The following is a 489,991-nucleotide window of genomic DNA, read 5'->3' on the forward strand; positions in this document are numbered from 1 at the left end:
CAAAGGAAACTCCTAGATGAGATATGGTAGGTTTCCCTTGCTCCTCTCCTCTGGATCCCCCTCTCATTATATGTCTGTGCATCTGTGCCTCCTCCTCTGAAGAGTCTTCCTCATGTGATGCCAGACCCAGACTATCACTAGATATTTCATCTGCACTGTCTTTGTGAAAAATGTATAACATTTAATAATATAATACTTTACTTCAAATTACAATTCATGATTCAAGATTGTACTCAGCATGACTGTAATCTAAAACAATAAACATTTTATTTTTATGTTTGAAGAAATGTTGGGCTTTCGCCGATAATTTATGGTAATATTGACTGAAGCCACATTGGCTGCCACAGGTTGCTTCAAGGTTAAAGCTTGGTTTTGGGATTAAATTTATAATTAGGGCTCGCAAATGTATCATGTCAATAAGTGTCCTCATACCGATAGTAACACATACGTGTGTGTGTTTGTGTGTGTGTGTGCTGTATACTAAGGCACGACTGGGCCATTTTTTTACAGTGTAATTGCATTCCTGTCCCTTGTAGCAATACAATTTTTACTTAAAACCCTAATCAATAATAAAAATAAAAAATAAAGAGTTTTCATAGCTGGATCTAAATAGTCTTGACAGCTCTGTGAAATAAATGGAAGCCATTACTGCTAAGATCCACAAGCATTTTATAAATAAAATGCTTGGCCATTGAACATTGTACTGGGGCAACAACTAGCATGACAAACAATTATAACAGGAATTGCTTTATAGCAAAGGCCTTTGTTTCCCCACCCATAAAAATATTTTAAATTTTTTCTATAGTACTTTATATAACAGGATAATTACCATTTTGAAAATTACAATGTAAAATCCAGGTACTATTTAACTATAAACAAGTTAATGGCAATTGTTTAATAACACAAGGTAATATTTTGGCAGAAACTAGTACAAATGTGTAAAAAAAAAAAGTAAAACTACCTGTTTCTATTTAATTTCAAACTAAATACCAAATGACATGACAGCTACCCAGAAGTGATGCCATCTTAACACAGGTTGTAAACACTGCATTCATTCTAAGGTTTATTCATACAGTACTTTACATGTCAATGTGTCCATTTCTATGATGCACATTTAGTCAGCAACCTAGTCCATAAGGGTCTTAGATGGCCTCTTTACAGATGTCTGTGTGACGTTAAGGGCAAAGTCTTCAGTTAGACTGAAGACAAAGTTGCAATGCAACTTTTTTGTAAATAACTGAAACTGTACTTTTATTCATGGAGAGGGAGTCGCAGGTGGTTGATATGAAAACTGACCACGGATGCTATAATTTTTTTGTGATAATTATCTTATTTTATCTCGTGATAGTAACTTTGTGCAGGGTGTACCCCCTCTTAACACACAGAAGAGGCTCCGGTTCATCCCACAACCTTACACATGATAAGCAGTTACAGATAATGGATGGGTGAATGGATGATTGCCTCCTTGGAGACTTTCACATTAATAATTGTGTCCCTTTCACACTTTAAAATGATACCAGAAAAGGACTTTGACTAATTCAGCAACTATGACATGAGAATAGTCAAATAGTCAAACAGTATTTATTAAGTCCAATGTCACACATCGAAAATTTGCCTCAAAATCTGAAAATCACAAGGTGTAAATTGGCAAATGCTTTTTTAAAATGAAAAATCTTTCATTAGGATGACTGAATTTTAAGAGAGACTGAGAAATGTACCATTGGCATACATATTAATGTATAAGGACTGATTTATGATAGTCTTTAGTGTTGTTGTGACCTTTTCAATATTCTCATGTTACCAGGGAGTAGCTATTCCACTGCACCCAAGTAGACATTAAGAGATCTGTAGCTAAAGTATGAAACACGTCATACAGCTAGAAAACAAACAATAATTGCTACTTTTAAAAGCAATTAAACATCATCAGTGCATGTGGGTACAAACACACGCGCAAAATAGTTATTATAATTTACTTACCGATTGATAGCACATCCTCTTCTTTCACAGCTGTCATAGGAATGTGAATGTTGTTTAAAAGCTGTGATGTAAGTGACGGAAAAAAATGATTTGACCGAGTTGGTTCATGGTCACTAGTGATGGGGGTAAAGGACATAAAAACTGAAGAATGTTCATATGGCGAAGTTGACTCATTAAAGAGAGATAAATCTGATGATGAATTTGATTCCAGGTATTTTTGTTGTAGATCTGGCTTAGAGGACAAGCAATGTTGGGATTGTGACATGATCTCTAAACTGGTTAATCGGAATTGAGAAAGCTTTGCAGATGTGATTGGTTCTGAGAGTAACTCAGAAGAATCGGGTTCTAATGTCTGTTCTGGTAGGAGAGATGAGTCTTTGTGAACAGGTGAAATATCAGGCGAAAACAAGGGAAGGGAATGTGAAAACTTTGTGATTTTAGTTTGGCAATCTAGTAATGAGCGAGTTAACAGAGGTTGGGGAGATTCGAGGTCAGCCTTTGTTTTCTGGACAGTGGGGGAGAAATTGGGCTTTTGCGACTTTAAATTTGGTGTCTTGATTGATGTTTTTGAAGTCCTTGGAGTTTCAACTGTGGGGCAGGCTGGTGTCTTACTTTTAGAGGGCATCACTGTGCAAAAGATAACATAGTTAAATTCAGAAAACTAGCTTCGGTAGGCATGTAGCCACATACTTTTTTCATTTAAAGAATAAAAATACACACAATGCAGTAGCTAATTGTCTGTGGGGATTTTCACTCCAAAGATGCTTGTACAGTTGCAACTAAAGTTGCTTAAATTTCTTGAAACTGTTCATCCAAAAGGCCTCTCCAGTTTTTTCTTACAGTAGGGGAGTCATAAGTATGTGTTATAAGTTTTTGGTACAGTACATAAAATGGTTTCCCTTTAAGTAGGTCTAAAAAACACACACACACACCACTTACATGTCAATAAGTGTTCTGCCTGTGAAGTCTGTGGGTTAAATGGATCGAGCCTTTGAGCTGCTTTGGTTTGTGCTTCTATTGTAGATTTACCGGATCGTTGTGTTGGAATGGAAGGAGAGGAGATGCTAGAGGACCCACTGCTGGTTAAGCTTCGTTGTGGCACTAGTGTTCTTCCTGTGCTGGAGACCCATTGAACATAGGGAAAGCTGTGTAAGAAATAGAGGATTTGAGAGAGTATCACCTTCCTGCCACCTGTTATCCTAGTTTGTGAAAGACGAATTGCTGCACGTTTGCAACCCTGCTACTTGTATTTGTCAAGATATTTTCTTATGTTTTGATTTGAAAAAGAAATGCAAAGTGAGTTTAATGAAGCAATAACCACCTTTGTTAATTTGAACTTTTCAGTTATCAATATACATAACAACAAGATTATGTGATATGGAGGCATGGAGAGAAAAGATGTAGAGACACAATTTAGAGACACATAACGTACGGTAACTATTTGCCATTCCCCCCTAATGTGCTTGCCCAAACCTTGTTGCTGTCCAAGGCAAGTTAATGTTGTTTTTATTGTACATTACATTGTTGAATAGATTTATGAGCTTGCATAAGGCCACTACCTCAAATATGATTGCGTTTATAAAGCAAAACTAAAACCTTGGAATAATAATCAACTTAAAATGTCAGAAACAGTAGTGTGATTCTCAATGAAAATGTGTCAGGAGCTTTAATTGTGTTAGAATAACCATATATACTGTTAGCTGTACAGCTAAAATATTTGAATCTACTGTAGATACAGAACATTTAAATTATTAATGAAGATGGAAAACACAGTCCCTCTCTCTTAGATGGAGAGACATACAACCTAAAAATCTTGCTAGAGATATAAGTGAAGGAAAATTAGCTTCCACATCTGTTTTTCAGGTTGAGTCTGAGTGTGTGAAATTCGCCAGGTTCCGAGACAAGTGTGACAACACCAACCAAGGTTGATGGTGCTATGGTCAATGTTGCCTATATCACGGGCCAACTCTGCTGTTTCCCCATCCTATAAGCCCTTGCTATGCTGTGAGGAAATATCAACATGTGTTCCTGCTGCAGCTAGTCACAGACTATGGGTAACAGAGACCTTGTGGTCCTTGTTGGCTTCCACTCTGCTTCTCTATGCATAGTGAGATGTGTTGAGTGCAGTTTCGAATGATGATGCCTACGTACTGCAAAGGGATTAAGGTAACTCCACCATGTCTTCTCTTGCAAAAATTAAAAAGATCTGTGCACCTAGCTGAATGTGTGATCCCACAGAACCTACCATCTTGTAAAGCAAAATAAAGTAATGGCTATGGCCAGCTACAGTAGACAACAGATCATGTGAGATCAAACAAAAGACTAGACAAAGTCAATAAGCTCACTCACCACCAAATCCACAAGGGTTGGTTATAGTAGATAACTCTCAGTTTTCTTATCTGTCAAAATGGCCAGGGCCTTCAAATTTTGTGTTAAAAACATCTGTCAATGATGCAAAAATATTTATTTAATGTGACCCATTATTCAACTACAAATTTTGCCCCCAACAGGCAGAAACTGAAAACCTGGGTGTAAAATAATCTATGTATTTTTTATCACTGTCAACCACTGCTGCATGAAAGCTGTAAACTGTTAACCCCTTAATTGATCCCTGAAATTTCAACAATATTTGTTGAATTTACAATATTTTTCATATTGCATTGCCATTTTGGACGATTTAGTCTATTGCTTTTTTAAACCGTATAGTCTATTGCTTTTCTACCATATCAGACTAACGGGTGTTTATATTATTTTGTCCACCCAGTTAACATTATTACTACTAGCCTTAAAAAATAATCACCCTCAAATTGAGTACATCCTAAATAAAAATCTATATTCACCATGAAAATAATATATTTGATTTATTGTATTAGAATTTTTTTCTTTTTTAAAAAAAACATTTTGGTTATTTACACCACCACAATGGACTTAAAATGAAACAATCAAGATACGCTTAAAGTGTAAACAATTTGCTTTAATTTAAGGGTTCGGCATAAATATTTCATAATCTGTGTGGTTATCTTAGTGGGTCAAGGGCAGGAGTCTGTGTGTCTGTGGGTCTGGCTCATCCAGAGACATTGTTCACATATGCAGATTCAGAATCTAGGATTATACTGGAACATGTAGTGCTCTCCAGGTTATAACTTGAAGAAGTCTAGCAGTGAAATAAACTTGGGAGGGTTTGTCAGGTCCTCACCTACATGTACAATCATAAACAAAACACATTGATATAAATATTACAAACCACTAAAAGTTCAAATAAACAAACATACTTCTGATGTAGTAAGTAAAAATGAAGATCTAAAAGGGCTAAACATCTGAACACAAATCATTAAAGTATGCTCTCAAATTGAAAAACGTGCTCTTGAATTAAGATAGGGAAATCATTCCATTGAATTACAGATGTAGCCATTTAAATAGTCTGTCTCTGCCATGTGAATTTGTCATTCGTCTCTTGTCCAGCATTATGGCATGTAATTAAAGTATATGGTTTGTAGGTGGCGCTCAGCTTACACTCAGTTACAGCAACTTGTGCATGCGCAAATCATATTCCCTGCCACAACGTACGGTATCAGTATTACTGTATTTGTACAACAACCAGGTACTGGAGAATAAGATATATCCAGTATTATTCAAGAGGCACAAGAACAGCAAACTTTTCCCAAACATAAAGTTTCAAGGAACCTAAAAATGTTGCAGTTAATGACTTTATCAAGTGATCCCACAGATAATTACTGTTCAGACATGAAGCCTTCAGTGTTTATATGGGAGACTTTACAGTGTATGTTTTTTTTCTTTCCCATAAAAGAAAAATTAGGCTTATATGCAGTGTTGTATCACTGTTTATGTGATCACATCAATGTAATGCTGTTCAGTTTAAATCATGAGTCATTTTGTATTCCCAATAATTGGGTGGTGATTTATAATCTTCATCAGACTGAGGTTATTTTGATAATGCACAAAATATTAAACTGGATGAGACTGGGTGGAGTCAGGAAATATTTTCCGACCCATCGAAAAAAAAAGACAAAGAAGGACAAAGGCAAAATTAATTTGATAATGCTAATTGTTTTAGCTATGTTTTTACTCTCATTATATTCATCTTAAACAAAGAACATGTGATGAGAAAACAGAAAATAAACTGTGCTTTAAATAGTTTACTGGTACAACCAATGAATAAGATGACTGTGTGGTTACAGAAACACAAGGAAAGATGATGAAATGTATTTGTTCATGAAGGCAGATTTTAGCAGAATGGGTGGAATCACAGTTGTGGTAGTTTTTGTATTTGTGTCTGTGTTTTCCCCCCATATTAAAGGAAACAGGAGGTTTAACAGCTGCTTCCTGTCTCCCTGTTTTCAGAGACACACTAAGAGACAGTAGACACTGTCTATTAGATTTTAAGTGCATATTCAGCCTGATTACGTGCGGTTTGTTTCCCTGAAAAACAGCAGTTACAGTCTTTGACTCATGAAAGCAACACAAGTATACAGGTACACAGAAAAATTACTAGTGTTACAATAACTTGAGTGTTATATTTATATTTTGGATTTTTTATTTTATCTGTGGTGATGTTGCTGTGTATAAACAAGAGAACAGATTGATCGTCTCCTCAGCCATGAACAGGAACTGCTGTAACAAACACATGTGAGGTGGGGGAAGGTTTCTACTCTCAGCTAATTCCAGTTAAGACAAATTTTAAATGGATTTTCACTTTAAGTAACTCTCTCTGTTCGATAGTAACGAGTTTGCAACAGAACAGAGCAGCACGGAAAATTTGACCACGCTGAAACACTAGAACAGTAGTAGAACAATAGTAGAACCAGGCAGACAGGACAGTCTGCAGAGTATTGGGGTTTTTCACTCATATTTAAATTAAGTCGTCATTCACATCTTTTAGGTGTGAGACCATCTCCATGGTCACCCACCCTCCCCCAACCTAGCACCTTTGAAGAGTAGTTTGTTTGGAACTTGAAACAAAGCAGAAACACTGCCACACCGCTGCACAGTTCATGACCCACAACAGTAGGAATTTAATAATGAGCACGTTATTATTAAATATATCTGACACTGAGACTGGACAGGATTTGTAAAGTCTTTAAATCTGTTCACGTCCATCTCACCTGGAGAAGGCTGTGAACATTGACAGGTGGGGACTCCCCCACCTCTCCTGTGACTGGTTACTTACTAATATACGATCATTACAACAGGCAGTGGGTCATGCTGGCAGTTTATTAACCAGATAATATTTGGTACAAACAGCTCCAGATTAATTTTGATTATTAGATCATTTTAAAATAAACTGTTCAAACCAAAAATGAACTACATGTTGGCCTATAAGGAGAATATAATAATAAAATAAATCCCAGCTGACAAACTGATGGAGGAAACAGCGTAGTGACAAAAGAAGCAAGAAAAAATGCTGAGGATTTACAAACTGCACTAATTAAGAATTTTTCAAACTTTGACTCTTACAGGCTACTTTGTGTTAGTTTCAGCTTTATTCAAATTTAGTCGGACTTTGATGTAAAAATTACCAGACATCACTCCATGGTGATTATGTGTCCTTTCCTCCTCTCTGTGCCCTTACAAAAAGCCAGTTGGCTTTTCAGCAGCTGATCTAACAAATCCACACACCCTGATACAATCATTCAGCATATTCACTGTTTAATGAATGTAAAATCTAATCTGTTGTACTTTAGTCAACTGCTGACCCTGGCTTTTATCTTTTCAAATTAATTACAATATTTTAAATGCTATAAAAACCAGTTGCTCCAGATCCACATGAAAACAACATAGAATTAAACATCATTGAGCCTCAAAGACCCAGACCCATATCGGATCTTGCATTTTAGCAGGGCAGTTGACTGAGATCAGCACAGATCTCACAGGGCTGAAAATGTAGGGTCACATTTATAGACTGAAATTGGATAAACCAATTTACTCCAACCAGCAGTTTTAGATGCCGACGTGTGAACCACAATCACTTCAAGAGAGAGACTCTCTTAAGTGAATTTTAATAATAAACTATAGGGAAAATAACTGTATAATTATTTTTTTTTATATAAATCATTTAACATGGTGTGGAAAAGTCGCTGCAGTCAATGTTGAGATGACAAAGGCTGTAGAGGAGCTGCCCCAGCAGATCTGACACCGAAACCACGCACAGTAAAAAATGACCGCAGCCCATGATAAATAAAAACCAATCCAAGTAATTCACCTAACATTTAATAATATTTACACACAATTCGGTCCAATGTGCAGAATTTCCACCATGAGCATCTGTGTAGTTTATCCAACAATGTTGATCTGTAGACCTGTGCTTACAACTAGAGGAAGACAGAACTTATTTTAATAAACAATTAAAACAAGAGCAACTTTGGAATCGAACTCATAAATCTGGCATTAAAGCGCCGCACGTGTTCACATATCTGTAGGTAAATGTATTGATTCCTTCATTTAAGACATGTTGCAGTGGGCAATAATCCAAATATCAAATGTTCCCTTCAAAATGATTTTGCAGTTTAGTTGACTATGAACCTTTTAGGAGACAGGGGGATTAAACATGTATGAAACAGTATCTCATCGCGACCCACGTTAAAGGGAAAGAGACGTAATCAATAGCAAATGGTCAATTTTATTTGACAAAGTTGACAAAGTTTTATGTTGACAAAGTCAACATAAAAATGACAGCAGCTGTTCGATTAATTAGATGTAAAACTAGTTTTCACCAAGAAGTTGTTTATGCATCCACAGACAGTAGGATTCATTCCTGTGGACTGAGGAAAGGGATTACACTTTGTGATGCCTGGTGGCTGAAAAGACGAACTGCAGGTTGGATTTAATTAGCTTTTTTTAATTAAACACACTACATTCCTGACGGATCGCCACCAGTACGGTACACACGATCAGGATGCTACCAAAATCCTGATTTTGTATGCTTGTTCACTATAAGCTGAAATAATATAATGCCTTTGTCTGTAGATAACAATCATTTTTCTGTCTTACAGCCAGCATATAAAAAACTTGTCAAACTTGTTTTTCACACAGGCCAGTGTTAATGTGGTCAAGGGGTAGAAGGTCCAGTAGAAACATTTTTTTATCACAGAGCTGAGCTTACTTTTGGTTGCTGTCTGTCCTCTGTACAGCAGCAAAGAGTCCATTAATGTCTCTGTTTGTCTGTAGAAGACAAAAAACATTAGGATTGTCACATATGTGCATGATTTTAACAGAGAAAGGGAAACATTAAAATATGTTGGTTTTGGTGAGGCGTTATGTGTAGTTGTAAAGTCGTGTGTTGACTCCTCAGTTTGTCATGTCTAGAAAAATTTGGAAACTGTGATTTCATGTAGATCAAACATTCTGTTAAAAGAAAGTGCTTCAGTGATTCTCACGTCATCCAGGACTTGTATGACAAGGCACGACTCAGATGTAGTAATCTGAGGCTCAGTCCCGCTCCTGCTGATAGGAACAGCAAACAACGATGAACAGTACTGACGAAAATCCTCCTCCTGAGCTATAAGAACACAGACAAACACAAAAATCAAGACAGGGAAGTCAGGAAAAGAGTAACGTTATATGGTGCAGTGAGGGACTGAAATTATTTGTTATCTTGCTATGTTTAAAGCAAGTTTGAGAAGAACACAAGGAGTTAAACAAACAAATACAGCAATGTAATAAAGTAAAATTACATGGATTTTAATTGGATTAGATGGTTTTTCTTTTGTGATAAACCATGGTTGATTTACCATACACCTACTGTGATACGATCATTTAACCTGTATCCTGCTAATGTATCAATCACTTCTTAGCATTCTGCACAAACCTCAGGTTGAATCTAAACATCTGGCCAAGTTGTAAAAATGACTAGAAAATCTAAAATTATTACATCTTCAGCCTTGGAATTTGCCTGTCACAATTTGTTAGTTTTTTTAAATTAATAATCTACACTGATCCGCCACAACATTCAAAACGAAGTGTACACAATGTTGTGGGGGCATGGGGTCAGCATGGGGAGAACTGAATGCTGGCTGCCAATACCCATGGACAAGTTAACTAGACTAACTTACTGCAGTGGTGTTAACCCTAACCCGTAATGAACATCACGTGATGTTTTTTTCTGGTAAAAAAACAACAATGTATGTTAGGTATTTCCATTCTTTTTTATTGATTTGAATATTTTAAGTGTCTTTCTAACATTGATTCACCACTGCAAGCTACCTGTCTGTGCCACCCCCTACCTCTCTTTTTCTTTCTCGTACTAACAATTTTTCTATCACATCACCACATGGGTCTGACAGCTCAGCAAAATGAGAATTTAAAACAAGGGAGTTCTCCCCACTTGATGTCGGAAAACACCTTTTATTATTCATAGACATATGTGGCCCACCTTTTCATATTTAAAGTCAGGAGAGGGAGGAGGAAAAGCAACCCTTTGTAATTGGCAAATGTCAGAAAAGTTTACTGCAAATGGAAGTTTATTAGCTGCGCAACAGTTCTACATTTTCCAAACATACTGCCGTCTTCCTCACATCTTCATAATAATAATAAATGGAATATCAATAATTAAAATGTAAACACAGAACACTGATGTCAACTCAGAACAAATAAGTTTGTTTTTAGTTACAACAATAAGCATATTATATTATTATATTAGTATAACTAGAGTAAAATATCCACTTTATGATTTCTTGGGTAAGATACAAACATGTTAGGGAGCAATCACTTGTTTGACTCTAACTTGCCGTAAAGCACACGGTAGGAGGTGTAAGTAAATGTGCCAGGCTGCCAAGGTCACTTCAGTGTGTCCTGTAAGGTACTGTATGTGCAGTGCTGCCTGATTGTCTTTATGGCCAACACAGTTCCCCACGACAAAAAATAAATGTAAAATGTAAACAATACAGTTCATTAAAGGTATGTACTGTTTAATTGTGCATCTATAAGACATGCAAGTAATAAATTGAAAGCAGATTTGTCTAGGTTAACTTTCTAGGTTATTGTTGGGTAATGTGAATTTTGGAAATAAAAATGGGAACGGTAGGAGAGAAACCCTCCGTTGAGAATGTCCTTCAAGTGCAGTGCGGAGTACTCTGAATTACTATTTTAACAAAACCATTTCAAGGTGTACTGTGTGCTGTCTTTTATTTAAGTTGGGCCAACTAAAATGACATTTCTTTGAACATCTGAGTTGCAGTCACTAATTTATTTGCTACAACATGGTTTGTTAACCATCCCCCTGCCCCCAAAATTAATGAATGTGCATTACTATTGTTAACAATATTACACTCTACCAACTTTATTATTATATATCATACTACTAAGGTAGATAGACCCCCAAGTTCACAGCCGTTCCATCTAAGAACGCTTCTTTTGTCAAGTAGCTGTAAATATTATATTACGATGCCTGGCAAATATGCCATCGTAGGGTAAAACGTTCTTTACAGTGTAGTGCACAAACAGGAAATATATTGTACTTGCAGCAATGCACTTTTAAAAAATTTATTTCTCCCTTAGTCATTAGCAAATGTCCGAAGAGGATTTTACATGAGCAGAAAAAGGTCAATGGTCATTTGCATGGGGTTTAAGAATTGCACCAAGATGCTTTGATCCCGATAATACTTATCTTAATGACCCTGTTAATACCTGCCTAAATGTTTTCCTGGGAGACTAAGGACCTTTTTGTGAATTGCTGTCTCCCACTGGTCAAGTAGTGTAATTGCCTAATATTTTGCTACTGAACTTGATTGTTTTAAGTTATCACTCAAAACAATGAGTAAAGGATTTTTTTCTTACTTTGCAATTATCTCTAACTTGAAGAAAACTAGTAAGATGTGCACTGTTAAAAACTGAGTAAAGTTAACTAAACAAATTGAAATTAGGATTACTACTTGATTTTACAATGTACAGTACGAGGTATATCTTTAAGCCATTCCTAAATGTCCTGTTGTGTTCTTGTGTATCGTTCAATAAATGGGATTCACATAAAAGTTAACTGTTTGTAATGAAGTACTTTGAAACATATCTTCTTTTTATGTCATAATGGAACCCAAAAAAGATTGCAGGAAGAGAGAAAGTGATTTGTATGTTTCTGAAATTGTATAGGTGCAAAGTCTGACTTAATAACAGGCAGTGTTAAAGATGCTTGAGACGGCATAGCAAAAATTGGGTTTCTATGTATACAATTTGCAACATTTAGTAGAAAAGCAATTTTAGACAGCATAGTGTTTGGCTGTTAGGTCATCTGATTTCTTAGATCAGCGGAATGCTGCAAAAGACATTGTTAATTTATAATATTTTAATTATTTGAAGCACAGGGACTCTCTTCTTACTATTTACTCTGTCACTGAATGTCTTGCCATACATTTAACATTTACATTTACCTCTGCTAGGAAACAAAGGAAACAATTTTGATCTCAAAGAGTTTAAAAGAAACAACTACATAGTTGTGGGGCTAGCAGCAAGCAAAAAATTGCAGATCCTAACGAGGTCGGAATTCCCCGTCTGGAGTGAATCTTGATTGATGTGATGAGAGGCAGTTGACAGCCCCAGGGTCCAAAGGTTTGGAAAGGGAGTGATAAACCTAGTCTACACTTCTCCTGACAGACTCGGCTAGGGGCTAGACAGCCAGGACACATCCTTGACTGATGAGCTCCAGGCCCTCAGCTCATGACTATAGGCCAACCCCCACCTCCATCTCCCTTCTCCAGTTCTTTACCAAGTCAGAGTGCAACCTGTCAGGCATGAGCTGCCTCTAACTGCCCTCTGCCCACACAATCACAGCCAGTGATTACCCATCATGCCACCATGGATGAATGACCAGGTAGTGATATGTCTGACCCACTGAGAGGGAGAGTTTTTTTTGTACTTTTACTTTCATGTGTTTCTATATGCCGTATCTGTGTGTGTGTTCTTTGGTGTTTCTTAAGTCTGAGAACCTTTATGTGTGTCAGAAAAGCACAGTGTCCAGTAAGAGCACACAACTGACAAGTATGTCAGCATTCCGTTTTTTGGGTCCAAAGGTGCTCATAGAGAAAATAATAAGAAAATAATAAGAAAATAATAATACTATTTATACATGTGTATGTGTGTATGTGTATAGTTGTGTGAATGCATTTGTATTACCTGTTAGGCTGTTTGCAGTCTCCTCCTCAGCGTATGTGTTAGAGAGAAATTTTAGATCCTTAGAAAGGCCCAAAGTAAATGCTTCAATTGGTGTTCTAGTAACAAACAAACAAGCAAAATACCTTTATAAGTAAACTATTAATTTAAGTAGAAACCTATAGTCATATATCATCATATTCCAAACAAAAAACAATATGGACTGACCAACAACTGTCTCTTTTTCATCTTTGTTCGTTTTCTACTCTTCCCTTAGTCTCCAGCCTTGATCACTGAATAAGTACGTGAAAGCCTGGCTGGATAAATGCATACAGCACTCTCTGTCTGTAAAGGTGCTCAGTTATCAAGGTTGTTATCTGGAGGTTGAGTCATGTCAACTGGAATCATGGAAATGTTTCGCTAGTTATCCAAGCAGCTTCTCTAGTCTGAGAGAAATTGGCTAGGGGGACCTAGTTATATCCTACAGAGTAGTTCCTGTACTCACTTGGCCTGAAAAGGTGAATAATAGGGGATGTGAAAACAGGGCGGAGTCATACGGATGTAATGTTACAACTCCAAACAGCCCTAAGGCACAGCCCTTATACATCTCTGTCCTGTCAAGGTTTGTTCAATAACAACAAAGAAGAGGACATTGTAGTTCTATCAAATACATCACATCCTCATCTGAGAAATGAATTAAAAAAATCAAGTTAAATGCAGAGCCTTCACAATCTCTTGTCATTGCAATTTTGTGCTTTCTACTGCTGTAAAATAAACCTCAGATGAGCCTCCAGACCCTGCAGGGGCCTGGAAAAAGTTCATCTGATCCTATCCATTTAATCGTTGAAATCTGCGTTTACCTTTACAGACGCTGAGTGTTGTGAATTATCTAGCACTAATATTTAATTTCGGTTTCCAGATTGTTTCTTCATTTTCAGCAAATTGAGGAATGTTAAACGCGATACTGTCCTCTTGTGCACACATACGTCTCCCATACAAGTATAACAGATCTGGGCGCAGGTCCGGATCGACTTTTACCTGCCTCGATGGAGAAGTCTAATTCAACCTTTAATCCTCGAGGTTGGGAGTTAGGTGTGGCCTCCTTGGTGGATGTGTGAACTGGTCTTAATCTTCAGAAGGATGAATGAAAGGACAAATGGGAAACAGTTTGTGACTGAGTTCCCCTCCTTATGTTGAGAGATGGATTTGTGAAATCCATGAGATCTATGTGAAATGATATGGCTCTCTTATTCCATTTGTCGTCTCTGTCTAATATGTGGACAATATGTGGGATCTCCTCAAATGAGTGGCCTTATCAGGCCGGGTGAGTAAAAGGACTACTTTGGAGGATAAAACTGGGTCCCCCTAACCAATTTCCCTTAGACTGAAGAAGCAGTTTGGATAAGTAGTAAAACATTTCCAACTAAGAAGAAATAAGTCCAGTTGACATTAATCAAACTCCAGACAGCACTCCAGAGAGGTTTTATTCTCCTGTAGTTTTCCTGTATCCCCACCTAAGCAATATACACCTGTGTCACTATCCCTCTTAATATACCCCACTTACAGCTATTCCTTCATTCCCAGCCTAATATGGCCAAAGTGCAGGACCAGTGAGACAAACTTTACAAGAATCTCCAGATGAGCACTAACAGGTACCTGGGGGAAATAACTGTTTATATCTGTTACTTTTACAAATTCTATACCCTTGAACATGACAAAGTTTGGCAAATTTCTGTGTATTTAAAGTTCTCAGAGGGTAATATTTAATCCTATCCCTCACACCCATCCATTCACCCATGTGTTTTTCTCCTCAATAAGGTACTTCACATGCAGTAGCCTCACTAGCCTTAGGCTCTCTGCATTTATGCTTTTGCCAGAGTCTGGTACAAAGAGACACAATGCTCTTGAGATACATGTGTGAATCAATCCTAATACAGATTAGATGTTCCATATGCTCTAATAGATTTTTTCTTATTATTGATAAGGCACAAGATAGAACAGAGAATTAAGAAACCTTTAAGCTAATGAGCCTATTCTAAATATCCACATTGACAACCCAAGTGAAGAGCCAACATGTTCTCGCCACGTTGGTTTTCTCACACCGTCCAAAGACATGCATGTTAGTTTAATAGGTGACTCTAAATTCCCCATAGGTGTGAATGGTTCTCTGGGAATATCTAACTGTGTGTTGGCTATGAGGCATGCAGCCTTGTAAATTACCTATGCTACAACAAAGTAACAATTTTTACAAATATATGAATATTTTTGCACCTTAGATAAATTTAAACTACAAAACTTTGTAATGGTTTTAAATTTGGCACCGTCATGTCAATTCTTACAGCAGTGGGTCAGTTCTATGATTTTTATTTCACTGTTCAGTGCCTTGATCGCAGATATTCTGGCAGCTGATGGAAAGGCAAGCATTCACTTACCCTGCCAAGCCATCTCAGGAACTAAGACCAATGCCCCTCCTAGTCACAAGCTTGTTTTTGTAACCTGCAGGCCGCCCAAAAATCTAAAAAAGTGATAGAGTTTATGACTCTAACATAGCTGTGCACTTTTAGCAAATTCTTTTTTGCAAACTTCTTCCTCCTCCACACTCCTGCCTTCCTTTACTCTCTTCCCTATTATTATAGAAGGTTGTTAAAATCCAACCTCTCACTCATTCTTTCTGCCAGCCTGCCACCATCATCGCTGCAAGCTTTTTGCACTCTAGATTGGTTCTCTAGTCTATTCCACAGTTAAAGGCTACTACAGCTGGAGACTAAGCATTCCAGCTCTCCAGTGGGCTACTCAGCCCAAAAGGAGCCGCTTAAATAAAGGGCTGTAATAATGAGACCTGGTGAAGCCAGGCCCTCGGGCAGTCTATTGCAAAATAAGTGTTGAGCAAGTGCTTTGTACACTGTTGACTTATGTAGTCTGATTACAGAGAGGCAAGAGAAGCATGTGTGATAACAACAAAAGGTATGTGTGCAAATGTGTGTTTTCATGGTTCCCTCAAGCTGGCACAAGTAATGTCTGTATGTGTGAGGCATCTACAACCAATTCCAAAAAAGTTGGGGAGATGTGTAAAACGGAATTAAAAACAGAATCCAATGATTTGCAAATCTCATCAACCCATAATTTATTCAGAATAGAACATAAACAACATATCAGATGTTGAAACTGAAATTTTTTACCATTTCATGGAAAATATTAGGTCATGATGGCAACAACACATCTCAAAAAAGTTGGAAGAGAGCGATGTTTACAATTGTGTAGCATCCCCTCTTCTTTTAACATCTGTCTGTAAACATCTGGAAAGTGAGGAGACCAGTTTCCATAATTTTAGGAGAGGAATGTTGTCCCATTCTTGTCTGATGCAGGAATCTAGCTGCTTAACAGTCCTGGGCCTTTGTTGCCAGATTTTTAATTTAATGATGTACCAAATGTTTTCTATTAGTGAAAAGTCTGGACTGTAGGCAGGCCAATTCAGCACCCCGACTCTTCTCCGCGAAACCATACTATTGTGATGGATGCAGTATGTGGTTTAGCATTGTCTTGCTGAAATATACACAGTCTTCCTTGAAATAGACATTGTCAACATGTGAGCATATGTTGCTCTAAAACCTCTATGTACTTTTCAGCATTGATGGTGCCTTTCCAGGTGTGTAAGCTGCCCAAACCATAGGCACTAATACCCCCTCATACCATCAGAGAGGCAGAGTTTTGAACTGTCTCCTGATAACAAGCTGGATGGTCCCTCTCCTCTTTAGTCCACCATAATTAAAATTTTGAATTATCTAACCATAAAACAGTTTTCCATTTTGTCAGAGATTTGGGCCAGAGAACACGTCAGCGTTTCTGGATCATGTTCACATAAATGTTCCTGAACCCATGCAGTGAAGTCCAGTAGAGAATCATGCCTTTTTTAAATGCAGCCCCTTGTGCACAGATATTTCTCCTGATTCTATAAATCTTTTGATAAAATGATTTACTGTAGATGGTGGAATCTTAAAACTTTTTGCAATTTTACATTGAGTAATATGTTTCCAAAATTGTTTCACAATTTTTTGGTGCAGTCTGTCGCAGATTGGTGAACCTCTGCCCATCTTTACATTTGAGAGGCTCTTCCTCTCTGAAATGCTTCTTTTAATACCCAGTCTTGTTACTTACCTGTTGCCAATTAATGTAATTAGTTGTCAAAAGCTAATATTTTCCCTGAAATGGTAAAAGGTCTCATTTTTAACATCTGATATGTTGTATGTGTTCTATTGTGAATAAAATATGGGTTGACAGGCTTTGCAAATCATTGCAATCTGTTTTTATTAGTGTTTTCATATGTTTTTTGAAATTGGGGTTGCATTATCTACCAATATCTGATTTTCTCATGGACACAACAAAAATAAGAAAATACACCATACTGCAAGGTCTATTTAGGGCACTGGCTGTAAATACATTTCTGAATTACTAATTCCTTACAAATCTATTGGAACCTTAAGAACATCTAGGACTGGTCTACTGACTCTCCCACATTGATATATTTAAATCTAGACTTAAAATGTATCTGTTTTCCACAGCCTTTCACTGAATAATTCCACTGCTATATTATTATATTAGTAAAATGATTTAATAGTTTATCTAGTCTTTTTTATTGTTTTTAGTATTATATTTTTTTAGTTTATATTTTACATGTTTTATTGTATTTAACCTTTTTGTAAAGCACTTTAAGTTGCCCCATGTGTGTGAAATTCCAGTTACTGCTAATTATCAGATTTCTAATTCACCATTTTATACACTGAACCAATCATTCTATATATACCAAACAACTTTGGTCTGACTTTGGCTAATGCACAGGTGTGTTTATTTAGCACTCCTAAACAAAAAGATGTCCATACTATAATACTGTACTTGGAAACAATCATATTTTATGAAGTAGCATTTGCAACTACATAGCAACATGCCTTGAAACCCAGGAGGAAATTTGTAAAAATAACGGAACATCAAGGTAACATTTCTTGAAGTTTATAAAAATACCACTAGCAAAGCCGAAATTTAAGTTTTCATAAGAAGGATCTATTTATTTTTTTATTTCATCAATAGAGACCACCTAAATAGAACCAGTGTACACCAAGTAGGGATTGCATACTGCATGGTGAATAAAAAATGTATTAAGACATCAGACAGAGGTGTGAAAAGTGCAAAACTTACACCATCAAAGTAAAAGTTTAATATCTACCATGTAAATTTGTCACTATTAAAGTATAAGCACAGTTCCTAGTTTTAAATATAGATTATAACAAAGACTATATTTCTCACTTAGCATTCAAACTTGCAGTAAAGGCATAAAGTGAATGAAAACAGGAGAAGGACAACATATCATGGAACCTAGTACCATATGTGTAAGGCAGGAACACTGTTGTGCGTGTGTGTGTGTGTACCTGCGTTGCTGCTTGAGAAGCAATCTGTCCATGTAGGTAAGGCTATTCTCCATAAACTTCACTTTGACAGGTATCCTCACCACAAGCCCGTCTCCAATTTCTCGGTTTGGACGGAGGTCGACCTGGGTCGCTATAGCTGATACTGGAGATATGCAGGGAGGGTAAGATTACATCACAATAAAATTAAGGTAAGAGGAGGAAAACATAGACAAAAGGAAAGACTCATACAGGGGTAGAAAAGAAAGCAGGAAAACATCATGCGCCACATTCCCAACACCTTTCTAAAAACACCTCCCCTCAAGAAGTGAGAAAACACCTTGTCACTATGCCAAGACTGCCAAAACACAGACAGAAGAGAACCCCCTGGGAATAGGAAAAAGATATACACAATACAAAAGGAATATAGTGAGCGCATAAGAGCAAAGGAAAGAAAGAGGTAAGAAAGAGAAATGTTATGATTGTACTCTAGACACTCTGGCAGTCCACAGTGGCAGCTTTAAATTGGGCTTGGGTGCCATTGGCCTGACAGAAATAATTAGGGCTGGAGGGCCTAGCAGCAATTTGCAGAGCAGAGTGAAGGGAGAGAGGAGCAGAGTCTGGCTAAGCAGTAAAGCAGAGAAAATAGGAGGCCTAATAAAAAGCACAAACACCTAGACACATACACAGAGAACTGGAATAATAACACTAATAATACACACCCACATAAACCTTAACACACATGTGCACCTGTAGATACACAGTAAGTGCGAAAAGGCATAAAAATTGCCTGATGCAGCAGACCTTGTACATATACACACAGCTGAAACGATTAGTGCTGTTGTGTGGCGTAGGGCCACCACTAACACTCCCCTCATTATCTCAATATGCAACAACCATGGATTACCCTCCCACTGCAGTGGTAACCAATTTCTATAAGGTCTTAACAGATCAGAGCACAGACAGGAAAATTGTGTGTGTGTGTGGGGGGGGGGGGGGGGGGGGTAGGAAGTAAAAATAGGAGTGAAGAAGGAGAGAGAAGAGCTAAGAAGAGAAAGATATAATGGGTATAATTCTCAAGCACTTCTGTTTATATACATACACAGTGTTTCCCCCTCACTGGCACAAGAAAAGCGGCTCAATATGCCAACGCAACCAATCTGCTTCTTTTTAACATCTCTTAGGTGGTACAAAGGGATCCATGAGCCGTTCTTGTTAAGGCTGCACGTAAATTTCACTACCTGTCCTACAACCACTACTTTAAGAATGAAAATCAGCCGCTGCAAAGAGGCAGACATTCTTGACTTACTAAAGGCCGTATGCTTTGGCTGGTGCATTTAATTGTCCCCTCCTCCCCAGCGCAGTGAGAGTGAGAGCAGTGGTAGAGGGACATAATAAATGAATGAAGAGAGGAAGCGGTGTTAGCGAGAACAAAATATGTAAATTTGAGAAATCAAACTGTCTTTTCTGATCGTTAAGAAGCGGTTGTTTTCTAAAACACAAACAAACATGGTCACAAGTGCACATTTCTCTTGCCTGCTCCTCTGGTCCACTTTTTTGTCTGCAGGTGTGTGCACGAGCTGAAACTGGATGCATGTAATGTTTAATATGCCGAGCTGTGACATTAAGTCTGACAATCTGATTTTGTGCTGTTAAACCAAGTCCACACATAAATTATATTGATTTGATTTTTAAGTTTTAATCTGATATATCAGACAACCCATGGTAAATTCTAGTTTAATGGCCTCATATAGTTAGAATAAAGTTTTTAAATACAAAGGTGTTAAACTTATTTTTTATTAATTTAATTATTCAGTTTTTTAAGCAATATTTATGAAAATAGCGCAGTATAAGCCATCAGCATAAACAGCCTGTTAGAGGGACATCCCAGAGGGCTTTAACTGAGGCCCCCAGTGAGACATACAGGAGAAATGAATTCTGTGCAATAAATACAACTTGTGGATCAGTGGTAGAGAATTAGGTTGGGATGCAGAATGCCGCAGGTTCAAATCCCAATCCCACCATGGCAACCTTGGTGCCAGTCCCAAGCCCGGTTAAAAATGGGAGGGTTGCGGCAGGAAGGGCATCCGACGTAAAAACACATGCAAAATCAACGTGCACATCGTGTTCCGCTATGAACACCCCCGAAGGCACAAGCCAAAAGCAGTTTATCTTTATTAATATTCACTTTGTTTTACATGACCGCACATAAGAGGGGGGTCCAAGATGCTAACAGGCAGAGCATACATGGAACACCATAACTAAGTGGCTGGCATAGTGTACAGAGACCTCTGTGCCCAGTAAAGTCCCAAAGTAAAAATGGAACACACCTTCAAAGGTGGTTTAGAATGACCGAGCTAAGATCCTGTGGGACTTCCAGATACAGACTGACTACAGACTACAGAATGACCAGCCAAACGTAAATAGTATTGGTGGACAAACAAAAATAAGGCCGTAGTAATAGATGTAGCAATGCCAAATAATAGCAACATCAGGAAGAAGGAATATGAGGAGCTCGAGAAATACAAAGGGCTTAAAGAAGATTTTGAAAAAATGTAAAAGGTGATGGTACAAGTGGTACAAGCGACTCTAGCAGATTCTTCTCACCTAAAATGGGGGCTACATTTAAGTAATGTGATTAAATATTTTCCCTCAGTCTAAAAGATGCTCTTTTAGTCTAAAAGATGCTCTTTTAGACTGATTGCATAGATTCTATGCAATTCACCTCGCCTTACTGGTTTCCACATTCCACTGTCACATGTGGGTTCCCCTGTTGGATGACTCTTTTCTCCTCTCCACTGTTTAAGAGCCTTCTGGAAAGATCTTGCAGACTCCTCTTCACTATATTGTCCTCTAAGAAGAGACATGGGAAAATCCTCTTCTTTCTTCTTTTTCAGCCCCTCTTCTTTCACTTCTGCCTTCTTCTCTCCAAGACGATTCATAACCAGGACCTGAAGCAAAAACAGTTTCTCCTATATTTCACTTTCAATACCTTAATTGAACACTGGTTAGAAAAATTATTTCGTTAAATGTGGCACAAATGCAAACTTGCCAGTGACCTTGGGTATCCATTTGTCAGCACAACATTTCAAATGGATGAAATTTCCTGAATGTAAGTATCCTCACATAGGACATTTCAATAGCAACTTACTTAAAATATTAAAATTGAAAAATGTACATTTTTCACAGCAGCATTAATTAAAAAAACATTTTAAATTGACCTGCTTATTCTTCTTTTCCTTTCAGGTGTTCCTTTTTAGGGGTCGCCACAGCGAATCATCTGCCTCCATCTAACCCTTTTCTCTCACACCAACTAACTTCATGTTCTCTCTCACTACATCCATAATTCTCCTCTTTGGTCTTCCTCTAGACCTCCTGCCTGGCAGCTCCAAGGTAGCATCCTTCTACCGATATAATCACATTCTGTCCTCTGAACATGTCCGAACCACCTCAATCTGGCCTCTCTGACTTTATCTCCAAAACATCTAACATGACCTGTCCCTCTGATGGACTCATTCCTGATCCTGTCCATCCTTGTCACTCCCAAAGAGAACCTCAACATCTTAAGCTCTGCGTCTTTCAGCTCTGCCTCCTGTCTTTTCTTCAGTGCCACTGTCTCTAAGCCATACAGCATCTCTGGTCTCACCAGCGTCTTGAAAACCTTTCCTTTACTTTTCGCTGATACTCTCGCTGATTATCACACAACAAACCTGACACTTTTCTCCAACCATTCCAACCTGCTTGCACTCGCCTCTTCACCACACTCTCCATTGCTCTGAACCTTTGACCCTAAGCACTTAAAGTCCTGCACTTTCTTCACCTCTGCTCCCTGTAACCTCATCGTTCCACCTGGGTCCCTCTCATTGACACACATGTATTCTGTCTTGCTGCGGCTAAGCTTCATTCCTCTGTTTTCCAGAGCAGACCTCCACCTCTCTAGATTTTCCACCACTTGCTCCCTGCTCTCACTACAAATCACAATGTCATCCGCAAACATCATAGTTCATGGATATTCCTGTCTAACCTCATCTGTCAGCCTGTCCATCACCAGAGCAAACAAGAAGGGGCTCAGAGCCGATCCTTGAAGCAGACCAACCTCCACCTTGAACTCCTCTGTCACACCTACAGCAAACCTCACCACTGTCTTGGTGCTCTCACAGCTCTCATACATGTCCTGCGCCACTCTAACATACTTCTCAGCCACTCCAGACTTCCTTACACAATAACATAGCTCTTCTCTCTGCACCCTGTGATACACTTTCTCTAAATCTACAAAGACACAATGCAACTCCCTATGACCTTCTCTGTACTTCTCCATCAGCATCCACAAAGCAAATACTGCATCTGTTGTTCTCTTTCTAGGCATGAAACCATATTGCTGCTCACAAATGCTCACCTCTGCCCGTAGCCTAGCTTCTACTACTCATTCCCACAACTTCATTGTTTGGCTCATCAGCTTTATTCCTCTGTAGTTGCCACAGCTCTGAACATCTCCTTTGTTCTTAAAAATCAGCATCAGTACACTTCTCCTCCAGTCCTCGGGCTTCCTCTCACTCTCCAAGATCTTGTTAAACAAACTAGTCTTTGACTCTACTGCCAGCTCTCCTAGACACTTCCATACCTCCACAGGTATGTCATCAGGACCAACTGCTTCTCCACTCTTCATCCTCTTTAATGCCCTTCTAACTTCACTCTTACTAACCTTTTCAATATCTGATTCCACACCAGTCACCTCTTCTGCTCATTTTCTTTCATTTTCCTCATTCATCAACTCTTCAAAGTACTCCTTCCACCTTCCCATCATACGCCTGTCACCTGTCGATACATTTCCATCGTTATCTTTAATCACACTAACCTGCTGCAGATCCTTTCCATCTCTATCTCTCTCTTCTTCACCAATCTGTACAAATCCACCTCTGTCCAACCTAGCATACAAGTCCTCATATGCCCTTTGTTTCTTGTCTGCTCTCTTCAGTCCTCTGTGTCCCACTTCTTTTTAGCTAACCTCTTTCCCTATATACACTCCCGAACTTCCTTTTTCCTCGAATTCCTTCTTGTCAATTTTCCTCTTTCCCGATGACACACCGAGTAAACTCCTACCTGTCTCCCTGATCATATTAGCTGTAGTTGTCCAGTCATCTAAAAGCACCTCCTGACCATCCAGAGCTTATCTCATTCTCCTCTTTGAAAACAAAATTCTTCCTTTTTCACTTCCACCCTTTTTCTCTGCTCTTCTTCGTCTTCCTCACCACCAGAATCATTTTACACACCACCATCCTGTGTTGTCTGGGTACACTCTCCCCTACCAATACTTTGCAGTTACTGTTCTCTTTCAGATTACAACGTCTACACAAGATATAGTCCACCTGAGTGCTTCTCCCTATGTCACCCTATGTTCCTGCCTCTTCTGGAAGAAAGTATTAATTACAGCCATTTCCATCCTCTTTGCAAAGTCTACCACCATCTGTCCTTCTGCATTCCTGTCCTGAAGACCAAACCTGCCCATCACATTTTCATCCCCTCTGTTCCCTTCACCAACATGTCCATTAAAATCTGGACCAATCACCTCTCTCTCACCTCTGGGGATGCTCTGAATCACTTCATCAATTTTACTCCAGAAGTTTTTCCTTCTCTTCTAACTCACATCTTACCTGTGGGGCAAAACCAGTAACAACATTGAACATTTGTTTTGTGTTTTTTTGTCCTCTTGGCTTATCCTGCTTATCCAGGGTCGCCACAGCGAATCATTGTCCGCATGTTGATTTGGCACAGTTTTTACGCTGGATGCTCTTCCTGACGCAACCCTCATCAATTTCTACCAGCCTTGGACCGGCACTGCACAGCTGGGGATGGGAATGGGCTGTTAGGGGTTCGTTGTCTTGCCCAGAGACACGCGGATGACTACCTTACCAACATTGGACATCATGCATTCAATTTCCAGCTTCAGACTCAACACCCTGTCTGATACTCTTCTCACCTCCAGAACATTCCTTACAAACTCCTCTTTCAAGATAACTCCTACTCCATTCCTCTTCCTATCTGACCCATGGCAAAACAACTCAAACCTTGCTTCTAAGCTTGTAGCCTTGCTACCTTTCCACCTGGACTCCTAGACACACAGTATATCCACCTTCCTTCTCTGCATCACATCAACTAGCTCTCTAGCCTTCCCGTCATAGTCCCAGGATTCAAAGTCCCTACTGTCAGTCCTGCACTTTTGGTTTTCCTCTTCTCTCTCTGCCCATGAACACACCTTCCTCCTCTCCTTTTTTGACCAAAAGTAACCTATTTCCACTGGCACCCTGTAGGTCAACAGTACCGGTGGCGCTCATATTAACCCGGGCCGCCACCAATCCAGTATGGAAGTCAGATTATGTGTGAAAGTCATGATTGACATGTTTATTTTGGCATGTGTTTTACATCGAATGCCCTTCCTGACTTTGGACTTGTGCCCCCTTGTGGTTGCATTTTTAAATTGATTTGCTGCATAAAATTTAATAAAGAGTGGTAGTTAGTCAATATAATATTGTCATATCAAGTTTCTGGAAATTGCAAAAATATAAGTTTCAAAAATGAAATGTATGTGCAATGTGTTGCAATGAAGAATTTATACAGTGAAAGTCTTACTTTTTCATAGCTGGCCTGTTAATGCTAATGGGCAGGATTTAAAAAGTAATACCTTGCCTGTTGTATCAGACAGTTGTTTTAGTTATTGCCTTTTGAGTTAGTGGATTTTGAAACAGCACATCTGACCTCTGAACATATAAGTTGAATACTAGTCAGATGACTGCAGTATACTGATCTTCTCAGTACCTTCTGACCTCAACTGTTCAAAATGACTGCTGTGTGAATAAGGTCAACTGAGCTCTGTAGTGTAAAGTGTCTGAAATGTCAATCTAACTGTTTTTGCGAAACCAAGACTGTTGGGGGGCATTTTCTTTGTCTAAAAGTACAAGCAGTTCACAACCCTGCCTGTACATACAGCCTGTGGATATAGCGTCAATTAGGGTTTGTATGAAGTCTTTTCAATTGATTAACATAGTGTAGAGGTGAAAACCACACTGTGCAGAGGCTTGTTTGGTAGGTTTCTACTGTATTGTCACAGCAAGTGACCTATGAAGAGAGATATTCATTCCAAATGGGTCAATAACCTTTTTCTAAATTACTGCTGGTAAAAATAAAGACATTTTATTGGATTCTCATTACAAGTTCTGGCAAAACGTATTTGGGTATGAGGGTTGGGTTACTTGATAAAGTATTATGTATAATTAAATAAACAATTAATCACATTTCACAGGGGCACAATTGGCAAATTTAGAATATTTAATTTTGGTTTCTAAAGAGCAATTAGAGGTAACTGAAGAAAACAATCCCTTTATTACTGTGTTAGTGAGTTGTGATGTATTTATTTAATCCTGTACCATTTACTGTAAGTTTAAGAATTTTAACTGATGTTTGTTTCCCCACACACTTAATGTATTGCACTTAATGCATTTTTTTTTTGTTGTTGTTAAAATGGTGAATTTATTTAGCACGTTTCTAACTTATCAGTAACTGTTTTACAGTTGCTTCTCTACTACTCATTCACTCACATACTGAAGGGAGCAGCTGCCATGCAAGGTGCTGGCCTGTCCCACCAGGAGCAGCTTAGACTTAAGTGTCTAGCCCATGGACACTTCAACATATGTAATTGGTCAAGGTACCTTTCTACCTCCTGAGCCACAGCAGCTCCAGGGCACTACAGTGTGTCCTACTGTGTTGTGGAATGACAACTTTACTGCAGTTAGTCAGGTAATGTGTTAATTCTGCTTGTGTGTTTGAGTAGAATAAATGTGTACATAATCCTTCTAAATTTTAATGATTTGTAGCAGTAAATAAAAAGTATCAAGTAACCAAAATATTGTTATTAACAGCAAAGGTTGACTCCTACCTGGCTGGGATCAGGGTAAAATGGCATAGCTTGTGACACATCCTTCAGTCCTTCTTCTGGGTTCTGATCACCATTTCTGGGACTTGTGCTGGATGTGAAGTTGTGATGGGGGTTGCAACGAGATTTAAAATCGGGACTCGGAACAAGATTTGTGAATGGACCCGGAAGTAAACTGTGATCTATCCGTTTTTGGGAGCAGTTGATAACATCTGGAGTGCTCACATGGGTCTGTAAGTTTGTCTGTAAAACAAAAACATTTTAGAATGAGATTAGATTTTAAAAAAAATTTACTGTTTAAAATGGGAGCAGCTGGCTATAAGAGATATAAAACATTTTATAAAAAATGCAGCAAATAAAAACATGGACATTAACTAAATCAATTTGCATTCAATAAATAAACAGAAAACAAATATGTATGATACAAAGCATTATAGCAAGAGGTGATGATGCAAGAATTAACAGGAATTATTGTTATTATTCAGGGATTAATGAAAGTAAATTCAAAGGCTAAAAATTGCCCTTCAAACCAATCTTATTTTTTTGCTTTTTAAGTTTAAAAGCCTAAAATGATTCAATTACGGCTCATAATGTCTATTTGGTTTACAGCATTGCTTATTCCCTATTGAACAATTCCATTATTATACAGTTATGAAGAAAGAATAGTCACAAGAAAGAAGAGATAGACTCTGTGATCACCAATAACAGCAAAGTGTCAGAACTGTCTTTACTTTAGACTTACTTACTTAACATTAACTTTAAACCACAGCTGAATCGTTCAAACATTTACTTAAGTAAAGATGAGCTTCTAAGTTCTACTTGATGTAAACTGATGTAAAGGTAACGACATAGGTTCACTTAGAAGGTACAACCTAATTGTTCTAACTGCTTATCCCTACATCATTAGAATAACATTGTCACAAAAATGAACTCCATTTTATCAACTTATTTGCAACCTTGTTTTATCTATCTGTAACCACAAATTGTCTATGCAGAAAGTCACTGGTATATGCAAATCACACCATATTTCATGTTACCTGCTTTTACACTGCATCACATATAGGAATAAAGGGAATTAATATCGTGTCAAACTCCAGTCATTAGCACAATTGACGTGTACAAATACTTTTGTTCTTGAAAAATATAATTTACATGGAATGTGATCAGATATTGTCATAAAATAGGATGGGGGAAAATAGGAATTAGGGAAAAAGAAGTGCTGATTGATTTTCTCTATACTGTAACACAGGCTGAATTCATTATTGTGTTGCATTAATCACCACAGGCTAGTAGGGCTGCTGAGGTTGACTGATCTGTAGACTGTTATCCTGTCCTTGAAGGTGTCCAATAGAAACACACAAATAAATTGGGAGTGATGAAAGTGTAGAACACGGAGCCTGAGAATAGTGCAATAGATTCATGTGTGTTAGGAAAACTACAGAATAATTTAGTACATTTTACGATAGATTTTGTTGCTGGTTTTCAATTTTTATGTCTGTTCTTTTTCTTGGGTTTTAAATTTTTGTCACCTTTGCAGCCACTCACTGACAACTACTGATGTCAGAATTACCATTTTACCAAAAAATAATAAGACATTCATCTACAACCCCAATTCCCCTAATTCGCTTAATTAAAAGAGAATACAATGATTTGCAAATCTCATCAACCTGCATTTAATTCACAATAGAACATAAACAACATATCAGATGTTGAAACATACATTTTATCATTTCATGGAAAATATTAGCTCATTGTGAATTTGTTGGCAACAAAACATCTCAAAAAAGTTGGAAGAGGGAAAACAAAAGGCTGTAAAAGTAACTGCCACAAATCAGAAACAAGTGGAGGAGCATTTGACAACTAATTAGGTTAATTAGCAACAGGTCTGTAACATGACTGGATATAAAAGGAGCATTTCAGAAAGGCAAAACCTCTCAAAGAATGTAAAATTGGGGTTGATTGTTAAAGAAATTGTTGATTAAAGATGAAAATGGAGCCAATGAAAAGGAGACATTTCCTAATACAACCCAAATTCCAAAAAAGTTGGGAAGATGTATAAAACGTAAATAAAAAGAGAATGCAATGATCTGCAAATTTCATCAACCTATATTTTAGTCACAATAGAGCACAAACAACATATTAGATGTTAAAACTGAGAATCTTTACAATTTCATGGAAAATATTAGGAAATTTTGAATTTGATGGCAGCAACACATCTCAGAAAAGTTGGAAGAGAGTGATGTTTACCATTGTGTAGCATCTCCTCTTCTTTGAACAACTGTCTGTAAAAATCTTGGAAGTGAGGCTAGTTTCTATTAGGATCTATTTAGGAAGGAATGTTGTCCCATTCTTGTCTGATGTAGGATTCTAGCTGGTTAATAATCCTGTTGCCAGATTTTCCATTTTATGATATGCCAAATGTTTTCTATTGGTTAAAGGTCTGGACAGCAGGCAGGTCAGTTAAGCACCCAGACTCTTTCCTGTGAAGCCATGCTGTTGTGATGGATGCAGTATTTGGTTTAGCATTGTCTTGCGGAAATATAGAAGGTTTGGATGGGAGAATATGTTGCTGTAAAACCTCTATGTGCCTTTCCAGATGTGTAAGCTGCTCACACCATAGGCACTAACTCCCCCACATACCATCAGAAATGCAGTTATTTGAACTGTCTGCTGATAACAAGCTGGATGGTCCCTCTCCTCTTTAATTCGCAGGACACGGCATCCACGGTTTCTAAAAATAATTTCAAATTTTGATTCATCTGACCAGAGAACAGTTTTCCATTTTGCCTCAGACCATTTTAAATCAGATTTGTCTCAGAGAACACGGCAGCATTTCTGGATTGTGTCCACATATGGCTTTGTCTTTGCATGATACAGCTTTAACATTTGTGGATTACACAGTGAACTCTGTTCACAGACAGTGATTTCTGTAAGTGTTCCTGAGTCCATGTAGTGATGTCCAGTAGAGAATCATTCCTATTTCTAATGCACTGCTGCCTGAGGGCCTGAAGATCACATGCATCCAGTTTTGACCTTTGGCCTTGTCCCTTGTGCACAGAGATTCCTCCTGATTCTCTGAATCCTTTGATATTATATACTGTAGACGGTGGGATCGACACAGTCTTTGCAAATTTATGTTGAGGAAATGTTTTCGAAATTGCTCCATAATTTTGTTGGAGCACTGTCGCATGTTGATGAACCCCTGCCTATCCTTACTTTTGAGAGGTTCTGCCTCTCTGAAATGCTCTTTTTATACCCAGTCATGTTATTGACCTGTTGCCAATTAGTTGTTAAATGTTCCTCTATTTGTTTTGGATTTGCAGCAAATATTTTGTTGCCCCTATTTCAATTCTTTTGAGATGTTTTCTGCCATCAAATTCAAAATGAGCTAATATTTTCCATGAAATGATAAAATGTCTGTTTCAACATCTGATATGTTGTTTATGTTCTATTATGAATAAAATATGGGTTGACAAGAGTTGCAAATCATTGCATTCTGTTTTTATTTATGTTTTCACATCTTTCCAACTTTTTGGAACTGGGGTTGTATAAAGCCCGGAGCAAACAAAGTCTATCAGCATATTTGTAAGTGGGTGATATGAGTAACAGTAGGAAACTGGCTTATAGCATTTAAGAACCAACAAAAGCTGTGTCAATGTGAAAGATAAAAGGCATACTTTCCTTAAGTACTGCTCTACTGAAGTGAAACTCCCTTTTCAACATTAAATTGGTCTGTGATCTAGTTATTGTATGTGTTAACAAAACAACTGGTAGTTAAACCACTTTTCAAATATCGCGGACATAAGTCATGTTTCTAGCCATTCATGGGTGTAAAAATGTCAGATGCTCTGACGTGTGATATGGTGACTATTAGAACAATTTTAATTCAAATTCATTTCATTCATTTTAATTCAAATAATTTGTGTGTGATTCTTATTATGTGAATAAGATGGTCTTGCATGGCCTGGCAACACTTGATATGTTTGCCTCTTTGGTGATGTGCTGTAAGTATTGGTAAAGATGTGCTTTAACAAAACCCTTGTCATCATAGAGATCTGAGCGGCCAGCCTTACTGTTTCCATAATCATACACTGTCACTGTATTAAAATGAATGGAGGATTCAGTGGATTATTGATAGCATTAAACGGTATAAAGTCAGTGGCTCTTCAGAAGCTAGTAGGCCGAAACCAACAACTTCTAATAGCTCTCAACCAAAGGCAACAAACAAGGCTCTCTTCATAGATCAACCACCAAAAAAAAAATCATACCTTTGTCATATTTTTGAAAATCAAAACTCAAATCTTTCATTTACAAAAAGTATTTACACTCTTAACTCAGTACTATGAAGAAGATCTTTCAGCAGCAGTTAAAAATCTATTCTTCTTGGGTAATGCTACAAGTTTCTAACTGTCAAGCTCCATCCAATTGTATGGGAAGCATCAATGAATGCAATCTTAAGGTCTCTCCAGAGGTACTCTTAAGGGATACGACTGGGCTTTTGCTAGACCACTCAAGAACAGTCTGAGACTTGCCCTGGAGTCACTCCAGCATTATACTTCAGGCCATTTTCATGTTAAAAGTTTCTTCATACCTGCACCCTCATGTCTCATGCAATTTGCAGGTTTTTATAAAGTCATTCTCTGTATTTGGCTGCATTTATCCTTCCAATTCTGACCAGTCTCTCTGTCATGTCATGGATTAGAACCCCTTAACAGTAATGTTGCCACCATCACTTCATTATAGGGATGGTACTCTATTTGCCATGTGATGAGCAGTACCCAGCGTTCACTAGGCACAGTGCTGCCCAAACAGTTTGATTACGTCTCATTAAGCCAGCAATGTTTTTCATTATGCTACTTGGGTCTTGCAAATGGTGTAAACTAAACAAAAAGACTGTGGTTTTCATCTGTACTATAAAGTACTGAATAATTAAGTGTTTTTGAAATGATTGTCCTTGTAACAGATTTTCCCATTTCCAGCTGAGGACTTTACAAGTCTCGTTAGAGTGGGCACTGGGTTTTCGGTCACAAATTTACCTGCCTCAACGAAAATGTAAAAAGGAGAGATTTTTGTTTTGTTTTTTAACTGAATTATTTTTCTCTTTAGAATTATAAGATTATTGTAAATTGCTGGAGAAGGAAATGTGCAAAAATCAAATTAACCGTACAAATGTTTCAACACTTTCCTAATTTTAGCAACCAAAAATTGTCCAAGTAGCATCTTTAGAGAATTTGCATTGTTGGACAAGATGCTACAGGACAAAAGCAACCTACAGCCACAACATTAAATCAACCTAATAAATATAACATTGTGGTGGAGAGAGGTCAACATGGGAATCATTTCCCATGCTGATCAACAGGTCAGTCTGGTAGAGACAGAGACTTGTTTTTTGTCTAAAATAAAATATCTATGGCCTCTATGGTGATGACAGCAGGGTGGAAATAGGATCCCTCCCTCATAGAAGAGAATTTGCCTATGCCTATGGAATCTTTCCATATCAAATCTTTGCAAATAATCCCACCAAGCCATGGGAAATTACTTTCCTCTTCTTAACACCTTCTGATGGCAGATCTTAGTTGCGCTAATCTTACTTAGTGCAACTGCGGAATTTGTCCTCGTCCTTTTTCAGTCTACAGCAGTGTCATGCTTCTGATCAAGAACTTGTCAAACCACATAACTAGCAAATTTGCCAGTTTTATTTTTAACATTCCTAAACATTAATGCAACAATTATACCAACTTTACAGAATAGTCAGATGTGTGGTGTTGTAAAATAAGCCAACTTTTTCCAACCTTTTTCTTAAGCTCTCATTTTTGTTTTTAAACAACCCTTGTCTACCTTTGTCTACAACCAACTGCAATACAATCGAAATACCTTCCAGGAAGCACCACTTAACATAATTGCTGCAACATATCATAAAAAAATTTAATTAAATTTCCACATTTTTTTAAATTTCATATGTTGCATTAGTGGGCAGCATGGTGGATAGCACTGGCATCTCACAGCTAGAATGACCCCAGTTCGAATCCACTGACTGGCTGTGCCCTTTCTGTGTAAAGTTTGCGTCTTCTCCCCTGTGCTTGTATGGGTTTCCTCAGAATACTCTGGTTTCCTTCCACAGCTAGAAGACATGCATTTTAGGTTGCGCAACCTAGGTAGCCCTTGACGGCTGGGCGGGGCCACACCTGATGGGGTGGGATTCGATCCTGTATCCTTCTGCATCCCAACTCGATGCTCTACACATTGAGCCACAAGGCCCCCTACAACAGCAGTTACAGTATATAACAGAAATGTCATCAACATGCCCATTTTCTTGTTATTACTACTTCAGACAATTTTAGACACAGCAATGTGTTACATGCACAAGCTCATGTCCATAATAAAGACATTGCACTAGGTGGCTTAAAGAATAAAGTCCAAATAATGTCGGCAGCATCTCACTCAGACATCTGCATTCACACATACACCCCCTCCTGATATCAGACTTTCTTCTGGAATGTCAGAATTCCAGTGCATGTCTGAAAGGGGCTGATCTCTCTCTCTCTGTTGGCCTTGAGATAGGCTGTGGACCTGGCCATGGTGTACCCCACCTCTTGCCCACTGACAGCTGTGATAGGTTCGAGCCCCCCTGCTACCCTGAACAGGATAAGGGGTTGCAGATAATGGATGGATGGATGAATTTGATAATCATTGCATTCTGTTTTCATTTTGTAGGAATCAGGTCTGTTAGCAAAGGGAGACTGCCCTACCCACAATGACCCACACATTTACCCTCTAGCTTAATTCAGGTCCATTCTGTAGATATATGATATGAAACATAATTTGGTAGGTTTACATTAGCTGAGGTTTGTTGTTATGGTGTTAGCAAATTTTATGTATTTTCATTTATTCCTCATTCGGGGTCAGTGTTAAACAGTTTATTTTGACTCAAGGCAAGCAATGCAGGCTTGTGCTCAGCGTTTCCTTCTCTTCTCGTGAACAGTAACACAGCCACAATCCTCTATTATTTATTTATGCTACTTATACTGTATTAAAATAGGTAACATGGATGCCTCCAAAAAGTCTGACTTACATAACTGCAGTGGCAGCAATGTAGTGATATAAGCTTTTGAGTGAGGCTCGCTTTTTCAACCAATACCACAATTTCAACTCTTTCTGCCAGATCATTAAGTTTTGTCAAACTATGCAGAGCGTGTAAACCATATCAGAAAATAGCACTATATGTGTGTGTGTTTGTTTAAGAGAGACAGATAAAGTGAAAAAGATAGTGAGGACAATGAGAGTTCATAACATTAAGTTATCTCAATTTCAATATGCTAATTGGGAAGTTTATGCTGTGTAACTACTAAAAATTACCTAGCATTATATGAAGTGTTTTGATACAACACACTACATCCATCTGGTACTCGACACAGATTACTGCAGGCTAAATCAAATAACAAAAATGATTTGGACATATTATTGAACCAGGTTTGATTTTGAATCTGGACAAGCTTATGAGGTACTGACGGAAGCCCAAACATAGGGTACTAATAAAATTAATATTGTTTTTTGTCTTTCAGTCAACCATTCTCTTGCTCTCCTTCTCGTTTTTTAAGGCAAATGAAACAGGATTAGCAGATGAGAGAGAGAGAGCTGCCTGCATAAGCTGCATGTGTATAATCCCTAGTCTTTAAATCCTGCCAAAATACATAGTTTTGTGTATGTGATTGAATAAGAGTACATATGCATGTGTGTTCGCTTGAAACTGAGTGAGCTTCCACCCATGCATCAATGAAAACTGCAATGAGAAGAGAAAAAAGATGAACAACAAGAAGATATACAGGGAAAGAAAGCGTTATCTTTTTACATTTAAGATTTGTTCTAGTTTTTGTTTTTGTCAATGTTTATGGCTCTGTTCCACCAAGGTGGCTACCCAGTGCATTCTAATGTGTAGACTTAACCAGAAACAAGGTAGCACATGGACATCTATAAAATAATTTTATATAGGTTGAGCTATAGTGCATAATAGCTGGTTAACAGTGTGTCTTAGTACATTATCTTTGTGTGCACAATATGAAAATTGTAACACCAACAATATCACAGCGTGAAAAGATGTTAGCACTAAAAAACTGAGAAAGGTTTTTTTTAAAAGAACAACTCTCAGTACACACCACCTACTAGAGCACTTGAGTGAAATTTCATTTGCATGACCACATTTAATACAGCAAATTACTGTTTTAAGGCCTGAAGAACCCCATGTTGAATCGGCATCAGTCGATGTTGGCCCGTCTGTGAATAATACTATTTTGATTGATAATTGTCAATGTAAAACATCCAGCATATGATTCTTTTGATAATTTCAATTTTTTTTTATTATCATGAGTAACTAAATGACTAAGTTACAGTATTCATCACATTACTATTTATTGCTATACTCCTATATTAAAAAAATAAAATAAAATTTCCCACTCACCCTTTCTTTTCTTTTTTTGGGGGGGGGATGTTCGATGTCCGAGGGGGTATGACTGTTGTTTTTCTAACTCTCATTAGCAATGAGGTAGATGTAGGAATTGAGGTTGACCGGGAATTGAACCCGCCACACGCGACCTACTGTACCAAATTGTATATTTGTGTGTACAAACACACACATTTTGTAGATTCAATACAAGTGTGTTGGCTTTGTTAATTAACTCACTGCAATTGATGTGCTGACTTGTCTCTATCTCATCTTTACCTGACTGTTGCTGGACTGCAGTATAAGTCTGTCTTTCTTCATTAATGTGAGCATGTGATTGGTGTGTAGTATGTATGTGCATGTAAGTAACCAGAATAACCTTTTGTGATTAAAGGTTATTAGCTAATGAGTGTCATTTTGTTACTGAAGAGCAGTACACAAACAAATACACACATAAATGTACAGTGCTGTCTTTTTCAGTTAATTGTGCATGTGTGTGTGTGTAAAATGGAGAGAGCAGTAGAGAGATGAGGGGTTGAGATGAGGATAGTCAAAGATGCAGAAGAGAGAAACAATGAGTGAACCAAAAGGAAAATGGGATCAAAAGAGATATTATTAAAAGTGTTTCAAAAAGAAAAAGAGAGAAAAACAGGCAGAGAGACAGTCACAGAGGAGTGTATATAAACTGGATGCACATGGCAGCATGCTCACCTGAATGGGGATCATTCTGTGGAGCTTCAGTGCCCCCTTCTGATGAAATTTGGCAAAACAGCCAATGCAGAAGTTCTCTGTGCATTCAGCACACATCTACAGAGCAGAGAAACATAATGCAGTTAGTGTGTGTAAATATGTGGACGAGCTAGATGTGAAGACCTGTGTTTTTTGTTTCTTAGGGAAGCAAAAGACTTTGATATAATGACTGTATATGTGCATGCACATATACGTATATATATGCACATATACGTATGTGGTATGTAACATGCTTATTTGCAGTCACAAGCCAAACTAAAGATATCTTCTCCTTTCCTTCTACCCCATTACCCCAGCCTTGCCAAACAAACTTTAACAGGAGGGATAAATATTGAAATGGATTTTTTGGCAGGATGCTCCAAGGTGTGTATGAGGTTGTGTGTGTGCATGCACATGTGTGTGTTTTGTGTGTGTGTATGTGAAAAAGAGAGAGTGTAAGAGAGCGAGAGGGGGAAAGGGTGTGTGTGAGTGAATGCATCTTAAGGGAGGTCATTATCATTTCTATCTGCTAGAATCCAGTCTTATTAGTGGGGAAAAGTCCTTGCATCAGCAGGTTGGGGAGATAGGCCAAGACTGGGTGGAAGGAGCACAGAGGAGAGGCCAGGAGAAGTAGAGACAGTGAATGAGAAAGAAGGATATTGGAAAGGGGGAAAATGACCAAGGCTTCTTAAAATTCAAGGAACAACAAAATAAGAGACAGCAATCATTTAGGTATCTTTGTTAAGGCCCATCATCAGTATTACTGTATATCAAATTCAGAACCTAAAGTTTATGTCACTCCCTGAACAAACTACTGTATACAAATTCAACTTTTACAAAATAGAACTACTGTAGGTCTCATTAATTGGAACCTTCCTGATTGGCCCATTCCTTATTCACTTGCATGTTTACTACTTTTTCAGCTGTTTATGTGTTGCTTATTGTCATAGATAATTTGGATTAATAAAGTAATGAAAAACAATTCACCATGCCATAAAAAATTATTGTGGATCATTTAACTCAGTCTTACAGTGGAGTTTTCTACTGTGACCAATTGATCATTCACCTTTCTTTTAATGTTTTATGTCACCCTTTTTCTTTTAGTTCTTTACTATTTGTTAGTGCATAGTGCTCATTCTCTTTCACCACGCGTGCATGCATGTGCGTGCGCGCTTCCACATACAGCTACAGCTGCAATACTGCCCTTTAATGGTCCCCTCTCAGGCCTGAGGATAAAAGACAGCCACTCCCCGGAGATGTGGCATCCCTATCAGGCTGCAGGTAGCATATCACTGTGCTTTCCTGTGCTATGCAAAAGGAAATAAAGACCTTTTTTGCCTGGTTGGAATACAGCACAAAGATAGGGGTACAGTGTTTGTGAGTGTGTGCATGTGCATATGTAGGTTCGGTAAATCCTGTGCCAGTATGTGTGAGACATAAAAAAAAAAAGACCAGATGTGTATGTGGTTGTGTGTTTGAACGTGTGTGCATTTCTGTGCTTAAGTGCAGTTCCAGGCAGAGAGGCAGAGACAGAGTCGTAACGCTTTCCATTATCGCCATCATTATAGGGCACAAGGGCTATCCAGAATGTGTGCATGTGGCTGGGTGGGTTGTGTGCATTTGTGTGTGCATTTAGCCTATGTGCTTGCCCAGACTACTATAAGCACTGCCATTATACCCATCACTATGGCGCACTGGGGACACTGGGCCCTTCATTGAACAATTCAGTGTCATCACCATCAAATGCACTATTATCACATTGCATTTTAACACATGTGCTGCACTTAAAATAACTTATTCCACAACAAAGGGGGCAGAAAAATGGTGGTTGTCAGCTCAATCAGTGCAGCCCCTCCCTCTCCTTAATTTCCTCTATCCATTACCCCTCGTTCTCTTTCTTACCGTCTCAACACTAAACTCTGCAAGCTTTGCAGTCAGACATAGGATAGAAATTACACTCAAATAGCTGAGGATTTAGAAGGCGGAGATGTGGGAACAACTGGTCATCAAGCATGCATTACTCATTTCAGTTTGCCACAGTCCATTCTACACATGCACATACAAACACAGTAAAAATCCCTTCCTTTTCTTCAAACATGAAGGTGGAGGCCACAGTCCCTCCTCCTAAACAGTAGTGGATGAGGAGCGAGAAAGAATAAACAATGGCGACCTCAGAGGTCTTGAGCATCGATAAATGGATCCAGCTAAACTGTTATCAGTGCAAACACAAACACACAGATCAGACAGCGGAGGCACAGTGAAAGAGTGACAGGGAAGTGAGTTTAAAAGAAATATAAACATGACTGAGGGCGTGGAGAAATAAAGGCAGGTAAATGTCAGAGAGAAAAAAAAACAGGAAAGTGAACACAAGGTGTTAAAGTGTAAAAGAATGATGGGTAAAACACATAATTCATAGAGGAAGATGGAACCAGATTAGGAGATAGAGGGCATTTGGATGGCAGAGGGAGATAACAGCTGATTTAGGAAGAAGAGAAAGTAACAGAAATATACAAAGGCGGAGACAGGCGGGACAGGTGACAGTAAAGAACCAGAAACAAATGGACAGATTCAAATAATTGGACAGACGGGTTAAAAAAAATAAGGAAAAGAGGGTCTGAAACATAACTGTATGTGCAACTATCGGTGTAAAATATACATTTTCAAATAAAGCTAACTTATATGAGCTCAGTTCATTAAGACATGACAAAGTTGACTTCAGTGACATTTGGAGTAACATTTCTCTTTTTGGTCACTTGAGAGCCTGAGATCTCTATCTAGAGAGGATCACCAACAAAAAAATTACACCAAATTTAACCATACAGTCCATTGTGTGCATTTGTTTACGCATACCAGTCCAGCAGTCTTGACTTCACACTGTCCGCAGATTGTTCCCCTCAAACTGTTTTTTCTCACTGTCCGAAGACTTGTGGTTGGGGCCAGTGGAGGAGGAAGTGGCCGAGGTGAGGCTATAAAAAGTAAGTATACTGTTGTTAACACTTTGCAAAGGGATTCAATTTGATATCACTGACATTTAAATATATTTCTCTATTGTTGTCTAGTTCAACCAACAATCTATAGGCACAAGGACAATGTAAAAAATTTAGCAATTTATTTTTTGTACAAACAAGTTATAAAATGTTTTTACAACTATTTGGAATTCATAGCTAGTGTTGTGAAATGCATAATATCAGGGGCGATGACATCCTATAGACCAAGTGCATCCCCATGCTATGGCAAGGATTAGTGATATATAGGCCTAATGATATAAACATAGCCTCACAATTTTCATATTAGTCTAAGTACGTTATGTAATGTAGTACCATACTTAATGCGCTAACTAATCAACTTAATGAGCAACAAGTTCAACTGAGACAAACCAACCCAGACAGCCATCAGAGTCCCAATGAGCAGCAGACAATTGAAGACAGGGTTCAGTGATGGCACTGATTTCAGTGTTCTTTCTTCTTAAATTTCAGCCAGTTTCCATTTAATTAAGGTAGATTTTATTGAGTTGGTTTGATGTCTATAGATGAAAGAATTACCACTCAGTTGTAAGTTTATTAGGCTCAAACTAAGTCAGTCTAATCCAACTGTCCCACAGTAAATCTTCCTTCATGAAAATGATAATGTTCAGTTTGTGTTCAAATTGAGAAAAGTTGATTAAGTTTTAGATGCTGCTTTTTGTGCTGCTCTGAACCGTAGTGCAGACAGGAGATTTTGTTGTTAAGTCAGTCCAGTATGGTGGACAAAATAGAAAAAACTCTTTCATGATAACGTCCCATCACAATATGTCAATCTGAAGGTTTGAATTTACAATGCAGTTGGCATTTATTAACCAAACAGTGACGAATAAAGAAAGTTGGTTATAGACAAGAGAAACTACTGAACCCAGTTGGCTGTGAACTACTCACCTGTCAGTGGTTCATCCTTCAGCACACGGATCTTCACCCTTCCTGCTGACAGCTGTTGAGGAAACAGGTAAACAAATCAGTGGCAACAGGTTGTACACATTCAGTTTCCTAACACATGAACAGGCTTCTCTTAGTTTATGTGTGTATTTCTGTATATAGTTTAAATAATGTTAAAAAGAAGTTAAAAAACACACAAGAAATGTTTTTTTTAGAGTTTAATAAATCAGAGAGATACTGTGTACTACTGTAGTTTCTAATAATGCCAATGTACAGATCATAATTAAATTAATTTATGTCATGGCATGTATGACTGCACCAGGTTAATTATAGTGACACAAAAATTTGAGGTTAAATACACAAATTACCACACTGTGGATTTCACTTTGACCTTTTGGAGTCTGTTCTCCATGTTATTCTTCGTGCTGTTTGTTATGGAATTGGTGTTTAAAGAACCACACTGTCCAGATTTCCATCTAAAACCTTCTGAGTGCCTAATTAAAGAGAGAGACAAAGAGAGAGAGAGTTTGGTTAGTTGGCAATTGTAAATGAAAAAATCTTGAAATAATCTACACAATCTACACATATACACAATCACAGCTACAGAAAATGCTTCTCATTCAGTTATTGTTCTCTATTTTTATGCAGAAATACTGAAAACATAAAAGCCACTATTCAACATGACTATCAGGACAAGATGTGAGATACAGGGGCTGAAAACATTGCCGATCCATCATAAAGAACAATATATGTAACAAACTTTTTCTTATGTTTTTTAAAAAATTCCCATTTTCTTAGATGGGTTTTGTATAACGTAGCTGTTCAGATAGCATACAGTATAAACAACAAAACAAATACAACAAAGTGAAACGAGTTGACAGGAGTTGTATCAGACTGCAAGATTTAATAAAAGTAACCAAGTAAATAGTCAATGGTCTTTATTTAAACTGGTCTTTTCAACTGGTTAAATAAAAGGTTAAATAAATAAATAGCTTTCTTTCCTTGTACTTCAAGTAGGTTAAAAGGGTATAAATTCTAATAACAGCACCAGGCTAATAAATTATTCTAATTAGTATAATTTCATATAACAACATCAACATAAAAAAGTAACAGAATCACATAACTATCCATCTGTCTTATGTGCCAAAACTTTCTCATTGTCTGACTCAGTCGAAGACCAGAAAGACTAGATTTAACAGGAAGAGAAAGATTACAGACAATGCAGGCAAAATAAACATCACACCCAAAACCAGAAAACAAAATTAACAGATGAAAATATAAAGCCATGAATGAAAATTTGGATACGCATCTCTAGATATACACACAAACACGTGTAGGATGCTACTGTCATTTATAGAAAGTGAATAAGTTAAGAGGGTTCCTCATTCAGACTCATGTTGTTGAATTATTTATGCTATTTATGCTATTGTGATGTCTGGCTGTCTTTGAAAGAAGTTTATTTTCGATTGAGCTGGCAGCCTGTCGAACCTAAGGAAGTCAGACTTGATTTGTGTGTGCATGTATGTCTGTCTGTATCTGTGGGTGTATAAGTTCCCTAAACCCCTGACAGTGTTGCTATGCCATGCTGACACTGAGGGTAGGTGTCAGGTAATCACCCTGGTGACATCACCTTGGCAACTGGATTGTCGCTAGGGGAGACAGTTGAGGCACACCCCTATCATTGCAAGATGACAGGGCATCCCCTCAGGTCCAACAACCTGGAAGGATAAAGTGTGTGTTTTTGTATCTCTGTGGACTTTGCATTAGCAAAGATCTCAGTTTCTAAACCAAACAGACATATCCTTAATTACAATTAAACACAGATTTCAAAATAATATTGTTTTTAGAGACATACAGATACAATCCTACAGTCTTACAAACACGGAAAATATATGGTACACACACACTTCCATCAAAAGCTATTACACTGACTGAGTGTTGTTGGCAGCCCACTCCAAACTGCAGTTTAATCAGCAGTCTCAACTAACAATGACCTTGTTTGCACTTAGTTTTAAAATGTGTTTTGGTGATGTGAAACCAAGTAGACTCTGTACATGTCTGTATATCTTTGTGTGCCTACTGTATATATTGTATGTAGAAATGTGTCTCCTAGGTCTCTCAAAGGTGTCCAACAGCTCAATTGTGTTTAGATATATTGTTACTGCTGCATCGCTTTGGGACATACAGATATCACAACTTTGAAAGACAAGCGAAGCATTTATATTGCAAAGACTAGCAAAAATGTTTTAAGAACATGTGTACATTTATTGTTTATGTTTATGCTCTCTTTTTTGAACTTGGCACGTTCTAACCAAAACCACCACCATTTCTGGCACTGTTGACTCTTATGTTCCTGCAACTTCCTTGTCAGGGAAGCATTAGCATTTACAATACAGGTCAAATGCCTCCTACACCACCTCAGCAAGTGGTTCAGGTGATCAGTCACAGTCCATCTTGGGCGTCGTTTAGACCTTTATTTAGCCCTTGTGATCAAAACAAGGTCAAATCGTGATTAATTTTTTATGTATGCAAACCCAGCAGTTACTTGCAGTGACCTGATAACACCTGGAACATTAAAAAAATTTCACATCACAGACTATCATCACTATTTGCTATGCAAATTGTACTGCCTTGTGGATAGATCCTGCATCCTTAATCATACTTTGCATATTAGAAACACACCAAATGTGACATGAAAAGCCACCTTGTCCTAAAAGAAAAGCAGAAGTACAGTGAGGACTACAGTTCCACTATAGCTTAATGACACCTAATATTTCTGACATTTTGCAGTGAAAGGAGAATAAACACCAATTCAATGTTAGCCCAAGACAAACACCATCTGTCAAACCATGACACGCTCAGGCCTGGGTAACACAAGGACATACATATAAATACATAACACAGCTATCATCTTTAACTGACCTGTCTCACCAAAAGAGTAAAATGTGTCACCATTTGACTCCCGTATGCACACATACTTTGAAGTCGAATGCCACAATTATCATGTCTTTTCTCAAGCCCCTCTCTCCCAGCATGAGATGGAGAGACATGGCAAAAACAGATAAAGTTAGGGTGGACTAAAAACTTACCAAAGGCAAGAAAGATTTAGATATAAAATCCTATAAATGAACACATAAATGCGTTTTAGTCCAGTAAAAGTAGTGTGACCGCGTTAAATGGTGACTTTACTGATATTTAACTTCTTTCTTTTGGTTCTAGTTTGAGGAGTAAATATAACAAAATGCCATAACACTTTAATCTGATTTCCCTAAATTAAAAAATCTCTCTACTTGTAGATGAAAAACTCATCATCTGACCTACTAATGATGAAAACTCCCCCTGGTGATGTCATCTGGAGGAGTTTTTCCAGTTAGAAGCAGAGAAATATTTTTATAGAGGGAAGTTTAAAGTCATTAATGTACATTTACACCCTAAACTAAAGCCATAGAAAGCTATTTAAATTTTTTAACACACACACACACACACACACACACACACACACACACACAAAATCTAGTCAAGGCTACAATACATCAAATCTGTGGCTCTGCACTTCTGCCCAGTAAAATAAAAATTTCGACTTATTCTTTGAATGCATAGGTGAAATTAGTGTGTGGATGTGTGTAGCCTGGTACAAAGACAAAGTCAACAATTCAGGACCTCTGCAATCTAACAGAAAAGAGAGAAAAACAAAGGAACATAAGGAACATAGGGAAGCCACACTGCATGAGCATAAAAATAGAATATCCGGTAAAGGTTTGTCAAAAGTAGTCTTGCATTTTCTTAAGTGACCTTCACATCATACACCAACCAATCCGGGAATAGTTAAATAGTAGTTAAAGTTAGTTAAAGACGGGAAGTGACTAATCTAGACACTGGCACTAAGGAACCTAGCAAAAGAGAATCTGATTAAAAAATGAACACAAAACATATGTATAGAACACAAACAAACTACTGCAGACTAAAGTTTCAAAACATAGATACCAAAAACCAGACTTAAGGGAATAATGTCAGCTTAGTCAGAATCTGCATTTGCTAACACAAATTCAAAAACTAGGAAATAGCCTGGACAAGGCTACAAACCAGAGAAACAGGTTGTGAGAGATTACTGGCTTTTTAAAGAGCACAGGACATCAAGAGAGGTTGTATAATGTATGAAACTTGTATAATGTATACATTCATTCAACACAGGCTGATATATTTCAAGTGTTTATTTCTTTTAATTTTGATGATTATAACTGACAACTAATGAAAACCCCAAATTCAGTATCTCAGAAAATTTTAATATTACTTAAGACCAATACAAAGAAAGGATTTTTAGAAATCTTGGCCAACTGAAAATTATGAACATGAAAAGTATGAGCATGTACAGCACTCAATACTTAGTTGGGGCTCCTTTTGCCTAAAGCACTGCAGCAATGCGACGTGGAATGGAGTCGATCAGTCTGTGGCACTGCTCAGGTGTTATGAGTGCCCAGGTTGCTCTGATAGTCCTTCAGCCTTCAGCTGTTCTGCATTGTTGGGTCTGGCATATCGCATCTTCCTCTTCACAATGCCCCATAGATTTTCTATGGGGTTAAGGTCAGGCGAGTTTGCTGGCCAATCAAGAACAGGGATACCATGGTCTTTAAACCAGGTACTGGTAGATTTGGCACTGTGTGCAGATGCCAAGTCCTATTGGAAAATGAAACCTGCATCTCCATAAAGGTGGTCAGCAGCAGGAAGCATGAACTGCTCTAAAACGTGCTGGTATACAGCTGCGTTGCCCTTGGACCTCAGAAAACACAGTGGAGCAAGACCAGCAGATGACATGACACCCAAACCATCACTGAGTGTGGAATCTTTACACTGGACCTCAAGCAATGTGGATTCTGTTTCTCTCCTCTCTTCTTCCAGACTCTGGGACCCTGATTTCCAAAGGAAATGCAAAATTGACCTTCATCAGAGAACATAACTCTAGACCACTCAGCAGCAGTCCAGTCCTTTTTGTCTTTAGCCCAGACGTTGTTCAAGAGTGGCTTGACACAAGGAATGAGACAGCTGAAACCCATGTCTTGCATACGTCTGTGCGTAGTGGTTCTTGAAGCACTGACTCCACTGAAAATCCCCCACATTTTTGAATGGGTTTCATTTCACAATTCTCTCCAGGGTGCGGTTATCCCTACAGCTTGTACACTTTTTTTCTACCACATCTTTTCCTTCCCTTCGCCTCTCTATTAATGTGCTTGGACACAGAGCTCTGTGAACAGCCAGCCTCTTTTGCAATGACCTTTTGTGTCTTGCCCTCCTCGTGCAAGGTGTCAATAGTCGTCTTTTGGACAACTGTCAAATCCGCAGTCTTCCCCATGATTGTGTAGCCTACAGAAATAGACTGAGAGACCATAAAAGGCCTTTGCAGGTGTTTTGAGTTAATTAGCTGATAAGAGTTTGGAAAAATCCTTTCTTTGTATTGGTCTTAAGTAATATTCTAATTTTCTGAGATACTGAACTTGGTGTTTTCATTAGTTGTCAGTTATAATCATCAAAATTAAAAGAAATAAACACCTGAAATATATCAGTCTGTGTGGAATGAATGTATACCTTATACAAGTTTCACTTCTTGAATATAATTAGTGAAATAAATCAACTTTGTGAAAATATTCTAATTATATGACCAGCACCTCTATGTACCCAGCAGTAGCAGTAAAAATTAAAATGGGGATAAAATGTTTTATGACCTCCTTGATGACAGTTCTGCAAAGTCAAGACGGATTAGAGGGACTCTACAAGAAAACAAATCAGCAGAGCATTATTAGTCAACAATAACCTGTCTGAATAGAAATAACTAATTTTCCTTTCTAAACAGGAAAGTCACAGAATAATTCTGAACATGATATTATCTTTTTTTTTCAGCTACCGCTTACCTCTCAGCCACAACATTTACAGAGTACACTAATTTCTGTATTTACACACTGAGCCAGCTGGGTATTTCTCCTACCTTTAAAAACACACCCTCTCACACACTATTACTTTCTCGCTCTATCTAACTGGCTCATACACAAATGTAGAATTGTTACCATGTTTGTGCTCTTGAATCCAGGCTTTTCAAAAGATGTCACCTTCCACTCATTAAAAAGAGCTTGCACACTGACTAAGAAGTAAAAATGTTCTACAGATAAAAAAAAATGTACATTCTTTGTGCAAAAAGTGATACAATGAAACAAAATTAATGTTTTGGTCATAGTTGGCAAGGAAACTGTGCTATAGAGCCTCATTACTTCTTGTGCGTGTGGGCATATTTTTTAATAGTTTTTCTGAGTTACACTTAAATGTAAAAGTTCTCTCAAACTAGTATGAAAGTGTATTGCTATATTTCAAAGATGTTTAGAAGAATCGTGAGAGTTACTTGACTTGTACTTGTGTAGTGCCCACCTTAACCTGCAAAAATTCTTAAAAAACGCAAACACAAGTGCCACTATTTATCGACCACTAGAGTCCAAAATACAAACAGGCAGTCAAGCACACACCTTGTCGTATCTTAGGGCTGGTGGAGCAGTAAATGTAGCAGTATTTCAGTGTGACAGGAAGCAATGTGTTTATGTGCTTATCGTTGGTGCAGCCCGGGAAAGATGGCCCTCTCCCCATGCTGATGTATAGGTCCTTAATTAGAGCTAGGCCTCCGCTGAGACACGAAGCAGTATTTGTTCACAAGGACACACACAACACATTTACTAAAACAATACATCAACACATCAACTTACAATTATAATCTAGTGTATGCCTACCTTGTATGTGATTATGTATAAGTTTTAATTGACACAAAAAACATCACATGGAAAGAACGCCTTTCAATATACCTCAGATCACTGACGTTGTAATTAGCCGTGCTGCCTAAAAAGTGTGTGCCTGTGTGCATGTTTGGGCGCTTTGCTTTCTGGCCATAACTCTGTGAAGGAATCTGCATGTAATATACTGTAAGTACACTGTACTCTATAACCTCACTTAGGACAACACATCTTGAAGTTTTTAGTACAATGATGTGATATAAGATGAACTCGGAATGTGAGATAAACGAATCACATTAATAACCAATGTTTGTCTTCATTCTGCAAATTAGAATGAATTAAAAAGAGTCTTAATGGGCAGATATATTCTGTAATGAGAGAAATTATATATATATCAGTGAGCTCTGCAATCTATTTTAAATTAATGTAAAGATATGCATGTAAAGTGTACATTTTAATAGTTAGATGTACTCATATGGTATGGGCCACTGTAATTCTGTTATACCCTGGCATGTGTTTGTGTGTCTGTGGCTGTTTCACTACTGTATGTTATGCAGCTACATTTAAAATGGTGTAAAGCCTAATGTCCAATTTAAATTTATAATCAATTATTTTATTTTGAAACCCAGACAAGACATGTACGCTTGTGTGTAATATTGTGATATGCCACCTGTTTAGTGTGTCAGCCTTTTCTATATCATTCATTCATTCAGTTACTGTGGAGTAGATGTGACACCATGATGATCTAGCTGTTTCTGACATATATCTAAAACTAGTTTATAGGCTGTTTTCGTTTTCTAAAAAAAAGAAACAAATCCCTACATTCACATTCTGCCGAATGATCACGACAGGATAACAGACAAAATACTTTCTCTTTTGTCATGATGACACCTTTTATTTGTCCTTTGACAAGTGAGGACATGTATATGGAAAGAATGTTTGAGAGTAGCAAAAATATTTCTTTTCATTGCTTATGATCGGTTTGCACACTGACTGAGGCAGTTTCACCGATTTCGGCCTGGCCTTTGGAAGAAGAAAATACTTAATCTAGCTCAGAGAGAACAAACTGTATTTTTAAGATCTCACTGAGATCAGCCGAGACTTGAGTGAATATGAACACCTCTCTTAAATTTAGAAAACAAAAACAAAAATCTGACTAAGAGAAATCACATTTAAAGATAGAAAGTGTTCACGTGAAAAAACAATATAACATATGGTTTGTTATAAATGTGTATGCCTATTGATGCAGCTCTGCAAAGGTATTGTAAAGTTATTTGTTATTTGTCTCAAGCCCCTTTATCCCCTCTCTGAAATTACTCTAAAGAGTTGTGACAGTAAATGTTTGATATGTTGCAAAGAAAATGTAAACCTCGTTGGAAAAACTGCCATAATTAAGGAGCATGTGAGGCAAAATATACGGCAGACATGTTTAAACAGGACTTGTAGTTTTGGACTAACAAAAGGAAAAATACTCAATAATAGCCATTATTTATGTTCCCTACATACCCTACCTTCCCATCATTGTCTTTTATACTGATTCCATTGAAGGCAAAATACAGTATGAGGCAAGTTGTTAGGACTCAGTGTCTGTAGGCTCAAGTGACCTTCATGAAAGTTCACTATATAAACTTGAGCCCACTTCATCTACCATATTAAGTGGCTGCTCCTTTTGTTTTTCTTCCACTCCAACCCTCTCTTGACCTTTACAGGAAACCTTTTTAGGAAAAGAGAATTCATTGACCTCCCTCTGTCTCATTTAGCACCCTCCTTCGTCCACCTCTATTACTTTGTGTCTTTACTTTCTTTGCTCTTTACCAGCTGTTGCGATCTTTCTCCCAGTCACTCCATCCTGTGTCTCCTTTAATCCCCTGCCCTGTTCCCTACGTGGTTAACTGTTGCAGTCTGGATGTGGTGTTTTTGTTTGGTACATCTATATGTTAAGCCTCTTATCTCCTAAATCACTGTATTCATTTCACAGCCCCCCATTGCTTGTATAGACTTTCTGTCAGCAGCCCCCTTCTCCTTTTAGTTCTTCCCTTTCCCTTTTGGTCCTCCCTGATCTTTCTTGTTACCCGCTGTGATTCCTGGCCTCCTCCATCTCTTTTTGTCTGTCCTGTTCTTTCGTCTTCCCTATCACTGTTTTTTTGTGATATTTTACGAATGTAGCACCCTCAACATGTTAGGTGTCAGTATATTCCTACTGCTCTCATGCACCCATAGGTTTAACTATTATTTTCCTTTGCCAGACCAAAATAAACAATTCTCAGTATGCCATTTTTTTTTTTTTTGCTTTTCTGTGAGTGTTATTATGATAATTTATTATGATTATGTTTTTTTCAACAACTCTTCATGTGGCTACACCTTCCATGAATCGAGACAGCACTGACAGTTACTTTGACCAAGACAATAATAAATTTTACAACTGAACGGAGTAAATCAAATACTGTATATACTCCAATATTCATTTAGATTTTGAGACATCTTGGTCTAAATTAAACCTCCACTGTTAAAGGATAATTTAAGCTGGACTTGATAGAAACTTGAGAGCTATTTATGCATATGGAAAAGACTACTGTTCTCTAAATGTTTTCCTGATTTCCGCAGGCTCTGCAAATGTTTCTGCCAGAAATATGACCATGCGACAAAGATGAGAACAACTGTTTACAGGCTTAGTTTCGTCAAAAAAAAAAATAATACAGTTCAGACTCAAACTGCGACTGTGGCGTAGGAAGGTAGAGCGGTTGTCCACTAATCTTGCAGTTTGCTCCTCCAGTGAGGATGAGCTGGAGCATGAGACTGAACCCCAACTTAGTTGCTCCTGGTGAGCGATGACCAGCTGCATTGCTTCACACACACTCTTTGTGTGAGTGTGTGTGTGAATGGGTGAATAAGAAGCAGTGTAAAGTGCTTTGAGTGCCAATATGTAGAAAAGCACTTTATAAGTGCAGACCATTTACTCATAAATGTATGACCCTTCTGTGAATGCACTAGACTACATCACTTCTGAATCAAAGTTACATGCATTTGTAGACAAAGTTCACTCTTTTCTGTTCTTGTGAGCTATGGCTGAGGAATATGATATCGGAAAATCCGTACAAACTAATAGTTGTGTCAGACTTTTTTCACTGCTAATAGCCACAACTAACGCTTTTCAGAGGAGTCAGTAGAAATGTGGGGGGGGACACTCATCTATCGCTGGTTTCTTTAAAACAACATAGATAAATACAAACATGACCTATGTTGGCAGGAACAAAACTACATTGTCTGAATGACACTGGAGCAAAAATACACAAACTTGTGTCCCAACACATTTTTCCCGGCTTATGCAATACTGAAATGTCATTAATCTAAGGTAAAATTTGAACACTTGAAGCATAGACAGTGCGAGGACAGTACAATCACCTGTGTACTGTGTAAATTTGATCCTTCCCTTAATGTTTTTTGTTAAACTCTATTACACTTATTAATTACTATCATTTTTTTCTCTCCCCTCTGTCAATTGTTTCACTCTGCTTCTTCTGTCTGCTGCTTTCTACTGTCTTACTTCAAATCTGACCATCCTACATAAGTCTCGCCCTATCTCCTCTTCTCCACCCCTCCCTCATCTTCTTTAATGCTGGTACTCACCCTCTCTCCTCCTTCTCTTTACTCATGCTCTCTTTTAGCTGTTGCAGTTTCTCCTCCATCTCTTTACTTTCCTGAGCCAGAGTCACAGTCTCCATTTTCAGTTGTTGCAGGTTCCTATAAAAACAAACCCAAACACTTTTTTCAAATATTTCCAATCAAACATACATCAATCAATCATAGAAATGACATCCTCTGCCAGCTTGGACAGCCAGGCTTTCATAAGTATTTTCTCTGTTGCACTAGCAGATCCATGTAGCCATGACCAATCAATACTTGAATCAATTAGTCACTGGAACAGGATACCACCAGGCCAGACATCAATTCAGCCCATTACGTTTTGGCAAATGAAAAACTACAGTAGACAATTTGATTTAGTTCTGCACTGGGTACAATGAAGAACACAGATTCACTGTCAGCATCCAGGTCACATAATTTACCTTGTTCATTTTGTTTGATACTCATTCTCTGGGCAAAATTAGAATGCGAACAGTTAGAAGGAGTATGGCAGCCAAGCAGCCCTAATGGGCCTCCACCACATGCCTTAAATCAAATCATTGATCTTATCTCATCTTACCTGGCATTGAGCTTCACAGCTTTGGCCTTGTTGTTGTCATTTAAATTCATATCTTCTTTCTGGGGGCTCAAGTATTCCTTATGCGTATGCTGCTATGCTTCTTTCACAAAAATTCTCTTCTGCAATAAAAAACAACAGTAATAGCATAAAACTGACTATCATGCTGGGCTCATGCTTCACACTGTCATACATAAATACTGCTGGAATGAAAAGCACAACAGAAGGGACAGATTTGCTCAAATGTATAAAAGGCAGTTAAAACAAGAAATCCTGTGTCTTTAAATTGCATCTAAAAGACTTATACCTTTGACAAATTGCTGACAACTCGTTTAGGCAGTAAAAAGCCAATTATGGAAAGCAGCCAGCACAGTAAGTCAGATATAATACAGTATTTTGTTATAGCAAGGCAGCTACACAAGGCAGCAAAGTCACATTAGTTACAGTACTGTAAGCTCAAAGTGGGTAAGACCATTACATTTCTGATGAAACCTGCCCACCAGACTGTTAAACTGCACAGTATTGCTGACTAAGATCGAAACTGTAACAAAATGTCAACTTGTGTGACACAGTCACCACCCAGCTTAGATTTTTATACAGAGGACATATAATATAATATAATATAATAACATGAATGAGGGCTCAGTTAAATGTATCCATTGAAGCTATGCCAACACAACAGACTATAGGGTTCAATTTAATTCAAATGAATATTGTTATTGACACGTTGTCTTTGCGTGAGAAGTAAAAATGTCCACAGTCAAAACGGTCTCCTATGGATATTGTAGACATTTTGTAACGGACACACCTGGCAAATCTGTTTGCACTCTATTACTTGTTGACATCAGCAGCAGCTTTTAAAGCTATAGTTTCACCTCAGAAGACAGACATACGGGTTACCTGACAGCAAGCTACAGTAGCTAGGAAACGTAAAGCTAAAGTTACAACACATTAGCTAACGTTAAACCTGAACTTAGTTACTGCTGGAAACAGAAAACAGCCTACCTTAATATCTCCGAGACTGTCCGTAGTTTACCAAGTTTGTGTTGACTTCAAATTTTTATTCAACGTGTGTTATTGGTATTACATTAAAACAGACCTAACAGTCATTTACGGTCTTTATTTTAATAGACAATGTTTAAGTCCACAGCACGCTCCAGTCGTTGTGCTCATAGCGTTTGTATTGGACTCCCGTTGCTATGAAAACAAATGTTCTCGCGATAGTGCAGCAGCAGCCGATGAGGTTACCTGGGATTGCGTATTGTTTGTTTGCATGATTCGACGCGTGCTTGTTGTAATTTGTTGCCGGAATTTGTTGCCAAATTTTCAAATTATTTTAAAATAATTACTATAGTATGCTCTTGTCTGTTAAACATCGGATTTAAAGACATCAAATCCCCCACTTCCTCAGTAATCATGGGCAGTGGGAATTTCTTTCTAATTAAAATCCTCACAGCATCAAGATCAAAATTTGTAGTTCTGATTTAAGCTTTAAACCGTCATTATCTTTTTATTCAACAGACGTAAGAGTTGTCTTCCAGTCCATCAAAGATGATGTTCTTTAGATCTTTTATTTTGACAAGCATTAGAGATCAGAAGCAAAATAATTTCCCATTAGACCCATAAATATATGCATTAGAAATAATGTGATAAAAACAGTGAGAGATATTATGTGTGTCTACAAGTGTGCTGGTTTGTTTACAGAAAAATAGAGCCAATATCTCTTTATTACATTAAACAATTTAGGCTAAACAATGCTTAAATTACATATTGAAACAAATAAAACACAACAAGATAGTTATTTATTTAGATAGGCACATGAGTCCACACATGAAAAATATTTAGTTTAAAACTTGATTTTGCTTTTTGAACTCACAATAAATTAAACATCTGGTTAATAAAATGGTCTTTTCAGCATTTGCCTGTATCAAAAGCTACCAACTATACAAGCAAGTTGCAAAGTGCAATGAAATGAAATGTTTCAGTGAAATACGGATGCCGGATAAGGAAGAACATAAGTTTGTTTGCTTTTTTGCTTGGAAGTTATGGAAGACTACCATCTTCCGTTTTTTTTTTTGTTTGTTTGTTTGTTTGTTTGTTTGTTTTTGTATCTTGGGATTGAAGCTACTGATGAGGCAGCTTGTTACACCCTTGTGGGATCTTTTGTTATATTGTGCAGGGACCACCGGGTCCCATTCCTGCATTGAGTGATATGGGTTGATGAGGGTGTTTACAATTGAGTTAAAAAGTTTGCATCCTTATGTTGGAATGGCTAAAAGACAGAATTTCACAGAATTTTTTTTCATCAACATAATATTTCACGCACATTCAGCTATAGTACAAATGGTCTGTCACTGTAAAAAGAAACAACCCCACTTGATAAACCCTCCAGATATTTATTTTTACTACTTAAATCAGGTGTCTGATCTTCTAAAAAGAACAGTCAATGTTTGATGAGTAGCACCAGGTATGTTAAATTGTGCACACTCTTTAAATTTGCAAGTGAGTAGGGGCAGTCTCAGACAGCTTGTAGCAGGGAACCTGACAAATTCCTCAGAGGCAAATGCAATAAAACTCCACATCCCCACGGTAAAGCATAGTCTGCACAAGTCATCCACGGAGCTCAATCCCTGGTCCCGGCTATATGTAGAAGTGTCTCTGGGCAAGACACTGAACCCCCAACAGCCCATTCCCATCCCCAGCTGTGCAGGGCCGGTCCAAGCCCGGCAGAAATTGGGGAGGAGTTGCGTCAGGAAGGGCATCCGGCATAAAAAGTGTGTCAAATCAACATGCGGACAATGATCCACTGTGGCAACCCTGAACTCATGGGATAAGCCGAAAGGACAAACAAACAAACATTTGGTCATATTTTGCACTGTGAGGTGAGAAAAAACTCCTATGAGGAGAGGAACACTATTGTTATAGTCAAACAAGGTGGATGCTCTTTGATGTCTTGGGGGTGTATGCCTGCATCATTTACTGGAGCTCTGCATAAAGCAGATGGAAGAATCCTTCAATAAGACAACGATCCAAAGCACAAAGCAAAGTCAACTCAGGAATGGTTTAAAAATACTAAGGTAAATGTTTTGCCATGGCCTTCCCAGTCTCCAGAATTAAATATCATTAAAAACCCATGGACACATTTGAAGAACACTGTAGATGGCAGACAAACAACCAACCTATTAGACTAGGAACAATCGAGGAACGGGCTATAATTACACCTGAAAGTTGTCTTTTCATACCGTCCTTGGCCATTGTTATTACTTCTGATTTGTACTATGAGAGTGTGCATTAAATATTGTTATATAATTAATATAATATATGTAATCTATAACTTTTTACACTTTTCACCGTTTACAGTATATATAAAGGGAAGCAATCTTTTTCCTCACTTTCACTGTCTTTCTTTCTCTCTGTCTTTACATACCATACTCCCTACAAACCACAGGACAATTATGGCTCAGCATTCCTAAATCCAGCTTCCTCACTTTCTCTCTCCTTTTGTCATGCTCTCTCTTTCACTTTCTACAGTGTTGGCAGATGACCTATTGCTCCTGTCATCAGGGAAGTGTGGGTGCATGAGTTTTTGAATGTGCATGTATGTATGTGTGAATGTGTATGGTCATTTAGGGTTGTGACCCTCCAGCTGGATTCTTTCTCTGCTGCTAAACAGAGACTCTCTCTCTTGTTCCCTCCCTTACTATCTCCCTCTTTTTCTCTCTCTCATTCTCTGTCTCTCTCTCTCTCTCTCCTTATTCCTCTTTCAGCTCATTCTGCATAGACAGCTGAGCATGCAGTAGCATACAGATGAGCAGACAAGTGAGAAGGATAGCAGGGGGAAAACCAGTGAGAGGGGGACTGAGAAATGAATGAAATGGAAGGAAGGTATGGAAGGGGGTGGGCACAGCAAGTAGAAATGAAAACACTTGGAAAACCAAAGCAAAGTGGGCAACATAATGCATAAAATGAGGGATACAACAACAGAGCAGTTGCAGGAAAAGGACAAGCTTAGTGCTGTGAAATGTCAGGTCTATTTAATTCATAAGAAGGCAATAATTATGGAGCTGTACTGAATGTCATCTGCTGGGTTAAACCTTCCTCAGCAGCCTCATACTGGATATATATTGACTCTGGCAATGGTTGGAAACATTTTAGTGATGAAGCAAGAGGGACACAGGGAAATAAAAGACAAAGTAGTCAGCCAGCTAGAATCAACACAATTTTTGTGACTCCCATTATGCACAGCGGGGTCCTAGATAATCCTAGGAGTGTATAGACGAAATAATGGAGAAATTGTTAAATAACCTTGAAAAAGGTGGTTGGAAGCTTTCATCCATCCATCCTCTATGCCCCTTTATTCCTATTCAGTGTCACAGGGGGATAGAGACTATCCCCGCATGCACAAACGGCAGGGAAGCAGGTCACGGGTCCATCATAGGATTAATACCAGGCAAATGCGTTTATGCAGCCAATTTTAATCTTCTAGCTCACCTGATCTTCACCTCCAGAAATATGGGAAGAACATTAACAAAGAAACAGTTTGATCATAATCCAGGACTTTCTTGTTTTGACTGTCAGGAAACGTTGGTAATCAAGCCCCTGTACTGCCCTTCACTGAAAATGAATAGTAGAGAAATCATTTAGCCTTACACAAATTGGATCCTGACCTGAATTTGGACCTGAATTTATCTTACCAAGTCAAACTAAATTACTCTGGAGTGAAACGAATGTGAATGATGTATTAATTGAAGTCAACCTCCTGAAATTAACCTTCAGTTAAATGAAACATTATAAGGAATCAGTGATGCTGGAAAGTGAAGTCATTATATCAAAACTCCAGTATGCTGCTAAGTCCCGAGATCCTTTGTTGCCACTTTGGGTGCAATTTTATGTTAATAAATATTAAAGTTATACAGTTAGACAATAAAGTTCAAGCTGTTATTTTTTGCTAAGCGAACTAATGCTAAATTAAACCAAATTACAGTTAATTTTAGAATTGCACACCACCTTTCAATATCTTTCTTTCTTTCTTTCTTTCTTTCTTTCTTTCTTTCTTTCTTTCTTTCTTTCTTTCTTTATTTATTTATTTATTTATTTATTTTTGTCCTTTCGGCTTATCCCGTGAGTTCAGGGTCACCACAGCGGATCATTGTCCGCATGTTGATTTGGCACAGTTTTTACACTCATTTATCCTATTAAATGGGGGGTGGAGCCTTCATTTTTTTTATAAAGCTGGTTCTGTGGTATTGCTTAGCATGAAGTGCCCACTGCCATTACAATGCTTTGTAAAAACTTCAAAAATTATTGTTTTTAAGATTGACAACAATATTCTCTTATAGCCAGGCGGGATATCCAACAGCAGGTCCCATCCACTGAAAATTCTCTAAGGTTCACATCATTGAAAAACCTCTCTCAGGCCAGAACTGTGAAGAGAGATACTCTTACAGGGGAACTGGAGGATGAGGATGCAGTGACAAAGAAAGGGCAGAGAATGAGGGTCACTTCACTTCACTATAGACTATACAGGAACATGGACAGGAATACTTGTCCAACAGCTTGACCTTATCAGGAGAGTCCAGTGTACCAACTGTAATAATGATCTCCTCATCCTCCTACGACTCCTGCTGAAGGTCCCACAGAGTATGTGATTAGCTGGTTTGTATACTTTGATGTATTTTATGTGTGTGTGTCTGTTTGTCTTGGGTCTTACTAGAAAAACTAAGAAGTAATTCGTATTGAATATAAAGACCAATAATTAAATTATTTACAACAAATAAAGACATGAGATGGATGCTAACTTTTAGAAATGTGGTGAAAAAAACCCACTGATGTGATGTATATACCTGAAAATCTAAATAGGACTAACATTGCATATATAACAGACCAGTGCACAATCCATTGTATTATACGATATGTTAACCCCAAGGGAATTTTTTTTCTTAGGCTGATGCAGCTGCAATGCATCATCAAGACATCAAGGAAGCATATAACGCTTTATGATAAAGACAGCTTTACCAAAGCCAGCATTTTAAAGCATGGCATCCACTTACACAATTAGCAATAATGGTACACTTAAAATTCTTCACCATTATGCACAACTTCACCACAATGAGCGACCTAGCAAAATTTAGCAGTGTCTTTAGGGACTGTAACATATGCAGTAAAATCATGCTATCATGTTAAAGTCTTACTGTTTAACATGATAATAGATAAAGTCACAAATGAGGTTAACACAATAAAATGGACAATATGTACTATCAACCAGAGCGTAAAAGCACATAGTGCAGGTGAAGAAAATGGGATGGGTCAACCAATATCCTCCGTGCTCCTTTGAGCACCAAATAGTCATATCAAAATAACGGGGTTGAAATGTTCTTATTCCTATTGCCGACAGATTTAGAAAGCGAAGAGCTAAGTGTAAAAGTTGAAAGATGTGTACAAAGTTAGAAGGGAAGAACAAAAGAGAAGGAAGAGGGAATTGTCAGTAAAAAGATTTGCAGGGGTGAAACAGAGAATAAAGCAAGGAGGATATCGAGGTGTCAGAAACTGATGGTCAGCCAGTCACTGGATGTCACAGGGAAAGAGACAGTGAGGTAATGAGAGCTCTGGAGAAGGAACGAGATTCCAGGGGGTTGGACGCAAAGGCCAAGTGAGCAACTGAGAGGTTGAGTATGGGTAGAGAAGAAGGGAGGGGGAGGTGGATGAGTGTGAGAGATGAATGTGGAATAAGGGGAGGAGAACTCAGGAGCACATGTGAGTGGCTCTTCATCATGTGGAGTAGCTTAAGCTGATGGCTCTGTCACACCCCCAGATACACAATTACACATAGACAAAGTACATGCACATCAGTCAAAGCTGGAGGGACTACCTGACAGTTAGTGACAGCCGTAAAACTGGTTGATGACAGAAAGAAAGAAAATGAATGAATGAATAGATGCCTGAGTGTGACAATGGTGCAAAGAAAGAATTGGGAAAAAATGAATGAGCAGGAAAATAAGACAGGTGGAGATCACAAACATCTACTGGACGATGTTGAATTGCAAATTTTGGCTTGTGTAGAATGTCCAGCAGCAACACTCACTGCCTTGTTAGAACTGTGTCTTAATAAAATTATGTGCCATTCCTCTTCTGTATTTTACCCCCTTCTATTTCATTCAACTCTAGGAAATATAGCTAGTATGACAGTAACTGCTGCACGGGAATCTGGGTCAGGCATGACATTTAATAACCAGGGAACAAGCTGATACTGTTTGATCACATCAGCCTATTGTTCTGCCATGGATTATAGAGACAAATGGTGGCATGAACAAGATTTAGAATAGACAATTTTCCCTCCAATGTTTCCAATTGTAAAACAATGTGCGTGGGAGTACAGGTAAAATAAAACTCCAATACCTTTCACTGCTGGATTTTTTTTTTCTGCTTGATCACTCTTGCGCACCTTCTCTCCCTCACTCACACAAACACAAACAGATTTTTGCAGGTACAAGCACACACCTCGATATGCACATAGTCACACTTAGAGAGATGCACCTATAGTGCCATCTAGAGGTTATGTGTGAAACATGGCCTGGATTTCTTAAACCACAGCAGAACAGTTTGGGAAGGGGAGTGGTCAACATGCTCAGAAGAAGTCTGGTCTTTTCTGGTAATCTCATTTGCACATATCACAAATGACATACCGTTTGTTTCCCACTCAATTGTCACAAACATATAGATCACTTGCATTTTTATAAACCTAATGTGCAGCAGTGGGAGGTCTGAAATTTGATAAAATTGCAAAATTTGTGCGTTTGAGTAGCAGGAAATGGTTGATGCTTGCACCTCTCATTTTGTTCTCCTCACATTGTTACCCACCGTATTTATGTAGATCTGCATAAGAGTGTGAAGATTAATAGTAAGACCAAATTCCAGAGTCTGAGTCCATCTGAGCTCCTGGAAACTGCTAAACAAATAATTTGTGAAAGAGGCCAAAAAAATATAAGACACATCCTGGTGTCCAAAGTACTATTTGAGGTGTACTCACTGTGCTATAGTACAGTAAGATTGGAGTTACTGAAAGCAGAAATTTACAGTACTGGAAGAAAGTATGAGAGAAAGAGTAACTTCAGTGCCCAGAGGCTGCAAGACAAGAGAGCCTGATCCGCATCTATCCGCATCTAAAGAAACTAACAGCGTAGGATGCATAGCTGCACAGATGAACTCTGTTAGCACCAGCTCCATAACTTGGAAAATCCTGAATTGCCAAGTCCATTTGGGCCAATGCATCCCGACGTTATTTGGACTAGAGGTTGGTCGTTGGATGATGGGGAAGGTGATTAAGACTAATGGAGTAAAACTACCATTGAACCACAATTAGGCCATGGCTACAAGGAGAGGTGCTCTTCAGTAGATCTTTTTTAAAACTTTGGATGCCCAAGCTAGCTGTAATCACTATCTGGCTCCAGCTTCATGCTAAGGGCACAGACATAAAAGAGGTCTAAGCCTTCTACATAGCTCTCAGAAAAAGGTGAATGTTCATATTCCCCCGATTACATTTAATTTTTTAGGCCCCAACAAATCCATGGTCAATTTGGAAAGATTGGTGGAGAAAGAAATTGATTGCAGTCAGTAAAGCAATCTCTTTTAGCAGCTCACAGGTGCCATTCATGGCTTCTCCCCTTCCCCTCCTCCGCCATGTCAAACATTGAAGCATTAACTACTGCATTGTGGTGGCAAATTGTATTTAATTAGCTTTGTTGATCTGTGTTCATTTATCCAGCCCCCAACAGTAAACAATCCTGATTTTTAGTCAATCATCCCTGTATCAGACCATACCACCTGCTAGTGCTGATTATTTATGGATTAATGGCCATTCATATGCATGCACATACACAAAAAACACATTGAGAAAATCAAAAGCATGCATCTTTCTGCATTTTCACTTTATCAGATTAAATTATAATCATGAAGACACACACACACACTGCATACATGCACACACACTACATACATGCATACGCTTGGGGTGGACAGTTTCTGTCATCGCAGCACTTTCCCAAACAGGCTCTGATTAAACAGCAGCTTAGAGCGCTTTAATTTCATGGAAGAACAGACAGCAAGAGAGGGAGCGATGAAGAGAAACACAGAAAAAAAGAAGGTGCAAGAGAGAGAGAGTGAGAGAGAGAGCAATAGATGCCAGACGGTGAGGGAGAAAAAGACGAAGGCAGGGTGGACTGATAGGAGCAGAGAGGATGAAACAAGCAGCGAGTAGATTGAAAAGATGGATGGAAGATGAGACAGAATGAGTGGGACACTGTAAAGAGGAAGATTACTTAACCCAAGGAAGGCAGCAATGATAGACAGGATATGGGGGAGAGAAGGAGGATGAGAAGTATAAGGGCACAGGATGAAAGAGATAAGAAAGAAAGTGAACGATGTACTGTATAAAGAGAGAGATCTGAAGGCTTGTACAGAATTTTAAAAACCTTGAATTGAAAGGAGAGAAAAGGTTGGAAAAGATATACACTGCAGGCAGGTGGAGGGCTTCAATATTTCAGTCACATAAAAAATTTAAATCCCTGCTAAAAATCTGTGAATGCTGCATGTTTGTGATTTGTCTTATTTTCCATCACACAACATACTCCCTCTTTTTATCTTGGTCTCTGCACACAAACAGAGCCTATAATACTTTCATGACACATGCATGCTTCCGGTTAGCGGTTGAATGGAAAGGGGAGGGAGATTATTAGGGGAAATCAGCCATGGGGATGTGACCACGGGGCCAAACTGTCACACCACATTCTGAGTCAACACACAACTGAGCCAATGTGTGGGGAGAGCCTAGAGCAAATGGAAGAAGTTAAGCTACCAGAGAGCAGCAGTTTAAGTGCGTGCGTGCATATTTTTAGAGCATTCCTCCAGTCAGATGTGCTATGGGTTTCCACTCTAAAGTGGTTCAGGCAAAGGGTTTTTAGCATTCACAAAAGACAATGAGGACTATACAAGTTCACATACACTCATACACAACATAGGTTTTTGAAATGCAGGGGCTTTATAATATATAAGTACTCGCCAATCCATTTGCTTTGAAGAGCTCTCTGTGGCCTTAAGGAGAACTGTGCAGAAGCTAGCTATGGTACCAGAATAGTAATAATATATTAATATTAATGCTACAATCTCCATTCCTATAGATGGCACAGAACCCTTACTGCTGGATTTCTGAGTGTGGATCATTGATGTGTGTGTGCTTCTGTCCATGCCACCCCTTCCCTTTAAATTAAAGGAGCTCCCAAGTTAAATTTTGCATCAGTATTTTAGTGATCAGAGGATACATCTCAACATCAAATGCAGGTAATCTACTAGCTATTTGTTTCTTTGAATCTTGGAGGTGGAGATAATTTTGTGAATATATTAAATTGCATAGGTGACATAGGTGATGTCAGGCTACTTTCTGACAAGCTTCAGCTGGACGTGAAGCATCACTCACTGCCTCATTTTGCATTACCTCACTTCCTTTATCTTTCCTGTGGTTTATCTCCAATTTCTCTTTTGCTCCTCTCTGTCTAACCTCTACACTTTTGTATTTCCTTTATCTCTATTATTTCATTCACTTCTCATCCTCTGGTTCTTTTCTTTTGCTGATTCTGTCCCTACTTCTTTTGCTTCTTCTGCCAATTCCTTTCATTTTTTCCCCCTTTTTGTTTCCTTGCTCTTCGGCTATTCTTTGATCTCACCCATCTCCGCTTCACTTCTCTTCATCTTCTTCTTCTCTCCCTTTCCTTCTCTCCTCCACTGTTTAAAAGACTAGGCTTGATAAAGTGGAAAAGAAACCTCTTTTGACTAGTGAGGGCATCAGTACTTACAACCCAAAGTATGTGTACCCGCTGATCAGCAGCAGCTATAGCCCAGGAAAACAGCATGCAGTGTCAAAGTGAATTTATTGCCCTGGACCTACTCAATATTAAGACTGTTTAACTGCTGCTAAGCATTCTGATGCATCTTCTCGCTGTAAGTCAAATGTTTACCTTGCACCAATTTAATCCAGATGCATACACATATACAGATCCACACGTTTGCACAGAAAACACTCGAGCCCTGCTCCCATGGACATAGTTTTACAGCAAGCTGATTTATAGTTTTCATCAAAATCTTGTGTTTTGGGATCCTATCTTTTAAACAGAATCCCGCTCTGTACCATACACACACTCTTCTCAAGAGCACAACAACACAGCGCATGTACCTGATTTGAATGATGGTCATTTATTATGCTGTAGCTTCCGTTAGGGTGACTTGAAAAGCCCGTAGAATCTCCCTGCTACTTTTACGAAAAAAATATATCCAGTTAGTTCCATATTTACAACTGCAGCAAAAGCCACGATGCAATTAAAAACACATTAAGACAACACCCTCTGTTATGAGAAACACAAAAATAGTCCATGGAAAAACAGAGAGGAAACAGCAAAGTGGCACCGACTGATAATGATGATGATTAAAAAGAGAGAAGCAAATCCACAAATTCAGAAAATACACTTCTTCTCAACCAGTTGAAGGTATTTGTACATTTGTTTTATTATCAAGTCTTGTGGTGTCAGTTATGGTGGCACTTTTTTGTGTTTTTCCCCTCAGAGCCACTGTGGACAATGTTATCGCAGCGTCAGCTGCAATACAATGTTCAAACCATGTAGGGAAATAATCTGATGTAGTATATAAAAAATGTAAATGATGAGAAATAATGGAAATTGTTTGGAAACTATTGAAAGTATTGCATGCTTAGAGAAAAGGTCCAGCTGCCACTATTTCTGCACTGTAGTCAATATTTTCACTGACAGTTTAAAGATAGGGATTCAACACCATTTGTTGTTGGCCTTTCCTCAACAGATGTATTCAAATGAGTTGTGCTTTGTCTTATACTTTATTTCTAATTTCACAGCTGGAAGGCTGTCAGTTTGCATTTGTGGTGAGATTTGTCTCATCAATACATGTGACTTAATCACATTATTGCCTGCTTTATTAATTGGTTGTGCAATTAGTTCAGCTAATTATTTCCTCAAGTTCTGAATTTAATTTAAAAAGCCACAAGATTATCATAACTGACATTGGAGGAGCTTGTGTTTGGAGTTTAATAGACTTAAACTGAGTAAAAAAAAAAAAAAAAACTATAGTACCATTTAAAAATGAGTACAAATGTTTCATTTTTTTGTTATTTTTTGCACTTTTGGATGCTTGGAGGAAGGTAAAAGGTTGAACATTTTAGAATCAAAATAAGAAGAATACCATATAGTCCTAGTTGTGAATGTTTAGCAATGTAGAAACTCTGTCTGATATTTGCAACCACTTTCATAAAGTAATGTTTGTTGAAATGCCAAAATGTGACTTTTTTTTAACTTCATTATTGTTATGATTATCATTTTGTCCTCTCTCTATTCAAAGTTGTGTATCTTATATGCACTGTGTGACTTTACTTTTGTATAAAATTCCTAAAATCGTTGCACACTTAGTAGCACTGTTATGTAAAATTCATCTTTGTTCAAAAATCTGAGTTGTACAAACAGAACACAAGGGAGGTTTGTGAGTGTTTTATTAATATATGTTTTAGTTGGAGAAGCACAGAACTTTAGCTCTAACAGTGTGATGGATCAATTCTTCAACAAAAACAACATGGCGTCTGTGCTTTCTATTACACACAGGCCAAACTGCTCACAATTTTGTTTGCCGCCTGAGCTCCTCACAAAACCTAGAATAACTCAAACAAAGCACACACAAAAAAATAAAAAATGCAGAGTCTGAATGTTCTGTGGGGAAATGTCAACGTTTATAACTGTGGACATACTGTGTCTGAAACATTTCACAGCCAAACAAAAACATGGAAACACTTTCAGGAGGCTGTGTTATGACATCTGTACTGTGGATGAGTTCCTGCAGTGCATCCCAACCATCTACATACTGTATCTGAGTCACAACACTCGCTCTCAGTAAATTGGCTGGTAATTACAGCAGAGAGAAAAAATAATGCAGTGTGTGCTTGGGAGAGTGAAAGCTTAGGGGTGAAATACTGTATCGGAAGTGTCAGTGTTCACACACACAGAGTTGAGACATGCGTGGGAGGTTCATGTTTGTGTGTCTGTGTGTGTGTGTTTGTGCATTCCGTTATTAATCTGTATGACAATAAATCTTATTTGTGGTGGACGCCAAAATTAACCAGGCAATACCAAGATGAGAACTAAATTAGATGACAAATGTAAATTTGATTTATGGTAATTATGCTGCAATCAGGCAGCCTGAGCAGCAATGTGCATGCAGACTCAAACTAATTCACCTGCTACCAAACTCATACATACAAATGAAGCCATCTTAAAAATAGAGTATATGAATACCACCATGCATTATTCAAACTTATAAAGCAATATTACAAGCCTTGGTGCTTCAGGGCAATTAATGTCATACAGGCACATACATAACTACTGTATCGACATACAATACACAACATATAACCTTTATAATGACCTGAAAACCCAAAGTATGTGCCAGTAGAAACGTGTGCTTTGGAACTGCAGTTTAATGTCACAAATTATATTAGCTTTGGTATGACATACAGAAACACATATGATCATGAAGATTAATGCACATGCTACAGGAGTGTGTAGATTATGGGTGCGCATGCCTGATGAGATTTCTGTAACTTGAATGTCACCTTGCACAGCGAGGAAAATGTCTGAGACTATTAAAAAATAAAGTAAAGCTGAAAGGCAGGTTATATGACACGCACACACACACACACACACACACACACACACACACACACACACACAAAACACACTGCACCAAGAGAGTATAACACTTTAATCACAGAGTTCATTTCATTTCCTCTCCTCTCTCCTTTATCACTGGCTCGGTTCTTATTCATCTTCATAAGAAAGTAGAGGAAGAGGAGCCAAGCCAGCTCCTAATAGCTCACTGATTTACATGATGAGTGTTTAGCCCCATAGACAAACCCCTGAGATAGGGGACGGGAGAAAATACAAGTATACACAAATACTGTACTTTCACACACCCCCTCTAATGCACACAAACACACACTCAGAGGAATGTAATTTGTTTGTATATTACATAGACAAAGAATCAGATACATTAACCCTCCTGTATACATCTATAGCCCCTGCTATAAACAGATAAGTTAGCTACCATACACTGCTTTGTTTGTTGAGCATGTAACTCAGTTTGAAATGCTAACAATGCCACAGGCTCAGGGGCACGAAACGGTGGGCTAGCATCATTATCCCAATTCATATCAATTTAACTATACTCTTTCAACTCAGAACAGTTTGCCCCATATTTTACACAGTGAATGAAATTAATTAATAATTGTGCATACAAGCTGGACCTGCTTTGAATTGTAGATTAAGACGCGGAGAGGAAGCAGCCGTAATATGTACTGCAGAGGCTATGTTAAGTGTGTTTGTGTACGTTGTTTCAATTTCCTCTTATTCGAGATGTATGTGTGTGTGTGTGTGTGTGTATTTGCATATGTCTTAGAGTTTACATTAATGCTAATGCCCTCTATCTCTGTCGTTAGAATTCATCATCAAGGATGTTTTGGGTTCGGAGGGAAGGGTGGTAATGACACGGGTAAGGGAGAGGAAATAATTGATTGTGTGTGTAAATTCCACAATGGAACTAAAATGATAGAGTGAGGCTGCACTTTATTGAGGAAAAACAGAATTACATAAGTATTTTTACACATACTGTAGGTTTAAAACATACTATATACACACACAAGTTAAAAGTAAACCCCATTAAGTGGGATTATTTATTCACCTCAGGACATTAGGTTTCTAGCTGAGGATCAGATTGGCAGTAGTGTTGGTGTTACACAAACCAAGCTTAAAATGCTTTGCCACCTCCACACAGCTGGTCAATCATTGTGTGAAGTAGGTCTGAATGTCAGGTTGTCATTTTTTGACAGTCACACAAATGGTCAATTCCTTGTAATTTTAAAGAAGGAAGGATGTGGGGGCGCAAGTTTTCAGTAACGACAACCCAACGGGGGGGGGGGGGGGGGGGGGGGGGTTGTCCAGTCGAGGAGAGGGAACAGAGCGATAACAAACACAGTTCAATGATCCGAGATTCAGTTCACAATCTAGCAGCCAAAAACAGAGTCCAAATCCAGAGAACCAGAGAAAATCAGAGCAGAGGTATCTAAGGGAGCAGACAAAACAGATCCGAGTAACAAAGCCAGGGCAGGAAACCAGAGAGGCAGAGAAGTGGTAGTGCCATACCATACCAGTGAGGGGACAGAGGCAAACAAGACAGGGTTTGATGCACGAAGTCAGGTCAAAAACACAGTGAGGAGACTGTCGACACGAAGTGATCAGACAATCTGAATCTGAGCTGCTAAAATAGAGAGATGGGACATTGGTGAAAGCAATTAAACTGATAATGACAGTAAAGCTGGGGGCACTAAAGAAGGGTAGAAAAGGAAGCGATCATTTCAAAACAAAAGTCCAGAGGCAGAAGTGAAACTGGAACCAGTGACACTGAACAAAGCAACATCTTCACATTCTCTATTGTGCTTGAGAGCTATGGAGGTAATGGACAGTGGCTGCTTCCCCTTGTTTCAAGTCTCACTTAGCTGAGCTTAGCTAAGTGGCTAGTTCTTGCACTGTAGCCTTGTAATTATTTTATAATTGTTTTAAAATATGAAAGTGTTTTATTTCCATCTAACCCTCAGGAACAAAAAGTGCATTTCCCAAAATATTGAACTCCTCCTTTAACAACACCCATAAATGTGGGTGTATAAAAAAGCATTTGCTCATTATTGTTCAGTTTCCGGCACAACAATAAGCAAGTGTTTTTTCAAATAAAACCTGATTACTGTCCTGATTATGAACTGATGATTGGACATGATAACAAAAGTGAAAAACACAGAAAAACAGTACAACAAGAACCATTAATGATTTATGACTAGAAGAGGAGAATCATTTTCAGAGTGACTACTCATAGCCAAAAACCTCTTGAAAACATTTTTTTTCTCCAAAACCATGTCTCAGGAGTTTCAACTTTCAGAAGTGCATCAAACTTTAAAACCTCACCAACCAACAGAAGTGTGAATCTAAAACTTTTAGGATCCTGACAAATAATTTAAAAGTGTGTATGAAAAGCTCAATGAGCGTAAAATACCATTACTATGAAAATAAGCATAAGATAAGCCCTGAGGCTGCCACAGAAACTCTGAAAAGAGGGAAGAGGCGGATACTGTGAGACACTGTATGAGGTACTGACAGAAATCACAACGCTGAGGTTGGATCTAAGTGTAAACCTGACTGCATGATAACTGGTGCTAAGGAAAAGTTTCTTCAAAGAGTCTGTATAGTTTTACTTTGCAAAAATCATATTCATGTGAAACCTTACTTTACTAATTACTGCCAATCACTACCTCTGGCTGTTTAACCAATTTATTAGAAGAACTTGGAGAAGCTGGTGCTTCGGTCATGAGAATTTCTATTAAATTGAGCAAAGAAATTTTGCAGGACTGACAGCTTCACATTTATGTTTGTTGGCTGTCGACGATAACAGGTGGAGCTCACAGCAAGGGCTCTAATTAAAATCAAAATCAACCTGCCTGCTTGTAATTGCTTTTCCACCTCCACATTGTGTGTGTGTGTGTGTGAAGTTGGTTCTAAATTTAACAACTTCTACATTTCACACTTGTTTGGTTGTTAGACCTGTTCTCATGCAATATTCACTTTTAATGTAGTGTTATCATTTCATATGCTATTCATGCCTATGTAAAAACACAATGATCAAATCCTGCACTTTCACTCTGTGTGTGTGTGTCATGGGGGCAGCGTGTCTTATTTCTCCAGTGGATACCAGAGCACTTTGTGTTGCAGCAGAGATTAGACTGAGCGCCCGGGCCCATCAATATCCATGACTCCTGTATTGCTCACAAACACATACACACACAGTGATGGAGTGAGCGGAACAGACCTGACGCTCTCATTCACCGGTGAATAGCTGCTCTGATGGACTGAGGCTATTTAGACATACACACACTCAGCTGGTGATGGAGTGAGGCTATTCCCTTTCCTCACCTCATGCCCAGTAGCTGGCTGGCAGCCCAGTGTAGACTTGCCAATTGGCCCTTCCACCAAATCAACCACACAAACTTTTCTGATGAGCTCAGTACAGTACACACACACACACACACACACACACACACACGCACACACAGATTCACACAGTGACTATTGATTCCCCTCATACAGTCCTAGTGTGCACTTTCCCCCCAGTTCACACTTTTACGGTGTTTCAGAAGTAATTTATTCCTTTAAAATGTGCAGTCCTTTGTCATTTGACTTGCCCTTGGGCTTACACACTTAAATTCTCTCTCTTCCCCACATCTACCATTTTCATTATCCTTTTGAAACTATTACACTATGGATTAATATTACAACAGACTTTTGATTGCTTACATTTTCATGGTCATGTAATGATAATTTCTGGTCTTGGGTTGGACAGATTAAATAAAAGGGTTTTTTCTCATTCTCTACAGCCTAACATAGTTTTATTTTACATTTAATTAGAGCTAAATATTACGCCTGCTGCAGCCAGTAGAAAGAGAAACAGCTTTAGGGGAAAACGTGTTTGATAGGCTTTTCTAAAATGTGTAATATTCTTCATTGTCTCTCCCACACCACATCATTAAGGACTAACAAACATCCCCTTTACTCCACCACAGTGAAACTGCAAATTCGTCATGATTTTTAAAGAGCTTCTACATGACTTTAACAGCGTTCCTTTCCTGTCTTGATGCCGCTATAGTCATACTGACATTTTATCTATTCACGTGTAAAAGAAAAAAGAAATACATTTATTCCAGTAAACATAATTTTGATGATAATCTTGGACTGAGGCTTTATGTTTAGACTCTCTGTACCATCATGCTCCCAAACATATGAGTGAACATTTATACCTAAATTAGCCAAGTGTCCCCGTTATATCAAATCTTGTGTGCATATGTGTTTGCCTCCATGTGTGTATGAAGTTAGATCCGCAAGCCACACAGAGCTGGGATCACTTTGACCAACTTCATTTAAGCAAAGTCCCATAAACAGTGCTACCCCTTGAGTTTCAAGTGACAAAAAAGCCGCTTGCTTAAAGGACACCACCCATTTAAAGTTGGAGAAAAAGTACAAAATGTTTCAATTAAAAAAGTGCAATCATTTTAATCCAAATTCTGGTTTAGTTGTAGAGATTTCTCGAAGTTGTAGTTATTGTTTTTGAGTGAAAGCTAAAATCAAGTAAAGGAATCCTGAAGTTATAATTATCTTCTAACAAAGGTCAAGAATTAATTTTCATGTTCACGCTATAATTTCCATGTTGCTGTTTTAGTCGAGAAATTATACAGTGACAACGGAATTCAAATTGAAACTCCTAATTCTTCAAATTATATATATTGTGCAGTGTGACAGTAAAGTTATTGTTAATGCAACTCCTTGGTGAAACAAATGAGTATACTGTAAATGACCACAAAATCAATAAAGAACAATAACTGGCAAGACAGGATGAATATACTGTAAAAGGATCACAGAACTGTCAGACTTAATTAACCTTAGTTCATCTGTACTCAGTTCTTCTAGACTTAATTAAATGACTGTCAAAAAGAGAAAGAATAAGTTTCTGATTTTATATATATTCACCACAAAACCTCCAGATTCATGCACATTTTTATGTCACAGACATCTTTCAAACCTTCTATATAAAACCAGAGAATCATAACTTTGAATGTGTGGTGTCAAATGTCGAGCCTGAAGCTGCCCCAATGGCAATGAATGGGAGAATGATTTTGAAGACTCCAGAGAAGTTTTACAGATGTTTGACTTCAAATAACCATTTGAAACCGTAAGTCACACACTTTCTCCGAAATAATGCTGTTCTCCGGGCATCACAGCAAAATCACAGAATCGCTGCTTCATTCTTTGTGGTGGTGAAAGGCAGTCATGACTATTCACTGACACACCACGCCATCCTGAGACATCAAAATAAAATGCAAAAAAGCTTCAGTTTCTGTCTGAAGTTTTTGTCAGTCATGGAGCACATTGTCTGCCAGGACTACATAACAGATCTACAATGCAACTTTTAAGAGTCTTTGTACAGTAAGTCTGAGTAAGTCATGGTTATTAACTGCAGCGTTTAATTTTTTTAATGCCTCTTTCAATCATACTTATACTGTACACCTACAGTACAACTCAGAGCAGCTTCACCAAACAGTGCAGCACAATGAAAATGTGTAATTACAACACAAAGCAATTTTGCCAGACTTTTCTCTTTACTAAGATAAAAGTTTTTCTCTTCCCACTACTGTCTCAGTCCCACTGCCTTCCTGCTCATCTTTTATCCCCACTTCTCCTCCCTCTGCTGAGGTGTCACATCCTGGGTCAGCTAGTGTCTCGCTGGGTGCTGGAGGTGACTTCCTCCCTTCCGGCTCCTTGTCCTTTTGCCCTTTGTGGTCCGCCTGGTCCTGCTCGGGTTTTTGCTGTGGGTGAAGAGCTCCAGGTCTTTCAAAGTACCACTGTTCTTCCTACAGATAATGGGACAGCAGTGGAGACAAAACAGCCAGAGCATTTGGATATGCAGGTTTTTGAGATGACTTTGTGACCACAAAATTTCTATCTAAAATCAACGGATTAGTTGGGGCCATGTGGATTTGGGGACATTCTCTGAGGAACATTTCATCAGAGAGTGAATAACTGTCTCTGTATTCCCAGTTTTCTTTGAAACATTAAGCATTAACAGTGTATGCTTGCACTCACTGATACACTATGTATTGATGCAGCCTTTAATTCGCAGAAGGAAGTGTGTTTATTGAAATAGCAATGCAGCAGAAAACATCCTAAAACATTAAAGACAGCAGATTTACGCAGACAGATTTTTTTGGGTCCGCAGCACAGTTGTGTGTATGTGTTGCTACATGTTCTACTTGGGCTCTGGTTTTATTTGCATATGTCTGTGTTTGATTGCATGACTGTGTGTGGGCCTGAGGCAAAGTGAAATGAGGCAACAGTGAGCAGACACTGCCACAGGCAAACTTGATATAGTCCTCCTTTAACACAAATGTGAACACGCGCCTAACCACGGCTTGACGCTGGGTTTCACATCCATTTCGTCAACTGGATCCTACCACCCACCAGCACATAGCAGAGTAGGAGGTTAGGCTGTATCAGAGCCAGCCTGCACTGCTGTAAGTTTTCACCACAAGGATGTTATCTGCTATCTTCACAATGTGAGTGAATGAGGTGCTAAACGGTATCTCTTCATGCAAAACTGTTATGAACTGTAAGTGACTCAAGCTACTGCAGTGCACTTTAATGATCCACACCAGTGTGTTTGTGTACCTGTCCAAATAGACCAATAGTAGGTCCAGGCAAGTAGCTAAGAGCCACGCTGTAGTCTGATGACGCAGAGAGGAGGAGCAGTTTCTCGCCGTGGATGCATGTCTCCAGGTGAGTCACTCGATCAAGGTGTGGGCGGCAACTATGCAGTAATTTCGGAGGCTTTGTGGCTATTCTGTCTTCTGGCTCAAGACAGTAGTGCTGGGAGACAAAGAGGCAAAGCAGTGGATTGTTTAATAACATGACATTAGTCCTGTACATTAACAAAATCTTATTAAATCTTATTAATTAATTAAGTCTTTTCTTCAAACCGGCAAGCAGTTGTGGAACGTAAAAAAAAAAATTAACTTGACAGGCATATGTGTTTTGCAGCAAGAAACATACTATGAATAAATATTACAAACACAGATCCCGGTTGAGATCCTGATCTAAACTGTGATTTCTGGTGTCTGAGAGCACAACACTATAGCACACGGAGCAATCAAGTTTGTCATCTAGCTGATTGCAAAGTGTGTTCCACGCTTGCCAAAAGTCTTCAAGTCTACTACATATATACATACATTTCTATAAATTAAAGTGGAAGCCAAATGAAACGCACACATCTGAGTTCCTCCCCTCTTATAAACGGTGACAGCGTGATGATCTCTGAATATTTTGGCAATAATACCCGAGAGGGTGTTGTTTTACTGCGATTTTGAGCATGGCAGTAATGTGACTATGTCTCATACCAAAGGCATGATCCAAGTCTCCAAGTCTCTCCCGAGTCTCTTCCTCCTATCTTCTGCTGCCAAACATGTGACTTATGTGAAGCGTGCATGTGCAGAAATGATTGAAATGTGACAATTTCACATTCAATGATATTATGTTCTTGTGGAGCTGGTTTACTATTAAGTAGAGAACCATTGTTTCCATCTGCTAATATATCAGGGGAGATTTTCTGAGTGATAACCTGACCTGATTGCACTCCAGCATGTTACTGAGGCTTCAAAATGATAGACAGTGCTGTCATTTTCAGCGTGAACAACATGCCAGATCTAATGGAAATATCGAGATTCACTCTTTCTTCACGGTCTATTACAGTCTGGCTCTTGATCTCTGTCCCTCCCTCTGGCTTTGTGTTCACCGGTCTCCATCACTCTCTCTGTCTCTCCCCCATCACTCTCTTGTTGTTCTTACAGTACACATCATGTTGGCATGAGGACTGAAGTTTTAGTGCAGGTCAGCCTATCACCGGATGCTGGTAAATACAGTATGTGTGTGACAGACACTCACCTCTATGTCCCACGTCTTCAGTGTCCCCTCTCTATCAGCAGTGACTAAATATTTACCACAGGGGCTGACAGTCATGGCAATAGATCCAAGCTCTGTGTTATGAGCTGTGAACTCTCCCATAAGACGGCTGTGGACAGTGTTCCAGAGTCTGACTACACCTGAACCTTCACTCGACACCAAGTCTGCACCACAAGTTGGGAATTAAGAAACAATTCAATCATAAAGTTCATTTTACTCATTTCAGATAATTAAAAGCCAGTGAGTGGTATCAATAGAAACATGGACAATAAAAGAATGTCCATAAGAGGTATATTTGAGTCAAACATAGATATATGAGCTGTAGCAATTTCTCCTATCATGTAAATCTAAAGTAATTAAAAATGCTTAGTTGTTAAGGTAACATTAACCATCCAATATATAAAATCTATGTGTCAATCATAAAAATGTAAAATCATTAAATATACACAAATGTTCTTATTTTAGATAGCACAGTAGAGAACTTATGTATTCACTACAATAGACGGAACATTACAAATAGATGCTGAATCTAAAAGTCAGCAAAGCTGCAAAGTTTCTTTCACATCACAGTTGACCAGGCATTAGAAATATAGGGCAACGGTGGGAGCAACATTGATTATAAATCAAACTTGGATAAAAAACTAAGCAGCCACAGGTCACGTTAAAATAAACAAAATAGGCAAAGTTAACTTCAGAGCTTGAGTTGCTGCATATGAAAATGTAAAATTGAAAACGTGAAGCCAGTTCACAGCATCAAACAGACATTGATGTGGAGACACTATACAGTATCTTTTTAAAGATATGTGCATGTGTAAACACAATACACACAATGCAACGTGCCAGTGTAACTCAGTGTATTTCAGAGACAAAAACAAGGTTGTATATGAAAAAGTTTTAGGTATTGAAAAGGTTTTTGACTGTAGAAGTCTTTCAATTCTCTCAAACAACTTTAACCTGTTTGCATCATCTACAACCGTTCAAGTCTCCGACTTCCACATAACACCTCAAACTGCTGTATATACACAGGCAGTACATACCGTATGTTCAGTTTTGGCCTCAAAACAAAAGGCAAACTGTTGTTACTGAGACATTATGCAGTCTCCCATATTTTTAACAAACAATACAGAGTCTACTGTAAGTCTGATAAGCATTAGTTGATATTTGGTTTTCACCATCTCACCTGCAGCTGCAGTCACAGATGTACGTCCTGGTATGAAGAACAATCTGGTGATAGCAATGCAGTCCTCTGAGTCCTCTTTGCCATTCAAGCTCACATTAGAATCTAGGAAATTAACGAGAAAATCACAGTTGAGCAAGAAATTGGAAAAAGAAAAAAAAGGGAAAAGGGATAGAAAAGATAGATCGCAGGCAAAAGAAGAAAAACACGTACACATTTGTTTTTTGGAAGTGTTACATTGCATTTTGTTTCCAAAATGGAGAAGTGATTGCAGAATAAAGTTTTTTTATTTGCGAACATGAGACCTTGCTGCTTCTTGTAGTCGTGTTCAGCATGTGGTCGCAGTTTCCTCAAAGCTTTTTCTGTGCTGTTGTTCCACACAATAATCTCTCCATCGTAACTGCCTGCACGTATTACAAGTAAGACAAAAAACAAAGGAAGAATCTATCAGAAACCTTTTGAAAAGTGCACTTTGTGTTTACAAGTTTATATTGGAAAAGGAATTCCCGAAGCTTTACAAGCTTTCACATTTATTGCCTTTATGCAGAGAGAGAAAACATATTTTCAGATGAAATTTAAACAATCTACTCCAACACTTTTTGTCAACAAACATGTTTTTACTTTCCTTGTGCTGCTGAAATATGCAAGCCAGCCACTAAAACCACTTTAAAGATGATAAAACACAACAGCTGTCCCCAGCTACCATCTGTTCCACCACTCAACCCTTTGCTTTCACCTCAAGAAGAAAGTGATTTCAAATAATGTACATTATATATAAGAACGTGTATGAGTGTTTATTATATAAGGTGTACATCAGGGGGTTTTGACAGTTGAACAGCAGGAGTTGATGAGATGTGTGAGGAGTGTATTAGCTATGGGAGGTGTGCATGTGTGAGCAGTAGGAGGTATAAAGTTTATGAGAGTCTGGGTCAACTACATTATTCAAACAGCCCAAGGCCAGCTTCTGTATTTGAAACGACTTTTATCATGCTGTGTGAGTGTGTGTGTATGTACAGTATATGACAGTGACAGAAAGAAATATATGGGAGGAGTGAGCGTTAATATCTGCATCATATGTACTATGGTGAACTTTAAGGTGTGGATGGATTAACATTTCCTGTATTAACGTTAACATGTGCTCCAATGCACTAATCCATATTCAATTCGGACCACTTACACACTCTCATGCACGCACGCACACACACATGCTTATAAGCACATGTTCATTCATAGAAAAAGAAATACCATTTTGCCCCAAAAGTACCATTGCACACTGTTGGCCTCGGACAGTTTGACTGGAGGTGTGTTATGCTAGTAGCAGTTAATATAGCCTCTAGACACTAGCCTCAAGATGACAAGAGCACTACTTCTTTATAGTCTTCAGCCCCCACAAACACTGACGCCACTTCAGGCAGTTTATTAGATTTTCAAAGCAAAAGGCTTTATTATATCTTTTGTTTATTTATTTATTTATTTACATATACAGACTCTCTAAGACCTGTAACCACATCTTGATTAGAAAGTCATCTGGGTTCATGTAAGCCCTTAAAGGATAACTGGATAACTGTCATTTTCTAAAACAATGCCATGATCCAAAATCACCATACAGATGTGAGAAACGTCACTGAATCTTCAAGTTTACTTAGGTATCAGCCTGCATTGTTAAAAAAACTCCAAACCACACATTTTGGAGTGAAGAAATATGTCGTCTGGAGCGATGTGTTTGGCTGATGGGTTTTTAAAATTTTTGGACAACAATTGGTACAGATAAACAAACTAATCCAGGCTGTAGGCCAACAAGTGACTCAAAATGAGAGGAGCAGATTTATTGGTGGTTTTAGCATCTATATGATAGGCACAGTATGATTAAGGTTTTCCTTCAACTTCAAGAAATATGTTATTTGATTTCCATTTCCAGGTGGTCTGCTTATAAAACATGTCTGAGTGTCTCTGGCCAAGACACAGAACCCAAGCTGATTGTGGTGCATGTGTTCACTTGTAAGTTTCATGGGGTAAATGTGTCTAAAGGTAAACAAACATTTTGGCCATTTAAAAATCTTCATAAGAGTCGGTCCTCAGGAATTTGGAAGATGTTCAGCATTGAGGATTAAGAGATCCTAGGGAATGAGGAAAAGTAAAAAAGGGGGAGGCTGTGACTGAAGGACACAGGATCCCCTGTGTAATTGGACCCCACTGTGTATATGTGTCTGTGTATGAGAAGCCAAGCGGAACCTTGCAAAGACTTTGAATATGGATGAGGAGGCTTCAGTCCCACGTCAGCCAAATGTTCCTGCTGCAACTTGATTCAACTTGAGACACAACAGATGCATGTACATGCACAAGAACACACACACATGCACACACACACACACAATCTTGAGCATGTGTGTGTCCAACAGAACTTTAAATTGACTTTTGCCACTGGTGGCCACGATGCCACCACTGCTTTCACTTGGCGGCACTAACACATAATTTGGCAGTACAGACGCTTTGATGGGAAAACAGCATTACTCACTGCAACCCCAAAGAAAAATGCTGCCAACTGAAACTAATGTGTCATCACTTTTTGGAGCCGCCTTTGTGTTTGGGAGATTTGAAGAAGAAATTATTTGCAAAAATTGTTAATGTAGGAAATGACAAAATAGATAGTTCACAGCCACCTTTTGCTTTCGTGTGTAGATAGATGAGTGTGGAAACATGGAAAATTGGATGAGAATGTGATTCATCCTTTTTCACATTTGCCCAAAGGCTAGTGAAAGAGAAAGCAATGCACAGGATATTAAAGTGTAGGTGGAATTTATGAATGAAATATATCATATTCTGACTTTTTTTTTGATAAAACATTAGTGAAACTGGATTTAACCAGTACCTCTGGTGACAGAAAACTATTTCAGAGAAGTCAAAATTTGTGACCAACACATACTATTCTTTTGTCTTTCTAAAGGAGAGTATCGACTCAATGCCACAGATATAATCAAGTAGAGTGCTGCACTTAAGCCTACAATCTAATATACAATTTATGAGGAGAATCATTTGCATTCATCAGACAGGTTACCATAACCTTGATGGGAATCAGTATTATGAAGCCAATGACTGACAGGAGGTTATGAGCAAAGAGAAATCAAAGATGGATTTCTTGTGAACACTCTGCCGGTGAACTGCAAAACTATTCAACAAACAAGCACTGCTAAAACAAAAGGAAGCAGTCGGAGTGGATGGAGCCGAACATGGCGAAGAAGAAATTGGGAAGCCAACCTTTAAGAAGTTTCTGAGTTCAGAAAGTTGCTCCTGAATAGTGCTTTTGTTCCTGCTCCAACCATTCATTTGTTTCCAAACCATTTCTCCCTCCAGCTTGGAGAACACCCACTCTTATCTACCTTTCTACCACCATCCCTCACTTTATCTCTCTCTATACTTATCTCTGGAGCTGATGCATCTCAGAGGGCCAGTGAAAGTCTGCAGTTTATGTCTGTGCTCTGCTCACACAGACTGGTAAACTAAAACTGAACTTTCAATACGTGAGCTAAAGTCATACAACTTCACAAACTGAAGAGCCCAGGCAAAGGCAAATTGGGTGCAGAGTGTTTGTAGTTTGATGGTTATAAAAGTGGACCAGTGACTGGAGGATTGCCAGTTTAATCCCCCGGGCAGAAAATCGGAGAAAATCTAAGGAAAGTGATGAGTGCTGAGGGGCAATGCTGGTATTTCAAAGAATTCTGTGTTCACATCCTAAAGAATTTAACAGACTGGGTAATTCTGATTTTCTTTTGTTAGGATATTGTCTCTTTATATACATATAATTATATGGTAATTGTTTCTTTGTAATGGTTTGTCAGTTTTGAGCTCCTCGGTGTGACAGCTTCGTGGATAAAATCAAAAATGCCACAGGGTTGACTTCCAGAGTTTACAAAACAATAAAAAAAACATAAAACTTGGAGTCAAGTTCCAAAGTTTGTACAAATTCACAGAAGTAGAATGAAAATAGTGTAGAGTAACTCAAAGAAGAGAAAGAAAACTCGTGTGTTCCTCCATTAGCCAGAGGCACTATAGTGTTACTGCATTTTACAACCTCAATTCAAAAAAAGTTGTGATGATGTGTAAAACGTAAATAAAACCTGAATGCAATGATTAGCAAATCTCATATTTTGTTCACAATAGAGCTTAAACAAGATATCAGATGTTGAAACTGAGACATTTTGTTATTTCATGGAAAATATTAGCTCATTTTGAATTTAATGGCAGCAACACATCTCAAAAAAGTTGGGAGAAGATGATTAACAATTGTAAAATCTGGGAAGTGAGGAAACCAGTTGCTGGAGTTTTAGGAAAAGAATGTTGTCCCATTTTTGCCTGATGCAGGATTGTAGATGCTCAACAGACCAAAGCTTTTGTTGCTGGATTTTATTGTTTTATGATGCCTAATGTTTTCTGTTGGTGAAAAGTCTGGATGGCAGGCAGGACAGTTCAGCACCCGAACTCTTTTCCTGTGAAGCCATGCTGTTGTGACGCATGCAGTATTTGGTTTAGCATTGTCTTGCTGATTTTAGGAATCTGAGCCATTTCTATTTCATACCACTGAATCAATGTGTTGTCTTATCAATTTGATGGTATTTTTGGATACTTTTCAAATGTTTTGTACAACAATGCTACCACAGTAGTAGTGTAGTAGTAATTGATTTCCGTCATAAAACCCTCATTCCTGCAGGTCCAATCAGCTACAGTTAACATATCGTAACAAAAGTACATTTGTTGGACTAAATCATTGTCCACTTTCTGTGGAAAGTTTCAAGGTTGCTTGCAAGTGAAGGCAACCTTGTGGCATTTCACAGTGTTCGCAGAATATTAATTGTACTATTAACTGTACTCATCTATAGGTGAACATGGCTGTACAGACCCACACAAAAGCACAGTTGTACTGTTGATTGCAAATTATGAAATGTGTATTATTATGCTGTAGATTCAAGAAAATAACATAGAACTCACAAAATTAAATTTGGTACTTTGCAGAACCGGGCATTCACACATACAGCCACCAAAGTCTGGGGCATTTGCAGCTGGCTATTTACCGTCATTGGAAAGCCAGTGACGCTGGCTGCTGAGTACCACCTGCTGTGTGCTTCCGATGCAACCGAGCTCAGCACCACCACAGCAGAATGTTGAGAAAATGCTTTGATGCAGTTCAGCTACAGCCGAGTGAGGTCCAATCTGGAACATTTTAATTCCAGTTTAAACTAAAGCAGTCAGTTGACTATGCAACATAGAGAAATTATAAATTCAACAGAGAAAAAAAACAGATTCCATTGGCTTCTAGATTGTTAATGCTGTGTGTTTAGAATATGTAACATTGGTTATCATGACCATGTTGATTCAAGTGAATAGCAGAAAGTTAGTTTACAAGCCGATGTTGAATAATTTAGTTAAGTAAAAGACGTAAAAGGTGATTGTTGTGGTTTACTGAATGAGATGTAATCAAATAAAAACAACTTTCACAATTTACCATTATTATTGGTGTCTAGCGGTGGTGGATGAGGCTACTGCCCTATTGAAGACAACGCACTGACAGAACTGCAGCTTCACCAGAGGCCTGCTACAGGCAAATACATCACATCCATATGTGAACACCCAGTTGGGCTCTACAAACTCCTCTTACTGTATCTGGATTGGATTAGTTCATCCCATACTTCCTGACACATCTCCAGATTTTGGATAGAAGCATCTTTGAACTTCCATCTGGTCTCTCCACAGATTAAATAGGGTTTAACTCTAGGCTTTGGATGGGCTGCTTAAGGACAGTCAGAGACTTGTCCTGAAGCCACTTAAGTGTTGTCTTTGCTGTTTGTGTTAGGTAATTGTTGTGCTGAAAGAAAAACCAATGCCCAAGGACTTATCTGTATAAGGCTGTATCCCTCCTTCAGCCAGACTTAGTGCTTGGAGTTCTGCCCAAAGAGTTTAATTTTGTGTCATCAGGCCAGAAAATTGTTTTTTCTCATGCTGTCATAATCATTTCACTTAGAGTGGCTTCTGTCTGGCCACTTTACCACAAATAGTCTCCATCAGTGATGTCCTCTGCAACCAAGGTCCTTGTTGCCCACTTAGTTTGGCCAAAGGAGAAACTCTAAACAGCTGGTGGTTCCAAACATAGGGTATCACAATTATTGAGGCCAATGCTAATTTTATAGCATTTTCCTGATCTGTTCCTTCTCACAATATATTATCATTGTGGTCCACTTGGATTTAACTCCTGGTTTTTGTCCCGATGCGTGGGACCACACATAGTTTTAAAAAATAAAGCACTTGACCACCATTTGGACTGCCAGAGCAGAGGGGAAGACAACTTTTATAACTTTTATATTACATCTAATATTTTAATATTGCTCTTGGGCCTTTTGCTTTTATTACAGTAGACTGTGTTAAAAGGGGCGGCTGTAGCTGCCTGTAAAGGCAGTCGTCCACAGACCACAGGGTGAGTGGTTCGATCCCCGGCCCCGGCTATACGTTGAAGTGTCCCTGGGCAAGACACGGAACCCCTAACAGCCCATTCCCCCTCCCCAGCTTTGCAGTGCCGGTCCAAGGAATTCCCCCCAAGAAATTGGGGAGGATTGCTTCAGGAAGGGCATCGAGCGTAAAAATTGTGCCAAATCAACATGCGGACAAAATGATCTGCTGTGGAGACCCTGAACTCACGGAATAAGCCGAAAGGACAAAAAAAAAAAAAACACTGTGTTAAAGAGAGACAGACATGAGAAGATAGAGAGTGAGGGTACAACATGCAACTTAAGTCTCCAGCTAGAATCGACTGGTGGACATTGGATGGCATGTGCTGTAAGCAGGGTGGACCAAGTTTGATGTTTAAGAATTATGCAAACATTTCTAAATGCAAGTTTCCCCATTGGATCATGGTCAAATAAAAACACAGATATTTCCAGCAGAGAGAGACATCTGGAGCATGAGTACTTCATTTATTTAAATCAGCAGTTAACTGAAACCAGGCACTTTTCTTTTTCTTTTACAAAAGTAATTTTCTTTGCAGAGGTAAGTTGACCTAATACACATAATACATTATATTATATACTTTTGAAACTCAGATGAGTTTCAAAGATTTAAAACTCGGAACATGATACTGATTTATCAATATGTTTCTTTACTGTTAGATGAATAAAAACTAAATTATCACATTTGACTGTTAATGATTTTTGAACATAGACTGGGGGATAAAATTAATGAATTAAAATTAGGAGCTGCTGTAAAAGCAACAAGCGCAGGCTTATTGAAGGTTTGCTCCATCATGACAAAAATTCTTAGAGTTTATGACAAATTATTATGTTCTGTGGATGTAATTCTCAACTATTTAATTGCCTATTGAATACTCCAGATTTTAAAATATGAACATAAACAGAACCAAAATATAGAGTGCCAATTTTTTAGGATGTGTTACAAAAGTATTTGTTTTCATAGCAGGGTTATGGCTTTCACTCACATTATGTGTACCCTACTAATTATGCACCAACATCACCTCTGAGCTAAGCACATCCACTGATCATATCTCACTGTTTGATGGGGATGAATGTGCGGTCACAAAATTATGGAGCTTAATTATGGAGCACAGTTATCATGCAGCCAATCAAATAGTGATCTGAGTTTCAACTCTCTCATTTTTGACATTACTTAAAGTACGTGTGTTTTCTCTAGCTTCAAAAAATTCTTGTCACATTGCTTTTAAAGAACTATAGATTTAGCTGAATGTGATTTTCCCTGGTTCAGAAGTGTCTAACATGTGTACACACCCACCTGTGACCAGAGTCTGTGGAGGCTGGAACGCAGCACAGAGCACATCACCACGATGTTGAGCACCTCCTTTCCACTCAGAGGGTTCAACAAAGGACTGTGAGAAGGAGTGCAGGCGGAAAACAGTTACAATCCTGGAGACAGAGAAACACAAAGAGACACAGAGGTAAGTAAAAAGTGGAAAAATTTGTCACACATATACAGACCTTTTTTGGAATTTGATGTGCAACTAGACTATCACTGTAATGACCGTGTTAAATAACTCACTTACTTTTATCATTATCATTACTACTATCATCATCATCTTTACTGTAGTAACACCAGAAGCAGTAGCAGTAACAGATTAAAGAAGAACATTTTAATATAAATCTGGAATGCAACCGCAAGGGGGCACAAGCCAGTGTCTTCTTGTGCCAGTCCCAAGTCTGGATAAATGCAGAGGGTTGTGGCAGGAAGGGCATCCGACGTAAAACACATGCCAAATCAAACATGCGAATCGTGACAAAGACTTCCATACCGGATCGGTCGGGGCCCGGGTTAACAACGACCGCCACCGGTGCTGTTGACCTACAGGGTACCGGTGGAAATTGGACTACTGTTGGTCGAAGACGAAGAAGAAGAGGAGGAAGGTGTGTTCGTAGGCAGAGAGAGAAGAGGAAAGCTAAGAATGTAGGACTGACAGTAGGGACTTTGAATGTTGGTACTATGACAGGGAAGGCTAGGGAGTTGATCGACATGATGCAGAGAAGGAAGGTGGACATACTGTGTGTCCAGGAGACCAGGTGGAAAGGTAGCAAGGCTAGAAGCTTAGGAGCAGGGTTCAAGTTGTTTTACCATGGGTCAGATAGGAAGAGAAATGGAGTAGGAGTTATATTGAAAGAGGATTTTGTGAGGAATGTTTTAGAGGTGAAAAGAGTATCAGACAGGTTGATGAGTCTGAAGCTGGAAGTTGAAGGGGTGATGTTCAATGTTGTGAGTGGTTATGCCCCACAGGTAGGATGTGAGTTAGAAGAGAAGGAGAAATTCTGGAGTGAGTTAGATGAAGTGATGCAGAGCATCCCCAGAGGTGAGAGAGTTGTCATTGGTGCAGATTTCAATGGGCATGTAGGTGAAGGGAACAGAGGTGATGAGACTGTTATGGGCAGGTTTGGTGTTCAGGACAGGAACGCAGAAGGTCAGATGGTGGTTGACTTTGCAAAGAGGATGGAAATGGCTGTAGTAAACACTTTCTTTCAGAAGAGGCAGGAACATATGGTGACGTACAAGAGCGGAGGGAGAAGCACTCAGGTAGACTACATCTTGTGTAGACGTTGTAATCTGAAAGAGATCAGTGACTGTAAAGCATTGGTAGGGGAGAGTGTAGCCAGACAACACAGGATGGTGGTGTGTAAAATGATGCTGGTGGTGAGGAAGATAAGGAGGACTAAGGCAGAGCAGAGGACAAAGTGGTGGAAGTTGAAAAAGGAAGAATGTCGTTTAGTTTTCAGGGAGGAGCTGAGACAGACTCTGGGTGGTTTGGAGGTGCTTCCAGATGACTGGACTACTACAGCTAATTTGATCAGGGAGACAGGTAGGAGGGTACTCGGTGTGTCATCTGGAAAGAGGAAAGCGGACAAGGAGACTTGGTGGTGGAACGAGGAAGTTCAGGAGTGTATACAGAGAAAGAGGTTAGCTAAGAAGAAGTGGGACACTGAGAGGACTGAAGAGAGTAGACAGGAGTACAGGGAGATACAGCGTAAGGTGAAGATAGAGGTGGCAAAGGCCAAACAAAGAGCATATGAGGACTTGTATGCTAGGTTGGACACTAAAGAGGGAGAGGTGGATATGTACAGGTTGGCCAGACAAAGAGATAGAGATGGGAAGGATGTGCAGCAGGTTAGGGTGATTAAAGATAAGGATGGAAATGTATTGACAGGTGCCAGGAGTGTGATGGGAAGATGGAAGGAGTACTTTGAAGAGTTGATGAACGAGGAAAATGAAAGGGAACGAAGAGTAGAAGAGGTGACTGGTGTGGAGCAGGAAGTAGCAAAGATTAGTAAGAGTGAAGTGAGGAGGACATTGAAGAGGATGAAGAGAGGAAAGGCAGTTGGTCCTGATGACATACCTGTGGAGGTATGGAAGTGTCTAGGAGAGGTGGCAGTAGAGTTTTTGACTAGTTTGTTTAACAAGATCTTGGAGAGTGAGAGGATGCCAGAGGACTGGAGGAAAAGTGTACTGGTACCAATTTTTAAGAACAAGGGAGATGTGCAGAGCTGTGGCAACTACAGAGGAATAAAGCTGATGAGTCACACAATGAAGTTGTGGGAAAGAGTAGTGGAAGCTCGGCTAAGGGCAGAGGTGAACATTTGTGAGCAGCAATATGGTTTCATGCCTAGAAAGAGTACAACAGATGCAGTATTTGCTTTGAGGACGCTGATGGAGAAGTACAGAGAGGGTCATAGGGAGTTGCATTGTGTCTTCGTAGATTTAGAAAAAGCGTATGACAGGGTGCCGAGAGAGGAGCTGTGGTATTGTATGAGGACGTCTGGAGTGGCAGAGAAGTATGTTAGAGTGGTGCAGGACATGTATGAGAGCTGTAAGACAGTGGTGAGGTGTGCTGTAGGTGTGACAGAGGAGTTCAAGGTGGAGGTGGGTCTGCATCAAGGATCGGCTTTGAGCCCCTTCTTGTTTGCTCTGGTGATGGACAGACTGACAGATGAGGTTAGACAAGAATCTCCCTGGACTATGATGTTTGCAGATGACATTGTTATTTGTAGTGAGAGCAGGGAGCAGGTGGAGGAAAATCTAGAGAGGTGGAGGTCTGCTCTGGAAAACAGAGGAATGAAGCTTAGCCGCAGCAAGACAGAATACATGTGCGTCAATGAGAGGGACCCAGGTGAAATGGTGAGGTTACAGGGAGCAGAGGTGAAGAAGGTGCAGGACTTTAAGTACTTAGGGTCAACGGTTCAGAGCAACGGTAAGTGTGGAAAAGAGGTGAAGAGGCGAGTGCAGGCAGGTTGGAACGGGTGGAGAAAAGTGTCAGGTGTGTTGTGTGATAAAAGAGTATCAGCGAAAATGAAAGGAAAGGTGTTCAAGACGGTGGTGAGACCAGCAATGTTGTTCGGCTTAGAGACTGTTGCACTGAAGAAAAGACAGGAGGCAGAGCTGGAGGTAGCAGAGCTTAAGATGTTGAGGTTCTCTTTGGGAATGACGAGGATGGACAGGATCAGGAATGAGTACATCAGAGGGACAGCTCATGTTAGATGTTTTGGAGATAAAGTCAGAGAGGCCAGATTGAGGTGGTTTGGACATGTTCAGAGGAGAAACTGTGAATATATCGGTAGAAGGATGCTGAGGTTGGAGCTGCCAGGCAGGAGGTCTAGAGGAAGACCAAAGAGGAGATTTATGGATGTAGTGAGGGAGGACATGAAGTTAGTTGGTGTGAGTGAAGAGGATGCACAGGATAGAGTTAGATGGAGGCACATGATTCGCTGTGGCGACCCCTGAAAGGGAGCAGCCGAAAGGAAAAGAAGAAGATTTTAATATAAATCTGGATAAATTACTTTAAAAAAAAGCATTTTCACACATTTAAACTGATTCTAAATGGGAAAGATTTTTATCAGCAGACACTGTATTTTATCATGATTCCTCTCATGCTTGAAACAGATTCAAATTTTGATTTATGCCTGTTATGCATCAAATCAGTCTGTAATAAACATGGAGGCTAACCACTGTTATAGTGGTTAAAAGAACATCATTCATTCAAAATACTTTTATATTCATCACCTCCATAGCAATTGTAGCACACCTTCAACTATTTTGACTTCTATATTGTTTTGTTCTGTAATCACAACACTTCAATTGCTTTTTTGTAGTATAAGTCGCGTATAGTACATGAAACAAAAAATAAACACTGTGAGCGACACATCTATTAGTGGGATGTGGATAGTTCAACCTGCATGACATGGCATTAGGAGCAAAAGACAATGGGACTGAATTAGATGCCGTGGGACACACCACTAGATTAATTAAACGAAGGTCAAGCTGGGTGAGAAAAGAACAGGAAATTATATGAGTGATGAGAGTCATCGTGGCAGTATTTTCTTTTACTGCTGCTGATCTGTCGTCTATGTTCTCTTTACCACCATGACACCCTGGAGTGCAAGAAAGCGTGTCTTTGTGGTGTGTGTGTGCCTATGTGTGTGCGTGTGCGTGTTTGTAAATAAGAGAAAGACAGAGATAGGGAGAGTCATAACTTGATGACAGCCCACTGCTGAGTTGAGCTCACTGGGTGTAAAATGATTATTATGGCGATGATGATGAAGAGTAGATGTGATGTGGGTTCACAGAGAAGCACACACATACACGAGGTAGTGATACTAAAGTGAACGGGAGCACCCTGGAGCGTTTTGACTCATTAGAGTCCAGATGTCTGGTTGGTTCTCAGTAGCCGGCAGGCAGAGGGAGCAGAAGAGGACAGCTAGAAGAGAGTGCATGCACACACACACACACACACACACACACATTCTGATTCTTTGATAGGTGCAGTCTCTAATACCTAGCTTGCAAACAAACATAACATATGAGAATGTTACTGCAGTGTTTCGGTACTGTATTATTTTGTGTTATATGCAATGAGTAAGTACAATTTGTAAGCAAAAAATAATAATAATCATGCCTAAATACTTCAAACTACAATACCTTTCCCAGCCCATCACTAGGATGCTCCTCTTTAGCAGGAGGACCTGTGAGATGTCCACAGCCCGACCCAGACCAGCATTCATTCTGTGAAGGCAGTGGCCATTAAAGTTCCATACCTGCAAAAAAAGAAACAACACAGCCAAATGCCAACCAAAAACAGCCAACATGTATCCTTCATGTTTTTCAGGACATTTAGCAAGTGTTTTTTTGCTGCAAGATTTCACTGTTTGTGGATTTGTGTTCTTATAAAGAAAAAGAAGTAACAGAGAAAGTATATTCTGCATCTCTTGTATTAACAAGGGGTGCTGTTTTTTTGCATTTAGTGGTGAGTAATTTAAATATTGTGAATGGTCCCTGTTGAGCAGTTGAGCTACTAACCTACATTTGCCAATCATGACAATTCGGGAAACATCTTGCACCATCAGTCCAATTTTGCATGATGACCCAGGTTGGATCTGTATTCTGGCATTTAACAAAAACACTGATTGGCCCAATGGGAACGCTGTAATTAAAAGGTCAAAATTTCAAAATTTGAATGGCCCTAACTGTTACACCATGGGTTTAATGTTGATGAAAATTGGATATTATGCCACTTGTTATTAATTGACCCATAGGGGAGCCTTTTGTTGAGGATGGTTACTTAGGCAGTTACCAGACGCAGCTTGCACATGCACAGCATGCACAAAGCTGCATGCTCACGTGGCTTCATGGAGTCAGAGAGGTAATGTTCTTGATTATATTGATTATAATATGCATAATTATATTATTTATCAGTTAAGAACAATTGCTTTAAACTTGTAGTCATTATCCAGTGCTTGAATATGGAGTGCACATTGTCATCACAAAGTGCTGCAGATTTAAAAATACCAACAAAATGTAAAACCCAAACCAGAAAAATAAAAACCATACTCGCATGTCCACACACATAAATAGAGAGGATGCATCCAAAGAGGGCTTCAACTATTTTTTTTCTAATACACAAAAGCACGAACAAGCCCTTATTATGCAGGGTTTCAACATGCATAACAAAACACACACGCAAGCATGTTGTTAAAAACAAAAAACAGGAACTCAGACTCTGTTTGAACAGCTTCTGAATAGCAACCAGGCAAAATTAAACTGAACTGTTTTATTGTTAGGCATCAAGTACGTGATGCTGTCTCTATACATCCTCTGATTCTTTTGGCCAATGTTTTAAGGTAGATTTAGAGTAATGTTGAGGTTATCCAATACATTAACAAATTAAATATTAAGATGAACTATAAATTAAGACCTATGTTAAATGTATCTACTGTGCACAGTGCAAAAAATATATTTTACTGTAAATGTCTCTCATTTAATTTTCTTTTTCACATCATATCGAAAAACGTTTGCATCTCTACAACATCTGACCTGCAGCCGTATGTTTCATAACTGAAGCAGTGTTTTTCTAAATGTCTGTGCACCTACTTTAACCTCTCCATCAGTGCCTGCGGTAAACAGCCGCGTCTGCGTACCATCCAGGGCCATGGTGGAGATCTCGGCCTTGCCATGGCAACCGCGGAACTGCTTGACCTTCTGGCCTGTCTCAGCCAGCCAGCAGATCACAGAGGATGCAGAGTCGCTGCTGACTACCTGGAGAGGGGATATTAATCAGAAAGAGTTGGATCTATTTTGTGCTGTGAGAGAGGCAGGTTCCCCTGATGTATTCTTTTAATGACTTTCACATAGCCAAACCATTTGTCATGCTTCATTTCACTTTATTTTAATGCTAAGCCACCACAGACAAAACTATGCTTCTAATGCTGCTGTCAAGTAGCAGGAAGAGAAAAAAGAAATAGTAAGAGTTTTTTTTTTTTAATAAGAGATGCCCAGGTTGAAATCATTAGCTCATCTTTACATTGTGTAGCCTACCTCCACTAAATGGGGAAACTAAAGTTAGCTGTAGACGTCTGTCACTGCGTGGGGCAAAGGAAACAAAACATGCAACCTGACAAAATTATGACATGGAAGTAGCATGATCTCCATCAGCAGATATGTGCAAAATAATAAAAAGCCCTTTTAAGTGCTCAGAGAAAATAAAAAGTAAATTAGATTTTCAATATTTGGAGTTCAACTGACAACTAGGTAAACGTTACCTTGTAGTACTAGGCATGTGGTGTGATTGAGTGTTGCAGAAGAGCTACAACACTCACCTTAAAGTTGTTTTTTAAGTTCTGTTGCCATGATCAAAAATGAACTTTCAGATCTTGCGCAACTATAACTTTTTCTGCTAAGTGACAACATTTACCAATATGGCTGCTAACAGGTTAAGCCACATCTCCACTGTACTTCTGCCTATTATTATAAGAAAGGCCACAGAGGACCATTTTAACAGCATACCTGTCTGAACAAACTGTTATACAGCACACACGTAACAGGATGTTCGTGGCTGCTAATCCTCTTCTCCTCCCTCGTCTCCAGCAGCAGAAGCAGGCTATTGATGGAGAGTAAGAGGTGTCGTTTCTCCTCATTGAAGAACATGACGGTGTGCGTGTCTTCCTGCATCTTTGGGAAGACACTTCCCAGGCGGTGAACACTCCAACGGTTTGCTACATCCCACAGACACAGCACCTTCACACAATAAAAGACATGGGTTTTGTAGGTGTTTGTAGGGGTAGAGGCTAAATGAATCACCACATACACAGAAAAAAATAAAACTTATCAAACTTACCACAAGGGATTGTTGTAATTACAAAACAAATGTGATCGTATTTAAGAAGAAAGGTTACTTCAGTAGCCTCTGCACTTCAAGTAAGTGCCACTTTGCCAGAATTCACAAAAAAAATCTTTCCAGCAGAAAACAAGATGACAGTTGCTGTTTCATGGAGTCTCCAAGAGGAAACTAAGGTAAAGCTTTAGAGTTTCTTGTGATAGCAGATGGTGTTTGGGCAGAAGGCAGATGGGACATAAATCACTTTAAAATATTCATTCTCCTCAGAAAAGCTAAAGAGAAAGCAAACATGCACAGTTTTACAACAGGGAGAGGAAAAGAAGCACAAGCAACAAAAGCCTCTTTGCATTGGAAAGCAGGGTTTAAAGGAAGTTCGGTTTATTGTTGAGAAACACCACAATGGCAACAGTGTGGAAAAGGCTGCCAATCACCAACATGTCTGAAGGAATTATAGCAAGGTATCACAACTAATACAACAATGATGGGGCTCGTTATGTGTAACGTCATCTTTTCTGGTAGAGTTCTGCACACAGAGACGCACACTCCTACCTTATCTTTGGAGTAGCTGAGCAGCTGTTGCTTGGTCTGCATGAAGCGAACAGCAATGACAGGGCTTGTGTGCCCACTGAGTGCACACACTGGCTCTGAGGTCACATAAGGGTTCCACAGCAAGACCTGATGATCCACGCCTGCTGTGGCTACAACCAATCACAGATTAGCAGAGGCATTTTACTTAATTAAAGGATATCATATTGCCTTTAGTTCCCTACAAGCTTTTCATTGTTGGCCAGTGAGGCATTGGAAAGTGTTATAATGCAAAACAGTACAATATCCATTAAATACACACAGGGCACACACAGGACAAATGTCTCCTCACCTATCACATTGAGTCCATGATGGTGGTCCATATCCCACACTCCCCTCTTTGTAAAAAAAGATGTGACTCGCAGACTTTTGCTTTCCTTCTCCCTCCAGCCAATCACCATGCTGCTCTGTGGTCTGGTGCTACACGACACAAAGGCCTCCAGTGAGGCCAAGTAACGTACTGCAGGAAGCAGGAAAGAGTCACAAAGCCACGGTAAACTGGGGGTAAGAGTTTCTGTAATTAGCTTTAATTAGAAAAGACTGAATAACAAAGAGAAGAAACCAGACTGCTCGTGATGTCAAGTCAATTTGAAAGTGAATGTTTGGAACGCAACATACAAAGAGACAATTAGACTAATTAACTGTTCATCTCTGGTTTCTGTTGTTTTTTGTTTTTGCACTTTTATGTTCACTCTGCTGCACATTTAAATTGTAAATGTTTTGTTTGTAATGCATCTGCACCAGGCACTTGTTCAACAGCTCGACAGCTGGTTTCATGCAAAGTCTATATTTCACAATAAACTGCAACCAACTTGTAACCTCTGAAATCAAAGCTCACCGTACATTGTCTTACTGTTTTGTCTCACCCTGTGAAAACCTTTATGTTTTAGAGAAATATCCATATAGTCAGCCAGTTGTGGAATATAAAATGTGGAGAGAATGTCTCAATATAACAGAGGCTTAATTTACAGTCTATCTGTGCTGATTTGATCTAAATGTTTAACTCATTTTCAGAGAAGAAATAAGTAATAAATGAGAACCAGTGGCTTCCAAGCAGCCCCTATTGGAGTGATAATACACCAGACGTTACCAGTAGAAGGGATATATTAGTTTTAACTGAAAAAGATGCAATATAAAACAAGCAGCATATTTTGATGACGACATACCATTCGTTTTTTTCATTTCTTTAAATTAGATATTTCCTTCTGCTGATGCCAAAGTGCTTCATTCACTCTCTGAAATTCCTCTGTCCTAAATGGGCGCTGTCCACAGCCATGCTGTAGTAGACCCACCATTCCAGAGGCGCTCAGCACAGCATAGAATTAGGCAACATTGATTTGCTTGCTGATATTACAGAAAATGTAATGGATCTTGCATCATCATCTATCTCAATTAACAGTCTGATTGAGAACAGCTAAATTGGATGCCACACATCTCTATTAGGAGGCAGCTAAGCTTTCAAATGCTGAAAAAAATAACTGTGGGCTGTGAGATGGCATGTGACAGTCGTAGGTCAAAGATCGGCCGCAGAGCTAGGGCAAATAATTACGTCTGATTACATTTCATACATCACATCTTTTCTCCACTCAGTGAATTAAAAGATCAGTGGGTTTTCAGACAGCGTCGAATGACTCATCATTGATTAATGAGCCCTTCTCTCTCTCTCTCACACACACACACGCACGGAACCATTAATCAAACTATTTGTGATGCAAATCTAAATACATAACATCTGCTCTAGCCATTAACGCACACTTTTATACTGTAGCTGTGAGTTTAAAGCATTTAAAGGGGAAAAACAGAAATCACTGTATATCCACATCAAAACAAGCCTCTTTTGTTATGCAACAGATTGCTGTAGATTTTGTGGATTTTATGGTATCTACACACTAATTTGTAGTTTGTATTCTTTTCATTTCTTTAATCAAAATATTATGCAAATATTTTAATGCTTATTTCTACTCACAGACACACAAACACACTTCCTACAGATCTTCTTTTCTTTATGGGTCTACGTCCATTCCAATTTCCTCCTAATTTCCTCTCAATTTCCTACTATGTTTCACCTCCCTCCCCCCTCCTCTCTCTCTCTCTCGGCACATGAGCCTGAAGGTTTGGAGGTCTGGATAACCAGCCATGTCTAATAGTACACAGCCCACTCATACTGCAGGGTGGGCAACTTCAAAAGAAGAGCGCCAGCACCCCAGAGGTATGCAAACACACTATTACACACACACACAAATGCACATACAAATGCACACAGTCACTTTGCCCTTTTTCCATCTCACACTCTCAAGACATGACACGAGCGCTGTCTCAAATGCTTTCACACACACAGCCTGTGAAATTTCAATTAACAAGCTCTTTGAATGCTTTGGCATTGTCTCCTCTATTTCCCCCATTTCATTTCCCTCTGTTGTCTTATTTATATGTACTTTATTCTTCTTTTCCCCATTTATCAGGATCTCCCCTTACAGCCAAGCCGGTCTCAGAGCGCCGCTGCTGCTGATTCATTATCAAACAGCCCAGTGACTCTTCAGAGGACTCTATCCGAATGATGCAATCGAGACACAACTAAGAAACCTCTTTGTTACCCACGCCGAGCTGAAGAGGAAAGTCTCAAACCTGTGACATTCTAACAACTGTCAAAAGACTAGGTATGCAAGACTATAAAGTGGATGACTCAGGACTCACAGTGTGTGTGTGTGTCAGTCCCAGAGACACACCCAAGCATTTTCAAAGTGTTGCATAAGCTGTTACTGTAGCGATACTGAAAAATTGAGCAACCAAGCGCAGACCATAGCTCTTATCACAGGTGTCACAGTGAACACGAGTCTGGGTGTGTGATGTCTCTGACACACAGAAAAAGTAATATGTTTTTTTAAACCAGCAGGATGTTGGGTCCATTGGTCAACATAAATCTGTAGTAATTTGGTGATTTTGAAAACGTTTTGCTATTTTTTGATGTTGTTACATCATCTACTATTGTAGCTTCTTTCTGATGCCCCTTCATGTGAAATAGTAATGTCTTCTTTCATACCTTTTCTAACCCAAGCAGGTGCATGTGCTCGGTGTGTCACAGTTTGACAGACGCGATGTTTTCCTTCGACCAGCTCATCCCACAGGATAATGTCTGCTGAATCTGAGTCTGTCCTCAGACCAAATCTCTCAAACAGAGAAATCTGGGCTGAGTTAAAATATAAAGCACTGACCTGGAATAAGACACCAACACAGGGCATACAGCTGATCAATGGCACTGATAGGCAGCTTCTTTTCTTCTTCTTTCAATGTATTCTTTTTCTTTCTTTTTTTTTTACTGTCACCTGTCCTCCGATGTCTCCTATGGTGAGGATTGCCTGGTCTGGGTGAGAGGGATTCTCCCAGTAGTCTAGACACCAAGGAGTAAACTTCAAACCCTTAGGAAGAGAGGATATAATGTGCATGTGCGCGTGCGCGCGCACACACACACACACACACACACACACACACACACACACAGTGAAATGTCATATAAGGGGATGGAACCTTAACCCTAAACCTGGTGTTAGGTGTTAGTAATGCAAATTCAGCAAGTATGAGTGTTTCTCTATTAGCAGAAGCAACAAAAATGTTACTGTAGAAGTTAAATACTGAAAATTATATCAGAGCAAAAGTGATAAATTAATTAAACATTACCTTTGGTTTTATTTCTGATGAAGGAACATTTGTATTAACTAAATGTGCAATGAATATTATGTTGATGACAAAAAAAACAACAACTTTTTGTTACAGTTTTTGCCTCCTCAAAGTAAGGGGATGCTTATAGCATATATACACAGTATTTCTTTTCTTTCAGAGGATGATTAAAGCTGTAGTTACCTGGAGTTTATACTTGCAACTGAAGTCCTGTTCAGACAGTGTGTCATAGAAACACAACTCTTTACTTGTAAATGACACGGCGATCTGGAAAAAGCAGGGCAGATGGGTGGAACATGTAGATAGATGGCAATGAAACCCATTAAAAGAGATACAATAATAATTTGAATGCCCTCATGAATTCACGTACAACTGAAAAATCGTGTGTGATCTGTTTAAAGGTTTAAATAATGATAATTAAAATTATTGATCAATAACGCATCAGCTGTAGACACATTACCTAAACTGAATGATTATTATACAACAGTTGTATGTCTGTAAAGTTATTATATGCATCTATTGATCAATAATTTATCACTTGTGTAAAATATCTTTCCCTAAACCATGCTACCATGCTCATAAACAACAAAATCCTAAAAATTATTATTAATTATGATCACCTTGTGTATCTTGTGCAGCAGCACTACGTCTGTGACCCACAGGTCTTTGAGTGTGACGGTGCTGTTTTGTAGTCGCTGTGTGTGAAGAAGGGACATGTCCTCCCCATTCCGCAGCCCCACCGTTCCTCTTTTACTCACAGTCAGATACTGACCTGAACTCTGCAGGTGCAACACCTGGGTAGACCAGAGGACATTACAGAACAATAACATCCATTTAACCTTGGCAAATATATGGACTGGGCAGAGTAACAGATCAATATTTCACACTGTTGTAAAAACGACCTTCAGAACAACTTTAATGCTCTTTGTAATGCAGTTTGTAACGTTTTTTATGAATGTAATTAGTAAGATGGATGCAACAGCTTTGATAATGAAAAGTATTTCAGCTATCTTGTATTTCATCTCGTAGCTGTCTACTCTATAGCCATAAAACCCCAGTAAAATAACTCCAGTGTTGTATTCAAGTGAATCCAAGTATGCAACGTTCTTCTTTGCTGAAACCAATAAAACAAAGAGGATTAATGAATGATGACTTTTTATTGGCTCGACTGCAAGAAAGAAAGCGAGAGCTGCAGAAAAAAGTTGACTGCATCTGATGAGAAAGAGACATCAAATATCTTTAATGAAAGAAAGGCTTCATTAATACTTACAGAGCAAAGGTTAAGGATTACATGTACTACCGATGTAATTACTGCAGTCTGGGCCACTTCCCCATGGCCAGCTACATGGTTAGTAGGATTTCTCAGATTGACATGCCATATATTTATCTCTAATTATTCAAATTACCTGGTAATCTACGGCTAGATTCACTGCTACAATTTCTTTCCAGCTACTTTTTTTTAAACTGTGATAGACTTCCTTACACAGTCCTTAACCTGCACTGAAAAGCCATTGAGCTCGACATGCCTTCGTAGCTGCCATTGTAATAAAGAAACAAAGACCTTGCTACTTTTCATTCAGCCTGTCTCACTGAACCTTTCAATGTAAAATTTTAGCTCAACCAATGAAACATTACAACTAATTTTCTGTTGTGATTTATGTCCACTTGATGAATGTGAAGCCAATATTTACTTTTAGTTCTGCTTTTAATACCAATTATCCACTGGATGTATACCAGCTCGACACTGATTCCGTCTGCTGTTTGTTGGTGGAAAAGTGTCAGGCAAGGGGCTTTCAGGTGTTTTTGCCTGAAAAGACTGAACCAAACCATTAAAGGGTGTGGGCTGCAAAGTGATGGATGAGCAGGAAAATGTTAATTTTGGCGAACAGCGCAGCCTTGTATTAATTCTCTCTGGGTTTGTCACTACATGCAACCATTTTCACATAACATGCATTTGTCATTTGATCAACCGTTAAATGATATTTTTTGATCAGTGCAGCTTTAAGTACAACTCCAATTCAAAAAAAGTTGGGACGATGCAACAGAATGCAATGATTTGCAAATCTCATCAATACACATAAACCTATCCGATTGTTGAAACTGAGAACATTTCACGAAAAATATTAGCTCATTTTGAATTTGATGGCAGCAACACATCTAAAAAATGTTGGCAGAGGGGCAACAAATGGCTGGAAAAGTAATTGCTGCAAATAAAAACTAATGAAAGATCATTTGACAACTAATTAGGTTAATTGGCAACATGTCAGTAACATGATTAAAAATGGAGCATTTCAGAAAGGCAGAACATCTCAGAAATGCAAAGGTGGGCGGAGGTTCACCAATCTGCGAAACAATGTGCCAAAAACATTTTAGAACAATTTAAAAAAATAAATTAAGTTATGAAGACTTTGAAAATCCCAAAATCTACAGTATATATCATCAAAAGATTCAGAGAATCAGGAGAAATCTGTGTGAGAAGGGGAAAAGGCCGAAGTTTAAAACTGGATGCGTGCGATCTTTGGGCCCTCAGGCAGCACTGCATTATAAACAGGAATGATTCTCTACTGGACATCACTACATGGGCTCAGGAACACTTCCAGAAATCACTGTCTAATCAACAAATGTAAGTTAAAGCTGTATCATGCAAAGAAGAAGCCATATGTGGACATGATGCAGAAATGCTGTCGTGTTCTCTGAGACAAATCTGATTTAAAATGGTCTGAGGCAAAATGGAAACTGTTCTGTGGTCAGATTAATCACAATTTTAAATTCTTTCCGGGATCTGAACTTTCACTAATAGAAAACATTTAGCATCATAGAACAAAAAATCCAGCAACAAAAGCCCAGGACTGTTGATCAGCTTGAATCCTGCATCAGACAAGAATGGGACAAAATTCCTCTCCTAAAACACCGGTCTCCTCAGTGGTTAAAAGAAGAGGGGATGCTACACAATGGCCCCGTTCCCACTTTTTTGAGATGTGTTGCTGCCATCTGATTCAAAATGACTTAATATTTTCCATGTAATCGTAAAATGTCTCAGTTTCAACATCTGACATGTTGTTTATGTTCTATTGTGAATAAAATATGGGTTGATGAGATTTGCAAATCATTGCATTCTGTTTTTTTTTTTTTTTTTTACATTTTACGCATCGTCCCAAAACTTTTTGAATTGGGGTTGTACTTTTATGTATTCTAGCATCCTACTCAAGTTATCCCAGACTTTACTGACAGTATTACAAACTGAAATTAGGTCTAAGCAGCACTACTCTGTCTGATCTAAGCTAAAGGGCTGAAACCCTCCAGCCATTTGGGAAAAACTGACACAACATTTTGACATTTTGACATTCTCAGGATTGAAAGATTAAAGTGGTGAGCCATCACTTTATCCACAACAGTAGGCACTTTATAGCTAGCTACTTCATTTACATATTAATTGATAGATGTTAAACTTAAAGGAGTCTAGAGCCATTTATCTCAAAAGAGGTGTGCCATTCTGATGAGCAAGACCCTAATACTTTTGAACGTATCCTCACACAATGTTTAATAATGTGGAATTCTATCCAGTCAGCAGAGTTTTGGATTCTCCAGTCAGCCAATGCAAAAATGTTTTCCAGATAACATGCAGCTATGGATCATATGTATTAAATGGGTTATGAGTTCTACACTTCATAATTAACTCTTATTCTCATAGGTACCGAAGAGGTCAGTGACATTTTACCTTTTGAACTGGGTCTCGATGTGGACAGGCCAGGGTTTTTGGTGGCTTCCAGTAAGGAACACTGTTGGTTCTGGTATTCTTGGTTTTATCAGAAAGCTCCTGCAGAAGAAAGGAGGACAGGCCTCCCCAGTCAACACGTCCTTCTTCCTTCACTGTGTCACTGTCCAGAAGAAGGCCGCAGTGCTCCTGAGTGACAACCACACTGTCGAACAGGAGCCCATACTCCTCTCTTGAGCCACGGCCTACTGACGACCAGGCGAGGTTGATGAATTCAGCTCTGGATAGGGAGCGAGATGCACCCGAGGATTCCTGTATCAAGATTAACTGCTTTATGAGACATCGCACCATGTCAGCACACCGATTGGCAGAGCGTCTAGAATTTGAAGACTTGTGCTGCAGCTTAGTCCCAGATTTTTCAAGTACTTCTTAGATTCATACTAATAAACCGACTCGCTTACCAGAAAAAGGCTTTGTAGCTTTCTGTAATCATCAGCATTCATCCTGCTCTCAAGCTGTTCCACCTCCATTCTTGTTCCCATGGTTACAGGAAAATCTGTCAATCAATGACCCTAGACAAGGTCAGGAAGGTAAAGCACCTGTATGCATATGTGCACTGACCTACAGCCAATTAATAGATTCTCCACATTCCTAATACCAACCTGATGAAGCCAGATGTTCCCAGCTGTTCCCAGCATTTAGTAACCTTCCATATCTGTTTCCCTGTAGATTGTCATGTCACCCTAATAATACAGTGGAGTCACAGCAGCAGCAGACTTCCTCTGTTGGCTCTTTTCACTCTATCCAAACATGTCGGTGTTGAATGGTGTGCAAAGGTCTTTCATTTTTAACAGAAATACTCCCCCAGGTGGGTGAATAGGTCCCCAAATTATGTCTTAGAAATAGTTTGAAGAGGCGGCAGGTTGCCAAAGCATGTCAAGTCTCTGGTATGTCAGGTAATATGAAATAAAATACTGAAGTCAAGCAGATGAGAAGCATAAGTACTGGGATGAATAAAAGCTAGGATTTGTTAAATTAGCCTGTGCTGTGATTAAAAGAAAGTTTGAGGTCTATGTGAGAAATGAAATGATGAAGTTTCTTTTTAACACTCTACGAAACACTACAAAGGGCAGTAGAGGACAAAAAGCTGTTTCAGTTTCATTTTCAACTTGACATAAATATTTATAAGACTATTTCATCGGAAGGAACATCAAACTGAGCAGAAAGTTAGGCAGTAGGATGTGTAATAAAAGCAAAAATCAATGCTTTGCTGAGGCTTTTATCTTTTTTATAATGATTAACTGCAGTGTAATCTTGATATGATAGTTTTCCACCTTTAATTTACATCACTAACATCAAGTAGAAGGCTGAAAAAGAAATGTTTATGCTAAAGTAATAAATGAAAAGAATGGTGTGACCTTTGGGAGAGTCTGTTCCCATTTTGTTTATGAGTGTGATAACTTTCAATCAGCAGACTTGTTTCCTAGCAAGCAGCTGGCATCAATCTTTGTGATCACACTGACAGTTCCATAAAATTAAAAAATACTCATCTGTAGCTGATGCACCACAAATAGTGCTGTTTGAATAAAGGTAAAATAGGTTTATGCATTTCTTTTTAATGCTTCCGTCATTGCCAAGGCTTTTTTTTTTTTTTTTTTAAATAGGAGTTGTATGAATTTTACAAGATAACTCAATGAAACAATACAAATTGCAGCAGCAGCCTATAGTGCTTTCATATCTATTGGCAAACGAAACCTGTCACTCGAGTTGCCTCTCGAGTACTTCATGAGGACAGGTTATTAGGCTGGCAACATCATCGTCATGTCACCTGTAACTAGTGAAGTGTGTACATACATTACACTTCAGTCAGGTTTTTAATCGAAGTATACAGTATATAGACGAGCTGGGGTAGGTCATTATAATAAATTCAAACTTACCTAGACATCCAAGGTATTCTTCTCAGTAGAACACAAACATCCTATTGTTTTACGGTGTTGAAACATCACATTTGTAAATGTATGACATTTAAGTTCCGAGTCTCTGGTTGGTTTGTCTTGGCCTTGACTGGGTCTTGTCCAAAAGAAATTCAGCTGGTTCCCAGAGCCCCCGTTTCAAGTCCAGAGGTTTTTCTAAACCGCCAATGTTTGAGAAGTGATCAACCCTAATAGCCCTGGCTGCAGCGCACCCACCCACTGAGAGTAAACTAACTGCCCTTGGTATCCCCCCCCCCCCCCACACACACACACAATGCTTTTCTTTTACTGTTCCTTACTCTCAAAGAGTCAGGCTAAGTTTCCTGGCAACCAAGTAGTCAAAAGGAGTTGTGTTTGTGAGTCATCTGTATGTACAACAATGTGTGAGTGTGAGAGATACTGCTATTCACAGATTAGGCACTGGAGAGGAGATAATCTGTGTGACGTACAATTACCTCCAACACAGCACCTGCTCAATTCACAACATTAGTATTCTGCTGTCACTCATAAAAGTATTCATCCATTGAACCAGCTATAAAAAATAAAATAAAATACAAATGTGAGTCTGAAAAAAAATAAGGGCATCCTGTGGGCTGCTCGTAGCTGCGGACACAGAAAAACAAAGTCTCTTATGGATTTGTTAAAGTGAAACAAATACTGTATTGCCTGTATGACTGCAACCATAAAAAACCAAAAGCTGTTTATCTGTATATCTAACAAAGATTATCATTTCCATTTCTTCATTCTGCTTCAGTGACAAAAACCAATTGCTGTGTGTGACTTAATGGCATGGAATAACTTGAATTAGCCGATTACGCCAGTCGTCAACGGTGACAGGATCAGAAAATTAGGTCTCAGCAATTTCAATAATACAGATTTAAAAATTAACACTATCACAATCGGATTACAGTGGTGTATATAGGAGCCAGTACAGAGCCCAAAATAGTCCACCACAAATCCACCATGGAAAATCCACTATTATACAGAGAGAAGAATGAAGTTGCTGGAAGAGGGAAAAAAAATGGTGCGGCTCTTAGTACTGGAAGGAAAGAGGTGAAGTCGAAGAAAAGAGGAAGCAAGGGCAGCTGAGAAGAAACGAAGCACTTTCATACAATAATGTAAATCTGAAGAAAGACCCACTTCGCAAAATCTTTCAAATACAAATGCTCCTTTATTTGCAATAAAATGGAAATGTTTTTCCACTTTCTCTTCTTGACTCTTATTTGAGAATCTTTGAAGAACTGCAGGCCCTGTTTTTTTTTCATGAATATTTGATTGAAGGATTATTGTCAAACCCAAAGCATGAGAGAATAAGAAAATGAGAAAATATTAATAACATACATAGAAAAGATATTTGTTTAAATACATTTTAGTACTAAATGTTTTGTTGTGACTCCTTTTAATGTCATGACTTCTTGTGGAGTAAATATAAAAGTATAAAAGTCTATTAGTTTGGCGGGCCGAAAAAATAAATAAATAAAAAAATAACATTCAACTTCTTACATGGCAGAATGCAAGTTAGGAGGGCAAGCAAGCACTCTGCTTTACCCATCCTACTATAGTCAGCTACTCTACCAAATTCTGTCCAGTGCTTCATAATCACCAATATAAAAAAAAAAAAAAGAAAAAAAGTTTAAATTTCCTCACCATAAAAGCAGACATACTGAATTGTGAATACGGCGATTGGTTAAAAAGGTGACCTTCCATTAAAAAACCTGTAGAAGCAAATATATGCACCGCTGCATTGAGCCTGGGTTACAGGTATTTCAACAGTAGCTCTCCAAAAGTAGGTTTTAAGGCATATTTCTAAGTTATATAAGTGTTTCTTTAAGATCCACTCTCTTTGCGTAAAATAAGTCCATCTGCATTTATAGCTCTAAAGTGTAAAACAGTTGTGCAAACTCCTTCAAATTATACTAAAGCAACAACATGTTTCTACTACTGACAATAAAATGTGCTCAGATGAAGCACAACCACAGCTTTGCTGCAAATCCCAGTGTAATAAAAATGGTTATCTACAGTATGCTTATAAATAAGAAAAATACACCTGTGAATATTACAAATCCAATGTGTTTCAATCATCCAACTTCTGAGGGTCAAAAGATAATTAAGAAAACAAGTTTTACCCAGTATTGTTTTTTGCTGAGACTAAAATGCAAAGAAACTTAGTCCAGCTGGTGACTCAGTCTGAGGGGCTGTTTTTGGGATGCACAGGGTGAAGCATTGGAGACTTAAACAACTTGAACTTGAAAAAATGTATGGCAAATTAAAATGGAGCCATTTTAATTTCCCATACATATCTTTAGACTTTGATTTCTTGATAGGATCCAATCGCATCAGTTTTAAAATATAATGTTGGATAATGTGCTGTTTGATTTAACAAACGTGAATGACAGGAACAACATAGTGAGGGGTAAAAACTGAAGGAATGTATTTCTTTTCCCTTTGTAACCTTTTCAGACTTTTGCTATTACCAGACTTTTAAAGGACATTTCCTACTACACCATACTAAACATAGAGGAAATATATGAAGGAATAAAGAAATATTGACTTAAGACCTCATAAAAGAAAAACATAAAAGAGTTAAAATCCCAGGCAATTACTGTCAACCTGCTTTGCTTTGAACCTCAAACTAACTGATCTCACCTCAAAGCCACAGAATTATAAATTATACAGAATAATAAAATGTCTTTAGAAATGACAAAGCCTCATATCAACTTCCCTCTAATAAAACCTTCTGCCTGCATGTCTTCCCAGGTTGCTACGCCGCAGTCTTGAAGGCCTGCAGTATCATGTTGGTTTGGTGGGTGACCCGGTTGGCGCTGACAAACACATTTATCACTCTGGAAACAACCATAACACAGACACAAGGACACATGTGTCAATCATACAGCAAAGAAACCATGGTAACAATATTAGGATTGATCCAGGAAGCCCTTTGATCTGCCTGGAATGGAGAATGTCAGGCTTCAGAGGAAACAAGTCAGCAGGAATCCACAGGAAATGGGTCAAGGGATTTTTTCAGCTATGGTAGATTTGATCAAACGACAACCATTTACATGATGGTGACAGTGTGTGTGTATGTGTGTGTACAGTTGTAGCTGTGTGTGCATGTGACAAAAGACTGCTAAGCAAGTGAGTGAGAAGACAGAAAGTGTAGAAAGACAGAAAAGTTACAAAAAAAGAAAATAAACTAGAAGCAGTGTCATACTTTCCATCTTTGAAGTAGGTTTTGAGAGAGTCGCTGAAGCTCTTGGAGTATTTCACAAACTCTTTCTTCTGCTGTTCCAGTGCCTAACCAATAATAACAGACAGCTTTTCAGCTCTCCTTATTCCACAGAAACTGTTTGTGTGTATGCATTTTTCTCCTGCATGTATCTACTTACCCGTCGATTCTGATACTGGTGTTTCCTGAAGACTTTATTAACTGCATCTAGCAGCTCTTTTATGGCACTGGCAATGTCTCTGTGGGGGACGCACACAAATAAGTTTAAATTAAAAAAAAAACAATATTTCAAAATGTGTGATTTTATTAGGCAGTAATACTCTAAAACTATAGTTCTTTGATCCTACTTGTCTTGTCGTTCTTCCTGTCCTCAAAAACATGCTTTCACCTTCATCTTTTTCTCCCTATTTCTGCACTAGAAATCTGCTATTTCATACCTTACATTTTTTTAGCATTGCCTTTGAATTTGTTTCTAAGCCATCCACTGGGTAAGTGATTTAAGCAGTGAGTCACAAGAGTATTGAATTCCATCAAAAATAATGGTAAAGTGGGCCAGAAAATGTCTCACACTCTAGTCTCTCTATAGTGGGCTTTCATATCCCTCATTGTGGGGTCATAAATGTTTACACAGCTACTTTGTGGGGTTCCAGTTTCCTTTCAGGTGAATAAATCAGGTCCCCATGATATAAACCATCACATTTTAGAGTGAAGATGTTAAAGTTAAAGTACAAGGTTAACGATGGGTAAGAAGTAGTTAAGGATCACTTACCAAGAAATGATAATAAGATCACCATATGCATGTTTAGGTTTTGAAAGTTAGGAGTAAACTCCTGCTATTAGCACAGAAATGCACCAGCTGCAAGTGTGTGGAGTGTTTCAACCCTGACTGACCTCATAAATCCCCATGAACTACTCACAGATTTTCAACTCATGCTGACTCGCCTTCATGTCATTACGTTGAATTAAACCTGGTGTATATTTCAGTCATACGCTCACTTCCAAACACTCAGCTGCCTTACTTACTTGATGGTCTGCAGGAAGCCTACTCTGTCATTGATCTCATCTGGTATGGTGCTGAGGATGTGTTTCAGAGCTCGGGCCCTCTCGTTCAGCTCGTGGAACTCTGGCTCCTTCCTGTCAATCACAAACTCTGGAAACACCGAGGAGGAGGATAGGTTAATAAATATATAAATAATTAAGCACACACACACACACACACACACAAAAAAAAAAACATACCTTGAGCTCCTCAGTGACGGGCAATTCAATACATGCATATAGGGGAAACTCAAGTGAAGCAATTAATAATGTTGGCATATATAAAAAAAGACTTCTACATTTCAAATGTAAAACATAAATGCAGGATGATTGTAGGTGTGTAACTGTATTTACAGATGCACACACGTCAATGTGACAGTTACATAAAGGCAGGATTAGGGTACAACTTAGGCTATACCACAGAGGAGGTGCATTTAAAATTCTTCCAAAGTGTGGAAGTGCATGTTAATTCGTTATTACTATCAATCACCTTACACAGCACAATGAATTCAATTACAGACAGAAAAGAATGAACATTTGAAATAAGGCAGAGGCGCTGATTTGTGGAGAAACACCTCCCCCCAGTGGAGGACTGAACTAATGTAACATGACAAAAAACAAACTACAGATACTCCAGCGCAACTAATTGGGAGGGACCTGCCTGCAAACAAAGATCACAGACAACTACAAGATGGTGGACTGTTTACTATTACCTTTCTCTGTGGTGTGAGTGTTACTGCCTTGATTAATAACTTTCCCTAGCCTCAACCACCAGTCTTAACCTTAAACATCTACTATTAAAAGCCATCTTCTCCCAAGGTAAATAACTACCAGGTAATATCAGCTACTTCCTGCCAAGGTCGACAGTGCACCCTCTTTGTCTGCAACTAGGCTCCCATTAAGGGTCCTTGGACATGTGGTGTGCATGTCCAGCCTCTCAGGAATTTATATAGTTACACAAAATGCTAACTGTGGTAGCAGAAAGATTAGATTGACCAGTTTGATATGCCTTTCCTCTAAAATACCAAATGTAACTCTCAAGCTGGTATTATCAAATGTGGCACATTGCATTCCATCATCCTTCCTAGTCTGTGGGCACCATGAAACAAACAGCATCCTACCTTCCATATTGTCTGCAGCCATTCGAAGTAAAGATTCACTATAGTTGATTCTTAAATTCTTTTTCTCCAGTATTTTCATAACTACATCCTGGGTCAGACCTGGGTTGTTCTTCTCTGCCTTGAAACACAGAAATATACAACTGGTAATAATCACAATCAGCCTTGGTTCTCTGTGACTAAAATTCAATTAATCATCAAAAACCTCATAGTGTCAAATGGTTTGAAGAGTAATGTACTGGCACTTTCCAAGAAAGATGACATGCACGAAAAGAAAACAAACTAACAAAGAAATATTTTTCATACCTTTTGAAATGCTGTTCTCAAGATGTGTGCTGCAGATAAGTTGACTTGCTCCAGCTGCAAAGGCACATACAACCATAAGCCAATAGTGCACAGACAGACAGACACACACCTTAGTTCTTTTCTGTCCTGAACTAAAAGTCTGTTTAAAGTACATATAATCAGTCATCTTGAAATGTCAAGAACTGCACCAAGTTCTTCTGTATTCTCCATCTACATACCACAAGTCTCCTTTTTTATAAGAAGTATAATATAAGACCTTTACTCATTACACTATAAAAAATTGTATTGTGTGGCTACTAATGTATACTCTTCACGTATGTGTGGTAACACTGAATTTAAAAAAACAAACAAACACATGCTCAGACTAGTAGTTTGTTCACATGTTTCACATATGTTCTCGTAAATATAGCCATTTCCTAACTTTAGTTTTTCTGCACCACAACTTTGAACGTTACAATATACTAAATCCAATGTAGTAAATCTTCATCAACATTTTTTCCATCCTTCCTCGTCCTTCACATTTCTGTCTCATACTAACACACCATGGCCTTGTTTATTAACTTTTTTCCCCCCAACAGAAACTTTGGATTCTTTACCTGGTTAAAGACAGGATACATCACAGTATAGAGGGCCTGCAGAGAGACTACTGAGGCAGTGTCTGCTTCATTCTTCATGTCTTCCATGGTCATCACTGAACAATCAATGGGACTTTGTGTGTGCGCGCTTGTCCACTAATGCCAGTTTCACAGCATTCAACCACTCACTGAGACTGACAGAACAGGAGCAATCCAGGAAGAAAACAAAAACATGGATACAAAAGAGTAGGTGTTACAAAAAATGAACCATGGTTGCACTCAGAAATCAATTCAACTACTCAGACTGGGAATGTTTAGATGTTCCCATACTAAAAAGACAGGACAGAAAATTTGGTAAGTCAAAAGTGGATTATAATAGGTTTTAAAATTATTTCAACAATGCTTCCCATTACATGTCATTAAATCTCATGTGTAGCACTTCCCAAAAAGCCTTTCCGTTACAGATATGATCAAATATAAAAAGTCACATCAGTGTAGAGCCTGTACTTTAATGTTCCACTTAGTGCAATTGCGACAAACCTGGCATAAATCATGGTTGAATAAGAAACACCCTTGCCAGTGTTATTGCTGCAATAAAAGTATCAGTGTTATAAATATAGATCCCTGGCTTCCCTGTTTACTGAATTCTGTACCTAAATCTTGTCATAACAGCACAGTGAACCCTGGTAGTTAAAATAACAGTATCTGTGATACACTTTGCGTTGTCCTGTTTTTACACACCTGGCTCATGGGGCACCTTCAAGACAAGCTCTTCCTCAGTCATTTGAAGAGTGTCAGCTTTACAGGATCTTACATGACGTATTCTTCTTTGTACTTGTCACACAACATATAATTCATAAGAGGGCAGGGACACTCACTTCACATACCAAGTCTCCGTTCATTAGTTTGTCTTTTTAAGATTACAATGAGTCATGACCTGCTGATCTAACATTGACTAAAGGCTACTTTCTACCTCTACCTATCTTAGGGCATGTTACTTACAAAGAAGATTCAATGTGGTGATACTCACTACAACACAATCCTCACAGCAAAATTAGGTGCAGTGTGGGAGTATTTCCTCTATAAATAACTGACTTGGATCATGGTACGGAGATCTGTCAGTGTTTTCAACAGCTACCACTGGGAGGCAACACCAGACATGGTTACGCTACAAAGACAGCTGAAACCCAGGCACAATATAGAATGATTACAAAATTATTTGTGTATAATAAACCTCCTACACTTAGACACAGGTGTAACCAATAATCATAGTAAGTGCTATACAATAACATGTTGTATTATTGTGCATGCTTGCTCACTAGTTTAACGATGTCACACCTACTAAGTAAATGGAATAAATTGAATATAAATGAATAAAATCAGTTGACTGAAAATTATTAAATAAGAGTCATAACACCTAAATGTGCCCAACCCACAAGGCACTACTTACGTCAGAGACCCTAAGGCAACCTCTAATGAGAATCAGAGAAGATTTCAACTGTTTCCAAACCTACAAATGAGGCATTTGGACGTATTGGCAGCCTTTTACTGTAACAACAAATTTGTTTTAGACTTTTTGAGTCATCTGATATGAACATTATAATTCCTCCTCAAGAAAAACAAACCACACTCATGCACGCGCGCGCACACACACAAACACGCCGTAGCCACAACATCAAAGTTCACAACCACTGCTTTGCATATCCTTATTACCATTCAGCTGACTTCAAAGCCACACGGAGACTGTGCCCTCTGACTGTGACTTAACTTGCATGAACACAATTCACACTGAAACCATTATGACTGACATTTATAGCTCGACTGCTACATGATTTTTGTTGGACTGGTCATTTTGAACCAAACTCCCCTGTGTAACTATAGTCCCTCCTCCAGCACTGTCATCTTCATCATGTACACCATTTACCAGTGGCTGTGACAGCAGAAAAACAAACACGAACGACACTGTAGTGTCATACAAGTGTAAAAAAAAAACAAAAAGTAAATTTTATCAATAAACTGTCATTTCACTAAAAGGCTAATACTTACTTGCTGTAATATGTTTGCCAAAGAGAAGCGGAAAACCGGGGTCGCGATGACAAAAAGGTGAAAAAGTTGGAAAGCAAATACCTAAGGCAAAGAGTACGTGGTAATGTGAGATTAGCAATTTAAAGCCATAACATAGAGCTAACCAGCGCTAAAGTTACATGGCTAAAACAATAGCAGCGATATAAAAAAATATATAACAACAGCAGACGGATTTATTTTCTCCAATGTGCTGCCCAGCCTTTCTTCTTGTTGCTGCTGTTTTCTCATTCGCGAAGTTTTCAGCCTAATGTGTAGCCGAGAGCAAGTTGGGCGGCGTTAAAAGCTGGTAACACACGGGGGACCGGTTGTAGTTCTTTAGGCAACTCCCCTATATGTTTTATAACGGCACTGGCCTCCAGAATGGACTTCAAGTCCCAGCTACACGTGATGCGGCCCTTTCGTCAGCAAAACGAAGTAGAAGAAAGTTACTACGTGTCCGTGTTAAGAAGGCACACAATACAAACGTGTCCTAAATTGCATAGAAAGTAAATGCAGAGTTAAAATATACTAACAGCTAAAACTACACTGTACATTGAACAGTTTTGCTGTGTGTCAAGAATTTATCTCCCACTGACGACAACCAATTGACAGTGATCCGCTTAAACAGCAATGACCTGTCTCCAAAATGCATTAAATAACACCCGGCTCCAAGACTATTCACGCTTTTCCAGTGTATGTGTACTACAGAACTGCGCATTATTTGAAAAAAAGAAAAAAACGTTTTTCGCTGTGGTAGCAAGCTAATTTCAGCCCCGTGCTAGAGAATCAAAATAAGCTGAATTAAAAAACGGACTGTACGACTCAGTATAGCAGTTACAGCTTTTGTGAGACAATCTGAGAAATTAACAAAACACGAGAGCGAAGGGAGAAGGATTTAAACCCTTTAGGCTACGTGTTATAAAACTAAATGCTCACTTAAGCAAAGGCAAAAATAGGAAGTGCGTAAACTGTATTATTTCGTTTGACGTCCGTACTCTTTGGGAGACGCTCATTGGACCAATCAGCGTGGAGGGGGGCGGGGTCTGCGGCAAGCGAACAAGCAGTGAGCTGCAGCGCTGGAGGAAAGCATCAGAGAGAGAAACAGCACACATCCATCCTTCTACTCATCCTACCTAGCACCGATTATCGGTAAGAGCCTTTGCTTGCAGTCTCTTACAACTGGTTCAGTCACAAAGCCTATAGTGATTTAGATCTAAATAACCTGTTGAGAAGATAATCCCTGCTAATGAGCTTTTACAAGGTCTTACATATCAAATTTTATATTTGAGAGTTTCTGAAATGTTTTAATGTTAATAATTTTTAGGAAGGTGTTGGAATGTAAAGCTGTGACAGGGAATTTTATGACAGAGTAGCTCTATAAAAGGAGTGGGCTGCGATAATCAACATGTGTGGGCTTTGATTAAGGGGGAGGGTGGAGACGCACGTTGTAGCCAAACATAGGCTGTTTTTTAAGCCGATTAATTACTGCCCAAGGAATTTTTATTTTTGTCGGTGGTCTGCCATTGCATAGATTGTTTACTTGTTACACTGACACCAGCGAATGCTTTGCCGTGCGGTTCTTGTCCTTGGAATACAGGCAAAGGCGCAGTGAGTGAATGTGTTCGAATTAACGAGGTAGGCTGTAGTAGCCTGGTCCTGCCCTATCCATCCCCCCCCCCACACACACACACACACACACACACAAGGAGAGAGAGCACATCTCTGGTAATTTAAAGCTTCGGTGATGTATTTGTATGTAGAAATTATATTGCACCTGATAGAGTGATGCCATGCTGAGAAACAGGAAAAACAAAAATGGGAACAATCGTAATGAATGCCATGAAAATAGTAAATACATAAACACATACAATAATTTCCCACTGTTGCCAGTGTTTCTCATGTCTAAATTTTTTGTTCACATATGATTTCTTTCTTTCTGCTGAATAATGATTTCATAAATCCTCATGTAGGTCCATGTAGAAGTTCTAGCAGGTTCATTTTGGAATAATTGTATCCCTTTCCAGCATAATCTAAATGTATGAATCCCATCTCAACCACTGGATAATCTCTTCTGATATATGATCTGCTGTTTCCTCCGCATGTCTTCCTACAGTGTGAGTGATTTCGCATGTGTGTGTGTCTGTGTGTGAGTGTGTGTTTTCTGCCTATTCCCACTGAGCACTGCAGTAATTGCATTTCAATAATTAAATGTCTTTGAATCAGCCTAGCGAAACAAAACGAGTGGGAAGAGGAGAAACAACTGTCGGGTTTAAACACTCCTCACACTGAGTGTCTGCTGTACCATAACCTTTCAAATCTGTTGGTGTACAGTATATGCAAGAGTCTTGACATGTTTCTGTCAGTGTTCTGCAGTATGAACAAAGGGGAATGTGCAGGTATCTCCCCTACACCAGATACTTAATGTTTTTTTAAGCTTATATGTGATGCAGTGTGGACTGAGAAATCAAATTTAATCGTTTTTTGTGCTGGATGAATTTTTCCAGTTACTGAATTTGAACAAAAGGCTGCAAGTGATCGGCAAAAAAACATATGTCTTCCAGAAATGGAATTTATACACTTTTTGTACATAATTTCTAAATAAACTCACACATCAGTCACATGACCGATACATACAGTGCACACTGAGGCAGCAAATTTGTCCTCTGTACATTCTGCTGCTGCTGTGACACAAGGGAGGATGAGAGAGCACAGAGAAAGAGGTCCTGAGTTACATTAGGGAGACAGATAGATAGATAGATAGATAGATAGATATACAAAGATAGTACAAATCAAAAGAAAAGAAATGAATTGTCTATTTGAATTAAACCCCAAAGCAGGGAATGGTGACATCCAACATTATATACATTCTAACATTACAGTTTGCAGCCCCGAGTCCGGATAAAAATGGAAGGGTTGCAGCAGGAAGGGCATCCAGCGTAAAAACTCATGCCAAATCAACGTGCGGAACACGTTCTGCTGTGGCGAGCCCTGAAGGGACAAGCTGAAAGCTGTTTTCTAAACAAATTTAGATGAAAATCACTGACTTGTTTTGGGATCAGAAGGCGATATGTTGCATTGCTTTTAAGGAGATTTTTGTTATGTCAAGATTTATGGAACAGAGCATGGCAAGAAAGAATTTTATTATCCAACATAATGGAATAAATTGCCTGTTGTTCTTTTTTAAAATGTTTTTGTTGAATTACATCATCTCTTTCATGTGACATAACCTCTCCACTAAACCTTATTTGTAAAAAATAAAAATAAAAAATCTGCATTTATTACCTTATTATTATTATTATTATTGCATTTGTTACATTTCTCTACAAAACCCACTTCAGAATTGTTGAAGTTTAAGGGAAATATGGTGCATTAAGAAAGCATACACAACTTTTTCCTCATGTTCATATGTTATTCCAAAATGGATCAAATTCATTATTTTCACCTGAAAGAAGTTTTTTTGAAAATCTTTGCAAATTTATTAAGAATAAAGTAAGTATTCATGCCCTTTGGCATAACACTCAGAACTGAGCTGTGGTGCATCCTGTTTCCACTGATCAGCCTTGAGATGATCTACAACTTGATTGGAGTTCACCTGTGAGAAATTCAGTTGATTGGACATGGTTTGAAAAAGCATACACCTGTTTATATAAGGTCCCAAGGTTAACATGTCAGAGAACAAAGCAAGATATGAAGTCCAAGGAATTGTGTGTTGACCTCCAAGACAGGATTGTATTGAGGCACAGATGGGTACAGAAAAATATCTGCAGCATTGAAGGTCCCAATGAGCACAGGGGCCTCGATCATCTGTAAATGGAAGAAGTTTGGAACCACCAGGACTCTTCCTAGAGAGGGCTGTCCAAACTGAGCAATCGAGAGAGAAGGGCCTTAGTCAGAGAGGTGACCAAGAACCTGGTCATACTGAAAGAGCTCCACCATTTCTCTGTGGGAAGAGTAGAAGCTTCTAGAAGAACAACTGGCGGCACCCCACTAATCAGGCATGTATGGTAAAGTGGCCAGATGGAAACCACTCCTCCTGGGAAGGTGGTTCATCTTTCCACAGGACAACAACGCTAAGCACAAAGCCAAGATAACAAAGGAGTGGCTACGGGACTCTGTGAATGTCCTTGAGTGGCCCAGCCAAAGCCCATACTTGAATCCGATGGCTGAAAATGGCTGGTCACTGACGCTCACCATCCAACCTGATGGAGCTTGAGAGCTGCTGCAAAGAAGAATAGGAGAAACTGCCCCAAAATAGATGTTCCAAGCTTGTAGGATTGTACTCAAACAGACTTGAGGCTGTAGTTGGTGATAAAGGTGCTTCAACAAAGTGTTAAGCAAAGTCCATGAATACTTGTGAAAATATCACATGTACATTTTTAATAACCTGTTAAAGATTTCAAACAAACGTCTTCCAAGTTGTCATTATGGGGTATTGTTGGTAGAATTTTGAGGAAAATTATGAAATTGATCCACTTTGAAATAAGGCTGTAACATAAAAATATGTGGAAAACATTAAGTGCTGTGAATATGTTCTGGATGCATACTGTATAGTGCCATATTATATCATCTTGTCAGCCTTTACAGTCTGTCCAACTCACATCAAGTACAAACACATGCGTATACCCTAAAGTTTTGTTTGTCGATTGACTGTTGACATTGAGGAATTGGCTCAGTGAATGGGTAAAGTGGTTTGGTAATTTTGACAAAGCTTTATGTCTGTGGTTACAGTGAAATAGCTTAACTACTGTACTAAATCCATTTTAATTCTCCTCATTTATTTTTCTAATGCTCCCCCCTTGGAAGAAAGCAAAGTAACCACAGTTAAGTTTGTGGGCAATTCAGACATGCCAGTTATCACCCTGGTGTCTTCCTGCTCTTTCCATCTCTGCCCCTTCACCTCACTTCTTATTCAGCATCACCTACTTTGTTTCTCTTTCTTACCTGTGTAACCTCCCCCTTCCCCAAACACACACACACCCACACACATTTCCCCCACAGGAATAGTTGATAATGACCCTTCTTCTGCTCTGATGTCTCCCTGGTCTTTAGTCCATTTGAAAAAGCCTCCAGTCTTTTCACTTTTACCACTGACCCCAAATAGAGGCCGATCCAATTACAGCTCAAACCTCTAACTGTGTTCCCACAGCGCTGTAGCAGTTAGTGTACTGTCTGTGTGTGTGTGTGTGTGTGTGTGTGTTTCTGATACAAAGACAGAAAAGAGACACTGTTGAGTGTGTCTTGGCAGAGTGTGGGGAGCAGTCAACCATCTTACGATACTATGCAGGGGGTCGTTAGATATCATTGGCTCACAGTCAAATTTGGTATGTGCATGGAAGCTGATTCTATTTAGCTCTTTGGTTCTCATCCGCTTGCTGTCTATCCATGTGTGTTCCTCTTTTTTGCTAATTTTCAACCCAGGTCTTCATTATTTTGTTTTTATTTTGTTGTTGTTGCTCATCTTTTTCCTTCTCTCTCTTTGTCCATATGACTGTCTTTATACCTCGTTATCTCTACCTCATTCTGTGCCGCTCCCTCTGGGTGTCTCTGTTAGCAGGGATTAATAAAGGGCTGTTAACCTCTGTTTGCCCTCTGTGGAGTACACAGTTAGCATCCTGGGACTTTGGGCTGGTTCCATAGCACATTATGTCATTTCCTAACAATTGGCTGAATGAGCTAAGGTATTGTGCTGTGGATGGGCTGTAGATAGGTAATTATGCCGCTGGAATTAATTGCATGGTTAGATTTTATAAAAACAATAGTTGTAATCACAGTTATATCAGACTGCCGCAACTGGAACTGTTTACAAATGATTCAGCAATGATTGTCTGTAATACCATTTATAAAAATATTTTCTGTGTTACTCATAGAAAGAACCACGTACTATTTGTTAGCAATTTCTATTATGTCTACATTAAGCATGGTAAACAGATACCCTCATCTGGCAGCAATTCAGCACAGTATTCAGTATTAGTGCTCTGTACTGATGAATTGGTTGTTTCTATAAGTTTAACACGCACCAGTGAACTGTTGCAACACAGACAGAAAACTAGAAATCAAAAGTAGTTTTCCATTGGTAATGTATGTGTGGTTGGTAATGTGTGCCTGAATTCCAGAAAAACACATGAGTGATGATGAGTAAGTAAGTACCATTTTACCTTGACCTCTTAAGTCAGTCTGACATGCTCTCTCCACCTGTTTAAATTGCACATATACAGTAGCTCATAAGATAAATGTTTAATATAATAAATTCCTGCTGGTGAATTGTAATATATAGTAATGGTATTGTGCATAATTGTGAGGTCACAGCTTAATGGGACACCTGACTAAATTGCTGTTACTGTCAACATGGATTTTTACTAAGTCAAAATGCCTGCTGTGATCAATGTCTAGTGTAAGAGAGGCTTGTTCACGTAACAGTAGCAACAACATTAAGCTTCACTGTTCACATAAGTACAGAAAAATTACAGTAGCCATTATTAAAATGAAAGTCGACTTGGGACAGATGCTCTAGTTTACGGTTCCTGTTTGATCTTCACATTCATTCGGTGACTAAACTAGCATTACATTTTCATCTAAGATTTACAGTTTAATTAAAAAGTAATTCCCTGAAGACATTCAGGAACAGCTTCAAAGGCACAATAAAATAAATGTAATGTAGATTAGTTTTTTTAATAGAAAGACTTTGGATATGAAAGCAGTGGTGTTTGCTCTCAGGGAGCGTGCTTAACCTTAGAGGTTCAAAACGATTAACTTTTCAAATGCAGGTTGAAGCAGCAGGTACTTTGTGCTAGAGTTAATAATTATTGTCAGTCACTTACATTAATCATGAAACAAATTGCCTGTCATTCATGCTTGTAGATTTTGAGATTCTGCCATCACAAAAAACAATGCTGTAGTCATTACAGCGTACACATTACTTGCTCTATACAGGTAAATCACATCAGTGAGTAAATGAGTAATGTAGATGATTGATAGTGTCACGCATCAACAAATTTGTAAAGTAGTTAAACTATTAGATTAAAAATTCAGATGAAAAACAAGCCACTTTAGCATTAGCTGCTGTTGCCTTGGTGCAACATTAGGTGCAAATAAGGGGCATGAGTGCAACAGATAGCTTGATTGATGGTATACTTTATTGCGGGGACAATAATGGGAGGCCCCACTCTCCATTAGAATTTAGTGCTTCCCTTTTCCTAAGATGTCATGGAGTTGGAGGATTTACTCAGAGGTGGACTTTATTGAAGCTTCCCTGTGCAAATGTTGTGGTCTGTTTGTGAGTCTCCACATCAGAGGGTGAACCACCAATAAGAGACGTTTCTAATTGAACTGGGAAACTGAGAAATTCTGAGAGAAATGATTTTTAATTATATTCTTTCATCTATAATGAAAAAATGCAGCTGTGCATGTGCTTCATGTATTTGCATTTTACTCAGTTCAAGAACAGTAGAATATGCAGCAAGACGCCGAAATGGCACCTCGAAGGGAAACCACATAGAACTTAATCTAACTACATTACCTCTGTACTGCAAAGTCCTTTATGTAAGGTAGACATGTTCATGGTGAAATCATCATTATCATCATCATCATTATAAGGCTTAAGGCCATAGATAATCATAGACTTTTTCTACAGTTTATTCCCAGAGGGTTAGGCCTTGATAAAATGGGATGTTGGCATTTTAACAGAATTAACCAAAAGCACCTGTAACCTCTAACAACTGTAACTGTTTGAAAAAAAGAGTCTACATTGACCAATGTGCTGGATTTGAGCTGAATGTAGAGATAATGTTGGGGGGACTTTGCTACTGCTTCATAATGATCACTTCCAAAGAAAAGAGGAAGAGTGGGAGCTTGCCATTTTTGCAAATTTACTGAGTGCAGTCAGTACACTGCCTGTGTGTCTAGAGAGTGTGTGTGTGTGTGTGTGTGTGTGTGCGTGTGTGTGTGTGTGTGTGTGTGTGTGTGTGTGTGTGTGTGTGTGTGTGTGTGTGTGTGTGTGTGTGTGTGTGTGTGTGTGTGTGCACTTTGTCAGAGAGTGCATTAAGTGACAGAACTGGAGCTGGTGTGAAGAGATCTTGCAAACAAAGGGGTTGTGTGAGACAGAAAATGTTAGTAGTGTGTTAAAAAAGGAGAGTTTATCTCCCTGTATGGAAAGAAAAAAACATCTTTTTATGGGGTAAAATGTATTTCTAAGTGCTTGTCAAAATGAAAAATGTCCATCACTTGCAGTTGCCTTGGAAACCTTGGGGCAGAGGTGCATGTGGAAATGTGTACTTCATATGTGTGTACCTGTGAATTTGAACCATGAATGAGTATATCCATGTTTAATAAATTCCCCTGGCCTCTGAAGCATGCTGTCTTAAGGTGTTGGGTTTAAATGGCAGTAAGGATTAACGTTCATGCTGTGGGTTTGGGCGACGTCACATCAGATAGATTAAAGTCTGCTTTTAAAGGCCAGTGAGTTTAATTGCATGGAATTAATCAAGTTGTCAGGATCACACTTTTGCAACTTAAACCATGAGAGATTTTCCTACATATTCAGTTCTTTTAGTCCAGAAAAAAAAAATTAATAGCTGGGTGCTGGGTTTCCCCACTTACCTGTGAGGTGTGCTGGGAACCCTACCTAATGAGATTGGAGCGGAGTGGGGTTCATAGTCATCAATGGTCAAACTGGCAAAGTGAGTGATCCTCTTACAGACAGCATGCCACAACTCAGAAGGTCAGAATGGTGTCACCGTTACAAGTAAAAGCCAGCCACCCATGGTGTTATTATCCACTCACTCATGCACACTTGCACACAGACTCACACAGGTGCACACACAGTGATGGCCCACACTACTTTTCCTGGCTTAACTGCATGGCGGTGCCTTTCCTAACAGAAAACAGGGCTGTCTGTCTCGGAAAAGTTCAGCTCCCACAGCACAGAAGGTCAGGAACATTACCTCCATTTACATCTCTGCCAGCGAGGCCCCTCCTTTCCATTCAGCCTTTCTTACTCTCTGTGGATCTCTCTCTCTCTCTCCCTCTATCTGCAATGACTCACAGCAGGACATGTGAGAGCAACAACATGTGACAAACTGTATAGTAACTGCAGTACAGGGTTGTACCTTTGGGCTATATTGGATTTCCCCCTTTTTATCTATTTAAAGATGAACTTCCTTATTGAAGTGACAGTGTTTAAAAAGCTTTAACCACAGTTTCTATCCATGCCAGCTTGGTGAAGTCTCCTGCTACCAGATGAGTTAACTATAGTATAACTTAATATGCTATAAGATCAGATAGAGGTCTTCGGTTTGTCTCACTCCCTTTAAACATTTGAACATAATGAATAGATGCATAGAACAAAAGAAAAGATATTCTATGTTTTTGTACTGTCAACACATATCCTGACCTCAAAAAAGGCATTAGTTTATCTCTTAGTACTTTCTGACTTCCCGACGCTGAATGTAGGTCACAGGCCCAAGCCCATTTTTAAACTGAAACCAAAGGTTTTCAGAATTCACAAATATATACATTAATGTATTTAAATAACTAAATCATTTCCCTTTTTTGCTCTATTTGTGTCTGTGGGCTGACTTCAGGATTGAACTGCAATATAAGCCTTTAGTTACACATCCACTTCATGTTAGTTGGATGAGTTCATGTTTATTTTATTAAAATGACTGATTTCACTACTGTGCATTACAGTGCAAAACTCAAATCCAAATTGCTGATATATCTGCGTACATGAACAACAAAGTACAAGTGCTGTGGGTCCATCCAATGTGTAAACTGAAATACATTTCCACTTCAAGCAGATGCAAGTCCAGCAAGATACTGCTGTGCTTGTCAAAAGCAGTTTGTCAGAATACTTATAAATGGACAACAGATGAGATGAGATGTACCATACCGTCAGCATAGAAGGATGGGGGAGAGACAAATAAGGAATAATATTAAAATGCTTAGAACACAACTGCAGGATGGCCTACTTTGCCTTTTCAACCAGGAGGTGTTGCTTTAAAGAAAAGGTTGGCAATAATCAATATGTTTATTTTCCATGAAATTAATCAACAGGCCAAAACCTACAATGTATCAGTCCATCTCCCATTACTGAGGATTGAGAATAGCAGGTTACAGATACACAGAAAATGACTGTTGGTGGGATCAGTTTAATAAGGGTAAAAAGTCTTTCATGGGATTTGTGGACAACAGATTTAAAAAAAAAAACTGATTTAAAATTGATGTATCCCTAGATTGACCTGGTTTATCCTGGGAAAAAGAGGTTGATTGTTACATGCTAGAGCCCAGCAAAGAAAAGCACACAACAGGATGGGGCACTAATTTTCTGGCTGGTGCCTATTGTTCATGTTGTTGACACTCAGTTACATTGTGACCACAGTCACCTGCCATCCCACACCCTGAGTAGCAGCCAGCAGATTCTGGCCCTGCATGGGACTGCTAATTGAATCCTTTATACAAATAATGACAACAGCCCAGCAGAGAAAAATAACAAAACACGTTTTCTTTGTTGCCTGACAACAACAGTGCCAGAGCGATAGTGTGGTGTGTGTATGTTCCGTGTCATTTTAAAAGCGATGAAGAAAGAGTTAAAGAGACAGAAACAGTGAGAAAGAGGAGTAGACTGGTGATGCTAGATAACATATGGATGAGAGTGAGATTGAAAAGATGGAGAGAAGTATGCTTGTGAGGAAAGATGCGGGGAAGGATGGAGGATGGGAGGCTTTATCCTATTCAGACATTCAGTATAGACAGACAGAAACTCTTCCGCTCACATATAAAGCCACAAACACACACACACATACACAAGCAGAGCGAAGCAGATTTTGAAGGAAAGAAGCTGATTTAACTCAAGCTGATAACAATGGCCATGAAATATGTATGAGCTCATTTAGCAGATGTGCTCTGAACAGCAATACTGACTGCAGTCAGCATCACTGCTGTTGTTATTGCACATTCTTGTTGTTTATATATTATCATACTATAATACTGCTCTTGATCTTTGTCTGATAGGCTCTTTTATTTCTGCCACTGTACACTAGTTTTAACTCTTAGGTTGTATATAAATGTTTGTGTTTTACCCTTTTCTTCTCTTTTTATCTCCTCCCAGACACATTAACTTTTATCCTGTTTATACTTATCGCCTCATGTTACAGAACTATTTTATGAGGTTTTCATTATATAACTAAATTTTTGAGAAACACAGTCATCTTTGTATTTAAAAATTCCCTTCTGCTAAATTTCATCAGTGCATTCATTTGTTGGCAAAATGATTAAGTGACAGATGGTTTCTGTCTCTCTCTCTGGACCTCTGCTCTCTTTTCATATTCCAACATCCCTACTCTTTCTACTTTCATCTCTGTCCCCAAATCCTCTTGTCCTTCATCTCCCTTTCTCCTTTATGCAATCAACTCTACCTCTACCACTCTCTCTTAATCACCTCTGCAATCACCCTCTCTACATTTGTCTCATCTTCACATCATTCCTCTTTCACCTAAACTTTCCCATCTGACTGTCATCTCTCCTTTCTTGTCCCTTAACACTTCCTACTTTTCATCATATATTTTCTCCCCTGTGTGGCTCCTTCCTCTCTTTTCTATATTTCACTTTTTTCCTTCATCTCATTACATTTCACTTCTTTTCATCCCATCCCTCCATACAGCGGTGTTTCGCTCAGATATCTGTGGTCTGTGCTGCAATGTTGATCCTGGACACTTTGTCTCCGCTCCTCCTCCTTTCCATCCTGTTGCCGGGCTACTGTTGCCGGGCGGCGGACATTCCCGAGGACACTACATCAGAGTTCTCAGTTAGACTGTACCACCGGCTGCAGGCAGCGGGGGGTCAGGACAATATAATTTTCTCCCCGCTGAGTGTTGCTGTGGCTCTGGGCATGGTAGAGCTAGGTGCCAGGGGGGCTTCTTTGGAGGAGATACGACAGGCTGTAGGATTCAGCCATCTGCTGCCAGGTGAGACACACATATATAAACGCAAGTTCACAAGCAACAGAGTCACTAGTGGGTGAGGGAACAGTAGTCAAATCCAGATTGTGAAAATAGAAAATCTTTGGCAAAGGAAAGGCAGGTTTATTTTCATGCCAATTTTAGACAAACTCTCCCTATCACAAAAAAAAAAGAGAGTCTAGCAAAGCAGAAAACAAAGAATCACTTCAACATACTCAAGGTGCCCTTATCAAACCAACCTAGCTTTCCAATACAAAAACAAAGAACTAAGGGCCAAGGAGAATTTCGCTCATAATATCCACACTCAACATCCAGATGACAAACCCAACACTGACATCAGTTGTCAGCCTGCAGCCTGGATTCGCTTGTTTGTTGATGCAACAAACCTTCATTGTCCAAAAACAATCAAAAACACATCAGCCAGACACACCAGTAACTTCAATTTGCAGAAATGTCTGCAAAAATGATTTTTTCACTGTATGTGGGCATTTATATCAAGTCATATTGAAATTTGCTTACTAATCTGTACGCTCAGGTTGTCAAAAGTCTTTTATTCTTTCTATCTTTAAAGGTAATGCCTAATCATATTTTCCAAATTATAGACACATTTGTAAGTCAAACTCTATACACTCATTTTGATGACGATGACTTTGTCTGACCCTGAGAACAGAACAGTGAAAGACACCACAAAGGTAACTTTTACAACAAGAATAAATACACCATTAAGAGACTTAATAAAAAAGATAAATGCAGGCTAATGTCCTGCTAAAAGTCCGATTTGAGCCTCTGTCTGAACATGACATCTTAGGAGTGAGAGTTACAAGATATGGGTTGAAAACTAATAGTAGCTGGTATAAAAACAGATATGCTTATTTATATTTATATTTGTCAATTGTTTGTGAATTTTTCATTTCTTGTACTATTGTTTAAGAGCATACACTGTATTAATCTCAATGTAATTGCATATTTAAAGCTACTTTGCAACACAGCAAATGTGAGCTAAACCTTTTTTTCCACACTGATGTCCTCTTGTTTGTACCCTCTGTTCATCAGGTGCAGAGTTCTCTTTGCTCCAGAACCTGACAGCAGCTCTGTCAAATGATGACACCCAATACGTGATCCGATTTGCCAACTGCCTCTTCCTGCAGGAAGGCGTGACTTTTAACCCAGAGTTTCTACATCTGATGAGGAGGTACTTCCGGGCTCACGTGGAAACAGTAGACTTCAGCGAATCAGCAGCCGTGGCTGAGCAGATCAACAGCTGGGTGGAAAATCATACTGAGAGTGAGTTATAGAGGAGGAGGAAAAGGAAGGAAGGAAAGGAGGATGATAATATTAAATAACATCTGCAATCTCCACTCTCAAGTTACATCATTTCTTGTTTGATCCTACATAAACACTGAATACAGTTAAAATCCTCAGTTGCACAAATCTCTATTCTTATGGTTGTGTTTTACTTAATCTGCATCACAGCAGTTGCTGTGCTTAGGCCAGTGAAAACTAATGTAGCTCCTAATAAACGGAGACAAATCATTTCCGCCAGGTAAGATCCGTGAGCTTCTATCAGCTGATGACTTCAGCAGCGTGACCCGACTCACCCTGGTGAACGCTGTTTACTTCAGAGGCTCCTGGAAAAATCAATTCAGACCAGAAAACACCAGAACCTTCTCCTTCAGCAAAGACGATGGCTCTGAAGTCCAGACACTCATGATGTACCAACAGGGAGACTTCTACTATGGTGAGGACCAGCTGTGTGTGTGTGTCTGTGTGTACAGTTTGCAGATTTTGTACTTACGGTGTTTTATCTGCAGCCTTTGAGTTTCAGCTTTAAGGTTATTTTAAATTTTAATCTTCAGTCTAAAATATTTATACAGTGTATAGAGGGATATTCCCAAGAAAGGTTCCTCAGTGAATTCTGCTGCTAAAAGTCTCATTGCATAAACCTGTCTGGTATGTCTATTTGATTTAACTGTGCATTTTGAATTCTATTTTGTTAATGTCATGCAATATTAGCAGTATTATGACAGTTTGTGTTAAGTCATGTAGTACTATGTTAGGTTTTCTAAATCTATTCTGACAGTACATAGAAACCAACACTGGCTTTTCACAGATTATTTTTATTTAATTATGTCCTCCCTCACACACACATACACACACACCTATATTTCCCTCATCTGTTCTGGTGGATGTTTTATTAATGTCTGCTGTGTCTAACTGTATTATGGGATCCCAAATATTATCAGTGGTTGTACTGATGTCAGTTGGAGGTCTTAAAGTAATTTTGGGGTAGTGAAGTCAGTGTGATTTTGCATATATCTCTGAATAGACATTTCACTTTCACGTTGTCATTACATGCTAGAACACCATCACACATTTCATTTCATTGGAAGAAAGATAAATGTTCAGTTATTGAAAGTATAAAAACAATATTAAACTATATATTTTTAGGCCTGCATGTACTGTAACTTTATTTAATTACTGGATAACCGGTAAATTAGGTTTTGAATATACTGTATGTGTTACATCAGGAAATAGTTAGTTAGTCAGAAACTGTTAGAAATAGTTAATAGCCAATTCCCAGAGCCTGGCAATGTCAAAATTCTCTTGTTTTGTACGGCCAACAGGCCAAAACCCAAATATATGTAATTTTCAACAATGTAAAACAGTGAAAGTATGCAGCAATCTTTTGTTTGCTTGTTTTGTATCCTTACTCAATGAATTACTCCCGCTTGTGCTCATCAACTTTATACTTTTTTGGCAGTAGTTGCATGTTTGTTATGATTTTTTTGTATGTGTGTCCAGTTCTGGTGTTTTATTGAGGTTGTTGTTATGTAGCTAAATGTACTTAGGCACTGCTGTCTGGTTTTCTGTAGCCTACTTTATTATTTTTAAGGCTATTTAATCAATGTCCTGATGTAGCTGGTCGGTGTTGGCTGCACTGTGCGCATCAGATATTGTATTTGGTGTTTTGCCAGCAGTGTGAGGTGCAAGACTGTTTGTACAAAGTCCTGTTGTTTGGCTGTTATGACTGAATGATTCCAGTCTTTTGCATCTAGTTGTTTTTGTCTGACATGCTGCCAAGGATGGTTATATCAGATTTGTTCTCAGCTACAAAAGTTGGCACATTTAAGTTATTTTGGTGCAGTCTCTGTGTTTAGTGCGACTGCACACTTGCGTGTCTGTGTATGTGTATATATATATATATATATATATATATATATATGTTTGTGTGTGTATGTGTGTATGTGTGTGTGCGCAATAGATGGGTATGTTTTAGAGCTGCAGAACAGGGACAGGTCCCTGGGGAGATGACTGCTTTTGCATTCATATTTTCAGGCTCAATCATACTGGTTATGTACAATGTTCTGAGATACAGAACCTATTCTTTGCTGCAGTGTTGCCCTACTCTGCACGGCGGCTGCAACACAGAATGCTTAGTTTCTGAAGGATGATCAATCCCTTTGTTGTAATTTTCCCTTTTAAGCTGCTTCAAAGAAAAGCATGTGCAAAAGTGGGATAACATCTGGCTGTGTTAATTACTCTATCATCTCCATCTCACACTGCAGAACCCTAAGTGGGATAATCTTATATTTAGATTCAAAATCTAGTTGGACTTGTATAGAGTATAAAAGGATTATCTCATTCTCACTAAGGAATACAGTCTCACTTAATTCAAGTAAATGTTACCCACCTTGTCTTGATTTTCTACCTGTGGGTTGTGTTTAATTTGATACAAGGGAGAAGTCTTAAATATCCACCTTAAGGCCATGAAGATATCACATTGTTGCCACTGTAGTGTCTCCGTTAGAAGATACAAGCTCTTGAAGATGTTTATGCATGTAATTTGTCTCTGAATGTGTGTGTGGGCAGCTGTATTTGCATTTGTGTATAGAAATTTGGAAGGATGTCTTTTTCTTAGATCGTAGATACACAAACCTTTCCTGCTTAATTGAATTCACTGTAGTTTGGGATTCACCACACTCTGATAAGAGGGTTTATATACTATCTATGTAATACATTTCAAATTTAACCAGTGCCTTTGAAGGGAAACAACATTGGCTTTTAATTAGTGCATCAGAGAAACCTCATCATGCTTATACCATTGTATGTTGCTCTTCAGTTGTGGCTGTGTGTAACAAACTGAATAGGTACAAGTGTATTCTTACACATTTGAATGGCTTTAAATGTATGACGTCCCCACACCAGGCGAGTTCAGTGATGGTTCCCAGGAAGCTGGTGGGGTATACCAGGTACTGGAGATGCCATACGAAGGAGAGGACATGTCCATGATGATTGTTCTGCCTCGGCAAGAGGTACCGCTGGCTTCCCTGGAGCCCATCATCAAAGCACAACTGCTGGAGGAGTGGGCTAACAATGTTAAACGACAGAAGGTGGAGGTCTACTTGCCCAGGTGATAGAAGACACACACAAAGCACTTACAGTATATTAATTCTTATACCTAAAAACAGATAGACCCCTCAGCTCCAGATGGGAGGAGGAGTGCAGCGATCATGTTCTGTTTCACATGCTCACACACTGTTACACAGTGTCTCCAGATTATGACACCACTGTGTTGCAGATGTTAATTTGTGTATTCCAGCATGCATGGTTACTTAAACCAGATCAAGGGATTTCCCTACACTACTAGCCATGTTAGAGTGATAGTGAATAGTTCAATTTCCAGAAACTATAGCACTGTTTACAAGGGTTTATTTTCCTTTAAAGCATAACCTTGGTATACAGTCCCTTTTAACCTTACTATACAGAACACATGAATGTACATAAATACCAACATACATATACGGAATTAATATAAACATGTGACAACTGTTTTAATTGGCTCAAGGTTCAAGGTGGAGCAGAAGATCGACCTGAGGAGCACTTTGCAGGAGCTGGGAATAAAGGACATCTTTACCAGTGATGCCAATCTCTCTGCAATGACAGGTTACACAGTGGAAATCACTAAAACATTTCACAGACACCTATATTGTAACTTAGATATTGGCACAAATGGCAAGAGAAATAACCTAAAAGAGGCCAACTAAAGAAGTTGATTTAATATTTCTCCTTCTTCGCTGCTGTGAAGTAGCCTCTGGTACTTTCTAAGGTAACCAAGGTAACTGGCATCGAGTGGGCAGGTCAGAGCTGTCTTGTTATTCGGTAAAAATAGATCCAGAGAAAGAGACAGATATACATATTTAAAGAGAAGTGTTGGAGAGACAGTGAAAGAAAAACTAATACAAATTTTAAAAAATTAAATACAAATATATAACACGTAAACCTGTTCTATAGAATTATATAATGATGGGTTTAAACAATGTATAAATACACTGAATGAGTAGATTAAAAGTGTACAGCCTTATGGAGAGAAAGAGACTGTTAGATACAAGTCAATCACTAATGGAGTAATATGTATTCTGCAGTATGTTGTTTTGTGCATGTATTCTTCAGATGGTAAGGACCTGTACATTGGAAAGGCAGTACAGAAGGCCTACCTGGAGGTGACTGAAGAGGGGGCTGAGGGAGCCGTTGGATCAGGTCTGAGTGAATCTTTGTTCCTCATCAGATTGTTCGTGATCAACTTTAACATCATTCCATGAAAGTCATCCGTTTTCTCCCCTCCCTTCTGTCCGGTAGGAATGATCGCCCTCACTAGGACTCTGGTGCTGTACCCGCAGGTCATGGCTGATCACCCATTCTTTTTTGTAATCAGAAACAGGAGGACAGGTGTGTGTCTTTATAAATGTCTGTGTTAGCTTTGTGTTATTAATATCTGTCATAATGTGTATGGTTTGTTTGTTGACTTTTCATACAGTTTGTGTGTGTGTTTTAGCCTGACTTTGTATTTGTCCCTTCCCTCTCCAGGGTCCATACTCTTCATGGGCAGAGTCATGACCCCTGAAGTCATCGAGCCAAATGACCATGACTTTGACTCCATGTAACCATGGTGTGAGGTCACTCAGTCTCTGCCAATTAGATCCTGGTGTCATAAATGCTACCTATCCTCTATCGCCATCTTCAGCTGTGTTTTATACTCTTTATGAAAAAACTAAAATAAACTGGTAGATATTATATAATATATTATATACTGAAATACAACATGCAACATATAATGTGACTGTGTTTTGATACTGGAAGCTTTAAACTCTTGGATACAGACATGCAGAAAGAGGAAGTTGTAAATATCCTATAGTAAAGGATGGTTTGTATACGTGCAAGATGAACACATAATACACGCACAACCCCTTTAAGTTCAGCAGCTTCGTACTCACTTGCGCCCACACACAATGCACAAAAGCAGTTTTTTCTCTTCTTAAAAAATATCTATTCTTTCTTATTCCAGATGCAGTATGTGCACACTGTGTCACTTTAAATAGTACATTGGACATTGTGTTCTATATCTATATATCTATATATATATCTATATATCTATATATATCTATATATATATCTATATATCTATATATATCTATATATCTATCTATATATCTATATCTATCTATCTATCTATCTATCTATCTATCTATCTATATATATATATATATATATATATAAACATATATATGCTCAGTATTTATTGCAGAATAAAAGTGCGAACATTTTGTCCCTATACAATGAATCTTAGTAATATATCAGTTCCAGACAGTATTCTAGTCCTTTTTACACTGTAGGCACAAACTAAACTGCTGATGAACAAATATGCCTTATCACATTTGAGTGGTTGATAAAGCCCCAGCTGAGCATCTTACAGGTGAGCAAAGGAGACTGTCTAACTAAGGTGGGTTTCAGTAGAGACAGACTGAAGCAACCAGGCGCGCTATAAAGGATGCTGCTGCACTGTTTTAGATGTACATACAGGGAAAAACAGTAACACCAGCTGTATTCAGTCTTTTACTCAATAAAAACATGAATGTGTTCCCGTTAACAATATGTGTCATTTTCTGTGGGTGGAGGTTGTTTTTGTTTTTTTTTGTCATTTTAATTGTAAGGTTTAAATTTACGTATTCCCAATGACAGAACTGTTTATATGAACTGTCCAACGTATTTAGGATGTTTGGACCTGAATGCTAACAACTAATAAAGGTTCTTTAAATGAAGGATTTCGTGAAATTGGAAAACATGGAATGCGTCATTAAGTTATGAGAGCTGCTATTAACAAGTCTGCCATCCAACCAGGCACTAAATATATAATATTTATGACCAGACATTGGCTCAACAACTGTTGTTGCTCACAAACAATGTAATACCAATAGATCTTGGAGTAGTTTCAGGCCTGAGGCATCACCTACAGAACATGGACACACACACACACAGAAGGAAACAGATCGTATCACTTGGTGAAGCAAAGGTATACTGTGACCAAGGACAAATGAGACCTGCATATTAATATGATAAATGGACTCAGCAAGTTCATGATGTATGAACATGGCTTGCATCATGAACATGTTTACTCCTGATTTACTCCAAATTTATATACACAACTGTCCTTTAATAATTATAATTACTGTAGTAACTATATATTTTTTAGTCCTTTCCATGAGTTCATAGTAATTTGTTGAAATGTTATGTACTATAGTTGAATGTTACTGAAACTATTTCCAAAACTGTATCATAAACATTACCTGAGTAAATGTTGTTAGTTACGTCTCACTTCTTGTCTTGAACTCAGTTGTTAATTTAGTGTGAAACATTTGTCACACTAAAAGTAATTAAACATTCATATCAGAACTAGCACACCTACTGTTGCTTGCACAGCACTGACACTTTGATAACAATAAATTAAGAACTCAAGCTCTACAATTACAGCCACAACAGATGTTTCTGCCATTATATGAGCATTTGTGAAGTGTTAAGAAAATGAAGATAACATATAATATAAAATAACATAAAATAAAAAAAGACAGAAACATGGAACAAAACAAAGACAGAAACTTTAGTTAGTTCTTTAGTTTATTGTTTAGAAATTATATATGACATGATTGTCATACAAGAAGATATAAAACAGAGTTTATTACTGCAGCAGCTCATGTAGCAACTAAAAGCAATAGAGATGCTAAACACAACTTGTGCTTTGTCCATATTCAAAAGGAATCTTTTCCACATCTCGGGCAGAAAGAAAATGTTTATATTTTTCTAACTGAAATATCTAGTAGCTTTTTTGCTTTATATCTTGAACACAAGATGCATTGTTAATGAATTGGAGGTCGTCATTTATATTCCAAATTATTTTCACCAGCTGGTATTATAGCTTTGCCTCATGTCTTTACTGAAAACAACAATGACAAGAAAAAGACACGGAGGATTTCCTGCACCTATAGGTGTAATGGCTGATGGTTTATAAGCTCAAAGTATTTACAATACATTTACTCAGAAAATTTTTTTTTTTTAAATGTTTTGAATTTTGAGATAGTTGAACCCAGTATCTTTCTGACTCCACTACATGTATTTTGCAGTTAATACTTTAAAATTTAAAAAAATGAATTAAGCTCACATAATTTATTAAATAGTATATACTTTGCAAACAGTAATTATTGGCACTTTTTGGACCAGACGAAGAAAGAAGTCTGTAGATTTTATGAAGATGTTATTCATTTCTAGTACATTTCTAGATCTTGGTTAGGGTTTTAAATACATAAAAGCCCTTCAACTTTAAGATGCACAATTGCAAAAAATTATGATAAGTGACAATGAGAAAGAGATCAGATGTGATAAGCATAAAAATATAGACACTCTGACTTTTAATAACAGCATTTTTTTAATATTAGTGATCACGCAAAACAAAATGTTTTTGAAAATGTCTACCTGTCTTGTGATATACCTGAACATTGTTGCCAGGCAACCAGCAGCCAATGAACCACAGTGTCACGGTGTCCTGCAGCTCCAACAGCAGGCCCACATGGTGTCAGTCTCCCGAGCCTCCGGAACCGACGGGTCAGTGAACTTTCTCCCCGTGAATACTCACAGACCCACCGGGCTCCATGGATAACAGCTACCGCTTGACAGGGCTAAACCGAGCCGTTCACAATGTGCTAAAGAAGGCCAGGAGAATTTTCAACGAGACGATTGGGACATGTCAGAAAGGTAAGATACTATTTCTGTGTCTGCATGGAACAGATATGGTTTGTTTTAACCATTAAGTGTAATTCAATTTAGTTTAAATATTTAAAATAAATGTAATTACAAGTGAAGATTGAAGCTAGTTTTATACAAATGGTTTGTTCTGTATGCTCTTCACACCTTGCTCTAGGTAGCTATGGCTAACTTTGCCTTAACCACACTCCAATTTAAGTTATTTACATTACTTTACTATATAACAACCAATACCTAACCATGCATGCAGTGTCAATTATAAAGACTCCCATGTCCAGCTATCCAATGCATTCAGCCACTATTTGAAGCTAATAGCACCTGCTCAGGTGTCCACTTCTGCCATGGCAACGGGCCCTAATCTGCATTGTTAGGCCCAGTTCAGTGTAACACAAACCACTCTGGCAGTGGTCAGGGATTCACACCAGGGCTTGCATTACGAAACGACAGGACCCCCTCAAACAGAGGCCACATACACTATGTGATAATGTAGTGAGTCTACATGTCTGTCTTTTTGAGCTTTGTCTGTCTCAGTTCTTCAGGTGTGAAAACTCTAAGTGGCAGTTTCCCCAAATCCCACTGGTCTCATTACTCCGACCTCAGTGTTGCACGTACACCTCTCTCTGTGGACCAGAGTCCAGATTCTGGGCTGGTGTCAACACCTGTAAGTGATACAAACTCAATAAAGTGGTGACCATTTCATCATTTAATTGTTGTTCTCCTCAGTGCATTTGTGAACATAAAATATCTTATCTCATAGTGCATAGTAGGCATCTACATGTTAAAGTACCTTTCTCACAAGTCTGCATATTTCTATAAAATTGGTGTAGTTTTACTGTACTATTTATCCAGTGTATTCCATGTCATGTTAACGGGTGACCAGGGGATGTGAGTGCCTTGTTAATGAGGAGCAGTGATCGAGTGAACTGGGTTCACTCTTATGTCTAGATTAACAGGGAGAGGTGTAGAGTTACACGGACAAAGTAAGGGTGAACAGGTTGAGTGAAAGGGGGTTGAAAAGACCATATGGGGAGAAGAAGGTAGCCCACCATCACCCCGCAATGTAGCAACAGTCTTTAGAGTCTGTAAATAATTTTCTTTTTTCATTGAAAATTTCATGAGCAATTTAGCGTTTTCATTCTAGAAGACTGGTGTAATAGTGTGTTCTCTAACATGTGGACACTTGTTAGATGCAGATAGTTTTTAAGCATGAAAATTAATACATCTTTAATTCCCCTAAATGCATCTCAATAACAATTATATCCTCAAATGCCTAGCAAACACCAAGTTCTCACTCTCACTCTGGATAGTAAAATTTGAGAGTAAGATAAAACTTTTCAGATTGACATGCACTAAGTGGAATTATTATTACTTTTTTTTTTAATACCTGTGTCTGCTGGAGCTGCAACTTGATCACAGACTGTGATGCAATACCTGAAATAATGTGGCTGGTGCAATGATTGGCAAATTGGCAAAAATAATATTGGGGACAGAAAGAAAAGGTGTGAGTACTCTCTGTCAGTATGTGATGAAACATTAATGGTTCTTATCAACTACCTGTCAGTCTGAAGGAGACGGTACTGTGTGTTTTTGCCTTGTTAACACACAGTTCGAGGTCATAAAAATGAACCATTGATTTCGGCAATATACTCTCTGCACTCTGAGGGAATAGAGTTTATATTACACAAATGGGGAGCCACGGGAGATTAAACTTTACTATGCCTCCTCCTGCACTTTCAAGTCGTCTCCATGTACTGTCAGTATATTTTTCTCTGACCAGCAGAATAAAATCTAACTAGACTATGAAGAACTTCTGCTAAAGGGAATTTCAGAGTGAATTTTAATTATACTTGACAGGAAATAAGTCATCAATAGCATCGTCATCTCGTATTCTGACTCTAAGCGTGGTGCATCATACCATACCCCCGCAGTGACTAGATTTTGATAAAATGTGGCAGTGATATCACTCATCCTGTACCTTTTTTCAATTCTTAGCTTCCATCAAATCGATTCCGTTTTTTGTCGTGGCATCGCCTGGAGCACTGTGACATTACAGGGGACCAGCTGACCTGTCCCAGGGTCAGAGAAGGTGAGTGACCAATATGAAACAACCACCAGTGTTATTTTGATAGTCAAAACAGACACTATATGCTGCCATAAGAAAAAAATAGCTTTATATTTAACTTGACATTATAATTTATTTATGTATTGGTGCTTAAAGCTGAATTTATTCAAGAAGCACTATCTTGTCCATTTTTTGCTTTATATAATTTATAAATAAAGATAATAATATTGCATGTGAGCCCCTACATACCTATTATAACAACAAGCAGGATTAGGAAACACTTGATGTTCATCTGATGGTTGTGAACAATGTGAGTTTTATGATTTACAATTTTTACAAGGGCCATCAGACGAGGAGCTGTTTCAAAGACAGGGGCATGACATCTGTTTGGAGAGAGGGAGAAGAAGGAGACCTGAGGAGGAAGGACAGAGTTGGGAGGATAGACTGCAGGAGAATTGGGAAAACTGTCTGGTAAGTTAGCATGTGCTGAATGGAAACATATTCAGTATTGAGGAGACTGTGATAGTTTGAAAATTCTATACATTGAATTTTTCAGGAGTTAAATCTGTCCTATCAAGACTTGGGTGATCCTTTCCAGCAGGAGAATTTCCTCCGGATTCTCCGTCGGTTAATCCGAGTGGAGAGACTACAGCTGGTTGACAACTCCCTCACAAACCTGAGTTCTGTACGTCTGCCAAGGTATGAACCACACTTCCCAGACTGCACCTCAGCTTCTCACTGAAATATTTGCTGCCAGAAAGCAGTGCTACCTTTCTCTTATTCCAGCTTTATTCTACACAATGTTCTCTGAGTGACAACCACAAAAAGAAAGATAAATTTGTGCTTATTTGGGCAGGTGCAGAATGCTAAACCTGCACCGGAACCACCTTGTGTGTCTGCGTCACCTGCCAAAGCTCCCAGCAGTGGAGCATCTTTGTCTGTCTGAGAACGCCATCAGCTCACTGGGGGGACTGGCAGCTCTGGGGAACAGCCCACTGCGTTCCCTAAACCTGAAGCGTAACCCAGTAACCTTCACTCAGGACTATCGTGCACGGTGAGAAGACTTGTGTAATCGAATAAAGTGCTTTAAAGGACAGGGACAGAGACATGTAAAGTGTAAGAGATTTTTTTCCTTCAGCTTCAGCTTGTGTTGTTGTCTATGCAGCATTTTCTCCTGTTTGCCAAAGCTCGAGGTCCTAGATGGAATCCCCAAGTTGCCAGAAGACTCCCTGCCCACCAGAGCACAGTTTCCAGACACAACCAGGATGTGCAACATTTTGTGAAATTCTTCTGATCTCCCAATCCTGCCTGCAGCTTTCACGAAGTGATGGCAAGGCAGAAATTGCAATGACGTTTTACAGAAAGCCAACGAGTATTCAGTTGTTCACACAAACTGTCACAGCTGTTGCCGAAAAAAACACTTTTTAGGCCACACTGAAAACTACTATCACAGGCATTTGGATGGTAATAGGCTCCAAGGCCACGAAGGAGGATTTTTATATAACAGAGTACATGGATTATATTTTTAAAACAGATATTTTTTGTATAGGGGATATTAGGATGATAAATTAAAAAAAACACTGTGAAATATTTTTGGATGTTTTTGCATCTTTGTTCAGATTTGAATTAAAGTGTGGTGTAGTGCATTGACACAAGCTAAATGTGTATAATGAACTTTGGCTTTGAATGAGGATAAGAGAGAGGAAACTAATCAGATTGCTGCATGACTCATCTCTAGCAGCAACATCTATCCGGCTTTTGCACACTCCTCTCAGTGCACCAAGCATACGCAGGAATATTTTCTTAGATCCAACTGTCTTGCTGAGCAGAACCTCAAACCAAATGCAGATATGTTTTTAAATCTGTGTTAATTTCTAGATATTCAATTTGCAGCTGGGTCTTTTCTTATCTAATATATGAGAAAGAAACAGGACATCTGCTTTGGTGCTTAGCAAACATTTAGTGTCCAAACTCCCCAGGAAAATGCTCTCATGTCCTCTAACTGACTGGATAATGACCCACAATCCTCAGGTCAAGGGTCTCACATACACACACAAACACACGCACACAAAGAACTCCCACTGGCAGGATTTAAGTCACACTTGGTGTGGACTCCTGGTACTCTAAGGTGCTTTAGCTAAAAGAGGAAAGAAAAAAGAAAACATACTGTCATACATAATGTTTTGGGGATTATACAATGTTGCCTTCTGTAAGATGGAGTTGATTTATTCATACATTGCAGCAGCATATTCTCTTTTTATAATAGTTTCATTTTTACACTGTACATGAAACATAAACACATTTTCTTATTGATGTTGCAGTAGTATGATACTGCCACACACACACACTAGGCAAGATGTAGACACACAATGGGTGCCATCTCTTCCTTCACAATAATGCGGAGAAACAAAATTTAAGCAGCCGATAACAAGCACACAGCCAGGCTCAAACTGCCAGTTACATGCCTCATTGGGATTGGTTTAAATGTGGAAGATTGTTTGTGCAATTAAACGTGTGTGTGTGTGTGTGCGTGTGCAGATAGAATAAGTCTCCAGCTGATGAATGAGAGATCATTACTACTGCAGCGAGACAGTATAATGAGCTTAGTGGATCCTCGTGTACTGCAAACAGGATACAGGTCAAGAAGCAACTGCTTTCAACTGATGATTTCAAGATGTTATCGTGCTGTCTTTGCAGCTTATTTTGACGCTATGGCTGCTGCCAATAGGACAGTAAAATAGGACAAGAGATAATTTTCCAAAAAACGTGGGTGGAAAACATCCTTTCATAGCTTGGAGCTTCAGCTGTCAAGTAAATCTTGCAATAGTGTTAAACGGAGTGATTGAGAATTGGTGGCAGTCGTGTGGGCGCGTCTCAAGACAGGCCCAAGCTTTAGGCAATCGATATGTTAAAATGATTAATTCCTGGTATTTCACCCATGAAATGATGGAGAGAGTGCGAGAATGTGGGGGAGTTATTGTCTCTGCCACTGCTTGTCATCGTAACAAGTGTGTGCGCGTCTCCCTGTGGCCTGCTATTAGCACAGTAATGAGAAACCTGTTACTCTTGTACACCTCCAGGATCCCACTATCCCTCTTGGAAGGATCAACAATCTCACAACAGCGTAGGGATGATGACAGCATAAAAAAAAAAAAAAAAATAGGGTGTGGGGGTGCTGACAAACTGAGAGAAGGGATGATTTAATTGGGACTGTGTGCTGGGGACAAACGCTGTTCATTAAAAGTAATTGCCACTCAGAATCCTCTCACCTCTTCCTTCAACAGAAAAGTGCAGATAAGGAACTAGACACATTTATCTTGGGAACATTCACTGATTGTAGTGCAGGTGTAAACATGTGAGCAGCTATGATAAATTAACAATATTATGTTGAGTCTATTTCCAGTTCTACAAGTTAACAATACATCCTTAAATACCTGTCATTAGTCATGCAACTGTTTTTTTTATTACGGCTGAGGCTTTAACATAACAGCACAACTCTGAGGTCTCTTCATACTATTGCGTTCAATCTTTTGTATATTTATGGCGCTAAAAACATTCTTTAGAATATTGTTGTAGTATTATAGCCTTATTATTATATATTATAGTATGAATCACCTAAAAATTACTAGTAAAATTACTAGAAATAATGCATGGAGATACATAGTGTATGGAGATATATATATTTAAAAAAATAAAATAAAATTACCTGACATTCCTCAACCTCTTTATTCCACTCACCATTCAGGTGACAAACATGGTTAAATACAACCAAAATCCCATTTTTGTAAGAAATATAACTGGTGAAAAAAAGTATAAATGGTCAGCATGTTTTCTAGACATTGTACAACTGATGATGCAAATATTTTTGCATTAAATTACATTAGACTTTGTGAATTTAGTTCACAACAGCAGTCGACATGACACAGCGTTTGATTTACAGGCATTCTGAAGCAGAACACAAGAGATTCAGCACTAACTTGGATTCTCTCAGCTCTCTTGCCCTACTGAAACATAAAATGATTAAGACGTGGAAGAGGTTTCCAAAAATGGAAAGGCACATGTTAGTCTGACACGTTCGGCACAAAGTGTCTTTCTGATTGGCATTATTTTGCAAAAATATTCAGAGAAAATACTCCTGTGTATCAACATCACCAACAAGAAGTTGGTAAAGTTTAGTGAGGGGAAAAAGAAAAGAAACTTTGCACTTTTCATGATTGTCTGAGTTGTTACAAGTAACAATAAATAACAGAAAATCTCTTGGTCATAATGCGAGATGTAAATTAAAATTTTAACTCTACAAAGAACTTTTGCATAAAACATAGAAATCTATAAAGGCCTGAACAGAAGACCATTAGAATAACAAGTTATTTTTGCTTTCTTTACATAAAGGAACACATGATAAAAATACATTCTCTGCCTGTCTGTTTAAAAAAAGAAAAAAAAAAAGAAAAGGCAGGTAGGTAATCAGGCAGACATGCAAGTAGACAGAAAAGCAAACATATTTTAAAATGATATATATATTCTATATCATTCCTATAAATTGTCCATCTCCACAGTGTTAGCAGATCAGTTCCAATCACAACGATTGGAATAGGATCTAATCTTCCAGCATAGTGTCCCAACTTTCCTCAGTGGAACCCTGTATGGATGGCTGGTTTTATTCCTTTGGAAAAGGAGGAGAAGAAAACCGGATAAGCTCTAAAGGCGGGCAAGAAGGCATTGCAGCTGGTCAATGTCTGCGTCCATTCTACATCTCTGCCCTCTGATTGGTTCCCTTGTTTTGACCAGCTATATCCTCCCCTCCCTCCTCTTCGTAGTTCTCGTCCTCATTATTCCCAGTGTCTTTTCTTTGATCCCCCTCTTTTCTTGATCCCTGCTGGTTTTTTACTCCATCCTGAACCATAGCAAACAAAAGCACAAAACTTTTAAGGTTACAATTTAACAGCCATGACATGTATTAATCTAACTATCTAATTTCTACAGTTTTTGTAGAAAAGTTTTTGTATGTTTACCACGTAGGCTCTACCATTTTACATTTGAAGACAACCAATCTAACAGACATAATATTAACTCACTTATTCATTATACTGACACTATACTCTATACTATACTATAATAAACAGCATATGTGCTAAATATCATAGTTTTGAAAATTATAATAAATTATAATATAAATTAGCTTTCCATTCTAACAGTTTTTCTCATAGGGCAAATTAAACAAACTGAGCTCAGTTGGTAACCTGACACCCAAACATGTTGGACACCTGATCTCCTTCATTCATTAGGATGACGTGCATGGGCCGGGTTTAAGTTACAGGACGAAACACACTAACACCACTAACTCCCTGACCAACTTGTAAGTACATTTTGCATAGGCTCTGGTTTAAGGGTGTGGGAATAAAATGCCGCTTTTTCATGAACCCCTCTGTCTCTCATCAGACCTCACCTGTTCTATGTTCTCCTCATTATATGGATCCTCTCCTTCCTCCTCCACTTCCTCCCCTCTCTTGTGGCCATCAGCTAAATCCTCCTGGGCCTTCACAGCAACAGCAAGAGAATGTTTAATAATAGATGATTTTAAATAATTAAAAAATAAAACTTGATGTCTCCACCGTGGACCCCGAGACATCCAGTATTATGCATATTTGTGTAGCTGTTGGTGTTAAGTTATTTTTTGCTGCATGTCATTTTTTTTCCCTCCCAACCAATGTTTTTTTTTTCCCTGTTTGTAAAGCATTACAAACCTCATCTTCTATTTCCTCCTGGTACTGGTCATCCACTGGGTCTTCTTGTTGATCTGGGTTTCCTGCCATCTGAAAAAAGTCCCAAAAAAAAAATTAAACGTTACCTACATATTGTTACATATTTTGCTCTTCACTTTGCAGTCCCATCTGGAATAGGCGATGTCACAACGACAACATTTAATTAAACCGATGCCCTGTGAATTCTCCCAGGCCAGCCATTATAAACGCATTGCGACATGCACCACAGGGTTTTTTGGACAAGCTGTTGCAAAATCAGCCACAATAGTCTGCCACATTGAAAAAGCTCTATAAAATCCTGAATCCTGAAGGGACGGACTTTAGTTCTACTCTTTCGTTCTTCGCTGACTCCTTGGCAGATTATTAGGTGCACCAGGATAAACTAACGCTGAAAGTCTAATCCAGAAGTCCTACAATAAATTACCCGTCAGGGGGAAAATGCTTTCAGTGGAAAATAAAATTAAAAACAACATATTGCCATTTTAAAATTGAGTTTATAAAATTGATATTGATAAACAGTATTGCTCACCATCTAATATCAAAGGTGAAAGTATAGAAAAACTTAGCCCTTCTCCTTACTCACCACTAGTTCCTCCTCCACAACAGGGTGTTCAGGACCTGGGTGTGCACCTATGTGCTGGGCTGGTGCTGCGGCCTCCTCTTCTTCCTCTACCCCGTCTTCTTCAGGCTCTGCTACCCTGTGCTGTGTTCGCTCATCCTCTGCCTCCTCAAACTCATCCTCTCCCTGGTTGTTGGGGTCGTCCTCTGGGTCCAGCTCACCATCTAAAGCAGCCTAAAAAGATGTGATTAAGACATTATAATACAGGATTAATAGTGGGTTAATTTGGACAAGACTGAAATAAAACCTATATAAAAATATTACTAATATATTTGGAGGATTAGAGGTAAGTTTATTGATATGTTTGTCAAATGAAACTGATTGCGAGAGTTTTTGAACAATAGAGCCCTAATTTGACTGACAAGGGCAAGATGGATAGAGGGGATATGATGTCTCGATGAACAGATGTATGACACGTGACACACTGTTGTGAATGTCAGCTGAATGAGTAAATTAACTGAAAGACTAAACAGATGATACAAACAGGTCTTAACAGACGAAGTCAAAACATGGATGGACAGACCTGCTGATGTGATGGGACTCTGTGATCCACTACTTGTTTCTCCTCCTCTTCGTGTAACAAATCTCCCTCTGTACACACACACACACACACACACACACACACACACACACACGTGTATATGTAATTATAAAGTCAAAACAAAAATGGCACCATCAGACTAAAAGCTTTTAATATGCTGTACTTAAGAACAATTAATTATTTGATATTTTATAGGACTTTTTCTAAGCTGTGTTCTCGCTTAATGACCCACAATATTAAGCTGTGTAAATTACATTTTATCTGGATTCTTTTACTATAATTTTTCTGTCTCACCTTCTTCGTCATCGACGCGGTGATCTTCTCCGGGAACAGCATCATTGTCTGTGTTCTCATATTCAGTCCTCTTCCTGACAACAACAATGACGGTACATAGCAGTCAGATGAATCCTCTATCATAACAGATTTTCAATAATGAGAAATATGAAAATATCATTGTTTTGATACCATTTTGATATTGTTTTGATACTATGATATCTAGCTGTATTGATATTGTTCCTGTTGGTCTTGAAGTAGATACATTTGTGTGTTACAAAGATTTTGTCTCAGACTTTAATCAAATGATTACGTTTTCTCTTGGATGTGTCTGCTGTTGCCAGGAGTTTTGAGAATGAGGACTTTGCTGACTGGCAAACACCACACTCAATTTTAATGCAGTTTGCAGGAAGAACTACTTATTTGTTTCAGCTACATAATGTGATTTCAATCTCATTAAATGTTGACTTTACATTAAAAAAACTAAGACATCAAGAAACTGGCTTAATGTGAATTTTAAATTATTTCAACAGCAGAAATAATGACCTCTTTTGCATTAGAATTTAAAGACAAAACATGAGAGATCAAATATTTGAATCAACTCTGATAATCTGACCTTTGATGCTCCTCTTGCAGCAGTTGCTCCCGTCTGTCAGCCTCCCTGTGCTGCTGCTCCTCTCTTTCTTTCTCCTCCTTCAGCCTCCGCTCCCTCTCCTTTAGAACCCTCTCCCTCTCGGCCTGCAGGGCCTGCTGTCGCATCTGGATCTGCCTGCGCTCCTCTGCCCTCTGAGCTTCAAGGCGCTGCTGCTCCTGCTGTTGCTCATAGGGTGACTTTATCAGCTCTACCTGAGCGTGTCCCTCCTGCTGCAGCTGAGCATCCTGATGCAGCTCTGCACGGGGATCCTTTCAGGTTTCAATTGGATGCAAATTAATGAGCAAAAAGAGAAGGGACATTGGTATAAATCCAATTTGTTGCTATTTGAGACATATCTTACAGCTGTAAGATAAAATTTATCTTTCGGTAAGATGAATTTGATAGAAATTACAGAATAAAAGCATGAACGCGACACTTGACTTCTTTGTTTAATGTTGACATTATCAGTATGACAAGGACACCTGACTAACTTAAAGGGTTAAAACTAACATATCACTCTCAAATCAAATACAGTAAACTTAAGCCAGTTTTTTAAAACTAGTCTCAACCAGTTCTGACCGGTTGTGGATGACGTCTTTGGCGGTCCAAAACATTCTCGTCTGGCTCCTCCTGCTCTGGCCCCTCCTCCTCCTGTTGCTCATCCTGAGGTTGATCTGGGTCCTCCTCCAGCTTCTGAGGTTGTCCCGCTTGAGCCATTTCCTCCTCCGCTAGCTCCCTCCTCCTCTCCGCTTCTCCCTCTTGATCCTCCTCTTTCTCCAACAAGGCGTTCTGGGACACGGTGGGATGGGACAGAAAGTGTGCATGCACATCTTGGTGGTCCAACTACGAAGAACCAAAATTTGTATCCTATGAAAACATATAAAAGTAATATACTAAAGGCAAAAAGAGAAAATTCTTTGTTACCTTGGACTCAACTTGCTGGTGATGTTCTTGAGGCTCCTCTTTGTGTGGTAGTATTGTGCTGCTGAGCCGCTGTATGTGCGGGGCTTCATGAACATTGGACTCAAATGCTTTGGCGGCTGCTTGTGGCTGCTGAGGGTTTTGCTTAGTCTCTCTAAGGCTGGGTACTCTGTTTAGAGACTCCTTCAACTGCTTGTATGCATCCACCTGTACCTAAAGGAAACAGCACATGAATCCACAGGAGAGTTAAGAGAATCCTGATGGTACCACCCCTAGAGCTACATATTCTCATATAGCTTATCAAATTGACCAACTACGTAATTTAGCCTGCCATTCTATTAAAATGACACCACTTATTTATACATACTGTAAATATTTGTCTATGCATACAGTTAGGTTCATAAATATTGGAACAATTATAAGTATCTGGGCATTTATACTCTCTGCTCAGGTTCAGCCAAATGCTGCAAAACTGGTAGGCCAATGTTTCATGTTGCAGATGGACAGTGACCGAAAACATACAGGGAAATAAGATATTCCTCACTGGCCAAATCTCCTGATTACAACCCAACAGAGCAGCTTTTACACTTTCTGAAGACAAAACTGAATACACAATGACCCAAAAAATAAAAACGGCTGCTGAGGGGAGCAGCAGTAAAGGAAATTTAGACCTTAGGCAGTAATGGACTGCAAAGGATTTTCCTCCAGGTACTAAAGTCAATCCTTATTTTTGTAATTATGTTAGTTTATTCCATTACTAATGAGCCAAGAAAAGTGGTGGTGTGTGTATAAAAATGGCTGTAATTCCTGAATGGTTAATGGCACACTTTTGTCAAACCCCTTGAATTAAAGCTGTAAGTGTTGACTTTGCTCAATCGGACACCAAATGGCAATAAACCACCGTTCCAATTTTTATAAACCCAACTGTAGTTTTGTAAACAAGCCTGACATTTAAATTCTTAAAACTCTTTCTAAATTTCTCCTGTCTTTGTCTCGCTCCAGTCCCTACATAACTTCTTTTCAACTGATTGGCTGCGACATGCTTTAGATATGCTGCCCTGGCTAAACCAAACCCCCTGGAGTGGAAGAAAGAGTGGGTTAGTGTAAGTGTGTGTGTTTTTGTGTGTGCGTCTTTGTGTGTGCGTGTGTGTGTGTGAAGCACTGATGGAAAGCAGGACAGGCTTTAAAACAAATTTACAAATGCAGACAGACAGGGAGTGAAAGAAAAACAAAAGACAGGGAACAAAAGCATCACAAACAAATCAGCAGAGAACTGTTAATTCAATTAACCACTGAGGTGTTTCAAAAGGTCAGTCACAAGGAGAAACAGCAACATCTGATCTAATTACCCAAAACCCATCAACACCTCAGGTATTTTTCCCCTTATGAACTGATAATTGTTGAGTCCACTGCAATACACGAACGGCTTTATTAGGAAGGCTAAAGTAAAGGTCCCAGGAAGAAGGATGCAGCACAGGGGAGATGATCTGTTAGCTGCTCTTGGCATTGAGTTTTCCTGTAAAACCTTCATTTCTAATTGCATTTAAAGCCCCAGTAAGTAACATTTTACTTTGAAATAACCACTTCAAACTCATTTAACACTGACATGTGTTAAGGTAAATGGCATCCAAGCTCTTGCCACAGACAGCCAGAATCAGCAGTTACTCCACTTTTTAAACTTTGACAAAACGCACAAAAAAGTCTTATGACTCAATAAAGCTAGTTCTCAAAATATTCTCAAGGAACCGACTTTGCAACACAAAACACAAAAATTGGCCATGGACTGGGAGCTAAAGTCCTCAGTGATATTATGTGTTGAGCCATAAACAGTAATGAATGAAAAATGTAAAAACTTCTCAATTTCTACATAAATGTGACCAAACACATGATAATTTCTAAAATCTATCACACAAGCTACTGATGGCATGAGTTCACATACTTTAGCCACAACAATTATTTAGGATTAGATCCTTTTCCACGATAACTACATTAAGTGGCTCTTTTTTGTCTTATGTGTTTAAATGAGTTCCTTTTGTCTAATTTTAGGACTTGTCAGATCACGTTTTAGGTAATATTTATGCAGAAATTCTACAGATATACAAGTTAGCTGTTGAATAAAGTGACTGCAGCAAACAATGAGATGGCAGCTGTCTGCAGTTCTACCTGAGCTGCAGCCAGCGCACTCTTGTGGTCTTCCACTGTCAGTACGAGCTGGTCGTGGGCTGCCTTCAGATCCTGATGCTGCACCTGAAAAAAAATAAAACCAAACAGCAAGAAATAAAAATTTATTTTAAATTAAGGCTTTAACAAATGTGTCAAGCGGACCAAGGAATATGGCAAAAAACAAATGAAAAAGGAATCAGTCTGTTCTCACCTGTGCATCCTGAAGCTGTACATGAATGTCATGGTGGGCTTTCCTCAGTTGTTTATTTTCCTCTCTCAGGTTATATACATTATCTAAGGTTACAAACAAAAAATATGCAACTTAACAGGAAACGCATAAAACTACAATTTTGTTTCACCTATTTCCCCACTTGTTCAAAACAATGGCTACATGTGAATTAGCATCATACAGCAAGGCAAAAAAAAAAAAAAAATGTCAAAATAAATCCAGACTTGTTTTAAGATCAGAGGTTTTTTTTTTGTCCTTTCGGTTTATCCCGTGAGTTCAGGGTCGCCACAGCAGGTCATTGTCCGATCACGTTGATTTGGCACAGATTTCACGACGGATGCCCTTCCTGAGCGCAACCCTCCTCAATTTCTATCGGGTTCAGTGTCTTGCCCAGAGACACTTCGACAGATAGCCGGGACCGGGGATCGAACCGCTGACCCTGTGGTCCAAGGATGACCATCTTAACAACTGAGCTAGATGGTTAATACTAGGAAAAACATAGTTTCCAGTGCGGTTTAGATCTTTGGAGATTAGAGAATGCGCATAAAGCCTTTGAAGCCATTTCAGCCTAATAAGATACATACACTGTATGTGTGCAAGTTAAAATGTTCACTTACAGTATGGATGTAGGTTTTTACATATAGCTGTAAAGTTTATATTTGAGCGTGTGCACAATAAATCGTGGTTAAAGCAGAGTAAAAATTAGGGGGCGGCAATGGCTCAGTTGGTAGAGTGGCCATAGGGTGGGAGGTTCGCGGTTCGGGTTCCTGGTCAAGACACTCAACGGCCAATAGCCCATCCCAATCCCCGGCCGCACAGTGCCGGTAGAAACTGGGGAGGGTCACGCCGGGAAGGAAGGAAGAGCATCTGTGTAAAATCTGAGCCAAATCAACCGGACTAATGATCTGCTGTGGCGACCCTGAACTTACAGGATAAGCCGAAAGAAAAGAAAAAACGCAAATTACAAATTAAAAGTAAAATAATGATATCTCTGTTTGGGGCCTCGGGTACCTTTGAGTTGAGAGACTTCCAGCTCTTTAGTCTGTTGCAGTTTCTCATAGCGCTCTTTGTGTTCGTTGAGCAGCCGGCCATGGTCCTCCCCCTGCGCTTGGTGCTGTTCCTGCAGGTCGTAATACTGCTTCTTCAGGTCATCATGCTGGTTCTAACAGAGAGGAACATAAAATCCTATCTTCAAATGGCCTTTGTTTTGTATTTGGTATCATAGAAAATGTTTCTGTGAAAATATGACCTCCACCCCTCCATACCTTTAACAGCTGATGTTGCACTTGTAGCGAATTTAATCTGCTGCTGGCATCTTGCTGTTGAGTAAAAAATAAACCAAAGGTTACAAAACTTGATAATTTCGAAGTCGATGCTCACTTATTCAATAGCAGATGGAGACTAATTATAGCTGCTAGTGGCATTTACAGTACAGCAGCTCTGTTTGCATAGCACTTTTCAAAACTAAACTGGCTGTGCTACAAAGCTCTTTTTAAACATTTGACACAGCAACACAAACAGGCAGCAGAAACTGAACACATTAAAGAGATTTTGAGAAGAAAAATATGAGTATGTGGATAAAAACGTACCTTCTCTTTGTTTAGTGACTGTTGTGCTTCGAGTTTATAAACCAGGTAATCTAGCAAACAACGAACAGCACATGTTGAAATATTATTTCTTACATTTTAATGGATTCAATAGAAAATTATTAGTATTATGTTAATACTACAGTATGGAACTTTTTAAAAAAATATATAAATAATGAATAATTAAATAAATAAAAAAATACAAATACTCTCCGTAACTTCATGTGGAGAGGTGCTGTTGATGCCTCCAGTGACATAGACTCATAGAACCACACTGGCTCACCCTTCTAACCAATCAGAGGAGGCCAAACCTTGTGCGTTATAAGCTGACACAAAAAATACCTTGCTTGTATCTATGAGATACTAGAGCATCACTATGTGACCCTTTGGGTGGATTCACCTTGAGCCCCATGCTACAGCCAGCCTAATTCCTAAACGTTTCATACAAATAAATAAATAATAAAAAGTACCACACTATACTGACTTTTAACAGAGTTTATTACCCGGCAAGTCTTCCGTCCAATCACAAAAATGACAAATTGGGCCTCATACAAGAACACTTTGGTAATCCTTTATTCACTTTCCCTCACTTTTCTTAATGAGGTTTGTTTCCAATTTTCCACTTCAGATTCACCAAAGTCTCTTAACTGTAAAAAGTTCATAATGCAGCTGCTTGTCCATGAGATCGTATCATCAGCATAATAAATGCCGCTAAATTTACAAATATAAATATATCTGCATGTTCTGCATCAGATGTGACAAGGTTTTGTTCACAAAAATGTCATTTAGATTAAGCCACTATAATTCTGAAATCAAACAAGTGGGTTTTTCCCCCTTCTGGAAAAAGGTAATCTACTGAATGGGATTATAATGTGCATGACAGGTCTGAACCACCTAAGGGAGAAACTGAATTATGAATTCTTTAAAAATTGCTTGTACATGGTAGTTGAGAAAACCTTTTTTCTGGATTTATAGTGTCAGAGTTTGTACATAACTTCTTCTGAATCATATTTGTTGTACTTCATGATACTTCAGCACAATATGAGAAAAACCTAATCAATCAGAGCGTACAAGGGATTTTTCTCACCTTCTTTGGCCTTTTTGTGCTCTAACCTCTCCTTCTGCAGAGACTTCTCCAACCTGGAGCGGTGCTCATATACCACTGAACATATAAAGCAGAAGTAGATAGAGGGAGATGAATGGAGGGAGGTAGAGAACACTGATGGTTAGTGATCGGCTTGAACTTTGTACAAACCAGGTGGAGGGTAAACAAAACAAGAAAGAGCTATGTGAGAAAAATGCACAGTAATGAAAACACATGCACTCACCAAATGCTTAAACAATCATTTATAGAGAGGCAAACACAGACAGAATATACATTTTAGTGACTGATATGAGAGCCAGGTGTGATATTTATTCAGCCACAGTGTGATGGCAGCACATGACAGCTTATCCACTGACATACAGCTGTGGTATTCCTCACAAGACTGGTGGTTTAAAGTTATTTAAGAATACTGTGGTTCAGGCTGCTTCTGTGCCTGGTGGGCTGTGTCTAGCCCCAGTGATCCATTACAAGCTTTAGAGAACTTAGATAATTGCAGAAGGATTTTTGAAAGGGCTCGCCTTTATTAACAGCTCACTTATCTAGTGCTAACCCTTTCTGACAATGTAGGTGGTATAGTAAATGCCTTGTATTTAATTCTTAGCAAAGAGAAGTCATTAATATGCCTTCCTAACGCAAAAGCTCTTGTATACCTCTTTATCTAACCAAGAGTTGGTTTTAGCTCTTGGATTCACTTCTAATCCTTCCAGGTGTCCTCCCTAAACTCTCCACACTCTCTTGTTGAGACCTCTTTTATTGCCTCCATTTCTCACCTTCATCTGATTCAAGATTGAATCAAATAAAGGGGAAAGAACCCCTGTGGGGAATTAGAGCAGCAGACTAAAGGATGGGGTGATAGAGCACAATGTAATGAAGCTGATAATAGAGACACACAGACACATAATGTGTAATGGACAGGCTGGCAAGCTGCAGGTCTTTTCTGTCCTTTTCATGATCAACTTACTCCATCTACTTGCGATACCTGACATGCACTGCTGCCCGAGGTTTTACAAAAGGCTTCAAGACAGACCTGTGAACCTAAACAATGTGCAAAAACAGGCTATTGACGCTGTGTGTGTGTGTGTGTGTGTGTGTGTGTGTGTGTGTGTGTGTGTGTGTGTGTGTGAGAAGTGCATTAAGAAAGGGCTTTGAATGAAGCAACAACTACGAAAAGAAACAAAGGGGGAAGGAAAACTAAAGGAGATAAACAGCTTAAAATGAGACAGCATTTTAACTGCAAACATATGAAGGCTACTTACGCAAAATCAGATAAGAAAAAAACTAGCTGGATGCGTAAATTTAATAAAAATGTCTCAGATCTGTTCTACGACACCTGTGAGCAACTCCATTATATGCTAAGACCAGTTTTTATTTTCATGTGCACAGTCTGCACTCAGGGTGGACACTTAGTTGGATCAACACTTTCATGACTGATCTTATTTAGCATTCAAAAACAAACGTGTTTACTTAATAACTGGATGTTTCATTGTCCTAACTCTGACTTTCAGCTGTGTAAGTAGTAGTATTAGTATTAGTAGTACAGTGCAGGATTCTCACTAATCATAGATTTTATACATAAATATCAAAGGTAGCATATCAGTAGACAGTAGAACAGAAAAAAAAAGAATAATTCTCTAAAACTCAACTTATTCATGACTAAGTAGACAGAATAAGATTTGATGGCCAGTTTAAAAGCACTGTTTATGAGCCAAGAGTCCTTCAGGCCTTGTTCTTTATTATTAAATGTGAAGCATTTTGTAACATTGTTTTGATAAGTGAAACTAATAATAAATTACATCAAACTATGGTATTACAAATTTTTTTGTATGTAATTAAAATGAAAATATAGACTCTACCTTAAATGTAATTAACCTTTGATGCTGTTGTGGTCTACTTAAAATTCAAACCTGGGTTGTAATTAATAAGTCTTTGCGTCTTTGCGTCCAGTTTCTCACATCTTCACTGACTTTCCTGCATTGGGAGGCAGGTAAAAATGATGGTGTGGCTGTTGTTCTTTTAGGTCTGATTCTAGAATATAGTTCCTACTACATTGCTGTAATAATTGTATGTTTTAGAAAAACTGAGAAGGAGAAGAGTGAAATGGAGAGTGAAATAGGGGAAGGCAAAAACAAATGGACAAAACAAGAATGGAGGGAAAGACACACTCAGGGAAATATGCATGTACACACACACAAACACAAAGAAAATGAAACACACCTGGCATTAAGATTCAATAAGGTAACTATTGGCTACTGAAGCCATTACACGAAAAACATTAAATCCAAATGGATACTCTTTTGACCTAGTTGAACATGAAGTGCTTTATTCGAGAGCCAGACTTTCGAATAAAAAAACCTTGTTATACAAACATCATGGAACAGACATTCACAGACAAACTAGTCGACCTGGTGCTGTCATTTTTTGTTAATCCTTGCACCATCACTCACAACCTGATGGCAACAGTCAAGCAGGTTAAAAAACAACTGTTTCTTTACTTCTGCTTTTATGCAAATGACACCGCTCCTCAATGCTGTCATTAACATTTGTGTCTTCACTGCAGAGTTGCTATACAGGTTACTGTGCTTTCTGTGGCAATGCCTCCCTCAAAAGTAGGAAAGCGTCCACATGGCTGTGCACCACACTACATACCACACTGTGTCATCTGGCAAGTAATTTGAGCAGATTCATGCTGTGGTTCTTCAGGGTGTTTACTGGCCAAACACTGGAAAATGATACGTTTAATATAATCATTGTCACTACCGGTTATTACACACCATTATCACTGAATCATCAATGGGCAGTGGTGTGACCAGCCTCACTGTTGAAAGTGGTAAACCTCCCATTGTAACACAGTTTCAGAGGAAACAAACAAACAATCTTCAGCTTTAATGTCTGTAAAATTGATTGAAATTTTAACAAATAATTATGAATTCTTTATTTTCCTTGAGCTTAATCAGATATTGCAGGCATCCAGCGACATTTCATTTGAGGCTTTGTCCCCAGTAAGCAGTGCCAGAGATGAGACCATGTTGCTATTGGCTTCGATCGGGTCACACCACAACGCACACACCCTCCCTCTAGGGGACAAGGACTGAGCCGGCAAAATATCTATGAAACAGCAGTGTGTAAAATGATGTCAACTGAATGTGCATTTGTGTATTTGAATTATTAAAAGCCCACTAATAGTGTCAGTAATATAAAAACTTACTCAACTTCACAAAAACATGATAATGAAAACATTCCTGAGAAAAATAGGTTAAATAGTACAATGATTTTTAAAAAACTTTTTTTAACTTTTTTTTTTTTTAAACCAAATAAGTACATTTACTCACTGTTCCAGGTGTATACCTACATACTGTTTTGCCTTACGCCTGCTCATATCTTGTTCAAACCGTATTTAGCATTGGAATGAGCATTTACTCTTTGAGGATTCCCCTTAGAGTAAAGAGTCATTTCCCTTTCAGTATGGTTAAAGTGCATCAGCAGTGAGAACAAGGGCATTCTCTGTGGCGGTGACTTTTACTGGTCTGGTGGTTTAGATGTGGAGGAGATTGCTGTGAGTCGGCTGGTGTTGTGAACTTCGACTACTATCAATCACACAGGGCTCCAGGATTTTGTCTCTCGTGTTTTTGTTTTTTTTCTGTGTTCTCACTCACACTCTGACCATACACACACAAACACCAGATCGATGTGGAAGTGCATGAGATTTATCACAGAATAATCCCACAATGCAGAAGGTGTATAAATGGTTTATGTATCTATATTGTCTAAATAATCAAAGGTCTCTACAGTCAAGCTCGAACTGGGCTGGAAACTTGTATGAACACAGCCGATCAGGTTCAAATGTCAGGTCCCAGAAACATAATATGTTAGATGCAGAGATTTTTGTTGATGCTTTTGACAAAGAGATATCCATTTACAAGCCATTGTTTTTGGAATCTTATTTCATCGCTTTCACTGCAGTACAGCCCAAACATGTTACTAACATCTATTTTTCTGCTTCGTCAGGACAAACTTGCGTAAAGCTTCCACGGAAACCTGTTGTGGGTTTCAAACTTCCTGCTCATACAGCATTTCTTGTGGCCTTCTATCAACCTCCCACTGGTGAACAACACACAGATATTCTTATAACTGCCAATCAAACATTTTAACATACGTTATGTAAAGTTAACTAAAGGTTACTCGGAAATGGTAAACCACAAACAGGTGACTACCTGGCAAGAGACTCCCTCAAATAACACAGCACATCCTCAATGTTTAGATGCATAAACGTTGGCTTCCCTTATGTCTTTTTCACTTGTAATAGGGATGCAAGGAGGGATGCCAGGAAAAGACATTCAGTAGACAGGAAATGGGGAAATGAAGCAACCGCTCCTTTGAACCATCATCTGAAGCAACGTCTGGTTCTGATGCCGACGGCTTAGCTGGATCAACCGTCAGACAGACTTCAAAGTAATGTGTTGACTTTTGTTGGTTTGGAGGCTGCATTGTCTCATACAGTCAATGATAATAGCTTCGATGCACAGTTACGACGGCATGTTTTGTGTTTCCAATCTGCACACTGTTTGAATATAAATATTTATTTATTTCTAAAAACTTACATTCTGTACTTACTGTGCTCAAATGCTTAACGCCCATGATTTCTAATAGCTGCAAGGCAGTATTTTTATGTGAACCACATGTTTGGACAAAGAAATCACGTAGCTATAAATATCATAATAAAATGTACCTGATAAACGAGGAGTTTCATATTCACATGTGACATTAAAGGATGGTAGACAATTATTAGCATGATGAAACTATTCACAGTAAGAAATAATAGATCTTGAACAGAAAACACTTGTAATGAATATAGCAAGTTCTTCAAGGTTCCTGGAAATCTCACCAATAGTTAACAGTTCCACAATTTTAAGAAGATGCTGGATCTGAAAACTAACTAGAAAAGCATTTCCAAAAAGAAAATGCACTAAGTGCTTCAGCGCTGAAAGGATTTTCCAAGCAAAGCCAAAAAAAAAAACTGAACTGTTGGCCTGATTCAGCTGTGACCATTACCATGGCAATGACAGCTTTCAATCTGCATGTCACTCACATTTGCTGAAGAGAGGTTATAAACTGCTCAGACTTTGCCTCGCAATATGCGCAAAATGTGAAAAAGTATTAGTCATATTAACAAAATTTAAAAAAAACGTGAGCAGAAAAGCTGAAGAGTAACTGAAGGGTCTCTTTATTCATTTGAATGAGATAAAAGAAAATGCTGAAAAAAGTATATAAAAATATTAAAAAGCTGTACATGTGTCCTTAATAAGCTGAATGTTTGGAAGTTTGAACTGTGTTTTAGTTGAAAGTAGGCTGAAGTAAATAAAGAGCCAAAAAAACTTATAGAACATGGAAATAATAATAGTAATAATAATAATAATAATAAAAATCAGGACAGTCATGAATTGGCTACTTGGTATTGGTTATTTGAGAATTCTGGCACAGAATGGTGCCAGTGTAGTTTGTGAGTCTGATCATCTGCAGCATCCAATCATGAACAGATCTCATGTACCCTCCTTCCTCTCTCATCAGTGACCCAGACCAGTAGTCTGAAGGGCAGAGAGATTTAAACATTTGGGACTCAAAGAAAGTTGGTATAATGAGTTCTGCATGCTAATGCAGGTCTGATGGAACAAGCAATAATCCTAGAAACAAAATGCTGACATTCAAGAACGGACTCAGCTATAATACTCTAATACTCACATAACAAATAATAACTGGTGGTTACAAGTGTCTTAAATTATTTGAGTTTTCCTGCATGCCTAAAATGTTTATTTGGCATTAATGTTTGGAGGCACAGTGCCAGACACAATCCAGCCTTTTCATTACTATTAGAAACTACAACGGCTCAGTATTTCAGTCGCAGGAGGAACTGCAGTAGAACTATTTGCATTCATCCCAACAAAATCTAACTTTCATTCTTTGAGACAAGAGCTTTCATTAGAGTAAATTACAACACTCATTTGGAGACGACTGCACTATTACATTTGATTAATGTTTTGAAGCTGACATACAAACAATGATGTGTGTGTGAGAGAGTGAATGAGTGTTAAACCACAGGGACAGATTTATTGGACTGCATGCATAACCACAAAGTGCCAGTTGATCCTTTTAAATGACTGACAACTGCCAGCCTGTGGTTTTAGTGGATAACAGTGAATCAATATGGCTGGCTTACAAACCCCATAGCTATGGACCACCTTTAAATATAGGACAAGAGAAACAGAACTCAACAGTTGACTATGGATATCAAGTGGCCCTCGCCCGATGATTGGCTTAACAATCCATTGCTTCACAATGGAAGTACGGGTGTGGAGCCCACGAGCTGAGCAATGTAAATGGAGTTAAGCAATACCCATTTAATTTAAATTGTCATAGTATACTGCAGTGCTCTCTGTTTCTGGATCATGTTTACTGCATCTTTTAAAAAATTAAATATCTGCCCTGTGTATAATGGTAACTGAGACTGAAAAAAGAAGCTCTTTAGCATGTGATGGAATTGGAAAACTGCATAACATGAAGGGGTTTGTTTAATGTCTTGCCACCTGCCCTGGCCCAACTACCTTTGTCTTACAAATTGATACAAAAAGACACTGCAAGAAGGCATTAAGGTAAACATGGCTGAACTACACATTTATCATGGAAAGTTGTTCATTTTAAAGCCTAACCTGCAAATTTGTGACAGGCTGCATTGCCTAACAATAAAAGATACAGTACTATTTGCATATGTATTCATGTGCTTTTACAAAAGTACTAAGTACAAGCTTCAGGACAACACAGTGACTGTTCTGCTGGAACAAGCTCCGGACAGGGTAAATGGTGGTTAGATGGACCAAAGGCTGTTGATCGGGTCCAGGAAGATTGTTGACTGAAACACTCACATACTCTGACTAAATACACAAAGCCATGTGGGAGCAGGTACTCCACCCTGCTGTTCATGGCATAAATAGCATGAAACAAAACCTCACATCCTGTCAGCAGAGCAGAGCATGTTTATATGGACGGAGCAAATCTGTGAGAGCACTGTAGGTCAAGCCAGAGGCAGGATGTAGGAATTCCCACATTTAAGTGTTAATAGCACTAATCTAACAAAACATTGACACAACAAGGGGAAATTGTAGGTTTACTAATGTGAGTGCAGGTGTTGATTTTTTCTGCACAGAAAATAAAAACAAATAGGTCAGTTCATATCTTCTCATTTTTTTTAATTTGAACACATTGGTTTAATTATGCTTCTGGTCCGTTACTAAATAACTGCTGGCTACATGCCAGCAAATGTGATAACAATGGTACTGCAGCATACTTTTACATACTCTTTTACATACCATACTCTTTAGAGGAGACAATCTCTGATCTAAATCCAAACTAACCAGTTGACCAACCATCCAACTGTGACACTGGAACTTATATACTCAGATCTTATATACTCAGCTTAATGGCAGCTATTACTCTTTCAAGTTGTTTTCTCTCTAAACACCATTTGTTTTAATGTGTAGGTCAAATTCATGATTAATTGGGTAGAAGATTGAAGAAACATATCAAAATAAGTTGTCTACAGTGGAGCAAAGGACACATTGACCTTACCAATAATAGACTCACAAACGAGATAGTAAAAGGTCTCTGGGGTTAAACCACACACATTATCACTTGAAAAAAACTAAATGTTAAGAAGAAAAGCTTTGTCAGCCTTTACTCTTCTGTTCATGCTGAAGCAGATGTTCTGGCTGTCTTTGTGGCTTTAAAGTATACTGTTCTTTAATTTGGGAACGACAACCAGGTGTGTTTGTGTGCGTGTGTATCCTAGACTCTAGTCTGCAGAAATCCTCACTTGTGCGTGGTGTGGAGTCTAATTATTCTTACTGCAGACCTACAAATAAGGCAGCTCTGTCCAACCAAGTGAACTCACAACTGAACCTTAAATCCACACGTGCTCAGACCTTAACCTAAGATTAGAAGGCCGAACACAGGATCTAGGTAAATCACAGCCTGGCTGTAGTGTATTTACAGTCCAGTTAAAGTAGGTCACACTGTTTAAATCTTTGAGGATAGACTATTAAATTTAACATGCGCCATTACGCTCATCTTGATACTTGTTTCAACTTTTATCTGTGGCTGCACAGCTACTGCTACCAAATGTACTTTGGTTAAGAGGCCAAGAGCAAACTTTGACCCATTAATAAAGCCGAACTGAACTATGGATGAAATGAATCTTTCTAAGTCAAAATGTTTGTTTTAAAAGGTGTCCGCGTGTGCCGGCAAACACCGACACAATAATATTATAGTTACCTTAGGGGATTTTGACGTGACATTCGCCACCTTCAAATCACACCACTGTTTACCTTGGAGCTGTGCCGACAGAGACTCCTGATGCTGCTGGTACTTCTGTGCCATCGTCTCCGCCCTCCTGAGCTGTTTGTGCATCTCATACGAGATCATCCCCCAGTACATCATGCCGCAGACAACCGTGACCAGCAGCAGACACTGGAAGATCTTGCGCTGCCTGCGGGAACACACCCCGTTTCCCATGTTGGTCCCGCACCCCTCCCCGCGGTCTGCTCAAGAAAGCCCCGTCTCTGCTGCTGGAAACTTCGGTTCAACTTTTGCCCTCCCGGTGAAAGTAAACTTACTCTCCGAGCATTTCCACGCAGAAAACACTTGTTAAGCACCAACACTTGAGTGTGTACACATTAATTTAGCATCACATCCACTCACGACTCCGCCGTGTAACTTCAAAGTAGCCGCTCAGATTTTCACGTCAAACTCCGGCTCACAACCCGCAGGCGGAGCACTCCCACCGGCGTTCTCCTATCCTGCTGCACGATTTAGTTTTTCCGACGCAATTCCAGCAAGGTTATGAAAAAAGTAAAAGCTAAAGTCCCCGACGAGGCCTCAATAGCACCTTTAACTTCAGTTACGTGTCAGCTCAGCAGCTCCCAACCATCCAACTGCGACTAAAGAGGAAGTCCCTCCTCCCGAGAACCACAACTATCCCCACTCCCGCCCCCTCAGGAAGACATTTGATCAATTGGTCACCAGAGAACTCGATCAAAAAGTAGGGACGTCAAAAAGTAGTGTGTCTCTCGACAACTATGATAAAACCTTGTAGGTTGGTAACGCAGCTACGAAACACTGGGTTATTAGAGGCGTGTATTTACAGTGTGCCGACCTACAGGAGAGTCGCCCTGCTGTGTGTTTCATGGACCCAGCTTCCTACCTACTGGTTTATTATTGCTGCAAAATAGTGAAAGTACTTAAACCAGCGGTTTATAGGTAACAATTTGAAATTCGACTTCCTTAACCTTTGAATATCATTCAAAGCGTAATATATTTACACACATTTATAATAAACTGAATAAACCTTAGTGTTAGCCCGGATGGTTTTGCATTTTGGAGGAAACATTTGTAAGATAATATGATTAATATTCATAAAAAACAATTATTTTGTTTTTGAAATTCTGATTTATCACTAGTTTCTTCATCAAAACAGTCAAGACCAATATCTTAATTGAGGAAATGATACATTTTATTACATTTTTGTACATAGCCTGCATGCAAATAATACGTTGAATGGTTTTCCCACATTTATATCCCACATACCTTAGACCAAGCTCAGATTTGAATAGAGGGCCCTGTACAGTTTAACACATCTGAAGAGATTATGCTTAAAGAAAATCAATACATCTGTATAATACAGTCTTGTACAGTAAATAGTGCCTATTCTACGGTATAAACCAGTAACATATACAAGTGTCTGTAGTCTTCAAAGTGCACAGTTGTCTCTCAAATATGTTGAAACTGACAAAGCTAAGCATTTTTCCATGTTTAATGTGACTAGTTACTTTTTTAAATTTAAATAATTAAACATACTTGGGCAAATTTATTGAGACTAACCTAATATATTTCACACTGCTTTGATGTAAAAATTAAAAGCTTTAATTGGCGTAAAAGCTTAATGAGGCTTCTGTATGTCTCCATTGCCAATTTTTCCCACTCTTCTTGACTACCTGCTCCAGGTCTCTCAGGTTTTGATGACTTCTCCAGCTGAGTTTTAGCTCTTTCCATAGATGTTTAGTAGGATTAAGACCAAGACTCCGAGCAGGACATTTCAAAACAGTGCAAGGTTTTCCTGTCATCCATTCTTTGTGCTGTAGATTTCTGTTTTGGGTCATTATCCTGTTGGAAGTCCATGATAAGTTGTGATTAGACTGTACCCACCACAGATTCAAGGTAGCCTATGGCAGATGAAGAGAAGCATCTCCAAAACATAATTGAGCCTCCTCTGAAAGCTTCATCTTTACTTCTTTAACAGAGTTGATGTGACCAAAAGCCTTGAGGCTCTGTCATCTTAACAAAGGACATTTTTAGTGGCATTGTGTCTTATCAACATACATTTTAGCAAACTAATTGTTTTTTTGTTTTTCTCCTCATACATGGGGTCCACTTTTATTCAGACAGCAACATGACTGGTCACTGTTTAACTTTTGACTGGTTCTTTTAAGTCAAACATGACACAATGTGAATTTTGCTTCATTTAATCTGAATGACAAATGAATGATGAATTAATATAAGACACCTATGATACACACTGAATGATATACTTGAAATAAATTTATTTTGCACAATTTCAAATAAACATGAAATCAACCCTCAAACCAATGCCATGCAGTCACGCATGTGGAAAGACCTTTCATTTCAACACATTTCAGGAAATGTGGAGTACTGTTTCATCCAGGTGTAAGGGTACCAACACTCTGTAGCTACTTTGCTGTGATATACTGAAATTGCATATGACAGAATTAGAGAAATTGATAAGGCATCAGAGTATAGCATGTGTACAAGATAAAAAATAATTTAGTGAAAAAAAATCGCATAGTTGTTTTTCAGTAAACAAATTCATGACTAATACCATATTACATGACCTGACAAAGAAAAAAAAATAGCTCAGATGTTACCAAACAGTGTTACCCACACTGTGAGGTAGAGAATCTTCTGCAGATACAGTATTTTAGTTCTATATCCTGGACAAATGAAAATGTATTAATACAATTGGCACAACTTTGATGAAACTTTGAATTCTAGTGATACTATTGATCTAAATTCTTTGCTCTACTTTGCTCTACTCAATTGCACAACAGTTTGTTCCTGTTTTGCTTTTGTTCTCAATTAATTTTGTTTCTGTGTAATTAGAATAAAAAAGGAAAGTTTCTTAAAAATAATTGACCTGACAGCAGCAGTTTTTTTGCTTTATATTTGATATATAATAATAGTTAAATAATAATAGTTAATAATAGTTAAATAATAGTATAATAATAATAATAATAATAGTTCAACTTAGTTTCTTTTACATGCCTTTCAAGAATGTCATTCAAATGTTACTATTGCTGTTCCCAACCCTTGAATATCTTTCAGTCATAAAGATGGTACAACGCCAAGACAAGAGAAATTCACAGTTAATGCTACACTTACAGAAGCAGGTAATATGTTTGAAATGGAAAAGATAAAGTAATTAAATAGTTCCACTGTATCTTTCAAGAAGATCAAATACGTTACTAATTACTGTTGATGGTTTAGAAATCAAACTTAACATAACTAAAAACAATGTAGTTCTAAACTGCATATACAGCACATTTATATTAAAACTGTTTAGTTTGAAAATGTTTGTTCATGAGTGCAGAGAGCATGGAACAGAATATAGTAGAAGTAAGGCCAATTTATATATGAAGCTAAATGACTATATTTTAGGTGAAGGACTGGCCCCTGCAAACATGTTTTTCTAGTGACAAGGTACCAAACAAACTATCTGTCATCTACACATGTTGGTTATTCTATTGCTGGGCTCTCTGGGTTTTATGCCACACAAATACAAAATCAGGTAAGAACAAACATAACTCCGACACCACATATCCTATTACCATGTTGTAATCCCCCCCAGCAGAATTTACCCTGTCAAAATATCCATGCAAAACAGGCACTTCAGTCTTCCATTAAACTTGAATTTGTAAAAAAAAAAAAAAAAAAAAAAAAACCAACTGGCATGAAGCCTCCTTGTTTGGGTGTACATGGTCCATGATGAAAAATAAAAAAGGCAAAAAGTAAAATCCAGAAATCCCATTGGAATTATTCATCAAAATAATAGCTGATGACAATAAAAGGGGGGTAGTTTAAATGTCCGCCTGTGAGGAAAAAACAATCCTAAATCTGTGCTTAACTTAACCTCCAGTGTTAAGAAAAAACTGTTATTATGGTTAAACATAGAAGGGATGATCACAGTCTTTCTCCTTTTCACGGCAGTAAAGGAGACTGTTAACATGTACTGGAAGTATTCGCTGTACTAGAAGTACTCACTAGTTCACGTGGTTCATCATTTCGAAAATGTTTCTGCAGTGTCTTTGTTCTCTAACATTGTAAGTTAATAACTCCTCCACAAAAAAAAAAAAAAAAACCAAACAAAAAAAAAAACATCGGGGTTCAAAGACAAGAAAAACTAGACTAACAAGTCATCTTTTCATAAAGCGATCTACACTGCTGTCTGCTCTGCATTTTATAACACTGTCAGCTCCTCTTCTTCACACAGAAGGGGTTCCACTTCTGGGACACTGAGTAGTTTGCTGCTTTTAACAGACTTGTTCTTCCTGTACAAAATAAACTGGGCCGTCACCTGAGAAAGTTAAAGCTCATACACATTTATTTGAGATTTATTTTCAGTTAACTAGTTTCCATTAAAGAAATTTGCTGTGGCACCGAAATATTGCAGAATGACCACAGACTGTCTTCTTTTAAATGAATATTTGAACACATATTTACTTTCTAGCCAACTGTTACTTGAGTACATTAATACCATGAAATATCTGCCAAGTGAGGTCCAAAGTTCTGACATGTACATCCCATCACCTCTAGTTTCATCCTTTACACTAAAACACAAGCAGTGTTTTACAGTACTAAAGTACTTTCTTTATGTACCGTATCTGTACTTTACCATTTTTTCATGTGTCTGTACTTTGCTTATTTTAATTAGTCCACTACTTCTAAGAACAAATATTGATAATTTTTGCTCCACTACATTTCTAATTAAAGTTGTGTTACATATTACAATCACACATTGTTAATAGTGTTTTTTTTTTAAATGTAAAATGACTAGTGAAACAACATTTGCTTCACTTAACTAAGTGCAGGCAGGTTAGTGTTAGTTCCTCCTTTTTTATGGTTTTATTAAAAAAATATGGGCTGTCTCCCAACATCTGCGTTCACTGTGCAGGAGCACACACAAATTAATGGTAAAATGTGCCTTTAAATGGGGATCATTGAATGCGGAGTCAAATTCAATATGCCATGTCAAAGTCTTAACATTTCCTGAACTTGAACTTGGCGTTGCCTACCTCTCCCCCAGCTGATTCATTTAATAATATGACTGACGCGATGTTTATTCTGCTCTGATTCTGAAGGAAGGCAGCCACATGCGCTAGTGAACATTAGGATTTTGCGTGGCCATCCACTGTGTTTACTTGTATTATATCAAGTGCAAATAACAAAATAATACTACAAGATACCCACAGACCCACACTCATATTTTCTCCTTGTGAAGAGAACTCTGCAGGTGATATTGTGCACCCTACCCTTATAAATATTTTGCTCTTGAAATTACAGTGCTGTTAGTTAGGCTGTTACTGTAATGTGCAGTAATGATATAAGCAATATTTATGCCTAAATAATAATCCAGGTAACCATTCAGGATATGGATATAAGTATAACAAACAAAGAGGTACATTGGTGAAGGAATTACAATGTTAAAAGATTTTCACTTGCAGGTATTATTACACAGACTCGACAGAGTCGGTATAGGCAACCAGTGTCTGGTCATTTAAAGGATACCAAGAAGTCGAGTATCAGGACTCCCAGGCTGCCAATCAGCCAGGCCAGATGTTTGATGATGAAGGTCTTTTTGGAATCCCTCAGTGCAGGTAGGACCACTATGACGCTCAATCCATATGTCCCATTTCCCATCATGGCCAGGGCAAACAACATGTAAGATGTGCCCTCCGTAGACTGTCGCTGAAACTACAAGATACAGAATTTATAGTAGGATTTCTGTATGGGATCTGCACTGGGCTGTACAGATTATTTGTCACTTTTAACTACAAATATAATTGCAAGACAGGCTTGTTTTTCACACCAATTAAGTTTTTTGTGTACTTGTACTCTAAACAGATACATACAATTGTAACAAGATTAAAGAACAAGTCTGGTTTTTTAGGCTGTTTTGCTGCCATAAACAAAGAGAAGTAACCAACAATGTTTTATTCTAGTAACAAGCTCTGTACTGTGTGTAGCTGTTGCATGATCACACAGGTTACAGTGTAGTCTGTTTTGTCAGATCTACCTAAAATATGGAGAATTCCCACCTTTTCTTTACAAGTGAGACAATAAAGGGAAATGTAATAATACATTTAATGTTATATTGTAGCTACTAATTTCCTTTTAAAATGGAAAATTAAAATCAGTATTTCTCATATTTTAAGCTTATTCGGTTAACCCCCACTACAGACACATAAATATTTATAACAGCAACAGTTTTTGCTGTTATTACTGAACTAAACTGAAAATGCAACTAGCAATGATCTGAAGAAAATGCTGTAGAAAAACAACAAAGTTGTGTGTGTGTGTGTGTGTGTGTGTGTGTGTGTGTGTGTGCGCGCGCACATAGAAGTTTCCCTGACAGTTGTAGTCAACTTAGACAATCCCCGGTGATTAATAGCTTTATTTCAACCAAAATGTTTCTTCAGCACAACACCACTGCATGCACAAACACACAAACCCAGCCCATGTCTTCAAAAACAAACACTCCTGTTCATGACTTACTGACACGTACCAATTACAGTTTTAGGTGGACACACTGGGATCAAACCACGTGAAAGCTGTCCCTTGTGGTGGCACTACACACACACACACCATGGAAATGAACTCCACATTTCTACTGACTCAAACACACAAACTGTCACTTACATTTTTATAGAGCTGGGGGAAACGGGAGCTGAGGTAGAAGACAGATGCCAGGTATCCACATATATAACCAGTAATCTGCACTGATTTTGAGTGAGTTGGACTCTGAAAAAGAAAATAAATAAACCAATCAATCTGATTTCCTAACTCCTGCACACTTGAACACAAATATATAGAAGTACTCTACAGTACCCACCTGAGTGTTTAGAGTTGTACTATTGTCCATGATTAGCTTTGGCAAAGCCAGGAGGACTAATGTAGCAGCACCACACCACATGAGGCAGAGCCACTTTAATACTGGGCTCTCTAAGGATGCCACAAAAAAAGTGACAGTGATTACAAGCACAAACAAATACCCAAAGGAAATCCAACTATTTTCATTAGGTGATATTCAGCTAAAACTGCAAAGACACTAAGTGCAACACATGACAACACATTTTTGTTGTACCAGTGACATTATAAGTGGACAGATGCATGTGTATTGTAATCATCAAAAGTACAGTTTAGTATATCTGTTCCAAAATTCCAAAATCCAATCCAAAATCTTGTTACTGATCAATATATACACTAATACCATTATACACTGATTGGCCACAACATTAGCACTGGTGGTCTTAATAATGTCATGGAGAACAAGGGTCAGCATGATCACTCTGAGCAGTCTGGTGCTCCACAGCCTCACACACAGCAAAATGTGATAAGCTGTTAACAGAGGTGATAAAGTGCACAAACTCAATAGTCAAGTAAAAGTACAAGTATACGTCTGAAAACATTCTTCACCAAGTATCAGTTCAAGTAAAAGTACTAAACTAAAAACAATCAATTTTAAACAATATTTATATTGGTAAATATGGAAAAGCAGGTACAGTAATTAATAAAAAAAAGTAATAATAAGTAATAATAATAATAAAAAAACTCAAAGATCACTGTTGGTAAAAGTGGAGCTAAATTTAACCACTTTATGTGCTGAAAGCTGGTTAACCCATTGATAGTTCAAGATTTTTATAATATTTATTTAAAAAACATAATGCTGAGAGCCACCAGGTGGTATTGTATGTTGTGGCTGATTAATTTTTCTGCAATAAGCTAAAATTGTCTATGTCTGACTCCACTATTATTTGGAATTATAACAATAAAACACTGAATGATACTCACAAAACGTTAGCAAAGTGACCTATAGTAAAGTGGCCTATTAATAAGAGGATTGAAATCAACAGGATTTCATTACCATTGCAATATTCAACAGCTCTGTCCAATGGCAAAGGTTACATATTGTGTTTAACAGGAAATCAGCATGATTAAGAACTAAATTGATCTCACTTATATTGCCAGCTTACAACAGCAACACAATAAAACCATACTGCACATGCTGTCTTCTTCAGTATAAGTGGCACATTAGTAATGATCCTAGACTAGCATGTTTTTATTTTTAGTCTGCTTATGTGCATGGGCATTTTTTACACTGGATACACCAGACTGGAACTGAATTCAAATCTTTATCATGAACAACGTTTTAAAGCCATCAGTGTCTTAAGGCCCATCATGGAGTTCAAGTTAATTAGTCATTAATGAGAAGAGCTTCCTTTCCTCCTAGTTATGTTAATCCTCATTAATCTGGAGATTGACTTATTCAGTCACATGCCACAGGCATCTTATCAGTATCCCCTTAACTCAAGAGAGAGAGAAAATGTCAGGGCTTACTTCTGCTGGAGCTGTTCTTGATCTTGTAGTAGAGAAACTGAGAGATAAGGATCAGGTCGGTGAAGATGTAGAAAACCACTGTAACTACCTGAGAGACAGAAAGGGAGAGAGAGAGAAAGACAAGGAAAATGTGATTTTATCCTGCAATATGTAACTTACTGAACATATTTGTGTAGCAGCTGAGTAAATATGTTCATGTGCAGTACAGAGAGGGCTGTGAAGGCTCCATTTGAAAAAATATTATTGAATAGGATTATGTCATTTTTAATTTTACAAACCTAACAGGACAGTGCCCAAATCCTCCTCAAATGTCATCATAAACAAACTACAGCTAAAAGTAAAAAAACAAAAAAAACAACAACTCAACTTAACATGTCAAACAGCTTCTAGCAAAATCACTTGGGATAATTTGGTCTCAGACACAAAGAGGAAACAGTTCTAGGATTATGGAAACACTTAACCAGCAGAACTGAATGATTTTTGACCCACTGCACTTGTATAGTTATGGAATGCATTACAAAAGGATGCTTTTCCTATTTTAGGATGTATTTGTTTTCAAACGTTTTAAAAACTCCACCCAGGATGCAAGAGAGGCATGTATTTACTGAGTTTCATCAACTTCTACTACAGTTCAGCCATATCTTCTAGCATTAAATACTCATGTGACTTTTTGAACTTGATGTTGATTAAACTGGCTGATTTTTGAGTTTACCTGAATAGGCAGCTGGCTGGTGAGGTAGCACCCTGCAAAGCTGGTCAGGTCCCCACTGAAAAGGAAGAAGAGGAAGCCAAAAGACATGGCCTCCTCTACTTTACCATTACGATAGGCTTCATAGACCTGCCTAGATAGATAGATCGATAGATAACACGTTTGGATATCTACTACCCAATCCTTAAACATTTGATCAGGATAGGAACATCACTACTGCTTACGGCAAAGTGGACAGCAGAAAACATAACATGGATATGAGTCCTATCACCACGCTGCAGTACTCCCACACATTGTCCACACACTCCTCCAGCAGGTAGAGGATCCACCGCGTCCCGTTGACACACAGCGGCGCTGGAACGCTCCAGTTGGCCGCGGCCACGTCCGCAGTCTTCCCGGGGAAACGCGCGGTGGCCATGGGGAGAGACTGGCTCTCTCTGCCGGCCCCCTGATGCTCAGCTGGCAGCCCTGCTTGCAAACGGTAAGCTACTGTGTGTTTATTTGGGCAACAGAACAGAGCAATGTTAAGACTTAATCCCAAGTTAGCCTTTACACACACTTCTAGAAATCATTCTGCATTTTCTTAATTAGGAAAATCTCTTCATTAAAATAAAATTCCAACTAAATGTTCCTAATCTTTAGACACTGTCATTGTTAAGCAAATTGTGACAGTCAGGAGGAAAAGATGCTAACAAAGAAAGACAGCTAAAGTTAGTTTCCAGTAGCCTCTCACCTGACACGATGCACTCGTGGCAGACTGTTTGTGGGTATGTGCAAACTTTCCCCACATCCTCACATGATCTTGTAAGAAATAGAAACCTTTAAACATTGCAGACATCCAGAGATGTAACCCATCTTTGGTTTTGTGTGTCAAGACAACCGGAATAGCCAAGCAACGTCCTGTGATGATTTTCAAAATAGTGTTACGGGTAGATAATGTGGGACATTTAGTACTGATGGGCAAATGGGTGATAAGGTACATATATTAGGATCACGTGTAATACCTTTTTAGTACTATTGAAAATGTAATGTCTTACACACGCATTTAGCCCACACATAGAAAGCATTAACTGCTTTGGTAGAATAAGATTTAAATATTTATTAGCGCCAGAATCAATTTGGCATCATCTTTTTCTAGAATAGACTTTTACCAGGTTTAAAACTGTTTGCATGCATTTAAGTCTTGCAATGGTCTGGACAGGAGAGAAAGACAACACAGAATATAGATTTATTTTGTTTTTTTAGTCAGAATATACCTTGAGCCAGAATTGGTAACTACTAATTTAATTAACATGAACATAAAAATTCCATTAAAAGTTTTTATGTTCTCATTTGGAAATGGCAGCGTTTGTCAAATCTTGTGCTTTTAGTTTGAAGGCAAATGTACGTAACACTTAAGCTCCGGAAACAGTAGGTGCATTTTACAGGATCACTTCCGATGTATGATGCCTGTGAAAATGCTGCTACATACTGAGGGAAACAGGACACATTAGAGAGTAAATAAACAAATACATGTCTTAGTGTCAAACTAGATTGTTGTGGGAATAATCAACTTTCGGGCTTTTGCATTGTTTTTTGTGTATTTTGTAAGGAAAAAAACTAATTCTGACACTGCTACTTTTTTCTCCTGCATACATTAAACATTTTATCATTGTAATAGAGCCACATATCCTTCCCTTCTGAACCCCATAGGCTATAGCATAAGTAGTTTCTACCAGTAGTCTCATTAGGCCTATGGCAGTCAATCCGACATTAAACAGTACGACTGAGCTCATGGATTACTGTGCTATCCAGCCATGAAGTCGTTAACCCACAACTATGCTTCTCCAAACCCTATGCAGAACCATGCTGCATTTAAAAACTCCCTGTAAACACTTTGAGTGTTTGGTGATGAAAGTAGTTAATGAAAGGGAAAACATGCGGACGAGTCAGAGTTTCCACAATAAAAACATCTAGTAAGCCACAAGACCACCTGAATGCTAGAAGAACACATAATATGTGTTATTGGTGAAACCTTTAGCTAAGCGGGGAGAGAATTGATTTATGATATTGTTTACCTGTCGTATAGGCCCGGAAAAGTAATTAAAAAACTACAAGGTTGTGCTACAAATGTCTTGTTGTTTATAAAGTAATGCATTTCCCGGGAAGGATCTACCTGTCTCTCCTCCGTCCACCTGTTGCGCCGCACCCTCCTCTGCCGCACGATGGCGCGCTTTCCAACGGCGGCCAACGAGGATGAAAACACCGCCTCGCTCTGTTGCTCTGTGGGGTGGGGGGTGCTTGAAGCTGTGCACCGCCAGTTTGTGTAGCTATGTACCGCTGTGGACCGAGGTTTGAAAGGTACTGAACGATCTCCTCATTCAGTGTCACTGGGTCCTCGCCCCGCGCTTAGTAGGTAAGGTGCCCGACGCCGCAGAAGTCAGGAATTAAAGCAGGTTTGTTTTCTTATTGTTGTTGTTGGATAGCATTTGTAATCGCGTTGCCGGGGGAAATGCATGAATTCTACCCACATCTCCTGATGGTGGCAAAGTTGCCTGGATAAGGTGAAATCGGTGGCCAAAGATGACGCACCACAGTCTTTTAAATTGCGCTTTAAATACCCGTTTCCTTTGGAAAATAAATAGGAACGCACAGTTTACTGTGCAGGTGAATTGCTTACAGAGGTGTTCTCCTGGGTTTTGCAAATAAGCACTGAAAAGTAATATAGCGTTAACTTGTTAATTGTAGCGTGCTGAAAGTGACTTGGCAGGGTCCACATATTTCCTTTGCAGAGGAAAGACACACACGACACATTATGGTCTGTCATTCAGGTGTCCCAGACTACTTACAGTAAATTCACTTGCCTCACTGACTTTCCCAGTCTCGGTGTTTCGGTGTAAATACAGTGGAATGTGTAGTGAGGGCTTGAAAGGCAAGTTCAGTCGCATTATTCGCATTTGGTGTTCGAGTTACTTCTCTTACTATTGTTTTCAAGTCGAAATCCTCTGGTGCTCCAGCTCTCTGGTAATACAGAGGTGTGTGTGTGTGTGCAGGAGTGGGGGGACTCCTCAAGGTCACAGACTTCTGAGACAGACAGATGTTGATGTCCCAGAAAGGGGAGACATTATCAGGATTTTCATGGTGTTATTTGTATGCGTTTTTCTTTTAAAACTTATATTGTTTGTGCATATATAAATGTGTTGTCAGTTTTGTTCAAATGTTGTCCACAATCAAATCATTCTGTTCATGGGAGCTGCTAGTTTATCATATCACAGGATGGATCAATGTAGGCACATCACATAATCATTCATTTACTTCTTCTCAGACTCCCAAGACTTAAATTTAAAATAATTTAGAACATACATCACATACTTTACACTGGATTGTCTTTCATTTGAAATTTTTGTGCTATGTCATTTTTTTAAAGGTGTATGTGTTATCTGGGAATGAGGACAAACCACTTTTTCATGATGGCTAAACTGGATTTATGTGAAGTTGGTTTGGCATCACTGCATTTCATTGTGATGATGGCAGTTAGATGACTTTCATCTATACCAAGAATAGAAAGTTAAGCACATTAAATATGATTCAGCAAATGAAATCTTTGAATCATTTCTCATTTCTTCTATTCATGTCTTTCACATTCAGGAAACAGGAACTCTAAATAATGTGAAGGATGCAGATTTTGAAAAGATTTCTAAACTTAGAAACCTATTAAACATGTATTGAGGATATTTGAAAGCAGCTTGCTATTAGAAATGAGGTCAGTGTTTTGCGTGCTGAATTTATTCCTTTAATGCTTTACTCCTGGGTTGGACCTGTACGCTGAAGCCAGAACATGCTTACGTTCAGCTCGTAGCACGAGACTCTGAATTTGGGCTGCGGAAGGCAGCAGGGAGCAATGAATAATGAATAGTTAAGCAAATGTGCGTGAATATTAGTTGGCTGACTGTGGCGATAATGCACTATTGAACCATCGCTTCTTCTCTTATAGCTATCGAAATCCTCTATGCAGTTAGGGGTCTCACAGCGCTGCAGAGCCAAAAGAAACCCACTGTCACAGTTTGGGTTGGATTTTGTGCCATTCTCTGCCAGTAATGTTTGTGGAGACATATACATAAACATGCATTTACACAATGAGCAGAAAGACAAAATGGAAAAGTGAACAAAGTCAGCTGATCTTTTTTTCTCTCAGGGAGTTAAATTAGTTTCACCTTGGAATCCAGCACAGTTGTTCCCAGAAGATATTTTTGTGTGACCATTGGGGTTGAAGCAAGGTTAGTAAAGCAAAAATGTACCTTGAAATTTCTCAGAAACCTCTATAAAGCATTTTGCTTAACTAAACACTACAAAGACCAGAGTTTCAATTTACAGTGATCCAGAAACCTCACATTTAAAAAGCTGCGACCCAAGATTTTGAATTAAACGATTAAAAAAATAGTCGTGTGTATTTTGTGGCGATGAATAAAAACACTATTAGGTCGTAGCACAGACTCTTCAGGTCAGAGTGTGAGTGTGTTCACTTTGAGAGGTAAAATGTCACGTGTGAATCCGATTTAGTTTTACCTGCTCTTTCTCCATTAGACAGAATTACATCCATTAGTGTTGCATTACACTTACAGATGTAACATTAACAAGTGTAACAAGTGTTCCTGCAGTCTGGTTCTGTTTTCTCTTTTCAGGTTACAGTGACCACACTTAAGAAAGAGATATTTGCCCCTGTGCTTTTCCCCCATGCTCTGAGTTTGTTTCCTCTCTCTGTCTTTCCACTTTTTCTGTTCTGTTGTTCTTTATCTGTCAGAGGCTTCAGTGTGGTTTACAGTAGCTATTTTCTACAGCTCCTGTCATACTGTATTTCCCTATAGTTGCTCCACAGCTGCATAACTGCAGGATATAAATTATGGAGAACTTTCTTTCAGACACATAATATACAATACACTCAATATGTTTCATTGCTAAACCTTGGGGGTCTGTCTTTCAAGTTTTAAGTCAGCTCTGTGAGGCATTGTGGAGCCTTTTCCAAACAAGTCTTCTGGGAGCCTCTACTTTGTGACTTATTCAGCTTACTGATTCATGGAATTCATGGCAAATGTTACATAACCAATTGGGCCAGTGCTCAAAATCTACTGATTTCACAAGACTTTGGTATGAAAGGTGGATTTCTGCTCAGGATGTGAGAAGAAGATCAGGACGTATGTAATATATTTTGAAAAATATATTTTGTTAAAATGCAATGTTTGTAATATGTTTGTTTATAATATTGGAACGGCTTCAGGTGCACTCAGGAATGTCCTTTAAACCTCCATACTTAAAATCAGATCAACTGAGCCTGTACTTGTGAGTCCATCACTGTGGCTGTTTAAGAATTTATTTTTGTGAGTGCTTTGCTGGAATGTAGCAGTGTGGCTCCCGTGTGGTCTGTCCAAGGGTTGGCCCACATGTAGAACATTTTCCGCAGCTACTGAATGGGATACAATGAATGGTTGGTAGAGACATTCATGACTGTAATGTCTTAGCAACTTTTGAGTATGATTGACTTCCCCTAAGTTTTCTTTAGTTCTGTTTTTATTCTATTTCCCTAAACAAACGCTTGTTTGTTGTTTGCAAATAATCAGATACTGAAAATTCAAACGTGACAAAAGCACGGAAGAGTACATTACAGTACCAAATCCTGATTGCAGAAAGATGAGCGAGATGAGGAACTTAAGGTTTTCGAAACGCAGCTTCCTACCAGTTCCTGCTCTGTACTGAAAGTATGTTTTTTCATCTGTAGTCCCATTCTGTCTCTCCCTTTCACATAGCTTCTTTCCAAAGTATTTGTGTGAGTGTGTATGTGTGAGTCTTGCAGGCCGAGCAGGTGCACATTACACAGAAAGACAGGGCCGACTGAGCAGGGAGAGAGACGCAGGGGAGGGAGGGGTGGTCTGTCTTATAGGTCATACAAAAGAGCCAGTGTTTTCTCTCTCAGAGCTGTGAGAAACGACAGTAGTGGCAGCAGTGGAGTAAAAAGAGGCAGGCCCTTCATTCATATTGTCCTCACACAGCCCCTAACTCTCACCCCCAGCATGCACGCCCTGTCCCCCCTCACCCTGTGGCCAGCTCTCCGGCAGCATGTGGTTGCTTGCTTGAGCTTTACGTTCAACTGCATTTCACTGAAAGGATTTATGTCTTCTAAGAATTTGCAGATGCATGACAGACAACATGCCAACAAATGGAAAAGGACAACCACAACTCAAATAAGGTGTTAAGTGAAATGTGAAGAATTAATATTAAAGCCTGTGTCACAACATGGAGGTAAAAACAAGCTGAAAGTCATTTACCATTTTGTGTGTGTCGGTGTGTGTGTGTGTGTGTGTGTGTAAAGGCTGCATTCCTGCGATTGCTGAGCCGTAGCTGGGTGATTAATAGTAACTAGCTGGTTGTTTAAGAACTAAAATTCCTAAGGCACATGTTTTTCACACACACACACACACACACACACACACACACACACACACACACACACACACACACACACACAGCTGAGAGTAGGAAGGTCACAGTAAATAAACACAATCATTCTAGAAGTGAGGAGAGAAGTGGCGTATGTACTGTACGCTGTATAGGCTGTTGCACGTGTGTGCAGGTGTGTGTGTTGGTGCAGCATTCAGGTGAAATAATGTCAGCTCAGTATGTGAGTTGACTGCTGGTTAAACAGGGAATTCAGGACAACGAAACATTATCTGGCTTCCTCTCTCTGTGATTCTGTGTGTTTGTATCAATTTCTCTTTCATTCTATGTGTGTCCAACTCTCCTTTCTCCATTTCAACTGCATGTGTTTCTGTTTGCTTTGCCTCTGATCCTCTCAATCTCCCTATCTCAACTTTTTTATCATCTGCCTTCTGGTCTTCACACTATTTCTTTCTACATGTTTCTTCTCACACACATATACGTAGAATAGGGCTGGCTTACATTTTCAATAGAAATGCTGATTTAATTGCAGAGATTTAACATAACTACAAATTAGTTGCTTTGAGGAATGCAGTTGTGTTTGTCCAAAATCTCAGTGCGCTGGTTTTCTTTTGTGTGACTTTTTATGTGAATGTTATATATAATATGGCTAGTATTTGGTAATTGTTACCTCTAAAAAACATACACACTCACTTCATATGGGCTATGTACCTGCAGCCTTGCGCAGAAATAGCTGTGATCATTGTTCCACACAAAAAGAATAATACAGTAGGTGTGTGTGTTTGTGTGGGACAGATAAATCTCTTTATAGATGTTTTGTTATTTTGTCCTAGAGACTGGGCTTGGACTAGTAGGAATTCCTGATGTGGTATCCTGGCAATGGGCTGGTTTGTACGGCAGTCACCGACTTGGCAGAACAGATAACGCTGTCCCAAGTGCTCTCCGCTTTGTGCTTTCCTTTGGTCTAGGTTGGAACCACTCTAATGTGGATTTTCAGAGAAGTGGTGTAAGGATGAGATGACGCCTTATTGTTGAGGGAAGCGGGTGCAGAAAGCTGACAATGACACAGATACATACGCTTAACTGCATCATCTGAAAGGAGTTCAGATCTGGGCTAAGTCATCATGATCAGAGGCAGCGGGCTGGCTGGGTGGCTGCTTTAAAGTCGATCGCTGTGTTTAATGCAAACAGAAAAAACTTTGATGCATGAGTATAAGTTTGTACTGTATGATGAAAGATAGATGTGGACAAGTATAAGGGGGGTAGGGGGGTTCACTACCCTTCTAGTGTCTTGCATAGTGTTAATGTTTAAAATGTTTAAGTAAGGCTGACAGAAACAACAATAATGGCAAGTAAATGTTTAACAATATAGTCTTGAAATCCCACAGCTCTAACTTCATTCATAGAAAACGCTGTGTATTTAAAAAAACGTTGTGTATTTAATGAAACTATTAATTATTAAAAAGTATGGTTGTAATAAAAAAAGATGCATTTTAAGAACATATTCGTATTTATATAACAACTGTCTTTATATATTGGAATAGTGATTTTACTTGCAGACAACAATATTATTTTACCCAATGTTGTTTTGAACTAAAATGTAACAGAGGTTGCATGATTTTATAGCAGATAGGTAACACATTGCTAAAAACTTATTTGGTTCACATCATCAAATAATAGTATATAGTATAGCTATTGCAGCCTTAGACACAAGGGGCAGAATGAGCAGAACTCTAGGAGAGAAAAAAATTTTTAAAGAAAGAGAGGGAGATTAATGAAGGGGGAGGACAGAAGGACTCATATCTGTGTAATAAATATAAATGCACCACCATCCTGAGAGTTAACTTAGCATAACATGAAGACTGGAATCGGGGGGAAAACAGCTAGCCTGGGTTTGTTATTTTTTGTTAATATTGACTTCTACCCATTTCATATTTTTCTTTGTTGTCCAACTCATGAGAAAAGCCATTATAAAAATCTTCATAGCCTCTTTTACTGGCTCAGAAATGGATTTGTCATCCTCAGCTGCTCAGCCTGTTTCTTTATAAAATATTATTTTGCATACTAAATGAATCTAATCTTTTTAGTTAATTGTGTCCCTCTCTCCCACTCTTTCTCCCCTTTCTCCTTCAGGACTCTGCTGTAAGGAGACTTTGTTCTCCAGAATATCTCTTGTCTCCATGGTAACAGGCCTCAGGCAGACCCCAAAAAACAATGGACAAAACTGTTCCTGCTCTTGTCCAACCTACCTGATCCTGAACTGCACTGAAGAGGATTCAAACATAACATTCAGCAGTTTCGTAATAGAATGTCAGTAATATTATCACTTTTTTCTTGTAGTTGTTTTCCCAGTTAGTGAGTATTCACAGGGCACTGAATGCCTAAAATTCTGCTTGAAATGTTGGCTAAATCTTGGCATAATATAAATTTAGAAGGTATTTCTATTTACACTTTTGGGATCATGATGCAGATGATTCTTTACGCTCTCTAAATAGTCCCCCAAAGCCAAGATTAAAACATTATTTGAACATTAATTGCCTTGATCATTATGTTAGGGATAATTTTATCCTCACATAACCTTAAACTGGGCAGCACCAGTCCCTAACTGGTTTGAAAGCAGGCCTAAACCCAGACCAGGATGCACCAGCTGTTCAGCCAGGTGCTGGGCCAGAGGGATCTGTCCAGAGCGGGCGATCTCTTTTCTTTGGAGGATGGGGAGATTGAAGACTGTCTCTCTCAGGCTCTGGACCACATCAAGGCCATCTCTTGCTCACCGGTATATTAAGCATAATATTTCAGGTCAAACTTCATTTGTGATTAATTATTTATGAGATTACCCATAAATAATAATTTTGTCCTTAATTTATCATTGTACCCATAATTTTGCATCTTATTACTGTCTGCTGGCTGGCAGGACTATCTGACCAATGACAACGACCAGGCAGTGGTGGAGATTTGCATAATGCGCATCACCACGGCCATAAGGGAGACAGGCTCCATCGAGCGGCACAGCACGGCGCTCGTGGGGCTATGGGAGTCGTGCCTAGAACATAAACTCACCCCACAAGGTGAAAACACAGAGGACACCCCTCACGCCAAGATCGCTTCTGACATCACCAGCTGTATCCTACAGGTACCCACACACAAACACTAGCCTTTGCTTTGCAATGTTATGTTTTTCGTAAACCACACACTGCACATTTGGAACATACCTGTTGACACAAACAATGAAACATTGCATTGATGGTAAACGTTAAGGTGAAAGGCAATTCACTGTAGGTAATCTTAAGTAGAAGTTGATTAAAAAGATTCACTTTGAAAGTTGGGACACAACTATACAATTAATAATAAAATCGGATTCAGTAATGATTGGAGGATTGAAGTGAATGTCAGATTAATTTCATATCATGCAATCCAAAGTGGGATTTTTGCCTTGGCTAGCAGATATACTTTATGTAATCACTGCCAAGGGGCTTCAAAATGTAAATCTAAATCTTTCCTTCACTCCCCATCAGCCCTCCACAGCTAAAAGGCTTAAAAGCACAGAGACTCTCTCTATTCGCTGTGGGAAGGGGAATGTGTCTCATACTACTGTAAAGAGGCTAATTCTCAATGAAATGCTGCACATATACACACACAAGTGGAGGTGAGCAGGAGCTCTGTCAACAGCTGCTGGTCCTGATGACCTAACTCCAGCGGTTATCAGCAGTCTTGTCTGTCTTCTCTATGTCGCCCGGTCTTTCTCTGTCTCTCTATCTCACGTGTCCTTTCTTACTGTCTCTTGCCCTCTTGCGGTCTTAGCATCTCACATATCTTCTTCTTCATTCTGTCTTCCTGTCCTTTTGAAGCCGCAGTTGCCAATTTGCTTGTCATACCCTTCAACTGAAACTCCCATAGAGAGGAGGACAGAAGTAAGCAACAGACTGTTGGGAGAAGAGTTTTCATCACCACATTGCTTGCCTGCAATGCCCACAAAGACTCACACACATGCAAACAGATTTCTGGCTTGTGATGACACCCTGAGTGTTTTTTTTTTTTTTTTTTTTAATTAACTGCTTGATCTGTGCTGTGCCTCGCATTAAAGTGACTCTTCTGGAAGATGAAAGAGTCTGTACATCTATACATGAAGAACATGTGAGAACGCTCCAGGGAAAATATGTACCAGAGGAGTCTACTGTCTAAACCCCCCAAAACATTTCCAGCAGCAATACATCTGGCTCATTTCTTTAGTAATGTCCTAGGGAACTAAATCTAATCTCATAATCTCATATTTAGTACAATTTTAATTTTGCCTACATTAGCACCCCCATACAATAAAGTAGTGCCCGTTAAATTAGTGTGATGTAGACACTGTAGAATAGATTGGCAGACTATCTTGATGGATGGAATAATGTTTTTGTGGATACGTTGTCTATACTGACCTCATGCGGCAGAACAGATGCATGAGAGGGAAAGAGTGTTAAAATTTAAGCTCTCGAAAATTTCAGTTCTAAACATCAAGTTAAACAGCCTCAATAAGCTTAAAATCCCCCCCCTCTTTCTGTCTTTGCCTCTCACACACTCAAATATTTTATAATGTACAAATCCAAGCAGACTTGTATTCATGTGTCCAGTTGAGGGTGCTAGTGCATTTCAGATGCCTCACCTACCTTTGCATTTGTCTGCATCCTCGAATGCAACACACACAAATCAAATTGATGCATGGTTTGTTATCAGTGAGAATATTTTTGACTCGCACTGTCAGGTATATTGAGTGTTAATATCATGCTTATCCCTTAGCACCTATAAATAATAGTGGTTTGTCCTTTGAAATGTAAAATGATTACTTTGTTTTATATATTGAACATTTGTAACTGACCCTGTGGTTTCTGTTCCTGAATACATAAATGATGTCAGCTCAACTTGATCATTTTCCGAACCTCCAGAATTACAGTTGTCCTTCGGTCATGGTGCTGGCTGTTCCAGTAGCAGTACGGTTCCTTCTGAGAGGGAACAGGGAACTGAGCAGGAACATGTCCAGTTATCTTTCCCTGGCTGCCATCGCAAAGGCTGACCTGCTGGCTGAACACACAGAGGCCATAACACTCAGCGTGCTTGGAGGTAGGATGCACATGTTACTTTGCAAAAACAAATAAATAGAAAACTGCATGACATTGTTAAAAGGTGGAGAGTACTAATGTTGGTATTTGATTTGCAGACTTACTTTGACTCTTTATACTTACAAATGTGCTTTAAGTGTTCCCCTATGTGCTATGTCATCTACAGTATTTTACCCTTTCATCTCTGATTCCATGCAATGCCTCTCCTCTCCACTCCTCTGCCTTTTGTGAGACTATAAAGACAAAGAGAGCCACAGTAAAAGCTTTGCAGGAAAGCTCTGTTTACTAGTGAACATTAAAATGATTCTAGTTGTATGTATTTAGTTGATTGTTGACGTGTGTTTGGCTTGTACAAATAGTACTTGTATTTTCTTACTGTAATGGCAGTCTACAAAAAAAAACGGGATCAACTGTTTTTCTAAATGGAAAAAGAAAGTACAGATGCAGTCATTAGTTGCAGTAACAAACCACAGTCTTATCCTATCATTAACCATAGTGAATACTGTTATAATGACTGCCAGCTCACTGACGATGATCATGATGGCAAATAGCAGCTGTTAGAAATCATCTTTTCCCTTATGGCTCATTGATGCAGGATGGAAATTCATACATAAGAAAGAGTTATTGTGGTAAGAAATATGATTTCTGTTTAGTGCACTTATCTGTGTGTCCGTGTGGTGGTTGTATTTTTTCTGCTTTTTGATGAGAACATAAAAAACAGGTTTTTTGTTTTAATTTTCCCGAGGCATTTATGTGATCACTGTTTTCTGCAGCTCCCCTTGCTAACAGCTAAGATTAGAGAGGGGGCTCCAGCTGAGCTCTGATCAGCGGTTAAAAAACGTTTCTCTGAAACTTTTTCTGCCCTTTTAAGCATTTCATTCAACATAGACGCAGTTCAAGCTCATTAATGTAATGTGGGTCACCTGAAGTTTTGCTGTCAGCACTGCCTGTTGGAGATCTGTTCACCCCTCAGGCCTTTAGACACAAACACACACACACATACAGTTCACACACACACACACACACACACACACACACACACACACACACAGTTCTCACAAACACACACATACAGTTCACCCAATGCAGAACTGAATAAATTCTAGAGTCATAAAAAATGATTAACTAAACACCTACACAGCAACCCTTTCCTATAAATTTAGTCTGGGTATTTAGATCAGGGTTAGGGTTGTGCATTTAGTTCTGATGTCTAAAGCATCTGTGTACTTACAACTATTGAAAGACATAAGTTAGTGTGTGTGTGTGTTTGTGTGTGTGAATCAGTCTCAGTTTTTGGCAACACATTGAAATAACACCTCACACACAGAAACACACACACCCCCACACACTTGCACGTGGCACTAATCACAGCTAAACACCCACCACGGTGATGCTCCCACCAAGCACATATTCTGCAGCCAGCAGCCCAGCACATGAAACAGCTTAGCTCTCTGCTGTCTGGTTCATTTTACAAGTGAAGTTAGGCCAAGCTTTTGTGCATAGAGCATCACATAGTTGGAAGACACTTTACACTTTTGGTTCATTAAACTGTGGGTGAAACTTGAGATGCCAAGTGGTTGCTGCCAATGAGAAAAGAAATGAGGTGTTTCTTTGCTGATCAAAGATTTGGGAGACTAAAAAGACCAGTTTTTCAATCAGATAATTTTTTTTTTTTTTTTTTTTTTAAGCAAGTCAGCATGACTTAAGACTTAAGGTTGACTAAAGAAAAAAAAAATCTGTGCTTTTTGGATAATATTGCTCTAATAAACACTGAAGTTGAATTTACTAGGAAAGAAATGGATGTACATATACAGCTTTTTATTGTGAGGAATGTTTGTATCGTAATATATTTTAATTGTTTGGTGTTTGTTTGTTTTTCAAACAAAACTCTGCAGCGCACTTTTATAAAATTGTTAACTCTTAAAAGATTAATGCATTTGGGCACCAAAGCGTCACAGGTTTACCTACATTTGAACTTTTTCGCACAAAATAAAGGTCACGATGGAAACATTTTATGTTGGAAATGCATATATTATAGTTGCATTGCACATTGCATTTTTGCTTTCTGCTATTTAATGCCATTTGGCTTCTAAGACATTACCTTGCATACTTAGACTCAAGACTTTGATTAAAGAGATGACATTTAGCTCTCTTTGTTTTTTCTTGTTTAAGCTTTGACTCAAAGCATGGTGACTTGGCCTTGTTTGAGTTTAGAGAGAACCAGGAAGGACATGAGAATAAGAGATGGTAAAAGAAAGAAACAAGGAGAAAACATAATGAGTTGTATGCGAATATGCTCTAAAGCTTTGAGTGGCTCTGATCCAGCTTGACAGGGGGTGATGAACACACATACTAAAACATGAGCGTATGAAAGCGAACCCGGCTGGCTTGAGGGCTTTAGTATTTTGACCTCAGATTTATGTTTCCTTGGGCAGTTTTTAAAGCTTAGGTGGTTTCAAATTTTTGCCCCCCACTAAAACGTACTGCTGAGACTCGTCTACTACGCTCCTTCTACCTCACACTGGCCTTCCTACCAACCTCTGCTTCTCCCTTCTGCTTTGAAACTTCAGCATAAACAGAACAAAAGATAAACACAAGACTGCGTTGCTTTTAGAAGCACTAACAGATGACATCTTTTTTTCCCAGCAGTCCTCTGTTCAGGAGCTGATGTAATGGGGTTTGTTTGATGTTAATGACGCGTACGTGATGGGTTGGTTACATGAGCTAGTATTTGTGTTACAGTGCACTTATTTTATTTTTTTTAAATGAGGACTAAACTAGCCACAAGCAGATTGTACACATTCTATTGACATCATTATGTCTTTTGGAAGGCACTTGAATTGGCTGTATTTTGTGCTTTGTTGTATTTGTATTGCATCTCTGTCCGTCCAGTTAATATGGATTTTTATGTGGGCATGCATGTGTGTTTACTAGTTACAGGAAGCCAGCAGGCGGATAAAATGTTAAGGTTTTATAGCCTGCTACAGTAAACCACAGCAGGAATCCATCATTTTCAGATGTCTTACATACGCACACATGCACGCACACATGCACACGCACACATTGACTACATATGGCATTGCTTTGGCCGCACAGAGATTTAGAGCGTTGTCCTTTACAAAGTAAAATCCGATATTAAGGTAACACTGAAGCTTGGAATGTGTCGTCGGTCAGTGTCACACGTCTTTTCTTTTTGCTGCCCTGCTGTGCATCATATGTAGCTACAGGACTCTTGTTGGTAATGTTACGAGGAGACTGAGGGCCGTTGGGGTTTCCAGCTCATAACGGCACCCAGCTGGAGACATTGCAGAGGCTGTAGTTACTAAAGCGCTAAAGCTCTCTTCAAGCCATATCTAGTCTTGATGGTCCAACATGGTCTTAACTTTGAAATGAATTAAACATATTATTTGGTAATGGATTATACTATAACAATATTTTATTCATTCATTCATTTCTTGGTTATGAAAAATGTACTTATTTACACAATACATTCAGTACCACCGTTTGAACAGGAAAAAAGCAATTTACAATATCATACAAAACAGTTTAGTTAATAAAAGATTAGATTGTGTAAACATGTTCCTCAGTTTCTTTTATCAAATAAAAAAAAAATAAAAACTATAACAAAATGACAACTATTAACAAAAAGTCTGCATGTCTGTCTGGTCATTTCTGTTTACTGGCTCACTTTCACAATAGACTCTTTATCTTTCCTGGAGTCTGAAATATTTGGTAAATATTTGCACCATGTGTTCTAAGCTAAATGTACTGTACTTTGTGAGTGTGTGTAATATGGCCTCACTTCAGGTTATGTTACAAAAATAAAGTATTCAGTCTCATACAGCATTAGCTTCCTCTTTTGTTTGAAGAGTATCAGTAGAGTTCATTGCTGCATATTAATGTTCACAACAATAGCTGTGGAGATGATGAATGAAACAGATTACAACAAAGGAATTCAGGAAAAAAGCTGTAGATGTGTGTTGGCCTCTCCAGTTTAGCATAAGGGCTTGTTAATGTACTGATATGAATGATGATATTGATGATGAGTAGGATGATTATGATCAAAACCACAAAGATAGAAAGTCTATTAGTTGATGAACTGGGCACCTCCATGTGGCACCATTTCCGTCACACCCCACGCCACCATGTTACCCCTCTGCTCACAGCCGTCACCCTCTTGCAAAGCCAGCTGGGAGATTTCCTCTTCTGAGAGCACCCTGTCCCACATGTTCACCCCCGTCATCTTCCCCGCAAATGCCAGCTGTGTGTCAAACCCGGCCTCAAACCCTGGCACGCCGATGCTGCTGCTTGGAGACAGAGGGCAGCAACCGTTTCTTTCCTGCCCCAGTTGGAGTGAGCCTCCCTCAGGTAAAATGTGTCCCTCAGCCACTCCAGGTGTGGAGGCCACTTTTTTGCCACCTGCCCACAGCGATGCCAGTCCCTGTTCAGAGGACCAAGTCCCACACAAGTGGGTCCATCGTCCTGGGCTCACCACACCTCGTCCCTCCACAAGGTGAGCCTCCCCTCCGATGGTGAAGAGTGCAGATGTTTGACCAAGTAGCAGCTGGATCTCATACGGGTTGCGTCGGTTCCCATAGGAGAAGAGAACAGTTTTATTGAACATGGTGGTCGGTTTCACCCACATGCAGACAGTGAAGGTGGAGGTGGAGAGAGGAACATCTGGTATGACTGAGGCGTAGATTCGACGGGAACGCATGGGAAATAGGAGGGCCATGTCACAACCTGCATGTAACAGAAAGATAACATTGTTCATTGTCACTGAAAACAATCATATTTTCAGCCATTATCAAAATACTTGGGGCACTAATTTAACATTGTTTTACCTGATTTTCATATAATTACTTAAGGTATTGAGGAGACCTTAACAAACTGCAATTTATTTTAAAATACAAAATTGCAGTTCAGGGTTATGGACTTAATGCAGGGCCTTTAAGGTATTGTGTCACTTAACACAATAAAGAGCTGTTTTCAAAAAGAGGATTAGCCATGGAAGTCTGGTTGAATGAGAGACAATCAAAGATCAGTTCACAGTCAGGTGATGAGATCATGAATCATGGTGAGTGTTTTTCCTGCCCCACTAACACACACACACACACACACACACACACTTTCACCTCTTGCTCTGGGTCACCTGGTTCATTGGTTTGTTCAGCTTCATTTCATTTTCCATTCTCTTTTTTGTCATCCAGACATCCAAACTTTCTCTTTAACACTCCCTGGAACTCACATTGCATTGTGAATACTAGTTTTGTTGGCTGACTTTGCAGCATGTAACGCACAGAAACTAGCGTGTGTGTGGTGTTTGTGTGTGTGTGTTCTCACTACCTCCTTTCCCTTTCTCCTTTTCTGTCTGGAGATCTGACTGGAGATCTCAAATACTGATGTTAACTTTATCTCAAATTTCTGACACTCAAAGTCGTGGTGAAAAAGACGTTTTGAACATGCTGTGTGAGTGTGTGTGTGTGGTCATGATGGATTCCATCTGGTTCTGCTTTGGTGTGTTTTTTCTTTTTTGTAGGGACCAGCTAATGATTTCACCTCCCTCCTATCTGTATTTAGGTCAGATTTATGTTTCTGGACTGTAGAATTGTGTGCATGAATGACATTACAAGAACATAAAATACAATAATTGCCTTTTTTGTTTGATCAGACTGTATTGAACATTAATATTTGTAAGTCAAAAGGATATGTTACCACCTTAGGAAGATAACACGGCAGACAGAGGTAGTGGAAAAGGTTAAGAAAACATTGATGGAGGTATGGAACCCATTCTTTTACCTGAAGCATGACCTGAATGTGTTAACACCGAAACACTGAAGATTGTTTGTGGCACAGTTAAAAGACATACTGTGAAGACAAATACAGCAGGCAGAATGTAACAAAAGACAAATGATCTTTCTTGCTGTACCTGCTGGTAGGTATCTTTGCTTTGGTGATCTCAACATTTGCTCCAGCTGTATCATCAACTGTTGCAGTTCAGCCTGCACAGTTACATATCTTGATGTCACCTCCTGCTCCTGGTGCCCAAATTTGTCAGTCTCTGGACTCTGGAATCCTGACTTTGTATTCACCCCCATCCCGCTGAAGCAGCTAGTCTCCAGCTTGGCGAGTCGGGACGTTTGTGCTCGTGCTGCAGAGAGGAGTTGCTGTAGCGTCTGGTCCAAGCTGTTGGAAATGTCCACAGAATTCCCTGCAGCTGCAGCAGCAGCAACAGAAGTTTGATCTCCAAGTCTGAGGCGCCCCAGGACTTCTCTCAAGTGGCTTTCTAGCTGCGAGGCCATCTTTCTTCCTGCACTCTCCACTGCAACCCCACAGGAGCCACCATACTGGGCTACAAACCTGACGAAAAGTAGCAGTGTAGAAGATTTTCAGTTATATAATGATTATGAAGTCAAAAGATTTTACTCTTGAGAGTAGGTTTGCATTGAAATCATAGAGACAATCAACCAAGATCTGAGTTCATTTAAGATTTAGCGTTGGGTTGGTATTGTTACGAAATCCCCTTTCATACTTGCACTGGAATTCTGACATTCTCTTGACTTTGTCAGGAGAGCGTATGTGTCTTAACGCAAACGTCCGAGTGAGAAGCTTCCGACATTATGCGGACTTTATTCTTCACGCCCCCTAGTACAATGTCCGTATTATTATATGCATGAGATCATGTGTGCAGAAAGCCGCTCTGTCCTGAATTGTTGAGAGTATTAAAAGCAAGCAAATGGGTGTTTTGATTACAATGCAGTCGAGTGATAAAACCTCGTTTTATTAGATGCACAGCTCTAATGTGCTGTAAACAAAACAGTGCTTCCTGCAGCCAAAGTTTTCTATCATGTTGTGCCTCCTGTGCATAATTATTTCACAGGTGAGGACCTTTGTCACTCGGATGATTTCCCGCTGCGTGTTACATGCCACTCCAGACAATGTCTGAGGCTGGTTTCTCCTGACATTGTCCAGAAAAATCAGTCTTGGACATTGTTGGAGTTCACATATGAAACCAGCTTGAGTTGCTAAATCCTCAAACTCAGTTTTTTACCTCAGTTTGTCCAACTATCATAAAAAGACATTTCTTCCATTTGATAATATAAATACTCTAGACAAAGGAATAAGATGCCAACCAACCTGAGCATTTCTTCACGCAGGGACCCCATTTCTACCTTGATGATATCCTCAGCATACTGAAGAAGCATGTTCTCCCTCATCTGACTGTTCTCCAGCATTGAGAAGATTTTGTCCCATTTGGTCAGATCTGGGGAACTGCAGGGTACAGTGGTCTGTGTGGCTAGAAAAAGGTATTAAAAATCAATCAATAAATAATAAATACATAAATAAATAAAATTGTCTTTTTCATGTTATTAGAGGAGAACTTGATGACTTGAATTTTGGCAACAGCATCTTTTCAAGTCTGATACATAGTCATTTACCCAACACTAGAACAGGTGTGACTTCAGACATAGCAGCAACCAGCTTTAAGTTTTCTCAAAAGTGCTGATACTTTCTTCAAGGTTTTAAATAGTTAGTGGATATGACATCTACATTACGGTTTTTCATTTTGCGACAGAGACACTGCAGATTGAGTGTTGATCAGGAAGTAAAAGAGGAAGTCGTATTGTTAGGAGAGAGATAAAATGAAGAAGAAAAAGGACATCTATTGCTGATGCTTTTCCTGTGAGCTCATCTAACAGGAAAAGGAAAGTGAAGACTTGCTGAGCGGAGGGGGAGCACTAACGAGTAACTAATGTGAGTTTGGGGGGGGTAAAACAAAACCAGGGGGTAAAACGATCCCGGAGTGAATGAATATTTGTCAGAAACATTGTTCTGATAAACATTTGAGCCTCTCAAGCTCAGTTTATACCTGAACGCTGATTCTAAGTGATTTTATCACAGGACTGTAGGATTTGTTTTCGCTGTCTGTCTGTAGAGTTCAAACAGATTAGTCAGAAGGTTCAAGCTCTTTACTTCCTCTGACTTAAGGCTCTGACTGGGGTTTGTGAAGGATTTGAAAGGATCTGGGATAATAAATAGGTCTTTTAAGGCCTCCATTGTTACTATATGATTGGCAACTACAGGAATACACCTTTAGGTACACACATATTTCTGATTAGTACACACAGTAAATCTCCATATACAGGCAGATGCACAAGTACTTCTTTAATTTTTCTTAAACTGAACTCTCAGGACCTCTCCTACTTTGCTATCGTTAATTAAAATTCCACGTAGAGTTTTGAGCAGGTCTTCTTTCTCATTCATCTGCAAAAACTGTATTTGATTCTTTCCCGTAAGTTCAGCTTAGCAGTTTGTGTGTTTGGTTTTACCTTTTCTTGCTTTTGCAGTGCACTGTAATTCATGTGTTCACATTTTACTGTTTCCAGTCATTTGAGCCACACTTATTTTTGCCTCAAATCACATTTAATCACATCACAACCTGTGCGTAGAACAAAGTTTCCTGCCTGTCCACTGGTGGTGCAGCAATTATTTCTCCATCTAGGTTTAAAACAACAAACAAACTCAACATTCATGCTGTGAGGAGCCCACACACCCACTAACAATAGCACACTCTCACTGTCATTAATACAGTCTTCCCTCTTTTATCGCTCATCACATACTCAGTGCTGCTTTCCATTATCACCTCATAATAACACATTGTAGTGTTTCAGCATTTGGTGACCAGTCAGTCATGCTGTAATATGTGCTGGACCAGCTGAAAATAGCTTTCTTTTTTCAAGGTCTGTAAATTCTTTGTTGCTCCTCATCTCACACAGAAACTCTGTCCCTGTCAGCAGACTGTACAACACCTCTCCAAGTGTATATGACAGTAGCTTGATATCAGGTGGGACATTGTTAAGAGAACATAAACATCATGATCAGCAACATGATTACCAGTATCACACAAAGTGACACTACATAAATTGAAAATGTCTTCAAAGACAGACTAACTAAACATTTCTTGTCCCTTTTCTTTCTTGATTATAATTGATGCTGTTATAAGATAATCATGCTCCAGATGCTGTGTTGTTTCTCTTTCATCTTTTGGTTTTACGGATCTCTGACACCTTATAGTATGGTTATGAAATTGTTATACAATGTTACTATAATCTGAAAAGCATGTTAGTAATAACTCAAAAACATACACACATCCTAGAGGAAATTGATTTCACACTCCAGAATTCAATTAAATTGCAGCCAAAACCATCTTAATTAGGTCTTTGGTTCCAGCACATACAAACAAAATTTAATACTTACGTTCTGTTGTCTCTCCCTCTTCGATTTCATTGTAGTAGTCGTCAGTGTAACTGACTTTGATAACATCTTCGTAGGCAAGAGCAAAAGACACACACGTTGACAGGACACACACTGCCCAGAGGAACCTCCACGGAAACATGATGCTGTAGCTGCTGCTGACTGACTGTGTGTGTGAAAGTGAGTGTAAGAGTGAGTCTGCTAACTTTCACGTTCACTATTCTGTCAGTCTGAGTCTACACGTGTGTGTTGTAAGAAGTTATGTCAGTTTTGTCTGTGTGTATTTTGTCTCGTCTGTCTTTGCCTGTCTGACTTTCTAGAGCACAGCACTCCCTTATCAACCCCTCTTTCACTAAATGCATTTGTCCCTCCTCCCTGACTCTCCTCCTCTTTCTTACTCACTTGCTCACTCACTCACTTGCTCACTCACTCACTGACTCACTCACTCCACTCTCACCATCTCTCTCTCTCTCTCACACACACACACACACACACACACACGCTCACGCTCACGCTCACTCTCACTCTCACTCTCACTCTCACTCTCACTCTCACTCTCTCTCTCTCTCTCTCTCTCTCTCTCTCTCTCTCTCTCTCTCTCTCTCTCTCTCTCTCTTGCTGACTTATCTTTGAGCTCTGTGTTCCTGTTCTTAAAAGATAAAGCTGGTTTATTTTATCTATTGTTCGTATATGTTAACTCAGTAGCTGGTGACATCACAATGACACTGTAACAGCAATCTGATGGGCCAACAAACATTAGCAGTCAGACGATCAGACATGTAAATGAGCAGTTTATACAAAAGCTGTTACTCAAAATTAACTTTGACCCTAAATATAACAAAACTTTGTAAAACTTAAACCCAAATACAACATTATACATTTAAGCACATGGGGAATGTACTTTGAGGAAATGAAGAAACATTAAAAATTTTCTTAAAATGTTCATTCTTGTGAAAACTTTTGACTCTCACTCCAAGCAAGGCAGTGAGTAATGCTTCATTCGAGGTAGCCTGTAAGTGGTAACCTGATATAACTGCAGCTCCTGTGACTCAGACAGATAGAAAGAAGGGGGAGGTAATGGGAGTGGGAGGAAGAACAGAACACAAACTTTCCTGATTTGTGCCCCATGCAGAGATGGTTTGTGTGTTTGTGTGTGCTGAGGGAAGTTTGAATGGAACCCAGACATCAGGATTTCTAAATGGTTTTATTGTTCTCCTGCTTTTCTGTTCAATTATTTATATCACCCTAAGTGAGTGTGTGTGTGTGTCTGTGTGTGTGTGTGTGTGTGTGTGCGCGCGCATGCATGTTTGAGTATACATTGTATGTGCATTTGTATGATTTAATTTTAATTAGATTCTTTTGTGTGTGTCTCTGTAAATGGAAACAATCACTTCCTTGTGGGATTTCAAAATTTGCCGCTAATCCCACTTTTGTCCCACTGCCCCTCCATCTTTCTGTCTACCAACGTCTCTTATTTGTTAGGTTTGTTTTCTCTCAAATACTTGACACACTTGTTCACCTGTTATTTTCTTTCAGAAAATTGTGCATTTGTTTCTTCATCAGCACTTGATAATACTGGTTTATTCTATTTCATAGTACAATAAACCGAAGACTTTACATTTTCTTAAAAGATAGAGTGGGAGTAATCTTGATCCAGTGCACAAATAGTAATGTACTTTTATACTGGATGTGTTCTTCAGCAGTTACACTGATTTGTGTGGGATTCATACTTTAGAATCTGGGTAGTTACAATGAAGGTCCACTACCAAGAATGAATTCATATTAAAGGAGCCCTCACTCATATTAAACTTGCCTCTCTTGGTTCTAGCATGAGTAATACATGTAAATGAATGCAATTCAAATTCCCTCTGACTTCCCTATAACACCTTGGAGGAACCTTCAGTTCAGATTATGTCATCTTGTTGCTTATACTATGGAGTTTGTAATCGTGATCAACCTGCTTTTCCAGAGATCCTCCAGATGACATCATCTGAACTCCTGATGATAAAAAAACTCTTCCGAGTGATGTCATCTGGAGGAGTTTTTCAGCTAGAAGTTGAGAAATGTTTCACTATAGGGAAGTCAGAGGAAAAAACAATAATGTTCATTTACACCCTAAACTAAAGCCATAGAAAGCAAGTTGTAAATTGCCCTTTAAGAATCATCTTCTCAGTATTTAAAATATAAGAATCGCCTGTTCAAAAACACTTGAGCAGCTATAAATCGTTTTTGCTGCCATTACGATTATTTTATTCTATTTCATTGAATTTAATCAGAACAAGAGTGACACATTAAACCAAAGAGGAAAACTATATATATATATATATATATATATATATATATATATATATATATATATATATATATATATATATATATATATATATATATATATATATATTGTTTGTTTTTTACATTTTTGTGGGTGTAATTGTTAAGTAAGCTTGGTTAACTTGTTTACTTTTATCCACTTGTTCCCACTGTCACTAAAAGATAAATTTCCTTGAGGAACATGTAATTGCAGTGCCACCTATTTTCTGCTTGGGACACATTTTCAGAAGTTGTGAAAACATGGAACAAAGAGCAAGTGACAGACATCTGTCTCATAATTAAAAACACAGAAATGCGTTAAAACGTAATGAAGCCATGCCTTAAAATCTTTTTGATTGATCTACACCAATGTGGTATCAAACAGACTGAGTTGGCAAAAAAAAATCTATGAGAAACTTTCAGTGAAAAAACAGTTTAGATAATTGATGCAGTCTACAGACAATTCATGTCTTGGTTTGTCTCTGAAATGCACGGTTAACTGTCGAAATCATGTCCAATCAACTGAATTTCCCACAGGCTCCAGTGGAATTGTAGAAACATCTCAAGGATGATCAGAGGAAACAGGATGCACCACAGCTCCATTTTGAGTGTCAAGGCAAAGGCCATGAATACTGTACATGTAATTTGTTATTTTTCGTTTAATTTATTTTTTTTACATTTGCAAAGATTTAAAACAAACTTCTTTCGTGTTGTTATTACGGGATATTGTTTGTAGAATTTTGAGGAAGATAATGAATTTGATCCATTTTGGAATAAGGCTGTAACATAACAAAATGTGGAAAACGTTATGCACTTTGAATACTTTCTGCATGCACTGTATGTTAAATCAACATTGACCAACTACGGTGTCTAATAAAAAAAAAATACAAGTAAATTTTTTGGAATGCAGTAACATGTGACTTTATACATGTGTTTACTATGCTTCCAGCAGACAAAGCTATTAGTAAAAAAAAAAGTAGCGTAGAGTTAGATGCCTGTTGGGGACACACTAAAGCCTGAAAGCATTTTTAGCATTTTTAACCATTTACAATACAGGATAAAGAGTACCCTAGACTCAGATTAATGTGTGTGTGTGTGTGTGTGTGTTTGTGTGTGTGTGTGTGTGTGTGTGTGTGTGTTTTGATCTATGAAATATGCTTCCCTACGTCTGGCCAGCTGCGTTTTATGATATAGATTTAAAAAAATGTTATGTATTGAGTAAATGTCCTTCTTGCACTGTGGTAACTGGATCTCTTCCAGAAAGCAGGGCAGTCTTATTAAATATGACCCAAAATGCTCTCAGAGGGGAGATTTTCTCATGCAACAAAAATGCACAGAATTGCTAAGACATAGTTTGTCTGGAAGAGGTTTGTGTCCGATCTCTTAAGCTTAAATTGTACAGTTTCTCCCCACCTGGGGTTACTTGAGCTGCATAACATACCGTGCAACTTATGTAGGAGGTAATAATAAGCAATTAATCAATTAGTCAAATGATCAAAAATCAAACTGGAATTTTTTGATATTCGATTCATGGTTTTAGCAGTGTTTGGAGCAATTTTTACTAATAATCAAGAAGATGAGTGGTGTATTAACTGGTGTTAGAAAGAATCATCAGTTGCAGCTCCAGTTTCAAACAACTAATCTTTAGCACAAACTACATAAAAATACATTTAGTTAGGTTTTTTATGTCTTTGTCCGACCTGTAAAATTAAGTGAACTGAAATATACATGTGCATCTTAAATTCAGACCTCATTGCATCATAATCAATGCACTGGTCCTAGCTCTGTTGGTGATTCCTTCCCTTTATGGGTTTTGTTATTGCTGTGGGTTGTAATGGTTTTTCTACAGTGGCCTTGGGAGCTCAAAGCACTGCAGTTTGAGAGAACACATGCAAATATACAGAAACAAATTCACCGATTTGACAACACAGGCACAGCATTAAGAAACGTGGTGACCAAATGACCGAAGGTGCTGCAAAAAGCCACAACACAATGGAAATGGCAACTAAAAACACATTTACAAATCTAAATATACCTCACTTTTTAGTGTCCTCCAGAACCGTTGTAGACAACTGTCATGGCAATGTTTCAAATTGCAATGCTTTGAACTCTCAGGGCCACCGTACGTTTCACTACATATCTTCTGCAAAGAGACTGAAAATATTTCCCATGGCTCAGACTGTTTTAATGTCCTCTTAGAGGCTTTATAAAAGCATTTGCAGAGACATTTTAATATACAAGGGACAAAGAATAAATATTACTTTAAGATAGCCAACAGCTGTATTAAAGTAATTTTTTACTCAAAGTGAGCGCTTTCTCCTGAATAGTTTTTTGTGACTCACTTTGGGATTCTAATGTGACATTTTGAAAAAGTGCACACTAAAATAAAGTCATCATGTCCTACTACTGCCTCCTCACATGCAGTTAACAATAGTTTGACAGTTTAGTCAGCAGATGGTCTTTTTTTTCTTCTTGGAAAATGTCTGAGAAGCCTTTCAAAAATGTCATCTTTGTGAGCCGAAGGACCAAAGGTCATTACAGGGTATTTTACTGAGATTTTAAGCCATGATGTTGAGCTGGGTGTATGCAGGAATGAAGGTATGAAGGTCAGATACTACACACAGACACACACACACACACACACACAGATTATAATGCAGAAAGATGCAGGGGGAGTCAAATAAAGCTCAGGAAATACAATCTACTGAGTTTAGTATAAAATCAATTTTAGTCAGTCCAGCCCACTTGTGTGTATGTGTTTGAGCCTTAGGGTACAGTTTACTCTGAACAGACCTGTAAATCCTGTTTGTTAAACACTCTGTCACTATTCGGGCCCTGTATCTGACTCTTTATGACTCTGACTCTTTATGGTGATTTGTATTGTAAGTGTAGACATAGGTGAGATGTTAGTAGTAATAATCTATGATTTAAGGTAAGAAGGACCTAAAGAAAGACTCAATTACGATCTTCTAAATATTGATGTGCACTCTTCTCACTTCTGCTTTTGCACAGTATATAGTAGAAACAGTCCTTTTGTTTATTAGTACTTACTCTGCTGTATGTACACATTTGAGCACATGTGATTATAGTAATTTATATCCACATTTCATCCTATTATTGCGTTATTGCTAATCATTTATTTAAAAAACACAAGACATTTTTGTATTTAATAAGAAGCTATAACTAGAAGAGGTTAGCTTAGCTGAGATTAATTAAAAAAAAACTTGAATGGAAAATCTAGCATGTATTCATCCAAAATTGAACCATATGCTTTTGTTTGGAATAAACAAACAGGCCTTAATGCCTTAATTAGTCAGTTGTGGGTGCTGGAGGAATTTGACACTTTCCGACAAAAAACAGACGAGCTGTTTCCCATATTGCAAAGTGGTGGCGACTTCAGATTTGTTGCACTAATATGAAGGTGGTATGAATATTCTCATCTAAAATCATTGTTCTACCCCTTTAACTGCCCCACATCAATTTGTCTCTCCCTAAACATCTATCTGCTCTTCCATTTGACTTCTTTCTCTTAACTCATATTGTTACAATCTGCCTCAGACACTGTAAACCTAATAAAATTTTATAAGAAATCCCAAGTCATTATTCCCACAGAGTCTGTCCCTTTGTTAAAACCCTGCTGTGCTGTGTCAATTTTTTATTCAGTGCCACTTTTACAATTATCTCCCAAATGTTACAGCAGTTAAACATTAAAAGTTCAGTATATCTGTTTGTGTGGAGTCTGGTCCATTGCAGAACACGAAAGCCATTGTTTGAAATCTTCAGAAGTCACCAGTAATGTATCTACCATTTGAAAACAAGAGTCTTTGTTCAGCTATGTGAATCATTTAAAGATGTTTCATACGTGAGTCAAAGGCTGTGTGGTAATGTCATGGCCAAGGGCTCTGTTGGGCTGCATGCTAATGTACAATTGTCTTTATGGTCAACCATGCGTTGGTACTGGCTTTTTTTCCTGTTACAGGATCATTGAAAGTCTGTGGATAACAAATGGAGGATGTTTAAATCTTTAACACAGATGTTGTTTCATGACTTTGGATCCGTTGTGTCTTTCTCAGTTACAGCAAACCCTAACGTTGTTGCAGCTACACCATGAACAGCTTTAAAGAAAAGTCGATACAACCTGGGTCTTATTTTTATTGTTGTGGCTATCGATTGTAGTGGTAACAATAAAATCAAGTTAATTGTTGAGATATGGGAATGTAAAATGAGAAGTCTGATGGAGAATAAACTATATATATATATATATATATATATATATATATATATATATATATATATATATATATATTACAGACACACAGATTTAATATACAGAGGCATTATTCATATTCAGCTCAAAGAACATGTAGTCACAGTACTAGTCAGAGTTTGAATAGGGTCTTACTTATTATTACAGTGGGAAAAACTGTAAGTTAGGGGGTCAGTTTTGACAAAGTGCACTGTACGAAAAACAATGCAATAATCTAAACTTCCTCTGGTTACACTGGGCCCAGAATAATTCTCTGCGTTGACCATTTTCAGTCTCCAAATGGTGGTGGTGTAAAATGTAAGTTTCTTGAAACATCTGTTTCTCCCTCTCAGGTAACCACATGCTGTTACGAGTGTTGCCGTCAGTTTACCCCAGACAACCAGAAACGATTCATGGTCACCTTGGCAACCTTACGTCAATGATGCCACAGCTGGAGGCCTCAGAGCAACAACACTTGATCAGACTCATTCAAATGGTTGCAGAGCAACATCCACTTGTGAGTGTTTGTGTAGTTTTATAGGTACATTAAACGTTTATAACTGATCAACATTATTTATCCACCTTAAATAGTCATTTCACCAGCAACCTTGATACAAATCATTATTTAAAAGCTTTTAGTTGGCACTTTGTTATCCTTGGACTGTTACAAGATGTCATCGCCTAGTGCTGCGTAAAGTTGTCAACCTTCCTTTTGTATTATTCACTGTATACAATTTTACAGTATTGTGACAGAATCGGGTTATTTCAAAATAACTAACTATCAAACTAAATCAAAATCAAGTCTCTGTGTACGTCCAGCTTAATCAGACCTTTTACCATCTAAATTTGCTATATCCTGTAAAGAGCTCAAATCCAAAAAAAAAAAAAAAAAGCCCCACTAGAACATAGTTGGAAGTAAGAGTAAATGGATCAGCACATGTGGAATACATATTTGTCAGTAGGAATTCCCATAATCCTGCATATTTTTAAGCAGAGCTGTTGATGTTCAACAGGAGGGAAAGTACCACATTCCAGAAAACACAGCATTTGATGGTAAAACACTAGAGCAACAAAACCAGTCATCTGGAGTTATTCTGGTCTCCATCCCCCTCGCCTTCTCTCTGCAGAGCATTGGAAAAAAAAGGAGACCTTATCTTGTAATTACAAGAGCCATGTCTTGTAATTATGACTTGGGGATCTCATAAACATGAGAATGTTTACCAACCTGCCTTAGAATAATCAGGTTTTTAAAATGTCTTTAGTTTCACAGCAGTTCAGTGACAGTTTTTAATATTTCAGATAATCTAAAGATAAACAGAACTGCAAATGGCTGCTTGGGTGTGCCTAGCTTTCCAAAATACAAACAAAAAATTCTAAAGTGAGGTTCAATTTGCATATAGTACGACGCTGTATGTTAGTTCTAAGGCAGGACTTTGTAGGCCAAGAGCCAGAGATCAGGATGTCTTGAAAAGCTATAGTGGTTAATTTGTCACTATTTGAGATGACAGTGGCATCAGGGTTTAGGGTTACCTGATTTAATTCTCCATTCCATGTGAGTGATTAATATGATCTTTAAAATTCATTTACCTTTTATTTTTTCAACATAGTAATTTATCAAATGTCACATTATCTACAGAAGTATTGTGCTGCCATGGATACATGGATTCAGACTATGGGCTGCACACTGAGCCTTGCTGTATACCCTATTTGTTTACATTTTCACAAGCTAAGTACACTGAATTAGCTATTGACAGTTCTGTATTGAAATCTGTCACTGAACTACATTAAAGACAGCAATAAAGACATCTTATTATTTAAGATTATTCTAAGGCAAGTTCTGAAACGTTCTCATCTTTATGAAATCCCTAATTTATAATTACTGGATCTATACATAATACAGTAACATGCATGTTTTAAAATTATGTTACTTTAATTTTCAGTTCTTATTTCTGAGGAAGAGATGCTGTTTGATATCAACATAATTATTCAAAACACGTGAGTCATGAAATACTAGCAACAGAGAGCATTGTTAGTCTGGTCCAGTGCAGTCCAGTGTGACCAGCACAGATAATGAGGAGGAACTGTTCATTCACTCACTTTGTCCAGACAGTCCTACAGTCCCGCTTTTGTTTGTCATTAGTCTTTTCATCTCACTCCAAGGTCACTCCTCTCACCTCCCGCCTTCATTAAAAACACATGAAACCTCTGTTTGGTTGTATTAATGCCCATACAGTGACCGAATTAATTGTTTAATCCAAAATTATATATATATTGCTTAAACTTCCTGTCCTCCTTGTTTTTGTTTCTCTAAATCCCTATAGATGTTGAGCCCTCAGGTGCCTGCATTGATTGGTTATCTAGGTGATCAATCTTTAACTGAGGCTCTTTTGGGTGCTCTAGTGGACATTTCACAAGCCAGCCCTTCCTCATTGGTCAGCTTTCTGCCAGCACTGAGAATTGTGGGACAGCAGTGCCCTGCTCTCCTGGGCCATGTGGCCAAAATCTATAGTGCTGTGGGCATCATCAGCCAGGTAATAACACTCGAAACACATGCACAGATTGACAAGTTCACACTCATTTGCAGCACTGGTACAGAGTAAAAGCGTGTGTTTCAAGCTTACTACTGTACCAAGCACATTTATTATACAGTGTAATTATTTAATTACAAAGTCAGTGGAAAGTCATAAATGAATGCAAACAGATACACATTTTTTTAGCATGCTGCACAGGTTAAAAATAGTTTAAACTTATTTGGCACTTATTTCCCAAGCCTCAGTTAAGGAACATAAAAAGGCAAGAAGAAAAACACTATGTCAAAATTGCAGAAACAATGGAGAACCTTACAGTACGTGATGAAAAAGTGCACATAGTTGGTGGACATTGTTATTTTACAATATTTTGCAACAAATGTCCAGATTGTTGGTACTTTGACTATTTATAGCAAAGAAAGACACTGCAAAAAACTTTACCTGTTAAAATGGCTAGAATAAAATGGCACAAGATTAAAGCCGTCAAACCACCTTGGGTCGGCCTGGCTGTGGATCTCGAAACACACAAAGACACACAGATAGAGAGATGCATTAGTGCTAAAACAGGCAAGAGTGATTATTTTAATGAGCAGGGAGGAATGGGCTGCACTCTCACATGACATGGTCTCTGTTGTCCTGCCAAATTTAAAACACACGCTCTGACACACGGCAGACTGGGCAGATACGAAGGTTTTGACTGTTTTCTAACATTACGTATTCAGTAGTAACATTTGTACTAAACAGTCACCTGGAAACTGATCAGGGGGCTATGAAGAGTGTGAAACTGCTATCCTGGTGAGAAGAAAAAGATCTAATTTTAAAGAACTGTTTAAAAAGCATTTCTCAAGTTGTAGCTTAATGGTGCAGACACAACACAATTTAGAGGAACATTTACCCTCAGGAAAAGTACAGTACTTAATTCTGCATGTGCTGACAAAGGAGAAATCAGATACTGTGTGTTGGAGAAAAAATGTATTCTTCAAAATAGTGACACCATCTCAGAAACTGTATACTGGGTATGGCAAAATGTCCTTAAATTCTGCACCATAAATTTAAATAAATTTAAGCATGTTATCAGGTCAGTTTTATTCAGCAATAGCAATGTTCATGTGTTTGGATGAAGCAAATACATTTACGGCACATAATACATAACACACAACAAATATGATCACATACACATCCCTAACACATACAATACTACATTTTTGGGGAAGATTTAGAACTCCAGGTTTTTTCAGATGAGGCTAAATATGTTCTAAGGGCCTCATTTTGTCCAGCCCATGGGTTAAACACTTGGCTGCTCTGCAGACTTGGCTGCTTCTTTGCTCCTAATGGCTTTTAAAGTAAAAAGTGGAGTTTCAGCCATTACATGACTGTGATTGGAGACTTCTGCTAAAACACTACAGCTGCTCATTACAGGCTAATTAACTGAGCAAGTGGAGCCAACTGCAAGATGGCATTTCTGCTGAGTAATGAATCAGAGAGTGAGGGAATAATGTTTCACATGCATTGTCAGGACACGTGAATGGAGTGTCAGTATTTCAGCTTTGTCTGGCCTGAGCCTGCATATATTTATATATTAATATTGAATTAAATTTAATTCAATATTGTATATATTTTTAGCAAATTAGTGGTTTTCCAACAACTGTTGGGTTAATTGTCATTAAAGTTTGCACAAACATCATTCTCTTTCACTTAATTTTACCAGCTATAAATTATACATAGTATATAAATAAAATCAAAGTAGCAATAACACCACAGTTAATAACTGAATATCTACAAAAGACACAGCCTGAAGTCAAGATATAGAAAAAAAATACAATTAAAAAAAAAAAAACATTAATAGCAACATCCACATGTCCGTTATGTAAGCATGCTACCTCGGAGTAATCGGGCTTGAGAAAGCTTTATCAGCTTGCTAAATTAATATCCATACACCATTATGAAATCATAGGTAGGATAAAGTCAAACAATTACTCAGTAATTTATGTCTCTGCAGTGTTGAAGGTGACAGCATGATGTCTTTTCCTTTGTGTTCATTTAAGGCAGTTTAATGACAATTTGAAGAAATTATTGAAAAGGAAAAAGTTTACCACACACACACACAGTTTCATATTAACATGATGTATTGTTATTACACCTTTCCTCCAACTCACACACAGTAATGTGGACCTCAGTGTCCTGTCTTTCTTCACATTGGAACTATTTGGTAAATAACCCATGTTTTTCTGGGAAATGCCTCCTGAGAGACCTCCTGGTTATGGCAGTGGAGAGTGCCTCCTGTGGGTTTGTGTTTGTGCCCTCTACACACATAAACACACTCCTTCTTGTGCAATGTTTTCTTTGGCTTCCTTTAACTCCTGAAGTGAGTCGGTTAATATAATGTTTCTTACTTACTGCTGGTTATATCCGAATAGATCTCAATTGTCCCTGGGAGACCAGGAAAAATAGAAACCCCTGTACACTCAATTGCTATCAAGTCCAGTTTCAGTCTTAAATACTGTAAATAATACCTCAAACTGGAATTATGATGCTTCACCGCTGACTCAGCTGTTGGTGTTAAAGCTTTTAACTTGGTGGGAAAGAAAGTAGACAGAAGAGTTGGTAGTTGAGTCACTAAACCACGAACGAAACCCATTTGATGAAACTAAGCAACCAAGCAAAACGGTAAATAAGGAGAAAAATAAATTATTTGGCTTGTTGCGGGACTGATGCAGTTTGCTCTATTTTTTTCTTGTATAGAGTCTGAATCATTAAATCATCAAATAAACGTTTTGCTGTGCTGCAGCCAAAGGCAATTGGATCCCCTTGTTGTTGGAATTATGATAATGGAGTAATAGAAATTAAAGGCGGAGGCAGGAAGACATGATTTGTTTCTCAATATCTCAAATAAGGACTTGGTGTTGTCAGGTATTCATGACATGAAATCAATGCCAAGTGATTTTTCCAAACAATTAAACACAATCTGTACCGTTAACACAGCATGGCAAGCTTTTAATAATATTGCTGAAAACTGTCTCGTTCTGCTTATGCTGTAATGTTTGGAAGTATTGTAGGGAGTTCTTAAAAAGCAAAAAAGCAAAAGCATCTCAGTAGTACACAGTAAAGGCCATGTGCTTGAAGTATCCATGTGCACTCATTTCTTTTTTTGTGTTCAAAAATCCGTAACCCCCAAATACTGTACTGTTGTTACAGTATAAAGTTCAGATCTACTCTCTTTGGTAGTTTGTATCTACATATAAACATAAAGTCCCTTGGAAAAATTCCTAGAGTGCAGTAACAGGACTCTCTCCTCGTTAAACAGTGAGCATGAACACTGTGAGCACAGGTCGGCTCTCACCGTCTTTCTGTTACTGCATCAATCAATCTTGATTTGTTTCTCAGTCATATGAGGGAAGCAAGTGCTTTAAAGTTCTTTCTCTTTTTTCTTTGTTTTATTTCTATTTAGTCGAGTCAGTGTACAGTTATACAAGTTTCATAAATGATGTCTTTGCTTATGGCCCACAGATGGAAGTTCTTTTGGCCTAAACAGCTAAAAGTCTCTACTTCCTGACACCTTTGTTTATCTGTGATGACAGTGATATGTGTGCTGACACGTTTATACCCTGCAAAATGTTTACTGTTTGTTGATGGCAGATAAAAGTACACATTGCATTCACAAACTGTGTTTCTTATGATTATTGCATATTGCAGGAAACAGTACATACAATGTAACAGAAAAGTATGAATCTTCCTTTGGGGATACAACAAAAACAGGTTGTATATATGCTCTGAATACAGTTTACACAAAAAGCAGGCTGTCAGTGATGAAAAGTATATGTATGTAAGTATCTGTGTTATTGAAACGGGAAAGTAAAGCCAATTGGGGAAAAGAAGACGTTTATACTTTATAGGTTTGCTGAGAGCCAACTGCATGTGCTTGTATTTATTATTGTTTCTCATGATTTAGAAGCATAATTACCAACCCCCCCCTAAACTTCCTGGAATTGCATGTGTTGAATTAGATTCAAGACATTTCAGTCTTTCTTCACCAAAACGCATGTGGTGAGAAACCGTTAAATCTTCTCATATCAACACATCGGTCCCATATTCAGCCATTTTCAGTATGATTAATAAATCATTAAGCTGGATGTTTTTGCTAAATTAACAGAACCTATCTAATTCTTTATTTATTTTCATATTTATTTGTTTAGTTCATGGTAGGACCAGCTTAGATCACAGCACCACGCATTACAATATTAACACATAAATGTACTTCCTCTTCCTCTGTGTTGTACCTTTTCTCCAGACTCATGCTCACAACTCGTTGGTCTACCTGGTGTCCCTCCTGGGAAGCATGGAGCACAGCTTTCACCACACCCTGCTGCTGGAGATTCGAGCTCTAACTGACCGATATCCATCGTTACTGGGAGGCTGTGGTAAAGACATTTACAGGATGAGCAACTCTTTTACAGCTATTGCCAGATTGCTGGGGAGACGACTGGAGGAGATCACAGCCACACACTGCAGGTTGGGAAAGATATGTTAACATGTACTGAGAAATTATGAAACCAAATATAAGTGTGTGCATTTAAATACTCCAATCAAAAATGTCAACATTAAAACTCACTTCCTCACAAAACCACACTAAAACACTGTAAAAATGTATTGCATAACATTTTTTAGGATCCATTAAAACATACATAAAGCCAGGTGTAACCATGTCCGTAACAAAACTCATACTTTGCTTTAGCTTCAAGCTTTTTGTAGAAGCAATGAACAAAGCAATAAACCCAAAATTCAGCCTCAACTCACCAGTTAGCCTTAGCTGTGAACTGAGTAGTGCAGATATTATCAATTGACCAGTTCCTACAAATCCTTACTGTTTCTGTTTTACATGTAATTAAAAACTTGTCTCGTTGGATGATAGACAGGATGTGTTACTGGCCAATCATCTTGCAACAGTTCAAGAGTTCCTGCAGGATATCACAAGGTGATGCCACATAACAGCACCAGGACAGTCGGGCTAAAAAACTCAGCTAGAGTTTTTCAGCTAGAATCAGTAAAATATTTTAGTACAGGCAAGTCAAAGGGAAGTTTAAAAGCATTAATGTAAATTTACAGGCTAAACAAAAGCCTGTGAAGTCGCCCCTTTAATAATATTATTTATGTACCATTAAATTATTTTTCTTCAAGTATTTGTATTGGATTCAGGCCTACAATGGCTTCTTCAATGCATAACTATTGTTAAGTGTAATAAGTCACAGAAGGTGCTGCAAAATGCAAATCGTGCTTGTGTGTAAGTGTGTCCACATATGTGTTTTTGTGTTAATGTGTACCAGCCAACTGGAATTCATCTGGCTGCTGTATGGGAATGACACGCACAGCTCTCTCCAAAATAAGAACATTGTGTACAGGATTGGAGGCTCCCAAAGACTTTGCTTGGGGTCTCCTGGAATAAAGATTGAGAAGGCGGGGGTGGGGAATGAGAGAGGCAGGGTGATTTATTAGTGAAAGAGCATGGAGTGAAGACAGCACAGATCACTTGGAAGTCCTCTTCAGCAAGCAAGTGACATGTTTGATGAAGTTATAAAGGCCACTTGTGTAGGAAGAAATAGGGAGCGAAAATGATTAATTACTTTACTTAAATAGCATAAGAGAGGATTATACAGGGACAATAGTGAGAGACAAAAACAAATCCAAAGAAAGAGGAAAGAAGGTGGGATGTAGCCGGCAAACGAGAGAGAAAGGGACAAAAAAAACCGAGAGCCAGAAATGAGCCAGTCATTGTGAAAAATTACAGGAACGCTAGCCAGAAGAGTATGGAGGGGGAGAGCGAGCCCACTAAAATCCATCCAAAAGTGTCTGTCCAATTTCGTCTCACATGTCGACCATCTGTAATCCAACCAATTCCCCTGTGTATGTGTGTGTTTGTTACAGGGAGGATGAGGCATGCCTGCCTTTGCCATCCGTTTGTCCTCCAGTAAGAGGAGGAGGTGGGGAAGGAGAGGGGCCGGAGCAGCAGCTGCTAGTGAAGATCCAGGCCTTTGAGAAGAAAATGGAGGAGGAGGGGGGAGTGGACGAGGTGGACGGCGGCTCTCCTGTCCCCCAGAGACGCTACAGCCTGAGCCAAGCTGTCAGGGAGGAGAGACAGGAGATGAGATTCAACAGGTTGGTCAGTTAGTAATGTAAACATGGTTTTGCTGAGTATCTGTTCAAATCTGACAATAAAATTTTCATATGGAAGAGAGTAAGTTAACTTGATTGATTTCCAGCCAAATTCACAAGAGATCCTCGAGCCAAGAATACATGAATCTGTCTGTTTAGAAAGCCCCAAGCTACCTGACATTTACTGTTTGTTTTTTCATATGTATATTCAGTTAATTACATAATGTTAGTTTTGTAAGTTTTGTGCTTCTCCATAATATATAGATTTTTTCTAGACAGGTGCATATCAACAACAATAATATTCGGTTGAAAGCTCCCAACACATTACATTAGCAGTCTGAGGCTTTAAACAACAAACAGACAGCATTAGTCACTTGGTATATTCTCTGATGGTCCTCTGTCAGTCTGCTGCTGCAGCCAGTTTCATTTTTATTTGTTGGCAGGTCTTTGGCCACTAGTCTGATCTTCAGCAATGCAATACAGTGGGATAATAAACAAACAGCTTCTTCAAACTGGATGTTGACTGTCAGTGCTGATAATGTCTTACCTACTGAGTTACAGTGTGAATAACCCTATAGATCACAGAATAATGGAAAAATGTACAGTGCTTTTAACACAATGGACTAAAAGTAGAACAGTGACTACATCACTTCATGCAAAAAATTGATTCCGATGTTTAGCAAAATTTTACAAATAGTTGCAACAATTGTCACAAAAGCAATGTCCCCTTACTGCATTTTACTTATTGTAGTTTTTTCACAGAACACTAAAAAAATTTACTTAATGTGTCAAAAATAGATGGCTGCCAGGAACTGAACAGAATTTAGATATATAAGATCTACAGTTTTCCAGTACTGATTATTTTTATTTTGTGGTCTTTTACAGGTCAAAGAGTCTGGCTCTCCATGCTGTTCGGTCACGCTCCATCAATTCAGACACTGGGGAGGATGGGGAGGGAGTAGAGCTTAGCTTAGACAAAGCTTTCTCCAGTAATTTGCCTAATCAGCACTCAGAAAACCAGGAAGCACAATCTAGTGAGAGAAAACTTACTGGCGATGTCTGTCCGCCCATCATCCTCCCACTGGACAGAGGGATCAAAGATGCAGAGAAAGGTCAAAGCAGAGAGAAAGATGGAGCAAAGGAGGAGCAGGGCAAGGGTGATAGACTCTTCATCCATTTAAGAAACAATATGGAGACCATCAGGGAGTTCTGTAAAGACATGGTGCAAAGCATCCCCATACCAGAGCAATGTGTCATAGAAGGTAATGTGAAAGTGACTTTGATTTTTTTCATAGAAAAGTAGAAAAAGGGCTGTGTAACATATTATTATGTTTGCTTTCACTGAATAAGTGAACCATAAAAGGGGAGTAAAACAGAGTGGACCCACAGAAGGTTTGACTAACCTTCTGAACTTAAATGAGATTACAGTCAGATTTGGTGGCTGTGTCTGATTAATGATATCTTATTAATACACTTTCTCTTCTCCTTATTTCTGCTCATTTTCACTCAGCATCGCATACAAACACACACACAGGCTTGTGCAGCAGCCACTGGTCTTGATTACTGTCTCTTAAGATCTAGTTGAACAGGGGTTTATTCCTCTAGGGAGACCTGCGTGATTTTAATCAGTGATTTAATCCTGTCCACAGGCCACATATTTGTGATCCCCCTCCAACACCAGTATTAGTTAAATTCCTGAACACACAGTGTAAAATATCCAGTGACAAACTCTATTGACTCTTCCAGAGATATTACAACATCAGGAAGAGTAGGATCACCCACAGTGTTGTTGAGAATATCTAGACTTGGACTCTCCAGTGTACAATGTGCAGTGTCAAAGCAGATGAACACTTGAAGTCTAAGATATTTGCTCTGGGAAGCTCCGCCCACCTCTGCCTCTGGGAAGCTCCGCCCACCTTTGCCTCTGGGAAGCTCCGCCCATCTCTACCTCATATGAACAAGCTTGGAATTTTCGCCATTTTGTCTGACTTTGGTAAGCCGTCTTTCATGACATATTAAACATTTATATTTTATATCTTAGCCAAGTCTGTGTTTTATATTGACTGCCACCATAAACTTGGAAATTTTGCTACTGAAGAGGCCGAATTAAAAAGGGCTAACGGGGCACTCAGTAGCTAGCTTACATGCGCAACATACATTTAGAAAGCTTATGCTAACGTTAACATGTTGACGGTGTCTATGAGAGGTAATGTTGTCATGGTGAGTGTGTTGAACTCAAGATATCCCAGAAAGAAATAGAAAAGACTTGTCAGGAGTTTGCTAGCAGGAATGGTACATTAGCAGTTACCTTCAAGTGACCAATGACAAACGATTAACGTTAACCTTGGCTGTCAGTGCAATTCTGGCTAGCTAGTAATTATTAGACGTTGTAATACAAACGTGTCAAAAACAAGTCAAAACAAGCTAGTTTTGTCTCAGTAGCACAAATATTCTCTTTATATTTGGTTAGTCCACATGCTCTCCTACATGTCTCAGATAAGACCTGCTTTAGTTTTCATGTCTAAATTCATCTGAAACAGCAGACAAAGTCTCCCAACTGCGATCTCTTGGATGTTGTTTAGATTGCCCTGGCTGAATTTCTGAAGCTTCAGCAAAATAAGCAGCTCCCATCTGAGTTGACTGCTGAGGATATGGCCAGGTTAAGCCTCTTGTTAAGGTGGTAAGACAACAATCCTCAGCAAGACATTAGCGTAATTTTGCACCAGTGGTTCCATGACCTGTGAATGTGTTTTTTGTCAGTGTGTTCATCATGTCTCATTCATTGTTTCAGGTGTGGGAGGTGAACGCCAGCATGAAGATGAGGCACGTTGAGTTTGAAGCCAGACGGCTGCTCAACTCCCCAGAGACCATCTCTCCTCAATTTAAGTGAGTCACATCAGTTTATGTGCTGAAGTTGTAAAGTTTCTGTGCTCTGCTGGAGTTTTTGAAAACCAACTTTCATTGATTGTAAACTACAGACGTCCCAAGATCATCACCCAGTCTCGAAAGTACGCCAGGAGCCTGACAGAACAACAGCAGGAGGCTGGTGATGGAGGTTGTTCCAAAGGTCCTACAGGGTTTCTGGTTTCCTCCTCCAAACATTTTCAACATACCCTCCAAGCAGCTCAGTAAAATGGCTGTTGGCGAGACAAAAGCCGTTCGGGACCAGGTCACCATTGCTCTGTATACCATTCTCCTTTAGGTCCCCTTCCTCCGCTCCACCAGAGACGAGATGGTCCTGTCTATCCAGGAGAAGGTTTGAAAGGATTATGCTCAAGATGCCCTGGTGAAGAGCCTCAACTGCTTTGCAGCAGGCAAAAGTGTTGTTGCAGTTGAAGGTGTTCAAAACAGATCTGTGTGCTGTTCCAGCCTCAGAGTTTGTTGTTTGCTGTTTGCTGGTTGTAAAGTAATTTTACGGTACTGGTTTATGTGCTGTTTTGGCTTAAAATTGCTTGTTTTCAAAGTAATTATTCTGAAATAAAGACTGATGAATAAATCTGGGAGCATCTCAATAAAGAAAACAAATGAAAGTGACAATTGCTTCATTTCATTTGCTGGAATTGTGCTGGTAGAAGTGTTGTGCTTTAAACACCTTGATTGTTGAGGCACATGCTACTTGCATATGTAGATATTATCATTAATGCAGTATTTTGCTTCATCTTTCATCATCAAATTTGATGAATGTGTGAGAACAGCACTGTTTTGTCATTGATACTATATTTAACAAAATAAAACCTATACTAATTGTGCTTTAATATGTTTTCAGGGATTTGATATTTCTACTAGTTCTGCTTATGTTCCATATCTAGATTTTTTATATATATTTTTTGCTTTACTTGAATTAAAACTTAATTGACTTTTTTGCAATACAATCAGATTTCTTTTAAGTTTTAATTCACCCTTTGTGATATTATATATACGTTTGTTTTATTTACACAGCTATATGTCTCTATATGTCTCAGTGTCTCTTGGCAAGACACTGAACCCCCAACAGCCCATTTCCCTCCCCAGCTGATCAGTGCCGGTCCAAGCCCGGTAGAAATTGGGGAGGGTTGCGTCAGGAAAGGCATCCGGTGTAAAAATTGTGCCAAATCAACATGCGGACAATGATCCGCTGTGGTGACCCTGAACTCATGGGATAAGCCGAAAGGACAAAAAAATACATTTACACATAAAACATAAGCTAGGTAGTAAGCACTGAGCCTTACAAACTGCAGTGTACATGCAGACATTCAATAATACACATCAGTGCACAATGCAGACACATACTTGTATAAATACGCAGTTTTAGGTACATTCCTCCCTATATTCTTTACCTAATCAGTGTTCAGAAAACCAGGACACACACCCTAGTTAGACAAAACTGATGGCTGACGTCTCTTGCCCACCATCGCTACACTAGACAGAGGGGTCAGAGAGGCAAAGAAAGATCAAAGCTATTGATTTGGATAAATGCACACAGTCATACAACGTAAAATGTACCAAACTCTGTGTAACCCATTAAATAAAAAAAAATATAAAATATATAAAACTATGAAACACAGACACATGCTCCTTTCTTCATCCCCTAATTGGTGTTTTGAGAATGAGATTCAACCCTAAAGATATGATGTCACAGGTGGTCTTAGTTGGATAATGTCATCATGCTGTTGGCTGAACTACAGATGAGCTGCTGACCCAGGGGACAGGGGTTACACAGGAGAATGCACACGCTATCCAAACAGCCAGACACAAACACAGATGGTGACACAAAAAATATACAGCTTCACAGACTATTGGCCACAAACAAAGTCCTTTAGAAACGTGTGTTAAAGGGTGAATCTGTATAAACAAACGTGTTGGGCATGTCTAGCTTTAAATATTTATCTGTTACACACATAGACATTCAAAGAACCTTGCTTTTGTGCATGAGGAAGGCACAGAACTGCTATAGATTATATGCTATATGTTATGAAACTATAATATATAAGTCTGTTTTTGTAGAATAACAAATTACTTACACGTAGCATGAACAATAAAAAAAGATCAATCTTTTACTAATTGAATCAGATCCAACCCCTCCCCTACATTTTTGGCCCTTCACCATTTCTTTCTTCGCAGCTGAGAGGTAGAAGTTTGTAGGAGGTGGTGGTGGAAGGAGAAGATGATTTCTGATTACTATGAGACAAAGTTTCCTCTCATGCTATAAATCACTCTGTAAATGTCTTTCCCATATCACAAAAGCCCATATGTTATAGAGAAACACAGAGAAAGAGTTATATGGAAGTAAATTAGCAGTTGTATAATTTTCTGCTTTTCTGTCTTTTCTGCTTGTGTATGTGTCTGTGTGACAGATTCGCATAAAGGATGTGTGGCCAAGCTGTCATTCTCATGTCTGCTGAAGGGCCACTACTGTTTGTACGCCAAGTCCTGTTTCAGCCTGACCAGCCGCCAGCCTCATCTTTGGATTCACATCATGCTGCTACATCTACAGGTGCCCATACTGTTCATATCAGTTCAAACCATCTACAGTACTACTGAGTTGTAGGAAATAAAACAGTGGAATATCTTAGAACAGCTGTGAACGTGCATCTTTTGAAATAAAAAACTTCAAACAAGACTAGCACACATTTCTCTTCTGTCTCTGACCCATATCTCTGTTCTGTGGTAATTTGTTTTTTATTGTAATTTTACTTTTTCCTTCTCAATCAGGCAAAGTCCAGTGTTCCTCTGTGCTCAAGGGATGAGTACGTCCAGAGACTGGCTTCTCTTTGGGAGAAGACACAGCTAAAAGGAGTTCACAGTTTTCTCATGGCTATGACACAGCACGCTACCCCACACAGGAAGGTACTGGACCACAGTGTGTGTGTTTGGGGTTGGGAGGGGAGAAGGGGGGGCACTGCTGCTTCCTGCTCACAAAGTATCAAAGTTCAATATTCACCTAAGTATGTGTTTAAGTTGTTATGGAATGCAGTAAATGGACATGTATACAAGACCTACACCGACCCCAACTACTCATCTTCATCATGTCAACAGACATGTTACAGAGAGAAAACCCAACTGAACAAGACAGTGTGTGGTGAATGTATGTGACTGCTTCAGTCACTGTTTCTGTACGTATGTAGATGAGGATGGTATTTCTCATTAACTGCCAAAATAAGTGACTGCAAGGAAATAATTAGAGCCACAAAGAAAATATAGCCTTTTTTTTTTTGTATTTCTCTAAATGTGTGCTGTGGTTTTTGTGAAATGAACCAGCTATAGTTACCATATGGAGCCACATATTTAATCCCATTCGCATATTGGACACTTTAAAGGAAAGTCACATACTGTCCACTTCTGCAGTTTCGGTACAGGTGGGCTTTTCTCTCAGGTATCCCTTTCTTTAAAATGCACTCACACTTATAGTATACACTATACCTTCAGTACTGTACACAGTGCAAGAAGACCTTCAAATGTGATCATTAGTCTGTGTCCTTTACATTATTTATTGTCTCGACTCTTCCCTCTCTGATTCACGTGCTAAACCACCAGTAAAGCTCAGAAGACCTCAACTGGCCTTAACTGAAAAACATGCTGTAAACTAACAGAGTAAACAGTAAAAATAATAACAGCATCAGTGTAGTTCACTACTGAAGACTGGCCTGTTTTGAACTGAACTGAACCCTGACATTTGGACTAATACAAAGTTTATTTAAACTAAAAAGCAGTTTCTAGGCACAATATGTGCATTGTTGGAAAATCATGTGTTTTACATATGCTAGCACTGAGCACTAAGAAAGCAAAAGCTGAAGAGTAGGTGATATTTAACAGGATAGACAGAGGAAACAGGTTACAGCCTTTCCCTCCATATGCATTGCATTTCCTGTTTGCTTTGTTTCCCTCTCCATCAGATCTATTGCTTCAGTCATGACACTTTCAGCAAAACAGAAACACATGTAGTGAAGGCGAGGACAGAAGAGATGTGACAGAAAGAAATGTATATGAGACAGAAAAGGTAAGCAGTAAATCTATACTGACAGGCAGCTTTTCAAGAAGACTATAGGGCTTTATTCAGCTTCAGAGATTTAAGAGGGAATTATCTGACCACTCAGTTTAGTAGTTTTATAACTCAGTAGATAATAGAAAGCTGGTGAGAGTGAAGATAAGAGAAAGAAGTACAGTTATAAGAAAAGTAATGGAATTGAAGGATGGGAGAAACGAGAATTTCACAGTTTAAGAGATAAATGTCAAAGCTTAAATGGGCTTCATAAAACTGACATTGTGTTCATTGTTTGTCACGGAACAAGTCAGTAAGAAGGGGGGCTGAGAACTGGTGATTGTGGAATGGAGTAAAAGTGCGCTATGGAAAAAGGGACAAGACAGGGGAAAAATGTGCAGTGATGCAGATAATGCATAGAAGAAATGTGGGAGAAGTATCAAAGCTTAAAGAGATCAAAAAGACAGAAGGGTGACCTGGGTACTGTGACAGGGAGAGAGGATGGTTTGAGATGTTAGGAAAAAGTACCGAGCTCCAAAGAATAAAGGAGAGGGAATTATTTCAAATCACCTTTTTTTTTTTTTTTTTGTCCTTTTGGCTTATCCTGTGAGTTCACAGAGGATAATTTTTCCGCATGTAGATTTGGCACAGATTTTACACCTGACGCAACCCTCAACCCCCTTCAACCGGGCTTGGGACCGGCACTGATGGCTGGGGATGGGGATGGGAGTTCAGTATCTTGCCAATTTCTACCTTGCCCAGGGACACTTCAACATGTGGTTGAGAAGAGTGGGGCGCAAACCTCTGACCCTATTGTCGGAAGGCAGCCACTCTACCAACTGAGCTACTGCCATCCTTCAATTATTTTTAATCTACTGCTGTACTGAATTTGTGCATCTGCACTGCTGTACAAATTTAGTGTTTAGAGTAGACATGAGTGTGATTGGAAGAGAGAAGACCTGGAGAGAACACTGAAGGAGGAAGTATGAAAAAGACAGGAAGATGGTTGAATCATGAAATGAGGGAACAAATTTGAGCATAACTGTGAGTAGCATGCGATTGTGAAAGTGTTGAAAATATAATTAGAGGAAAAGAGGGAAGACATTGCATGAGAAATGGAGGCTGAGCAACATGGGAGCCTGTGACTGAACAGACACTTTAAAAGGATTGTTTTACCACCTTTTTCCTTTGTTGATACAACTGTCATGGAGGAAGAGGAGAAAAACTGAAAAAACAGAAGATAAAGAGAGCTAAAGAAAGAGTCGTAGCTCAGATTAGATAAAGAGTTTTGGGGGGAGGGAAGGAGAGAAGGGAGTATGGTGGAAACAGAAAACCCAAATCTGTCACAGTAGAGGAATTTAGAGTATGTGATTTTCAGCTCTTGTCAGTGTCTCTTTAAATTGGTTCATATGTCAGGTTCCCCCCTTCTCGTTTCCAGGTGAGACAACTATGTCCTATGTCTCACCTGTCTCCTGGCTGACCCACCTCCTGTCTTCTCTTCCTGCCTCAGCCTACCAGTGTTTTCCCGATTCTGGCCGGAAACATCCAAATAGCCTCTCTTTTAGTCATCTCTCCTCAGTTCCGGGTTCAAATGAACTTGTTCAACCAAAATGTTATACTTTTCAGTGATTGTACCAAATCTGAATAAATCAGTTAATCAGTTACCTGAGGTTACAGAGGAAGATTTTATTTGGACTTTCATAATCCAGCCTTTATTGAATCCACTTTTTGCCCTGATGAGTCAAATATGTTGTTGTGTTTGTACAAATTAGCTTCTTGCCCGGCTGCAAATTTGTCACTGACAACACAGTCTTTTATCTAAAATCTAATTCAAGTCAGCTGTGGGTTACAGTGATGTCGCCCTGGCACCATAGAGTCTGATTTTTTATCATGGACTCAGGAAGCGAATGTGTGCTAACTTACTCATTCTTCTTTTTTATGATTCATCTCGTACTGTGTTATGCAGCAGATTTAACTTCTGCATTCACGTTTACACATCATTTACTCAACAACTGACTCAGTCTGTGTTTCAACACTTTTACGCTTCACTCTTCTCTTTGGCTCATCAGCATTTAAAAGCAATTTTAATTATCTTGGCATTTGTACGGGCATTAAAAGGTTTGTTTTATTTGTTTTTTTTTAAAGTCAACACTTGTTGATGATTTCTGTAAAGTCCAAATGATTCAGTGAGAATTCAGTGAGACAGCAGCAGAGCAGATGTTCCAGAGACAAATCTCTAGCACAGCCTTCTTCCACCTACGGGAACATTGCTAAAATTAGGAGCATCCTGTCTCAAAGTGATGCCGTAAAACTAGTCCATGCATTTGTTACTTCTAGGTTGGACTACTGTAATTCCCAACATTTGGGGTTTTCCTAATAACTCTCTAAAAAGCCTTCAATTACTCCAAAATGCTGCGGCAAGAGTGATGACTTAGCAAGAGAGATCATATTTCTCCTTCATTAGCTTCTCTCCTTTGGCTTCCCATAAAATCTAGTATAGAATTCTTAATAGTCAAGCTTCATCATATTCAAAAGATCTCATAGTACTGTATCGCCCAATTAGACCACTTCGATCCCAGAATACAGGCCTACTTGTGGTTCCCAGAGTTTGCAAAAGTAGAATGGGAGCCTTTAGCTATCAAGACCCTCTTCTTCCAATCCAGATTCGGGGGGCAGACACCATCTCTACTGTTAAGACTATGTTTGAAACCTTTCTCTTTGATAAAGCTTATAGGTAAAACTGCTCAGTCAACCTGAACTAGCTCCTACTTAAGATGCTATAGGTTTAGAGCGTTGGGTGCAATGAGCTCCTCTCCTCTTTCTCTATATACATTTATTTGTCACCACTGCATGCTATTAATTTTGTGTCTTCTCTCTTCCGTAGTTGTGCTTCTCCCCTATGTCTCCCTCTCTATGTCCCTTCCTGCAGGTGTCCTTGGCTTTGGAGCTGTGTGTTTCCAGTGTGCAGCTACTCGTCCTACCAACCTGTGTAATGTTTTGTTGTTGCATTTTGTTGCTCTTTTCTTTTCTCTCTCCACTTTCCGCTGGTCAAGGCAGATGGCCGCCCACCCTGAACCTGGTTCTGCTGGAGGTTTCTTCCGTTAAAGGGAGTTTTTCCTCTATACTTTTGCCTAGGGCTTGCTCAGGGGGGATTTGTTGGCTTGCCTCTACATACTTGTGTAGTCTGGACTTTATTATGTAAAGTGCCTTGAGATGACTTTGTTGTGAATTGGCGCTATATAAATAAAGTGGAATTGAATTCAATTGAATTGAATGTTGAGCCTGTGGCAACATTGTTTGTTTTTTCAGGGCACAAGTTGATTATAAATGTATTTATCTGTGTAGCACTATTATATTCAATAGCCAACCTTGATAAAACTTTTTTATCTAAAATTATCACCATTTAACAAGTGACAGAATCAGTACAACATAAAAGTGCTACTACAGAAAGTAAAAGTACATGTTTTGCAGACTAATGGCACCTGAGTAATTTATTGTATATTACAATTTAGGATAATACTGATGGTTAGTGTGGGTCTTGTTTTTAAGGGCTTCTTCCCCAATTTATTGTCATACAGGTTAAAAAAAGATATCCTGATTTCTCCACACTCCAAAATCCCCAAGTTTTTCCACTTCCCTTTTAAATAGGATCTCTCTACCAGATTATTTGTTATAATGTTGAGTAAAATGATATGTAGTTATGTAGTGATGTAGCATATTTTAAAAGCTTAAGCATGAAACTGTCAAATATAATACATCAGTTTAAAAAGAGAACAATAAAGATCATTTGTGGCCTTACATTTCTTTCTTTGTGCAACTTCGTGCAAAGTTTTTTTCTCTCACACACTGTCCAGTTTTCCCAGGTTTTTCCAGTAATCATAATCAGGTTTTCTCACTTGAACATGTGCCTCCTGAAGACTGCTGGCTTTCCTGAACCCTATCAGAATATTAATGTTCATGTAAACCAACAAATGGGCCGGCTTTCCTAACGACACATGGTACTAGTTTATTCGTATCTGCAAGCAAAGCCCTTTCACATCAATTACTTAGGTTAACATCACAAAAAGGAGCACTGGCGCACGGATGAATCTAAATGCTCTGACACTCCTTCAAGCAAATGCACACTTGGTCAGGGGCCTTCAGCGAGAGTGTGTGTGTTGAACAGTGGGTTTTAGTGAAAGTGTAATTACACACTTACAGAACAGATTTTACATTTACACCTTTTCTCATTATTGACTGAAGGGGCACAGGTCAAAAGGTCAAACACTTATAGGTACTTCTTTTTCCTATCTTTATTTGAATCCACCTCCCATTTTGTAGTGAGAAATACTACTCGGAAAATGTAAAATGCCTGCAGCAGGTGCAGAGATTAAAGACATGAAAAGCAGAAGCTACTTTCAAGATATTTCAACTGTTATAAAGAGATTCCGGTTAAACAGCAAAATAACAACAGCTGAATACAGTTCTGGTATTTATTAAAGATGCAGAATTCGAAATATGTTTTAAATACAGCATAAACCTACACAAAAAAGAGCTGTTTTGCCAAGAAGACTGATGACAGCAATCCATCACGTCTTTAAGTTTTCCTGTTTTTCTCCAAATTATCTCGAGGGTTTATGTGTCACTGAAGTGGGTTTCTGTGCATTTAGAGAGAAGTCTAACTCTTACCAGGTGCAGGCATGTCTTCGGGGATTTCTAATGGGGGTCTAGGATTACATTACTTTCTATTTTTTCACATACACACAGTTAAAAAATGTTTTACAGCACGAATCTATCAGAAATGATGTTATATAATTATATTATTATATAATATTTGTTTACCAGTGTTACTGTAGCCCTACTTCACATTGACCAAGATCCTGTTTTACTGTATGTAAAACAGAAAATATGAAATATACTGCAGTTAGACAGTTTAGTTTAATTTGTGATGGAATGATTTTTTTTTTCTGTGCCTTTTGTTTACATGTGTTTTCAGGACTTGGACAGTCTTCAGATCCAGCTGGAGGAAGTACGTTTCTTCGACTTGTTTGGATACAGTAAGGAAGAAGGAGGTTGGCTCTGCTTCATGTGTAACAATCCTGAGAAAGCCACAGGTAAACACACACACACACACACACACACACACACACACACACAGCTTAGGTCTGAAGTTTGATATAGTTGAGAACAAGCTGGGTAATAATGTGAGGCAGACAAGACACACAAAGAAAGTCATACGGCCAAAAAAGGATCCCTCATCATGTGATAACTTGACCCCCGCCACCTTTAGTAGAACAACATTGTACACTTTCACTCCCACTTATTAACAACCATGAGATAACACACTTTTTCTTATGCATTGCCTTCTGTGTGGTTTCCCTTGAACTGTTCTGAGCCTTCTCCAAATAGAGTGATAAACAAGTAAGATGTCATTTACAATTTTTTATTTTTATTTTCATCATCTGACGGGCTGTCTTGGACAAACTCGCTGTTCCCTGGAGTCCACCTATAAAACCATCACAGAGAGCCACAGGGTGTTTTCACTCAAAATACCTTCAGGAGAATGAATGTTTTCTCAGAACAGTAAAGGAAAATGGAGCAAGGAGCAACACTTATTTAATAGCTGGCAGTCTGATTTAAGTGTCTGTGGAGGGTGACTGTAATCAGTTGTGATGGGTTTACTTTGGACCAGGGACCCCCTTCAGTGAGCATTGTGTCATAATGAAGTCAGAGTTGGAACAGTGACCAGGTCTATTTAGATTAATGTGTGTGTCTCGCTACAAATACAAATACTGGAAACTTAAAACTACAAAATGAGACCGAAATGAGGAAGGGAGCACATTAAAAGTCTATAAAACGAAAACCATCTTCAACTTGTCTGTTTTCTGCCTGATACTTCAGTCTTGTTCTGCTTGCAGTGTGTGTAGGTGAGTGATGAGGCAGTCGAGTCGATGAGTGACATCTCAGCTCTAGGAGAGCAGACAGGGGAGCAAACGTGACAGAGCGGTTGTGAAACAGGCTTTAAATCTGAATATAGAGCATCTCTCCGTGCTTCACATGGAACCAGTTACAGTATTAGTTATATAAGAGGAATCAGAAGAGGGTAGTTCGTAGTTTGCAGCAGATGTTGCATTAAAGAAGAGGGAAGAAAAGGCAGACATGAGAGGATGGCTGGTCACAACATAAATTTTGTGTGGTGTAGAAATAAAATTGTTACTACTCACCAATGACACGATATGTGGTCTACAGTTGAGACTATACAGAAATTGAGACCTCAAAAGCCAAACCAAACGCTTGTGATTAACTTCTTGAATAACATCAGTATGACATTATTTTACAACGTTTGAAAAATTATTCCTTTATTTCATGTAATCAGATCATTTGAAAGTAACTGGCCCTCATACACACATAATCTGTCCACAATCCAGATCACAATGTCACTGTATTTCAAATATGTCCCTGCAGTTTTGAACATATAGCGATACTGTACTCAGTACCAAGGATGTAAAATGTAAAGTTAATATTCCTACAGTTTGTTTAGATGGAAGCTTTCATTAACCTGGGTTTTTCATTTTTTATGTCTTCCGTGTTATTGTCTCATCACCTATAATTTCTTGGAATACACACACGCACAAACACACACACAGTCACACACAGTGAAGATGGAGCCAAATCTCCAGCCTCTAACAGAGTAATCAGTGAGCCAGCTGAAAGACTGCAAAGAACAGATGATTACCTTTCAGGTTTCTTGCCAGTCTCTCTACATTACAGGAGGATTTAGAAGAGGAAAAGTAGTACAGTTTGTACGCTCCCTGTGGAATTGTGTGATTGGAAAGTGTGTGTGCGTGTGTTTGCTTAAGCCCTGTGTCCTTGGATGGTCCTGCTGCTCTGCATGAACAGTATGTCTGGTAATTTTGTTCTATATATGTTTATGCAAATAATAAATGTAAAGTTTCTCATTTACTCTTCATGGCATCTAGCCATGAAAAAAACATCCTTTGAGATTACTGCCTCTTCTCTACCACAATGAAAATTGTGGTAGTTGTGTATACAGCAATGACCAGTGACAATTAAAAAATAGATTTCACATCTGTCAATTTTCCTTGGTGTTTATCTTTGGCAATTTGATCTAAATTAAAGGAAATAGTTTTATTTTTAGAAAGCTTATGTCCCCAGAAACAACTTCCCAGAAGTTGTGATCAGTATTCACTGGAACTACTTTTTAACGATAGAAAAATACCAGTATACGTATCTCAGAGAGCATTGAAGACCAAAATAATCTACGTGCCATCATACCAACTAAACATAAGTATTTTTATATTAAGCACTGTGGTGGCCAAATGGTTTGAGAAGCAACTTTGTAACCAGAAGTCTGCCAGTTCCCCACACCGGCAGAATCTGGGTCAGACAACTAAAAAGCAGCACTTGCTCATCCCTCATTACCACCTTCAGCGAGACCTTTTAATATCAGCTGCTCAACTGGAGCTGCTCAGTGGCCACAGGTCAGATTGGGGTTGTACTTGGCAGCTTCCAGGTGTGATCCTTTTCTCCTCAGTATAAAGATGACCGCATGACTCTACGTTCCAGACATGTGCAGGACAGCAACTCTGTAATCACGGTGTCATTAAACCTATACTTTTGACAACTTTTCACCCTTAACCCTCATTGCTCAGTAATAAGACATAGATTTTTCTGATTATACATTTGGACTTTTAACTCACATAAGATGAGTATTTTTAGTAGGTTTTTGAAGTAAGTGAGCGGTTGTGTGCCTTTGCTCTGTACAGTGAAACAAAGTTAAACAAAACTTTACTGTTGTTTTATTTTTAAAACCTGTTGGAAGAAGAAATTTGTTTACCCTCTGGGAGGCCTATTTTTAAAAAAGTGAAAGATGACATTTAACACAGAAACTTTATGGGCAACAGTCTACAAAGAGTTTTTCATGGTTTGGGTTATAGATTTGACCCCTGTGGTCACATTTTAGTGCTAAATCTGCCCCTCGGGACAGGATTCCTTCCTGTGAATGTGACAGATTTAGCTCTAAAATGTTACTTCACATGGAAAGATGTAAATAAAACTGTGTCTGCTTCAGGACACAGAATTCTTGACTTGTAGGTCACCCTCATTATTTGTTTATGGGTTTGGGTTTACGTGTATGTTTTGCATCCTGGCCTCACTGTTTGATGTCATCATGTCAGACTGCGGGTTGTGAAGTGAAGCACATGCCTGGGGCTAACAACAAATCCAGTGATCAGTCACCAGGTGTTTGCACCAAAGCTGTTTGACAGAAGATTTATGCATCAGAAATGTTTCTTTCTGAACCCAGAATTTTGAAATATTTATTATGCAATGCAGGCGAGTCGTCTCTCAGAAGTAGTGGCAGTGTTGAGTAGTTTGCAAACATCTCAGGCCACCATTACATTTAGCAAGGCTGTGATCATTAAGAATATTTATTTCTCTTTATTCTTTATTTAGTCTCTTTATTAGAATTTATCTACAAAATAAAAGAAATATAAACACACTAATATGAAATATGAACAGTATTATAAAATACAACAAAATGCTTCTAGGAGTATCAAGTACTTAGTGTGACCCTCCCTTGCACTTAGCATGTCAAAATCCCAAAAATAGAAGGTGACCAAGAAAACTGTCAAAATCTAACAAGAACTTTCTCAGTTTCTGGCTCAGAATCTGGCAGCTCTATCTAAATGCAAAGTGCTTGACCAGGAATGGCTTTTGTCGAAAGATAACAGGCAAGAAATCAGTTTTTTCGGAGGCTGAAAACGCTGAGATTTGCTAAAGCTCGCAACGATTGAAATGAAGATCAGTGGAAAAGAATGGATTATTTTTATATTTTTTGGGTTTAATTATCAACTAGTTGGAGAGAGGTGAGTAAAACATAGTGGAGGGTCTGTCGTGGCTGCATTTCTGCCAGTGGTGTTGGTGATACTGATGGGATCATAAATGCTAAAAAATCGTAGTTTTTCATTCGCTTAGACATTTACATTAACATTTATTTAGCAGCTTTTTTTAATTGAGATAACAAATCCTGTTGCACTCTACACCTGCATGTTTTTAGATAATATGTTGAAATACTGTTTAAATACATAAATAATCTCCTGAGAAAGTTTTCTTGGTTCATTCCTGTCACAACTCTCTGGCATAAGCTTCTAGACTAGACCAGTTGTGACTCTATAGGCAGAGCATTTTACAGTTTTCTCTCTTCAAAACAAGGGACATTTTAAATATAACTAGAAACTATTTTTACTGTACCGCATCAGATTTCATTCATTATTCCACATTGTCAAAACACATAAAATGTGAACACTGTAAATACTATTGTGAGCAACACGGGTTCTAATCAACATGACACTGGATGTTTTCCTTCGTCTTTGATGGAGATTCACAAATTGCAACACAGGAGCATCTTTTACAGATGGATAAGGATGAATCGCTGATTGAAGAATTTTGCATAAGGGGCTGCATACATATACAGTAGGGACTTATAATTTCTATCAGCTGGAAACGTGATTTCCTTTAGTTTTGCTTTAGTTTGACACAGTATTGAGAGCTGTTTTTATTTTCCAGTGTGACAATGTTCCCAAGTGCACAGTACTGTATATAAGCAGTGCTGTATCTTTAAAAAGGCGAATACACACAGTTGCTTATTATTTGGACTGTAAATCTTTCAATAAGGATGGTTAGTGAACATTAAATATACAAAAAAGATTTTTTTTCTTGGAAGTAGCTACTACTGTCATTTTAAATAATAATTCATTTTAAATTATAATTCTTCCCACATGTAATTTTAGCTGTACTTTGTAGTAGTCGGATTTATTTGCCAAAACTTTGAGTATAATGCAGGTGAATAGAAAACCACTTTTTGCTGAAGAAGGATTCCCGACATGCACCTGTTTAAGAGTTCAGGCAATTATTTAGGTAAACAGGGGTGATTGTTTCTGAATTTTTAAAATTCTATTTACCTACATTGTACTGAGGTGGAAATATCGTAAAGACAGACATTAAAATCTGGAGAAAATAAGCTAAAACTTTAAGCACAGATTAGTGAGAGAATTCATTTTAGTTCAGATGAACTTACCACTTAAAGGAAATATTTAGGATCAATCAGATTACCGACACAGTACCTATTATGTACTTAAAAAAAAAAAATGTCAAGACAGACTTGTAAAGGCCTTGTGGAGCTCTCACTTCCTGAAATTGTAACTTGTTTGACCGTCTGTCGAAAAGTTACAGTAAAGGGTAGTTAAATAATAAACACATCAAACAGAAAACTGTAAAAAAAAAAGCTCCATTTTGTCCTGTTTTCTCTTGTGATTTGGGATTGGATGACCTTCAATGATTTGTCGTGTTTGGCTTCGGGTACCTCAGTGAATCATCTTTTCAACATGCCCACGCATTTACACACACTCTCAACAGATGGCAGTTATCTCTTGTCTCCTGTACTCAGTGATGCTGATACAAAAACTGGTTTGTTTGGTGGTCTTGAATTACTGGAACCATACCTGAACCAACCAAACATCTGAGTATCACAGTCAAAACTCTACACAGCCACACACATGCAAAAAGAGGTTGGGTGCAAACATTTGTACTGTAGCAACAGCTTAATTAATCAGTTACTCTTGACTTGTACGTTGGTATATTGATGGAAAAATTAATCTGCGATCACTTAAAGCTTAGTTTATTATTCGGCCAAAACAAAATAAACTGGTCATTTGTAATCAAGTAAAACATCCATTTACATAAGCACACGCACAAAAAATACATGTAATGATGTATGTAATAAGACACACACTCAAATTGGTACATGATCCAACTCAGTCCAGGAGGTCGATGTGGGTGAGTGTTTCTAATCAAACCAGTCCAGACAGGACCATGTGGGAGTTCTCTATCTGAGAACACACATATTGTAAAGCTGAAGCAAATGTTTTTTTTTTCTTTTTTTCATTTAAACTGAGCGACTCATTAATGTTGATTGTGCATAAGATTGTATGTATTGCACATTCTTCATACATCTACAGTTCAAAGTGCCTTAAGGTTCTAAAACTTTACAATTAAGGACACAGAAACAGAAATAAATAAAACTAAGAGAAATTTGAAACAGAACAGATTGACGCAAAGCTCGGGCCAGCAGAGTGGTTGTGTTGTGCTTTAAATTCCAAAATGTTAAATGTTGATTCGCTTTATTTGGAGAAGCATAAGGTCATGAATTAAAAAAGTCCTCTGTGAATGAAGAGGCCTGCAGGGTGTCCAAATTTGGTGCAATCACATTTACAGATGATGCGTTCAAGGTAGTTCCAGCTTAAATGCACCATGCCTGGGCTTTTGTAGCACAACCCTGTTTCCAAAAAAAATTGGATGCTGTGTTAATTTTACACTGATAAGTCCTAACATCAGCTGGGGTTTATATGTTAATGTGTGTGACAGGGGTCGGAATTGGGAAAAAATCTCGTGTGTAACCGCATACTGGTCAGCGTGTCCATGCTGACTCCTGTGCGAAACAATTCCTGATTCCTTTAAAGTAAAAGGAAACAGTTGAGTCATTATAATGACATACCTTTCACGTAAATCTATTGATTGCCACAGTAAGCATAAAAAAAATCCTAAAATACACAAATGTGTCTTGAAATTCACAAATATGTCTTATTGTTTTTCATAATTCTTTCTTGTTTTTTTTCTTTCTTTCGCGGTTGGTCTGGTGGTCTGTGTGGCCTTCTAGTTGTGAACCAGGAGGGACAGCCTCTGATCGAGGGGAAGCTGAAGGAGAAGCAAGTACGCTGGAAGTTTATTAAGCGCTGGAAAACCCGCTACTTCACCTTGGCAGGAAACCAACTGCTCTTCCGGAGAGGCAAATCAGTACGTAGCCAATGAAAATGAAGCCTCCTCACACAAACACATACACACAGGAGTATATAGCACAGTGTCTCTGGCTTTTTGCTTTAAAATTGCTGATTTACATTTTCCTGTTCCGTATCATTTAAAACATGATGAAACTCTGCATGAAACAATGGAAATCCCATCTCATGATAAGCTCAACTGTTCCCTCGGGAGCATCTGGTGAATTCGCCTGTAACAAACCTTGGCCCCAGTGGGGACTCTTGGGACACTCCCAAAGCCAAAGCAAGATGCTGCAACAACATGAGTCACCCTCACCCACTTTAACTCAAAGCAGATATCACTACACATAAGTAGCAAGCACAGAGAAGGAGGTACTACGTTGTAAAGTATGTGTGAGTGAAAAAAAGGGGCGAACATTGTCATATGAGTAAAGGTGAGGAGTTTTCCCCCTGGGTAGCTAGAGCACATTTTTTCCTCCAACCTCCCTGTGTTTGCTGCTGACTTACAATAATGCTGACTAAAGTCTGACGTCACGATCCGAGAATTATTGTGCAAAGGGAAAATTTTGCCTTATCAAAAACATGATGTGAAAGCAGCACGACTGAAAATGTGTTGAGGTCAGAGGTCTGAAAAGAATTAGCTGAAGCAGAAGGTCAAGTTTGATTTTATCCAGCTGACAAAAAAAAAACAAAAAAACATTTTCAATCAGCTCAATTTGTGCGAAATGTTGGAAGTGGACTTTTATTTCACCTGTGTGTATCCATGCCTATATCCTGCTTTATCGCACTCATGGCAGAGTGAAACAATTAATTGTAATTGAAATAATTCCCACTGTGAACAGGAGATTGGACGTCCTCTGGGTCTTTAGACTGTGGCATGTTTATACAACCAGCTTCTGTAAACTAAGACAGAACTATTACATATTATTACTATAACTACTATTAGACAGTAATAGCTAAAAACAGGGAAATGTTTCCTGGTGGTGGAAGAGAAGAAGTACAGTTCTTATTTTTTTAACTCCACACAATAGTCTTTGTGTCTCTCCTCCAGATGGTAATGCACTCCTCTGTTTTGCAGCAGCCACAAATTGGAAAGGTTTTGTGGCTTTGTTCTCCCAGCTCAGTTTGCCAAGATGCTCTGGAGGTGGTTGGTATGTTGTGAAAGACCTTCTCTCAACTGTCGAGTGAGTTTAAGAACCAAAAACAAAAGCATCCTCCATAGTGAATGGTCACGCAGCTTCAATACACTGAGAAGTCTGACACAAATCCAATGGTTGAGTCTTACTTTAGTACTCAAGTTGTAACCTTTATTTCTGTTAGCACACTTGTGAGGGGAAAAAATATTGTGATTGCTTAGTCTCAGTGTGTCGTCTGCCAAACACCAAATGTTTTCTTCAGCTGGGACCAGGGAAAAGCTGGTGCTGAAGTGCGTCCAGGCCTGAACGTGATTTGTCCCAGAGATGGTGAGAGATCATGAGAATATTATAATAAAGGTGGTATTTTGCACACCTACATACTATTCGCACACTTCTGTCATCTGTTTGTGAATGAAGAGCAACATTGTGAAGCACTTTGGATAAAAGCAGCTATATAAGCAGTTCCTTTACCAGTATGCAGTTATTAGCTAGTTGCTGCCTTTCCTATAACAAAATGTGGCACATTGTGTTTTATATTATGTCTGTATGAAGGAAATATCATTCATTTTAATGTGCTTTATTGATCCCATGGGGGAATTGTTGGGGCTTCTATTCAAAGTATTAGTGAGGGGTTCAGTGTCTTGTCCAAAGACACTTTAACATGTCACACAGCCACACCACACATCTGATGCCCAAATCTTCTTAATAACACTTTCCTACCTTGGCAGCCAAATCTTTATTTATCTTTATTTATTTCACTGTTAAGACACTAGAACTTTGCTTGTGCTATGTAATCCATTATTGTGTGTGTGACCACTGTATGTTAAATTGTTTGTCACTGAAATGTATTATTGCATTGGGGGCATTATGGTAGTTACAGTGCATTCACAGCGGCTGTAGCTCAGTTGGTAAGGCAGTGGTTCAATCCCCGCCCCCAGCTACATGTCGAAGTGTCCTTGGGCAAGACACTGACACATTTTACCTTTTTTTTTTACCATTTATCCACTTGCCCTTCAAAATCCTGCATATGATTTAAGAAGAGACACAAAAAGCAAACATGCACATCACAGAGGAAAAAAAATAACGTGATTTGACAGAAGATAAAATGGTTCTGTTCATCAGCCAAGTGCTGTTCAACTGTTGTGTCAAAGTTAAATAAGAACAACAGTACAAATTGTAATAATAATACAACTGTAATATATAAAAATATACAGATCATTTTGTTGTTTCAACAAAAACAAGTACGCATCTCAAGACACTGGAGTTTGTTTCAAAATCCACAGAATCCTTGGCTTCATTACCAGCACTACTGCCTCCTAAATTACAAGCTGTCAGATGCACTAAAGAGTCAAAATATCAGCAACAGATATTGAACGTACACTGCCAGTTAGTGAGGGGTTGAATTAGCACATGACACCACTGGCATAAATCCTCAGTGGGAAACAGAAATCAAATGCTCCGCAGCACACCAGGGAGGTAAAAACGTGAACTTGTCTACTCTAGTTGAAGGCTTTTCAACACAAACACACCACAGAAAGGATGTGGACAGCTGCCATGACTCTCGCAGCTTGCTCTGGTTAACCACATAACTAACTATGGTGTAAAAACACACGACCACATCTCCCTACATATACACACACACACACACACACACACACACACACACACACACACACACACACAGACATTCAAAATTAGACTTAGTTGAGGTAATGCACAGATGTGAGGTGCAGCTGAGCAGGAGGATTTTGTGTCCTTTCCCGGGGAGGCAGGAGAACAACAGTTAATGTGTAACTGTTCATCCAGGGAATTGTTTCTTCTGTGGTTCTGAAGAAACCGATACAAAGTTTGGAGGTTTTCTCTGACATGGAGACAATACTTATTCATATACTGCAAAAATCAGGTACAAATCTTAAAGGAAATCTCTTTGTCTCTATGTCTTGTGCATTGTCCTGTTTTTAATTTATTAATTAGATTGTAATTTTAAGTATTACACAGTTCCATGTTATAAGATAAAATAAAGCACATTTACTCATTTTGTAAACTTAAGTTAATTTTTAAAGTCACTTTCTTATTTATGCTACAGATGTACAACAGATTAACAAAACAGCAAATACATTGTGTTATCAAATACTATACAAGCTACACGACCTATTTGATTTTCCTGAATTTTCATTTGTTCTGTAGTTGGCTGAAAATTTCTCACATTTTCCATGTCCCCACCCCACAGAAGGACGAGCTGGAAGACATCCCTATTGAACTGAGCAAGGTGCAAAGTGTCAAGGTGAGGAGTTACGTTGTAACATTCTCTTAATAACAAACCTCAAAAATGACGACTACACTTAATTTGCTGCAACACCATCTCAGCAGAATTGGGACTCTCAACATCTTTATTTCCTTCCTTCTTGAAAAGGTTGTGGCCAAGAAGCGCCGTGATCGGGGTCTGCCACGCGCCTTTGAGATCTTCACTGACAGCAAGACGTATGTGCTGAAAGCTCAGGATGAGAAACGCGCTGAGGAGTGGCTGCAGTGCATCAATGTGGCCGTGGCTCAGGCCAGAGAGAGGGAGAACAGAGAGGCTACCACCTACCTGTGAGACTCAACACTGAGATCGACGTGGACACAAACGGGCACAAAGGCCCATCGGGCTGATGAGAACAGGTAAAACATGTTTTGCTACAAACTGCCTGAGCCGATGAGAAGAAAACATCACAGCTTGTAAACATACTGTGGCAGCATTTATTAGAACAAAACTCAACATACACTGCCAGTAGCACTTCAGTAGCACCAGAACATCATACCTTCAGTCTGTGTTGTACAATGCCAGCAATGGACAACAATCCAAAAGAATTATTATGCAGTATTTGGAAGAATCAGACTTGTTAAACAGGCAATAAATGCCTCACTGAATGTGTGCATCCACCCAGAATGGGGGGTTACATATTGAAAATTTCTGACTTAACTAGTACGGACCAAATATAATGTGATATATAATTCATGGACTCTTACAATGTATGTTACAACACATACGTGTTCAACGCTGCACGTGTCAAACCCGAAGCCTCCAGTGAGCTTCAGCAACCAAACAAAGCCAGCAGCCGGAGAAGTGTGGTATTTCTGAGTTTAATGGTGCATTTTCACTCCAGAATGGTTATTTAACAATAAGGACTTAATAGAAGCAGTGACCTCATAAAACTTCATAAAAACTTAAGCAATAATGAGACTGAAGACTTTCTTTGAAAGCAAGAATGACGAAGAGAAGCCTAATGCACAGCAGATGGAAAGGAAATTTGATGCCGGGGTTTAGTGTTTGTGTGTAAGAGAGAGAGAGAGACAGGGAAAAGGGGTTTGATGTAGACTTAAAAACATAACAACACCATTCCACTGTTCAGGTTTATTAGGGGACAAACCACAGCTCCTCAGCCTCTGTAGAGAACTGGCCGTTTCCCTGTTTCCAGTGTGCGTGCTGAGGTTTGACAGCTGTGTCCATCTTCTCATTAAACCCCTGGCAAGTTGGAACTGCACATTTCCTAAAAAAACATGGATGTAGATAGTCAATCTCGTGTTTTAAATACTTTTATCAGTTACTAAAATTTTTGGCTCCATAGTCAGCAATAGTAACAGCTCATGTTGGGTTATTTCACAATCAGAAATGTTTTATCCAACAAGGCTTTATATAAAGAAACCTAATTGTATTTCCTTCTCTTGTGCTAAAGTCCCTATGGGTGTGTGCAGTGGTCATATTTCGGTTCTTTTGCAATCTTAATATTATATGAACTGGGCTATTTTGAGTTTTCCTAAAAAGGAAATGTCTGCAACAATTCACTCCATGTTTTACGAGGAGCGATGTCAGCTCAATTGTTACTTAGCAGTGGAGGGTGGACCACACATTTAAAGAAAACAATGAAGTAAATTTGTGGTTTCCTTGTGGATTTAAAAAAACTGCGCCATTTCTATCATATTGGTTTTACAATTGTGTTGCACGTTTTATTGAAACCAGAGGGACAGAGACCAAATATGATCTATCTAGTTTTAGATGTTTATAACGTTTAAAAGCTTATGTGTTTTGAATGAAATGGAGGTCAGAATATAATCGTTGAAAATTTGACCTCTTAAGATTTTATTCATGAAGCTCTGCTCTTATATGAGAAATATGGTAATACCTTTGTCGAGCACCATATTTCCCTGATGTTGCTCACCTAACAGGATGCAAACGACAAACACGTCTTGACCCAGTTTAGTTTGGAACTAACTAGACAGCACTAGACAGATGTTCACAGCTGACTTTGATCTTGATCTGTATCCATGGTATAGGTTGAAAGTACTGTATGTGGAAAGCGTGTTAACATTGTCATTACGAGGATATAACAATAGTTGATCTACGAATCAGCACGAAGTAATCAGTGTGGTCGTGCCTCTTTGTGACATACCCAAAATGATCTGTCCCAAAACAAACACTTTAAGTCCTTGTGTGTCAGATTTTGAGCCTCAGGGCCATTATTTACCATCAGAAACTGTTCACACATTCATATAGAAATGGACTTGTGACACACATACACACAGTATTAGATGGTAGCTGCTGGCAAGCGAATAAATCCACCTCTACCCTCATGTTTAGACCTCTGCCGCACACTCTACTGTAAATGTAGCATGAAGCTGACTTTACCCTTTTAGTTGCACAGTGTTGATTGTTGTTTAAAGTGAATGTGTCATTATATGAATGTCAGCGCTGTCTAAACAGTGTGAAGACTGTCTGCTGTCACGGTGCCATGTTGGCCCAGTTTTCAAACCTGTGGGCCCAACATTGTTGCTGAAGCAGGCAGTAGTTTAGGCTAATAAAAGGCATCTGTAAGCAACTCTGTAGGTAGTGTAGAATATCTATCTATCTAACACTGAACAAGTTCTTACCTTGAAGCACAATGAGATTACATTTACAGTTCAGAAATCAGACATCAGGATGTACAACACTCATACACAAACTACGTTGTATATTTGTGTATAACATGATTGACACAAGTATTAATATTATGAGGTATATACATTTTTGAGCACAAATTTCAGCCTTGTTTAAAGAATCATAGGAAATGTTTTTCCCTCTTGAGTGTTGTTAAATCACATTTGATTTTATGTTTGATTTTTGATATAAAGGTCAATATTTATTTTTACAAGTGCTATTCTAACATAATTTGTCATGTCTGAAAACTACTGAAACAGACATTGTATACCTTTTCTTCTACCTTACAATAAATTGATTCTGCAAACAAATGAATGCTGTATGTTATTGACAATTAATCTGTATATAATTATAGATTGTAAATTTGCCTGTTGAACCATTTGCATGTCTGACACTGCCTTGTTGTCTTTTTCCTATTACAATAAACCTGTGTCCTCCCATACCAGGGTTTGGTTTTCATTCCTAAAAGTAAACAAAATATGCAAACAACATTTCAGAAATTAAATTGTGAAATTTGAAACTGGTTTTCTAGATCATCACAAGACGAAAAATTATTTGAACAAAGTGGAAATTGTTTGTGTGCAGGTCCAGGCTTGCTCACAGTAATAGTGATGGTCCCTTTACTTCACTCCTCTTAGCTGAACACACAGAGAAACAGCCACAGCAACGTACATCACCTCCCACGTATTTCCCATAGATCATCTCATTACATCCCATTGTAAATTAGAACTGGGACATTTCTTCAATCAAATGTGCTCCGGCTTCAAACCCTTGAGATTCGATCTCTCTCCTACAGCCTATCTTTCAAAATCTTTTTTTTACAGATCCACTTTCACCTTTCAGCTCTACTGAGCCTAGTAGAATAGATACAGATACAGATTTGTGGTGCTGGCAAATGGACCACAAGCTATAGAAAATATCTCTTGCATGAAGCAAGGATTATGTGTTACCAATTTACCACATGAAAATGACATTTCCACTATATTTTGGGAATTGGAATCAGATCTAGTACATCTGATAAAGTAGATAACTGCAACTTTTTTGACTATTTAACACCCTATAATGTATATTAATCCTACTGTATTGTATGTACTACATGTGAATTTTGGAGCCCTGTCACCAGTTGGAACAGACAAGTTTATCTTATCTTACTAAGTAGGAGCCTAATCATTTCTTTGTCCACCATATATATCTACTTTTATGGTGGACAAAGAAACATAAATATAAAATATGTTTACGGATTCCGCATTATTTAAATTAACTTTTGGCACAAAATACAAAATGTGCACCTGTGTAGTTACTGGGATACATCAGCATCCCAAGAATCATCCCTTCACATTGCCAGTCTCTAATGAGCCCCAACCAAAAGACATTTGGCATGAAGATCTTTGTCCAAGATCTCTGCCTTTCTCTGTTTTTTACATTTCCACAGAGTAATACAGGGAATGTGTTTACATCTAGTTTGTCGAAAAAACAGCTCTGTTCTATTCTAGGTTTCTAGATCCTAAGATTTCAAACCTGGTCACTCTGAAAGAGCACCAGCATATCTCTGTGGAGAGAGAACTTTTCAGAAGAACAACCATCATCGCAGCACTTCATCAATCAGGCCTGTTTGGTAAAGTGACCAGACAGAAACCACTCCTCGATAAAAGGCAAATGACAGCCCACCAGAAGGACTCTCAGACCATGAGAAACAAAATTCTCCTGTCTGATGAAACAAAGATTGAACTCTTTGGCCTGACTACCAAGTGTCATATCTGGAGGAAACCAGGCACCGCTCACCACCTGGTCAATACCATCCCTACAGTTAAGCATGTTGGTGGCAGCATCATGCTGTGGGGATGTTTTTCAGTGCCAAGAACTGGGAGAGTCAGGATCGAGGGAAGGTGAATGCATCAATGTACAGACACATCGTTGATGAAAACCTGTTCCAGAGTGCTTTGGACCTCAGACAGGGGCGACGGTTCCTATTTCAACAGGACAACGACCCTAAGCACACAGCCAAGATAACAAACGAGTGGCTACAGGACTCTGTGAATGTCCTTGAGTGGCCCAGCCAGAGCCCAGACTTGAACCCGATTGAACCTCTCTGGAGAGGTCTGAAAATGGCTGGTCACTGACGCTCACCATCCAACCTGATGGAGCTTGAGAGCTGCTGCAAAGAAGGATGGGAGAAACTGCCCCACTATAGATGTGCCAAGCCTGTAGCATTGTACTCAAACAGACTTGAGGCTGTAGTTGGTGGCAAAGGTGCTTCAACAACGTGTTACCTAAAGTCTAGGATTTTTTTCATTAATTTGTAAACATTTCAAACAAACTTCTTCCAAGTTGTCATTATGGGGTATTGTTGGTAGAATTTTAAGGAAAATAATGAAATTGATCCACTTTGAAATAAAGCTGTAACATAATATGTGGAAAAACGTAATGCTTTTTGGATACACTGTACACTAAGTTCAAGCAAAATTAAGAAAATGTCACTATTTGCAGAAATACCCGTATGTCACACTAGACACGTGGATGTGTTGAGAAGGGACAATAACCCATATCATTTAAATGTTATACTAGTGGGATTATTTACTTTTACAAGACTCAACTCTATTTACTGTTCAACATAGTGATAATATATGCGCAGCCAACTCCCTGTACAGCAAGTCTGTTGAAACCATAAGCTCTTCCTAAGACCAACAGCACCCTCTGGCTGCGATTAACCACATCTACAAGAATAAGGATTTTTTTCCTAAACTTTATGTATAAAGCTTCCATACTTAATTTATGCCAAGCTTAGCACTTATCTAAGAAAGATTAGTTCCTGTTAAGTGAGATACTACATATAACCATCAGTCAGTCAACCTTGATGAGGAATGAAGAGATGAAGACCCCTATCCAAACTATACCCAATATATGCCAAAAGACTCTATGGCAGGGGTCACCAACCTTTTTGAAACAGCTACTTCTTGGGTACAGATTAATGCGGAGGCCGACCAGTTTGATACACACTTTTTAAATAACAAATTTGCTCAATTTACCGTTTATTATTAATTTAATTAAATGATATTCATCTATGTGAAGGCACAGATCATGTAAATGATTTCTTACAATATTTATCAAATGTGAGTTAAAAAAATAGCAACAAAAAAATTAGATTCAACTCATTGGTAAGCGGCGCTAAGTTGAGCTATTTTTAGAACAGGCCCCCGAGCTACTCATGTGGTCCTTGCGGGCACCCACGGGCACCATGTTGGTGACCCCTGCTCTATGGCTATGTTACATTGTCAGTACAGCTCATTATTACAAAAGACAGCCATTACATTAGGACGATTCAGTGGCATAACTTGTTTATTAAATAAAAATTGGACATGAACTCGTGCAGACTAAAAACCAGTGTAACAATGACAATCCTAAAATGTTTTTAAATCAAGTCTGCATCCCATCTGTAAAAAAAGTTATTTTTTTAAACTGTACAAAACACAAGCAACATTTGTCAAAAAAAACAAAAGAAAATAAAAATAAAAACCACACTCACCTGCTAGTCCCTTTATGTGCAAACATATTGATCTTTCCTGAATTATTTTATTTTACATTTATTCATTCAATCCATCCACTGAACAGTTTGCTTTTATAAATCAAAGCATTCACATTTTCTCAGTGGATATCCGTTCATTTTTACACTGTAAATAAGTTCCTTTCGCCCTAAAGTTCACAACTTTACATGTAAAAGCAAGAACATAAGGGTAGGCTAGAGGGATAGTAGAGGTGTGTGGGACAGGAAAAAAAATGCTATAGATGAAGGAAATGAGGACAGGTCTGGGACTGATTTCACAATGCTGATCGTCTCTGACCAGGTGGGGAAAAAAAGCCTCAATGATAACAGTCTACCTTATGCCATTTGTTGCTGCTGCTGCCTGGGTTTCTCATGTGCACACCTTTAATCTACGCAACTACCTGTCAAATATCAGATCTACGCGTGCTGTTGAGATCAAATCAAAGGGTATCATCAAGACATTTCTGCATGCAGAAGCCATATGTATGATTCAAGCAAATTTTACCTGGTTGGTGGAGTGGAGATAAACGTAAAGGCTTTACTGCACTTTTTTTGTTGGAAGAAGATTTAATGTTACTAAAAGTTTTTGTTGTTTGGCTTGTGCAACAAAATAAGGTTCAATAGAATCACCAATTCTGTAAATTATAAAATGTAACCAGCCATGTTCAGGGTGCATATGAGAAGCCCAGAAACGTGAATATGTTGGAAGAAGGCAGGTAATATACTTTCAAACATGGCATGTTCTTCTGAATACAGCCGATGTGCAGCATTTGTCACAGATGCTGCAGATTTTTCTTTCTTATCAAATCAGGATTCTAATCATATGATGTACTTCCATGTTAGTTGTAGTCCAACTAGCTCCTTACTATTTAAAGAACTTGTGAGATGAGTCTACCAACAAGATTGCAGCCAGTGCACATAATTCAATTAATAAACCAGGTTACTAGATAGTTCATAGAACATGCCAGATTTGATATTAAGTATACTGGGAGGATTTCAGTGAATATCAGCCCCAGAACTAGTCTGTGGGGTTGTCTGTCTCTCTCAGCGCCGGTGACGACTATGTCCTGAGTGCCCACCACTGCTGTGGTGTTTGCTCTTGTGGCTACGCTCCCTCTCCCTTTCCCTGTCGTAGGACCGAGACCTGTCCCTCTCCCTCCTTTCTCCTCGATGACCACTTCCTCGTTCATGTTTGTGTTTCTTTGAAGAGAGGTCAAAGGAGCTGCGGTCTCTGTCTCTCTCCCGTTCCCTTTCCCTCTCCCTCTCCCTGTCTACTTTGACTGGAGAACGGGAACGTGATCGGGAACGTGAGCGCTTCCTCTTGTGACCAGATCCGCCACCACTGCTGTTGTTGTGGCGTCCACTGGGCTTTGAGTCACTGTTGCTATGGTGGCTGGTCTTGGACTTTAGGTTGGGCAAGAGTGGTGAAGGCTGGTGTCGCCGAGGAGATGGGCTACGACTGTGAGAGCGAGAACGTGAGTGCGAACTGTAGGTCCCTGAGCAACTGCGTCTGCTGTTATAACTGTAATGTAAAAGAAAAAGGAGAAGATTAGCATATACTCAGCTGTCGGTTAACACATAGCTTTTATGCACGAAGTTTCAGTTTATAGGTTAAAAGTTAGACCAGTAACCTGTTAAGAATATAATAACATTAAACTTACTGTCTGCGAGGGGAGCGGGATCGAGACCGTGATCGTGTTCTTGAACGAGATCGACTTCCACTCCTGCTGTTCCTCCCAATCTTAACTTCTTTCCTCAACCTGGGGGTGTTTTGAAGAGATTCACAAAACCCAGATTACCGTCAATCCTTTGAACAATCAAAGGACACCTTCACCGATTCTAAACTTGCTTTTTTGTTGTAGTCTGGGTAGTACATATACATAAATACCCTTAAACTTCCCTCTATCAAAATATTTCTCTACTTCTAGCAGAAAAATGCCTCCAGATGACTTCCCTTTGTGAACCTTTAATTGAGATTAGGTTATTTTGATCTTCACACTATGCAGTTTCACTATGAACCTGCCCCACCCAGATGACACCATCTGAAGTCCTAAGGATGAAAAACATATGAAGATGTTTTTCAGCTAGAAAGAGAGAAATATCTAATATAGGGAAGTTTACATTTTAAACTAAAATCAAAAACCAAGTTGAAAATTAGTGAAGTCGCCCTTTAAAAATACTGAGCGTAATGCACTTGGGAAATGACTATCATTGAAGTAGTGGGCAAAAAGCAGGATAAACCGTAGACAGGTCATTTGTCTATTGCATAAGTCAGTCACACTTACGTTCACCACAGATAGCTTAATCTCCATGTCTTTGAAGTATGGGAAAACAATGAAGCACCCAGAGAAAACCAATGCAGACACAACTGATAATTGTAATATCTACACAAAAAAATTCTTATGTGTGTTATGTACTCACCCATTGTGTGGGCTCTTGTTGACCTGTGTCCGACTATCTGGCTCTTTTTTAACTGGTTTGAGGGTCTGGGGATTGGGGGACTTCTCTTCTACCTTGACAGCATTTGGGGAGGAGGGCTTGGAAGCAGGAGAGAAGCCACCAAGTGTGGACAATGCAGGGGTACCATCAGGATTCAGGCCTTTGGCCTTGAGCTTGGCCTCTGCCAGGAACACCTTCCTCCTCTCCACCTCCTTATCCAGCTGCTCATAGTTAGGCTGCAGAAGAATTGACAATATTAATGCTGTAAATAAGTCTTTTTGTTAGGGGGATATTCCTACATCAATGGTTCAAAAAGTACCTTTTTACGCATGTAGAGCTTAAGGGTGGTGGTGCAGATGTCTTTAATCTCTTCTTCACTGGCTCCGAATAGCAGGTACCAATGAGGTTTGGATGGCAAAGGTATCTAAAAAACATGTGCAAGATGTTAAGATTTACAAAAAGGACTGTATAGCAATAATCAATTTTATCTTATAACATTTGATTTAAAAACCTAATAAAAGCATTTTTGGCAAATATGAAAACCGTTGATTCATCATGTCCACTTACCTGCAGAACTCTGGCAGCAAGGTATATGCAGGCACAGGCAATAGTCTCAGCTTGAAACCTGACAAACACATTTGTCCTCAGGCTATCATTCATGTAGTTCCTATAAAGACAAGAAACAGACAGAAAACATAGCATCTTTTCTACAAGAAGCAACTTCTCACCCATACATACACTATGAACCACATCATTATTGTTAGTCGACTAACAACACTTCTCATCTCTTTACAATTTCATTTCTAAAAACTATTCTATGTTAATTTTTTATTTAAACCAATCCTTTTCCTACAACCACTAGGAAATGTGTGGTTGGTGACTTTTGAAACTGCATTAATGCTCTAGCTGGTCAGACTGAAGAACAAGTTACCATTTGTGAATTCAAGCATAAAAGACAACAGCATTTAATATTAATCATTAGCCTTGATGGCTACAAGGACAACAAATCTTTTCAGCATTGCACATGCTGAAATTAAATTTGCGTTTTGATCGGTCAAGGTTAACTTTGTCCATTTCTCTCTGGGGCATCCATGGAAAGCAGTATGTCACAAATAAATCATGACAGATATGAAATAGTCTAATGAAGACCTACCAAAACGCCCATCACTGGCCAAAGAGTAACCAGATTAAGAAAAGACGGTGGAGACAATGACACATGCAAGCATGCAGATGTACAACATTCATCTACAATTCAGTGGCTACTTGCAGATTTTTGCATCTGAGGATATGGGGAGGCACAGCATGCATGATTGCATCCACAACAGCAAGTATTTGGGAGTCAGAAGAGTCTTGATGAAACCAAGTGATGAATCACTGCTCTTAAATTTTTAAGCTTTGCATTTTAAGTGTCTGAACCATAAGGACTAAATATTTACTTCAGACTGAATTGGTTGTTCAACTGTAAAAATGCACATAACCAAAAAGTTTGAACTGACCCCTGTAAGTCAAATGAGCCTATATATCAGCAAGCCAATTCCACTATATGCCAACATATAATGTAGAGAAATTAGGTAGCACTGTACATCACTACTTGAGCGTAGCAAATTTGTGCTACAAAAGTATGCGAAGGTAGGCAGGCTGTCTAGGACAATAAATGAGATTAGCCACTGGGAAAGCATTGAGAAAAAAACAATAATGGGCAGGATGTTAATCAGGCAAGTATAGCATAGTGTGAGCATCTATGTCCTTTAACATAGAAGTCAAATGGAGAAAAACATGGGTGACAACAAAAACAATGAACAAAAACCTCGGGATAAAATTTAACCCAACTACATCCCAAAACAAAAGGGAAAAAAAACGCACAAAGCAGTGCAGCTTTCTTTCAATGGTGGAGACTTCTCCATATGCACACACTGCGTTTATTTCCACCCAGTGGAATAAAAAGCACTATATTGCTGGAAGTTTGTAGAAAACTTGACATATGGGGTTTGCATCCAGTCTAACTTGGCCTTCAAAAAAAATAAGACCTGAACCTCGCTTTAGCAGGTCAGTCTATGCCAATGCTACTATAGAACACATGGCCGTTGGATTCTGACTGCTGTGTGGGCAAGACGGGTCCTTCGAGGTAAAACGTTTGAACTGGATCAGCCTGCAAGACAGACACATGTCTGGACACCATGTCAGTTGGGGACAGGACACAGTACACTACTATTAATATAAAAAGGAAGGTAAAATGGTCAAAAAATAAATAAATAAAAATTTGTTCTGACCAACTTCATTGCTAGATGCAAGTAAACTATATATAAAAAAAAAAGCCTAAATAAATGTATCTGTAGCTACTTGTCAAAGTAGGTATTACAGTTGAGACCTTTTTAGCAAGACCAAAAAAATACAAATCCTTTTGGACACCCAAGAGAAAACAAGACGATGTTGGCTGTTGGGAAAGGCCCGCCCGCCCCCTTCAGTGAATCTCGGCATTGGGATTGGCTGTCTGGAGAGGGGCAGCCAGCCAATGGGGGGAGCTTCCTGAAGTCATGTGGTTGGAGGAGGCAGAGTTCAGAGGTTCTTTAAGTGACTTACCAGCATGGACTACCCTTTAATCAAAGAGTAGAGAGAAAGGACAAAGTTAAACCAAGTTCCCTGGGCACCGCAAAGCAAACAGACTTTACAGTAAAGCCATGTTAAGGGCAGACAGAGTGAGACACAGAACAGGTTTGCAAAAAATTAAAAAATAACAAAATAATAAAAATAAAAAATTGCTACATCAGGAAAAAATATTAAGAGGTGAAAAGGTTAAAATGAAGTGAAGGAATGGAGCAGTCAGACCTGGGCAAAATGGTTGTTGAAAGCTTTTCAAATCCATGCTTAAAACATGAGGGGCACTTGAATATCACTTATCTGACAGTTCTTTCCACATATGGGTCTCCCAAGTTCCCAGCAGATAAATCAAGTGCTCTTCAAGTAATTCAACCATTTGAAACTCGTTCAACTTCATCTTTAGCCCAGGTCTGGTGGTATTTCTTGCAGACATGATACATGTTGTTGCTGTGGGAGCGTGGTCAGAGAAGAACAACTAAAGAACTTACCAGGCCGTCTGGACAAGTGTCTGGTTCTTCTCACATTCCAAGACTTGAAGGTACATTACTATAATCTGGAAACAAAATGACTGCGTTATAAAACAAAACAACACACAGAAACAGACCCAGGTGTGTGGCACTGTTCAATTGGTACCGTTCTGCACTACACAACTAAAATGTTTGAGTGTGGCTTAAACTCACCTTGTGTGGATGCTTGACATGCACACAGAAGCCCAGTTCCTTCAGGACCCGCCGTTCCGCTTTGATGACTTGATTTTTGGTATTTATGTAGTTCTGATCAAGTATCAATGAACTTGGAGTCCTGGTTTATAAAGAAATCAAAATAAAATAAATTCCCCCCTTTCGAAATTAAAGTAAAAAAGGAAAGTGCCCTTCTGATTTCCTTGTACTCTGCTTTTTTCCCATTTCAACCAACTCAAAGCAACAGGTTAACTGTTTAACTGACGGTTTGCTGGGGTTTGCGGACTCCTGTGGTTCCAGTGAAAGCATATGGGATCTTTGGACAGCATTCAAACACCCTGTGTCACAGCTTTAACAGAAATATCAACTCAGATCATCACCAACATCACTACCTAAATGCCCATGCAATGCACATTTACAGCCGTTAAAATGGAAGTGTAACCTCAAATAAAAATGAAAACTAAATTAACTGTCACCAGTCATTCTCACCTTTTCTAGTGTGCTTTATGTTCATATACAGGTGTTCTGTAACAAACCACTGACTTCTTTTGATACAGATTCAAAGGAAATAAATAATTTAATTTAAAGAGTATATTCCACCTTCAGTACAAAATACTAGCCCACAAACATCCGATGTTTAAGCACAGCATATTACCAGTGCAGCTAAACTACAACACCCTTTCTTGCAATCAAAAATATTTCTAAACACAAAAAAAGTGCATTTAACTAATCACACCGGCCACTACATCAGCCTCCAAATAAAATACCTGCTTCTATAATTCTGTAGTTTTCCACTCCAACAGGAAAACAAGATAAATGTAACATTTTTGCCATTAATCTATCAATAGCAACAATAAAAAATGTTTATGTCCCCACCAAAAATCAAAATTTTAATAAATGAATAACTGAGTAATTAAAACGGACTCTATACATTATAAATACACATCTAAAACTTGACTAGCAACAAACGCCTTGCAATTCTGGATAAATATTAACCTACTGCAACTACAGCTCATGCACCGACACAAAATGTGACCTGCAGGGCCTGATAGCATTCAATTCATTTTTCTAACCTCAACAAAAAAGGTGATATTTCTATTAAAGCCATGGTTGACAGTTTGTGAATGGGGTTTTGCCATTTAAGCATAAGCAAAATGCACTGTGAGGGACAGTCAGAAGAAAACTACATTACCCAATGATTTGCAGATATGCAGAAAGATACCCAAAGCTTAAGACTGAACCACAGAAGTCCTCAAGGCGCCCCCGGGGGCCAAGGACCTTCGGCCAACCTGTCATCCCCGATCCCAGTGCCCCGCAGTGGATCAGACCACGGGCTTCTCCCATAGGAGGGGGTGGGGTGGGCCTGGGGGAAGAGAGACCCCCTCGCATCATGGTTGTCATGCCGACTGCTTCATCTTACGTACCATTCCACATCACCCAGGCTTTGGTAAATGTAGCTGGTCGCTGTTAGTTGGTTGCAAGGGAAAAAAGAAGCCAAGTTAATGCCGAGGTCTGTAGTAATAAATCTGAACAGATTTCTATGAAGACAAAGGCACACTGGAAGGGAAAAACAGTTGTGCCTTGTCTTACAATGAAAAACTATACTCCAACTTTACAGTGAATTTGCTAGGACATCAATGTCAAAGTAGTAATAAACTCGGATATATGTTGACAACTACACTTTTCAAACTACCAGTGAAGGGGAAACTGAAAAGTTTTAAAATGGTTTAGAGTACATGGATAAACAGAAGAGCACTTTCACATCAAAAACAGAGCATCATACATTTGATAAAACACAAAAACAAAACACAATGCAATATGTTTCATGAAATTAAAACAATATTAATTATTACCAAATATACTACAATACTAAATTCATTGGTAATGCTTACTTTTTGCCTCTCAGCTGTCTCAGATGATGGAAAACATTGATGACATCTCTTATTCGCCGTGGTGCTTCTTCAATCTTGGAGGCCAGGTTGATACAAGCCATTGCAACAATCTGTTAATATAATAAAAAGAAAACAGAAACGGAAGAAAGACTTTAACTTTCAAACATACAACGAGAGAGTACTGGAGTGGGTTGATGAGCACAGGCAACGTGACTTCTGGGATTTACAGCACTCTGAACAATCATATTTTGCCTAGCTATGTTATGCTAGCCAAGTATCAAGTTAAGAAAATTACTTCACTAAAGGAGAAACTACATTTATAAACAGGAGTAGTTAATATCAATATTACTACTTACACTGTTAATTGTTGTAACGGGAATGGCAATGTTGTCTAACATAACATAAATGCTTATGTTTTGGGATAAATGTTGGGGCAACTCTATCAAGTCAGACTGACCAAGAAAAGTTGAAAGGACCGTTATTTTTATCTGGGGAAAAAATAAACCCATTATAAAAAGGGTGCAGGTCTTCGACTAGACGAAACAATGTTCTGAACCAGTATTACTTTTGAATTTGTAATTTATGTCGTGGTGGTCTTACGCACTTGGGAAAGCGTTACAAGCATAGACAATATGGCTGCCACGAACGTAACCAAAACGTTGACGTTGTGCTCAGGTTTCCAGTACTACGAAACCAATAGCCTTACAATTAGCAACACACTTGAACGAACATACCTCAAAACTGTGCTTGACGTAGGACTTTGAGTAGAAAAAACGATGGAAGAGCACCTGTCCCGTTGCCATTGCCACCTAGCAAGAAAATACAAAGCATGATGTTCGTACTTTTTCCTTGTACGACCTAGCCCAACCTTACACAATGGGCCGCCGCCATTTTAACTTCACCACGCCAACGTCAAAGAGCTAACGTTAGCAAATGGCTAGTAACGAGGCCGTTACAAGTTGTGGCCTGTAAGACATATATGAACATCTACCCATTGCACATAAAACACAAACCAGCAAATACATATGTATACATACATATATATTTACAATTTAAGCGTGTTTACCTGAGGTAGCCGGAGAAGAATACCAGCAGACTGAATCAATTCACATCCCAGGATGCGAAGGTCGGTCTCGGTGTTCAGGTCGAGGCCGTCGAGCATGGACGGCGTCGGAGACAGCCTTTCCTCTGGTACAAGCGAGTTGTCGATCGTAAGGAACACTTCCGAATATACTTTGTCACCGATAAGAATGCCATCGTTGTTTGTGGATGCGTTGGAAGATAAGGAGAGAGGACCTGCGGCCATATTCGCCCAAAGAACTGCAGTTACAGCTTAGCTAGCCTCTACACAACGACGGCGGAGTAACGTTAGGGTGAACTGACAAAGTACGTGACGTCACCGCCACGACTGCGATTCAAACGCATGTGCACATCCGCGGTGAAAAAAAGTGTCGCATTATGCAATAAGTCAATAACGCCTGATTTTCTTTAATTCAGCTTGTAATGGAATCTAAACTATAAACGTTTATAACTGTATGTCAGTGTAACATTTCTTAATTATTTTTCTTCCTTAACTGCGCCACCATTCAACAGTGGCTGGACACTAAATACGGTTAATTACGTAACTTGTTACGTGAATATTTAAATACAAAGCTTTCAATTTCATATACAACAGTGTTTTGAATTCTGGTTATCTGCTTCATGCTTCATTAAAGAATCACGCGTAAGCATTCACATTCAAAATCATTTCAGAAAACAAATGGTGAACGAACAACGAAAGAAAATAGTATAAAACACTATGCCATATATATATTTTGCTATTCATTCCACACGTTAGCAAGACAATTATTTCATTGGACATTGATTCCAACATCACGCGTAGACAACAGACGGAATCAACTCACCAGCCACATGCAAAACGGTTTCTGTGACGTAATTGACGGGAAAGTCCGGACTTCTTACCACCATGTCAGGAACATATCCATCCGCCAATCAAAAAAACGAAAAGGAAAAAAAGTTTTAGCAGTAACTTATCTATTGGAATATGTAGTGATATCCTAGTCTTTTTTATTATTATTATTATTATTGGTACTTGCGACCTCCGTACGTTTTTGGCGCCTAGATACTTCAGCCTACTTTCAGCTAGAAACACCGTTCAAACTCCAAACGTTAAGCTTATAAAGGACATTATTGCTTGTATACTTTTCAATATGTTTTGTACTTTTAAGATTTCTATTGGTTTGAAGCCCGGGCGCCTTCGGTTACATGTCGTAGTGTACTTAAGGAAGACACTTAACCCCAATTTAGTTGAGTGTTGGCCAGCTGCAAAGCAGTTCCCCCATTGGTGTGTGTGTGATTGTAAGTGCGAGTGGATGAATGATAAGCAGCGTACAGCGCTTTAAGTACCAATAGGTAGAAAAGGCTCTTTAAGTGCAGACCAGTTACCATCTAAAAATCAATGACTTCGCCAGTGACATCACATGATTGACTTTGAAGTTTGTGTCTTTTTAGGTTTTGAAGTTTATCTAACCAGTATATAAGGAAGCGAGAATTCAGCAAAAACAGTCCAGCTTTTGTCATCTTTGGTTGGAAATTCATTTTAGTTCCGAAGCATCCACAGTGCATTTTCCTTTTGGAAATGTTTTTTCTAGTTTAATTTGATTTTCACTTGTGTTTGTATTTACATAGTCTATGATAACATATTATGTATTATAAATATTCTGTTTTTTTTATTTAAGATTTACATTTACAAGGCTCACTTTAATTTTGAAGACTGGATTTGATTTTAATCAATAGCAGCTCTGACCATTTGTACATGGAACATAATGTTCACTTACTGTTCATCTCCCAAGATTTTATAGCCTGAAGCCTTGCATTAACTAAAATTGGACAGCAGAGAGAACTAGAGACCCACCAGTTGGGGTTTCTGGATGGCTAATGTGAAGCTGTGGTGTTCATGGGGATGTACAGAGTTTGCGCAATTTATTAGTCATCCTGATGCTGCACTGTAACATTTTACTGGCAAAACAAACCATTATGTACTCTGATACTACAAGTTTTACTTCAAGTTTATTTCTAGTCTATTTGGTTGTTTGATTAATTGCTAATTTGTTAGGTAATTTGCACCACCAAAGTTAAATATCAGCTGTGATGGATCTAGTAGGGTACTGAAGCCCTGTCTTGTAAAGACAATACCAACATCCAGCTCAGGACCATGTTTATTATAGTTTTTACAAGAAGCTTAAAATACTTTGAATTGCAACCTCTTGTGACAGCTTGACATCAGAGGGATTTGTAAACTCAACATCTGCACATGTAGCTCTCTCTAATATAGAAGTTCATCCATCCATCTATTATCTATACCACTTATCATATTGTGGGGGTTCTGGGTTCACTCATTCACTTAACCAATCTTATGAGCTCCCCGATTTAGGTTGTGACTCATTAAATTGGTTTATATTGTGCACACATGGTGCATATTTCTAAATAAATTGGCTTATAATGAAATTAATACCTCACACACAGCCAACCTGGGGCCTTTTAGTTTTCTACTAACAAGGCTTTTGTTGTTTTGTCCATTTTTGTAGGCAAATAGAAGTAGCTTATAAAGCAGATTTGAGTGGGTTAACAGGGGTCCAAGAGCAATAATTACCCCAACTGTGTCAGAAGCTACTTTAAGCAATAATACAAACATAGCATGAGAATACACTTCCATAACCTGTTAGGCTCTAGTCAACATGTAATAAACACACACAAACACCTTCAGTTTTACTACCACACCACATGAGGCAGCAGACTGAGATCTCATTGTCCCTGTCATTAACAAACACCTACAACTAGCACCTCCGGCCTCCACACTTACGCAGTTACTAGGACAACAAGAATACTGAGCATTCTTTCTCCAGTTGCCTGGGTGACACTAATTATAGGGCGTGGGACGGGCTCACGGGACGGCAGGATTCCGGAACGACCGTAACGACACAGGATTAAGGCGTTCAGGGACGCCCAGTGACGAACAAGGGCTCAGTTATACATACACGCCACTCCCTGGAGCATGTGTGTGTTTATGAGCAACTTGCCCAGATTCTCCAAGGACACGTGTGCATGCCTGCCCTGATATGATAATTACTTTGTGGAGATCACACTGCAAATGTGTGTACCCTGCATTGATATGTGCACATATAAATTTGTGCAATATATTGCGCAAGGGTGATTTAATCTGAATGTTAAAAGTGACCAACACGTCATTTATACCATGGTCTTGTTTCATACATATCATTCAGGCTAGACCTCTCTCACACACATGCCCCAGGGCTCTTTTTCAGACACTCACAAATCAGGAAGGACACGAGGTCAAGAGCTATACAACAAGGGCAGGAGCAAAGGAAAAAGTGCCAGTAAACAAGCAGAAGGGAGTAGAAAATAGAGCGTAGACTGGATCAGAGAAAAAGTAAAGGCACAAGTAGCTGGGAAGGACAGGCTGAGGGAACTGCTTTTTAGTCTTCTTTTGGTATTCATAGAGGTTGACCTTAAAAGGCCAAAGAGATTAAAGGAATATTGACACAAAGACAGATTTATGTGTGTGTGTGTGTTTGCCAGAAATAGAGTGTAATGGAAAATTACAATGTTGATCATGCTTTGCTCAATAAAACCACTGAGTGTGTATTTCTCTCTCTGAGTGGAAATATACAGAACAAAATTGCTAAGCAAAATAGCTACAATTAAAACAACTGTATGCCATTGGCATACGAGAACTGAGACAAACAAAAATAGCATTTACACTTTGCATCAAGAAAGATATTTCTGGATGGCTTTAAATGGAAACAGAGAAAGGGAGTCAGATGCTGGTAAGGATCTTCTCTTGATGTGTATCCATCATGTTTGCAACGCTTAAGTAGTGTGACATACTGTGAAGGATATAAGTGCAAATAATCTACAATATGGTTTGGATGGAAACTGGCACAATAAGATGGAGAGGAGTGTTTTTGACAGAAAGTGTGCTGGTAAAAGAGTAGGAGCCGGAAGAGTTAGCCAAAGTCACTGTCTTCCTAGTAAGAGGGTTCTGTCTTTATATGTTCAGCAGTAAAACGGGACTGCAGGAAGAAAAATGAGAGAGATAAAAAAAACAAAAAAACATCAAAGCTGGTCTCTTCTATTATATGATGTCTTGATTATGAGCTCTGAGCTTAGCTAAAAATGTTATATTATATTACCATCCCAGATAGTAGGGCATTATAGATAAATACACAGGTGTCCTATTACAATCTACATCTTATCAATGACCATCTAACTTTATCATGTAACTCACATTGTTGAGTGTGTTGTTTCAAACACAAATTATTGATTGCTTTGGTGGCTTCTGCAAGCAGCAGATGAGAAAATTATACAGAAACTCTTACGCTTATGCTTGATTCACTGCAGTGAAGAACAATGTATTGGACCTTGTATCAAACGAACAAACTGACTGATGACATCTTAAGCTTCATTTGTCACTGATGCTTCAAAATTAATTAGAAAGTTTTCCAGCAGAACTAGGGACATTAAAAAAGTGACTCATTGAGAAATATGGCAATTTACATTTAGTACACTGTATGTGTTTACCCACAATTACCCAAGCATTACCAAATTATAATACCATACCAAGTTATAATGTAATTCTGTAGTCTTCATTATGTGGTCACATCACATTTTAAGGTATAAAATCATACATAAACAGCAGTCATGAGTCCACAGTCAGATTGACAGATTTTAAATTGGCTCTAATTGTAGAAAGAAATGACGTTTTCTAATGGTCCTAACCATTTCATGTACTAAAGGCAAAACTTTAGTCAAGGTCCACTTATTCTAACTGTCTGCCTTTAAGTCACGGATCAATTACCAGGCTTAAGCCACCATGCTCACATGTTTGGTTCGATCCCCGCTTACAGCTATATGTCGAAATGTCTCTGGGCAAGACACTGAACCCCTGACAGCCCATTACCATCCCCAGCTGTCCGGTGCCGGTCCAAGCCCGGTAGAAATTGGGGAGGGTTGCGTCAGGAAGGGCATCCGGTGTAAAAACTGTGCCAAATCAACATGCGGACAATGATCCACTGTGGCGACCCTCAACTCACAGGATAAGCCGAAAGGAAAAAAAAAAAAGCTCACATATTTTATATGTATATGTATATGTATAGATTTTTGTTAAATAAATACCTCTTACTTACCTACGTAAACTTCAAATTTCTCAGAATAATAACAAAAAAGTGTTTTTTTTGTAGGTAACACATACACATAAAAAGCACAAAATATTATATCTTACAAGCATCTAAGGTTTTTCTCTTTCACACATATGGAAATACACTATACATTATGATCATGAGCATACAATTAAAGTCCTCAGTAAACATTGCCTAATTACATAAAGTAAGCAATGGTGGTGTTAGGATCACTCAAACCCACACACGCATACACACACACACATTCACATGGGAGAGTGTCATGCAATGAGTAAACATATGAACAAGGTCACACACACATCATACTCAAACACAGGAAGGCAACAAAAAGTCAGCTGCAAAATAAATAAATCAGTGTTGCGTTTGCCACATAAATTACACCAAGGTAATGTTTTTTATACAGAGGCTGTTGGCGAATAATATAATCTTAGCTTCTGACATCTGTAAGGTTTTTCTGGAGTAATTCATGAATTCTTGAGTGAAAACCTGAAATAATTTATTTATTGAAACTCCATGCCAGCTCACTGAAGGAAAAATGTGAACGATTTTTATGTGTAGTAGAACGTTTTCCATTTGACATAAAAAAAACTTGAAAGAAAATTTATTTATTACATTTATTTAATGGCAATAACTGTTCATTGGTCTAAATTTCTGAAGGTCTTTACCACATGGACCCAGGGTTTTAGCAGATAAACCATATGTGTGTGTTTTGGCAAAAGCAGGAAATGCTGTCAAGGTAAATTCATTATCATCCCACCTTTTCTGTGCAAATGATTTCATGTGCATTGTCTCAGATTGGAAGAGAGGGACACAGGGAATTCAAAGCAAAAGCTTTCCATGTGTTCCAGTATGTGGGGAAATTAGTTCCATGCCACACACACACACTTCACGCATTTCTCCCATCGTACCAATTCATCCCAAATGTAGAGGGAGAGGAAAGGGTGAGAGAAGGGGTGGAAAGACCTTGCATGCAGTGTATGATGTCAACAGCACACAATGCCTGCGGGGAGCGGGCTGGGTAGTTGTGTGTATGTGTGTGTGTCTGTGGGTGCTTGCTTTACAGGTTCTTTTGTGTTTCCTGCCTTTTGTCCATGTCCACGGGTGGCAAGGGACACACTGTCATGCTCCCTCAGCCCTGTGCTTGTTAAAGGCTGTGTGTTTCTGTGTGTGTGTGTGGTGTGTATTATGTGCATGTGTGGGTGTTTGTCTGAAAAATCCTGCGTGCCACTGACACTGCATGAGACGGGTTGTGAGAAAACAAGTGGATTTCTCAGAGAAAGTGTGTGTCCTGGGAGTTTACTGGTGTACAAACAGAGTTTAATTTTTTCAAGTATATGCTTATGTATACTTATGTGTGTGTGTATGTGTGTATGGCTTTTAGAAACAGGAAATTAGAATGGCTAAATAAAATAACATTCAGAAATTTCAATTTAAAAACATTACAATTTTGCATGTATTTATGTTTTATTTGGCTTGTTTAGGGTTACTTTGCTACAGTCTCCCCTTCCTTCCCATTACTAAACTGACCTTATGTTTGTCTTTGCTCACTGTGCTTCCTGGTTTTAGTCTGGGCAACATTCCCTCTTGCTTTTTTTCTCCACATAACACCCCACCATAGTTCCAGATCTCCAAATGTTGTGCTGTTCCTACTCCATCTATGTCCATTCCTCGGTCTTTGTCTGTGCAGCTCAGGGAGGGTCGGACCGCGTTTGGGGATGTTGAAGATCGAGTAAGAGGTACCCGGGCTTGACTGTGGAGATGGAAATGCTTGTTCCCTGGGGGTGTGTGTTTCTCCATGGGGTGTGGAAGAAACCTGGAGGAGCCCTGATGCAAAATTGGGGATATCAGTCCAATGAGCTCCTCTTGAGCTTTGAACAGAGCAGCAGTCAACTCCTCCCTCTCCATGCACTCCCTTCTTACTGTCTCCTGGAGTGATGCCACCTAGAGGGGAGAGAGAGTAAAGTATGTAGAAGTACAGTGTTATTGTAAATGTACTGTAGTTTTACGCTCCTTTTTTAAAATTCATTTATTCTCTACCAATTTAGAGACACAGCTCATTGATATCAAATCAATTAAATCAAAGTTTGAAGTTCAAAAGTCTGTAAACCAACACAACCAATGCTGACATCGTGCATTTACCGCCTTTCACATTAACTGAATGTTCAGTGGAATGGTGTGTGATCATTGTCAGGAATGTGAATCGTGTCAGCCACATGTGCACATGTGCATCCATTTGCTCAGGTGCATACAAGATAAACAATGAAGCCACTTATAAAAATACAGTTTAAAGCTTTACTAGTGGTCAAGAGTCCAATGGGAACCTTTAAGGCTTCCCATTGACTGAGGGGGATAGAAATAGGAAGGACTAAAAGAGACAGGGAGACAAAGACAAAGGCATTTACACTTCAATGTGAAACCAATTTGGTCCTGAATACAATAGAAAAATGGAACCATTCTGAATTAACTGACACAATGAAACTTGGTCAACAAGACCCACAAAGGGAACCTACCCTAACACAGTCACAGTGATGGCGTAATAATAATTTGTAACACATACAGCATAATGTTACACTTGTACATACATGTACAAGTCAACAACTAAATAAGCTATAGCTACAGATCAGCAATGCTAATGCAAACTGAAAAATACACACAAACATAGGGTACACGAGGTAAATCTTCCCCCCAAGAATCACAAAGTGGCTTGAAACAGTTCATGGGTGGACAGCTGGTGATGTGATGTCAACATGTGATACATTATACTGTTTACAACAGGTCTACTGAGACATACAGTAAAGATTAAACAAAATTAAGACTGATTGAAATGAACTACAGTTCTGGTTATGTGACAAGGTCCTGAACCAGATTTTGAAAATAATAATCTATTCTGGCAAGGCTCCTGTTAGATTTTACATTTTCTTTTCACATTTCCTACCAATACAAAAACAAAACAAAAACTGCTTACTGGCTCATTTAATTACAAACATGTTCCATTTGAATGTTTTACACCATTGTGACCATCAGAATGGTTGGATAAAAAAAATCTAAGTACACAAATTTAACAGATACTTCAAATTTGATACACATCTTATGTGAAAAGAAATTAGCTGCATAACTTTCTGTCACATTTTTAGATTAATCTTGCATCAAGTAAATTATAGTTAGAGTTATACAGTAATATATATGGATTTTATTTTCTAACAGTAGCCACCACTGTAACAGACCAAGTAATGCTGGTAAAACCCCTGGATATTCTCAATAGATCAAAGGTGTGTTTCATTGCTAAATAATTTAGAAAACATTTAGGAGAAAGAATGTGTCCTTTCACAAATTACTCTCCCATACAACTATGTATCAAATGTCACATGGCCTGTGGATAGATCCAGCTTTACCACAACATACAAGGAAATTTGACTCAGATTTCTAGTGGCTCTTGATGTGCTTAGACAGTAACAATAATAATGCGTCAGTGAAAACACAGGGACAACAACAAGCATGAACAAAGCTTTTGTCAGAATTGTCAGATGAACAAAACAATGATGACTAAAACTGAATGCAGACTTTAAAAACATAGTGGGTTAACAATACAATGAGACATTTGTGAGTTCTGATCTCACTAACACTAACACTGTACATCTAATAATAATATACTTATTGGTTTCGCCCAATAATTTGGTCCTCGTTCTAATACGTGACAGTGTATGAACAGCTCACATATGCAGGCATCTAGAGTGATTAAATAAGGGCTTAGACAAAACACATGTTGCCCTAATTTGAGTTGTGTGTGTGTTTTTGAAGGTGAAATATGTGTAGCACCTCCCTACTGCCAGGTGCTGAAACACTGTTTGCGCATGGTTTGGAGCCGACTTTTGATTTTTGGGTGTTTGAGTGGTGGATCTTCGTTTTCTGTCTGTCAGTGTGTGTACATGACATTCTTCTCATACTGTATGTGCGTGTATGTCCACATCTGGTCGTCACCATTCAGTGAAGAAAATTCATGCATGATGAAGGATATGTATAAAATATGTGTATGCTTGTATGTGTATGGTTTATATGGGCCTATAATTGTCAACATATGTTTGAGTTTTAACATGCTTATATGCCACTCTATGTTCCATGTGCAGTTTGTCACGAATTATGCCACTGTATTCAATTATGGTGAGGGTGTGTGTGACAGTCTGCACACACGTGCTTGGCTGTTTCCTTTATGTGTGTGTAGGAAAGACTTTATAAGTGGGCATGTGTTAGCTCCCGCATGTGTGCGATGCTGTGCATGCCATCATTAAGGGCAGGATTACAGGGCTATTACATGCAACTCACACGCAAACCCACAGAGCCCCGCTTTCTCACACTGTAAACCAAATTCCACTAGCAACACACACATGCACACATATACCGTATATTTACATGTATACACATACATACACTATACTGCATGTAATTATATTGTTCAGAAAAGCGCTTCCAACTATTTTAATTAAGAGTTAATCATTTTGTTCTTTTGAAACTTGACAAACTAAATCAAGGTCACTCATATGATCTAATGCATAATGATGAAAATGCCTCAACATCACTACCAGACCTTAGCAACAAAGCGATATCACAAGGTCATGATCAAAACCTGATTATCTCTGACCAACACGCACAGATACAAAAAAAACCTAGAGATCAATAAACTTTTAAAAACAAAAGGATGATAGAGGCTTGTGTTAGAATTAGATAAGAAGTGAGATGGAAATAAAGAAGAGTTAAAAGCTAGGAAGGAAGTGAGAGAGAAAGAAAGAAAGAAGGAAAGAAAAAACAAAGTAAGAAACAAAGAAAAAGAAAGAATGAAAGAACAAAGTTCATTTAAAGGGATTATACTGACTGATCTGTTCTAAAGCTATAAACCAAGCACTGGAAAAAAATGGTCTCTCTAAATTAGATGAGAGAGAACAGAAAGAAAAGGAAGGCGGGGGGAAGGAGCCACTGTGCCGAAGGTCCATGAATGACATAAAAGAGCATGTCAGCTGTGAAATTGGCATCAGGGCACCTTGAACTGGCTGAACCTCTCTGGACAGGCACTCTGAGAGGGAGGCACTTAAAGAGACAGTCAGTGGACAAAAAGGAAGGTTGTTAGAGAGCTGTCAGAGTGGTACAAAACTGAGCTGGATGAGAGTAGGAGGAGGTGTGAAAGGAAAGGGAGTGATGAGAAAAGGACAGGAAGCAATGACTTGACTCAGTGACCTTCAGAGTCAATGTATCTTAGTCAATGAACAATGGATGCCCGTCTTGATTGATGGTATTTCAGCAATACTGATCGACTTCATTATGTACCAGGCATCCACCTTCTTTAAAAGTACATATATATTTTAATGGATCGTGAAATAGATTAAAATTAGATCCTTTCATTACTGAACTCAGATGTGTATCATCCATCTCACTCTGCTGGTGTCGACGCAGCGCTGTCCTTCACAGCCATGCTTTACAGTACAGCACTGTGTTGCACAGGTCAGTTAAAAATTTTGAGGGAAAGAGTGAGTGCAAAAACAAATTTGGGTATACTGACAAGTGACTCTGATTTCATATACTGAAGTTGGTAAAATGCATGGATTTGCTAAACCAAAACAGAGTGAAAAGAAAAATGAATATTGCCCTTACATTCACCAGGCGTCAATAAGCAAAACTTCAAAATGAATGATTAAGTTTTGTCAGTGTCTGCTGGATTGTCTGTTAACAGCTTTAAATAAAAATGTACCCAACCTTATTATATTAATGATTAGATAGATGCCAAAGACAGAGACAAGATTTAAAAAACGTGAAGATGGGAAATGAGAATGAAGCAGCAGAAAGGGTTGAGCTTGAGGGCAATAGGGTTTCGTGCGTTTTTGTGTTTGAATGTGTGAATGTGTGTGTGTTTGTGGTCAGACAGTTGAGATGTGTCGTGACTGCAGCCTCAAACTGCTCCCCTTAAGACAGGCAGCCATGTGTTAAAAATTTTACTCTCTCTCTCTCACACACACACACACACACACACACACACACACACGTATGCCCCATCCTGCTTCCCCTATGCTTTGCCTGCCACTTTTCACTTTTTTTTTCACAGTTTAATTCAGCTCCATTTGAATAGTGCTGGCACAGAAATTCATCACCGCACACTGCTGCCTAAGCAAATATGAACTCTGTCTGTCTTCATCCCTCCCCCGCTTGCTCCATCTAAAAGTCTCTCCACTTACTTCTTTTTGCTGTAACCACACTTACACAGACACACACTTACTAGATTTAATCCAGCTCTTTTTAAAAAACACTGAAACAGAAACAAATCAGTACAAGAGTGACAACATTTCTTATTCTTGTGAAAGGGAGACAAAAGAAACACACATGTGCAGACCATGGTAGCATGCACACACACACACACACACACACACACACACCTCCTCAAGTAGTTCAGTGTTTTTCTCAGTCACCAGCTGCAGTTCAGCTTTAGCTTGGCCCAGCTGTAGTGCCTCCTGCTGGTGAGAGTATTGTAGCTCCTTCTCTCTCCTCCTCCTCTCCTTGTCTTGTGTCCTTCTCTCCTCCTCCCTGCTCCTCCTGTCCTGCTGCAGCTCCTCTTTCAGCTCTCGCAGCGTCTGCTCTCGCTCATCCAGCTGGCAAAATAGATTTTTATTTGTGGGAATTTTTTTATGTAAAATAATTATTTCCATGATTTAATTTCAACATTGTGTTTTGAGTTGCTTTCTTTGGTTCTGTTCATTTATAAATTAGGTTATTCATAACTCTGAATGATACTGTTCAACTTTTTTACACTGAATCAACTTTACAGAGATTATAGAGAACTCAAGATGACTTAAGTGTACAGGAAGCGGGTGGCAGGGGAGTTTGCATAGCTAGACAAGTGGGAGGTGAAGAAGATGAGCTGTCAATATTACTACATGTGGAAATACAATAGTTGTTATTGATCTTTAGTCTGTTGAAACTCCATTTTGTTCCTTCTAGTTCTTCTTTTGTCTTTATCCCCTCAGTACAGGCAAAGACTGACCACAGCAACATCACAAATGATGTGTACGTGTTTGTTAGTTTGTAGAGTGTGTGTTCATTTGGGTGAATCTAATGATGCCAAAGAAAGTAATCACACACCCACAACATAATCAGAAAAACAGACACTAAAAGAGACTGATCAGAAAATGAGTATGTCCAAGAAAGAAGTGGAAATTCACAATCTTGAGTTCCTAAAAGGTAGAATGTCACAGGGAGAATAACATAAATGAAAGACAAGCAAAGAGATAAGATGGTACATATAGTGAAATAAAACTGTCAAAGGTAAACAGGAAAAGATGATCTCTGCGTTGATGCCAGGCAGTTCAACAAATCTTGGTGACAGAAACCTTTGACAACAACCTCTCCACATTTTAAAGTACTTAGTACATAGTATGTTCTAACAAAAGAAACATAGTATAGCTTTGAGTAAGTGTTGCCGAAAGTTGCCGATCAAAGTTCAGCTTTGTTCAGGAGACTTATGACTATTTAAATAAATAAATAAATGGATAGTGCATAATAAAATCTACAAATAGAATTTTTATCACACCCTAAGGCCTTTCTCTAAATTAGAATCCTTAAGAGAGGATGTGAAGTGTTGGTTTCTTCATGAGATTAACAGGAAGGAGGAAGGTCACACAAAGCTTTGTGTAGAAAAGGAGCTGAGACAGACTTAAGTAGACAGCAGCGGTGTATCAAATGTCTGGGTATAAAACATTAAAATAATCTGAAAATGGAACAAATAAAAAGTTTTTGTAGTTGGTGACGCCCCCTCTACGCCTCTCCAACACATCAATAACACATCAACCTACATCGGTACTTGTCTAAACATATTTATTGCAAAAAAAATACTGTCCTACTAACTGTCTCTAACCTCTAAAAGGCATGTTTAATAAATGTGTTATTGTCCAATGTTGCATTGTATCTCATTGGTGGTGCAGGCTCTAAATAGAAACAATGCCTAAAGCCTTTTCATAATTTATGAGGGGAATTTTTGTTATACACAGCCTTGTCATAGAATGTAACAATGACAACAGTAAGACTGGCCTTGCCATAAGACTGAGGCAGTCAAAAATGCAATTGTTGGGGACATGAAACCACAGATTTGGCTCTTATAAAAGTGGGACTAAAGTTGCATTAGGTATTTTTAGTCAGGCTTGGCCAAGGCCACCTTGTTTTCTTCCCATCAGCACTAGAGATCAGGCAAACTGTTACAGTATGGGCAGGGATCATTGTGGCTGTGAGTAATTGTGTGTTCATCTGCATGGCCAGCTAACTGATGAGACTGATGATGGGTTTGAATTTTACACCATTTAAGTAAATGCATTTTGACAAAATCAGCAATGTTGTCACTTTGTGGCACCCCTTTAAGGGTTAATACTTGTTTTTACAGTTAATTTTAGAATTAGGTTAGGGTCCTCACAAAGAATAAATGTCATCACACTGATGACCACACAAGAGTGTGTGTGTGCGCACGCGCTTGTGAACATAAGCATGAAGAAATAGTGGATATGTGTGAGAGAGAAAAAAGACACATCGGTGAGTGAAAATGTGTATATTTGAAGCTGTGTGTGCGTGTGAATTATACTGCTGTGGCATGAGAAACTAAGGTTGCGTGTGTTGGATCAAATGAGAAAACACCACTTCCTCTTTGCTCGGGGAATGTACGTGTGAGGAGCATGGTTGTTTAATGTGTGTATTTCCTTTTGTGTGTGCAAGTGTGTATGTACACAGCTGTTGTTTGTATTTAAAAAGTGAACCAGAGTGACCGCTTCCTTTCGATGGGTTTAAACCCACGTAAGGCCAGGAAGCCCAGACGGTACAATAATATGGACCAGTGTTTGGACATGTTCATTTATTCATTTAAATGCAATATATGTTTAGGCTTTAGTCAACATCTGAAAATACTCAGTATACAGGGAAAACAATCAACCATCAATATATTTAAATATGGTTTCCTCTTGTTCTGGTCACTGTATGCAAATCTGAGCTTATCTGCGCATGTAAATTTGGGGAGAACTCCCTTTGTTACATTTTTTGTTTTACAGAGTGTAATGGCTAGAAAAAATTGCATGCACTTTAATGTAAATACAATACAGGGAATTCTGCCAAATTCCGAATAAGAATTAATGTCGGGGTTTTAGAAGGTAAGTAGCATATTCTGCTATTCTACCTTAAAACGTGTCTCCTGGTCTGAAAGTTTAAAACCAGTAACAATTTGAGTCTTGAGCAAAGGCACAGCAGGGTTAAACCAGCAGGAACAATGATTAATGAGTTACGAATTAGTTACAAATGAGACAGAAACAAAACGGGAGACAGCAGTGATTTAATGCTGCACTCTCTGCTGCTTTGTTTTGACGTTATGCTAAACCTCACTGACTTGCCAAAAAAGACAGTCCGACAGTACAAAAGACACTACTACACTGTTTAACAATAAAAGACAGACTGTGTGTGTGTGTGTGTGTGTGTGTGTGTGTGTGTGTGTGTGTGTGTGTGTATTTGGTTTATCTGGTGTAAAACAGACTGGCGGTCTTGGAGCCTCATAATCTTATCTGCATTGTGTGTGTCAGGATCCTCTCTACTGAACTTCTCTGAACTGTGACAATGGTTTGGATGATGTCCTAAATGTCTGTTTACTTCAAAACACTGGAACCAAATGGCTGGCAATCTCTAGCTAATGAGTGATGTTTGATCTGTTTGAGTTCATCATGCATCTTTTAAATTTTATCAATATTAATTGGTAATAATTGGTAAAGAATTACCTTTGAGGCCATTTGTCGTCTGAATTCTTCCTCCATTTTGGCCAGGACAGTGCAATGAGACTCTATCAATACCTCCCTGTAAACATGCACACACAAACAAAAGGGTAATTATTCCTTCACATATCTTATTTTGGAATGAAAATGCATTGGACACTGTACATATAAATATGTTTTCTTAAGGAAACACCAAGTGGGAAGATAAATTTAGCATCCATGTTCAAAAAGCCACTGCCACAGGATTAAAACACTCTTACTTGATATTGCAGAGGGAAGAAAGCCTTCCATCTGCTTCTAAAACCATTACAACACTCTGCTGTAAATGCCTTAAGATTCCCATGTGAGCCCCAATAACATTTCCTCACTGGCTGCTTTGGCTACTGGAGTTTTACAAAGAAACTCTGATGTAAATGAAGGGACCCAAGCAGAGGAAGATAGCCAAAATGCAAAAAAGCCAAACAAACAACAAAAAAGCACAAATGTTAAAAAATGATAAAATTAAACAAAAACCCAGCATGCAGTAACACAGATTATTTTTTGACTTCAATACAGTATTTATACAGGTTTTCCTCTGACAATTTTCAACATGTCAGTTTGAATAATGAATATTTAACTTCTCACAGTCTCCTAGGAATGAAAGAGGGGGATGAGGAAAAAAAAATTTCTAAACACGAAAAAAAGTGTGCGAGATGAGGACACATTCCATTTATTTGTTGATCTTCTGTTTAAACATTTTTCATTTCAACAGCTTGGTCTGACTGATAAGATGTGAATCAGCATAAATCAGAAAAAAGGCCAGTAAAGGCCATTTAGAGTGGGAGACACCCAAAAAGACAAACAGAGATGTACCAGAAATTAAGAAATTCTTATATGTTAATAAAAAAATATACTTTTACAATCAAGACATTGCTAATTTTACAAATGGCTATTACTGTTGGAAATGCTTTACTACATTATTAGTTATTCATGTACAACTGCATATTTTTAGCAGTTGTTTAAACAACGTTTAAACAATCACTTTTGATCAGTTTAATTTCTCTTATGGTGAAAACAAATTATCATTTTCTACAAGAAATTCTACAACATTTCTGGTAATTATAAAAGGTTTAGTAGCACACAAACATTGTATATGTATATTGGAGCCTGCATGGTAGAGATTGATGTGCGTAAGTAGGTTCATCCGTGGGTCAGAATGAGGTAATGTGTCTGTGTGAGCTGATGTCCGTGTGTTCAAGTGTGCAACACTTGACTCCATGTATATCTGACAGTGGAGAAGATGATCCACAGCATATAAAGAGCAGCAGCTACATTTCATCTTTTCCTACTCGGGGCAGACACAATTTTATTCACTCCACTGGCCCTGGCTAATCACATTAGCCTACTCACCACACACACACACACACACACACACACTCAAACACACACACAGAATGAAAGACAAAACACAAAAATAGATGAACAACCATGCATGGATGATCCCCAAGAGTTGTTAGTTTGGTGCCAAGCTCTGACTCCTAAAGCTTATTTAAATGTGCTCCAGCCTTGTGAAATGATTGGACTGAGGGTGGACATACTAACAAAAAGGGGACTATTGCGGTTATTATTTTGGTATTACACATATTACCTGTGTGAAAATCTTTCATATAAAAAAAAATTCATCACATAGCATGCACACATTTGCAGGACTGTTAAAAGGTCAACGTCTGTCTATTTTTTGTGTCCTTAATGCTGACACATCTGGTGTTTTGCAACAGGTTTTAACTGGAGAAAAAAAAAAGGGATTTAACAGTATTTTGAAGCTGAAGCTTTTTAAACAAACTGCACATGCATACAGTGTATGTATCTGTGTTTGAGTGCTTGCATGTTTGGGTCCTACTGTCAGATATAATTCTGGCTCTCTGACTACCAAATAAAGTAAAACCTTGCAAAGGTACTGCTCCAGAGGTTTTAAAATTGCGTGCGTGTGTTGGCATGTGTGTGACCCCCCGGGGAGCGGGAGCGTGCAAATTGAGCCCTGAGAAGTAGGTCTGGGGGATTACAGGGAGGAATGATGGGAAAATCTGGGAGCAGTCTCTCATTCACTCACACGACAGGCTGCTTTTAAGGACAGGCCAGCATGTATCTGAGCATTGTGGGGTGTGTGTGTGGCTGCTACCTCATCAAGCGGCACATTCTATTTTTCCACTTTATCCTGATACAATCTTTGCGTGCACAGACAGACAAAGAAGGTCGACTCAACTCCAAACGATGTCCGATTTTTACAGCAAAGCTCAAGGGCAATCTTAAATGGTTTGTACTGTGTATGAATCAACAGTTAACAGGAATGTCCACTGACATCATCTGAGACATCCTCTGTGCTTTTTTTCTGGGACATTGCTGCCCAGCTGGAAAGATGATTTCAAAGTCAGAAGTCTACTCACACATGCTTTCAAAACACGAAGTCATTACCTGTTGACATGTGAAATTATAGCCACAGCAACTTATGACAATGTGAACAAAACAGGATAAAGGCCACTATAAAATTAAAGAATAAACATGAATGCGATAATAGAGAAAAAGGAGAAAATACAGGAATACAAAAGAGAAAAAGAAGCCATCTCTTTGACATTGTTGACATTTATTGTTTAAATTCTTTTATTGGCTCAACTGAATAAAGCCCAAGGCATTAAAGCACTTCTCTTTATGGAGAAAGGCAGGAGGAATAGTTTTCCTGTATTATCATTTCTGTCACGAAAAAAATCCTCTGCTGCACGGAACCTCTTGAAACTAGTCCCTTGCATTTAACGGATGTATGAGGAACTGTACAGACACACTTAACCTCTGTTGTGTTTTAAATCTTTCAGTTTCTACTTCATTTTCCCTTCACTTCCTGCCCTCTCTTACTCTGTCTTTGTTGTTAACTTTGCATCTGTTTTACAAAATTGAGGACAAGCTTTCATGTTTTGTGTGTGTTTAAAAGAGTGTGAGAGTAGATCATGCGCGGGCCTGACCCAGGCAGTGTGCATGTAAGAGCCAGACACTGTGTGATGTAACGACTGCAACCACAGTAATGGTCTCCATCCCTCCTCCCTTCAACAAATCCCTCAATCCCTGGCTCACACCCTGTCTCCTTTCCTTTTTTCATCCTTTCTCCTTGTGACCTTTCATGCTTCTTCTGTCTTCCTTCCATCTATCTTATTTCTTCTCTTTTACCTGCCTCCCTCTACTCATCCTTCATCTGTCTTCTGTTCTTCCATCCCACAATCCCTCCATCACATCCTGATTTGGAGCAACTATTGTCAACTAGTTACAACGTTTGTCTTTCTTTGTCACTTCCCAGCTGGTTTTCATCAACATCTGTAGTGTTATAAAATCCATAAACTCCTACACTTATAAACCAATAGACAACAGTACATATGATTTCATTCTTTCTACTCTAAATAGGTGACATATTGTAACATTAATTGGCTTTAAGTTAAAGTTAAAGTTAAAGTTTTATTTTGTCTTTTCACAACAGTTTAAACAGTTTAAAAAGTGATAGCAACCTTGGAAAGGGCTTAGTACAAAAGTGATATTTTCCTCAGTTTTAAATACATTTATATTATAGACCAATTTATGGCAGTGCGGGTCTTTAAGGGCAAAAAACAATGCACTTATGCACATTTTTTAGTTAAATGATAGATAGTCTGCTGTATCACTTTTATGCCTTGTTAAACCATGCACACACTGATGCAGTGACAGGGGGGCACAGCAATGTGTGTCTAGTGTGTGAATGTGATAACACATGTCAGAAGGGGACAAAGGTTAAATCAGATGAGATTCATAAAGGAGGAAGGCATGGTAAGAGGAGAAGTGGTGATAAGTCATATTGTGTACTGTAGAAGTGCATGTGTGTTAGAAACACCATCATATCTTTCAGGGGTCACTGGAGTTCAGCGGAGGTCTTTAAATGTCCCAAATAAATAACAAGGCCAAAATTTTAATAAAAAATAAAATTAAAAAAATGTGGGCATGTGATCCGGTTAGCGAGCCAGCCTTTTTGATCATCTGAAAGATCTGAAGACACGAAATTAGAAACACGCACACACAAGCACACGCATTGATCATAGACACTAAACAATTGAACTGACGCCACACAGAAGCCACAGAGAAATAAACTTGGCTTTCCTGGTAAGCCAATAATATTTATTTATATAATACGACCAAACAGATAAATTAAACTATTCATTCCTGGAGGGGAAAACATTTATGTTTAAGTCTACCACTGAGTTTTTCAATTAAAACATTTGGATGTTATTCTTACAAAAAAAAAAACTCATGACCTCATTCACATAGAGAAACAGCTTAGATGTTCACTATTGTATTTAATAAATTCAAACAATACTCATTATGTACAGCACAAAACTCTGGTTTTAATTGTTTTCATGTTTTTTTAAGGATTGTTTAATAATTACTAAGTCACAGGGCATTTTCACAAATGACTTGTAACCCGTCTTGATAATAAGATTTCTATTTCACTGCAATGTTTGCTGCTGTTTGTCCTGCAAGAAGCTAGAAAGGACACAGTTTGATTGTACATTGTAATTCCTGATGAACTAATGATGAAAACAGGCACCCACATGAACACACACAAACACACAATTATCCGCCCCAGGTTATAAACGTGTTTGAAAGTCTTAAAAAACAAAACAAACCCCTGTTATACAAGTCCAATTGCAGTGCTGTCCCATAAAATAAAATGATATATTACTAATCTATAAATATGTCATCTATTTGGCTCTTCTGCAGTACAGTGCATACATTTTCAATGCCAGGGTCTGCAGTATATGGACTCAAGACAACACAGCTATTAAAGCCCATTTGCATGTGTTTCTGTCTGTTATAATTTAATTTACTATAATTTTAGTCACAGTGTCACATTCTATTACCTACAGTGAACTTTATCTGAAATGGCTTTGTGATCCTCTTGCTGGTAAAGCACCCTTTACTGTAAAGTTGGTAGCACAGGAAATTTTGGAATTGTTCAGCCAGCTAAACTGGAGTGTGCTGTGTCCTGGGGTCAGGAGTTGGTCAGTGTGCTTGACAGCATAATCTGGAGGAAATTAGTTGGTTCCACTGGCCCTGTCTTCCATTACTGAAGCCATAAACTTTGTAAGTGTGTCAACAGTAGAGGCTCTTGGTCAGAGAATCTGCAGTCTGAGTCCACTGGAAGATGGGTTGGAGAGGACAGCTGTTTTAGTATGTGGTGTCAGACATGGGGTAAAATGTGTTTTTCTTGTCAGGTTCTGACATGGGCTGAAGTGAACTCATTTGACATGTTTAAAGTCTGCTTTTCACAATCAGATCTACGAGGATAAGGATACATATATGGAATACTTTTTCTGGAGTGTGTGTACTGCAGCAGAGGATGACTTGAGAATTGTCAGGTTTGTATATTTCTATACATCAAATAGGTTATATAGGACAGCAGTATAACCTATGGCCTTGTGTATGTATGGAGCATGGAGTTGACCTCCTGCTTGGACAGACGCAAACAGGAAATCCTCATCCTTTCTCCTTCAGTTTCTTGTATAAGATGGGTTTGTTTTGTTTTTACATGCTATCAAGCAAGTTTATAATCCTGAGATGAAAACCCCATAATGAATTCTATTAAAACTATGAGCTTTACAAATGTGAAAGCTTAACCAGAGATTGAACAAACAGAAACACAAATGCTTTATTTTCTTTCTTTTTTTTTGTTCAGCTGCTGCTCACTCAATATCTCTTTTCAAGAAGTGCCTGGCAGTTAAAATCAATGTACTGTAGTACATAGTAGTAGTAGCCAAAGAGATGACAGATGTATACAATATATTTGTACATGTAGAGCATATTGATTTCATAGCAAAAAACGGTAACCTATGACCTCCAGGATATAGTTCAACCCTTAGAAAATACTAAACCTGTGAAACATCCTAGTTTGTATGTAATGTATTGCACTGGATGGATTATCTTCCATGCAACATATTTTTCAAAGAATAAGGCACTATATTTATTAATAGAAAGTCAATTTCTAGGACATGATTTTCCAGCGGATTATGGACCTAATCCTAACCGTAACCCTAACATAAGGAAGTTAAATATGGTGTACTGTTAGAAAACAGATTTTAACAAAACAAGAAAGCTGTCTAATATTTTATGTTTGAGATTGAAGTTCCAGATTAAGGCTTTTGATCCTTGCAATTTATGTTAATTGTTAACACACATTCAGTATGTTAATAGAAAACAGGTTGCATTACATTCTGTATAAAATTAGCTCAGTTGTATAGAAAGACAATTTTTAGAAGATAGGTTTGAAAACTCCTACATAAATGCTGTAAAAGTGGGCAGCTCATGCAAGGAGCCAACCACCAAACATTTACTTTAGTTGAAATTATTTCTGCAAGAGGGTCACACCAGTCGCTGGAGACACTTAAAATGGGTATGTATGTAGGAACTGTAAATGTTTAAGATCATTTGGGTATAGAATAGAATAGAATAAAGCTTTAACAATCATGACCTTTCTCTCTTCAGTTCCCTTATTTCCTGCTGGACCCCCTCCAGAGCTTTCTTCAGTCGTGTCACTTCTTCTTCAGCTGTGAAGCATTTCCGGGCCATGTGTTCCTCTCTCTTTTGCCATGACAACAGTTGCTCCTGTATAGTGTCACAGTTTCGTTGGCACAACAACCACCTCTCATGTTTCTCCTCCAACGCCCCTTTTAACCTATTGAAAAGACACAGTAACATGCATAGTTACATTATATTTTTCACTTGCATATATACAGAGCATGTGCAACTACAAAAACCTGCAGGCACATACTGACAGGTACACTCTTCTTTCAAATGCCTATTCTGTTTTTTTCAGTTTACTTTACTGCATGCCACAGGCACTTCACACAGTTTCTGTACCTTAACAACTGTAATGTTGTTCTACTGTTGAACATCACACAATGCTGAGAAAACACCATGTGTGTTATGCTGATATACTAGACATACATCAAAGAACTCTTTTCGTCTTCCTCTCTCCAGTGTCTTACCAATAACCAAACAGGACTGTGTGTGGTACTATATAAGACACTATATAGTACATGTTAATATGTCTCTAGGAGAAAAATTAGTGGAGATGCATTTAGTTTTAGACAGAGTAAATAAGGATATCGACTAAATGGAAAAACAGACAGATTTCTGTTGTAGCATCTACTTATTGATTTTTCTGCATAAAACAAGTTTTTTTTTGACCAGATAAACATTATCTTTGGGCAGCTGTGGTTTCCAAACCTGGTCACTTTAAAGAATTGTTGTATCCCATTACATTTTCTGTCAGCTATGGGAGAAAGTGTCTGAAATAGCTTCCACCCCCAGTGGAGTGCTATCATATGTTGGAGCTGTATAGGAGCCAGAGGGTGAGATCAGAGACCGCTGTGTGGGAAGGAAAATAAATCAACGGTGTAATTGAACACACCAGGCTGCCAGTGGCTTAGAAAAAGAATACCAGCAGATATCATGTGAAAAAATACACACCCCACATACATCTAACGCCTGCATGGAAAGATGAGTGCCTCAATGTGTATATGTCTGTCTGTGGGTGCACACATGTGGGTTGGGTGTGCGTACATGTGTCTGTCGTGTATTAGTGAGATGCACTCCAGCAAATTAGTAAGTGGATGTCTCTCTGCACAGATAAGTGCGCTTGTGTATGTGTGTGAGAAGCACAACTTCGTGCCAACTAAGAAGTGCTTCCATCTGTTGCGCCAGCCTCACACGAGACTATCTGCTGTGTCACAGACACTTTATGAAGCCTAAGATCTCCTCAACTGATCCAAGAGCAGATCTCAGCTGACACTAATAACCCCACCTTTCTCTGGCAGGAAGGAGATAGAGGAGAGTGATGATTTGGAGAGTAACGAGTGGGTTGAATACAGGCATTGTAGAAAAGTTGGAAAAGGTAATGGACGGGAATTTATCATGAGCAAAGAAAAATGCAGACAAAAGAAGGGAGAGGCCGGTGTACCTTAGGAGTTCTTGCCTCTGCTCCTCCTTGCAGTTTTCCTGTTGCCACAACTGCTCTTTACTCTGTCTCTCCTGCTCCCTGGAGAAACAAAGTTCATAGCATGGTCTCTACATTTTCAGCAATTTTTTTTTGTTGAATAACTGAATGTTTGTTAAAGCTAGATTTTCATGTGTCTCATTGCACATTAATACTTTCCTCTTTCCCTTAAATGTAATTTACATTAATTGTACAGTACAAGTCTTACACTCAGGCAGGACGAAATACAATATTTATGCGCAGAATATGTTTTTACAATTTCAAGTGTCATTGAAAAGTACTTGAGCATGATACAAAATCCATACAACTGCTACTCTGTGTACTCCTACGCTTGAACCTCCATGTGGAACATGCCAAGCCTAACAAAGAATTCCCCCTCTGGGATCAGCAGAAGTTCAAGAAAAGCTTTCCATATGCTACAACTCTTTCAGCTTTTAAAATACTCTTAGTTGTTATTTTCCACAAAACAGCATTGTATAAGTATTTAATATATTTTCACGAGGCAGTCAAAGTAAACAAGCTGTGAGCATGTTTACTTGTGTGTGACTGTGTTTTTCTTCCATGTACAGCTGCTGCCTCACTCCTGAGAAAGTAAATTAGAAATCACTTTAAATCTAGTTCTGCATGCCATGACAGTACTACTCCCTTCTATGTATAAACCCCACACGCATGCACACGCGCACACGCAAATACAGACTTTACCTAAACCCTCCTAACTCTGTCGGCTACTCAGCCTAATCGCTTCTCTGGCAGCATGATCAGTTAAAATGTTTGCGTGTGTGTGTTTGTGTGCGTGTACCTGGCTGTCTAGTCCTGTGACCTTGCAGCGACATGCAATCAGGATACAGAGTGAGAGGGTTTTACGCGCCTGAGCTCACAGTCAGGCTCTCTGTTTTCGGTACGTTCGGACAATGATGTTGAATTATTTGTACTTTTTACTAATCTGATTTCAGTAAACAACCGCCAAGGGTAATAAGTGCATCATAATAGACTGATAATAGACTTTTGCTGTTTTTGTTAGTAGAATACAAAAAATAGTATAACAGTAGAATATCTAAACTGTTATTTTTATAACTACACATCTTGACGCTGACAGCCACATATAATGCAATGTGCTTAAAAGCATATACGTTATTTATATTTTTATCGTGAAAACTAAAAGTAAGCAGCACACAGACAAAGACACAGGCTGAAATACACACACAATCAGAAGACTTGCAGCTCTCAGGCACCAGTTATCAGCCCCCCTCCCTTTGTACTTCACATCACACATCTCCAGCCATCCCCACCCCCACCCCAAACACACACACATTCTCTTTTGCTCTCTTTTTTAACCACCTATTCCTCCCATGTTGTCACAGCTACTGGTGATTTAGTGCAGGCCCCAGAGTGCTCCCACATTCTGCCTGTTTAGGTACAGTGTACCCTCCATACTTTAAAGTCCAGTGTGCCTGTCCCTTGTCCTTTTTCTCTTTTACCTTACTTAGGTCAGAGATGATATGATATCTAATGCCCAGCTGCTACTTCCACTATTGTTTATCCTCTGCTTTGCTGTTCTTTACAATGAGTTAGAGGTAAAAAGGGAGTTAAAACAGAGACTTTTAGAGACAGAGGGTGATGTTTTTGATTCAGGGTTCAAACTGAAGTCAAATGCACCATCTGATAATGGGGTGGTGGATAATTTAGGAATTTTTAGAAAACAAGGTAAAAATTAGGAACAATCTACTATATTATTATACATTATCAATTGGAGTGTTGGAGTCCTGGAGGTTTTCAGGATAAAAATAAAAAGACAAATTAAAATGTTTTGCTTTCTCTTTGATCTGACGTAAGTTAAAGTGAGCATATGTGTGTTTGTGTGTGTGCGCACACTTGTTTTTATTACGTAGTTAGGGCCAAAAAAGGATTTTCCTATCCAAGTTAGGACCTTTTGGCAAATTGAAGACGATTTGCTTGTCTTAGGTTTGAGGGCTAACAGGGGTGAAGACTTGGTTTTAAGGTGAGGTTTAGAACTGGGTTTATGTTAGGGTTAGGGATGTAGTTGTAAAGTGTGGCTTTAGGGTTAGCGTCTAGCGAATGCATTATGTCAATTGAAGTCCCAACAAGAATAAAAATACAAACCTGTTTGTGTGTGTATGTTCTAATGTTGTATGGGTGTACATGCCGGCATGTGTGGGTGACCCGAGGACGTCACTATCTCCACCTGCAATGACTTGCACTGCATAATCAATGTAGCACAATGAACCAACCAGCACGATGTGTTTAGGAACCAAAACGTTTTGTCGTTGCACAAGATTTAATCAAGATCTGGGAGGCATTACTTAAATTATGAACTGTATATGGAAAATCCATCTCATGGCTGTAAAGAGTTCGTCAGGTGTTGTTAATGGCATGCTGATAATAATCAAACATTATTATTCAAATGCCAACTGGTAAAATAATGTATCTTAAAAGTGAAAGAGTCAAAACCTGTGAGTATGCCACCATGAATTAGAGTGAAGAAAACCATGCAGACTTTGCTGTTGAACCTGTCTGTACAGACGGCTGGCAGATGTTGCCAAACAATTTTAGTGTCTGAATCCAAACACTAAAATTGTAATGTACCGGTGTCACCCTGCCGAGCCTCCCCCTCGTACGGTGGTAAATACCAAAAACACCAAACTGCCATATAAGAGTGAAAAACCTTTCTGCATTTGAGGAAAATACCATTTTTCGTGTGGCATGCGCTCACATGATAACAGAGCCTGGAGAGATACACACAGAGAGAGAAACACGAGGAATGCAATTTCTTTTGAATCTTAGGAAAAAAGGAAAGAAAAAAGCCTTCTTCTTTCCCAAAGGGCTGTGGCTGATTTTATCTAATATGAGATAAGCAGACAACTGAGGAAGTACAGTGTGTGTATGGCAAATAAAGCAAGATCTTGTGGGAAATTAGGTCTTTGGACACACCTTGAGATCAATAGTTTTGTTTTTTTTTCCTGCCAGCAATCACAAAGACACAGACCACATGCACACACTCTTTTTTTGCATACATACACACATGCACAGAGCACTCACTGTTATGAAAACAAGCTGTATCACATCAATCACATCAATCCTTTGCTCTCTCTCTCTCTTGACCTTCACTCATTCCATCATCCACTCTTTCATCTCTCCTCCCTTGCTCAGTGCACCCATCCTGTCTTTCATCTTTCCTTCTCTTTCCTATAATCCGTCCTTTCAACTTGGCCTGTGTCTGTGTTGCAGGATCCATGTGTTCATCCTGTGATGAAAGAATGAGCTCAGTGTCTCCTGCCAATCAGGACACAGCAGGAAGATTCCCAACACCTTTTAAATACATGTCATCCGGATCCTGGAGGAGGGAGTTTGTGACTCTCTCTGTGATCCTTTGACAAATGTTGTCAGAGTGTCCTCGGCCCAAGTTCACACTGCAACTGGGCACTACTTACACGGATTTGCTAAGTGGACGATAGCAAGATTTGTACGTCTGGTAACATAAGGTGATCATCACATTGTATAAGTATCTTAGCACTGTTGACACTCTACGGCAGTCTATGTACAAATACTATCAGTGCAACAATAATCATGGGCACAGTAAGAATGAAACAAGCTAAAAGATTCTCAAGTTTGTAAGTGAGTGTAAGTAGTCAGGTTGCATGATAGGATTACCAAGATTCCACAGCTGCTCACTGTCCCTAGACTGCCCCTGTAATATGTATGAATGTGTGCATTTCCAAGGCAACAGGCTGGCACCACAAAAATGGAACAGGTGTGGAACGCTCGTGTTTGATGGAGGTAGGGGTCAAAGGTTGGGTAGTTGCCATGGAAACACACCTTGCACACAAACATACTGATGCGTCTTGTTCTTGGAATCAAAAGTTTGGGATGCTCTGGAGCTCATATGTTATACACACACACACCTACACACACGCTTTGCTTTTTAAAATACATTTTGCTAATAATACTGAATACAAATTCTTGCACTAAAATGTGCATTTCAGTGCAGAACTGTGTCCAGTGTGGGACAGCTACTTTTTTAGTATGGGATCTGAATACTACTTTCACAACTGTATATGGTGAATAAATGTTTGCAACTTTCACTATTTTCTCATTGTAATGTGGTTTAGTATATATTATCGGAGGTTCTGAGCCCATCCTCAGGTGTGCAGTGCCGGTCCCATCCCCGGTAGAAATTGGGGAGGGTTGCGTCAGGAAAGGGACTTTGCCAAATCAACAGATGATCCACTGTAGTGACCCTGAACTCACGAGATAAGCCAAAAGGACCAAAAAAATAAATAAATAAATAAACATAGATAGATAAATATATTTATTTATTTGCATAAACCAACAGAAAATAAGTTAAATAAAAAACACAATGCTGGTGTGTAGCATTGGTCAGAGGATAAGAGTCCCTATTTTCCCGCTTTACAGTCTTTCCATATGTGCGTGCTCACACAAAACATGGCTTAAGGCTCATTCCATCTATACCATACTGTATATCCATATGTGTCACATATGAATGCATCCCCTCCATCCTGTGTGTCTTAGCCCTGAGCTCTGTATTAGATAGACATACACATTTTGTAGACATTGCACACACACTAAGCTGAATTTGTTTTTCACACCTCCACAGACTTGCATGTACAATTATTGGGTGAGAGGGTAGAGTTCAGTGGGTCAATGTATTTATTTCTGATGGTAACAGAAGGATTTGGCTGACAATTTATCTTATCTAAGAATCGGTTTGGTGACATATTTTAGTTCAATATATGCACTTAGCATGGCCCTGGGAAAACTGAATGAGAAGGTCTGTACCAAAAATACAAAGGAGAGAGAATAAAATAGGTCTATTGTTGATGAGCAAAAATAAAACAGTCAAATGAGTCAGTTAAAATACAAGATGGGGGGGAGACTCATCATGGAGAGAAATAAGGATTGAATGAATACCGTTTCATCTGAGGGCTTACAGGATAAGAAATCACAGAATATAAGACAGATGTAGATTTACTACTATAAGATTAGCACTATGTGTGTTAGTGTGTCTCACTCAAGTAAAAAAAAACAGGTCTGAACCAAGAATACAAACGTACAAAAATGTTTCTTAACACTGTGAACCCAGTGAGAACCTTTCCAAATTTACCTGGCTGTATCTTTAATCACTTTGCAAACAAGACATATGTATACCTAACCAGTTGTACAACAAACATACATACACTTACATATACCTTTGCTCAATGGTCCACATATTTAGAATCACTTTGCATGATGTAGTGTTTCTCATACCTGAAGCTGAAAGCAATTTGAAGCCAATTACAAAAAGTAAGAAAAAGTAATTTAGAGCAAAACTGAAGGTTTACTGAAGTTTATTATTAAAAAATGGAACAGAGAAAGAGAGACATGATAAGGTTATAGACAGAAAAAGAAAACATTTAGAAGCAAATGAGTGCTTCATCTGTACTCTGTCAGGTCAAGTGGTCCTTTATTGCTCTGATGATCAGGCAGATGCAACATTTAACATTTACTTCTCGTGTGTGGAGGGGGATGTTTGTGTTTCTGGGTATTTTAATCTGTCTGTCTGTGGTTATTTGTCCATTTGACTGTGCGTGCACATTTGACTTCTCGATTCCTTTGAATGACTACGTCTCAAATGTGGGAAATACAAAAATGTAAAACACTTCCACTATTAAAATGCATTACTAAAATTAAGCTTTAACCAAATATGGAATAATATATTCATTTGGAAATCTTGGAAAATAAAATTTTTGCAATGAACAGCAACTTGCCCTGCAGTAAAAAGCTCAAGCAAAGCTTAGTGAGTCTATATTTTGAAAGCACTGCACATTGTGTGCATGTATGAACTTTTTTCTAATACAGAGTGTGATCTGATACACGGTCATTAAACAAGTACATGAAGTAAAACAAAGATAAGAGACGATAGGATCCACTAAAGAAAATATAAATCACTATATATCACACAATAAAATTTTTAATTATATCAGAAACGGAGCAAAGTATTTATTCAGTATTGAATCCTTAGTGTTCTGAATTGAACTCCAACATTTGACTTTAAAAGGTATCTTACTGAATTTATATCGAGTAATTGTTATGTTATGCTTCCATAGTAGACATAGAATTTATTTATGTTCACAAAGTCTAATTTTTACTCTCATGAAATTAGCAAATACTAGCTGGTTGAAATAGACATAAGATATTGGACATTTGATTCTGATTAGCTTAATTTTAGCAAAAACTGATCGGTTAAAAGATTTCTGGGATATCTAGAACTAAATACAAACTACAGACGGACAAATAAAAGGAATTTGTGAAAATGTTTAGCAGGTGTTTGGTCAAAAACCCAAACACTGTAAACATGATAAAATAGGTAATGGTACTATATTGGACTTGGACCCTCCTGAGAGGGACATGAATGGTAATCTATGAATTTGTTTGGATATATTTTACTCAAAACCACAAATGTTAAGGAATTACCAAAGTGAGTAGGACTTGTACATTCAGATTACTGTTATGTCCAGAGCCAACTGGAATATGAAGTTAAAATTGATGTTTTACTGAAATATTTTCTTGTGTCTGCTTCACAACTGCTGCTGAGGCCTTAATATGAGAATGCAGAGATTTGAACAGCCTTTATTTGATTTACTGACTCTGTCCCTCATTTGTATGGTATGTGTTGTGGGTGTGGTTCTGTATTTATGTTTGTATTTAGATTTGTGTTTGCAGGTTTAGATTTGTAGGATGAATCAAAAATTTAAAAATGGACCTGCAAGATGTTTTAACTAATGAAGCCTGACTGTGAACAAGTTTTCATAAGCCATAGATGCAAAGTACTGAGTACCATTGTTGCAGCTTAACAGAACCTGTATGTGGAACAGCGGCATTTCCTAGTTTGATGAAAGGATTGAGGGGTTGAGGAAAATTATACATTTAGCCAAACCCTGCAGGGACCTGTTCTTCACCCAGCATATTCCAAATACCTCAATCCACCTGCGTCTCCATGTGTGTGTGTTTGTTTGTGAGTGTGTGCGTGCGCTTTACCTCATACTGTAGACACTTACATCAGCTGCTGGGTTAGGTGCTCTTTCTCTTCTCTCATTTTCCGAAACTCATGACTGGAATGCTTCAGCTCTTCTCTCAGCACTGTTCACACACAGAGATTTATGTTTACTTAACACGATGCATATACAACAACACAACAACAACACTGGCTCAAAGCCAGCCTTTTCACCAAAGGCTGTTACACTATATAATTTACAGGAAGATTGAATGTCAAAAGACTTAGTCGAATAGCTGCAGTATGCAGAGGTTCCATCTTATTGTGACGTCCCTGTTTAGAAAAGGAAGAAACCTTATACCAAATGAAACACTCAACAAGAGTGACAAGACCAGTAAGGACCAGATGACAAAGGGTCCAGACAGAAACATGAGTACCTTTATCAAGAGGTGAGGAGTTAGAGTCAAAAGAGTTTAGTGTAGTAGGGGAGGGTGTACATAAAACTAAAATGGAAAACTGAGACATATTGAAGCAGTTAACAATGACGCTGAGAGGCAGAGCAGAAGAAGGTGATGGGTATTGAAAGGGGAGAGTGAGGAAATTTGTGCTCAAAGGGAACCATGAAACACTGCACCACAGCGGGTTTGTCTTTGTTATGTTTCTAATACACACTATCTATTGTATTGCTACATTTTCCCCACTTCATTCTGTCCATTTCCACCCTGATAGCACAAGTAGTGAGCAAATGAAAATAAACACAATAATGAAAAAACAGAAAAGAATGCAAACATTTTAAATAAAAAATAAAACATAACCCTCCTGTGATTTTGTAAATGAAGACCGTCATTTAGTTGTGCATGTCCACATTTATATAACCAGTTTCCAGGCCGGTGAAGACATTTATTAGGAACAGACATGGAAGAACTGTTCAACTGCAATATTTAGTTTCATCACCAACTTCCCCATTATTTTTATTAGTTTCATATGTAGTCTGTAATAACACAAGCAGTGCAAGAGCTCGTCCTAGTGTTTTGTAAAAGAATTATATAAAATTTTCTAAATTGTTTTAATAAAAGTAATTAGAAATGACATATACACTACTCACAAAAAGTTAGGGCTATTCAAGTTTCGGATAAAATTTATGGAAAATCTAAAAAGTTCATGCTACGGTGATATATCATGAAAGTAGGGCTTTTAAGTAGACGCATGCAATGGTAATTTCTTCATCTCAAACAAATTATTGGAACAAAAGCTAAAAACAGTGGTGAGTATAACACAACAAAAAAAGTCAATGTCTCAATAACTTGTCAATTGTTATCTGTCATCTTGGTTTCATGATGTCAGAATGTGAACAGCATGATGAAAAGGACTGTTTAAATACAAATTGTCACTGAATCAGAACATTTAGTGGTTGACTCATGAATCAGATCTATAAATCACATATTGATTTTTGCGGTTATGCAATAAGTACTGAAACATTAAACAGTTAGACATGTGCATTCAAACGTTTAGAGAAGCTCAAATTAAGTTCACCTGCAAAGATTATAGTGCATTTTAGATGCATTCTGAAATTTGGCTGTCAAATATCCCTAACTTTTTGTGAGTTGTGTATGTTTGTGTATGCAATATGCATATACCATATGTACTGATTTGGGTTGCATGTTAAAAGGAGGTGAACTCTGACAATGTAACATAGATAAAGAGCAATTAGAATAAAAGTTGGGCAGCAGACAGGAGAATAACAAAAAAGTTGATTTTGTCACTTAAAAAACTAAATTTGATTAGAAGAATCCTAGTTAGCTTAGGAAAAAGCAAAAACAAACAAACAAACAAAAAAAAAACCCCAGATGATCTTTTCAAATTTCATAAATAAATAACTTTCCTCTGTAAGGAATGAATTTGAATTCACAGCAATAAAATATTTTATATTCCAATAAATGAGGAAGGTGGCTCACTGGGTAGAGGTTCGGGTTGGGATGCAGAAGGCCGCAGGATCAAAGGCCATAGGATCAAATCCCACCCCATCAGCTTGTGGCCCTGCTCAGCCATCAAGGGCTACCATTGTGCCAGCCCTGAGCACGGATAAATGGGAGGGTTGCGGCAGGAAGGGCATCCGGCCTAAAAATCACATGCCAAATCAACGTGCGGAACATGTTCCGCTGTGGCGACCTCTGAAGGGACAAGCCAAAAGCTCGAAAACATCTCACATACATCCTCTCTGGACAAAGTCAGGAGAATTTCAGGATTCCAGAGCATGCGTAAAAGGGGCTATAAGCATATTATGTGATTTATTATAGCATGATTACATAGCATATAAGTATGCTATGTAATCATGTAATCATCATGCAGGGAAAAAAAAAAAAAACATAAAACAGACAAAAGAGCCATCAGACAAAGGCTCTGTGTGGGTGTCTGGGCAGTTGTTTGCATGGCCGACAGGTTACTACTGTGGGTACGGGAGTGTGAAGTGTGTTTCTGTGTGTGTACGTGTATGTTTATACTGTATATTGAGAGGGTTGTCTGCAAGGGTCCTTCAGAGCAATGCGGCAGGGCACAGTGGCTGTGGCTCTGAAGAGCTCTTAAACTGATCCAGCAATGTCAGCTTGACATTCTCTTCCTCCAAGTCTTTGTTTTTCCTTGCTCACTCTCATTGTTTGACTTTTCATTGTTCTCTTCCTCTTCTTCTGTCACTCTCCTCTTTTTTTCCTCCTTCTATTTCATCCTCTTCCTCTCTTTCTGTGGCTCCATTTTTTCCTTTTCTTTGTCAGACTCTCACACACCTTTCTCATCTTGCCTCTCTTTCTCTCTCACTCTCTCTTAGTGGGACGAGTGGAGTGTAGGAGGTCCTTTTCAAAGCGGCAATACACTGATAATTGCTTTCTGGTCACTGTGACATGACAAGGTCCGTCAGGGTAAAGCAACACACGCAGACAAACACACATACATACACACAGACACTCACAGGTGCCAAGACACTCACAAAGACTTAAAAAGACACATACAATAATAACACACAAGAACACATGTACATAGAACCATTTGAAGAAAGACACACAGACATGCACAGCAGCACAAAAACCTACAAATACACACACGGTAAGAGACACGACTAAATAGAAATAGTTGTATAAATACTTGATGGAGCAGAAAGGCTTTGCAATGGAAGCAAACTAGCCTGTCTGACTTTCTCTACAGTGCTTCTATTATGTGTCTCATTGCTTGGACACAGACACACACTGTGTAACAATCTGGCTGCAAATATAACATCAACTTCATGGCAGCTGGCCACCAACTTACTGTTGACAGTTTTACAGTATTGTTACTTGACATTGCTGCAGCGCTGCAGTTACAGTGCAATGTTATTTAGTGCAAATTAAAAAAAAACATAGCTGCTGATAGCAATTGCTGTCATAAAAAAACTCAACTTAATGTTTATTGCAACTTTATATGTTTTTGCAAATTTACTTGCATGGTTCTCCTATTTTATACTGTATATTGAGTCATCTTCATCATTCACTAGCTCAGTTTTTTATATATATATATATGAGAAGTAGCTGCAGCTTCGAGTCAGGAGAAGAAGAAGAATCTGCTGTTGCACAACTTCATTTTCTTAAGTGATCTTTTTCAAATGTACTGTAGCAAGATTTAGCTAGCTTTGCTTTAGCACTATTATATTCCTTTAGCTGAGAAACAAAAGGAATCAACAGTTATGGCTGTGCTTGTTGGAAGATCTTCATCAAACGTGTATACTGTTTAAAGCACACATCAGTGTTCTGCTTTTCTTGTCTGGCTAAATGCTAAAATCACTAATCATAACTGTGCAGGGGTGGGCTCTTTTTAATGCTTCCTATCGTAATTAATTACATTTTTTTGTGTGTGCAGTAATAGCAGGCACTGTCTCTAAACAGCTTGCTTAGCCTTTGTCTGTGTACCACATTGTTAGGACTCATGCAAGTAATATTCTCTTCCTGTCTAAAGTTAATCCTTCAGATGTTACAATACAAACTGAAGAATGTTTAAAACTAAAAAATACATAAGAAATGTAAAATATTTCAGTGTTGCCTAAGTTGTGGAACGTTAAGAAAAACATTGTCTCATGTCATAAGCCACTTTTCCATGAGCACTGTAAATACAGTATATTCAAAATAGTGGAGAAATACACCACAAAATGCAATAGATCAGAATTTCCCCTCTGAACTTATTATTAATATTTAATACTTGTTACAGTGCTTGTTACAGACACTACTCGACCCAAAATATTTTGCAGTTCACAAACATAGGTAGAACACTGTCTCTCAAGCATGCATGAAGATACATCTCTATTGTATCTGAAGGCATCTCCGCTTACATTAAAATTCACATAATAAGAGACAAGGTATAAGGTAACTGTATGTACCTTTACACTTATGTTTTGACAAACATACCTATTAGATTTTTAACTGCAAAGTACCATTTTTGGATGTCTGCCTAATTTGTTAAGCACCTAATTTATTAAGCACTTCTAAACCACAGTAGCTTCATGGTTAAAAAAACAGTGCTGTATTGCAGACAGCGCAAAGGCATGCTACTGTTTTAGCCTAAGGATTATTTTTATGCAGTGTAAGGAGTTTATTTTTTGGCCTCTCAGAAACACTCAATGCAATGTCACAGGTACAAAGAACAGGGGCTTTAATGCAAGGCTTTATTATGAGATGACTTAGTAATAGTGACCTATTTCAGCTATAGAGTCCATCCATACTCTGCCAAATGTTTGTGTTTAAAATTATTTATACAATACATGTATTTTTTAACTGAACATTTTCATAATACCAATTATAGACAGTGAAACACAGACAGGGGAATAAAGATGTGGATACAGTGCTGGACAGAGAGACAATGGGAAGGATTGCTAAGCTCATTGAGAGCATACAATATTTGTTTTTTTATTTTGCTGCTGTCACTATAAACACAGATATACAAAGTTGGCTTCCAGGGAAGCAGATACTATATAGAATAAAGATGGCCCAGGGTGTTGACAGATGGCTGTGGTTCAGGGATCATCATGCACACACACACAAGGGTGCACACACACGCACAGACAAACTCAGCCCCACTTAGTCACAGCCTTTCACCTTAAAAGCCTCTAATGTTCAATTTTTTTCCACCAACACTGAAAGAAAACTCACAAACATTGGCCATTACCTTCAAGTCAATTTGTACAATTCATCTTTTGGCAACAAATTGAGATAAGATCAATTGTGCTTGTCATGTTCCTCTGCCTTCAATGCTCATCTTTGTCTCATGCTCTGTAAAATTCCACTCTTGTCTCCTCCCTCTCCTGTTCCACCTACCCATAAACCACATTCATGTGCACACATTAGAAAACCTCCTTAAGTTTCTCTTTTTCTTTTCCCTCTCTCTCCTATTGCTTCTTCTGCTGTTTTTGATGGTAACCACAGAATGCTGATAGACAGGTAACACAGTTTAACTGCCAGCTAACGCCCATATCAGTTTGGAGTCAGAAGCAGGGGACTGGTTTAACTAAGGGCTTTGTAGAGTAGATATCTAATCAGGGTTTCCACACCTTCTGCTTGAGTCCCATACTTACTTCTGGTTCTGGTCTGACGAAAATACAAATATTAGTCAATGTTTTTTAAATGCAAGGGCATAGATGTGTTACTAAATGGGTCTACACAGGCCTTGCCTCTGTTTAAAGTTATTCTTAAAAGGACAACAAAGGGACTCCAACATACATAAGAAAAACAAAATGACCACAGAGTAATGCAATGTATATTGTTTGGGAGAAGATGTTTCTGGGACTTTACGAACAGCATCTTTGTGTGTTTAGATGCATGCGTGAGTACATGCGTGTGCATTCCTGGGCGTGTATGTTTTTTGCATCTGTTGGTCTGTGCAACAGCTGCCTTTCATGTTCATGCCACTGAACAAGCTTACTCACACAGGATAAATTCAAAGGGCAGACTACTTTCTTTTTTTGTCTTTTTCTCTATCAAGCTCTCCCTCAGTCCCTCTTTTTCTATCTCTTTGTCTCTGCCACACAGACACTCAGACACACAGTACAAGCGCACACTCACACACTTGGCAGCTGTTTGGAACGTGCAGCAGAGAGAGAAAAAAGACCCACCCATGAGGTGAGCTGGAGGTTAGCTGTCCTTCAGGCATTTATTGTCAATGTTGAACACACCCACAGACAAAAAAAAAGCTTGTCGTTATGTTCCACTTGTATCCAAACTCTTTTATGTTTACAGTCTTTACACACATATACCGATGAAAAGACACATTCCTCCTAAATTCCCTTGAAAAGTTTCAAGAGTTAGAGAACCAATGGTAAACACACATACATACACACACACAAGCTTGAAAATTTTTCATTTATTAGTTCAGATCATTATAGTCATCTATTCTGCCCTCAGATCTAAAATAGTCCTATAAATTGGCCTCAAAAATCTAAATCTATTCCTCCTCACTCTGTACCTTTTAAATTATGAAGTTAAGGTTTGTTTTGGTGTACGTGTTAGGGAGTGTGTCAATGTGCATATTACCTGAGAACACCTGTGTGCTGTACTGCAGTATCTGAGATCTGAAGACCTGCCAGGTCCCCGTCAGCTGACTGAAGAAACCCCGTACATCAGTGAGCTCACTGCCACAGGAGTTAAGCAAAGAGAGAGTTGCTCGCAGGGCCTGCTGCTGCCGTGCACACGTTACTCTGACAAATACACACACAGAAACACATGCTTGAAAATTCAGTTTAGATCCAAAAAGGCTGGAAAATTAAAAGAAAGCATTTAATGTTTTCCTTAAAATGCTGAACATATGTATATTTTCTTGGTCACAAATGGCTAAATCACCTGAACACATAATGGGAACAGTCAATAAAGACAGAGTGTTCTCTTAATCTCTACCTAGGTATCTGTAAACAAGTGCTACTAAAGTGACGTGTGTGAGCTCAGAAAAGCCTTGGTGGGGAAATCCTTTGCAGTTGCTCTCCCTCATTAAGAAACATTTTATTATAGGGGATTAGGAACCCCAATAACTCCAGTGCAGTTTAAAATCAAAGGACTGTGGTTAACGCTTAGTGTACCATACATTCTTTGAGAACATCTGCTTTTTTTTTTTTTAATGAAGCTGCAAAGAGGTTTTCACAGGTGTTAATAAACACTGTACTTACCATATATGTTAATGTCTGGACACACACAAAGGTCACACAATGGTACTATATTAACAACAGACAGCAAGTGGTTGCTTCTGTGTTCCCTCTCTAGTATTCTCCAGCTGTTTTGTGAGGTTCTTAAGACTGCAGACATTTTAGACTTGCAAGCCATAACAAGCCATATCTATGGCCATATTTTGTGTATTAAGCAAGACGACACTATTCAATGTTTAGTCTATGTATCGGATTCAGTGGTTTTCACTTTTTGAACTAAATTTCCACAGGATGTAGCTATATATAGTAGTAGTAGTAGTTTATTCAGTCATCATCATACACCATAGAGGCACAAATTTTTCTCAATTAATATATAATGGTAGTGACTGAAAAAGGTATAGGCTAAAGCATTGTTCTTATAGTTGCCTATGCTAGATAGAATAATAAATTAAGCTAACCTCCAAAATTTTATTTATACTAAGAACTAATGAATTTATAACTTTCAAAAAAGGCCTTAAACAACCATTTGCTTAAAACCAACAATAAGTTTCACATATCATGTTCATTATGTTAAAAGCAAGTCTGCCAATTTTAAATGTTGCTGAGAGTGGAAAAATCTATGAAACACTCTGGTAACAGAGCCAGTGGAAACAAACATCCCAGCTAAAATGGTGGCTAACTGTCTCCAACAGCTGTGACCTAGGTTAATACAATGTAAATTTCAGTTGAGTCTGTTTATTGTCATCTGTCTATCTTCCCACATTTTGTCTGTAAACTATCAATTAGCAATTAGTTGCAAAAATCCCCCCAATATAAGTTTTGAAAATAAATTATAAACTGAATGACTTGTATGGCTATGTCATGCAATAGTTAGTGAAACAATGGGCTTAAATTTTTTGCTAATTTTACAAAGTTAACAGTACCAAGCACCAACCACCTAGCATAGTTTTATTTTGGAAGTGAATAGGGGGCCTAGCCAGATGACACTTCTCAGTCAGGTCAAATAGAAGTGATTATACTCTCAGTTTTAATTTGGACTCAGGGGATTCAGATAGCCAGTATAAGAGAGAGCAGCTACAATAATTATGAATGAGAGAAGCTGTATGAAGTGCTCACTCAAATGTAGTTACACTGTTCAGGCTCAAATCGTCTCATGCCTACAACTTTATTATTAATTTCACCAATGCGCAAACATACATGCATATAGACACACGTTCAATCAAGTCACAAATTAATGCTAAACTCATGGTGCTTGAAGAGAACATTTTGTCATTCTAGGATGCCATTCCGTGTTCCAGGAACACTTTTGACGGAACATGGTGAGAACACACCGAACCATTTCCTATTCCCTTACCCACACAGTGGTGAGTGCACACAGTCACACATAGGTACACATACACACCTACACAAACACATACAGGCATGTGTGCTCACCATGGAAACATTGTGAGTGTGGCTGGGTCATGCATGCAAAGTGATGTGACAGTTTTTGAGAGGTTGAGTGGTTGCTGTTTTTCTTATTCAGGGTTTGAGGTTTAAGGTGATCAAAAATGAACAGAGTCTCATAAGAGACAGGATGAGAGGGGAGACTTTAAGCTGTTGTGTGGTGCTTGAGAGTGGGTGGGTGTGTGTTTGTGTGCGTGCAGACTGGAGGAGAGCATGGGCACTGCTTGTCACGAGAGCCATTTTTATAATGTCAGATGACATAAATCATAGGGCTGACAGCACCAAATGGAGTCACAGTAATGAGCCAGATCTGTCATTGATGATAAGTAAGATAGTAAAAAAGGAGAGACAGACAGAGAAAGAAAAAGAAATGGCATGTGTTCGCTTACCCAATAGTTTACTCATTTAGCTTCTTTCAATGTCAGCAGCCTGATTGAAAAGCACTTTTTCTCCCCTGACGTCTCATCTCTTCCCTCCCACTCTCTTCACCTCCACCACTCTGCTCTGCTCCTCTCCTGTCATTAACTGATGACAACTCCCTCTTTACTTCCAGGAAATTACCAGAGGCCAGCTGAATTTGAACTTTCTCTTTTTCCATTCCCTCTTTTATTGTCCTGACTTTATCATCCTACACAATTGTTTCCCATCTGCTCTGGCCTTCCTGCCATGCATCTGCTCAAGGAATGGACACTCAGTCTGAATAATGCAAACCCCTGTTTCTTTATTTTTTTGTTTTTCACCTGCATCCTGTTTTTGGCTCTCATTAGGGTATAGACCCTAACTCTCTCATGTCACATTATCTTTATTTGCCTCTTCTCTCTGGTTTTTCGGTACTTTTTACCTGAGACTGTGACCCTGCTGCTTCTCTTTGCCAAGTAGCTGCTCTACCTCCTCCATTGTGGAAGTTGCTACTGCCAGCCTGTTGGGAAAGAAAAAAAGACAGGTTCAAGGGTCATGACCAATATTCAGTTATTAGAGAACCAAGGAGGAACAAAAACCCACTGTCCCATGGGGTAAAGTTTTGTCTGGACCTTTTAATGATATAGAAGAAAGGATAATCACGATTAAATAGAATGAAATGAAACGTTTAAATCTTCAGCAGAGGTAAATGATATTGGGCCTTTCATTTCAACTCATTTTTTCTAGTTTCAGTTAATACAAAGTATAATAAAGGCACAGGTTTTGGATAAGTGTGGTCTACCTCACCATACCAGCCCAGTTGTTAGAAATAATGCACATATAGGCTACTTTTATGAGCAGCAATGATCTACAGACATGAAAAAGTTACATTAATGACATGCAGTGTTTTGAGTCTGATTGATTCCAGACAGAAGCAATCAAATCTGATTCAGAGAAATCATATAGGAAACATAAACACTGAGATTGTGTGACGTGGACATTTAGAAACCGAGACACAACAAATCCAGCTCTTTCCTATAACACCACAAATCAGCACTGACAGTGAGATAGCATGAGGAATGAACATAATGAGTAGTAAGCAGTACACAGAGCGGACTACAGGAATAAAATAGCACAGGTAATAATCATGAGCAGAAATACCTGGTAAGAGAAGTGGTATTATTCTTTTCTAGCACAGACCAAAACCATCAATGTCTATAGAACAATGGGAAATAACATCCGTTTGCTATCATTTACAGGTAAAAATGTTACAACTAAACCGAATGCAGGCTAAAACAGTCATGCAATAAATCCTTCCTCAAGAAAATGCTACATTCTCGTTTAAACTGTTATAAAGAGGTCTCAGTTAATCTGTATTATTAAGTCTGGAGTCTAGCATTTCTGTTGTTGTTGAACTGTACTTTATTATACAGAGATGTTTCTGTTTAGAACTGCAGGATTCCTATAAATTAACCACTCATTTGATGGTTGAAGAATAACACAGTCTTTCTGTTTAGGTTTTATTCTCCATATCTTAGTCCTAGTGGTCAAGAATAAACAACCCAATATTACTAAAATATAATCTTATCCATAGAATTAGACCATGCTCATTAAAAGTGATTCTTATTTGCAATATATAAATGATGACCACAAAAATTTATTTTGTAGTGCATGTGTGCAAGCATGGTCATTTTAAAGGCTAAGCCTGTGATCCTGTGATCATGTGTCTGTGTGTGTGTGTGTGGTGTGTGTGTGTAAAATGTGTTTATATGAGTGTGCATAACTTTGCTTTTCAAGTGATGGCAGCCCAGACTCCCACTGTTCACCCATCTGTCCCCACCAATCCCAAACTGAGATCAGAAAGAACACTGCCTCGAGACGTTGTGTGTGTCTGTGTGAATGTGTGTGTGTTTATTTAGGATACAAATCTGTGTGTGCTTTGTGTGCGTGAGCCTGAGCTCCTGTTCCCAGGACAGTGGCTGTCAGTGGAATAACTAGGTAGCACAGTGCCAGAGAGTGCGTGCCAGATTAGAGTACCCCCTACCAGCAGCCCAAATCAGCTGTCTCATCAGGACATGTCACACACACACAGAGAAACACAGAGGACACGCTATATGCACACACACACACACACAACACTGAGTCAAATGTTTCCTTTTTGGGGTGTGTACTAGTTTACAAGCTTTATGTTACCTCATATTTTGAGAGAATTGGGCTGAAGGTCAACATTACAAAGCCAAACATAATTTCCCCCAGGAGGCTTATTTTCAGCCCCTGGCTGTGGACAAAACATTCCGTGTCATTATGGCTGTTTTTCTAGTTTTAGTGCCGGGCTAAAACTCAAGTGTGATTATGATTTTGCCATTGCTGGCCCATAATTGTGGAACATCATCATTCCCCTTTATAGCAGATAATGCAAATAAAGCATCATAACAGTGGCGTTAAGCTTGTCTTTGCTTTACTTCCTTTGTTTGTCAAGTTAAACAACTTGTAATTTTTTTTTTTTGTTTACTGTGTGAGTTCAGTGTCGCCACAGCGGATCATTGTCCGCATGTTGATTTGGCACAGTTTTTACGCCGGATGCCCTTCCTGACGCAACCCTCCCCAGTATCTACCGGGCTTGGACCAGCACTGCACAGCTGGGGAGGGGAATGGGCTGTTAGTGTTTCAGTGTCTTGCCCAGGGACACTTCGACATATAGCCAGGGCCGGGGATCAAACCACTCACCCTGTGGTCCGTGGCCAACTGCCTTTACCAACTGAGCTATAGATATAAATATAGCTATTTTTGTTTACTGTGTGAGAAACAATATTTCATCTGTGATTTTTTTAGACACAGAAACATCAAATGTGCATTTTGTAATAGAATTAATTGTCAGTGGACCCCTCAAAGCAAAACAAATTTGGTGTAATTCCCTGTTCAGCCACAAGAGACCATCTTTAAACACTGAAACTGTAACATTAACCTTGAAATAACTGCCAAGCATTTACTGCTATAGGCCTTTCTACCTTGGTCAGGGTAAATTTGATATAGAACTGTGATAATGTGTGAGTGCACGTCAGTGTGAATGTCACTGCATATTTATGTCTCTGTGTCTGTGTCTGTGCTGACATTTTCTGTCATTAGAAGTGACATAAAAGCTTCCCCGTATCAAAGTGTCATCTGTTCACCAACAGTGTGTGCACATGTGTGTGAGTTAAAAGATGGTTTTGATCAACACCATGGCAGGACATATAAAGCTAAAAGCCATTTTACTTTGACCAAAAGAAGGCCTAGAAATGTATTACACCTACAACTTAAGAGAAGCCTATTATAAGTCTTTCAAATGTTTCTAAAACGCAAAGGCTAAATACATTTTATGTGCGTTGTAATATTCTGCTAAAAACTTTAGGCAGGTAAATTAGATCAGTGAACCTTAATCTTTAACTGAAAAGATGTTTTGGTGAATGTGTGTAAAGTGGAAGACCTGTTTTTATATATTTTGTTTTTAAATTATCCGGTAACCAAGTCAGTCATGTCATAACAGTGTCTGAGATCACCAAAACAGCCCTCACACATGCATGCGCGCACACACGCAGGAGTAAAATGTACATGTAAAATTACATGACACCACCTCGTCGCTAAATGAGTTAACAATGGATACAAAATTCCATCTGTCTTCCAGATTGTTAATTTTAATTCACATTCAGAAAAGCAATGTGTCTCTTTCTAGTTCATTTGTATGTGTGGGTTGCTATGTTACTGCACTAACATGTTACTGTTGATTACCAAATAAATGTTGTCATATTGTGTGTGTGTGTGTGTGTGAGTGCCTGTGTGTGTGCACATCTGTGCACACACACATGCACTTGAAATTTTGTTGTTTTTGTTTATCTTGTTGTCATGAGCCACACAGTAAAGCTGAGCCACCATTAAAGCCGAACAGAGGTCATCTTCTATTTGGGAGAGCTCTCTTGCAATGTAACAATAATTAACACACTCAGTAGTGTGTGTGAAAGAGAGTATATGAGTCTTTTTAATGTGGTAATGTGAATTTGAAGTTGGATCTGTGCAAATACCTCACATGGTGCCATTGAAGACTATTTGACTACATAGTAGACTTGACATATTACCAAACACATACACAGACGCAGATTTGTGTACTGTTTCTGTAGTTGCCAATGGAAACCAGCAATTAAAATAAAACCACATGAGTATGCAACTAATTTAGTGTAAAGTACTTCCGTGTTACAAATGGGTGCCCTATTTGTCATTCCCTCACTCCTACTCCCGCACCTGCAAGACGTCTTATCACTGTAACAATCCTGCCCCAGGTGTGTGTGTGTATTTTTATGATTCATTCTTCATAACTGCCAAATCTAATTTTTGTTATTGTGTGCAAGATTATCTTATCAGTTGAAGGTGTATACAAGTGTGTGCAGGCCCACACACACACACACACACACACACAGAGTCAAATACAGACATATACAATAGTCTCACATCCAGACACACTATTTGGATCACGACTGAGACCAGCCAGCCAAGGGGAAGCAAGCAGACCAGCAGTGTACTAAATTCCCAGACACTTCTCTCAACACTATAAGCATGCGCACGAGTTACATGATATGTTTAAACCTGTCTTCAGTTAGACAAGCTTTGTCTGTCCATCCCTGTTTATCTCTTGGAAAGTGGAAAGTTTGTTCCACATAATCCTAATGCTGATTTTTCTGATCTGTGATACATTTTTGTTCTCTCTATTAATCTCTCATAATAATCAGTTTTGACATTAGCATTGGGGTGGGGTCTCCACAAAAATGATGCAGCAGAAAACGTCTTGTGCAGTCTTACAACATTGAGCAAGTTCCCGGTATTGGGCAGTCATGCATGTTCCTGATGAATAATTTCGTAACATAATTTCTGTATTTGTGCTGTTTACCATGATACTGTCACAATTAAGGATAGAACAGTTATCGCCACAATGACTGTCCAGATTTGTACAATATTGAGCGTTTATTAAAAAAAATGCTGTGTTCTTTGCATTGCTTTAACATACTGCAGGGCTAACGTTTGTGAATAGGGTCTTTCAGATTGGGAAACAGGCTTTTTGAAAGTGTCACTGTTTCACTGACATGGCTTCCTAACTCTCCTATGTACAATTGTTAACTGCATGTTGGACTCTGCTCACCATTGGTGAACCAGAATTTCTATAGAGAGTGGAAATTAATTGAGTTTTTTTTAACTAACATTGAAAGGTTATAAAAGTTTTTAATCTAAATCTATATAATTTCTAAATTAATACCGTATTTTTTACAGGCCCCTTGATTAATATGCCGTGATTATAAATGAGAGCATTACACTGATAAGCTTTTATTGTTGAAATGATGGCACAAAACTTTAACTGGGAGATTCAGCTTTATTCGTGTTCTTTTAAAAAAACGTTTTTTCCACATTCACATCATGTTAGTTGGAAGAGGAAAACTCTTCATTAGTAAACAGCTTACAATGCCATTTGCCAGTTTTACTATTAATGAGTATAATTCAAACTCTTAATTATTTGTAAAGTGCTTATGAGCTATAGCCACTATTACACATGTGGGTATTTACCTCTTAACTGTAACTATACTTGACAGTACTATACTATATTTGATTGGATAATGATGTGACCAGGTTTTGTTTTCTTTTGAGAAATGTTGATACCGATTTGGATATTTTGTGCCTTTCATAAAGAATCAAAATCATAACCTTACAAATAAGATATATGTCCCTCACATCAACATAGCATAGTTTTTTCTCTCTCCCACGCTCTTTGTTTCAGATCAAAATATTTCCCGCCTATCTGTGTTTGAACTTGTCTAGCAGATGAGATTTTGAAATGAGGTTTAATTGCACTTGTACTCTCCTTCTCATCTTGCTTTCCTGTGTTATTCACCCAGACTTTCCACTATTCATGTCAGAAATACGCATGCTGTCTGACATTTTAATCAGGTGTGATATCTATATGGTTATTTATACAATTATCAGGCTAAAAGTAAAAAAAGAACTCTTTACCACACATAGACACATACCACAGCCCCTTCTCTCATCAAACAGCTACTGTAAGTCAGATATAAAAGGAGAGCAATGAAATGTAAAGACAAGAAGACAAAACCCTGAATATGTGGTTGCCGTTGTGTGTGGGGGATGATATGGACATGTCTAATCAAAACTACGTTGATAAAACCCTTAAAAAGCATGATACTTTAATAAGGGCTTAAGTAACCTGCTGGCTAGAAACATTCACGTCCATGCCTGTACAAAATCTACCATCCTTTTGTGGTAAATTACATAACATCTTAACAAAAGATGTATTAAGTGTATGAAAAAGGCAGAGGGGGGACATCAATCATAAATGTGTCTCACATAACAGCTACTGCTGTCTAGCCAGCCATTCAGAGTGTCATTAACTCCCACTTGCATAATCTTTCTAGTCTTTTTTCTTTTGCCTTTTCATTTGTTTATTACCACCTGTGTGAGTAATGGTGTACAATTGCAGAAAAGTCCTGGCAAATTGCTGGCGTAAGACAGTAATAGAGAGACGTGTGAAAGACTGCACAATAAAAACAAGCATTAGTTTATCTTTTTTACTACGCGAAGAAGATACAAACTGAATTATGATATTTCATTAGAACACAGAGACTCCTCCTATGTGTATTTCACCTAATTAGTTTGTATGTATGTATTATACTGGCTACCTTGCCTCACTCCTCCATACTGTGCTCCTGCCTACATTAACCCAGACACTTTATCAGTCCATCTCTAACAGCCAGCACTGGAAGAGAGACTAAATGAGAAAAGAAAAGCTAGGAGGCTACACAATTAAGATTTTTACGCCAAATAGCATTTTTTATGTTTTGAGTATATAGAATACTTTCTATTTTTTGTTTTATGTGTAATAAAATAAAACTGATTTAAAATTAAAACCCTAATTATTTTGTCCACAGCACCAAGTAAACATTATCTATTTATCATGCACACTGATAATTTGAGGATGAAGCAACAGGCATGTCTTCGAGTGTGTGTGCGTCAACAAAAGTGTAAAACAGACCATCATCTTCCCAATTCTGTACACACATGCTAACAAATAAGATTTAGAGACAAAAAACACAGCAATTCCTGCTTATGTGTTTAAGCTCTGATATTAGTAAGCTTCCTGGTCTGAATTTATGCTCATGATATAACAGTTAAAAAAAAATCTACTTTTGGTTTATACTTACATTTCCCAGAATATCTATCATCATTCCCCAGAGAACATGCCTGTGCCTGTTGCATTCAGCTGAGATACAGTTCAGCACAAGTGTAGGTGGGGAAAGAAATAGAAAACAAATGAGGATATGGTAATGAAGAAAAATGGAACCAGCTACATCCATCATTTAAATATAACATGTGTCATGACTTGGTTGCAGTCTGGTTTTTCAATACTGGTTTTAAGGGAGAAATGTATCATCCTGTTTCTTTCTGATGCATTGCTCAGTGTGTATAATGTAAACTGTACACGCGATCATGCAGTCCAGTCACTGTATGAGAGTATCACAAGAACATAGCAATGAAATAAGTTATAACCATTTCTGACATTGCTTATTTTCTTTTTTGCTATCCTGATACAAAAAGTCTGTCTACTTACGGATAATTTCTGCACATATATCGTAAATAATAGTCCAGTACGATGGAAACTAAAACACAGCTTGGATTTAATCAGTAAAGTTATATGTTTTCTTAAACCTGAATATCTTTTCCTGCCAATTCTTAGTACTGGAGGAGGAAGGAATTAAAGACAACAACACCCCAGGAGTCTAAACGTTAAGACAAATATGAAGTGCAACAGCTCATCTCAGAGGGGGCCTTTTTGATATCATACCCGTCTCTCTTCTCTTGTCTGTTTCTCCACTACAGCCATTCAAATAGCAAAACGATGACAGTGGAATATATAATTATACAGCAAGATTTTTATCAGACACATGCCAGCTAGCTGGATATTTGTCAAAGAGTGTATTTGTGTGTTTTTCTGTTAACAGCATGCCTCACAGGATAATTGCCCACATGAAGCCTGGCATTAGAGATTATTTCACACCAGGGACAGGAAGCACAAACAAACACATGCAAACCTCACCTCTCTTCCAGCTGTTGAAGGTATTTTCTCTGCTCGTCTGCGTTTTTATTGGCCTTTTGAAGTGCGTCATTCAGAACTTTCTCTCTCTCCTCAATCTTCTTCTCCAGCTCTTCTCTTTGCTTCCTTTCCTCGTCCAAGTCTCCATGCATTCCCTTAAGTTTACTCTCTTTTTCTTCACTGATTTTCTGATAAGCCTCCATCTCACTTCTCTTCCTTTCAGTGTTTTCAAATGCATCTCTCAAAGCTTTCTCCATCTCTCTCTTCTTCTCTTCCAGTTCATCTCTGATGCTCCTCTCTTTCTCCTCTGCTTGTCTCTGCACCTCCAGATAAAGTGCCCTCTCCCAGTCAAGCCTGCCCAGCTCCAGCTCCTTTCGTTGGGCCTTCTCTCTCTGTGCAATCTCTCTAAGTTGCTGGAGCTCAGACTCTTGCTGTGCCAGTTGAATGTTGAGCTGATGGAACTCATGGAAAATAAGGTAGCTAACTCCACAGTAACGACACGCTGTATCACTGCTGTCCATCTGAGGGGAAAATATGTACAATTTGTTGGAAATTAAACAATGATAATTCAGGCTGTCCCAATCAAGTATTTCTGTTTGCTAATAGTAAGTCTATCTGAAACATTAAAATAACAGATTTATCTGAGACCCTCTTTTTTCAAACCTTACTGATCCAAATACTAGTGGTACTAGTTGAAAATGGGTACATTTATATACTTACATTTTTGATATGACAGAAATGAAATAAACAACTGGAAAAATGTAACTTCTGAATTTGACATAATGGGATCCTCTGGAGAAGAGATGATCAGCTGCTGGCCCCTGGGGCTAGATGTGGCCCGAGCCTTTTCTTTATGGCCTGAGACAAACTGCGTTACCTTCTGGGACTTCCTGATCTGACTGTATTTTTGACCCCTTAGACATCGTCATGGCTCTCTTGTCACAGCTCCATGTTAGCTAGAGGTAGGCACGGCGCACTTACACGTACGACTTTCACATCATTTTGAAACTGGAAATAACCCTCTACAGTATCAGTTCACATAGTGTCCCACTTCAAAGCCCCACTTCAAATGAGTGAAAGAACCACAAAAAATGCAAACAGAAATTTCTTCAATCTTAATTGTCATGACAGACAATTATCAGCTCATATCAGCTCAAAGATGATTAAAATATGTCTTCTGAAAGAATAAAACAAATGGCAGTTGGGCCAAATGGTAGAACTCACTCTAACTTAAAACGGTAAAGTTGTTTAATGCTGTAACGATCTAGTTGATATAAATAGCTGGTTAATCAAATGAGCAGGACACAAATGGCTTTTTCCCCAAAAAGACTGCTCTATGAAATAAACAGTGTAAATAAAACCCAGTGAGTTCTTTGCAAGGTTTGGTAAAAAGCATAAAATACACACAAAACCAAGTTCAAAGCACATACTATGCTTGGTATGAGCCACACTAATTGGGTATTGCCATATTAATCTATAAATGACATATCAGGCAAGAACTGTCTCAAAGTAAGTTTTCTCATGTTCATTGAAAATGATCCATATTAGTGCATAATACATTATACCTATAGTAAAGCAGTGTTCTGTGGGTACTTTTAAGTCAATTAATTAATAAATATACTCACATTTAGAAAGAGTTTAGCGTAAAACATTTCCACTAAGAACTGAAGGGCCCATTACCCATCAAAATCTGTTTAAACCACTCGTGTCAAAAGAATCTATTTTATATCTGTCAGCTGTTCAAAGCAGAGGTACACACATACTCTAATCCCTTCTTCAGATATTATTTTTACTTCTGTCTGTTAGAAAAAACATCTCCCAAAATGATCTTTCATTCTCTGTGCGTGTCGATGAATTCTCTCTAAGCTGTCTTCACTTCTTTCAGGCTCATGAGGGATAAAATCACCAAAGATGAAACCCCAAGCTTTCATCTTCATGATGATATGTGGCAGAGAGGCAGCTGATATTTGGATGACACGCTGACAGCTCCTGTGTCAGAAAGCTCCAAGTAGACTGCTCCATGATGTAAACAAGGTGAAATAAACTCACAAACTGAACAGACATTGTTAGAAAGACAACAGTGAACAGAATATTCACGTGATTTTCTTTGTCCATTGACCAACCGTTTATACGAGTGTGCCCAGCTGAAGTTTTTTCAACCCCTGCTGCAATTTTTTACAGTAGAGGTTGAAGGATTTAATTTTTCTGTACTGATTTTTTTTTCTAGCTCTATTTGTTTAAATCTACAAGAACAAAAGATAAAAAGCCTAACCATAAAAAGAAGGAGAGAGATGAAATGGAAGCAACCTGCCAAAACTATTTTCTAAAGGACACTTCAAATTAATTTTACTTAATGATCACCCTATGTGTTGTCCCTCTCTGTCTCTTTCTGCCTGTTGTCGTCTTCTTTACCATACCAGAGAAGTCAGAAAGAATGAATACCAAGGTGGCAGAGAAGACAGAGAAACCACAGAGCATTACTTTAAAGTACTTTTGATGTGACAAATGATTGACAGCTGACGCTTTAAGAAAATAAAGCTCTCTCTCTCTCTCTCTCCTCACTCCGTTACCACCTGTCAAAGTGCCTTCCTTGTGGTAGCATCTTGTCTATCCATGTCAGGTCAAGGTGCAGTTTATGTCTGCCTCTTGTCTTCAGGACAGTAGGAGTCTGTCTTCCATCAGCCATGACAGACAGAAAGACAGAGAGAGGAACACTGAACTTAGCAAATACTGAGTTAAAAGGGTGTGCACATTTATACCCAATGAAAGCAATTAATATAAAACTAAAACTCAACAGGCATGCTACTGGTTGTTTGGTGCCGTTTCCAAGCACAGTGGTACTTTGAGCTACATGCTAATGTTAGCATGCAATTGAACTCAAGGTCATGCCACAGACATCTCACTCAAACCCTCTATCGGTCTCTTGGTGGTGCTGAAGGAAAAGCAATAGGACTGAATGTCTGGGAACTATAAATGTCTCTCCACTCATTCCAACCTCCTTTCCAACCCACAGAGGACCAAAGAGGAACCTAGGGTTACAGAGGCGTCAGGACTGCTGCCTCCGCCCTTGGGAACTCTCTCCCAATGGACATTAAACTCATTTCCACCCCAAATCTCATTTAAAGTTGTTTCGAATAAAGCTGTACCACTGTCACTGGTGTTTTAAATTTATTAATTTGTCAGTTATTTTTACTAAAAGCTTTTCAGTTTGAAGAATCTGCAAGTTTCTAAAAAATGCCATATAAATAAAATGTAATATCATTTTTATTTTTACAAGGGATTCAACACCTAGATATTCATGCAGATTATACATTAGATATCCATTACAAATTAACTAAAGAATCAGAAAAAGTACACAACATCTTAAAGGCCTACACAAAAATACATTCCTCAGATACCCTCTACCTATTCTATACAATGAGTATTCAAAAATAAATATCTGACACACTTGAGTCTTACATATGTATCTAAAATTGACCTTTTTTAATCTTTGACCCTCCTTCAATTTACTTTAACACCAAGAAAATACGAGAAACTCGTTCCTTTATGTTGCAGGTTTCATTTGCATTTGGATGCTTGTAAAATAAAAAGGAAAATTTGTGCTCCTATTTTGTAACTATAAGGTGTGTTGAATGTCAAGAGACAGACATAAAAAAAAACACAGAAAGGACAGAAATGTAGAGAAGGAAGTATATTAGTATGGAAGGAGAAAATGCTCCACAAGATCGCAAAAATGACATTGTCTTGCCAGAGAATGCACTCTTGAGAATATGGGTTGTTATCTGTTTGCAGTGAGACTGAGAGGGTGAGAGAAATAGAGAGAGAGAGAGAGAGAGAGAGAGAGAGAGAGAGAGAGAGAGAGAAAGAGAGAGAGAGAGAGAGAGAGAGACAGAGATAGAGAGAGACAGAGAGCCAAAGAGAGTAAGTGCGTGCAAGTGTGTGCAATATTGGGACTGGGGCTCAGGGGGGTTTAGTGTTTACTGTGCAGATGTCCTCGTGGTTCCTCCAGGCATGGATACAGCAAAAACGACTAAGAGTGTGTGTGTGTGAGAGACTTTTGTGAGTGGAGGTTGCATTTTGTTTAAAAATGCTTATGTATGTAAATTTGTGTGTGTATGCACATTTGCATGTGCGGAGAGGGACTTCATTATGCGAATGATTTAGCCATGAAGACAGACTAGAAGGGGTAAGAAACAATGTTAAAGTGACCCAGACACAAAAGCCCATGCATACACAGACAGAGGCAGACTTTCTCATATTCACAGAAACATAGTCCAAATCATATATGAGGGCAGATGAAAGGCACAGACAGAAGCACATACACACCCACCGATGCACAGAGTGACAAACAGAGATCCACATAAAAACCCACACATATACAAGCGCAAACATGTGCACAGGCACAACCAAGAGACATAGATGAAGACAGAACCCTACAAAGACAAAATTTCCTCATAAGCATCTGAGCAGAGAGACAGGAAACATAAAATCACTCACTCTTCACACACACACACACACACACAAACACGCACTTACACACACACACACACACACACCCCGAGGGCACAAAGTCTGTGCCACCAGTGGATTGTGTGCTCCCATGACTGAGTTTTGCCCCGCAGGGAGACCTTTTGCCCAGGGCACTGACACGTTCACTTAGCACTCAAACCACAAAACTAACCCCTTCACACGCTCACACACACACACACGCACGTTCACATACACATGCTCACATAAACAAAGACACAATACCTGAGAGGAGGGGGAGGGGAGAAGAGAGAAGACAGGAAAAGAGACGGGAAAACAGGGAGAGGAGGAAAAAGGTCTTGTTGTCTTTTATTCTGTTTTGTGCCAGCAGCCAGTTGATGCTTCTCTTCAACACACCAAACCTCCTTGTCCTCCAGTGCCCACACAATTGTGTAGACTTTCCCTTGTGCCTTTGCTATCATGCTTTTATTCTGTCCCTTGATGGCTCCATTAGCATGACATTTAAAAAAATCAATTTTCAAGAAATATCCATCTGTGCCACATTGGTTTAATTCATCTGGTGATGAATGTTCTATTGTATATACACACATAACTGTTAGAAAAGAGCTTATTACAAAGACAACATAATACATGCAACTATGCAAACCATGCATAATGTTAAAGGGTACACCAGTGATGTAGTAGCTTCCTGTGTACCTCAGTATTCAGTCAATAACAGTTAATCATCCGCCTATTGTAAACCTCCAGCATGTGTCTACAACTAACAGGTTCCAAGACTGCTCTATGTTTAAGTGTGTGTCTGCGTTTTGTGACTTGGACCCACTCCACAGTCCATGTTATCACTACAGAGTCTCTATGCTCCATCAATTAAACATGCTGCTATTACCTCTCGCCTGATGTGAAACATTTAGAAGGGGTGGAGTGGGTGCAGATGGGGGCAACAGGGTAGGTGCATTCAGTGGGTGTCTTAGCAGGATGAGAAACATGACAAATTTATGTGGTGCTTTTTTAACTCCCTGACTGTCTGCATGCGTGTCTGTGTGCAAATGTCTGCTCATTGTTTCATGTACTGAGGGTGGAGGTGGACCGCTGTACAGATAAGGCACAAAAAGATCAAATTTTCCCATTCGACAACTCCTTCTGCAATCACTCTGCCTCACATTTTACCCTTAATCTTTCCCTTTTCTCCCATTCTCACCTTGTATCACCTTTCCTGATTTTTGCACCCACCGTTCTTTCTCCTCCTCTTGCATCTGCCCTTTCCCTCTCTCTTCTCTTCAACTTCCTACTCCTCTCCCTCATCCAACTCCGCCTCCTCAGCTACAGCTGCCGTGACCCATCTGGCTCATCAAAACACCAGAAGTGGGTCACTGTCACTAACTTTTCATGTTACCCACACTTATACAGACAGACACCCAGCACACACATAGACATGCACAGTAAACACCCTATGTCCTTATGCACAGAAAACATGCCTCTCATCACCAAAAACTGACCAAACAGGCATGCAACCATTTACATACATTTAACACAGTGCACAGAGTGTACTTTATGCCTACACATTAAGTAGGCATAAAAGATTACAAATGAATGCAATGTGACATGTCCACTGTATGTGGAGAGATTATGTTAAAAATGCTTTAGTTTATAATATTTGTTGCTTTATAACAAATGTAGGCAATTATAGGGACAAAAACAAACAGCTTGAAAAGTTATCAAGTTTTTTGTTCTCCCCTCTCGCTCCTCTCATGTTTTCTTATGTGTTACTACTTATCCATATTGGAAGCCTATTTTTTCAGTGTTTCTTTGCGTCTTTCTTTCTTTCTTAATGACCTCACCTAATTGCATTAATTCGATGAGACTAGGTAGAAGGTCAAAGCTTTAAATGGTGGGGAGACAGTACAGGTTACACAAAGAAGGCAAAAACAAATTAGCATAGACAGTAGGCCACAACAGATCTTCACAAACAGACAGACTAAACAATTTATATTCGTTAATCCCTAGTTCTTGAAAAACCTGAATACCCTTTTGCGATGCAAGCTTCAGAAGCCAATATTCGCATAGTCCTAGTTTAGAGATGCTATGAAGGGGTCCAACACACTTACAGTAGGTGATTTTTTTGGGTGCCAAAAGGATTAGAGGCATTAGGATTAGGTTAAGTGATATGATGATTGGTGGTGGATTTAGATGGGAATAAATAAATGCAGGAGGGGTGCCTTGCATACCTGCATCCTTCTGAACTATTCAAACTCTCTCTTTGCCTATCTTTCTATCTGACACATGCTCCTCCTTTCCGTCTGCTCAGCTGGCACTTCATGCTGATTCTATGTGTCTGTCATTGGAATCACAGAGACGTTTGATCACGCAAGCATTTAAGAAGGGATTAAGTAGTTAAAGGACTTATTCTTGTTTTTTCCCCTTATATTCCTAAATTATTTTCTTTGTTTTTTTGTCTATGACAGCTTGTGGTGTGTGCTGAAACTATGGAAAACATTGCCCAGTTGTGCTCTTGTGTTTGAGTGTAAAAACATTTTTCTGAACACTTTCTGTACAGGTGAGTGCCTGTACAGAATGTACATGTTGTTTAGTTTTTTGTTTTGTTTTTTGGTGTTTGAATACACCTGAGTGCATGTGCATACACAGCCTCTGGTTTTGGTGCTCAACATTGTGTGTGAGCAAACGGCACTTCGTGACTCTGGCTTAGTTGATTCTTGTGACGATGAAGACCCCCTGTTGTGCTCAGTGTAGCGAGAGCCAACACTGAGATTCCACTCATCTGGACCCCATGGTGAACCAAGCACCACGTGACAAGTGTGTGTGCGTTCATGAAGGAGTGTAGATATGGGCATGTGCAGAAATATTTGTGTGTTTTACTTCCTTGACTCTGTCTGTGTGAGTGAATATGTGTCTGTGTCTGTTTATCTGCATGTGAGTGTATGCGTGTGTCTGTGTGGAGGAGCGAAAAAGAAGGGGTAGTAATGGTCAAAAGGGATAGAGAGAAATGTAAAAGGGGAGGGCAGTAAGTAAGTAGTAAAGAAGCAGACAGATCAGGGGCATATGTACTGTACTGTAGAATCGATGAATCTAAACATGTGAAATGGCCAGTGTTGCTGTTATTTGTGTCTGTATAGAAGAATAGCACAGAGTCAGCCACACATATTCACACATGTGCATGCAGGGTTTTTTTTTTTGTGTGTGTCCTTTTGGCTTATCCCGTGAGTTCAGGGTCACCAAAGTGGATCATTGTCCCCATGTTGATTTGGCACAGTTTTTGATTTTTTTTATGCTGGATGCCCTTCCTTACGCAACCCTCCCCAATTTCTACCTGCCTTGGACCGGCACTGCACAGCTGGGGAAGTGAATGGGCTGTTAGGGGTTCAGTGTCTTGCCCAGAGACACTTCAACATATAGCTGGGACTGGGGATCAAACCAGTGACCCTGTGGTCCGTGGACAACTGCCTTACCAACTGAGCTACAGCTGCCACTACACTTGTGCAGTCAGAGTGCAGGGCCTGAAATCAACAACAGACACAGGAAGGTCATGACAAAGTCAGCAGACTAGGCAAAGTGCATTAAGGATGGGCCTGAATTGTGGGAGGGTGGGGGAGGGGAGGTGATTATGCAAGGGGGGTAATAAAAGGGGGGTTTGTGATTGTGGGTTGCATGTTTGTTGCATGACTGGCTCTCTATTTGCATATGTTCTCTTTCCCTGCCTTCTCCATCTGCCTGCCCGGCCATCTCACTCATTCATAGGGTGGAAGCAGGGAAAGGGCACTGGCAGGGAAAGAACCACCTATGGCTGCCTCGACCAGTACTTGACCACGCTTCACATCACATCCAAACACAGACGAAGGGGCAGCACAGCATGGCACAGCACAGCAAAGCAGACACAACAAACAACTAGCCTAAGCAGCAGGTGGGGAAATCTGTCCGGGATGTCAATTTTGTTGTGTGTGTGGAGGTTTTAGTTGTGTGGAAGTCGACCAGTGGGTCTATGTGTCTTAATGGATTTTTTTAAAGTTGGGTAAACTTCCCTCCTGTACTGGGCCAACTGCATCCTCTGCAGCTTGACATTGAAAAGTCACAGTGATAGCTGCATAAAGATCGTCTAGCTTTTTAAAGCTACATATTCCTGTTAAGTAAACATTCTTTCATTTTAAACAAAGAATAGTGGACATTGCAGCTGATTCTTACAGCTTTCTTCAGGAGTGAAAAGAGGGTGTAATAGTTATATTAATACTACATTTCCCTATATTTCTATGCTGTGTGTCATGTATGAGATTATAAGTGAGCAGTAGAGAGTGTCCAGTGAAATCTGATTTACAAAGTCCTTTGCTTTATTAGTCACTGCAATATAGTCTGATATTTTGGCTTTAACATTAGCCTTAACATTGACATAATTTATATATGTAGCTTCTAACTTCCAACTTTATTTTTTATTAATTCCTACTTAAAATGTTATTTCAGACACCTTAGCAACTTCAACTCAATGAATTTGGCCTTACTACATGAACTAGTAACACAATTTCCGAGTATAATAAATTGGTTATTTTTAAGATTTAAGGACAGTTTATTAATACACCAGAAATGTAAGAATATCTTATCACTACTGGTTTTATTGCCATTGCATTCAAAATATCTCATCCATCCATCCATCCATCCATCCATCATCTTAACCGGTTATTCTGTTCAGGGTCACAGGGTGGCTGGGAGCCTATTCCAGTTGCCAGTAAGCAGGAGGCCGGGTACAACCTGCCCTAAACACAAAGACAGACAACCATTCACACATACGGAAAATTTAGAGTCACTAGTTAACCTATATGCACACCTTCGCACTGTGGAAAGAAGACTGCAGTGCCCGGACAAAATCCACAAAAGCATGGGGAGAACATGCAAAATCCACACAGAAAGGCAGCAGCCCACCACTGAATAAACCAGGGACTGCCACCTCACAGCTAGAAGCTTTAACACTTAGCACTCCACCACAGTGATGCCCATTGCAAATATTCTCTCCTTCTAAGTAAGGTGCTACTACTACTTCTATTATTACTGTAGTACTATATTACTATTACCACTATTACTTCTTCTGCTATTAGCAAATAATATACCTTTATTGTATTTCACAACATATCTCACAGTATAATGTATTTACATAAAAAAGAGCAATTGACCCAGCGCTAAAATTTAAGGAAAATGCAGAACGGTAATATAAGCTTGTTTACCTTAAAAAGCGCATCAGAACAAGCAGTGTATTATAATTTAATGTCGCCCTATGTTTCTTAGAGCTTAGGTTTCAAGCACAGACTAAGTGCAGACAAAAGAGGTGAAGCAAGGACAAGAGGGCAGTCAGTGTAAAAAAGCAGCCAGAGAGAAGGGGGAGCATTGACTGTTACATTAATCAGAGTTAGCAGACAACACATGTGCTTCCGTTAGCCCCACTAGACCATGCATCACAACACACAGCCCAGCACGACATGGCACAGCACAAAATCCAAGAAAGGCCAGAGGAGGCAACACTGGTTGAACTGCATGAGTGTCTGCCTGCCTATTGTCTCTGTGCAAGGTTTGCAGTTTGCTCATGAACCAATACGTTCTTCAAATTTACTCTAGTATTGGTTTGCTTGTTTGCAGTTTAAACCAGGTAATGGGATAATAGGAGGTCTGAGCAAGCAAAATGAACAAGATATAATGGCATCACGCAGTTGCTACAGATTTGTCAGCTGCACATTCATGACACAAATCTCTGGTTCGACCACTTCCCAAAGATGCTCTATTGAATTGCAATATGGTGACTGTGGAAGTCATTTAAGTACAGTACACTCATTGTCATCGCTCTGTTAAAGATACCACCTGGAGGTAATTTAGGCTTAGTGACATGGTGTGTTATCCTGCTGGAAAAGGCCATCAGAGGATGGTAGACCGTGGTCATAAAGGGACCGACATTGTCAGCAACAACACTCAGGTAGGCTGTGGCATTTGAATGATGTTCAATTGGTATGAAGAGGTCCAAAGTATGCCCAGAAACTATCCCCTAGACCATTACACCAATAAATCCAGGCTGACCTTTTGATACAAGGTAGGATAGATTCATGCTTCATGTTGCTAATATTGAATTCTGATCCTACTATCTGAATGGGGATGCAGAAATCAAGACTCATCAGACCAAGCAACGTTTTTCCTAAATTATGTTGTCCAATTTTGGTAAGCCCTTACAAACTATAGTCATATTATCCTGTTCTCAGCTTCTCAGTGTGACACTCTGCTGCGATAGCCCATCTGCCTGAAAGTTTGACATGTTGTGTTTTGTTGTACAAGTGTTTTTCTAAGTTACTGTTGCCCTTCTATCAGCTCAAACGTGTCTGGTCATTATCCTCTGACCTGTAACATCAACAACAGAATTGATGCTCACTGGATATTTTTTCTTTTTCAGACTCTCATCTGTAAATCCAATGGTTGTGCACGAAAATGAGTATCAAGAGTTTCTGAAATAGTCAGACCCGTCTGTCTGGCAGCAACAACAAGGCCAGGTTCAAAGTCACTTAAATCATCTTGCTTCCCATTTTGACAGCAGATTGTCTTGACCATGTCTATAAGCCTAAATGCATTGGTTTGCTGCCATGTTTTTGGCAGAGAGTTGTGTTAACAAGCAGCTGAACAGGTGAACCTAATAAAGTTGCCACTAAGTCTATATTACTGTATTATTGAACAAAAAGTCCCTATACGTGCCTCAAAATCTTCTGCAGTTATTGCAGTTTTATAGAGTTTTCAACAGCACCCACAAAACATGCCAGAACTAGCTGTATTCAGCTTTGAATATGTACAAATGGTGAAACTAGTAACCAAAATGATAACAGTCAATGAAAAACGTAAGAGCAGTAGCACATGCAAAGCTTTCAAAAAGTGAGATTGTCACCTTGCTGAAAACACAATAGATCTTGGTGAATATCGTGGCTAATCATCTGTTGACAGTGAATTTCTTTCTGTGTGAATGTTGAGTGAGTGCAAAATATCCATAAAACGTTCTGGGCTGGCAGAGTCTCATTTAACGTAAAATATCATTTACAGGCTGAGCGCAGTTTCAAAACCTTACAGAATGAGCAAGAAATATTTCCAAATACAATTTGAAAGAGCTAATATTGAAGAATGAATAATGAGCTTTGGGGTAAACTAAGGTCGTTGGAGACTGTGCTGTGCTGCCAAATTACTGAACTATATGAGTTAATTAAAATGTTTGATTTCGTAAAATGTTGTTGAATGTTTAAAACACTCTATTTATACAATTTTGTTGAAAAAAGCTCACAATACCAACTGTTTTCTTGGTTCTTGGAATGTCAGAATACTTGATTATTTTGATTTTTTTCTAAAACAAATTCAATACTGGCTGGAATGGCAGCAGCTTTATAAAAGCAACAGTGACCTTGCAATGACCTGTGGATTATCACTTTGTATTACCAGGCCCCAGACAACACCCGTGACAATATTGCACAATAATCCCCCTGCTGTCTCTACTCCAGATCAGCGTTCACCTGATGAAGTCTCCCCCTCTCCCCATCTCTCTCTATCTTAATCCGTCTCTTACCGTAGGATTAAGAACACAGACTGAAAAGTGGCAGTCAGAGAGGAGGAGAAAAGAACAGGGCAATGAACAAAGAAAACTGCAAGGTTATTACAGTTAATTGAAACTAAAATAAAAATGTACTCAGAAACTAAAATAAAAATAAAAATCGCTCTAAAGGCTAAAATAAAACTAAAACTTTTATCAAAACTAAAAGAAAAATAACTTTTAATGTCTGGAATATGTAAAACTGGGAGTCATCAATCCAGTACTGGAGCGCAAGAGAGGCTGTTTAATCTCTGTCGGAAGAAATAAAAACTAAAACTAAATAAAAAAGTTTTAAACTATAATTACAAATAATTATACAGCAAACCCCTAAGGTCTTATTAATGAGAAGGATCAAGAAAAACAGTGAATGCATTTTTAAAATATCCATTATTTAAGGAAGGGACACGTGAAGGAGAAGTAAAGAAAGTGATACAAACAGAGAAAGAAGAAAAAAGGAAAGATGTGTAGTTCTCCTCTCCTGTCTTTCTTTAGCATGCCCACATGGGAAAAAAAAGCAGTTAAGAGCCAATCAGTTATACAGTCAGATGCAGGAAAAGACAGGACTGAGACTGGTCAAAACATTCATGTACACCATTACACTGAGTTATGCAAAGGAAGAAGTTGAAGATTTTTGTTTTTTTTTTTTGAGTAAGATGCACCAGTCATTATCTTTTTTTTGTTTTTCAAAAGTGTGTACACGCACATTCCTAGTCCCTTACCAGAATTTCCACTATATTCACTACATCATTCACAAATGCAAGTCTGCTTGTTACAAGGTGCAGAAGCTTTTTTCTTTTCCATTCTGTAATAAAAATGTGTGCGCAGCATGTTGCATCAGCAGGTCTGTATATGTCCACCAGTCTTTCTACATGTGGAACAGACTGTTAAATGTATTATACAAGTTGGATGCAACGATGTGTCTGCCTTCAGGACAAGAATGGGTAAAATTTTCGCTGAGGTAATAATGAAGCTTAACAACAGATGTTTAGGTGTACACGAAGCAAAATGTTATTCTATTTATTATTGTGTTTACAGCAAAAGGAATTACACTGCCTGGGTGGCATTTATTATCACATTAAACCTAAATAAAATAAAATAAAAACTGTTTAGGAAACATATTTAATGCTTCAATATGTACCCACACTACACAACCCAAACCTAAAGCTTAACCTAAACAACACTATAAACATGTGTACACCAAAACCATTTCAGCTTTTTTTTTGTCATTTGTCTCATGCATCTATCCATCTGTCTGCCTCATACCTCAATGCAATCTAATCACAAAGCATATTTTTATCAAATTATGTCTATTTTCTTTATTTTGAGTACAGTGGGGTGCTGGGCTCTGAGAGCTACCATGTGTCTGATCTACACTCAATGCAGGAGAAAAGCTGCTGCTGCCAGTGCTAATGTTTTTCTTTATGCAGACTGTGTAGACGTTGTGTAACCTCAACCCTAAAATTAAGTCTTTACAAAGACTTAAAAAGAGCTCACACACACACACACACACACACACAATGCTTTTACTACATACACTTTTACTCAGTTTTCACTTTTACAGACAGCAATCAGCCAGGGAGAAAAACCAGCCCGTAGTTACTGTGGGGCCCTCCAGTGAAACTTCCAATACGTCTTCTCTAATTCTATAGAGAGACACATAAACCTCATATAGAAAGAGTAGGAAAGATAAAGATAAGGGAGATGTGATTTGTTGCTGAGACTTAGAAAGGGGTGGCAACCTCAGGCTCAATTATGAATGAAACAAGTGAGACAGGTAGTGAATACATGATTACATGCCATGGCCTGTATAGTGTGTGTGTACATGTGCGGATGGAGCAGAGTACGTAAACACAGCCGTTTTAAAGTACCAATGTTGTGTCTATAATCTCCTAATGTGTCTGTCTGCTGTTACAAAAGGAAACAGAAAAAATGTTCTTTTTAGTAGTATGAAGGAGAGAGCTAAGTGTGTTTGTGTGCTTGCTTATCTCTGTGTATGTGCATGTGTATAGAAGAAAGTGTCTTCGTTTTTGGTCATTCTGGCCTCTTTCTTTCAACTGACTCTCTTTCTCTGTTGAAAACAAACAGAAAATCTTTCACTTATCTCTCTTGCACACACAGTGGGTTGCCACTTTGTATCCTTCCCTTTTCTCTTCACTAACTCACTAATTAGCTCTGCAGTGAACATCTTGTCCTGTTACGTTGTGTTTTGAGCTCTTCACAGTAACAGATCACAACATTTGAGAAGTTAACAGGAAGTATTGTCCATCCAGTCTGCTTTTCGCTGCTTACTTTTTGCCTCTTTTCTCTCTTCCCCTGTGCTTCCTTCACTCTTAGAGGTGAACATCTTGTCCTGTTACACTGTGTTTAGGCTCCTAAGACTGTGTGACTTGAGAAGTGAATAGGTAGTATCAGCAACTCATGAAGAACAAGAGGTGCTCAGCAGCTGTGTAAAAAGGATGCAGTGTACTCTCCTCCGTGCCGCACTGAAAACAACTAATCCTTTAGCCACATTCTCAACTAGAACACAATGCTGGAAAAAAAGAAGCACATAAAAGTTGAAATGGCGCTACCAAATAGGAAAGAGCAATACACCTGTTTGTTTTGAGTTTTACATGTGACAATATACAAAGGGTTTTGCCATATTCAGGCAAAAAAATGCACTGTGCCACAGTTTTATCAAAGCCAGGGTCATGAAACAAACAAATCACCTTATTATTGATAGTACATTATAAGGAATATAAGCATGTTTGCAAAGTACTAATGAATGGCCATTATAATAAAATAGGATTTCCAACAACTGGATATGCAGAACAATATGGATGTTATATCGCAGTTTCTACAAAACTAGGTTAACTTATTAGATTGGTGAGCTACTTAATATCTGTAGCAACTGATTTAGCAGCATGCATATGGACAGAAGATAGGGAGACACCCTGGACAGGTTGCTAGAATTGACAGCCCCCATTTTTAGCATTCATACCTAATACAAAATAAGAAGGTCATTAATAAACCCAATCTGACATTTTTTCAAATGTAGGGATAAAATGAAAGCTACTGTGGTAGTTGGTGGTATCACACCTTTATTTACTGTCTTCTTTGAAAACTACCATCTTGAAATGTATGATTTGGTATTTTTATGTATCTGCACCTGTAGCTGTATTTGAACTGCATCCCTGTGTATACACACAAGAAAGTTCAATGTGAGTGCATAAATGTGTGGGTGGGAGATATTTTGTGTATGTGTGTCAACGACAATTCTCTCCTTCTCAGCAGCCCGCTATTAAACCTTGGTGCCGGTCCTCTCCCTGAACACTACGATTAACAGCACTTAAATGGACCTGTTAGTACGCCACCTCCTCTTTTTCTCCCACGCCGACTAGTGCACATGGTGCTGCCCACAGCTTTGAGCTTGCAATTCACACTGCCTGTGTTGTTTTTTGTTCTCTGTTCACCCCCAGTAAACTAAGCTTCCTCCAATAAATGTTGCTGAAGTGTACTCAGCAGGGGGCTAAGCCCAGAACATCCTCTATTTTACGGACCTATTGGAATTTGAGTGGATAACAGAGGGAGGGAGTTATATCCTGAGAATGAACCAGATGGGCTATGATCGCAATGTCCGTCTCTCTCTCGTTCTCTCAGTCTTTATTGTCGTTCTTTCCATTTTTTCTTTGCTGTGTGTCTGGTTATCACATGCCCCTTGTGACAAATCATAAACAGAAGGACTGAAAAGAATGCACACACAAATAGATGTGTGGAATAGATGCTCACTACAAAAATCAATAAATAAGATGGATTCCCATTAGAGACTGATGGTCATGGCACAGCAGGAAGAAATATAGATGGACAAGCAAATGGGTGGATGGGTAAATGGACTCTATGTTTGCACGTCTGTGCACTGTTCAGGCATCGAGGTGTTTGCGGAAGGCCTATGTGGGAGGCCGGGGGAATTTTATTTGTACATGGCCAAGGGCATGGAATGGGAATCCTCAATACATAATGTACCAGGGGAGGTTTTGTTCACAGCCATCTACTGGCCCCAATAAGACATTCCAGAAATGACTGGAGAGCAGCAGACAGAGGAACTGAGAGAGACAGGAAGAGAGGGCAGATCATAGAGAGAGCATATAAAGCAGTCTCATTGATCCAATCAGTAATATTACCACTATTACTAATATTTGCCCCACTTCAACAGAAACAAGCAGTGGGACATACAGACAGGTTGTAAAAAACCCAAATGGAACTCTGTTCCATGTCATACCCATTGTGGTATATCTCTCTCACTTATTTGCATTGCCACTATGCAGCAGCAACATAGTAAGTGGGCCCAACTTTGGTGCTGACTCCACTGTTGACGTATTAATTCCAAAAACTATGATAGTGTGAATGTTTGACAAAGCAGTAGAGACAATGGTTCCCACAAAAACAAGGCACATACCCCATTATCTATTAGAATAGCAAGCAAGTATTTCCTGCTAATATACATTCATACCATATGGGCATATCATATGGGAATATATAATTGCTACCTGACAATGACAAAGATATAAAGCACCCACCTTTACTGCCAGGTACTTCTTGCGTGCTTTATCTTAAAACAGATAGAGGATTAGAAAGAGAAGACATCATCCCATTTTTTTATTTAAAGTTTATGGATACAGAAGAATATGGAGAATAGTGTGGAAACAGTCATCCAGATATAAATAAAAAGTGCTTTTAAGGCATTTGGATTTCTGGTTTGTAAATCACATTTGTTAGCAAAATATTTTGTGTCAACAATTCTGTTCATTACGATGTTGGATTGAAAGGAAACTTACACTGTTGTCCAAAACCTAATGCATGTATGTGCCGAAGTGTCACCTCTCTTCAGAGTTTTTATTGTTCCTGTACATTTAACTTTGAATACAGTCAGCAAGCTACCTACCAGAAACATGATTTTTAAATCACATCCTACCTTTTTTATCTCATCAGGAAGTGGGTAGACTGGGGGACAGTGAAGATACATCTTCATCTCCTCATTCTCCTCTTCCCCCTTCACTGATTGCTTCTTGTCTCCTGGAAAGAACACCAGCAGAACACTGTGTGTTGGGGATTATCATTTGGTGTAGCAAAGTAGGGTTGCAACGAATTCAGAAAATAATAGATAGATAAATATCCATTTCATAAAAGGTTTCTAGGGGACATAAGCAAAGTGCTTGTTTGACCAAGAGAACAAAATATTGGATTTACAATACTCCTAAATAGATATGACCCAATATTTAAGATCTGTATACAGTGAATATTGCTGTTTTTGCTATAAATAAACAAGTTTGTTTGTTTTTTTTTGTTTAATTTAGGAAGTGACCAGTTGACTGATCTAATTATTTTAGCTATACTGAAAACATTCCTGGCCAGCACCGAGGTACAGTGGTTTACAGCTCGATGGTCGCTGGTTTGAATCCCCGGGCATCGGCAACCTTTCTGTTTGAAGTTTGCATATTCTCCTGATGCTTGCGTGGGTTTCTTCTGGGTTAGGTTAATTGGTGTCTCTAAATTGTCTGTAGGTGTGAATGTGAGTATGAATGTTTGTGAATGGTTGTCAGGCTCCAGCACCCCCACAACCCTAAACAGGATAAGCAGTTACAGATATGGAGAGAGACGGATGGATGGATGTGAACTTTCACAGAAATATAATAGACTTTTAATAAGGAAATTCAATTAAATTAGTAAATTGTTATTGAAGGTATTTGTGAACTGATGTTGTCTTTAACTTACACAAAACCTCCTTTATGTTCTCCAGCATGTTACAATGCTATGGTCAACAGTAGCAGCTTCCATATTTTCTTTTATAAAAAATTAATCCCTAGTATAAGTATTTCTAGATTAATTCTAAGAAACAATGTTTTATATTTAAGAATATTGACTAGATCTTTGAGGATAAAATTGAGCACAATTTTCCAACTGATGAACAGTACTTAGCCTCTCATGGTAATATAAGACCCAACCTTGTAGGACACTAGTAACCATTTTACAGTATGTCCACACTCTAGTTAACAGATTAATCAGTGAGGATTAAAGCATTAAGCCTATAGACTGTACATTATGACATTTTAAACCAGAGGGTATTTTGGCTTCACATTTCACATTAACCTGGCCTCCCCGACAGAGCAAAACAAGGTTTAACAGGTACATATAACCATTATTACATAACAACATGTGGTTTTTAACTAATGGTGGAGGTGATAGTTTAATTGTATATTGTGTTCTGGTTTCTGGTGCTATGTAATAATGGTCAAAGTGGCAATGGGTGCAGAAGGTCATGTGAGGAATCACACTAATGCAAGTCTAACCCACACTCCGTTTGTCTTTCTGTGTGTGCATGTTTTCAGGGCATTTATCTGTCAGCTCACCATTGGTGAGGGAAAGCATCACGCCAACTCAACACTTGACCTAAGATAAAATAACTCTGGCTTAAGTTATAGGGCCATAGGTCACACCTCTTGTTATGGTCTTCTGTGCATGGCCGTGTGTCAAAGATTAAATGCCCTTGCAGACCATTAAAAGAAAATAGAATGAGAGGACACAAGAAAATGTACAGCACAAACACACATGGATTTGTCCAAAAGAACAATTCAGAAAGAAAGACACATATCCAGCTATATACAATATAATGAGTCATGCTGGCTGTTCAACTCAACTTTTATCAATTCATATTTTATTCATACAGACCAATGTAACAAATGGCACAATGTCTCAAGGGGCTATACACTGTGGGCACTAATCACTAAATAATCATGTTCATTCCATATTTCTCATTCATATTCACACATTCTAGACGCACAAACCTGCCCAGTCAAATTAAAATGCAGCTGAGAGCTTTAATCAAAGCCAATATTACTATATTAGTAACATGACAGTAACGAGCAGGACTTCTTTTATGTGGACACAGATATAAAGAGCTGATTTTGCATGACTCCCCAGTGACATTCAGTCTATTTTAGCCTGATTAAAGTTTTAATCAGTCTAATGCAAGAGAAACAAGCTGTTCATAATCTATTGTGCATGGACGCATTTCTGAGTCGTGAGAGGAAACATACAAACATACTACATTTAAACCCATGAGCCCACAGTATAGAACAAGCATAAAGACAGGCACTGAGGGGCAAAAATCGTTTGGTTACGAGGGAAGGGAGGACCCAAGATGAACAAATAGCTGAAAAAATTCTTCCCGATATGTTTAAACAATTAGACGTATTGACCAAAACATACATGTAAGCTGATGGAGTTCAGCAGTATGACACTATTTTATAATTTTAACTAACAATAAGGCTTTCTGCGTTACCAAACTTTAAGAAGAAGACAGACAATAATTCAATATATCCTCTTATGTTATAAGACAAAAAAGCTGAAAAGGTGGCGTCAACTCTTTAATAGAATGCGTGGGGTAAAAATGGGGTATCACTTTCATATATACTCTATAATAAGGAAGGTTTTACATTTATGAAATGAGAAATGGGCATCGTTGGGCAAGTTAATCCAAAGAGCATTTTTGAAGTTTTGATCTTCTCAATAACTGTCATTGCTAACTCTGTAAACAAATCAGAGAGCTCTCTAAACTAGGCTAACCTTCACCAACGCAAAGATAAAGATGCAACTTCTTTCTTTCGGCATTTCTCGAGTTGAACAAATATTTACCTACCAATTATCTCCATTTGGGCTCGAAAGAAGGTGAGAATATTCACAAAAATCAAAGTTTAAATGGACTTTTCCTGACGCGAGCCATGCTCTGGCTGTTGCTAAGGCTACGACGTAACACTGTTACGTAAGCACGCGGCAAGGAACGTTCAATGATCACATGAGAGCAAACACCGGATGTTCCATCAAAATAAAAGCACTCTAAATAATTGAATACAACCAATTATATTCTCACAAAAAATTTTTTAAATACACTTAGTAAGTAACTAAGTAAGTAAACCTTACATTAGAGCTTTAATTGTGTATTCTCATTTAATGCTACTTCATGCATACTTCCTCTACAATACTTTTGTTTTAGTATGGTACTTTTTACTCCACTAAGGAGGCTCGTGGCTCAAAGTGTAGAACATCTGCCCAGCCATCAAGGGCCGACTTGGTGCCTATCCCAAGCCCAAATAAAAATGGGACGGTTGCGTTGGGAAGGGCATCCGGCATTAAAACACATGCCAAATCAATGTACGGAACACATTCTGCTGTGGCAACTCCTGAAGCGACAAGCCAAAAGCCGTTGATTACTTTTTACTCCACACTATTCATTAATTTACGAAATAATTAGTAATTCACAAAGTAAGCCTAATTAGTTCTTCTAAATCTATAAAAAAAACTCATGATGTACTGCTTAAAAATAAGTTACACAACAGTGTAATAAAGTAGTCTATAACACGGTTAAAATTGGTCTTGTTAATGAAACGCATCATTAGTAATAATCCAATGCGTTCCCATTTATCATGGGTGCTTCTACATATGTACTTCTAATGATAAACTTTAAAATAAAAAAATATTTTTAATGAAGTGACTTTTTCCATGTAATGTAGGGGTTTTGGGTGTAGTATACAATTTTACTGAAGTGAAAGATAAAAATACTCCTCTTGCCACTGATTTTAAACATATAATAAACAACATATATTTAATTAAATAATTCGTTTTGATGCTATATTTTTTTAAAAGCAATTTTTAAAAAAGCTGTTCCTCTCAACATGCCAGGTAAAGGAAAATATGTCGTATGGTAAATTACTCACACAGCTATTTTAACCATATAATCCTTAATTCCAGAACTCAGCAATTTTCATTTACTGTTGTGAAAGTTTCCCATATTAGCCCCTTGAGCAACCACTGCCACCTTAAATGCCTTCAGTTTTAGGGGATGCAAACGTCACAATCCAATGCGCTTGCAACTCTGTGCTTTGGCATGCTTCAGATGGCAGGGTGAGTCTGTAGCAGGCCAGTGACATTCCTGTGGACATATGGCATGCGTCTACAGAGTTAAAGAATGAGGAGAATGAGAGTCCAGTGAAACATATTTTGTTCTTTTTGTGTATCTTTAAAAACACATGATGTAACTCTGGACAAACAGTTAACAAGTTTGTCAGAGTTGTGAGAGGCTTCCCAAAAACAGACAATATACTGTCAAGAACACATTTAACTAGAATAGACTGAGTTAGTTTAGAAACACAATTTTGTCTTTAAAATTAAGAATGATCAAGTTATGATGACTCAGACAGACACACCTTAAACCTACCTTAAGTTTTGCTGTTGGCATGCATATATATTCTGTGCTCTGTTTGGGTTGTGTGCATTTAATTCATTGCCTCAGAAGTAATGTGAAATAACAGCCAGACATTCCCCTGAGGACTTTTACAGGGCCAGTCATTCTGTGGCAGATTGCTAACAAATGTCTTTAGACAGACACGTCTGCCTTTTCAAATGTTATCATTGTTCTCATTCTTCTTTGGCTGACCAAAACAAACCTGTGTCTGAATGTCACCTTCCCTATACAAAGAGAAAGAAATCTTTGGTATGAGTTCATTTAGGATTCATACTGTGCTATTTATGGACCAGTCAATGAATGGTGCACACTCAGTCACTCTGATGCAAATTGCACTCGCCCACTCAAGTCTAGCCTACCTTCCGTGCTTGTTTATCTGCCTCCACAGCAGAAAAAAAAAATCGGTTAATGTGACAAAAGTGGAAAAAGCTGCAGTCATGCAGGCAGCAAAAATGATCAAACCTCATACCCTATTGGGCCAAAAAGGGGAGAGAAAAGATAAGTCCTTTCTGTATATCCTCCCTCCCTTTGTGCATCACTCCTGCTTCTCTCTGTAATGGGTTATATCCTCAAATACCCCCTTGGCAAGGGCATACTGAGTCGGAGCTGGTAGCATACATTTAATGTAGAATCACTTAGGAGTATCAATAGATGACAATTTTAAATAATAATGAACCGATTCAGGGTAAAAACGGATGGGAGTTGGAATTTACCAAAAAATAAAACCTAATTAATGTCTGTGAAAATTATTTCTAGAGTCACTAGACAATATTTTTGGTGGTCTCTGTGGCAAAAGCAAATTAACCTAATTTGAGAAGGTGCATCGAGTGTTTTAGGGGCAGTGAGCCTGCAGGGACGTGGAACTTGGCATCTATTGAGTCTGTTTCCGGCACGCTATGCTGTCTGGGCAAGTGTATAATGAAGCATGCTGGGTGTGTGCTTGCATGCATGTGTGTAAGAGAAAGTGGGGGGAAGGAAAGGTGGGGGAGGGGCGAATGTGTATGTGTGTGTGTGTGCATGGATTTAAAAGAGAAGGGAGGAGTGAAGATGACCCACTATTTTTTTGGCAATAAATGGCTAATATTGTCATGCTTGACATAATTAGGGTATACTATGGGGGAAACATCCAATGGTCAAACATACAGGTTGAATTACCACACGACAAGCACAAATGTGTGTGTGAGAAGAATTATGAACCTGAGAAAAGCTGGCACTCAGAATACATACACTGGAAAATGAAAAGATATCTTTTTTGGGTATTGTGTATTAACGTTTATGACATAAGCTCTTTTACACGTACTTACCCAGTAAAACATGTCATTCTTCCCACTGCTTTCACTAGCACTGCATAGATGTGAACAGCTTTCCTTGGTATTGCTTTGGGTAATACCAAATGGTCCTTTTGTGCATGCAACACACATACAAGGCCCCTCTATCTCAGTGTTAGTCTTGTCCACCTGTTAGGTTGCATCACTGTTTGTGTGTGTGTGTGTGTATAGCCCCTCAGTCTTTTTTGTTCGCTGCTTACTCACTGGACCCTTGTTTTCACCTTTTTTTTTTTTGCTTGTCCAAATAAGGAAACCCCATATCTGATTCATAACAAAGTTTGTTCATACCTGCAAATGCAATTTGTTCTTGTCTTTTGGAAATGTCCAAATAAGCAGTAGCAGTCCTCAGAGATATATGTGGAAACTGAAAATATGAGAACAAAATAAGGTATAATAACAACTACACAATATACAACCCAGTGCACTCAACACTCTACACAACACTCAAAACACAGTGCCTTAAAAACTTTATTACAACAAACAAGGTAAAGGACAACCATTGCCAAACCTCTACAGGAGCTGGATCACTAAAGAATCTATAGGGAAAAGTCAGACAGAAGATTCTTATGACACAACGCTGATGCTAATTTCATGCATCAGAGCAACATTTTGATTAGAGCAAGCTGTCAGGCAGTGTCAATCAGGAACAGACTCTCTCCTCAAAAGAATGTTGTTAATCTATATTTTCATGTTTTGCCCAACACTGTCTCCTAAAAAATTGTGCTCCAATGCAATTTAACTGTTTTCCCAAGGAACATCATTTAAGCCACATTATGTTTCCTTTGAATGTAATGAGAATATTTTGACATGTAACAAAAATGTTGAGTTGCAAATAAATTGATACTAAGCATATCAATGAAATGTTAAATGACAACGTATTTTTGTCTGCCAAAATATAATATTTTTCTGCTTGCAGTACAATGTCCAGTTTGTGTGACTACAGTGTTATTAAAGCTTCTTATGGTTTTGATTAGATAGGTACAAGAGCTGGTTAGGGTCAGAAGAAGATTGAAGGCTGGTGTCATACAGAAAACTCTAACAGTCATTTTACACAAAATGTGTTTCTTGCCTGAACCTAACCAAAAACAGGACTCAGCAACCGAACCCAGGTCTTTGGCTTGATAGTTCTATGCTTTGTACACCCGTCACCCTCCCCAATCACCTCCTGGCAGCTCCTTTTCCCTTGAAAAATGCACTGTTTCATTCATTCAAAAATATGTTGCATTTGGAATATAATGGCTAAGTCATTATATTCGCTTCAAAAACATAATTGCGTTTGCAGTTTAGTTGTATGGGAATGTAATTTTAAGATGGATTAGTTTTGTATGAATTACAAGCACATGTACCTACAGTATGCCTTTCTAGACAGCCAATTTGACTATTCAAGGGTGGATTGTATGACAGACATTTGACTTTTCACCCTAGCTTCGTGTTTGCCCGCTTTTGGCTTGATTTGAAGTTGAAAAGACTTTTTTGTTGGACCATACCTTTTTAGTGATCCACCACTGATCCTCTTTACAACATCTAGCTAACCTGCACTAGGAAGTAAGCAAAAGACATTTGGCTAAAAAGCTAGTAAATTTTTAATTCAAAAAGTACCACCTGCTACCACTTGGGGCCATCAATATGTGAAATACCTTTAAAATCGTGACTCAATTGTTTATTTTCTATGTCAATGCATTTGTCTACATAGCTGACAGATTCATTGTGTGCGTAGTGTCTTCGGGTTTATTTGACTCCTTCTTTTGTCCTTCAGTTAGTCTGTCGGTCTGGCTACCTACCTAATGGCTTTCCACTCCACCCGTCTTCCTCAATCTCAACGTGGTTCTCTGCTTGTGTGCCTGTCTGTCTCTCTGTCTTTGTACTTATCTGCAGGACTATTAAGCGTGTGCATGTGAGTCTGAATGTGTGTGTGTGTGTGTGTGTGTGTGTGTGTGTGTGTGTGTGTGTGAGTGTGTGTATGTACTGAATGGATTTGCATGAGAGCCAGTGGGGTGACCATGCTCTCTCACGCCAAGGCTTCTGTGGAACAAATAGGACTAGTCGGATGTCGTGACAGCACTCACATCAGTTTAAATAAGAGTGCTGTGCTGCAGCCGTGTGTGTCTGAGTGGGTGTGTGTTTAAGCAAGCAGCCAGGCACGCATTTAGTCAGAAAGGCTTGGGAGGCTTTGTATATGTGTGTGTCTATGTGTGTTTTTGTGTTTCTGTGTGTGTTTCTACTTATGTGTGTTTACAGGACTGTGTTTTTCAGCCACAGAGCATGCAATATCGTGTGAGGTTTGAGGATTTGTGAAGAGCAAGACAGTGATATTAACAGTTTAATGAGCTCAGTGGGGTTCACACACACTGACAGACAGGCCAAATACTCTACAGGGTTTCTTTGAAAAGGAACAGGTTTGTCCTGTAAGGCCAACCTGCCTTCTAAACAAATGAATGCTGTCACAGGGTTAAATGAAGTTCACCTTAACATACATCAGTGCAATATAAATAAGTGCCAGCCCCAATTATGAATTCTCATTATAGCCATGATGCCTGAGAATATAAATAGAGCAAGCGCAGTGACAGGTGCAATGTTAGATCTAATTAAGTTAATTATTTTTAGATTGTTTAGCCAAATAAGGTTTAATTTTACATCTTACTTTCTTGTCAGAATGTTCCCAATTTGTCATATAAAATCCCTTTTTCTTGCTTTTGTCCTGTAGCTACTGTATATTTTTATGTGAAAATGAAACCTTAACACTCTCAGTGTTTTCGTTCAAAACACTATAGAAAGTGTGATGTGTTTTTGGGAGATGATCTCTTGGACTTTAGATGATTTACAGCAACCAGAATGCAATGTGACGGACATGCTGATAGAAAAACACTTTACCACAATTAAAAATGTTGGTGAAAATGAAATGTCATTACCACATAAAGGTTTATATTGAATTAGATGGATTATCTGTCTGAGCTGTCTGGGTTATTCACAAGTCTGTACCAAGTATTTTCATTACTGTACAGCAGGATGAACCCCGCGTAACTATCCTGTGTTCTGACAGTGGCTTTGTGTCAAAGTTATTGTTTAGAGCGCTTTAAAAGTGTGAGAAAATTGCCATATAAATACGTGCTTAAATACTTCAAACTGTTTACAGTTTTTCTCCTTAGTTCCAGTTTTAGATTTATTGTATGTTTTTTTTCTTCTTTTTTTCAGAACAAACAATAAACATTTTATGTGTTCATAAGTCATGTTTATGATCAGACAAAAGCAGTGGTTTAAGGGAGTGTTTTGTGTGAAGACAGTAAGAGTGGAAATTGTAGGTTTAGTTGTTTTGCTTTAAAAGAATACATGGTCATAAGTTTTTGCTATCATGCAAGAGTTTAAGATAATGTGAATAATAAATTGGGTGGGACAGTAGGGAAAGTATGGCAATGGGAAAAACATATAAAGTTAAAAAATAAAATAATGCACATTGTTTTCTTAAACCTGGGACTTCCAGGTTATAACAGCCTTCGTTGTTTTGAGCATTTACAATGACACTGTACTAACAGTAACTAGCTAAAGTGTTTAATTTGTTTAGTATAATCTTATTAGTTGAAGGAACATTGAAATTGGGTCAAGTTGTAAAAGACTGGAAATGCACGTTAGCAGTTATTATAAAATAATGAGTAAATCACTTTATCAGAATTTGCAACTTATTAATAGATATTAAAATTAAAAATATCTGTGAATACTTTTAGAGTGAGGGCTTCCCCTTCAGGTAGCCTTGATTTAGGATGCCTAAACAGCTTCTGCGTCACGACACACACACTGAGGCATAATGTCTGATGAAATACAAAGAACACATGCGTCACAGTGGCAGGACGGGGCAGATGCGTGTGATGCACGCAGCGGATGACTCTCCCTTTCACTATGGTGAGTCACGAAGGCATTTGCGTCTTTTTTTACCCTGGAGCCATGAAGGGAGTCCTTTGAGTTGTGTCTTCAGAGGGCAGGAGCCCTATTAAATGGGTAACAGTGTGTCATACATACACTGCCAGCCACCCTGAGTTGACAAGGGCTCTGGTGTCCTAAGAAAAACATAGATAGAAGAGAGAGAGAGAGAGAGAGAGAGAGAGAGAGAGAGGGAGAAGGCCTCATAGTCAAAGTTGCCTGGATCCACATACCATAGGTGCTTTTCTTTCAAAGCTTTCAGGAACTTAAATTTTCCTCATTTCTAGGAACTTCCCTAGAGTTAAATGTTGCTCAATCATGTTGTAAAATATATTTCACAACAATAACAAACCCTGCTCAAAGCCATCAGTCCATCTATCATTGAAACTCCTGGGCTGCCCCATCCTGGTTACTGATCCTCAGAAACTACAAAATCATATGTTTTCTGTAATAGGTTTGCAAAAATGCCTAATGTAGGGTACAGCATATTTGACCAAAACTATCTCTCCTTGAACATAATTTGCACCTTGGTTCCTTCGGTGAAAACACAAGAAGGTTCCAGTTCCTGCAGTGATAACACAGCTAATGATCTTTTGGACAGAAGTGCTGAAACATCACACACATATAGGCTTGGAGAGCTCTTCCTGAAAATTCAGAGTTAAATTAAAAATATAGTTTATCAACATGTTTATCCCGTGCTGTTAAATTCTGAGCTGCATGTGTTTAGTCTGTCAGCAGGGCTGACAGTTCATGAATCCCAGGGGTATTTCAAAGTTCAAACATGAATGACATCAGTAAAGAAATGAAAGAAACAGAAAAGGCCACTGTTAAAAATCGACTGTTAAAAATAAACACACACACACTACTACACACATGGTGGAAGGTTGTACTACTGCTGATTGTGGTTTCTGAAGCATTTCGTGTAAATGCGGTATGATAGTTGCTACACTTGAATGAAAATGCAGCATCAAATGATTCAATTAATTTTGAAATATCTAATCAAGACCACAGTTGTCAAATCGAAACATCTGGAGCACAAAAAATCTGCAGTCTCACAAAAAGCTCTGCTTATACACAGATTTTATAAGGTATAATCCTACAGTAGGATTTGCATGAACATGTAAAGACCACAGTAGATTTGTTTTTGGACTAAACTGCACAACTTGTCACTTGCATGTCCAATTTTGATGATGACAATAATGATGTTATTTATAGAGCACATTTTACTAAAAACCTATAGAATACAATGTGCTCTTCAGAAACAAAATCCAAAACACATGCGAAAATAGAAGCATTATAAACCTATCAAATATAATTTTTAAATCATAGAAACAAATTTATATCAAATCAATTAAATTTGTTATTTGCATAACATATATTTACAAATGATATAATTTGGCAGCATCTTCAGGCAGAAAAGAAAGAGGTCCAACACTGAACCTTAGGGCACAACCAACTAAACCATCCTTTTCCTGAACAAAACTTGTAAAGGGAAGCCAAATAGTCTCATACCATTATAAGATACAGCACAGACCTAAAGAGCCCATTCATCACCCGAATGGGAGATGACCCCTCTATAATATAACTTGTATCTATCAGCGTCTATCTACTATAAGTATGTAACTACAAGGGCGAAGGGAAACTGTAGAACATGAAATAATAATTGTTTGTTCTTTCCTTAAAAATCTGGTCTCAGTGAAACTTGAAGCAGGACAGTTCTAGTAGGGTGACATTTTGTTTGACAGAACAAAGAACTTCCAGGCTTCTGTTTTACGTCACTTCTTCTCTTCCTGTAAAAGACCGAAAACATTTCTTTTTCATTTCTTCTTACAAAATGCCCTTTACATTTTGTCCTTGTTAGTTTGTGTTTGTGTGTGTATGCGTGTTTGTGTGTGTGTGTGCAGCATTCAAATCTTTCATTGCAATGTGATCTTTATCAACCATGGCTGTCTGGCAGAGGTTATCTAGTCAGAGGACCACCCTAGCTGAAGGAGTTCATTATTCATCAACACCTGCCTCACTCTCCTCAGCCGCCATTAACACTTCATTTCTTTTCTTGTGGTAGCTCAACCTGTATTTCATTTATGCAAATACTGCCTAAGAGTTTCATGAAACAATGGACACCAATGGCATGAAGGAGGAGACGGTTAGTGTAGGATACAAAAATAAACTGTGTGTGAAAACCCTGTAAGCTTTAACTGCAGTGGAGTGTTTACAGCCTAACTGTTATGCTAAAAGAATAGTTATATGTTGCGTTTGTTTTGTTATTCCATTTAATAAAATAAACTTTAAAAATACTAATACAAATTACGCAGATTAATACACTTACGTAAAAGATTGACCAAGAAATGTTGATAGTAGCTTCTAATACCAAGCAGATCTCGCTCTCATCACTTGCTTTGTATCCTTGTCATCATCCTCAAGGTCCAGAAAAAAGCCAAAACACACTCCGGGTTATGACAGCCCCACAGTCCTTAAAATAAGTTCAATTCTAGACCCCGCAAATAAAAGGAGATGGCATAAAACAAAACAAGACTGACTCACATTGCATGTGACCCACCCTTTAAGTTAGTGTTGATGGTTCCTTCCTCAGTTCTTTGCTGTGAGATAAGGAGCTGGACCAACACTTTGGAGGGGTGTGTGTGTGGGCGTTTGGGTGTGTGGGTGCATGCATGTATGTGTGTGTGTGCGTGTGTTAATCAAAATCATTCAGTTCAGGAACCCAAGCAGACCTGGCAGTGACCAAGGGAGAGTGTATTAGGATTGGTATCTTGGAGGGCGTACAAGGGTGCGATTGCCTGCTTCTACTCAATGGATTTTAATTTTCTTACTCATATTGTTTTGTCTGTCTGGGGCTGCCAACATGCAGCATTTCCTTTTCTAAATACAGTAAAGAAAAACATTGAAGGGAACACTGTAGACAAAAACATCGTAGGAAAAGACAAATTGCCTTGATTATGAGAAAATAGGTTCAGGGTTGATCTGATTTCTCCATATTTGCCTTCCTGTACCCACCTAATCCATTCTTTGCAGTTAACATCTGGCAAATTAATCTTTAATTCATCCCAGGCTATGATCCAAGATCAGATTATAATTCTTTGATCATTAAATCTACCAGTAGAAGCTGTACTTGACAGTGTCAGACTGATCTTTTGCATGGCTAAGCAAGGTGTTTGCCTTCGAGCTGTCCCAGATCCAGTTTTCCCCTTGGTAATTCTCACTGCATATCGTACTTAATTAACACATACAGCTAGACACAGATAAGAAAATAGCTGACATTGCATACACTGATGTGAGCACTGGCTTTCACACACACAAAACCCCTTAAGCCAGTCATGAATGTTTTCTGTGTACCAGAAAGTGCACATTAACACATCTTTTAAACCTGACATTTATATCACTCCCTCTCTCAGCTCCCCATCTCAAAATTGTTTGCTATACTGGTTGTGGTGTTGTTGGCTCGCTTTAAATCCCCAGCTACTAATTAGGCATTTGTTTTGAATTTTTGTCTTGATTTTGCCTGCCTGTTACGTTTCCCACATTTGCATGTTAAGCGCAGGCACGCCCAGCCATTAAAACTATCTCAGGGCTCTCGGGGACAACGACACATGAATGATACATAAGAAAGAGAGCAAGTGAGAAGGAAACAGAAAGAGAGATGACATATCATCAAAGCCACATTCTTTAGAGGTTAAGAAGGGGAGTGGCGTAATGGTAAGTGTCTTGAAGTGAAGTTCAGAAGTAAAGTTCACACAATCAGAGAATTTATAGGAAACATACAAAGACAAATTAATCAAATTAGTGCCCACCTAATGACCACAGTAGAAATTGGGGAGGGTTGCATCAGGAAGGGACTAATGATCCGCTGTGGCGACCCTGAACTCACAGGATAAGCCGCAAGGACAAAAACAAAAATCAAAAGAAAAGATAAATAAAACTAGTGACACACTGCCAACTTTAGATTCCCACTCATCAGCTCCAGTCGTGAAAGGTTCCTAAGCTCCAGCCTACAAACACTCACTCACGCTGCAAACACAACCATGATGACATATTCTCCACACTGCATCTGAGCGTGAGCTTGTGTACACACAATAACAACACTTCACCTGTGTTTGTGTATGTGGCTCCTGTGTTGCCTTGACAACCTGCTACCATTTCCCTTTTTTGTTTGTATTTGGAACCAAGAGTGGACTCACACCAACGCAGGAGCAGATATTGGAACAGAGGTAGGATGGAGAACATCAGCCCGGGCTTTTCATCTCTCCTTTCTAGGGAACAATACCCGCACGCAGCTCTCCCCCCTGCTATTACCTGTCAAGAAGTAAATCTAGGTTAATCTTGCAATACATCTACAATCAGTATCTCATCTGTGAACTATGTTTTCTGGTTAAACTGCTAAACTATATGCAACAAAAAGTTGAAATGTTTTTCAATGGCTTAACGTAAAACACAATACTTCAACGTGTTGGTGAATTTTCATTTTCTAACTGAGATTTAGATCGGACATTATAAATCAACCATACAATGCTGATACTGTTACTTTTTTTTTCGCAAAATGTGCAACTACTACAGTGTTTGAGAAGCCACACATTTGAGCTAGTACAATATGCCTTAAAACGCCCTTAAAAACACACAGATGCACTGCATGCAATACAAATAATATACACATCAGCCACGACATTAATACTGGAGGTCTTGGAGTGGACTACAAAGGTTAGTGTGGCCCCTCTGAGCAGTCTGCAGCTGCACAGACCCATACACAGCAAAACATGGTACACTATGCATAGGTGGTAGAAGTACACAAACTCAATACTCAAGTAAAACTGCCTGCATTGCCCTGAACAAATTCTATCAATTACATATCTTTTACTCAAGTAAAAACAATAACCAGATTATTTTTCTGATCATTTTACTTATAGTACAAAAGTAAAGGTACTCCGCCAAACACAAATGTATTTTACTGATTATAGTAAGTAGGCAAAATATGCACAGTAAATAAAAAAACAAAGGTCATATATCACTGTTGGTAAGAATGAAGCCAATTCTAATAACGTATAATGATTTGTCAGCATTTAATAGTTCATACTATTTTTATTAAAAATATCACATTTTAAATAAAAACCACAAGGTGGTATTAATGTTGTGGCTTATCAGTTATTTCAAAGACACAAAAATCCTCTGCCAAGAGGAAGCTTTTTGCCATGTTGGTTTCTTATGCAGCCCACAATCTGCCCCTTACAAAGCAGCTGTGTTTCGCAGTAAACATCAGTTGACTAGTAAGTACAAACAGCTTAACACTGAGTCAGTAAAAATGGCCCAAAACACTCAGCATTTTCAACGACAGAAACGCAGTGAGAGTTTGGAATAGAAACAGAGCAGAGCAGGTAAATCTGCTTTCAGTGAATACAAGGATCCATTCCTCAAGGTCTGGTGTTTCTCTCTCCCAATCTCTCTTTGGAGATGTGCTTAGGATATTTACCAGACACTAGTGCCAGACACTGTAGCTTTGAGCCTCACAATATCCTTTAACCCCCAACTTCAGCACCTTGTCAAAGTTCATGTGCACATGCATGCAGTTCATTGAGCTGGGAATCATGACTGCCAAAACAATATCAGATGATTAGGGACCTTGACACCCCCAAGACTTGTTGCGAAGGTTATGTGGGAAAAGAAATAACAACAAACATTTACTACAGACCAAGGACAAACCCAACATGTTGTCAATATAGACCTCCCTACAGTCACAGCATTTTGTTTTCAGTATTATATCTTCTATTATGTCTTTACTCATGTTCTTCTTCGTGAACATGAGTAAACCTGTTTGCTAACTGTTTGTATGTCAAATATACAACCCCAATTCCAAAAAGGTTGGGGAGATGTGAAAACATAATGAAAAACAGAATACAATGGTTTCCAAATCTCATCAACACATATTTTATTCACAGTATTTTCTTAACCATAACCATAAGTGCTCTGGATTACCCAAACATTTACATTTATATTTAACCTTATGCCTTTGTCCAAGGTGACTTACAAATAAGGTACAAAGCAAGAAAAAAATCCTAAGAGCAGAGGGAAACCATTGCATCACATCGCCTTCATCTGGTTCAAAAGTGTAGCACCAGAACATATCTCAAAGACTTCAGGAATGGTCAACCAGCGCATATGTTACGCACCTGCATGAGAGAAGGGGAAAGCAGAATAAAAATCTAACCTGTGTTTGTTCATAATTTTCACATTACTCTCACATACCAAAGACGTTTGTGGCTACTTTTAATCGACAATATTAAATCACGAAGGTGTGCAGGTGGTGTGACAGGCGTCCTGTTCGGCTGATCAAAAATGAGATGTGCTGCTGGTAAACACAACCATTAAGGGCAGGAGAAGTTAGTCTACTGTATAGAAAGTAAATATTTTGACAGTGAATATATATATATATATATATGGCACCATGGCATTTTCTATAAAGCATATCAGCTAGTGCAGACTGGCAGCATATGAATTTAATTCTCATGAAGCAAAGGTGCCATTAAGGTTATGTCAACTCATTATGTTAATTATCAATTAATCTCCTGATTACATTTAAAATCATAGTGAAATCTGTAAATGAGTAATAAAAGGTCATCTGAAATATTTACCAAAAAGGTTTTGAGAGGACCCTTATTAGTAGTATTGTAGTTAATTGTCATAACAAAATAACATTTTATACTGTTTTTCTGACTTCCTGCTAAGAGATACCAAAACACTGGGTTCATCTGAGTAATTTTGTCTCTCTTTAGCATGAATCTGAGGTCTTACCTTCTGTCATGTCTGCTTATGCAGCTTTGCACCTCTGCTTTTGCAACCAGTCAGAAGAAATACAACATATGGTCATACTGAGTGAGTTTCTCTGTAACAGACATTACAAGTGTTATTACTCAGCACCATAAAACCATATTACAATACAGATTTATATTCAGCTAGTGTTCCCCAAGATGACCATTGCAGGCCATTCTCCGAAATCTGATGACCAAGGCTTTTATTAAAGACATGGTCAAACAGTGAGTCACATGTGGGCAGTGAGTTACAGGCTCCACAGACATTTTTTTAATTCAACACTATTTTAAATTGTGTGCAAAGTCTGTGCTTTCCAGAATCTTTTTTTTGTCAGTCATTTTATAATTGTTGTTCTAGGTAAAAAAAAGATGCCAGCATACGTAGATGGATACATGATAGGTGAGTCACTTCAGCTGCAAATCGCAGAAGGGTACTGAGTTTGTATGACTGAGTACAGAGGGTTGGAATGCAGGCCTGCTGTGGCTAGTTAGCCAGCCAGAGCTAAACAGCATGCAGCACAGTAAATAAAGTCCCCTCTGTCCTGTTCTGTTACATGGCCTGTTCTGGTCTTCATGATAATCAGGACAAATCGAGAGCAACTGTTTTCTTAAGGGGGGTGGGGGGCCTAAAGGGAAGGGCATAGAGCAGAAAGGGGTGTGACGGGGTGAGAGTGAGATAGAGAAGGCAGAGAAGAATAGAGAAGGAGTTTCTACATGGGAAAAGACGGTGGATGAAATCAATTGGAAGGGAACATGCCTGAAGCTAAATGTGAAAAAAAAAAAAAAAAGATCCGCACTGATGCAGAGGAGCTGCAGTGATAGTGGAGCAAATCATGCAGGTGTTATGTAGATATAATAATAATAATAACAATAATGATAAAAAGAAGAAGAAGAATTTTTATTTAAAAGTGCCTTTCGGGTCACTCAAGGTCACAAAGGAGCAACAATCGATAACAAAATATAAACAAACACAAGAACAAACTACCTAATGATAAAATGACCTAATAGGCTAATTAGGTAAAAGTTACAGTGAGAAATCACAAAGAATTGGACGTTTTAAACAGACGAGTTTGTAAGCAGAAGTCTCTTGATCAGTCTGGTTTCTGTTATGGAGAATTTTTATGACTTCTCCTTTTATGGGGATTCTCTTGGAGGACAAGAGGTGTCAGTATGTGCCACAAAGGTCAGCTGACCAACCCTTGAAGTCGTGAGTTGCATTCGCAGGGCTCCTCCGAGATCCCAGTGACTCATGCTACAGCAGCAAGACATGATGAACAGCACTAAACTGTGGAATCACCAGCTTAGAGTTGTTGCAGGGGGTTTGAGGGAGCAGAGTGATAATGGGATTGTGTAGTTTGTGTGGTTTTCTCTCCCTCTCCAGTTCTCATTTTCCCCTCTGAGACAATCTCTCTGACCTTTTTTGTATATCTCAACTCCCTAAGGCCCTTTCTCTCTCGTCTCCCTGTTACCAGTCTTTTTTATTCTCATCTCTGTCCTAATTTTCCTCACTATCTCAGTGTACAGATCTCCCTCTTGCTGTCCGTGTGACTGATCTCCCATACAGAGAAGGAAGTGATAGCAGCAGTGGTGGAGGTTGAGGGAAGGCCAGAGAAAGAAAAGAAAGCAGTGCCGAGGCGAAAGAAAGGGAGGGATGAGTTTCGTAGTCGTTTCACCAGGCTATACACATTCCTCAAGGGCTGTGCATCCTGTTCTCTCGTCCCCACCTCCACTCATACACGATGCTGCACGTAGGCAGCCCTCACAAGCTCTTAAACACAATCGTGCCCACTCTTCCTTCAGCATACTCCCTATTCAGTTGCTTGCTTACTTTCTTTTTTCTTTCTTTCCTTCTGTTTTTCAGTTATTGTTTTCTCAACCCATACTTCCTGCACTCCTTTTTATGGCAAGAAAAAAAGCATTTTCCATTTTACCTACATGTTGTACTGGTCTGGATGATGGTGAACAAAACCACTGTGATAAGTTGACCCTGTGCTTTTCCTCCCTCCTGCTTGTCTGCATCCCTCCTTCTCTGCTATCTGTCTTTGCATCAGTTGGCCTAAGGGTATAGCAGTGGAGTGGAATCCAGCAAGAGAAATGAATAAACAGAGACACAAAGAACATAGGCAAGTAAGAACATTTCCATGCAAACACTGATTGGATGGTGATTTTGACCTAAAATGTAAAATAAACTAAACAATAAATGTGCAAATCAAGTTCAAATCTCATTTAGCATATCACTATTACTAGCCCTGATCTGAAGCTGACTTAATCATGTCTGGCTGGATAAAACATGACAGTTCACATATTCTAGTGTATCTTTACACTTTTGACTCTTTAATGCCATGTGTTTGTAAAATAGACAACAACAAAGTGACATTCTCTTTTGTTTAAAATAAATAAATTCATTTAAAAAAAAACACATTAATGTAATGTATGTATAAAAAAAATCCAAATTCTAAAATGTTTTAGAAGGGATCATAAAATCGAAGTTCGGAATATGGTACTTGTTAGATGAGTTGCAGCAAATGGTTTACAGCCTTTTATCCCATTGATCTGAACATGAGTGAGCCATATGTTTGGGCCTCTGTGTCAGCAGGGGAGTTGTACATGAACACATTTAACAACATTTCATCAACATTTGTTTCCAGGATCTGTTAGTATTTCAAATGAAAATTGCTCACTGTGAGGTTTGTAGATTACTCATAATTAAAGGGATTCTGCATATGCGAGTCAATATTTCATTTTCTTTCTGTATCACTTTTAAAGTACTTTGAGTTCAAGGAAGGAGTTTTATTCACATTTATCCAGCCATTTTAGGATTGTGGACGTAGACTCTTAGACATTTCTCTTTTGAAGCAAACAGAATATGATTCACAATAAATATCCTCCCAAAGCTCTTCCTTTACTAGATTTGTTAAATTTAAGTCTATGCAGATAATTAACCACATCCTAATTTACACATTAAGCACTAAAGTTAGATATTTATTCTTTAATAATAATAATAAGAATTGTTATAATGGGGTCAATTGGGGTCAAATGGGGTAATTAATTTCTATTTAAACATTTATCTTTGAGACAATACACCGTCTGCTTCTGTTATTTGATAGTTAGTTTGAACTGTAAAAATGAATAAAAGCTGTTTCAAACCTGAGAAAGCTTTCTGGTACTGAAGAAACAGGAAGCTTGTTTTAGAAAAAGTTATTTTCCAGAGACAATAAATAAAAAAACACAGAATTTACACTGAAATGTGCTTTCTAAAAAAGAATGCAGTGCCTTACAGTCTGGACACAGGGGTTGTTTTTAGAGAAGAGGAGCTTCTGTTCCAGTTAGGGACAAGAATAGGCTCTAACGCATTTAGCCTCAGTTGCAGACTCAGATGGATGAACAAGATGTAAAAGTTAATTTATCATGCGGGGAGTCTTAGCTCATTATATTAAGAAACACTGGAGAACAGATCATGAATAGGATGTATGAGCTGATTCATGGCCAATGCTAAATTTAAATCACAGCATAGTCTAATTTTTAAAGTGTACATGTGTCTGACTACATAAAGGGTGGAGAGGATGTATTATGTTCTGGGTGCGAGAGATACAAAACCAAATATCTTTGCGTGCTAGGCTGCAGATGAGCATCTGACGATGAGATTTGCAAGACTGAGCGAGTATTTAGGAAAAACCTGCGTGTGTGCATGAGCTATAATCCTTGGGGCCTTAGGGAGGTGCACACGCATTCAGTCTTTTCCTGTTGCTTCCCATTAATTCCACCTGTATGCACTGGGAATGAGCCCCTGCTGGCCCTCACCCTTCCAGCTTTCTCCCTCGTTTCACTCCTCCCTGACTCTAAATCCCCAGATGTAGGCTTACTGAACACCCAGAGAGACTTGGCTTCTCTCTTCTGGTGTTCCTCACGGCACACTGTGTTCTTTGCCTCAGCTCCACATATCACGATTCTAATGGATAAGATGAGCATTTTTATTCAAATCAACATTTGTACGGCCATTTTACTGGAGCACACAAGGCAGCTGCCACATGGCTGTTGAACTTATGATAATGTTGCCATGGGAATAAGCACTGGCACAGTGCACAAGCCTCCCAACGCTGAGGTGTTGCCAGTTGTGCTGAACATTTAGATTGTGTGTGGTGTATTACAGGACACACACAAAACAAATTCAGAGACAGTAAATAGTCAGACATTTTTTGGTACTACACAGGCCAGAATACATAGCAAAAATACAAAGAGATAATACTAAATCATCACATTAATCTCTATTTTTGTGTCCTTAATTAGTGGAAGAAAGTGACAGATGCGATTAGGTTCTACCTTTTTGCTCTGTTTCTTTAGTGCTGGTACATACAGGATGACATATACTCATAAGTATACATATACTATGCTCTTCATTCAGGAAGACGACTTTGGGTTTTGACACACTGACTGAAAATGCCTTTGAAACTCAGTCTAAACTAGTCCTAAATAATATAATTCATAAAATATAATCCAGTGAGGACAAAATACATAATGCTTGCTCATTGTATTATCCAGCATGTAAAGCGGATACTGATGCCTAATAATCTCATGTCCTAAAAAATGAACCAAAAAGAGAATTAAAATGTCATTACTGACATTATCAAATCCCTTTGAGCCCCAGACTTGTTGTGCTGGTGTATGACTCAGGGTTTAGCAGACAACTCAGATAGAAGTGTTAGATTTATCAGGATGGTACTACTTGCAGATAAAAAGTGTATAGTCATGCGTCCAATTTAATATCTGCTTTCTATTTTTTCAAAATGTTCGAGAGAAATTTCACACCTTCCTTGCGAGAGACGTGGGGAGATTGATGGCATTTCTATGGGTGACTAATAGATGAGTGGGCAGGTGTGTTCCTCCCACTGTGCATTGCTTGCAGTCCTTTTAAATATACAAAGTTACAGCAACTAACCAAAAAAAAAACAAAAAACACAGTCACAAAAAAGCTGAATTTTCCTGTGATGACCATTACAGGGGAACTTTCCAAGTGAATGAAATAAGATTGCCTTCACATTTGACACATCAACTCGTAAATAATTGAGTGTGAACAAACAAGCTGTTTTTTTCTTTGCTGGTCTTATGTCTGAGCCATAACTGACTGTGAGAGGGGATCATAATGTGCTTGTTAAGCCTTAATTATTAAGGCAGGATCCACAGCCCTGTGGCACGGCTAACCTTTTGAACTCAGCACAGAGGGGCTTGGTTTGCATACACACTGGCTTACATGAGCCTGTATGCATGCACGCTCATTTAGCCTTTTGAACTCCAAACAGACACAGTGAAACAGATGCACATGAACATGCATATAGTCAATATAAATAAATAAAAAATAAACACACATACTTTGACAATTGCACACAACTGTAGAAATTATCTTTTCACTCTTTCTTCTTCATGGCTTGAAAGTAGCAGAAGCTACATTCATGAATATAAGTGCATTGCTAGAGTGAGAAAGGAATGCTGTGTTCTTGGAAGCGGCAAAAACCTATTTTTCTGTACTTTTAGTTGCCTCTTCAAAGAATAGCGGTATACCAAACAGGATGTCCTTTCAGGATTAAAGGTCTTTTATTTTATATGAGTGCACCGAGAATGTCTTGGTTGACTTTACATAAAATTGCATTTTTCAAGAACTTTTTTTAGAGCATGTCACCAGATGCTCTACATTTAAAATGTAAACGTTTCCTTTAATGCGCAGCTTTACATACCTCTGGTTGTTGAGAAGCTCTTCTCCTCAAGTGGATCTCATCAGGCATGGCACATTTAAAAATTCACCAACACTAAAGGACGCTTTTTAAAATATAATATAGATAAATGTTCTATTAAAATTGCATTGATATAATGTGCAATTGCTGAATTGAATACCAAGGTTAACATAGCTTGTTGTGGTAATGGCTTATTTGAATTCCCTCCTTAGCAATGGAAAAAACAAACCACACCCAATCTTGCAACATAAAAATTTCATAGATAGCAAGTGTTTGGGGTATGGTACACTATGGATTAGGAAAAGAAAGACATATGACTCATGATTTGTGGACTCTGTGTGACTCCAGACTTTAGTTTCTAATGGGCCCACATCAATAGCAAATCTTGGTGAAGCCAATGCAAATGTTTTGTGCTCTTTCCACAGAGCAAGACTAAAACAAACATGCTCATGTTCTCAACTCTGTGTCTGCATTTAGAGGAGTGTCCTTCCTGAGTAAAAACGCACTTTTACTCACACACTAGCAAACTGTGGCAAAAGCAGACTCGGTGCATTGCTAATTATGAAGCACATTCTTACGTCTCCTTTATTTTCCAGCAAAGTTGTTGCTGAGACAATATATACAACATAGCTCCTTGATAAGATTAAGATGAACTTGAAATAATTCACAAAACAGATATGAATATAGTTTACATTTTATTACCAGGGAAATTTGAAACAGGGTGACACACACCCTGCTGCTCTGTTTTTGTTCTCATGATCCTTACACCATGTAAAAGCTGTACAATGTATTGGCTCTAAGGCTGTGTCAGCAGTCAGTGCAACAGTAAACCGGAGACTTGTTCAGTATGTTAAACACTGCAGATGTGTCATCATGATGCAGACCAGCACTCCAAACGCATTAGTTTACTGTAATTTGAGTCTTCCCACCTACTAAAGCTCCTCACATGCCTGCTTCTAAAGTCACTCTGCCTCTCTATGTGCCACTGCCTCCTCCTTATTTCTGTCTCATGTCCCCCTCCCTGATGGACTCAAGTCCTCTAGATAATAATAAAAAGGAGAGAGAGAGAGAAAGCGGAATAGATTTGGACATATAAACAAACCAAACAAAACAAACAGATCGTATTAATTTTGCATCTGTTCACATTAAACACGGTGGCAAAGAGTGTTTTTTGTCACAAGTGGATTTTTCTTAACACTTGCATATGTTTAGTACTTCCATGACTCATGATGACTTTGCTTGTTAGTTTAAAAGTGGAAAGTACCAGAAGGAACTATCAATAAAGTGCTGATGGCTCTGAGAATCAAGCCAGGAGAGGATCTTTGGTATTACTATGTTATGTACCTCACATGTCACATCTTGCCAAAAGTGGTGGTGTTACCTGTTACCTCTTTTTTGAGGTTAAGTAGAAAAAACAAAATATTGTCCTCGTTTATGGCTTTTGGGAAATTTCAAAATTCCATCTTCACTCTTCACAACAATAGGCTCCATTGTGGTGACGCTTTGTAACCAAATCACAAACCAGGTGATATTTTATATCTGGTCAGCTTGCTATCGCTGTCAGGTTGCATCCTCTGTTTAGAACTTGCTCACTAGAGGGAATTGCCACTCTATACTACACACTTCCATTTCCTAAATCATTTACAGCTTTAGGGGGAAGTAATTAAATGGCAGAAAGAGAATACAAAAATACGTGGTGGAGATAATTATAAAGCCATAACCCAAGTATGTAGAACAGTAAAAAGTGCCACTAAAAAGTCAGAAGTATTTGGTAAGACACAAGTCATAACCACAACACTGAGCACACATACATATCTGACTTGTTTCCATGGTTATGCAAATGGTGCCCAAAGCTCAGCCTCAGGGTGAAGGTCTTAAAGGTCACGATCTCTATGCCGCCTTAGAAGGTCACTCAAAGTTCGTGACACAGGCCTGACCATATTTGGCTGCTGGATCTCTTAAAGGCTTAATGCTGAAATTTGAAATGATAGAGGAAAAGGGAGAAAAAAATGGTAACTGGAATGTTCATTGGTTGCAGCTGGGCATTGTTGGAGCAATATGGACGTGGGCTTAATGCAGGAAGTGTGTGTGTGTGTGTGTGTGTGTAGACATCATGCATACATGTCAGTGTGTTTATTCATGCATTCGTGTGAGAGAATAGAAACAAGATACTGGGTTAATACAGACAAAAGCGTAGACATTTCCAGATACTGTACATGTGTTTGTGTGAGTGTGAGTAAAAACTAAACACATGTATGTGAGATTCTGTGTGTCTGCATGCGTGCGAGTGACAGACATATTAGGGCAATATGAAAACGGGTACAGTATGAAACAGGAGCATTTTGACTGAGGATGCCAGTGAGGAGAAAAGGACACAATCAGAGCAAAGATGAACAAGTTCATTTTGAAATGTTATCACCACTAATACTTTAAGTTGACAATGAAATGTCTAAGCTTGAGGAACACTGGTATGAAAATATATGGTTTTGAATTACTCTTTTTGAAATTTCTATAAATGTTTTGCAGATTTAACCAACAATGCAAAAGACCTGAACATGAAGTCCTGATACTAATAAGTAATAAATCTAGTATATAAGTGATCACTTTATGTGGAAACAACTCATTTAAAATAGATACAGATTTGTACATTTCTAACACCCCTCCAATTAAATTTATCCCACACTGGGAAACAATATGCCTGCTTTGGTCCACAGTTTGGCAAAGATTAACACTAATTATGTTCTGCTGCCTATTTGAAGTTAAAACAATACTACAACTCTATTACAACCCTTGATTGAAAAATCAGCGAAGGCAGTTTTGCACACACTCAATCATTGGAAAACTACATGTTACAAATCAGTGTGGGAGTGTTCAACCGTTTCATTTTTCTTCCAATAAAATTTCTACAATTAATAATTTGAACATTTAATAAGCTTGACTCAAACGTATGTGTGTTTTTGTGAGTGTGTGCACCTTTGAACTTAATGAACAATGAGACAGAAATGAATTATGAATGCATCCATAATGACTGGAATGTGTTTGAGAAACCTGGTCTTCATTAAGTAATAGCTTTAAATGTGGGAGCAGCAACGTATGACACAAAAACACACACAAATGGTTGCAATAGCACTGCATAAAACATCTCACGTAATAATCTTGACTCCTTTGAATAATTCAAAGTTCAGTCGCTGCTCACATGAAGTCTATATTTTATCTTTCTCTGGCACATGGACACACACATTCCTTCCTGCAGCCTCATCTGTGTTTCCCTTGTCTCTCTCATCGGCTTTCTCCTCTCATCTCCTCCATCTTTGCCTCCACTTCCTCCTCCTCCTTCTCTGTCTCTCCTCTTCTAACCCCAGCCAGCAGGTCTACAAAGTGGTGTGCTCTCTTTCTCTGTGCCAGCAGCAATTCCTGGAGGACAGTCAAGCAAACAAACCCAACCAGTGCCCGCTGCATGACTCACAGAGAGGCAGAGTGGAGAGAGATAGTAGAGGGCAGAATCATTAAGATGAGAGGGTAAAAGTAGTTTAAGCTGTTAAGAGCCTGACGAGAGGGGGCAGGTTGGAAAAGGAGATTGAAAAACGCAGTGGAAAGAGAACGAAAGGCTGTAAGAGAGATTAAGAGGAGGAAGCTAGAAGAGAGACTGTGATATAGAGGGAGAGAGAAAGAGATGGGGGCAAATAGAGGGCAACCTGTGCAATGTAGCATGCATACGAGAAGTGCAGACAAGCACGCAGCTCAGTGAGGAGGCACGAAGCAAAATAACTCCTCCCTCTCTCTGTCCCTCTCTATCCCATCTCACTGCACTTCTCTCTCTCTCTCTCATTCCCCACTCCTCTGCCAAAAAGCAAAGCAAAGCTCAGCACGACAGTCTTACACGGCATGGTGACCCTGGGCTGAGCAGAGACTGAGGCTGAGGGAGGAAGAGACAGAAGGGTGCACCGCACAAAAAGGTTGATCAGTGGAGATGAGCAGATAAAAAAAAAAAAAGACTGAAGAAAGACAAACTTACATATGCCATTGGAAGTCTGTATTTTTTTTAAAAACTAAACCTAAAGAGCTCCTAAAAGGGTTTATAGGGGATTTCCCCCATTTTGCTTTGTACCTCTCATAATTTTGTCATTAAGAGTCACTGCTTTAGACCAAATGGTCTGACAGCCCAGTTTTTAGAAATGCTGTAGTATCTTTTGACCAGAAACACATAACTATTATTGGTCTAATGCTCTAAAATTTCTCTACTAAACCGTGGGGTGGGGAGCAGGCAAACACATGGCCCAGTTGTCCCCATTGGCAGATAAACTTCAGCTCTGGGAACCTGGAAACAAATAATACCAGCACCCAAAAACAAGCCAAAGTCAGAGAAAGAAATGCTAGATAAAATGATTAGGCATATAAAGATAAGTGAAAGATATGTCGGGAAGTTGTTCTGAGAAGTGAAGGAGGTGCAGAAAAGAAGTAGGGAGGGGGCTGCTGAGTTTTGCTGTTGTGAATTGTGTCTGGGCTGGGATAGACAGCTACCTCCGCCAGCCTCACTCTGGACTGCATTAGACATGGTGCTCAGATAATTCACTGCTGGGGATGGGGGGGGGATGGGGGGGGGGGGGGGGGGGGGGGGGGGGGGGGGCGTAGAATGTTAGACAGAGGGAGAGCTGTGCATGGGAGAATTTGTTTTGTTTGACAAGAACTAAAAATCAGTTAAAGTAATCTTTCTTAAAAATTGCTGACTGTAAAATATCACTCTAATCACTCTGTAATCGAGCCCAAGGGTGACAGTTACAACAAGTAAAACTACTTCTTTCACTGCGTCTTTTATTGCCCAGGAGCTGTGTAAAGCAGTGGCTCAAGAATTAGAAAGATATTATAGAAAAAAGTGCTTTCTTACTGAGACTTCAAGAATACTACTCTGCACAAAATGATGCTACAGCCAGCAGACAGCTGTATTAGTGTAGCAGAAGTTCTGAAAACAGGAGAATGAAGAAAACCCTGCTCTAGCCAAGCTCAAACATTAAGGGTTTTTTTTAGAAATCCACATAAAACCAAAGTGTAAATAGGATAATTTGCTTTTACAAGGAGTTTTTTTTGTTTTGTTTTTTAAAATCAGAGAAGACTTGTTCGGTACTGGTCTGGTTGTCTGCCAATTAAAATACTTTGGTGCATAACTTTACTGTGCCAGTTTTTACACTGCGGGCATAGACAGGCAAGCTGTTTCCCCGTTTCCAAGATCTATATATTAATCTGCCTCGTGCTTCATATTTCTGTACAAACAATAACAGGTGTCATCTATGCAAGAAGGTAAGGAGCCTTTCTTTAGCTTAAATGATTGAGATTAAAGCAGCTGCATTTTCTAATTTTGCTTCTAATAAATGAAACCTATTGTGCGATGCAATTAAACCTCCTCCACACATCCCATGTTGGGAGCCTAATGATTACAGGAGTATCTAGGAGTGAGGTTACCACATAACCATAACCTCCACATTACCAATACATTAAGTACAGCAATTCACTAATTAGTCATTTTCTCATTGAGATTCTTTATTTATTCAATGTTACATTAACCTAACATAAATAAACATTTTTATGAACAAAAGGCACACAGTTCAAATATAAACAAAGAGAACATCTGTACAGTTTGTCTCAATAAAACATGTCTACCGTCTCTGAGAGATGAGTTTCAGGGGGTTTGTTGACAAAAGCGCTACCACGCGGCTGTGACTGTAGCAGCAGAGTTGAGTCTAAGCGTAAAACTGCACACTCTTCAACCACCAGGTGAGGGACCAGAGTGGTAGGCGCAAAGGCAAAAACAAAAACAAAAACAAACAAACAAAAAAAATACAAAAAACAAAAAAAAACACAAAAAACAAAAAACCTGGACATTTACATTGTGTGCATGTCCATTAGAAAAAGTCCCACTGAAATTCAAACTCACGTTCCACTGGTTGAAGATTCAGGCCAGAAGATTCATGTCCACTAAATAAAAAGATTCAAACACGGAGCACATAAATTTAGAAAAAAAAAGAAAAGAAAAAAAAAAAAAGCATATAGGCCAGAGGCTGGGTAAACACTCACTATGATTTTTGTTAGAGAATTATTGGCGGGGTGAGTCAGTGTAGCCATGGATTTTCAATGGAAGCTTCTGATTGGTTGGATGTTGCTTCCTCAGAATAATAAACGTCCAGTTGGTCATTCACAGTACTAGCAGGACACCTGTCAACTACAGTGTGTATCCTGATGTGGAGTTAACATACAGCCATACCACTAAGTCAAAAATGATACCGGGACTAGAGGTTTGGGGTTTGCTGCATCCAGAATAATAGGGTAGATAAAATTCTTGTGTCTGATGATTATCACTAGGTTCCTGTTCATACTTGATAACAAAGTGTGGTGTGTGACTCCTGTGAAGTTTATTGTAGCTGTTGTCAGTCTTTATCCACCTCTGAACACTGAATAAAACAGGAGACTAGTTTGTTAGTCTAGTTTTGTCCAGTCCAGTTTGTCTCTTGTGTCTTGCTAGACTCTAGTCTGTGTGGATCCAGTAGACTAGAGACCTGAATCATGGGGTATTTGCAAATATTACATCTACTTTGCTTTGACCTTCTTAGTACAGAAGATTGGTGGATTGAGTCAAATAAAGTGATTTCAATGGACCTGATTAGCAGGACTTTTGAGTACTCTAAGTTTTAGCTTGTTAAGACGTTCTTTTTCATCTGAAGTGGCACACTCCACCCATGTTCTACCTTAACAGACTAAAACAAATTATGAGTAAGTATTTGCAAATAATGACAGATCCAGGCCTGATCCAGGGCTTAGACAGCGACAATGCTGGGTACCTCCTCGTAGTGAATGATAAAGTAAGGGTAGCTCTGGTCATCGTTGAAGATAACATAGATCTGAGGGTCCATCCAGTTGTCCACACAGGAGTCGTAAAGGTCACTAGAAGGGTCACGGGGGTTGATGGGTGGAGGTCGCCGCATAGAGGGATTTCCTACAGTAAACCTGTACAGACAAAAGCAAGACTGACTTAGTCATGAGGGTGGTATTATACATATTCTTAGTTAGCTTATAGTGGAAAGCAGAAATCTGTGTATTTCCATAAGACAAAAATGCTGCTAACAGATTTCCATTCAGCTCTGCAGGTCTAGAGTTACAAAATATAATTTAATTCTAAATTTAATGATTACAAGGCTGCTACTTTATGTGTTTTAGTGCAGCTTAAATAATAAGCATATTTCTCAATTCTTAAAATAAATGTACTGTAGCTACATGAAATGTGCAAGCTTGCTGGAACCAAATAGTTTTTCTTCTGTTAAAATATTCATGCCATGTCCAGTCATCCTATAATCCATTAATTGTTGCAGCACTTTTCTCCAGAGTCATATAAATATATTACATTCTAATATGAGAAAACTTCCAGCTACAGGCAAAACCAGTTGGAAAGGTTGTTGAAAGAGTCTGTGTGCCACATATTATTGTGACGAAAGAGTGAACCACACTTCACAGATAACGTGGTTATTAGTTTATACCCCTGCCCATGTCTGTAAACAACATCTTTATCTGTGCTGTGCAACAGATTAAACCCAGGTTTGGGTGGAGGAAGGTCATGTGTTGCATGTTTCCAAAGCACCACAACGACCTCTGGGTGCACCACAGACTATCTGCTGCAAAATAACAAAGCTGGTGATGTATGATGGGTTGATCCAAATCAGCTGCTTTACATGTGTGCTTCTAGATTTGACTTGACTTCAAGAGGTGGGAGTAGGATGATGCATAGCATGATTTAATGATGGTTTATGGAAAAGAACCTCAGCATTTTCATCATCCAAATGAATGCTGATGTCTTATGTATATTGGAATTTATAAAGCACTAAGTGTGAGGGGTCAGAAAAGGATGTTGTTTAGGTATGAGCTGGAGGGATCATTGTATCAAAAACACCAAACCACACATTTAGGAAAACTAAAACACATACCCCAATAAAAACAGGATACATACGGCCTTGATTTAGCATGTACCAAACTATCTTCTTCAGAACATTAAGTCATAGTTAAGCTCTAACACTGAAAGAAGGCTCATACAAAACCCACCAAAAAATGTTATTTTCCAAATGGATTTATCTGAGTGCTTAGGAAAACAAAAATCTAAAGCTCAATATCAAATTAAATAATCACATTACATAAACTGGGATTTAATCAGTGTCATTTAGCGGCAGGTGGAGAGAGATGTAAATCCACCCGTAATTAAACCCATAAAAATGTTCCCACTATTATCTAGTTAATGACAGTGCCCACACACACCTGCCGGTGAGGACTTTGGCCAAAAACATGCAGTGGACTCCTTTGGGTGAGCGTTTGGAGAAGTTGTGTGAGTAGACAGCCTTGCGGGCAAAGTAAGAGCCCTGGCCAAACATGGTGGCATGTTTGCCGCAGACCCGTGGGTCGAAGTTGTGCTTGCAAATGCCATCCACCACGTCGGCCGAGGTACCGTGGAAGAGGTGGCGCTCACTCAGCAGCCGGTCCATCTCAGACATACGTCGTGCCATGTACTCCTTCTTCCTGTTAGAAAAGAGGTGAAAGAGGAGAACTTAGCATATTTTAGCTGTTCAGAACTTATCTTTTACTCTTTTAAATTGAGAAAATTGTTAAAAAGTAAACAATCAATAAACAGAAACGCTCTTCTATCCACCAATGGGAACAGACCATTGCATGAAGCCAGATCTTTGAGGTCATGATTTGGAATATATAAAGAGATGAGAGTAGTGTTTCTATTTTAATCAAGCGTGCACAGGTGAAAACTTTTTAGGCCAGAGAGGCTGTGACCCAGACACAACCTTACATGACCCCGCAACTTGTGAACTGACACTGCATGCATGAGTATCGCACACAAAAACACACTTTAATTTTCTACTATCCAGTTTTATAATCAAGCAGCTTGACTCCAAACACCAACAACCAGGCTATTACAGGCCAAAACACACACTCATGCAAACAATCAGTTATGGCTTTCCTGTCATAACCCGAGTGTGGGAAGAATAAGTCAACAACCATTCAGAGAGGGCATTACTTTCAGAATCTGTACACACACGCACATTGTCACACACTATCAGTCATTGTGAAACCGTGTGGTACCAGTCTGTGTGGGAGAGTTTAACTGTCACAGCTAATATGACCTGCACTGCTCCAACCACAGCGGTTAGCCCACTGTGTTTGCGACAGGAACATCATCATCACCAAACATCTCTCCATCCGCTGTGTTCACACACCACTGTGGATACATTCTCACGAAGTCCCACACAGCTGGTCCCACATGCCCTATTTCATCTGTTCTTTCTATTTGCACAGTGTTTCTCTCTTTTTTTTGTGTGTGTTTCTGTTTGCAAGAAACAGCTGGGCCTGAAAAGTGAAACCTGTTTAAGTTAAGGTTAACACATTTTGTACCACAAAAGTAAGACATGCATATATAGGGCATTACATTGGGGCCATAATGTTATGTAAACACAGATACAACAGATTTACGGTGTGCTTTTAAGTTGAATAGTATTTTGTCTCCGATTGAGGCCATCCCCCTAATCTAACCACTTAAAACCATGCCATTCTCATGACTCAGTATTTGATGATCAGCAATTCAGCAAAGTTATGTTCAGTAAAATAATAGCCACAATTGCGTCAAACTCAGATGCCACAGCTGCACCTCTCAGCATGTAAAGGAAAACAAAACATTCAAAAGAACTGAGGACACTAACACATGACAATATTACATTTTCTCACCCTGAGAGAAATGTTTCCTTTGAAATACTGTTTTTTTTTTTTTTATTGTCTGGTTTTGATTACTGGAAATCACTCATGATTTGAGTTAAGAGAGCAGATTAGATCTTGAGCAATGAGGAAGCACTTTAAAAAAAGTCATACATTAAATGCTTTCGTTCTCACCTCTTGTACTTCTCCCAGAGGAAAGGGTTCTGCACACGCAGGATCTTGATAATCCTGAACTTTGTCTCGGACACCGTCTTGTGGAAAAGGCTGTACACCGTCCGGTAGCTGCGGTCTTCACGTGAGACTGGCACCTGCAGGAAGTCTTGGCTCATTGTCATAGGCAACCACGTTTCTGGGAAAAGGCTGGGTGGGTTTGTAGTCGTCAATGAGAGGGGATGCGAAGGGGAGAGATCCACAGATGAGGAGGAAGAGGAGGAACATGGGAGGGGAGAAGAAGAGAGGCCACCTAAGGTCCTAAATTGAGAAAGAGAGAAAACAAGGAGGAAAGAAGCATTAAATATTTTATTAGACAGCTACAATTCACATATCGTTTTCTATTTACTGGTAATAGTAATGGATAAATGAAAGCAACACAATTACGAATCCATCCAATACACAAAAGACATTCTGACATACATATACAGCATAGTAACCTGTAGTTGTCAGTGCCGAATACAATTATTGCTGGAATGAAAAAGCTTATGTTTGTGTGTTTATACAATTATTACAGAAATGAGCTACGATCTTATATTATGATATCTGTTCTTTCCTTTACCTTCATGGGAGGTTTAAAAAAAAAGACAGTGTTCAATGCTTAAGTCAACCTCCAAACAATCAGTAACATTTTTTTGGTGTATGATTGGAGCCTAGGTGAGATGGACATACTATTAAACATTTAAGGATTATTTGGTTTGTTTAAACAAAGTCTTGATTTATATCAGAGTAAAATTTCTTTGGAAATCACAACAAAACAAACTGCAGAAAATAATTGGCTCCTTAGCTACTGCACCAACATTGTGTCTGCCAATTTTATTCTTCAGCAACAAGTAGTACATCACACCATGCTACCTACATGTATTGGTACTCCCCACAGCTTTAGTCCAATGCATTTCCAGTCAAGGTTGCATCCTTACATAAAACAAAACTAACGTCTGCTGCGATTAACAGATACATCTGTCCTTCCAAAATCACCAAACTCTCACCAATGTTATCACAGCACTGAATGTTGGAGCAGCTCCATACCAAGCCATCATCAACCAAACAAAACAGCAGGGTGAAAATGAAACTCAGATGCCTAAAGGGGGGGACGGGGGTAACAGAGTGAGGGAAAGACAGGAATGAGAAATGAGAGCAAGACAAAGGGGGAAGAATAAAATGCCAATTGCAGAGCTGTCAGGGAAGTGCCAAAAAACTAGCCTGTCTGGCATTTGAGTCAACAGTGGTTTGGCTGTCAAGTTATCGCTCTCTAAGTGTAAATGCTTTTAGTCCTATCAGCTATAAAAATGCGTGCATGTGTGTGTTGTTATGAGACTGTGACCAGTGTGATTCTGAGTCAGTTTTTCTCATCATTTTTCCCTCTCTCTCTCACATCGTCTGTCCGGTCTCGATCTCTCTTTGCAATGGATGTCTCCATTTCCCACGTGCTTTGAAGAGATCACAGACAGCCTGCTGCAAAAAACAAGTGTGAAATGAAAAAGGACAGATAACAAGAGACTGATCGAGTTGGGGGAGACAAAGAGTGAAAAGGAGAAAGATTAGGACAGCCAACACGAGATGGGAGAGGGGGAGTAGACGGCTGAAAATAACATCACAAGGAAAGATAACAGAAGGAAGGGGATAGAGGTAGGGAGGGAGTGAGTGTGACTGCCAATCAAGCTAACAACCTCAACCTCCAAATGTTCCTAATACACACACTTTGGTCATTGCATTACCATGCAACGTAAATATACTGAACCCAAATGTCACATGTAAAAACTAAGACTTTCATGGTAAACTGTCTTTTTGTCCCTAATACGTGACTTTGTGTTCTGAAGTGTTTAATGGAGGCACACACTGCACAAACCGATAAAAAAAGTCCCAGAAACAAATCTCTCAATCCAAGCTCCCTGCAGTCGCATTTCACACTCCTTCATTTACCAGCTCTACTCTGCTGTGCGCCCAGCCTGGAAACCATTTAAACCTCTCTCACTTCCTCTCACTGGCACTCTAACTTGCTGTCTTTCTCCTTCATTCTTTCTCCATTTCCTGCTTCCCCAATCTAATTTTCTCACTTCTTCCTCATGCATCTCATTCTTTCCATTTTGTCTTCTCCTGACAGTCAGGGCCCTGTAGGAACAGCTTGTGCTAGTGTTCACTCTACGTGTGGGACACTGGCAGGACACAGCTAGAGCAGCATGCTCTGCAAAGAAAGTGATAGAAATCTGCAAATAGGGTGAAATGACTCCAATCTGGCACCTTTTGTTTCAGGAATATCACCAAGGAATGGGCAGTGAGGCAAGTACTTCAAGAACAGGACAGCTGAAAAATTTAAATTCCCCAAAATTTGAGCTAATCTAAACTTAACAGATTTTCTCTTTATTTATAAGAAAAGTAGTAACAAAGGCCAAAAAGACCAACAATTTCAATTCTGGAGGCTCGCAAAAGTGAAATCCTCTTGTCTTTGTGTATCTCTCGTCATCTGTTTCCTCTGTTCTTGTTTGCTTCATTATCTCATTTTCCATTCATCTAGGCCCCACTTCGTTCTGCACAGGGCAGAACCCAGTGTCCCGGTGACTCTGTTTAACTTGCCAAATTCCCGAGCTCTGATATGCGTTATAAGGCTTTCAGGTTGAGCTCAGGCTGCCAATGCAGCACAGTCTTGGAATGGATTAAAAGGTGAATGTATCCTTCAGAGGCTTTTGAGTATTCAGCCCTGACTGTGACATTAGCAGTGTGTACCGACCTCTGTGTGCCTGCCTTTCTCCTAACAAGAAATTGGGACACTCTCGGAACACAGAAAGCCACGAGGAGACAGTGTGTTACATACTGAAGACCCATCTTTGTGTATGCACGTGTGTGTACATGTTGCCAGGCACTTAAATGGAGGACTTTGTCTAATAAACAATATGGGTTCATGTCTAAAATACTAAATGTTCTCTAACAAGGTTGAGATCTGACAACCAAAAGCATTGGCAAGTCGCCCGCCAGTAAGTGCAAAGGGGAAATAGACGGGGAAAATGTGAGACTATCAATCAGGTGGATGACCTCTACCTCTCGGCTGAGGACTGACTGTTCCCGCCACTTTGCCTTAATACTAACAATAAGGTGCTTATCAGAATGCACTGTGTTCCTTAATAGAAGTTAATATACTGCTCAGAAATAATACTTTCTAGCACTTAAATTACTTCCATATGAAGAAAACCAAGAGCGTTTGAAAATCAACTTGTTGTTCAGCTTGTCTGTGACGAAGCAAAATAAAGAGCCTGCAGCCATTCTAGTAGTTGTACTCGACCACAGTGATGCTTTGAGCTAAATGCTAACATGGTTACAATGATCAGGCTAATATGCAAATGTTTTTTTCCACCATTTTCAGCATCTTATTTTACTGTTGACCTGTCAGCAATGAATAAATAGTCATCAAAGCTATTACACCTCAGCTTGACGAGGACGTAAACACCTGTAACCTCTTTTATAAACATCCATCCTTTAAAACGCTGCCACAGTCATTCCTAGAACAAAGCTGCTACAAATCTGGATCAGTAACATCCAAACTAGAATTCAATTCAAGATATATAGGGTTAAATGTCTCTACTTACTGTAGATGAGGTGTGAGCATCACAGAGGACATGAACATGGGTCGCTTTTTGATTTGACGTCTGAAGCCAAAGACAGCATTTTGCTGGAAGCCCTCCCTGATGTTGAGGATATACTGGTTCTGAAGCGTAATGAATCGCACCTCTTTCAGGCCCCTTGAACTCGCCTCCTCAATAAGCTTAACCACCGGCTGTGAGGAAGAAAAATAAGAGAAGAGCAAAGACATGATATAGAGTTTGGCCTCATTAAAAAAAGAAATCGACAGTCAGACAGACAGACTATTCTCCATTTTCTTTAAACAGAGGAAGAAGGAAGCGGGAGTTTAAAAAGGTAAAGGCTAGTGCAATGTGTGCATTGTTCAGAGAACAAAAAGCTAAAGTGATAATAAATACTATCATGAGACACAAACTCACATACTGAAAGAAAACAGATTGAATTTGTGGAATAAATTACAAAGGCTGATTAGGTGTGTGATCCCATCCCTGCAGCTAGACAATTGATTGTGCAGATTTAATGCATCTGGCCTCATGGACCATCCACTTAAACACATGCACACACCTGCACGCGCACACATCCAGTGTGGCTTACCTCGGAGTATTCCCTCCAGCCAAAGTTGTCTCTGCAGTAGTACTTCCACACTGTGTGACAGCTGGGGGTAAGGTTTGGGCTCGTTGTCGAGGTGGGTAGAGGGCTGGGGGGAGTGGACAGTCGTCGAACGCGGTCAAACTCTAGGTCACACACTCGCATTGCTCCAAAATCTAAAGTAAACACTCGACCCCTGAAATCCAAAGATAAAGTCATTGTAAATAAGCAACTAATGCAAGAAAAACACAAGACACATTCAATCTGTCAGTTAACATATGGCTTTGGCATGCTGAGCTTGTTGTTAAATGGTCACAGTTTATATTTTCATCAACATATCCACATGTCTGGTCATGCGGATGCTGATGAAACCCTAATCTAACCCAAGTGCCCTGGAGCGACCAAGCCTTTAATTTCTTGCCCAGTGAGTCACACAAAATGACAGCGTCAACTGACATAGGTGCCACATGTATACATGCTATAGAGACAAAAAGAAAAAGAGATATTGAAAACATTTTTATCTGATTTTATTAGATCAGTTATATTGGCGTAGGTGCTAAGATTTATTCAGAACTACAAAGAAGATAAGGTCTTTATACAAAGCTGAGCTCAATGGCTGCCGACTGTGGCTTCATACTTATCGCTTATACGGTCTTGTATACAATAAGTATTGGTTTTCTCATTTGACTCTTGGCAAGAACGCAAAGAAGCATATTTGCCAAAACCTTTAGACAAAGATAATGCTTAGTTATAAAACAGTGACTTAGTGGCATCATATTATAAATGGTAAAACACAGAGGCTTAAAAAGGTCTGGGCTATATATAGACATATGACCAAACATACAAAGTATGCTCAAGTACCATCATCTGCTAAGTAAGTAAATAGTGGAAACAATATCATGTGACACATACAACTCCCCTTAACTGCTCTCAATAAAGCAGTTAAGGAGAGCATTGTGTGTTTGTGTACATCTGTCAGTCCCTCCCCATTAGTCCTCCATGGAGCCTCTGGCAAATTCTTTCTGGATCAGACGTACCACGGTCATAAATGTGGGCATCATACTGTGGCACATTATGCCACTGACAGCAGACAAAAACATATGCAGAGGCACACATGCACGCGGACACAGAGAGAGAGAGCGAGAGAGAGAACACAAACTTTTTAAGACATTCACACTGGAAAAGCACACAGAAAATATCAGCCTGACAGTGTTAATGGCTCACTGCATTTCGCTAGAAAACTACATTTAGTCATTTAGAAGATGCTTTTATCCAAAGCGACTTACAAGGCAAGGTACAAGGCAAGCAAAAATCTAAGTCAAAACTAATTGAATGTAATTTCATAGGTTAGACATTTTTGTGTGTGTGTGTGTGTGTGTGTGTGTGTGTGTGTGTGTGTGTCTCTGTCTCTAAAGCAGGGGTTCTGTTCTGCAATGTGTATCTGTCAGGGTTGTTTTAAATTCAGGATAAAAATGATAAACTTTACATGGTTCCCATATGAAAAACACAGAGGGAAGTTGTGAACCTGTTGAGTTATTAATTTAACAGCCTGTAGAAGTGAAACCTCATATTATAATGAGTACACTGCTATAAGTATTTAGTTTCATCTACTGTAAGAGCAATTACTGGTCACTGAGGTTACAGGCACGCACACAGACACACCAGTTTCAGTTATGATAATGATAACAGGAGGTGTTGACTAATTTTCCAAAAACAAGCGCATACTCTGACACAAATACTAGACATGCACAGTGCATTCAGAGCACTTCTGCTAAGTCATAGCGCGATTGCATCTCTGTGAGAGGAAGTGAAATACCAGTTCATTCGCTGAGCACGTGCGGAAACAAAACAGTAACAGAAACAGGTTATGGATTATTAGACCACCAGATTACCAGAAACATTATGCAGATAGAGTACATAAAAGTCCACACATGTTAATGTCTTATGTGCTGTTTTTGTGCACTTGACTAATTAAAAAGTGTTTTGGTTTCATGCAAAAGAAAACAGAGAGTGAGTTTTAATGTTAAATGATAGAGATGGTACAGGGAAGTTTGATACAAAGGACGATAGCAATACCTGATACAAGAAAAGTCACTCAGAATGACGAGAAAGAAAGCACTTATTAACTGTGAAGACAAGTACAGTTTTGATTTCACCTCCGTGCTCTTTACTGTTCACTTTTTTCTTATATTTGTCTCACTTCCATCTGTAATCTCTCTACTCTATACACAGTCTCATCACTTCTCACTATTTACCGCTTCAAATATTTCTGTTCTCCTTATTTGTCTAAAAGAGCTTTGTGTGTTTACAGTATATCAACTTGAGAGTGACTTATTATTTTATCGCTGTCACTCACTTCTTACAAACACACACACACTCACTTATAGGTGTTATTATGAGGAAGTTAAGGAACTTTGTCACATTTACAGGCAGCCTCACACTTCACTGATTACTTCTGTATCTCTGTCTCGTTTGCGCTTTCACACACACAGACAAAAAGACAGGTCCTCAGAGAGGTCAGTCATGATTTCCTCCCTTGCTCCCAGGCTAGTTTGTTTGGTCCTAAAAATAAAATTCCACTGGTTAAATTAAGTGCAATGAGATTTGGTGCTTTCAAAGCGGAGGCAAATCAAAAATTAGAGACAGACAGGAGGCATGCCCCTTCCGGCAAGGTTGCCACTTTCAAGACCACACTTGAAATGTTCTGAGTTCACACACACACACACACACACACACACACACACACACACACACACACACACACACACACACACACACACACACACACACACACACACACACACACACACACACACACACACACACACACACACACACACACACACACACACACACACACACACACACACACACACACACACACACACACACACACACACACACACACACACACACACACACACACACACACACACACACACACACCTAATAATTTAAGAAATAGAAACTTGCAACAAAGCATGTGATGCTATTTATGCACTAAACCTGAATGCATGTATTTCTGCTAAATGTGAGAGCAGGGTGTTGCTGGAAAAAAGCATGTTCATCAAAACCTTTCCCTGGATAAATAAAGGTTAAGAAAACTCACTGCACTCTTAAAATAGCTATTAATCCCCCAATGCACACACACACAAACAAATACACCTTGAAAGTTTCTCACGGCTGCGCAAACATTCAAGTACCTGCATACCAGCATCAGTCAAGCTTTTGTGAACGTCACAGATGAGAAAAAAAAATAACATGAACACTCGCTCACCTTTGCACGCACAAACATGCCTTCTCTCAACAGATTCAGGGGACACATGCAAACTCCATCCAGTCACACCTAGATAAGTCAGCTAGTCAACCAAATCTGCTGACAAAGACTTCTTCCAATCACTCACACACCCTTGGTGTCATGGGTTGGTGTTATTTCCTCATTTTAAAGCTACTCATTTCCACTTATCTATTCAAATATGCTTCATTTTACTTCATTTTTAGCTCTATAGACATGTATTCAAATATACAAAAAGAAAAAAGCAAATGTGCGCCATCATCTCCTGCCTGTACTAGATCATTTCTGTAAGAGTAGCTTCCTGTTCCCCTCTACACTGCATCATTAAGCTCATAGTTCAGGGTGTCTTTTCTCTCACAGTCTTTTAACCCATTAACTTTAAAGCTGCTGATACACTATACAATGTGCAAGAGAAATGAGTCTAAGATTGAAAATTAAAATTAAGCACATAAGAGATGATAAAGAAGAAGGGACAGCAACAGAGTTAAAAATGATACTGCTTGAGTGCAGCGGCGAAGCAAACACACCTTCTAATGTCTCCAACTCTTCTTTAGGTCCTCAGGGAATGACAAATGGAGTTAAACTGGTTTTCAAGAGCAAGAAAGACCCAGTAAGAAACAATTACAGAAAAACAAACGAGGAAGAGGGGGATAAGTAAAAAAGATGGATGGATGGCTGGATAGATGGATGAAGGCAGACTCTGAGTAATAAGAGACAGAGCAACCCAGACCTCGCCCCTCTGATTCATGGAATCAGTCTGTCTGACACATTATAGACACACACAGAGAATTACACACACATACACAAAGCCTGGTTATTTGATTTTGTCCATTTTCACACACACAATCACCCCACGCAAACCAGCTCTCACAGACACAACCATCTCTGATTGTCTTTGATTCGTGACTCAATGAGGCAACATGGAATCAAATATAAACACACACACACACACACACACACACACACACACACACACACACACACCTTGGTGTCAGGTCGCTCTGCCCTTGGTGCTCTGTGACTCTTTATGTCAGTTAATGACAAGCAAGGCTTTTATCACCTGGCTGAAGAAAGGCTCTCTCTTCTCTTACACACACAAAGAAATACAAAATGTGTGTGCTCTGTTATGGTTATACAAAAATCAAGAAGTTTTTCAATTTTCCCTTCTCACATAGGTATTATAGGAAATGTAGGTTATTATGCCAAATCTGGTTTAATTTTTTTCGTGAACATAAACATAATGTAATACTTTAAAAATAAGCCTCAGAAAACTAAAAGTGCTGATTTTTCCTCATATTTTCTCTTGACAGACACACACATACACACTACAGCACAGCATAAATCTGTTAACATGCAGCTGTACCGTGGTGGATTATTACAGTATAACTTTCAGAAGTGATGACTTTGACATTCCTCCTTACTGCTGAGTTCATGACTGAAGAGGATTAGCCATACTTGTATTCCCGCTTATCATATGGATGGGATTAACCTGTGCTATGGATCATACACACATGGGAACATCTCAGTACAGAGCACATGCTCATGTACACACATACGAACAGTACAATAGCCTCTACAGCACATAATAAGGCACAGATACACTGTCCCATCCTCTTCTGCCACACACGCATACACACACACACACAGCAGAAGGTAAAACAGGCCTGTGTTGCCATACCGACAGTAGAGCTTGTTAAGTCATCTGCTGCTCTTTAGATCACTAACAATGTTATCATTTGGCTGCTGTAACCACGGTGATTCCTTTGCCCTGTATGTATATGTGTATGTGTGTGGGCTTGCGTGTATAAAGAGACAGGCTGGATTGCACGTCTAAAGAAAAGTATCAAAGGAGCTCTCACACACACCCAGTAAAACACAAAGCTTTGAGTACATGACTGAACCAAAACAGTACAGAAGTTTTCACCATTTGACACCAGCCTGAAGACATTGCTGAAACTTTAACTGAAATTTAATAATGTTCACGCCTACAGAGATAATTTAATTCCACATTTTCAATTTTAAACTAACCTATACAGTAAATAAATGCTGGACAATAAGAGACGTCATGTGTTTAGGAATGAAAATGTACAAAGCTATTTCAAAAGTTTTACATTACGTATTCACTCTAACATTCAAATCTAACCATCAAATCTGATTTTATGATGTAGAAATGTAGAAATGCACAACAGGGACAAGGAGGATTAGGCCAAGTAATACTTGTTTTAGGAACGCATTAGTCAGGTATTGTTCCCTTTGTTCTTGATAGGTTTATATTTAGTATGTCAGTAAAAACTAGTGTAAAATAACTGCATTTTATTTCTTTGGCATAAACGTCTGACTAATGCAACTGACTCAAAGTGTGTATGAACTTGGTTTTCAAATTTGGGAATTTTCTGCTAAAGTAATTACAGTGTCAAGGCACTTATAACAAATGACTGTTAAAGCCAGTGTTGAATATGTCTGACTCTCACTCAACTTATAATATATGTCAACTGTCAAGCAGATTATATACAAATGGAGAACATTTTAACACCAAGGCACATAATAGTCTCGCCATTCACAGCAAACCCCAGGGTAACATCTGGTAAACTAAAGGCCTTACTTGTAGTCGCTAATATCACTGTTCATTAGTCCACCAGGAGAACAATGGTGTCAATGGCAGAGCTAGAAGGAGGGAGCCAATACTTTCCAAAATGGACATTGTTGAAAGTAGCAGACGTAATTTCATGTTTTGAAATGGCTGAGACAAAGTCCTGAGCTTAATTCTATATAACACTGCAGAAGGACCTGAAACCTACAGTTCATGCAAGGAAAACAACCAATAGTTGAAGCTGTTCTGTAGAAAGAAATGGGCTAAAATCCATCCAAGTTGATGTGTTAGACTGATAAACAGTTATTGGATACATTTAATTGATGTTATAGCTGCAAGAGGTGATCACAGCAGTTACTGAAGGCACAGGTTCACATATAGTACTATTACCACACACAAATATCTAGGACTGAATGAGTTTCCACGCAAATAAATCTGTGATTTCTGTAAAAAAATATTTTTTGGACTAGCGTCCCTTTATGAGCTTTAAACACTTCTGTTAAAGCCAGACTACATTTGAGGTCATATTTAGAAACGTATATATTTTAGCATAAATGCTTCACAACTGTTCAAGCAGCACTGTTTGCAAATATATGTCAAATATACTGATACAATTATTGTGGCATATGTAGTTTCTACTGGAGTTTCAGTTAGGTAAACCAGATAGTCCTGTCTGACTGAATCAAAGTGTAACAAACTCAAAATGTCTCAGAAAAATTTGGGTTGACACCACCAGGTGCACACTGTATTTGGGGAGCAATGTGCACTTTGCATAGAGTTTCAGTTGAAAACATGAGTCAACTCGTCAAAAACACAGACACATACAGATGTTTTTACACACTCACACGTTTCTGCCTGTGCGTGTGTTTGTGTGTACTGTCCACACAGATGTAAACAAAGATAAACACAACAGGGCGTTCATAGATCAGGGGGGTGTTGATGTGGGTCATGTTTTGGAGGTATAACGCTGTGTCAGTGACTGAACAAGGACTGCGCTTCAAACCCCCACCAATGCTGTGACTAAGAAAGTGCTTAAATTTGTTGATAACATTATGTTATGTCTTCATAATTTAATTTAATATGTTAGCCTCACTTTTTGAAGACATTTTTTGATTGTGAAAGAAATGTGCAAGGGGTTTCCTGCTGTTTTAGAAACAGTTTTGTTTGATGAAAGATTTTCATGAAAGACCCATTAAATGAAACAAGATTAAATATATTCAGAATAAAGAATGCTGTGATGGCCACCCCTGCTGCCACACAGTCCAGTTATATCTTTACAGTTAAATCCAGTTTGAATCTTGAAATCTTGAATTTAAATGTCAGTAGCTCACCTGCACTGCACATTTTGCTTTCTTTGATTTACAGTTAGTAATTTAGTACATTGAATACATTGTATTATTTTAAAGATTGTTAAATAAGGAGTCATTTTAATATTTGTAAATTCAGTTTAATTGATAAGTTGTCAGTATATTAGTTTGTATTTGTAGCGCGCACATTTAGTGAACTTCTGTACAGTCACACTAATTATTTTTGCTTGAGTTAATCATAATTAAGTTACCAGTGCAGGTGGAGCTGCTGTGGGCTTCAGCTGCTGAAGGACATCTTGTTTAACTGAGCAAAAGGACCCCAGGAAGCAAAACATCTAAATAGAGGAAGTTGTTGATTGGACGATACCAAGAGCCTGCTACCTTAAGGGGGGATTGTAATTTTTGTTGAAGGATTTTGGGTTATTTAGCCATTTTATGTTAGTTATTTAATACAGTTATTTTGGATAATATCTGATTATTTACATTCAGTAGATTTATTGTTGTATTTTGTTCTGTATAGGTTAATTGTGAGGTTTTGTTTTTCTGTTACCCCTGGTGTGTCTTTAATGGTCTGATCAGCCATTATATATGTTCCCCTGTGTGTTAGTTTTGGTTGGATTGCTTTGTGTCTTTTAGTAAGTCTAGTTTGGTTTTGTTTACCTCTTTTATGGGCCTAATATTTTTTAATGTGTTTTCATATTTTTGAGGTAAATAAAAACGCCTTTTTGTAAACAATAAAAATCACTTGTTTTCTTTTGCATACTTGCTCGGTCCGACACAAATGAGGAGAAAGGGTTTCTGTGGAGGGTCATTAAATATAAAAATATGAAAAGCAACCTGGGTTAGAATAAGGTCAGCCAGAGTGCACATAGATATACTCCTTGTTTTTGAATGTGCCTGCATAGTACAGTGTCACAGGAAGCAGTGCATGCTCCTTTATGTCACCCCATTGGGGCTTGCCAACTGCTTGCGTGTGTGTTTATCTATGCGAGTTTGTGAGAAAAAAAAAAAAGTCATCTATCTCTGTCTGTTACAACGCGTGAGTGTGAGCACTGCAATACACCATTCCGCTCTGTGCAGCAGATTCGTGAGAGCTTCTGCGTGACAAGCAGTGTGTGTATGTTTGAGTGTACATAGCGGTGTGCGTGTCTATGACCTAGGGAAGGAGAGAAGCTGCCAAGTGCGTCTGTGTCAGTGACCGCACAAGGCAACTGTGGGGTCATGGAAGTTCAGCTTTCTGCCATGAGTGCTGTAAAGTCTGGTTTAAATAGACATCCAGCCAATCACATGGCTGGGCATGAGAGCAGGAAAACACAGGAAATAGATAACCAATATCAGTGGTGGGGGATGAAGAGCCATACCCACACAAGGGCACGATAGCTGATATGACGTGATACATGCAGGATACACATTAACTAGAAGACACACAAGGCTAAACTCACACACTGGGAATCAAAGGGACTAATAGAGTCTTTCACACATGAATAAATAAACTACACTTAGTGCATTAACAGCTGTGAAAGTAACACTACAAGCACATTCACTTGGCCACAGTCCATCAGCTACACATGTACAGAACAGCTGTAGAGTCAGAGCTTTCAGTTTGCCACTGGTGGTAAAACCAAAGAGGAAGCTCAGGCCAAGGTTTACTGTTTCCAATACAGCCGAACCAGAAGTGGCTTAACATTCACCAGCAGCCTATCAGCTTACTGCACCATTGTTGCCATGTCGCAAGTACCTATCAATTTACCACACAGTAGCCTTTTCAGCAGTACTTACAACATGACAAGGTACTGCTGTGGCTGCAATGTACTGTACTTTCCAGCTCTATTCATCCATTTAGAGTTTTTTTTTTTGTTTAGTCAGAATTTGAAAATTGCTCTGGCATAAGGTTATTAAAGATCTTTATCATTATTGAAAAATGGGTTTTTGTAAGCTACATCTAAAAAGAATAGGGCTGGCAATTTCAGTTTTTTTATGGTCAACAAGCCCCACAGAATCACTAACAATAACCCCCACCTACTCACTCACCTGATTTTAGTTTAGTTTACTTTGTACATTCTCTTAAGTTTATTTCTGTATTGAGTCAAGTAAAAAAGGGATGGTAGTTCTTAGCATTTAAACAAACATGTTTTTTGGATGACAATGGAGGTCAGTGGCACAGACAAACCATCTAAGCTCAGGTTCCGGATTCACAGACGTCACAGTGAGTAGATGAAGGGCAGTGTTTTAGACTTTTAATGGGATTTGCTAAAAGTAACAGGAATGTAGAAAATCACGAGCATTGCCCTTTAGATTTTGTTGTCTGGAATAAACAAAGATGTTAGAAACTGATGCCCCTCAACAAGTGCATGAATTGTGGTTTCAGTTCCTAATTTAAATTTATTGAATTGAAAGTGAATTGACCCCCTTGCCCACAGACATTGATATAAAAACAGAAAAACAGAAGAACTGTGTTACTGGTTCCCCTAACAGAATGATCCTGAATCTAAATAGGGGGCACACAGTAGCATACACACAGTTGAAATAAAAAACAACCTGCAAGTTGCAGTGAACACTTCACTGGGATACTTACTGAAACTTGAGCCTGACTTGCTCATTGTCTGGGTTGCAATACAGTCTCTCCAGCTGCTCCTGGGAGTCATCTGCTATGCTCTGCCATGTCTGACTGCTGGTCCTGCAGATCTGCCAGTGGTAGGGAAGTACAGTGTGATGGTGGGCACAGTCACTTCCATAAACACACTGTCCTTGAAGGAAATCCACACAAATGTCCACAGAGTCTGACTGGTGTGTATGATACTGGAGCTGGGTGAGCAGCTCAAAAACCAGGTCCAAGGAGGCCTCTTCGCTTTTGTCCTGAAATAGCACCCCTTTGTCTAGCTGCAGCAGGAGGGGAATAGGTTCCTGGACTCTAGTGCAGTCTTTGACTGGAGGGTCTTTAGCCCCAGAGGTTAAGAGGTCATTGCTTTTGATGGTCCCCTCTTGGTGAGGAGCCTGTGGTGCAACTATGGGAGGTATATTCCCGCCTGGGGGTGATATTGTCACGGTGCTCCCGGCAACCCTGAGGCCAGGTTTCAGCTGAAAACAGCTGTCGGGGGTTGGATCGGTGATCTTGGGTCGCTCCTCTCGCCGCTCTGTCTCCTCCAGCTCCGCAGTAGTATCGCCTATTTCCACATCACCGTTTCGGCTCATCAACGCAGGCTCTCCAGTCCCAGTTGTGGCATCGTCCGCAGCTCCCTGGTCTTTGAGACACACTTGGTCCATGCAGTTCTGTTTCACCACAGCTGCGGCGCACAGGTTGCCCGGGGTCCGGCCCGGTTGGTTCCGAGGAACAAACACCCCATCCCCGGAAACTAGCGTATCCGTACTCAGTAAAGAGGTCAGTATAGGATCCTCCAGGGCGCGGTGGAGGCATTTGGCGTCTAGTTTCCTCTGCTTCTTTTTGAAATAAGGTTTCACCAGAGGAATTTTGTCAGGGAGCCCCACGATCTGCTGTTCCGTGAAATCTTCGCCTTCGTTCATATTTAGGCTCATATCCAGGGAGATCCCAGTCGGTACACCGTCTCCTGATTTCTGGATAATGTGCAAAGTTTTATCCATGTCCCCCTTCTAAGCCCCGGCCGTCCTGAGAGAAAGGAAAGAGAAAGAAGGAGGCGGTCATCAAAGACAACATAATCCTATAGTTTCCAGGGTGAAGCCATCCTGGTGCAGACAGCCGCGATTAACAGGGCTGAGCTGTTATACCATAAAAACAACAGGCAATTCTGCTTTCCTTTCCTGGAAAGAAAAAAAAACCCTCCCCTTTATTAGTCTGAAACGAAACGCAATGAACATCTCCGACGTCTTTTACAATAATGACCCTGCAGACATCAGCAGGAATAATACAGCAACAGCATAACGATCTGCGGCTGCTGACACATTATATGAGAATATTACAGCCTGCGTTACTGACCCGCCGTCGGGGGGAAAAAAAAGGAGAAAAAAGGTTGATGCATCTTTTAGCAGCGGAGAAATATTACCTAATCCTGCTGTAAGGATCTCAAGACCTTCGATTAATCATATGACAATAGTTATAAGTGGACAGTTTCGGCTGTCCTGGTGTCTTTGGTCTCTTACTAACGTCATGCCTGCAATTACAGCTGCGTCTCTGAGCAAGAGCGATAAAATCACCGCTGTAACAAAACCCCTCTCTCTCTCGGGACTATATATTTTGATCACCGGAGTCCGATACGCTGCCCCTGCCGTCTACGTGCTGCTTACACAGCGTTGCCCGAGCAAGTTTGCACGTAGGCTGGAGTCGACTCTCTCTCTCTCTCTCTCTCTCACACACACACACACACACACACACACACACACACACACACACACAAGGCACTGCGGCGGAGCAGCAACAAAAGACAAGCGGGACACACGGAGGTTTGTTTAAAAAAAAAAAACGTCGCCGCCTTTCTTCTCCTCTTGCCAGGAAACACTTTTTGAGCAGACCCGGAGCTGCACGGGCCGAGAAACTGGAGATTCTAAAAAGCCAAACGGCGGAGCGCTGTAAAAAGCAGGCAGGCTAGTTTGTTACAGGACAACATTTCCACGGCTTTAGGAAAACACGACCAATCTTCGTACATTTCGCTCAGACCAAGACGACAAAACTATACCTGCGCGACAAAGTCGGCCTCTGTCCCGCCCGGTCTCTACACTCTTTGGTGGATAAAATCCAGTGCGCACATCGGCGGAGCACCGTTTCCAGTCTGGGTAGAACCGTATCCGTGTCTGGACTAGACTGTAATCCAGTTAGTTTGCCCCTGTCCCTCTGCTGCCCCCGCGGCTCTCATGCTCTGTCTCTATTTCATGCTGCCTGTCCTTCTCTTTGTATCCTTCAGCTGGATAGAAAAGCGCAGGAGAGCGCAGACTGACAAAGAGCAGAGCACAGCTGTGGACAGAGCCTCTTTGCCTGACTGCCTCCCGTCTCCGCACAGCCAGGCCCCGCCCTGTAACCTGGTCACAGGCGGGGCTTCATGGGCCTTCAGGCCGAGCCCCGGAAGTAGTTGAAAAAGTATTGTGTGGTATTGAAAACAGGTTGTTATTTATGATTGATTTGTATTTTGGAGCAACATGTTATGTACAATACATTTAATACTCACTCAACACCCACATTTAAAATTTTAGTTCAGTCAGAGTGGAAAAATAATGCTTTTAGGCATGGCTGATTAACCTGTTAGAGGCCTGTGGGCATTTTCTTTGTTGGGCCCTCTGCACTTTGGATCAAGTTACCATTATGTAGCCCAGTCCACAGTGTGCACAAATCCCCCAAAACGAACACTGCCGCAGGTTTTCTGTGTGACAGTTTGGCTACTTTAGGCAGGTATTTCAAAATAACCATAATGTGATTAAAAGAACGTAATAAAAATTGAGTTTGCCCAATTACTCCTCTACAGGACAGGTAGACAAGATTCAGTAATGATGCAGGAGAAGCCAATATTGTACAGTTGGTTGGGTTCAAGTATCAGTACAAAAAGTCTTACAGTGAACTGGGTTTTGAGATCCTGGGCAACTCCCAGTTTGCCTGATCATCTGGACTTGCTTAAAGTATATGTACACTACTTAGCTAATTGAGTCCTGAGAAAAATTATTCATTTATCAAATACATAGTTTTCGCAGCCCAAAACTTAATGGCACAAGATTAATCAGTATAGTCTTATAAAATTATTAAAGGTACACAAATAAACTAATTGTACAAACAGATGAAGTATATCTTTTAGGAACTCAATAACCAATAGTTTAATTTTGTAGTCAAGGTCAAGGTGGGGCTAATGAGAATTTCGTGCTAAATCAGTAAGGTGATCATCTGTATCTAGACAGTGACCATAGCTGATAACAAACTGTAAATGGGGTGGGAAAGGAGTATAATTGGAAAATATTAAAACATAAAATGGAAATATTCAAGTGATAAAAAAGATTATAAACATGTTCTAATTTATTTTTCCATCACTAAAAAATATCTTAATGGATGGCTCTGTCAATATCTGCTCCTACACATGAGCTCATTTGTGCAAACAAGAAAATTGGTACCTCAAATATTTTGTTAGTTTGAAGATAATTGTCACTCCTCTCCTGACAGTTACTGTCAAGATGTGAAACTACACTGAGAACATCTGGATATTTTATCACCCCACATTATTTCACAAGAGACTAAACATGAAACCAGCTGAGACATAGCCATCAAAAACTAATAGGAGAAGGATGAATCTTTTTTTCTTATGCTTATCTAATATCTTCTGGTATTCAAGAAGGCTGACTATATTTTGTGCAGCTGATTTGTCACATTTCCATAAGGGAGTGTAATGTTTACTGACTGCATGTTGAGTCAGCTTCCCTCTCCTCCCTGTTTTACCAGAAGTAGTTTTTAGGAACCTGCTGTGCTGCACTGCCTTCCTGCATCAGTTTCGCTGTTTTCAGACAAGCCCTCTCAACCAAACGGTTTCTAGTGTAGTTTCCAAAGAGTGGATTTCTCAAAAGAGCTGGTCTCCTGATGCAAAAGCAAACCCATCTATGTATTTGTATACAGGGTTTTTTGTATCTTGCATAATATGATTGGTGCGGCGAGATATATTATTTTATGTAATCACCTCCAAAATATACCCACAGCATTTGACATTCGATAAATGTCGTCACAGATGGGCCCATAGTGACAGTCACAAGCTGTGCTGTGTAGAGACAGATTTCCATTTCATATAAACTAGTGTATATGAGGATCGTTGCAATAAACATGCAACAAATGTTAAGGTTTAATGTGTAGTGTGTCTGTAAGATAACAGGAGGATGAACCATCCAGGCCTCTGCTTTTCCTATTGTTCTATGAATTAACAGGAAATTAAAGTAAGCCTCATTTCCCCCTCACATATCCCCGTGGGACCACTATGTCGGAAACACTAAATCCAATATATTATTCATGATGCTATCTATTAATAGCTCCATCAATACTGTTTAAGTTTTTCAAAATCTCCCACCATTAACCCCCTGAACTTTAATGATGAAGGTCAAAAAGGCAAACCTCTTGCAAATGTGCCACAGCTATTTACTCCATAATACAGAAACCACCACTGGCTCTCTGCACTGTTTTTTAACTCATTTATTTTTCCGGACACACGCCACAAGCTGTAGTTCAAGAGGTCAGAGATTAACAGAAATGTGTACAAACATCTTCTAGACAAACATTGATGCCGTCAAAGCTGTTCCAATGAGAGTTAATAATTTGGAAATTATAGGCCTGCACCTCAAGACATGGGAGAGCTGACGTATATGAGAGTAATTGCCTGATGGCATACCGACAGATCTTGAGCATTCCTCCTAGGCTGACATGCATAACGATAGCCTATTGTTCAAGTTCTGACTTGTCTCCGAGGAAGCCCTATAAAAGACATACCTGCCTGCTAACTCCAGCTTGTTTGTTGTCTCTAAATGTCAGTGAGTGAGCTCAACACATGAAACAACAAGTTTTGTGAGGATCCTTTAATACATCTGAGAAAGAGTGCTGTTATGAAGGGTAGTAACTTAACACAGTACAGGAATAATATGGTCATTACTCGAGTATAAAAGTAACACATATCAGTGAAGATTCTCAGTCATCCAGGTTTGAAAGTAGGTTACTGCGGAAAAGTAAGATAATATATCAAAGTATGTATTAGTATATGTAATGTGAATATTGCCACTGTATTTATTTGGGAAATTACAACACTTCGGCCAACTGTAATTGGATACCTCTCTGTCCACTTATGCCCACCAAAAAGGAGGTCAAAGGTCAGAGAAGCAGGATGGGTGCTTATAGGCACAAGAACACAAGCCCTTGTGTTTAAAGACCACCATCGTGAGCACCCTCAGTCTGAACTAAAATAGACATTAAAGCCATTTTATGAACCAACATGTAAAAAGGCAGTAGGTAAGTCATTACAAGTGGCAGGGTAAAGGTGCCGTGTTTCAGCCTCCACCCATTGAATCTTATCTGTTCTCATGCCTGCACATAGCAGAGTTACTAGAGGCAGATCAGTTAACACTGGTGACAGGCCTTCAGCCTTGACACGCCTGCTCCACACACAAAACAGTTTCGCAGCACAGAAACATAAAAATACATTTTATTGAGGTAATTTGTGTTGGACTGTGGGTGCTTTAAACAATGATGAAAGTCTCACGATATAATTATTGTCATTATGGCCAGTAATTATGTCACTTTCATGTCATAGTGGGAAGATGTTTGGTTTTTACACAACTATACTGAGTGTTGTGTAAGGTTTAGAGGTGGAATGTAACATATTTTCTTAGACATAACATTCTGTACATTTCTTTTGCTGCTTGTTTTTCGTAAGCAGTTTTTAACATATAACCTATGATTTTTAAATCGATCTGATTACATTCTCAACAACTGATGCTTTGCTGATATATCAGAAAGCAGTGTGAGTGGCCTGGACTGTTTGCTTTATATGACTAAAGTTCCAGATATGTGTAACTTCCAACGCCCATAGCAGGTGCTTTAATTTGTGAGTCATTCACACAACTGGTACCATTATTTGAAAGGAAACTGGTTTTGTGTGTGTTATAACCCCCTTTGGGTTGTGCTAGAACAAGTTTTTATATGACTAATTGTTTTCTTGTGCGAGATGGAACACAGTACAAATAAAGGAATTGGTGGGATGATTGCAAAAAATCTTTTAGTAATGCAGAAACGAGCTTGTGAGTGAAAGGTTCCTGGTCCAATCCCCATACCTGCACAATGGGTGGACGGGTGAAAAGGCAGCACTTTTCACTCCCTTGAGAGTGAGAAAGTGGGAAAAAAGTTAATTCAGTATCACTTTATCTATGTCTATTCTTGTTGGAACAGCATTCTCTCTCTCTCTCTCTCTCTCTCTCTCACACACACACACACACACACACACACACACACACACACACACACAGATAGATAGATAGATAGATAGATAGATAGATAGATAGATAGATAGATAGATAGATAGATAGATAGATAGATAGATAGATAGATAGATAGATAGATAGATAGATAGATAGATAGATAGATAGATAGATAGATAGATAGATAGATAGACATCAGCTGAAAAGCTGCTGATGGGGGTCTGACCAGTCTCAGTGTTGACCAACAGTTGACTGTCAGTTTGGTGTGTCATGACCCTACGATGACCCTAAGACAGACTTGTAGAAGCATGAAAGAAATCTATCTGACAGCACTTCTATCTCCCACAAGTGGCTGGTGTAAGCGGAGAGCAGAAATAGACAAAAAGAGCAAAAGAACTGTGGGGAAAAAAATCTCTATTTATAGACATTTAATTTTTACATGTTCCTTTACAATTTTCCACAAATTATAAAAGTAGGCACATGAACATGGAAAACAATAGATTTTGCAGGGTGACTCTGATATGTGAACACATCTATTATTTGAGATACTTTGAAACAATTGAAATAGTTTTATTCAGCAACATCACTTTTGGGAGACAAATTGGAAAAAGGGCACTGTGATGATTTAACCTGATGGCCCCAACACACAGATCCACTTGTAATCCTCTAGTTCTAAATACAAAACACATAACCACCCTTCTTGTTAGAATCTAACCAGTTATACTACATGCAAAGTGTTTCTCTCTCTCCGACAGAAGCTGACCTAAAATAGCTAGCAAATATGACAGTCATGCTAGTTTACGGGTACGGCAGTCTCCATCTAGTTTATTTCGTGTGTGTGTTTGGTTTTGCACATACATTCCTACTTGTGTTGCCTGCTCACGTGTCAGTACATAAGATTTCAGGCAGGAAATTTTTACATAGTGAGCTATGTGCCCTTGTATACTGCTGAGTCACAAGCAGCAATTGCCTTAGTGCTTGATTTGCTGCTGGCATGTGGGCCTTCAGATGAAGTTATCACCACAATCTTCATCTTTGATTTAAAAGTCATTGAACTTTCCCCTTCTACGTGTGCCTTGGTATATATAATTATAATTTCATATTTATATTAATTTCATAAGACATATTATACCAAAGAGCTGTGGTGTGTATTACCTGAACTAATACAGCATTTAGGTGTGTGAAAATATTTTACTGTGACTAAGTGATTAATGCATTGTGTTAATCCAGGTTTGTGCCGAGCCAACATGCTGAGGGGTGGCAGATATATACTTGCCTCTGTTCACCACTTAAGTTTAGAGTGTTTGCATGCTAACAATTTCCACTACATACAAAGTGTATTTCATGCAGGTATTTCACATATTCATTTAATGTAGGATTAAACATCTGTACCAAATCAAAACATGTCTTGAGTTTCTGTTAGTTAAATATTTTAAATTGGATCAAAGTGTTGGACTGACCAACAGACAAACCATAATGACCTCTTACCAATTTGGCTAAAAACACATCTATGTGGTTTTAGTTCTGAGCTGATCATTTCATGACTTACTGACTCTTTTCTTTTTTATGCCACTGTGTATACTACATGTTGCCTTTTTCATGGTACTTCTTGGACTTCCATCCAAACATTACCCTTTAAAAAGAATCTCAGTGTCATATCCAGTGTGTCTGAGTGGAGCCCTAAAGGTGAGAATGACCTACTCATATACAGATTCAAAGCATGGTATCATTCAAAGCACCGTTGCTATGGTGACATAACAGGAATGCATGTGTGTATCTGTGTGAGTGTTAGAGACAGACAGCCTGTATTTGTGAGAGCATGTGCTCTGGTGGTCTATTTGATGATCAATTCCAAGAGTTTGGCATTAGTGTATGTTTGAGGTTCAAGGAGAGAGGGGAAAAAGGTCGAGAAGAAAGAAAGAGGGGGAAAGGGTTATGGGGAGGGACAGAGGAGAGGTTGAGGGTCAGCTACACAAAAGACTCTTTGGCCCTAGTTCCCTGGGTCAGGGCTTATAGGCCAGGAAGTAGCGCCACAATATCCGGCACTTCAGGTTGGGACCCCGCCCCCAACCAAACTTCAGTCTCTGTACCTCACACACACAGGTCACCCAGTGTGCCTTGACAATGTATGCTGATCAAAGAAAAGCTCAGGCTCTTTGGGGGGTGGAGATTAGCCCAAGAGTGAGTGTGAGACTGTCTATGTGTGTGTGTTCATGTGTGGTGTGGGTCAGGAGGTTTCTTTGGAGTCATGGTCAGTTTTTATAATTACACAGCCAGAAATACAAGGAAGCCTCATTTTTAAAAGCAACACAAGTATTAGTGGTAGGTACTGTTTTTCAGTGGTTCCAGATTTCCATAAGAAAAATATTTTTCAGCATGTGACAAGTTGACAAAGCCTGTTTAGGATTAACTCAATTGGTCACCTTGCTCAGTACTCAATGGGGCGACTGTGGGTTGCGGTTGTCAACCAGTCTCAAGTTGTTGGTACGATCCTCTGCTCCTCCGGTCACATGACACTGAGCAAAACACTGAACCCACTGAACCCCAACTTTGTTGCTCCTGGTGAGTGTTGGCCAGCTGCATAGCAGCCCCCCCATCGGTGTGTGTGTGATTGTGATTACGAATGGGTGAATAAGAAGCAGGGTAAAGCACTTTGAGTACCAATAGGTAGAAAAGTGCTATATAAGTGCATATTATGTACTAATGGCTAGTCAACAAAATGATCTCTGTGGGTACTGCAGATCCATTAACTTGAAGCACTTGCACAAGATACCTTTAAAAATAGTGTCCCAAATCGAAGCAGCAGAGTTGAACTCATTGTGACTGTCATCCTCTAGGATGGATCCTGTCGATCCCATTGTGCAAATTTTAACACAATTCTTTACGTTGTTAACACAAATTTTAAGGTACATCTATTTACATTGGATGTTACAACACTGTATGTTTTAAAAAAGTTCAGAATCACAACAAACAGAAAAAATAATCTAACTGCAATGTGATATTGATGGTGTGGCATTATTTTGTCACACATGGGAAAAATCAGCTATGGCCTCTGGGTTTAAAGGCAAATTTTGAAGCATCACAATTAAGAACAGACCCTCACATACAGCCAAGCATGAGATGACCCATTTGTTGCTTCAAACATCTTACAACATGCACTTAGAAGTGAATTTCTTATATATAACACACATCCTGTTTGCCCAAAGTTTAGCTAAGAATTGTTATCCATCCACATTGAGGTATTTTTTCCTTGCAGCCTTTTATTGTTTGCCAGAGCAGTTCAAATTATGTGAACTTATTCATTATATTGATTTTAAATACCTAGCTCAAGTTTTGTTACAGATAGACATTAATCCTCAGTCTGAAAGCAGATACTAATTTCAACATGGAATAGCTTCTCATACAGAGCCAGAGCTGTTTTATAGTACTTGTTTTCCCTGTCTTTTAGGTGACATTTAAAAGTGCTTGCAAGATCATCCTGCCTGTACATATTTTAGTAAGGTCATGGCTGTTTTTGTTGTGGTAGTTGTTGGCAGGGGATGCTTAAACAAGTTTTAAGGGGTTTGGGCAGCTTTGACGTTTACTTTGTTTGCTTCATCATCTCAGATTTGAGCAGAGGTGACACTCCCGAGAATACAACCTTACACGCTTGGCTATAGAGAGAGAGAGAGAGAGAGAGAGAGAGAGAGATAGATAGAGAGAGAGCAGAAACTGAAGGGAAGAAGGTGAGCTGAAGAAAGGAAAAACTGGAAATTGGATGGCAGAGGGTGAAGACAGAGACAAGGGATGACTGTCAAGATCTGTGCAATCAAAGAGTTTTCATTATGATCACATCTGGATGTTGAAGAATGAGGGAAGAAGGGCTGACAGGAAGAAAACTTTAAGGGAAATTTGTCTGTTTGGCTCACAAAGTGAGTGTGTTCTGTAACAGTCAGATAAGATAGAAGGGGAGTGAAGGTGGAAGACAGCAGGCCGAGCAGGTGGACATGAGCCAACATGTTGCTGGGAGCAGAAACTGTGGCTTTGGAGTGTAGAAGTGTGGAGAGGAGAGGAAAGGAGAGCAAAGGAGAGGAAAGCAGAGGAGAGGAGGAATTTTAATGACCCAGAAACCAGCCCAGCAGGTCTGGAGGGGTGGAATGCCACAGATACCTCCCTTGTCCACCTCTAAATCTCCTACTTCACATTGGACAGAAAGACCCTTTCAATCTTGTTGACTTAAATATGAAATTAATAAATATATATTATTTACAGGGATCATATTCAAGCAACATTATTTACTATGTCTTTATTTCTAACCCTATTACGTTTTTAATAAACAGGTACCCTTTAAGGGATGAATGTGGTGTTTTGAATTCCTAAGACTTATTTCTATTCTTGTATACAAGTTACTTAAGTAACTTAAGTCTTGTTTACCATAGCCTTTCCATTTCCCTCTTCAGCTGATGTCACAAGCTGTACTTTGACCTGTGTGTAATGCTCTTGCCAGACTCTCTGAGTGGTGTGATTTGCTATTTTTCTTTCTCTGTCAGACCGTGTGCTCTCTTTTCACTCACTCAAGCCTCAGGAATCCATCTTGCTAACTTAGACTAATAGGTTTGGGAGCAGATCACTGACTGCCCTGCTGTAGTTTTTCTGGCATGTGACTTGTGCATGCTTGTTTGTCATGGGTAGGAATGGGGTGAGGGGAAGTTTTGGTTTTCATTCTATCCTTGTTTGATCCTGGGCTAGTTTGGTTGTAGTCGTTATGGAATTATTTAATGTTAGGGGGAGGCTGTAGCTCAGTTTGTAAGGCAGTTGATCACAGGGTTATTGGTTCAATCCCTAGTCTTGGCTAGATAGAGTAGTTATTTGATATTTGATTTGACTATACTGACATTTGTGGCTTAGACTGTTGATTCATTTACATGTTTGTTTCTACAAAAAATTATTAAAACAGCTGTACGTTAGTCTGGATTTCATTTTATATTTTTTTTCCAGGCATTTGTCTATTTGTTCTTTCCCCAGTATATGCCCAGGTTGCATGTATTAAATCAAAATGGGACAGTACACTGTATGACTGGTTGCTTTGAATTTGATTAATTATAAAATAATCATTATTCAGTCCAGCTCAGCTGAAAAAGTACATTTCTGCTGTACGTTTTTTTATTTTTTTTATTTATTAGAAATTACATTAACTGACATTAACTTATGTTCTGCTCCTGGACTGAAATTAGCTGTCAGTGCTGTGTCTAAGACATGTCTTTCTGTTGACCGGAATCTGAACTTGAACAAGTGTTATCATCATTGTCATAGTAGCCATCCAGCACCACCCATACTGTGCAGTTTAGTCACAGAAACTTCAGGTTTCAGGAAACAGACAGAAAAGCGGACATAAAAGATCAGTTTTTGTTCAGGAAGTGGTGGAGAATGCTTTGCTTGCATCTCTAAAATTGTATAAATTGTGGAATTTGACAGGATCATGATTGTTTAACTGTGTAATAAGAAAAGTTTTGTGGTGACATACGCTAATTCGATTGCAATTAGGTACAACAGCTATGAATATGTCACAGTATACAAAGCCATCCTGGTTTTACACAAACATCTGTGATACTTTTATCTTATCTGCCATTTTTTGCCTTAAGATAATTTTAATTATATATATCTTTTTATCTATTCATCCTTAATTTTCCAAAACTCTTTTGATTTTAATGACCACAGATGTATTATGAAAACTGGATACTAGACTTAAACTTGGCACCCATTCATACATATGAAAGTTGTTCAGTGGTTCATAAGCATGGATGCATTAAGAGAGCTTGATACGGCCCCGCCTCTCACCCCTTCAGCCAAATTTGCCTAACGGCCTCTTTTAGAACTGCAACAAAAAAAATCCCGCTGCAGCCTATAAAGCATTTCTTCTGTAAAACTTTTTACAGAACATCTCAAACTATCAACATGGTCTAGATGTATTGTGAATTTTTGATCTGTGGAGCTCTTGTTTCCCAGAGCATAAAAAAGTAACTGGCTGGTGCAGCAACACTTGTGCATGTGTGGTAGGAAAGCAACAGACCGTACAACAGCAGGGCCTTAGATTTGGCTTTAACGCCTTTTTAATCAATATCCGAATGTGCACCACCACCCACTTACCATTCAGAATTTTTTTGACATGCCCATTTGCACTAATCTCACCACCTAGACAAATATATTTGTAGTTAATTGTTCTGTTTGAAACTTACACATTACATGTGTTAACAGACTTCAAACTTAGAGAGATTAAAGTGGCAATTTGGTCATTATCATATTCTGCTGCTATACAATTACATTTTTTGCTTACTCCTCATCTTTCTGCTTTACTTTACCCTTTTAGCCTCTCTCTGTCTGTTATCTCCTCTCCCACTGATCTGTGATACTCCTTTTCTCTACTTATCCTGTCATATTATGTTTCCTTTTCCTCCTCCCTCACTGGCCATCCATCACTCCAAGTGACAAGCTTACAAAGACATCAGAGGAACAGAGAGAGAAACAGAAAAAAACAATGAGGAAGACAGATGGAGGGCCGCTAGCTAGTGTTAAGATTTCAGCTATATTGACTGAAGGAGTGGTGCAGGGTGATAGAAAGAATGACAGTCCACCATTTCCTGACTGGAAAAACTGTTTGGCAGTTTGGTTGCCCTCACACCCCCCCCCCCACACACACACACACACACACACACACATGCACGCACATCCACACGCACACAAGACCAGATACAGCAATGTTGACAGGAAAACAGCTTGTTGCCAGGACAAAGTATTCATTTATTGCTTCCCCTCTGTCTGTGTGCATGTACCATAAGGTACCGTTAAAAACACACACTTACACGCATGCACACACAGACACACATACAAAAACACAAGCATTGTTCTGTATGTATTTGTGCTTGCATGGCAACCAGAGGAGTTATTCGAGGGAGCAGCAATAAGTGTCAGACATGAACCATGAGTTATGGGAGTAAAGGTGAAAGGTTTGTGTGTGTGTTTGTGCATGTATATACATGTTTCTTGTTGTATTGATCTAGATATCTATGTCCACCAGGGTCCTTGTGTGTATATTTATGTGTAGGATGTATGACAACTGACTCACACAGATGGTGAACTTTAGCCCATGTTTGTTCTCCACAGGAATCATGTGTACAGCAGTTGCCTTTGTGTTAAGGCAGGTTTAAAATGGAGTCAGTCAGATCATTTCCTGGTTTAAGACTGGGTGAAAAAAGGAGTAGAGGAGGGATCAGTACAGGAGTAAAACTGTAAAATGTGCAAAATAAATCAGCTTTTTATGACAGTGTCCAAGAAGAAAAGGCAACAAGGTGGTGTTTTTAACACCAAGTCCTCCACAGTTCAGGACTCTCTGAGAATAAACACACTCCTTGCTGAAGTGTTCTTGAGCAAGTCACTCAATCCCTACTAGGTCTCTAGAGTAGTTTCTATTATGTATCTGACCTGATCGCTAAGATCATCTTTAAGAGAACAAAACAAGAGATATCCGAAGCCAAAGACATGTTCAGAGAGTCTCTCTATATGGAGCCACCCGATCCGGTCAGTGACCACAACTATTTCACTACTAGTATCATTAATTTGTGCTCCTAGAAGAGCAATATGAGGACTTTAGCTCCACCTCCTGGCATGCTTCCTTCATACATCAGCTGCATGAGAGGGAGACAGAAGGAAAAGATTGTGTCAAAAAACAGATCTGAGTGACTCAGTTGCTGTTAGGTGAGGGTCGACATACAAAAACGTCTCACATCCACGTACACCGCTCTGTATTCTGTAGTCTAAACATGTGGGTATGAGGCTATTCAGTCTTCCCAGAAATTATACACAGTCCTAATCTGGACCATTTGGATTTTTTTTAAGTAGTACAACACATTCTCTCTCAAGCTCACTCTCTCCAGCACACAAACATATCGTTGCAGACAAATAAACTAAAGGAATAGTTTGTCAATCTGGGAAATGTACTCACATTCACTTTCTTGCCCACATCTCATACTCTATTTATGCCATGATCATAATTGGCCAGATTGTTGCAGAACATCACTTGAATGAGCATGCTAATCCCCCCAATAAAAAAAAAATAAATTGTTGACATGTTTCAAAATTGGGGAAACAGCATTAAAGAGAAAGTGAGAGGGGACAATCTATAGAGGGACTGCAATACTGTGGAGAAAGCAAGATATTGAGGCAGACAGGGAAAGTATTAAACAGTGAATCAGATAGAGGAAAGTACACGTGCGAGAAGGAAACTACAATACGGAGAGCAGTGGGAGTTGATGCAGCGGTAGAGAGGAGGTGGTAATATGGAAAATCTGCTGCTTGCTACCGGCTTTGTGCAACAGTTAAGTCATAGAGATTGTATGATTCACTAGAGGACTGCTGACCCATCTGGAACACAGCTGCAAGTGTAGTGTGTGTGAGTGTGAGTGGGTGAGTGTACTTGTGCCTGTGCACACATAAATGTTTTTGCAGCCAATGGATATATTAAGGCAAAGGATACTGCCTACGTGTGGGAGATAGGGCCACCATGCGTAAAATGTTTTTCAGTTTTCTTGAGAACGAAAAGGTTTATCCCACCACACCCCACCCTCCTCCACAAGCCCATGAGATCAAAAGGGACACTTGCAATCACAGTATTGAATCAGCTGGCTCATATCCCGATACCACCACCCACCTTCTGAAATGCTCCCGGAAACATTAGGGTGGGTTATAAAACCCTAAATCCCAATTAGTTAAGACAGACTAACCTCTTTTTGTCTTTTTATTGACACTGTTTTCTGTGTTCAATCGCAACCTTAATTTATCTCTTCAAATACCTGCATTATTTATCTCAGAATATACTTGGAGTCACATGTTTTTCCCAGCACATTTTCCACATGTAATAACCTTTGGGTTTTATCAATGACACCCTTTTTGAGTGTACTTGGCTCACTAAAGTGCTATGTCTGTCTCTGTTGCTCTGCCTGTCAAATTTTCCATTCCAACATTTGCAGTTTACAACTGTGGCATATTTACCATCGTTATTCTTAGCAGCTTAATTTTTGAAAAAGAAGTTAGATTTTATTTGACTTGTTTGTTTAAAATTTGTAAATTACAAGTCAAGAGCTTGGTAAGCAGAACATTACTGGGGCGCATAAACTTCCTCAAGATCAGCTAGCTTCCACACAGTGAGAAAAGGCTACTCGAAGAATATTCTAGTTGTGACTGAGGGTTTTTTTACGCAACCTGAGGTGATTTTGAAGATCAGTACATGTCTTCTGTCTTCTGTCAATGGAGACAAGAACAGACTGGCAAAGACCCAGAAGCTGTTTTAAGCATCAATGGTAATAACTACAGCGAGGATCACCAAAAAACTAAAGTAAGTTAAGAAAATAAATGTTCATTCATTTTGATTTAGATTTTTAAATTGTTTAAATTGTTTTAAACTGTATTTGATTTTCACTAATCAAATACAGTATACATCTTGAAATAGTTTACTGTCATTATTTCAAAATAAACACGACTATCCTGGGACAATCTCTTGCAATAGTGCAGCAGACAGATGAGTCACTGTCTGCTGCACTATTGCAACCAGTTGAAAGAGTTATGATAGAAAACATATTTTCAAAACTGTAATTATTTTTCTTTTATTTATTATATGTTTGTTATTACATTATATTTGTTATTTAATAAAAACCTTGCAATTTGAGACATTGTTTGACACATGCCCTATGCCACAGAGTTTAGGGTAAAGTCTCCATTTAAGACAGTTAAGCAGACAAGACTGGATCCTCTTCACAGGACCAAAATTATCTTCAAAGGTGTCCCTGGAGTGCTGGCCTGGAGCACTGGTCAACACGCCAGTGAGAATTGCTCTCTGCACTCAACCATACCGCAATCACCTATTACTGTCACTGAACCAGGACACTGATCCTGTTACCCTTTGATCCTGTGAGCCAAAAACATCAAAATATAATGTGTTGCCGCAGTGAACTCACACACACAAACACACACACACATTCGCATACACACATGCACACGCATGCACACACATACCCTATGGTGGATCAGTGGTACAGCATTGGGTTGGGATGCAGAAGGCAGCAGGCTTGAATCTCTACCCACCAAGGGCAACCCCCGATGCAAGTCCCAAGCCCGGACAAAAATGGGAGGGTTGCAGCCGGAAGGGCATCCCGGTAATGTGGCGACCCCTGAAGAGACAAGCCAAAAGCTGAATGCTTTCTGCGTAGACACAGCTTTAGGACATAGTCGTGTGTTCTTTATTTGTAATAAGTTTCCAACCTCACTTCAATTAAAACAATGAAAATTTTGTAGTTTTCATATCAGGATGTCTCACAGCACTCAATGCCTATGTATGAGAATTTGAAGAAAAATTTTTTGCTACTTAAAGGTCAATGGCTTTTGGCTTGTCCCTTCAGGGACACGTTACGCCCCTTGATTTGGCATGAGTTTTTACACCTCATGCCCTTCCTGCTGCAACCCTCTCATTTTATTGTTATTTTCTTGAGCATAAGTTAACACACATCACACATCAGAATAATATGGGAAAAATCTTGTTTTGCCACTGAACTATTAGTGCTTTCATTTTATTTAAATGTGTTTGATCAGAATGATTTAGGAAAAATCTGCAAATTAACAGTGTTTCTCTGTAAATTCTTTAAGGAAAATGTATTGTAAATTTATTGGGTTTTGCACTTCATTTAAATGAGGATATTTTGCCTCAATTTTATGTTTTTGTTTTTCAGCTGCTGCTGCCAGTCATTTGATCGTTTTTTTAAGGATTATTTTTGTCTGTGCCCTTTTAATAAGACAAAGGAGAACATCATTTACATTCAAGGCTTAAGATTCATGAGGTTTATTGTGATTCTTCAATTTGCAGACACACAGTGAACTGAACAAATTCTAAGTTGGAAAGAAATACTGCTATAAGAGAAGAAATGTTTCAGCAAGTTAGAACAGATAAGTATGTAGGTAAGTTCTACCATTATGGGATCACTGAGCTTTAGAGCTTTTCTTGGAATCTTTTTATGTGTTTTGTAGGACCACCAGATGCAGTTTGTTGGCAAAGTGCAGTAAGCGACAGGGTAAGAAGGTGCCTGATACTGACAGCCACTGGGAGCCAGTGCAGAGATACAAACGGTAATGTGACACACAATATGTCTTTTTTTGGCATTGTTGATCATCTGGAGAGGGTTTGATTGTGCATGGTGTTTTCCCTGTCAGCCAGTCAAGTTGAGATATGACATGACAGGCTTCTGCATGAGGAGTTTGGTAGCGCTTTCTGAAAGGTAGGGGGCTGATTTGCATGCAGATAGAGATGGAGAGGGTATGGTGAGTAAAGCTCAGTTTGTGGCCAATGATGACCTCCAGATTTCTGGGAGACAATAATTGAAGATCAACAGAGATATCACAGACAAGCAGAAATGTGTGATGAGACACTGGAGTCATTTGTTACACAAGAGGTGTGTAATTGGCATAGCAATAATAGGAAAAGTCATGTGAGAGGATGAAAAAAGAAAAGAGAAAACAGTTACTGTTTATATGGAAAAGATAGGAGGAACCAAGAACTAAGCCCTGTGGAACGGTGGTGGACACGCAATGAGACTTACTCTGTCCCCTTATCATTAAGCAAGAATGTGTGAAAGGTATAGTGTTGTTCAGTTATGATAGTCATATTTATTATAATTGTATTTGATTAAATGTCAAAAGACTACAATATACAATATTTTATGACTTAATTTGAAAGTTTACATTTTACAGACCACAAAAATGCTTGAGGCAAATCTGTTATATTTTGCTATGCACCATATTTGACATTTTATTTCTTTAATGAACGCAAATATATAAATAAATAATACTTACATTATTAAAGAAATTTAAAATGTGATTAATAAAACCTGCTGTTTCTTGTAGACTGACTGCCCCAATCATTCTGCTAGCCCTTGTGACTTGCATCTTTCTGCCAGTTAAACCCGAAATTCTTTTTCATCACCTTTTAGTTTGAACCTTTTAGTTTCAGATTTTGGCATTACGGACAGTCTATGAATGCAAGACAAAGTCAAAAGGACTTTGTTTATTTGAACCTAACTTTGCAACATACCAAGAAGATACCCACAAGGCCTCCACAAAACCCTCCAGTCAATCTATTTATAAATCCTGGTCACTTGATAACTGGACTTATTTGCAAATAAGCGTCCGTGCCACTGATTTGATGTAGTGGACTTATTTGCAAATAAGCGTCCGTGCCACTGATTTGATGTAGTGGCCCCCAGAGTAATTCAATCAATCAAAACTGCTCAGATTTATATTTTAGTTTTTCTAGTGCTGTAGAGGTGATCTTACACAAATCTGACGCTCCTGACGCAAATACTTCACTCCGGAGATCGTTGTTAGACAAACATTGAACATTTATTGTACTTGCTTCTCAACTTAGCCGATGACAGATCAATTGTACATACAACTTTAAGCACAGTAGCAACTTTGTCTCACAAGCATGTTCACTGGCAGTTTCATCAAACAAGTTTCTCAAAGTATGTCTGAACTCACAGAATTCGCAGAACTCGGTAAGAAACCGTGTGCCTCTACAGCTACACACACAACCTTTTTCTTCTACCTTGTTGCGGTCCACACCTCCTTGTAGTCAATTCCTCTGCACCAGTTACTGTGTAACGTCTGCACCCTTCAGTAGCTGAGCTGAACTCTCTTGCTTTCTTGTAGTCAGTTCCTCTGCTCCAGGTACCGTGTCACGTCTGCACCCTTCAGTAGCTGAGCTGAACTGCATCTCTCTTTAACAAACCCTTAGCTTTGCATTGTTTCCTTGACCACTGGTCAACAATCTTAAAAGGTAAACTACAAAGGCAAATTGTCAAAGCCATATGATGTCACTAATGACAAAATCAGTACACAGACACATATCACAAACACACATTACATAAAACAAAAAACTAAACTGAGGAACCCTTGATTGGCACTAGTGCTTTTGTTTATTTACTCTTTACAGCTAAGTATTAGTATTGAATGTATGTTAATATCTGTAACTCACAAACAAAACTTGATAATTATCGAGACTTTGTTTCATAAAATCCAAAATACCATTAATGATAATAATTATATGGACCCTTTTATTATAAATATGCCAAAATGTTTAATAAAGAGTATAGTAACAGAAAGAACATAAATAAAAAGTGACTAAAAACAACATTCTTTCATTCTTGTGTGTGTCTTTACCATAATCTACTGTATCTGTAAAAGAACCAGTCAGTAGCAGTAGCAGATCCAGGTATGGAGTAGGTCAGACATGCAGTGTTTCTAGAAAGAACTCCTGTTATTACACATGTTCTCCAGCCAGACCGTTCAGCACTGTGCACCAACACAGGGTGTGCAGATACTGTCTGACACTTTTCATTTCCTTATGCATACAGTTCATATCAAGGCTTTTATTGGAGCACAAATATTATTTTGACATTGATCTCTCCTCACTTTTTTCTACATTATACAGTGTGGATTCCTTCTCGGCTGAGAGAAAAATCTAATAAAATTTTTTTTCTAATAATTTCTTACATTGTGAGTGATTGCACTGATGGATCATTATCACAGTTATCATGACCTATTATAAATCATCCAGTCAATTCTATCCCAGTCTATCCCAGCTGTTGGAGGGCAAGAGGGAGGGTACACCCTGGACAGGTCTCCAGTCTCTCTTAGGGCCGACACAGGGAGACATACACACTGACATTCACAGCTATGAGCAATTTATAGTCACAAATTAAGTACCCAGAAGAAACCCACACAAGAACACAGAGGCCACGGTCGGCCGGGGACACAAAACCGAAACTTTCTAGCTGTGACGCGAAAGCACTAACAACTCCACCATGCTGCCCTTTTATAAATCAGGTGTCTTTTAATAGCCTAGTTGTTGTAGCTGCTTGTACTTGGAGAAAAAAAACTTTTTAGATTAATGCTGCAGATAATCTGAAGTTTGAATGGCGTTTCCGTTTAAATGTACTAAAACTATAAACTAAAACATACATTAAATAGCAAGATTTCTAAAGATGTAGAACTTTACACTGACTTGCATTTTCAACTGTACAATTACCTTTACATTATACATGACCTGGCTGCAATTACATTCCCAACAAAACCTACTTGCATTTGCAGTTTAGTTGTAGAATTGTTACTTTTAGCAGACAAGGTTGCATAAACAGCAGATCTGGCAACCAGCTTGGAACCGCTTGACTTAAGGCCAGGACTGCAAACTCAGCTCTCCTCATTCCTCTCTGAGGATACATTTGTCTTTCACAAAGACACACTGACAAAATTAGCAAAGCTCTCATCACTCATGGGTTATCTCATACTCTGTGAAAAGCTGTCTATGGTTAAATGACCAGAACTGAAGCTGCATCATCCCTGTGAATGACTGTGCACTTGGTCTATGACTAAGCTGTAAGCACCAGTCTTGCAAAGCATTCTTTTGACCAGACACTACAGTCACCACTGTGACAGGCACTGAACATACTTAATCCACGACAGTGTCTCAATTGTCCAACAACCTCTATGTAACATTTCATAACTATTTTCATAAATTACTAGCAGATTGGTGCTTAAAAGGGCTACAAGTCTATGCATCACTTGATACTCACTTGATAAGTGTCTCTGTTTCAGGTTTCAAGTGCAAAGACCTACTTTCTAATAATTTACATTTATTTTTTTATTTATTTCAGTCATTATAGAGTCTACTTTAAAAAAAGGTTGTTTCAGTTCTAAACAACACCCTGTTGACTCTTCAAGTTATCTGTGATTAGTCTAAAGCTGCAGTAATGACAAACCTCGAGTATTATAACCCCTAAATTATCACACTAAAGTTCCCTTTAGCTCCACAGAGCACTATTGCATCTTTCAGCACATTGTTTTGATTTTAACCTTACTGCTTGCTTCACTTTTATTTACAACATGCAGCTGTTTTCAGTAAAAAGCTTTAGCAAACAACAACAAAGTTAGCAGCTAGCATTTAGCATTTTAGGAGTTGATGAAAACCAAAAACATCTGAAAGAGGTATGAATATTTGACAGAAATAGGCAGAATTAATGATAATGTAAGTGCAGGTGCTGGAAATCTGAATGCTAACATTTAACTTCCAAAAATCCCCGTAGAGCCATTAAAACAGCTTAAACCTGCAAAAATCAATTATCATTATTTTTTATTTGCATAGGGGCTGTTGAGAATACTACCAATTTAGAAAATGACCAGCTTGTGACCACTGGCCCCAATTAGAACCCCCAAAAATATCTGCTGTAAATATATATATTTTTTATAAAAGCATATTATTTATGTGTGATTTTGATAAACTAGGATAAACAGATAAACATGTTTTTTAATTTCTGCATAAAACATTCACATACTTGTTCCTACCCATTCACTTGGTAAACATTCTCATTATGTCAGATATTCCTTTGGAGTGTTTTGCTAAAAATACCCAATGTCTAGTTAAACATATTCAAAGCAAGAATGTGTGTGTACTAATGTATGCATGCATGTTTGTGGGAAAGATGTGGGGGGTGGATTCCTACTATTCTGTTTGTGCTATTCCCAACACTTCCAGCAACTTTGTTTATAGCCCTTCTCTGCTCTTTTCACACAAAATTGATGAGAAAGATACACATATTAAACACATTGCTTTTGGCAGGCACAAGGGCGCACGCACGCACACATGCATGCACGCACGCACACACAGAGACAGACATGCTGTGCACCCAAACCCTCCGCTGTGACCTTTCAGATGCAGATGGAACAGCAGCTTCCCCCCACTGCAAAAATGTCAACATCTTATGCTCTATCTCTGCTCCTTAGACAAGCCAAGTTGGCAGCAGGTTAGCCTTCATGTCTCTGCACACTGGCTAAACACTTACAAACACAATGTCATGTGCACAGGGTTGTCATCATTAGATTAGTTTAAAGGATATAAAAACCCACAGTAATTCATTCAAGAGCAAACTGATTTGTAAGCAGATGACCAGTCCATGATGCACTCTGTCAGTATCCACACATTGAAACAGTGCACCATCTTATCTATTTGTGTACTGAGTGTACTGTGAAATGTGGGATTTATTGGAGCAGAGGAATGGAACCACGTGAGCATTTGTTTTGGGATTGCACTCTGCCTGGAGGGTCACCATAACTCTGCCAAGGGAAGCTGAGTCTGTGTCATCGCAGTCCACGTATCTATGAATCTCAATGCCTGGGTCTAACTGACCCGATAAATAATGTCTATTCAACTAGAGCTACACCTCCAAGGCTTCAACATCAGTGCAATCACTGTGGGAAACATACACCCATTCCAAAACAAACAAAAAACAGTGATAGAAAATAAACTTAAAAAATGTCTTCATGGAAAATCCCTTCTTTTCCACAAAAACTTCAGCAATAATACACTTTCACATGTTTTATTTGCACTGAAACAAAGTAGAGTCACATTATTAAAATATTTTAAGATTGATCAAGAAAGACTGTCTTGTGCAGGCTCTTGTAAATAATCAATGTGAATTTGCACCGGAATTTTTATTGTGTCTGCATTGCATTGTGTAAAATCTCTCTAAATTTTAATAATAATAAAACCTATAATTGAAACAAGCTCTTGGTTTTGTCTTTGTGTGTGTGTGTGTGTGTGTCTGGGGGGTGGGGTGGGGGTAGGGGTAGTGTCATGGCACATTTTATTGCTTCAACACCAACATATTTTCCTATCATTGATGAGGAAAGGGAAAGGAGAGAATAGATCAAAGATTAGTTTTGATCTCTGGGGTGTCTCCTTCTTTGTGTCTCTCTGTCTCTCACCCACCCACACACACATTCACAAGATGATTGCATGCAGGTTCACATGCAAGCGCACAACCCTGAGGGTGAGGAAACTATTTATGGCAAAAGTGGGCAGAAAGTGTAAACACATGTCTGGCATCCTTTAAAAAGACAAATATTTCACTACTTTTTCTCCCTTGAGCTCTCTGAAGGATACCCACCCTTCACCTCCACCCTGCACGTCTACCATATCACACTCTCCTCCGTGCCTTTAAGCCGATGGGGGAACATAAATCACAGGACACAAATGGGACTGGAGAACCACACGCAACCATTTGAGCAAAACTCTGTGAAGAGAGTGACGTTATGGGTTGGGGGTAGAGGCTGGCTGTAATTTGCGTGGGTGGGAGAGTGAACAGAATCCCTTAAAGAAAGCATGATATGATGAGATGTTACTAGACCCTGAAACAGTTGTCTCCTGTGCCATCACACAGGTACTTCAATCTGTCTACCTTCTCCTCTAATCTGTGGATTTCACAGCCTCCATACTGGTCTCGCTCTAAGTCTAGGCTACCTTTGTCATGTTTAATAACATCATATCACCCTCAGAGGCGTGACAATGAATGAAAAAAAGCTGAGTGCCCCTATCTATCCTCTCAAAGCTTCTGGGCCCTCAGACAGAAGAAAGTGGCACAGCCAAGTTGTTCTAATGGAGGTTAAGCACCTGGCAAGACCCAAGAACCATTCAAGACCTCCACATCAACAAAAAGCTCCCCCTGACCAGTCCATGAGACAGAGTTTTAGTAATATGAATCTGGTGGCATTGTGCACATAGCGTGCAAGTACGTACACGTGGCCTTTTGGTCCCAATATTTAAAATCAGTGTGGGGGAAACACCCCTTCCTGGCTCCCACCCGTTGTGTTATTTGCATCTTGCTGTGTAAATAAAGACTCTTTTCTGAAACATTACATACTTATGCAAAATGTTATAACACATAGTTTCAGGGATCTCACATCCCAGAGTTGAGTCGGCTACACATCCACAATGACCCGTTAAAGGCCTCTCAAAATTCGATCAAGTCATTTAGTTTTTTAATAGTTTTAAATAGTTTTTTTTTCATATTTACATGTTTAAATATACGTTTCAGTATTAAAGGGTAATAAAAACAAAAAGAGAATAAAAACAATGTTTGTAATGTTTTTTCACAGAAGAAAAAACAACCTATTTGACCAGAAAGTTTAAGCTGAATATATATCTTAAGAAAAGAGTCATAAAACTTATCAGAGGTGTGATGTGGAGTGACAGGGAGACAGGAATCCCCAAGGGGCGGGAGCGAGGGAGGGGTGTTTCCCCCCACTTATTTGATTATTGGGACCAAATGGCCACATGCACGCAAGCCACGTGCAGGCGCACATGCAAGCACAAAGCCACCAGCTATATACTACCTACATTTAGTTTTTTTCTGCCCAGCTAAAGAATACACGCCACATGTGTGAGAAAAGATTATCAAATGTTGGTCTTTAACCGTCAGAAGACACAGGGTGTTGTGTGACCACATGCCTGCAAAGTCATATTTATACCATTCAGGAATTATTTTTGCTGCAACTGGGGACTTCCATAATATCAATCATAGTGGAAAATTGCTGTGTCTGTTACTGCATTTTTTATTTTAGACACATCCATATCCAATAAGTTCAAGTTACAGAAATATAACATAACACTGATGATAGGAAATTCCCGTTTATCCTATAGTTTTGGAAAGCCGATGGCCTGCAACAGATCAATATTTGATTAAGTTAACAGTCCTCTGGGAAGACTGCTTGGAGAAAGCCTGCCCAGTACATAATAATTAGTCAACTTTCTTTGTAACTGTAAACAAGTGTGATAGAGAGCAAGGTGTCTCACCGTGGAGGTTGGATGCAGAGGATTTGCAAAGTCTTTCACAGCCTTCAGTTAGCTGGTCATTGCAAAAGAGAGTAGGAGAAGAGCTTATCTACTATACTACTGATGTGGCTTAAAAGAGCAGAGTCATGGGGGAAGAGATGCTAGTTGGCCATCTCAACACAGGCTGGGGTCTGATCAGCCTCAGCTGGGTCACCTGGAGGAGGGTGTGTGATGTTAAAAAACTTGAAACACCCAATGATTCAGGCACATCACTCAAGATATGTCCAGAAGCACCATTCTCTGATGTGTTTGCATAGTCACATAGACACACACATTCAGTGCTGTGGCATGCAGAGATGTAGGGCTCTGAGCTTAACTCTAGGCATGCGAGAAAAGATAACTCAAAAAGAATTTGTCACTATGATAGGTGATCTGTCATAAGTACTCCTTAGGGTACTTGCTGAAACATACCAACACTGCCAGGCAAACTGCCCTGGAGTAATTCACTGAGTGCCAATGTGTGTGTCTGTTCCCCTGAATTCCCTGTTGTGGCTGGCCACTATGTATGTGTTAGTCCCTGTGGTTATGTCTGTGGTGTCACCAAAGTCAAGTACAAACATACACACTTACACATGATGGTGAGAGAGAGACTGATCACCAGCTTTGCCTGGCATTGTGTTGGCAGGCCTTTTGGCGTCACCTCCTCCCTCCTGCTCCTCCTCTTTGCTTTCTTCCTGCACCCCTGAAGTGCAGTTAATCCTTAAGCTCTATCCCCATTTAAAGACAGGGACATCACGCAAACCTGTCTGTATGCATTGCATTCTTAACACACACACATATACACACATGCACACAAACCCATGCACACAAACCCATCCACTCATCCAGTCACACGCACATGCTGCTTGCTGCTGCTGCAAACACAGAGAAAGAAAGAGAACAGCTCAGTGGGTGGTTCAGCATTTCAATGGCAGCAACAGCAGCAGGGTGAATATGTGTCTGGTTTTTGCACAATCCTAATATGTATCCAGTGGCAGACGTGATGAACTTGGACGACGAGATAAGGAAGATGCTGTTCATCCACTATTAATAGTTATATATCTGTGGCTGCAGAGTCACACTCTCATGCACAACATGGACTGTTGCATGGTTGTCAGATGAGGATTACTATATGTAAAAGAGTTTTAAATAGGAACTGAATATGCACTCTCACTATGTGAGCTGCTGAAAACTGAGCAGATACAGCAGGAGAACGCACATGCATCTAAGGCAGATAATTTATAGCTGTTTATGCAGATTGAGACTTAATCTGTTGTTTTGTTGTTGACAGAGATGTTGGTCACTGATGTTGCAAAAGTTCTGCTGAGTGAGTGAAAGCTAAGGACAATTAACTGGATGGGGCCATGACTCCCATTGAGTGTTTATAACCCCCTTTATTTAAGATCTGCAGATCTACTATAGCACTCATACCCAGTCCCTCAGAAAATGTGGTCAGCTGAGTATCTTCACTGACATGTAGATAATGACCTCTAGTGGACATTAAACAAATCCTTCAGGTGACTGCAAATACTATGATCACTCCAGAAGAACCTAAGCAGCACTTGTGATACAAAGAATCTTAATCTCAAGCTTCCTTCTCAGAGTGCAGATTTGGAGTCTGTAATTGAAGCCAGTCATTATCTCCTTCTCTGTTTTCTCCTACTGTCAGGTGTATTTGTGTACTTGTGTTGTCTTTTAGATGCATTGTTCTTTTATATGTATACTAGTTAATAGAAGAACGAATACAACAAAAAACATTTATGTTTTGGGGAAATTAACTCTATATACAAGTGCTAATTTTTAACAGTCACATTGACAGGTAAGCTTTAGGCACTGTAGAGGTGGTCTTACTCAGGCTCCTGATGCTCCAGCAAATACTTCACGGAGATCGTTGTTAGACAAACATTGAACATTTATTGTACTTGCTTCTCAACTTAGCCGATGACAGATCAATTGTACATACAACTTTAAGTAAAGAAATCTCACAAGCAAATTCACTAGCAGTTCATCAAACAAGTTTCTCAAAGTATGTATGAACTCACAGAATTCGCAAAACTCGGTAAGAAACCGTGTGCCTCTACAGCTACACTCACAACCTTTTTCTTCTACCTTGTTGCGGTCCACACCTCCTTGTAGTCAATTCCTCTGCACCAGTTACTGTGTCACGTCTGCTCCCTTCAGTAGTTGAGCTGAACTCTCTTGCTTTCTTGTAGTCAGTTCCTCTGCTCCAGCCACCGTGTCACGTCTGCACCCTTCAGTAGCTGAGCTGAACTGCATCTCTCTTTACAAACCCTTAGCTTTGCAAGCTTAAAAGGTAAACTACAAAGGCAACCAACAAAGGCAAACTATCAAAGCCATATGATATCACTAATGACATAATCAGTACACAGACACATATCACAAACACACATTACATAAAACAATTACATTACACACAGACACACATTACATAAAACGAATAACTAAACTGTAAAACCTTGGTTGGCTCATACAGGTACTATTTTCTGAGAACCAATTTCACTGTTATTGTCCAGGACAGATCATTCATTTGTGGTGAGTTTGTGTTTAGTTGTGATGATTTTCTGTCTATTGTTAGTTGTTTTGCAGTACATTTTGCATCTAGTTTTACTTATTTTGGCTCCACATGGTCATCATCTGGCTAGCTGTGCCCCTCTTTCTTTTGTATTTTAGTGTTTAGTCATATTCTCATACTCACTCATACTTTTTGTAGTCATTCTGTGTCTCTTTGTAATTGAATTGCATCTTTTTTTTTATCTCTCCACAGGTTTATTGCATCTATTTTTGCTTGGTATGCATCTCCTTTTTTTTGTACATCACACAGGCACTTCAATCTGTCTACCTTCTCCTCTAATCTGTGGATTTTACAGTCTCCATTCTGGTCTCACTCCAAGTCTAGGCTACCTTTGTCATGTTTTATAACATCATATCACCCTCAGAGGCCTGACAATGAATGAAAAAAGCTGAGAGCCCCTGTCTATCCTCTCAAAGCTTCTGGGCCCTCAGACAGATGAAAGTGACACAGCCAAGTTGTTCTAATGGAGGTTAAGCACCCGGCAATACCCAAGAACCATTCAAAACCTCCCCATCAGCATTGTGCATTTTTTAGTATTAAAAGTCCTTTTCTGTGGACCAGTGCTGCTTCATGTTGGGGGGGACATGAACTAATTAATGGACATAAATGACAGGTTGAAGCAGATTAACAATATGTTCTGATGCTTTTTTTAGTTTTATTTCAAAACTACTTATAACGAGTGAGAAGAAGAGGCAGGCAATGCCAAGGGGAAGTTCAGGAATACTGCATACTAGCTCACTTTGAGTACTGCTAATATGTCAAATAAGCTTTTTAAATAAAAGAGTGGAAGAAGAAACTGAAACTATGCCTGTCTCTCTCTCTCTCGTTTTCATTTAAAAATGGAAATGAAAATGAAAAAAGTGGTTTATTATGAAATGTATAAAGTGAGGTGATTGCAACATTGATTAGAGATGTAGTGGGATAAAATGTTGAGATTTTTGCTCTTAGATTGTTACTTTCCACCACTGGGGGTAGGCCCTAGGCTAGTCAGTAGTCTGATGTTTAAAATGTCAGATATGTATGCTAACCAAATCAACTCTATTCTGATGGTTTAAATAAAAACAATACCTGAGATAAATAACTGAAAATTTGGATAAATGTAACCCAGTTAAAAGTAAAGTTTTTTTTCTGTCCACTCATGTAGTTGCAGAGTCTTTGTCTTCCTGCAGAGGGCAGAAGTAAGCCGAAGCGTCTCCTTCATCCAAACAAAGAAGAAGAAAGCGACGTATTTCCGAGTTTATGCTGACGCGTCTCTCTTCCTCGTCTGTACCGACGTGTCAGTCCTCTTGTGTGCAGACCTGAGCAGAAGACGGACCGGGAACTCCGCAGACATGGCTCCAAAAGGCAGCAACAAACAGCAGTCGGAGGAAGACCTTCTCCTCCAGGACTTCAGCAGAAACCTTTCAGCAAAGTCTACCGCTCTGTTTTATGGAAATGCACTCATCGTCTCCGCCATCCCCATCTGTGAGTACAGGAGAGGCTAGCCGCTGCTAACCAGCTTAGCCAACACTTATTCATTGGAAGATGACAACGGGGAAAACTGAACGAAACATAAGACTTTCTAAGTAGCTACGTCGACCCATTGAGCCAACAATATATTTGAAATATGAGAGCAACGCAAAAATATTATATATAAAATAAAACTACTATAAACCAGAACGCAGTGATATGCTAATGCTACTCTGCTGTAACTGTATCTGTTGAGTCGAAAGTAATAGGAAGTTAAATTAGTTATTAGTCTTTGTTGTTATAACTAATTACTTAACAATAAATCTTGACTTTATTTTGTTCTTTGTTTAAGGGGAAAAACAGGTTTACAAAAGAGAACTTTGACATAATGCAGACTCACTGACTCAATTTTTCTTTTTTCCGACACCGCGATTGATTATGTCTCTCTAGGGCTGTTTTGGAGGATCTGGCACATGGACCTTGTCCAGTCTGCAGTTCTGTACGCTGTGATGACTCTGGTCAGCACATACCTGGTGGCCTTCGCCTACAAGAACGTCAAGTTTGTTCTCAAACACAAGTAAGTTGGGAAAGACGCTTTGTATGTGATTTGTATGCTTTACAACTAATGGTTTATTTTAAAAGAATAATGATGGGACTACGTACATTTACATATGCCATTTGGACACACAGGTTTGCAAATAAATAGATGACAGCATCTACAATCACTAGAAATGCTTCTTCTGATGATTAATTTCATAGTCACTTGACTATTTTGACTGATCTTGCAAAGGTTTTTAGTAATATCCTCTTTGCTTTGAATGGCTTTGAGATGGCTTCGAATCTAGTTAGATTACCTTTGCTTCTGACATGCATATAAAGCATGATGTCACTATAATATCAAAGCTATCAATTCTCTGTAAGGTGACTTTGTAACAATAGGTAGGTTACATATTGATTGCATAAATCACAATCGACATCTTTTGTTAGTCCTTGTCAGTTGGCAAGTTCAAGCTTTTATTCAGTATTGTCTAGTTTTATGTTTTTGTTTGTTTGTTTGTTTTTTTACTCTCTCACAAGTTGTCACTCTTTTCTCTTTATTCTTCAGAGTTGCCCAGAAACGTGAGGATGCTGTTTCCAAGGAGGTAACCAGGAAGTTGTCTGAGGCAGACAACCGAAGGATGTCCCGTAAAGAGAAAGACGAGAGGTGAGAGGTGCACTTTGGCTAGATATTTGCATGCAGAAAGCTTAAATATGGCGCTAGTGTCTGTCACTCTAATTACACAGCTATGTCTTAAGTATTCAAGACGGTTGATATTTTTTACTGTTTATTTCTGCCTTGGTTAGCGGTTCATTAAAGGCTGTTCATTCAGTGTGAGTGAAGCATCATAGGCTGTACTGTATTTTTAAAAGTGACGTTGGTCTTTTATCTGTCCAGGATCCTGTGGAAGAAGAATGAGGTTGCAGACTATGAGGCCACCACTTTCTCCATCTTCTACAACAACACTCTCTTCCTGGTGCTCGTCATCATTGCCTCTTTCTTCTTGCTCAAGAATTTTAACCCCACCGTGTATCCTTTCAACCATTTATTACTTGGCACAGATTACATTTGGGTCCAATCAGGTTAGATATAAAAAAAGTGTGGAAGTTTAAGTGTATTTTTCTTGTTGTTGCAAGTGAATTATAGTAGCAGTTTTAACAGCTCTAAAATTATAATATTTACATAAGGCTAATACTTGAGATAAATTGTAAATGAAAATTGAAAATCAGAAACTGAAGTGAAAGTGTTGTTGATGGGTTTAGTTCTAAATGCATGTGTTTTTGCCTTAATCCGGTTTTCTTGCAGAAACTACATTCTGTCCATCAGCGCTTCCTCAGGACTCATCGCTCTGCTGTCTACTGGCTCCAAGTAAAAGAGCAATAAAGAAATAGGGGGCTGGTTAATTGGGTGGGAAAGGGAGGGAGTGGGTTAAAGAAGGGTATACAATATATTGTTTTTTTAAGTTTGGGATGGGGTATAGGGGAATACTAATATCATTTCAGGTTCATGAAATTCATGATTAAATGCCTGGAAGGTGTTTCTCCAGGATTATATTCTGTCTTTTGTAACAAATAAAGAAACCAGACTCTGTTAATCTTGTCTTTGGATCAGTTTATTTCACAATCCTTTCAAGACACCCTCATAACCTCCTTCTAGTGTTTAATTAATAGTTGGTTCTCAGATATTTTCAGTAACCTAACAATTAAAATTGAGACAGTTTCCTTTATCAATGCATTTATTTATAGTCACACTCAGGTAGACTATTTACAGAGGAACCACTTATTTGGAGAAAATACGCATGTTTTGGATATAACCTCAACAAAAAAGTCCTTTCCATTCACTAAGTTACATGTTGTAGCAAACAACAATCATCTGTAGAATAGATTTCAATGTGTTATATGGTCATAACACTTTTAAAGTTTAACAGAAATAATTGGGTTATAATTTATGACACATTGCGGGACTTCTCATGTGATTTGCATCAAATTAATAGGCAAAATCACATACAGACTGATTACTCTTCTTTGTAATTGTATTGCTTGTTTTTACATCAAGAGAACAGTCCAAAGTGTTGCTTGTTGAAGCAAACGACTAGTTGAAGGAGCTGTTGTATGAGACTGCACCAGTAGAGCAAAAATAAAAAACCAAATATCTATCACTTCATGACTGAACTATTCCTAGGAAACCGTATCAGTAAAGGCAAAGATGAAACTACAGTAAGCCCTTACCATGCACTGTCACCTGCTGAATGGTAAGACTCAACGACAATTCAAGCAGTTGTGTAATTAGTTTTGAGTCAATTTCCATAAAGTTCTGTCTACAGAACCTGCGTTGTGAGAGACTTGCTGTTTTGTTTCCATAGGTTTTTTTTTTTGTCCAAAATGAAGTGATAGGTAGCATACAGTACAGTATACTGTAGTTTAGGCAATCTAATAATGCAAGAATCTGCATAAATATGGTTCTCACATGTTTATTTACAACAGCAATCAATCACCATTTAACAACTCATAATAAAAGATATCCCTGATTTTTTTGTTTTGTGTTGTTGTTTTGTTTTGTTTTTTGTAGCAGGACTCACGTCAAGGCACTCTAAGATGGAGAAGTCTCCACCAAACACCATCAGGCCAAAGTCCAGTATGCTCACTGATTCAAAGTGAAGGGCACCATGTTGACTTTCACGCAAACAGAAAATACCACTATTGTGTGTGATGTCACACATTTAACCAGTATGAGTTAAAGACATTGTTTTGTGCTGTACAACAGACATTCTGTGGAGCACGTATCATTGACTGTTTGCCCATTGCTGTTTTATATCGAACATATTTTTATAACAGTAGAGTCAAGAAGTGTATTTATTTTATAGCAAAAAAAAAAAACCCTTTCCGTAGATGTTTTTCTTTGTTAGGAAATGGATTGTTTTTGCATAACAATAATTAATGACTTTGTTGTTACCATTACCAACAAATCCATGCAAATAGTCATAAGAAAGTCACTTGTTGAAATAAACCATAAGCCAAATTATGATTTTTTATGTTTTGTTCCACTATAGCTGATTGAAATTGTCTGTGATTAAAATCTGGATGGTGTTTGTGCTACAACAAATCTGCACCGAGGAAAAGACAGTGACTCAGGTGAAACTTGGCCAATATTTCTGCTGTGACCTGGGATGGCTTGTTTTCCACATGAAGAAGAGCATGAAGAACTATGCATGGAGATGACAACTATGAACTGAGCTAAACCACCTGGCCAGAGTTAACGATTTAAAGATCTGGTCATTAAACAATGCAAAGCTCTTTATAATTTCTCCTGACACAAGCTTAATCTTTAAATAATGCCATAATAAATAAAATAATCTAACCTTACAATGCAAAAATAAAACTCATTAATCATTTCTCCTTATATAAAATATCATTCAGAAAACAGAAATTGATTCTGTGACAGTGTAAAGTCATGCTCAAAGAGGAGGGAGATGAGGAGTGGACTGCACCACAGTAACTGATGCAGTGACACTGCAGAAGAGCATCAAAATAACCCTATTTACACCTTATTTATATATATATTAGACTTACAGTACAGTGAAGTTCTCTTATGCAAGAAAGACTTCCTCAGGTTTTGCGTATGTTACAAGGTATGCCATAACATTTTATTTACATGTAACATCTTTTAAACAAAAAAAAATTTCAAAGTGTTAAAATAAAGCCATATTTATGGACTACTCTAAAATAAATACAAAGTCTTTGAGAGATCCAAATATTTCACCCAAATGTCACTAAGCCATTAGAAAGCAGTTTCTGCAGTTATAAGGACCATCTTGAAGGTTTTAATCATTTTATTAGATAGATTTATTTTATGCTATCTGCAAATCTGCAAGGTTCATTGATTCAATCAGCGATGCAGGATTCAGGCAGGAAAAGAGGAAAGTATGTCCTTGGGGAACGCAAAGCTTTCTGTCTCTCGTCCATGATTCAAAAAGACCACTAGGGGATGTCATGCTTCACTTTCACTCCTAACAGACCCCAAAACGTAGTGATACTGAAAGTCCCATAAACCTCTGCTTCGCAGGGGTTCACAGACAGTAAATGAGCTCATAGGATTTATGATCAGCCTCTATTTTGTTGTTTAATTGTGTGCTTTTTTAGAAAGCCACAGTATAGCAGGGAAACATGCATCTGTTGGTTAATATGCTCAGGGTGGGCAGCCTATACTAAATCCTACTCTAAGTACTGTAGTAAATGTGGTACTGGACACAATTTGAAAGTTAAATCAGGCTAGAAACAGGCTTGTTGAGGCCTATGTTTGTCAGTAAGTATGAGCAGGTCACTACTGAACCTCATTATTCATTGGAAAATATCCAATGCACCTGGACAATTTATGTCACAACATGTACCTTTGAAACAGAAGGTGAGATCAGTGACCTTATATGGTTATTGTGTTTGCTGCACGGCATAGCAATTAAAGCACTGACTGACTGACTGAGGTTGTTGGTCAAACTGAAACTTCTCTCTGTCCCCTTTATATTGATGTATTCCGCTGTGGTACAGTCAGTCATATAAATAAAATATGTGGTAAATCTTTTATCCTCAAAATTAATTTGTTGTGGGTGGAAGTGTGGACATATTTGAGTGGGAAGGTCAATACCTAATGGAGCAGCCTGAACAACTACTATCCAGATGCCCTTGAACAAGGCACTTTCACTTAAATAGTCCTGCAGTGTGTCTCTGTGTTCATCTACAAGCTGTGAGTGCAAACTGGCATGTCCCTAAAAATGAGAAGTTGGAGTTGCATGCCTTGTCGTGTAGTTCAATAATTTTAAGTTTCATTTTATAATTTATAAGTGAGGGACAGGAGTGAAAGGAACGACAATGTTCTGAAATCCAACATGGGCTGGACTGTAGAGTTATATCTGAATAGACCAGTTCTGAACAGTGTAACAACTTGTTGAGGAGCACAAAGTTTTATTTTACTGAAATAGACTAAGTTGCATTTGAGGCTGCAAAAAGCTGTGTTTGTTAAGCATCAGTTGGCTGCACCTGAGATGAACCTGGAGCAGGGCGAGTCTGAAACACAGATGTAACACTGGGCTGAACCCGTTCCAGGCAGATGTGGACTGAAGTTAAAACTGAGTGGGGCCCAAGGAGAGAGCCATGGACTTCCATGGTAGCAGTATGGTTAAGGTCAAGTAGGTAGGTAGGCCTACAGTTGACTTTTTGGAAGTCCAACAGCCTGATCTAAGAGCGGTAATCCCTCTTACTGTATGGTTTGTTTCCCAGGATGTGGTCGATTTCAGACACAATATGAGAGGTCATCTTAGGGAGGACCTATGGGACAATAGAACAAAACTGAATATGCCAGAAATCTAGGAGATGCAACACATAGGGGAAAAGAGAAGAATTCAAAAAAACGAATGTTTTAGCAAATCCTAGGCAGGAATTTGATCTGGAAATCAATAGAACTGGAGCACAGTGGAGGATACAGCTGGAGAAACAGGTAAAAACAGCTGTGAGTCATATGTGTTTCAACACGTTCCCACCTGTATGGCCCCGAGATTCTCTGTGAGCTGCTCAGGGTTGGATGTTCCCAAAAGGACTGAGCTCACTCCTTCATTTCTTAGACACCATGCTGGAGAGAAACAGACACTGACATTCACAAAATGCCCACTTGATGGTGCATGGTCTCTTATTATCGTAACACAAAACAAAGCTGAGCAAGTCTTGGCCTTTCTGTAATTTATCACAGGTAGAGTGTTAAAAGACAAATACATTTTGTTTATGTTATGCTCAGCTATTTTATCTGAGCACAAAAATGCAACCAGATATAAAAGTTCTCTATGTTCCCTGTGTCAGTAGGAAAACAGAGGGGAAGTCAAATTCATTCATTCAAGGCAAATAATAGGAAGGTATATTGTGCTATGGGTAACGTGAATTCAGTCAAGTCTGGTCCGACAGCCCGGAGCAGTTACGATTTCAAAGCCCTGCTTTAGGTTTTGCTGTCATAGGATTTGGTATGAGAAAGTGCAGACAGGCAGAGAAATCTTACCCACAGCCAGCTGAGGCAGAGTGCAGCCCAGCTTTTCTGCAATGTGGTTGAGCTCTTTCAGCTTGGCTTGTTGCTTCCTTCCATCCTCACTAACTATTTTCTCCTTCAACCACTGATATGACTGTTGGGACAGAGCAAGACTGAATGAGCAAATCAGGAAGGAAAATAAATGGAGAATGTGAGTAGGATATCTGGGGGAACGTATATATGTAATTAGACGACCTGGGAATAAGAGAGGAAAAGGGCAACAGGTGGAGAAGTGATGTAATTGAAGACAGAAAAGTAAAGGAGAAGTCAAGGTGGGTGGGGGTGGTGGTGCTGACCAACAGTGAGCACTCCAGACTTCTTATATAATGGAAAAAAATCCTTTTTTTTTCAGGGCCAGAGAAATACAGATTGAGATCAATTTCAACAATTCAACTTAAATGCTGGGTCTGATTACTTTTCTAACTTTTCTACACACAGCAGATCCACACCTTGCTTTACAAGAGTAGTCAGATTGTGAAAAGGCAGAATTTTTTTTATTTTTAATATCCCAAATTTGGAATGAAGCTTTACTCTCTGTGCTAGCCGATCTGAGATCTACTCACATTTTACCGGACTGTATTTTAAGGAACTACATGTGTTTGTCACAGTTGGGAGGTTGATATCTGCTAAATATTTTCCATCTTGCTGCACTGTTCATACTTTGGCATGGCCTCATAGGTTTATCTAAAATCAAATCAGGATGTGATTTCTTACTCGAGTGTCCTGCTTAAGGCTCAGTGCACCTGCGGTTTACTATTAGGATACAAGTTACAGTTTCAGACATGAGAAATAAGATTTGTTGACAATTGGACTATTTTATAGGAACTATTTTCCAGTGGCTAACTAAAAAGCAAATGGGTAAATTTCGAAAAGTAAAAAAAGTGCTTTTCGTTCATATCTCAGTGATCAGTGATAAAAATCTCATTCAAGCTAATTACATATAGGTTTCCTAGAACAAGTGAAACAAGAACAAGTGAATCAGGTAGAGTGATAATTTCTACACGTTACAACAAGCATAAACAGATGGAGCAGATCCTTTATGTCCCGGCCCAACGTCTCATTTGTCTCATCATGTCTGCACAAACAGATTTTTACTCAGATTCACATTTTATTTTGGGAACAGAGCAAGTTACCTTCGGGTTCTGTACATAAATGAAATCACTCAGGTTGCCTACCTTCATGGAAGCCCTGGAAGATTCAGGTATGCCATTTTCATACTTTCCTGTGATGATGCCGCATGCCAGTGGTGACCAAGTCATCGCCCCGACTCCTGTCGCCATGGAGACCATAGGAAGTTAAACAGGAAGAGTTTTAGTAAGATGCGTCAAAGAAAGAGCTGTGAGAAAATGTGTGATTTAAAAAGTAAAAAGACAGACTGCAGACAATGACAGAAGCTATTTATCTGATTCATTCATTACTATTCTAATCCTTTACAACAAACTGAGTAGGGGAATGTTCTAATCATGGATGACTGTGATAACGTTTTCTCGCCCTAGTGGATAGAAAAGTGGCATTTCATCATTAGTTTTCACAATTCTCACACAGCCTCACAAAAACAAAACAAAACAAAACAAAAATACTTGCCTATCTTGTGGTAAAGTTCAGGGAGTTGCACTTCTACTTTCTCCCTCTGAAAGAGATGATACTCTGCCTGCTCACACACCGGAGGGATCAGATTAAACTGTCTTGCTACTGAATATGCTTCCTGGTGATGAAGAGGGAATAGAGAAATAATGTGAGGTTGTGTGATGTTAGATCTCACTAGCACCATAACCTGTCTCTTGTGTATTATGAATTGTAAGGAAAAAAACAGGAAAAGATATGATGATGATGACGATCTAAAGGATGCCGTTAGTGTTGTACAATGCACAGCTCACAGTGAGTAAAGTAAGATCAGTATTCTATTTCACAACTGTTTGAATTATCATGCTTTGCTTATAATTACACACACACACACACACACACACACACACACACACACACACACACACACACACACACACACACACACATACACACACACACAAACACACACACACACACACACACACACACACACACACACACAAACACACACACACACACACACACACACAAGGTGCTTGTTGCTTCTTTAACCAATCTTATAGTGTAGGTTTCCTGCTGGGCCACACACGTCAGGATGAGACAGCAGTAGGAGGGTGATTCTATTCAGTGTAACCCAAGGATAATGTCAGTGCCATCAGTCAACTTACAAATAACAAGTTGCCCTTCTGTGCTGCAACCCATGACATGTGCCTCTAGCCTATGTGTGCAACGTGTGTTTGTGCAGCCGTGTGTGTGTGTGTGTTTGAATACTGTACTGCTTCCTTGTCACGTACTCTGAGAAGCCGTGTTTACCGCCCCTTCATTATTGACGCTATCTAAATTACACGCCTTTCATCTGGGCTTGTGTTCTACAAAAATATCTGCTCTCTTTCACTGTGATCACAGAGAGAGGATGTCAACACATCACGCTATGCATAGAGGGAAAGGGTGATGAGGAGAGCAGAGAGCTAGAGACAAAATAGGTGTTAGACGTTGACTTTGCATGCGCAATGTGTCCAAGATGGCGCGAGATAATAAGCTGGTAAAAGTGAATCCTATTGGTGTTAAGACTTGCTATTCATAGGTGCATCTTTGATGAAAGTTTGTTTTATGGCTCACCATAACAATAAATCAACAAGTCCTTTAAATACAAATTAAAGCCCATCAACCCGATTTGGTAAAGCACTGCTTGTTTCATTTCTATTATCCACCTCAGTCGGCTATGGAATGTAATCCACCAAGACGGCATGAAACTGTCCCCCGACACTGTACGAAATAACTATAATTTTATTTCTCACTTCTGGCTTGCTGAGGCAAACTGTTCACAACAACCCAATAATAAGCGATTGGTTGACTATCAACTGTATTATTTACTCTTATTGTGCTCCATAAGTGTTGCTGAGAAAGAAATGAGCTTTGCTTGGTTCAGAAGTTTTTTTTTAAATTTACTAAATAAATAAATGATCACTTCAAAATTGGCTTTGCTTTTTATTTTATTCTAAATCACAATCAAAAAACATAAAAAGCTTCTTGCACATTACCATAATCTCCATGGCTGTCCACCGAGACGTCCCCCAGTACATTGCCATGCCCTGGTTGATCACGTAAGTCATGGCCCGAACAATTTCTAGATATACACCAAACATTATATCAGTCAACTGTATCAACATTTAACAATTAGTAGTTGTTTGTTTTTCTATACAGCAGTAGTGATGTTAAAAATAAATATGTCTTCTTGACATTCCTTAAAATAAATGATTGAAACCATAAAACAGAAAAAATAAGAAAGAAGACATTTATGATTGGGGTTGCCACCATAAAGACAGTCAGAAAGTGCAGAAAATGGCAATTAAAAAGCAATTGAAGGAGATCAAACTTTTCTTTGTAGACACATCTCAACTCCTCAACTCCAGCATCTCCTACTTGCTGACGGCTCACCAACCATCCCTAAAGACTCCCGGGACAAAACTAACAAGCTCACATACTAAAGCCCCTCTCATCACATTCAAGCCGCTGCATTTTTAATGATGCAATTAGCTCCAACACTTCTGACTGCATAAGCCAAGGGCAGTCAGGGCCGACAAAAACTCAGATTAGGACTGTCATTAAGGTTATTCAGCATCAGCCTTCGCTTACTCCAATTATATTGCCATCGTTCACTGTGGCAGAACCCTTGAATGTCCCTCTGCATAACTGGTTCTTGGCAAGAAAGCAAAATACAAGGACAAGGAGGCTGGAAATTACAGTGGCAGAGAAGAAAGGGTTCACAAAGAAGAAGCTGCCGTAAAGGACAAATTAAGGAGTAGATAAGCACAATAATGTATAATTAGGAAGAACTAAAAAGCAGGTTTTCATTTCCATTCTGTTTGGTGAGTGAAAGTTAACAACCTGAAACCCAGATGCCTTGCTTAATACCACCCTGCCAAAGGAAATAACACAGTATGGAGACAAGTACACAATTCTGCCCCTGTCCTATCTCTCATTACTACTTCCCTCAATTTTCGGTCAATATAAGAATAGAGAGAAGAAGGACTGTAAAACAAATTTGAAGAAACGAGGGCAGTAGATCTGAAGAAATTAAATAGGAAGTGCACAGTAAGTGCAGATGGTAGAGAAACGAAAGCTGACTCTGCAAGACATTGGAAATCTATAAAGAGGCACAAGATGAGTAAAATTGGAAATCAACGTATTTGTGTGTGTGCAGTATCCTACACAGCTACAGTAAATTATGAAAATAGATTTTCCTTTGTTTGCTTTGTATCTCTGGCAATATCCCTTAATGTTATTTAAGTAAACTCTGCATAATGATAAACTGTCGTTTCAGAAATACTATGGCATAATAGTTTGTACTATTAGTCATATGATCAAAAGCAAAACACAGAAATGGGAATTTTATTTGCATTAAAGAGATTTTGCAGGTGCAAATTTCTCTTGTTCAGCTTATGTGCATGTAGCTTACAGAGACAGCCTTGAAGGGCCTATTTACGTACATTTAATAAAGCCAAATGAAAAATAAGAACAGAGATACAAACAAGAGAAAAAGCCAGCGCTTAATTCAGAGCATCCAGACTGATTAATTCTAAGTACAGTTTAATGAGACATTGTGAGGGAACCCACAGTTAATTGGCTATACCTGAAGAATGCAAACACATGCAATACTTTAATCATCACTAATGAGGAACCGATACACTACTAGTAAAAAACTGCTTGAGTGAATTATGCCTCCATTTGGCTGAACAGCACAGCATGTACAGGCGCAAAACTGGAACCCAAAGGAATATAAAATGACATAACCAGTTACTCTGAAAGATCTTCTCTGTCAAAGACACCACACACGCACTGATGTGTTTGTGAATTTCAAACCATAAGTTTCAGGCTGAGGTGTCCTGTGGATTTTGATGTGCCCAATAAAGCATATTGCCTTATATAAACGCATAGAAGTCTATGTACAGTTGTTATTTAAGTGTATTCCTCATACTTAAGTCACATACTCAATAACAGTGCATAGAAAAATATAGACCAGAAGAAGCTGAGATTAACCTGAAGATAACTGAAAGCTTCTATGCAAAGTACAAAGAGAAAAAACTGTTTCATCTAATATAAAGGTCACAGGAGAAAATCGGAAATTTATGTAGCTTCCTTCTAAAATGTAATGGATGATGATTGAATTCACTGCTTCAATCCGTTATCCTAGCTGACTGATCAATAGTGCTCCATCCATAGGCAAGAAAAAGTGAATGGCCCTGAAATACCTCTGCCAGGAATATTAGAGTTGCTGTTCACACTTTGCAAGACTAAAGTTTTGATTTGAAAATAAAGTCGTGTCTCTTCCTGCTTTCATTTCCCCTGCACCTTTTTATTAAAGTTTAATGAAAGTCTGACAAAAATTCCATAAATTCCACATCAGTTTATTAAAAAAGATGTTTTATATGTTTATATATAAATATATGCCTTATATATACGTGTATATATATATATATATATATATATATATATATATATATATATATATATATATATATATATATATATATATATATATATATATATATATATATATATATATATATATATATTTAAAAAGACCGACCATTTAACAGGCATGTTTAAAAGCCATGTCTCTTTTATATTTTTCATATTTGTGCCAGAAACAGCCATGGTTCTGATATTTATAATCTTGACATAAAGCCAAATTTTCCACCACAATACCAACAGCTCACTATGCACTGCCTCATTTGAATGTGGCATCTGGGCAGGGTGCACTCTGTTTCTGTCTTTGTCGGAGTTGCCAGAAAAACAAGGCCCCTTGTAGAATCATTACTCCTTGCTAAACAAATGTTTTGATTAGTCACTTAGGAATAATGCTGAAAGCTGACTGGCCAACTCACCCTCCATGGGAGTGTTGCCGTCGGGGCGATTGGCAAAAACAACATCGACATACTCCAACTGCATCCTTTGTAGAGAGCCCTTCAAACCTGAGAGACATGGAGACATGCAAAGGTTTAAATAATAGAAAGTGACTGAACTGAGTATGAAGGACTGTGTCAAAGAAGGTTTGTTGTAAGTCAAACCTGTGTGTTTCTGTATCTTACCTTCAATAATATGTTTCCTTGACAGTCCTCTCTCTGTCTCTGCTCTGTTGGGACAAAACATATATTACTATAAATCTGGGCATGTGTTTGTAACTGTTTTTAGTGTTCAGGTCACTTCTGCATCTTCAAATATGAAATAAAATGAAATGATAAAGCTCACGCGTGATTTCTCAGAAAACTCTGCAGCACCAGTAAATGACTTCAACAACATGTAAACTTTCTGGTACTTAATAAATTATCTGTGGTAATACTTCAAAAGTAATAGCTTTTTGACCACATCTTGGTGACAAAATACATGAGATCAGAATGTGCACAGGCTGTTTGCAGTAACTGGGTCAGCACAGTCTCAACTGTTCGGCACCAGTATGGATCCAAACTTTGGATGGGAGAAATGTAGGGCTGCATCTTCCCTACAGGAATGCTCAGGAACAGAGAGAATAACTTTATCCTTATCACCAGACCCAGCTGGCCAGTCTCTGCCAGGGAGCCTGTGTGTGTGTGTGTGTGTGTGTGTGTGTGTGTGTGTGTCTGTGTGTGTGTGTGTAGGTGTGTTTGTGTGTGTGTGTGCAATGTATAACACATTTCTTTATCCGCTCCCTCTCTTTACAGACTCAGCAGAGAAGCAGGTTGTTCCCTATTGGTTGTTACCGTATGTGACATGATGTTGCTTAGAGTAGTAACAGAGAAAAAAACATATATACAAAAAAAATTGTGAAGGGAAGGTTTTGTTGTCTTTGAAGTGGAGCTACAGTTTTTATATTCTGGATGTAGCAAGGACATAAGGACCTAAACTGTCTGTATATGTGTTCTCTCTTGGCTTTTTGTTTGTGCCACTCTTGTCCATCACTCCTCTCAGTCTTCTTTATTTAAATATTTGTAATAATTACTCTGTGTGACTCATTTGTTTTTATGTAATGTCATTCTGCATACAGTCTGTGTAATGTCTTCCAACAAACAAATTCATCTCAGTGACTTCCTGAAGCTAACTACTCACAACATATGGAAATAAGAGTTGAGAGAGTTTTGCACTTACTTTCCTCCCCAGTAGAGTTTGGTTGTAATGACCAAGCTGGATCGCCTGAGAAAGTGTAGAGACAAATAAAGACAGACAAAAAAGCGGAACATAATGTGATACGTGTTTTATTGCAGTGGCTCAGTGTACTGTATTCTCTTATTTAGACATAAAGTGTCTCTGCAAATGCATCAAAACGTTCTATGATGTGGTCTTATCATGGATGTTCATCCATCCACACCCTGGACAGGTCACCAGTCTATCTCAGGGCCAACACAGAGAGACATACACAGACAGAAAATCATTCACACTCACTTTCACATCTATGGGCAATCTAGAGTTACCAAATAATCTAACATGACTCTGGACTGCGGGAGGAAACCCATGCAAGCACGTGCAACATGCAAACTCCACACAGAAAGCGAACCCACAATCTTCTAACTGTGAGGCGGCACCACCAACCACTCTGAAACATCATGTATGTTTGTAATTCGACTTGATAAAATCAGAAGTGGCACAAAAAAACAAAAAAGACACAAAATGACAAAATAGACACAGAATTGCAAAAGGTAGACACAAAACTTCCAAAAACCAATGGCCATAATCAGACTGAAAATGAACAAAAAGGGCCTGTGTGCCCAGGGGCCCAATTTCTCTTAATTATTCTTTTATTATACAGTAGAATAAAAAGAACCAAAACGATTTATGTTGTCATTGCATTAAAGGATAAACTCAACAGATTATTGTCATCAAGTCATGGTTTCAGAGTTGCTAATTAAATGTGGGGGATGTGTTCAGCAGTGTCAAGAATCTGCAGACTCCACATGACTTACTATTGTTTATTAATTACTTAAACTTGTGTTGTGTATTTATTTCTCGCTAAATCTCAGGGAGAAGTTAAAAGCGGAAGCTCCCTCCATTTCTAATTCTGCTCTCTGACAACACTCATGCTAAGATGTCAGGTTCAGTGAGTCTTTGCTGCAGCAGCATTAAAATACCCAGTGCTGTAATGTAGTCAGCTCAGTGTGTGACACTAAGCTGCACCATGATGGAGCCACTGGCCAACAGGTACAGGCTAAATGTTACTACATTTAAGCTTTTAATTTGAGATTCGTTGCTACAAGGCAAAAACGGAGAAATCACATTGTTAATTTGTACTCACACGCACACACACACACACACAATGTATGTTCACACAAAATGTACGGTGGACGACACCTGCAACACCTGATGGAGGATGTATTATGCTTTCTCCTCAGTATTTCAGCTTCTTACACCACATTAATTAATCAGTTTGTATGAACAGAAGATCACTTTTGTTTAATCTGTTTCTTTCAAACTCTGAGATTATACAGAAAAAAACACATACAAAAATTACACACACACAACCTGAAGTACCATTTAAACCTGAATTCCCTTTCATGTTGCTATAAATCTCTCCACTCTGTTTCCTACAGAGCTGATATAAAACCTGAGCATGTTTAACTGCACAAAGGAAATGTTTGAAATTTATCAAAAATTTAAATGCCTGCTAACAGAATTTTATACAGTATGCAACTGTTTCATGCTGCTCCCCTGTGATAAAATGTGTCAATGTGGCTACTGTAAATGTACCAATTAGTGTGAGTTAGAATTGTGGTGGGATGTGGTCTGAAGTAATACAAAAAACAATATCTGACAAAGTAGAAATGAATGTTAATGTGTTTCATCTCAAAATTAAATGTAGCTTTTTATACACACAGTTTCTCTCTCTCTCTCTCTCTCTCTCTCTCTCTCTCTCTCTCTCTCTCTCTCTCTCACACACACATACACACACACACCTCGTATTTATCTATCTTCCTCTCCCACAAAAGAGCAATGAAGCAATCACACACTAATGTCACTATTACCTCCAGCATTTCTTCTTGATAATGTTTCCTAGAATGATTTCAGCCCTGCAAGGCAACACAAATGAAGGAGCGTTATTAAACTGCAGTTTGAATTCATAAACATTTCCTCCACAATATTATCCTTGCAGTTTATTGTTACTAAGTTTGGTGTGAGCACAATCATTTTCAACTCAACCTCAGAAAACCAAAGGAACTGGTTGTGGACTTCAGGAAGTCCGGAACTTCTGTCAATCCTGTCTGTATACGAGGAGAGAGGGTGGAAGTAGTTTCGAAGTAAAAATACCTTGGTGTCCACCTGGACAATAACCTGGACTGATCAGTTAACTCAGCATCAATATATGGAAAAACACAGAGCAGGCTGTATTTTCTGAAAAGACCAAGGTCCTTCAAAGCCTGCAGTTGTTTTATGAGTCCGTGGTAGCCAGCTTCATCTTCTTCGCTGTGGTTTGGTGGGGCAGCAATATGAAGGTAGCAGACAGTAACAGACTGGACAAACTAATAATGGACAAAATAATAATTATTATTTTTATTTAATTTCTGTTAACTTTTCTAGCTGGTTTTTGTTCTTACTTATTGATCAGTAGTTTTCACTTTATTGTCCTGGTTTGGAAGATGTTTTTTCCTTTCTTTTCTACTTTTCACCTGGAGAGCAGCTGTAGCAAGGCAACACAGTTTCCCTATGGGATCATTAAAGTTGTTTGAATCTTGAATCTAAAGAGACCCCTGTGCATAAAGAATGGGAAGGGTCTCTTAAAACTTTTAATATTACAAGTGGCAGCTTTTGGTGATTGCTGTATATGTTAGAATAAATATTATGGTCCATTTTTTAAAATCTTTTAAGTTAACCTAAACAATGACAAGACCTTCTGGAGCTCAGACAACTTCCCCTGACCAGTTAAAAACATGAAAAGGTGTTTTTTAGCTCGACTGAACTGCACACAAACAAAGAGAATTGTATAACACCCACCTACCACCTGCGTACACCTCAGCCGTGTCAAACAAGTTGACTCCACTCTCATACGCAATGGTCATTAACTGCTCTGCAACCTGGCAAGAGGATATACACACACACATGCGCAGAAACACACACACACAAAAAAAAGATACGCAAAGATTAGCACACAGATATTTTATTCAACAGATTTTAAATGTAAGCCAAACTAATTTTTCAGGTACCTGCCAGAGGAAAAGCTTTAGCACTCTGATATGGAAATAATATACATACTCATGTGTTTCCACAGCTAGAGTATATAACATTCATAACACAATGTAGATCAGAGATTAGAAATATAGGAGTTAAAACATTGGATTATCGGGCCATACAAATCTGTTATGGAGGTTTGTCTTAGTCTATTTTTAAAGGGAGAGCCCCCAGTGTCTGTCTGTGAAAAGTTTTTTGTTTCTTTTTATTTAACACCTTTTACAGAACATGAATATTTGCACTGCATCTATACATCTATTTATCTATCTATATCTATATGGAACACATTACTACATAGACCATGATATGTGGCAGCTGTACCCAATGTCAACACAACAGTGACTGAGGTGGAACTTCTAGCCTGGAGGAACTTAAGTTGTCAGTACAGTTTGTGTGAGCTACTTGTCAGACAGCTGAAAAGCTTAGGAAACCAGTACCACTCTACACAGCTCACCTGTGTTTATTTCCTGAAATGACAACCCCACATACACACTTTGAACTCAAGCTCTCTTTTTCCATTCATAACAACACAATATCTGTCACTTTTCATGCGAATGATGTGTAACAGTATAAATATGTTCCGTGAGACACTGGCTGAAGACTTGTGCCATTATCCTCGTGAAGAATTAATCACAACCTGATCGTTGGAGCAGAAGGTGTTGAGTGTGAAATGCTACACAAACATCGGTGCAGCATGTATGGCAGAGCACAAGGGACCAAACATAGTACCCTAATGAAAAGGCCGCTTCAGATACTCTATTAGCTACAGCAGCACAGTCATTTTGTCTTCTTCTGTCATACACTACATTGGGCTCCCATGTTTAAACAGAGCTTGTGCAGTTGGAGTGTAACTCTGTGTACATGTGAAAAATCTATTGACTCCATAATGTATAGTGTCAACTTATTCCTCCTTAGTTTAAAAGTATAAAACAGGGAGATATAGAATGTGTGTGTGTGTTTGCGTGTTTGTGTGTGTGTGTGTGTGTTCATCATATGTCCAGATATCCCTCCATATTTGTGCCGACATGGCGACCATAAATCATCAGACCGTGATCCAATTTCCCAGTGGTGAGTTTTATTACATGGGGATCTTAAATGAATTTGCCATCATTTCCCTGCAGAGTTTTGGGTACACATGGTGCATGCCTATGTGTGTGTGTGTGTGTGTGTGTGTGTGTGTGTGTGTGTGTGTGTGTGTGTGTTTGTGTGAATTGCAGTTTCATTGGTGGCAGACAGTAGAGGTGTTTCTTTCCAGAAGAATTAGATAATGTCTCCTCTGAGAAGCTGTCTCAGCCTTCCTCAAGCATCTCTCTGCAAACAACACAAACTGGGCAGCAGTCCAAACCCATGTGATAATGCTACAAGAATAGGATTGATAGGAACTATAAAAGGACAATTCTTGAACAAATAAAGTAAGACAATAAAACTAAATACCTACATTTTGAGAAAATTATATAATATAAGTAAAAATAAAGATAATAAACCCATTTAAAGGATATTGCACTGTAAAATTAAAAAATTATTATTGCAGCTCTCATTTGGGTAATCAAGCTTATTTTGTAGCTTGCAGGTTATGTTTAAGGATATCTTAAAATCAATTTTAAAATGAACAGGGATCCAGTGAAGAGACACTTGGTTTTAAATAGTGTAATATCGTCTGTAAGTATGAGGAGAAACTGTTCTCAGTACATAAGAACTTGTAGTTACTGTTCAAAAATTAAGTTTTCCCCAATCGGTTGTTGTCCAATAAGACAAAGCATCCTCAGGTCATTACATTTCCCCCTCCATGCTTCACTGATGGTGTTAGGCAGGCATCTATCACCTTTTCATGAGATCATTTTTCATCTGCTTTGTACGCATTTTTTGCTTGTTTCCAAAAACCTTAAACTTTGACTTGTTAGTCCACTAAACTTTGTTTCAGTCATCTAAATTCCACTGATTGTGCATAATGGCTCACTGGAACCTTTTTCAGAGATTATGTTCTTTTTTTTAATTTGCCTAAATTTGCTTTATTCTGCCATTTTAAATCTGTGTTTTCTGGTTCATACGTGTGAGCTTCGTCATACAATATGTGTAATAGCTGATTCATCATGAGTAAGAATTCAGTAGATCAAAACGCCCCACAGAAGCTCAGGAGAACAGAAAAGAGTGACATTTGTTTTAAAAACACTGTAGCTTTAATAGGATCAGAATCGATGTAGCCCAGTGCAATCGCGGAAGCTTCACAAGTGAACACCGAAGTGGATTTTTATACTGACAAGGGCTGTACACTGTGGCCCTCACTGCTTTTAATGTAGTTAAGTTCAGGTGGAAAAATTTGCGGACACTGTGGAAAGCAGGAAAAAATGTAACAACTAACAGCCTGTCCCATAGGCATTTATAGCACTCAAGTTTCTTTTTAGACCAGCTCGAAAAACCCTATTCCTCTAAAGCAACACATGTTTGCACTTTGCAGCAAAGCAACAGCATTCCTTCCAACATTAAGCCTTTTTTTATTTGAACTGCGATGGTGATCATTTGATAACTAAGTGGTTTTAGATGCTGAAACATGAAAAAAGGAAAGTACTGGTGCAGTGTGTATGTGTGGCGTGTTAATGCACTAGACCCCAGCTGCTGCATTCAGAACCAGCTGAGGGTGAACAGAGTGAACTGGCCCACATGGAAGCAAAGAGAAAATCAAAGCTTGCATTATTTTCTCTCGATTACCAAAAGATTGAAATGTGTTGGCAGATTTGGTGAGTGGCAGGAAATGGGAATGCAGTCCATTGCTGAAAAGTGGTTTAGAATTCATGTTTGACAGTGAAGGACAGAGTGAACAGTGTCCACATTTCAAAATGGCTCATTCAGTCCCTAAGCCCTGGGCTGCTACTGAGGCAAACAGAGCAGGATGAAAAGATAGAGCTAGATGGTGAAGTTAAAGGAAAAAAGAAACGGGGGGTCGGGGGGGCCAGTTAAGGAAAAACTGAATTTTGGGGAATAGGGATGAACAGTGTGTAAATCTAGTTGTAGAGTTCCACAGGGCTCTGTGTCAGGCCCAATACTTTTCACTCTGTATATTTCACCTATTGGCAACATTTTTAGGAAACATTCAACAAATCCTGTGAAACCAAAAGATACTAATCATTTAGTTAAACTTCAAGCATCCCTGAAGGACATAATAGCCTGTCCCATAATTTCCTCCTTCTAAATTCAGAAAAAACTGAAATTATTGTATTTGGGGCTAAAAAATATGAGAAATATGCTGTCTAAGTTAGTTGTTAATAGTTACTTTAGAGGGCATGACTTTAGCCTCCAGTACTGTTTGGAGTTATTTTTGACCAGCATTTGTCCTTTACCTTTAGAACAGCCTTCTTACACCTACAAAACATTGCCAACATTTGGAACATCTTGTCTTAAAGTGATGCTGAACAAGTAGTCCATGCATTTGTTACTTCTAGGTTGGACTACTCTAAATCCCTACTACTGGGGTTTCCTAATAACTCCCTATAAAGCCTTCAAGTAATCCAGAATGCTGCACCAAGAATACTGACTTGAATTAGCTATAGAGTTCATATTTCTCCTCCATTGTCTTCCAATAAAATCATGAATTGAATTTAAAACTGTCCTTCTTACATACAAAGCTGTTAATTGTGAAGCTCCATTATATTTAAAAGATCTCATAGTACCGTAGTATCACTTTGATCCCAGAATGCAAACCTACTTGGGGTTCGAGAGTTTGCAAAAGTAGAATGGGAGGCTGAGCCTTTAGCTATAAAGCCCCTCTCCTCTGGAACATGCTCCCAATTCAGGTTTGGGGGGAGACACCATTTCTACTTTTAAAACAAGGTTTAAAACCTTCCTTTTTAATACAGGTTATAGTTAAAGCTATAGCTTTATAGTTAAAGGTTTAGACTGTTGGGGGACCCCCCAAGTGCAATGAGCTCCTCCATTCTCCTTTCTTTTGTCTCTATACATAACGCCACTACTGCATGACGTTAACTTTGTGTCTTCTCTCTCCTGTAGTTGTACTTCGACTTTTATGTCTCCCTTTCTCTCCCCCTTTCAGCAGATGTCCCCGGCTTTGGAATGGTAAATGGTAAATAGTCTGCACTTATATAGCACTTTTCTGCCTATTGGTACTTAAACCGCTTCACACTGCTTCTCATTCACCTATTCGCACTCTCAATCACACACACACTGATGGGGGAGCTGCTATGCAGCTGGCCAATGCTCACCCAGAGCAGCTAAGGTGGCTTTCAGTATTTTGCTCAAGGACACTTCAACATGTGACTGGAGGAGCCGGGAATCATACCAGCAACGGGGGGGACTGGTGTGTGATTGTTCTTCCTCCTGCCCCACAGTCACCCTTTGGAGCTATGTGTTTTTCATTGTGCAGCTACTGGTCCTACCAACCTGCCCAATGCTTTGTTGTTGCTTTTTGTCGCTCTTTTCTTTTCTCTCTCCACTTTCCACTCACCTAAGAGGTCAACGGGGTGGCCACCCACCCAGAGCCTGGTTCTGCTGGAGTTTTCTTCCGTTAAAGGGAGTTTTTCCTCTCCACTGTTGTAGAGGGCTTGCTCAAGGGGGATTTGTTGAGTTTAATCTACATATTTTTATAGTCTTGACCTTATTATGTAAAATGAAATGCCTTGAAATGACTTTGGTGTGAATTGACATTATATAAATAAAGTTGAATTGATTTGAATTGTACTTTCTCTGTACTCCTGTGGAGACAAATAGGAAACGATCTCTGTCACTACTGTTGGGGCAGTGAAAGGTGACTTTCAATAAAGTGAGAAAACGGCAGGCAGAGAGATTGTTTTTCCTTTTTTGCAAAAGTAAGAAAGAAGCTAGATATTAAAGAAAAAGTTAGGAAGAAAGAGTGAGATGGTGAATACATTAAAAAGTAGAGAGAATTTAAGGGCGAGCAGTTCAACTTTTAACTGCTGAGGCAGATGATGAAACAGATGAGTCACAAACAGTGTACTGAAAGGTTGATAATGTCAGTTTTTAAAGGGTGACTGTTTGGCCTTTGGTGACTGCTCAATCACAATGAGTTACATAAAAAACTAAAAGGTTGCTCAATGTGTTGGAGGGTGTATAGTGACATTGACAAGGTCAAAACATTGGTTGATGAAGCATCACTGTTCAGATAGTAGTCAGACTTCTGACTACTGTACATCTTAGATGACCTGAATGTGACTGATAGTCATGAGCTGTAAGAGAAGAACAAGCTGCAAAACTACAAACAGATATACATGCACCTCTACCGCTACCTACACAAAAGCACTGAGGTGTTGAAAAGTTGCTGAAGCATGCTTCAGGTTCCCTCTTTTATTTTACTGTTTGTTTTTTCCTGGGGCACAAACGATGCGGGAGAACTGGTTTACCATACTTGGAACAGATGTAATGAGAAAAAACTTTGTCTTTCTCCAAACCCGAACATCAAGGCTGCAGCAACATCCCACAAACATCCCACACGGCCCTGAGTTGATTTTATGACTCTCTCTACACTAGCTACATGAAAGTTAACATCGACAAGAGACACTTTCCTTCAAATTCACTTATTATTTATGGATCCACTTTTGGCCTATTTGAATGAGTAAGCATGCTAACTCACATCCCACCATCACTGTTGAAGTCTCTGTCTGGGAATCTATTGCTGGTCAGACAAGACTGCAAAGTAAATTTTATCACATTTTGAAAAAAATGTGTATTAATAAATCTCTTAGTTAAATAATATAAATAATTACCCCTTTCTAAACCATGACTTTTTATAATGAAATAACGAATAGAATCTGTTGAGTATTTTCTGTGTGTTAATGTCAATGCTGGAGCCAAAGTATGTGTACATGTGCAGACTATTTGTATTAATTTTGTTTGTGTGTCAGAGTTGTTGTGCACTTCCTAATCAGGACAGGGACATTGAACTTTGCCGAGGACAAAGGGTGTATTTTGGGTACTTTTGATAACAATGACATTGAATTCAGGCCAGCAGGGGTCTTTTTGACCCAACAGCACTTGCATGTGGCGCGACTGTAGCTATTGTGGAATCGCTTTGAGTTATGTGCCGACCAGGACACTCACTTACAGCACAAGGTTTGCTTTCTTATTATTTTTTCAGTTGCAAAACTGCGCAATTATGTGTTTCTAGAACTTAAACATTTTAATTCAACAAAACAATTTTGGCACAAATTTTATGTGAGCCACATGAGCCCTAGCCAGAGATTCCCATTTTAAAGCCTGGTGGTATCTAAGTGATACCAGTGACATTGAACTGGGGACATTCAGAATAATGGAGGAAATGGGGCAGCTAAGCTTTGAGTGTACCATGTGAGTTGATGCCACTAAGCCCTTAGGTAAGAAAAAAATACCGTTACATAAACTTAATGTTCTGTGTCCCCTGGGGTGAGCTCTGTTCTGTTCTCTCTAAGTGTCACTCTAATTGTGTGTGTGTGTGTGTCTGTACAGTATGTGTGCTTCTGTGTGTGGAAGGACCAAGGCCAAGTCCCCAGCAGCAACAGTGTTAGAGTTATCAACATATGAAAATATGTTGACCCTCAGAATGTGCTGTCTCTGTCCTTCTAATTTGAGTCAATTCAAAGAATCAAGGTCCTTATTCCTTGTTCAGTGTGAAGGTTTTTACTTTTTATGTTTCAAAAAGTAAAAACATCCACCAGTGTTCATCATAGCATGAATAAATGTGAGAGTATGTGTCTCTGTACTTCACTACAGCCAAGGTCTTTTCAAGGTTATTGTAACATGGCTGAATTAGAAAAAAAGAACTATCCCTCATAGTCACACTCACAGTGTTTTCCTCTATTCCCATCAACTATTTAAATGGCAGAAGGCCCAAATCACACGTGGAGTGGTTTTTATTGCTGCTACATTATGCTACACTATGTTATATTTTACTGAAAAGCTGTGTTGTTTCTTTCTGTGTGGTAGTGTTTTTGTGCTTTAAAATAGTTGGTCAACAAGAGGAATCAGGCAGCATAAATATACTTTTATAACTTTTTAAATGTTTTGCTAATATACCAAGAAGAGATTAACTTCAACCATGACATTTGAGATGCTTATCTGCTAAAGCCTATAGTTAATGACAACTCTATAAGTGCTTATTCAAACAAAGTAGGAATGATTGTTGACAACTATCGGTGAACAACAAGGGCTGGATAGCAAACTGCAGCAAACTTTATTGGCCTTTATTGGCTTTATGAGTTTGAGTGTTTTTCACAGCCCCTCTATAAATGTGGCCACATAAAGCAAAAGTAAAATGCAAAAGGTGAGACAATTTCATACAAAGTCCACACTAAAGGACCTGAACAAATGTAGAGAGCATTTAAGTTTATTTAAGGGCAATTTCAAACCTAAAGTTAATTTGTTCCGGTCTTAATCATCAGACCAGTTTAAAAACTTGGTCAATTTTTCCTTCGAGAAATGGCACAGTTGACATTAGCTCATAACCACTGTAATTACCCAGGGAATATCCCAAGCATTACTCTGCCAGCAGATTGCTGAATGCAATTTAGAGAAACAACTTGATAATGACCACTTCACACTCTGTAATGAAAACGTGCTGTCACAACTTTACCAAAGTTTTACCAAAACGCTGCTGCTGAGGACCAGAATGAGGTTGGATCATCACAAACAAACCATTCCAGAGATCATTTTGGACTGGGCCGAGACCACACACAGTAAAGGGTCTCGGTGTAGGTTGTTTTGGTCTATGTTTGACTGTCGTGTTCAGACCTGCCTAAAAAAACTGCACCAAGAGGTAAAATGAACCATAGTTCCAGTAAACCAGACTAATCAAGGTTGATGTGAAAACACAAGTTTGCATCTTGCAAGACAACAAGTATTCCATGTTCTGCAGCTAGTAGCACTGGTATTAAAACACTTTTGATTTTTAGATTTGTAATGTCTCTTGACAGCTCACAATCAGAATTCAAAGCTTTTCTAGGATTTTGAAAACCTCCCAATATCACCTAAACATGTGGGATAAAGCGTTTTCTTAAATGTGTTGGTTCAATTATTCGTATGTTTCAAAAGGGGGCATGGTGTATGTTATGAATGTGAGATCAAGAATCCTTTTCAGTGCCCAAAATCCAATTGGTTGTTATAATTAAAAATGTATATGATGCCAGGTATATGTTTATATACTGTCATAATTAATTCAATACTCATCAATTACAACAAAATCAATCAATAAAGAGAACCGATTAAAATAACATTTTTTCAGAATCAATTAAAATACAAGACAAGGGAAAATGTTTCAAACCTCGTCTGTTATCTGTCCTCCAAATGTCACCCATGTACCTGGAGGGAAGAAAGAGAGAAAGATACATTTCAGCATTAGGAAATAGTTCTCCCTGTGTTTTTGTGTGTGTTAGACATCCTGAGGTAAACATTACTTATCCCAGGGCTTTGAAACCAGTCAGGAGAGGCTGTTAAGTTTCCAAGAGAAAAACCTGTCCTGTTAAGAGCTGCAGCTCAGAAATAAATGATCACCTTGTGAGAGTGCCTGTTAGCACTTTATGTCTCCAGCTAGGAATGTTTGTGTTTGTTGTGATCATGCATATTTGGGAGACCCAACAGTATGTGCCTGTCAACATGTACTGTTTTGTTTTTATATCTGACTCCATGTTCCTGATTGCCCTGTAAACAATGCTGATCTTCTTCTTTTCCTTTCGGCTGCTCCCTTTCAGGGGTCGCCACAGCGAATCATGTGCCTCCATCTAACTCTATCCTCTGCATCCTCTTCACTCACACCAACTAACTTCATGTCCTCCCTCACTACATCCATAAATCTCCTCTTTGGTCTTCCTCTAGACCTCCTGCCTGGCAGCTCCAACCTCAGCATCCTTCTACCGATATATTCACAGTTTCTCCTCTGAACATGTCCAAACCACCTCAATCTGGCCTCTCTGACTTTATCTCCAAAACATCTAACATGAGCTGTCCCTCTGATGTACTCATTCCTGATCCTGTCCATCCTCGTCACTCCCAAAGAGAACCTCAACATCTTAAGCTCTGCTACCTCCAGCTCTGCCTCCTGTCTTTTCTTCAGTGCAACAGTCTCTAAGCCGAACAACATTGCTGGTCTCACCACCGTCTTGAACACCTTTCCTTTCATTCTCGCTGATACTCTTTTATCACACAACACACCTGACACTTTTCTCCACCCGTTCCAACCTGCCTGCACTCGCCTCTTCACCTCTTTTCCACACTCACCGTTGCTCTGAACCGTTGACCCTAAGTACTTAAAGTCCTGCACCTTCTTCACCTCTGCTCCCTGTAACCTCACCATTCCACCTGGGTCCCTCTCATTGACACACATGTATTCTGTCTTGCTGCGGCTTAGCTTCATTCCTCTGTTTTCCAGAGCAGACCTCCACCTCTCTAGATTTTCCTCCACCTGCTCCCTGCTCTCACTACAAATAACAATGTCATCTGCAAACATCATAGTCCAGGGAGATTCTTGTCTAACCTCATCTGTCAGTCTGTCCATCACCAGAGCAAACAAGAAGGGGCTCAAAGCCGATCCTTGATGCAGACCCACCTCCACCTTGAACTCCTCTGTCACACCTACAGCACACCTCACCACTGTCTTACAGCTCTCATACATGTCCTGCACCACTCTAACATACTTCTCTGCCACTCCAGACGTCCTCATACAATACCACAGCTCCTCTCTCGGCACCCTGTCATACGCTTTTTCTAAATCTACGAAGACACAATGCAACTCCCTATGACCCTCTCTGTACTTCTCCATCAGTGTCCTCAAAGCAAATACTGCATCTGTTGTACTCTTTCTAGGCATGAAACCATATTGCTGCTCACAAATGTTCACCTCTGCCCTTAGCCGAGCTTCCACTACTCTTTCCCACAACTTCATTGTGTGACTCATCAGCTTTATTCCTCTGTAGTTGCCACAGCTCTGCACATCTCCCTTGTTCTTAAAAATTGGTACCAGTGCACTTTTCCTCCAGTCCTCTGGCATCCTCTCACTCTCCAAGATCTTGTTAAACAAACTAGTCAAAAACTCTACTGCCACCTCTCCTAGACACTTCCATACCTCCACAGGTATGTCATCAGGACCAACTGCCTTTCTGCTCTTCATCCTCTTCAATGTCCTCCTCACTTCACTCTTACTAATCTTTGCTACTTCCTGCTCCACACCAGTCACCTCTTCTACTCTTCGTTCCCTTTCATTTTCCTCGTTCATCAACTCTTCAAAGTACTCCTTCCATCTTCCCATCACACTCCTGGCACCTGTCAATACATTTCCATCCTTATCTTTAATCACCCTAACCTGCTGCACATCCTTTCCATCTCTATCTCTTTGTCTGGCCAACCTGTACAAATCCACCTCTCCCTCTTTAGTGTCCAACCTAGCATACAAGTCCTCATATGCTCTTTGTTTGGCCTTTGCCACCTCTATCTTCACCTTACGCTGTATCTCCCTGTACTCCTGTCTACTCTCTTCAGTCCTCTCAGTGTCCCACTTCTTCTTAGCTAACCTCTTTCTCTGTATATACTCCTGAACTTCCTCGTTCCACCACCAAGTCTCCTTGTCCGCTTTTCTCTTTCCAGATGACACACCGAGTACCCTCCTACCTGTCTCCCTGATCAAATTAGCTGTAGTAGTCCAGTCATCTGGAAGCACCTCCAAACCACCCAGAGTCTGTCTCAGCTCCTCCCTGAAAACTAAACGACATTCTTCCTTTTTCAACTTCCACCACTTCGTCCTCTGCTCTGCCTTAGTCCTCCTTATCTTCCTCACCACCAGCATCATTTTACACACCACCATCCTGTGTTGTCTGGCTACACTCTCCCCTACCAATGCTTTACAGTCACTGATCTCTTTCAGATTACAACGTCTACACAAGATGTAGTCTACCTGAGTGCTTCTCCCTGCGCTCTTGTACGTCACCCTATGTTCCTGCCTCTTCTGAAAGAAAGTGTTTACTACAGCCATTTCCATCCTCTTTGCAAAGTCAACCACCATCTGACCTTCTGCGTTCCTGTCCTGAAGACCAAACCTGCCCATAACAGTCTCATCACCTCTGTTCCCTTCACCTACATGCCCATTGAAATCTGCACCAATGACAACTCTCTCACCTCTGGGGATGCTCTGCATCACTTCATCTAACTCACTCCAGAATTTCTCCTTCTCTTCTAACTCACATCCTACCTGTGGGGCATAACCACTCACAACATTGAACATCACCCCTTCAACTTCCAGCTTCAGACTCATCAACCTGTCTGATACTCTTTTCACCTCTAAAACATTCCTCACAAAATCCTCTTTCAATATAACTCCTACTCCATTTCTCTTCCTATCTGACCCATGGTAAAACAACTTGAACCCTGCTCCTAAGCTTCTAGCCTTGCTACCTTTCCACCTGGTCTCCTGGACACACAGTATGTCCACCTTCCTTCTCTGCATCATGTCGATCAACTCCCTAGCCTTCCCTGTCATAGTACCAACATTCAAAGTCCCTACTGTCAGTCCTACAATCTTAGCTTTCCTCTTCTCTCTCTGCCTACGAACACACCTTCCTCCTCTTCTTCTTCGTCTTCGACCAACAGTAGTCCAATTTCCACCGGTACCCTGTAGGTCAACAGCACCGGTGGCGGTCGTTGTTAACCCGGGCCCCGACCGATCCGGTATGGAAGTCTTTGTCACGATTCGCATGTTTGATTTGGCATGTGTTTTACGTCGGATGCCCTTCCTGCCACAACCCTCTGCATTTATCCAGACTTGGGACTGGCACAAGAAGACACTGGCTTGTGCCCCCTTGCGGTTGCATTTGTAAACAATGCTGATCAACCAGACAAAATCACCTCAGCCAGAGGAGACACCAAATCCTCGGCACATTCTCTCACTGAATTATGCAGGCGGCGTTGTTGCGGTAGAAAACACTACCCATTCAGATTATGTCAAAACAGTTTAAGTTTTCTAAAACTGTCTCACTCTGCCAGACACGGAGAAGGATAAATGCCTTTTTATATCAGAAAAATTTCCGCATGGTACAACATTTAAACACGGTGCAGTGTCAGACTACACCTGGGATGCCTGACAAGATACGCACCATCTGTATTCCAGTATGCTTGAAATTTGGCAGGAGAAAACCAAGGAAATCGTACACCATGTTTTTTCTGTAATTTGTGATAAAGGGAACATCCATGAAAATTTATTATTTGCATGAAATGACAGATTTACTTTAATCCAAAGCACACACACTTGCAAATTGATTGCAGCAAGGAACAGGCCTGGCCCACTGGGAGCATAGGGCTCAGTGTCTTGCCCAAGGACATGTTGACATGTGGAAAATGCTACAACATATCCAAGTTTATTTATACAATCTATTACAGACAGATACTAATATTTTGATCAGTATTGCTTTTCAACAAATTAAACTGTTTCTGCATTTAACCTGTTTTAAATGGCAACTGCTCTGCATTTCTTTACCAATATTTATAACCTCTTCTAAGTCAGTAGTTTTTTACTAATGCTTATTATCATGGCCGGGCAGGGTTTACAGGTGTGAGATGAAGTTTTGTGCTGAGCAGAAGTTACAATAAAACATAATGGTGACACTGTTGGTAGAACATTTGTACTAGTTGAATAGTAATTAGTAAAATTATACTAAAAAATGATATGAGGGCAACATTTGCATCTATCTTGTTAAATACAGTAAATACATTTTGCTTTATTTGATTTCTAATGAAGGAACATTTGTATCAACTCATTGTGCATTAAATATTATGTTGACAAAAGCAATCTTTGTTCTATTTTATTTTTTGCCATTTCAAAATAGGAGGATGCAATTTTTAGCACCCAACTGTACCTGTAATCACTGGTTGGGAAAAATGCTATGGTAACCTCACTAAACTTTAACAGCAATTAGAGTAGAGTCACTACCCTTATTGTACAGTGTGTGGATGATAGTGGTGTGTTATTTCTAAGGCAGTATGTGCGTAGCAGTATGTTCAATCAGCCCTTTAAGCTGCCTCCATCATAGCAGAAATGTAATCCCAGCTGACAATGTCCAGTTGAAGCATGGAGCTTTGTGTCTGAGTGGGAGACTCAGCATGTGATTTAACCCCGCCCCAAGCTCTAATGTCAGGGTCACTGCTCTTGCGGGTCCAACTGACTTTTCTTCTTGATGGAAATTAGGCCCTGGTAATGACAAATGGCTCTTTTTTTTTTTTAACTGACAGCTGCTAGTTAGAAGTGCCAGAAGTGACACTTGATGTTGCTATGAAACAACAGTAAAGCTGATGATCTTGCAGAGCTTTTCTTAAAAGGTGTTAAAGTCAACAGGGAAATTGAAAATGAAACAAACTCCTCATATTGCAACTTCAGACCATTTGCTGCATGTTAGCTGTACAAAAAAAAATATATTTTTTTTATACATTTTTGTCCCAGCTACTGTCATATTTTAGTGCATTTGGTGAGACACTTCGCCTTTATGTTTATGCCAAGAACTGATTGGTGACAATGGACAATTCGAAACTGACAGGGAAGAAAAGTTGGAGAGAAGGTAAAGAGAAAGAATATGAGAAGCATAAGGAATGAGAGGATGATAGAGTTGTAAATTTGGCAAGATGTATCATTTACTGTTTCAGCTTTGTGTGAGTCCTATAAACCTGATTCATGGGTTTTGAGTCCAGTGCTGTGCCTGGCAGCACCATAGCTGGCACACATTTAGATGAAACATTTCTCTTTGTTCTCTTAGTTTAACTGACCTCCTAACTCCCTTTTTCAGCATTTTTTTAGCTGCTTTGCCTGCAGATAGATGGGCTGAGTCATAATTTTTTCTTGTATTAAATCTTTGCTCTGATAAAACACTGCAGTACATCTCTGATATAAAGTACCGGTTTATGTTAACAAGACAATAAAGTTAATCACAGTTTGACTTGCTGTATATATGAAAAACTACATCTGCATCATCTTCTTGCCCCCTTTTTAAACAGTTTAAGCAAATTAGGTGAATTATATGTAATTTATATGTAACAATAATTAATTATATTGTTTATTATCAAATCGACAATATACAAATTAAGCAACGCAAAAATAAGATAAGACTTTAAATCAATTAATTCTGCTTTGCTTGGCTCCGCACTGTGCTCTGCTTCAGGTACTTGTCATTATGAAATTATAATAATGGAAATTCAGCTAAAGTTGTACAACTAATCAAAATTCTCAAAAGTTATAAAGGAGAGCGTCACTCAAAAGCTTTTAGAAACAAACCACTGCAGCTGCTCAATCAGTCTGGGCCACATGCAGCATTAACATCTCAACACATAAGGAAACGTTTTGCAGAAAAAGTAAATAAAAAAGTTACATTATGCATCTTTAAATAAAAAAAATATTAGAACCGATTTCCCATAATGTTTGGAAACAGACTTAAAGGTTAAATCTGTTGTCATTGCTCTGTGTGTGCTTCATATTTCCAGCTTGCAGAGCCTGTATATTTGTAAAGCATATGCACACAAACACAGTGTCTTTCACTCTCACGCACCATCCTTTGCACCTATTTCCAGCTCTGCTGCATGCCCTTGTCTCCTATGCTGCCTCTTCAACTTCTATTGATTTCTTCACAATTGTACTTGAATCGGCTTTATCTCGTTTTTTGTATTTGTCTATGTGTCTGCCATGTCTACTCTTACACCTACAGGGGGTGGATCAAACAGCATTAACTCTTTACAATGCAACAGCATACAAAAATAATACTTTTTCATCCAACTTGACAAAGAACAAAGAAACTGCAACTCAAACCTTTGGAAATGAGCACTAACAACATTTTCAGTCAGTGTCCAATGAAACAAATTATTAGCTTTATTTTTGTATTGTAACTTGCAATATATCTTAAAGTTGTTTATACCTCTCACATGATACTCGCTAAATACTGACCACACAACAGCTGGACTGATTCAATCAAATGTACTTTGACAAACAATTTGGCAGTGATAATATTAGTGGGAGTAAAACTTATTCTGAGGTTTGATGTTTCAAGAATATCATTTAATATATGTATATTTATCAATCTAAAATGACGGTCAGCATGATTAATTTGCTTTATTGTGGTTAAAATAAATAGGCAGTCAGAAAAATATGCAAAGAGAAAGTGACACCCAGCTAACATTTGCTTATCACTTTTGAACTGTGTATGTGTGTTTGTGCTGTGTAAGGGCATGAAAAAAATCCCTGTTTCAAACTGAAATGCTTCTGGTTCAGATAATGCTGATCATGAACTTCTGCATCGCCTTCTTTTTGTTTTGTCAGCGAATTCAGCTGAATGTGCAGATGCTCTGATTTTCCATTTTTCCCACCAATTAGCATTGTTGGAGTATTATGTTGTGAGTGTGTTGACAGCACAGTGAAGCCACGGCAAACCTCCCTGTGGTCCTTCTAGAGAAAGTGGATTATCTGCAGCACCAGACTGCCTGCACTGAGAGGTCATCATTAACAATTAATCCATCTTTCACAGCACTCTCTGGGGATAATCAGTGTTTTCTTTTATTTTTTAAACAATTCTATTTTAGGTTTTTACATTGTAGACAGAGTAATTTGTTACACGTTGATGCTGTCAGATGCCTATAAAATGAATTGGTATTAAACTACTGTATGGTGTGCTTGCATGTGAAAAAAAAAACATTTGCTGCTAGTGGAATGGAAACAAGGGCTGTTAAAGTGACTTTTAGTACGCGGATCTTTGTGCTAATAAACGTTTTTTAACAAGTATGTGGTCAATATTTCTCAATCTGGAGAGCTGCCAGCATAGAGAGGAAGCATTAGCCGCTTTTATTACTGTAGTATAAACAAGGCTGGTGTGAAGTAAATCAACAGTCTTTAGAGGCATTGCTGTCTGCAAATATAAAAAAATTCATTTAGGTCTCTACAGCCTGTTGAGCCTCCATGAAAAACTGCATTTGTGTGTGTGTTAGGCCCTCCTTATCTTGCCTCAGCACAGAGCAAACCTCTATTCAACCTCACTTAACCAAATAACCAAGCTCCTCATACCAGCAGCTGGGTCCTAGGGAAAAATACCCACAGGAACAGAGAAGGCAAACACATAAATAAGGAAAAAGAAAAATAAGGAGTGGAACAGACTCTAAAGAGAATACGAGAGGAAGACACAGAAATAGGCAAACATGGAATTATGAAACAGAAAAGTTACAGAGAATTAAAAGTTAAACTGGTTTAAATTTTACCACGTAAATTATCTGATGCAACTCTGATACTCTTATTCAATTTTTTTTATATTGCAAGAGTTTAGATAAAGACAAAAGGAAATTTAGATGAGAAATAGCAAAGACCATAGAATGAAAGAAAAGTAAGACGTGAACAGAGGCAAAACTCTAAAGACAGGGGTTGTACGCATCTGTCCCCTTCCCTATGCGCTACATATTTCCTGTTCACATCTTCTCCCTCCAAACTGCACTCTGTCTCTGCAAAATATTTTCATGCTAATACTTATGAATCCTAATCCTAATCTGATAACTAATGAATTCTACATTATAGTGGTTGAGATAAGTATGTGTGAATAGATGCAGGAAAATAGAAAATTATGCAGTATGATGAACATTATAATAGGCTGAAGGAAAACAAATCTTAAGGTCAATATTTGAGAAACAAAGTTACTAATATATACAATACAGTAAACAATCAGAATGTCTGACTTCCACTGATGTTCAGGACTGTATTACCTGATTAAGTTTGTTTCTGTTCATCTTTTGCAGCTCACCAGGCACATGTTAATAGCTTTCCGCCTAAAAATGGAAATTTCTTCATCGTTTAGAAAATGAATTAAATTATACACTGATCTGAAGAACACTACCTCAGCAAAAAGACAAGAAATGGCTTTATACAACATTTGAAAACAGAGATTATTTAACATTACCTTTACAATTGCATGTTAAACTTCAGACCATAATTATTGTAGGGATTATTTATCAGAGTTTAATTTTTCCCATCTGCTAAAGAGCTCTTAAGCAGAGGTGCTCTGAATTTTGAATGCCATAGCAATAGTTTTCTCTGTAGGTCTAGAGTAAAATGTTTGTTACCCAGTTACACTATGCCAAGGTCAATAAAGGTTTACTTTATTGTCATTTAGGTTTGGAATATTTTATCTAAAACACATCCTGATTTTCTGCTGAGGTTGACAGTTTCAAACTTTTATGTTCTGAGTCACAGTGCAGCTGTGATCTGGCAACAAGCTTAACACAAGCGTAACTTACATTATTTAGTTATCTGTACTCAGTTATCAACAATATGCTCTTCTTACTAGTTTTGATTAGGTTAGAGTTAATTGCCTGGCGAACACACTCCTTTATATATTGTTTTTTAGTGAAACTAACTTCACTAAACTAAAAAAATCAAGCAAAAAAAAAAAAAATCAAGTACAGTAGCAACAAATGAGGCAATGACACCCCTACGATTTTAAGAGCTTATAGTAAACTAGACTCCCCTTCAAAAGTATTGGAACAGTAAGACCAATTCCTTTATTTTAACAATTGGGTATGAAATCAAAAGATGAATATAAGACAAGAGATCAACATTTCAGATTTTATTACCAGGTATTTACATCTGGATCTGATACACAAAATAGAAGATAGAACTTTTTGTTTGAACCCACCCATTTTTCATGTGAGCAAAAGTACATATTTAGTTGCAAATGCTTTGGTTTGCTTTGCTTTGCTTTGGAATAACTCCATCAAGCCTGTGACCCATTGACCTCAACAATCTTTTGAGTTGATAGCTGTTTGAATGCTAATGATATACAAATAACTGCTTCTTTTTTTTAGGTATTTGGTTTGCTTGGTTTTACTAAGTAAATCAAATTGCTGTTAAAGTAACTACACCTCAGACATTCAAAATTGCAGGAAATATCACAATAGATAGTCCAATTTAAATAAGTGCATTCTTTTGTTGTTTAAAAAATCAATTCTTCGTACCCCCTACTGAGTTATGAGTATACCTAAAGTTAAATTTCAAGTACTGTACACAGTTTTTTCTAGTTATATAAACTAAATTGTAAGTGCAATACACTTAATAAGCCTTTGTCAGTACAAATATGATTAATATTTAAGTTTACTAGAGGTTTTCAAGGCAATCGATTTTTTTAAAGTAAGGTTAACTATTTAATTTACACTGATGCAACAACTTGAAAACATATTTTCAAGATTATTCACAAATAATAAATTATTATTTTATTCCAGTGTTTTGATGTAACTCATGCACTGCTTTGATGATAAAAATTACACTGAGGTTAAGCAACAGACTTTGGGACTCCAGCCTTAGTAACTGTTTGTGTGTGAAAACTGGTCTTCAACTGATTGAACCATTATGTAGCTAAAGCCTGTATTGGTGAAACAGTGTTTCTCTCAGGGCATGTAGTCACTCTTTAAAGTATGTGGCTCGCGAAACAGTTACTTTTCCACGCAGCCAAAGACAAATAGAAACAGTTCACTGAGTCAAGATTTAACATGTTTGACTGTGTCATGTACATGTGTTACAGGGCGCCTAGTGGCTCAGTGATGGAGCATTGGGTTGGGATGCAGAAGGCAGCGGGTTTGAATCCCACCCCACCAAAGGTGGCGCTGCCCAGCCACCTTGGTGCCTGCAGGAAGGTCATCTGGTGGAAAAAACCTCATGCAACATCAACGCGAACTTCTGTGGTGACCCCTGAAGGGACAAACTGAGAGTCGCTGATCTTTGACTGTCATGTACGTGTTGTGCTGCTCAACATACAATGTGTTGCACACATACAAAACTGCTTCCTCATCTCTCTTGGCACATTTCTTCAAATAAGACAGTGAAACACCATTTAGCATCCTGCTCTTCGCCCTCTCCCCTGCCAGCATCATGTCTGCTCGGGGCGCAGCATGTGGCAGGCAGCTGGCATTATGTTGACCTTTTCAGGATCATGCAGTTCTGCCAGTTTGAGTCAAACCTCTAAGTCTACTGTAAACCACCTGGGGCAGCAGCGCTCTGAGGCTGGGGAGCCGACAATGCACCCTGAAAAAGAAGCAGTTCTACATGGCACCAAGATGCCTCTTTCAGTGTGATCTGCCAGTGACACCAGGGAAAACCCTTCTGCAAAGTCTCTGTGATCATAAAGGTATTCAGTTTTGTCACTTTTTAATTAAAAGGTACTTTTGATATTTGTCACTTTTGAATTAAAAGTGACAAAACCTTTTCTATTCTACCTAATTGAACAATCAGTTTGATAAATTTTTGATTAATATCTGCTAATGAGAGACTATGATAGTGTCATGCTGAATTAAATTGAAATTGTTTTAAATTTCACCTTTATGATAAGCAAAAACACGAAATGAACATTCTTTCCTTAGCAGAAAACAATATTGTAATCTTGGATCTGTCAAAAAAAAAAAAAGAAAGCCGGAATGTGCCACTGTGGTGTTGAGTGATATTTAATGCCAAGCTTCCCAAATGATGCATGAATCACAAGGTAAATACACAAGCCCAAATCCAAATGCATGTAAAATTTAAATAAAAACTGACTGCAATGATTTGCGAATCTGATCAACCCATTTTTTATACACTAGAGAAAATAAACAACATATCAGATGTTGAAACTGAGACATTTTTCCATTTCATGGAAAATATGAGTTCGTTTTGGATGTGATCCATTTGGGACAGTTTCCTGTCCCAAATGCAGTGATTCTTTCTAATGGGTAAACAGAGGACACAGGAGCAGCTAAAGAATAAAGCCAAGATAAGTAAACTTGGCCACGCTGAACTCATGCATGGGAAATCCCTCCATACAAGAGCAGTAGGAGCCCTTCAGTAAATGTGAGCAAGCTTAGTAGCAGTAGAAGTATGAATTGACTCTGAGATTTGAAGCACTTATGCAGGAAGCGCGGGTCTGACAGCACCAGGAGTTTTGACAAATAATCAACAGAAGGTTAAACTCAAAATTACAGCCAATCATCTGCTGCTGACCAAAAACTGTCAGAACCGTCTCCTGTTTGTGAAAGCTCCTCAAAACATTCTGCCAAAGGTCATCCTTTATAAGCTGGGTAAAGCTCATGTCCCAAGAGCGCTAGAAGGTTTGATCCGATTTGAGTGATGCTGGCTGATCTGCAGCCTGAGGGGACTCCTCTGACCAGGTCAATGGTGTTTTCTTTAATCCTGAGGATCCTGGCAAAGTCTGATACTAAACTACTACTAACAGTACTGAATCTCTCAGCATGTAGTTTTGGTCATACTGCTTCCTTTATATACAATTATTCTGTCAACTGTTGCGTGTGTCAACTTGAGACAATGGAGATATCTGTTTTGTATCTCTTTGGAAATGCTGGATTAGCAAAGAAATTGGCTGTTTTGAACAATGTTTTGTTTTACAAAATCTACTATCCTGGCCTAACAAAAAATAGGATCAAGGAAGAGTGGACTCTTCCGAAATATGACTAAAAATATGTTATGGCATGGTTTTTTAACTGGAAATGGAAGGAAAAAATGGGCAGGAACAAGTAATACAAATTTTAGTCTCAGCAGAACAGAGCTGTAAATTATTTAAATTGTTTTTGAATGATTGTGACACATGTACAAATTGACATCTCATGGTGTTTTTAAGCATTTTTTGTGTTTTTAAGTGTTTTTACTATTTAGGTTGGCAATAGAACCTGGAAAATATAATAACACATTTAAAATAAATTTTTAGGAAACAAGAGCAAATGAAAACCCCAATATTTATGTTAAAAGTATTTTGTAATGACATATTTAAGGTTTTCTTAGAATTAAAATCATCCTTTTCTACAATATTGTCCAGATGCATTGTGTCTGTATTGGTGGAGGTGTCACTACAATGTTTGTTCACTAGATTGGTGTGTAAGAGTTAATATAATTCTGTTTCTTGTTGCTTCTTATCTGCTCAACTTTGTCCTGCTTACGAGTTGTGTTGTTTTTGAGCTTGTGGATTGATTTGACTCCTGTACGAGAAGTGACTCACATTTAACAGTAACCCACAATGGAACATTGCAATTCACACACACACACACACAGGTCTTAATTCCCAGACTAATTCTGAAGTAAATTTGTTTGTTTTGTTTGTCTTAACAAGGGGTCTGATTAAGTATGTAAATGACATATTTCAAAGCTTTTCTATCACTACACATACAGTATGCTGCACAATAGAAACACCATGAATAATGGGTTTTGTCCATGTAAATGGTGTTGTTGTGACTGCAGTAGAGCCTAAAGGAGAATTGCATTATAAGTAAAGTCCACTCACCCAGTCCTAAGCAAGATACTCTGAGTCCTGACTTTCCAAGATTCCTGCAAAAAAAACAGACACACACAAAAAAGTACTGAACAAGAATGAGCAAATAATTTAATATCATTAGAAACGTTGCCTTCCTGATAATACATATATTTTGACAGACATTTCAATATGAAATAAATACAGAATTGTACATGGACAAAAGGCTAAATGAGATGTTGCTTTGGATAATAACATGACAATTTGGCAGCACTGCTGTCAGCTTGTTTTCTCCAACAGAGGATAGTGAATTGTTCTTACAAAACTCTACCAGGTTGGTGCCACACACCTCCTACATATAATGTGTAAATAGGTGGAATAATTTTCCAGTCAATAGGGAGGAGTACAACATCAATACCTCAGTGGTTTAGGAAAAACATGAGAGGCAGAGAATCTAAATATCAACACACTGTGGGTCAAACTAGATAAAATGAAAAACACTAAATCTACATTTTACATGATCAGTGCTAAAGGAATTAATAACAGACAGAGAATGGACAGAGACTGTGTGAATGTCTACTACAGATGCTGAATACATCCTATTAGCTTGCTACTGGCCTGATTAGCTATTCGTTAACACCATCCACATCTGTGCTACAAACTGTTTGGATATGAGTACAGTATAATGCATGCAGCGCTTTATACATACAATAATCAGCCCATTCTTCTACAGTATACGCCTATATGCTGCTGTGCATCCTCATTAATACACAAAAGTAAGGACATGCTGACTAAGTTACTGCCCTTGGCCTCCATATAAAGCTCCACAACGGAAATGATAAATAAAAAAGATTTATGATTACAATTATCACTAGTATTATCACATAACGTACATTTTATGTCCACTTGGGGACAACAAAGCCATTAATACATATATTAGGAGTCAGTAAACAGATACAGTCTGATAACATTAACTTTTGTTGGGAGTCATCTTTGCATCTACATGCCAATTCTAAGAAGGGATTTAGAACTCCAGCTCTAACTCCAGCTCTAATCACTGGATTGTCACTAACTTTGTCGGCTGCTTTTCAACGTTGAATATATTTTAGGGTGTCATAATAAAGCTTATGTTGGAACTGCAATAATATTTCACTAGAGTCTTGCACTATATTCACCAGATTGTCAGTTACTTTGTATTTTGTTTTAGGGCATATGAGCGAGCGCGTGTATTTTTGGTGCCTTTTTACCAAAATTATGCTGATGACAGCAAAGAGACTGAAAATCTATAAACACCTATTTAAAGCTAAAGACTTTGTACAGCTTGGCTAATAAGAACAGCTTTAATCTTATACATTGTTATTTGATCGATAGAGTAGTTAATAAAAAAAAAAAAACGGACTGGTGCATCCCACAAAATGTCTGGTGAAGTGTTTCTCACTGTTGAGAGTAGTGACCAACATGTTAAGAAGAAGTTGAAGTGTTTTTTTTACAGCAGTGTAGCAACAAGGATTAGCACATCTTTAACAGATTAGTTTCTTTTCTCCGTTCAGCACTTTGGTCAACATGTCTGAAGATGTGTTCTATGAGTGAAATTACCTAAGCTAACAATGTAAAAGGACGTTCCCTCTCATATTGCCTACCCTCATCTATGTTTGCCAGGCTGGCAGAACCCTGCAATGTCCTATGATATCAACTTCCCCTGAGAGCATCGACTGCACTGACTAACTAACCTGATGCTACAGGCTGCAAAAACACACTTTGAGAGATTCTTCAGAGTGTTAAGCAGGTGCAAAGCGAAAACCGCTGCTCCAATTCATCAGCTTGTATCAGTACAGGTGACACACTTTCCCTGGGGGAGGAGTTTTATAAAATGTTATGTCAACACTTTTCCACTTGCACAGGAACCTCATTAGAAGAAGATACTTGAGAATCTAAAATCTACGTCATCATTTTTCTGTAGGAACTTGCTATCTTTATCACACTTTCGAGAAGTGTGAACAAGGAACTTCTGATGTTCGCACTGTGTTTGCCTTGAACCATGCAGGTTATAAGTGATTTAATTATGTCACAATTAAAGTTTGTCCAACTCAAAAAAGAAGTTGCAGCCGAACACACACAATGCATTGATATTTTAAGAAGCACATCAAAACTAATAATTTTAGTCTTATGGTGTACAACTTGTTTTGTTACCAACATTCATTAAAGGAAAAACAAATTTTTTATTCTCATTACCAACATTACCAAAGCCTTTAATGTCTAATCCCCTAAGTCACTCACTGCAGGTGTTTGCACTGTAGATATGAGTAGAAACAACACACAGTAAAACACTGTAACCGCATATTCTCTACTTACATCAACACTAGAATAAGGTTGATGTAAATTACTAATAACTTCTAATATGCCACCTAATGTACTGAACACATGCGCAGCCTCATTAACGTCATTAGGTTTAAAAGCTCAAACTAGGTTATTGATTGAGGAGGACATGCTTAACATCTGTCAACAATCTTTCATTGTTGCTCCCCTGTCAAAACCACGGAAGTTATTGATTGCTGTGACATGTGACCTCTGCCTCAATCAGAATAGTTAATTAGTCATAAAAATCAAGAAACCCTCAGGAAATTCATGCTGGATGGTGTACACCATATCCTTATCCACAAAGGACACTGAACATTTTTGACTAGTGACATGAGTTAGATTTCACAGTAAAAATGTGGTTTAAGCATTTTTACATCGTGTTCTGACTGTAAACTTTCCCCAGAAAATATTGGTGTGAGTTCATGTTCAGCTGTGATAGACCTGTCTAAAGTTATTTTACTGACTTTACTCAAATATTCCATCCTGTGACCCTGAACAGAAGTGAGAATGTTATAAAAAAGTTATAAAAAAGTGGCTTTTCTTGTCCAAGAAGAGATGAAGCTATTTTTGAATGTTTAAAAGTTAAGGCTTCCCTACAGGATGGGCAATCTTTTGGATTTAGATCATGGAGACCAAAGGTGCTGAGTCATGCAGTGAATGCCCAGCTAACGATTAATGATTATGCCACTGTTTCCCGGCCATGACCATGAATGATGATGATACAGGTGCACTCTATTTCAGGTCTAAAGAGAAATGCTTGGCTGGAGCCCCAGCAGAGACAGATCACCTAACAAAGTAAACCACAATGCATTTAGAAGAGAACTTTGGTTCTAAATGGATTACTGGTGGTTTATGGTTGGGATGGAGCTAAAGTCAAGGCATATGGCTGTAACACTACAGCACAAAATGCCCTCTACATTTATGAACCAATTAATTAGATTTACTGGACTAGACTTCTAATAACATCCCTAATTAAATTCAACTCGTCAGGGCTGCAAACTTGAATGAATCCACTGATTATTAAGCTTTTAAAGAGAGTTGTAAAACAAAGTCGGCTTTGATAAGAGGCCTAGACATTTTATATCCCAGGTTGTCTTTCTCAGATCAGCTTGGCTGCTATGTGTTCTGCTGAGCCTACACTATATATCTACTCATCAAGGGAAGAGATTGAGAAATGGATGGAAGAAGAGCAGTGAAGAGGATAATGGATGTGATGAAGAGAAGGATGAAGAGAGAGAAATAAAATAAGATTTCCCCATGTGGGAAATAGAGTGAGAAAATGATCTTCTCCCTAATTTAAAAGCTCTTTTTTTTTGGCTGTTCATAGATATGCAAATGATTAAAGGCACACATAAGATAACCAAACCCCACACATGCTAATACAGCTGCCCTTGCCCTTTAAATATTTATTGCAATATGAACCCCCCATAGTCGCTTTTCCAAACAGATCTACCATAACAATCCTTCCTCCTCAATGAGCCTATTCATCTCCTCTTAAACATGTCTTCATTTGCCTGATGGTAGACACTCATGGCTTTCTCTAATACACCCAACAGTCCTATACTTTTTCTTCATCTGCCAGAACAGTCTCCATCCCTCCATGTTAACAGTCATCACCACAAATCTGTCTCACTCATTTTCTCCCCCATCATAGTATCAGAGGGAGCTGCTCAGTATTCACAAAGAGAAATATACATAGATGATGTTTCTAGTTTGCATTTTAGAATAAATATGTTTTTACTAGTCAGTTGGGTTTAATTGTTTTTTTTAAGTTTTTGATATTAAGAGTCAAGGTGCCAAATGACTACAAATGTTTTTTAATTAAGGTGCTTAAGTCTGATTAGTAAGAGTTTTTTGTCGATTTTTTCAACATTTAAAGGTTCAGTGACGCTTCCAGGGAGATTGGTTTCACTTTTGTGCTCGATTTAAAATTGAAAATGAATTTGATGCCTATCATACTAAAACACACACGCACACACACACACACACACACACACACACACACACACACACACAAACGTACACGCACACACATACATACACATACACATACACATAAGCCAAAAGAGACCACCAGACACACCTCATTGAGTGTAAAACTGTTTGGGTGTACGTGTGTCAGAGAGAGGATCGAGGAAGGAAGAAGCGCATAGCGAGGGCCACCTGAGCTCCAGATAAATTAGGTTAAAATATTACAGTAATCATCCAAATGTGTGCTGCAGCAGCTTCACAGTTACCTCACTGTTTGTCACGTTTTTTCCACAGCTGTTTTTGCTCTCTTGAACAATCTTTACTGTTGTCACTGCCACTGTATGTCACTGTCTTTGAACCTGTCTCTGCCTCAAAAGTGTTTCAAAAGTTTATGGTTTCTCCTACTCGCTGCCAGTCATCCTCAAGTTATGAAAGCTCTTGAGCTACAGCGGCTTACATTGAAGGTAATTATAGGTGCAGTAGGTGGCTATGTCTGTCTTTTCTATGTCTAATATTCAAATATGTATTATTGTTAATAAAAAACAAATCAGTGATTTCACTTGGGTTGAGCTATGAAAACTGAGAATGTGCAGTTTTGTGCATCGTTCATAAGCAGTACATTAAAGTGTGTGTGAACACCCCTCCTTCTCGTTTTACCTTCTATTTATATGCTATCGTTTGCATCCCCTCTCTGTGCACATCCGTCACTATCAGTCACATATTTAACTCTGAATTTGTCATAGTAGCAAATTTATTCAACAAATTGACAAGAAACCTAACAGCCTGGTTTTAAAATTCACTGTAGCTGATTTATTTGTTCTTCACAAACATCTTCAAACACAAATTATCTCTGCGTGAAGTGAGACAGTAGAAATCCATTATATCTTTCTAGCCATAGAAACAGAATGTGACACACACTTTGTAATAACAACTTGTTAAAATATATTTACATAAAATCTATCAGTAAAAAGAGAGCCATCTGTAGATAATTAGTAATTACAATAAGAGAGGGATAAAGGTGTGATGATTGATAAAAAATAAAAATAAAACACAAAGCCAAAACAGACCTTCTATAATATCAACTTCATATATATAACACATTATTGACCCATATAAAAAAACTTCATTTGTCAATACATTTCAGTTTTGCAAGTTCTAATGCAAATCTGATGAGATGGAATTTGAAAGAAAAATAAAATAATTTCTATATTAGTATAGATGCTGAACCATTTACAGAGAGAGTTAAAAGATGAGAGTTGAAAAGATATCAAGTGTTATTGTGTCAAAAAGTATGTATGTTTATTCAAAATCAATACATGTTTTTGACAATATGGTTATGTTTTCACTTACACTAAGATTAAAAACTTGAAGCTGCAAGAAACTACACAAAGAAAAAGTGTGAGAGTGTCTGGAGTAAATAGTGATAGAAAATAGTTTACAGTGCATGTAATTTTCTTCGTCTCATCCTGCAATTTCTGGATTTCATGTTTATTGCCCTTCTTGCTATAATTCAGAGGGAAGAATAATGGGGAAAAGCGGTAGCAAATTAATGTCTGATGGTATTTTCAGCTAAGTCATCACTGATTTATTGAAATTCAGTAAGCTGACTTGTTACTATGGTGACAGCATCACATTGTGGAATCAGCTAAAGAATAATCAAATACCCATTTCCCTTTTCTGAGGCTGTTACCTGTTGTAATACCCAAAAAGAACTTGACAACACACTGTACAACAGAAAGAAACACTGAACAGGGTTCAAGGCCATTGGGTCTAAAATGAACACGCCATTGTTCATGAGAGTTCTTTCAATCAAATAAAACTAACGTGAGAAACATTGCATACAACAAGGAACCGATCCTTGGAATTCTAAGGTCACATACTACAGTTGCACTTGTTGGCACAGTGCCAACTTTGCTTTCAAATGCAGCATTTGCTGGTCATAGCAGGTCAGCTTTCCTTCCTCATACATATGTGTCTCTGCAGTCATATATGACGATTATTCCCATATATGTAGACTTGGAGAAATACTTTAAATGAATACTTTTGTGTATATGAAGTGTGTAGATGCTCTCTCTCTCTCTCTCTCTCTCTCTATATATATATATATATATATATATATATATATATATATGTATGTGTGTGTGTGTATATGTATATATATGTATATATATATATATGTATATATATATATATATATATATATATATATATATATATATATATATATATATATATATATATATATATATATATATATATATATATTTATACCAACTTGTGTTTTGTGCCTGTACAGTATGAGGCTGTACCTGTGCATCTGTACAAGCTGAACTGTTCCCATGAACTAAAGAGCAGTCTCAGCAGTAGGGCTTTTTCATGCCTAACAAAACCTGAGCACTGAGTGGGTGTGGGATGTTTGTGAAGGAACAAAGGGGGTGGCAGCTCTCAAAACCTACATCAAGACAGAGTATTGCAGCAGCTTGTGTATGGGAGTAATACAAAAGACATCACCTAGCAAGCAAAGTGAGACAAGACTGACAAAAGGACTGATAAGAAACCCAATTTAAGCCAGTGAGTCTTTTGACACTTTCACAGTCACAGCTACAATATACTGCACACTGTGACAGGAGCAGATAGTTGTAAGTATGGTGAGATTTGTGTGCACATGTGCACAAGATCTGGCATTGGATCATTCAAAGATGCATTGTCATATATTATTCCATTATTATTTCATCATTACAATTACAATAACTATGTTTTCATTTTGTTCTTCGTGATAAAATGGAAGAACAGCTCCTGCTGCATATGAGAGCATATGACACATTCTTGTTCAAACTCCACTTTCTAAAGCCTACTATTGCTTCAACAGCCAACACAGAAAAGACTGACATGATTTCAAACTTTCGAACAAGAATTTTGGCTTGTTCTTCCCAGTATTTATATAAACAACTTTTGTGTCAAATCATCCAAACAACAGTGAACAAAAGTTAACAAGCAAGTACGACAGCTGACAACAGAGGGTTGTGAAAAACAAACTAAAACAGTTAGAGACACCAGCAACATTCACAGAGCAGTAGAGAAAATATTGAAGAAGACTTTGAAGAATTTATGCGCAAAAGACCATACCACAAAGTGAGCAGTAAGAATCCGAAAGTGAATTGGGAATCTGAAAAAAAGTATAGGGACAAGGCCACATAAAAAATAGTAAGTCACAAGTAATGCATATATTGCAATCGTTTGATATATATAGTATAATTTATTTTAATTTACTTTCAAACTATCTGCTCTAATAGTTTTGCTTGCTTAATTTTTTTGAGGGATCTACTGTAATACAAAAAGTGACAGTTTGTATTTCTAGAAGTAAAAAACAGGAAATTAGGGCTGATTTGTTTACTTTCATCTCATATTCATATTTTGATTTCACAAGCAACAAGCTCAAATATTTTGGCCTTGCTGTTCCAAAAATCCTTTGCGTAAATAAATATTATTGTTAAGATACTATTTTGCCACGAGCACCTCATAATTTTAGAAAAAATACATTTGTCAGCATGGAACAAGTACAGCTCTGATAGCATCCACATGGCTGAGAACTCATGGGAGCTTTAGTTTGTCAAAGCCAACAAAATAATTGTTTCTTTCTCTGCTGAACTGCTTAAAGTTTACTGTCTGTTACAGAAACAAATAATGTGTTTCCACTGTTTACAAAGACTGATGAAAGATGTCCACCAGGAGGAAAATAGCTTGAGAGCTCCAGGGGAACAAAAGCTAACTTGATACAAGGAATGTCCTCTCTATAAACGAAAATAATAAGAAATTATAATGCATTGTAATTCAAGCCTCCAGAGATAAAAAAAACATATCACTGGGGGCCATAATGGATCATTAGAAGCTACATCCATTCTTAAGCAGCATTGCTGTCCTGGTGGGGCCCTTGTTCGGAAAAATATGCACATATCTGTTAATTTTCCTCCTGGGATAAATTTGCATCGAGTTGGATACTCAAAATGCTAATTACTCACTATGAGCTACATACCCTTGAAAAACACAGCATCTCTTTGCATCCATAAAACATGTTCTTGTAGTATCCTCGACCATCACAGGAAAGGCACAGAGTTAGCAATTTTTAGACAATTCAGATACAACCATGTTCTGCGTGTGTATGCTGTACATCAGTGGCAGTCAGTCATTGGGTGTACAGTACATGTTACAGCCACAGCTGAACGGCTACAACTGGACACAGCAAAGCTCAACCCCATGTGTGCGTGCGGTGACTCAGAGTGGCTGTGTGGGCAAAAGATCCTCATATTTCATGTCTGAATCATCCTGCAAAACTCTCTGATCTATTTGTTGTCAAGTGGCCTTGCTGTTCAGGAACAGAGCCTGAATGGTCTCCAAAGTTATGTAAACGCAGTACATCCAAGAAAGGACAAGATATTTCCACAAACCAAGGTAAATAACACCACATAATATCTTTGGAAAACAGTCAAATAATTCTGTCCTCTGCAGTTATTGTTGTTTGTAATTATTTTTCCTTTTGTTCTTTGTTGTGGCTGTTGAACCAACCTGTTATCAATCATCCTAGAACCGTGCCCGGTCTGCCATTCACACACACAAATCAATTTTCCAGTTTCAGGGTTGCTGATGGGAATATGAGGCTTTTCAAACAATTGCCAAACACCGCACTTGAGGAGCACACTGTAGAAGATTATGATATTGTAGTGGGGATCTGCAGCAGCTTTGAGTGCAGACTAAGGACAGACTGTGAGGGAAATGCTGACAATGGAGAAGTGGTGAACAAAACCACTTTCTTTCTACAATTCAGTTGAAAGTGCAAAAGGATTTTTTTGTTGTTGCAAACACTATTTTGTTTCTGACAACAGCTGTCTTGTGGAATTCTGTTAAAATCAAAGACTTGAAAGTTAAGCAAATGCAGTGGAGTGTGGCTTGAAGCCAACTCTCTAAAAACAACAATGTTAAACTTTTATCCAAATAAAGTTACACAATTCTTCTATTTTTCTTGGAAACATGCAATATGGGTTCATGAATGCTCAACAAAGCCCTCTCTGACTATGTGTTCTTTATGTGCATTTTAGGATCCCAGCTTCTAAAGACTGTACTCACAGAGACATGCACACACTCAGACATACACGCGTCTATTAGGTATTAAATAATATAATTCTGTATTGTGCTGTGACATTTGGCGATGTATTAAAAATGTTTGTTTTGCTTTTGTGCTGGTGAACTGGGCTCCCTTCCTAAATAAGAGGAAGAAACAAAGGGAGAATGAATAGAAGAATGGCAAGACAGACTGATCAACCTTATTTTATCTGGCATGCAAAAATGCCATCAACTGTCTATCCCACTGTGCATATCTAACAGTGAAGCCTTAGTTCATATAAAGGTACTACAAGTTAGTACATTTTACACATACAGTACAGTATGGTGGGTATTCAGTGTTATTGACAACAAGCTCATCAACCGTGATAAACATTATATACAGTAAAATATGTATAAGATCTAGGCTCTTCCAAGTTTTAAGTTTCCGCAGCTGCTGGCAGAGAGTAGAGACATCACATTAATACTGACAGATTAGAGTTCAGCCTCATACAATGATGACTTTGCATTGTGCATCATTAAAACTTACAAACTAGGAGAACAGACAGGCAAGTACACCAGGCGAAACCTGTGAAACAAAACTCAGCACAATTTTCTGTCGGATGTCCAGCAATCTGTCTGCCTACTGTTGCCCCCTGAGAAGCTTCTGTGTCATTAGAAAAGGGAACACAAGGTTGATTTTTCTTTTTCCCTGTATGGAGGCTCACTGCTGTGCTGCAAAGGCCAGAGGCCGGGGAAATAAGGAGGTGAACACACAGGAATTTTATCTAAATGGTCTTGTTGTTAGAATATCATTGGTTAATGACCATGAAGAAGAAATGTTATGAGTAGCATTAAAATCACGGCCCAAATTCCACTGAGCGAAGCTAAGTTTAGAACGACCTAATGGACAGATAACCAAAAATGTATATTAAATATATATATTTGAGTATAATTAAATAACAAGTATTGCTTTTTAAGGTGATATAGTACTCTGCTTTAGCAGCATATTCATGCACATATACACACACACACCCACACAAAAACACACACACATTCATCCACATTCATACACAAATTAGTTTGTCACTCCAATTTGTTTTTGCATTTTTACTTCTAATTACTTTAAAGAAATCATTATAAGTATTGATCACAAACTAATTAGGTTTTAGAAACTGATTAATAAACTGTGCTCTTTGATTTACTGCAGGTTATAATTAATCACATACTGAAGTTGTGTTTAGAGTGAAAATGGAAAATGGGACCTTTAGATATCCTTTTCATTAAGTTATTGACTGAGAACTGTGACATTTCAATACATAAATATGTATTTCACAACCATACCTTTTCAGACATTACACCCCATTCAAGTGGTCTAATTTATGGAGCATATCACAGAGAAGCAATGTTGATCCAATAAAAAGCCCACAATGAGAGCAGACTTAAATTATTTAAACAGGTGATCATATTGTTCATGTACTGGGGTCACGGCTGTTACACTAGAGCAGTAACCTGTCACTTTGAACTGAAGGTCAACCATGACTGTCATTACTGAGTGCTGAGTGAATTAGTGTTAGACAAATGAGAACAAATGAGAAAATGTCACTCGTCAATGAGAGAAGACAATGTATGCTGGTGATAATGTGTTGCAATGATTTTTTTCAATCAGTGGTTAAGATGCACGCACTCATATGTACACTAGAAATGTAATAGTCCACACATTTCCCGTAAAAGTATTCTAATAAACATGTAACATCTGGATAAGTCGCCTTTAAATACTTTGATTGGCTCTGCCCTCTGCTTTCTGGTACATGAAGAGAAAACAAAACATGTTGACCCGTCGTGTATACCTGTCCAATCATTTGTCACCAGCTGGAAACTGTTAACAGGTTAGCAACATGTAGCTCATCAAGTGGAGAATAAAAGCTTTTTCTCTTTTAAATAAATTCAGAACAAAAATGTTTTTCCCCTCAGATACACTGAAAACTTTGCTGCTGAAGTGAACACACTGCAAGATTTTGTCACTGACGAGAACATATTCGGTTTGAGAGGCTGTGAAACCATTTTGGGCCTTACATCATGTATAAAACTGGAACTAAACCGGAACAACTGTGACACACTCAATCAGAACCACGTACAAACACGTTTATCTGAATGGAGCTACATAAACACACAAATTCACAGATGCTTACACATTAACTGGGAGAATTTAATGAGACAAACACTTATTTTTACAAGCACAAACCACAACCCACACCCACACACATGCACACACACATAAACACATACTCAGTAAAAAGAATAGTTTATATAAACATAATTAAAAGAACAACATATTATTCTGTACATTGCTCTATACTGGTTGTTATCACTGTTTGTGTGGTGTGATTGAGATGGTGAAAATAAATTAGCAAGGCACAAAATAATATTGGATATTTTTAAAATTGATTGTGATAAATGTCTTGAGGAAAATCAAGGATCTGTAAATCAGAGATGACTAAAGAGTTTTCATGAAAGGAAAGCAGCTGCAGCCTTTCAAAGAGCAGAGGGTGGCAGAGTTCAACTCCTTTAGTTCATAAAAGGACAATGTTTCTTTTTTGTTGCTGAAAAACTGAAGATTGAAGTTACAGTCCCATGATTATTTTCTATTCTTTTTGTGGTTTCTAATTTCTAGTGTTTTTTTCTGTACAATGTATCTTACTTTAACACTGAATGTTAGAATGAACAACATGATTGTTTGACATTTAGACTGCAGCACTAATCAAAGCAGCTAAATCCAGCCTCAGTGTCCTGGCTGCTAAATCCCTTCAGGGATTGACAAATGTCTTCAGCCCTTTGATTCACTTGTAAAGCAAATGCAGGTAATGAAACAAAACAAATCTTACATGAATTGTTTTTAGAAGTCCTTTTGCTGATCTACAGTTAGATCTAGAATAAACAATCGAAGCAATCATGTGCAATGTTTTACTGAGGAATGATATAGTGAGCCATAACGCCATCAGCCAGCATAAAGGAAAACATACATTTATTCGGCTGAAATGATCCAAAAACTATACTAAGGAGTCCAAAACCTCACCTGGAGAAACCAATGTAGCTACTTCATGCACCATTCTGCTTATAAATTAGCTGTAAATGAATTCATGCAGATGCTGAACCAAAGGTGGTAGGAGTAAGCAAACTCAACACTTAAGTAAATGTGAAAGCACTTGCCTAGAAAAATTACTCCATGACAAGTAGCAGTACCACTTGAAATTCTCTAGCTAGAAGTAAATTGTACATGCTACAAAATGTACTTCAAGTACCAAAAGAACTAAGAGTAAAGTACTATCAAGTACTATGTATTAACAAAACCCCATCATTTGGTGTTTAATACCGGTTTTAATCAAATTTAATTTTCAACAACATGTGCTTAAAATTGCTGCTGCAAACAGCATTAAGATATCCTTTGAACACAGCTTCATGCTCCAGTGCAGGGCACCCTGCCAACAGCACCTGTTTATATGATCGCTGTCCCGAACGGTGACAAAATTGCCCGGGTGTATAAAAAATAACCTACAAAAAAGGCTGGAAAAACAAACTTAAAGCCACACAGAATGGTGGAAAATAGGAAACAAATCATGACGTCTTTCGTTCCATTCATCTCTTTTTACAATCTTAAAATTATTCGCCTTGCAATGGAGTAACCCTAAAATGAAAATACCTCAAAACTGTACTTAACTATAGTACTTGATTAAATGTACTTGACCTTATATTTGCACAACACTAGTCTGTACATTTAGAAAACCTTGTCTAATCACTTCATTTTGCATCTACACCACAGAATCATTGCCAACTCAGACATGCATCACACTGCAGCTGTACTCATTGTTTCCACCTGTGTGCTCCTGTATACTGGATGCTCTCCATGTCAACTGTTAAGGGAGAAGTGAAGACCAATGAGGCCAAAATGGTGGCCAAAAATATGGCCAAAAAGAAATATGAAAAGAGAAAACATATACCACACAGTAAACTCTTTAATTAAAGATATGCAGTCATAACCAAAGGTTTTTGAACTATTGTATAGTTCAGGGGTGGGAGAGCATAAAATTAATTTTAATAAAAAATATGTACTGTACATATCTGTTTTTGAGATCCTTTCATTTGACTGCAGTATCTGTACTGACTTTAGACTGTCCTGTGTCCATTTCCCATATCCCAGGAGATTTGTGCGATTTATTTAAATCACATTACCTCCACATTTGGACAGTACGCTCCATTTTTTAAAGGTGTCTAATATTTATACTAAGAAAACAAATTCCTGTTTTAATCTACCATTTTTTCAATATGTTATTCAACATAAAGTTTGACTTTCTTGGTTTAAACAAGGACCAACATCTGCTCCTTACTTTACAGCAGATGCTGGTTACTTTGAAGAGGGAGAGAAGAACAAGCAAGCACACAGACTTCAGTCTCTGTTCATCTGTCGTTTATTCCAGACTCGATTTGGATGCTCACTGTGAAAGACCCTATGTTTACTTGGGTGTGTGTGTGTGTGTTTTCAAAGCCATGTGATTGTATGACTGTTTTTGATTCATGTGCACAAATATGTTTGTGCTTCAGTGTGTGTGTAAGAAACAGAAACACAGTAGCTATTTTCATAACATAAAACACTAAACTATCAACATGCTGTATGGATCATTTTAATACCATATTGTAGAACAGTGATTTGCATCAACCACAAACAGTAAATCTAGTTTATGACTTTTAATCCAAGTCAAATCTCAAAGCCACACAACAAAGGATCCAGCTTTTGCCATCATTCACATCTCCATGGAGACAGAAGTTAATTATACTGTATGGCTTTCATATAGATACACGCACAGTTTGTCTCATCCCAAACTACTACACATGCAGATATAATGGAGCGAGAAAGCTGTTATTGCTGTGTGTGCTTCATCAGGGTGCATAAATTACATGATTGATTACTCTTATTTAATTCTGTCACTTTCTAATTTGCTGTGTATTCCTCATTCAGTACTCATTGGAGGTTGAGGCTGTCTCTTGGGTTTAGTGTGTAACTCCTTCAGAGGAGTTAAAGGTGTATTGGTGGTCCTTCTCACTAGTCCCCTTCTTGCATGGTCTCTTACTTTTTTGAGGACAACCTATTTCTTCCATTAAATATGGATTTAACTGCATCCAAGACATAGTTAGTGACTAGGAAAATTGTAAATTGATCTTCTCAATGACTCATTCCCACTCACAACCACAAACTCACAGTGATGGGGGACCTGCTATGTAACTAGCCTTCACTCACTGGAAGCAACTAAGTTGGGTTCAGTGTCTTGTTCAGCGACACTTTGACATGTGACAGGAGGAGCCAGGAATTACACCGACAACTCTGGTATTTGTGGATGACTGCTCCACCTCCTGAGCCACAGTCACCCGAAATGTTCTTGTATCCATCCTCTGACTAGTGCTTATCAATAATCATCTTTTCCTTCATGGTGTAAACTACAAATCTTTAGCTACGTGACTTCAAAGACTGTCTGCATCAGGGAGGATTTACAATGGATGGGATTTAAAGGAGGTGAATACTTATGCAATCACTTGTTGAATTATTCTGTAGAGATCGTTTTTCACTTCAGTCTAGTTGTTTTTTGTGTTTACATTTTTGTCAAAAACTTGCAGCCATGATGCAATGCTTTGTAAAAATTAGGGTAAAAACTTCCAAGGGTGTGAATAATTCTTATAGGCAGTGTATAATCAGAACTTCACAGTAGGCTATAACTAGCAATTATTTTCATTTTTAAATACTCTGATTGTGATTGTGTGTGTATTTATCAAGCATCTCAGAGTCACTCCCAGGAATCATGCTGAAAGGTAACTGAGCACCTTGATATATGAAGTGTTCTCCTCTTACTTTGAGTAAGGACAAAGACTGTTTTATGACAGAAACAAAATAAAGACATGCGTATTTTCTTAGTTTTACATGTTGAGAAGGTAAAATGCCAAAAACAGCACCATTTTTCTCACAAAGGCTTTAAAGTTCAGTAATATGCTTTTTTCTCATTGTGTCTCTGTAGCAGGTTGTGTTTAATGGAAATCTGCTTGTAGTCTACTGCGTGACTCCACTGGCTGATATTATCCTCACCAGCCCAGTCCAATCACATTTCCCTCACAGAATGGGTATAAAGATTAAAGATTAAAAGATTGAAAATATTGCTTTTTGTCTTTTCTAGTTGGGAATGTTGGTCCTGTGAAATCTTTTAGTTCTAAAAGGGAAGGAGAGAAGGATAGAAAGTAGGACCAAAAATGATCACTTTTCAGCCATTTAAGAGTAATTTCTTACTGTGAGAATCTTTAAAAACATGGGGCCTAAACTGTAAAATGTCTAAGATGATAGTAGTAAATCACTCATTTTGTCCTGCTAATGCTGCACGATTTAAAGATTAACAGTTTATCACCATATAAAATGAATTTAATTTACATTTGTGCTTGACTATACTATCTGTTAACTATTAACAGATTATTGTATATGTTTCAGCTATATTCAGCTGTTTCACACAGTGGAAATATGTTCATACTTGTGTTTCCATGTGCCAAACATAAAGGCCTTACCCGCTAATTTAATTTATCATCTGATTGTCATTGTGTGAATGTGAAAAGCAGATCAAATATGTAGGTCACGTAGTGCAGAAAATATGACACGAGCTCACAGTTCAGGGATTTTCAACAACATGGATCAATGGACAAAACACAGTAACACCTACTGCTTGTGGTGTTTAGTGTGTTGCTGCTCTCTGTGGAGGGAAGAGTGAAAAAAAAGGAAGAGAAAAGGATCAAAGGAGGAAAGACAAACGAAAAGGAGAAAATGGATCGGTGTAATGGGAGGAAGGAAGAAAAAGGCAAACTGAAAAAGAGCATCTGTAAGAATGGGAGCATCATAGTCACTGTAAAGTGGAATATGATGTTGAAATATTAAAATGATAACAATATAGAGGGAAGTAAGTGCTACTACAGCAATTTAAAACTTAATTATGTATAATCTACTTTGTCTACTATGAATCAATTATGCAATGTTGTCTTTAGAACTTTAGAACAGATTTACTTTGTAAAGTATGAATAAGCATCTAAAACCCCTATCCATCTCTTTTTCAGTTGAGTTTGTACTAAACACAAAAGGAACAAGAATGTAGAATTGCATTGCTGCTGATACAACAAAAGATATTTTTACTGCTGCTTAAATAGTCACAGTCAGGTGTTTTCAGACATCGGCGTCTTTTGCGAGGTAATTAAAGCAATTATCATTTCCCACTCTAACAAATATTGACTCTTTCTCTCTTACAAATTCACAAATCCTGGGAAGATGTTAACATAAATCTCTTTGCTCTACTTGCTCTGACTGAAATGTGGACTGTTAGAAATCAAAGATCATAACACCCTCAGAATACTTCACTGCTTTACACTTTAAAGGGACATGACTGTGCTTTGATCTCTGCAACATTGTAACGAGAATATGAACAAGACAATGTAACCAGTTGGAGCAAATCCTCATCCTCAGTGGTCTCATACATATTTCTTTTTTGTGTGTTGAGTGGGAATATCAGTATGTGCTCCAATTGTGTGTTTGTGACAGAAAGAGAAGGACTGTGTGTGATCTGAGTTGCTCATCCCTCAGTATCTGTATGCAATATGACACAAGACGAATCACATACCAAAAGCGTCAAAAATCACAAAATTAGTGGGATGACTAACTACTGAGAAAGTTTGGTGAAGCTGTTTCAAGTTTAAAGTTAGAAGGTTAGCAAACAATGTGGTGAATGACTGATATGTACTTGGCATCAATCACCTAGCATTTAGATATTGTCTATAAAAAGTAAATTGTCTGCACCTATATAGCACAATTCTGAAGCACTTTAGACTGTTTACACATGTATGGCTTCCATGTAAGACGCTGACCCATGGGAAGTTACTCGGGGTTCAATATCTTACGCAAGGACACTTCAACATAAGGAGGAGGCAGAGGTCAATCTGCCAACGTCACAACTGCTGGACGACTACTCTTCCTCCTGAGCCACTCCGGCACCAATACTGGATTCTGAAATTGACTTTTGATTATATTCAGGCAGAGCATCGTGACAATTCTGGTAAAAGAGCTGCCATGGGAACTAAGGAGAAAAAGACTGGGTCCATAGAGTATTACTTGTTACAGACAGGAGCAGTCTGCCTGTAGTTGTTAGGCTGTGGAGGGTTACTAAACGTAACCAGATGTAGATGTATTCTGTGCTGAGCAGCATGCACGATAAAGGGAACAGACAGGATGGCAATGTTACAGAGTGATGCTCCACCTCAGTTTGAAAAAAAAAAACAACATCTGTTCTGACAGTCACGGAACTATCCACTCACTCGCCACCTACTCTATGCTGATGTCCCACCACGCTCAAATGGCAGAGTCAAGAGCTGGACAGATCCAGGATGCAGATCTGGAACTTTGATGACTCATATGTGCTAATTTACAAGGAAACACACCTTTTCATTATGTTTTATTTTGATATATGCACGTGTCCTCTGAATTCATATTTATACTTTCTGCAGCCCACTTAGTCACCGCTACATGCTACTGCTGTTGGACCACTAAAACATGTCACAATGCATTTTAAAAACGAAGGATTAATTACCAACTTAAAAAAGCTTTTCGGAAGGATTGCTGTTCTTGGGAGGACAGGTTTTTTTGTGTGAAGAACAATCTGCTCTTGCAAAGGATCAACACGCTGGCAATCAGGGTGAATAAAAAAATAAATAATTCATTTGCTTTGATGTAATATTTTGTACCCCCCATTCTATCCTGCTGGGCATCTAAAAATGGAAATTCACGCCACTCCTGCAATAAAATCTGTGATATAATTCTACACTTATTATTGCTTGGCTCACAGACTCACTGAGATCACTCTCTCTCCAAACCATGGACCAGACCTGACAAGCCACCCTGGCACTTCCTTTAATTAAAAAGCAAAGGTGGGTGGAATGAAGGCAGCACTAAGAACATTTAAAAGGAGGTGACCTCATTATTCTCACCTCTAACATTAGGAAATCATTGGATCAAATCAGAGGTACAATGAGGGAACAGCAGACAGTGGTATTATTAGACCTTTACACTTTTAACTTGGCTGTACATTCAGAGACAGCTGCCACTTTCAGCTAAATATTATACTCAACAAAGGGGTATCATTCTTATCAATTCCTGTCAGACACAAGATAAATTATTTGTACTCAAAGCTAGTTTATGCTGCAGGCATGTCACTATAATTAATAACACTATGCTATGTTTGTCAGGGTGCAGCAACTCACAGACAAAATGACACAGTCAAAAAGCAACAATCACTGTTTGTTATTCTACCCATGGTTCAATATAATAGGTATCATCATTCCTTAATTTGACACATTCTCTTTGCTGTCTTTTAATCATTTTCTTCCTCATACTTCTTCTGTCATTCGTGCGCGAGTCTGATGTCTCCACAGCACTGAAACTTTTACACCGTAAAGGTATTGCAGCTGATCAACAGAAACAGGTCCACTTTTCTGAAAATCTTATTACAAACAAAATCAGTTCGTTTACATTTCTAGATTCACAAGAAAATAACAGCCACCCTCTGAAAAGCATTGCAAAAACAATTTAAGTGTCGGTCATGGCCATTCATTTATGGCCAGTTTGTTTCCATTCACCTATTGCATGTGCAATTTCTGTTTGTTCACAAATAGCCTGAGTTTTAAGTTTTCCTTTCCAGAGAATTAAAATATTATTTAAAAAAGCTTGACTTTGTACGTGTCAAGGTGCAATGGAAACAGACTTTGCAAAGAAATCAAGCATGCGACTTAAGTGGACATAGTAGTTCTGGCATCCAGTTGCTTTTCTTCTGAACTTCCTACGTTTCTAGAAATTCAGTTCATATTTTTACATTTACACCTGGAAAGAAATGTATCAGTATTCAGAGTTAAATTAATTCTGCGTACATACAGTATCATTCTCCCTTACAAAAACTATTATTCCTGTCACTCTACAGTGGAGTTGACTTTTCAGTTTCTCCCAATTAAAGTTTAAATGTCTTTGTGTAGTATTTGTGTGTGTGTGTGTGTGTGTGTGTGTGTGTGTGTGTGTGTGTGTGTGTGTGTGTGTGTGTGTGTGTGTGTGTGTGTGTGTGAGAGAGAGAGAGAGAGAGATTGTGAGTGTCTTTGTAAGTGTTCTAAATTGAATGATGGTACTACAGAGCCAAGGACATGATTACCATAGCAACAAGAACAGATAATGTGTTGCTTAGGGCCATTGAGTATTTGTTGTGTGGTGGTTTGGAGCTCGACCAGTAGGCATAAAGAATTCCTTCCTTTATTCATTATCGTTCTCAATTTATCCCTGTTTTCCTTGTATACAATTTGCTGACTGCCTGGAAGGAAGCTATGTGGAAATGAAGAGCTCACATCTTTCTATGAGACAAACATGCACAAACAGAGGTTTACAGTGTCAGTATTTTCACAACTGTACAATATATATATTGTACAGTTGTGTATATATATATATATATATATATATATATATATACATAGTTTTACAGTGATTGCTAATCCCGCTCATCACACCACTACGCTGTGCAAATACTCTCTAGGCTACATACTGTACGATAGTGGAGCCGACAACCGCACTTATGTGCCAAATAAACACTGTGTGAGTTGGCTCATGCCAAAGTATGTACAATTTTCACAAATCCCTTGTGTTTTTTAATGCAACACATATTGAAATGTCATAAGGAATTAGCTTTGTTGTTGCTGATTCTTTTATATTTTTCCTCACATACAGCCTCATTATACATGTCCAGTGACTAAACCAAATGAGTTCTGATTTGATAAAAGTGTGTCAGCTTATCCTGCAATTTTTGTTTGCTGTATTTTCGTTCGTTTGTGTGTTTCAGAGCCTGTGGCCTTGACTTCTCCAACCTATTCAAAGTTCCCCCCTCTGCTGCATTCACGGCATCTTCCACCCACCACCACACAAAAGAGATTTTGTCTACCTAAACCTCACAAAGCCGTGTGTGGAGTCCAAAGGACAGAACAGATGTCGAGCAAAACCAAAACGTTCGGTTTCTGCTCCAAAAAGAACAAAATCCTGTTCAAAAAAATCACTCTGACATTTGTAATAACTCAGAACGGTAACTATCTAAGAGCATGTTGTCTTGTTGATGCTCTATGCTTATATAAGAATGTCTTTTTTATCTTATAGTGTTTGTTCAAGATCGCTGTTTTTGCCACCTTCAACAAACTTCTAGAATCTTTACATCACTGTTGGCTAAACACAGTTCAACAGAATAGGTGAGTCCATGAGTGAAGCACAGTTAGTTCAGACATGCAGATAACAGCACAACAGAGTAGAATATGAGGCGACAACAGTGTGCTTGACTTTAATGTTAAGTCTAGTACATTTACATGCCTCTTATTGTTTCTTTCTAACAATTATACCTACATGTACCTCCTGCTCCTTTCCTATTGTTTTCAACTCTACTTTCTCTCTTTCCCCTCTCTCATGCACAAAAATCTAAATTCAACAAGGAGACAACAGAGAAATCCCCACAGCTCAACCTCAAACTAATTTCAAATGCTGCCAAGCCAGTTGACCGATGCAGAGCTCATTATCCCAACAGTGCAGTGGCACAGTGGTGTGCTGAAAGGGACTCAGGGAATAAACTGCACACTGGTGGCGCAATCAATACAAGTGCAAAACACATATAGTTTGAATCTTTGTGTCATAGGTCTGTGTCTGCTTTCACTGTGAGAGTGACCAACTGAAACAAATGCTGTTCACTAATTGTGAAAGTAAAGGAAATTGTTATGCATTGAATGGGCTCTCGCCAAATTCATCAGTGTGATTTTGAAACACAGATGAGTGAACCTTTTGTTGCCAAGGATGTGTCCATTAACCCACCATTATCCAGTATCTTACTGTAGTATACAGCTGTCAGCAATGCAACCACCACCCCCACACGTCCACACATACAACAACCAAGCCTTCTCTCCTATACTGCTCTGCTGGGGTCAGAAGGCATTAACATTTCAATGATTTCTACTCAGTCAAGATTGCACAATGCACGAGTGAAACAGACATTATAGTACATCAGCCAATCGATTAATAAACCAAGAATTATGAACTTTTGATTCAATAATAAAATGGCAAAACAGAACACTAAAGCAAGGTTGGGGATAATCATCACTCATTTTCATCCATTATTCACCCGGTTAAGTTTGATCTTATTAGTATGAATATGATGCATCATCATCTCCGTAAGTGTTAACACTGGCAGTTTGGCACATCTGTTTTTTTAACATGTTTAAATCAGCAATAATTTGGAAGCCTGAACGCTGATCTACTTTTTTTGTGCTTCTTAGTTCATGTTCTTGTTACTGCAGCTTCCATCACATAACACACACACACACACAAACACACACATTGAGAAGCAAACACATCGTCTCTTCATGGTTTCACCTACACTGCAGTGCCAGAGCAGATGGTGTGTACAACCCTGGGTTCACTTCCTGAAACAAAAAGAGATGGAAGGGGACGTGTGTGTGGGGTAGGGTGGGGTGGAGGGGGAACTTTGATACTGTCCATTCCGAAGAATGGCTGTTAGCAGAAGACAATGTACCACTTAATTTCATATTTCCACTCACGAACTTTTAATGTAATGCTGAGTCTTTGAACAGACCCAGCATGCAGTAGTGGACACAGACCGAGGTTATCAAACATGCATTTCAGTTGTGATACTGTTACATCAAGGTCAGGAGGAAAGATAGTAATAAAAAATTTATCATCTTGGTTTTATAGTGTAGTACCAGTGTCCTAGTACCTAGTATATCAATTTATTTCCTTTATTGCATTTAGACCACTGTTTAATATGGGAGTCTGTGAGTGAAATGTTTGCAAAGGCAGGGGTCACTGTCATCACAAAAGTGTCACAACCATTGCCAGTATCTGTTTCAAGGCCAATCGGTCAATACCCTAAACAATCAGAGCCTGTCAGGAGATCGTCTCAGGCTAGAGGGGCTGATCTTCAGAAGCCCTCGTAAATTTCCTGTCAGTGCTGACACATCATCATGATTACAATGCTGGAAGTGGGTCAGAAGTCCAGATCCAAAAGCGTCCTTGTAGGTTCATTTGAAACTTTCACACGTTTTCTGTGGTCCTTTACGGGAAACATCACCAATGTTTGAGGACTCCTTAGACTACATTTTCATCATAACTAAATGTCTGCTGATGTAAATATCCCAAAATAAATATCCTAACTTATAAGTGCTAATAGGACAGTGCCTTTTGAACCAATTGTCACTCACCACATGTACCTCTGCAAACTTCACTATTGGCACAGGGACATATACTAGCTCCCCCAATCTTCTGGCCTGTTGTTTCCAACACAGAGTGACATGGCATCAAGCCACAGTCAGTACGCTGCTCACCTGTCTGCCAGCTCTCATTACTGCTCAAGCCATACATACCAGCCCACTTACATTACATATTGTCTAGACTGCTTCAGAGTCTAGACAATATGTAATTTGAGTAGTCCACAGTAATACAACAGTCTCAGTGTTTAGTGGTGAACATAACATTTTTAATGCTCTATGAAACAAAACCAAACTCACTCAAGAAGATGTGACACATTTCCTGTTGGTTTCATTCAGTGTCCTCTGTTGCCCTGTTTAACACTTTTGTCATTAGCTACTGCACATGAAAATGGAAGTTAAAGTTTTTCCAAGTGTCTATCTTTCATATAATATAAAATTAACAACACAATATATGCGAAACAACAAGCAAACCATTTCCGTGATTCCTTCAGTCTGCCCACTGTCACCACCACTTCGCTGAGACAACTTTGGCAAACTCGCCCCAGTCTGATTTCAAAGTGATCGGCCGAGCTTGGAAAGACAGTAACGGCACCATATTTTATGTAAGATTCGCAGCTTGAGGCTATAAGAGTCAAGACACACAAGTCAGCTGAGCAGCAGCACTGCTGAGGTCAAATCCTACCCAGACGCTCTGCCTACGCTGCAGAGCAGCCTCACCAAAGCGCAGAGAGAGGGAGAGAGAAGAGAGGGAGCTAGAAAATGTGTTTACATGTGTGGGAGAGAAGCAGAAGGAAAAGAGCTCTTTTTCCATTCATGGCATTTCAAAGCGTCAAAATTTGATCGTTTGGTTATTTGTGAGGAAAAGAGAACAAGGTTTAGGATTTATGTGAGACAGTGCTGTGTAAGTGTGAAATATGTGAATGAACTGGGAGTAGCAAGAAAGGAGCTGGGTGACATAGTGTTAGACAGAAAAGACAAAGAACCTGTAGAAAGTGTCAATGACTCTCTGCAGGCAGCAGACAACATTTATTCATAAACCCTGTCAGGTATACTTGTGACATCCAGTTTGAATGAGCAGTGCCTGTTCAAGACAAGCCAGACACTGAGGATCAAATCTGAAATGTTCGCTGAAAACACACTGCAGGTTTGGAAGAAGTTGCTGGCAAGAATGCTTTATGGAATGACACAATATGACAGCAACAACAAGGCATATGAGAGGAGATTTAAAGCAAAAAGGGGACTGTAGTGGCTTTCAGTAATGCGGTAGGTTATGTAGGTGGCGGAAAGCTGTTGCATATTTATGTAAAAACATAATTTAACACAAGAGACATGCAGTAAGTAGAGGGTCAACATGATGGAAATCAGTGTAAAAATATTCATATTTTTCTGGCACATATTTCTTTGCATGATATATCAAATATGTTCAAAATCAGATATAAAATGATCAAATAGCTTTGTAATAGATTTATATTAATTATATTAAATACACCTCTTTAACTGTATAAAACAAATATTTAAAAGTACAATATTAATATGCAGCACTAGAGTTTGCTTTTCTTTGCAAAATTGTTCATAAATTACTACTTTTTTTTTATTGTTGAGACATCCATTTCTATGTAGTATTGAAGAATAATAGCAGATGAGAAGCAGTAGATAAGAAAACTACAGCTCACCTAACAAAATATCTGCAACCAATAAATACAGCACAACACACACACAGACACACCTAACTCTGACTAACACACACCTGTACTTCATTCCCGTGTGTTTCCCTGTTGACTCCTTGAGTGAGATATGTCGTGGAGTGAAGGAGCCGAAGCTGCGAGCGATGATGGCCACTGTCCGAAACTTGGCCCTGGCTTGATTCACCACGTTGGGGCTGGTGGCACTCTGCTTGCCGTGGTCTCCATTGCCCCTCTTCAGGTTGTGGTCCGTACAGGCGATGGACACCTGCATGGCTGAGGCTTAATATATGGAGCTCGAGATGCTGACAGGACAGGAGGAGTGGAAACCGAAGTCTCAGACTGCTTGCCTCTTGATTCGGTCCTATTTTAGATGCCCTTCCAAACTTTGCGCTAAAGCTGTAAAAGCCTGTCCCCTGATTTTTGTGCCCTCACATCAAGTCTTCCATTTGAAGTCTTTTGTTGTAGAGGCAAAGGAACAGGTCAGTCCTCAAAAGCCTGAAAAGAACAAAGACTCCTCAGTTCATTGAGGGATTCCTAATCTACTCCCTCACTGGTTTTCCCTTCTCCGGCGTCCTGCCTTTGATGCTGAGCTCCCAATGAAAATCAGAGGATCTGGAGAGAGTGCGGAGGACTGAAACAGAGAGAGACTGCGATGCAACCCAGGCGCTGCGCTCTGCCTGGTCTGACTGTGGGAAGAGAGAGAGCGGAGCGATAGTGTGTGAGAGATACAGCAGAGGAGGGTGAAGGAGGAGGAGACAGGGTCAGAGAACAGATGAGGAGAGAGTGGGGCAAAAAGGATGGAGGAAACAAGGGGGCAGTCACCGACAGGTCGTGGCAGGGTGCACCATCACACTTTCTCCAGTCTTGTCAATTCTTCTCCTCTCTCCTCCTCTTGCTCACGCCTGCTGATGTTAATGTGTGTAACTTGCTTGTGTACCAGTTTCTCCCTCTTTCTCCCCTTTCTGACTTTGTCTTTCTATTTGATTTTTGGATGTTCTTTTATTTATTTTTTTCTGAGCAGAGCAGGCTTTTGCCAACAGCGCACCTTCAGGAAACTGAGACACATGTGTTGCAACACAGCTTTTATCTCTCTATCTCTCTTTCTCTCTGTCTACCTCTCCCTCTTAATTTCATACTCTCCCCCTCATTATGGCACCCATCACCCATCTTTGAGAGTTCCTTCACTTCTTCCTCAGCCAGCACCTAATTCCCCTGTTTCTTTTCTACATTTTTGCTTCTTTTTCTCTCTTTACTTGGTTAAGTAGATACCTATTGTAATGTATCTATTTGGCAGATCTCCAACATGTTATTTTATACTGTGGTGTAAGACAATAACGTAATAAATTGATTTAATTAGATGATGCATTTTTTTAAACAAATGCAAAAAAAGCTGTAAAAGCTACCACATTTGCAAGCCTAAACATATATTACGATCAACATAAAAATCAGATCTATCCATATAACTCAAACATCTACCCTGATACACTGTATATACAACACCCAAAGGAAAAGACGAATCAAAGCTGACAAGAGGAGAATTGATGAATGGGACGGGGGAGGTGTGGAGAGGTCAGACTGAGCAGAGAGAAAAAGAATAAAAACAGCAGACAAGAGGCATTAACAGAGCTAAGAGCAAAGGGAATTAATGCATCTGCTGTGCAATATGTGCAATATTTGATTAATTACAACCCAGTGTTCGCCTGCATATGTGTGTATGGGTGTGTTTTCAGAGTAAGATGAGAACATCTGAAAGCTACAGAACATCTGTCCTGGAGAGTACAAATGTTCTGTACTTTCCAGTAATTCAATAAGGGGTGTCAAAGAGAGGTTCACTAAATGGACTATTTTGTGTGTCTGCGCGAGTGCATCAAGTGCATCAGTCTTTCTTCAGTTAGTTGCTTAGTTAGTTTTGTGGGATCATTATTGAACCTAATAAGATCGCGAGGACATTTTTGCCAGTGCTTTTAACTTCAAGAGGCTGCCTGAGTGTTAGGATATCATTTTATGGTCAGAAGCTTTAGGTTATTACTACATCATGTTTACACAGAAAGGATATGGCGTGCAGCACATTGAATCTCACATGAACCTTATCTGAGATTCGGGTTTATGTGTATATCAGGCATACAGTTCCTACCCCATTGGAAGTGCTCTGTTTACAATAAGCACCAGCTACAAGAAAATGCGTTGTTCAAACCTCTATCACACTATTTCTGTATTGTTTATATCTGTTTGATGATGAAAAGGTTAAAATCTTGAAAAAATACACAATACTAAAAACATTATTGGCAATGTTTAGGAAAAGTGTTTATTTAAGGGAAACTATTGGTTTCAGCAGTATTTACTTGACACACAATAATTGTCTATTTCTATACAAATAATTAATGCACATTCTGCACACGTTGACCCAGCTTGAAGCACAAAAATATACTTTGGTTTGCATTTATCTAAGCAGCTTCTCCCGCCTGAATAACGTGGCTGGTGAACCCAGGTATACCCTCCAGAGTAGGCCTTTTTTTCCACCCTGGCCTGAAGATGCTTGTTAAGGTAGGAGGTGGGAACAGGGTGGAGGCATCAAGATGTACAGATTACAGCCCTAACTCCCTAAACCCCTAAGATGGGGGTCAATAGGTGTGGCCCTCTTGGTGGATGTGTAAAGTCGTTTAATCATCCTGGGGATGGATGAAAGGGCAGCACGTAACATGGGAGACAGGTTGTGCCTGAGGCTTCCTCCTCTGTTGAGAGAAGGGTGTTTTTTTATACAAAAAAAAAAAATTATTACTGTTAAAATAATTTAACAGTTAAAATTTTCAGAAGTACCAAAAGTACACATTTCACCGCCAGCTATTTGCTAGTTGCTTCATTCTGACAGTGACACTCTGTGATACTGACATAGTACTGCAACAACATACTAGGGATAATGCGCAGCTCTGCACAACAACTCTTCCAAAATTTAGAGTCTGACCCATCCATTCATACATAACATTAGCTGTGACAACATGCGTATCATTGATACATAGGAAGACAACCTTCTGGTCAAACAAATTAATACAAGCGCTGATAAACATAATATGCAATGGACTGACAAAATAACTAAAGCTCCTCAAACTAAACTCATTTAGTCTAAATTAGACTTTAATATCACTCTAGTCTTTGCGGATAAAGTAGCTTATTGAAACCAGAGCCAGAGCTGCTGTTAAAGTTATTTAGTATATCTGACTGTGAATGATGTGGCTATGGTCTATTGTCTAAAACAGTGACACAGAATTTCATTTATTTCATTTCAACCTCAGAGGTGTCCTGCAATCTGCCTTTAAATCACATTATTTGCAGCCTCATCTTCACATCACTCCATCCCATTTCAGTACAATTTCCAAATATTGAAAAGCTATTTGAAGAATGAATGTATGGTAATAAGGTATATATTATTTCAATAGAATGTTTGTTTCTAATTTTTTTTTTCAGTCCTTTGAAATGTAACTCTCACCCCCACCCCATTTTTCCTATCCCTCCCACCTTCCAGACACATGAACACAGATACAGAGCACAAATCAATCTTACACCTAATGGAAACAGTGCGCTCCTCAGGGGAACCACAGATTCCCAACCAATCCCACATCTGGAACTGGAGCTGGCTTAAATCCTATTTCCAGTAATGAGAAGTGGAAAAGTGCTGAGCAAAAAATGGACCGTGGTTGTGGAGTATTACTGTCCTGGGCTGTGTGCAACACATCGATCCCCATCCCTCAATGTAAAACAACAAACCTTCTAGATGAAATTTCTGTTACTATAAACACATAATTGTTACATTTTTAGCCATAGTGTATATAGGACTTGTTAGGCATTGACATATGTTACATTTTCTGTGGCCTATAATGTCAGCTTCTATTCACTGGCACAAAATCCAGCACAAAATCTTCTACTGGGTTGGAAAAGTTAAAAACGAACACATAAAAAAAAGACAAAATTAATTATCATTCACAATTATCAATTATTATAACAAGAGACGAGCACATCACTCCATCATATAATCAGCTAATCAATTCATAATAATGTGTATGAATTGTCGTGAAGTGGCAATTCCTTGTGCAGCACAAAGATGTATGTTTTATCTAAGCCCATCACATCACTAACACATCAGTTTGCACTATTTATACTGATCCACACTTTTGAAATGAAGAGTAATAGATTCTAATTTACAGCTACCATTCCCACCATAGTGAACTCAAACAGATTCAGCCGTCCCTTACAGTCTTAAATATTTGCACCATGAAGTGGTGTGTGGTTGTAAATCTGCATAAAGCTTCGAGAACTGACTGATCAAATGTCAAAGTGGATCTTGCTACCTGCTGTTGTGTCTTAAAATAAAATCCTGTAGGTTTAAAATATGCCCCTATTTCCTAGATCCCTCAGTAGCATTGCACGTTCTAAGGTTTTCCAGTATATTTCCAGATTATCATCACTTTTTTGCTCTTGTTTTTCCAGCAGCTGCTCCATAACCAGCAAGTAATGCTATATTCATAACTCTGAGTATAAGGCAAATATGTCCCACTTATTTACTGTGTGTGTGTGTGTGTGTGTGTGTGTGTGTGTGTGTGTGTGTGTGTGTGTGTGTGTGTGTGTGTGTGTGTGTGTGTGAGTGTGCTCCACTTCATGCTGGCTCATGAGCTTTGTCAACAATAGCACATCAATAAATACTGTAATCCCCATGAGATGTCCCATGTTCCCATGTTAAGTCGTGTGTTTTTTTTAAAGATACTGTAAAGTGCAACACCCATCAGTCTATCCCTCCTCCCTTTATTGCTTCGATACACATGATGTTTCCAGTGCAGACAGCAATGTTTTGTCTTGCTGAGTAAGGGATTCATAGTGCACGGATATACATTATGTAAACTTTTTCTGTGCTGCAGCCATCCAAACATACCACGCTGCTCAGTTACAATACTGTTTGAAACAGTCCTACAAATATTTCAAAAACCATGTTGTGTATGCCATGTATACCAAGACAGATATACCAAAGATATACTACTGATATTTTTGATATTATGAAGACCATTGTGCAATTACCAAATCATAGACAAAGTTAAGACAAAATCTAAGGCCATCTGGTATTTTGTGTGTGGAAATCATTATGCTGGCACCTGACTCGTCGTCATACAGTACTATTGTAAGCAAAACAGGAGTAGCATGGACATTTTGTGCTAAGTAGGAGAAACATTTAGCATCATGATGGGTACTGGAGTTAGGACTGATTTTCTAAACTGTCCAAAAGCTTATTTAAGTCTTTAACACCCCCCCCCCCCCCCCCCCCCCCCCCCCCCCCATGGAGAGTCCTGTTCTCCAATATGTCTCACCAGATGTAAAAACTAGGTTGAAAGTTCTGTTTGTTTGTTTTTTCACAACATTCACAACAAGTAATGAGCTACAAAAACCTACAAGTGAGGAGGTAAATTTCAGTGTATGAAACAATGGCAAAAAGTTGTGTTAGAAAGGAAAAAATGTTGGGGACCACTACAGTGAGAGGCACAGACACTTTCTTTGCATTTCACAATTACAGTGTAAGTTGAACAATAGATACTACAAAAACCAAAAATGGAAAGAGCAAAAGTATTAACTGAGGTTTCCAATTCAAATAAAAATGCCCTTACCCATGGCTTCTACAAAGACAAACACAGGAGTTGTCTAATTTGACACACCTATGAGCAGTCTTTTTGCATTTTGTTTGTACATTCCAAACTTAAAAAGCAATGTAAACATTACTGTAAGAAACAGTTCATAATTCTTTTAAAGGGTAAAGTTTCGAAGAAGTGTCTTCAGAGAACAATACCAAACCTTAGTGTAAAGAAACAACAATAGTCTTTTATTTTCAAAGTGACAGGTCTGTGAAATTACACGCATAGCATCATTACCATTAAATCTTCCCAAGCTTTTCCAGCCATGACGGATGTCACAGGTCAAAGAGCGGAAAGACAAGAAAAGAGGGAAACTATGAATGCTTCATCAAAAGCAGCGTTTATATTTTGATCCTGTTCTCAGTATTAATGCAGACACCATAAAGCTGTAACACTTCAAGCAGCCTCCACCTTTTCACTTCTGAGGAACATTTGAGGAACCACTTCCAGACACACACAACTTAAATCATGTTATCAGTCAGACCTATTTTGAGTTATATGCCTCCTCATTTCTTGTGCAAATATTATTATTGCATGAATTATTCTACTGAATATTCAAAACATGAGTCATGAGAACAACAGTAATGTGTGAATACGGTAATTTTTTATTACAAGCATCACCATATTGCCACATTACAGTTATAGAGGCCTCAAATTGTTTTGGTGAGAGCTCATACATCACCAGGAATGCAGCGTGATTTTATTTCCTGTGCAATCATTAAACATTAGCAGGGAATGTTGAGTAATAACATTGAAAATGCATGTCCATATTCATGTAGATACAGAATAAATTTCACACATTTCTCATTGAAAATTTTCTGTAGTATCACATATCATTAAAGTGGTTTATAAGGTGAAGTGGTATTGATCAAGGACACGACAGCCATAAAGTGTATTACAGTGATGAGTCTTGGCCTATAGGTCATCTTCATGTCTATCATGGACCATAAAATGAAGATAAGTATGTTCTGGGTCTAAAATGAGATTCACTCTAACCCTTCACCATCAGTCCACAGTGTGTGCATGTTATTATGTTTATTATTGGAAAAAACAATAATAAACAAATGCCAAGTAACCACATCGTCTGTGGTTAACAATGTGTGCGTCTCCACTGTCTACTAATATGTGAAACCCAAAATAATAGCAATAATAGTAATAATACCCAAACTGTCAGAAAGCCTTTTCACATGCCACAACAATTTTACTTGTGTATGTTAATCTGCAAAAAGTTCCAAGGAAATTCTGTGCCACCGTTGTGGAAATGGAAAGGAATTTATTTTAAGAACGGGTTTGGTTTACTTTTCAGCTGTGACAAATGAGCAAAGGAACAATTACCCATGAAAATTCACCTCACAGATTTGCATAAAAGGCAGATTTTCAATCATTCAGTCATTGAGCACTGAGGTGTGTTCACAGTGGGCAGATGCCAGACCCTCTGCAGCTGCCACCTCCACTCACAGTATCAACACGACCAAGAAAATAAATCCAATCTCCTCCAGAGCAAGAGGAGCTTATGTAACAGAGTGCTGATTAATTACTTCAAAGGATGACTCCTCTTGTCCTTAAGAACATTTCACCTTTTGTTGAGCACACAGTTCTGTTATTTTCTGCTTAAAATTGCCTTGTTAAATGTTAAATGCATAATCCCTTGAAGAGTTATTTAGCCCTTTGAGATAAAATTGACATGAACAAACAATATATAAGTAAAAACACTTTTACCTTCTACTTTCCTTCTCCTACCTCATTCTATCAAAAACTCTGTAAAGTATCTGATAAAGTATATGATGAAGAGTAGGACCTCTGTTTGATATGCGATAAGTTACTTGGTTTAGTTTGACAAACACTAGCACATTTGTACTGTAGGTGCCTCACTAACATATCTCTTTACTCTCTGTGTCACTCATTTACTGTATAGACACACATGCAGGTCACCAATTGGTCACCATTTATTGGCTGGTATTGTACACACAGGAGCATTAAATTACAGCAGGTCATTTAATCTTGAAACTGCCAATGATGGTACTGTAAGAAGGGTCACGATGTCATGACAAACATAACCAATCACTTCCCTCTCTGTGCTTAGAGCAGTCTCGCAGTGGATTTACTGAAATACAGTATAATTAGATTAAAAACCAATTTACATGTCACAGGCTGTATGATAATTATAATAATAATAATTTAATTTATTTATAAAGCACTTTACATTTGCCTGCAAATCTCAAAGTGCTACACAAGCAGATTAAAAGCAAGAATTAAATAACATAAGAATTAAATAACATGTAAAGCATAGAAACATATAAAACATAAAATAACATATTAAAAAAAGGTAATGATCACATTAATATGCTTTTGAACAGAAATGTCTTTAACTGTTTTTTGAAACAGTCCACAGTCTGTGGTGCCCTCAGGTTCTCCCAAAGAGAACCTCAAAATTTTAAGCTCTGCTACCTCCAGCTCTGACTCCTGTCTATTCTTCAGTGCCACTTTCTGTAAGCCGAACAGTATCGCTGGTCTCACCACTGTCTTGAACACCTTTCTTTTAATTTTTCCTGCTACTCTTTTATCACACAACACGCCTGAACTTTTAACCGTCTGTACCAACCTGCTTGCACTCACCTCTTCACCTCTTTTCCACACTCTCTCTTGCGCTGAACCATTGACCCTTAGTACTTAACTGTATCTAGACATGAAACCATATTGCTGCCCACAAATGTTCACCTCTGCCCTTAGCCTAACTTCCACTACTCTTTCCCACAAGTTCATTGTTCAGCTCAACACCTCTGTAGTTGCCACAGCTCTGCACATCTCCCTTGTTCTTAAAAATCACCATCAGTACACTTCTCCTCCATTCCTCAGGCATCCTCTCAGTCTCCAAGATCTTGTTAAACAAACTAGTCAGAAACTCTACTGCCACCTCTCCTAGACACTTCCATCCATCCACAGGTATGTCATCAGGACCAACTGCCTTTCCACTATTTATCCTCTTCAGTGCCCCCCTCACTTCACTTTTACTAATTTTTGCTACTTCCTGCTCCACACCAGTTACCTCTTCTACTCTCTGTTCTCTTTTATTTTCCTCATTCATCAACTCTTCAAAGTTCTCCTTCTATCTTCCAATCACACTCCTGTCACGTGTTGATACATTTCCATCCTTATCTTTAATCACACCCTTCCCATCTCTATGTCTCTGCCTCACCAACTCGTATAAATCTGCCTCTCCCTCCTTAGCGTCAAACCTAGTAACCACTAACAACAAAGGCACACCTTTAATTTCCAGCTTCAGTTTTCTCAAATATTCCAATCACTCCCTAAAGCCAAAAGTTATTAGTTGAGAGAGTATTACCACTGGCATGTTTTTTGTTTCAGCAGAACTGTGTACTGTAAGTTCTTACCAGTCAAAGTCAATTAAGGTTCAGGGTTCAGGTTCAGGCAAGCTTTGGGCCAGTTTGAGTTAATATCAGGCTGTGTAATTTTTGGCCAGCAGCCTTGGTTATGTATTTAAATTATAACTATAGTGTAATTTATCACTATCTCCATTATACAGAGCAAAGCACTGTCTGTTATGTCGAGTCACTCGCTGACGTCTATGACATCCTACTGTAAATTAATAGTACAGTAGCATGTACAAGGACACCCATCAGTCAACATTGATTTAACCTATAGGATTTGCTGTCATCACATGTGAATTGCTGACATCACTCATGTGCTCCAGTTTTATCTCCATAAAGGGTTTTTCATGACCAGTATCATATATGAATGCTGGCAATCACCAGGTTGGTCACCATGGTAATATTCCTGCATAAAGCCAAAGTTCACTGCTGTAAGTATGAATGTGTTCGAGGGGGGCTAATTAAAGAGGAAATGAAATCTGCTGTATGAAATAAATGTCAACATACTTTATGCTGTAGATTCCTCATTTTACAATTTCCTAAGTCTTGAGCTGCCTGAAACTCTACAAGGCGATTTACAGAAGAGTTCCCGGGAGCAAAATTGTAAGTAACTTTTCTGTAAACTTTTGTCTATACTACCTAAATGCGTGAGGTCATTCTCCAACTTGCATCATGTAATAAGCACATACACCTACACTACCTGCAGCACAATTAGTTATTTGTTGCAGAGAGCAGTGTTCCTGACTGGTAGAGAGTCTCTAGATATGGACACTTGATAGTCAAGAGTGATAACAACGAGAAAAAATCGTCATCTCAGTAATAGCATTGCTATGGAAACAGTATGGAGGCGGTATGTGTGTGGGAAAAAGCAGCAATAAAATAACACCAGGCAAGAATAAAGATGCCAGATGGCAACCATGCAGCATCTGGAGGAACGAAGGATACATGTATACTGGTTACTGTACTAGAGCAAGCAGTGGTGTTTATATCAAGTACATGAAACAGGTTGTTCAAGACACTTTGATTTGCTATTGCATTTCCAAGGGGAAAGGGGAGAAAGTATACTGTTAAAATGCACTTCTAATATTTAGTCATAAAATAATTGAGTGAGTGTTGTCATTACAAGACAAAAAACTAAGATTGCTCAACCAAGATGTTTCTGCCTAAAGAACGTGTAGCACTGCACTTGCATGAGAGGCAATTTAATTATTAAGACAAAGGGGAAAAAGACCTGGAAACACATATGTACAAACCGTATCCAATCCACCATTATATTACCATTCTTACACTACTGCCCATTCATATAAAAGTACTGTACTTATAACCTCACAGATGGTTTGTAAGCAGGTTTATATGAGCGGATGTCTGATGAGAAGTCACAAGTTGTACTGGTATTGTTAATACAATGGTATCTTACCGTGCAGTGATTCTAACTGAACAGCTAATCAAAAAGGTGTCTTACCAACAGGCCAATGCCTATTTAAAATTTCAAATCATAGAAAAAAGCTGCATTGGGAGTCTGAATAGTGCTGACAGTGCAGCACTAATGTCTACCTGGAATATATTATATTAGGATGTGGTTCTAATGATATGGGCACCATATTTAAAATGAATGAGGGAGCATTTCTGAAGATTTTCTAACTCCCATATAAAGGCATTTGGATAACATTTGTAATTGAATTGAGCAAGTCTCCAAAAAGAACCCATGCATGCCTCCAACAGAAATGTATTGTTGGATTTGGACATAAATTATGTTCTGCAGTTTTGTTCAACATGATATAATTCTTGAAAGATTGCGCTGCTCAAAGTCACGTTGCTCTTTCAGTAGTGCAGAGCTCCACAGAGAGAAGTTCTGTAGAGCCTGTTAAAAATCAAAGCTTGTGCGAAATACAAAAGGGAACGTGTATTTTTATGAAAATGAATCCTCATGCAGCTTCCTTAATGTTCAGTACTGTTCTGAGTTTCAGATACAAACTTTTGTACAGAACTAAGCAGATGGCATGTCTGCTTACGTCTGTGTGTTTGTGCTGCCATGTATCATTTAGATGTGACGTGTGGCGTCAAATCAGCGTTTTAGTGTCTGTTGGAAGGAGTGAGTGAGAGACAAAGTGCTCAAGAGACGGAGAGTGAGTGATAAATCACACGTGCTTCATCTACCAGCTCTGGTGAGTTCATCATTTTGTTAATTGGATTGTATCAAACACCTGTGTCTAGTCTAATGTGCATCTCCCTGTGCTTCAATTTCGTGCTCTAATTACTTGCTGATTACTGGCTGGGTTAGTAAAAAAAAATCCCTTTGCATCATACCTTGCATTTAAAACTTTCTCCTGTGCGCAGCTCATATGACAAAAAGTTTGTGTGTGTTTGTGTGTGTGTCTGTGCAGACAGTACTGGATAGAGCACTTCTTTATTTTACGTATCATAATTACATTTCAGAATTTTATTGTATGATTATGCTGCAGTAAATAATGTTGCAGTCTCACTTACAGAAGGTAATTTTTAAACTACTGTATTCTACTGTAGTTTCTCGACCCAGAACTTTTAATTTTACATGATAGCCCCTCTCCAATTTATTTATTGGCTCATTTTGTAGAAAATAATCATTAACAAAATTACTTAGACCATTAAAGTGTCTAAATTAAGCCACTTGAGGATGATGGAGATCTGAAGCTGGCGTATGAAGGAGAGCTCTCACAACTTGCCAAATCACTTGGCTTCTCTGCTTTACTGCTGCTGTTTTATTCCTCAGAGTGAGAAAATGTTCAGAAGTGTGTACCTTAAGAGCTGTGAAGTTGCTCTAAGGTTGGACAAAGATCCAAATCTTTAATGTTTGATTATCATTTGCTGGTTTAGCAATCAGCATTTTTAGGAAACTTTGATTTTCAAACTTTGTAGAAAATGCACAGAATTTAACCGTAGCAAAATAAGTTAGAAACTAGGCATTTGTAGTGCAATCAAAATAAGGTAGGAGATTCCTCTCTATTTCACATGTATTAATTACATTATTCCAAGAATACAAAATATAAAAAACATAAACAATTAAACATAGTAACATAATAAATAAAACAAACACTATAATGTGTACTACACTGTACATATTGTGTTTATGTGTGTGCACTGATTTGTGTGTGCATGTGTGCGTATATGCGTCAATGTGCTAAAGTCTTGCTATAGTAGGAGGACGTGTTCAAACTCATGAAATCCTAGATTGCAGTGGGACACTGCAGTCGCCAGCCACAGATTGCTCCATCTTTGCTGCATTGCTGCACTAAAGCCGCAGAAACACTTTGCTGCTCAGTTATGTATTAGCACTGGCATCTGTAGAGCTGCTCCTACACAACAGTATCTGCACACAGTGCAGTCTATCTCTTGCCACAGTGCTTCCCTAAACGTACCGCAGTGTTTAAGCACTGACAGATGATGCAGTAAAGTCCACAGGGTGAGTGTGTGTGTGTGTTGGGTCTACACTACACTTTAGTTATCATGATGATAATCTTTCATATCCTACTCTTTCATGTCCCTCTTCCCCCCCTCTCTTCTTCAAATTGGCCTTGAGGGAGGCCACAGTGTATTAACTTTTCATACAAAGGACAGAACTGCGCCCAGAAACACACATTCACAGCCACACACACCCAAACTGGCAAAGACTCGAGCTACACTCTTTATGTTACAATCTGTGAAGACACACATACACACACTGAGAAAAGACAGGAAAAGTGCTGATCCGAAGAAGTGTAAACTTTGCCTGCATCAGTGTATAACGCTGTAAAGACGATATTTACAGTGACACTAAAACTAAGCTTGACTGCACAAAATCACAGATGAAGGAATTAAACTAATGACAGGACTGATGAAATGTATAAGCAAAGGGTGCAGGAAATAAAAAGGAATGAAATGCACACTGGGAATGTGAAAGGGAAGAATGAAAACATCAGTAACATTAAAAAAAGCTTAGAGAAAATTGGTTTAGTGGAAGCGAGGGAAAATGAGAAATAAAAATAGGAATCAAATAGAGATGTAACTGTTTATCTGCTGAAGGAGTTGGATTGGATGTTGCATTGGTCCTTCTTCAGCCACGGTTTGAAAGGTCTCTCAGCAATGAGCAGGGACGACAGACCCACTCATTCCACTACCGCGCCAGCACTGCAGGACCTCTTAAGGCAAAATTTCCCTTTGGTCAAACATTTTCTCTACTCTTGGCAAGCACACAGAATGTGTAAACTATGCTACAACAGTATATCAACATATTGCTTGACAAATGTGAAACTGTACACATAAAATATATAATCTCTGATGCCACAGTCTTTTCAAAATGACAAAATGGGAGTGGAAGTGATTGCAGACACTCGCTGCTACTCAATCTACTGTTGAGTGCTCTGTGTGTCTCTCACACACAAAGAAAGACATAAGGAGCCTGATGGCTGTATGTCCAATGTCAAAGTGACAGCAGGTACATGGCTCCCCCTAGTGGTAACACTGCCAACCAGTACTATCAAACGGGCTGTGATTTTGTTTTGCATCTCTTTTCTAAAACTTACCCGCTGCACTCGACTCACCCACACACATGCACCACATAACTGTTACACATACTTACTTTTCATAAGGGTCTTCGTTTCCCTCCAGAGGTTAGTTGCTCACCCACACTATTACCCATCATGTGTCCTGTAACATCAATATAAAGCATTTAACTGCTACTCTCATCCTAAAAGAGCTACTGTGAGTAAACCGAAAACGCTACACTCTTTGCTACAAAACATTTAAAGCTGTTAGTGACTATTTATGAAGACTTCCATGAGTTACAAATGTGTTCTTAAACCTCAGAGTATCAGTGTCATGGTGCTTTGGCTATAGTCTGCCACAGAGTCAGGTTTGAACCTCTCTTAATGGGTTTAAAGTTGGACGATGAGTGTGTGTTGGCACAGCTTTATTACTTTTATGTACAGAGTGAAATGAAGCTTATTTAATCACATGACTAGTTATGAGATCTTGGTCCACTTCACGTTCAATAAACTATAAAATTATAGTGGGTATCGTAACGATACCCACTAAAAGGTTATACAATAAACCCACAAAACACAAAACACACTCACACAGGATTGTTTGGCTAGTGTGCTGAATTCACTATGAAGAAAGTAGATACTAAAAAATGCAAGTGTGTAGTGCAATAACACGCATTAACAGGCAGAGAAATACACACACACACACACATACTTACACATGCAGATAAATGCGTCAATTGCTCATCCTTTATTCATCTTGGAAAACAAGTGAATATTTAACACAGGAGCTGGTATCCTCACTAAATACTTAATTGATCAGGCAGTGATAGAAAAGTGTTTGTGCAAATGATGTGTGTGTGTGTGTGTGTGTGTGTGTGTGTGTGTGTGTGTGTGTGTGTGTGTGTGTGTGTGTGTGTGTTTGTGTGTGTGTGTGTGTGTGTGTGTGTGTGTGTGTGTTTGTGTGTGTGTGTGTGTGTATTACATGCACATGCTTACATGCCTACCCTATGAATCACTGGTTGAATGCACAATTTTGCTCACTGCTTGACAAATGTTGATTGGTTACAACAACATTAGGCTCTGGTTAGGAACAGAGACAGGCACACCCACGAAACAGATGTTTACACAGTATACGGTATATAAATCTCTTTTTTTCTTTTAGGTCTGTGATAAAAAAAAAAATATTCAATTGTTCATTCATTTGTAATTTCTCTTTTATTTCAGTATTTTTTACCTCTCTTCACTACTTAATTTGTTCTGCACTCCCCACCGGTTACTCACTGTAGCTGTATGTTGAGCACAGCGATAAATAAATCTGCGTGCCTGCACAGCTTCTCCTTAAATAGGCAGATGCCAGAGTCTGAACACTGTTAGTGACCAGAAGGCTCCAGTGCAGAAGACATGGCTCTGTTGCTGTTTGAATCAGTAAGACTTCACTGTTGCTCAGAAACAGTCTCATTGAACATAGTTCAAGTGATATGTTTGAGATTACAACGAAAACACATCAATTTTAGAACTAGTGTTCATATACATTACACACTGCAGAGCAAATAATATTTTCATGCGTATTTGTAAAACATTGTGTATTTGGTTGGACTGTTTATTTCTACTAACTTAAATTAAATTTTACAGATTTTCATTAAAAAATGTGGATTGATCTGTGCATTTGGTAATAGATAATTAAGATGAAAAAAATAATTGTTTATTTAGCTGTGCATCACCCTCTCGAATAAACTACAGCAGTTTAATAATTATTCAAAACTACAAGTAAAAATTGCAGAAGACAGCCACAAAGAGAAAGTGAGTGACAGATGAGCAGAGAAACAACTGTGAGGACACTGTTACTCTGTCACCTTCACACCGTCAGCTCATTTAATCAGGACTGATAAACATCCAGACTGTCTGTACACACACTCACTCCACACTCCGTTGGTACACCAGTGAGCACATGGCATATGCTTCCTAATGTGACTTTCTGGCCCCTGGAGGCCTAAATGCCCTCACACTCACTCCTTTACCCAGCATTCCCGGCTCTGTATCCAATAGTATTAGGAGCTTTTAATTATTCAGCTCCTTTACCAGACTAAATTAATTGACTTCCACTTTAATCCTGTGATCAAAAACCAGCAGGCATTCAGGTTAAAAGGGTATGTACTAGGCTGATTGGACACAATGATGATTGTTTTACCTTAATATTCATTTAGTTTCCAAAATGATAACATGGAAAATGCCTTCCTGTTCTAAGCAGCAAGTGTTATATCACCAAAGCAACATCACAAGAACAACTTACTGCTACATCTCAGCCAACCTGATAAAACATTTTACAAACATAAAAAGAGCGATACAATTTTTAAAACAAAACTACAATAAGGCTCTTTGCAAGGAAATTATCTTATTCTAAAAAAAATCCTGCAGAATAAATTCCATGCACACAAAGTGTCTCAACCAAAGCAAGAACAAAACTTCCTCACATTGAATTGATTAAAAATTGAGCTTTGAATAACAGCAAACTGTAACAGCTTTACCCTTTTCAATACAACAGAAGTGGATTAGACTGCACAAATAAAGCAAACCTAAAAAAACTAGATAGAGTATAAACCTTTGGCAGGTGTTCATTCAGTGGTGAAGAGTTAAAGATCAACATGTACAAAGACAATCAAAATCAGCATCTAAACCTCTAATCTCTACTTTTCTAACATAGTTCACTGTCACATAGAAACAATATCTGGCCTTAAATAGCAAATAAGCATTACCATATACCACATTCACCCCAGTGGAAATGCATATGTTCAGATTGTCAATGCATATTAACTGTACGATGAACATGCACAAGTAGAAAGCAGCAGATGTCTTTTCACACACACACACACACACACGCACACACAGCGATGAGCTTCTATCACTGAAAACACACACCCACGTGCTGCACAGATGCACACACTCATGAATAATAAACTGTAGGGCATGCAAGGGCATGTGTTTATGCTGAAGCTTATATCTGCATGTAGTTTGTCTCTTTTTTTACTCTTTTCATCTGTTATCTGTTCATCTTCGTTATGTCTATTTTTGCAAGTGAATAAATGTATGTGAATGCGAGTAATTAATTAGTGAGTAATTAATGTGCACATTTGCATTGTGTTTTGCACTGGGAAGGTCTTTTTGGGATGTATGTATGGTTCTTGTGTATTATAGCTGAGTTCTGGGTTACAAGTCAACATATTTTCTCTGTACATACAAGTACATGCAGATACAGAAAGAGACTCCCAGTGTTGGAATAAGGTCTATAGTTGAGGTTTAAGTCTTTCTGATACATACTGTAATTATACCTTTCCCCCCTAACTTTTCCCATGTTCTTTTGAAATACATTGAAGTTTTGCCCTAAAATAATAAAAGGAAAAACAATCACACCTTGGTGTACCTGTAATAATAACCTATGGGTCATTGTATATTTCTTTATTTTAGGGCTGGGTTATGAAATGCCTCCACTGACTCTATCATGTCACACCCAAAGCCAGAGGGGTTTCAAAGGAAGTGCACTGAGGGCTGTGTACTAATTTGCATCTCCTCCTCCAGGGCTTTAATGAAAGTATTTCCTTTTAACATTTCGTTGTTTTTTTCTTTTGGGTACAGTCATGGCAGGTTTGATTTGTGTAATAATTAGAGGCAAAGAAAAAGTTTTCTACTCGGCAAGAGAAATGTCACTTTATGCCTGAGGGGTGTCCAGGCACTACTCTGACCACTGATACACACTGACCTGGAAAAGGACGTGGGCAGCCAGCTGTTTTATTTGGTTACCAAGGCAATAACCACAAATGTCCAAACACACAAGTCTGTGTAGACACATAGCCAAGGTCCCAAAGCAAAATGCTAACAGCACATGGCCATATGAGCTCCCATAGCCAGGCTGACCCAACTGGGATACAGACTATCATCACACCTCCCTTCCCTCTGTTCCCCCTTTTCTCTCCCACCATTGGGGGTACAGAGGGGGGATGGAAAAGCCACACTCTTTACCATCATTCCTGTAAGTTAAGGTTATTTTTACCCGAATTATTGCATGGTCACAGACTTCCAATGTGTTTGCAAAATATCACATGGGAAATGGATGAGCTGTTTGAATAACCAAAATACTGTTCGTGGAAACACTAAGCCAGCAGCGTCTCTAAATATAAAACACACATGGAATTTTAAACCACACTGTGCACCGTAGTTTAAATATCGTTTTTTTTATTATTATTATTATTATTATTATTATTTAGATGAAAATCTGTATTTACTTCTCTTTATTGCGTGGAGCTTGGATTTGTAATGTTGTTTTTCTTTATAGTCCATAGCTATAACATAATGCAGTTAGGATCAATTAATATGTTGTGGCTTATGTGGTGGTGCTAAGTGTCTTACATGGATCATAAAGGACAAAAGTGTATGGGTGTTACTCTGTGAATAGGAAACAAGAGTATTTATGTTCAGGCAGCTTTAGTAGATAAATAAAGACTTAAGTATTATAACAACCTGCAACTACCAGCAGAAATAATACCAGAGAATGTGTTATTCAAGACCATTCTCCTCCTCAAACACAATGAAGCTACATGCTGCTTTCTCGCCTGAAGGCTGAGCAGTGATCCACAATGTCCCAATCACACACTCTAACCACTCACCAACACGATGCTTAGTCACAGATGACAAACTAGAAGCAAAGCAACAAACACATGATGCCAGTTGGTCTCCACCAACGTCTAAAGAACACTGTCATGAAATTAGTTTTCTGCAAGAGTAAATCATTTGAATTTTAACATTAACTATTTTACGAATCTAATCAAGTGTTTCTACACATCAGTGCACATTTATCTAATTATGCATGACTCTGGCTTTGGTCTGAAATTTAAAATATGCTGCACGGGTGCATAAGTGCGACAATTTAGTGTAAAACGTTTTGGTTTTGTAGCTTTAAAACAGTATGTAACAAATAAGAATACATACATTGCAGTCACTGCATGAGCAATTTGCCTTTTTTTATTTCCTGAGTACTTTTTAAAAGACTTGACAATGTTGTTAATGCTCAAGTTAAAATGTCTAATTTGTCACAACTTTGAGACATTGAACAATTTGTCATGCCTCAGGATACATTTCAAAGTTGTGTGTAAATATGCACTTACATCAAATATGGCTCAATCCAGCTCTGTGACATTACAAAAAATGTGTTGCATTATATAATAATTGTAGAAGATGTAGAAGTTTTTTCTCTTTTATAGTATTATAAAACTATATGATAACTATTTGTTTTGAGATGTCTTTGTGAAGAACCACAGAGTAGTTATCAGGTATTGAACTCTAAAAATAAGTTCTCATAGTACCCTGTGACAGAAATAATCCCTTCAGCGGGGAATCGATCAGCTGGTGGGCTTCTCTCTGAAATCTATAGTTCCCATGATGCACTGGGCATTGCATATTGCAGCACAGGTGACCTTAAAATAATTTGACACAAAGATAATGGCATGTGGGAGTTTAAAATGTTTCCCCTCCTTTCTCTCTTATCTTTGTAGTAACTAATGTGCCAACAGCTAGTGAAACTAGAAAAATATGAACATAACATTCATTAAACAAACCTGACATCATGCACAATTATCTACAAGCTGCCTAGAACCAAAATTCCTCATCAAAAGTCAGAAAAAGACCAAGGAAGAACAACCCAAAATGAACCAAGACAGAATCATGTGAACAACTTAAGTCAGCAGCAGGCAGTGAAAACTAACATCCTTTCCAATGGTTGCCACAGATACCGATTAATTTGAAGATATGAGTTTTGGTGGGTTAAGAAGCTACTATAAATTGGTCCTATAAATCCAATCACATCCAGTACACACAGGTAAAGTTGTACACACCTGTAAACCATGCTTGTCTGACTCTTCACTGTGTCCTGCAGTGACAGTGAGTGGAAGTTAAGAAACTCCTCTAGTTGTTTAATCTCCACCACACTGTTGCGTCTGTTTGCTGTCCACAGCATCAAAGGAGGGTATGGTCGTGGCCCTGTCTCCATGGACGTCCGCCTGACGAGCCTCCCCTGTCCAAGGCCTTGAGCCAGGGCAGCTCCCTGACCTCCACACTTCCCTCTGGATCCCTTCTGCTTTGGGTTGGGGATCTCTGGGCATGTTGCTTTATACAGGTACATCTTTCCACTTCCCTCTTCACTTTATCCTCTCTCTCAGCCGCTCCTGTGAATGTGTCCCACACACATGTACGCTCAGACTAATCCAGGTAGGCCCCTCGCCCACACAGCACTAAATGGAGCAGAGGACTCTTTGTGTGACGCTCCACATGAAGTATTCTTCTTATTTTGGTAAAGAAAAGAAGAAATCCAACTTAACTGAAGAGAGAAAAACTAAAATCTAAAGACCAAAATTAAACTTGAGTCCAAGCTGCCTGCAGGCTTCACATCCATACTGGAAAGCCAGACTTTTTCCTGCCATGTAGTCCTCCATGAGCTGTGCCACATATGTTCTCTGTACATACATGCAGTTACAGAAAGAGACAACCACAGATAACATTCTCTCTCCCTCTCTCCCTTTCTCTCTCTCTCTCTCTCTCTCTCTCTCTCTCTCTCTCTCTCTCTCTCTCTCTCTCTCTCTCTCTCTCTGCCCCTTTCTCTTCTGCTCCCTCACTCAGATAACACACACACTCATGCTGTCACTTTGCCCCCTGCTCAGCCAGTCTACATAAGCTCAGTTTGGTTTTGCTCCCTATTAAATGGCATGGGAATCTGGGACATTTTTTCCGCCCTCTCTCTCCTTCTCTCTCTCTCTCTCTCTCCCTTTATGTTCATTTCTGTCTGTCCTTCTCTGTAACTCCCCCCTTTTTCTCTCCAACTGCCTCATATCTTCTCCCCCACTATCACTTCCCCATCATCCATCCTTTGTCTCCTAGTATTCGCTCTGTCAAAAGCCATTTTCCTCTGACCCAGACAGAGAGTACTTTATACCACATTTCTATGTTTGTGTTAGTACTTCACTTACTTTTCCATTGCTAACCCACCAATAGAATTTCCTTTTAAACTATTTAATCCCTTTTGTTTTTCATTTCTTACTCTGCCCTCCCTTTCTCCTCTGTCTCTCTCTAAACAACGTGTACTCTGGAGTTTTGCCCATAACAAACACCTAAATTAAATGCATGCTCTCTTGGTGCATGCTCTCTGCACACACACACACACACACACACACACACACACACACACACACACACACACACACACACACACACACACACACACACACACACACACACACACACAGACACACACACACGCACACACATACATGCAGCCAACAGTGTGTTCTGCATAATTGCACACAGTCTGAGGGCAGTGTTTTTGTAATGAAGTGAATAGCAATGAAAAATAGGGATCCCTCGTCTTTTTGGTCTCTCTCACCACACACACTGTGTATAATCTCTCACCTCTGGCCTCCTTACGGGACTGTTCAATGACATCATGTCTGATCCTCCAGTGGATTGTGGGAATCATAAGGAAAGCCATTCTCCCATATCGGGAAATTTGAGTTTAGTTACACACTGTGACACCACACTTTTTAAACACACACACACAATAAACTTGAAATTCTAATTATTTTCACTGTTCATCAGATCATTTTGTTAAAGCCAGTAGATAGATCCAAAAAATACATTCACACACAAATACATCCCAAAATGGAAGCAAAAATTAAGGAAGTAATAGTAATAGTAAGAGGAACGTTCCCATGCACAGTACTGACACTGGGAACATTAACTACCTAAATTAAGTCCGTAACCATTTGTTTAGCATGATCGAGTTTCTTTCTACTCCAACAGAGTTATCAGGTGTTGACCATTTAGCTGTAATTTGTTTCTTAATCTTTAGCTTCAGGCCAAAACAGCGTAAGGAGCGGGTAAGGTTAGAACAAAGTCGATAAAAATATTTGAATTTTAATTTCAAAAACCCAAATGAAAAAATAAATTGCATGAGTGAAACTTTTGAAGCAGCTATTGAATGCAAGGACACAATATTTTACATAAAATCATTAAAAGGGCAATTATGATTTTAACCAGAGGTGACACCTCAGAACACCATACAGTGGCAACTAATTTGGTCTACCTGAAATAAGATATGCTCTGCTTTGCTATGCCCAAATTACAATTTTTATATCAATACAAACCGTGTACATGTTCATTCACAGAAACCCTCATAATTAGGAAGGCAGGTTGGCAGAGGGGCAGCTGTGTCCATCATCTGCAGGATGGGTGGAAAAACTGATCCTGCCTGGCAGCAGGAATGTCAGCTGAGTTTATGTAATGCTAGAGTGTTTTTACAGTGTATTTATAGACACTAGAAGCATGCACATTCATACACATACTGTACAGCCACGCATGCTTACAATGAACTCTCTTTATGCATATTTGTTGCTTCTATCTTTGCCTCACTTTGCGTTACTGTCTCTAATTTACTATGGCCTCTGGTGTTACTACATTCTCCCTTGAGCCACTCAGCAAGTGGGCCACTGATGAGAATAGCAAAAAAATAAATGAATAAAGGCAGGGGAGAGGTCAGGGCAAAGACAGTTTTGGGGTCCAATGTGGGGCTGTGGGAGAAAAGCACAGGTAACCTGTTTTTGGATGACAAGACAACATTTTTGTTCCAGTCCTCTTTGTCAACATATGTATAGCTTCTGTCTCATACATTCTTACATCTCTTTTCTTTAAATTGCTATACTTTTAACATTTTTTTATTGTGAACTTTTTCTATCAGCTCCCTGTTCCCTGAGACTAATTAGTAGTCTTTCTTTCATTTCACTACTACCACCCCCTCACGCATTCCCTCCAGTAAGTGATTCCCTATATAATGAGTTGATATGTCTGAAAGTTATCTAGTGTGCACAGCAGGATAGAAACATAACAAGTAGAGCCATAGCACAACACTTCATGTCTTTTTTATGGATGAATTTTAAAATAGAAAACCTCAACCATTTAGTTTGAGGTTTGTCTCCACATTGTAACCTCTCACCGATGATCTGCAGGGTGTAAAATGGTATTTCTGTGCTGTTCACCTAAATGAGAAACCTCTTTCTATGTCATCTGACTCTGTGGCAGCAATAATTATGCCAGTGATCAGTCTCCAGCCCTCAGGGACTGTTCTGCTCCTGTTTAACACCAATGTGTTGGCCTACATTCCCCACTAAATCCCATTGTTATTCTTAATGAATATTTAGCTTAATGCTGGGGAATGAGAACCTGATAACATTATATTACAATGACTGCATAAAATCTGTATAATAGAGAATGCATTGAATGCATATTCAATACTGGGAGCTATCTGAAGGCTCCTCTGCCTTTCCTATATACTCTTAATTAATGAAGACTGGGTATATGAACAAATAAAGACACTAAACTACTCAAATGAAGTTTGTGGTTGGGAACCCCAGAAAAAGTGCTATTATGAATTTAAAAATAACAGTATTTAATTAATTGATAGATGGACACTTATAATCATGCTTCAATGTCAGTCTCAAACCACTGATCGTAGCAGCATCCTTATGATTCATCCATGAGACATGTGTCATTGTTCTCCATGGGATACTATCATGTTACTACACCATTGTGAGAAGGGCAGTGATACTTTTGGCTGTCATTATTGCTTGAACCTATCAGGTTTTACAATAAAGCCTAAAAACTGTTTGTGTCACGTTGTAGGAAAAAGGTTTTGAAAAACAGGAATGTCTAGTGACGTTTTCAACAATATTAAAACCCACATGTGTATGTATATGTATTTTAACTAATCAATTTTCACTTCATTTATTTTGATCAATTTTTCTCACCATAGATTAATTTGTCATGAGACTAATCTCAGCAGAGCAACATAAAACTAAACCATGTACAATAACGGTTTTGTGCAAGGGATCTAAACTGTGCGAGACACCATTTAAACGATGATTTAGATCATTTGTGAAAAATAAGATTTGTCTTATTAGTCTGTGGTGGAAAACATGATTTAAATAATGCTTGCACAAATTAGGAGAATTTTTCTGTCTCTATCAAAAACCAATTAACAATAGATTAATTTGTGCTGAGAAAAAAAAACATACTTGAGGGGGAGAAAATGTTATTTTTAGCTCTGTTATAAAAGCTGGGAATTCAGTGGTTATTTTCTGCCCCAGATTTTATTCAGAACCACTGGAGAGCTAAAAATTGCAGTAATTCTGATTCAAATGAGAGAGGATATCCAGCTATCTCAAGCTCTTTGGCATCCACACCAGGGACTCAGACAGCATGTGTGTATCTATGCATGTGCACTAGGCACAAGTTGGCTATTCTGTAAGAAAGGGACTTGTGGAGGGGTTAATCTCATGCTCACATCTTTTCTAGGTCGGATTCAGTTCTTTGAACTGGAAGATAGTCCTCCACATTACTACTGGCATCACAGTCATTATTAAATGACTTTCTTTTAAGTTTTTAAATCAAAACTGCCTGAAAGGTGATAATATTACTATGTGTTTAATATTGAGGTCACACAATGCCCTCAATATTAAACATATAGTACTGTAGAATTATCACCTATTAACAGTAAAACTGAGATATCATTACCTTGTAAAAGTAGAAATCACCGCACAGCTGCTGTTTTTCTAACGCAATTAGTATGTATATCCATGTGTATGTGTGTCAAGGTTATGCTTGTCTTACATTTATTCACATGGTTTGGCTCATTTTAATAGTGGTCTATGGAGCTTATCACTTTAGAAATTATTATTACACTATTACACACACGCACACACACACAAATGCACTTGTAAGTCTGTCAAGCCATAAGAAGCTCTCATCTTGGCTTTATAAGCTTGTAAATAAAGAGCATGTGAAGTCTGCAGCCACTGACACGTCAGCAAGACAGTTCTTAAATTACATTTAAAGGCCACGTTGACATAATTATCTGCTGAACTGTTGGACATTGGTGATACCGTATGGGCAACTATGCAATTTACATTTGGTAGTTGTTGATGAACAGAATATAAAGATTATACAGAATATACAGGTCACAATTTAAAAGAGGATTTTGTTTCAGTAACACTAACAGTCTGCAATCCAGCCAGTGCATTACCTCTTTATCTGTGTTTGAGTGGTACAGAAAGGCAGTAATTGTGGATGATCTACTATGTGAAACTAGACCAACTTTAAGCTTTGAATTCTTTGCCTGTTCCTGTAAGGCTATAAAGCTGTGATGGCAAGGAAGAAGTACCATTTTTGCACCTACTCGTTGTTTTTTTTTAATTTGCTAAACTTGCATATTTGTTTGTTATTTTTTGTATGTGCATTTACAGTACATGGGCATTACATTATGTTGTGGGTGACTATTGACACAGTGTTCCTGTAAAACAATATAGATATGAAGATATATTGCCACAATAACCTATGGAAAAGTTTCTGATACGTTATGTAATTCTATTTGAAGATTATGATCTAAAACATACTGCCGACTTCTGCATGATTACTGTTTTGAAGCATTCTTATTTATTATAAATTCATAACAATGACTGTCTGAATGGCTGGCAGAGCATGATGGTGTGTCGCAGAACAGGGAGAGGGGGCTTCATGAAGCAAAGCGGTAAGAGTTCAAGCTAGCGCAAATTGCACATTGTAGCTCTAATATCAATGAAGAATCATGATCATCTTTATTGTACATCAGTAAGCATGATGCATCACATTTATGCATACCCTACACATTTTAGATTAAGAAACACGTGACACAAAATATTTAGCTAATTCACTTGTTCTCCTGGCCAATAAAAATCACATCACTCAGTGCATTGCAGGTGCAAAAAATCTTGTGAAAATCAATGTGAAAAGATGCCAAAATTGCATTAAGCCTATTTGCATATCTCACCACTTCTGTCAGTTCACATAGTATTATTCTGTAACCTTCTGTAAATTATTTTTTTTCTGAAAAAAAACAAAGAAACTAAATGTTCATTATATAATACTTTGGTATTCTGCTCTACATCTACAAGGGATATCAACATTTTGCCATTCTTTATTTTTATTTCTCATCTCTTCTCTCAATTCTGATTTTGTTTTCCTAAATTAAAGGGTGAACTGAGCCAAAGCCAACAGGGAGGCTGGAGAAAAAAATGGAGAAGAAAGAGGAGAGGAGAGAAGATAGTAAGAAAAAATCAAAACTTGGACAACCGATGAATGTTGAGTGTTAGGTTTTGAATAACTGGAATGGGACACAGTCGGCATTTAGGCATTTACCAACAAGAAAGATGAGTAGAGAGATTAGAGGGTAGAAATGACAGGAGGAGGGGAGTGGTAACCCAATACTAAAATATCCTTGTGTGAGAAACAAGTGGAGGACAGGGAGAGATGGGGCAACGATTAGATTACTAACACCTCCTGCACTAATAGTTTAACTTCCAAAAGTGGAAACTTGATCCTCGAACAGCCTGCGAACCAATGCTATTGGTGTTTTCTATCTGCCAGTCACAGAGACAAGAATCAAAACATTCACTCCAGCCCCCATATGTTTTGTCACCATGGTGTTAGAGGGTGTCAACACAGTCGAATGCTGCAAGACAGATGCTGGCTATTAGCATTATAAAGCCACATCAGCTGACACAATACTAAGTTGAAGGGCGTTATGTCCAGCATGACTCAACTGACACAGAATGCTCACAAATGAAATGATGGATAGTGCAGGAGGGGAACGTCCTGTCATCAGACAGGACTGCTGGTCCAGTCTAAAACTTCTTTAATCTATCAGCGTTAATCATGTGCAGAGAAGCAAAAAGCCCTTGTTACTGTTTGCACTGATACGGCATTGTGGTTTTTTTAAGCTGTCTTTCTCACACACAGACACACACACACTCATGGGGCTTGACTGACCTGTAGGGCATGCCAGTCTTATGTGCAACTGTCTGCTCTTTGCTCAGTCCAAACATTTTCAGGTACCAGTTGGTTTCCATCTCTCTTACCAGCGTAGCCTTGTATCGGAGCTGTGCCCCCTGCTTCCAAGAGGAGGAATTGCGCTTGGCATCCTGGGAGTTGCTTCGTTGGGCTCTCGTGCCACTGAGAGAGGCCACAGAGTGTTTGCGGTGCATGTGTGGTGGCTGGTGTCCACCACCGACACCCCCGCCGCTGCTTCGGGCAGCCAGCATGGTCCCTGAGGCTATCCCCTACCCTCAAGGGCAGAGTTCAGGGAGCAAAGTAACAATGAGTTAGCTTCAGGTTTCCAAGTGTTTCCAAGTCCTTTTCCACCTTTTTGGATGACTGTTCAGTTCAGTTTCAGAGAATGGTGGATGTCTGGGAAAGCCTGCCTTGTCTGACTCATTTTTTATTTAAGTCTGTTTTTGTGTTTTTGTCCTGAGTTCTTCTCTGTCTGTGTGTCTCTGTCTTTCTTTCTGTCTGTGCAGCATGCTCTCTGGTCTCTTATAGCCTCATCCAGCCTGAAACTGGATCCTGCTTTCCTTGTCTAGTCACAGCCAGTCCTGGCCTAAAAGGAGGGAGCTAAACATGCCTGGGTGTCGACAAAGCGTACACACTCACGCATAATTACACACGCTTTGCACGATAGGTGTACATAGCTACATTCAAGTGTTAAAATTATGTATAAAAAAATTATAAATACAGACATTCATAAATGTGGGCACAGACACTGCACATCCTATCCCAAGTGAAAATAAAATGAAGAATACTCAACACTGAAAGTGGATTTGGGCAAGAGGAACAGAGTGGAAATTGCTTCATGCAGAGTTATTAGCAATTATTAACACACACTTCATGTCTACCAGCACAACAGATGGTTTCTTTTTGTCTTTAGATCTATATTTACAATCGTCCTGGTCCACTTCAGAGTCTTTGAGTCTTAACACCGTTGTTGACTCCAGACTGGTGTGGGAGAAACACAAACGTATCAGGCATAACAATGTGGAGACAGACATTTGGCTGGAGCAAATGTTTAATGTGAGCACAGAAACACATATCTGTATTTCTGTGCCTAAATATCTGTGGAATATCAAACATTGTTCTTTGCCAACACGCACAAAACTTAACATTACAATTTACAATGTTAATTTGTGTTATAATTTCCACTGGTACTCTAAGGTTTCAAGTTGAAAAAGCCGTTATGGACTTGAAATATTCCACTGCTATGTTTTTTGAAATATTATTTCCTACTTGAATGTTTTTGTTCAAAGAAAAAAAGATTATATTTACAGAATGTCTGTGGATGGCACCCAAACGAAATACTCATTTAATCATCATTTGTGTGGAGGACTGCAGAGGACTGCTTGGTAATAAGATGCTAAATGATGTCAGGTATTAAAGGAGAGCAACCGCCTGTTGTTGCCTCTTTACACCTGACTCGACTCAAATTTGGGCTCGCACATGGTTAACAGTCTGTTAGAAGCAAAAGAAGAAGAGCGCAGGAGGGAAAGAGAAAGACCCTGGAGTTCATTTTTTTGTTAAAGTTGGCTACTGTTGTTAAAGAAAGCACTGGCTTACCTATCCAAACCAAACATGGAGCATTTTGTCATTTTTTTATGTTTTATTATAATAATAAACATCAATTGCATTAAACACTACAAATATAGTCAATAAACAAACAATTGTATTACTCTTGAAATGTTGATATCATGAGTTGATATCTAAGTTCACTGGAAATTTGTTCATACTAGTTTTCATTATTTTTATGCTTTCTAAATTTACTAAATATATAGCTGAAACTAAATATATACTATAAACAGATATATTTATATATATATATATATATATATATATATATATATATATATATATATATATATATATATATATATATATATATTTGTTAACATGTTTATTTAATGGCTCATTGTGGCAAAGCTGTATCTAAGTGAGTATCTAAGCAGATACCCAGAGAGTGCTGTCCTGAGAGGTCAGGTGAATAGATCAGTGATGAAGTGTCAGGTCTGAATTATTCAACCTAGTAATGAGACCGTGGTAATTTAGTGGACATGTCTGAGGGGCCTGTAGTTTGGGGTCATTACTGATGCTTCACTTTAAACAAGCGTTCGAACAAAAGTAAGTGTCTTTTTACAGTAATATCTCTGGCTGTTCTGAGCAATGTTTGTCATCATGAAATAATACATGTTAGTTTGGTTTTAGTTATTCATTTGGGTTGTTATGTGCCACAGAACTTGAGCGCTGCCACGTTTCTCACTGTGTTATATTGTGTAGTGGCTCGAGGTCTCTCTGGGTCAAACAACATATGGTGTGTCTGACATCACAGACCTTTGCACAGCACTTCAACTAGATGACCTGTCGTCCTTCAAGGTTACTGCCTGAGGAGAGTCGCTGCATGAAGGGAATCTAATCTGACTTTTGTGTAATGTCCTCGTCACTAAGAGGGAAATTCTAGTATGGACAAAATCTGTCATTCAAGTCCTTTATCTTAAACCCCTACTAAGTAGAAACTGACTCCATGGGTGTGCATGGCACAGCCAACTCTTTCTCTTGATATATTGGTTTGATTAGTCTAATTATCACTGCCAATGTGCCTCATGTTATAACTCCCTTTGTCTTTTATCAGTAATGGGATTATTTCAACAGACACTTTTGTATGCTACTCCTGGGAAAAAAATAATAAATAAATAAAATGCTATAAAAGGAGGAAAACAGGGGGAGAGGGAAGCGACTACAGATACAGAATGAATTAATCATCAGCACAGAGGTCTGAGATGGGGAGAAAGGACAGAAGAGCTTTTGGAAACATGGTGACATCTGAGATTCAAAACAGGTAAAGACACACTTGTAAAGTACAGTACCAGATACCTCAAACTATTAGGAGCAAAAATGAACAGCTGCTCTCTCGACATTAAATTATGAAGAGCAAAGGTAAGATTCTGCATCTCTCTTTGATTCTCCCATTTCCAGTAGTTACTGGATGAGGCTACGTATGTAAAGAGTGGCAGCTCTGCACGTCTCCATAAGGGACACATGATTACAATAAGAGGAAGAACAAACAAGTGGTTACAAGGAGATATAAAACATGTAAACGTATTTTTGTATCTATCTCCTAAATGCAGGAAGGAAAGTGGAGTAAACATAAAATTTTGGAACATACTGACAGGGGCTTTGTGTGTAACAATACAGTTAATAAAAAATTAAAATGACTTCCTCACTTTATTATAACATCATCAGGGTAGTTGTTCATCTCTGAAACATGAAAGCTGTTAAAATGTCCGAAAAGTTTTTTTTATTTCAACTTTAAAATGACATATTGAGTGCAGGTGTTGTTCGGTTCTATGACAAAGATAAAGTGTAGGACTGCTGACAGTTTATTCCTCCCCCTCAAACTCTACGTTTATGCAATGACAAGAACGAAAATAAGATTTTTTTTAAATTGCTTTCAAGTGAGATTATTACCTGTCTGGATATCATATAAATCTTCAAATTCATAGGAGGGAGAGCAAGATATGTTTAGGGAAAATGGAAAATAAATTAGTCTTCAGAGCATCAAATGTGTCACTGTGAATAGGATAAAATCACTTGTGACTCTTCAGAAGTATCTTTACACACTTGATTCGCTAAGTGCCAGGTATAATTTTCACGTGTGGAATAACATGAAGCATCCACTGGAAACTATTCTTAAGTGACTGAGAAGACCTTGACTCTGTTTGCTGTGTACAGTGTGTGTGTGTGTGTGTGTGTGTGTGTGTGTGTGTGTGTGTGTGTGTGTGTGTGTGTGTTTGTGTGCGTGGATTTTGGTGCAACATCAAAAAAACACCAACAACATGAAGCTCTTGGTGTTCATCTCTATAGAGGGATTGCTCAGAGGTCAGGATATCACGATTATGTATAAAAGTATGACAATGTTTCATCCTTACAGCCTTTATTTGAACCTAGAAATGAGGTTTTAATACATTTGTGAAAACATACCAAGCACTCCCCACATCCTCACACACTCAGTGATTAATCTCAAGGCCAGGATGATCTATCCTCATCATTAGTATCTCTTGAGAGTTTCTGTCTTCATTGGCTGAAAGTTGATTAGTTCCTCTTCTTGTGTTCATTAGTAGACGATCAGCACCTTGAGCAAACATGGTTGAAATCACTGCTGTTATTTGACTGATCATTTGGAATAAAAACAAATGACATTAGCTCTTTGGCTCACTAAGATTGTGTCACACTCACTTAGTCCTTTATCAATCCCACAGAGAAATTTAACTTAAGTAGATCAGGAAAAATAGTGGATAAGGGCCTGTTAATATGCATGACTAAAGTGGTCTAGAATGAGTGCAGGCCAATTTACAGTTTTCCTTTATTCTATTAGAGGACAAGATCACTATAGATAGAAGTGTAGATATACTGTAGATATCCACTGATTATATAATCGTGTCATTCTGTTCATTCTAGTAAAAATTATAAAATGAACAGAATGACTGAAGGGTGACTGAAGGGACCATTTATTTTTATTTTTTTTAATTTTATTTATTTGTTTTTTCAATTTAAAATCCTCCCTGCCTTTAAAACAGTCTGTCCAACAATGTCATTCATTTTGGTTTATATTTTGACCAAATAGGGCAGAACGTGGTACAGTGGCTTCTGAGAAGGCCACAGTCCTATTCTTTTGGCTCCAGCCCCTGGTGAATAGGTATAAATAGGGTATAAATAATAGATAAGGGGAATATATTTAAATTATGTCTAATTATGTCTATACACTCAGTGTACAATGTGACATAATAAAGTGCTAAGTGAAAATAGTTTACAGGACAAATGAGAACACACATTGAGACACAAACGCAAGCAAAGTAAAATTAACTCATACACACATGCAGTGATGCACGTGTGCACATTTAGACTTGATTTAGCACCAGTGGTCCTGTCCACTCTTGTCAGCTGACAATAAATTATAAACACATTCCTTCAGCAGTCCGTCACTGGGAGAATTTATGGCCGTCCATGCTGACAGCTTTGATTGGACACAGTTCACAGCTTTGCTGATTCCTGGGAAGCCAGATGCTCACATATAATACAAGTGCAAAAAGGCCTCCTGCACAAAATTCAAGCCTACACACATAAAAAGGGTCAGCTGTCTTTAAATGCAACTGTTTTTTTAAGTCTACAAACATCCAGTAAGCAGTTAAAACGAAGACAAAAAATATATTTTAACATTTTTTCAAATATTCATTGAGCATATCTAAGCCAAACTCTCACAACTCTGTTCTCTTTCAGAGTACGTAGCTGAGCAACCATGGGATACTTACAGCACAAAAAGAAAAGCTAAATCTAAAGTATTTTCACATCAATGCAATACTTACTTAATATATTAAAGCAAAGTGCTTAAAGAAGACATGTTGGTACAAGATAGGTCAGACAGGAAAAGAACAAAATACATTTTTGTAAGTGCTTATAAAGTTGTAAAGAGTTCTGTCCTCATTAGCTTTTTGAATATTGCAAGTGAGGCTCCTGAGCTTGTGGTTAGGTAGCCCGTTTCTCTATTTTTAAACCACTGAGTGGTGCAACCAAAACTGCATTTAACGTTGTTTTACCATGTAGCCTACATTACATTTACACTATTTCTTTGTAATTGCTGGCACCTGCTTACAGCTTTGTTATTTGATTTTCTAAAATACTTCACTCATAAGCTATTGTGGCAAATTTGTTAGTGAGTGTTTGCTTTGTTTAAACAACTAGCAAATACAAATGGCAACATGATCACTCATTCAGAAATCAACTCAAAGATTTGCTATATTTTTGCTTTGTTTTGTTCTCCACAATAATAATAATAGCTGCTCTATTATATTCACTGGCTAGATGGTTTGTCTTTTGTGTAGTCCTGAACCAGCAGGTTTGTCTTAGTCACCTGCTATGGCTGGAAAACATTCCTAAGAGACCCCTGCAATTGAACCAAAACAGGGAGCTAAAAATGCTTGGAGCCTAAAGATTCAATCGATCAGTCAAGCAAGTGGATGTAGCTCAGTTGGTAAGGCATCCACAGGGTCAGTGGTTCAATCCCTGGTGTCCTTGGGCAAGACTCTGAAGCCCAAGGTGCTCCCGGTAGGTCATTTGGGCACCTTGCATGGCAGCCAACGCCGATTGGGTGAATGAGAACCAACATTGTAAAGTGCTTTGGATGAAAGCGCTATATAAGTGGTTATTTTCAAGCTAAACATTCGTTCTATAGCACCTTTTGTGCAGATTAATGCAGCTCAAAGTGCTTTCCAGATGATTGAAAGTTGATTTTAAAAAAATTTACAAACAGTAATTATAAGCCCACTACACAATTTATAATTAGAATAATAATAATGCAGAAGTTAACAAAAAGAATTATAAAAATATTAATAAGACAAATGTCTACACAATTTTTGGTCTAGAAAGTGCATTGTTCATTCATACATTAATTTTCTTTTATTCTTTTATTTATTTGTTGTCGTTGTTGTTCTTAATAAGAGAAGTTGAACCATGGTTCCTTTTTCTGGGTTTTGTGGAGCAGAGAGCAGGTGTGACAAAGCAAAGCATTTTTTTTTTTTTTTGCAAACCTGTGAAGTTACACTAAAAGTTAGAAATGTGCTGCATTGATGGACTTTTTTCTTTTAAGTGAGCAAAAAAAGTTTAATGTTTAACATTTGAAACACATCTTATAGTTGCTGAAAATAACTTTTATTATGGGTTAAGAAAATCTAACAGTGTTCCACTAATATTTTTTACATTACTTACTTGTAAAAGAAGGTTAGCTTTACAGTTTACATGTAAACTTATATTTTTCTACACATAAAAACAAATGCTGAATAACTTTAAGTTTAAAAATTGCGGACTGTTTATAAATTCAAAGTAAAGTACTTGAATAGCATTTTTACTACGACAACAAAAACAACAGCAGCTTTGAATTTCGTAACTTGTTCTAAAGGTGCTTTTGTAGGACATCACAGTAAAGCAACTGAAGTCAAATTATATCAAATTGCATCAATAAATAATGTGAATTTAAAGTTGTCCCATGTTTTAAATGTAGGACTATCTATTTTATATCCTAAAATAGTTATGTTTATTTATTTATTTGTAATGGCTGAGGTAGCTTTCCTCACAGATATTGTTTTTTGAAATCATCCCTGTTTAACACACATGAAGGTACGCTTGGGCTTGACACACATTAAATCAGTATCAATATAAATATATTGTAAATAAAATATATTGTCTGTTAATTATGACCAAACATAAATGTAAAATATATATGAAAAACAAAACTTTTCTTAAGTGACTGAGGAAATCTTATCAGCGGGACCAGTTGTCCATTGAAGCAATGGCACATCTACATATAAATATATATATTTGAGGCTCAGTTTAGTTCTTAGTATCACATCACTAATCATCAAAAGCAGTAGTAGCAGTGACCTCAGTGGCAGCGGTAGCAAGAGAGGCTGAGGTCCCAGTCGAGGTCCCATCTCGTGGTTTGGGACGGGGCTTCATCATCTCCTCTGTGTTGCGTTCAGGTTTGACCAAAAGAACGTAGCACTTGGGCAGGAAAATGCAGGTCAGCAGGCCGAAGCTGGAAGCCAGGATAGCAAAAATCTGGACAGCAACCATGAACTTTCCCCGTGTGCTTAGGTATGCCGGAACAAATGAGATCCAGACAATGAAGAAAACCAGCATGCCAAAAGTCATGCATTTTGCCTCACTGAAATGAGAAAAAACAATTTTATTATGACATGGATTAATTTGGAGTATATTCTAAACTAGATTTTAAATAAATAGATTATAAGAGAGAATAAGGATTGTTTATTTTCTCTGACCCAGATGAGTCAGTGGCAAAGTCGACATCTGTTTCACCTGAAACTGTTTGTGTTTCCTACCTGAAGTGGTCTTCCAATTTGCGGGCTATGAAGGCAAAGATGAAGGCCAACAGAGCCAGCAGGATGTCATAGCCAAAGATGCAGCAGATGAAGATCACAGAGCCTTTTTCACACTCGAGAATGATCTTTATGTTCTGGGCCGAGGTGTTTTTGATTGGATACGGAGGGAGGATAAGGAGCCACACTGTACATGCTATAATCTGCACATCATGAAGAGAAGTCAGTGATCTTTAACATCTATTCAGAATAAAGTGCTAGTTTCCCCTCCTGAACATCGTTACCTGTATCAATATTGCCGTGGCAGCTATCGCCCTCTGATGGCCACATGTGAGAATGTCAACATCAGGGTTAGGAGAGCTACTGGTTTCATTGTTGTTATTAGTGCTCGTTACAATGACATCAGGACTGCCCCTGTTGGCTGCTGCCTCAGCTGCTGCTTTTGCAGCTTTGGCAGCTGCTTTGGCTCGATTTCGAGCTGCTTTCAGAGCCTGAGCTCTCAGCATCAACACTGCTGCCTTACCTGAGGCAAAAAGAGATCAACATATTCAAGGACACATTTACCCTTTCCTAATATATAGTGATTTTGATATTGTATTGATCAAGGCAGCTAAAAGATTGAGAACCCAGGAGATACTCAGACCGGTCTAGGCATAATAATATTTCCAGGCATACAGTGTAGGTAATATAAACAGACAAACACACATGAAATATATCTTTATTTGACAGTGAACCTACCCATGATGGATGAGAGGCAGATAGCAAAGCCCAGAGCCAGGGCCACTTGGCTTGTCATGCAGCTCCATTTCTGAGGCTCTCCAAGGAAGACTATGGAGCAGAGGAAGGTCACCACCAGTGAGAACAACAGGGTGAAACTCAGCAGAAAGTCATTAGCTTTCACCAGAGGGGTCCTGATGTTCACAACAAACACCACCTGGGAGGAGAAGAAGACAAAAGAAGTGAAACACAAATTTTGATGTTGAACTCTTTAACCTCCACAGCAAAAAATCTGTTGGCATCGTCTCAAAGTTTTCTTTTTGCTAATCTCACCGCAACAGCGATGGTGACTAAAGCACCAAAGGCAGAAATGACTATGAGGGTGATTCCCAGTGGCTCTCCAAAATCCAAGAACTCGATGATTTTTGGTACACAGGTATCATGAGCGTCATTGGACCAGTAGTCCCCACTGCATAGGATGCATTCACGAGCATCTGTCAGAAAGTGAGGAGGAGATCAAGAAGAGGCCGGCAGGTTTATCTAATGTTGTGTATGGGCTGATGGTGATGGTCTCTCTCACACCTTTTGAACATTGTCAGTTCTTATGGTTGTATTGAACAGCACTGGCAATAGCTATAAAAGTAAATTAGGTGTCTTAGCTAATGTGTATTTGTTTGTACTAACTTTGGGTCACATTTCTACATTCTCTGTCCTTTAAAATGCATAGTTAAAGCTGTATACTGACTCGTGGTGTTGCTGATCTCTCCATCAGCACACGGGATGCAGTCAAAGCAGCAGACTGGCTCTCCCTGCCTGATCCCCTTCCTGGTGCCGGGCAGACAGTTCTCACTGCACACTGAGCGAGGAGGCTGCAACATACAAACACACCCACAAAGACATACATACCCATAGACACCCCAAGCATATACACAATTTCATAAATACAGACAAAGGTCAACTTGGACACATGCAGTATATAAGGAATGCTTAACCCTTAGATGCACTGGACCCTACACTATTCCATGAGTGGGTCAAAAATGACATTTGTTAGAATCAATGTGTTTTTATGCCCCCTTTGTCATTTTGATTAAAATTATTATTATATTTTATTGTTATTATATTTTTTATTGTATTTTTTCCACACAAGAATGATTTCATGTTTGAATTATTTTTATTTTTTCACATTTTTTAAACATATCAGGCACGTAATTTGTAGTACTCTCTCATGTCTAGTCATGAATGACACACACACACACACACACGCACACACAGTACATACACTAATGTTAGCTTCATTTTTTACCTCAGATATGTGTGTGCTTGTCCTTCATAACTATTGTGTGTAAGAGTATGTGTTATGAATGCGGGTCATCTTTGACCCACCTATGGAAGCTTAGGGTAGTAATACGAAAACTACAATTTCATAAAATGTATAAATGTTAGGCTACAAATGTAAGCGGCATGATATCAATAACATGTTTTTAGAAATAGCTGGACTTTGAAATAATAACAACTTTTCATTATGGTGATAACGCAAGAAAACGACTTCACCGGGTCATTTTTGAGTCACTTATGCATCTAAGGGTTAATAAACCAAAAGAGTGTGTGCTTAAAACATTTGTCAACATGTTCTGACCTCTGTCACTTGATTATTCCATATTATGGAATCATTCTTTATGGTCATCATGTCCTCAGATGCTGCTGATGCATTGTAGTATCCTACAGTGGTGTAGGATATCTCTCCATTACTGTTCACCTGCCAGTTAAGGATGTCATAGAAGCCCTCCACATCCCCTTCATTGAAGTAAATTTCTTCATTTGTGTTTGGCATTTTGTAACGCACGTTTTTTAAGTAGTACATTAGCTAGAGGAGAGAGAGATGGAGCCAGATTTAAGTCACTCATGTATACAAATGGATGCGCATGCACGCACACACGCACACAGACACACACACACACACACACACACACACAGAATTACCTGCCATGGCTCAAAGTTAGTGATGTCAGCACAGCTATTACCAACAAATGGTCCCTGTCCTGGTACACAGTACTCCATATTGTGCAAAGCATGGGCCACAGCATACACAGCTTTGTACACACTGTGGGGACACAGTTTCATCATTATCATTCATATCATTATCAATCGCACCATAATCCAGATTATCATTAGTACAATTTCATTATTAAACTGTTTGTTCACCTGACACACAAAATCATTTTAACTTACTAATTCTATTGCAATGTGCAGAAGTTTTCTTTGTGGTGCTTTGAGCAATACCAGCTAATCTTTTCACAGAAATTACATCCAACTTAATCTGGTAGTCTCTTTTTTTGCCACACTCTATGAATTACTTGGACTAACTGTGCATATGGCACACTGGAAATGTAGTTTAAAGTTTCAGAGGGTAATATCAGTCTTGGCAGATATGCAAATATTAATTGGCCAGACCCCAGTTTTTGTAATTCTGGTCAACTTTAATTCCATGGCCAATTACTTATACCTTAAAAAAGTCTGTGGATATATAACTATATATACATTCGTTTGTGTTGTGAGAAACAAACCTGTAAGTGATCCGTAACTGGGAAACATCAGAATAGGTGTTATTGACCTTTGCCAAAGACTCCTTCCCTGTGCACAGCCCATCAGGAACTGCTCTCACCGCTCGGGACAGTGTGCCATTAACACCTGCAGCACTCTGTTTGGCCTGCTTCAGAGCTTTACCGTAGCTCAATGTGCAGTTAAACAACTGTAAGACAAAACTGTGGTCACAAACTTTACACATTTAATGTCGATATCGAATATTTCCTCCTCATTTATCAGCTAAGTGCCACAGAAAGCAACAGTGTAGTTTAATAAATGGTTGGTTTTGCATTGGGCTGACAGATGATTATAGACAGATCAACAATCCCCAAGTCAACATTGCAGTCGGCCTAATAAACACACCGTCTCCCAGAATTCCTCAGTGAGTGGGTCTGCATAGGGATCAATGTTCAGCAGATGGTCCTGAAGACCAGGGATTTCAGCCCTCTTCACCGCAAAGCCAAGGGTACCACCCAGCAGTGAGCCCACCTGGGTGGCAACATGCACATTATTAAAAGCTAATAATGTGCAAAGATTTACAGATGTTTTTCAGACTTGATAGGATGTCTGTAACATCTGTAAGTGTTTAATCAATTAGTAAACTTTGAACCTTCAGTCCACTGAGCCCTCACCCCAGGCTGACTGATGAGAGCTGAGGTGACCCAGGCTTCACTGGCAATCCAGGTGCGGTTGGTCACATTGTGCTGGACCAGCTCAAGGATGAGAGGGCTAAGGTCCACATCTGATGAGAAGACCACAATTATCTTGGCTGTGGACTCAATCACAGTTTTAACAATACGCTGGATGATCTCTGGGGAGTTCACCTGAAGTTTTTACAATGTGAAAATAAAAAAACAGAAGTTAAATTTCACTGATTTAAATAACAGGTGGTAGAAAATATTGAGTGGACAGACGAAGTGACCACCTTTGGCAGAGTCTCAGAGAAGGAGATACAGACACCGGCCTCCTCCACCTGGTCCTTGAAGTCCTTGATGCCGTACTTGCCATAATCATCATCTGCAGCTATGGTGCCCACCCAGGTCCAGCCGAAGTGCAGCACCAGCTGGGCCATGGCTTTAGACTGGTGCTTGTCATTGGGAATAGTTCTCAGGAATGTGGGAAACTGGAACTTACTTTCCAAAGCAGAGCAGGTCGAGCAATAGCTGACCTACAGATGAGAGGATAAAAATGTCTCATTGTTTTTAAAATTTCTCATTTCCTCCAAGTGTCACTCACCATGGGCCTACCTGCGGGAAGTGATAGAGTCCCAATATTCTGGCAGTAGCGATGGAGAGATCAGAGCCCCCAGCACCCACTAGAGCAGCCAGAGGCGCCCCATTGCCACAGCGGTAGTTAGGTACAGCCTCGTCTTGGCCTGTCAGGTAGGTGAGGGTGCCCTCCACAGCCTTGGATATAGTGAAGCAGGAATCGTAGATGACGTAACCCAGGTCGGTTTTGGGCAGTAGCTCTTTCTTATTGTTAATTTCATTGATGGCAAACAGCATGGTCTGAGTCCAGCGGAAGGTTCGGAAGTTAAACCTAAAGGACAATAGGAGGTTGATGAACAAGCAGTATTTACTTTCTATAGCATAGTTTTTTCTTTTATATTCTCAACATAGAGTGCAAAAAATGTGCATTCACATTCACTGTATAAAAATGAAAACTACTGATCACATAGTTTGTTGTATTGTTACGTGAATCGGCCACAAGGGGACAGTTCACAGATTTGCTAATTATTATTACACAGTACAAGTTTGCCCCAATAATGATTTGTGTTAATATAATTAATTAGCCTCATGGGTGCTACTCTACTATGCTTAACTTTCTGTAGTAAAGTCATGAGATTATGATGTCTCAGGAGTGCACTGTGCTGGGACCACAACTAAATCAGTAACTTATTTAAGATATGAAATATAAAAATGTTGACTTTGATTGGCAGCACAAATTGATTTATGATTAGTTTAATACATTCTAATAACTGATTAAGATAAAGAATACTAAACAGCAAAGATAAACATTTGAGTAGGTTCTAGATGTCTCAACTCACCCTACACACCCCGCAGAGACAGGCAGGCTTGAAGTGTTGCCATCACTGGAAGCAATACGCTTGTGTACAGGAAACATGCCCCCAACAACAACTTTCTTCTTATCTGTATTTTTGTAGCCACTCAAGTTGAATTTGGCTTTAAGTTTGCACGTGGACTCTGTTGAAACAGGACTGTAAAAGTAAAAAAATGCACACAATCCAATCAAAAAGTATTTGAGTTCCATGTTATGTTGATGTGAAGAGAGGGCAGGAGAGCTCACTGGTGGTAGAAAGCAAAATCAATGTTACAGGTGCCAGACTGTGCTCTGTTCTCCCTGCTCTCAAGAGAGATGTACAGGGTAACCTGAGAACAGATTTAGCAGTGCAGAAGTGAAGAAAAGGACATTGGATTGCAGGGATTGGCTGAGGGCTTATTGATATCCTTTTAATCAGAAGCACTTTTTTAATTTTAGTAAATGTCAGAAAAGCATCATTATCTCACAAATGCAATATACAGTAGAATAAAATGTAGTTTAACCAGTGTTACACTAACCCCCCCCCCCCAAAAGCACAAAATTGACTCTGGACCACCAAACATACACACATCTACAACAAATAAATTTAAGAAATTATCACTTTGTTCTTCTAAGCATATTAGTTTGTGCAAAAGACGACTGCAGAAGAACTGCCACAGGCCAGCAGTTAATTGGCAACTGCATGTGGTAACTTGTACAGTCAACATTATCACACAGATACTGTTCCAAAATCGTGTCTTATCCCCTGAGTGTGGCTCAGTGGTGTGTTGATGGGTGACTGAGCTTGTCTGCTCTTGTCTCAGTCAGTGGGGACAAACACACACACCTGAACCCCTGGCACACGGAGGGACATCTGCTGAGTAACAAACACCAACTGTACACAAATAGGCTCCAAATAACATCAAACTACACTGTACACTTCTTTGAAAATATGGGTGATTACAGAGTTATATTCTCACATTATCACCATTGTTTTATGAGATCATATACAGGTTCTCATATAGCGAGCAGGAATCTAAAAAGGAAAAAGGATACTTAAATGTATTTATTGTACAGTTGCTGTGTGTGTCTGTGTGCGTGTTTGTGTGTAATTGAGCCCCTGTGATCTGTCTCACATGAGAGATGTCTGACTGAAACTGATGAGTTCTGCAAGAACTTAATTATGTACGGTAATTTCACTGGGCAGCTCCGTGCAGACCTTCAAGTCAGCATGTAGGAAGAAACAAATTCCAGCAAGTTGTTTGTGACTTCTGTGTTTCTATTTTGCAGAACCATTTCTGGATGCCTAAATGTAACTAAAAATAAAACATTACTCAAACATTTTGACTGTGATGATACATTTTTGTCATAGTCACAACACAACAGGCATATGGAACAAATAGACATGATTTCAGCCTTTTATTATTGCATTATGAGCATAGTGGGTCACACAAAATGCATTAAATTTTATCTTACACCCCTCACAAATAATAGCCTATAACAATACACACAAAAGAAAATAAAAAAACACATCAAAAAGCAAGAACAAAATAAGGGAAAAGCACTAGTAAAATATAAGAACCTAAGCATCCTCTCAATGATGCTGTCTCCTCAATGTGGATTTTGGTAGTTTTTATTGTTTTAAATCGATTGCAGCATATTTCTTATCTGCTGTATTTTATGACTTTTTATGTGGATTGACTTGATTTGGCGTTGTCATATTTTATGAATTATGCAACAAAAATCAAATGAAACTTTGATGTTTCCTATGCTGTTCTTTTGGGTCAAAATGTGCTCCAAAACATGATAATCTTAGTGATAAATGAAACAAATATGCAGATAAATAAATAAATAAAGTCAGTCCAAGATAGATACAGTATGTTCAATGACAAAAATAAGTAGTTTCATGGAGATCTTTATTAAAGCTCAGTTTTCCACTGTACAAATGTCATCATAGTTGAAACTGCATGCAGTGGCTTGGTTTGAGGCACATTACTAAAGAAGAATGAGCATTGTTTAACAAAAATAAGAAAAGAAAAACAGCCATAAATTGCATAACTTAATCTTATTTGTATTGCAATTAAATCAAACTACAAAGTAATATATCTATTGTTAAGCTGTTGCCTTCTATGGAGACAGATGTAACTTAAAATATACACACACAAAAGGCAGAGCAGATGTTGAAACACTAGTAGCAGTTAAGACAAGTTATGAAAACCATTCATTTGAGTATTTTGACACTAAAGAACACAACAGGATGAGAGGCACAAAGCCCAATTTTGGAGGCAAGAGAACCACCATGTCTGAGTGAATTGTCTCTACAGAATACAATAATGTTTTAAAACTCAGTTAAAACCTGAGCACTGTATTCACTGAGGTCTAAATAACAAGACTGTAGACTAGAGGTTATAGTGTACTTCATGTTTGACAGTACAGAAGAAAATGAAACAGCAACACCTTGCTGAGACACAGTGAACTTGTGTGTTAGAGATGGCAACACACTACTCTTAACCTGAATTTACTCTGACACACTCAATAAGGTGGTGTTCGCACTGGATGTAGGATTTTGTTACGTTTACAAAGCACCAAGGCTTTATGGGTGAAAAGGACAAAATGTGCAAAAATGTTCCCCTGCACAACAAAACAGCAGCCAAATAATGAAGTGACAACAGCAAGTTACACGATGTGGCTATAAACTCTACTGTATAATTTTGTTATTAGTTAGTCCTCTTCACTTTATTCTTCATAAAAGCATACATATTGCAGCACAAGGAGAAACAACCTCCTTTCTGGAAACATCAGAGTCCAGGTCATGTAACATACCAAAGGAAAATAACCCCCCCCCCCAAAAAAAACAACAACAAAAAAAAAAAAACCCAACAGAACAGGCACATACAAAGTTACACATATTGGCCTCCTGCACAGCTGCATACCAGTTATCACACTGAAGCTAATCCTGGTTTTACTGCTGCCCACAAAGAGCATAGCAACAGCTCTTCAACTGTTTAGAAAAGATCAGAGGAGCCCAAAATGTCTTATATCACCACAGCATATTTTACTTTTGGCAAAACAAAAAGCTTTATAATTGTTGATTGGTCACATAGATTGCCTGTTTAGTTTAACCTCTATACAGACAACCTTTCATAGCACAGTATACAGGCAGAAAGTGAAAATAAACAGAGGGTAGTCTTAGGCTGAGAACATTCTGACCTACAACAGTGAAATAAAAACATCTAACAAAAAGGCAGAAAACAACTGAAGAACTCTCCTTCTGCTGTTCCTTTTCATATTTTGCTTACCTAATAATGCAACCTGAGGGACAATATCAAGTCCACATTTTAAACATTCACAGCTTCTTGCCACTCGCCTTTAATGGTTGACGTCACACAAGGAAAGCAGCAGTTTACCTTTTTATTAGAGGGAAAAATGCTTTGTTGTAGATGGAACAGAAATTGACAATATATCATCAATAAACAACATTGACCAATGCCTAAAACCAAATTTTTTTTTAAGACAAGGGAGGATTGGTAGGCAGAGCAGAGTAGCAGCGCCTTTGCATTTGCGCCTGTCACAGTACGGTCTGCTTTCCATGGGAATGTTAAAGATAGGAGGGGTGGAGGAGCGGGGGTGGGGTACAGGAGTGAGGATGGGGAGGTGGAGAAAATTTGGAAGGGAGGAAGGAGAGGAGTTCACCAGCCCTCTCTGATATATGTCGAGTGTGTTTGTGCATTGTGTGTGAGTATGTGTCCTATTGGTAGGATGCCATGAGGTGTTTTATTCCCACTCTGTGGTGCCAGGTGGTTTGGAGGTCAGATCATACATGACTCTTGAAATGCCAGGGATCTTCTTGATTTCATTTACCATCTTCAGCACCACCTGATAAAAGTAGTAAAATAAACAACTGTTAATACAATGAACAACCAGTGACCCATACATACATTTTTTGCAATTCTTGAATCAATAATGCTTAATCCCTGAATTAAAAATGGTGTAAGATAATGTTGCTACGTTCAAGAGGATACGAAGACGATGGAATTATTGATGGAATACCTCCTCTGGGATATGGTTCCCTGGCATGGCAGGGATGCCAGTCATAAAGTCGCTGGTGATAAAGGTGCGGATCACCACGGAGCGCCGGCAAGATGGCTGCTTTTGCAGTGGGTCACGGTCAAAGTGCAGAGGGGTCAGGATAACTGGCATCTGGCTGATCTTACCAGAGTAGCCTTAAAGAAAAACAAAAGTTCTCAAATGTCAAAGATTTAAAAAAAATAAATAAAAAAAAATCCCCCCCCCCCCATTAGAGACCAAGAACTTTAAAAAGTTAGTAGTATTCAGAAATGATTGAGAATGCCAATATCCCAAGTGTAATATCTCTTTACTGTAGGCCAACTAAAAAAAAAACCAACAAAACAAAAAAACTTCAAACCTACCTTTTTCAATTACATTCTAACTCAAGACATAAGAAATAAGAAAATGATTCTCACTGGGGGACATAATATATTTCTAGAATAAATATCTGCCTAGTCTCTGGGGATGCAAGTGTGCAGATTAGCACACAACTCAGTTTAAGTGGGTTTAGATTTTAGTGCCAGGCTAACAAAAACACACGAGTGGAAACACCTCAGATTCTGTACTCTTAGTCCTTAGCTTCTTTTTTGCATTTACTCAAGCTTCTCAAATATGTTTGCCGTATATAAATACTGCATAATATTTTGTTATGCTTCAGTACACAGGGCCTTATTCAAATGTCTCACACACACACACTTACCAGATTCTCTAAGGATGGAGTGAGCTACAAAGTCAGCCTGTCTCAGTGTGCTCAGAACACCTGTGGTCAGGAAAGTTGGGGTAATGTCTGTTGGTGGCTCCTTCACATGGGATCCAAATACATACACAACTCTTGAAAAGGAGAAACATGAATAAATAAGTCAATGTATAGGTGAATCATCTTTGATTGCACTCAGTTTCTAATGGCACTGAGGACAGATGAAAAGCAGAGCTATGGGGAAAAGACTCGTGTTTTACCTGTTGATGCTATGGCACATGCGAGGGATGAGTCTGGCCAGGAACATAAGAGATTCCCAGTGTGGAGATTCCTTACTTGTGACACCGCACACATAACTGTATGACCGGCAATCACCCTGAGACAGAGAGAAAGTTATTCAAATGCATTTTTACAGCTGTTAACACAGCAGGCGTTTTTTTAAAGTCTTTATAAAGCATAAAGAAGACAGACTGTGGTGGATCCAGACCACCCACTTCTGTTGAGGTAAAAGTGTTTGGGCATAACGCTGAACTTCAAATAGCCCCAGCACCTAAAAAAAATACAATATCACACCTTCATGTTCACCTATGTGTCCTGAAATTTAATTGAAAAATTATAATTTACTATGGCAAACAACAAATGTTAGGATATGCTCATTTATAACCTTCACTACATTTTCATGTGTTAAATAAACAGTAAAGTTTCTATAAATAAGAGTCTGAACCAGCTTTCCATTTGCAACTAATTCCACAGGCAGTGAAAGCTGCCCATGTTTATGTAGAATCTCCTGTCTGTCCCACAATTTGAGGTTTAGGGCAAGTTTAAAACTCTGGCTTTAAACAGGAAAGGACACACCTAACACAGAAAAACAGTTCCCTGGTAAAGGCAATGTCTGGCTGAGAAACATCATGACCACTATTCTCTCCACGCAACACTGAGGATTAGTATGTAACAAGTGGAAAGTAATGTTTTCTTGCCACGTTTACCCATTTCTACTGAGCACAACCTTCGTCAGATACGTCTCAATTAACTTTAGGAGGGAAAAATGTCCCACAACAGTCACTACTAAATTCGTAAGCTATCCAGAAGATTTCTGTGTGGGTGTGTGTGTCTCGTGGTTAGCCACTAAATTAAAGCTATTTCCAGTTTGCTGTCATATGAACAACAAAAGTTATTTTTGCATTGGGACAAGTGACTGATGAATAGATAGCTGAACTGATTGCATACCTGGACACCAACAGTTTTGATGGGCAACAGGAAGGCATTGAGTGAATGAAGGCTGGTGATCTGCATGAGCTTCTCCTCCTCCTCGTCTGATATGCACGATTTGACCCTCTGCAGCAAGGCATGAGGCTGGAGGAGGAAACAGACTATAAAGTAACACGTAAAACTGGAGAGAACAAAAACTTTAAGATACATGTTAACAACACATTGTTTGAGCTGACTGACACGTGCTTGTCAACTTTGTCAATACAGCTAAAAAAAACTCAGTGTCAAAATAGAAAATCACGTAGATCAATTCTTTGCTTCACTTATTCATCGAACGAAGAGCTGTTTTGCATGTCAAGGCAATTTGAGAAAGCCATCCATCAGTAGCAAAGTAAAAAATGTAAGCTGCTAAACACAAAACCATGTCAATTATTTAGCTTGTGGTGCAATGCATCCGACTAACCTTCAGAGGTTGCAAATTATTATTTCAATAATAGTTTCAATAGGCTGTCTTGTAGTTTGCTGTATGTTTGCTGTACTGCCCGATTGGCAACAGACACCACAGGTGATAATGTAATAAATAAATAAGTCTTATTTAATAAATAAATAAGACCCAAATGTCTACAAACTTGTTATGTTCCATTAGCATTGTATCTTTATTCTTCTGACCTTTTTGATGCTTGCAGAAAAGTCTGTGATGATTTTGAGGATGTTGTTTGTTTCAGCAAAATCTTTACAGATGTAAGGTTCCTCTGCACATATTACTCTGATGGACAAACCAGGACCTGAAGGCAAAGAGAAGGAAAGAACACTTTTAGCAAATACAAGAGTTACAATGCAGGGCGGGATGTTAAAGCTTGATCGGGCAATTAACATGTGTCATGCAGATACCCAATCGAGCAAGTGAAAACTAAATGCAATGGTCTGTAGTGTTCCCCAAATCTGTCGCCCTGCTACAAATTGGTTGAAATCATATTTCGCTGTAAAGCTGCGCGAGCCAAAATCACTAAACATTACATTAATACAGACCACTTTTGTAGAGCATTCACATCATAGGCATATGTTTTTGTACTTACCAGGGAAAGGGTGTCGAGAGACAATCTCCTCTGGTAGGCCCAGCTCTCTTCCCAGTGCTCTGACCTCATCTTTATGGAAATCCTTCAGTGGTTCGATTACCTTTCCCTGGAAGATCACAAACAACGGGGATCAGCATTGCAACAGCGAGGGAGTGTGGGATATGCTGAGGTGTGGGCAGTTATACAGAAAGGAGCAAAAAGAAATAATATATACGAGCACTTGTAAGCTAAAGAGGAGAAGAGCAAATATTACACTTTACAAGTGGTTCAGTGCCACATTAAATTTAATGCAGAAATTTTTTTTACTATGCAATATCTATAAATCCACTTTGGATGAAACATTATTTTTAGTGACAGTATGATAGCTCAACCATTCTGACTTTCACAACCCCTGCTCTGGATGGCAAATGCAGAGCCTCGTTAGGCTTTTACGCAGTAAATGTTAGTCCTGTATCATGAAGTTTTGAAGAACGTACAGTGTAGCTGAGCTGTTTAACTATGACCACGCTACATCTTCTCACAAGTCTGCATTTTTGTGGCTTCCATATACTTGACTGTCTAATGAGTTTTAGGACTGTCATTTACTGATTTATTTTGGAATTAACCTTTAAATATGAACACTACATGGCAGCAGCGAGTTTCTCAATTGCAACAATAAAACTTTAGTGGTATAAAATAGGACCTTAAAGGATAGTGGATCTACTGAATATAATGCCTGAAGAAGGAGGAATGGTATTAGACAAATTAATGACATTACAAAATATGCAGGGATGTGTGTGTATGCAGTACCTCATCTCTAAGTTTGCGGATGAGCTCAGTGTCATTGTGGTGTGTTTTGATGACCTCTGCCTTGCCACTGGCAAGGTGAGAGGCACTCTCGATGAGATCGGGCCTCAAAGTACCCTGGGCCAAGAAAACCTCCTCTGGCTTTAAATTCATCTCTCCTATCACTTCATTTGCCACCTGTGTAGCAACACAAATCACAGGATACAACAACATCTAGTAAATCAAAGATAAAAATATGCATTCAAAATAATTAAACTGACATTGAGAAGTACAAACTAGTTAAGACTCCATACTCTATCCAGTCACCCATAAACCATTCATAATTATGTGATACACAGCCATCCTCTTTAGCATAACTGCACTTTATCATGACTGTTGAATTGTACCACCATTGTCATGTACGTTCTTTAATTTCTTTCTTTATTTACTTACTTTCATTTTCCCTTTTTTTTGGACTAACAAGTTACTTTGACTAGGCAAAGCAACGCCCCCAGGGATTTATAAAAAGGTTTTAAAAATCTAACTCTTCAAATGTGACAAAACACATTGCGCAGTAACAAGTCTGCTGGACAGAAAAGTTTGCAAGTCCAAATAAAATGTATAAATAAGAGTTCATCTGTTAAAAGCAAGAACTTACTTTGACAAATGTGTCTCCAATAATTTTCCTTTTCTCTTCTGGGTTGGTCGTCATATTCAAGGTCTTGCTGATGCGCTTACGTGGCGTCCTGTCTTCCTCTGAGATGGGAAGAGTTGTTGTTCCGTTGTAAAAAGTATGAGCTGCATTTACAACTGATGAGATCAACGTGTCAAGAGGTGGGACAAACAGGCAAAAGAAACAGAACAGTTATAAAAAATGCATCATTCTCAAAATCAAATAAAGACAAAGTAAATAAACAGTATCAGGGTTTTTTTAAGGCTACAATACCTATAAACACTGCAGTGTAAGGTCAATAAAATTAACAGTTTTCTTGGAAAACCTATGTGATCACTTTAGCAGTAATGGTTTACCACAAAGAACTTATTTCATTATGTCAACATAATACAAACTTTAATTTATTTTGGACTTGTAAATTCTTTTTGTACCATCTCTACTTCGTCCCTACCTTTGACTTTAATGCCCAGCTTGGTGAGCGCCTCCTCCACACTCTGACTCTCTCTTTTCCTCATAAAGCCATTGTCGATGTGAACTGCTATCACCTGGTCCTGGTTCAAAGCTTTGTTGAGGAGAGCTGTGCACACCGTTGAATCAACACCTCCACTCAGCAGCACCTGAGGAAATCATCCACCAAAAATTCCTCTTTCAATAAGCTACCACGTGAACAAGCTCTAGTATTGTACCAAATACTGAATAATAGAATCGTTTCACTTTAGTTGAGAGAAAACAAAGACACAGTTTTTTGACATTGTTTTTCTTTTATGTATATTAACCCTCAGCTTAGAGCCTATTTCCAACACTCATTTATTGCCTTCACACTCCTCTGAGATGAAGCCCAGTTTGAAGTTGCTCAGGGAGTTGACAAACCTTTTTTCCCAGACAGAATATGGTTTAATTTGAGAATTTAATTGGTTCCACTTAACTTCCCAACATTTCCGCTGACACCACTTTCTGAACTACCACACTTCACAATCAGCAACACAGCTTTAGGCTTTCAGTCAAATTATCTCCCATAATAGGGGAAAATGTGCTCATAAAATGTCTTTAAGACATACATCCTCCCTCATACACACACGCTCTCATAACATGTCATTCAGTTTTTCTCACCAGCACTTTAGATGTGTCCACTTTTTCTCTGATCTCATTAATGCAGGTCTGTTGGCGGTTCTGTACAGTGAAGTTATTTGTGCATCCTGCAATCTCAAAAAGGAAGTTACGCAGCATCTCTATGCCTCGCTCTGTCAGGTCAACTTCGGGGTGAAATTGTGTCCCATAGAGCTTCTTCTGTTCGTTAGCAATCCCTGAAAGTAAAGACAGTGATGTAAGGGAACAGGGAATATCTAACAATGCCATACATCTTCTTAGGGCCACTTTTAAAGATTACCTTTAGCCAAAACTATATAAACAAACCTAAATTAGGATTTCAGCTGGGTTTATGGAAAAACCCTCAAAATGTTGTTTAAACATTATTCTCAGTCTCTGAATACATAAAGTCTTACACTGTTTAAAATAAACAAATAGGTTTTTTTGGGGGGGGGGGGGGGGGAATGGCTACAGTTTGATACTAGATTAAATTAATTATGTCACATCCCATCTCACCCGCAATAATGTTCCCCGATTGAGCCACCACTTTAAAGCCATCAGCCACTTTATCCACACTGTCTCCGTGGGTCAACAGGACGAGTTCCTCCTTCTGAAGACCTCTGATAAGATAAACACACACAGAGAGGTCAGAGGAAGCTGTTTGGTGCTGGATAACGTGGCATTTGATATTTAAATTTGCTCAGTCAACATACTAAAATTAATTTAAATGGACTTCTATTGTTGATTTTTTTTGTCAGCTACCATAATTCATTATGACTATGCACAAATGTGCCATATTTAACTATTATTTCTAAATAAGTCATATAATGTGATAAAATGCAGAATATGTAACAATATACTGTTTGAGTAACTGAAAGGGACAGCCTCCACATCTTACACAGCATGAAACAGATTAATTTTCCATGGTGGCTTTTTTTATTGGATATACTGCATGCATTGAGAAAACTCTAAAATGTTTATAATATATTAACACATAAAAACAGACTAATTATTTTCTACATGGAAAATCATTACCTGAATAGGGAGCAAGTGTTGTCCAGTCCAATACTGAACACCCCATCTTCTCTTACGCTCTTTCTGTGTACTGTGCCGCCAAAAACTTTATTCATCATCTGTTTAAAAAACACACACACAGCTGAATTAGGGCTAGGACTACATTTCAGTGGGGCTCCCATAATGACCCAACTTCCTGCCATTTAGGAAAAATTTGCATAAAATGGATAGCTGTGGGTTCTTAATTTCCAGGCTAGCTGGGAATATTGAGCGGGTAATGCTCTCATCTCTCTCAGCTAGTGTCAAAGTGCCCTTGAACAAGGTGGTGAAGTCCCAGATGGCCCAAGAGAGCTGAACAGCATCCTGGATTAGAGCAATAGCCGAGAGCAGCTACTCTCAGTGAATGTGTGTAACAGAAATGCTTCCATAACCAAATGTTATTTGGAAGAAAAAATGTTCTACCTAATCATTATAAACGTTTCCCATCACACAGTTGTATGTTTGAGTGCATGTGCATAGATACCTGCATCCCATAGCAAATCCCAAGCACAGGCTTTCCAATAGTGAATATTGCAGGGTCAAACCAGGGGGCATCTTCTGCATACACAGAAGCTGGACCTCCTGAAATAATGATAGCCCTAAGTGGGATAAGACAAAGAAAACAATCAAGGTAAAATATTAAATAAATACATTTAAGGAATAATTACTCTAAAAACGTAAAAAATAAAACAATCATCTTTGGTGCATGTGCTTTCATGCTCACCTGTAGCCCTGTTCTCTGATAGCAAAAGCTGGAGTCTCTAAAGGGAGGATGTCAGAGCGTACACACATCTCTCGTACCCGTCTGTCAATCACTTTGCCATACTGGGCCCCAGCATCCAGGATTGCCACTGCCCCCTCACATGATCCATTCTGCTCTGCACTGCTGATCTCCAGCTGTGGACAAACATGTTCAGGGAAAAAAACAGTCTTGTTTAAAAGGCTTGCAGAGTTTGTGCTGAGCTAAACAGACAGAATGGTATACATTCATAAACATGTTTACACGTGACTGTTTACCAGCTGCCAGACATTTAACATTACACAAAAATAAAAGCCTAATAACAATATCAGCTAACAGCTTTGTTGTGATTTGTGTTAGAGATGCAATAAGGCAACGCATTCACTCTGGACTTTACAGTGCTCTGCCACTTATCTACCCATGGAAAATTAGACTCAATAAGCCTGACACAATTGCAGACATGTGAGCCACAAAACAGACAAGACAGTGACTCTTGTGAATCCTGCTGCAACCACTCAGCCCATCAGAAGAGTCACATGAAACACACCAGTGAGTGACAGGTTTAGTAAAATGCCTGTGCCCTACTATTTAAATACTTATAGTAACTGGCTACAGTTATCCTACAGTGCACAAATCAAACTGTGAGAAACAAATTTCTGTACAAGAACTAGGAAAAGGTGAATCCTAAATAAATAACAAAATAATCGCCATATACAACGAAACTGGGTTGATGAGGAGGCCAAAGATGAGAAATATCATCCCACGTGGTTAGTTGAAACACTTCCGCCCTTTCTGAAAACAACTTGCACTTGCTTTGTTTTTTTTAAAATCGGATGATAACAAACGATCACCAGCTCTAACTGTTTAACCACGACTAAGTATATCAAACCATTTTACAGCAAACCTTACTAGAACAGCAGATAACAAAGCAGTGGTGCCTCCAATTGTCACACCGGCAACCCAAGTTGGCTCACACTAGCTTTGTGACGGCGTTAGCTAACCTGTCAGTTAACATCAAGCTAGCACAAAGTATGTGAACAGTCGTATGACATGACTTGGTTTGCCAAAAGCTAAATGTTGCCCAACAATATAAACACCCAAGCTATTCCAGGACCTTCGTTTAGTAACACTGTCATTACAAATGTATCCCGGCTAACCATGGCTAACAAATTGTGTAGCATGCTAGCTCACATATAGTAAAAACTGTTGTAATTTGCATTAGCCTTTTAGCAGCACGTCCTGGGAGCAGCTGGCTAAGTTAGCAGAGCTATGCTAAAACCCACGCGGTACTTAGAGGCAAAGGGTCTTGGAGGGACATCCAACATAAGAATAAAGCAACCACGCTTGGTGGCGAAATATGTTAAAGATTATATTTACACTAAACATCACTGACATATCTTCTTGAGCTAGTTAGCGGCTATGAGCAACATGTTAACGCAGCACTGCAACAGGCAAACATCAGCGGTTCTCCTCGGCGGCATTTGTGGTAACGTTACATGCTCTCCAACTTTCCCCCAGTGGCACACACAGGCCGTAATGTACTGGGGGGGAGGGGGGTTGTTACACTAGCAACCACGGACAAAACATGAAGGCAACCGAGCTACTCAATGCCGGAGTACTAGGTAGACCCGGCTGCACTGACCTTGCTGTCTCCGTTGCACAGAGCCATGGAGGACTGCCGTGTTGTGGAATGAGCTGTCCCCTTCGCCTTGGTGTCCCAGGTCTCACCGAGAGGGTGCTCCTGGCTCAGCACGCCGACTACTGTTTCCACAGCAGATCGGCTTGTGGAAATGAAGATGGGCTGTCACAGCCAGTCCCGCTGGCCTGGGAAGTCTCACAGTGGCAGCAGACTAAATAAATGGGTCTGAGTTGCATGGGTGGAGCGCAAAGTTAAATAAGTGGTGGGCCACGGGGGCTGGACCAGATGATAGATTTTGACTCGAGATGGGAAATGTTGGAGTGGCTATTGGGTGCTCGATTTGGTTTACAAAATATAAGGATAGGTTGAATTATAAGGTGACTTATTTTCACAAAGATGTCAAGGGGGGATCTCCTAGCCAGGTAACTACAATCCTGTACATAGATTTTGGCCAAGCAAAACGTCAGAACGTCCCCCTCTGCTGTTACAAGTATAATAAAGAGAAAACCTTCTATCAAAATAATTCATTTATATGGAAATAATATTTGGAAACTATGTATTCTACTTGGCCAGTACTAAAGCTTTCACATTCAGTATTAGGATATGTAACACTAACAAGACTTATTCAGGGCTAGTGCCTGTACTTCATATTCTGTCAGGCATAACCCCTGAGTAAATGATGACCACCTTGTACTTAATACAACTGCTAAACACTTGGGTTACATCCAGATTTTCTGTTGTTTTGCTCAAACAACACAAATGACAACATGAACCTTTATTGTAATGCAGTTTTCATGTATGACCTTTATATTTTTGAAGTTTGTAATTTGTTTATTTAACTTAGTGCATTTTTCTTTAGCGGTGTCTTCTAAATCCTTCAACCTGCAGTTTAAAAAATTAAAAGAAATCAGCAAAATCTTAAGCTAGAAAGATGTAAATATGACTTGGTGTTAAGTTTTGTTGTTTGCCTTTATTCAATATTTTAAGATAAGATAAAATACATATATTAAACCTCACACATAATAACTATGTCTCAAAAAAAGGCTGTTGTAGTGGAAAACACAACGAGGTGCTAAATAGTGAAAAGATCTTATTTGGACTGTACACACAAGTAAAACTATTTTCATTATTAATCGCATCATTGCATTGCAATAACTGCTGGAGGAGGCATTGATATTTGTTCCATCTGTACATTTGAAAGTAATTTGTCTGCTGTGAAAATGTTTATGATTCTTATTTATTTGAATAACAATTTTAAAAATGAAGCTGTAAGGCGTTCAGAAAATCTTTCCAGGGTTTAAA

At 38.7% G+C, this 489,991-nt stretch overlaps 16 protein-coding genes across 54 annotated transcripts; 4 read left to right on the top strand and 12 right to left on the bottom strand.

The window, feature by feature from the left end:
* Positions 1–1,713: 1,713 nt before the first annotated feature.
* Positions 1,714–51,615, bottom strand: zbbx (zinc finger, B-box domain containing). 4 transcript variants are annotated; one of them, XM_067508564.1, is made up of 15 exons: positions 51,439–51,615; positions 50,437–50,555; positions 49,863–49,976; positions 39,863–39,965; positions 39,475–39,526; positions 38,414–38,529; positions 35,546–35,641; positions 26,401–26,640; positions 21,196–21,421; positions 18,495–18,636; positions 13,099–13,193; positions 9,372–9,493; positions 9,098–9,156; positions 2,917–3,122; positions 1,717–2,604 (listed from the first exon to the last, which is right to left on the bottom strand). In XM_067508564.1, the coding sequence occupies exons 2-15, from the start codon at positions 50,484–50,486 to the stop codon at positions 1,970–1,972; spliced, it is 2,256 nt and encodes a 751-aa protein (XP_067364665.1). In that variant the 5' UTR covers positions 50,487–50,555; positions 51,439–51,615; the 3' UTR covers positions 1,717–1,969. The 4 variants fall into 4 exon arrangements, with proteins under 4 accessions (XP_067364666.1, XP_067364665.1, XP_067364668.1 ...); XM_067508567.1 differs by lacking the exons at positions 1,717–2,604; positions 2,917–3,122 and adding an exon at positions 4,955–5,173; XM_067508566.1 differs by lacking the exons at positions 1,717–2,604; positions 2,917–3,122 and adding an exon at positions 5,182–8,306.
* A 13,864-nt stretch (positions 51,616–65,479) lies between these two features.
* On the bottom strand, positions 65,480–98,579 carry LOC137129474 (cilia- and flagella-associated protein 337-like). 3 transcript variants are annotated; one of them, XM_067508683.1, is made up of 18 exons: positions 98,342–98,579; positions 96,866–96,960; positions 96,408–96,716; positions 93,310–93,483; positions 92,873–92,956; positions 92,338–92,430; positions 92,055–92,226; positions 89,307–89,474; positions 88,979–89,127; positions 88,099–88,329; positions 87,187–87,351; positions 85,738–85,853; positions 81,061–81,191; positions 73,578–73,676; positions 73,276–73,377; positions 72,078–72,259; positions 70,809–71,006; positions 65,480–69,994 (listed from the first exon to the last, which is right to left on the bottom strand). In XM_067508683.1, exons 2-18 carry the CDS (start codon positions 96,944–96,946, stop codon positions 69,746–69,748), a joined length of 2,703 nt encoding a protein of 900 aa, XP_067364784.1. In that variant the 5' UTR covers positions 96,947–96,960; positions 98,342–98,579; the 3' UTR covers positions 65,480–69,745. The 3 variants fall into 3 exon arrangements, with proteins under 3 accessions (XP_067364784.1, XP_067364783.1, XP_067364785.1); XM_067508682.1 differs by having other exon boundaries at positions 96,866–98,579; XM_067508684.1 differs by lacking the exons at positions 96,408–96,716; positions 96,866–96,960.
* Positions 98,580–99,899: 1,320 nt separating this feature from the next.
* pdcd10a (programmed cell death 10a) lies at positions 99,900–106,996 on the bottom strand. Of its 2 annotated transcripts, none has more exons than XM_067507600.1 (8): positions 106,687–106,996; positions 104,662–104,834; positions 104,066–104,119; positions 103,763–103,880; positions 102,627–102,753; positions 101,764–101,842; positions 101,589–101,671; positions 99,900–101,220 (listed from the first exon to the last, which is right to left on the bottom strand). In XM_067507600.1, the coding sequence occupies exons 2-8, from the start codon at positions 104,752–104,754 to the stop codon at positions 101,139–101,141; spliced, it is 636 nt and encodes a 211-aa protein (XP_067363701.1). In that variant the 5' UTR covers positions 104,755–104,834; positions 106,687–106,996; the 3' UTR covers positions 99,900–101,138. The 2 variants fall into 2 exon arrangements, with proteins under 2 accessions (XP_067363701.1, XP_067363702.1); XM_067507601.1 differs by lacking the exon at positions 106,687–106,996 and adding an exon at positions 105,382–106,018.
* Positions 106,997–107,700: 704 nt separating this feature from the next.
* Positions 107,701–124,662, top strand: serpini1 (serpin peptidase inhibitor, clade I (neuroserpin), member 1). Its single transcript, XM_067507596.1, has 9 exons — positions 107,701–107,853; positions 118,361–118,664; positions 119,712–119,942; positions 120,202–120,396; positions 122,865–123,069; positions 123,505–123,602; positions 124,110–124,196; positions 124,296–124,385; positions 124,524–124,662. The coding sequence occupies exons 2-9, from the start codon at positions 118,397–118,399 to the stop codon at positions 124,598–124,600; spliced, it is 1,251 nt and encodes a 416-aa protein (XP_067363697.1). The 5' UTR covers positions 107,701–107,853; positions 118,361–118,396; the 3' UTR covers positions 124,601–124,662.
* A 1,236-nt stretch (positions 124,663–125,898) lies between these two features.
* Positions 125,899–131,365, top strand: LOC137128916 (dynein regulatory complex subunit 3). Of its 2 annotated transcripts, XM_067507599.1 has the most exons (7): positions 125,899–127,739; positions 128,280–128,409; positions 129,741–129,834; positions 130,151–130,281; positions 130,367–130,509; positions 130,667–130,864; positions 130,976–131,365. In XM_067507599.1, the coding sequence occupies exons 1-7, from the start codon at positions 127,729–127,731 to the stop codon at positions 131,091–131,093; spliced, it is 825 nt and encodes a 274-aa protein (XP_067363700.1). In that variant the 5' UTR covers positions 125,899–127,728; the 3' UTR covers positions 131,094–131,365. The 2 variants fall into 2 exon arrangements, with proteins under 2 accessions (XP_067363700.1, XP_067363699.1); XM_067507598.1 differs by having other exon boundaries at positions 125,899–128,409.
* Positions 131,366–133,517: 2,152 nt separating this feature from the next.
* golim4a (golgi integral membrane protein 4a) lies at positions 133,518–152,638 on the bottom strand. Of its 2 annotated transcripts, none has more exons than XM_067507714.1 (16): positions 152,016–152,638; positions 143,626–143,700; positions 142,542–142,591; positions 142,218–142,271; positions 141,964–142,114; positions 140,935–141,017; positions 140,724–140,807; positions 138,564–138,773; positions 138,219–138,428; positions 137,622–137,908; positions 137,027–137,100; positions 136,715–136,782; positions 136,156–136,365; positions 135,555–135,623; positions 135,257–135,346; positions 133,518–134,704 (listed from the first exon to the last, which is right to left on the bottom strand). In XM_067507714.1, the coding sequence occupies exons 1-16, from the start codon at positions 152,200–152,202 to the stop codon at positions 134,558–134,560; spliced, it is 2,049 nt and encodes a 682-aa protein (XP_067363815.1). In that variant the 5' UTR covers positions 152,203–152,638; the 3' UTR covers positions 133,518–134,557. The 2 variants fall into 2 exon arrangements, with proteins under 2 accessions (XP_067363815.1, XP_067363814.1); XM_067507713.1 differs by having other exon boundaries at positions 138,219–138,482.
* A 1,624-nt stretch (positions 152,639–154,262) lies between these two features.
* On the bottom strand, positions 154,263–163,361 carry LOC137128675 (lysosomal amino acid transporter 1 homolog). Of its 3 annotated transcripts, none has more exons than XM_067507084.1 (8): positions 161,817–163,361; positions 161,308–161,551; positions 161,087–161,216; positions 160,375–160,462; positions 158,870–158,979; positions 158,677–158,778; positions 157,546–157,731; positions 154,263–156,334 (listed from the first exon to the last, which is right to left on the bottom strand). In XM_067507084.1, exons 2-8 carry the CDS (start codon positions 161,499–161,501, stop codon positions 156,218–156,220), a joined length of 927 nt encoding a protein of 308 aa, XP_067363185.1. In that variant the 5' UTR covers positions 161,502–161,551; positions 161,817–163,361; the 3' UTR covers positions 154,263–156,217. The 3 variants fall into 3 exon arrangements, with proteins under 3 accessions (XP_067363185.1, XP_067363183.1, XP_067363184.1); XM_067507082.1 differs by having other exon boundaries at positions 161,308–161,572; XM_067507083.1 differs by lacking the exon at positions 161,817–163,361 and having other exon boundaries at positions 161,308–161,810.
* veph1 (ventricular zone expressed PH domain-containing 1) lies at positions 161,440–222,419 on the top strand. Of its 15 annotated transcripts, none has more exons than XM_067507072.1 (15): positions 161,440–161,564; positions 169,646–170,288; positions 170,427–170,645; positions 172,438–172,612; positions 188,776–188,939; positions 190,744–190,953; positions 195,239–195,459; positions 196,870–197,100; positions 197,983–198,359; positions 202,431–202,570; positions 202,789–202,923; positions 209,031–209,148; positions 215,772–215,908; positions 219,256–219,309; positions 219,439–222,419. In XM_067507072.1, exons 2-15 carry the CDS (start codon positions 170,151–170,153, stop codon positions 219,619–219,621), a joined length of 2,502 nt encoding a protein of 833 aa, XP_067363173.1. In that variant the 5' UTR covers positions 161,440–161,564; positions 169,646–170,150; the 3' UTR covers positions 219,622–222,419. The 15 variants fall into 15 exon arrangements, 9 of the variants coding, with proteins under 9 accessions (XP_067363173.1, XP_067363171.1, XP_067363177.1 ...); XM_067507070.1 differs by lacking the exon at positions 161,440–161,564 and adding an exon at positions 163,351–163,478; XM_067507071.1 differs by lacking the exon at positions 161,440–161,564 and adding an exon at positions 163,399–163,518.
* On the bottom strand, positions 176,030–182,192 carry ptx3a (pentraxin 3, long a). The gene is made up of 4 exons (XM_067507081.1): positions 181,870–182,192; positions 179,749–179,908; positions 178,541–178,971; positions 176,030–177,354 (listed from the first exon to the last, which is right to left on the bottom strand). Exons 1-4 carry the CDS (start codon positions 182,006–182,008, stop codon positions 176,699–176,701), a joined length of 1,386 nt encoding a protein of 461 aa, XP_067363182.1. The 5' UTR covers positions 182,009–182,192; the 3' UTR covers positions 176,030–176,698.
* A 2,878-nt stretch (positions 222,420–225,297) lies between the features above and the next one.
* ccnl1a (cyclin L1a) lies at positions 225,298–234,837 on the bottom strand. 4 transcript variants are annotated; one of them, XM_067507091.1, is made up of 10 exons: positions 234,196–234,583; positions 233,864–233,938; positions 233,130–233,239; positions 231,238–231,358; positions 231,046–231,110; positions 228,527–228,626; positions 228,279–228,383; positions 227,942–228,195; positions 227,182–227,280; positions 225,298–227,042 (listed from the first exon to the last, which is right to left on the bottom strand). In XM_067507091.1, exons 1-10 carry the CDS (start codon positions 234,433–234,435, stop codon positions 226,565–226,567), a joined length of 1,647 nt encoding a protein of 548 aa, XP_067363192.1. In that variant the 5' UTR covers positions 234,436–234,583; the 3' UTR covers positions 225,298–226,564. The 4 variants fall into 4 exon arrangements, 3 of the variants coding, with proteins under 3 accessions (XP_067363192.1, XP_067363193.1, XP_067363194.1); XM_067507092.1 differs by lacking the exon at positions 233,864–233,938; XR_010914614.1 differs by lacking the exons at positions 225,298–227,042; positions 227,182–227,280; positions 227,942–228,195 and adding an exon at positions 230,540–230,553 and having other exon boundaries at positions 228,365–228,383; positions 234,196–234,837.
* Positions 234,838–235,198: 361 nt separating this feature from the next.
* Positions 235,199–301,182, bottom strand: lekr1 (Leucine-, glutamate- and lysine-rich protein 1). 5 transcript variants are annotated; one of them, XM_067507088.1, is made up of 12 exons: positions 301,054–301,140; positions 298,330–298,430; positions 297,935–297,966; positions 281,291–281,808; positions 273,605–273,682; positions 270,716–270,879; positions 264,238–264,319; positions 257,129–257,206; positions 255,638–255,841; positions 249,127–249,202; positions 245,764–245,976; positions 235,199–241,288 (listed from the first exon to the last, which is right to left on the bottom strand). In XM_067507088.1, exons 4-12 carry the CDS (start codon positions 281,806–281,808, stop codon positions 240,839–240,841), a joined length of 1,863 nt encoding a protein of 620 aa, XP_067363189.1. In that variant the 5' UTR covers positions 297,935–297,966; positions 298,330–298,430; positions 301,054–301,140; the 3' UTR covers positions 235,199–240,838. The 5 variants fall into 5 exon arrangements, with proteins under 5 accessions (XP_067363189.1, XP_067363187.1, XP_067363186.1 ...); XM_067507086.1 differs by lacking the exon at positions 297,935–297,966 and having other exon boundaries at positions 270,716–270,813; positions 301,054–301,182; XM_067507085.1 differs by lacking the exon at positions 297,935–297,966 and having other exon boundaries at positions 301,054–301,182.
* A 24,768-nt stretch (positions 301,183–325,950) lies between these two features.
* Positions 325,951–346,733, bottom strand: tiparp (TCDD-inducible poly(ADP-ribose) polymerase). Of its 2 annotated transcripts, none has more exons than XM_067507270.1 (7): positions 346,399–346,733; positions 344,325–345,374; positions 334,564–334,753; positions 333,978–334,165; positions 330,361–330,657; positions 328,729–328,986; positions 325,951–327,432 (listed from the first exon to the last, which is right to left on the bottom strand). In XM_067507270.1, exons 2-7 carry the CDS (start codon positions 345,347–345,349, stop codon positions 327,243–327,245), a joined length of 2,148 nt encoding a protein of 715 aa, XP_067363371.1. In that variant the 5' UTR covers positions 345,350–345,374; positions 346,399–346,733; the 3' UTR covers positions 325,951–327,242. The 2 variants fall into 2 exon arrangements, with proteins under 2 accessions (XP_067363371.1, XP_067363372.1); XM_067507271.1 differs by lacking the exon at positions 346,399–346,733 and adding an exon at positions 345,769–346,075.
* Positions 346,734–373,203: 26,470 nt separating this feature from the next.
* ssr3 (signal sequence receptor, gamma) lies at positions 373,204–375,539 on the top strand. Its single transcript, XM_067507664.1, has 5 exons — positions 373,204–373,422; positions 373,858–373,984; positions 374,513–374,611; positions 374,843–374,974; positions 375,251–375,539. Exons 1-5 carry the CDS (start codon positions 373,290–373,292, stop codon positions 375,315–375,317), a joined length of 558 nt encoding a protein of 185 aa, XP_067363765.1. The 5' UTR covers positions 373,204–373,289; the 3' UTR covers positions 375,318–375,539.
* Positions 375,540–462,901, bottom strand: kcnab1a (potassium voltage-gated channel subfamily A regulatory beta subunit 1a). 5 transcript variants are annotated; one of them, XM_067507662.1, is made up of 15 exons: positions 436,016–437,066; positions 427,659–427,688; positions 411,520–411,563; positions 398,529–398,566; positions 390,035–390,114; positions 389,068–389,112; positions 387,200–387,244; positions 386,167–386,210; positions 385,963–386,049; positions 383,116–383,201; positions 381,593–381,713; positions 381,184–381,278; positions 379,982–380,102; positions 379,476–379,564; positions 375,540–379,263 (listed from the first exon to the last, which is right to left on the bottom strand). In XM_067507662.1, the coding sequence occupies exons 1-15, from the start codon at positions 436,222–436,224 to the stop codon at positions 379,174–379,176; spliced, it is 1,224 nt and encodes a 407-aa protein (XP_067363763.1). In that variant the 5' UTR covers positions 436,225–437,066; the 3' UTR covers positions 375,540–379,173. The 5 variants fall into 5 exon arrangements, with proteins under 5 accessions (XP_067363763.1, XP_067363761.1, XP_067363760.1 ...); XM_067507660.1 differs by lacking the exons at positions 427,659–427,688; positions 436,016–437,066 and adding an exon at positions 462,405–462,901; XM_067507659.1 differs by lacking the exons at positions 427,659–427,688; positions 436,016–437,066 and adding an exon at positions 455,393–456,311.
* Positions 462,902–469,751: 6,850 nt separating this feature from the next.
* vmn2r1 (vomeronasal 2, receptor 1) lies at positions 469,752–475,915 on the bottom strand. Its single transcript, XM_067507923.1, has 14 exons — positions 475,692–475,915; positions 474,892–475,183; positions 474,570–474,812; positions 474,277–474,468; positions 474,008–474,133; positions 473,626–473,810; positions 473,042–473,162; positions 472,698–472,925; positions 471,807–471,930; positions 471,395–471,555; positions 471,083–471,278; positions 470,629–470,867; positions 470,348–470,547; positions 469,752–470,172 (listed from the first exon to the last, which is right to left on the bottom strand). The coding sequence occupies exons 1-14, from the start codon at positions 475,913–475,915 to the stop codon at positions 469,860–469,862; spliced, it is 2,844 nt and encodes a 947-aa protein (XP_067364024.1). The 3' UTR covers positions 469,752–469,859.
* Positions 475,916–477,583: 1,668 nt separating this feature from the next.
* gmps (guanine monophosphate synthase) lies at positions 477,584–488,901 on the bottom strand. Of its 3 annotated transcripts, none has more exons than XM_067507734.1 (16): positions 488,693–488,901; positions 487,036–487,208; positions 486,796–486,910; positions 486,294–486,391; positions 485,775–485,878; positions 485,283–485,476; positions 484,624–484,789; positions 484,158–484,309; positions 483,524–483,697; positions 482,735–482,840; positions 482,328–482,443; positions 481,677–481,802; positions 480,710–480,825; positions 480,453–480,583; positions 479,735–479,907; positions 477,584–479,560 (listed from the first exon to the last, which is right to left on the bottom strand). In XM_067507734.1, exons 1-16 carry the CDS (start codon positions 488,717–488,719, stop codon positions 479,459–479,461), a joined length of 2,073 nt encoding a protein of 690 aa, XP_067363835.1. In that variant the 5' UTR covers positions 488,720–488,901; the 3' UTR covers positions 477,584–479,458. The 3 variants fall into 3 exon arrangements, with proteins under 3 accessions (XP_067363835.1, XP_067363837.1, XP_067363838.1); XM_067507736.1 differs by lacking the exon at positions 488,693–488,901 and adding an exon at positions 488,428–488,577; XM_067507737.1 differs by lacking the exon at positions 488,693–488,901 and adding an exon at positions 488,444–488,561.
* Positions 488,902–489,991: the final 1,090 nt, after the last annotated feature.

Source organism: Channa argus, chromosome 6 (genome assembly GCF_033026475.1).
Source record: "Channa argus isolate prfri chromosome 6, Channa argus male v1.0, whole genome shotgun sequence".
Classification (NCBI taxonomy): Eukaryota; Metazoa; Chordata; class Actinopteri; order Anabantiformes; family Channidae; genus Channa; species Channa argus.

Coding starts and splice junctions, on each gene's coding strand:
- ccnl1a (XM_067507091.1), bottom strand. CDS start 234,435: ATGGCCGCAGGTCCTCTCTCCTTATCTTCCAACGCATCCACAAACAAC. Junction 228,384..228,526: donor TTGCTGCCAGAGTTCTGCAG/GTAAGTGGACAT, acceptor CATGTTTTTTAG/ATACCTTTGCCATCCAAACC. Junction 227,043..227,181: donor TCCCGCTCCCCTCGCAGACA/GTAAGTTTAATG, acceptor TTTACATTACAG/TTATAACAGCAGACGCAGTT.
- kcnab1a (XM_067507659.1), bottom strand. CDS start 455,679: ATGTACCTGTATAAAGCAACATGCCCAGAGATCCCCAACCCAAAGCAG. Junction 389,113..390,034: donor GAGGTGTACGCAGGTGGTAG/GTGGGTGTTATA, acceptor GTTGCCTTGCAG/GGCTGAAATCATTCTAGGAA. Junction 383,202..385,962: donor CGGCAACACTCCCATGGAGG/GTGAGTTGGCCA, acceptor GTGTATATCTAG/AAATTGTTCGGGCCATGACT.
- LOC137128675 (XM_067507084.1), bottom strand. CDS start 161,501: ATGGCCACCGCGCGTTTCCCCGGGAAGACTGCGGACGTGGCCGCGGCC. Junction 160,463..161,086: donor CCAGCCAGCTGCCTATTCAG/GTAAACTCAAAA, acceptor TCTGTCTCTCAG/GTAGTTACAGTGGTTTTCTA. Junction 157,732..158,676: donor TCCCCCAGCTCTATAAAAAT/GTAAGTGACAGT, acceptor TGTATCTTGTAG/TTTCAGCGACAGTCTACGGA.
- tiparp (XM_067507270.1), bottom strand. CDS start 345,349: ATGGATAAAACTTTGCACATTATCCAGAAATCAGGAGACGGTGTACCG. Junction 330,658..333,977: donor ATGCTCACACCTCATCTACA/GTAAGTAGAGAC, acceptor TTCTCAATTTAG/GACCTTAGGTGGCCTCTCTT. Junction 327,433..328,728: donor GCCAAAGTCCTCACCGGCAG/GTGTGTGTGGGC, acceptor TTGTCTGTACAG/GTTTACTGTAGGAAATCCCT.
- LOC137128916 (XM_067507598.1), top strand. CDS start 128,248: ATGTCTGTCTTTTTGAGCTTTGTCTGTCTCAGTTCTTCAGGTGTGAAA. Junction 129,835..130,150: donor CTGTCCCAGGGTCAGAGAAG/GTGAGTGACCAA, acceptor AATTTTTACAAG/GGCCATCAGACGAGGAGCTG. Junction 130,865..130,975: donor ACTCAGGACTATCGTGCACG/GTGAGAAGACTT, acceptor TTGTCTATGCAG/CATTTTCTCCTGTTTGCCAA.
- pdcd10a (XM_067507600.1), bottom strand. CDS start 104,754: ATGACCATGGAAGACATGAAGAATGAAGCAGACACTGCCTCAGTAGTC. Junction 104,120..104,661: donor TGTATCCTGTCTTTAACCAG/GTAAAGAATCCA, acceptor GTGCCTTTGCAG/CTGGAGCAAGTCAACTTATC. Junction 101,843..102,626: donor GGCTTCCTGCAGACCATCAA/GTAAGTAAGGCA, acceptor CGTCCCCCACAG/AGACATTGCCAGTGCCATAA.
- gmps (XM_067507734.1), bottom strand. CDS start 488,719: ATGGCTCTGTGCAACGGAGACAGCAAG. Junction 480,584..480,709: donor ATGTGCCATAGCATCAACAG/GTAAAACACGAG, acceptor CTCCTTTTCAAG/AGTTGTGTATGTATTTGGAT. Junction 479,561..479,734: donor GGAACCATATCCCAGAGGAG/GTATTCCATCAA, acceptor TACTTTTATCAG/GTGGTGCTGAAGATGGTAAA.
- veph1 (XM_067507072.1), top strand. CDS start 170,151: ATGCACCAGCTGTTCAGCCAGGTGCTGGGCCAGAGGGATCTGTCCAGA. Junction 172,613..188,775: donor AACACTCAGCGTGCTTGGAG/GTAGGATGCACA, acceptor TCTCCCTCTCAG/GTAACCACATGCTGTTACGA. Junction 198,360..202,430: donor AGAGCAATGTGTCATAGAAG/GTAATGTGAAAG, acceptor TCTGTGTGACAG/ATTCGCATAAAGGATGTGTG.
- ptx3a (XM_067507081.1), bottom strand. CDS start 182,008: ATGTTTCCGTGGAGGTTCCTCTGGGCAGTGTGTGTCCTGTCAACGTGT. Junction 178,972..179,748: donor CTGCGTGAAGAAATGCTCAG/GTTGGTTGGCAT, acceptor ACTTTTCGTCAG/GTTTGTAGCCCAGTATGGTG. Junction 177,355..178,540: donor GCAAAGATACCTACCAGCAG/GTACAGCAAGAA, acceptor TGTTACATGCAG/GTTGTGACATGGCCCTCCTA.
- vmn2r1 (XM_067507923.1), bottom strand. CDS start 475,915: ATGGAACTCAAATACTTTTTGATTGGATTGTGTGCATTTTTTTACTTT. Junction 475,184..475,691: donor GTCTCTGCGGGGTGTGTAGG/GTGAGTTGAGAC, acceptor ATTGTCCTTTAG/GTTTAACTTCCGAACCTTCC. Junction 471,931..472,697: donor GGAATAATCAAGTGACAGAG/GTCAGAACATGT, acceptor TGTATGTTGCAG/CCTCCTCGCTCAGTGTGCAG.
- serpini1 (XM_067507596.1), top strand. CDS start 118,397: ATGTTGATCCTGGACACTTTGTCTCCGCTCCTCCTCCTTTCCATCCTG. Junction 119,943..120,201: donor GGTGGAAAATCATACTGAGA/GTGAGTTATAGA, acceptor CATTTCCGCCAG/GTAAGATCCGTGAGCTTCTA. Junction 123,070..123,504: donor GTGGAGGTCTACTTGCCCAG/GTGATAGAAGAC, acceptor AATTGGCTCAAG/GTTCAAGGTGGAGCAGAAGA.
- zbbx (XM_067508564.1), bottom strand. CDS start 50,486: ATGAATTTAAATGACAACAACAAGGCCAAAGCTGTGAAGCTCAATGCC. Junction 49,977..50,436: donor GCTGTGAAGCTCAATGCCAG/GTAAGATGAGAT, acceptor TTGTTTTTATAG/GAACCTGCAACAACTGAAAA. Junction 21,422..26,400: donor TTTACCCTGATCCCAGCCAG/GTAGGAGTCAAC, acceptor TTTTTGCTTCAG/GTCCTGGTTATGAATCGTCT.
- ssr3 (XM_067507664.1), top strand. CDS start 373,290: ATGGCTCCAAAAGGCAGCAACAAACAGCAGTCGGAGGAAGACCTTCTC. Junction 374,612..374,842: donor CGTAAAGAGAAAGACGAGAG/GTGAGAGGTGCA, acceptor TTATCTGTCCAG/GATCCTGTGGAAGAAGAATG. Junction 374,975..375,250: donor AAGAATTTTAACCCCACCGT/GTATCCTTTCAA, acceptor GTTTTCTTGCAG/AAACTACATTCTGTCCATCA.
- LOC137129474 (XM_067508683.1), bottom strand. CDS start 96,946: ATGGGAACAAGAATGGAGGTGGAACAGCTTGAGAGCAGGATGAATGCT. Junction 96,717..96,865: donor AGCTACAAAGCCTTTTTCTG/GTAAGCGAGTCG, acceptor ATCTTGATACAG/GAATCCTCGGGTGCATCTCG. Junction 73,378..73,577: donor CGACTACAAGAAGCAGCAAG/GTCTCATGTTCG, acceptor TTAATTTCCTAG/ATTCTAATGTGAGCTTGAAT.
- lekr1 (XM_067507085.1), bottom strand. Junction 264,320..270,715: donor CAGCACACAGGTGTTCTCAG/GTAATATGCACA, acceptor GTGTGTGAACAG/TGCTGAGAGAAGAGCTGAAG. Junction 255,842..257,128: donor CAGAGGCAAGAACTCCTAAG/GTACACCGGCCT, acceptor TCTTTTCAATAG/GTTAAAAGGGGCGTTGGAGG.
- golim4a (XM_067507713.1), bottom strand. CDS start 152,202: ATGGGAAACGGGGTGTGTTCCCGCAGGCAGCGCAAGATCTTCCAGTGT. Junction 142,592..143,625: donor GCACAAAAAGGCCAAAGAAG/GTGAGAAAAATC, acceptor GTTGTTTGCTAG/ATTACCTGGTTTATAAACTC. Junction 141,018..141,963: donor GGAAGTCTCTCAACTCAAAG/GTACCCGAGGCC, acceptor TTGTAACCTTAG/ATAATGTATATAACCTGAGA.